At 43.9% G+C, this 576,716-nt stretch overlaps 5 protein-coding genes and 1 long non-coding RNA gene across 21 annotated transcripts; 4 read left to right on the top strand and 2 right to left on the bottom strand.

The window, feature by feature from the left end:
- Positions 1-2,312: 2,312 nt before the first annotated feature.
- Positions 2,313-340,192, top strand: LRRC7 (leucine rich repeat containing 7). 15 transcript variants are annotated; one of them, XM_069738249.1, is made up of 27 exons: positions 2,340-2,879; positions 96,545-96,645; positions 195,564-195,766; positions 208,250-208,367; positions 216,553-216,631; positions 217,909-217,998; positions 221,207-221,263; positions 234,061-234,124; positions 242,558-242,632; positions 262,242-262,386; positions 262,756-262,828; positions 266,688-266,817; positions 269,285-269,400; positions 274,378-274,447; positions 279,030-279,129; positions 282,564-282,688; positions 291,613-291,813; positions 292,052-292,174; positions 292,517-292,628; positions 293,646-293,811; positions 295,623-297,282; positions 305,238-305,372; positions 312,442-312,558; positions 314,347-314,601; positions 318,555-318,647; positions 320,796-320,870; positions 339,744-340,192. In XM_069738249.1, exons 2-27 carry the CDS (start codon positions 96,546-96,548, stop codon positions 339,849-339,851), a joined length of 4,590 nt encoding a protein of 1,529 aa, XP_069594350.1. In that variant the 5' UTR covers positions 2,340-2,879; position 96,545; the 3' UTR covers positions 339,852-340,192. The 15 variants fall into 15 exon arrangements, with proteins under 15 accessions (XP_069594353.1, XP_069594359.1, XP_069594361.1 ...); XM_069738254.1 differs by having other exon boundaries at positions 320,813-320,870; XM_069738251.1 differs by having other exon boundaries at positions 314,386-314,601; positions 339,744-339,999.
- A 15,973-nt stretch (positions 340,193-356,165) lies between these two features.
- On the bottom strand, positions 356,166-382,302 carry LRRC40 (leucine rich repeat containing 40). The gene is made up of 15 exons (XM_069738265.1): positions 381,957-382,302; positions 379,534-379,715; positions 378,333-378,406; positions 378,122-378,251; positions 376,270-376,393; positions 375,589-375,731; positions 372,435-372,607; positions 368,537-368,627; positions 368,149-368,200; positions 366,080-366,188; positions 363,621-363,728; positions 358,058-358,168; positions 357,661-357,738; positions 357,012-357,197; positions 356,166-356,758 (listed from the first exon to the last, which is right to left on the bottom strand). Exons 1-15 carry the CDS (start codon positions 382,105-382,107, stop codon positions 356,653-356,655), a joined length of 1,818 nt encoding a protein of 605 aa, XP_069594366.1. The 5' UTR covers positions 382,108-382,302; the 3' UTR covers positions 356,166-356,652.
- A 7,971-nt stretch (positions 382,303-390,273) lies between these two features.
- SRSF11 (serine and arginine rich splicing factor 11) lies at positions 390,274-419,476 on the top strand. 2 transcript variants are annotated; one of them, XM_069738266.1, is made up of 12 exons: positions 390,274-390,596; positions 400,727-400,860; positions 410,058-410,167; positions 410,426-410,518; positions 413,086-413,135; positions 413,234-413,358; positions 413,466-413,550; positions 416,334-416,459; positions 416,548-416,637; positions 416,757-416,852; positions 417,840-417,996; positions 418,090-419,476. In XM_069738266.1, the coding sequence occupies exons 1-12, from the start codon at positions 390,475-390,477 to the stop codon at positions 418,285-418,287; spliced, it is 1,386 nt and encodes a 461-aa protein (XP_069594367.1). In that variant the 5' UTR covers positions 390,274-390,474; the 3' UTR covers positions 418,288-419,476. The 2 variants fall into 2 exon arrangements, with proteins under 2 accessions (XP_069594367.1, XP_069594368.1); XM_069738267.1 differs by lacking the exons at positions 390,274-390,596; positions 400,727-400,860 and adding an exon at positions 406,386-409,740.
- LOC138648469 (uncharacterized) lies at positions 404,430-406,457 on the top strand. The gene is made up of 3 exons (XR_011315108.1): positions 404,430-404,556; positions 405,880-405,943; positions 406,386-406,457. It is a non-coding gene; the product is annotated as an uncharacterized lncRNA (long non-coding RNA).
- Positions 419,477-420,241: 765 nt separating the features above from the next.
- Positions 420,242-451,226, bottom strand: ANKRD13C (ankyrin repeat domain 13C). The gene is made up of 13 exons (XM_069738268.1): positions 450,744-451,226; positions 438,409-438,450; positions 436,589-436,693; positions 432,211-432,296; positions 432,083-432,128; positions 431,624-431,690; positions 429,449-429,593; positions 427,945-428,076; positions 426,821-426,982; positions 426,281-426,360; positions 425,149-425,247; positions 422,359-422,459; positions 420,242-422,113 (listed from the first exon to the last, which is right to left on the bottom strand). The coding sequence occupies exons 1-13, from the start codon at positions 451,042-451,044 to the stop codon at positions 421,983-421,985; spliced, it is 1,497 nt and encodes a 498-aa protein (XP_069594369.1). The 5' UTR covers positions 451,045-451,226; the 3' UTR covers positions 420,242-421,982.
- Positions 451,227-460,523: 9,297 nt separating this feature from the next.
- CTH (cystathionine gamma-lyase) lies at positions 460,524-474,579 on the top strand. The gene is made up of 12 exons (XM_069738270.1): positions 460,524-460,779; positions 463,796-463,877; positions 464,832-464,927; positions 465,495-465,604; positions 466,390-466,521; positions 467,023-467,080; positions 467,373-467,450; positions 468,887-469,039; positions 471,052-471,173; positions 472,421-472,473; positions 473,893-474,031; positions 474,329-474,579. Exons 1-12 carry the CDS (start codon positions 460,603-460,605, stop codon positions 474,392-474,394), a joined length of 1,266 nt encoding a protein of 421 aa, XP_069594371.1. The 5' UTR covers positions 460,524-460,602; the 3' UTR covers positions 474,395-474,579.
- Positions 474,580-576,716: the final 102,137 nt, after the last annotated feature.

The raw sequence follows: 576,716 nt of genomic DNA on the forward strand, positions 1-576,716 counted from the left end.
ATACCAGGATGGGGACGCAGGATGGGTACAGCACATGACAGGATGGGGGCGCAGGATGGGTGCAGCACATGACAGGATGGGGACGCAGGATGGGTGCAGCACATGACAGGATGGGGACACCGGATGGGTGCAGCACATGACAGGATGGGGGCACAGAATGGGTGCAGCACATGACAGGATGGGGACGCAGGATGGGTGCAGCACATGACAGGATGGGGACGCAGGATGGGTGCAGCACCTGACAGGATGGGGACGCAGGATGGAGCAGCACATGACAGGATGGGGACGCAGGATGGAGCAGCACATACCAGGATGGAGACCATACACCAATATAAATGCTCGCCACCCGGGCGTAGAACGGGTTCAATAGCTAGTACCATTATAATGTTATAAAATGTCTTGACTTGTTTCAAAGGTTGCATTAATTTTTTTTATAATGGAGTCCAGTGAAAAAGCTGGCATAGCAAAGAGGAGACAAAGGGTAATTTTACTTTTCTAGCGCTAGCAACCGAGAGGGTCACATCAACTGGATCCCCACTGGCAGACATTGATGACTTCTTCTAGTATTATGTCATCAGTATCTTAACTGAGAACATCACAAGATATCTAGAAAGGCGAAGTAGCTAGCCACTTCCTCCCTTAGCAGCACTATTTCTTCTTTTTGAACTGTTTGGATTTAATGCCCGTCAACATGATAGGCTGCAAATTATGATGAAATTTCTGGTCTACTGGATCCATCCCAAATAAACATCTGGTTAGTGATGATCTCATCAGGTTGTGACCTATTCCCATTGCAAAGAAAATATTTCAGTACAGTAAGGCTATGGGCCCACGTTGCAGAATAGAAGCAGATTTTTCTGCTTCAAATCCGCACTCCCTTGCCAAGGAAAAAGCTTGCGGATTTTCATGCGTTTTTGTCACGTTTTTCAATCGTTTTTGTTGCATTTTTCCAAGAGTTTTCCTATACAACTCTATGGGGGCGGAATCGCCGCTATTCTGCAAAATTAATGAACATGTTGCGTATTTTTCCGCAATGCGATTCCGCTGCGGAAAAATACACAGCATGGGCACAGCACCAATTGTCAAATGCTATTAACATTAAAGGGATGCGGTTTTTTTTTGCGTTTTTTAAGCGTTTCCACAGCAGAAAAGCGTGGCAAAAAAGTGCTCCTAGTGCTGGAGTTCTCCCAACCTCTCTGTCAGGATGGGCTGATTCAGAGCAGGAGTCGATGTATGACCAGATGTTGGCTAAAATGGCTGCTAGATTGATACTTCCTGTCTCATAACCTAAATGATCATTTAATTCCTACATATCCCATTATGGGATGTGCACACAACGTGTTTTTCAGGTGCCGGACTACTGTCAATGACTCAAAGGTCTCTCTTCTCTGTGACGTGCTCCCCGCCTGAGATCTCGTGTGGCCGACATCATTGCCAGGTGGCAGCACAAGTGCAATAAGGTCCTGATGATGTTGTGAGAGCTGGACGCATGTGCCACCCCTGGGAATAATAGTGTATGCATGACATCTTGTGCATGGGAACAGGTCAGTAAGAAGAGACGCCTGTCAGTCAGAGACAGGAGGTCGGCGGTGGGCGGGGAAGAGTGAGAAGGGCTGGACAGCTGTAACTACAGGGCAACCTTGTATGTTCGACTCATTAGCATAAGCCACAGGGCAACCTTGTATGTTCGACTCATTAGCATAAGCCTGGAATAGGGAATTGTCTGCAGTGTAATCATGGATTAATAAAGCAAAGATGGGGATTTATTCTGCATTACTGTGACCAACATGGATTAGATTATATCAGTTTGGGGTAAAGCAACCTCTGTCAATTCTGTTGTGCTAATGAGGTCACAGGGCGCCATATTTTGGAGCCTTTTTTATCATTTATATGACATGCGTGTGAATTTGTACGGTTATTCCCGATGAGAATGCCACCCTGGTATTGAAACTACAGCCCCTATAAGTAATGTTGCCCACTTTTATATTGCTGCAGAAGTTGTTTTTTTTTTTATTTTACCTATTGACAAACATCATTATTGACAAAAATAGATTTATTTTTTTTCATATAGAGAATTTCACCCCAAATCAATGGCTTTGGTTTGCTGATATTTCTAGTGCCTCTTTTCTGAAATATACCTTTCATTATAAAATAAGGTTTTCCAATCCAGAGAACCATGTCAGTCCATGTGTCATTTTTGGAAGTGTAGCTGTCTCTGACCCTATTGCAGTTTTTTATTACAATGTATCTTTCTTTGTACGTTTATATATCAGTACATTTAGTGCAGTGCAGTGTATCCATAGACAGTATATACAGTATATAGTCAGTAGATCGGAGCTGACACTATGGCAATCTGCAGCTGCTCCATGCTCTCGTCTGCAATGAGCCGGGGCTGCGGCAAGAGCTGAGGGAGAGACCCTCTGTACAAGCAGAAGAAGCCCCCTAGGTGTGTGCAGGGGAGGTGGGCGTTGTGACGTCACAGAGTGTGGGGGCGGCTGGTGCGGGGGCAGGAGGGGCTGCACAGGCTGCTGTGAGCAGTGAATGAGGCTGCTGCTGCCGCTGCCCGGGCTCTGTGGCTGCCGGAGACTGCCCCTTGTACCCGGGCACACATGCTCTGGAGCCTGGGAGTGATGCACCTGGATGGAGGTGGCAGAGGATGAGCCCCCCACTCTTGGCAGCTGGCATTAGGTGGTATCATGCCATGTTACTCTGGAGCTCGGCTGCAGCTTGTCCCACTCCTCTTCCTTATGGGGGCTAGCCTGTGGATGCACCTGAAGGACACCCTGTAGACCCCCATCTACACACCCTGAGGACCACCAGACCACTAGGAATAGCAGAGCTGCACCGGGCACTAATGGGCAATTTATCATCCCTCCAATGTGAGTATATATGTGCCGGGTCCTGGAGGAGGTTGGGGGGCACAGCTGCACTGGGGGCATCCATTGCAGGGCATCCACCACTGTGCCCTGGGAGCTGTGAATTGGGCACTGTGGGTCCCTGTAATAAAGCTGCTATCACCCTTCCTGTGTGAGGATGCCCTTGTTCGGTACAGGAGGGGCTGACTCTAAACCAGGTCTAGGGGCAAACATTGCAATGCATATGTGACTATGGCCCCTGAGATGGGGGGTGAGCTCTATAGACTTTACCTGATGTATTAATAAGATATTGATGGTCAGATAGATGGAGAAAGTAGGGGATGAGGGATTTACCCTACTGTCACCCATGTCTTGGGGTCACACATTGAGGTGCATGCACATTATGGATTCAGATGGGTCTGGAGCAATTTGCAGTGGATTCTGTGTTCTCTGTATTATTTTGTTACCCATCCAATATGACAATTTATCTGCTAGTCATTAGGTCTTGGATGGATGGATGGATGGGGGATTCTATCCCTGTGCCCCCTGCCCGACTTGGGCCATTGCTGCAGACGTACCACTATAGACTCATGGATATCTTGTGGGTATTTTGAGCTCCTTGTAATAATATTATCATCATCCCTGCAATATACTTATCTGACCTCTTCTGAAGAGATAGGGGTTTTGCCCAGGTTTCACTAATTTCTAAGGGGTACAAATTGCCACTATAGAATCTAATGCGTCTGGAGATATATGTGATGGCGCTATGGGTTCTCTATGAAAATGTTATTATTATCCCTACATTAAGTCTAATGGCTAGCTTCAGGGTTCTGGTGGGTATAGGGAAGAGGCTGCTGTCCAGGTGTCAACCATGTCTGGGGGAGGTACACAACGCATGCACCCTATGGGTCATGATTATGTATCTTGAGAGATATGTGGTGGTTACTGCATGTCCTGTAATATTATTATTATTATTATTATTAATAATAATAATATGTGATCTGTTCAGATGTTGCCAACCTCTGAAGTGGCAACAGGCATTATGATGAATGTTCCCCAATTTGCTGGACGCTGTCAGATCTGTGTTATAAAGACATTTTTCTCTAATGTATCAACTTACCTGTTAGGGGGTCTTTGGCACAGGCTGCAAGAAGCGAGAGCCCACACAGTCTGTTCCTCCCAGATCTTGGGCACCCTGGGGACCCTGATATTTGGTGAAATATGTGCGATGGGCTTTATATCCTACGGTTAATTGTCCAGTGAATGAGGAAAGTGCTGGCTATGGGATATTCCCAGACTATCATGCCATACCAAGTCTTTGTGTCTGATTCTGTGTGATAATAATACAGTGACTGTCTCAAATCAGGAATGTATCTGGGCCACAGAGGCTGCAGTTCTGCCTGGAGATGGCTTTCCAGAGGGTTTGATGCTCTGTGCATGGGATGGAGCTGTCCAGACTGTGGTGCTGAATACAGAAGAGACTTGTTATATGTGCATTGCTGAGGAACCCCCATTACATAGAGATTCTGCATATTAATCATGAATTTATCTACGGCAGCAGATGTGGCAGTGCTGTATAATGGGGTGCTCTGGGAATGAACCCCAATATCAAATCCCCTATCTGCAGAATTATTGCTTATGTCCATTCCCATACCTATATGGAGTACTGCTTCTTGGATGATCTGATTCCTAAATACAGTTGTCTATAATGCATCGCTTCCCCAAAAAATATTTTTCACCTCTGTTACCCTGAGTATGAAAAGAGTTCAGAGAGTTCATGATGGCGACGAATAACTTTTTTTCTTGTATAACTAAATCTTTTAATAATCCTGATGGTACCGTATAACTGTGGCTCCCTGTATGGTCGATCACAAGTGATTCCACAGCTTCATTTACAAATCAGATGCATTCAGCTGCCTTAATCCCATTGGGGGCCGCGCGTCTATTTTTGGAATACAGATTTGGGCAATCAATGTATGTGCAAAGGAGATGATCAATCCTTGGATTCTCTGGGGCAGCAGCGCTCTTAAAGATTGCGTGTACGGGAATTTAAAGTCCATTTCAGGAGTTTGGCAGTAATGTGACAATGGCAATGTATGTTGGCCTGGATGCATTAAAGATGAAGAATGCTTGTATATAATTAATGAGATGTCAAATGGTAAATACATATGTGGAGCCCGTGGTGCAAATAGATGGAGATGGTATAAATAGATAGAACATCAAGGCCAGACTTATCATATGTGTGACCCATTAGGTTAGGGGGCCCACTGTCACCTCGACATTAGCTCTTCACTGAGCTAATCAATTTCATGGTTCACAGTTAACAGGCGAATTGTTTGAGATACTTAAAGGTGCTCTTGATGATCTATTGAAGAACAAGGGGTCCATATTATGTTCTTGCATGAGGCATTCTATTGAATGCGTCTAGAATATGTCAGGTATATGTATAGATATGATGAGCAGTACATGCCACAGATAGCTATAGATAGAACTATAGGTAGAATACAGAAGACAGATGGATTGAACAGTGTTCCATGAGATGTTCAGAGCTCGGGCTATTTTTTATAACCCAGCCCTGCTTTACTCTTCTCCACAACTTTATCCCTTACCTGTCTGGTGGGCTCCTTGGTTTTCATGATGCTGCTTGATCCCTGATGTTCTCACACAAACCTCTGAGGCCTTCACAGAACAGCTGTAGTTATACTGAGAAGAAATTACATCCAGGTGAACACAATGTACTAATTATGTGACTTCTGGAGGCGTTGGTCAATCAGGTTTGTATTGAGGGGTATCAGATTACAGGGGGTCTGAATACAAATGCACATCACAGTTTTCAGATTTATATTTTTAAAATAATGAGAAAACCTTGTATAAATTCCTTTACACTTCTGAAATACTTGCTACTTTGTGTTGGTATCACAAAAAATGCCAATAAAATACATTTAAGTTTGTGGGTGTAATGGGGAAAAAAATGTGGAAAAGTTCACACGGTGTGAATACTTTTTTAGTGCAGTGTAAAAAAGATAGATTTGTTTAGTATAGGTGCAAAAGTAAATTCAATATTAGATGTAGACCATTACTGACCGTAACTTTGCTATTATCATGAGGGGTATTCAGAACCCCCAGGGGTGTAGCCAGCGGGTGCAAGCAGTAATGTGCCTCTACTGCCGAGGAGGGTGATATTTATTAGGTTTAGACAGTGCCAGGGCAATGGGCTTTTGCCCCTGGTGAAGATCTGGCTGCAGCTTTGCTCACACCTTGTGTGTGATCTTTCCCGGGGTCTTGACATTTCATTAATGTGACATGTTCAGGATGTTTTCCATACTTCTTACAAGAAGACTATAGGCGAGATGAAGTCAATCATTCTATTTCTTAACCATAGAAAGGTCAAACAGAATTTGTAATAACTAAGTTTCTGGATCGGTGAGAGATTAGTCAGCAGAAGACGCTTGGTGTAATTTATCAGATACGCTGATATATTTCATCATACTATTGTAATATGTATCATACAAATGTCTCTTCATGTATAATGGAAATGTCGCTCTGGTTTCCAGCTGAATTCAATGAGAACCTTCAGCTTTGGAAGCGTAAGCGCCAATCCAATCATATAGCCTTTCTAATAATGCTAGCCATGACACCTTATTACATTTCCGGCTACAAGATAATTATAAAAATGCTGGTCACATGACTCCTTAGGCCTCTTTCACACTTCCGTCTTTGTAGTCCCGTCGAGATACGTCATTTTTTGAGAAAACAGGATCCTGCATTTTCCCATAGACTTGTATTAGCGACGTATCGCGACGGATGGCCACACGTTTCGTCTGTCGTGCACTGGATCCTGCGGAATTTGACGGCCCGTCTTTTCCAAAAAACGTTCCATGAAAAGTTTTTTGTCTGCAGTGGAAAAACTTTCCCTGACGCCTCCTGCGGCATACGTCGATCAACAGAATGGGAGCCTATGGACACTGGATCCTGCGCACACTGTGAAACGCAGGAATCCAGTGACGGATGCAGTTTTTACAACTGAACATGCCGGGAAACATATTCCAACCCGGGGAAAAGTCTCTGTCTCTCTGTCTCTCGCTCTCCAGAAATTTATACCTGTAAATTCAGCCCGGGACTCATACGAGGCATCCGTCATAATACTGGATGCGTTGCACACGTTTTCCTCTAATTTTGCAACGTCCGTCGATACGTCGGTCCACTGCACTCTGATGCAGGATGACCGACGGAAGTGTGAAAGAAGCCTTAGGCTACTTTCACATTAGCGTCAGACTCAGCCCGTCGCAGTGCGTCGGGCCGACGTACCGACGCTAGCAGTGAATGCGCCTCACAACGGGGGCAGCGGATGCATTTTTCCAGCGCATCCGCTGCCCCACTGTGAGGTGCGGGGAGGTGGGGGCGGAGTTCAGTCCGCGCATGCGCGGTCGGAAAAAGTGGACCGTCGGCAGCAAAAAACGTTACATGTAACATTTTTTGCTCCTGGCGGTCCGCAACAACACGGGGCAACCGTCGCATGACAGTTGCGACGTGTGTCAATGCGTCGCAATGCGTCGCTAATGTTAGTCTATGGGGCTAAAACGCATCCTGCAGACAACTTTGCAGGATGCGTTTTTTCCCCTAAACGACCCATTTTGACGTATTGAAAAAAACGCTAGTGTGAAAGTAGCCTTATTAAAGTGCCAGCTACAGGAGCCTTCTAACAATGCTAGCCACATTACCTCATTTTGCAGTACCAGCTACAGGACCCTTATAACAATGCTAGCCACGTGACCTCATATGGCAGTGCCAGCTATAAGACTCTTATATCAATACTAGCCACTTGACCCCTTATTACAGTGGCAGTTACAAGACCCCTATATCAATGCTAGCCACTTGACCCCTTATTACAGTGCCAGATAGAGAACTGTTATAACAATGCTACCCACATGACCCCATATTGCAGAGCCAATTGCAGGACCCTTATATCAATGCTAGCCACGTGACCCCTTATTACAGTGCGAGTTACAGGACCATCATCACCCATAACAATGTTAGCCGTATGACTCCTCATTATAGTATAGTGCCACTCACTGGATCACCATAAGAATGCCAGCTACATGACCACCCATTACAGAACCAGCAAAAGGTCATCCATAAAACTAATGGCCACAAAACTTCCATAACAGGACTACACAAGGCTCCAATATCAGTAGCATCTACAGGACCCTTATAACATTATTAGCCACAAAGGACCTCACTCCTGCACCAGACGCACAGCCTCCCATTATAGTGCCATCCAGATGATCCTCATCCAAGTCACAGCCAATTATCCACCATAACAATGGAAGCAAGCAGCCAGAGGACCTTCAGAACAGGACAATCAGTGGACCCCATAACAGTGACATCTGAAGGATGACATAAAAATGATATCCAGAGAGCCTCCGAAGAGTGACATCCTAGGTACGCCATAGCAGGGACATCCACAGAGCTCCATGTCAGGAACATAAGCAGGACCCCATAACAGTGCCATACACAGGACCCCATAATAGTGCCATATACAGACCACCAACAGTTATAATGAAAAAACGATGCTGCTTCTGGAATAAAGATTACGGCAGTCGGTGCAATCTTGCTCTTGGAGTAACACTGTCACAGCCACTGCTCATCTTGGCCTACCGGATGATGCAGCGTGGGCCTAACATTTGTGTCTGTGCCATTTGTAGCCAGTGTGACATAGGTTTGCCGCTCACGACCTAGACAGTCTTGGTGATGCCTATAGCAGTCAGTCGTATGGTCTCACCACTATCTATGCTGTTCCCACTTCATGGTCAAGGGTGCACACAACATACACAGCTTTGGCTGCTTGGATATCAACAAACTTTTTGAGAATTGCATGTATTTTCTCAGTAGAGTGAAGCGCTTCAGTGAGATTCAGAACATTTTTTGTCTTTTGCTGGAAACAGTCCTGGGATGGATGCTGGAGTATGACTATGAAATAATAACAATACATAAATATCATAATTCTTTATTGTTTCTAAGCCGATGGCCGGGCATCAAACGTAAGATGATGTGGCCGAGATAATTGGTCAAGCAGATGAACAAGCAGCTTTAGGCAGCACCCAGGCTCAGACTGGCCCACAGGATAACAGGGGAATCCCCCGGTGGGCCCCTGAGTAGATCTGGGCCCCCAACCCCACTGTATGGGCAGTGCTTGGCATAATTCACTTGATTCATTCTGTACAGAAAAAAAGCAGCATCTCATCATTCATTAACCACGCTACCCAGCTTATTATTATATAGAGATATAGGTAGATTTGTGAACGAAGGTAGTATCATATTTGCATGCAGGTGAAAAATGGGCCCCCAAAGTCAATGTTACTGGTGGACCACTGACACCCCAGTCCAACACTGGCAGCACCACAATTCTTCTTGGAACAGAGAGAAGGATCATCGAGGCATTAACGTGGGTTGTGGGGAGCCGCTGCTTTCAAGTATGTGGAGTCTAAAGAGCGATCAAGGGGTTAAAGGGGTTTTCCAGTTTCAGCAGACTAACTTTATTAAAGGGTTTCTAAATTGGAAAACAATTCTTTAGAAGTTGAAATGTTAGAAATTATATTAAATTTGGTGCCATTCCCCTGATGTCGATCACTAGGCCCCGCACTTCTTGCGACTAAAAAATAGCTGCAGTGGTAAGTGGGTAAAGTGGTATCCATACTGACAGCACCACTAGTCAGCAACTGACAGCACCACTAGTCATCAACTGACAGCACCACTAGTCAGCAACTGACAGCACCACTAGTCAGCAACTGACAGCACCACTAGTTAGCAACTGACAGCACCACTAGTCAGCAACTGACAGCACCACTAGTCATCAACTGACAGCACCACTAGTCAGCAACTGACAGCACCACAAGTCAGCAACTGACAGCACCACTAGTCATCAACTGACAGCACCACTAGTCAGCAACTGACAGCACCACTAGTCATCAACTGACAGCACCACTAGTCATCAACTGACAACACCACTAGTCAGCAACTGACAGCACCACTAGTCAGCAACTGACAGCACCACTAGTCAGCAACTGACAGCACCACTAGTCAGCAACTGACTGCTGCAATCACATGACAATCATCAATATCCGCACGATCACTAACAAATTTACAATGTGGTACATCAGGATCACTGTGTTCTCAGATTATGTAATGCACTTTTTGTAATAATTCATTATGGCTTTCAAGATCTCTGCTTGTAGTCATTGAGCGCCTTCATTATAAATAGTGGTGTCAGTGAAGTTTTTGTTCACAAATCGGTCGTAGCACCCGGCCTGTATGGTAATTTGTTTACGTGGTCACACAGGTGCGTGTCTCTTAAGGGTAAGTGCACACAGGTGAAAAAAGCTGCAGTGGATCACAACAGATCTCATCCACACACTCCAGAAATTTTCTGCATGGAAATTGATATGTAGATTTTCAAATCTGCATCTTATCAATTTCTGTTGTGCAATTTCACTATGGATCTCCGACTTTTCATTGCGGTTGGTGCAATATCTGCTGTGAATCCACAGTAATGTCCACAACTGAATCCGCATGCAGATTTTACAGCAGTTTCATCATGGATTTATTGGATTTATGTAGGAATCCCTGTGTGGATTTAGCCTACGGTTATGTTACACAGGGTCAGATTCTGGACCGAAATCTGCATGACCTCTGACCACAATACACATATCATAGATGTAAATAGGTTTTCACCACACAGTTTAAATACAAGGGGAATATGTGAAAAAAGTCATCTGGAATGAATAGGATTCTTCTTATTCCCATGGATTTTGTACATAGTCATCGGATTAACCTGACATAGATTGAATGGGGTAATTTCTCCCATGCATCCCCAGCACAGCAACATTTTGAGCTGTGGTGTGCAAAGATTAAGGGTTGCATTTAGGTGAGCTTACCCTACATGTGACAAGTCCTGTACCTACTCCTCCAAGGGTGTTTGGTTGCTGATTGAGCAGATCCATGGCCACAATACATTGATAACCATCATATACGGTAACATAGAATACACAACATACAGTTGCGGCCTCTGTGCAATATATCATTTTAAAAATGACAAATATTTTCCGCCGAGTGCCCACTGACCGCTCTAAAATCTTTCTAGTGGAATCAATGCTTAATTGACAATGCAGCCAGTAAGTTACGCTTTTATAAATAAACTCGCCGTGTGACAGTATAGCAGAACATTCTCGACTCGTTTAGTGACAGCTGTTCTATTAGAATATATCGACATACAGTATTGTACAGTGCAGTCCTTATTGTGATATGGCAGCAGGATTGTCCCATTGGGGCAGACAGTACGGAGCTGTTCTATTGGTTATCCCAGGTACTAAAAGGGTGTATGGAGGACCCCAGCTCAGGACCCCCTTATTATTCTCACCGGAAAGTCACTGGAAAGAATACCTCTAGTCCTGGAAAACATGATCGCACATATTGGCGTTCCATAACAGTAGACACGAGTAGAATCCCCATCAAGGACAATTGTTCATAATGGGTGGAAGGGGCTTCAGCAGTCAGATACCGGCCCATTGTCATGGGTGCTGCTTATAGAGAGGATAAGCCCATTAAAAGCAGCGTGACTTTTACTCCTGTCTGGTAGCACTGGGGTCAGGGGGTGAAACTTATTCTTGGTGGGGTTTTTTTCTGTTTTTCTTCCAAATTCTCCCAAAATCATTAAAGATTTTTTTCCCCCAACATTAAAAGTTAATGTATAAGTAAGGGGATCACCGAGACCCCCCCACCACTACTGACAATGGGAAATGTTCGGATGAAATGGAGTGGTGGAAATGCCTTCATACGTCATTCTCTGAGACAGGCAGAGATAGGAAAAGCCGAGCACTGTACTTGGCTATCAAGGAGACCTTCCAGTGATCTGCACGTTATCACCTGTCCTTGGGATAGGCTGTAACTAATGACTACAAATCGCTGTGTGCTGCTGGTGAATTGAGTCACATTGCAACTCATGGTATTTTGACCACGGTAAGCAAGTTACAAAAATTCCAACTGGTTTAAACTTTTTCTGTCAAAGTCACGGTAATAAGGGGGTCGCAATGTAACCCCATTCACCTGTATTATGCTGTGATGTAGGAGTGGCACAGAGCGACCTTTGACCATGCGACCTGTGTCCGTCTAGCCCCAGCCTAGGCTGCGTTCACATTGCGGCCAGGTTGTGTTTTTTTGCCATATAACCATTTTCACTGTGATTTTTGGGAAACAAAAACACAATTTGGTTGCAACATGTGAACACAGCTTGAGATGTTCGTGTATAAGCTCCATTGTGGATTAATGGGGCAATGTTCTCAGATGACATAATATAATAGTGAGTATTAACCTGTAATAATGAGGATAGGAATTGTAATAATGAGGTACAGAAGTGTAGGCAGCAACTCGTGCTACAGCCTCCTTCCACCACTGCACATATATACATATATACAGTATGTGCAGTGGTGGAAAGAGGCTGTAGCACTAGAGCTGATGCATACACTTCTGTACCTCATTATTACAATTCCTACCCTCATTGTTACAGATCAGTACTCACTCACTATTATATTATGTCATCTGAGAATGTATATACATTATAAAATGCAATATAATACTGCACCTATTATATGTAGTCACCCCCCTAATCTACCATTCTCAGATGACATAATATAATAGTGAGTGAGTACTGATCTGTAACAATGAGGGTAGGAATTGTAATAATGAGGTACAGAAGTGTATGCATCAGCTCTAGTGCTACAGCCTCTTTCCACCACTGCACATACTGTATATATGTATATATGTGCAGTGGTGGAAGGAGGCTGTAGCACGAGTTGCTGCCTACACTTCTGTACCTCATTATTACAATTATTACAATTCCTATCCTCATTATTACAGGTTAATACTCACTATTATATTATGTCATCTGAGAACATTGCCCCATTAATCCACAATGGAGCTTATACACGAACATCTCAGGCTGTGTTCACATGTTGCAACCAAGTTGTGTTTTTGTTTCCCAAAAATCACAGTGAAAATGGTTATATGGTGGATTCTAGATTGTGAGCCCCATCAGGGACAGTGATGATAATGTGTGCAAAACTGTAAAGCGCTGCGGAATATGTTAGCGCTATATAAAAATAAAGATTATTATTATTATATTACCGCTGTCTCGTACGAGGCATTTACATATACAGCAGGGGCAGAAGTAGACTGAAGAGGGCCCCGGTGTAAGAACGGTATATGGGCCCTTTGCAGTCCAGTATTTCATCATAATGCACATTTCCACCTGCTTTGGAGGAGATATTGGCCCCCTTACCTCTTGTGCCCCTGTGTTGCAGCACAGGTTGCACCAGTGATATTCCATCTCCTGGTTTACCGACCCTATAGATCCTACATGTTAATGTGTCTGCAACCTCTGCACCCATTATACCTATATAGATCGACCCAGGGAGAGTGACTACTGCAGGGGATGTCAGAGCAGGTAAATTAGCCTTCCTTACTCTCTGATTTGCTGCGCTAAATGCTAATAGCCATTTATGAGACATTTCCGTGCTCTGATTGGCTGCTCTGAATACTAATTACTAGAGATCCAGGTGTATCCAGGTGTATACTTCTTGACTTTTGGATGTGGGATGGACCCCACTCCATCTTAAAACCACCCTAACTACTGTAAACCTAGGTCCTAAGATAAATACACAAAACACATTATTTTTGTTGTCAAAATGGCCACAGCTTTTAATCAAATCACAGGATTAAATAATCACAGTAGGAGTCAGGTGGAGTGCTAGTACATTGGGATTCACAAGTACTGCGATATCCCCAGCTGTCTGACATACAGCACCAGGACAGACAGCCATAAAGGGGCAGCACGCACTGGCTTGCCATTCAAGCAGAGCCAGTAAACTTTCAGGGCACCAATGACCCTATTATCCTCACTCCTGTGCTTAACCACTGTGCCCGCCCCGATTGATGTTACCATTACAACGTCCTTGAGGCTGGCCACCAAAGCCGAGCCTGCTCACCACCATGAGGTTTTACATCCTCTATTAGTTAAAATGAGTCCACCTTAACTTGTCTGCAACTTCCACCTGACTCCTAAACCACAAAGCCGTGACGGGTTATAAATTCCAAGTCTCATTTGACACTTTTTTTTTATAATTAAATCATTTTTGCAAACTTAAAAACTAGAAGTCCCTGCAAAAGCATTAATTGGGCAAACCTCCGACTCACAAAGAGTCATCCTACAGCGCTCAGGAGAGGAAAAACCCCCTGTGGAGGAAACCTCTAGGGAACCATGGCTGAAGGATTGCCCTTCCCTTGGGCTTAGAAGGTTACCGCAAATAATAACTCTTTATAGCCAATATACAATTGAACCTGGTACAAGATATACAATGACAAATTCAAAAATACAATAAAGCATTTATCATTATACAAGCAATAATTAAAAAGGACAGAGATTATAAACAAGGCGGGAGGGCGGGTAATGTTTCCTCCTGTCCATCCTGTGAGGGAAAGAGGGAGAGCCAGAGTTGCCTCCCCTATATAAGCCCACCCTCCTCACAGCAATACACCAGGCACAAACATCTAAACTCCTTCCTCTTAAAGCAACAACACTCTTGTTTAAAATCGACACCGCCAAATAAACAAAAGCTGCAGGAGTTCTCGGTCCACCCATCCCCAAGTCATGTCCACCTCCGTCTAGTATCCGGTGGTTTCTTTATCATTGCTCTAGAATGGTATGGAAATATCCTGAGAGGAACAGCTTTGAAAGAAAAAAAAACATGATTTTGTGATACTCTGTTGAAAGATATTTATGATGTATGTGACTATGGAGTTAGTCTATATGTGACCACTCAGTGGTTATAATGTGAATTGCAGCCTTTGGCTGGTTTTAATAAATAGCCGATTATTGGTAATTTCACGAGTTCTGTGGCGCCATAGCCGATTGGAAATCCAGGTCAGGTCACAGCTTACTGCAATATGCGCCTTCTTTGGCCTGAATGTCACAACCCATCTGGGAACTACATCCTTTCTGTGGCTATGTGAGGACTGCGGCTTATGTTACATATATGGGAGCCATTCTTTCTATTCCACATGATACTTTCAGATTTTATAGACGATGGAATAAACGTTTCATGCCGTCGTCTTTCAGGCAGAATTTACCTCCCACGCTTGTACTGTGGGAAAGGAAAAAAGGACACAAATTGCTAGTACTGTCAGGACTGACTGTATAAGAACAGAAGCAAACCAATAACAGTACAATCTACAGCTATAAATGCCGGCAGGTCACAAATAGGAGCCCCTATTACTTTTATTCTGTGCACTTACCCTGCCAGATAAGACTTGATTGCGGTGTTGAAGCAGTTAGGTAGTAGGATGAGAGTGTCCTTCAACGAGGACGGTGTGATGGAACGTGTTGGATCAGGTCAACATTAAAAAAAAAAAAATCTAAGCCTTATGTAAGTAAAGTATCATATTTATTCCTGGACAAGGGCAGGATAGACCTGAGTTTTACAATAATAGTATGCAATCATAGTAATCATGTATGGTAGTGGTCTCCCAAAATTGTGGCTTTCCTTCTGTTGCTAAACTATGACTTGCAGCATAGTCAAGGTCCTTAATGTGAAGCCACTAATGGAAGGCCGAGCTACATGACCACACATCCCAACATTGTATCCTTGTGTTGCCTATAGCTACATGCGTATTGGGTCCCATCTCCAAGTAAGATGTAGATAATGATCACTATGAATGATGGAAGGGGACATGGAAAAGCTAAATGGACTTTATTAAAAATGAGAAAATTGATTTGCAGGACCCTGGTCCAGCAGCCAGGTCAGTAGTCCATGCGCTGGCTCTTTGAACCGCCTCCTACCTGTCAGAATACTATGTATCTTTTGATATGAAGGGTTTACTAATCTAAAGAGGCGCCGGGGATGTCGGAAGCTAGGAGGTGGTTTGCAGTTCTCGCCGGGAGGGACGTAACTAAGCGACCACTTGACTTTTTGCTAGGGTCCCTGATGGTGAGGTTAGACGTGGCTCCGGATGGACGCCAGGTGCTGCTCCAGGATGGACCCACGGAGCCGTGGCAGCTGACCCCAAAAAGGGACAGAGAAGCACGACTGGCCAGGAACTGGTTATCTGGAAGATATGGCTGGTAGACAGGTGCGGGATCAGGCACAGGTAGTACTGGTAGAAGAACACAGGACGGTCACAGGTATGGGATCACAGCTGCAGGTATACAGGTGCAGGATCAGGCAGATCAGGAGCAAGATTAGGCATGGATAGGGGCATGAGTTCAAGAGGACGGACCGGAACAGGTGCAGACAAGGTGGACAGGATCAGAGAGCACAAGTACAGAAACCTAACAACTAGCTAGCAGGATATACACTGATTAACTAAAGTTTCTAAGACACCTCCCAATAGGGGAGGATGCCTTATTTACCTAACGCCTCCCAGCTATTGCCTGGAGACGTCTTTAGCAGCGCACGCGTTGGCCCTTTAGCAGGCAAGGAGCGCTTGCGCCCTAAGCACACTCCCAGGAGACCTGCGTGCCATGCACAGGTCCTGGGAGGAAGCAGACACCGGGGGAACACGGTTAGGTAAGTTTACACGCCAGTGACCCTGCAGAGGGGAGGAAGGGGACCCATGCAGGGGCGCCGCGACATTGCTGTGCTTGTTATCGTGATATGTGACATCTCGGTGTTTAATATCTCTGTACTGTGACATTACAGTGTTTCTTGAAATTATATATAACATTACTGTGTTTATTATCCATGTATTGTAGCATCACTATGTGTAATATCCCTGTACTGCGAAATTACTGTGCTTATTGTCTTTAAATGTGACATCACTATTTTTTTCATCTCTTTACTGTGACATCACTGTATGTATTATCTCTGTACTGTGACATCACTGTGTGTATTATCTCTGTACTGTGACATCACTGTGTTTATTATCTCTGTACTGTGACATCACTGTGTTTATCATCTCTGTATTGTGACATCACTGTGTGTATTATCTCTGTACTGTGACATCACTGTGTTTATTATCTCTATACTGTGACATCACTGTGTTTATTATCTCTGTACTGTGACATCACTGTGTTTATTATCTCTGTACTGTGACATCACTGTGTTTATTATCTCTGTACTGTGACATCACTGTGTTTATTATCTCTGTACTGTGACATCACTGTATGTATTATCTCTGTACTGTGACATCACTGTGTGTATTATCTCTATACTGTGACATCACTGTGTTTATTATCTCTGTACTGTGACATCACTGTGTTTATTATCTCTGTACTGTGACATCACTGTGTTTATTATCTCTGTACTGTGACATCACTGTGTGTATTATCTCTGTACTGTGACATCACTGTATGTATTATCTCTGTACTGTGACATCACTGTGTGTATTATCTCTATACTGTGACATCACTGTGTTTATTATCTCTATACTGTGACATCACTGTGTGTATTATCTCTGTACTGTGACATCACTGTGTTTATTATCTCTGTACTGTGACATCACTGTGTATATCATCTCTGCACTGTGACATCAATGTGTGTATTATCTCTATACTGTGACATCACTGTGTGTATTATCTCTGCACTGTGACATCACTGTGTGTATTATCTCTGCACTGTGACTTCACTGTGTGTATTATCTCTGTACTGTGACATCACTGTGTTTATTATCTCTGTACTGTGACATCACTGTGTGTATTATCTCTGTACTGTGACATCACTGTGTGTATTATCTCTGCACTGTGACATCAATGTGTTTATTATCTCTATACTGTGACATCACTGTGTGTATTATCTCTGTACTGTGACATCACTGTATGTATTATCTCTATACTGTGACATCACTGTATGTATTATCTCTGCACTGTGACATCACTGTGTTTATTATCTCTATACTGTGACATCACTGTGTGTATTATCTCTGTACTGTGACATCACTGTGTGTATTATCCCTGTACTGTGACATCACTGTGTGTATTATCTCTGTACTGTGACATCACTGTGTTTATTATCTCTATACTGTGACATCACTGTGTGTATTATCTCTGTACTGTGACATCACTGTGTTTATTATCTCTGTACTGTGACATCACTGTGTGTATTATCCCTGTACTGTGACACCACTGTGTGTATTATCTCTGCACTGTGACATCACTGTGTTTATTATCTCTGTACTGTGACATCACTGTGTGTATTATCTCTGTACTGTGACATCACTGTGTGTATTATCGCTGCACTATGACATCACTGTGTGTATTTTCTCTGTACTGTGACATCACTGTGTTTATTATCTCTGCACTGTGACATCACTGTGTTTATTATCTCTGCACTGTGACATCACTGTATGTATATCTCTGTACTGTGACATCACTGTATGTATTATCTCTGTACTGTGACATCACTGTGTGTATTATCCCTGTACTGTGACATCACTGTGTGTATCATCTCTGTACTGTGACATCACTGTGTGTATTATCTCTGTACTGTGACATCACTGTATGTATATCTCTGTACTGTGACATCACTGTTTATTTTCTTTATATGCGATACCACTTAATATCCCTGTACTGTGACATCATTGTGTAGATTTTCATGTACAGAAGAGAAAGACTACAGCATAAAGTGGAGATCAAAATAATTCTAAACTTTATGTTTATTGAACTGTTTATCATAAAATACAATAATGCAAACTATTGCATATTTTAGGAGTCAGTAATACCAATTTTGGAGACAAACAGATCCTTCAGTGGAAAGGCAACGAGCATTTCACTTTAAATAGAAATTGGCTACCTGGGGCAAATAGATGATCCACAAGTGCTCCTGATCTATAGCATGCCAACTTAATTGCTCTATGATTGGTGCATGGTAGTGGCCATAATCCTGGATAAATGATCTTTATTTCTCAGAGATGAATGGTTTACTACAGTTGTATCCAATCTAGTCAATATTTGATATTGATACATTTTCATTACACTGATACCTTTTAGCAGGATAGGGGAGATTTGTGCACCCGATGCATCTACATCACAGAGGATAGTCTACATCACAGAGGATAGTCTACATCACAGAGGATAGTCTACATCAGAGGATAGTCTACAATGGGTGAAACTGCACAATCTCAATGACGCTCGGCAGGGCATGCTGACACAGTGATTTGTTTGGCTTTGCAGCTCTGGTCCCCAATTCTATGTTCTGACTATTCAAATGAGATTTATATGGTTTTATTAAGTTTCTGGTTCCTTTCCACAATCTAAAAACGTCAGTCAAGTCATTGCTCATGAAATTGCTTTGCTCAGTGGTGTATTTATCTATAATGGAGGAAATAGATTCTATACTCCATCACAATATGGGTAAAATAAAATCTAACTTCTGATTGAAAGTAAGGATCATGACGCCATTCTCCAATCTGGATCTCCAATCACATCCCATAAAGAGTTGTCCAGAATTACAAGAAAAAGGGTTTGTTTTGTTTCTGATATTGCAATTGTGAGTAAATGGAACTGAGATGTATTACCAGACATTGCCTATGAGCAAAAGTGACGCTGTTTCTGGAAACAATGCAGCCCCCTTACCATAGTATCTTATGAATGCATGGGCCGCTGTATCTGAAATCATAAAAAATGAATATGCAGATTGATAATCTTAAACGGGTTGTCGTTTAAGAAAATATTGATGTTTTACTCTTTTGATAGAAACTGTTCTTGAGTACCCAGGAGCAGACACTACGCATTGAACACAGCTGCACAGTGCGGCTCCGTTCCATACTATTACACCTAGGTACAGCCGCAACTTGTAACCGCTGAACGGTGGAGGTGACGGGGGTCCGATCCCCACCAATCTGACATTGATGACTTATTCTATAGGTAGGTCATCAGTATTTTCTCACGGGACAACCCCTATAGGATCCTAGGTGACACTGTGTGACAGATCACCTCTTTGTTATCTATAGCTGGACTTTTTGTCCATATATCCCCATCTATTTCTATTTGCAGAAATTGCAAGAAAGAGGTAACCACACCATTCGACATTAGGGCAGTGACAAAGGCCATGCAAATAATGAAATGCAATTACCCTTCCCATCATGGTTATAGTACCTGGTAATTGGCGCATGGGGCTTAAAGAGAATCTGTCAGTCGGATCAACCCTCCTGAGCTGTCTACGTTAAGGCATTACTAAGTGGATATTAATTATTAATAGTCGAGATTGACATTAATAGTTAATATCGGACCTCAATAGAGGTGCAGGGAGCGTTCCCCTTATATTAACTATAATTTAGTAGTATAAGGTGGAAAACTCGTCCTTTATCAGTAAGTCATAGTGTTGCATACAATGATACCTTGATATCAGCGATCTGATGTTTAATTCTAGAGTAATCCACATTTGTGTAATATGTAAATGAGTTGTTAAGATCTATGTGATGTGGAGCACCCCCCAAGGGCCGTGGGGCACTCGGTACCGGGTCCTGCGGTTCACAGGGGGATGTCACGGTGGCTGACCCGGTCCGTGGCCCTGGGACGTCCGTATAAAAGGGAGAGGTCTTTTAAAGGATAAAGTTCATGTTCGTGACGCCACCTGTGGTATTCGGTCAGGGTGACTGATGCTGCTTTAAGGGGTCCGCTGGGTGATGTTATGGCAGCTAGATGGTATACCTTCCCACAGGTGAAGTATGTCCCCAGGGCTTCCTGGTGTGTAAATGGTGGTATGGTGAGAGGCGCAGAGAAGAACGAGGACACAATGGTTGCAGTCTCTTTACCTTTACTGAAGGCTTCAGCATCCACAGTCCAGGGCACCAGATCACAGGGCAGGCAGAGTCCGGCCGGTTTGGAGGCAAGTCCAGAGTCCCCTTGTCCAGGTGGAAATCAGTAGCCTTCCCTTGCGCTGTGGTGGTGTAGTGCCTTACTGCCTATGGCTTCACATAAGGGTCTCACAGATACGATGTTTCGCTCTCTCTGTCCCCCATTTAGGATAGGACAAAACCCGTATGACTGGTGACTTAAGCCTGTTTATAGGGTCTCTTAGATAACCCACCTCTGTAGGTGTCACCGTGCCTCCTGGGTGTAGGTACGGACAGGTAACCTACAATTAGCTGTCCTGCCGGTCTCTGAAATAAGGTGTAGAGGTCCTTACTCCCTCAGTGTTCCGGCTACTGGGATTTTGCGGCTCAGAAGGAGGCAGCCTAAACGGGGCTGGTCCCCTTCTGGTATCCTCTCCTTTGCTTCAACTTCCTTCACGCTCGCTGCAATGCAATTCTGCCTTTCAATGTGTCTTTCTGGGAGCTGCAGCTCTGAGGGCATGCACAGCTCCGTTAACCTTCTGTCCTCCTCAGACTCCGGTCTGGAACTAACTGAGCTGAGCTCAGCCAGCAATTCACTACTGTCTGGAACTAACTAACTTTCCCTACAGACTACCAGTTTATATATATATATATATATATATATATATAGGGAGTGACCTAATAAATAGGAGCAAAAGCTCCCCCCGGTGGCCTGGAGTATGAAATGCATTGCATGTTTATGATACCTGGATGCAGTTATCCTTTCTTGCCTCCCAACGTAGCATCACTCTCCCCGAGAGGAAAGCAATACCACTGTGACAACCAGGACCCTGGGGCGCCACAGATGCACATAGATCTTCACAAGAATCTGCTTCCAGAGCTTATTTTACATGAAAGGGGATGTTTCCAGTGTGAGACTTAGGACTGCTGTACATGCTGTTCCTGCAGATCACTAGATTTTGTAAACTTTGATGTGCCACTGCGGTTTAAAAAAAACATCCTGTGAGGTATAGCGTGCACACTGGCAGGGATCCAGCTTTCTGTCACTATATCATACTATTATTTATTGGTCATTTTGCTAGTTGCTCAGGAGTGGTGCCATTGTTTGATTTTTTGTTTGGCTCATTTCTACCTGTGGGTAATACTTTTTTACGAGTATGCTTTTATTCTAATAAAGATTGTTTATATAAAGTTCGTTAATACGCCTCAGTCTCTATATGATTTAGCCAGTGTGAGACTTGTAGATCAGGAGAGCAGACTGTCAGTCATTACATGTCTCACACTGAGAACGCCCACTTTCATTTAAAGTAAGCTATAGAAGCAGATTTTAATATGGGTAGATGAAAACTTGGTAAAATGGAAATAACACTTAAGAATCGGAGGAGGGGCAAAGATGTTAGCGGAGATTATAGCAATTTGATGTACTGTTTTGATATCTAGCTTAAGAATGTAAGCATCTGTGTGACTGGTAAATTTTGTGTGAAGTTTAATAAAAATAGTTTAAAAAGAAGAATGGGTAGGCGGTAGTGATGAGTGAGTGTGCTCATTACGCAAGTTTTCCGAGCATGTTCGGGTGTTCTCCGAGTATTTTGGGCATGCTCGTATATTATTTTTGAGTCCCTGCAGTTGCATGATTTGCGGCTGCTAGACAGCCTAAATACATGTGGGGATTCCCTAACAGACAGACAATCCCCACATGTATTTAAGCTCTCTATCAGCCGCGAATCATGCAACTGCGGAGACTCAAACATAAATCTATGAGCATGCCCAAAATACTCGGAGAACACCCGAGGATGCTCGGAAAACCCGAGTAACGAACACACTCGCTCATCACTAGTAGGCGCTTTGCTAGTTTAGTCATGGCTTCACACATAACATATGTGGCCACTGTTTTCAGGGCATGGACCGACCAGAACTTGAATAGTAGTTGATGATACAGCTAGAAATTGTCCAGAATGGTATATGACCCGCTTACTGACATTCTTGGTTGTCCATGAGCGTTGACTGAAGATTTCTTAGATTCTATTCTTGGAATGGTATAAAAATGTAATGTTCTAGTACCAATGAAGGCATAGCTGTCCTGAGACGGGTAGGTTCTTTCTAGCAGTTCTGCAAGGCTCGGGGCTATTTATGAGCCGCACTTTATTTGCATTTACTTTCTTGCATAACCTAAGCAGCAGAAACGCTGAGATTAGTATTCCTTGTAGTTCTTCTCGGTGGGATGCCAGTGTCTCTTGTAATTACTTTTCAGGCTGTTGCTGTCAGTTTGTCCCCATATTTGAGCAGCAGGAGGTGCCTTTTCATGCAGTGGATGTAACTCTGCTCACTTTAATGAAGGAAGCATGCTCCGCTCATCAAATGTACATGAAAGAGCATCAAAAGTGCACAAGAGTTTTTGATGCATTCATGATGCGTCTGCAATACTTGATTAAACCTCAGGTCCCATGTCCTTCTTCCTGCCTTTGGCTCTCTGATCTTTGATGCTTATAGTATGAACATAGACTGACATGCAGTGAAGGTTCATCTATAGGTCTTGTTTTTGCATCCCCATTTTTTTTTATTGTATTTTGGTCAATTATTTGAAGAGCATCTAAACCGTTTTGTATGTGTTCTAGGCGATTTTATTGCCTGCAAGTCAGTAGAAGGCGAAGTTCTGAGACTTCCACCGATTACTAAAAAGGTCCCCAAGCAGTGCACAGCTCAGGTGACAGGAGTGCGCAGCTCAGGTCACGGGAGTGCGCAGCTCAGGTCACGGGAGTGCGCAGCTCAGGTCACAGGAGTGCGCAGCTCAGGTAACGGGAGGGCGCAGCTCAGGTAACGGGAGTGTGCAGCTCAGGTCACGGGAGTGCGCAGCTCAGGTCACAGGAGTGCGCAGCTCAGGTAACGGGAGTGCGCAGCTCAGGTAACGGGAGTGCGCAGCTCAGGTAATGGGAGTGCACAGCTCAGGTCACAGGAGTGCGCAGCTCAGGTAACGGGAGTGCGCAGCTCAGGTCACAGGAGTGTGCAGCTCATGTCACAGGAGTGCGCAGCTCATGTCACAGGAGTGCGCAGCTCAGGTCACGGGAGTGCGCAGCTCAGGTAATGGGAGTGCGCAGCTCAGGTGACAGGAGTGCGCAGCTCAGGTAACGGGAGTGCACAGCTCAGGTCACAGGAGTGCTCAGCTCAGGTAACGGGAGTGCGCAGCTCAGGTCACAGGAGTGCGCAGCTCAGGTAATGGGAGTGCACACCTCAGGTCACAGGAGTGCGCAGCTCAGGTAACGGGAGTGCGCAGCTCAGGTCACAGGAGTGCGCAGCTCAGGTAATGGGAGTGTGCAGCTCAGGTGACAGGAGTGCGCAGCTCATGTCACAGGCGTGCGCAGCTCATGTCACAGCTCAGGTCACGGGAGTGCGCAGCTCAGGTCACGAGAAGAGCATCTAAACCGTTTTGTATGTGTTCTAGGCGATTTTATTGCCTGCAAGTCAGTAGAAGGCGAAGTTCTGAGACTTCCACCGATTACTAAAAAGGTCCCCAAGCAGTGCACAGCTCAGGTGACAGGAGTGCGCAGCTCAGGTCACGGGAGTGCGCAGCTCAGGTCACGGGAGTGCGCAGCTCAGGTCACAGGAGTGCGCAGCTCAGGTAACGGGAGGGCGCAGCTCAGGTAACGGGAGTGTGCAGCTCAGGTCACGGGAGTGCGCAGCTCAGGTCACAGGAGTGCGCAGCTCAGGTAACGGGAGTGCGCAGCTCAGGTAACGGGAGTGCGCAGCTCAGGTAATGGGAGTGCACAGCTCAGGTCACAGGAGTGCGCAGCTCAGGTAACGGGAGTGCGCAGCTCAGGTCACAGGAGTGTGCAGCTCATGTCACAGGAGTGCGCAGCTCATGTCACAGGAGTGCGCAGCTCAGGTCACGGGAGTGCGCAGCTCAGGTAATGGGAGTGCGCAGCTCAGGTGACAGGAGTGCGCAGCTCAGGTAACGGGAGTGCACAGCTCAGGTCACAGGAGTGCTCAGCTCAGGTAACGGGAGTGCGCAGCTCAGGTCACAGGAGTGCGCAGCTCAGGTAATGGGAGTGCACACCTCAGGTCACAGGAGTGCGCAGCTCAGGTAACGGGAGTGCGCAGCTCAGGTCACAGGAGTGCGCAGCTCAGGTAATGGGAGTGTGCAGCTCAGGTGACAGGAGTGCGCAGCTCATGTCACAGGCGTGCGCAGCTCATGTCACAGCTCAGGTCACAGGAGTGCGCAGCTCAGGTAATGGGAGTGCACACCTCAGGTCACAGGAGTGCGCAGCTCAGGTAACGGGAGTGCGCAGCTCAGGTCACAGGAGTGCGCAGCTCAGGTAATGGGAGTGTGCAGCTCAGGTGACAGGAGTGCGCAGCTCATGTCACAGGCGTGCGCAGCTCATGTCACAGGAGTGCGCAGCTCATGTCACAGGCGTGCGCAGCTCATGTCACAGCTCAGGTCACAGGAGTGCGCAGCTCAGGTAATGGGAGTGCACAGCTCAGGTCACAGGAGTGCGCAGCTCAGGTAACGGGAGTGCGCAGCTCAGGTCACAGGAGTGTGCAGCTCATGTCACAGGAGTGCGCAGCTCATGTCACAGGAGTGCGCAGCTCAGGTCACGGGAGTGCGCAGCTCAGGTAATGGGAGTGCGCAGCTCAGGTGACAGGAGTGCGCAGCTCAGGTAACGGGAGTGCACAGCTCAGGTCACAGGAGTGCTCAGCTCAGGTAACGGGAGTGCGCAGCTCAGGTCACAGGAGTGCGCAGCTCAGGTAATGGGAGTGCACACCTCAGGTCACAGGAGTGCGCAGCTCAGGTAACGGGAGTGCGCAGCTCAGGTCACAGGAGTGCGCAGCTCAGGTAATGGGAGTGTGCAGCTCAGGTGACAGGAGTGCGCAGCTCATGTCACAGGCGTGCGCAGCTCATGTCACAGCTCAGGTCACGGGAGTGCGCAGCTCAGGTCACAGGAGTGCGCAGCTCAGGTAACGGGAGGGCGCAGCTCAGGTAACGGGAGTGTGCAGCTCAGGTCACGGGAGTGCGCAGCTCAGGTCACAGGAGTGCGCAGCTCAGGTAACGGGAGTGCGCAGCTCAGGTAACGGGAGTGCGCAGCTCAGGTAATGGGAGTGCACAGCTCAGGTCACAGGAGTGCGCAGCTCAGGTAACGAGAGTGCGCAGCTCAGGTCACGGGAGTGCGCAGCTCAGGTCACGAGAGTGCGCAGCTCAGGTCACGGGAGTGCACAGCTCAGGTCATGGGAGTGCGCAGCTCAAGTAATGGGAGTGCGCAGCTCAGGTAACGGGAGTGCGCAGCTCAGGTAATGGGAGTGTGCAGCTCAGGTGACGGGAGTGCGCAGCTCATGTCACAGGAGTGCGCAGCTCATGTCACAGGAGTGCGCAGCTCATGTCACAGGAGTGCGCAGCTCAGGTCACGGGAGTGCGCAGCTCAGGTCACGGGAGTGTGCAGCTCAGGTCACGGGAGTGCGCAGCTCAGGTCACAGGAGTGCCCAGCTCAGGTAACGGGAGTGCGCAGCTCAGGTAACGGGAGTGCGCAGCTCAGGTAACGGGAGTGCGCAGCTCAGATAACGGGAGTGCGCAGCTCAGGTAACGGGAGGGCGCAGCTCAGGTAACGGGATTGCGCAGCTCAGGTAACGAGAGTGCGCAGCTCAGGTATCGACAGTGCGCAGCTCAGGTAACGGGAGTGCGCACCTCAGGTAACGGGAGGGCGCAGCTCAGGTAACGGGAGTGTGCAGCTCAGGTAATGGGACTGCGCAGCTCCTGCTGGAGCACGCACAGAACTTTCGATTAAATTCCTACTCTGTTGAATTCACACTCTGCTCTGTGTGCGCTCTTGTCTTGCACAAGTCGAGGGGCATTTTTGTGCTATGTTATATTATGGTGGATACATTTTAAACAAATTCCCATCCCTTATTATCATGGCATTGTGCTGGTTTATTTCTAAAAATATCTTATTGAGCAGATGGAGCTTTGTTTTTCCGATACGGAGCTCCAAATTCCCTGCATAGTCAATAACAAATTTATGGCTTCCGGAAGCCACCAGTAGGGGGCACTTACTTTATACCATGTAATTAATGAGTTCATACAGTAAGCTCCTGTGCTCCCTCTAGTGGTGGCTGCAATCAGACAGACTTGTATGATTTTACTCTGTCTATACAGCGGATTTGGATCTCTGTATCGGAATATCAAAGCTTTAATCACTATGAGAACATATTATGAAATGATTCAGCACAGAATGCTGAACCCATACACTACCGTTCAAATGTTTAGGGTCACCCAGACAATGTTGTGTTTTCCATGATAATTCATACTTCTATTAATTAGATGAGTTGCCACATGAATTGAAATTCTAGTCCAGACATTGACAAGGTTCGAAAAAAAGATTTTTATTTAAAATAATTTTCTTTCAAACTTTGCTTTCGTCACAGAATGCTCCTTTGCAGCAATTCCAGCATTGCAGACCTTTGGCATTCTAGCAGTTAATTTGCTGAGGTAATCTGGAGACATTTCCCCCCATGCTTCCAGGAGCCCCTCCACAAGTTGGTTTGGTTGATGGGCACTTTTTGCACCATACGGTCAAGCTGCTCCCACAACAGCTCAATGGGGCTGAGATCTGGTGACTGCGCTGGCCACTCCATTACAGATAGAACACCAGCTGCCGGCTTCTGCCCTAAATAGTTCTTGTATAATTTGGAGCTGTGCTTTGGGTCATTGTCCTGTTGTAGGATGAAGTTGGCTCCAATCTAGCGCTGTCCACAGGGTATGGCATGGCATTACAAAATGGAGTGATAGCCTTCCTTATTCAAAATCCCTTTTATCTTGTACAAATCTCCCACTTTACCAGCACCAAAGCAACCGCAGACCATCACATTACCTCCACCATGCTTGACAGATGGCGTCACACTCTTCCAGCATCTTTTCAGTTGTTCTGTGTCTCACAAATGTTCTTCTGTGTGATCCAAACACCTCAAACTTGGCTTCATCTGTCCATAAAGCTTTTTTCCTATCTTCCTCTGTCCAATGTCTGTGTTCTTTTGCCCATATTAATCTTTTATTAGCCAGTCTCAGATATGGCTTTTTCTTTGCCACTCTGCCCTGAAGGCCGGCATCCAGGAGTCGCCTCTTCACTGTAGACGTTGACACTGGCGTTTTGCGTGTACTATTTAATGAAGCTGCTAGTTGAGGACCTGTGAGGCGTCGATTTCTCAAACTACAGACTCTAATGTACTTGTCTTGTTGCTCAGTTGTGCAGCGGGGCCTCACACTTCTCTTTCTACTCTGGTTAGAGCCTGTTTGTGCTCTCCTCTGAAGGGAGTAGTACACACCGTTGTAGGAAATCGTCAGTTTCTTGGCAATTCTCGCATGGGATAGCCTTCATTTCTAAGAACAAGAATAGACTGTCGAGTTTCACATGAAAGTTCTTTTTTTCTGGCCATTTTGAGAGTTTAATGGAACCAACAAATGTAATGCTCCAGATTCTCAACTAGCTCATAGGAAGGTCAGGTTTATAGGTTCTCTAATCAGCCAAACTGTTTTCAGATGTGCTAACATACTTGCACAACGGTTTTCAAGGGTATTTCAACCATCAATTAGCCTTCTTACACATTTAGCACAAAGTAACATAAGAACACTGGAGTGATGGTTGATGGAAATGGGCCTCTATACACCTATGAAGATATTGCATTACAAACCAGATGTTTGCAGCTAGACTAGTCAGTTACCACATTAACAATGTATAGAGTGTATTTCTGAATCATTTAATGTTAGCTTCATTGGAAAAAACTGTGCTTTTCTTTCAAAAATAAGGAAATTTCTAAGTGACCCTAAACTTTTGAACGGTAGTGTGTATGATAGTCATAAATGCATTATATGCGGCCTGCGAGTAACTGGACTGCATCCCAGTATGGATCTTTTTCTGGGATTGGGGCTTTTCTTTGTCTTAATAATGCATGTGTTGGTAAAGCAAAAAGAAAGATTACAAGCTTTTCATTGAGGAATATATTTTCAGTGGAAATATGATTACACTGCAAGCCATCTGCAAATATGCATTATTTCTGCTGATAGAAGGGCATTAATAATTGTGCTGTAGAGGTCTGCCTCCCACTCCTGAAAAGTCACCGGTGAATATCCAGCATGAATCATACCTGGAACACAATCCCCAGATCTCTAAACGTTTTAGGAATAGTCAATACTTAGAGAAAGTTCTTCACTCGATACAACAGTCTTGTTACTGCAGAATCTATAAACTTCATTTAGGCCGGGTGTTGATGGGTAAGCTTATAGCAGATTACATGGGTAAAAGAAAAAAGTAAGTGGAAGCTTTCTTCAGGGGGCAATTACCCTCTTTGATAGAAACAAGTTTCTTTACATAACAGTCATGGAAGAGATTTTTTTATGAAGTCTTCATATGAATTTTGCTAAGATTGGAGACATTTCAATGACTTGAGTACACATCGGGCCGAGAAATGAACCTGCACGGCTTGTTGGTTTGCCCAACATTTTTAGATTATATCATTTACTACAGTTTTTGGATTATATAATACGCAAAAGTATTTTGCATTGTAAATTGTATGAGATTATGAGGATTGTGGTATGTGCCAGAGATTTTCATATTGGAGGGTTTACCAGATATTTGTGTTGTAGAATTCACCAGAGTTATTTAAGATTATAGGATAGAACCACATTTTTGGATTATGTGATATATAAATTTATTGAATTCTAACAAACACCACAACTTTTGATTTAAAGAATTTAAGAAGAGTGTTGGGGATGTAGGATACACCAGACTTTTTGGATTGCAGGAAGCCATAACATTTTGGGTTTGGAGGAAATACTAATGTTTTTGGATTATAGCAAATCCTTGAGGTGTATAAGATACACCAGATTATAGCATATACTACAGTTTTTTGATTATACAATAAACCAGATTTGTTTTTATTATAGGGCATAACAAAAGTTTTGGATATTGTGATACACCAGGGCTTTAGGAAGAACCAAAGTTTTGTAAGTTATAGTAAACATCATAGTGTTTAGAGGATAGGATTTACCAGAGTATGTAGGTTATGCAATAAAGCAGAATTTTTTGATTATAAAAAACAAATGATCTTTTGGCTTATAAAATACACTGGATATTTCAGATAATAAGAAATATTAGAGGTGTCAGATCATAGTATATACTGTATCAGAGTTTAGGATTTAATTTACTTTAGGGTAGGATGCTCTAGAGGTTTTGCATTCTAGGATATACCATATATTATACTATAGGATACACCCAAGTTTTTGGATGTGGCAGATTTTTTGGATGGCTATATTAAAAAAAAATCTCTGCACTAAACCAGTTCCCTCCACTCACCCTGGTTAAACATTTATTGACTTATCTGCATGGCTCCTTGTCATCAGCAGTGACACTGTCAGGACTCAAACCCAGCAGCTCTTGTGCACCAGGCAGCAGCTCTTCTCTCTGAGCTATTCAGCTCACTGAACAGTTTCATGATAATCCAGATACTTGTACCTGTATTGTTCCTGATTGTCTCCACCCTTAGTTCCTGATAGGCTCCACCCTAATTGAACACTCTGTTTAAAGGGAACCTGTCACCCCCAAAATCGATGGTGAGGTAAGCTCACCGTCATCAGGGGCTTATCTACAGCATTCTGTAATGCTGTAGATAAGCCACCGATGTTACTTGAAAGAGGAGAAAAAGACGTTAGATTATACTCACCCAGGGGCGGTCCCGCTGCGGTCTGGTCAAATGGGTGTCTCAGGTCCGCTCCAGCGCCTCCCATCTTCATTCCATGATGTCCTCTTCTGGTCTTCACGCCGCAGCTCTGGCGCAGGCATACTTTGTCTGCCCTGTTGAGGGCAGAGGAAAGTACTGCAGTACGCAGGCGCCGGAAAGGTCAGAGAGGCCCAGCACCTGCGCACTGCAGTACTTTACTCTGCCCTCAACAATGCACCTTTCAGGTTACATCGGGGGCTTATCTACAGCATTACAGTATGCATTCCAGAATGCTGTAGATAAGCCCCTGATGGTGGTGAGCTTACCTCACCATCGATTTTGGGAGTGACAGATTTCCTTTAACCCCTTCACCCCAAAGCCTGTTTTCACCTAAGTGACAGGGCCAATTTTTACAATTCTGACCACTGTCACTTTATGAGGTCATAACTCTGAAACGCTTCAATGGATCCTGGTGATTCTGACATTGTTTTCTCGTGACATATTGTACTTCATGATAGTGGTAAAACTTCTTCGATATGACTTGCATTTATTTGTGAAAAAAACTAAAATTTGTCGGAAATTATGAAAATTTAGCAATTTTCAAACTCTTAGTTTATATGCCCTTAAATTAGAGAGTTATATCACATAATATAGTTAATAAACAACATTTCCCACATGTCTGCTTTACATCAGCACAATTTTGGAAACATAATTTTTTTTTGTTAGGACGTTATAAGGGTTAAAAGTTGACCAGCGATTTCTCATTTTTGCAACAAAATTTGCAAAACCATTTTTTTACGGACCACCTCACACTTGAAGTGACTTTGAGGGGTCTATATGACAGAAAATGCCCAAAAGTGACACCATTCTAAAAACTGCACCCCTCAAGGTACTCAAAACCACATTCAGAAAGTTTATTAACCCTTCAGGTGCTTCACAGGAATTTTTTGAATGTTTAAAAAAATTGAACATTTAACTTTTTTTTCACAAAATTTTTACTTCAGGTCCAATTTGTTTCATTTTACCAAGGGTAACAGGAGAAATTGGACCACAAAAGTCGTTGTACAATTTGTCCTGAGTACGCCGATACCCCATATGTGGGGGTAAACCACTGTTTGGGCACATGGCAGAGCTCGGAAGGGAAGGAGCGCCATTTGACTTTTCAATGCAAGATTTGCTGGAATTGAGATCGGAGCCCATGTCACGATTGGAGAGCCCCTGATGTGCCTAAACAGTGGAAACCCCCACAAGTGACACCATTTTGGAAAGTAGACCCCCTAAGGAACTAATCTAGATGTGTGGTGAGCACTTTGAACCTCCAAGTGCTTCACAGAAGTTTATAATGTAGAGCCGTAAAAAAACATTTATATTAATTTTCACAAAAAATGATCTTTTTGCCCCAAATTTTTTATTTTCCCAAGGGTAAAAGGATAAATTGGACCCCAAAAGTTGTTGTGCAATTTGTCCTGAGTACGTCGATACTTCATATATGGGGATAAACCACTGTTTGAGCGCATGGCAGAGCTCGGAAGGAAAGGAGTGCCATTTGACTTTTCAATGCAAAATTGGCTGGAATTGAGATCGGACGCCATGTCGCATTTGGAGAGTCCCTGATGTGCCTTAACAGTGGAAACCCCCCACAAGTGACCCCATTTTGGAAAGAAGACCCCCTAAGGAACTTATCTAGATGTGTGGTGAGCACTTTTAACCCCCAATTGTTTCACTAAAGTTTAGAATGTAGCATTGTGAAAATTAAAAAATCATTTTTTCTTTCCACAAAATGATGTTTTAGCCCGCAATTTTTTTTTCCCAAGGGTAACAGGAGAAATTGGACCACAAATGTTATTGTCCAATTTGTCCTGAGTACGCTGATACCCCACATGTGGGGGGGAACCACCGTTTGAGTGCATGGCAGAGCTCGGAAGGGAAGGAGCACCGTTTGAAATGCAGACTTAGATGGAATGGACTGCAGGTGTCATGTTGCATTTGCAGAGCCCCTGATGTACCTAAACAGTAGAAACCCACCACAAGTGACCCCATATTGGAAACTAGACCCCCCAAGGAACTTATCTAGATGTGTTGTGAGAGCTTTGAACCAACAAGTGTTTCACTACAGTTTATAACGCAGAGCCGTGAAAATAAAAAGTATTTTTTTTTCCACGAAAATGATATTTTATCCCCTATGTTTTTATTTTCCCAAGGGTAACAAGACAAATTGGACCCCAAAAGTTGTTGTCCAACTTGTCCTGAGAACGCTGATACCCCATATGTTGAGGGGAACCACTGTTTGGGTGCACGGCAGAGCTCGGAAGGGAAGGAGCGCCATTTGAAATGCAGACTTAGATGGATTGGTCTGCAGGCGTCATGTTGCATTTGCAGAGCCCCTGATGTACCTAAACAGTAGAAACCCCCCACAAGTGACCCCATATTGGAAACTAGACCCCCCAAGGAACTTATCTAGATGTGTTGTGAGAACTTTGAACCAACAAGTGTTTCACTACAGTTTATAACGCAGAGCCGTGAAAATAAAAAATATTTTTTTCCCACGAAAATGATATTTTATCCCCTATGTTTTTATTTTCCCAAGGGTAACAGGACAAATTGGACCCCAAAAGTTGTTGTCCAACTTGTCCTGAGAATGCTGATACCCCATATGTTGGGGGGAACTACTGTTTGGGCACACAGGAGAACTCGGAAGGGAAGGAGCCCTGTTTTACTTTTTCAAAGCAGAATTGGCTGGAATTGAGATCGGAAGCCATGTCGCGTTTGGAGAGCCCCTGATGTGCCTAAACAGTGGAAACCCCCAATTATAACTGAAACCCTAACCCCAACCCTAACCCTAGCCCTAACCCTAGCCCTAGCCCTAACCCTAGCCCTAACCCTAGCCCTAACCCTAGCCCTAACCCTAGCCCTAATGGGAAAATGGAAATAAATACATTTTTTTACATTTTATTATTTTTCCCTAACTAAGGGGGTGATGAAGGGGGGTTTGATTTACTTTTATAGCGTGTTTTTTAGCGGATTTTTAGGGTTGGCAGCCGTCACACACTAAAAGACGCTTTTTATTGCAAAAAATAGTTTTTGCATCACCACATTTTGAGAGCTATAATTTATCCATATTTTGGCCCACAGAGTCATATGAGGTCTTGTTTTTTGCGGGACGAGTTGACGTTTTTATTGGTAACATTTTCGGGCAGATGACATTTTTTGATCGCTTTTTATTCCGATTTTTGGGAGGCGGAATGAACAAAAACCAGCTATTCATGAATTTCTTTTAGGGGGGGCGTTTATACCGTTCCACGTGTGGTAAAATGGATAAAGCAGTTTTATTCTTCGGGTCAGTACGATTACAGCGATACCTCATTTATGTAATTTTTTTATGTTTTGGCGCTTTTACACAATAAAAACTATTTTATATAAAAAAATAATTGTTTTTGCATCGCATTATTCTGAGAGCTATAACTTTTTTATTTTTCTGCTGATGATGCTGTATGGTGGCTTTTTTTTGCGGGACAAGATGACGTTTTCAGCGGTACCATGTTTATTTATATCCGTCGTTTTGATCGCGTGTTATTCCACTTTTTGTTCGCCTGTATGATAATAAAGCGTTGTTTTTTGCCTTGTTTTTTTTTTTTTTTGCGGTGTTCACTGAAGGGGTTAACTAGTGGGATAGTTTTATAGAGCGGGTCGTTACGGACGCGGCGATACCAAATATGTGTACATTTATTGTTTTTTTTTTTTTTACATAAATAAATGGATTTATTGGGAAATGTTTTTTTTTTTTTATTTGGGGATTTTTTTTTTTTTTTTTTTTTTTACACATTCTATTTTTTTTTTTTTACTTTCTAACATTGTCCCAGGGTGGGACATCTCTGTATTAGATCAGATCGTTGATCTGACACTGTGCATAGCACACTGTCAGATCAACGATCTGACAGGCAGTTTAGGTGGCTTTCTGGCGCCTGCTCTCAGCAGGTGCCGGCTAGCCAGGTCACTTCATGACCCGGAAGGAGTCCGGCGGCCATCTTGGATCCGGGGACTCCTTCCGGGTCACCGGAGCAACGCGATCTCATTGCGTTGCTCCGGTGGGAGAGCGCAGGGAGCCCCCGTCCCTGCGCGATCCCCCTCTATGCCGCTGTCACTACTGACAGCGGCATCAGAGGGGTTAAATGCCCGCGATCGGCGATAGCGCCGATCGTGGGCAATGCTGCGGGGTGTCAGCTGTCATATACAGCTGACACCCGCACCCGATCACCGCGGCGCTCAGCGCGAGACCGCGGTGATCGGTGCGCCGTACTAGTACTGCTGCTGGCACTAATGCAGTGCCGGCAGCGCAGTACTAGTACGGCGCATGTCACGAAGGGGTTAAACCTGGTATTGCACTCCCTTTCTTGCAAGAATATTGAGCTACCAGCCTCTAGTCAAGCTGCCTTTCACCTGCTCCTTCATTCTAAGATTATACTGCTGCTTCCATGTATCAACTCCTTGGCTATCCCTGACTATGCTACGTGCTGCTCCTTTAAACTACAATGCTGCTCCTGTGTACCAACTTCTTGGCTATCCCTGACTACGCTACGTGCTGCTCCTTTAAACTACAATGCTGCTCCTGTGTACCGACTTCTTGGCTATCCCTGACTACGCTACGTGCTGCTCCTTTAAACTACAGTGCTGCTCCTGTGTACCGACTCCTTGGCTATCCCTGACTACGCTACCTACCGATGCTGCCCCTAGTGGTTGCAATACCACTACTCCAACCCAGACCAGTCCATAACATACACATTATATACAGTCGGTTTCCATTATTACCACATATCCATTCACATTCTTTACTATCATCACAAGTCCATTCACCATGATGATACATTAATATCATTGACATGCACATTTATATGCAACATCAGACAGGTGAACCCCAGAGTATCTACAAATGGGTCCTGGCTCTGACACACCAACGGGCCCCAAAAGAAAAGAATCCAACACAATATGATGCAATATAAAGTAGATTAGTGCATGTTCTGTGACCCTCAGAATCATCTCCTCTAGTGGGCACAAACGACCCCGCTCCCACACTGGGGGTGTCTATTTACCCACTGCCATCCTTGACTATGTTCCTCGCACTGTTATTTTACATTACTTAATTGGAACTCACATTCCTAATAAACATATTCTCTTTAATTGAAATATCAAAGTCTCACGTCCATGTATCATTCAGGATGTAATATACTCTTGTGACTTTCTTAACCTTGGGAAACATGAAATAAAATCGTGCAGAACAGATACAGTAACACTGCATAGAACCCATCCATGGCAGTCGGTGAAAAGACTTTTATTTACCATGGCAACAGCTGCCTCCGTGCTCCGTACATATAATGCCCTAGAAATAGCATCGCATTAGAGAGCGTTCTCACGGGTGACAGTTTTTCACACGGTTATGCTAAATATCTGCAGTGGAAACAAGGAGAATTTATATACCTGCCGAACAGTCACACAGGGGAGCGAATGGAGGTCGATCTGCTATATTTCTGATAGTATTCACCAATAAGCTTCTAGCATGGATAATCTAAAGCCAGGTTTACACAATGCTGATTTTTGCGCTGCAAATCCACAGCATTCATGTTTATTCTGTAACATTAAAAGGGGTTATTGGTGAAAATCTGCATAAGGAATTGACAAGCTGCAGATTACAAAATGTGAACCTCAGGTCAATTTGCATGCGGGAAAATGTCCATAGTGTGAGGGTGTAATTTGTAAAATGTCATTTCCATGCCTGTAGGTTTTACCTGTGCAAATCCAACTCTTGCGGACCTACACTAAAAGGGTCTTTTACAGGTTTACGATAATGATGACCTATTCTTACAATAAGGCCTCAAGTATAAGATTGCTGGGAGTCCATTGACGGCTCCTCCTGATGTGCTGCGGTCAGATATAAACGGAGAACAAAGCCAGAACATCATTGGCGGTCTGACACTAGGCATCCTCCTCACTGATCCACTATTACTAAGCACACAATGTGTGACACTCCTATGTCATGATGTGAGGGGAATAAAGTTATAAGACATTTTAATGCCCAAACGCTGGACTCCTATTTGTTCTTTTTTAGGAGCATCTCTTACTCTGGAGAATCTCGTCTCCCTATGCATTACATGGGCAGTTTCATCATTGAAATAATAAGAAGAATTGTGTAATACTTCACTTCGCCTGTGGAGGCACTGCAGGGAAATGTAACATTTGCTGCCAGGATAACCCACAGATTACGTGATCTACTTGCTAAAAAAAATTGGGCAAAACAATGAACCCTTATGAATGAAGCATTTTTCAATACGTACTGTGGACCAACTGTACAGGCAGATTGCACCAGCCATGCAATGAGTTTCTCCGGTCAGATCCCCATAGGTAACTCCATAAACAGTTTATTTTTTACTTTGATTAGTGATTTGTGGACAGTGACCACCAAGTGATGGTCTATTGTCCCAGTGTCTGGCTTCAGGAGATTATTGTGCCCACCATGTTACACCGTCTTTGGCTGGCACTTGGACACTGCCTTGTATATAGCCTATTGTATAGACCACCCTGAATATAAAGATCTTTGCATTAGAAGGACAGCTGAGGTGGCGTGGAACTCATGGTGTCTGATACAGCAGGATCTTTTGAACCAGGGATTTCCAGAGGATTCTCTGTCACTGTGGTCGAATCGTCCAACCCAAAATCGAGCCGGTATTCTATATTCTGTCCAAGGCTTCCCTTACAGGAAAGTCATGGAAAGATTGATGACCCAACGCCTTGCATTGTATGGCTATTATCAGAATTGCTGCCATATCCAGAGACATTTCAGTATGATATATTAAAGAGGTGGTCCCACGATCATCACCTATCCACAGAATGACTCCTCGGTATCATTGTAGTAGGAGTTGGACATGAAAGATACTTTTCCATTTTGGTGAAAGCAGAGGGCTCCGCTGTGCCCATTTTTGTAGACTATGATTGGTCAGTTATCAGCAACCTCCATTCTCGTTACAGCAACTTATCACCCCGTCCTGTGAACAGATGATAACTTGTGATTATGAGACTAGCCCTAGTATGTTCCAAATCTAATAGTTAAATAACTTTCCATTTTTAAAATAAACTCATACATTTAATGCTATATCATTTTCTTATGATCTCTGCTCCAAATTTGCTGTCAATATATGCAAACTTCAGGCATAGGTTACGCTGACTGCACCTTTGTGTCAATATTATTAATAATAATAATAATTATTATTATTATTATTTACATTGCCATACCCTCAGGTTCTATCTAGCGGCTGCTAGCTCACAATTTTAAACCTACATCTACTCTAGCATTACTGTACAGTATATTAGTCCATCTTGGCTGGGATATTCCTAGTACTCTTGGCTACATACCATCTATAGCGTTTTATGATTAAGAACCCGGTTGGGGTTCGAAAGGTCATCTGTATGCACGCTTTTCCACTGCGCTTATATACTGGCATTTGTGTATTCAATGTGTATGTACACCATTAAATTGTTTGATCCACTTGCAAAATATTCCATCCGTGAGTGCGGTGTATTTTTCAGAGGAGATCTCATTTACATGTAAAAATATATCTGTGGCCAGTACAAAACACTGGCACAGGACTTATTCCATCCAAAGACCAGAGGACCAGGGGTCGCTCATTACGGGTGGAATAAAGGCGATTCCGACAGCTAAACAGGAAAGGGTTCTTTACAGTTAGAGCAGTCGGACTATGGAATGCCGACCACAAGAGGCAATAATGGCAGAAACTATGACAGCTTTTAAAAAAGAGCTGGACGATTTCCTTGATACACATAACATTGTGGGTTATAGTTAAATTAGTGATGAAATGTACAATTGGTGGAGAACAGTTGAACTTGATGGACCGGGGTCTTTTTTTTCAACCTACGTAACCATTTAAAAAAAAATGTTTAAACACGTTATACTTAGTTGACCTAGCCTCTCCCCAGTCCTTACGCCACGTTCCCCATTCCTCCACTCATGAGGCCAATCACTGGAGAGATGCAACAATTATGTAAGGACTAGCGAGAGCCTAGAACAGTTGAGTATATTGTGTTTTATTTTTAAACCCCTTTTATGAAGCTTTAGGGTCTGGAGAGCTCTGATCATAATAAATGGCAATTGGGTACCTTTTGATTCGGACCGATTCCCTTCAGAGCAATTAAAAGAATTAAGTGCATCTGGACACTAGGGTTAGAGGTAAAGGGGTTTTCACGCAGCCGCCACTAGAGGGAGCTCACCGCCTACTGTTTTATTGAACTCATCGTATATAAGGTATATATTAGACTCATAAGCTCCCCCTAGTGGTGGTTACAGGCAGCCACAATTTTAAAATTTAAATGTACATCTACGTAAGGGATTTAAAGTTCTGAGGTCCAAAATATGAAGATGTTATAAAGAAATTAATCAGCACCTGCTTTTTTACCAAATGAAATTGAGTCATTTTTTCTTTATTGCTAATTCTGCTAAACACTTTGTTCTTTGTGTGTGTGTTTTTACCCTTGCCCTGGTTATATTTTCAGTTGTCTTCCCATTGTGACACTTGATAGGAGCGTGGTGATGGAGAACGCTGACCCTCTTCGACTGCAGAAAGTGTCATTTTCATATGTGGGCATTTTGGACAGTTCTCCTTCGTTTGTATCAGTGAATCCGCCACTGTTTGATCTTTAGTGAAAAACCGTCCTGTGTATTCATTGCCTGTTCTCCCGGATTCTCAATAGACAGACGCTCCACCAGACACAGGTCACGAGCTTCTGTTCTCCAGCAGGAAAGTGCTCTTTACAAACATGTCATCTCTTAAAATATTTCTGAAAAAGAGGCTTTTCCTGCTCTCAAAACGTACAATGGATACACAGAAGCACAGAATATCTACAGTGTTGCTTGAAAGTTTGTGAACCTTCAGAATTTTTCATATTTTTGCATAAATATGACCCAATAATACATCAGATTGTCACACAAGTCCTAAAAGTGGTCAATAAGAAACGAGTTAAACAAATCATTTAAAAATTAGGTTTTGGTTTCTTTTTAAATTTTTTAATTGTGGAAAATGATCCAATATTACATGTCTGCGAGTAACAAAGGTATGTGAAACTTTAGGATTAGCATAAATAATGCGTTGGTGAAACTGGAGTCTGGTGTTTTCATTCAATGGGAAGACGATTAGGTGTGAAGAACAGGGATCTATCAAAGTCTGACCTTCACAACATGTTTGTGGAAGTGTATCATGGCACTAACAAATGAGATTTTGGAGGAACCCAGGAGAAGAGTTGTTGATGCTATTAAAATGTATAATAATAATAATAATAATTTTAAAATGCTCTTCAGATTATAAAAGGTTAACAGAGGACAAATGGAGGTAATTCAAGAGTGGCCGACCAACAAAGATCACACCAAAAGCAAGTCTTCTAATAGTCTGTGAGGTCTTAAAGAAGTGTTTCTCAACTCCAGTCCTCAAGACCCCACAACAGGTCATGTTTTCAGGATTTCCTTAGTATTGCATAGGCGATGGAATTAAGGCTATGTGCACACGTTCAGGTTTTTTCACGTTTTTTTTCGTGTTTTTTCACGATAAAACTGCTATAAAAATGCATAAAAAAAGGATACATATGCATCATATCATTTAGAATGCATTCTGCAATTTTTGTGCACATGATGCGTTTTTTTCCACAAAAAAAGCATCATGTTCATTAATTTTGCAGATTTTTCACGTTTTTCCCGCTATTCTATGCATTTGGAAAAACTGCAAAAAAAGCGCAAAAAACACATCAAAAACGCATAAAAATGCAAAAAAAAACGCATGCGGATTTCTGGCAGAAATGTCTGGTTTTTGTCAGGAAATTTCTGCTAGAAATCCTGAACGTGTGCACATACCCTAATGCTTGAGCAGGTGATGAAATTATCACCTGTGCAATACTAAGGAAATCCTGAAAACATGACCTGTTGTGGGGTCTTGAGGACTGGAGTTGAGAAACACTGTCTTAAAGGAACCGAAGATAATCTCTAAGCAACTAAAGGCCACTCTTTCATTTGCTAATGTTAATGTTCATGAGTGCACCATCAGGAGGACACTGAATAGCATTGATGCGCATTGCAGAATTGCAAGGAGAAAGTCACCTATCACCAAAAAGAAAATGGCTGCCAATCTGCAGTTTGCTAAAGATCACCTGGACAAGTCAGAAGACTATTGAAACAAGGTTTTGTGGACAGATAAGACCAAAATAGAGATTATTTTTTTAAATGAGAAACGTTATGTTTGGAAAACAAAAAACGCTGCATTACAGTATAAAAACTTCATACCATCTGTGAAACACAGTGGTAGTCTCATGGTTTGGGCCCGTTTTGCTCCATCTGGACCAGGACAGCAGCTATCACTAATGGAACAATGAATTTTGAATTAGAGTAGCAAATTACAAAAAGAAAAATTGCAGACCATCCATTTATGAGCTGACTCTCAAGATAACGTGCGTCATGCAGCAAGAAAGGGACACGAAGCACAAGAGTTGTTCTACAAAAGAATGATTTTAAAAGAATAAAGGTAAAGTTTTGGAATGGTCAAGTCACAGTCCTGACCTTAATCCTATAGAAATCCGTTAAAGGAGCTGAAGCCAGCAGGTCCTGGGAATGACTAAGAGCTGTTTTTAGTAGGCAGGAATAGGTTAAAATTCCTCCGAGCCGATGAGCAGGACTAATCAATAATTCCCAGAAATGTTTAGATGCAGTTTTTTTTTTCTGCGCAAGGAGAACCCAACAGATACTAACAGAGGTTCACATACTTGTGTCTCTCACAGGCATAAGAAAGTGGATCACTTTCCTCTTTTTAAAAAAGTAAAAAGTTTAATATATTTCACTTAGTTATTTGATTTGGTTCTCTTTTGTGTGAAAACCTGATGTAGCTTTATATCAAATATATGCAAATATATGAATTATTCTGAAGGGTTCAAAAACCTTCAAGTATCGCTGTGCAAACATGACTTATCTTGTAGAGAACAGATAGATAAATAGAGAGCTGGCAACAAGCCTTCCACAAAACTTTCAGATTTCCTCCTCTTTATTTTCGATATGTCAGTCTTCTCTGCAGTCTGACATTATACTTGTGAACTCAGCAGATGAACTGAAGCTGTACTATCGGTTTGCAATGCCACAAACTGTAATAGAACACAAACATAACATAGAAATAGTGCAATAAGAAACCAGAGAATGAATAAAACATGAGATTATCATCGGTAAGCAATGCTGCATCTGTTTCTGCGGTCCATGGAGGCTTTCTGGAATAGATCTTTGATTTAGACGTAAATCATTATGTGGTATAGACAGGTTGTATCACTCGTGGAAGGATTTCTGGCTTCCGGTGTAACAGCCTGGTCCTCCGCTCCCTTCTGATGAAGATCTCTGTGTAGTCACTGGACCACGTAACCGTGGAGCGGTCTGGGCATATTGTGACATTGTCGTGAGCGCCGAGAACATCAATCTGTCATCTGACTTTATTAACTTCCTAATAAGACCCCAGCGAGTCCAATTAAAGAACTTGAGAAACTTGATCAGATCAGCTCTTATTATTGAAATCTCCTTGGAATAACATGATTCCGCTTTTGTGTCTGGATTTGATGTAACGTGATTGCTTTTCTGTAATGAATAATTAATCCCACATATAAACAATAAGAACATCATCAAGAGGAAATCTGGGATTGCGGCTGCACCAGGAGTCATGGTGCTGAGAGTTCACTGCTGCGCTTCTTGCCAGGATCAGCTAGTAATGTTGTGTCCATTCATCAGGAAGACTTTTCCCAGCACCGGCAGCTTAGAATTAGACACACAAACAAAAAACGGGGACAATTTAGATTCTGTTGCAATGGTGGTGATTGGCAGTAATGTCTTGAGTTTATGCGAATCCTTACTTTAAAGCGTACTTATCATTTTACAGAATAAGCTCTCGTGTGTATACATGAAGAATAGCGCTATTTCTGGCCATCATATGACAGGTATCCTGCATTGTTCACCAGTTTTCCCCCCTGCAGTCTCTATGTTTAGTTTTCAGTCTTTTCTGAGCTAGTGGATGGAGATTAGCTACTATGATGTCTCCCATACTCAGCACATACAGAGACCTTAGGGATTCCTGCTCCCTTATCTCTATATAGCACATTGTTATGGATTACAGCTGGAGGGAGGGGTGGGGGTCACACAGATCCTACTGATGCCACCAACATGTCAAGGGACGCAACTCTGCTATCTCCAATCAGGACAATTATGCAATTGTCTGATGAGTGATGGACGTGGCTGCTTCCACTACTAGGCCCATGCAAGTGCTGTACGATTTTTATGCACCCATGTCCGTTGAAAAGCCAGCAGTTCATCTGCCGAGCACAGTAAAATCACAGCGTGACAGGTTAGAATAGAATAGATAGGATATATACACATGGAATACATAGATATATAGATGTCAGTGACACATATATATACAGTATATATATATTACATGGATAGATAGAAGAAATACAGCCACGTAGTTTAAAATCACAGCAGGAGCCGACAGGATAGAACAGATGGATTACATACAGTAAATACACATATAATAGGTAGATAAACAGATGTCTGTGACATACAATTAGTACAATGCGTGTGCAGCTTACTGGACATCTATTTAATTAATAAAAGATAATTTGTCTGAAAAAAAATGGCCTGAGCTCCAGCGTAATTTACGTAACCAGCAGAGGGAAAGTCAATGGCTGGGGGCAGATGTTTATAGCCTGGGAAGGGGGTAATACCCTCGGAGCTTCTCAGGCTATTAATATCAGCTCACAACTGTATACATAGCCTTTACTGGCTATTAAAATGGTGGACCCTAAAAAAAATGACGTAGGGTCCCCCTATAATTTATAACCAGTAAAGGCTATGCTGACCACTGCAGGCAGATATTGATAGCCTAGGAAGGGGCCATGGATACATTTTGTAATAGTAGTTACCAGTTTTTGTTTCTAAGGGCTAGTGCACACGGCTGTAAAAATTGTACAAGTGCTATCCGTTGTTTTGACGGATAGCACTTGCCCCCATGTTATTCTATGGGGCTTTGCACATGTCCAATATTTCCCTCTGACCGTTGGTCCGAGGAAAAAATTGCACCATGCCCGAATTGCATACTATTATCATATCACACTCGTCCATTCAAGTTTATGTATCCATGGAAAAATCTGACTGCACTTGGATAACATGAGGTCTGATTTTCACGGACTGACTTTTTATTTATTTTCCACATCCGTGAAAATGGCATCACACTGATCAAACTCTGATCGGAGTGTAGTTAGCATAAACAGCCCTATTTTTCAGATGAGAGAAAATTGGTTGTGTAAACTTTAAAGTAAACTGCTTTCATTTCTGTTTTTCACTTATTAGGACTAGGAGTAGGATTGTGCACAGCAAAAATCCAAAGTGCACTTCCCCCCCCCCCCCCAATTGAATCCCTTTATTAACCTGCATTTATTTGGGCTACTAGTTTGCAAATTGCACCGTCTGGAAGTGATACATTTCTGCATAAAATAGTGAACTTTGCAACTTGTTCTTATATCGTTTTCTTCGCTACACTCACTGATCTGCTGGTTTCTGGGTATTGGAGGGGAGCGCATTGTGGCAGCTCAGGTGTCCCTATCTGACACAAAATCTGGAAGATAGCAAAATCCATCATCCCGAAGAAGAGATTTTCTGGAGGAGGCATCTTCACATCAGGACGTCACCTCTGTAATCCTCCGCGCTCTGTGTAATATATGAAAGCGTTCGTTAACTTGATGTCACACAAGGTGCGCAGACGTTTCACCGAGAGCGGAGATTCTTGATGGCGGAAGAGACACAATATTTCCCACTTCTGTCACTTTTATTGACCGCTGCTCCTTCACCGGCAGTTGATGTAAAGTCACCTCCGGATCTGATGTCTCGGGCAGTCTGGGGAATATAGCGATATGTTATTTCATTGCAGCCTTGAGACGACGGTTGAGTTCATCTGTCACCAGGCTGCTTGTCTCAATAAAAGGCCATGATATTTTCTGTTTTTTCTCTGGCTGTGTATCAATCTTCACGATAGATCAGGAATTCTCATTAGGATCCAGTAGGATCAGGATGGACATTACTTAGATTGTGGAAACATGCACTGCATGGCATTGTGGGAAAGAGATCAAATGATCCAAATACATTTTTTTTTAATCACCATGATGAGCAGCATCTATTGCTACGACCTGGGATTGAGCCTCTCAGCTTGGACATCACGCTGTTATATATTGCACAAAAGTCATCTGCCATTTTTCATTTTTCATTTCAATTTCTGCAGTTCGGGGGTGCAGCCTTTTTCAGTTGTGATATTGTGGTTGCAAGAAACCTTTTGCACACATGTAATTTCATGCAACTCGATAAGGATACATTTGTGGCGATATGGCACTAGTATTGGATTGATTCCGTCTCCGCGGAGCCCCGGCTTTACCCGCCGGCCAGTGTGTTGTGGTTTTCTTTGTTTCGCCTCGGTGTTAGTATTGGTATTTTAATGCTTGCTGAATTTTAAGTCATCTGGAGGAGCATTCAGGCGCCATTCAGCTGCTACCTGGTGTTGGTTTCTATGGAAACAAAAGTGCACGCCGTAATGACTGTTGTCAAGGTTTTCGTTGCGTTTGACACATGCCTGTAAATGTGCGTTAAAGAGGTCAGGACTTCTCCTCCGCTCTCGTGTTGGCGGAGGCAGCACATTGTTACAGCCATGGATATGTGGAAAATACAGTAAGGGTATGTGCACACGATGCAGATTTAGTGCAGAACTGCAGCAGATTTTTCTGCAGCAGAAACGCTGCAGAACTGCACTGTGATCACAGTACAATGTAAATCAATGGGGAAAAAAAAAAAGCTGTGCACATGGTGCAGAAAAATCTGCGCAGAAACGCTGCAGATTTCAAAGAAGTGCATGTCACTTCTTTTGTGCAGTTCTGCAGCGTTTCTGCACCCCTCCATAATAGAAATCTGCAGGTGCGTTTTTCATGCGTTTTTCATGCAGATTTGTGCTCAAAAAACGCATCAAAAACGCATCAAAAACGCACCTGCAGATTCTGCCAGGAGATGCAGATTTAGTGCAGAACTGCAGCAGATTTTTCTGCACTAAATCTGCATCGTGTGCACATACCCTTAGAGTATACAATGTTTCACCGATAGAGGCCACAGAGCAGCACAATGAAACCATAAAATGGCGGTCACACCACAACTTCATAAGAATAGAAGGCCCAATGCATTGCCGTAAATCCGACTATGTGCAATTTTTTTTGCAATCGACCATGTTGAATTTTTTTTTGCAATGGTCAAACTGATCATTATTATTATTTATTAGTGGCTTTTATTATGAATTATTATTTTTATTTTGTATTTTATTTGTTTTCATGATGCAAACAAGATTCATTTTTAGTTGATCAAGCTTATGTGGCGGTTATGGTAATCATGCCACAAACCCATATCTGCCAACTTTGTCATATATGCCAGTCCTGGCCTGATTTAACCCAACAGTCCCAGCAAATTGCCAAAAGGGATGGGCTTTGGACATGTAGGCGGCTAAGGCTACTCATGGCTGAAGAGAAACGTGAGTGAAATTAAACCTAGGTTACCAACACGAGTATCGGTAAGTATGCAAACCATCAGAGAATTACTTTTATATTTGTTCAGCAACGTCATGGCCAACCATACATTGTTCCTTGATGGGAAAATTTAGTTTTACGTGGCAGCGTAGACAAGCAGCTGGCTGACTCCTCGATAGGAGGCGCTGAGAGGGTTAATAGGACCACTATACGGGCCATGTTTGTTGGGATTGATTAGATGGGATGGTCAGAACTAGTCATTCCCACCTTTCAGTCCAGGAAGTGCAGCTGGTTTGAAAGGGCAGCGGAGCTGTTGATTCCTTGTCTGGGAGTGGAAGTACAAACACCTCTGGTAATTGAGTCTGTGTATGCCAGGTGGAGGACCTGTGTATGCCAGGTGGAGGACCTGTGTATGCCAGGTGGAGGACCTGTGTATGCCAGGTGGAGGACCTGTGTATGTCATGTGGAGGACCTGTGTATGCCAGGTGGAGGACCTGTATATGCCAGGTGGAGGACCTGTGTATGCCAGGTGGAGGACCTGTGTATGCCAGGTGGAGGACCTGTGTATGCCAGGTGGAGGACCTGTGTATGCCAGGTGGAGGACCTGTGTATGTCATGTGGAGGACCTGTGTATGCCAGGTGGAGGACCTGTATATGCCAGGTGGAGGACCTGTGTATGCCAGGTGGAGGACCCGTGTATGCCAGGTGGGGGACCCGTGTATGCCAGGTGGGGGACCCGTGTATGCCAGGTGGGGGACCCGTGTATGCCAGGTGGGGGACCCGTGTATGCCAGGTGGGGGACTCGTGTATGCCAGGTGGGGGACTCGTGTATGCCAGGTGGAGGACCCGTGTATGCCAGGTGGAGGACCCGTGTATGCCAGATGGAGGACCTGTGTATGCCAGGTGGAGGACCCGTGTATGCCAGGTGGGGGACCCGTGTATGCCAGGTGGGGGACCCGTGTATGCCAGGTGGGGGACTCGTGTATGCCAGGTGGAGGACCCGTGTATGCCAGGTGGAGGACCCGTGTATGCCAGGTGGAGGACCCGTGTATGCCAGGTGGAGGACCCGTGTATGCCAGATGGAGGACCCGTGTATGCCAGGTGGAGGACCCGTGTATGTCATGTGGAGGACCTGTGTATGCCAGGTGGAGGACCTGTGTATGCCAGGTGGAGGACCTGTGTATGCCAGGTGGAGGACCAGTGTATGCCAGGTGGAGGACCAGTGTATGCCAGGTGGAGGACCCGTGTATGCCAGGTGGAGGACCCGTGTATGCCAGGTGGAGGACCCGTGTATGCCAGGTGGGGGACCCGTGTATGCCAGGTGGGGGACCCGTGTATGCCAGGTGGGGGACCCGTGTATGCCAGGTGGGGGACCCGTATATGCCAGGTGGGAGACCTGTGTATGTCAGGAGGAGGACCTGTGTTTGCCAAGTGGAGGACCCGTGTATGCCAGGTGGAGGACCCGGTGTATGCCAGGAGGAGGACCTGTGTATGCCAGGCGTGGCACCTGTGTTAGATGCTTAGACTCTGCAAGAAGCCGAGTACTGGACTTTGAATATTGGGCAGCTGAACCGCTCTGTTTCTCATGCTCCTGTATAGACTCTTTGTTTTGTTACTACCTTCTGCTGGAAGTGTATGGAGTCAATAAACCTTCTGTCTGAACACTGCCAACTACCAACCAGATAAATCCCTACAGCAGCCATTAAGATCAATGGCCACCATGTAATCCATGGACTGCATAGGTCTGCCAGTCAGGCCTCATTCAGACATACAATTTTTTTGCTTGCAAAAAAATGGATCGATTATTCTGATTAAAGTTTGATCAAAATGTGGTACGAATGTGATATCATTTTCTTGTAAGTGGAGAAATTTAAAAAACAAAACAAAACACTATTTTTCCACTTTCTCCATTCTGAGAATCCATAAAAATCAGACCACACTTGGATGTAATTTTTTTTCACGGACCCTTTGACTTGAATTGCCAATTTTGATCCAAACCATGGCTCAAAATCAGACATGTTTTTGATATTTCCTGCGGGTCACTCGGTCCGAAGAAAAACATCTGATGTGAATAGTCCTATAGAATATCATAGGTACAAATACTATGTATGAAAATATGCGTAGCACTCGTAGGCAAAAATTGGACGTCTGAATGAGGCCTAAGGCCATCCCTTTAATGAGGACCTTTCACATATGTGAACATTCTCTAAGAATCTGCAGCATGGTTCTTTTTCCGCTCTGCGGAGATTGACAGCGCTCAGGTGCGTGTAGCTTTGTTGGTGTCACCCCATGCTCGTGCTTCATGTTGCTAAGCAACTACATAGAATTTTTGAGCGCTGCTTAGTAAGCACAACGCTTACAAGATTTATTAATTAAGGCGTATGAAGCTCCCTAATGTATAATCACAGTGCACAACTTCATTTTTTCATAGTTCAATAATAACATATTATTGTTAATGCCATTTTATAATTGTTGTTATAAATCTAAAGTATTGGCAGAATTATTATGCAGAAATTATTAACAGTTGTCAATTGTATAAATTATTATATAAATAATAATAATTGTATTATATGATAATAAGAAGGATGACAGTTATTATTATTAATAGTAATAATATCGGTAGTAAAGTCAGTACCAGGCAGTATATACTGAGGTGTATAATAATATTAATAAAAATGATATAACAGATTGAGAACCAAGCCGCACATTAACTGCCAAAGATTGGAAAAGAAGTAAAGATAAAGCCACGAGGAAGCCATTATCCTCCAGTGCTTCATATTCCAGAGCTGCAGCCTCCATGGAGGCCAAAAGTACAAGGTGTTCAGTGCTCAGAGACACGGCCGAGGTGAGGAGGCCGAGCCCGACCACCACTGAGCAAGACACAGAAGTAAGGGGGGTTCAGTGCTCAGAGACACGGCCGAGGTGAGGAGGCTGAGCCCGACCACCACTGAGCAAGACACAGAAGTAAGGGGGGTTCAGTGCTCAGAGACACGGCCGAGGTGAGGAGGCTGAGCCCGACCACCACTGAGCAAGACACAGAAGTACAAGGTGTTCAGTGCTCAGAGACACGGCCGAGGTGAGGAGGCTGAGCCCGACCACCACTGAGCAAGACACAGAAGTACAAGGTGTTCAGTGCTCAGAGACACGGCCGAGGTGAGGAGGCCGAGCCCGACCACCACTGAGCAAGACACAGAAGTACAAGGTGTTCAGTGCTCAGAGACACGGCCGAGGTGAGGAGGCTGAGCCCGACCACCACTGAGCAAGACACAGAAGTAAGGGGGGTTCAGTGCTCAGAGACACGGCCGAGGTGAGGAGGCTGAGCCCGACCACCACTGAGCAAGACACAGAAGTAAGGGGGGTTCAGTGCTCAGAGACACGGCCGAGGCGAGGAGGCTGAGCCCGACCACCACTGAGCAAGACACAGAAGTACAAGGTGTTCAGTGCTCAGAGACACGGCCGAGGTGAGGAGGCAGAGCCCGACCACCACTGAGCAAGACACAGAAGTAAGGGGGGTTCAGTGCTCAGAGACACGGCCGAGGTGAGGAGGCTGAGCCTGACCACCACTGAGCAAGACACAGAAGTACGGGGGTTCAGTGCTCAGAGACACGGCCGAGGTGAGGAGGCTGAGCCCGACCACCACTGAGCAAGACACAGAAGTACAAGGTGTTCAGTGCTCAGAGACACGGCCGAGGTGAGGAGGCTGAGCCCGACCACCACTGAGCAAGACACAGAAGTAAGGGGGGTTCAGTGCTCAGAGACACGGCCGAGGTGAGGAGGCTGAGCCCGACCACTACTGAGCAAGACACAGAAGTAAGGGGGGTTCAGTGCTCAGAGACACAGCCAAGGTGAGGAGGCTGAGCCCGACCACCACTGAGCAAGACACAGAAGTACAGGGGATTCAGTGCTCAGAGACACAGCCAAGGTGAGGAGGCTGAGCCCGACCACCACTGATCAAGACACAGAAGTAAGGGGGGTTCAGTGCTCAGAGACACGGCCGAGGTGAGGAGGCTGAGCCCGACCACTACTGAGCAAGACACAGAAGTAAGGGGGGTTCAGTGCTCAGAGACACAGCCAAGGTGAGGAGGCTGAGCCCGACCACCACTGAGCAAGACACAGAAGTACAAGGTGTTCAGTGCTCAGAGACACGGCCGAGGTGAGGAGGCAGAGCCCGACCACCACTGAGCAAGACACAGAAGTAAGGGGGGTTCAGTGCTCAGAGACACGGCCGAGGTGAGGAGGCTGAGCCCGACCACCACTGAGCAAGACACAGAAGTAAGGGGGGTTCAGTGCTCAGAGACACGGCCGAGGTGAGGAGGCTGAGCCCGACCACCACTGAGCAAGACACAGAAGTACAAGGTGCTCAGAGACACGGCCGAGGTGAGGAGGCTGAGCCCGACCACCACTGAGCAAGACACAGAAGTACAGGGGATTCAGTGCTCAGAGACACAGCCAAGGTGAGGAGGCTGAGCCCGACCACCACTGATCAAGACACAGAAGTACAAGGTATTCAGTGCTCAGAGACACGGCCGAGGTGAGGAGGCTGAGCCCGACCACCACTGAGCAAGACACAGAAGTACAGGGGATTCAGTGCTCAGAGACACAGCCAAGGTGAGGAGGCTGAGCCCGACCACTACTGAACAAGACACAGAAGTACAAAGTGTTCAGTGCTCAGAGCCACGGCCGATGTGAGGAGGCTGAGCCCGACCACCACTGAACAAGACACAGAAGTACGGGGGGTTCAGTGCTCAGAGACACAGCCGAGGTGAGGAGGCTGAGCCCGACCACCACTGAACAAGACACAGAAGTACAAGGTGTTCAGTGCTCAGAGACACGGCCAGGGTGAGGAGGCTGAGCCCGACCACCACTGAACAAGACACAGACGTACAGGGGGTTCAGTTCTCAGAGACAGGGCCGAGGTGAGGAGGCTGAGCCCGACCACCACTGAGCAAGACACAGAAGTACAGGGGGCTCAGTTCTCAGAGACACGGCCGAGGTGAGGAGGCAGAGCCCGACCACCACTGATCAAGACACAAAAGTACAGGGGGTTCAGTGCTCAGAGACAGGGCCGAGGTGAGGAGGCAGAGCCCGACCACCACTGAGCAAGACAGAGAAGTACAGGGGGTTCAGTGCTTAGAGACACGGCCGAGGTGAGGAGGCTGAGCCCGACCACCACTGAGCAACACACAGAAGTACAAGGTGCTCAGAGACACGGCCGAGGTGAGGAGGCTGAGCCCGACCACCACTGAGCAAGACACAGAAGTACAGGGGGTTCAGTGCTCAGAGACAGGGCCGAGGTGAGGAGGCAGAGCCCGACCACCACTGAACAAGACACAGAAGTACAGGGGGTTCAGTGCTCAGAGACACGGCCGAGGTGAGGAGGCAGAGCCCGACCACCACTGAACAAGACACAGAAGTACAGGGGGTTCAGTGCTCAGAGACACGGCCGAGGTGAGGAGGCTGAGCCCGACCACCACTGAACAAGACACAGAAGTACAGGGGGTTCAGTGCTTAGAGACTCAGCCAAGGTGAGGAGGCCGAGCCCGACCACCACTGAGCAAAGCACAGAAGTACAGGGGGTTCAGTGCTCAGAGACACGGCCGAGGTGAGGAGGCTGAGCCCGACCACCACTGAACAAGACACAGAAGTACAGGGGGTTCAGTGCTCAGAGACACGGCCGAGGTGAGGAGGCTGAGCCCGACCACCACTGAACAAGACACAGAAGTACAGGGGTTCAGTGCTCAGAGACACGGCCAAGGTGAGGAGGCTAAGCCCGACCACCACTGAGCAAGACACAGAAGTACAAGGTGTTCAGTGCTCAGAGACACGGCCGAGGTGAGGAGGCTGAGCCCGACCACCACTGAACAAGACACAGAAGTACAAGGTGATCAGTGCTCAGAGACACGGCCGAGGTGAGGAGGCTGAGCCCGACCACCACTGAACAAGACACAGAAGTACAAGGTGTTCAGTGCTCAGAGGCACGGCCGAGGTGAGGAGGCTGAGCCCGACCACCACTGAACAAGACACAGAAGTACAAGGTGCTCAGTGCTCAGAGACACGGCCAAGGTGAGGAGACTGAGCCCGAAAGAACGGTGCTAGACTGGTCGCAGATGTATTTTGTTCATTTTAGAGTTATTCTCACTTTAGCAGATAAAAATAAACGAGATGGGAAAATGTCTGTTTCATTTAGTTGCATAATAATTTTGCACACATAGATTGCCTAATAATTGTGTACATAGTATATATTTATATATAATACCAAAAATAAAGCAACAAAGCAGCACCAACCAAAAAGTGATGGTGCAAATCACAGAGTGCGGACCACTGAACTATAAAATACAATTGCCAGAGGCTGCAACGTTGTGTACATGGCCGTCATACAAAGTACTAGATGTGGTTCTTATATTCAGTGAGAACGTGATCAAAATCTTACTTTTCAAAAGGAGTGCAATTAATTACGGTATGTTTAACATAGTATATATGTATATACATCCCATATCAGTCTATCTATCTCATATCCATTTATTTCATAGCTATCTAGTATATATTCTATATGTATATAAGATAGATAATAGAGTATAGATAAATAAATAGATGATAGATAATAAATAGATTGATAATAGATGATGGGTGATGGATAATAGGTAGATGATAGATAATAGATAATAGATAGATGAGAGTTTTTATCAGGATTGTTGTGTCCACTGAACATATGAGAAGTTTGCTGACACGCTGATGCTCGCTGCTGATGGTATTTCCGCGCTTTCTTTTTGTGCAGTTGAACCTGTCATTACTGATGTGATGAGGCCGAGTCATCATGGTGCCGCTCCCCCGGTGGGACTTATTCAGGGATATGTCAGTGTCTGATAAGTCTACTCAGGGTATAGACAGGGAAAGACTTTCTTCGTCACTCAGTTTTGCTGATGTTCTGTATTTTTTTTTTTTAAGTTTTGATATCTATTTTTTAAAAGTAACAGTTGCCCTGAGATCTGCCTAAATTTTTTTTTAAATAATGCAGGCTCATTCACACATCGCTGTTTTTCGTACAGTTTTCACTAAACCAGACATTTATACATTATACTTCATGAGGCTATTCACATAATAGGGTCTTTTGTTGCTAACCAGTGGTCTGCAAAACTGACAAAACAGACAAGTCCTATTTTGAACTCATCCAATAAAATGAATGGGGTTGCAAAAAAAAAAACACTTTGTTTGGAGAAGTTTGGATATGGAAGTTTGTATAACAAATCAAAATGGCAATATTTTCCCAATATTGGTTGAACATGTCAAGCCTCCTGACCCTGAAGAGAGAGGGGCTTGTTTGTTACCACCTTCCTTCCAGTCCATTTCAGGAGGCAATGGTGGGAAGACTTGTTAACCAGTTTTCTTCTCCTTTGTTGGTTAATGTTGACAAGTGTCAAAAGGAGGCTTTCGTACATGTTCGCATCTTGCAGGAGTAGGGTGGCACTTTCCTCTCTATGGATCAACTTAATGTTGGACAAACTCATTGGATGGCTGTCAGCCAAATGCTTGTTCAGCTGCAGCTACAATTGCTTCTTACTAAATTAGAATATCATCAAAAAGTTTATTTATTTCAGTTCTTCCATGCAAAAAGTGAATTTCATATATTATATAGAGTCATTACATACAGAGTGATCTATTTCAAGTGTTTATTTCTGTTAATGTTGATGATTATGGCTTACAGCCAATGAAAACCTAAAAGTCATTATCTCAGTAAATTAGAATAATTAACAAAAACACCTGTAAAGGCTCCTAAGCGTTTATAAAGGTCCTTTGGTCTGTTTCAGTAGCTCCACAATCATTGGGAAGACTGCTGACCTGACAGATGTCCAGAAGGCGTCACTTACACAGTCCACAAGGAGGATAAGCCACAAAAGGTCATTGCTAAATTAACTTTATGATGACATTCTATAATTTAGTGAGAAGCACTTGTATGTCTCCATATACAAACACACTTGACATCATGTCCAAAGAGTGTGGGTCCTTCCTTATTTTCCTGACATCATCTATTCTGACCTAAAATGAGGTACAGTGGGTACAGAAAGTATTCAGACTCCTTTAAATTTTTCACTCTTTATTTCATGGCAGCCATTTGGTAAATTCAAAAAAGTTCATTTTTTTTCACATTAATTTACACTCTGCACCCCATCTTGACTGAAAAAAACAAATGTAGTAATTTTTGCAAATTTATTAAAAGAAAAAACTGAAATATGAAATACTTATTTCCCCCACTGTATGTAAAATATATGGCCAACCTGTCATCACACACACGTCCAACAGCTCTCCAAAACGAATGACTACCATAAGAACAAGTGTTCGGCCAACGGCTATCTAAAATATATGGCCATCCAGTGATCAACTGTTCAGCCAACAGCTATATAAAATATATGATGACGGAATGACCAACTGTTTGGCTAATAGCTATAGAAAATGTATAGCCATTTGAAAACCAAACGTTCACCAATCAACTATCTAAATACATGGTTACCCTATGACTAAGTATGCGGCTAGCAGCTATAATAAAATGTATGGCAACCCTAAGATCAAACTCTTAGTCAACCGCTATCTAAAATGGATAGTTAAAAGAAAAGTCACAAAAAGAGGACTAAAATCCTCCAAAAATTCAAGAATGAATACAGCAGAAAAGAGGCAGCAGTGCTTATGAGTCGCCCCGTGGGCTATGGGTACTCTGTACCGGGTCCTGCGGTTCACAGGGGGGTGTCACGGTGGCTGCGACCTGGTCCGTGGCCCAGGGCGCCCATGTAAAAGGGAAAGGTCTTTAAAGGGAAAGAGTTTATGTTCGTGACGCCACCTGTGGTATTCGGTCAGGGTGACCGACGCTGCTTTAAGGGGTCCGCTGGGGTGATGTTATGGCAGCTAGATGGTATACCTTCCCACAGGTGAAGTGTGTCCCCAGGGCATCCCGGTGTGTAGATGGTGGTATCATGAGAGGCGCAGAGAAGAACGAGGACACAAGGTTGCAGTCTCTTTACCTTTACTGAAGACTTCAGCATCCACAGTCCAGGGCCCCAGATCATAGGGCAGGCAGAGTCTGGCTTGTTTGGAGGCAAGTCCAGAGTTCCCTTGTCCAGGTGGAAATCAGTAGCCTTCCCTTGCGTTGCGGTGGTATAGTCCCTTACTGACTATGGCTTCACATAAGGGTCTCACAGATGCGATGTTTCGCTCACTCTGTCCCCGTACAGGATAGGTCAAAACCTGTATGACTGGTGACTTGAGCCTGTTTATAGGGTCCCTTAGATAACCCGGCTCTGTGGGGTGTCACCGTGCCTCCTGGGTGTAGGTGCGGACAGATAACCTGAAATTAGCTTTTCTTGCATGTCTCTGAAATAAGGCGTAGAGGTCCTTACTTCCTCGGTGTTCCGGCTACCGGGGTTTTGTGCCTCAGAAGGAGGCAGCCTGAGCGGGGCTGGTCCCTTTCTGGTATCCTCTCCTTTTCTTCGACTTCCTTCATGCTCCCTGCAATACAATTCTGCCTTTCAAAGTCTTTCTGGGAGCTGCAGCTCTGAGGGCATGCACAGCTCCGTCAACCCTCTGTCCTCCTCAGACTGATGTCTGGAACTGACTGAGCTGAGCTCAGCCAGCAACTCACTAACTTTCCCTACAGACTACCAATTATATACTGTATATATGGGGAGTGACCTAATAAATAGGAGCAGAAGCTCCCGCTGGTGGCCTGGGGTGTGAATGTGTTGCATGTTTGTGATACCTGGATGCAGTTATCCTTTCTTGCCTCCAAACGTAGCATCACTCTCCCCAGGAGGAAAGCAATACCACTGTGACGACCAGGACCCTGGGGCGCCGCACTTACCTGGCCAGGTCTCCAATCGAATGCACTCTCAGCAAGCAGCAAATCCATGTAGTAAAGATGGTGGCAACACAGGTGCAAAATACTGATAAGACAACCACTCACTGCCTACCAATTCAAAATATCGACCAATACCTCACATATTTATATGTATTTTCTGAACTTTATTTTTCAGGGTGCAGTCAAGCCCAGCATTTTTGGTCTTGTAAACTTGGGTGTCTGTTCACATGGGATGCATTTAGATAGATCAGGTGGGCTGCCCAGCACTAATAGTCTGGTGGTCACTAATAGGCTGTAAACCAGATACTGTGCATTACCTGTATGTGAACAGCGTTCTATACATGCCTCTTTTGTGCTATCATATACTAAGCAGTCACACCCTCCATTTTTTTTTCCATTTTTGCATTTTTGGACATTACCCCCCATCCACCATGGTTCAATAAGTCATCATCAATGAGATGTCATTGAGCTTCTGTATCTTGCTCAGTGTGGTGCTTGGACTAATGGTCCGCGTCTTTTCAGGTCACTGGCCATAATTTTACTTTACACTTACGTTCCAGCACATCAGGCACATTATTTCGGCTGTAAATTGCATGGATACAATATATTAAGGAAAAATATGTGAAACATTGTGTGTTTAGTGCCGAGGCTCAGGTGCTTGTAAAACCCCACGGTGACAGGTTTAATGGAAGACTAATTGAAATGGCATTTGCATCTTGCACAATGTTTTTTGGCATTGTATCGCGCCCTAGGATACGGTGGAGCAGCTCCAAAATTCACATTAAATGTGTCACGTAGAGTAAATATCACTTCATGCCGGTGTATGGAGGTGTTGTGGCTAAATAGAGATATGACATACATGCATAGCGGCAGTCAACATATTCTCTGATCCTTTTGTCTGCGCTTTTGATGTTTTTGCTCTGAATCATTGAAAACACGACTTCAAATGCTAAGACAACGAAAGGTAAAGGGGACGATGTCTGTTGCTAATTAGGATCTTTGTACACTTTCCAACCTTTTTAATTATAAGTTAACTCATTTACACATGTTTTTATATACCATCATGTTTTATCATGCTTATATGAATACTACCGGCCAGGGGCGTATACTGACAGCTTGGAGCCCCTGTGCAAAAAATATGCTTGGACTCCTCCCCTTTTATGGCAACCAAGCTATAAATCTAAATAAATATATATATATATATATATATATATATATATATTACATTGTCTACTCTTGTATATTGCCAACCCTTATTACACAGTGACCTCTCTTGTTGTGTACAGCACCATCCCTTACATATCGGATCATACACTGCTCAAAAAAATAAAGGGAACACTTAAACAACAGAATATAACTCCAAGTAAATCAGACGTCTGTGAAATCAAACTGTCCACTGTTAAGTCCTTCTCAGTCCCTGGCTTACTAGAGGTAGGGATCCTGAGTAAATGACACGCAAACAAGGTATTGTGTGATCATATACAGGGGAAGCCCAGGAGCACATCTCTCTCTCTGGGCTTTGCCCTCCCTTTATATAGAAAAGAATTATACTTTTACAGACATGCGCACAAGCGCTCATATTTCACTATCTCTTACATAAACAATCTATACCAGTCTTTATCAGTAGAAAGTTACATCATCTGGAAGGTGAATAAAGGCTGCTATTGAAAGAAGGAATGCACACATGATTACTTCCATAAAAGGAAATGTCAAGTCAGCAGAAATGTATCTTGTTGTAAGCGAGATTTCTCAGGAAGAAGACAAGATGGATTGTTTTAGTTCAGTCTGATCTCCACAATTCCCCCCTTTGACATTTTCTTTTATTTATTTTATTACCACAGGGCCAAAGACAAAGCCTTTATTTGGTATTACACATGTACATGCTTGTATTCAATAAGAGAATCAAATCTAGTATTAATTCTTCCGTTTAACTCTCGCAACCTTTTCTTTGTTTTGCAATAAGTACAGATATTACAAAGGGATAGCAAAATAAGCGCAATAATCAGTATTAGCAAAGGATAACATAAGAGAAGAAGGAAAAAAAAAAAAAAAAAAAAAAACTTTATACTTTTGCATCTATTACACAAAGTTTATCTGTGCATACTGAGATACTCTTGAGCACAATCTGGAATAGTACGTATATGACTACAATAATCATAACTATATGTATTATGCTCTGCATAATCCCAGCAACCCACCCACCGATTCCTCTGAACCAGTTGGCTGGGTTAAGAAAAGAAAAGGTATCTGACCACCAGCTATCCTTATTCTGGTCATTGTCTTTGTCATACTGATCCCTGAGTCGTTGTACGTCCTTTAATTTAAATGTCATACTCATAGTACTATTCGGGTCTATATAATGACAGCAGGTGGGTCCGATGATTTGACACATACCCCCTTGTGAGGCAGTTAGGTAATCCAATACCAGGGTATGTTGGTTAGTGACTATTATATGCTGATTGTGTACAGCTACACTAGTGTTTAGTATATCCAATATATCCCAGATCTGATCATCTAGATAATCCGTGGCTCTAACTAATTTATCCCACATCTGTGTTAACATAGGATAAATAAAAATGGTACTAGCAATTTTGTTAGGAATTCCCATTTGTACTATATGTGGCCTCCCCGAGGGACGTGGTGAGTTATCTGCAGCTCTTTTATACAGTGTGTGCTTGGGCACGGCTTGCATATTCACTTGTTTATTTGAAATTATGAATGTAGCCGGGGTTAGGCGTCCTAATGTACAAGTACCCTTTATACCTACGGGAAGCCATTTATATGCTCCTTCTCCGCATATCCAAAATGTACCCTCAGGCAGATCCCATAGAGCTGAGTGCTGCAATACCAATCTGTGAGCCAAGTCCACAAATCTAGATACATTCTGAAGCATACACCAAGAGGGTTTTTGTCCCAAGGGGCTACAGTACCCGGCTGCGGGATTCCCACATACAGGCATTCCTTTGATATACTCATCGGATTTATTACAAACCAGGTTCCCCAGCTTACTTGTACAACTGTTTGCATCACCTTGGGGGAACAATTTAGAATGTTTCCATTTTCTATTATGTATGTATCTTTCCAATACTACAGGTTTGAAAGCATCAGAGGGGGGGACGGTTGTACTGAAACTGAGCTGTAGATTTTCTGTGGGGACCTGTCCTAAATTAGTTAATCCAGTCTTATTTCTAGGTACCCATTTTCCTCCCCTAAATGCTAAATATTGTAGATGTGTGTTACTCCCTGAGAGATTACCCTGCCACCAAGGAAATTCTACCCATCCCACAATTGGTATGGCGATTGTAGTATTCCACAGCCTAGCATTACCAATTTGGTTGTTGGCCAGGTTGTCTGAACAATTAGGCCAAGCGAACATTTCTTCTGCTAATACGGGAACTGCTAGAAAAGGTATACTTGTGGCTGATACCGGCGAATGGGTACAGATCCAACAATCTGTCAGGGTTTGTGTATTGTTTAACAAGTCATGCACTAATTTTCTATGATGTTGTACGAATCTATTGTTCAAAGGGGCTAGAGAATTCAGTCTATCCCACGCCTCCGTTGAGGTTATCATTATTAACATCAATATCATGAGTCTTATACTGCCTTTTTGCAATGGCTTGCATGTATCCATGATGCCTTTCCTTCAAGCTTGACTGATGTAGGTGTTGTCAACAGGACTTGGAAGGGTCCGTCAAACCTTGGTTCTAGAGCCTTTCTGGTGTGTCTTTTTACATAGACTTGATCACCTGGTTCCAACTTGTGACTTCCTTCTGTGTTGTCAGGATCTGGAAGGGAAGCAAAAACTTGTGCATGCACCTTAGTTAATTGTTTCTGAAGATTTTGCACATAAGAAGTCAATGACTCAATATTTAACACAAGTTGCTGTGGAAAATAACATCCTAAATTGGCAGTCCTGCCAAACAAAATTTCATATGGAGACAGTTTAGTCTTACCCCTTGGGGTATTGCGTATTGAGTAAAGGGCCAGTGAAAGGCATTCTGTCCAAGGCTTTCCTGTTTCAGCCATGGCTTTCTGTATTTTTAATTTTAAAGTTCCATTCATGCGTTCCACCTTACCAGAACTTTGAGGATGGTACGGAGTGTGTAACTGACTTTCAACACCCAACATTTTCAGTACATTTTGAAATATTTCTCCAGTAAAATGAGTACCCCTATCTGACTCGATCACTTCAGGGAGACCGTAACGGGGTATCAGTTCGGCAACTAGCTTTACAGCAGTGTTTTTAGCTGAAGCCTTCCGAACTGGATAGGCCTCTGGCCACCCCGAGAACATGTCCACACATACCAACACATACTCATACCCATTACTTTTTGGCAGCTGGATAAAGTCTATTTGTAATCGCTGAAACGGGTAGAGAGGTCGGACGTGGTGCTTCATAGGGGTCTTTGCTGTCTGTCCGGGATTATGTGTCAGGCATATAGCGCATGCAGCACAATAGTCTCTTGCATAGTTGCCAAAACCTGGAGCCAACCAGACTTGCTTTGCCAGTAGTGTCATTGCATTTGCAGACACATGAGTAGGGTGGTGCAGTCCACCAACTACAATCGGATACCAGGCTCTAGGTAGACATATTAGTCCATTTTTCTTCCAAATTCCCGCTTGTTCTTCTGCCCCTTCCTTTTTCCACCTGTCCCTCTCCTCTTCTCCTGCATCTTCCTGTGCTTGTCTCAGTCTATCTTCAGTATTTTCTGTGGGGTTTACAGTATGAACCTGTTGTAAGGGTTTGACAGCTGCTGCTTTGGCTGCTTTATCAGCCCTATCATTTCCCCTAGATTCCCTAGTGTCGAGTCTCACATGTGCAGCTACCTTGATTACTGCTACTTCTTTTGTTTCTTGTGCAGCCTCTAAGATCTGTTTGATCAGAGAAGCATGTTTTACAGGTTGTACTGACGCTGTCATGTAACCTCTAGCTCTCCAGATTACTCCAAAATCAAACACAATACCATGTGCATACCTAGAATCAGTGTATATATTAGCTGTCTGGTTCTCAGCTATTTTAAGAGCTTCAATCAATGCTGTTAGTTCTGCTTCTTGTGCAGACTGTTTCGGTGGAAGCGGTTCTGCTTTGAGAGTTTCGGATTCTGACACAACTGCATACCCTGTATGGAAGTTACCTGTGTCATCTGCAAACCTACTACCATCTATAAACAGCTCTAAATCTGGATTTTGAAGTGGTGTTTCGGATACATTGGGTAAGCCTACCGTTTCTTGTAAAATGAGCTCTGTACAATCATGTGTGTCTGTAGGGAAAAAATTTGTGTGTGTATCAGTGTCCTTATTCCCCCCTTCAGACTCGAGAGGTAGCAGTGTAGCTATATTGAGAGTCTGAAGCCTAGCAAATGTGATAGTAGAGGGGAGCAACAAAGAACACTGCAGCCGCAAATGTCTGGCCATGGAAATGTGTTTTGGTTGGACCTGGTTTAATATCCCATAAACATCATGTGTAGTTTGAACTGTGAGTGGATACTCTAGAACAATTTCTGATGCTTTGTCCAACAATAGTGAGACAGCAACAACTACACGTACACAGGTTGGCGCTGCTCTAGCTACGGGATCTAACCTTGCTGAAAGATATGCAATTGGTCTTTGTTTCCCTGCATGCTTCTGGGTAAGAACTCCTGTAGCATGGGAATCAACTTCTGCAGCCATAAGCTGAAACGGTTTGGTGTAGTCTGGTAGCCCTAACGCTGGAGCTGAAACAAGGGCATCTTTTAATTGTTGGAACGAAATCTGACCTTCTTTTGTCAACAAATAAGGTTCACTTTTTACACAGTCATACAGTGGTTGCATTAGTTGACTGGCATGTATAATCCATTGTCTACAATGAGACACTATTCCTAAAAATGCTCGTAGCTGTTTATGATTTCTAGGCTCATTCATCTGTCTTATTGCTTCAGTTCTTTGTGGTGTAAGATGCTTTTTACCTTGAGAAATGCAATGACCTAGAAAGACCACTTTGGTCTGACAAACTTGTAGCTTTTGTCTATTCACTTTACACCCTTCTTTCTCTAGAAAACATAGTAAACTCACAGTGGACCTTTCTGCAGTTTCTAGATCTGGGCAGCAAAGTAGTAGGTCATCCACATACTGCAAAATTACTACCTGTGGTTCGGGTTCAAACCTCTGAAGGACTGTTTGTAGGGCATTTGAATAAAGAGTAGGGGAGTGTATCATTCCCTGTGGAAGGCGTGTCCACGCCAACTGTTTGCCCTTAAATGTAAATGCAAACAAATGCCAACTGTCTTGGTGTAAAGGAACCGAGAAAAATGCATTTGAAAGATCTATTACAGTAAATACTTGAGAACTGGCTGGTATCTGTGATAGTAACGTATGAGGATTGGGTACAACTGGGGTGATTGGATCTAGAACTTTGTTTATTTCTCTTAAATCATGTACCATACGATATTTGGGCATAGAACTCTTATCAAGAGTTCTCTTTTTGACTGGATACAGAGGAGTGTTAGCAGGTGATTGTATCTCTACCAAAACTCCTTTCTCTTTATATCCCTCTATCTGTTTTGTAATCGCTAGTTCCTGCTGGGCACTCACAGGGTATTGTCTGAGCTGTGGGAGAACAGTTCCTGGTTGCACAGATAGTTTTACAGGAGAGATATGCAATAGTCCCACATCGGTGTCACCCTGTGCCCACAGTGTTTCTGGGACCATTGAGAGGTCTAGATCTGTGGTGTACTCTTTTTCTTCAGCATAATCCTCAAAAGCCTGAATTCTAACATATTGTTCTAATGTTTCTGCATCATCAGGGATAGTCAGTATAACTGTGCCATCTTCCCTAAAATTGATGTTAGCTTCTAATTTCTTTAGGACATCAGTTCCTAACAAACATGTTGGGGCACCTCTGGCATACAAAAATCTGGATGCAAAACATTTGGGTCCTAATGAGACCTCTAGGGGCACAGTATATGGCAGTGTTCGAATTACCCCATCATAACCCTCAGCAAAAGTTGTTTGTTCTGAAATATCTTCCGGATTCGGAAGAAAATCTTGATTCAAAATTGAGGAAGTTGCACCTGTATCTATCAAAAATGGAATCTCTCTCCCCCCCACATTCACCTGTATCATAGGTCTTCTAGCTGGTAGGGAAGTTTGTAACACATCGAGTCAATCTGAATCTGGTATGGGACCATCTATGATGGTAGATTTCTGCTGGTTGTCCGTTTGGGGAGGGTTATTTCTGGGAACAAATTTGCCTGACTTTATATCTGCCAACTTCTTCCTGCACTCTCTTTGGAAATGACCTGGCTTTTTACAGTAGTGGCAAGGAAAGTTGTGTCTCACTCTTCCTCCTGTATTAGCTTGTGCTATTCTAACAGGCTTACGATTCTCTCTCATATCCATGACTATTCCTAAACATCGTTGTTTCACAATATTTGGTTGTTCAATTGTTCTCCAATCTGGAGTAGAGGATTTAAATTTTTCTCTGATTTTCGGATCTAGCCCCTCTATTAATTGTTTTGTAAAAAGTCTCCTTACTGAAGCATCAGTCAAATCCAATCCTTCATCCCTAAAGCTATTTTCTAATTCTTGACTATATTCTTCAATACTTTGCCCAAATTTCTGCATAATCACACCCGTAGATCCCCTTTCCCTCTGTTTTTCTCTCATGAAAATTATTAATGCCTCTGTGAACTGGGTACCTGATGCTTCTGTCTGTAAGGCACCCCCTTCTGCCACTGGTCTATTGGGCTGTAGGTGTGTCAATAATTCCTGAAAAAGTCCGGGGGACATTTTCATTCTACATAATTCTTCCCCGTCCGCCCAGACCCCAGCATGAGTCTGCATGATTTGTTGTATGTATTGTGCAAATCGGATGGGATATTGAGTGGGATCAGGCGCATTATGCAGGAGGGACATACCTTCAGCAGGGGACCAAGGAAAATACTGTCGGGTCTGGTGATATCTAGTTCCCATTACCCCGTCAGCACCAGGTTCCCTAAAGGGTCTTGGTACTACCCTAACAGGGGCAAGTACAGCGCCATGTCTAGGTGTACCACAGACTAGGCAATCATTTCTCCAATCTGGAGTTTGTTGTCCACAGTGTGAACATACCCATCCTCCTACCCCACCAAGATTGGGATACAAGGCTGGAAATTGTTTTCCTCCTTCTGCTCCTCCAGATGGTACAAATGATTGGGCTTTTGGATCTAGGTAAGGTGGTGGGATTATGTCACAACTTTTTCCCTTCCCCATAATCCATTTGGAAGTGTCTGGATCATACTTCCAATTCTCCTCTTTAGCTGTTTTTGAGACCTCTATCATACAGTGTATGATTTCTTCCCACCCATTGTCTTTGATAATTCCACCTCGTTCTTTACTCAGTCTTTCCCATTCAGTGCTAAACATAAGTGCTTCTGAAATTCCCAATTTTTCTCTTACCCTTCTAATCTGACTTCTGACTGTCTTCCCACATCTTTCCTGTATGATATCTGCTGCTTCCACTTGTCCTAAGACGGTTTTTGTCTGTTTATTTCCCATTTTTCTTTTTTTTTTTTTTTCAATATTAGCTATTTCTACCCCAGGTGACGTTTGGACAATCACTTATCCTAGGTGATGTCTCGTTGCCTTCTCTCCTAGGGAGCTAAAATATTGAAGGGCTGATCTGCTCCATTCTTTCTAATGTGCAGAATGTACTTAAGTGCTATTATGCACGCAAACAGACCCAGCAACACCATACAGATCACAAAACTTTCTGTGTCAGTTAGCATACTTGTCCCAGGCTCATGGACCCGCGTCCTGGGCTCATTCTATCAAACCTTATCCAGAAATGAAGGAGGTTAAGCACTTAAATGAGAGTCAAGCATGGGCGGAGGTCTCCCCGAAAGGACGCAACCACATGACCCAGTTAGGCTGACTTCCGTGTATAAGGCTTATACCCCAACTATTTCGGCTTATTTTTCTACGCACTTTTGCTCTTCTTTCACAACATACCACAACCTTCACACTGTTCACACACTGCCAGGGACAGGACTCATAAATCTATACAATATAGTAACCCGAGTTTTATAGGTATCTACTCACTACTAGACTAACCCAGCGTGACACGGCTCATAGAGATCTTTCGGATAATACAAGGCAGATAAAAGAGAACTAATAATGTCTCTTACCTGGCCAGGTTTTTCAGTTCATTTGCCGTCCATTATCCCAGATCTCCGTTGTCCGTATCCGCAGGTGAATCTCGAGCAAATACTCTCATCTCGGGTCCCTGTTCGGGCGCCAAAGAAATGTTAAGTCCTTCTCAGTCCCTGGCTTACTAGAGGTAGGGATCCTGAGTAAATGACACGCAAACAAGGTATTGTGTGATCATATACAGGGGAAGCCCAGGAGCACATCTCTCTCTCTGGGCTTTGCCCTCCCTTTATATAGAAAAGAATTATACTTTTACAGACATGCGCACAAGCGCTCATATTTCACTATCTCTTACATAAACAATCTATACCAGTCTTTATCAGTAGAAAGTTACATCATCTGGAAGGTGAATAAAGGCTGCTATTGAAAGAAGGAATGCACACATGATTACTTCCATAAAAGGAAATGTCAAGTCAGCAGAAATGTATCTTGTTGTAAGCGAGATTTCTCAGGAAGAAGACAAGATGGATTGTTTTAGTTCAGTCTGATCTCCACACCACTTAGGAGGCAACACTGATTGACAATCAATTTCACATGCTGTTGTGCAAATGGAATAGACAACAGATGGAAATTATTGGCAATTATCAAGACACCCTCAATAAAGGAGTGGTTCTGCAGGTGGGGACCACAGACCACATCTCAGTACCAATGCTTTCTGGCTGATGTTTTGGTCACTTTTGAATGTTGGTTGTGCTTTCACACTCGTGGTATCATGAGACGGATTCTACAACCCACACAAGTGGCTCAGGTAGTGCAGCTCATCCAGGATGGCACATCAATGCGAGCTGTGGCAAGAAGGTTTGCTGCGTAGTGTCCAGAGGCTGGAGGCGCTACCAGGAGACAGGCCAGTACACCAGGAGATGTGGTGGGGGCCGTAGGAGGGCAACAACCCAGCAGCAGGACCGCTACCTCAGTATTTGTGCAAGGAGGAACAGGAGGAGCACTGCCAGAGCTCTGCAAAATGACCTCCAGCAGGCCACAAATGTGCATGTGTCTGCACAAGCGGTTATAAACCAAGTCCATGAGGATGGTCTGAGTGCCCGACGTCCACAGATGGGGGTTGTGCTCACAGACCATCTCTGTGCAGCGCGATTGGCATTTACCACAGAACACCAGGATTGGCAAATTCCCAACTGGCGCCCTGTGCTCTTCACAGATGAAAGCAGGTTCACACTGAGCACATGTGACAGACGTGACAGAGTCTGGAGACGCTGTGGAAAGCGATCTGCTGCCTGCAACATCCTTTAGCATGACTGGTTTGGCAGTGGGTCAGTAATGGTGTGGTGTGGCATTTCTTTGGAGGGCGCACAGCCCTCCATGTGCTCGCCAGAGGTAGCCTGACTGCCATTAGGTACCGAGATGAGATCCTCGGACCCCTTGTGAGACCATATGCTGGTGTGGTTGGCCCTGGGTTCCTCCTAATGCAGGACAATGCCAGACCTCATGTGGCTGGAGTGTGTCAGCAGTTCCTGCAAGATGAATGCATTGAAGCTATGGACTGGCCCGCCCGTTCCCCAGACCTGAATCCAATTGAACACATCTGGGACATCATGTCTCGCACCATTCACCAATGTCCCATTGCACCACAGACTGTCCAGGAGTTGGCGGATGCTTCAGTCCAGGTCTGGGAGGAGATCCCTCAGGAGACCATCCACCGCGTCGGGCATGCCCTGGTGTTGTAGGGAGGTCATACAGGCACGTGGAGGCCACACGCTGCTGAGCATCATTTCCTTGTCTTGAGGAATTTTCACTGAAGTTCATTTTCCACTTTGATTTTGAGCATCATTCCAACTCCAGACCTCAGTGGGATATTAGTTGTGATTTATGTTGATCATTTTTAGGTTTTATTGTTCTCAACACATTCCTCTATGTAATGAATAAAGATTTACAACTGGAATATTTCATTCAGTGATATCTAGGATGTGGTATTTTAGTGTTCCCTTTATTTTTTTGAGCAGTGTATATAGCGCCCTGTCCTTTGTTACATACTATCCTCTCTTGTTAGATTTCAACTGAAATAAAGGCTGGTGGAGCATGGAAAAGCTTCTTTTCTGATGTTTGTATCTAACAAAAGAGGACTCTATGTAATAAAGGAAGGGCGATGTTGATAACAAAAATAATGAGACTACCTTATGTAAGGAACAGTGCTATATATAGCAAGATGTGATATTATGTAATAGTGGGACACCACTGTGCATAACTGTAGACACTGTATGCTACATAATAACAGACAGTCCCTACATGACTACAGAGGATGATACTTAATCAGGAACGCCCCTTCCAGTAATAATGTCCCGCATACTGGGTTTCTTCCTGGGATAATATCTCCCAACTCGGCCTGCTTCTTGGTATAATGCCCCCATCCTGTTCCCTTTCCTGCTCTAATGTTCCCTATCCTGGTCCCCTTCTAGGTATAATGTGACTCATCCTGGTATAATGTGCTCCAACCTGGTATACATGACCCCAATCCTCATATACATGTCCTTGTCCCCCATGCAGATATACATGTGCCACATTCAGGTATATATATATGACCTATCCATGTATACATGTCCCCCATCCTCTTATGTATGTCCCCCGTCCTCATAAATATGTCCCAGTCCAGGTGTGTATGTATGCGCTCCATCAATGTATACTGTATATGTGCCCCATGTTCATATACCGTGTGTATGTATATATATATATATATATATATATATATATATATATATATATATATATATATATATATATATATATATATGTGTCCCATCCTGTATATATGTTCCCCATCCTGGTATATTTGTTCCATATCCTGCTATAATGTGCCCCATCCTGTTATAATGTCCTCCATCCTCATATCCATATCCTGGTATAATGTGCCCTGTTTTGCAATACATTAAAACAAATGATACTACTCATTGCTCCCCCACACCATGCAGGATACTCTTCTACAACCAGCACGGGAGTCGACAGCTGACCTTGGCGTCCCTGTCATGGCGTATAACGTCACTGCCATGTGCCCCCAGTCACGGTACACGGACGTCAGCTACCAGCCTCTGATTGGCCGGTGGTGTGTGTTGCAGCGCAGGGAAACAGCGCTCCTTGGATGCACATTCAGCCGAAGTAGTCGCTGATAGTGGCAGGCCCCCCTCCACCTACGGGCCCCGATACAGGTGCATGACACGGCCACATATACCACACAGGAGAGCTGACAGATCCTCTATATACTGCACCACACAGGAGAGCTGACCGATCCTCTATATACTACACCACACAGGACAGCTGACAGATCCTCCATATACCACACCGCACAGGAGACCTGACAGATCCTCTATATACTGCACCACACGGGACACATCCTCTATATACTACACCACACGGGACACATCCTCTATATACTACACCACACAGGAGAGCCGACAGATCCTCTATATACTACACCACACAGGAGAGCTGACAGATCCTCCATATACCACACCACACAGGAGAGCTGACAGATCCTGTATATACTACACCACACAGGAAAACTGACAGATCCTCTATATACTACACCACACAGGAGAGCTGACAGATCCTCCATATACCACACCACACAGGAGAGCTGACAGATCCTCTATATACTACACCACACAGGAGAGCTGACAGATCCTCTATATACTACACCACACAGGAGAGGTGACAGATCCTCTATATACTACACCACACAGGAGAGGTGACAGATCCTCTATATACTACACCACACGGGAGAGCTGACAGATCCTCTATATACTACACCACACAGGAGAGCTGACAGATCCTCTATATACTACACCACACAGGAGAGCTGACAGATCCTCTATATACCACACCACACAGGAGAACTGACAGATCCTCTATATACTACACCACACAGGAGAGCTGACAGATCCTCTATATACTACACCACACAGGAGAGCTGACAGATCCTCTATATACTACACCACACAGGAGAGCTGACAGATCCTCTATATACTACACCACACAGGAGAGGTGACAGATCCTCTATATACTACACCACACAGGAGAGGTGACAGATCCTCTATATACTACACCACACGGGAGAGCTGACAGATCCTCTATATACTACACCACACAGGAGAGCTGACAGATCCTCTATATACTACACCACACAGGAGAGCTGACAGATCCTCTATATACTACACCACACAGGAGAGCTGACAGATCCTCCATATACCACACCACACAGGAGAACTGACAGATCCTCTATATACTATACCACACAGGAGAGCTGACAGATCCTCTATATACTACACCACACAGGAGAGCTGACAGATCCTCTATATACCACACCACACAGGAGAGGTGACAGATCCTCTATATACTACACCACACAGGAGAGGTGACAGATCCTCTATATACTACACCACACGGGAGAGCTGACAGATCCTCTATATACTACACCACACAGGAGAGCTGACAGATCCTCTATATACTACACCACACAGGAGAGCTGACAGATCCTCTATATACTACACCACACAGGAGAGCTGACAGATCCTCCATATACCACACCACACAGGAGAACTGACAGATCCTCTATATACTACACCACACAGGAGAGCTGACAGATCCTCTATATACTACACCACACAGGAGAGCTGACAGATCCTCTATATACTACACCACACAGGAGAGCTGACAGATCCTCTATATACTACACCACACAGGAGAGCTGACAGATCCTCTATATACTACACCACACAGGAGAGCTGACAGATCCTCTATATACTACACCACACAGGAAAACTGACAGATCCTCTATATACTACACCACACAGGAAAACTGACAGATCCTCTATATACTACACCACACAGGAGAGCTGACAGATCCTCTATATACTACACCACACAGGAGAGCTGACAGATCCTCTATATACTACACCACACAGGAGAGCTGACAGATCCTCTATATACTACACCACACAGGAGAGCTGACAGATCCTCTATATACTACACCACACAGGAGAGCTGACAGATCCTCCATATACCACACCACACAGGAGAACTGACAGATCCTCTATATACTACACCACACAGGAGAGCTGACAGATCCTCTATATACTACACCACACAGGAGAGCTGACAGATCCTCTATATACTACACCACACAGGAGAGCTGACAGATCCTCTATATACTACACCACACAGGAAAACTGACAGATCCTCTATATACTACACCACACAGGAGAGCTGACAGATCCTCTATATACTACACCACACAGGAAAACTGACAGATCCTCTATATACTACACCACACAGGAAAACTGACAGATCCTCTATATACTACACCACACAGGAGAGCTGACAGATCCTCTATATACTACACCACACAGGAGAGCTGACAGATCCTCTATATACTACACCACACAGGAGAGCTGACAGATCCTCTATATACTGCACCACACGGGACACATCCTCTATATACTACACCACACAGGAGAGCTGACAGATCCTCTATATACTGCACCACACGGGACACATCCTCTATATACTACACCACACAGGAGAGCTGACAGATCCTCTATATACTACACCACACAGGAGAGCTGAGAGATCCACTATAGTATACCGTCTATACCAATCAACAAAGGATAGGCTACAGGTCTTTAAAGAATAGGGAAGGATATTACAATGATATTCTCCAGAATCTTTATTTTACATACCGTATGTCCTTATTCATGAATTTTCACTTTTGTTCCTGTATCTCTTTAAAGTCTTCCCATTTGGCCATTAAAGCCATCCAGCAGGTTAGAAGTTTGCTGACAACTTTGTTAAGTCTCTTTGTGTTAGTAGAACGGATAAACAAGGTCCTCAGTAACACAAGCAAACAAGCCTTGAATTCGCTCTTCTCTTCATTTGCCGCCTTTCTTCCCCTGCTGTAAGCATGTTTGCAGTTTTGTGATCTGTAGTGCAGCTGCTTTCTGATGTTGGCAAGCTTTTTCAAAGCATCTTTGCCAGCCCGGAGTCTCCAAGCTCAAAGAGGTATGTAAATGATTTTATTGGCAGTGCTGGAATTCTCATTCATCTTGTCCTTTTGGGAAACTTAATTTCCCTGGCTGTATCTTTATGCAAAAATAATTCTGTGTGTCTTGTACTAATGTATCACAATTACACAGTATAGAGAACAGATAGAATAGTATTAGTATACGTGAACCATAAGTCTCAGCATAGCTTACTGGTGATCACATTGGTGCAGAGTTACCCTAATGAGTTGAAGAGAAATGTGGAGGAATTGCATGACTGTCAGTCAGGTTCCAGTCCTTATTCTCTCATGCATTAGTTTTGCTTTGACAGAACTTTTACATTTAGAAGCAATGATATGGCTGTGAAGTCCTGAGAATTCTAGTGGAGTTGTCATATGCAAATTAAGCTGGAAATGCGCCGGAGCATTATCAATAAGCAAGCCATTTGCAATGAGTTTCTAATGCAACTGTGGCCTAGGCCGGGTTCACACTGCATTTTTTCCATTGTGGCTTACAATGCAAGCCCAAAAAAATGGGATTTAGACGGAGCACCCATCGGGGCCATGGACTTCAATGAGGCAGAGTCACTGTGCTCTGCGTGGCCTCTATTTCGGCATTCAGGAGAGCACAAATGTATAATCCACTTCGCTCCTATTTTGGGGAGTTTTTGTAGAAGATTTTAGTTACCTGGAGCAGTTTTAAAGAGTTTTTTTCCTGAAGAGTTTTTCACTGCCTTTTGATTAGTCAGTGAGAAGTCTGGAGCAGATTTCATCAGAACTTCTTTTTTGCATTTTTCTAAGCCTCAAGTGAAAAAAAGACTGAAAAGACTGAACACATGAACAGCAAAGTGGTTTAAAATAAAAAGAAATCGGAAGAGGTCTTTAAACAATTTTAAATGATTTTTCATTTTATGGACCATAACCAGGTTGACTAAAGCATGTAAAAAGAACTTATATCTTCACCCCTTCACGACATGCGCAGTACTAGTATGGCGCATGTCGTGTCTCCCACTTTGATGTGGGCTCCGGCGGTGAGCCCACATCAAAGTCGCGACATGTCAGCTGTTTTGTACAACTGACGTGCGCGCAATAGCGGCGGGTGAAATCTGATTCACCCACCACTATTAACCTGTTAAATGCCACTGTCAAACACTGACAGTGGCATTTAACTAACGCTTCCGGCCGCGCGACCAGAAATGCGCTCATTGCCAACACCCGTCACATGATTAGAGGTTGGCGATGTGTCAGGACAGTAATGATAGACCTTGAGACCTCTATGGTTACTGATGCCGGCCTGCTGTGAGCGCCACCCTGTGGTCGGCGCTCATAGCAAGCCTGCATTTCAGCTACATAGCAGCGATCTGATGATCGCTGCTATGTAGCAGAGCCGATCCAGTGGTGCCAGCTTCTATCCTCCCATGGAGGCTATTGAAGCATGGCACAAGTTAAAAAAAAAATCTTTTTAAAAATATGAAAAAAATTAAAAAAAATAAAAGCTTAAATCACCCCCCTTTTGCCCCATCCTAAATAAAACCATTAAAAAAAAATCAAACTTACACATATTTGGTATCCCCGCACTCAGAATTGCCAGATCTATCAATAAAAAAAAGCATTAACCTGATCGCTAAACAGCGTAGCGAGAAAAAAATTTGAAATGCCAAAATTACGCTTTTTTGGTTGCCGCGACATTGCATTCAAATACAATAACGGGCGATCAAAAGAACGTATCCGCACCAAAGTGGTATCATTAAAAACGCCAGCTCGGCACAAAAAAATAAGCCCTCACCTGATCCCAGATCACGAAAAATGGAGACGCTACAGGTATCGGAAAATGGCGCTTTCTTTTTTTTTTAGGCAAAGTTTTGAATTTTTTTTCATCACTTAGATAAAAAATAACCTAGACATGTTTGGGGTCTATGAATTCGTAATGACCTGGAGAATCATAACATCAGTTTTAGCATTTAGTGAAGCTAGAAAAAAAGCCAAACAAAAAACAAATGTGGGATTACACTTTTTTTGCAATTTCACCACACTTGGAATTTGTTTCCCGTTTTCTAGTACAAGACATGGTAAAACCAATGGTGTCGTTCAAAAGTACAACTCGTCCTGCAAAAAATAAGCCTTCACATGGCCAAATTGACATATTGAAAAATAAAAAAGTTATGGCTCTGGGAAGGAGGGGAGTGAAAAATGAAAATGCAAAAGCGAAAAAGGGCCGCGGCGGGAAGGGGTTAAATATTATATTAGATAACTGCATAAATAGCAATTGCTCAGTATAAAAACATTAGGGAAATTTGGGGTCTGTGCATTTGCCGTGCAGAACCACAAATTGGTTTTCATACATTGAGAAAAGCGCCGTTGCGGCACAGAAACGTATTGGTATTAATAAAAACCATTTTGGAATTCCAAGGCTCTTCATTCCCGCAGCGCAGCCGGCCTAAAGGTGCCAGATTCCATTTTTTTACATCAGCAGAATATTGATAGACGATAAGCTTCTGTATCCTGAGCTTCCGACTGTCCTATTTTTTTTACAGTGTTGACCCACAAAATGCATAGAGAATATGCAAAACCATCCAAAAGTGGGAGATTTTCTAGCTGATACTGTTTGGGTTAAAATGTTGGTTAGTATGCCAGTGCTAGTAGTTACCGGACTACGTGGCTGTTATCTTACAGCCATATGAGGGTGAAAATTCAGCATGTGTATTACACTGAAAATGAGACATAGGCCGCATTTACCAGTTCAGCTGTTATGGCAACAATGATAGGTGGTTTTTTTCAGTGTATTTATGGATTCCAAAGAAAAATGCTTTAAAGAAGCACCACTTACAGTATTACTAATTCAGGACCCACAGTATCCAACAGGACCCAAGTGCAGAATCAACCTTGGGATCCTAAGGCCGGGTTCACACATCCAGTATTCAAGGTATGAGAGCTGACTGCGATGGCTGGACTGACCACGGGTCTCCTGACCTAGGTTCAACAGCCTCTTCTATATATATAATTGTCTAAGGGGTACTTCCGTCTTTCTGTCGGCAACTTCCGTAACGGAAATCCCGCGTCGCTGATTGGTCTCGCCAGCTGCATGTCATGGCTACCGCGACCAATCAGCGACGGCCACATCCCGGCCGAGAATTAGTCCCTCCCCTACTCCCCTGCAGTCAGTGCCCGGCGCCCGCTCCGTAGTCCCCTCCAGTCACCGCTCACACAGGGTTAATGCCGGCGGTAACGGACCACGTTATGCCGCGGGTAACGCACTCCGTTACCGCTGCTATTAACCCTGTGTGTCCCCAACTTTTTTACTATTGATGCTGCCTATGCAGCATCAATAGTAAAAAGATGTAATGTTAAAAATAATAAAAAAACAAAAAACCTGCTATTCTCACCTTCCGTCGTCGGACGATGCGCTCGCGCCAGCCGCCATCTTCCGTTCCCAGAGATGCATTGCGAAATTACGAGACCGCTAAGTCATCTGGGTAATTTTGCAATGCATCCTGGGAACGGAAGATGGCGGCAGCCGTGCGCGCATCGCCAGTGTTTCGCTGGATCCTAGGGGGTGAGCATATAACTATTTTTTATTTTAATTATTTTTTTTAACAGGGATACGGTGCCCACACTGCTAAATACTGCGTGGGCAGTGTTATACACCGCGTGGCTGCTATATACTACATGGGCAGTGTTATATACTCCGTGGGCTGTGTGATATACTCCGTGGGCTGTGCTATATACTACGTGCCCTGTGTTATATGTTACGTGGGCTGTGTTATATACTGTGTCGCCTGTGTTATATACTGCGTGGCTGCTATATACTGCGTGGGCTGTGCTATATGCTACGTGGCTGTGTTATATAGTATGTGGGCTGTTATATACTCCGTGGGCTGGGTGATATACTGCGTGGGCTGTGCTATATACTACATGCCCTGTGTTTTATACTGCGTGGCCTGTGTTATATACTACGTCGCCTGTGTTATATACTGCGTGGCTGCTATATACTGTGTGGGTTGTGTTATATAGTATGTGGGCTGTGTTATATACTGTTTGGGCTGTGTTATATACTGCATGGCCACTGTTATATACTGCATGGCCTGTATTAACGCATCGGGTATTCTAGAATATGTATGTATGTATATAGCAGCCACATAGTATATAGCACAGGCCACGTAGTATTTGCTATATACTACGTGGCCTCTGCTATATACTATGTGGCTGCTATATACATACATACATATTCTAGAATACCCGATGCGTTAGAATCGGGCCACCATCTAGTAGGTATATATGACGTTAATGAGGTCAGTGTTATGATTAGGCAATTCAGTACCACAATGGACATAGAGGTCAGAGCACATACAGTGATCTGACAAAACCCCCAAATCATAGAACGAGCTCTGAGACGTGGGAACTCTGCAGACCGCAATCCCTAATCCTCTCCAACAACACTAGAGGCAGCCGTGGATTGCGCCTAACGCTCCCTATGCAACTCGGCACAGCCTGAGAAACTAGCTAGCCTGAAGATAGAAAATAAGCCTACCTTGCCTCAGAGAAATACCCCAAAGGAAAGGCAGCCCCCACATATAATGACTGTGAGTTAAGATGAAAAGACAAACGTAGAGATGAAATAGATCTAGCAAAGTGAGGCCCGACTTTCTGAACAGAGCGAGGATAGGAAAGGTAACCCCGCGGTCAACACAAAACCCTACAAAACCACGCAAAGGGGGCAAAAAGACCCTCCGTACCGAACTAACGGCACGGAGGTACACCCTCTGCGTCCCAGAGCTTCCAGCAAACAGACAAGCTGGACAGAAAAAATAGCAAACAAATAGCAAAGCAGAACTTAGGCTACGTTCACATTAGCGTTGCGTGCCGGTGCGTCGGCGACGCAACGCACGATGCACCAAAAACGCACGCAAAAACGCTGCGTTTTGCGACGCGTGCGTCGTTTTTTGACGAAAATCGGACGCACGAAAAATGCAACTTGTTGCATTTTCTTGCGTCCGACGCTAGTGTCGAAAACGACGCACGTGTCGGAAAACGCAACAAAAAAACGCACGCGTCCCCCATGTTAAACATAGGGGCGCGTCGCCGCTGCGTCGCCGACGCAACAGCGGCGCACATTAGCGGAACGCTAATGTGAACGTAGCCTTAGCTATGCAGAGCAGCAGGCCACAGGAACGATCCAGGAGGAAACAGGTCCAACACTAGAACATTGACAGGAGGCCAGGATCAAAGCACTAGGTGGAGTTAAGTAGAGCAGCACCTAACGACTTCACCATATCACCTGAGGAAGGAAACTCAGAAGCCGCAGTACCACTTTCCTCCACCAACGGAAGCTCACAGAGAGAATCAACCGAAATACCACTTGTGACCACAGGAGGGAGCTCTGCCACAGAATTCACAACAGTACCCCCCCCCTTGAGGAGGGGTCACCGAACCCTCACCAAAGCCCCCAGGCCGACCAGGATGAGCCACATGAAAGGCACGAACAAGATCGGGAGCATGGACATCAGAGGCAAAAACCCAGGAATTATCCTCCTGAGCATAACCCTTCCATTTAACCAGATACTGGAGTTTCCGTCTTGAAACACGAGAATCCAAAATCTTCTCCACAATATACTCCAACTCCCCCTCCACCAAAACCGGGGCAGGAGGGTCAACAGATGGCACCATAGGTGCCACGTATCTCCGCAACAATGACCTATGGAATACGTTATGTATGGAAAAAGAATCTGGAAGGGTCAGACGAAAAGACACAGGATTAAGAACCTCAGAAATCCTATACAGACCAATGAAACAAGGTTTAAACTTAGGAGAGGAAACCTTCATAGGAATATGACGAGAAGATAACCAAACCAGATCCCCAACACGAAGTCGGGGACCCACACAGCGTCTGCGATTAGCGAAATGTTGAGCCTTCTCCTGGGACAAGGTCAAATTGTCCACTACATGAGTCCAAATCTGCTGCAACCTGTCCACCACAGTATCCACACCAGGACAGTCCGAAGACTCAACCTGTCCTGAAGAGAAACGAGGATGGAACCCAGAGTTGCAGAAAAATGGCGAAACCAAGGTAGCCGAGCTGGCCCGATTATTAAGGGCGAACTCAGCCAAAGGCAAAAAGGACACCCAGTCATCCTGATCAGCAGAAACAAAGCATCTCAGATATGTTTCCAAGGTCTGATTGGTTCGTTCAGTCTGGCCATTAGTCTGAGGATGGAAAGCCGAGGAAAAAGACAAGTCAATGCCCATCCTACCACAAAAGGCTCGCCAAAACCTCGAAACAAACTGGGAACCTCTGTCAGAAACGATATTCTCTGGAATGCCATGTAAACGAACCACATGCTGGAAGAACAATGGCACCAAATCAGAGGAGGAAGGCAATTTAGACAAGGGTACCAAATGGACCATCTTAGAGAAGCGATCACAGACCACCCAAATGACTGACATCTTTTGAGAAACGGGAAGATCTGAAATAAAATCCATAGAGATATGTGTCCAAGGCCTCTTCGGGACCGGCAAGGGCAAAAGCAACCCACTGGCACGAGAACAGCAGGGCTTAGCCCGAGCACAAATCCCACAGGACTGCACAAAAGTACGCACATCCCGCGACAGAGATGGCCACCAAAAGGATCTAGCCACTAACTCTCTGGTACCAAAGATTCCAGGATGACCAGCCAACACCGAACAATTAACCTCAGAGATAACTCTACTCGTCCACCTATCAGGGACAAACAGTTTCTCCGCTGGGCAACGATCAGGTTTATTATCCTGAAATTTTTGCAGCACCCGCCGCAAATCAGGGGAGATGGCAGACACAATTACTCCTTCCTTGAGGATACCCGCCGGCTCAGACAAACCCGGAGAGTCGGGCACAAAACTCCTAGACAGAGCATCCGCCTTCACATTTTTAGAGCCCGGAAGGTACGAAATCACAAAGTCAAAACGGGCAAAAAACAGCGACCAACGAGCCTGTCTAGGATTCAACCGCTTAGCAGACTCGAGATAAGTCAAGTTCTTATGATCAGTCAAGACCACCACGCGATGCTTAGCTCCTTCAAGCCAATGACGCCAATCCTCGAATGCCCACTTCATGGCCAGCAACTCTTGATTGCCCACATCATAATTTCGCTCAGCAGGCGAAAACTTCCTGGATTAGAAGGTGCATGGTTTCATCACCGAGCAATCAGAACTTCTCTGCGACAAAACAGCCCCTGCTCCAATCTCAGAAGCATCAACCTCGACCTGGAATGGAAGTGAAACATCTGGTTGACACAACACAGGGGCAGAAGAAAAACGACGCTTCAACTCTTGAAAAGCTTCCACAGCAGCAGAAGACCAATTGACCACATCAGCACCCTTCTTGGTCAAATCGGTCAATGGTTTAGCAATACTAGAAAAATTGCAGATGAAGCGACGATAAAAATTAGCAAAGCCCAGGAACTTTTGCAGACTTTTCAGAGATGTCGGCTGAGTCCAATCATGGATGGCTTGGACCTTAACAGGGTCCATCTCGATAGTAGAAGGGGAAAAGATGAACCCCAAAAATGAAACCTTCTGAACACCAAAGAGACACTTTGATCCCTTCACAAACAAAGAATTAGCACGCAGGACCTGAAAAACCGTTCTGACCTGCTTCACATGAGACTCCCAATCATCCGAGAAGATCAAAATGTCATCCAAGTACACAATCAGGAATTTATCCAGGTATTCTCGGAAGATGTCATGCATAAAGGACTGAAACACTGATGGAGCATTGGCAAGTCCGAATGGCATTACTAGATACTCAAAATGACCCTCGGGCGTATTAAATGCAGTTTTCCATTCATCGCCTCGCTTAATTCGCACAAGATTATACGCACCACGAAGATCTATCTTGGTGAACCAACTAGCCCCTTTAATCCGAGCAAACAAATCAGATAACAACGGCAAGGGGTACTGAAATTTAACCGTGATCTTATTTAGAAGGCGGTAATCTATACAAGGTCTCAGCGAACCATCCTTCTTGGCTACAAAAAAGAACCCTGCTCCTAATGGCGATGATGACGGGCGAATATGCCCCTTCTCCAGGGACTCCTTCACATAACTGCGCATAGCGGCGTGCTCAGGCACAGATAAATTAAACAGTCGACCTTTTGGGAATTTACTACCAGGAATCAAATTGATAGCACAATCACAATCCCTATGCGGAGGTAGGGTATCGGACTTGGGCTCATCAAATACATCCCGGTAATCAGACAAGAACTCTGGAACCTCAGAAGGGGTGGATGACGAAATTGACAGAAATGGAACATCACCATGTACCCCCTGACAACCCCAGCTGGACAGTGACATGGATTTCCAATCTAATACTGGATTATGGACTTGTAGCCATGGCAACCCCAACACGACCACATCATGCAGATTATGCAACACCAGAAAGCGAATAACCTCCTGATGTGCAGGAGCCATGCACATGGTCAGCTGGGTCCAGTACTGAGGCTTATTCTTGGCCAAAGGCGTAGCATCAATTCCTCTCAATGGAATAGGACACTGCAAGGGCTCCAAGAAAAACCCACAACGCTTAGCATACTCCAAGTCCATCAAATTCAGGGCAGCGCCTGAATCCACAAATGCCATGACAGAATATGATGACAAAGAGCAGATCAAGGTAACGGACAGAAGAAATTTTGACTGTACCGTACCAATGGTGGCAGACCTAGCGAACCGCTTAGTGCGCTTAGGACAATCAAAGATAGCATGAGTGGAATCACCACAATAGAAACACAGCCCATTCAGACGTCTGTGTTCTTGCCGTTCAACTCTGGTCAAAGTCCTATCGCACTGCATAGGCTCAGGTGATACCGCCAAATGGTGCACAGATTTACGCTCACGCAAGCATCGACCGATCTGAATGGCCAAAGACATAGACTCATTCAAACCAGCAGGCATAGGAAATCCCACCATGACATCCTTAAGGGCTTCAGAGAGACCCTTTCTGAACATAGCTGCCAGCGCAGATTCATTCCATTGAGTGAGCACGGACCACTTTCTAAATTTCTGACAATATACCTCTATCTCATCCTGACCCTGACAAAGAGCCAGCAAATTTTTTTCTGCCTGATCCACTGAATTAGGTTCATCGTACAGCAATCCGAGCGCCAGGAAAAACGCATCGATATTACTTAATGCAGGATCTCCTGGTGCAAGAGAAATTGCCCAGTCCTGAGGGTCGCCACGCAAAAAATAAATAATGATCAAAACCTGTTGAACTGGATCACCAGAGGAGCGATGTTTCAAGGCCAGAAATAGTTTACAATTATTTTTGAAACTCAGAAACTTAGTTCTATCTCCAAAAAACAAATCAGGAATAGGAATTCTTGGTTCTAACATAGATTTCTGATCAATAGTGTCTTGAATCTTTTGTACTCTTGCCGAGAGCTGATCCACACATGAAGACAGACTTCTAATGTCCATCGCTACACCTGTGTACTGAACCACCCAAATGTCTAGGGGAAAAAAAAGGCAAAACACAGTGCAGAGAAAAAAAAATGGTCTCAGAACTTCTTTTTTCCCTCTATTGAGAATCATTAGTACTTTTGTCCTCCTGTATTGTTATGATTAGGCAATTCAGTACCACAATGGACATAGAGGTCAGAGCACATACAGTGATCTGACAAAACCCCAAAATCATAGAACGAGCTCCGAGACGTGGGAACTCTGCAGACCGCAATCCCTAATCCTCTCCAACAACACTAGAGGCAGCCGTGGATTGCGCCTAACGCTCCCTATGCAACTCGGCACAGCCTGAGAAACTAGCTAGCCTGAAGATAGAAAATAAGCCTACCTTGCCTCAGAGAAATACCCCAAAGGAAAGGCAGCCCCCACATATAATGACTGTGAGTTAAGATGAAAAGACAAACGTAGAGATGAAATAGATCTAGCAAAGTGAGGCCCGACTTTCTGAACAGAGCGAGGATAGGAAAGGTAACCCCGCGGTCAACACAAAACCCTACAAAACCACGCAAAGGGGGCAAAAAGACCCTCCGTACCGAACTAACGGCACGGAGGTACACCCTCTGCGTCCCAGAGCTTCCAGCAAACAAATAGACAAGCTGGACAGAAAAAATAGCAAACAAAATAGCAAAGCAGAACTTAGCTATGCAGAGCAGCAGGCCACAGGAACGATCCAGGAGGAAACAGGTCCAACACTAGAACATTGACAGGAGGCCAGGATCAAAGCACTAGGTGGAGTTAAGTAGAGCAGCACCTAACGACTTCACCATATCACCTGAGCAAGGAAACTCAGAAGCCGCAGTACCACTTTCCTCCACCAACGGAAGCTCACAGAGAGAATCAACCGAAATACCACTTGTGACCACAGGAGGGAGCTCTGCCACAGAATTCACAACAGGTCAGGTCAGAAGACTTGCAGCCGGTTCAGACATTGCAGGCCATACTCAAACCGTGAAAGTTGGATGTGTAAAAATCGTCTGTTAGTTACACCATTGGTTTAATCTAAAACTGGGTACATGGAAGTATTTAGTGTACACTACTGTTATAAAGTTTAGGGTCACTTAAAAATTTCCTTATTTTTGAAAGAAAAGCACAGTTTTTTCCAATGAAGCTAACAATAAATGATTCAGAAATACACTCTATACTTTGGTAATGTGGTAAATTACTATTCTAGCTGCAAACGTCCATTTCCAACAACCATAACTCCAGTGTTCTTATAGTACTTGTGTTGTGTGTTTGCTAACTGTGTAAGAACGCTAATGGATGGTTAGAATACCCTGGAAAACCCTTGTGCAAGTATGTTAGCACAGCTGAAAACAGTTTGGCTGATTAGAGAACCTATAAACCTGACCGTCCTTTGAGCTGGTTGAGAATCTGGAGCATTGCATTTGTTGGTTCCATTAAACTCTCAAAATGGCCAGAAAAAAAGAACTTTCATGTGAAACTTGACAGTCAATTCTTGTTCTTAGAAATGAAGGCTATTACATGCGAGAAATTTTCAAGAAACTGAAGATTTCCTACAATGGTGTGTACTACTCCCTTCAGAGCAGAGCACAAATAGGCTCTAACAAGAGTAGAAAGAGAAGTGTGAGGCCCAGCTGCACAACTGAGCAACAAGACAAGTACATTCGAGTCTGTAGTTTGAGAAATCAACGCCTCACAGGTCCTCAACTGGCAGCTTCATTAAATAGCACACGCAAAATGCCAGTGTCAACGTCTACATTGAAGAGGCGACTCTGGGATGCTGGCCTTCAGGGCAGAGTGGCAAAGAAAAAGCCATATCTGAGACTGGCTAATAAAAGATTAATATGGGCAAAAGAACACAGACATTGGACAGAGGAAGATTGGAAAAAAGAGTTATGGACAGACAAATCCAAGTTTGGATCACACAGAAGAACATTTGTGGGACGCAGAACAACTGAAAAGATGCTGGAAGAGGGCCTGACGCCATCTGTCAAGCATGGTGGAGGTAATGTGATGGTCTGGGGTTTCTTTGGTGCTGGTGGGAGATTTGTACAAGGTAAAAGGGATATTGAATAAGGAAGGCTATCACTCCATTTTGCAACGCCATGTCATACCCTGTGGACAGCGCTTGATTGGAGCAAATTTCATCCTACAACAGAACAAGGACCCAAAGCACACCTCCAAATTATGCAGGAACTATTTAGGGGAAAAAACAGCAGCTGGTATCTATCTGTAATGGAGCCGCCAGTGCAGTCACCAGATCTCAGCCCCATTGAGCTGTTGTGGGAGCAGCTTGACCGTATGGTGCAAAAAGTGCCCATCAACCAAACCAACTTGTGGAGGGGCTTCTGGAAGCATGGGGGGAAATGTCTCCAGATTACTTCAGTAAATTAACTGCTAGAATGCCAAAGGTCTGCAATGCTGGAATTGATGCAAAGGGAGCATTCTTTGACGAAAGCAAAGATTGAAGGAGAAAATTATTATTTCAAATAAAAATCCTTTTTTCTAACCTTGTCAATGTCTGGACTAGATTTTAATTTCATATGGCAACTCATCTGATTAATAAAAGTATGAGTTTTCATGGAAAAAACAAAATTGTCTCTGTGACCCTAAACTTTTGAACGCTGGTGTATATTACAAATATACTTCCAGGCTGACGTGTGAAGTCCTCCAGACTCCTGGAAGAAATGGCACATCTGGTTTACCTCCCAAATCCTTGTGTAAATTAGCACATATGGATGGTTTCTAGTGCATGGTACCTGGATAGTTTGTCCTCACACAGGGCCCTGGCGCCTCTTCACACATTTGAGGGGCAGAAAATGGGTCTTGGAGGTGGTGACATTGGGTGCTGAGTACTAGGCATGACAATATGCACACGATTTCTGTACGGCAACAGCAAGTGGTTGTAAAAGGTTGGCTAGTATGATTATAAACTGTGATATGTCATTTTATACAGAAGTAATATTAACTATGGATATTTGCAGACAGTGGTTTACGTGAAGACAGCATGGACCCATGGAAAACCTAGAGAACATGGTCAAAGTGTTGCTATAGTTTATTGAAATTACGAAGAAAAGTAATGAATTGATGTCCTAAAACCTAGCTGATCTGTCATAACATTAGTGTAATACATTGTAGAATTGTTGCCTACAGTGTTAGTTATTTCAGTGACTGTCAGGACACAATGGAGATGTATGGAGGACACATACAGCATATCCTGCATTCACTAGATATTCTGTAGCATAGCAGCATTTTGCAGAAATTGATTGATGGTGATCATTAGAAATTGCCCAAGGAAAATTGATGGATTTCACAGCTTTTAGGCTTGATCTATTGAGCTACAAATATATTCTCATCCAAGAACTCAGCAGCCTATCCAAATCTCCAACATTGGCTGAATGTTTTTCCCTTTAACACCCGACATTTTGGAGGTATACGACTATTTATATCCTATATCTCAGCTTGCTTTTTATCTATGGTGTCAAAGTATTTACAAAGACTGTAATAAGCAAGACCATCTCTGGTCCCAAAGTGCGCCACCATATTTAGCAATTCTGCAATCTGGAATAAGACTATATATATATATATATATATATATATATATATATATATATATATATATATATATATATACAGTACAGACCGAAAGTTTGGACACACCTTCTCATTTAAAGATTTTTATGTATTTTCATGACTATGAAAATTGTACATTCACACTGAAGGCATCAAAACTATGAATTAACACATGTGGAATTATATAATTAACAAGTGTGAAACAACTGAAAATATGTCTTATATTCTAGGTTCAAAGTAGCCACCTTTTGCTTTGATGAGTGCTTTGTACACTCTTGGCATTCTCTTGATGAGCTTCAAGAGGTTGTCACCGGGAATGGTCTTCCAACAATCTTGAAGGAGTTCCCAGAGATGCTTAGCACTTGTTGGCCCTTTTGCCTTCACTCTGCGGTCCAGCTCACCCCAAACCATCTCGATTGGGTTCAGGTCTGGTGACTGTGGAGGCCAGGTCATCTGGTGCAGCACCCCATCACTCTCCTTCTTGGTTAAATAGCCCTTACACAGCCTGGAGGTGTGTTTGGGGTCAGTGTCCTGTTGAAAAATAAATGATGGTCCAACTAAATGCAAAATGGATGGAATAGCATGCCGCTGCAAGATGCTGTGGTAGCCATGCTGGTTCAGTAATTCAGTAATTTTGAAAAAGTCCCCAACAGTGTCACCAGCAAAGCCCCCCACACCATCACACCTCCTCCTCCATGCTTCACGGTGGGAACCAGGCATGTAAAGTCCATCCGTTCACCTTTTCTGTGTCGCACAAAGACACAGTGGTTGGAACCAAAGATCTCAGATTTGGACTCATCAGACCAAAGCACAGATTTCCACTGGTCTAATGTCCATTCCTTGTGTTCTTTAGCCCAAACAAGTCTCTTCTGCTTGTTGCCTGTCCTTAGTAGTGGTTTCCTAGCAGCTATTTTACCATGAAGGTGTCATGGTTTACTGTGCTCTCGGGTCAGGTAGTTGCAGGGTTAACTCGAATGGCCTCTTTCTGGGTCCTGGGAGGCTTTTTATAGCCTCACTGTGAGGTCAATCCTTTATACTCTGACCCTTGGCTGAGTGTGTCCGACTCTGGTGTGCCTCTGCTTTGTGCAAGTGCTAAAGTCTGTCTGTTTGGTTTCTGATCTGGTTGTGATTCCTGCCTGCTGTTTCTGTACCGTCTATTGCCCGTTCTGGTTTTCTGATCTCTTGCTACGTCCTGACTATTCTTCTGACTGCCCCTGTGTACTGCGCCGCCCTCTCCGTGTATGACCCCCGCCTGTCCGACCTGAGTTCCCCTCTCCTACTTCAGATTCCCTGTAAAATCCTGCACTCATCTCCAGCAGCAGGACGCTAAGCCCCGCCCCCTGTGGTCACATGATCATAGGTCCTTCTGTTCTCTACCATACTCAGCACGCTGTGCAGGTCCCGTCTGTCTGAGTTTTCCTTGTAGTATCTGACCCCGGGCTCTCCCACAGTGTGAGTGAGTCACCTTGTTCAGCTGTGGCAGTGCGCTGGTGCTGACAGGATCCTGACAGAAGGCCTGCTGCACAAAGTCTCCTCTTAACAGTTGTTGTAGAGAAGTGTCTGCTGCTAGAACTCTGTGTGGCATTGACCTGGTCTCTAATCTGAGCTGCTGTTACTCTGCGATTCCTGAGGCTGGTGACTCGGATAAACTTATCCTCAGAAGCAGAGGTGACTCTTGGTCTTCCTTTCCTGGGGCGGTCCTCATGTGAGCCAGTTTCTTTGTAGCGCTTGATGGTGTTTGCCACTGCACTTGGGGACACTTTCAAAGATTTCCCAATTTTTCGGACTGACTGACCTTCATTTCTTAAAGTAATGATGGCCACTCGTTTTTCTTTACTTAGCTGCTTTTTTCTTGCCATAATACAAATTCTAACAGTCTATTCAGTAGGACTATCAGCTGTGTATCCACCATACTTCTACACAACACAACTGATGGTCCCAACCCCATTTATAAGGCAAGAAATCCCACTTATTAAACCTGACAGGGCACACCTGTGAAGTGAAAACCATTCCCGGTGACTACCTCTTGAAGCTCATCAAGAGAATGCCAAGAGTGTGCAAAGCAGTCATCAAAGCAAAAAGTGGCTACTTTGAAGAACCTAGAATATAAGACAGAATTTCAGTTGTTTCACCCTTTTTTGTTACGTATATAATTCCACATGTGTTAATTCATAGTTTTGATGCCTTCAGTGTGAATGTACAATTTTCATAGTCATGAAAATACAGAAAACTCTTTAACCCCTTCATGACCGGGGGATTTTTCATTTTTCCGTGTTCGTTTTTCACTCCCCTCCTTCCCAGAGCCATAACTTTTTTATTTTTCCGTCAATTTGGCCATGTGAGGGCTTATTTTTTGCGGGACGAGTTGTACTTTTGAACGACATCATTGGTTTTAGCATGTCGTGTACTAGAAAACGGGAAACAAATTCCAAGTGCGGTGAAATTGCAAAAAAAGTGCAATCCCACATTGGTTTTTTGTTTGGCTTTTTTGCTAGGTTCAATAAATGCTAAAACTGACCTGCCATTATGATTCTCCAGGTCACAGGTTCATAGACACCAAACATGACTAGGTTATTTTTTATCTAAGTGGTGAAAAAAAATTCCAAACTTTGCTAAAAAAAAAAAAAAAAAAATTGCGCCATTTTCCGATACTCGTAGCGTCTCCATTTTTCGTGCTCTGGGGTCGGTTGAGGGCTTATTTTTTGCGTGCCGAGATGACGTTTTTAATGATAGCATTTTGGTGCAGATACGTTCTTTTGATCGCCCGTTATTGCATTTTAATGCAATGTCGTGGCGACCAAAAAAACGTAATTCTGGCGTTTCGAGTTTTTTTCCCGCTACGCTGTTTAGCGATCAGGTTAATACTTTTTTTTATTTGATAGATCGGGCGATTCTGAGCGCGGCGATACCAAATATGCGTAGATTTGATATTTTTTTTATTGATTTATTTTGATTGGGGCGAAAGGGGGGTGATTTAAACTTTTATGTTTTTTTTATTTTTTTCACATTTTTTTAAACTTTTTTTTTTAACTTTTGCCATGCTTCAATAGCCTCCATGAGAGGCTAGAAGCAGGCACAACCCGATCGGCTCTGCTACATAGCAGCGATCTGCTGATCGCTGCTATGTAGCAGAATTGCACGTGTGCTGTGAGCGCCGACCACAGGGTGGCGCTCACAGCGACGGGCAATCAGTAACCATAGAGGTCTCAAGGACCTCTATGGTTACAATATACAAGCATCGCCGACCCCCGATCATGTGACGGGGGTCGGCGATGACGTCATTTCCGGCCGCCCGGCCGGAAGCGGTAGTTAAATGCCGCTGTCTGCGTTTGACAGCGGCATTTAACTAGTTAATAGGTGCGGGCAGATCGCGATTCTGCCCGCGCCTATTACGGGCACATGTCAGCTGTTCAAAACAGCTGACATGTCCCGGCTTTGGTGCGGGCTCACCGCGGAGCCCTGCATCAAAGCAGGGGAGCCGGCATCGGACGGTATAGTACGTCCGATGCCGGTAAGGGGTTAAATGAGGTGTGTCCAAACTTTTGGTCTATACTGTATATAGTGAATTTATTAAAATCACTGATTGTTGGACAAGACCTGTTATTGTTGAGGGTTAAAATACCTAAATATCCTGCACTAAATCAAGCCGGACCTTCTAAAATGCTACGATCGCTGGAAGAAACATTTATCATTGGAAGCAATGAACAAGAAGGTGGCAGAGGATGAAGGGCAACCAAGGATACAGAAATAAAGATCATGAATACCCCAACCAGTTTACTGTCACTTGACTACAAAGAGGAAACATGAAGCCCATGCAGTAATTCTAACCATCGAACTGATACCTGAAATCTTGAGGATGGACCTTCACGAGTCTCACAACTATTTTCGTTATACATTGGCCATTTATCTAGACACTTTGTGAAGTTCTGTGGAGGATAAATTGTAACTAGTAATAAATCGAAATCAACTGCACTTTCGTTTTCAGAATCCTAAAGGAAATCATATCTGACGCAGTCGAACATAGGAACTTCGACGGTACCAGTCCTCCATGCCTCCAAGCTAATGGGAAGTCAGTGCTTCCTGGGAAATGGTCAAGTTGGCCGTTAATGTCTGAACCTTGGAAGAACTTTGATGAATGACTTTAGTTGTTGTCACCATTTTCTTTTGCTTGTTGAATTTGGGAAGACATTTAGATCCAAGGCAAGACATCTCTCTTAATGACCGTCAATATGTCTTTTAACTGACCTGAGATATAAGGGACTAGCATCCTCATACAGGTCACAATCCAGCAGCTGTCGGAGGTCCACTATAGCTGACAACTTGCTGCATCAGCCTCGATCAGATCAGTGTTGTCACCGTCCATATCGGTTTAACCCCTTAGATGCTGCTGTGAATAATAACTATAAAATGTAAATGTTTAAAAGACTGTGGCTTCTCCCTCTTTATCCCCATTGGCACCCTGAGATCATGATTGTGTGGTCCTGATGTTTGCCATGGCACTTCACGAGCAAATGGCGGCCTTAGAGTTTGCCGGCTATAGTAACCTGTTCAAAAGTCTGCAACATTTAGGTGGTAAAAATACACTTTTTAATTCTGTCATTGTCACTTTGCATTAATTCCTGAAAATCACCTGAAGGGTTAATAAACTATGTGATGGCAAATTTTAATATGTCAGGGGATGCTGTTTTTAAAAAGGTATCACTTTTGGGGTTTTTCCATTGTATAGGAATCCAAAAGTCACTTCAAACTTGGATAGGTCCCTAAAAAAAAATAATTTTGTACATTTCCATGAAAAAATGAAAAATTACTGCTACATTTTTAAACCTAAAATGCTAACAATATAAAATAACATTTTACAAATGGTGCTGATGTAAAGCCGACATGAGGGAAATGTTATTTATGAATGTTTTGCTATGGTATGACTCTCTGAATGAAAGGGATGATCATTCAAAGTTTGAAAGTTGCTAATTTTTTTTACATTTGTCAAATTTCTGATATTTTTTTTTATAAATAAACACAAAACATATCAACCTAAATTTACCGTTGTCATAAAGTATAATGTGTCACGAAAAAACAATCTCAAAATCACTGGAATTTGTAAAAGCGTTATAGAGTTATTGCCACATAAAGTGACACTGGTCAGATTTTTAAAATTGGGCTCTGTCACTAAGGGGTTAAATAAGTAAAGTTGATTTTAATGAGCCAACTAATAGATAAGAAGTAATTTGGTCTACTTTGTGGAAAGGTCTTCTAAATGTATTTGGTAATTTTTCATGAATTTGGCACAGTTCAAGTAAAAACTGCTAAAAGAAGCCATAAGAAAATGTTATATAAATGCCCCCCCCCCCCCCCGTAACACTAAAAATGTAGCATTTCAGATTCACAAATTTCAACAGAAGAATAGATTTTAAAAAAGAGAAGTTTTTCCATTCGTTCCATATTGAATTCGCTCCTGTCTTTGACTAAAATAGTGTGAACCTGGCGTAAAAAAAACCTTGAAATCCTTAATGGCCTTCTAAGTACTCGAGGCCATGACGCGGTGTCGTCGGAATAGTGATACAATGAATCCAAACGGTGCGTGAAAGACTCCTTTGATGTATAATAGAGTCTATAGACATTCTGCCAAATTTTGTATTGTTTTGACATTAAGACCAGTGTCATAATACCCAACGCAGATACGATATGAGCCTTAAATCTTGGATTTACGGGGGGAAAAAAAGTTTGTGTCCTGACCCCAGTCCGAAAAGATTCAGCAATCCACCGTTGTATTTCTGACTTTTCATAGGAAAGCACTGAGTTATTCTGCAACTATAACTCAAAGGCAAGTGGATCCGTAGAGTGTGATACATTTTTACTTCGCAGCAACAAACTTTTTTTTACTTTATTTCTGGTATTTTTGTAGCGTTTTGTAGATTATAGTACTACCCTAGAACTACATCATCAAAGGTTCAAGTGAATAAAAGAAAACTTTTGCAGCTTTCTGCTATCCCTTTTATTCCTTAGGGCTTACGGCGTATTTCCTCTTTGTCCGTAGCACGCAAACCTTGATCTGTGTTCAGCAGCTTGCTGAGCTCAGCACATACTTTAAGTGGAAAAGGGCTAATTGTTCTCTATGGAGAGATACCCATAGAGGTCTGCAGTGAGTGGTGACAGCAGGGTTATATGGGCTTTTCAGTTCCCTTTCTGTCGATGCTTCTTATGTTACTTTGCAGATCTAGCTCAATATACTGTGTTCACCAGCATGAGATCAATGTAAGTGGATTTCCACGAATAGAAACGGAATTGCTAATGATATATTTTTTGCAATTACATTTACAAAAAGGAAATTCTTAATTCAAATCTTAAATTCTGGGTGTCTGTAGCCTCCACTAGAGGGAGTTTAGTGTTTGTCTACATACAGTTATATTATCGAGTTCAGTGTATCAGCAGTTCGCAGTAAGCTCCCCCTAGTGGCGGCTGCAGACAATGAAATATTTATCATTTAGAGGAAACCTGTCACTCAATTCCTGCAATCCCAAATCATGATCAGCATGAATCAGAGCCTGGATGCATGATTGCAGCCTGGCATAATTTTTATAGAAACGCTTCAGAGAAAGAGAAAAATAGGGAGAGATGTGCTCCAGTGAAAACATGGTTTAATAGGGCTGGCTTTCCCTCACGCAGCTTCTGGTGATTGACAGGTCTCCATGTGCACACCGGACTAGACTTGTCTCTTCCTATAGTCCTCAGACAGCTTTGTAAATAAGGCTAGGTTCCCATTGCGTTAATGGGACCGCGCTAACGGACAGCGTTGCACGGCGAAATTAACGCCGTGCAACGCGACCGTTAGCGCGCCCATTAACAGCAATGGGGATGCGCATCACTAGCGCGTGCCATTTTCGGCACGCGCTAGCGATGTGCCGGTGTTTTGTGGCGCGCCGTGGATGCTGCTTGAGGCGGAGATCTGCGAGAGCGGGGACTTTTAACGCGACCCCTTTACAACACATTGCGTTAGCGCAATCCGCTAGCGCTAGGCGCTAAACGGATTGCACTAACGCAATCTGAACCTAGCCTTATGCTTTCTCTGATGTGCCGAAGCATTTCAGAGAAAAATACACCTGGCTGAAATCGGGGAGCCAGGCTGCGATTCATGCTGTCCGTCGTTAGGACAGCATGAATTTAGTGACAGGTTCCTTTTGAATGATAAATATTTGATTGTCTGCAGCCACCAGTAGGGGGAGCTTACTGCAAACTGCTTATATAATAACTAGATGGTGGCCCGATTCTAATGTATCGGGTATTCTAGAATATGTAGGTAGTATATAGCACAGGCTACGTACTATATTGCACAGTGACGTAGTATATAACACAACCGACGTAGTATAGAACAGACCTACGGAGTATGTAACACAGCCACGTAGTATATAACATAGCGACTTAGTGTATTGCACAGCAACGTAGTGTATTGCACAGGTACGTAGTATATTGGTCAGCCACGTAGTATATAGCAGAGCCACGTAGTATATTGTAGAGCCACGTAGTATATTGCACAGGCACGTAGTATATAACACAGTCATGTAGTGTATTGCACAGCTACATAGTGTATAACAGAGCCCACACAGTATGCAACACAGCCCACGTAGTATATAGCAATGTGGGCACTATATGCGTGGTTAAAAAAGACTTAACCCCTTAGTGACAGAGCCAATTTTTTTTAAATCTGACCGGTGTCACTTTATGTGGTAATAACTCTGGAACGCTTGTACAAATTCCAGTGATTTTGAGATTGTTTTTTCGTGACACATGATACTTTATGATAATGGTAAATTTAGGTTGATATGTTTTGTGTTTATTTATAAAAAATATCAGAAATTTGAGAAAAATGTAAAAAAAATTAGCAATTTTGAGACTTTGAATGATTATCCCTTTAATCCAGATAGTCATACAACAGCAAAACATTAATAAATAACATTTCCCACATGTCGGCTTTACATCAGCATCATTTGTAAAACGTTCTTTTATTTTGTTTGCATTTTAGGAGGTTTAAAAGTGTAGCAGTAAGCTTTCATTTTTTCAAGGAAATTTACAAAATTTTTTTTTTAGGGACTTATCCATGTTTGAAGTGACTTTAGGAGTCCCATATTTTGGGAAACCCCCAAAAGTTATACCATTTTCAAAACAGCACCCCCTGACATATTGAAAACTGCTTTCAGCTAGTTTATTATCCATTCAGGTGATGTTCAGGAATTAATGCAAAGTGCCATGACAGAAATGAAAATGTGTATTTTTACCAACTAAATGCCTCTAACTTCTGAACAGGTTACAACAGCCGTCAGACTCTAAGGCCGCTATTTGGACATGAATTGCTATGGCAAACATCAGGACCACCCGATCATGATCTGAGGGCACCGATAGGGATAATGAGGAAGCCCCCACACTCTATTAACCATTTACATGATGTTGTCACTATTGACAGCAGCATCTAAGGGGTTAAACAAATTTGGACGGTGAAATCACTGATCATGGCTGATGCAGCAAGTTGTCAGCTATAGTGTACAGCCGACAGCTGCTGGATTGTCACCTGTATCGGCATGATAGGCTCTTATATCTCAGGTCAGTTAAAAGACGTATTGGCGGTCATTAAGGGGTTAAAATAAAAAATAAACATATAGTCACCTTCTGAAGGGCCCCTTGTAGTCCTGGCGCCTGTGTGCGGTGCATGCGGCAGCTTCCGGTCCCAGGGTTGGATGAGCGCAGGACCTGTGATGACGTCGCGGTCACATGACCGTGACGTCATGGCAGGTCCTTCTCACATAGCATCCTTGGCACCGGAACCTGCCGCTTGCACTGCCGAGGAGAGCGCGCCACGTCGGAGGGTGAGAATAACCTTTTTTTTTTTATTATTATTATTTGTCACATTAGATCTTTTTACTATTGATGCTGCACACGCAGCATCAACAGTAAAAAGTTGGTCACACAGGGTTAAAAGCTACGTTAAGGGAGTGCGTTACACCGCGCTCCGTTAACGCTGCCATTAACCCTGTGTGAGGGCTGACTGGAGGGGAGTACGGAGCGGGCACTGACTGCGGGGAGGAAGGAGCGGCCATTTTGCCGCCGGACTGTGCCTGTTGCTGATTGGTCGTGGCAATGGTCGTGGGCGTTTTGCCACAACCAATCAGCGACTTGGATTTCCATGACAGACAGAGGCTGCGACCAATGAATATCCGCGACAGACAGAAGGACAGACGGAAGTGACCCTTAGACAATTATATAGTAGACTGTATGCAGTCAAACACTAAGCTCCCCCTAGTGGAGGCTGCTGGCAGCCAGAATTTAAGATTTCATTTAGAATTTAATTTTTATAACAGTTTTTGTAAAAATATTATCATCATTATCACTTCTGTTTCTATTGATGAAAATACACTGACTTTGCTCCGGCATTTTAGATACAAAAAAAAGATAACCTGGCTGCTATTGTCATTGATGCTGCTTGTGGTTCGGGCAGTATGATTGAGTGACAGGTTCCCTTTAATATTGCAGTTAATTTAGAGCTCTGTATGACTTTGCTATAAAGATATATTATGAAATTAGAATATAATTTGTAACTTATTTTGATTAGGATTATTCTTTTTTTTTGCTCTATTCACAATTCTGCTGGTTTCTTGCAAAAATAGCGAAATTATTAGGTCACCCATCTGACAAAACATTGTAGATGAACCAGATGTTTCCAAAGACACCAAGCAATTTTGAAAGCAAAATATTTGCAAAATGATTCATCATGTGATCCACCATGAATGGTTTTCTGTGAGGAACATTTATGGTGACCTTAATTAATATTTATACCACTACGCACAGATATGTCCTCCTTTCCCTTACACATGTTTCACTAGGGATGCAAATGTCTCCGGAAAACCAAATCAATACATTATTACAATGACTAATAAAAACCTTTTACAGGCTGCAATTCACATAATTTACAACCGTGTAGACACAAAGCATAAACATATCCCGACAGCATAAAGAGAAATCATGTTTTTTTTTCCTCGTATTATGTTGAGTCTAGAGGTAAGGGAGGACACATCTGTATTTACCATATTTACTGTATTTAAAGGGAACCTTACAGCTTGCCCAGGTCCCCTAAACGGCCGCCATGTATTTATTGCTCTGTTAATAACTTGCCTAGCAATTCTTTTTTATTGTCTAATTGATTTTAACATATGATGAAAAATTATTTTATGGTGCGGCGATGCTACTCATTAATATGATGTTACTGACACCCACAGGGGCATGATAACAGGATTAGTGGAATAACTAGTCTGGGGGAAAAGAACGCCCCCACAACTAGGCACCCACTAATTGGCATATCACCAGCACAGTTATACAATTGATTTTGTTTGCCATACTCAGAAATCAGTCAGACAATAAAAAGAGATTGTTAGGCAGGGTCTTAAAGGGAACATGTCACTAGTTTTATGGATTATAAACCATGCCCGTCACCCTTAAAATCATCTAAATTGGGTTTTTACATCCCTTTCATAATCTCATAAGTGCCCCTGAATACCCCTGAAAAAGTGTTTTATACGTGTCCCGAACTGTATGTAGATTGTGTAGTTTAGTTTGATGCACGAATCCAGATTGTGATCAGTGGCGCCCCGGTCCTTCAATGGCCACCTCTGTCTGGATGGAAGGGATGACTTTTCTATGTCATCCAGACAGTACTCGAAGTCTTGCCAACGCATTCCCATTATATGAGTTTGGGCTGCCGGTCTCTGATTCCACTGTGCCAGCACAAGACTTTGGGTACCACGTTGAAGACGTAGAGATAGAAGAAGTTGCATCTGAAAGGACCGCCACGGCACTGATCACAATCTGGATTTGCCCATCGGAGCGGACCACACAATTTACATACAGCAGGGAGGCATGTATAAAACTCCATATGAGGGCATCTACATGGATATAAAGGAGTTGTGGGAACCCTATTTACATGATATTAAAAAGCAATGGCCATGGTTCATAAGCCCAAAAACTGGTGACACGTTCACTTTAACAGAGCAATAAATGCATGGTGGCAGTTTAGACGAGTTTTGGCAAGCTGTCAGATTACCGCTAAGGAAAATACATGATCTTTTATTTATTTTATGGGAAACCTCATTTTCATGTGATGCTTCATCTCTAAAGCAGCTGAAGTCACTCTTGGGCTTAGTATCGTCTTGAGTTTTGATGTTTTTTGATAGTCTTCTGGTATCCATGTCTGGAGGCAAGCAAAAAAAAGGGGTACCAGCGAGTCTAATAAGGATGAAATAGTTAGACTATGTCGGTCAAGAGTTTTTTCAACGTACACAGGATCGGACTGGCCCACAGGGTGACAGGAGAATCCCCCGGTGGGCCCCTGTGCAGATCTGGGCCCACAACCCCACTGTATGGGCAGTGCTTGGCATAATTCACTTCATTCACTCTGTACAGAAAAAAGCCGCATCTCATCATTCATTTATCAAACTACCCAGTGTATAGAGATATAGGTAAATTTGTCATGGAGGGTAGTGTAATATTTGTATGCAGGTGAAAAGTGCCCCCCCCAAAGTCAATGTTACTGGTGGGCCCTTGACAGACCAGTCCGACACTGAACGTACAAACACTACTTCAGACCAGTACCTTTGTCAGGTGATTATGTTGTTCTGACAAATAGACGACAGGCATGAAATTTTAAGAGCAACATTGACCAACATCATCATCATCATCATCATACTCATCCCTGTCTGACAGGCTGATGCCTTGAGGATTCTTACTCTATTTACCATAGTTGCCTCCTCCAGTCATCGTGCCAGTCCAAGTACACACATCCAGTTATAGACATTATCAACAAAATCTTGCTATGTCACTCTTGCTTTCTTATCTATGAACACGTAGGATGACGGAAGGATATGCTCCAGGTTATTGCCCGTGTTACTTTTTCTTGTATCGTTTTCGATCATTATGTAATGGGGTTCCTGAGCTGAGCCAATGAACATCTCAGCTCCACTTATCTACACATAGGATTTGAAGAAAACAATTAGACTTCAAAGTAAAGCTTCTTTTATTGTGCCAAGTGCAACGTTTCAACCATCAAAGGTCTTTTTCAAGCATGCTTGAAAAAGACTTTTGATGGTTGAAACGTTGCACTTGGCACAATAAAAGAAGTTTTTTTCACCTGGATTGGATGCTGTCCTTCATCATTTTTTTGGGTATGTACACTTCCACTTTGGTCTGTGGGACTAGAACGGGCATCTCATTGCCAGTTGTGCTGTCAGCTACTCTCTGAATTTCAAAGTAAAGCTTGGCTGAGGTCATTTGATGACCGTATGTTACTCCTCAGACAGGACTCATTTTGATGGATCATCTTTAAAAGCCTGCATAGTGAAATCTTGGAACAAGTTGGTCAAGAATGACTATTGTGTCCAAGCATCTAAGTATAGGATCAGCTGAGGTGTAGGAAGACTGGGCGGTTTGATTGTATGGAAGGCACTCGATATTACTGGACCTTCACTGATGTCAGGTGATCTGCATTTCTTCTAGAATGGAGAACCTCAGGATGTGTAAAGATCCTGCACCGTATCAAGGAAACTCCACAGTGCAGGAGATGCTCGCCTCTGTGAAGAAAAGACCGGAAGAAGAGTGTAAGTTGGCTTAATCCCTAAACACTTTGACTGCTATTGTAAAATGTATCGGCAGTGGAGGGGGTTCATAATAATAAATGTATAAAGAAAACAAAAAAAATGCGTTATTGGTTTTTTTTTCTCACTATTTTTTTTCCAGAACTTAAGTTAAAATGATAAAAATAAAGAGGCTTACCACCTGAAATGTAAAATTAGTCATATAGTAGTAAATCAAACAGCAATCCGTAGTTGCCAAAGTTTGATAGTTTCATTTCCTTTGGTTACAGGGATTTCGCAAAAGTGACAACAAGGAAGCACGGCCATATTGGTTGTCGCCTTTAAGTTATTTTCTCATAAAACGATGGGCAATTATCATTGTATCAGTCTGACAAATGACTGTATTTCCATGTGTTTGACAATATGGCTGCACTTCCTGTTAGAACTGTCAATAACTTTTCAGTAACTAATAATTTTATGTTCGGTGCGAGAGTCTTCTTGAATTAAATATTGATGAGAATGGTTTTGGAATAGGCTCAAGAAATAGATGTGGGTTCTGCAGGGTATGTTCACCTCCGCGTGGACACTTATGTTGTGGTTTACTGTATCAATTTGTGCAATTTTGTTGGGAGATAGATGAAAAAGGTTGATAATTTGTTTTCCATCTGAACATTACCCTTTTTCTTCTATGAGGTTAAGGAAAGGGACATGATAAAGCCTCTGGGCAATGTCAGAAAAATGTGTGTGCAGACTGCTAGGTAAACCGTGTTGTTTCCCCGTACTGCGCCTCCCATTGTTTTATAAGAAGCAAATTAACAGTTTCATTTGGTATAAACAGCTCAATTCAGTGGCTTTTCAATAAAACAACAAAGTACCACATAACCATGTATTATCTACATAACAGTGCCGTACCAATAGAGTGCCCTAAGTAATAGTGCCATATAGTGCTTACATAATAGAGTTGTACTGCGAAGAGATAACAGTACCATGCAATGCCCACAAAATGCTCTAATACAATAACTACATAATTCTGTTCTATCACAAAACAATAACATTACTATGGAGTGTCCATATAACACTGTCATATCGTACATAAATAAGTGTTGTAAACTGAAAAGATAACAGTACCATGCAATGACTACATAATGCTCCAATACAGATAGAAACTGTACTGTTGATTTAGAATCATTCAGCAACTATAGGGGTTAAAATTGTTATAGCAGACAGGCAGTGGTTAGCTCAGCCTCAAAGGATGCTGGGAAAGTTGTTATTGTGTCCTGGACCTCCAAGACTAAGGTGTGTGTTAGAGAATCTCCTGAAATCGGACAAGCTGTGTAGACCAGTTTTTTCTGGGAAGCGATTAAATTATCATACAAGCAGTCAGAGCAGCCAGGAGCATCTTTATTACATCAAGATAGAAGTGAGAGAGCTACAGCACCGGACTCATCCCCTTTCCCCAACCTCATGAGGAAAGTACAATTCTTCCTAGGTTATCTGTGAAGAGACTTTCATATATGTTGATGAAGCATTACATGAAGAGAAGTGATTTTGTGTGATGAAAAGAAGCTTCAATAAACCCCCTGTGATCAACTTTAGCGCAGAACTGTGTCATATAGGTGTGCCTGTAAACCATTACCTCACCTCTTCCGTGAAGAATTATAATTAATGGTCGCCCAGAGTAAGATTTCCCCAGGATTCCAACAATAACTCATGTTTCCTTTGTATCGCCTTCATATACAGAGTGGTGTACATGAAACAAGTATCTACATAATACTCTCATAGCGCAAAATGATAATCGTAACATGGAGTGCCAAAATAATACTGACATATAGTGCTCACACAATAGTGGAAAGATAGCAGTTGCGTGCATGACCTACCTACTAAAAATGATGAGACAAGGGGACGTGGATAACCTTTTGGCTTGAAATACGACATTTTTTTAAAAAGATAATAGCGGTATTTAAAAAGCATGAAACAAGTACTTTTTTGTTGCAAGCATTTTTAACAAGCATAAAACATCACAATCTGCACAAAATTAAAAATGAACTCTTTGGCATTTGACGCATTGGTCTCCCGCGCTTATATAACAATACCGTGCTTTATGACTTGCAGTGACGTAATGTGCACCAAGTACGTCGTTAAGGAGAGACAGGTCATATATACAGCGGAGGTGAAGTGAGTAAAATAAACTGAAGTAAATGATGCACGTACAGTAATACTGCCATACAGTATACTGCAACTTCGCCATGATGTGTACCTGCAGGTGGTGGGACCTCTATTTGGGGGGTCCTGCAGGATATGGATACTATAGATACTGTATCTTTTTTGTTCTTGGTGATATTATCAAGGTGAATGAATCTGCATTCCATCGGTTTGTCTTCCGAGTCATTTCTCCATAATCATAATTGGCATTATAGATTTCTCTTTATTTCAAGCCGCGCTCAAATTAAATTTCTTGGATAAATTCCCTAAATCTGATGTGACCAGATGGTCCTATTTACAGCTCTCCTTTGTCAAAAAGGGCTGATTTAACGCCGAGAGGCATCTCGTGTTAAAGTTACAACATCGGCTGAAGAACGCAAAAAGTTTTGAGCTTTTTGACTTTTGTTTTTGTGTTTCGTCATAGTTAGTGTTTCATTTTGTACTATCAAGTATATGATACTGTATAACTTTGCATCCTTTGGTCATTGCGCAAGGCCGAGTCGTAGGTACCGAGCCTGTCCGCCATCCTCTGATGGGTGATGTCTGGTACGAAAGAATAATAACCTCTGTACATATGGCATCCAACTCAGTCAAGAAAATGTCCGTAGACTAATGTTAGCGTCATATAACAGATTTGTTCAGCTTTGAGGTTGAGTGATAATACAGCTATATTCATAAAGCCTGAAACAGGTGGTGGTCGAAAATGATGGACCCCTGTTTGGCCTGAAGACAATGTCAATCTTGTATCTTAAAAATCCCAAAAGAGGGGCATCGTTTAGGCAGACTTTACCCACGAGAGGGCAGTACGTGGGTGTTACAGGTGCGGCTTAAATGCTTCACGTTCTACAGTTTGACGGGAATCTGTCAGCACAGAAAAACTGTTCAAACCAAGCACAGGCACTTGGTGCATCATGACGAGGCCAAACATTTAAGTCTACCTTCCCCCCTACTTGTTTTTTCTTCATCTCCACCCCTTTCTTCTTTGATTGACAGCTCTGGTTATATAGAGCCAGAGAAGGACAGCGATAGATGTAAAAGTGGCGGGAAGGTGTTCTCTAGTGCCGTCCTTTGCTCATTCTGTGTGTTGGAAGGTGTACTTCAGTGTCTGTCCGCGCCATGATGGACCGAGCGCAGACTCAGGGCACCGTAGAACAGACTCCATTGAAATGTTGGTTAGTATGTGGATGCTGGATGATTCCTGTGCTGCAGTTATTTCCCTGGAAAATGAACTTAGGATCGGACTGGTAATGCTGGGAAAGATGGCTGCTCACTGTGTAGGAAATGTTATATTGTCCAAGAAAACCATGGGCATTTATTCACGTACCTGAGGGATCCATCAGAGCTAAATTGGTTAACCTAGGGTTTATAGGAAGGGATTATCCTAAGTGAGCAGCCCCTTTAATTGCATTAATAAGCAATATACTTTATAAGTGGTCACGTGGCACCTCAATGTAAGGCTGGTGAATGAGGCACATAAACTCATTCCCAAAATATAAAACCGAGTTTCCAGTTGTGTTAGGTAAAGTATAACGAGTTCACAAATATTCACCAGTTTTTCTTCCACAAACTGATTACGGGGCTTCTATAGGTAATATCTTTCTGTACATCTGCATGTACGGGGTGGGGGATGTGGGACCTCAACTGTTCCGTAATTAGGAAGGGGCGGAGGGAGGGACACCTATATTCAGATTCAGGAAAAATAAACGGATTTGGCCATCAAAAGTGTGAGCGTCTGTATTATCCAAGGATGGGACAGGGGCAACTGATAGAAAGGCTGCTATGGTCAATAGGTGAGGAGACTGATTGGGGGTCTGTGCTGCCCCCACGTCTTAGTATATATTATATTCATACAACATGTTTTCCTGAAATTGTGGTGATGGTGAAAATGATGCATTCATGTAGAGAATAGGATTTAAGATATGTTCCAGTAAGTAAGATTGGCAGATGTATCTGACCTAAAATAAAATAGATACAAGTTAAGACTGATCTAGATATGAGATAGATAGATAGATACTATATAGATAGATAGATAGATAATAGATGATAGATAATAGATAATAAATTATAGATAATGGATAGATACTAGATAGATAGATAGATAGATAGATAGATAGATAGATAATAGATAGATAATAGATAGATGATAGATAATAGATAGATAATAAATTATAGATAATAGATAGATACTATATCGATAGATAATAGGTGATAGATAGATAGATAGATAATAGATAATAAAGTATAGATACTATAGATAGATAGATAATAGATGATAGATAATAGATGATAGATAGATAATAGATAAATGATAGATAATAGATAGATAACAGATAGATAATAGATAGATAGATAGATACTAGATAGTTTATAGATAATAGATGATAGATAGATGATATATAGATAGTAGATAGATAACAGATAGATAATAGATAGATAGATAGATAAATAGTAGATAGATAAATGGATAATAGATAATAGATACTATACAGATAGATAATAGGTGATAGATAATAGATGATAGATAGATAATAGATAGGTAGATAGTAGATAGATAATAGCAAGATAGATAGGTAGATAGTAGATGATAGATAATAGATAGATAGTAGATAGATAAATAATAATAATAGATACAGTAGATAGATAGATACTAGATAGATTATAGATAATAGATAGATAAATGATAGATAGATAAGAGATGATATATAGATAGTAGATAGATAACAGATAGATAGATAATAGATAAATGATAGATAAGGTAGATGATATATATATAATAGTAAATAGATAGATAATAGATAGATATTGCACTTTTCTAGCGATATAAACTCCTATATTATATGTAATTTTGGCCACATTTTGATTACCTCTTGTATTTTCTCAGCTGCACTTCCCCACAGCAGATATTTCATTGTTTTTTCATTAACCAGATAACCTTAAAATCTCTGGCCATCTAATCGGAGATATTACTGCCGGACAGTCCAAATTATTCATTATGGAGGATTTACTCCCTATGTGTGGGCTTTAAAAGCAGGTCACAATTATCGTGCAGGATCTGGCTCCGCACAAGCTCCGGCTGTACCCAGAGCCAGCTGATACCTTTCCAGAATTCATAATTGATGTTCCCTATCTCTAGGCAAACAGAGACCTTGTAAGTTTTCCAATTGGCTGCAAGTCAAAGGAACAGGTGAAAAAGTTCACTTATTTTAGTCCTGCAGTGATCCCTTCTGTTTGCAAATGACTCTACATTGAATGTTCAGAATCACCGGCCCTCAGGACATTGGGCCCACTTACTAACCGAGCCACATTCATTTTCTCTGTGTAATAGCACTGGGCAGAGAGGGGGGAATTGAAGGTTACAGCGAGAAATTAATACATGCTTACGGTGTAAACTTTTGCAACTAATATTTGTATTATTCTCGCGTATCTAAATATTTTAAAAAATAGAGCAAAAAGACTTGATAAGAAAAATTCTACCGTTTTCTGCTGAGTTAATAATAATAATAATAATAATAATAATCTTTATTTTTTATATAGCGCTAACATATTCCGCAGCGCTTTACAGTTTTGCACACATTATCAGAGTTGTGTCCTTACTTTTGTTACAACCCCAAAATATGCAGAATAGATGGAATAAAACTGTAAACCTAGAATAGAATATATCCCAAAATGTAACCGCATAAATAGCTGCAGTTCCAAGCACTACTCAAATAGACAAAACATGATATAACTACTTAGAGTATTAAAAAATATGAATAATCCGATATTAGCACATTCATGATTTTATTAATGATACCAAGATGACAGGACTAATTACAAAACATACAGTACAAGACATAATAAAAAAAACACACGCAAGGTAATTTAAAAGAAGAGGCGTCAAAGCAGCATCAACAGCATGACCCAACTAGGGCAACCAAGGAAAAACAGATACAAATATAAAGTGCAGGTCATACAGGGATTACTCAAGCACACTTAACATGAGGATATCCGCACATAAAGTGCAGGTCATACAGGGATTACTCAAGCACACTTAACATGAGGATATCCGCACATAAAGTGCAGGTCATACAGGGATTACTCACGCACACATAATATGAGGATATCCGCACAAAAAGTGCAGGTCATACAGGGATTACTCACGCGCACATAACATGAGGATATCCGCACATAAAGTGCAGGTCATACAGGGATTACTCAAGCACACATAACATGAGGATATCCGCACAAAAAGTGCAGGTCATACAGGGATTACTCACACACACATAACATGAGGATATCCGCACAAAAAGTGCAGGTCATACAGGGATTACTCACGCGCACATAACATGAGGATATCCGCACATAAAGTGCAGGTCATACAGGGATTACTCACGCACACATAACATGAGGATATCCGCACATAAAGTGCAGGTCATACAGGGATTACTCACGCACACATAACATGAGGATATCCGCACATAAAGTGCAGGTCATACAGGGATTACTCACGCACACATAACATGAGGATATCCGCACATAAAGTGCAGGTCATACAGGGATTACTCACGCACACATAACATGAGGATATCCGCACATAAAGTGCAGGTCATACAGGGATTACTCACGCACACATAACATGAGGATATCCGCACATAAAGTGCAGGTGCACAGTAACGGTTGCTCAAAGGGGAACTTTATGGAAAAACAAAAATTGTATCTCGGCACTAACACAGGTACCGGTAATTGCAACTTATCTGACTGTTGCGCACGCCGTTGTTATTCTATGGAGGGCTGCACATGTCTGATTTTTTTCCTTGGTCCGACGAAAAATCAAACGAACTGTGTCAGATCAAAATCAGCAATGCAAGTCTATGGGTCCGTACAAAGCATTGGACTATAATTGGATGACATTGATTTTCCCCGACTGACTGAATGGAGAAACTTTTTTTTTCACTGCACTTTTGAGAAAAATGGAGAAAAATGGATCCCACTCTCAAACTCTGATCAGAGTCTGATTAGCAAAATCGGACCATTTTTCTTGGATGAAGAGAAAATGGTTGTATGACCCTAATTTCAAGGGTTTCTCTGGGACCAATGAGCCTAAGCACTTATCTGCAGGTAGTTGCTAACGACCTGCCTGTACTACCCTGTGCCGATCTCTCCTGGCTCAGAGCGGTCGCGGACTGCTCCTGCTGGCCATTCTGCTGCTTCCTGGGGCGTCACTGCCGATGTCATGTTGAATGATGGCTCCCGCTGAATTAGGGTGAGCCACCTGTGAATCAATATCATTTCATCAGTAACGTCCCATCAACAGAGCAGAGCGGAAGAGATAGGACTGCTCTGTTGATGTGACATCACAGGAAGCAGAAAGTCACCTACAGGGGCTGAGCGAGAGCGGTGCAGGGCAGCACAGTAAAGTAATTAGATAAAAGTGTAGCCCCAGATGGAAAAGATAACCCCATTACATGAGAATATATTCTGACCGCCTGCAGCCACCACTAGGGGTGTTCAGGAGCTAATTGCTCATTACCTTCCTACTGGTTAGTTCACATTTTAAATAAATTAAATTTCGATTTTGCAGTTTTGAATTTGGAACTATTTAAAAATAAAACACTATTTTGGAGATCTGGAACTTTCATTGCTATAAAGACCTGGTATGAAAGTTCTCATTCAGCAGATTTCCTTTCTATGTCTCAGACGCACATTCCTTCATTACAGCCAGCTGCTGCTGCACCTCTTTATTTACTGCATGGTACTCTATTCACTAATCATCTAATTACCTTCCCTTCCTTGTTGAACAGGTTTTCATTGTTTTGTGTGGTTTTTTTTTTGGCCTTTCTCATTATTTAATTTGTGATAGACAAATATTTATGCAAGCAGCTGGCATTTACATTGTATATTTCACATTATTAGTATCGATTGCCACATGTGTCATCAGCCTCAGGTTGTTTGCAGATAAAAGCTACTATTGTATAAAAGCGAGGATCAGAATAACAAGAATAAATGGACATTATATCTATTAAAACGTGGACATTTTGCAATTAAATAACTGTCGATATTCCTTGATATTCCTGCTGAACAATGTGATATACATTTTTATATATAAATATATGTGAACATTTTTTTCCTCATTCTCAATGTGGTTACCATTACCAGTACAGTTATTTTTTTATTGCGGATATATTCTAGGAAATAAATCTTTATGTTGATCACCATATACTGTGTCTGATTATTATTGCAATTTATTATCCTCATTTTCATGTACACAGTAAACAAAACTCATTTCCTATCCTTAGATACATCTAGTTATGGTATGACGGTATTCTAGAATGTGGGGGAGATTTCTTCTTTATTTTTCGGATTCTTCACTTTCTCTGTATTGATCATGTATCTGGTAACTATTTGTTATCCAAAACTGAAAATTGAAAGTTTTGCTGATACTTAAACTGCATAGATTTCAATTTTAAGTAACTTTCATAGTTTATTAATGGTCAAAAGAAATTAACTCAAGGAAATGACTAAAGCTTGATGACATTTCTAAGTGACAGCCATGGGCTGCAAATATTGAAGACCATAAGAAACCAATTTGTCATGAAGCAAAATGTTGTATCAGGAATCAAAGGCAGTAGAATCATAACAATGTGGTTGACGCTGGATTATGAGTCACCCTGGATTATCAGATTCTAGGAATAAATTACCATTAAAGACACAGAGACTCTGGCCAGGACATCACCATTGCTTCACTTTTAAACCACCCTGGTAACATTCCCAAGAGAACTATTGGGTCCACCGCTCTGGTTTTGTAGCATTATTGCATGAATATGGTTGGTAACGGTCTGAATTAAGGCGATATAAGGCAGTTACTAACTTTGTGGAGAAGATAGTAATGCATCTGGGATTTCTCTGTAGTGAGGGGCTACTTTGTGCCCACTGAAATTCTCTGAATACCCCAACACTTTGGGGTGAGAACAGTTTTCTGCAGCAGCTCTCTTCTGGCTATTAGAGGAAGGTTGCAGACAAAGGGGTCTTCCATGATATTTATGTACCCCAATATGACACAGGTTGCTATGGATAGACAATCCGAAATGCCTAAAATTGACAAATATATTGTTGGTGGTTAGTAAAAGGTTTGTGACCATTATGGCAATGGACGAGATCGCCGTACATCTGTTCCTGGGATGACTGGTTTGTACAATTCCTATTGGAGAATTTTGTTTTAATTTTTTTTTATAATTAAAGCACTCTAAGGCTACTTTCACACTAGCGTCGGCGTCGGCCTGTCGCACCGACGCATCCTGTCTCAGCGCTGCACAACGGTGGCAGCGGATGCATTATTGCAATGCATCCGCTGCCCCAATGTGAGTTGCGGTGAGGAGGGGTCGGAGTTCCAGCCGCGCATGCGCAGTCGGAAATGACAGACACGACGCACCAAAAAACGTTACAAGCAACATTTTTTGGTGCCGACAGTCCGACGCAACGCGACGCAACCGTCGCACGATGGTTGCGACGTGTGGCAATGCATCGCAGTGCATCGCTAATACAAGCCTATGGAGAAAAAAAGCATCCTGCAGACAACTTTGCAGGATGCGTTTTTTTCTGCACAACGACGCATTGCGACGGAGGCCAAACGACGCTGGTGTGAAAGTAGCCTTAGCCAGCAGTGACAACTGCTCCAATGAGCTTCCATAACGCTGAAGAACCTGCATTGCTGATTGTTTCTACCCTGTAATGCTACTTTTCCCTTTAATCCCTTCACAGCTTTGAACGTATCCATTAAAAAAAAGTTTACTGCCAGTCACAGGAGACATCGACTGATGTGAGTACTACTCCCATCAGCCTACGCTTGCTGTTGCAAATAACAATGAGAGCAGGCACCTCTGATAGGAGTATTCATCAGCCAGCGCATGTGCTATAAATATTTTTTTTTAAATTGCGTGGGGTTTGTTCTATTTTTGATAACCAGCATGGCAAAACTGACAGCTGCGGGCTACAACCCTCAGCTGTCAGCTTTATCATGGCTGGTTATCAAGAACAGCCATGCCATTTTTTTTTTTAAATGGTGCGGGGTCTCCCCTTTTTTTGAAAACCAGCCAAGCTAAGGGAGACAGCTGGGTTCTTGGTAAGTCTCAGTCTGGTACGGGGCCATAGATATTGCCCCCCAGCCTTAAAAAAAGCAGCCCACAGCTGCCCCAGTAAAGGTGCATCTATTAGATGCGCAAATTCTGGCGCTTTGTCCAGTTTTTCCCACTTGCCTTGTGATGATGTCAAGTGGGGTAATGGTTGTGGGTTTGATGTTGACTGTTTTATGGCCGCTGACATTAAGCCCATAGGTTAGTAATGGAGAGGCGTCTATAAGACGCTCCCATTACTAATCCCATTGTATATTTTGAAATAAACACACAGCCAGAATAAAGTCCTTTAATTGAAATAAATGACACAGACTCCTTTTACCTGAAATACAAATAAAAAACAAATTTATACTCCTTTTGCGCCCATTCCATTGATGCCATTGTCCCCTGTAAAAAAAAAACAGAAAATAATAAACAAGAAAAATACTCTCCTTACGCCTAATACACCGATGCCCATGTCTCCTGTAGAACAAAGAAAAATAATAAACAACCATATCTCTCACCAGTCCAAAGTGCAGCTAATCCATAATATCCCACTACGATTTGGATGATTTGGAGAGAAGTCACATTAATGACAACTCTCCCCATCATCCGGTTTACACTGACAGGAGCTAAGTCACTCCCACAGTGTACAGTGCTGAACTCCTGTGAGAAAGTTCTCATGCAGCGGTGCTGTAAGTGAGATTACAGGGGTTCAACGATGAACTCCAGTGAACTTTGTCAACGGAGCTCAGCTCTAGACACTGATAAGAGCATATCACTCCTGTCAGTGTAAGCCGGATGACAAGGAGAGTGACCGTTTTGCAAAGCTCCATCATCTGTTGATTATCAGCGACAGCAGGCATAGGCGGATAGGAGTAGTACTCACATCAGCCGACGTCTCTGTGATCGGCTCACCGCAGCGCTCTGACTGGGGAAATAATCTTACCGCCGATCAGAGCCACTATATTTCTTGCCCTGTGATGCAGATGATAGCGTGGGAAACACCCGATGTTTGGGGTGCCGAACCTAAACAGTAACACAAGCTTCCTGGAGAAGTCAGTGTCCAGGGTCTGTTCTCGAACAGTAGGTGTTCAATATGGACCCCAAACGTTACTGTTCGTCAATAGTATCCATAAGAACTAGTATCCATAAGAACTGGTTGGTAGGTACTTACTGACCTTGGACATATGGAAATGTTATATCTTTAATGTGGCACCACAACCGCAGTCATGTTAAGGTGCCTGCTCAATCTTGCAGCAGGGCACCAGAAGTTGTCGTTCCAAGGGTCTAGTTTCCAAAATGGGGTCACTTGTGGGTGTTTTATACTGTTTACGCACATCAGGGGCTCTCCAAATGCGACATGATGCCCGCAGACCATTCCGTCAAAGTCTGCATTCCAAAACATCACTCTCCTTCCCTTCCAAGCCCTGCCGTGCGCCCAAACAGTAGATTTCCCCCACAGTTTAAAGTATTGGTATTCTCAGGAGAAATTGCACATTAACTTTTCAGGTCCTTTTTTCTCCTGTTACCCTTTTGAAAATAAAAACATTTGGGTCTAAATTAAAATATTTGTGGAAAATGTAAAATGTTCATTTTTTCCTTGCACATTGCTTCGTTTCCTGTGACGCACCTGAAGGGTTCATAAACTTCTTGAATGTGGTTTTGAGCACCTTGAGGGGTGCAGTTTTCAGAATGGTGCTTAAGAAGCTGAGATTGCAATACCAGACCTAATCGCTGGGCAGATGGAGAGCTGTCTCTGACAGTAATGTGCCCCATACTATCGATATGATAAAATATTTGTGGAGCCTTCAAAGGGTCTAATGGGGGAGACATTAGGGTTTGATTTTGGTGATTCACGTTGTCCGTTGACATTTACACTGGGCTCTGTTATACATCAAAGTGTCACATTATGAAGCGAAATGATCGTCTCACCGGGGAATACATTAATGACGAAATTCTTAAAAGCCAACAATCTGTAACCTACATTGGGTTATGCAAATGTCAGATCACAGATGGCTGTACTCAGCGCTCGCTGCCATGAACAATCCATTAGAATTAACACTTTCATTACAGCGAGAGCAGGGATTAAGAGTGCAGCGCTGGAATCTCGAAATGTCATTGCTGTTATTTTTACATACCTGTGTATTATGGGGGGATGTGTCGCCCTGTTCTCAAGGGTATTGGAGGGGATACAGCTCCCATGTAACCTTGTACACTTCAGTGGGCATCTACAGCCCCCCGAAGCCCTATCTACCATAGGGAATAAGCTCAGCCCAGCATACAGCATTTAATAGAGCATGCTGCATATATCTTTATGCAAATTCTGCATTATAAGTTGGTGTTTATAATCATATTTTTATGTGCAGAGCCCCATTGATATTCATGAGCACAATATGAGGGACTTGCATGATATGGATCCCAAATGTGATTGTATGCATGGGATTACACTGCAACAATGTAAAGAGATTGTACAGGATTATAAAAGCATGGATTCTTTCTTCCATAAACATCGCCTCCCCTGTGTACAGGTTGTGCGTGGTATTGCAGCTCTATGCCATTTACTTCCATGGAACTGAACTACAATACCTGATGCAACCAGTGGACAGATATGAGTTTTGGAACAAGGCAAACTTGTTTTTCTATTGCAATGCCTGAAATATAATAGAAAGGGAGCAAGTAACCTAAAATAAAATGTTTTGAGAAAATTGAGTCTTTTAAAGGGGCCAGATATTAGAACTCCAAAAAAAGCTCAGATGGGAGTTTGGTTGAGCATATAATGTCTTCACTGTTCTTGAGTCAATAAAGAGTTGTCCACGAATCGGACACCCTCTTCTGAATCTCTATGACACCCCCTTCTGAATCTCTATGTTATGTTGTGTCGGTGCCCGCTCTTCCAGTGCTCGTGTGACATTGTTAGGTCACATGATCCCTGCGGCTAATCAGCGCTGCCTTCACTTTCCTCTTCTACGCATGTAATTGATATCCCAAGGCAGTGAGAGAGCAGCAGCGGCAGCTCTCACTTCCTCCGGTTGTCTTGATTTATCCAAAGGAGAAGGCAGTATCGCTGATTGGCCACAGGGATCACGTGACATAACAATGTCATGAGAGCCCAGGGAGACCCAGTGCAGACACTGCTGGAGTGGCGCTGGCTGCGCACGTGAAAATGTTAGTGTGGGGGAAACATCAGGGATTCAGAAAGGGGTGTCTGAGTAGTGGACAACCCCTTTAAGAACTGCAGGAAATCTCTGGAAGGAAAAGATCATGAATACACCCTAAGGCTACATTCTCATTATGAGTTCTGTTGCGTTTTTGATGTTTCAGAATTTCTGCACCTATTATTTGAATTAGGCTACTTGCGATTTTTTAATTGGGTTTTTGTGAGGGTTTTTTAACTTGCATTTTTATCACGTTTTTGATGTTACGGTTTTTGCCTCTTTTTGGTGTGTCACGTTTTTAAATAAAGCTGCTTTGTTTTTGATACTTCCTGGTATTTGACAAAACTTTATTGATATACTTAGGTGCAGATTATATTTTTGATGTATTTCTGCCTAATGTAAGTCAATGGAGACATTTTGTACAGAAAACTCAATGTACCAGCAAGAGAAATTGACATATTATGCGTATTTGAAACACGCACTGCGCTACGGACTACTGTGTAAGCTCACTCCACATGTGTGCCCATGCTACCCCACTCCTAGGCTTCCACAAAGCAATTTTGGATTCTACAAGACACGCAGTGAGATGAAACTATTGAGTCACGAGCTGATTTATATTACATGGTGCCGCCTGTCCTTTTTCATCACCATTTTCCCATTTGTATATATCTTGTATTTGTTTTGTTCTTTTACATAAAATGCTAAATAAAACTTTGGACTTTTTAAACAATTTAATTTCTACTCTCATTCATATAATATTTTGGGGCATAATACTCCAAACCTTTTGTGGGATCTATCTTTTGAGGGAGTTGCCTCTCCTTTTTTGCTTTTGTTACTTCTCCCCCTATAGGGACTTAGTATATACCGTACATGCATTTGGGATGTTAGTTTTTTTGATAATTTTTTTTCCAATGAAGCTAACATTAAATGATTCAGAAATACACTCTATACATTGTTAATGTGGTAAATGACTATTCTAGCTGCAAATGTCTGGTTTGTAATGCAATATCTTCATAGGTGTATAGAGGCCCATTTCCAACAACCATCACTCCAGTGTTCTTATGGTACTTTGTGTTTGCTAACTGTGTAAGAAGGCTAATGGATGGTTACAATACCCTTGAAAACCCTTGTGCAAGTATGTCAGCACAGCTGAAAACAGTTTGGCTGATTAGAGAACCTATAAACCTGACCTTCCTATGAGCTAGCTGAGAATCTGGAGCATTACATTTGTTGGTTCCATTAAACTCTCAAAATGTCCAGAAAAAAAGAACTTTCATGTGAAACTCGACAGTCTATTCTTGTTCTTAGAAATGAAGGCTATTCCATGCGAGAAATTGCCAAGAAACTGAAGCTTTCCTACAACGGTGTGTACTACTCCCTTCAGAGCAGAGCACAAACAGGCTCTAACCAGAGTAGAAAGAGAAGTGTGAGGCCCCGCTGCACAACTGAGGAACAAGACAAGTACATTAGAGTCTGTAGTTTGAGAAATTGGCGCCTCACAGGTCCTCAACTGGCAGCTTCATTAAATAGTACACGCAAAACGCCAGTGTCAATGTCTACAGTAAAGAGGCGACTCCGGGATGCTGGCCTTCAGGGCAGAGTGGCAAAGAAAAAGCTATATCCGAGACTGGCTAATAAAAGGAAAAGATTAATATGGGCTAAAGAGCACAGACATTGGACAGAGGAAGATTGGAAAAAAGTGTTATGGACAGACAAATCCAAGTTTGAGGTGTTTGGATCACACAGAAGAACATTTGTGAGACGCAGAACAACTGAAAAGATGCTGGAATAGTGTGACGCCATCTGTCAAGCATGGTGGAGGTAATGTGATGGTCTGCGGTTGCTTTGGTTCTGGTAAAGTGGGAGATTTGTAAAAGGGATATTGAATAAGGAAGGCTATCACTCCATTTTGTAATGCCATGCCATACCCTGTGGACAGCACTTTATTAGAGCCAATTTCATCCTACAACAGGACAATGACCCAAGCACACCTCCAAATTATGCAAGAACTATTTAGGGCAGAAGCCGGCAGCTGGTATCTATCTGTAATGGAGCGGCCAGCGCAGTCACCAGATCTCAGCCCCATTGAGCTGTTGTGGGAGCAGCTTGACCGTATGGTGCAAAAAGTGTCCATCAAGCCAAATCGACTTGTGGAGGGGCTTCTGGAAGCATGGGGGGAAATGTCTCCAGATTACCTGAGCAAATTAACTGCTAGAATGCCAAAGGTCTGCAATGCTGGATTTGCTGCAAAGGAAGCATTTTTTGAGGAAAGCAAAGTTTGAAGGAGAAAATTATTATTTCAAATAAAAATCTTTTTTTCTAACCTTGTCAATGTCTGGACTAGATTTTAAATTCATTTGGCAACTCATTTGATTAATAAAAGTATGAGTTTTCATGGAAAATACAAAACTGTCTGGGTGACCCCAAAATTTGGAACAGTAGTGTACATGATGTGGATTTTTCAGTGATTTAAAAAAGCAAAAAAGTGTCAAAAAACACAATGCCATTATATCGCTTGCTGTGAATATATCCTAATCTGCTGCACATTTTCTGTACGCAAATTTCAGAGAAAACCTGCAGCAATTTGGCCTGTGAGAATTCGTTCTTACAGCATCCATGGTCTGAATATAGTGAGTAGAGTGCTCATTATCAAAATGCTGAATATTTGCATGCAATCCGTATTCCTAAAATGTCATCTCTGCGCCCGTACATACCCCCCTCCTTTACTGTAAGCACTTTACATGTTAATGCACGTTACTTTGTTAAAATGAATAAGCAGTTTACCGCTGCAGTCGTATCTGCAATCATACCTTTAATTGCTGTGCATCACGCGGAGCCGCAGGCAGCCTTTCAGAGTGGAGTGCAGAATTAATTTTGCTCAGGGAACAATGTAATAGTGTTTTATGTGAAGTGCAGAGATCGGCTTTGTGCTCCGAGATGTATGGGGTTATTTATAGGATACCTCTGTATATGCCGCACTTTACACAGACTTCATGGGGGATGAGATACAATGTAGCTAAATAATTTCTATAGAAGCTTTTTTCATCTGTGCACTTATTTATGCAGCTTTTGACAACGTGTTCTGTTACTTTTCTGCTCCACAATTATAATCTAAAGACTATTAAAACTTCTAAAGAAAATTACTTTAAATAGCATACAGGGGTTATCCAGTGGCGATCACTTCCACATGATGATGTTCCGACTCCACATACCTGCCAATGGGTGCATGATTCGAAGTTTTCATGCCTGGGTCCCGTTCATTATAATAGGAAACGTCAATGATACCTGTCGATCATGTAGATGTCTCACAAGGTGTTTGGCATAATCCGCTTCGCCCAGCTATAATGCCAAAATGAGCGTAACTAAACCCTTTAGGCCAAATTCCAACCACTGATTTGGTGACCAATGGTTGAAGGACTTGTAGTTGGACCTGCATTGCAAGATCAACGCAGTTGTTCCACTTCAGTTATTCATTGTGATCAATGCCTCTGCTTGCTGTCAATGAATGAAAGCATTTTTAGTTCATATCTAGGAGATGGAACTCCTTCATCATCCTATCCAATTCACTCAGATCATGATCAATGCAGAGTTTCATCCACTGATTCCTAAAATGATGGTTTGCATCCACGGGAATTCAATCTTTTGAAAATTATGAGACATTGAAACACACAGTATATTGGAAAGTTCCAAAATTGTTTGATATGATTTCTATTGCCCTACCTTAGTAGGGAAAATCAATTATGGATTTATCAGATCCCAATCCAGATATATCAGTGGTGACGTCTCTACTATATTTTATGAAGTGGCTGCTCTACTCGGTGTATATTTGGAATATAGCACTTGATACAAAGTCTGACTCGGAGGGTCAGCCGCTGCATATCCACTGCTGGTATTAATGAGGATGGGATGCAGTGTATAAATGCCAGTAATAAATATGGTCGCTGGGTAAATGTATAAACTCAGTCAAGGACTACTCCGCGCCTTCTCTGTAGAGCTTTCCAAAAAGCCAGTGCCACGAAGAGCTAAGAGCATGCAACTCAATCTTGTTCAGTTAATGCAGAACCTATGTTGCATATTAAGCTAAGAACATTCCCATCTACAGCCAAAAATCCTCGGTAAAGTCCTTGAGGCGTGTTCTATCAGGATTGTAGAAATCCTAATTATCTGTTTCTTATAGCACTGGATAATGAGATGGTACCAACTCTGCCAGGCTCCACAATAGCAAATCTGCCCTCTCAGTGGCTGATTTCACACATAGGGAGAGTGATAAATTCCCCCTATCATTAGGACATGCGTACAAAAAGACTGTGAAAAATCATGAGCAAAATATGCAAAGAGACTCTATCCTAAAGGCTCTGTGCACATTAAATGAAAGCCAACAGAACTCGCTGATTTTTTACAGGACTGGACCATCATTTTCAAGTGCACTTGTCATTTTGACAAACAGTATAGTAGAAGCAAAACGTGAAAGATACTCTATATTTACTGACGAAGACCTGCAGTCACTTCCAGTAGACAAATAATGACCTGCTCTGATTTCCTATATACATGTAGAGACAAATACCTTCCACCCCCTCTTACTTTAAAGAAACAAACATAAGCTTTTATCTGTTCCTGTAGAGTTTAAAAAACTATGCACAAACTTCCTGTAGAGATACAAAGGCCTGACATCACTTCCTGCAGAGATGCAAAGACTTGACATCACTTCCTGTAGAGATGCAAAGACCCAACATCACTTCCTGTACAAAGATCCAACATCACTTCCTATAGAGATACAAAGACCTAACATCACTTCCTGTAGAGATACAAAGGTCTAACATTACTTCCTATAGAGGTAAAAAGGCCTGACATCACTTCCTGTAGAGATGCAAAAGCCCAACATCACTTCCTGTAGAGATGCAAAGACCCAACATCACTTCCTGTAGAGATGCAAAGACCCAGCATCACTTCCTATAAAGATACAAAGACCTAACATCACTTCCTGTAGAGATACAAAGGTCTGACATTACTTCCTATAGAGGTACAAAGGCTTGACATCACTTCCTGTAGAGATGCAAAAGCCCAACATCACTTCCTGTAGAGATGCAAAGACCCAACATCACTTCCTGTACAAAGACAAAGATCCAACATCACTTCCTATAAAGATACAAAGACCTAACATCACTTCCTGTAGAAAGACAAAGACCTAACATCACTTCCTGTAGAAAGACAAAGATCCAACATCACTTCCTGTAGAGATGCAGAGATCCAACATCACTTCCTGTAGACACAAAGACCTGACATCACTTCCTGTAGAAAGACAAAGACCTAACATCACTTCCTGTAGAAAGACAAAGATCCAACATCACTTCCTGTAGAGATGCAAAGACCCAACATCACTTCCTGTACAAAGATCCAACATCACTTCCTATAGAGATACAAAGACCTAACATCACTTCCTGTAGAAAGACAAAGATCCAGCATCACTAACTGTAGAGATACAAAGGCCTGACATTACTTCCTGTAGAGGTACAAAGGCTCGACATCACTTCCTGTAGATACAAAGGCCCAACATCACTTCCTGTTGAGATACAAAGACCCGACATCACTTCCTGTGGAAAGGCAAAAATCTGACATCACTTCCTAAACAAATGTAAGACCCAATATCGCTTCCTGTAGAGAGACAGAGATACAACATCACTTCCTATAGAGATGCTAGACCCGACACAGCTGTCTGTAATCCGTCATTGGGTCTCTGCTGTTAGAGACTGATTACACTTGACAATAGACATCAAGTTAGGAAGATCTGGATGGGACAGAGGCACAGAGATAGGGCAGTACCGTAAGGAACAAAATGGGAGTGAAAGAGATGGTAACGTCACCTGTAGGAGTTGTGTACGGACACAACACCTGTAGAAGCTTGATGTGCCATAGCTTCAGCCCTGTGTCATCCAGACAGAAGTTTGCAAAGTGGAGATTATCACAATGTGTCGGCTGTGACAGGATGAGATCTGAACAGTAGATGCAAGGGTTTTTTTTTATTCACAGCAGCGCTGCGCTTTTATCAAGATTAAAAACAAATGTTATTCGGTCCGGTGCGAAAACTCGATGTGAATAAGAAGCCTTGCGTATACTCTCCGGATCTGATCATTTCCATGAGCATAGCCCGTACATCATGTTAATCTCCACTTTCCCTAGACAGCACGTTAGACAGATGGGAGACACAGTGAGTGGCAGTTTGGAGTGATTTTTTGGGGTAAAACAATATGATTTTAAATAAAATGATTTCCAAATTGTTGGTTTATAAAACTCAGATAAGTTGTCTTAAAGAAAAGTGACTTTTTCAGTTTGCAACATGGGTGGGAGATGCACTCTGGCAATACATGCTGGGCATCGGGTGGATGAAACCTCTACATTTGGAGACCATAGGGCCCTTTTTGTCGGTACTGTCCCAGTTACGAGTTTTCTTTAAATACTCATCTGTAGAGAAATAAACCCATATTGTGCAGCGGCCTTCATCCTTTATTATTAAGCGCTGGACATAAATAGCTGTAGGTGCTGACAATTACCGATGCTCGAATCACAGATGCAATCAATAGACTTATTGTCAGGTTTTGGTTTTTTTCAGCTCAGACCCGTTCTGCTAATATTCATGGAAAGCCCAGCGAATACATCACAGCCAGATGCCAATTAATGCAGCACAACAACCCGGGGGAATTCAGCGTATGTGATATATATTTGGATTTAATTAGAATTAGCTGTAATTTATGTACAGTGCTACAATGTTTCATGTGGATGGCTACAAAATGGCAAAAAAGCGTAGAGGACAAGATTAATAATACACGCTGTATACACAACGCTGCAGAGTAGAAGCCGCGGACTCATGGAGGACCGGGATGCTGTCAGGTTTTCAGTGACACCCATAATTGTTAATAGACATCTTATATATATGTGTATATATATATATATATATATATATATATATATATATACACTGTATATATAATATGTCTGCTTGCTGTTAGTGAATGGGAAGGAACATTTTTACTTTACATCATGAGGCCAATGGTATACTGTACATAAAAGAGAGACCAGTCCATAGCAAAGGATTGGGCCCTCATTGTAATGCTAACTTTACCATCCGAGACAAAGGGGTTTGGTGTTACTAATGGGTGCAAAATTTCAAAACTGTTTAACCATTGCCCGCCATGGGTGGGTAGAGCTATGGATGTGTATGACCAACCACTGTTGCGGTCTTGCATATATAACCCCAGTCCCTAACAGACAGCATCATAGGTGCTAGGACCTGCACGGGTAATTCTAGTGCAGAAATGTGTCTGTAGCAGCTGCGTGACTTGTGTCTGTATCATGTGCGTCATTTTTAAAGGCTGAACGAATATCCTGACCTAATACTGAGGGTTTGTGACAATTGTATCCAGTCCTCTGTGAATCGCATCCGCATCTTGTCTTGACATTTTGTTTCAATGTATCAGTGCAGGTATTTTATATTAACCTATGGCTCAAGCTGTTTGGCACAGTGAGGATCACTTAGACTGGATACTATTGTAGCAAACCCTCTGTCTAGGGAAACTCCTGTGTAAGATGATGGGCAGAGTAGTTACGCAAGGATCGAGACTGAGCCAAAGGTTGCTGTGAAATTTAGGTTCACACGTTCAGTGTTTGGTGAGTATTTCACATCAGTATTTGTAAAATAAAACCAGGAGTGGGTGATAAATACAGAAGTGGTGCAGATGTTTCTATTATACTTTTCTTCTAATTGTTCCTCACCTGGTTTTGGCTTATAAATACTGATGTAAAATACTGACCAAATAAAACGTGAACGTGTCCTTAAACCTGCAGTAAAATCTGATATCCCTCTCAAGTTCTGGGGCACAGTTTTATTTTCATACTCTGGGTATAAATCGGTTTGTGCATCATTAATGTAAACCCTGGCAGGTAGCAGTTCGTCATAGTCACTCATTGTTTGCTTGACAGCGCATGAATAATCCAGCCAGTAGACTAGAAAGCAGTGCATTATCCAAGCTCCGCTGTGACCTGCTACCTGCAGCTTAGGCTACTTTCACACTAGCGTCGTGCACTGCACGTCGCTATGCGTCGTTTTGTAGAAAAAACGCGTCCTGCAAAAGTGCTTGCAGGATGCGTTTCTTCTCCATTGACTAACATTAGCGTCGCATTGCGATGCTTTGCCACACGTTGCAACCGTCGTGCAACGGTTGCGCCGTGTTGTGGCAGACCGTCGGCAGCAAAAAAGTTACATGTAACGTTTTTTGCAGCGTTGTGTCCGCCATTTCCGACCGCGCATGCACGGCCGGAACTCCGCCCCGCAACTCACAGTGGGGCAGCGGATGCGCTGGAAAAATGCATCCGCTGCCCCCGTTGTGCGGCGCATTCACTGCTAGCGTCGGTACGTCGGCCCGACGCACTGCGACGGGCCGAGTACGACGCTAGTGTGAAAGTAGCCTTATCTGCCTGCTGATGGTTTCCAGGAACTGTCAAGCCCAGAGTGAGCATGTGGAGGATATCAGTCTGATTACACTGCATGATCTATATCACATGATTGCATGATATCCTCCACTTCCTACCAGATCCTTTGAGTCACTCAATGACATTTTTTTTGCATTATTGTAGCGATCTGCATGGATTTTTAGTAACTTTATATCTGTCTGTGAATGAAGGTGATGATCAATGGTCAATGGTTAGTGGTCAGTTCTCTTCCACCAGCTGGATAATGTTGCAGTAAAGTCCAAGCTGTATAGAATGGTGGGATTATTACATTGTATCACAGTCAGATGGAGGAATGATACATAAGAACAATTGTGAACTTGTGAGTGGGAATATTTGGCTCCGCAGCGACCACAATATGTTCCTTGGATGCTTTCCGCTAGCTGAGGAATGACACCAGACTGCAAATCCTCCCTGCAGCGTGTGCTCCTCCATAGAGCAATTATTATTGGCACATTGTACAGTATATTACCCACCATGTACACAGCTCTGTGCAGACAAGGAGATCACAGGCGAGGTTCACACCACTGCTTGCATCCTGCGGAAAGCTACGTTGTTTTTTATTAGTTTACAGGGGCAAATGAATGATCATTACTCCCATGCAACAAGACACAAATATGGTGCAGACTGTGTGTTTTCTGTCCTGTTAGAGAAGAGGATGGTGACATCTTGTTTTCTGAACATATCGAACTAATCTATCTATCTATCTATCTATCTATCTATCTATCTATCTATCTATCTATCTATCTATAAGAATCCAGCCGCCTGTGTAAGCACCAAGTTGTCTGCAAACATAGATTATATGAAATATAATCTGCATTGCTGCTATATAGAATATACTTATAAAATGAAGGTACATTGTGCACAAATTGGCCAATTCCTGTGGGCCCATTAGCCACAACAAGGCGTGACTTTCTTTGATGGGGCCTTAAACCTAATATTTGTCACACATGCCTCTTCAGAGCTAAGAGCCTACAAACATAAAAGGATTGGTAGGATCCACCACTAATTGAAAACAGCCTTAGGGCTCGTGCACACGAGAGTCTAAATCGGATGAGTGCTAAGCAATTTTTTTATCAGATTGTACATTGACCCATGTAATTCAATGAGGCAGTGCTGATGACCGATTTTTTTTTTCACTGACAGAATCTGTCTGTGAAAAAAATGGCAGCATGCTGTGATTTGACTCTGAAATCAGATGAGACTTACCCATTCAAGTCTATGGGTCTAAGAAAAAACTCAGATGCCACAGTATGAAAGTGATACATCTCTGGTATCAGGGTCTCTGCCCCTACATTATGCTACTCTCTGATAGGAGAGGAAACACTTTGTGATAAATTCCCTTTGATTCCATAGTTTTTTTTATTTTGTTCTTCAGTGAACCTGGTGATATTATGTGTCCTTGTGAACATTGTTTCATACACGCTGTTTTCCTGCAGTTTCTAAAGCCTAAAAATCTGCAAATTATTAAAAAGTGAAGAGTAGAACCTTTCCTAAGAAAATTGAAAGAATATCAATGCTCCATTTTCTTTAGAACGTTGCTATTACACGCAGTGATACTTCAACGGCCAGAAAAGCATTAACACTCATTTAGCAATTGGCACTTACACCGAGGGTTACATGGTGACACTGACTGCGCCACAGATTGCAGGGTCAGGAATCACTTTGTGTCACTGCTGAATCGCAGCATAACACAGGTGAATTGGGGTCGCATTGGGGCCTGCAAAGGACTGTGACCGTGAGAAGCAAGTAGAAAAGAAACCAGCTGGATCCGACTTTCTATGACTTACTTGACGCGGTGCCCTCCGAGTTCCAATGTGACCCATTTCATCTCTATCTGCGTCTGATGGAGAAGTCTGGGTTTGGTGATTCCAGGAGAGTGTTACCCTCTGAATGCATTGTGCCCCCTGTACAGATGGTGGAGGAGGATAATGTTATGTTCTGTTATCAGGGGGCGGCCTCGGCCTCTTAGTTCCAGTGATGGGAAATCTTAATCTTCAGCACAAGACATTGTGGACAATTGTAGCTTCAGTTTTGTGGGAACAGTTTGGGGGAAGACCCTTATCTGCCCCCCAATGACTGTGCCAAGTACACAAGCTCCATACAGACATGGGGGAGAACATGAGGGGCCGAACAGAGCCCGGACCTCAGATCATCCAATAATGGAGATTGTGAGCCCGGACCTCAGACCATCCAATAATGGAGATTGTGAGCCCGGACCTCAGACCATCCAATAATGGAGATTGTGAGCCCGGACCTCAGACCATCCAATAATGGAGATTGTGAGCCCGGACCTCAGACCATCCAATAATGGAGATTGTGAGCCCGGACCTCAGACCATCCAATAATGGAGATTGTGAGCCCGGACCTCAGACCATCCAATCATGGAGATTGTGAGCCCAGACCTCAGACCATCCAATAATGGAGATTGTGAGCCCAGACCTCAGACCATCCAATAATGGAGATTGTGAGCCCGGACCTCAGACCATGCAATAATGGAGATTGTGAGCCCGGACCTCAGACCATCCAATAATGGAGATTGTGAGCCCGGACCTCAGACCATCCAATAATGGAGATTGTGAGCCCGGACCTCAGACCATGCAATAATGGAGATTGTGAGCCCGGACCTCAGACCATCCAATAATGGAGATTGTGAGCCCGGACCTCAGACCATGCAATAATGGAGATTGTGAGCCCGGACCTCAGACCATCCAATCATGGAGATTGTGAGCCCAGACCTCAGACCATCCAATAATGGAGATTGTGAGCCCGGACCTCACACCATGCAATAATGGAGATTGTGAGCCCGGACCTCAGACCATCCAATAATGGAGATTGTGAGCCCGGACCTCAGACCATCCAATAATGGAGATTGTGAGCCCGGACCTCAGACCATGCAATAATGGAGATTGTGAGCCCGGACCTCAGACCATCCAATAATGGAGATTGTGAGCCCGGACCTCAGATCATCCAATAATGGAGATTGTGAGCCCGGACCTCAGACCATCCAATCATGGAGATTGTGAGCCCGGACCTCAGACCATCCAATAATGGAGATTGTGAGCCCGGACCTCAGACCATCCAATAATGGAGATTGTGAGCCCGGACCTCAGACCATCCAATAATGGAGATTGTGAGCCCGGACCTCAGACCATCCAATCATGGAGATTGTGAGCCCGGACCTCAGACCATCCAATAATGGAGATTGTGAGCCCGGACCTCAGACCATCCAATAATGGAGATTGTGAGCCCGGACCTCAGACCATCCAATAATGGAGATTGTGAGCCCGGACCTCAGACCATCCAATCATGGAGATTGTGAGCCCGGACCTCAGACCATCCAATAATGGAGATTGTGAGCCCGGACCTCAGACCATCCAATAATGGAGATTGTGAGCCCGGACCTCAGATCATCCAATAATGGAGATTGTGAGCCTGGCCTCACCATCAGTGTCCAACCTCATTAACATAGATATTGACCTTAAGAAAGGTTTCACATGGAACTTAAATGTGATCCCTTTTGATATCTGCTATTGAAAGGACAGACATTTGATGCATTGGGTTTGTTCCCCTTCTACTGGCGCGGTTCCTTTGGATTAATCTTTAAATATAGGTAAACGCATATGAAATACAATGGCATGTACTGTGGCCCATTTTCCTTTTTGCAATTTTTAAAATGTAAGATATATAAATATATATATTGCCTAAAATACAAAGGAAATGTGTCATTTTTAACTTTTAGAGCTTTTAGAGATAATTTCATCTTCAACTTGATTAACTGTTCACAATAACAGTAATTTTGACCAGGGTGCCCACACTTTTACACTGCCACTGTATGTAATAAATAAATTTCCCTTAATAGGAAAAATGATTATAAGAAATTCTGTGCTTTAGAAAAATCCCGCAAAGTGCTGACCACCAATTTTACTGCCTCTGAGACCCCAAATATTCAGCTGCAACCTGTAGGGGAAAACTGGCAGTCAGTGTTGACTTCCCCTGCAGCGCCACCAATGAGATCCCAGTAAGTGTCGCTCGTATGTGCTCCCACCTCTGGCTGTGAGATGAGGATCCGATGTAAAATGACCGAGGGCGGTAGCCGTGGACGAGCTGCTGCCCCATGACGCCCTCGCCCTTTACTGGAAAATCGTGTGGGTCCTGGATGGGTGTTGGTAGTGGTTGGGCCTTATACCCGTGCAGGTCGCTGTTAGCTGATGGTATTTGCTGGCCAGGACCTCAAATTCCATAGATTAATAAAGAAGACTTACTTTCAAACATGGTAGCTTGTACTGAACTTGATAAGGGTTACGTACAAGGGATAGTGGGTACAGAGTCTTAAGCATGTTCCTTCACAGTATGAAGCCTTTCATTCCCACTGTATCCTTCCTCTATAGGCTACTCCAGGGCTCTTCAGCTTATCTGTTTGGTCCTTTGTGGCCGCAACCCAGCTTCTATGCCACAGTCCTGGTCAGCGAGTCTCTCCACTCAGCGGTTCCACATCCTACCACTGTAGACGCCCTGGATCTATCGATCAGGGCCCCACTAGTCCCACGCTCTCCGTCATCTTTAGACCCATTACCTCAGGGACTAGCAACCTCTCGGGTTTCTTGTGACTTGGCATCTTGTCCGCTAACGCCTTCCGGAAGGTCACTCAGTCTCACCAGTAATTCTCTTCAGGATCTCACTATCCCTGTACGTACGCCTCTTTATGCCGTGGATCACTCCTTGGCAGCACTGCACACTTGTTACTCTCCAAACTCTAACTCTATCCAGGAAGCACAGTACTGTCCCTATCCCTAAGCCCTCCCTCTGTGGGCCAGTACCAGCTCTTAACTACTTCTGACCCTGCTGTCTGTTGCTGGGCAGTACTTCCTTACACTACACACTATGCATTACATTATACTTATCCTATCAATAATTATAATATATCTTACTCTATTGCGTCCTATATTACTAATACATTATGCATACTGCACTTACCACCCTCTGTCATAATATATCACACCAGAACATATTTCATGACACAATATATCAAAGACGAACAGCACTATTCACATAACGCTTTTGGTGTCTTCAGGAATAGGAACATGACCGTACAGTCTACTACTCTTACAACTACAACATGTACATTTTTTTTAGCCATTTTCCAAGTCTGAAAATCAACTAGAAAGCTACAATATTGTAACCTGAAATCTGATGCGTCCACATGAAGGGATTATTGGATGTTCTAATTATGTGTTGTTAGGAATATGATTGGCAGGAAATATGCATCTGACATTAGATAAGTGGTCCCATTAGAGCACACCTCCGCTCCTGCTATTCTCTCTCTGTGGCCTTCATCTTCTCAGGTGTAGCATTTTTATAAAATACAATCATCTGGACTTACACATTTTGGACTTTGTGTCCTGCCGAGACTTATTTATTCCAGGTATTTTGACACTGATGATTGTTAGTCGCCTCTTTTTATTGAAACTCTTGACTTGTAATGTGTTGTTTTAGTGCAGATGAAAGGTCACAAAATGTAATTATCCCCTCTGCCGAGACCACATCCTATCCTCCGCTCCACTGCGTTTAGACGATGGCAATGTTGACAGGTGAAAAAATAAATGGAAATTTTAACAAGAAGCCAAAAATGCTTATGCAGGTAAACAGGATAGATAGATAGATAGATAGATAGATAGATAGATAGATAGATAGATAGATAGATAGATGATATATTAATAGATTATATATGATAGATATTAGATAGATAATAGATAGATGATAGATAGATGATAGATAATAGATAATTGATAGATAATAGATAGATGATAGATAATAGATACTGTAGATGATAGATAGATAGATGATACATAGATGATATATAGCTAATAGATAGATAATACACAGATAATAGATGGTTAGATAGGCACCAATTTTTTTTTTCATTTGTTGCTCAGTGTTATAATAGCTATAGATTACAGGGATGTGTATTGTCGGGTCCATATTTAAAGTTCCTTTTCATTGTGATTGTGTAACTGTTATCTGCGCTTGAATTTATCAAAGTGTCGTCACAGCGTGTGGCAAATTTTGCACAACTTAATATCTTACGATTTCTGTCCAGAAATATTACTTGACTTTTTGCACCAAACCTCTACCATAGTAAGCTTGCAAATTTTTGTGACTTTACAGAAAAGTTGTAAATCATAAATTGGTTTAAGGCTGCTGTGACGACACAGCATTTTATCGTAATTAACCAAATATCTATATTCAGTAAGCCAGTCATTGACTGTAATTTGTATGTTGACTTGTGAATTTATGCGTTTTTTTTCTTCAGTTAGTCAAGAGTCTGAAATGTCGACTCTTCTTATAGGTTAAAATGATATTTTTGAATGGCTAACATTTTGTCTTATATCAGCTCCTACAACTTATTGTCTGCTATCTTTATGAAACATTAACTCAGGATAATTGAACAATGATGTTTGCTGATATGTTGATTGCATATTATGCAGGACAGCTAGTTTGTTGACTTGCAAAACCTAGGAGGAAAACCATGCAAATAGATTACATAATCAAAGACTGCAAGTTGATCTCGTCACCATTCTTCCCCTTAAACTATGAGTGATGGCTTGAAGAACAGTTGTGGACTATAAAAAGAGGAGAACCTCCAGATACAGAGATTCATCCAGATAGCCAAGAGATCCAAAGAACCAGAGACTTTTACAAAACAACTATGTGTGTTGTTGCCTTTTTTGTGGTTCAAGAAAGTATTGCCACACTGTGTTACCCTCACCCTGTGTTGTCTGAGTAGTATTATGCCCACGGTAGAAGGAGAGCGAGTGTTTGGTGGGATGATCCCCTGTCCGTGCGGCTTTGGCTAGCGGACTATGGCTTCTGCCAACCCCCCCGTGTCTCCGCAGCTGTGTTAACATCCAGCAGTCATGCTCGGCTGTAAACTGCAACAGCTCTGTACTTTTGTGGCCTTTCCACTCTTTCCCTGCACAATCACTTCATCTTGCAGGTAAACAGCTGTTTCACCTGGAAGTCCATGCAGCTGATTGTAAAGGTCCATCTGTTTTGCAGGTGACAAAGCTGTTTTCCTGTAAGATTAAGTGATTGTGCAGGGAAAAAAGCAGAAAGACAGGAGCAACAAAGGACTACGTCAGTTTAAAGCTATGCATGACTCCTGTGTGTGAACTCATCCTAAAACTGAATTTGCATAGCTATCCATGCCCACTTTTAACCCCTTCATGACTATGGCATTTTCCGTTTTTCCGTGCTCGTTTTTCACTCCCCTCCTTCCCAGAGCCATAACTTTTTTATTTTTCCGTCAATATGGCCATGTGAGGGCTTATTTTTTGCGGGACGAGTTGTACTTTTGAACAACATTATTGGTTTTACCATGACGTGTACTAGAAAATGTGAAAAAAAAATCCAAGTGCGGTGAAGTTGCAAAAAAAAAGTGCAATCCCATGCGTGTTTTTTGTTTGGCTTTTTTGCTAGGTTCACTAAATGCTAAAACTGACCTGCCATTATGATTATCCAGGTCATTACGAGTTCATAGACACCTAACATGTCTAGGTTATTTTTAGTTGTGCTCAAAAGCTTTCTTTTGCCTTTTTTTTTTTAGAGAATATGAATTATAACATCAAAACATTTTCTCCACTCATGGTTAGTGATTGGGTGAAACCAGTGATTGCCAAACTACTGTGCTTTCTCTTTGGAAATTATTATGACAACCCAAAACATCCAAATGACCCTGTACAAAAGTTCACATACCCCATTTCTTAATACCGTGTATTGTCTCCTCTAACATCAATGACAGCTTGAAGCCTTTTGTGATAGTTGTGAATGAGGTTCTTTTTTTCTCAGATGGTAAAGCTGCCCAGTATTCTTGGCAAAAAGCCTCCAGTTCCTGTAAATTCCTGGGCTGTCTATCATGAACTGCGCGCTTGAGATCTCCCCAGAGTGGCTCAATGATATCGAGGTCAGGAGACTGAGATGGCCACTCCAGAACCTTCACTTTGTTCTGCTGTATACAATGATAGGTCGACTTAGTTTTGTGTTTTGGATCGTTGTCCTGTTGGAACGTCTAAGTATGTCCCATGGGCAGCTTCCAGGCTAATGAGTGCTAATTTGTCACCAGTATTTGTTGATAACGTGCTGCATTCTTCTGTCCTTCAACTGTGATCACGTTTCCTGTGCCTTTGTACCTCACACATCCCCAAAACATCAGTGATCCACCTCCGTGCTTTACAGTAGGAATGGTGTTCCTTTCATCATAGGCCTTGTTGACCTCTCTCCAAATGTAACGTTTGAGGTTATGGCCCAAAATTTCAATTTTGGTCTCCTCATTCCAAATTACCTTGTTCCAGAAGTTTTGAGGCTTGTCTCTGTGCTGTATTGCATATTGTAGGTGAGATACTTTGTGTCATTTGCGCAGTAATGGCTTTCTTCTGGCGACTTGACCATGCAGCCCATTTTTCTTCAAGTACCTCCTTATTGTGCTGTTATGATCCGGTGGTTTGGACAAATAATGGACCTGATAGTTACTGATAATAAGGACGAGCTCTGGGACGTGGGAACTCTGCTGACTGCAATCCCTAAACCTATCAAAACACACTAGAAATAGCCGTGGATTGCGCCTAACGCTCCCTATGCAACTCGGCACAGCCTAAGAAACTAGCTAGCCCTGAAGATAGAAAAATAAAGCCTACCTTGCCTCAGAGAAATTCCCCAAAGGAAAAGGCAGCCCCCCACATATGACTGTGAGTAAAGATGAAAATACAAACACAGAGATTAAATAGATTTAGCAAAGTGAGGCCTGACTTACTGAACAGACCGAGGATAGAAAAGGTTACTTTGCGGTCAGCACAAAAACCTACAAAAGACCACGCAGAGAGTGCAGGGAAAAATACCTTCCGCACCGACTCACGGTGCGGGAGGCGCCCCTCTGCGTCCCAGAGCTTCCAGCAAGCAAGGCAATATTGACAAAAGCAAGCTGGACAGAAAAAAAGCAAACAAGCAAAATAGCACAGAGGAACTTAGCTTCTGCTGGAGCAACAGGAACTCAGAACGATCCAGGAGTGAACTAGAGCCATAGTACAACATTGACAGCTGGCATGGGGCAAAGATCTAAGTGGAGTTAAATAGAGCAGCCCACTAATGAATTAGCCTCATCACCTGTGGAAGGAAACTCAGAAACACCCACAGGCACCAGAAAAAGTCCGTGGACAGAACCAGCCGAAGTACCATTCATGACCACAGGAGGGAGCCTGACAACAGAATTCACAACAGTACCCCCCCTTGAGGAGGGGTCACCGAACCCTCACGAGAGCCCCCAGGCCAACCAGGATGAGCCAAATGAAAGGCACGAACCAGATCGGCCGCATGAACATCAGAGGCAAAAACCCAGGAATTATCCTCCTGACCATAACCCTTCCACTTGACCAAGTACTGGAGTTTCCGTCTCGAAATACGAGAATCCAAAATCTTCTCTACCACATACTCCAACTCCCCCTCAACCAACACCGGAGAAGGAGGGTCAACGGATGGAACCACAGGCGCCACGTATCTCCGCAATAACGACCTATGGAACACATTATGGATGGCAAAAGAATCTGGAAGGGCCAAACGAAATGACACAGGATTGATAACCTCAGAAATTTTATACGGACCAATGAAACGAGGCTTAAACTTAGGAGAGGAAACCTTCATAGGAACATAACGAGACGACAACCAAACTAAATCCCCAACACGAAGTCAGGGACCCACACAGCGCCGGCGGTTAGCGAAACGTTGAGCCTTCTCCTGGGACAATGTCAAATTGTCCACCACATGAGTCCAAATCTGCTGCAACCTATCCACCACAGTATCTACACCAGGACAGTCCGAAGACTCAACCTGCCCTGAAGAGAAACGAGGATGGAAACCAGAATTGCAGAAAAACGGCGAAACCAAAGTAGCCGAGCTGGCCCGATTATTAAGGGCAAACTCAGCCAATGGCAAAAAGGACACCCAATCATCCTGATCAGCAGAAACAAAGCATCTCAGATATGTTTCCAACGTCTGATTAGTTCGTTCGGTTTGGCCATTAGTCTGAGGATGGAAAGCTGAGGAAAAAGACAAATCAATGCCCATCCTAGCACAAAAGGATCGCCAAAACCTCGAAACAAACTGGGAACCTCTGTCCGAAACGATGTTCTCCGGGATGCCATGCAAACGAACCACATGCTGGAAAAACAATGGCACCAAATCAGAGGAGGAAGGCAATTTAGACAAGGGTACCAAATGGACCATCTTAGAAAAGCGATCACAAACCACCCAAATGACTGACATCTTTTGAGAGACGGGGAGATCCGAAATAAAATCCATAGAAATATGCGTCCAGGGCCTCTTCGGGACCGGCAAGGGCTAAAGCAACCCACTGGCACGAGAACAGCAGGGCTTAGCCCGAGCACAAGTCCCACAGGACTGCACAAAAGAACGCACATCCCGTGACAAAGACGGCCACCAAAAGGATCTAGCCACCAAATCTCTGGTACCAAAGATTCCAGGATGCCCAGCCAACACCGAACAATGAAGCTCAGAGATAACTCTATTAGTCCATTTATCAGGGACAAACAGTTTCTCTGCTGGGCAACGGTCAGGTCTATCAGCCTGAAATTTTTGCAGCACCTGCCGCAAATCAGGGGAGATGGCAGACAAAATTATCCCCTTTTTGAGAATACCTGCCGGCTCAGAAACACCCAGAGAGTCAGGCACAAAACTCCTTGACAGGGCATCAGCCTTCACATTCTTAGAGCCCGGAAGGTACGAAACCACAAAATCAAAACGGGAGAAAAACAACGCCCATCGAGCCTGTCTCGGATTCAACCGTTTGGCAGACTCAAGATAAGTCAAATTTTTGTGATCTGTCAAGACCACCACGCGATGCTTGGCTCCTTCAAGCCAATGACGCCACTCCTCGAATGCCCACTTCATGGCCAACAATTCACGATTACCAACACGCTGCAAAGAAAAAAAAAATGGTCTCAGAGCTTCACTTATCCCTCTATTGAGATGCATCAATACTTTTGGCCAGCTGTACTGTTATGATCCGGTGGTTTGGACAAATAATGGACCTGATAGTTACTGATAATAAGGACGAGCTCTGGGACGTGGGAACTCTGCTGACCGCAATCCCTAAACCTATCAAAACACACTAGAAATAGCCGTGGATTGCGCCTAACGCTCCCTATGCAACTCGGCACAGCCTAAGAAACTAGCTAGCCCTGAAGATAGAAAAATAAAGCCTACCTTGCCTCAGAGAAATTCCCCAAAGGAAAAGGTAGCCCCCCACATATAATGACTGTGAGTATAGATGAAAATACAAACACAGAGATGAAATAGATTTAGCAAAGTGAGGCCCGACTTACTGAACAGACTGAGGATAGAAAAGGTTACTTTGCGGTCAGCACAAAAACCTACAAAAGACCACGCAGAGAGTGCAGGGAAAAATACCTTCCGCACCGACTCACGGTGCGGGAGGCGCCCCTCTGCGTCCCAGAGCTTCCAGCAAGCAAGGCAATATTGACAAAAGCAAGCTGGACAGAAAAAATAGCAAACAAGCAAAATAGCACAGAGGAACTTAGCTTCTGCTGGAGCAACAGGAACTCAGAACGATCCAGGAGCGAACTAGAGCCATAGTACAACATTGACAGCTGGCATGGGGCAAAGATCTAAGTGGAGTTAAATAGAGCAGCCCACTAACGAATTAGCCTCGACACCTGTGGAAGGAAACTCAGACACACCCACAGGCACCAGAGAAAGTCCATGGACAGAACCAGCCGAAGTACCATTCATGACCACAGGAGGGAGCCTGACAACAGAATTCACAACATTGTGCATCTTGAAACAACCACACCGCTAGTTTTCAGAGAGTCCTGTATTTCAGCTGATGTTATTTGTGGATTTTTCTTTGCATCCCGAACAATTTTCCTGGCAGTTGTGGGCGACATTTTTGTTGGTCTACCTGATCGTGGTTTTGTTTTTGCAGAGCCCCTGATTTTCCATTTGGTAATCACAGTTTGCTCAACCTTCTTTGGAATCTCCAGATATAAGGCCTCATGTAACACCATAGGCTTGATCACCTTACAATGATATGACATCACATGAGGCCTAGTCAGTGTCCCATGATGTTATGACTGAACTACACTGTGTGCAGAATTATTAGGCAAGTTGTATTCTGATCATATGACACTTTATACATGATGTTCTACTCCAAGCTGTTCAGGCTTGTGAGCCAACTACCAATTATGTAAATCAGGTGATGTGCATCTCTGTAATGAGGAGGGGTGTTGTCTAATGACATCAACACCCTATATAAGGTGTGCTTAATTATTAGGCAACTTCCTTTCCTTTTGCAAAATGGGTCAGAAGAGAGATTTGACGGCTCTGAAAAGTCCAAAATTGTGAGATTTCTTGCAGAGGGATGCAGTGGTCTTGAAATTGCCAAACTTTTGAAGCGTGATCACCGAACAATCAAGCGTTTCATGGCAAATAGCCAACAGGGTCGCAAGAAGCGTGTTGGGCAAAAAAGGCGCAAAATAACTGCCCACGAATTGAGGAAAATCAAGCGTGAAGCGGCCGAGATGCCATTTGCCACCAGTTTTGCCATATTTCAGAGCTGCAACGTTACTGGAGTAACAAAAAGCACAAGGTGTGCGATACTCAGGGACACGGCCAAGGTAAGGAAGGCTGAAAAACCACCACCTGTGAACAAGAAACATAAGATAAAACGTCAGGACTGGGCCAAGAAATATCTTAAGACTTTTCAAAGGTTTTATGGACTGATGAAATGAGCGATTCTACAGTGATTCTCTTATATTCCTCAGTTCTGTCTACTGAAAACACCATCAAACAGCTGATGTCTGCAGAGAAAATGATATCCAACCACATATATAAGCTACAGCTGCCACTAAAAGACAAAATGTGGCATTACAAGACTCTAATTCAGAGAATGGGTTACCCTTTAATACATGTGCTAAGAAGGAACGCCTGAGTGAGGGCTGTTGTTTTTAAGTATCTTCCCACTTCATGATGGGACAACTCAATTCTCAAAATTACCATTAATCTATAATCACGATGAGGAGACTCCGCTCATTCTATATCAAGTGCACTGACACCATCAATTTCTTCTATTCGACAAGATCCGCCCTGACGTTTCTTTCCAATTTTCCTTTGTAACAATGTAACACTTTCAAGGTTTGTATCCGTAATGACAGAGTATAGACCTAGAATTCTCCAGTGCTATTATGAGAAAAATGGCAAAATATGTTGGAGCACGTCACAAGCGATCAACAATGAGGGATCTGCGCAGGAAATTATCCACATAAGAATATGGATGCTCAAGAGATAACACCTAGAATTTCTGGAGATATACGTTATCGACAATGCAAACAGAGAGCTTGTAATTACTTCAAAACGTACAACCACAACTCAACGTGAAGAATAATTTATATATAATAGAAATATACTACGTGGGCTGTGCAATATACTACGTGGACATGCATATTCTAGAATACCCGATGCGTTAGAATCGGGCCACCATCTAGTTTATATATAATAGACAACAAAGGATACATCAATAATAACTACAAAAGCATTGATCGATTTCTTAAAGCAACCATGACTTCATACAAGCTATTTGTTTTATTTCTCAGATTTACAGCTAGTGCCGCTAGCATATTAATACGGTAAGTAAAATTGAAATGTGGGAAAAAATATAACAAATGAAATATTCTTTAATATAATTAAAGAATAATTATAATATTGCTCTAGATATACAAAAATAAAACTAGTATAATACTGACCTCTATGTGCAAGAATATAATTACTATACTACTGCCCCATGTACAAAAATATAACTACTATAATACTGCTCCTATGTATAAAAATAAAACTGCTATAATACTGCCCCTATGTACAAGAATATAACCACTATAATACTGCCCCTATGTACAAGAATATAACTACTATAATACTGCACACTATGTACAAGAATGTAACTACTATAATACTGCACACTATGTACAAGAATATAACTACTATAATACTTCTCCTATGTACAGGAATATAACTACTATAATACTGCTCCTATGTATAAGAATATAACTACTATAATACTGCTCCTATGTACAAGAATATAACTACTATAATACTGCCTCTATGTACAAGAATATAACTACTATAATACTGCTCCTATGTACAGGAATATAACTAATATAATACTGCTCCTATGTACAAGAATATATCTACTATAATACTGCCCCTATGTACAAGAATATATCTACTATAATACTGCCCCTATGTACAAGAATATATCTACTATAATACTGCCCCCATGTACAAGAATATAACTACTATAATACTGCCCCTATGTACAAGAATATAACTACTATAATACTGTCCCTATGTACAAGAATATAACTACTATAATACTGCCTCTATGTACAAGAATATAACTACTATAATACTGCTCCTATGTACAGGAATATAACTAATATAATACTGCTCCTATGTACAAGAATATATATACTATAATACTGCCCCTATGTACAAGAATATATCTACTATAATACTGTCCCTATGTACAAGAATATATCTACTATAATACTGCCCCTATGTGCAAGAATATAACTACTATAATACTGCTCCTATGTACAAGAATATAACTACTATAATACTTCTCCTATGTACAGGAATATAACTACTATAATACTGCTCCTATGTATAAGAATATATCTACTATAATACTGCTCCTATCTACAAGAAGATAACTACTATAATACTGCTCCTATGTAGAAGAATATAACTACTATAGTACTGCTCCTATGTACAAGAATATAACTACTATAATACTGCTCCTATGTACAAGAATATAACTACTATAATACTGCTCCTATGTACAAGAATATAACTACTATAATACTGCCCCCTATGTACAATAATATAACTACTATAATACTGCTCCTATGTAGAAGAATATAACTACTATAATACTGCTCCTATGTACAAGAATATAACTACAATACTACTGCCTCCTATGTACAAGAATATAACTACTATAATACTGCCCCCTATGTACAAGAATATAACTACTATAATACTGCCCCTATGTACAAGAATATAACTACTATAATACTGCCCCTATATACAAGAATATAACTACTATAATACTGCCCCTATATACAAGAATATAACTACTATAATACTTCCCCTATGTACAAGAATATAACTACTATAATACTGCTCTTATGTACAAGAATATAACTACTATAATACTGCCCCTATGTACAAGAATATAACTACTATAATACTGCCCCTATGTACAAGAATATAACTACTATAATACTGCCCCTATGTACAAGACTATAACTACTATAATACTGCTCCTATGTACAAGAATATAACTACTATAATACTGCCCCTATGTACAAGAATATAACTACTATAATACTGCTCCTATGTACAAGAATATAACTACTATAATACTGCCCCCCTATGTACAAGAATTTAACTACTATAATACTGCCCCTATGTACAAGAATATAACTACTATAATATCGCACGATTTGTTCAAGAATGTAAGCATACTTCATTACTGTCACACTGATGGGAAATCCTAATATCTGGTCATATTACCGTACATTGAGGCTGAGTGATCCGTCAGGTGGAATGTGAGCAGAAACTTTTTCAGCAAAATGCCATTTGTGTGTGAGCAGTTTTAAAAAAAATAGTTTGGCACCTTTCATCTGATACTTTACAAAGTAATGCTAAATGTATTTTAACTGAATCTATATGTATCCTCAGTTTTGTAATGCACATGATTACTTTTTATAAGCTGTGATTATGTCCTGTATATCTTCACTTGATGTTTGGCTGGTGGTGGGTTGAGGATTTAGAAAGGTGATATACATGTGTTCTTGTGACTTCCATTATCTAATCCAGTTATCACTCTGCTTTTCTGTCCTGACATCACCAGGATGCATTGTTTTCTGTCAGTTCTAACTGTGTCTTCCAACTCGTACTATCAAGTAAAAATCAATATCTGCTACGTCTGCCAGCATCTCCTGTTAGTGTCTATAAAGTGTAATAAATGATCATGTGTTCTAGTCTGGGCTTATTCCACATCTGCAGGTAAACTTCTAAGAAATGACAACATATAAATGAAAAGACTGAGGCTTCATTGTAACCAATCATAAAAGATAAGCAATTAATCACTTCTACAGTCTTGAGTGATTTTTTTTTAGCTCTTAAAACAACCATCACACATGGCATTTTCATGGTGGTCTTGCCAGTCTTGTAGTTGTAGATGCACACCATTAATAAGGACGTAGAAGGACGTAGAAGGACGTAGATCTGGGGAATATAGGCTGAACTGCATGGACAAATGTCTTTTTTCGGCCTTACTAACTATGTTACTATGTTACTATGTTTAAAAAATAAGCATGGGCTATGTTTTATGCTGCTTTGCAACATGATATTAGGAGAAAAATGGTTAAATATCATGCACATTTTTTACAGACTTCCACAATTTCTGGTGCAAAATATTGATTTACACGTCAATGACCATGATGTGCTGCAAAGGAAAGAACTGGCACCAGTATTGTGGTGTGACCTGTAGCATCTAGTGTAGTAGTATCTAGTGTTTACCATTTAAATATACCGTATTTGATACAATTTTTCCCAACGTTTCCTAAAAATGTGGCACTGTTGTAAATGTGTGTAGGCTTTGTTATGTATCACTGCTGGTCCATAAATTTGTTTTTATGCCACATTTTTATTTGCTAAGTAATACTCCTATACAGCATCCTTAAGTTAACACTGTTCAAAACTCACACCATAGCATGCTATGAATATATTGCCCACGTAATTCTCACTTAATGGTTACATACAGTGACCACCATGTATTAGCACTAGTAATGAGCGAATATACTCGTTACTCGAGATTTCTCGAGCATGCTCGGGTGTCCTCCGAGTATTTTTTAGTGCTCGGAGTTTTAGTTTTTATTGCCTCAGCTGAATGATTTAATCTGTTAGCCAGCATAAGTACATGTGGGGGTTGCCTAGTTGCTAGGGAATCCCCACATTTACTTGTGCTGGCTATCAGATGTAAATCATGCAGCTGCAGCAATAAAAACTAAATCTCCGAACACTTAAAAATACTCGGAGGACACCCGAGCGTGCTCGAGAAATCTCGAGTAACAAGTATATTCGCTCATCACTAATTAGCACCTTTCAATGCCAAAATAGTTATCCTAAACAGCCTAAACAGGGCCCACATACAGCTCTTATACACAAGGGCGGCCCATGGAGGTCAATGATAAATTATATACATAATAGTGCCATATAGTACTCCAATAATACTGTTATTCACAGCCATGATTCAGTGCACAAATGATTATCCTAAATATTGCCCACATACTGCTCTTACACAGAAATACAGCCAATGTTATACCATGGAGACTACAAGCAGACCGGAGACTGGAAACAGGTAGGTGAGGTACTGGAACCCGCAGGCAGAGAGGAAACGTCCTGAAGACCGCAGACAGGTAACAGAGATACAGCAGACAGGTAGTGGAGGAACTGGAAGCCGCAGGCAGACAGGAGATGTTCTGAAGACCGCACACAAGTAGCAGAGGTTTAGGGTGTTTTTTTTTATGGTCGTGGAGTTAATAATAATGCCTCATGCCTAGTGCAGTTGAAACGCATCGACTGGGTTATGTTGACCATGTAAATTTGTCTTTTGTATGCACCATATTTTCTTTTGAAAAAGAAAAGGAAAATCCAGTCCTGTTGAGTCAGACTCCAATTTTTTTCTATTTTCCTGGTAAGATCCCCAAATATACAGTGAGACTTGAAAGTTTGTATACCCTTCAAAATTCTACATATTTGTACATAAATTTGACCTCAAACTAGGAAAACGACCTAGTATCACATTTCTGTCAGTTGTAAAAGTATGTGAACCTTTTCTTTCGGTATCTGTTGTGACCCCCTTGTGCAGCAATATCTTAAATTTTTGCAGTAATTGATTAGTTCTGTACCTCACCTTGCAGGATTTTTAGCTTATTCCTCCCTTTGGCTTTACGTCCTTCCACATAATTTCTTTGGGATTGTGACCTGACCACTCCAAACTCCAACTTTATTCTTTTTGAACCATTCTTTTGTAGGACGACTCTTGTGCTTTGGGTCGTTTTTTTCCTATATGACCTACGCCCTCTTGTTTTTCAGCTCATGAACAGATATCCTGACATTTCTGTTTAGAATTTGGTGGTATAATACAGAATTCATTGTTTCATCAATGATTACAGCCATCCTAGTCCAGATACAACAAAACAGGACCAAACCATGACACAACCTCCACCGTGTTTCACATTTGACATATGGATTTTATACTGTAATGCAGTGTTATTCTTTCTATAAACAGATTTCTTTTCATTTAAATTGAAAAGCTTTATTTTGGTCTTATCTGTCCACAAAACATTGTTTCCAAAGCCTTGTGACTTGTTTAGGTGATCTTTGGAAAACTACAAATGGGCAGCAATGTTCTTTTTGGAGAACAGTGATTTTCACCTTGTAATCCTACCTTGTACAACGTTGTTGCTCACTGACCTTGTGATGTGAACTCATTAACATTGGCTAATGTGAGAGAGGCCTTTAGTTACTTAGAGGTTACCTTGGGTTCCTTTGTGACCTCATGGACTACTATATACCTTGCTCTTCGAGTGATCTCTGTTGGTCAACCTCTCCAGGGGAGGGTAATAATAGCCTTGAATTTCCTCCATTTGTACACAATTGGTCTGACTGGTTTGGTAGAGTCCAAACTCTTTTCCAGCTTTATGAGCATCAACAATTTCTCTTCTGATGTCGTCAGAAATGTTGTTTGTTTGAGCATGATATACCATATATATACATCTGATACATCTCGGTTCTTTTCAATAGAACAGATCACCCACTCACAAATAATTATCTCATTGATTGAAAACTCCAGACTCTAATTTCACTTTTCAGTTATCTTTAAATCCTTATGATTCACATACTTTGTTACCTTTTAATTTGGGACAAGAAAGACATTTAAAAAAAAATATTTTTCACAATTTTGTATCGATTTTATTCTTTATCTACTTTTAGGACTTGAAAATCTGATATAGTTTTAGGTCAAATTTATGCAGAGATGTATACAATTCTGAAGGGTGCACAAACTTGCAAGGGACAAGGGTGACTCTTTACGGTTGCCTAGTTTACTTCCTATAACGTCAGCCTAGTTATCTGCCTATGGATTTAAATAATGAATGTTTCTATTCACTAAAAGCAAGCAAAGGTCTTGATAAAATAGTCTTCTATCCTTAATGACTCTCCCACCCTTGTTAATGTGATCACTTTAATAACGATAGACCGCACTAACGCTACAAGCCCCTGGAACACCTTGACACCCAGATTTTTGCTGAAACCTGTGCTTTGGAGTCTTAAGAGGGCAATAAGCTACTTTCTTATATCCATTAAGGGCTTAAAAATGTCAGCTGTCATCCAGAAGTTGGCGTTTTTATGCGTACAGGCTTAGACTGTTTTACGACTGTGACACATTCCTAGTTAATATAACAGAACTGTAGCAATACAGTAGACTAAGTCTCCAGAGTCAGTCGCCCCAAGCTGTGAAGAAAACAAAATATAACTTCAATGATTCCCTATGGAGAAAATATCAGCATGTAACCTTAGCAAAAAAAAATTCAATTATGTTTCTTTATTTGCAATGGCTATACAGTTCCAAGTGACATTTTTACCCATAAGGAAACAGTCGTGGTATGTGTTGTTTAACTAGATTCCTCTGTGGAGCCGTTTTATTAAGAGTACACCTGTTTGCCAAATTAAAGTTTCTATGTGGATGTCATATATGAGGAAACACTACTTAGTACACCTCCTAATAGCCAAACACACAGACCCATTAACATGACCTAAACTTTCATGTCAGCCTGCAATGCAAGGTGGTAGAGAGACTTGTGATCAGAGTATTGCATATACTAATTGTCATAATGGTGTCACGTCCCCCTGGGAGTTCGAGAGTTAGACGGTCATGTCAGGTAATGACACGCTTCTTTAGAAGTGGTGTGATTCATGTCCTATTTTAAATGGATTGACTTTCCTTCGGTGATGAGAGGCCATGCTAGCTGAGGCCATACAGCCTGGTTGTTCTCAGCTGCAACTGCTTATCATTTACTCCCTCTATATATACTGGCTCGGGGTGTTTAGTCTCTGCCGGTGAAAGATTTGTCTTCCTGTGCTGAGTGCTAAAGCTAAGTGGTTGGAGTGGAGTTTGTCGTTATCTGTAGTTTGCTGTAGTACGTGTGTGTTTATCTCCTGGTCCCTTTTCCCTTTTAGTTTAGTCCTCCCTGTCCCTATCTTAGTCCCTATGGTTGGTTTGCACTTTTCTTTTGTTCTCTTATCCCTGTTTTGTCTTTGTGTCTTGTTTATCTTATATTTCTGTCCCATGCTTCATGAGATGGGTGAGTTCACAGATTAAGGTTTAACAGGAGCATAGCAAGGTCGGAGACCCAGGTCTCTCTACCTTTAAGAGTACCCCTGGGACAAGGATAGTTTGGGTCCCAGCTCCAGGGACAGTTTGAGGCTTCTGTTCCTTACTGAAGACTGTCACAGAACGACACTAATACATTGTAGCAAACCATCAGATATGAGAGCAGTACTGTGAGGTCAGGTTTTCTTTGAAGAGGTCCTGAAACAGAATCAGAGCAAATGAGCTCCTATTAGTGGTGGCTACATCTAGACAGTGCAATAGTTACGATAGCGTCCTGTATATAGGCAATGTGATGTTAGATATTAGATATAATGAATGTAAAGGGGGCCTACTAAGTTGCAAAGATTATTTCTGTAAGTTATACTGCTTAAAATATATAGCCTTTAAATGATGCAAAATGCCATATATTGCTATATTTCATTGGAACCAACGTGTTATACATAAAGCCGCCTTGATACACGCTCATCTGCATGAACATATTCAAGGTTTGCTTGATCGCTAAACCCTGAAGTAACACTCATTTGCATTTCCAATCTCTATATGTAGTTAGTGTTTTCACACTAAATTACTCCTAGGCAGTAAGAAATAATTGATGTAGATGGCTGTGAGTCAGATTCCACAGCTTCGTGCCTTGCTCTGTGTATGAAGGCTCATGAAAGTCTTCACCCTTAGATTACCCAATGTACTCACCCAGACAGGAGCTGAAGAGCGGGGCTGAGATGTAATTCACAATTAACGAGCAGGCGCTCTTACGTAAATGTGTAGGATTTCATCATTCAGAGCGAAGATATTTTAGAGTTGATGTTGACTTAAATCATAGCGCCGCTCGCAAACATTATATCAACATATGATGCGTCATTTCATGTTTACTTAACCTCATGAGTCGTATACGATGTCTTCTGCTCCAGTCACATCCAAGAATATAACTACTATAATACTGCCCCTATGTACAAGAATATAACTACTATAATACTGCTCCTATGTACAAGAATATAACTACTATAATACTGCTCCCTATGTACAAGAATATAACTACTATAATACTGCTCCTATGTACAAGAATATACCGTATTTTTCGCTTTGTAAGACGCTCCGGATTATAAGACGCACCCCAAATTTTGAGGAGAAAAATAGGAAAAAACTATTTTTTAATAAATTGGTGGGGCGTCTTATAATCCATGCGTCTTATTACTTACCAGGGGTTGTGGTTGTGGTGGATCAGGGTCCCAGGCTCGTTGCCGGAGGCAGGAGTGGAGCATTGCTGCAGGCTGGGATGAGGGGGTCTGCAGGGGGCTCCTGTGCTGCAGGGGGGCTCCTGTGCTGCAGCCTGGGATGAGGGGTCTGCAGGGGGCTCCTTTGCTGCAGGCTGGGATGAGGGGTCTGCAGGGGGCTCCTGTGCTGTAGGGCTGTCTCCGGTGCTGCGGGGGGCTCTGGCGACATTTTGTGAAAGACCAGAGCCCCCCGGCAGTTCTTCCATGCGTTCCAGTATGACTAATTCCGGGAAAATGGCCGCCGGAATCTCGAGAGATGAGATCTCAGCGCTGAAATCTCATCTCCCGAGATTCCGGCGGCCATTTTCCCGGAGTCAGTCATACTGGAACTAACTCCGGGAAAATGGCCGCCGGAATCTCGAGAGATGAGATCTCAGCGCTGAAATCTCATCTCCCGAGATTCCGGCGGCCATTTTCCCGGAATTAGTCATACTGGAACGCATGGAAGAACTGCCGGGGGGCTCTGGTCTTTCACAAAATGTCGCCAGAGCCCCCCGCAGCACCGGAGCCTTCAGCATCACCCGGGGCAGCAGCGGACAACCCCGGCAGTGGCGGCGGATGACAGCGGCGGCAGGCGGTAGCGGCGGCGGACACCCCCTCCTCCCAGCCTGTAATGGTAAGCGGTATATCCGCTTTGTTAGACGCACCCACATTTCCCCCCCAAATTTGGGGGAAATAAAGTGCGTCTTACAAAGAGGAAAATACGGTAACTACTATAATACTGCTCCTATGTACAAGAATATAACTACTATAATACTGCCGCTATGTACAAGAATATAACTACTATAATACTGCTCCTATGTACAAGAATATAACTACTATAATACTGCCCCTATGTACAAGAATATAACTACTATAATACTGCCGCTATGTACAAGAATATAACTACTATAATACTGCTCCTATGTATAAGAATATAACTACTATAATACTGCTCCTATGTACAAGAGTATAACTACTATAATACTGCTCCTATGTACAAGAATATAACTACTATAATACTGCTCCTATGTACAAGAATATAACTACTATAATACTGCTCCCTATGTACAAGAATATAACTACTATAATACTGCTCCTATGTACAAGAATATAACTACTATAATACTGATCCTATGTACAAGAATATAACTACTATAATACTGCCCCTATGTACAAGAATATAACTACTATAATACTGCCGCTATGTACAAGAATATAACTACTATAATACTGCCCCCTATGTACAAGAATATAACTACTATAATACTGCCCCTATGTACAAGAATATAACTACTATAATACTGCTCCTATGTACAAGAATATAACTACTATAATACTGCTCCCTATGTACAAGAATATAACTACTATAATACTGCTCCTATGTACAAGAATATAACTACTATAATACTGCTCCTATGTATAAGAATATAACTACTATAATACTGCTCCTATGTACAAGAATATAACTACTATAATACTGCCCCTATGTACAAGAATATAACTACTATAATACTGCTCCTATGTACAAGAATATAACTACTATAAATGCTGTCTACAAAGAATAAGAGTCCAGAAATCGAAGTTGATTCAGAACTTCAAATCAAATACAACATTTTTATTGCTTCATTTCAAAAGCATGTGTCACAAAAATATTTGGATATCATCAGTACCTTGGCAAAATCATCGGAGGAAAAAGATCCCAGAGAGACTTCTTATCTAGGTTGACGTGTTTTAAAGTAATTATTACTTCTTGAGGTTATTATTATAAGTAAGAAGTTTCACTTCAAAACGCATCAACCTAGACCATAAGTCTCTCTGGGATCTTTCCTCCAATGATTTTCCAGTGTACTGATGATATCCAAATATTTTCATTTTTAAATGAAGAAATAAAAGTTTTATATTTGATTTGAAGTTCTGGATCAACCTCTATTTGTGGAATTGGGATCCCATGCACTAAACGATAAGTGAGTTGATCACATTTTCTATTTTTTTACTTAGAATAATAGTCTGAACCCCCCAGAATTATTTTTATACAAGACTTGGACTCACTTGTTTTACCCCAGGAAAGTGTAAATGTATCTTTTTCTTGCTCACTGATATATTTTTGCACTAAAGCAGCTGAGATCAGATCAGATATAAAATGTTTCCAGACAATCAGATGCAGAATTTTGATTATACATGAAGCTTTCGATATCTTTTTGACTTTAACTGTAACATTTGACACTAGAGATACTAATAAAATATTTTGAAATTCACATTCACCAGCTTCACCTATATTTCCCTAAAACTTTGATTTGCTAATTACAGTAATTCGTCATGAATTGCAGGTACTGCAAAGCTTCCAGTTGCCTTAACATTTGATTCACTTAGCTCTACATGACAGTTATCTGTGTAACACTGGGGTTTTGGATACTAACAATAAGATATCACTGAAAATCATAAACCCCTGGAAAGAGAGGAGATGGCAACATTGAACTGAATTATTTTTTATGCTAAATTCATGATGATTTCGCTGTAATGGTGACAGTTGTCACACGCTGTGTGTATATAGCAGACATGCAAATTAGTGTTTTCACAGCTCTGTAGCTTTCAGCTTTTTATAATGATAAGTTTGCACAGCGTGTATTGGGAGTATATGAAAACATCTTCGCCAGCTGTGGCATCCATATTGGAGCGTGTGTGCTGGCGATGGGTTATGTGAACGCAAATTACAGCTCTTATTCTTACCAAATTAAATTTAAAGCTTGAAATGTACTTATAAAGGAGGCGAATATCCCCAAAAGGGCAAATCTGGCTTTATGAATACTAGCTGCTTACTGTCATAGAGTATTACATGGATAAATACAGTATGTCCGTAAAGTCATGGTGCACTTTTATAGTTTACCTTTTGGCACCCTTTCTCTGGCCCAATCATCTCAGACCTGTTCATGAGCAGAGATAACAAGAACCAATCAAACAAACCAAACTCTTTTAAGCTGTGGCTGAGCCCCCAGTCAGATTAACCCCTGATAAACTGAACTCTGATTAATGCGCTGACGATTCTGTGACATTATGCAACCACAAGCTTATGCTATTGTTTGGATGTGTGTAGGGCAACAAATGGAGCCCACATCGAACTGCACTGAATAGGTATGAAACTGGGAGAGTTTTTCTTTTATTTGGAGCAGATTTCACATTTCTATCATTTTTTTGTTGCTTTCCAGTGACTGGTCAAAAGTGCACTATGACTTTATCGACACACTGTAGTTCTCCACTGCATACAGATAAAGAAGCCAAAGAGATCCAAAATACTGCCAAACAATGCCTGTATAAAAGCCTTCTATACCCTGTGACAAAGCCAATGGCAAAGTACTGGAGGGGAGATATGTTTCACTAAGGATGTTGGCAACCTAGGAAAAGCTCCAGCACACCAAGTGCTTAAAGGGGTTAATCAGCCATGCTTAGTGCTAGGTTGATTGAACAGCTGTAGTGGGGTAAGAGCCCAGTGGATAAATACCCAGCCTTTTAGAGCATTCATTGTGGGGTGGGCCTGGAGGTGCATGCTCTGGAGCTGAGCTTTCATGTTAAGGAAAGCTAAACATTTTGTTGTTTGTTCCTGAAGCAAGGGGATCACTGTAGCAACAATGACTGTGCCATTGTGTTTTTGCTTTCCTGTTAGGTCAGGAAGGCCGGGTTTGTTTTGCTAACGTTGCACTGGTTTATGCAGTACTTTTAATAAACCAGTGGAAGATTTAAAGAGACAGTGTTCTTGTGTCTACCTATATGTGCAGCCAAGTGAGACGATCTGCCACAACCCATTGAATTTTAGATTTTGCCCAGATAGAAAGTGGCAGTTGGTCCCAAATAAGCAATAACGAGTTATCACATATAGGGCCCGATTCGTTAAGACAGTCTTAAAAACATTCTTGTCAATTGTTAAAAATAATTGAGCCTCTATGCTGTGTGGTTGAGGCAAAGGAGCCATCAGTTAAGCAGCAGGAGGAAATGGCGCTGGGTGGGGAATAGAGCTGGAGTGACAGAGTTCAGATCTTCCATAGTTCTTCAGCCTCCTTTGCAAATCAATTCAAATTTTGATTTCTCAATAATGGATGAAACTAACTTCACATGTAAAGCAATTGTTGGACCTTTCTTTGAAACAAGCAAATGTACATATAAACAGTTTTGACATGAAATCCTGTTGACTGATTTCTCTTTTTAAAGACAAACATAAAGAGCATTTTTGGCTTTGCCCAAAATTCATGAAGTGCATTTGCCATATTGACGAATTTGTCACTAAAAAGCCTCAACAAATACAGCAAGATAGAAAACAAAACCAAACACCAGTATAGACGTGCCTGATGAAGGGTATTTACCCAAAATGTTACATTTTTTTATATATACTGACAGCGGTGTAATCCGTATATATGAGATACTCTGAATATATCCTAATTAAGCATCTCCACATGCCTTATGGTGTGCAGCTCCTTCCATTTAGAATAGAAAAAGAAACGTTACTATAGAAGTAAAAACGCAAATGATGAATCGTTATTTTTTTTCCTCATATTTCCCATTTAAGAAAAAGACGTGCTGGTCATATGTTAATTAGGATATTATTATTATTATTATTTATTATTATAGCGCCATTTATTCCATGGCGCTTTACATGTGAGGAGGGGTATGCATAATAAAACAAGTACAATAATCTTTAACAATACAAGTCACAACTGGTACAGGAGGAGAGAGGACCCTGCCCGCGAGGGCTCACAATCTACAAGGGATGGGTGAGGATACAGTAGGTGAGGGTAGAGCTGGCTGTGCAGCGGTTTGGTCAATCGGTGGTTACTGCAGGTTGTAGGCTTGTCGGAAGAGGTGGGTCTTCAGGTTCTTTTTGAAGGTTTCGATGGTAGTTGGTAGGATATGTTCAATCTGTGGCTTGGGCGTGATGAGCTGTCAATGTGGTGAGTGACAGTCCAGTCGCTCAAACCCAATCAGGGCAGGGCATACTGGGTTTCCTACTGTGGTCTCCTGTTTGGAATGGTTCTCAAGCTATTTAACTGGCTGTCTGCCTCTTATCTTTGACAGTTGTAGCTCTGTTCAGTATGGTGTGTGTTTGCTCTGTGATTTGAGTTCTAGTATTTTGATCTTTGTTGACTGACCTTGGAAATGGCTTTTCACCATCCGTTTGCCTAGCCCCCTTTTTTTTGGATTCTGACTATGGACTATGACCTGACTATGCCTTTGCCTCAACCCTCTGTTCATGATGTACTCTCTTGGCTTTTGACCTTGCATTCCCTGACTTCTCCACCTCATGGCATGTCCACGAGTAGTGACTAGTCACAATCTTCCTATTTATTTATATGTAAAAACGATTTCCTCTTCATGTTTTAGGCTTTTTTGAGCTTCTTTTAATTCTTTCAGGCTTCCAAAAATGCGAAGTGGTTAAAAGAATTGAGCTGACCATTCTTCAGGCATTTTCTGCTTGGAAGACATTCAATACTTTATAACAGATGTAAATGGAAAGGCTACAAAAAAGCATCTTCTTCAACGTTTAATGGGATTAAAAAACATAAGGAAAATGACTGTAAAAAAAACTTTGGCAGAAAAAAAATATGAAAAAAAGATCATGATTCAATTAAAAAGCTAAAAAAAAGTTAAAAGTTTATTCAGGTTTAAACAATTCCATAGAAAGGAGCAATTTCTACAGTGTCTTTTTATTGAAAAATAGATTTTTTTGATCGTCTGAAAACGATGTTTTCTGCATATTACCTAACAGTCGACACCTGGAACAAAGGTAAGGTAAGACAAGGTGAGGTTGAAAGAGTCATATTTGAGCTAAGCTCCACCAAAATCAACAGTTGATATAACTAGTTGCAATATAGGAGTAAGATTTGCAAAGTTTTTGGCATGATCCATTCCAGGGTTCAATCCTGTCTGCCCTTTTTCCGGGTGGATCATGTCAAGGGTTAACTTTGCTCTGCCCCATGCTGGGTTCAGGTTTGCTATTTAGCTCCAATGCATTCTGCTGGCGGTGTCAGCTATAGTTCTGCCTTCTGCGTGTGAACCTGACTCTGGTAGCTCTTGATTTGTCCTGCTGTTATCCCTGACTTGCCCCATGTCTGTTGTTTCCATCTGTCTGCCCTTTTCCAAGCGTTTCCCTGTTTGTTGGTTTGATTCTTTGGTTTCTGACTTGGCTTGTATTCAGACTCGCTTCTGCCTTCTGTCTTTGTTTTATCCGCTTCTGACCATTGCTGAACCTCCTGACTTGTTCCTGACCATGTGTACTGCTGATACCTTTGGAACTTCTGCCTCTGACTGTTTTTTGACTCGGCTTGTCTGACCACTCTCTCGCCACTTGGTGGCACCTGTGCTGCTGCTCTGTGGTGCTACTGTGTGTACGCAGTCTCACTTCCCTCTCAAGCTCCCTTTGGTGGAGGTTGTGCTATACATCACTGCAGCAGCATGACATTTTTTTTGACAGCTCTAGATGGAAATGTGAGCAATAATGCCATTGTCTGATGTAATTGAAAGTGTGTATGGGGTCATCAGGAGTGCGAATTATTGTTCGATCAATGATACACTTGCCGTGTATTTGCGGCCCGAATAGATTTCTATGGGGCCGCAAAAAACAGGCCGCATAAATTTGTCAGAGCGCCGTATGCTGTATAGCCTGCTCAATATTTTTCACGGCTTACGGACACGGCCCCCATTGAAAATCAATGGGGCCACAAAAACAATGGAAGCTTGTTTTTGCGGTGCACCGTATTTGCGGATAACTGTTTTTTCCCCCTATTTTTTCCCTACTATTCTAAACCAGAAAAACGGCGATCCGCAATATTTTTGCTACCCGTTTTTGCGGCAGACTGTGAAAATGACGGCAATACTGCCCGCCAAAAAGGCCCGCAAAAATCACGGCAAGTGTAAAAGAAGGCTAAAAAAAAGCCTTAGTGCTCGAAACCATAGCTGTAGTATGCCTATTTTTATTTTTCCCTTTTGATATTTAATAGTCACTAATAAATAGCGTTTTTATAGTCAGTTTCTGGATGTCTTACTTCATTCTACCTGATCAGTTTTACCCGGGAGCCGACCCATTGTCTCTGTCCGTCCATTATTAGATTGCACATTACCTGGACAGGGGGAGCTAATGTAATATTTTTCTTTGCATTGTTGAACAAATGATTCTCGGTCCATTTACATGGTATAAAAGTAGAATTTTATACCTACATGATAGGTATATGTGTATGTATGAAATATCATATATGTTATTAGGGGAGAATTGGTGTTTGCATCCTCTCTGTGAATGTTCAGAACTTAATCACAAAGAATCTATTCTAATGGAAAAAAAAGGGAGGAAGGGGATGGAGCTGCAGTAAATCTACCGCTGCGAGTCTCATGCTGTGAGAGGGGAGAAGGAGCAGCCTGGGTGAGACATCTGATGATCTCAGCATCCAGCGCCTCTGAACTGTTACAGATCAGGAACAGGCAGTTCTAATAAGGCAATATACGCATTAAAGACTGAGACTTTAAAGGTAAATGTCCTAGTATTTAATGTTCGGTGATACCTCCATGCAGTAGAGGAAGTAGCTGTAATGACATTCCCTCCCACACACTTGTGGTTGGTATGTTTGGGTCGGTGCCATCCGAGGACGTGAGGGAGAATTTTCTTTTGTAGGTTTTGTAGTGCCGCATTACTCTAAGGGACTCTTATCATTGGCTGCAGAACACATACACGCACGCTGTGATGAACAGAGAAATAATGCGCTTCTGAAAATCACCCCCTCTGTTCTCCATTGCCAGGAAAAGGTAAAGTACGTCTCTCCATTTTTTTTTTTTAGCAGCGAGTACAAACTCTAAAGACTTTTTGCCAATGAAACCTCTCTGTGGAGCCGCGTTCAGCTCCCTCTCTGCTACATTGTATCAAGTGTTGTATTCTCTATAAAGCGCGGCTGATGTATCCGCCTTATTCCGGCATCCAAGCCCCATGTATATATATGTTTTCCTCATTCCAGATTGTGAGATATTAGAAAATCTTCAGTCTCTACGTTGTTGGATCTTATTAGCTAATGCGTTTTTAAAGGGACAATGGCTCTAGAACAATAGTATCATCGATTTGGACAATCTGTCAGCTGATTAAGGGAATTATAACGACCAGGACCCTTGAAATTCATATAAAATGAAGTAGAGCATCCAACAAGTATTCAACTTTTTTTCTGCAGCGCCACCACTGGTGATACGAAGTATTACATTGTAAGAAATATAATCAATAAGCTGTGCATGTGATGTACAATCTAGCTGGGTTTTCCAGGAGCAGAGATTCCTTTTGTATATTAGTCTAATAGATGAGAGCCCTGAATCTATTCTCCCCAAATTGTCTAATCTAAACTGACCCTCTAACCCCTTCCTGGCGTAGAATATAATGTAGGCTATAATAGTAGGAGAGTATGTTAACCCCTTCCTGGCGTAGAATATAATGTAGGCTATAATAGTAGGAGAGTATGTTATACAGCTGGCGTCATCCTCTACCAGCAGCCACCAAAGCTACTATCCATGAATGCTATTTAAAGGGGTTCACCCAGTATAGGACAAAAGTCTAGAAAATGATGCAGAATTGTGACAGTGTGAGTTGCAAATGCTGTGATGATTGCCTGGGATTTCCTACGCTAGTCACATGCCAAATAAGACTAGTCAACACCTGATCACACACAAGTATACAAATCACATACTTGTGGTCACAGGGAATAGCACAGGGAATACCGGGAGATTATGGCAGGGTGAGCACTTGACGCTACCACGATTCAGCAGGCGCAAGTCACAGAGTGACTGCAGACTTTTGTCCTATTCGGAGACAACCCCATAAACTATGTTGATCAAGGGCATAACAATCGGAGTCACATTTGCGGGCTCATGTATCCCAGGATGGGGGACATATATACCAGGATGGGGTTCATATATATCAGGAAGGGGCCCATATATCCCAGGATGGAGAATGTATATACCAGGATGGGTGATATACATCAGGAAGGGGTCCAGGATGGGGGACATATATCCCAGGATGGAGAATGTATATACCAGGATGGGTGATATATATCAGGAAGGGGCCCAGGATGGGGGACATATATCCCATGAAGCGGGACATATATCCCAGGATGGAGAACGTATATACCAGGATGGAGAATATTATACCAGGAAGGGGCCCAGGATGGGGGACATATATACCAGGAAGGGGCCCAGGATGGGGGACATACAGTATATACCAGGAAGGGGGACCTATATATATCAGGAAGGGGTCCAGAATGGGGCACATATATACCAGGATGGAGCCTAGGGTAGGGGACATATATACCAGGATTGGGCCCATGATAGGTTACATTATTGCAGACTTTTGTTCCAAACCCAGACAACCCCTTAAACCATTTTGATCAAGGGCGTAACAATCGTGGTCGCAATTGTGGGTGTATGTATCCCAGAATAGGGGGCATATATCCCAGGATGGGAGACAGATATACTAGGATGGGGCACATATATACCAGGATGGGGAACATATATACCAGGAAGGGGCCCAAGATGGGGAACATATATACTAGGAAGGGGCCCAGGATGAGGGACATATATACCAGGAAGGGGCCCAAGATGGGGAACATATGTACTAGGAAGGGGCCCAGGATGAGGGACATATATACCAGGGTGGGACATTTAAACCAAAATGGGCCCAGGATAGGGGACATTACTACGTAATGGAGGATGGGGGGGACAACGTTTATGTTCTTATAGGATTTAGAATGCTGCAAGGCCCCATTCATCTGAACAACATGTGGCAGTGGGGGCCCAGGTCCAAATTTTGCACCAGGGCCCATCAGTCTCTAGTTGTGCCACTGACTTTGATGCCACCGTCACCCATTGACAATGGCAGTAAGATTGATTGGTTTCCGCTGCTGGGCTTCATAGAAAAGCGTCAATTTCACTAAACACAGCAAATATTCAAAAATAAAAGAGATTAACCCCTTAATGACCGCCAATACGTCTTTTAACTGACCTGAGATATAAGAGAATAGCCTCCCCATACAGATGACAATCCAGCATCGGTCGGTTGTACACTATAGCGGACAACTTGCTGTACCAGCCACAATCAGTATTTGCACCATCCATATCTGTTTAACCCCTTAGATGCTGGTGTCAATAGTGACTACATCATTATAAATGGTTAACAGAGTGTGGGGGCTTCTTCTTTGTCCCAATTGGTGCCCTCAGATCATGATTTTGTTGTCCTGATGTTTGCCATGGCAATTCATGACCAAATAGTGGCCTTAGAGTCTGACGACTATAGTAATCTGTTTAGAAGTTAGCAACATTTAGGTGGTAAAAATACACATTTTCATTTCTGTCATACCACTTTGCATTAATTCCTGTAAAGCACCTGAAGGGTTAATAAACTACCTGACAGCAGTTTTCAATATGTTTAGGGGTGCTGTTTTTAAAATGGTATCACGTTTGTGGGTTTCCCAATATATGGGACCCCTAAAGTCACTTCAAACATGGATAAGTCCCTAAAAAAACAAATGTGGTAAATTTCTTTGAAAAAATGAAAAATTGCTGCTACATTTTTAAACCTCCTAAAATGCTAACAAAATAAAATAACATTTTACAAATGGTCCTGATGTAAAGCAGACATGTGGGAAATGTTATTTATTAATGGTTTACTGTTGTATGACTATCTGGATTAAAGGGATAATCATTCAAATTTAGAAAATTGCTAATTTTTTAACATTTTTCTCAAATTTTTGATATTTTTTATAAATAAACACAAAAAATGTTGAACTAAATTTACCATTATCATAAAGTATAATGTGTCACGAAAAAACAATCACAAAATCACTGGGATTTGTTGAAGCGTTGCAGAGTTATTACCACATAAAGTGACACTGGTCAGATTTCAAAAATTTGGCTCGGTCACTAAGGGGTTAAAAAAAGCAAAAAACCTTATGTGACATGTCGGATGCATTAAAGTCCGATCTATCAAGATGTAAAATTATTTAAACCGTGGTCTGCTAGCTATGAAGCTCAGCCTGTCCTTCTTGCTAGCTAGGGATCTCAGCCCCTTTAAAGGAGAGCTCTAGCGCCAACTACTGTATGCAGAACACCTGGAAGATGCGTATAATAGGGGAGACTTTGCAAAGTTACAGTGAATATATTGCAGAAAGACAAAATTAAAGGACAGAAAGTGCTCAGTGCAAAGATGGGCTGAGATTGCCTGTGCTTGTCCACAGCCCACATGCCAACCCCTATAATTTACTTCTGGTACAATTAGGATAAATTTGCCGCTCGTGCTCAGCCATGCGCTTTTATAGAAAAGCCCAGGTCACTTTTCAAAAAATTGACATAAGTGGCTGAGATAGGCGCAAAAATGCAAAATGTTGCAAATTTTTTGCTCTACTGAGAATTGCATACATATTTTGCAACATGTCAAGTAGTTTTATTCCAGAAAACTGTTGAAAAGTGCTTGATGAATCGGCTGGTAAATATTAAATATATCCCATTTGGGTATTAACTGTCATCTTTTTTTCACATCACCATGGAAACTAGTTGTGTACTATTAGGTTTCCATGGTTACAGATATTGATAGGAAATCTCTTCTATGCACATGAACAAACTAACAGAGATGTAAAAAGATATTACACTGGTAAGATGTCTCCAGTCTTATGTAAATGGAGATTAAGCATCGGGTAGCAGGCAACTACGAATGCAGATTTTGTTTGGCCATCATGTTTAAGATCTCAGATTGAAGTCAAAGTCAGTGAATGGAAACATCCTTGTTAATAGATAGATATCCTGCTAAAAATAAACATTCTCCTATTCTAGGTACAGTTATTTAAAACAGTTTGGGCACCCCTATTAATCTTAAGCTTAATGTTTTATAAAAATTGTTTTTTTTGCAACAGCTATTTCAGTTTCATATATCTAATAACTGTTGGACACAGTAATGTTTCTGCCTTGAAATTAGATTTATTGTACTAACAGAAAATGTGCAATCTGCATTCAAACAAAATTTGACTTTTTCATATAACTGTATCTGCACAGAACAAGCTGTCAGTTACCGTATATACTCGAGTATAATCTGACCCGAGTATAAACCGACCCCCCTAATGTTGACACAAAAAACTTGGAAAACTTAATGACTCGACTATAAGCCTAGGGTGGGAAATGCAGCAGCTACCGGTAAATGTCAAAAGTAAAAATAGATACCAATAAAAGTAAAATTAATTGAGACATCAGTAGGTCAAGTGTTTTTGAATATCCATATTGAATCAGGAGCCCCATATAATGCTCCATACAGTTCATGATGGGCCCATAAGATGTTCCATATTAAAATATGCCCCATATAATCATGCATAAAGGTTAATAATGGCCGCAGAAGATGCTCCATAGACACATTTGCCCAATATAATGCTGCACAAATGCTGATTATGGCCCCATAGGATGCTCCATACAGGCATTTGCCCCATATAATGCTGCAGAAACGTTAATTATGGCCCCATAAGGTGCTCTATAAAGATATTTGCCCCCAAACGTTATGGCCCCATACAGACACTTGCCCCATATAATGCTGCACAAACGTTATGGCCCCATACAGACACTTGCCCCATATAGTGCTGCACAAACGTTATGGCCCCATAGATGCTCCATACAGACACTTGCCCCATTTGCTGTTGCTGCGATAAAAAAAAAATCACATACTCACCTCTCCGTCGCTCAGGCCCCCGGCACTTTCAATATTCACCTGCTCCTCGTTCCGGCGCCGCTCCATCTTCAGCGTCTTCCGCACTGACGTTCAGGCAGAGGGCGCGCACTAACCACGTCACCGCGCCCTCTGACCTGAGCGTCACTGCAGAAGACGCTGAAGACGGAGCGGCAGCTGGAAGGAGGAGCAGGTGAATATCGCACAGCGCTGCGCTCTCCGTTATACTCACCTGCTCCTGGCGCTGTACAGTCCCTGCTTCCCTGAAGCTGCAGCTTCTTCCTGTATTGAGTGGTCACCGTTACCGCTCATTACAGTAATGAATTATGCGGCTCCACCCCTATGGGAAGAAGCTGGGGCACCAGGGAGCCGGGGACCTGCAGGGACCACGCCAGGAGTAGGTAAGTATAATTAGACAGTCCCCGCTCCCCCTCCCCTGCCGACCCCTGGGTATGACTCGAGTATAAGCCGAGAGGGGGACTTTCAGCCCCCCAAAAATGGGCTGAAAATCTCGGCTTATACTCGAGTATATACGGTAAGTGGTTATTAATGGAGCACACTAGGACGGGGTCGCGGTTAGCAGTGGGATACCACAAGGGTCAGTATTAGGCCCTCTTCTTTTTAACATATTTATTAATGACCTTGTAGGGGGCATACAGAGCAGAATTTCAATATTTGCAGATGACACTAAACTCTGCAGGGTAATCAATACAGAGGAGGACAATTTTATATTACAGGATGATTTATGTAAACTAGAAGCTTGGGCTGATAAATGGCAAATGAGCTTTAATGGGGATAAATGTAAGGTCATGCACTAGGGTAGAAGTAATTTGATATATAACTACAGTATGTGCTTAATTCTAAAACTCTGGGCAAAACCGTCAATGAAAAAGACCTGGGTGTATGGGTGGATGACAAACTCATGTTCAGTAGCCAGTGTCAGTCAGCTGCTACAAAGGCAAATAAAATAATGGGATGTATTAACCCTTTCCTGACCTGTGGCACAGCGTATGCGTCATGAAAGTCAGTGCCAATCCGACCTGTGACGCATATGCTGTGTCACAGAATGATCGCGTTCCTGCAGATCGGGTGAAAGGGTTAACTCAAATTTCAATCGATCTGCAGGGACAAGGGGAGTGGTACTGCAGCCCAGGGGGGTGGCTTTGCCCCCACGTGGCTACGATCGCTCTAATTGGCTGTTGAAAATGAAACAGCCAATCAGAGCAATTTGTAATATTTCACCTATGAAACTTGGTGAAATATTACAATCCAGCCGTGGCCGATGCTGCAATATCTGTTGTGAATTCTGTGGCTGAATTCACTCCTGTGGTCACAAGTGGTATTGCAGCCTCTGGGCTTCCTCCCTCAGGTGTTTTGGTGAGCTCGTTGGCTGCCTTGCTATTTAACTCCACCTGAGTCTGTCTTCCTTGCTCCTTGTCAATGTTCCAGTGTTGGATCTGAGCTACTGCATCTTTCCTGTGGCCTGCTGCTCTGCTAGATAAGTGTTACTTTGTTTTTGTTTCCGTTTTTTCTGTCCAGCTGTGCTATTCTCTTTTGCTGGAAGCTCTGAGACGCAAAGGGTGCACCGCCGTGCCGTTAGTTCGGCACGGTGGGTCTTTTTGCCCCCCTTTGCGTGGTTCTGCTTTAGGGTTTTTTGTAGACTGCATAGTTCTCTTTGCTATCCTCGCTCTGTCTAGAATATCGGGCCTCACTTTGCTGAATCTATTTCATTCCTACGTTTTGTCTTTTCATCTTGCTAACAGTCATTATATGTGGGGGGCTGCCTATTCCTTTGGGGTATTTCTCTGAGGCAAGTCAGGCTTGTATTTCTTTCTTCAGGCTAGTCAGCTCCTCAGGCAGTGCCGAGTTGCATAGGTAGTGTTAGACGCAATCCACTGCTGCTTTTAGTTGTGTGAGGATAGGTTCAGGTATTGCAGTCTGCAGAGATTCCAGGTCTCAGAGCTTGTTCTATTGTTTTTGGGTTATTGCCATATCACTGTATGTGCGCTGATTACTGCACACTGTGTTGCCTGATAGCACAGCATAACAGTACAAGGAGCCAAAACCAATGATTCTCAATAGAGGGAAAAAAGAAGTCCTGACATCATTTTTTTTTTTTTTTTCTCCTCAGTTCTGTCTTCAGTTCTTTTTTTCCCCTAGACATTAGAGTGCTTCAGGACACAGCTGTGGACATGGATATTCAGGCTCTGTGCTCCTCAATGGATAATCTCGTTATAAATGTACAAAAGATTCAAGATACTATTGATCAGAAATCTATGCTAGAACCAAGAATTCCTATTCCTGATTTGTTTTTTGGTGACAGAACTAAGTTCCTGAGCTTCAAAAATAATTGTAAGCTATTTCTGGTCTTGAAACCTCATTCTTCTGGTAATCCTATTCAACAGGTTTTGATTATTATTTCTTTTTTGCGCGGCGACCCACAGGACTGGGCGTTTTCTCTTGCGCCAGGAGACCCTGCATTGAGTAATGTTGATGCGTTTTTCCAGGCGCTTGGATTGCTTTACGATGAGCCTAATTCAGTGGATCAGGCTGAGAAAAATTTGCTGGCTTTATGCCAGGGTCAGGATGATGTAGAAGTATATTGTCAGAAATTTAGGAAGTGGTCAGTACTCACTCTGTGGAATGAATCTGCACTGGCGGCTTGGTTCAGAAAGGGTCTCTCTGAAGCTCTTAAGGATGTCATGGTGGGATTTCCTATGCCTGCTGGTTTGAATGAGTCTATGTCCTTGGCCATTCAGATCGGTCGTCGCTTGCGCGAGCGTAATTCTGTGCACCATCTGGCGGTATTGTCTGAGAGTAAACCTGAGCCTATGCAGTGCGACAGGACTATGACTAAAGTTGAACGGCAGGAATACAGACGTCTGAACAGGCTGTGTTTCTACTGTGGTGATTCCACTCATGCTATTTCTAATTGTCCTAAGCGCACTAGGCGGTTCGATAGCTCTGCCGTCATTGGTACTGTACAGTCCAAATTCCTTCTGTCCATTACCTTGATATGCTCTTTGTCATCGTATTCTGTCATGGCGTTTGTGGATTCAGGCGCTGCCCTGAATCTGATGGATTTGGATTATGCTAAACGTTGTGGATTTTTCTTGGAGCCTTTGCGGTGTCCTATTCCGTTGAGAGGAATTGATGCTACACCTTTGGCCAAGAATAAGCCTCAGTACTGGGCCCAGCTGACCATGTGCATGGCTCCTGCACATCAGGAAGTTATTCGCTTTCTGGTACTGCATAATCTGCATGATGTGGTCGTGTTGGGGTTGCCATGGCTACAAACCCATAATCCAGTATTAGATTGGAACTCTATGTCGGTAACCAGCTGGGGTTGTCAGGGAGTACATGGTGATGTTCCATTTTTGTCGATTTCGTCATCCACCCCTTCTGAGGTCCCAGAGTTCTTGTCTGATTATCAGGATGTATTTGAAGAGCCCAAGTCCGATGCTCTACCTCCGCATAGGAATTGTGATTGTGCTATCAATTTGATTCCTGGTAGTAAATTCCCTAAAGGTCGATTATTTAATTTATCCGTGCCTGAACACACCGCTATGCGCAGTTATGTGAAAGAATCCCTGGAGAAGGGACATATTCGTCCATCGTCATCACCATTGGGAGCAGGGTTCTTTTTTGTAGCCAAAAAGGATGGTTCGCTAAGACCCTGTATTGATTACCGCCTTCTTAATAAGATCGCTGTTAAGTTTCAGTATCCCTTGCCATTGATATCTGACTTGTTTGCTCGGATTAAGGGGGCTAGTTGGTTTACTAAGATTGATCTTCGTGGTGCGTATAATCTGGTGAGAATCAGGCAGGGAGATGAATGGAAAACGGCATTTAATACGCCCGAGGGTCATTTTGAGTATCTGGTGATGCCGTTCGGACTTGCCAATGCTCCATCTGTTTTTCAGTCTTTTATGCATGACATTTTCCGTGAGTATCTGGATAAATTCCTGATTGTTTACTTGGATGACATTTTGATCTTCTCTGATGATTGGGAGTCTCATGTGAAGCAAGTCAGAATGGTTTTCCAGGTACTGCGTGCTAATTCCTTGTTCGTGAAGGGATCAAAGTGTCTCTTCGGTGTGCAGAAAGTTTCATTTTTGGGGTTCATCTTTTCCCCTTCTACTATCGAGATGGATCCGGTTAAGGTCCAGGCCATCCAGGATTGGACTCAGCCGACATCTCTGAAAAGTCTGCAGAAATTCCTGGGCTTTGCTAATTTTTATCGTCACTTCATCTGTAATTTTTCTAGCATTGCCAGACCATTGACCGATTTGACCAAGAAGGGTGCTGATTTGGTTAATTGGTCTTCTGCTGCCGTGGAAGCTTTTCAGGAGTTGAAGCGTCGTTTTTGCTGTGCCCCTGTGTTGTGTCAACCAGATGTTTCTCTTCCGTTCCAGGTCGAGGTTGATGCTTCTGAGATTGGAGCAGGGGCGGTTTTGTCACAGAGAGGTTCTGGTTGCTCAGTGTTGAAACCATGTGCTTTCTTTTCCAGGAAATTTTCTGCTGCTGAGCGTAATTATGATGTGGGCAACCGAGAGTTGCTGGCCATGAAGTGGGCATTCGAGGAGTGGCGTCATTGGCTTGAGGGAGCTAAGCATCGCGTGGTGGTATTGACTGATCATAAGAATCTTACTTATCTCGAGTCTGCCAAGCGCTTGAATCCTAGACAGACCCGTTAGTCGTTATTTTTTGCTCGTTTTGATTTTGTGATTTCGTACCTTCTGGGCTCTAAAAATGTGAAGGCGGATGCTCTGTCTAGGAGTTTTGTGCCCGACTCTCCGGGGTTATCTGAGCCGGCGAGTATCCTCAAGGAAGGAGTCATTGTGTCTGCCATCTCTCCTGATTTGCGGAGAGTGTTGCAGAAATTTCAGGCTAATAAACCTGATCGTTGTCCGGCCGAGAAACTGTTCGTCCCTGATAGGTGGACTAGTAAAGTTATCTCTGAACTTCATTGTTCGGTGCTGGCTGGTCATCCAGGAATCTTTGGTACCAGAGAGTTAGTGGCTAGATCCTTCTGGTGGCCATCTCTGTCACGGGATGTGCGTGCTTTTGTGCAGTCCTGTGGGATTTGTGCTAGGGCTAAGCCCTGCTGTTCACGTGCCAGTGGGTTGCTTTTGCCCTTGCCGGTCCCGAAGAGGCCTTGGACACATATTTCGATGGATTTCATTTCTGACCTTCCCATTTCTCAAAAGATGTCGGTCATTTGGGTGGTCTGTGATCGCTTTTCTAAAATGGTCCATCTGGTGCCCTTGGTTAAATTGCCTTCCTCCTCTGATTTGGTGCCTTTGTTCTTCCAGCATGTGGTTCGTTTGCATGGCATTCCTGAGAATATTGTTTCTGACAGAGGTTCCCAGTTTGTCTCGAGGTTTTGGCGAGCCTTTTGTGGTAGGATGGGCATTGACCTATCTTTTTCCTCGGCCTTCCATCCTCAGACTAATGGCCAGACCGAACGAACCAATCAGACCTTGGAAACATATCTGAGATGTTTTGTTTCTGCTGACCAGGATGATTGGGTGTCATTTTTGCCGTTGGCTGAGTTCGCCCTTAATAATCGGGCCAGCTCGGCTACCTTGGTCTCTCCATTTTTCTGCAATTCTGGGTTCCATCCTCGTTTCTCTTCAGGACAGGTTGAGTCTTCGGACTGTCCTGGTGTGGATTCTGTGGTGGACAGGTTGCAGCAGATCTGGACTCAGGTAGTGGACAATTTGACCTTGTCCCAGGAGAAGGCTCAGCTTTTCGCTAATCGTAGACGCCGTGTGGGTCCCCGACTTCGTGTTGGGGATCTGGTTTGGTTATCTTCTCGTCATATTCCTATGAAGGTTTCCTCTCCTAAATTTAAACCTCGTTTTATTGGTCCGTATAGGATTTCTGAGATTCTCAATCCGGTGTCTTTTCGTCTGACCCTCCCAGACTCCTTTTCCATACATAATGTATTCCATAGGTCGTTGTTGAGAAGATACGTGGCACCTATGGTTCCATCTGTGGAGCCTCCTGCCCCTGTTTTGGTGGAGGGGGAATTGGAGTATATTGTGGAGAAAATTTTGGATTCTCGTGTCTCTAGACGGAAACTCCAGTATCTGGTCAAATGGAAGGGTTATGCTCAGGAGGATAATTCCTGGGTTTTTGCCTCTGATGTCCATGCCCCAGATCTTGTTCGTGCCTTTCATGTGGCTCATCCTGGTCGGCCTGGGGGTTCTGGTGAGGGTTCAGTGACCCCTCCTCAAGGGGGGGGTACTGTTGTGAATTCTGTGGCTGAATTCACTCCTGTGGTCACAAGTGGTATTGCAGCCTCTGGGCTTCCTCCCTCAGGTGTTTTGGTGAGCTCGTTGGCTGCCTTGCAATTTAACTCCACCTGAGTCTGTCTTCCTTGCTCCTTGTCAATGTTCCAGTGTTGGATCTGAGCTACTGCATCTTTCCTGTGGCCTGCTGCTCTGCTAGATAAGTGTTACTTTGTTTTTGTTTCCGTTTTTTTCTGTCCAGCTGTGCTATTCTCTTTTGCTGGAAGCTCTGAGACGCAAAGGGTGCACCGCCGTGCCGTTAGTTCGGCACGGTGGGTCTTTTTGCCCCCCTTTGCGTGGTTCTGCTTTAGGGTTTTTTGTAGACTGCATAGTTCTCTTTGCTATCCTCGCTCTGTCTAGAATATCGGGCCTCACTTTGCTGAATCTATTTCATTCCTACGTTTTGTCTTTTCATCTTGCTAACAGTCATTATATGTGGGGGGCTGCCTATTCCTTTGGGGTATTTCTCTGAGGCAAGTCAGGCTTGTATTTCTTTCTTCAGGCTAGTCAGCTCCTCAGGCAGTGCCGAGTTGCATAGGTAGTGTTAGGCGCAATCCACTGCTGCTTTTAGTTGTGTGAGGATAGGTTCAGGTATTGCAGTCTGCAGAGATTCCACGTCTCAGAGCTTGTTCTATTGTTTTTGGGTTATTGCCATATCACTGTATGTGCGCTGATTACTGCACACTGTGTTGCCTGATAGCACAGCATAACAAATATCATCGGCCACGGCTGGAAACCCCGATGTGCCCCCTCCACCGACTGACAGCGGCGATCTGCCACCGCTGTCTTTCCTCCCCTCCGTCGTGTCCTTCGCTGCCCTCCTCTCCCCTCTGCCCCCCGTCCTCCACTCTGCCCCCCCCCACTGTCCGATCCCACCCCCCCATACTTACCAAGTCCCGGTGTCCCTCCGTCTTCTCCTATGGGCACCGCCATCCTCCAAAACGGAGGGCACATGCGCAGTGCGCCCGCCGAATCTGCCGGCCAGCAGATTCAGTCCAGGTACATTTTGATCACTGTGATAGGTTCTATCACAGTGATCAAATAAAAAAAAATAGTAAATAAACCCCCCCCTTTATCACTCCCATAGGTAGCGAGCATAATAAAATAAAGGAAATATATTTATTTTTATTTTTCCACTAGGGTTAGGGTTAGAGTTAGGGTTAGAGTTGCAATTAGGGTTAGGGTTGCAATTAGGGTTAGGGTTAAAATTAGGGTTAGGGTTAGAATTGGGGTTAGGGTTAGAATGTGCACAAAGTGCGGATTTGGTTGTGGATCCGCAGCGGATTGGCTGCTGTTTTCCATCATGTTTACAGTACCATGTAAACCTATGGAAAACCAAATCCACTGTGCACGCTCTGTATTTTCCACAGCATGTAAATTCTTTGTGTGGATTCCGCAGCGTTTTACACCTATTCCTGTACAGGAATCAATAGGTGAAATCCGCATAAAAAACAATGGAAATCCACGGTAAATCCGCAGGTAAAACGCAGTGCGTTTTACCTGCAGATTTTTAAAAAACGGTGTGAAAAAATCCACACACAAATCCGCATAGCCTTAGGGTTAGGGTTGGAATTAGGGTTGGAATTAGGGTTAAGATTAGGGTTAGGGGTGTGTTGAGGTTAGGGTTAGGCTTGTGGATAGGGTTATGGTTTAGGTTGGGATTAGGGTTAGGGGTGTGTTGGGGTTAGTGTTGGATTTATTATTGAGGGGTTTCCACTGTTTAGGCACATCAGGGGGTCTCCTAACGCGACATGGCGCAACCATTGATTCCAGCCAATCTTTCGTTCAAAAAGTCAAATGGTGCTCCTTTCCGAGCCCCGACATGTGCCCAAACAGTGGTTTACCCCAACATATGAGGTATCAGCGTACTCAGGACAAACTGGACAACTTTTGAGGTCCAATTTCTCCTGTTACCTTTGTGAAAATAAAAAATTGTGGGCTAAAAAATTATTTTTGAGGAAAGAAAAATTATTTTTTATTTTCACGGCTCTGCGTTATAAACTTCTGTGAAGCACTTGGGGGTTCAAAGTGCTCACCACACTTCTAGATTAGTTCCTTGGGAGGTCTAGTTTCCAAAATGGGGTCACTTGTGGGGGAGCTTCAATGTTTAGGCACACAGGGGCTCTCCAAACGCGACATGGTGTCCGCTAATTATTGGAGCTAATTTTCCATTAAAAAAGCTCCTTCCCTTCCGAGCTCTGCCATGCGCCCAAACAGTGGTTTACCCCCACATATGAGGTATCGGTGTACTCAGGAGAAATTGCCCAACACATTTTAGGATCCATTTTATCCTATTGCCCATGGGAAAATGAAATAATTGAGGCTAAAAGAAAATGTTTGTGAAAAAGGTACTTTTTCATTTTTACGGATCAATTTGTGAAGCACCTGAGGGTTTAAAATGCTCACTATGCATCTAGATAAGTTCCTTGGGGGATCTAGTTTCCAAAATAGGGTCACATGTGGGGGAGCTCCAATGTTTAGGCACACAGGGGCTCTCCAAACGCGACATGGTGTCCGCTAACGATTGGAGCTAATTTTTCATTCAAAAAGTCAAATGGCGCTCCTTCCCTTCCGAGCCTTACCATGTGCCCAAACAGTGACTTACCCCAACATGTGAGGTATCGGTGTACTCAGGAGAAATTGCCCAACAAACTTTAGGATCCATTTTATCCTGTTGCCCATGTGAAAATGAAAAAATTGAGGCTAAAAGAACTTTTTTGTGAAAAAAAAGTACTTTTTCATCTTTACGAATCAATTTGTGAAGCATCTGGGGGTTTAAAGTGCTCACTATGCATCTAGATAAGTTCCTGGGGGGTCTAGTTTCCAAAATGTGGTCACTTGTGGGGGAGCTCCAATCTTTAGGCACACAGGGGCTCTCCAAACGCAACATGGTGTCAGCTAAAGATTGGAGCCAAATTTTCATTCAAAAAGTCAAATGGCGCTCCTTCCCTTCCGAGCCCTGTCGTGCGCCCAAACAGTGGTTTACCCCCACATATGAGGTATTGGTGTACTCAGGACAAATTGGACAACAACTGTCCATGTCCAGTTTCTCCTTTTACCCTCGGGAAAATAAAAAAAATTGTTGCTAAAAGATCATTTTTGTGACTGAAAAGTTAAATGTTCATTTTTTCGTTCCATGTTGCTTCTGCTGCTGTGAAACACCTGAAGGGTTAATAAACTTCTTGAATGTGGTTTTGGGCACCTTGAGGGGTGCAGTTTTTAGAATGGTGTCACTTTTGGGTATTTTCAGCCATATAGACCCCTCAAACTGACTTCAAATGTGAGGTGGTCCCTAAAAAAAAGGGTTTTGTAAATGTTGTTGTAACAATGAGAAATCGCTGGTCAAATTTTAACCCTTATAACTTCCTAGCAAACAAAAATTTTGTTTCCAAAATTGTGCTGATGTAAAGTAGACATGTGGGAAATGTTATTTATTAACTATTTTGTGTCACATAACTCTCTGGTTCAACAGAATAAAAATTCAAAATTTGAAAATTGCAAAATTTTCTCCAAATTTCCGTTTTTTTCACAAATAAACTCAAAAATTATTGACCTAAATTTACCAGTAACATGAAGCCCAATATGTCACGAAAAACAGTCTCAGAATCGGTAGGATTCGTTTAGGCGTTCCTGAGTTATTACCTCATAAAGGGACACTGGTGAGAATTGCAAAAATGGCAAGGTCTTTAAGGTCAAAATAGGCTGGGTCATGAAGGGGTTAAAAGAGGCATAGATGCTCATGAGGAGAACATAATTTTACCTCTATACAAGTCACTAGTTCGACCACACTTAGAATACTGTGCACAGTTCTGGTCTCCGGTGTATAAGAAAGACATAGCTGAACTAGAGCGGGTGCAGAGAAGAGCGACCAAGGTTATTAGAGGACTGGGGGGTCTGCAATACCAAGATAGGTTATTACACTTGGGGCTATTTACTTTGGAAAAACGAAGACTAAGGGGTGATCTTATTTTAATGTATAAATATATGAGGGGACAGTACAAAGACCTTTCTGATGATCTTTTTAATCATAGACCTGAAACAGGGACAATGGGGCATCCTCTACGTCTGGAGGAAAGAAGGTTTAAGCATAATAACAGACGCGGATTCTTTACTGTAAGAGCAGTGAGACTATGGAACTCTCTGCCGTATGATATTGTAATGAGTGATTCATTACTTAAATTTAAGAGGGGACTGGATGCCTTTCTTGAAAAGTATAATGTTACAGGGTATATACACTAGATTCCTTGATAGGGCGTTGATCCAGGGAACTAGTCTGATTGCCGTATGTGGAGTCGGGAAGGAATTTTTTCCCCCAGTGTGGAGCTTACTCCTTGCTACATGGTTTTTTTTTTGCCTTCCTCTGGATCAACATGTTAGGTTAGGCTATGGTTTGAACTAGATGGACCTAAAGTCTTCTTTCAACCTCAATAACTATGTTACTATGTAAGTGGCATGTAAGTATTGTAACCCTATAAAGTGGCATGTACAAGTTTCGGCATCCCTGGTCAAAATTATTGTCATTGTGAACAGTTTAGCAAGTTCTAAAATGCCTAAAGTTAAAGATGACACATTTCCTTTGTATTTTAGCCAAAAAAAATGTATTTTTTCATCTTTTACATTTTAAAAACTACAAAAAGGAAAATGGGCCGATGCAAGAGTTTGGGCACCCTGCATAGTTAGTACCAAGTTGAACCCCCATTTGAAAGTATCACAGCTTGTAAACACTTTTTATAGCCAGACAAGAGTCTTTCAATTCTTGTTTGAGGGACTTCCTTGGAAAAGTCTTCCAGTTTTCTTAGACTCCTGGGTCGTCTTGCATCCTCTTCTATTTTGAGCTACGGATTTTTAATAATGTTCAGATCAGGGGACTGTGAGGGCCATTATAAAACCGTCAGCTTGTTCCTTTTGAGGTTGTCTATTGTGGATTTTGACATGTGTTTAGGATCATAGAAGTCATCCTCTTTTGAACTTCAGATTTTTTTTACAGATGGTGTTATGTTTACATCAAGAATTTGTTGAAATTTCATTGAATCCATTCTTCCCTCTACCTGTGAAATGTTCCCTGTGCCATTGGCTGCAACACAACTGCAAAATAAGATTGATCCACCCCCATGTTTAATTTTTGGTGAAATGTTCCTTTCCTGAAATTCTGTGTCCCTTTTTTTGTTTCCACACATACCTTTGATCATTGGAGCCAAAGAGTTCTATTTTAACCTCATCAGTCCTTAGGACTTGTTTCCAAAATGTATTGGGCTTGTTTAGATGTTCTTTTGCATACATCTGATGCTGAATTTTATGCCGAGGACGCAGGAGAGGTTTTCTTCTGATGACTCTTCCACGAAGGCCATATTTGTGCTGGTGTCTCTTAGCAGTAGAACAATGTACCACAACTCCAGAGTCTGCTAAATCTTTCTGAAGGTCTTTTGCAGTCAAGCAGGGGTTCTGATTTGCTTCTCTAGCAATCCTACAATCAGCTCTCACTGACATTTAGCTTGGTCTTCCAGACCTTATCTTGACCTCCACTGTTTCTGGTAACTGTCGTTTCTTAATTACATTTTGAACAGGAAAGGGCAACTTGAAAACGCTTTGCTATCTTCTTATACCCTTCTCCTGCTTTGTGGCCTCCACCATTTTCATTTTCAGGGTGCTAGGCGGCTACTTAGAAGAACCCATGACTGCTGTTTTATGGCGCAAGGTTACAGGAGGCCGGTTTTAATAAAGCTGGGAAATTTGCATCACCTCCCCTTTCCTAACCATGATAGTGAACAAGCCATAACCCTAACAGGCTAATTAAGGTCTGAAAGATTGGTCAAAGTTATCTGAGCACAGGCATCTCCTAGGGTGCACAAACATTTGCATCTGCCCATTTCCCTTTTTGTAATTTTCAAAATGCAAAAGATGAAAATATATACATATATTTGCCCAACATGCATAGGAAATGTGTCATCCTTAACTTCAGCCCTTTTAGAGTTCATTTTGTCTTCACCTTGCTTAACTGTTCATAATAACAGTAATTTTGACCAGGGGTGTGAAAACTTTTCAATGCTACTGTATCTGCGGGTTAACACTTTGGAGACATGACATTTTCCCCTTTAATGCAACAGTCTTGGCCAGAACTGACTGCCAGTTCTAGTGGTAACCTAAACCTTCACCTATGTGTCGTCCAGCAGGCTGATCTGGCCAGGACATAACTGTAAGGGTATGTGCACACGTTGCGGATTTTGCTGCGACTGCGCAGCGTTTCCGCAGCTGCGGATCCGCAGCAGTTTCCCATGCGTTTACAGTACAATGTAAACCTATGGGAAACGCAATCCGCAGTGCACATGCTGCAGAAAAAAACACGCGGAAACGCAGCGGTTTACATTCCGCAGCATGTCAATTATTTGTGCGGATTCCTCAGCGGTTTTACAGCTGCTCCATAATAGAAAACCGCAGGTGTAAAACCGCAGTGTAAGGGTGCAGGCATATCACGGACGACGATCACATTGCAAAGCTCGGACTGGCTGGCAGCTCTCCTGATCCGAGTGTGACATCTGTATAGAAATACATGCTGCCGTTCTTGGGTCAGGAGAGCCAGCGGCCAGTCCGAGCTTTGCAATGTGATCATCGTCCGTGTTATACAGAGAGCGTCCATAGTGGGGGGGGCAAGTTGGGCATGTGGCTCAGGTTCTTGGTGCCAACGGGGTGCAAAAAAGCCACTTTGCACTGGCCAAGGTAAGTTAGGGGGTAGAGTGGGTTTTAATCTTTTGCCTCTTAAACGCCACTTGACAATAGAAGCACTGGCATGTACTTACAGTGAAATCCCCAGCAATGATTCTCCATTAGGATGCTTTATGCATTGCGTGATTAAAATTACCACACAGTGGAAGATATACATTTATAATATTGTTCTCTATACAATTACACTGCTGAGAAATTATTAATTCAGATATCGCAGAACATACGGGTGGCAGCACAGCATCTTCGGCTGGTAATTAAATCCCGGACAGGAATATTCAGCAATGTCACCATAAGATATATGGTTTACACGTTGTAATTGGCCTCATATAGTGCCCATCATTTTTGCAGCCTCTGAGGTTTATTTAAATCCTTCGCATTCTAAAATTTGCTGTTTCAATTGCAAAGAAAAAAAAAAATCCTCTCCCATGCTGGAAAATCTGAACGTAGGTAATAAGAGCGCTCTGCTAATTGCCTTAAAAGAATCTAGGGCAGATTAATCCTAGAGGACCCCGCATTACTGAGGAGCACGCAGCGCCATCTATTGCTCAGATCACCTGCTCTAATTTGTGCTGCTCTCAATGTATTACTCTGGATTGCCATCATTTATATCTGTGGAAATCTAAATAAAAACATTACATTTACAGAAAAGAATCCACAGGAGAAAAATATAGATAACTATATTTAAAGGATCATTTACATAAAAGAAGCACAAATACATATACAATGCGCATTAAAAGTTATATTCTTATACATACACTGTGTGCAGAATTATTAGGCAATTTGCATAATTCATTATATTATTGCGCAAGTCCAGAGTTGTCACTCAATTCAAAAGGTCAATAAACCTGAATATTTATTATTTAAGAAAGTAGAAGAATATCTCTTGTGTGCAGAATTATTATGCAACTAAATATATAATGTTTATTTTCATCTGTTGATGTTAGAATAACCAAACAAGTTAACCCCTTCATGACCCCAGCTTTTTTCGGTTTTGCGTTTTCCTTTTTTTCGCTCCCCTTCTTCCCAGAGCCGTAACTTTTTTAATTTTTCCGTCAATATGAGGGCTTGTTTTTTTATCGGATGAATTGTATTTTTGAACGACACCATTGGTTTTATCATGTCGTGTACTCAAAATCTGGAAAAAAAAATTCCAAGTGCTGTGCAATTGCAAAAAAAGTGCAATCCCACACTTGTTTTTTGTTTGACTTTTTTGCTAGGTTCACTAAATGCTAAAACTGAGCGGACATTATGATTTTTCAGGTCATTACGAGTTCATAGACACCAAACATGTCTAGGTTCTTTTTTATCTAAGTGGTGAAAAAAAATTTGCTAGAAAAAAAATTGCGCCATTTTCCGATACCCGTAGTGTCTTTATTTTTCGTGATCTCGGGTCGGGTGAGGGCTTATTTTTTGCGTGCCAAGCTGACGTTTTTTAATGATACCATTTTGGTGCAGATATGTTCTTTTGATCACCTGATATTGTATTTTAATGCAATGTCACGGTGACCAAAAAAACATAATTCTGACGTTTTGACTTTTTTTGTCGCTAGCCGTTTAGCAATCAGGTTAATCCTTTTTTTTTTTATTGATAGATCGGGCGATTCTGAACGTGGCAATACCAAATATGTGTAGGGTTGAATTTTTTTTTATAGTTTCATTTTCATTGGTGCGTAAGGGGGGTGATTTAAACTATTATTTTCTTTATTTTTTCATATTTTTAAAAATATTTTTTTTAAATTTTGGCATGCTTCAATAGCCTCCATGGGAGGCTAAAAACTGCCACAACTTGATCGGCTTTGCTACATAGAGGCGATGCTCAGATCTCCCCTAAGTAGCAGAATTACTGCATTGCTATGTGTGCCGATCACAGGGTGGCGCTCATAGCAATGCGGCATCAACAACCATAGAGGTCTCAAGGAGACCTCTGGTTGTTATGCCGATGTGCCGATGACCTCAATCAAGTGACGGGGGTCAGCGATGCGCGTATTTCCAGCCACATGGCTGGAAGCGCTTCTTAAATGCCTCTGTCAGAGTTTGACAGCGGCATTTAACTAGTTAATAGATGCGGGCGGATCGCGATTCCACCCGCGCCTATTGCGGCCACATGTCAGCTGTACAAAACAGCTGAGATGTCCCGGCTTTGATGCGGGCTCATACTATTCCGTCCGAGGGCAGAAAGGTGTTAAAATGTATTAATACACATTTCTAAAAAATCTCTGAGACCAATATAGCAATATGGCCGCCTTTCTGTTGGATAACAGTCATAATCTCCATCCATGGAGACTGTCAGCTTCTGTTGATAATCAACTTTTTGGGCAGCTCCAAACACAGCCTCCCAGCCATTGATCGGAGAGTGGACTGTTGTCCTTCACTGGAAATCTCACGTGTAAGAAGGGCCACAGCACAAGTTCTCCCTAGGGTTTAGGTCGGGTGAGGAAGGAGCCAGGTTATTATTCTTTCATCTTTACGGCCTTTACTGGTACCGGGCAGTGCAGATGTCGATGCTGTGATGGAACCTCGTGCTGCAGAAAAATCATGGTTTTCTTGAAAGATGTTGACTGTTTCCTGCACCACTGCTTTGAGAAAATGTCTTCTAAACACTGGCAGGAGGTTTGGGTGTTGATTTTGTGTCCTTCTTCAAACCGAAAAGGTCCAACTAGCTCATCTTTAAAGGAGTTGTCCACTGCTATTATTTTATAAGAGGGAAACAGTGATTAAGAAAGAGTTGTCCAAGTAGTGGACAATCCCTTTAACATTACCATCCCATAGCAGCACCACAACTCCACCTTGATTGGTCCTGTCACGATTCCACCGCTCACCGTGCCCTAAGGACGCTGCCAGTGACGGCTGAGCTGCCATACAGGATCAGAGGCGTGCTGAGCTGTCAGGATTGTGAGTGACAGCTCAGCTGTCCAATCTTGCCAAACCTGTGGGGTTTCCTCCAGGTGACGCTCGTTTTGGGTAATTACCTGGATATTTTGCTGGCTGTCAATCATTTGAACGTTGCCAGTTGTAGCTTAGCTCTAGTAGTGTGTGTTTGCTCTGTGCTCTGAGTTTCATCTTTGATTTGCCTTTAACCATCCATTTTCCTAAACTCTTTGTCTTGATCTGCTACATTCATGGAATTCTGACCCCGGACTGTTACCTGACTACCCCTTTGTCTCGCCCCTCTGTATATGATGAACCCACCTGGCTTATGACCTCAGACTCCTTGACTTGCCCAACTCATGGCTTGTCCAGGGTGCAGAATTATAGTAGTTATTAGTGAAGAGTGAGTATGCTCGTTGCTTGGGTTTTCCTGAGCACGCTCGGTTGATCTCTGATTATTTGTAACTGCTCGGAGATTTAGTTTTCCTTGCTGCAGCTGCATGATTTGCGACTGTTAGACAGCTTGATTACTGTACATGTGGGGATTCCCTAGCAACCAGGTAACCCCCACATGTACTCACCCTGGCTAACAGCCGTAAATCATGCAGCTGCGTCAACAAAAACTAAATCTCCGAGCAGTTACAAATATTCGGAGACCACCCGAGCGTGCTTGGCAAAAATTATGGAATCACCGGCCTTGGAGGATGTTCATTCAGTTGTTTAATATCGTAGAAAAAAAGCAGATCACAGACATGGCACAAAACTAAAGTCATTTCAAATGGCAACTTTCTGGCTTTAGGAAACACTAAAAGAAATTAAGAACAAAAACTGTGGCAGTCAGTAATGGTTACTTTTTTTTAACCAAGCATAGGGGAAAAATTATGGAATCACTCAATTCTGTGGAAAAAATGATGGAATCATGAAAAACAAACAAACATAAAGAACACTCCAACACATCACTAGAATGTTGTTGCACCACCTCTGGCTTTTATTACAGCTTGCAGTCTCTGATGCCTGGACTTAATGAGTGTCACACAGGAATCTTCATCAATCTGGCTCCAACTTCCTCTGATTGCTGTTTCCAGATCAGCTTTGCAGGTTGGATTCTTGTCATGGACCATTTTCTTCAACTTCCACCAAAGATTCTCAATTGAAATTGAGATCCGGACTATTTGCAGGCCATGACATTGACCTTATGTGTCTTTTTTCAAGGAATGTTTGCACAGTTTCTGCTCTATGGCAGGATGCATTATCATATTGAAAAATGATTTCATCATCCCCAAACATCCTTTCAATTGATGGGAAGAAAACTGTCCACAATATCAACAGAAACTTGTGCATTTATTGAAGATGTAATGACGCCCATCTCCCCAGTGCCTTTACCTGACATGCAGCCCCATATCATCATTGACTGTAGAAATTTGCATGTTCTCTTCAGGCAGTCATCTTTATAAATCTCATTGGAATGGCACCAAACAAAAGTTCCAGCATCATCACCTTGCCCAACGCAGATTTGCGATTCATCACAGAATATGACTTTCATCCACAGTCCACCATTGCTTTTCCTTAGCCCATTGTAACCTTGTTTTTTTCTGTTTAGGGGTTAATGATGGCTTTCGTTTAGCTTTTCTGTATGTAAATCCCACTACCTTTAGGCGGTTTCTTACAGTTCAGTCACTGACGTTGGCTCCAGTTTCCACCCATTCGTTCCTCATTTGTTGTGCATTTCCTGTTTTGGAGACATATTGCTTTAAGTTTCCGGTCTTGACGCTTTGATGTCTTTCTCGGTCTACCAGTATGTTTGCCTTTAACAACCTTACCATGTTGATTGTATTTGGCCCAGATTGTAGACACAGCTGACTGTGAACAACCAACATCTTTCAGAACATTGCATGATGATTTACCCTCTTTTAAGAGTTTGATAATCCTCTCCTTAGTTTCAATTGACATCTTTCCTGTTGGAGCCATGATTCATGTCAGTCCACTTGGTGCAACAGCTCTCCAAGGTGTGATCACTCCTTTTTAGATGCAGACTAACGAGCAGATCTAATTTGATGCAGGTGTTATTTTTGGGTATGAAAATTAACAGGGTGATTCCATATTTTTTTCTCAGAATTGAGTGATTCCATAATTTTTCCCCTATGCTTGTTTAAAAAAAGTAACCATTACTGACTACCACATTTTTTGTTCTTGATTTCTTTTAGTGTTTCTTAAAGCCAGAGAGTTGCCATTTGAAACTACTTTAGTTTTGTGCCATGTCTGTGATCTGTTTTTTTGCTACAAAATTAAACGACTGAATGAACATCCTCCGAGGCCGGTGATTCCATAATTTTTTTGCCAGGGGTTGTATATTGAGGCATTGAAGTTTTTATCAGTTGTGGCTGGAATTTGGTTTTTATTGAATTATGTGGGTAATCCGTCTGGATGATGGTAATGAAGGGTAATCTGTATTTGTTTAATTTAAGAAAAAGGGTTTTCTTCTTTCTTATGATAAAGCTCATCACCTCTCTTGTCGACAGTCTGGAGTTGCAGCAGTCTCTTCTCAGTCCCGGTGGAGTGTGGCGCTGTTTCCCTCTTCTATGATGCGTAGAGCGCTGCTCCTGCCAGTTCTTCAGCTCACATAATAATCTCATTTTTCCTGCATTAAGAGAGCTGCCACTCTACACTCCAATTTGTTGCATTAACTTTTCCAATGCAATTAATTTTATTTTATTTAGACCCTAACAGCTTTGTTAGAGGAACCAGGCGAGGATATGACACAATCTCCTCTCATTATATGTTTCTTGCTTCATTGGAAATTGGCTTGATAAAGCGTTGAGCCAGCAGAATGAAGATGGAATACAGAACCTCCAAAGAGAGCGATCGATTTAAATGTAGCAATACCAACCCCTGTCACCCACCCGCACATTGTGAGAGAGACGCAATCACACATTCATTTGGTGGGATTAAATGTGGCAACACTGACTTTCTCGACTTTACTGCATAGAAATTACTTTTTTTGTCTCAAAGACATTAACAAGGAGCAATTGCTTTTGCGCATGTTATTTTTCCTTTTGTCATAGTTTTAGCTCGGTCGTATAGTGCAATCCGGTGGAGCCTAAATTGAAATTTGCAAGATGCTTGTTTGTGGACTCCTACAGCGTTTCCAGTTCTGTCAATAAAGCCTCATCTTTGCATGATAAAAAGTTCTCCAACTTTCTAATAGACTTTCTGGCTTCATTTATCACCATTTTCAATATTCCGCTTGCTGTCAGTGAATGAGAACATTCCTGTATTAGGTAAAGCCAATGCAAATGATGCAAGATAAAAAAAAAGTCTACTCAGATTTGAGGACAGTCTACTCTCTATTAATGCTAATTATGATGATTAGTCCTGCAGTATAACTTTTTGTTGCAGTAGTGTACGGTGTCTCCCAACTTTGAAAGACGCGAAAGAGGAAACGTATTGCAGTTTGTTTTTGCACTAAGCCACAGTCCTAAAGTCCTCACAGCTCATCTCCACGGTGTCCAGCATAGTGTGATGTCTCCACAGTACGATGCTGTGTACCGGGTGAAAGAAGAAATAAGGCTACGTTCACATAATGATTTCCACAGATCTACAGATCTTCTTTGTTCCTTGTGTGGCTCAATTTGGCAATTTCTGTTCCCTCTTACACCAGCCCTCCCAGTAGCACTCTCTCTTACACTATCCCTCCCAGTAGCACTCTCTCTTACACCAGCCCTCCCAGTAGCACTCTCTCTTACACCAGCCCTCCCAGTAGCACTCTCTCTTACACCAGCCCTCCCAGTAGCACTCTCTCTTACACCAGCCCTCCCAGTAGCACTCTCTCTTACATCAGCCCTCCCAGTAGCACTCTCTTACACTATCCCTCCCAGTAGCACTCTCTCTTACACCAGCCCTCCCAGTAGCACTCTCTCTTACATCAGCCCTCCCAGTAGCACTCTCTCTTACACCAGCCCTCCCAGTAGCACTCTCTCTAACACCAGCCCTCCCAGTAGCACTCTCTCTTACACCAGCCCTCCCAGTAGTACTATCAGCTCTCTCTTACACTATCCCTCCCAGTAGCACTCTCTCTTACACCAGCCCTCCCAGTAGCACTCTCTCTTACATCAGCCCTTCCAGTAGCACTCTCTCTTACACCAGCCCTCCCAGTAGCACTCTCTCTTACACCAGCCCTCCCAGTAGCACTCTCTCTTACATCAGCCCTTCCAGTAGCACTCTCTCTTACACCAGCCCTCCCAGTAGCACTCTCTCTTACACCAGCCCTCCCAGTAGCACTCTCTTACACTATCCCTCCCAGTAGCACTCTCTCTTACACCAGCCCTCCCAGTAGCACTCTCTCTTACACCAGCCCTCCCAGTAGCACTCTCTCTTACATCAGCCCTCCCAGTAGCACTCTCTCTTACACCAGCCCTCCCAGTAGCACTCTCTCTAACACCAGCCCTCCCAGTAGCACTCTCTCTTACACCAGCCCTCCCAGTAGCACTCTCTCTAACACCAGCCCTCCCAGTAGCACTCTCTCCTACACCAGCCCTCCCAGTAGCACTCTCTCTTACACCAGCCCTCCCAGTAGCACTCTCTCTTACACCAGCCCTCCCAGTAGCACTCTCTCTTACACCAGCCCTCCCAGTAGCACTCTCTCCTACACCAGCCCTCCCAGTAGCACTCTCTCTTACACCAGCCCTCCCAGTAGCACTCTCTCTTACACCAGCCCTCCCAGTAGCACTCTCTCTAACACCAGCCCTCCCAGTAGCACTCTCTCTTACACCAGCCCTCCCAGTAGCACTCTCTCTTACACCAGCCCTCCCAGTAGCACTCTCTCTTACACCAGCCCTCCCAGTAGCACTCTCTCTTACATCAGCCCTCCCAGTAGCACTCTCTCTTACACCAGCCCTCCCAGTAGCACTCTCTCTAACACCAGCCCTCCCAGTAGCACTCTCTCTTACACCAGCCCTCCCAGTAGCACTCTCTCTAACACCAGCCCTCCCAGTAGCACTCTCTCCTACACCAGCCCTCCCAGTAGCACTCTCTCTTACACCAGCCCTCCCAGTAGCACTCTCTCTTACACCAGCCCTCCCAGTAGCACTCTCTCTTACACCAGCCCTCCCAGTAGCACTCTCTCCTACACCAGCCCTCCCAGTAGCACTCTCTCTTACACCAGCCCTCCCAGTAGCACTCTCTCTTACACCAGCCCTCCCAGTAGCACTCTCTCTAACACCAGCCCTCCCAGTAGCACTCTCTCTTACACCAGCCCTCCCAGTAGCACTCTCTCTAACACCAGCCCTCCCAGTAGCACTCTCTCTTACACCAGCCCTCCCAGTAGCACTCTCTCTTACACCAGCCCTCCCAGTGGCACTCTCTCTTACACCAGCCCTCCCAGTAGCACTCTCTCTTACACCAGCCCTCCCAGTAGCACTCTCTCTTACACCAGCCCTCCCAGTAGCACTCTCTCTTACACCAGCCCTCCCAGTAGCACTCTCTCTTACACCAGCCCTCCCAGTAGCACTCTCTCTTACACCAGCCCTCCCAGTAGCACTCTCTCTTACACCAGCCCTCCCAGTAGCACTCTCTCTTACACCAGCCCTCCCAGTAGCACTCTTACACCAGCCCTCCCAGTAGCACTCTCTTACTCTATCCCTCCCAGTAGCACTCTCTTTTACGCCAGCCCTCCCAGTAGCGCTCTCAACTCCCTCTTACACTAGCCCTCCCAGTAGCACTCTCTTACACCAGCCCTCCCAGTAGCACTCTCTCTTACTCCAGCCCTCCCAGTAGCACTCTCTCTTTCACCAGCCCTCCCAGTAGCACTCTCTCTTACACCAGCCCTCCCAGTAGCACTCTCTCTTACTCTATCCCTCCCAGTAGCACTCTCTCTTACACCAGCCCTCCCAGTAGCACTCTCTCTTTCAACAGCCCTCCCAGTAGCACTCTCTCTTACACCAACCCTCCCAGTAGCACTCTCTCTTTCACCAGCCCTCCCAGTAGCACTCTCTCTTTCAACAGCCCTCCCAGTAGCACTCTCTCTTTCAACAGCCCTCCCAGTAGCACTCTCTCTTACACCAACCCTCCCAGTAGCACTCTCTCTTTCACCAGCCCTCCAGTAGCACTCTCTCTTACACCAACCCTCCCAGTAGCACTCTCTCTTACACCAGCCCTCCCAGTAGCACTCTCTCTTACACCAACCCTCCCAGTAGCACTCTCTCTTACACCAGCCCTCCCAGTAGCACTCTCTCTTACACCAGCCCTCCCAGTAGCACTCTCTCTTACTCCAGCCCTCCCAGTAGCACTCTCTCTTTCACCAGCCCTCCCAGTAGCACGGTCTCTTTCACCAGCCCTCCCAGTAGCGCTCTCAGCTCCCTCTTACACTAGCCCTCTCTATTGCACTCTCTTTTGAACTACTCTTTTTGCAGTCGGATACTTGCCCACCCTCACTTTTACACATGCAGCCTTTGGTCACACATCAAACATCCGGGCTCTCAATGCTTTGGGTTTACATGGAACATTTGCTCATTTACTTCTTGCTGCAGTTTAGAAACTACTTGTGTTCAAGTCAGTATTCATTCCCGTCACTGAGCCTCATCGCTGCTCCTTGCTCTTGTTACTCCTGGCAGAGATTTATCTTTTATTCTTTCATTTAATGACAAGGTAGCCTGGATTTTGGTTTCTGCTTGTTTTAGTGGAAGCTTTATTACATCCGTGTCCCCATCAGAACGGTGCACCCAGGGTTGGGCATGAACCAAACACTCCATTATATGGACCTTGTGGAGTACTGTTTCAAAACTGCCGGCCTTGCCATTAAACCTCCAAATATCCTTAGTCACGACTACCAATATGATCCAAATGGAAAAAGCATGTCAGGGGCAAACATACAGTGGGGAAAGTAAGTAGTTGATAAACTGCCGATTTTGCAAGTTTTCCCACCTACAAAGAATGGAGAGGTCCGTAATTTTTATCGAAGGTACACTTCACCTGTGAGACAGAATCTAAAAATAAAAACCAGGAAATCGCATTGTATGGTTTATTACATAATGAATTTGCATTTTATTGCATGAAATAAGTATTTGATACAATAGACAAACAACTTAAAGGGAACCTGTCACCAGGTTTGGTCGCTATAAGATGCGGCCACTGCCTTTCAGGGCTGATATACAGAATTCTATAATGCCGTAGATAAGACCCCCAACCCGACCTTTCCTGGCAGATAAGTATGTCTGATTAGATTCTGTCTCTCACAGGTGACGTGTACCTATGATAAAAATTACAGACCTCTCCATTCCTTGTCGGTGGGAAAACTTGCAAAATCAGCAGAGTATCAAATACTTATTTTCCCCACTGTAGCCATCTGGCCATGACAGTGTCTCATTAAATATCTCTCTTTACTCCATTGTTTCTATTTATTTGCAACATTTATTATAGTGGAAAAAAATATTTTGTGTTTGCAAATGTTTTAGTGTCTTCCCAGTTCAATAATATTAGAGATTTATATAAAGCCCATGTAATATGAAGTCATTGCGAGTAATAAAGATTTTGTATTGGGACCTAGGGAAAAATCAAAGTGCACCCATGGGTCACAGGGAGATGTATCTGGTCTATTAGGTAAAGGAAGTGTATTCTTCGGAAACTAAAAAATCCTTGAACTGAGTTTTCATTAAGATTTTTGATCTAGTTTTTCATATTTGCGTAGCCAAGTAAGAATAAATCTTGTAACATTGCATACAGCGAACGTTCCGTGTGCAGCCCCCCTGCCACTCGCTTGTCTCTGAGGAGAAGGCTGTACTCCATTAACTCCCATTCATTTCAGCAGCCATAAAGCACACACAGCCTGCTCCACTTCAACACAGTCGTTCCCACAGAAGTCGCTACAACGTGCAAAAAGAGGGGAAAAAAAGTTTTTTCTTCCTTTTCTACCAATTGAATGTAATTACCGAGACTATGACACATTTCCTTTAACATCGTTTCTGGTGCCGTTGGTTAACATTTAAAGTTTAATACCCCCTTAAATCTTGGATGGCGGCTACGTCTGCTTCTAGCACGGCGCAGGTACAGAATCTAAAAAGGTTTTATCTAAAATGAGCGCAGCACAGAGGGAAGCAAATAATACAGCGTATCGATCACTGTAATAGCGCTGTCATATTAAAGAGCGTCGCCCGATGACAGGTCGGCTTTGAATGGAGAGAGGCTTGTCCCAGTATGATCTCTGCCGCCATCCTCGCTGCTCAAATGGGTTTCACTGCAAATCTGTCAATTCTATAGCAATGAATCAATGCTGCAATTCTTCACGAATACAGAAATCCCTTACTCTAGATTTAAAGGGAACAATAGCGTTTTCAGCATTCCTTAGATTATTTTTGTAAAATATTCAGTGACGTTGTATGAACAATCTTGGTGGATTGGATGAAATAATATAAATGCATCCATTCAGTGTCTGACTGAGGTGGCGAGGGACCACCAGTAACGTTGACTCTGGGGGGTCCACTGTTCATCTACATGTAAATATTACATTTTCCTCTTTCACAATTTTACCTGTACGTCTATGCAATAATAAGTTATGTAGTTTGTTGAATGAATGATGGGATGCTGATTTTGTCTGTACATAGTGAATCATCTGTATGGGACCAACTACTGCTCATTTTTGGGGGTAAGTAGCTTATTCCTGCTCAACTTTCTTTAGGGGGATTCACCTGTTTCTCTATAGGCCATTCCGAGCCATCACCCATAGTATTCCATATCGTGGATGATCATCTATGTTTGCAAATGCCTTTTGTGTGTTCTCTGATCCTATGCTGATCCTGAGTTACCTCAGTATTATACTCCAGAGCTGCACTCACTATTCTGCTGGTGCAGTCACTGTGTACATACATTACTGATCCTGAGTTACATCCTGTATTATACCCCAGAGCTGCACTCACTATTCTGCTGGTGCAGTCACTGTGTACATACATTACATTACTGATCCTGAGTTACATCCTGTATTATACTCCAGAGCTGCACTCACTATTCTGCTGGTGCAGTCACTGTGTACATACATTACATTACTGATCCTGAGTAGAGATGGGCGAACCTGAACAGTAAAGTTTGGCATCCGTACCGAACACCTACTGTTCTGGGCATGGACACCGAACATGGACTTCACCAGGAATCTGTGTTAGGCTGGGATCACACATGCGAGAAACACGTCCTGAACAAATCATCCCCGCCGGTCACAGAGCTGCAGTTCCCACGCTGTCAAATGACAGCGGGAGCTCTAAGCTGTGATCGGAGGTTTAAACTTTACGTCCGCTCACTGGTGTCAGCTGATGGGACTACTGCTCCAATCATCCGACACCTGCTGCCGCTAGTAACAGCGAGCACAGGAGCAGTGGATGGGAGTATTCATTTGCCGCTCCTGTGCTGTAAATAAATAATTAAAAGGAATAAAGAGACGTGGGTTCTCCTGTATTTTTGCTAGCCAGCTAGACAAAACTCACAGCTGCAGGCTGCAACCCTCAGCTATCAGCTTCAGCAAGGCTAGTTATCAAGAATAGAAGGGTCCCCACGCTGTTTTTTTAATTATTTAAATAAGTATTTTAAAAACAACGGCATGGGATCCCCCCAATTTTTGACAACCAGCCTGGCTAAAGCTAACAGCTGGGGTCTGGTATTCTCAGGCTGGTAAGGGGCCATGGATATTGGGCCCCCCTGCCTAAAAATAGTAGCCCGCAGCTGCCCAGAAAAGGCACATCTATTAGCGGTGGCAAGTGAGGTTCATATTTGTGGGGTTGATGTCACCTTTGTATTGTCAGGTGACATCAAGCCCACAGCTTAGTAATGCAGAGGCGTCTATAAGACACCTATCCATTACTAATCCTACCATTGTATGGTAAATAAAACACAGCCAGAATAAAGTCCTTTATTTGAAATAAAACTAAACACAGTTTTCCATTTTTATTTAAATTCCAGCAAAGCCCTCGATCTCCTGTAATAAAAGTAAAATAAAAAACAACAATATACCATACCTGCCGTCGTTCTGTCCCACGCTGTAATCCTTGTCTGGGGGATAAACAGTTTTCAACCTGGACGGTGTCAAGATGCGACTGTCCAGGCTGAGAACCATTGTTGAATGAGCTGCTGCGAGCTCAGCCTCAGAGACGGGTGGTGACGCCATTGAGGTCGCCTCTGGTCACTGAGGCTTCGTTCCCAGCCGGGCTGAATTGCCGTGACCTCGGTGAGATCCCCGCTAGCACCGTCTGAGTTTTTCTCTTTTCTCTGTCTTCTGGTCTCCTTTTCATAAAGAGAACTATTATTGTACAGTGTAAATGGACCTTTAGTTACATGTTTTTGTTAGCTGTTTTTTGCTTAGTAACACACCAAAACACTCACCAGAATTATGCCAGATCAGCGGTTTAATGTGCGCAGCATCCTTAATGGTGAAACAAGTTAAAAGAATTTGCGAGCAAAAACCCTCCACAAAATCATAGTAAAAGAAAGCCTCAATGTGACCTCATTTGGCATGTGTGAAAATGTATTTTTAGTATTGATCAGGTGAACCTGACGGCAAGGGTGAGGTTTCCTTGCCGCACCAACATATTTTTAATTGATACTATTGGGCTGCCTGTCCATATAATATATGTACACAGGGCTGGACTGGGACTGAAAATCTGCCCTGGCATATGGAAGCACACGGGCCCATGATGCCCACATATACTCACTTTCCTAGATTGTGGGCTCTATTATAAATATAATCCCGCCTGACATTGAAGGAAATAAATATTTACTGGAAGAACAATATTAATAATTATACTGCTTTAGAAATTGAAATAATGCAGGTACAACATAGTCCAGAGGTGTCAAACTGCATTCCTCGAGGGCTGCAAACAGGTCATGTTTTCAGGATTTCCTTGTACTGCACAGGTGATAATTTAATCACCTACACAAATAATGAGTTGGTGATTAAATTATCACCTGTGCAGTACAAGGAAATCCTGAAAACATGACCTGTTTGCAGCCCTCGAGGAATGCAGTTTGACACCCCTCACATAGTTCTTATTAAAGTAATATTGACCTCCATTATGTCTCCTTATTGTTGTAATATTGACCCATATTGTGTCTCACCAAAGAATAAAAGAATCTAATACTTCTCCCTGCTCCCATGCCGAGCGGTAAAGTGCTCCCCACTTCAGTCCCTGGCCAGGTACAGGTATAATTTCATTGTGCCGCCTTAAATCCTTACAGGCCACGAGCCAGAGGTGACCAACGTCATGCTTGAGTCGCTGGCGAAAAAGCGAGCGGATGAATGTCTGCTCCGCTACAGTTATTAACACTATCTTGCGAATGTAAATATTGTTAAAAATATATCAGACCGTGCGGCCCATCTAGCATGGGTCAGAATTGTCAGGTGGCTGGTCCGGCCCAGCATGGACCTGTCGGGGCTTCTAAAGTGTAGGAATGCTCTTTTCCATGACACTGTTTGCTTTACTTGCAGTCCTGTGTAAAACCAGAATTTGCACAAAGAAGCAGATTTTTTATGAGTGAGAGCACTTTGATCATAAATGTAACAAGTGTTGGTGAAAATTAATGCACATAGATTTATACCAACCTTTTCTGTGTTTTAGATACTCTTTATACCTAATTTTAATAATGGGAAGTAGATTAGAAAGAAGGGGCATGGCTTAGCGGAAAAAAAGTTATGAAAATTTGGTGCAAAAATGTGGCTCAAAGTAAACTAGGCAAGAGGTGGTGCAAAGTTAGACAAAAGGGCAACCAATTTAACATCCAGCATGAGTCGCAATTATAAATGTGGGACACTTTCATATTTACCAGGATTAGTGACATGACTTATATGACAATCTCATAGATGGCACTGCTGATATAACAAACTGAAGGACGGCGCGGCATAATGTTTACCATGAATTTATTTTGCCCGGCTTTGTTTCATTTCCGTGGCGGAAGAATATTTGCCTTCTCTGAGTTGTAAAGTTGATGTATGGATGCACAGTAAAACTTTGCTGTAACAAGATCCTCTCCTCTCCGCACATTAAATAGCGGCATCTCCGGGGCAGTAAAGATGTCAGCGCACAATAATTTAAAAAGCTTTTACGCAGTTTATTATTATTTGTGAAGGCTGCGATGCAAACAAAGGAAACACTAATACACATAAAACTATACATTATCCGCTCCTGAATGATGCCCAAATAACGCGGGAGCCGGATTTACACCTTCTAAATAATGATAACAGCCGGGGGCCGCGGAGCAGAAATGTCCTGCTCAGAATTCTAGTAAGCTTAGCCCAGAACGATTTATGAAACTAGTGCAAATTACAGGGTGAGTCTGCTGTCGCCATCATCGCATGGAGAAATTCTGAGTTGATGGGGGACCTAGTTAAAACGGCTTTAATTAGCTGGAGCAGAAAGCAACCAACATGTCCGCGCCTTCCATGGACAGCCGCCTGATTGCGCCTCTCACCGTGCAGGTGAATCGGTCAATTACTAACCAAAAAATAATAATAAAAAGCCGCTATCCAAACCCAGGAAAACAAGTAAGTAGATATCTTAAAATCAAACTCACTAACAAAGTGACCATCCAAAATATTCAAAAACAATAATGTGAAGCGAAGACTTTAAGTAAGTATAGCATATGGTGGCTCAGTGGTTAGCACTGCAGCCTTGCAGCGCTGGAGTCTTGGGTTCAAATCCCACCAAGGACAACATCTGCAAGGAGTTTGTATGTCCTCCTGTGTTTGCGGAGGTGTTCTCCGGTTTCCTCCCACATTCCAAAGACATACTGATAGGGAATTTAGATTGTGAGCCCCATCGGGGACAGCAATGATAATGTGTGTAAACTGTACAGTGCTGCGGAATATGTTAGCGCTATATAAAAAAAAAGATTATTATTATTATTACATGGAAGGACATGCAGAGTAGGGAAATACACACTGATGTATATAATTGTATGTAATCGCGCTGGAGGTGCCGCTAAATCTAATATGCAAAAAGCTTGCTGTATAAAAAAGTATTCACACTGTGCTCAATTAGTTACCTTATTGGCATTTGGCGTCTGTTTCTCATCTGCCTGTAGTTGCCCGGTTTCCAGTTCTACTGTTCTTTCCAAATATATATAAAGCACTAATATTCTCAAAAATATATATATGCGAGGAAGTGGGTAATGAAACTGTCCCGGCCGGTGACAGTTACCCGTTACCTCACATGCGGTGTGTTCCGGATCTTCAGCAATAAAGCCGCACTTCAATAAGTAGATTGCCGGCGAGGTGCAGGACCTCGCGTGACGTCACATACACGTGGTATTCCACATGATCGGCTGACGGAATGCACCTAGGACCAAAAAGTCTCTCCAACGCGTTTCGAAGTCAGCAGACTTCTTCCTCAGGGATGGTCCGGTGCAGGATGTAGGTGCTTTTATATCTTGCAGTGACTAGAAGCGCTAGATCTATTGGTTAAAGGCAAAGAGTTCAATCTCGCTATTTAACCCATTCGGCATGAGTGTGTTCAATTCAAAGATCATACCTACTTTCTTCCCTTGACATCTGGTGGATGAAATTGCCTCTCCGCCAGTTCTTTTTTACTATTTTTATCCCGGTAACCACTATATTTTCTACTGAACCCGCATGATGTTCCTCGAAGTGTTGCGATAAAGGGTGACCCGCTAGCCTGCATCATAAACCCACCGATTCAAACAATTATATTGCACTAAATAGCTGCCATTTACCAAGTTGGCTTTTAAATGTCCCCAAAGGTCAGTTTATTAGAGCTCATAGAAATTGTTCCAAATTAGAGGATTTTAGGAAAGAGACAGATATCCTGATAGAAAGATTTAGTCAGAAAGGATATGATAAAGAGACTCTGATACGGGTTAAGGAACAAGTAGGTAAACAATCTAGAAAAAAACTTCTTAAACCGAAAGACAAAAAAACGAACAATGTGGAGAATGAAATGATACCAATAATAGTAACATACATAGTAACATAGTTAGTAAGGCCGAAAAAAGACATTTGTCCATCCAGTTCAGCCTATATTCCATCATAATAAATCCCCAGATCTACGTCCTTCTACAGAACCTAATAATTGTATGATACAATATTGTTCTGCTCCAGGAAGACATCCAGGCCTCTCTTGAACCCCTCGACTGAGTTCGCCATCACCACCTCCTCAGGCAAGCAATTCCAGATTCTCACTGCCCTAACAGTAAAGAATCCTCTTCTATGTTGGTGGAAAAACCTTCTCTCCTCCAGACGCAAAGAATGCCCCCTTGTGCCCGTCACCTTCCTTGGTATAAACAGATCCTCAGCGAGATATTTGTATTGTCCCCTTATATACTTATACATGGTTATTAGATCGCCCCTCAGTCGTCTTTTTTCTAGACTAAATAATCCTAATTTCGCTAATCTATCTGGGTATTGTAGTTCTCCCATCCCCTTTATTAATTTTGTTGCCCTCCTTTGTACTCTCTCTAGTTCCATTATATCCTTCCTGAGCACCGGTGCCCAAAACTGGACACAGTACTCCATGTGCGGTCTAACTAGGGATTTGTACAGAGGCAGTATAATGCTCTCATCATGTGTATCCAGACCTCTTTTAATGCACCCCATGATCCTGTTTGCCTTGGCAGCTGCTGCCTGGCACTGGCTGCTCCAGGTAAGTTTATCATTAACTAGAATCCCCAAGTCCTTCTCCCTGTCAGATTTACCCAGTGGTTTCCCGTTCAGTGTGTAATGGTGATATTGATTCCCTCTTCCCATGTGTATAACCTTACATTTATCATTGTTAAACCTCATCTGCCACCTTTCAGCCCAAGTTTCCAACTTATCCAGATCCATCTGTAGCAGAATACTATCTTCTCTTGTATTAACTGCTTTACATAGTTTTGTATCATCTGCAAATATCGATATTTTACTGTGTAAACCTTCTACCAGATCATTAATGAATATGTTGAAGAGAACAGGTCCCAATACTGACCCCTGCGGTACCCCACTGGTCACAGCGACCCAGTTGGAGACTATACCATTTATAACCACCCTCTGCTTTCTATCACTAAGCCAGTTACTAACCCATTTACACACAATTTCCCCCAGACCAAGCATTCTCATTTTGTGTACCAACCTCTTGTGTGGCACGGTATCAAACGCTTTGGAAAAATCGAGATATACCACGTCCAATGACTCACCGTGGTCCACCCTATAGCTTACCTCTTCATAAAAACTGATTAGATTGGTTTGACAGGAGCGATTTCTCATAAACCCATGCTGATATGGAGTTAAACAGTTATTCTCATTGAGATAATCCAGAATAACATCCCTCAGAAACCCTTCAAATATTTTACCAACAATAGAGGTTAGACTTACTGGCCTATAATTTCCAGGTTCACTTTTAGAGCCCTTTTTTGAATAATAATAATAACCCCATATAATTCTAATAGTCATCTTTTGAAAAAAATTGTTAATAAATACTGGAATATATTAAAGGAAGATAAAGTGATTGGGAACATATTAGCAGAACATCCAAGGTTCGTTTTTAGGAGGGCGAACAATCTGGGCAATATAATAGCCCCAACGGTGCGGAGACCCGTGTCTTCCATAATGCCACTTACATTAAAGACCCGGTCTGGCTTTTTTCCATGCGGCAGATGTTTACCATGTAAAAAACTTAATACGAAAAAACAATTGAGTATTATCTATAAAGATAATGAAGTAGAAATCAAAGACTTCATAACTTGTTCCACCCGAGGAGTAATTTATGGCATTAAATGCCCGTGCGGGAAACTATATATAGGCCGCACTATACGACCTATGAGCATACGCATTGGGGAACATTTGCGTAATATTAATATAAAGTTTGCGGGTCACCCTTTATCGCAACACTTCGAGGAACATCATGCGGGTTCAGTAGAAAATATAGTGGTTACCGGGATAAAAATAGTAAAAAAGAACTGGCGGAGAGGCAATTTCATCCACCAGATGTCAAGGGAAGAAAGTAGGTGGATCTTTGAATTGAACACACTCATGCCGAATGGGTTAAATAGCGAGATTGAACTCTTTGCCTTTAACCAATAGATCTAGCGCTTCTAGTCACTGCAAGATATAAAAGCACCTACATCCTGCACCGGACCATCCCTGAGGAAGAAGTCTGCTGACTTCGAAACGCGTTGGAGAGACTTTTTGGTCCTAGGTGCATTCCGTCAGCCGATCACGTGGAATATCACGTGTATGTGACGTCACGCGAGGTCCTGCACCTCGCCGGCAATCTACTTATTGAAGTGCGGCTTTATTGCTGAAGATCCGGAACACACCGCATGTGAGGTAACGGGTAACTGTCACCGGCCGGGACAGTTTCATTACCCACTTCCTCGCATATATATATTTTTGAGAATATTAGTGCTTTATATATATTTGGAAAGAACAGTAGAACTGGAAACCGGGCAACTACAGGCAGATGAGAAACAGACGCCAAATGCCAATAAGGTAACTAATTGAGCACAGTGTGAATACTTTTTTATACAGCAAGCTTTTTGCATATTAGATTTAGCGGCACCTCCAGCGCGATTACATACAATTATATACATTTTGGTGTTCTCACACGTGGTATCGGACATCTTTGTAGTTGTGTCTGCGTACTTGCAGCAGGAGGAGGACCGAGGAATGTGCAGCGCCCTTGGTTGTTTTTAAAATACACACTGATGATGGTGGTTGTAGTCTCGCTTTTCCTCCGGCTCAGACTCAAAAGCACGTTCAATGTAGCTTCTTCAGGGAGGGATGAGGTGATAGAAGATGGTGATCCCATAGCTGAACGCCTAATCAACTAATCAGAAAATGCTGGAAAAGTGCTGGAGACATAATACCAAGCAGCCAACGTGTGCAGCCAAAGGGTTGTGACCGGAAATCAGGGAGAGCACATGATTGCACCAACTACATCTGATCGCTAAGGTTCTATCTATTCAGTAGAATTCAATTAGAAAGTTCCTGAATGATGACAACAATCACAGATCTTGCAATTAAAAGGGTTGTCTCATTTTTTACATGGGTAAAATTGCAAAGTGTTTGTAGTAAAAAGGAAATTTGCAATTTACCTCTTATTAAAATCTAGATGGTGGCCCGATTCTAATACATCGGGTATTCTAGAATATGTATGCAGTTTATTTATGAAGATTTCAGAATAATGCAATGAATACACAGGATTCGGCCGGCCGCGACCAATTAGCGAAGCGTGGTTCAAATCCCGCGCCAATTCGCGGCTGGACCGGCCGCGAACAATCAGTGAATCCAGGGCCGGCTCCAGGTTTTTGAGGGCCCCGAGCGAAAGAGTCTAACAGCCCACGTAGCATATAACACAGCCCAGGTAGTATATAGCACAGCCACGTAGTATATAGCACAGCCCACATAGTATATAGCACAGCCCACATAGTATATAGCACAGCCACGTAGTATATTGCACAGCCACATAGTATATAACACAGCCCACGCAGTATATAACAGCCCAGGCAGTATATAACACAGCCCAGGTAGTATATAGCACACCACGTAGTATATATCACAGCTATGTAGTATATAGCACAGCCACGTAGTATATAGCACAGCCCACGTAGTATATTGCACAGCCACATAGTATATAGCACAGCCACGTAGTATATAGCACAGCCCACATAGTATATAGCACAGCCCACATAGTATATAGCACAGCCACGTAATATATTGCACAGCCACATAGTATATAACACAGCCCACGCAGTATATAATAGCCCAGGCAGTATATAACACAGCCCACGTAGTATATAGCAATGTGGGCACCATATCCCTGTTAAAAAAAAATAATTAAAATAAAAGATAGTTATATACTAACCTTCCGGCGGCCCCCGGATCCATCCCAGGCGTTTAGCGATACTCCTCGCGACGCTCCGTTACCAGTAATGCCTTGCGGCAATAACCCGTGATGATGTAGCGGTCTCGTGAGACCGCTACGTCATCTGGGGTCATTGCCGCAATGCATTCTTGGGACCGGAGCGTCGCGAGGAGCGGGAAAGGCAGCCGCCGACACCGGAAGGTGAGAATATAATGATTTTTTTTAATTATTATTTTTAACATTATATGTTTTTACTATTGATGCAGCATAGGCAGCATCAATAGTAAAAAGTTGGTCACACTTACAGGGTTAATGGCAGCATTAACAGACAGCGTTACACCGCGTTATGCACTGACTGGAGGGGAGTAGGGAGGGGCCAATTCGCGGCCGGACTGTGCCTGTTGCTGATTGGTCGACCGGCTGGGCGTGACCAATCAGCGACGCGGGATTTCCGTGACCGACAGACAGACAAACAGATGGAAGTGGACCTTAGACAATTATGTTTATAGATTGTCTCAATTCTTGACAACAAAGGAATGTTTCATTGTATTGTTCAATCTCGGCCACTGTCCACCTCTGCAATCTATCGGAGGTGGCCTGTTTGTGAAGCTATCTAGATTGCTGGATCTGGACTGCTTCATTGTCTTTGAGCTCTTCTAATGCTGCAAAGGCAAAGATTCCGCTGCTTTCAGTATGAGAAGAGTGAGCGATTGACAGGACTCTCAAACTGAATGCTGAAAATGAAACCGATGTGAGAAATGGAAAGGGATATGCAACTGCTGGAGGGGAAGACACTGACAGCAGAGAGTCCATCTGCAAGAAGTTTACTGGGTCTCTATCATGCTCCCTCCCTTAGGCCGGTTTCACACGTCAGTGCCTCCGGTGCGTGTAGTGACTGTTTTCTCACGTACCGGAGACACTGACACATGTAGACTCATTCACATGAATGGGTCTTTGTGAGTCGCCCACAGGGCAGTGGGGTCATCGGTACCGAGTCCGGTCGCAAGGGGAGATGTCTAGGTGGCTGCGACCCGGTCCGTGGTCCTGGGCCTCAACGTTAAAGGGAAAAATGTTCAAAGTTTGTTGTGACGCCACCTGTGGAGTTCGGTCAATAGGGGGATCGATGCTGCATTAGAGGGGTCCCCTGGGGGATGTTGCGGCAGCCCTAATGTTACACTTCCCATAGGTGAAGCGGGGTCCCCAGGGGTCCTATGGTGTGTGGCGTAGATGGTAAAGCCGGTGAATAAATAGAGGAGACAGTTGTAAGTCTTTACCTGGTTTACTTGTGGGTGACAGGCTACAGTCCAGGGTACCAGGCAAGGAGGATGGTGGTCCGGCCGGCTCAGAGGCAAGTGAGTGTTCTCTTGTACCAGTAGAGGTCCGTGAGCCTTTCAACTAGCGCCTTTCAAGGTGAGGTCCCTGCTGCCTGAAGCTTCCCACAGGGTTCTCCAGTTTCCCCCGTCCTACGACAGGTACCTGCATGACGGGCACCTTGACTCTAACAGGGACTCTAACATGCCCCGGGCTCCTCAGGTGCTGCTGCGTCTCAGGCTTGGTGTGGGCTGGTAACGTATAGTGTCGTGCCCTCCGGTTCTGCTCTGTGTCCTAGAGTCCCACAAAAGCCTCGGGCTCCCGCTTCTACTGCGCTTCAGCTCTGAAGGTGCCCTGCTACAGTTCCCCTCTGAGCTCTGTTCCTCTCCTGTGCTCCTTCCCTTCCGGCTACTCCACATACAACCCTTCCAGGTTATCTGTCCTTCTAGAGGCTGCAGCTCCCTCGTGGCTGCCAGGCCTCTCTGTCTGCTCTCAGTTCCAGACTTCCTTCTCCTTCAGTGTCTCTGAACAACTCTCTAGCTCCTCCTCCAGGTCAGGATACATAAAGCATAGGGAAGCTCCCCTGAATCCGGGTCCTGAGCTCCCCCTCCTGGCCTGGATTCAGAATGTGTTGCATGTGTGTGCCTTATCTGATGAAGAGAACGCCTTTGCCTCTGAGCATGTAATTACCTTCCCCGAAGGAAAAGCAACATTACTGCAGCAACCGGTGACCTGGGGTGCTGCATATGCAGCTGTCAGCGTGTTTTCATGGACCATGTGTCCGTGTGCAAAACACGCTGACATGTCCGTTTTTGTGCAGCTGCACGGATCACACAGACCCATACAAATCAATGGGTCCGTGTAAACACGTACCGCACACGGATGCCGCCATCCGTGTGCTGTCCGTGTGCTTTTTTTAAATCATAGGGTTAAAATTGAAAAAAAATGTTTTAATACACGGACACATGGACAGCATACAGACAGAACATGGACAGCATATGAATGCTAAACACGGACACACGGACATCACACGGATCCCACACAGATGTATTATGTGAGCACATGGAGACACGGATATGGATATCTCCGGTATCGATTTTTCCGGTACAGGAAATATCTGGACGTGTGAAACCGCCCTTAGTAGTAGACAGGCACTGTACCTATGATGATTGATCACCACATGTCACACACACTGGACACATGCTGTTTACACTGGACACATGCCGCACAGGTGCCACATACATGCCGCTCACACTGGACTCATGCCGCACAGGTGCCACATACATGCCGCTCACACTGGAGTCGTGCCGCACAGGTGCCACATACATGCCGCTCACACTGGACTCATGCCGCACAGGTGCCACATACATGCCGCTCACACTGGACACATGCCGCACAGGTGCCACATACATGCCGCTCACACTGGAGTCGTGCCGCACAGGTGCCACATAGATGCCGCTCACACTGGAGTCGTGCCGCACAGGTGCCACATACATGCCGCTCACACTGGACACATGCCGCACAGGTGCCACATACATGCCGCTCACACTGGACTCATGCCGCACAGGTGCCACATACATGCCGCTCACAGTGGAGTCGTGCCACACAGGTGCCACGTACATGCCGCTCACACTGGACTCATACCGCACAGGTGCCACATAGATGCCGCTCACACTGGACTCATGCCGCACAGGTGCCACATACATGCCGCTCACACTGGACACATGCCGCACAGGTGCCACATACATGACGCTCACACTGGACTCATGCCGCACAGGTGCCACATACATGCCGCTCACACTGGAGTCGTGCCACACAGGTGCCACGTACATGCCGCTCACACTGGACTCATACCGCACAGGTGCCACATAGATGCCGCTCACACTGGACACATGCCGCACAGGTGCCACATACATACCGCTCACACTGGACACATGCCGCACAGGTGCCACATACATGCCGCTCACACTGGACTCATGCCGCACAGGTGCCACATACATGCCGCTCACACTGGAGTCGTGCGGCACAGGTGCCACATAGATGCCGCTCACACTGGACACATGCCGCACATGTGCCACATACATGCCGCTCACAGTGGACTCATACTGCACAGGCGCCACATAGATGCAGCTCACACAGATGCCGCTCACACTGGACTCTTGCCGCACAGGTGCCACATACATGCCGCTCACACTGGACTCATGCCGCACAGGTGCCACATACATGCCGCTCACACTCGACACATGCCTCTCAGGTGCCACATACATGCTGCTCACACTCGACACATGCCGCACAGGTGCCACATACAAGGTGCCACATACATGCTGCTCACACTGGACTCATGCTGCACAGGTGCCACATACATGCCGCTCACACTGGACTCATGCCGCACAGGTTCCACATACATGCCGCTCACACTGAAGTCGTGCCGCACAGGTGCCACAAATGATGCCGCTCATACTGGACACATGCCGCACAGGTGCCACATATATGCCGCTCACACTGGACTCATGCCACACAGGTGCCACATACATGCCGCTCACATTAGACTCATACCGCACAGGTGCCACATAGATGCCGCTCACACTGGACTCATACCGCACAGGTGCCACATAGATGCTGCTCACACTGGACACATGCCGCACAGGTGCCACATACATGCCGCTCCCACTCGACACATGCCTCTCAGGTGCCACATACATGCTGCTCACACTGGACACATGCCGCACAGGTGCCACATACAAGGTGCCACATACATGCCGCTCACACTGGACTCATGCCGCACAGGTGCCACATACATGCCGCTCACACTGGAATCGTGCCGCACAGGTGCTACATAGATACCGCTCACACTGGACACATGCCGCACAGGTGCCACATAGATGCCGCTCACACTGGAGTCGTGCCGCACAGGTGCCACATAGATACCGCTCACACTGGACACATGCAGCACAGGTGCCACATACATGCCGCTCACACTGGACTCATGCCGCACAGATGCCACATACATGCCGCTCACACTGGAATCGTGCCGCACAGGTGCCACATAGATGCCGCTCACACTGGACACATGTTGCACAGGTGCCACATACATGCCGCTCACACTGGACTCATGCCGCACAGATGCCACATAGATGTCGCTCACACTGGACTCATGCCGCACAGATGCCACATAGATGTCGCTCACACTGGACACATACCGCACAGATGCCACATACATACCGCACACACTGGTCACATGCCGCACAGATGCCACATACATTCTGTAACACTACACACCAATCACTCACATTTATCAGTTTCCTTTTTCAGCTCTGTCTAAAATATCAGCATTGAGAAAGCCAAACTAAATGCCGCCAAAATGACAAAGGGCCGATCCTCTGTAGACTCCAGAGGAGGAAAGAGGGTGAAAAACCTGAGAGAGCATCTGACATCTTACCCCTTATCAAATCCAGGAAGAGGGAATGTGCAGTGGCTGAAACTAGCAAGGACCCCAGATCTGCAGGTTATACCCATTTCTGTAGATTTGGGGCAGGGGAGTAATGGGTTAAGGGGTTTATTCAGTGCAGCAATGACGTCACGGGGCACAATGCTTTATAACTTCCATAGTAAATATAGTTCATGCACCTGCCTCCATTCACATCCTCCCAGTGAGTTCCTTACAATATTTGAGTCATGCAATTATCTGTGACTTGTCACCGGAGACATCATTGTGCGCTGCGACAGGTAAATGGAGTTCACATCAATGCTGGAGGGCGATTTTCATTAGGCAAAGTGTCTATGATTAGTCCCACATCATTTCTTAGGGAGCAATTGCAATCTTGTCATGCTAATTTGTAACATCTACTCCAAGTGCGTTACAATGAGGAAAGAGTGGCTCTTAAGACGCCACCATAATTGCTTCAGGTGAGTGAGTGCAGTAGATGTATACCTGCACCCTGTCAACACCTGTGCCCCATAGAAAGCGATGCAGAGCCATAAAGCCTTGGGTTACGTGCAGGCTATCTGGATCCCTCTATCACTCGTGCTTAGATTAGTGATCCAACATGTGGCTATGCTGCTGATGTTGTACTACAACTCCCAGCACGGCCTGACGGTTGTACTGTACACCAGGAGACTGAGATATGAAGATCTGTTTGCAATGCCGTCAGCCTGTACAGTGCTGCGTTACCCATCACTACGTCTATGCAAACGTGCTCTCTCCAGAAGGAATTCTCTTGCAGGTGCCATTTGGAGACAGCAGCCGAGAGTCCGTGTCCGACCCTCCATCACGACTAGAGGTCTGTAGGTCTGTAGGTCTTTGGGTTGGGTAATATTATGTTACAAGGCTCCTAGAAAAAGCATTGCACTTAGCTGTGATCTTCTTTCTCTAAATGATGTGGTCCCTTAAATGCAAGGATTTGTTGTCAAAAGTAAATTTCGCAATTGGGATTCATTAAAAATTGTCGCACCTTTTGCCTTTTATAAGGGTCATTCAGACATCTGTGCAAATCGGTCCAAGATCGGACCACAATGCACGAACTGGTCACGGTCTCCCCACCTGAGACTGACGCATTCATAGAACTATATGAGGCATTCACACTTAGGTCGGGAGAGCCACCGCCAGTCCATGGATTACCGGTCCGTGCATTAGCCGTCCGTGCTCGGACCGAATAGTCCCGAGGCCTGAATGACTTTTAAGGCGCCTTGTTAACGATGCTCGTTGATGGCTGCAAAATGTGTTATGAGCTTGTTCTGTTGGGAGATTTTTTTTAAAAAAGGACCGATCGCCATATTTGTTGTAGATCAGATTTTCTTCACCGTGTCTCTGTATTTTTACAATCTGTGATTTTCTCATATATGTGGAAAAATAAAAAAAATTGCAAAACTTTTGCTATAAAAAGCTTATTTTTTTGCAAAGTTAAAAACGGGCATCACACAGAATGTACACTGTCATTTTTATCCTGTTCCTTATTTCCACGGAGACAGGGGAATTTAGATTGTGAGCCCCGGTGGGGACAGTGATAATAATGTCTGTAAAGTGCTGTGGAATTAATGGCGCTATATAAGGGAGTATAATAAATACTTAATATAAATATTAATAAACAGCAGAACACAAAGGCTATAGGAGACAAATGGTGCAAATTATTTGATGGCACCCAATTGCAAAACTTATTTTAGCCCAAAATACATGCATTTAATTAAAAAAAAAACATTGTCCACTTCGGTGGCCATATCTTTTAAGAAAATACATTTTTATAATCTAATAATAATCTTTATTTTTATATAGCGCTAACATATTCCGCAGCGCTTTACAGTTTGCACACATTATCATCGCTGTCCCTGATGGGGCTCACAATCTAAATTCCCTATCAGTATGTCTTTGGAATGTGGGAGGAAACCGGAGTACCCGGAGGAAACCCACGCAAACGCAGAACATACAAACTCTTTGCAGATGTTGTACAAGGTGGGATTAGAACCCAGGACCCCAGCGCTGCAAGGCTGCTGTGCTAACCACTGCGTCACCGTAAGAACTCTCATATCTCAGGTTCCTGGATCATTGTAAGACATAATTGCCAACTTTTGGTGATGTGCTTCGGCGCTTTTCTTTATCATGTCACTTTTTTAGACCATGTGCACTGCAGGCGTCATGAATTTGGATGCAATGATTGAGCATCTCAACGTTGTGCTTAAGAAACCTTCCGGAAACGTTGCTTTCTGGGGAGTTTCGGTAGGTTTCGGTGGCACCTAAGAGATTTGCCAACTGCTCAGAGAGCCCAGGAGATCTCCCCTTTTTCCAGGAGCCTCCAAGAACATTTTGGAAGAGTTGGCAATTACGCTGTAAGACTGATATTCACACGTTGCAGAAAATTTCCGCTGTGGTTTTAGTTACAAACCTGCAACAAATGCACAGACAGAATCTGCAAGTGTAAATGCGTATTTCATTGGTCGTGGATTTCAGACCACACCATTTACCAAATATTGAGTAGGTTTGAAAACGCCATTTACTGATACTGAAAATTGCTGCAGATTTGCGTTATGGAATCTGCGCCTCTAATCCGCAACATGTGAACTTGGCCTAAGTGAGACATACGGAACCGAGGTGCATCATCTTCTGTCGGATACATATGTTTCTTTGCAAGCAAGTTGGCAACCACTCTGGCCACCACTGCCGATTCTAGAAAGGTTGTCAGCCACGGTTTGGAATGGACAGGCTTCTTAGCCTTGCAGTCATGCGGGGAGCTGATGTTTTTTGCACCATGGTTGGGAGGACTTGACATTCAGGAATTATTAAAACTTGGTGACAACCCCCATTGGCTTGTGGTGGCCATTTTGAACTTTGGAAGTGAAGTTGTGGCCGATGATTCGGCGTTCATTGATGTCCCCGTCTGACCTCTCTTTTATTGTTGGCTTCATTTGATGCAGTGTACTCCGGCTCTAATAACGGTTTTCAGACCTCTTTAGCTCTGGTGACAATTTCTTGTAATTAGTCATAGTTTAGAAGGTCGGGTGAGAAATGTCAGACAAGAAAAACAATCACTAATGAAGTCTAGCAGCACCGAGCAAATAAAGGGCACTCCTTCCCCCAAAAAGCAAAATGCCTGTAAATTAGACATCCCCATTAGCAAATCCTGTTAATATTCTCTTCAGCTAATTCTGAGTTATATAAGGACTCCATCACTTTCACAAAAGTTGGAAAGCGACTCTTAGCGGACCTGAATGGCATATAGATCTATATTGTTATGTCCTGTCTGTAGGGTCACATCGGAGTGCCAGATCCTTCGGTCAGTAGATATAAATGCCACTCAATGGGCAGTATTGACTTGGTCTGGGAACGATTAATATTATTATATTGTTGGGGTTTAGAGGCCCGAATAATACTGCTTATTACAGCGCTCCTTACTAGAGTGCTGTTTATTAGAGTGCTGTTTATTAGAGTGCTGTTTATTAGAGTGCTGTTTATTAGAGTGCTACATATTAATGTGATATATGTTGCGATATAAGCCTTCACAGAAGCAGTAAAAGTAACTCTATATGCAAATGTGAACATGGCTTTACATGGGTTGCCCAGTACTTACATATATATATTTTTTTTTTTGCCTAAAATGCAAAGGAAATGGGTCATTTTTAACTTTAGGCCTTTTAGAGATCATTTCATCTTCCTTAACTGTACATAATAACAGCAATTTTGACTTGGGGTTCCCAAGCTTTTACATGCCAATGTATGTGGGTATCTCATGTCTGCCACCCCCACTATCTTCAAGAACAGCAGTTCCATTGTAGCATCCTCTATCTACAGCATCCAGGCTGAAAATATAGGAGACCATTAATGACATGTAGTGTATGGTATATCCAATACACCAGAAATGTCAAATATGAGAAGACCTCTTTACTGACGATATGTCTGCCTATGTATTCATGACGAAAATGAACCATCAATGGAACAGAAGCAAAAGGTAACATTTGTAATTTTTTTGTTTTTTTAGTGCAGTGCCTGGAGATGACGACCAAGAGGAAGATCATTGGGCGGCTCGTCCCGTGCAGATGTTTTCGGGGAGAAGAGGAGATAGTGTCGGTTCTGGATTACTCTCACTGCAGCCTACAGCAGGTGCCAAAGGAGGTGTTCAGCTTTGAAAGAACTTTAGAAGAACTATATCTGGATGCCAATCAAATTGAAGAATTACCCAAGGTAATAATTCCGACCTTTCTTGTAGATCTATTCTACGGTCAAGTTTTTGTCCTAGCAAAAATGTAATGAAAATGAGTATGCAAATTAGCTCTCCTACAAGGGAAAGAAAACCGTGTAACTGGGACCAAAAATAATTGACTTGGAATGGTGGAAACTGAAGTCTCACATGTAGGTTGTGTTATGTATGGACACTGTACTGTGTTGTCACTATTGTGTAGGAGCAATGTCTAGATAGGCACTGGAATTTTGACTAATTTTAAGGAAGCACTGACATCACTCGGACTAGGTTGTTTTAAGCTACTGTGACTGAGACCCCTGAATGGTAATTTTCCAACCACCAAGGAGGGAGCTGGTGTTGCATTTGACCTAGGTGTCAGGCGGGGAACCCCCAACCAGTGTGTCTTGGTCAAGGTATTGAAACACAGGGCTAAGAAACTTGGTTTAGGAAAGCCTAGATACCACCCATGACCGTTTCTGGTCTGGATCTATACAATGACCCTACTGTATTTAAATGTTTGTGGATCTTCAACAAGTGATGGGGCTTCAAATGCATGAAATGGCTTAACATGAGTGTGAATATGACATTTTCCCCAAATTTAGCCTCAAAAGAAGCTTGAAAAAAGGATTTCAATGTGCACCAAATTTATCATTCAGCATAGACTACTGTAAAAAAATGGCACTTTTTAAAGTCCATTTCTTTTAATAGGTTTAAAATGGGTCCATTGTGCTCCTAACATTTTTATATACTTACCTACTGGACCCTCGATGTTCTTTAATACTGCTGTTACAGCTTCCTGGCTTCCTGTTTCCAGTAGGAGCATCAGGTGACCCCTGCTGCAAATCAGTGGTCAATAATAATAAATCATAATAATTTTATTTGTATACCAACAACATATTCCGCAGCACTTTACAATTAAGCGGGGACATGTGCAGATAATATAAAGTAACACATAATTCAACATTTAATGGAGTACTGTGTCCAGTTTTGGGCACCGGTGCTCAGGAAGGATATAATGGAACTAGAGAGAGTACAAAGGAGGGCAACAAAATTAATAAAGGGGATGGGAGAACTACAATACCCAGATAGATTAGCGAAATTAGGATTATTTAGTCTAGAAAAAAGACGACTGAGGGGCGATCTAATAACCATGTATAAGTATATAAGGGGACAATACAAATATCTCGCTGAGGATCTGTTTATACCAAGGAAGGTGACGGGCACAAGTGGGCATTCTTTGCGTCTGGAGGAGAGAAGGTTTTTCCACCAACATAGAAGAGGATTCTTTACTGTTAGGGCAGTGAGAATCTGGAATTGCTTGCCTGAGGAGGTGGTGATGGCGAACTCAGTCGAGGGGTTCAAGAGAGGCCTGGATGTCTTCCTGGAGCAGAACAATATTGTATCATACAATTATTAGGTTCTGTAGAAGGACGTAGATCTGGGTATTTATTATAATGGAATATAGGCTGAACTGGATGGACAAATGTCTTTTTTCGGCCTTACTAACTATGTTACTATGTTACTATGTTACTATGTACTGGAGGAGTGAAGTCCCTGCTGCTCGCAAGCTACAATCTATAAGGAAATAGAGGGGCACAATAGGTATAAAGTGCTTATTATGTATGGTCCCGCCATCATTATAATAAAAGGTGCATTGCAAATAAGCTGCATGGTCCGGTCAACAGCCAGGGTCCAACTATGTGCAGTCACCAAGTGCTATTGGGTGCATGGAGGGCGTGGAGACAGATGAATAGGAGGGAAGAGATTGTGATTAACATGTAGAAGGAGGGAACACTGGAGAGTTAAGTTAGCGAGGTGAGGTGATAAGCCTGTCTAAAGGGATGTATTTTTTACAGCATGTTTATAAGTGTGGGGGCTAGGTATTAGTCGGATCCTCTGGGGTAGCACATTCCAGAAAACTGACACAGCACAAGAGAAGTCTTAGAGATGGAGGTGTGAAATTTGGATTATGGAGCGTGTTAGTCATTGATCAGTTGCAGAACAGAGGGCACGGGTAGGGTTATAGACAGAGATGATGGAAGAAATGTAGGGAGGTGCAGAACTCTGGAGAGCCTTGTGTGTGAGAGAGATAAGTTTATAGTGTATTCTGTAGCGGATGGGCAACCAGTGTAATGACTGGCACAGGGTGGAGGCATAGGTGTAACAGCTGGACAGAAAATCGACCCTGGCCTCCACATTCAGGACTAATTGAAGAGGAGAATGTTTGGTGAGAGGGAGACCGATCAGAAGAGAGTTGTAGTAGTCCAGACAAAAATGAATAAGAGCGACAGTAAGAGTTTTTGCAGGTGTTTATATTAAGTTTTGTGCAGGATTATTAAATCTGCCCATATAGCTACATCATCCACAGAACCTCTAAATTCCATCAACTCCATCATCAGATAGTTGGCAATAACTCTGGGTACGAGTCTAGAAAAGCAGCAGGTGGGTCACTTGACATAACTCACCTCCAGAGACTATTGGCTGACCTTGAAGACATGACTCCAATACCAAATCCCCAAAAGGTCCTTCAAGTATCACAAGTCTTTAATAGTATTGGTTTTCCCCTAAAGGGGCCTTCTGGGTCCCCCCAAGAACCAGAACCCAGGTGAAACTGTAGAACTGCACCTACTAAAGTTATGCTCCAGCTAGAGACCTCTCAGAGTCTTCCCTAAAGTACAGCCCTCCAATAAAATTAAGTGATTGATACATTGTTGCCTTCAGCTCATTAAACCTGTAAGCCGTAGTCTATGCTAAATTCAAGTCATAGCACAGAAGGATAAAATAAAATGTCGTCAAGACCCGACACCAACTTCCAAGGTGACCTGATCTCACATTCTGCAGTTATTACCAGGCATGGGAAGGAGCATCCCCAGGTCTTCATCTCTTCTAGCTGCCATCAGGGCTGTGGCCTACTAAACAAATTCTAATATCTAAACACTAATTCATATGGAGGCTGCAGCAAGTTTTTGTAATTTATTTTACGTCTCTGAATAAACATTACATGACACTGCATACAAATCAGTGTTTCCTCCACGACAGAAAACGCTTATCTTCCATCCTGATTGTTGGCCTTCTTGATGTTTTATGCATTTTAATGAGTTGGATTTTATGCTTTGTAGTTTTTTTTTCTGTCTGTCCACAAAATAATGCCGAGTTCAAACAGATCATGATGAAGCAGAAATTTCATTTATTTTCTGAATTTGATCATCTTCACATAGAAAGCATGATTGTGTTACAATATTAAATGATTCGCGCCGTATTCATAACTAAGGTTCTCGACAAGACAACATTACCATATTGTGCAATCAAGCCCCAGTATTTTTCTTGTTATGGGTCAGATTTTAAAGCAGATGTGTAAAAAAAGTATACATTATAAAATGCATACATTATTAAATTAATCTCTTAGACCTGATGAGGATGATGTACTTACTGCTAAAATCCATCTCAGAGTGACTGTATAATCTCCACCCACTGTATAATCCTGACTTACAGCTGTTCAATCTCCGCCCACCCAGCCTGACAGCTCTTCAGTCTCCGCCCACCCAGCCTGACAGCTCTTCAGTCTCCGCCCACCCAGCCTGACAGCTGTTCAGTCTCCGCCCACCCAGCCTGCCAGCTGTTCAATCTGTGCCCACCCAGCCTGACAGCTGTTCAATCTCCAACCACCCAGCCTGACAGCTGTTCAGTCTCCGCCCACCCAGCCTGACAGCTCTTCAGTCTCCGCCCACCCAGCCTGACAGCTCTTCAGTCTCCGCCCACCCAGCCTGACAGCTGTTCAGTCTCCGCCCACCCAGCCTGACAGCTGTTCAATCTCCAACCACCCAGCCTGACAGCTGTTCAATCTGTGCCCACCCAGCCTGACAGCTGTTCAATCTCCAACCACCCAGCCTGACAGCTGTTCAGTCTCCGCCCACCCAGCCTGACAGCTCTTCAGTCTCCGCCCACCCAGCCTGACAGCTCTTCAGTCTCCGCCCACCCAGCCTGACAGCTGTTCAGTCTCCGCCCACCCAGCCTGCCAGCTGTTCAATCTGTGCCCACCCAGCCTGACAGCTGTTCAATCTCCAACCACCCAGCCTGACAGCTGTTCAATCTGTGCCCACCCAGCCTGACAGCTGTTCAATCTCCAACCACCCAGCCTGACAGCTGTTCAGTCTCCGCCCACCCAGCCTGACAGCTCTTCAGTCTCCGCCCACCCAGCCTGACAGCTCTTCAGTCTCAGCCCACCCAGCCTGACAGCTGTTCAATCTCCGCCCACCCAGCCTGACAGCTGTTCAGTCTCCACCCACCCAACCTGACAGCTGCAGCTAATAATGAGCAGTGTCATATTTCAGGAAGCAGCAGGGAGGAGGGACATTGAGGACTCTTCGGTCTGGCTAGCTGGGTTTAGATTTGCAGCAGTAGGATGGACATTGAGGCGCTTTGAATTAATCTAGGTGTATGGAAACTGCATCAAGGAAGATGTTGAGAAGCTGTCAGTCAGAGAGGGTCGGTGTAGATTCAACACCAGCAAGGAGGAGGGACACTGATATTAAACTTTTAGGCTACGTTCCTACAATGAGTTTTTGGTGCATTTTTTATACTGCGCATTTTTGCTTCATCTTACAGTTCCAGCGAAGTGGAAGAGATTTATAACATCTCCCGCCCATTGGGCAGTGTAAACTGACCTGCGGTGCGTGTTTCAAATCCACAACATGTCAATTTCGCAGAATTTTCCCATAGGCTAACATTAGATGCGGAAAATCTGCAGATTAAAAATGCACATAATACACACGCGTTTTTAGTGCGTTTCTTATGCGGAAATACATTAAAAACGCATGTAATCCGCAACGGAAAGTATCAAAAACAAAACAGCTTTATTTAAATTATAACATTTAAATACAAATTGAAACTTAAGTATTTATTACAAATATTATTATATTTTATTATAAATACATTTATTATAAATAAATAATAATAAAATATATTTTATAAATTTATGTTTATAAATTATGCAAATATATAATTATATAATAATAAATTATATAGTTTATAAATTGTATAAATACATATTTCTAAACACAATTTATTTTTAACTTTATTTATATTTAGATATTTAAGTAAAAATGTTAGTAAAGCTCAGTCCACAAAGAGACAAATACTGCAGTGTCAAAAAAGCGATAAAAATGCATGTTAAAAGCGCGCAAAAAAGCAATGAAAAAACGCAAGTAACTTAACTTAAATAATAGGTGCATAAATGGTGCAACATCAAAAAGTCACCAAAACCTTGTGGGAACGTAGCCTTAAAGGAAATTTGTCACAGGTTTTTGCCACCTAATCTAAGAGCAGAATAATGTAGGGACAGAGACCCTGATTCCAAGGATGTGTCACTTACTTGGCTGCTTGCCTTAGATTTGGTAGAAACCATTGTTTTATCAGCAGGAGATTATTACTAGAGAAGTAGTAAACCTGTTGCCATGTAGTCCTCCATATTTATTAGTTCTGCATAACCCCGCCCCAACACTGACTAGCAGCTTTCTGCCTATGCACAGCGTACATAGAAGTCTGTCAATCCGTTGTGTGGGCGGGATACACAGAGTTTTCAGAGAATAAATAGATCTGCTGCAGATAAAACTGTTTTTTTCTTTCAAAACTGCTGCAAGCAACATAGTACGTGATCATAGCTGGAATCAGGGTCTCTGTCCCTACATCATGCTGCTTTCCAATTGGATAAAAAAAAGCTGGATGACAGAATCCCTTAATGCCACGTTCACACATTTAGTATTTCGTCAGTATTTTACATCAGTATTTTACATCAGGAGTGGAACAATCTGAGTAAAATTATCATAGAAACATGTCACCACTTCTGTATCTTTCGCCCACTCCTGTTTTTTGCTTTCAATTTTGCAAATATTGATGTAGCATACTGACCAAATACTGAACATGTGAAGTATTATACAAGCCTTCTGACATAGATTATGAAAAGTACACCAGTCCCAAGGGGTACGAGAGATCTATCTGAAATATATGCAGTTTGTATTGTGAAATCTGGTAATAGACCTGCTTATTTTAACACCCTGCAAGGATTTAGTTTTGTATTCAGCCATATGAACAATGAGATATTCAAGTAATGTGGATACACTGACATGTTTTGGACTAGGGTCTGTCACAGGGAAGCAAGAATACAATGGACGTGCGGTTCTGGGCTTAAAAATCCTTCTTTTTCTCTCTGCTCCATTGTGATTAGTGACTCCAGCTTAGCTGCATTGTCTGCTGGAGTCTGAAGTGGTCCTGAATCCTATCATTACTAGGGGTGAATTATCACATGGCAGATTTATTACAGACATTTTTGCAACTGTCCCGTTTATCTAAATCTGTGTTCTAGCTCACCCCCAGCTACACAGGACATGAGCGCATGCTGATTTCCATCGCAGTCAATAAATAATTCTAACAAACAACTGGACTTCTATCAAGAGAATGAGGATTACCAGATCCTCCGTCATAAGACAACTCTAGTACTCCGCCTAACCAAGCGTTCCTGTATGAGAGGAGTCGGGCGAGATAGTTGTCAGCTGAACGATCAGTCATCCGATAACTACACTATATAGGCCCCCAATTCATCATTGCCTTTGCACTATTTTTGTTTAGTTTTGTGCCTCTTTTTTTTGTTTGCATCCAATTCATTGGACGCACAGAGTATTGTGAATCGAAGGTCGCCTGCGTGCATCAGCTCCCTAGCGGCCACAGTTTTTATTTTAAATAAAGCTACGATACACTTATGGTAAGTGTCAATTTTTCTTTGTTCCTTAGAATTTTACCCAAATCATTAATCTATTAATCTATTTATCTAATCTATTAATCTGGACTTTTCTGACATCTATGTTATATGTGCTTTCCTGTATTTTTTCTTCTTTGTGGACAAGGTTTAACCATTCCACGTGTTTTTGGCCGAAAATCGCTAAATTTGGCACAATTTCACTTCGGTCCCTGCTCCGAATCATTCTCATCTAGACTGCTGCAACTTTACTAATCTCTCTAATCTATTCTGAATGCAGCAGTCAGGGTCATATTTCCGACCTGCTGCTACACCGATGCCTCCTCCCTGTGCCAGCCATTGCACTGATTGCCCATCCACTACAGAGAACAATATTAAATTATCACTCGCACTTACAAAGCTCTCTACAGTTCTGTACCACCTCATCTCTGTCCATCACCTTACCCATGAACTCCATTCTGCTACTAATCTCAGATTAACATCCTCTATAATCTCCCGTCTCCAGGACTTCTCTGATGCTACACCCTTTCTCTGGAATGCGCTATCCCAGACAATCCTGGTTTATCCCCAGTATCTACATCTCTTTAGAAAGGCCTATCACATCACGCACCAATGTAACGTCAGTCTGTAATCTGCTCCTTTCTATCATCTGTTCCCTCACTCTCCATGCACTCAGTAGCACTTAGTACTTGTACACACACAGATACTGGCTGGTGACCGCTGCAGAGGGCAGAGCCCTCAATCCTCACTAAACTGTAGAATTATTGTTGCTCTTTAATGTCGTATATATACAGTGGGGCAAAAAAGTATTTAGTCAGTCAGCAATAGTGCAAGTCCCACCACTTAAAAAGATGAGAGGCGTCTGTAATTTACATCATAGGTAGACCTCAACTATGGGAGACAAACTGAGAAAAAAAATCCAGAAAATCACATTGTCTGTTTTTTTAACAATTTATTTGCATATTATGGTGGAAAATAAGTATTTGGTCAGAAACAAAATATCATCTCAATACTTTGTAATATATCCTTTGTTGGCAATGACAGAGGTCAAACGTTTTCTGTAAGTCTTCACAAGGTTGCCACACACTGTTGTTGGTATGTTGGCCCATTCCTCCATGCAGATCTCCTCTAGAGCAGTGATGTTTTTGGCTTTTCGCTTGGCAACACGGACTTTCAACTCCCTCCAAAGGTTTTCTATAGCGTTGAGATCTGGAGACTGGCTAGGCCACTCCAGGACCTTGAAATGCTTCTCACGAAGCCACTCCTTCGTTGCCCTGGCGGTGTGCTTTGGATCATTGTCATGTTGAAAGACCCAGCCACGTTTCATCTTCAATGCCCTTGCTGATGGAAGGAGGTTTGCACTCAAAATCTCACGATACATGGCCCCATTCATTCTTTCATGTACCCGGATCAGTCGTCCTGGCCCCTTTGCAGAGAAACAGCCCCAAAGCATGATGTTTCCACCACCATGCTTTACAATAGGTATGGTGTTTGATGGATGCAACTCAGTATTCTTTTTCCTCCAAACACGACAAGTTGTGTTTCTACCAAACAGTTCCAGTTTGGTTTCATCAGACCATAGGACATTCTCTCAAAACTCCCCTGGATCATCCAAATGCTCTCTAGCAAACTTCAGACGGGCCCGGACATGTACTGGCTTAAGCAGTGGGACACGTCTGGCACTGCAGGATCTGAGTCCATGGTGGCGTAGTGTGTTACTTATGGTAGGCCTTGTTAAATTGGTCCCAGCTCTCTGCAGTTCATTCACTAGGTCCCCCCGCGTGGTTCTGGGATTTTTGCTCACCGTTCTTGTGATTATTCTGACCCCACGGGGTGGGATTTTGCGTGGAGCCCCAGATCGAGGGAGATTATCAGTGGTCTTGTATGTCTTCCATTTTCTAATTATTGCTCCCACTGTTGATTTCTTCACTCCAAGCTGGTTGGCTATTGCAGATTCAGTCTTCCCAGCCTGGTGCAGGGCTACAATTTTGTTTCTGGTGTCCTTTGACAGCTCTTTGGTCTTCACCATAGTGGAGTTTGGAGTCAGACTGTTTGAGGGTGTGCACAGGTGTCTTTTTATACTGATAACAAGTTTAAACAGGTGCCATTACTACAGGTAATGAGTGGAGGAAAGAGGAGACTCTTAAAGAAGAAGTTACAGGTCTGTGAGAACCAGAAATCTTGATTGTTTGTTTCTGACCAAATACTTATTTTCCACCATAATATGCAAATAAATTGTTAAAAAAACAGACAATGTGATTTTCTGGATTTTTTTTTCTCAGTTTGTCTCCCATAGTTGAGGTCTACCTATGATGTAAATTACAGACGCCTCTCATCTTTTTAAGTGGTGGAACTTGCACTATTGCTGACTGACTAAATACTTTTTTGCCCCACTGTATATATTGGTACTATATATAAGATTATTATTTTGTTCACATCACGTTTAGATGTAGATTTATCCCCGGATGTAAACATTAAATGGATACTTCTGTAGAATGCTATACACCAGCATTCATCGCTACAGGAATATGTTAAAAAAAAAAGAAACTCCTATATATTTTTGACTGTATATTGTTGTTCAGAATAATGCAATCGACTGCGCCATTCCAAAAAAACGGTAACCAGAAAAAGAAATGTGATGTGAACATAGCCTCACAATGATTTCATGTCCGCTCCTGCCTATCCAATAAATAATGATCGATCCCGTTTACTGCTTAATAAACTGGCCAGATTACTTACAATAAGCCTTTCACGGCCTCTGAAAAATAATTTAGCTGAGAATTTGCTGGTAATTGTGATTACTTTCAATTGTCATTGATTCTTCACTACATTTAAAGAGCCACAAAACGTAACTCACGTCGTCTTCAATAGTCAGAGCTCATACTTCATTAACTTCATTAAAGGGAAATTATCACCAAGTAGAATTCTATTTTTTATTTTTTGTTGTTCTGCGCATTGTTTTCACTTTTTGTGAATATCTCTATGAAAATCAAACCTAAAATATTCCATTTTCACACCGGCCACCAGAGCACACGCAGTATGTCGTTTCCCGCATGTGCTTTGCTATATTTTAATTACGCGGTAGATGTGAGTTCATTTTCCAGGTCTGAGTATATATCGATCTGTGTATCATATCGTACCATGACATTTTTTTCAGTTTTTCTGGATAACAGCTGTGAAAATGAATATGACGTCTGTCCCGACTGCCTGATCTATTATGGCAGCAGGGATAATCTAAAATTTAATATAAAAGGCTGAACTTTATCTCCTGATTGTTCCCTTTATGGAGCACCAATAAAATCCCTATTAATATTCTTGAGATGTAGCCCTGGTCATTTTAGATCAGAATATCTATGATCAGTGATCTGAATCACATAATCGGACTGCTGGCTGAGTTGGGTCAGTTAGCGCTTATATTTAAAGGGGTTGTCCACGGCGGTTTTAACATTATTGGCCTATAATTAGGATAGGTCATCAACGTCTGGCTGGTGGAGGCGCAACAGCCGACACCCCTGCCGAACAACTATTCCCAGTCTTGGCCGAAACTGCCTAGTTACGGAGCTGCACGTGATGGCGGAATGGCCACAGCCGGGTACTGCACATCCACCCCCTATTGATTTGAAAAGGAGGCAGATATGTAGTACCTGACTGCAGCCACTATACAGTCGACGGCGCTGTGCACCTCCATAAATGACCACTTCCGGCTGCCACAAACACCGGAAAGAACTGATTGGCGGGGGTGCCGGGTTTTGCACCTGCAGTTATTGATAACCTATCTTAAGGTTAGGCCATCAATGTCAACGTTGTAGACAACCCCTTTAAATGGCATGTGTCAGTAGATCAACCATCTAAAGCTATCTATATGGGCATGCAGGTCATATAAAACTGAATAAAATGATATCATGATATTTGCAATCTGATGTCTTATTTCTGAGAAATCCACGTTTATCCTAATATGTAAATGAGCTGTTAAGATCTATGGGCCGGACAGAGATCGTCCTGAGAATCTGAACCTATTATAAATGAAAGGGGGCATTACCAGTGTGAGATCAGGAGAGCAGACTGTCAGTCAGTACATGTCTCACACTGGTAAAGCCCACTTTCATTATAAAAAAGTTCTGGAGGAAGATTCTGGGGGAGATCTATGTCCGGTCCATAGATCTTAACAGCTCATTTGCATATTAAGAAAAGCGTGGATTACTTTGTAATAAAACACTGGATTATCGGATAGACATTTTAAGAAGGTTGACCCTACTGACAGATTCCCTTAAACAGTTAAAGTAGCGGAGCAACCCTTTAAGATCAGAAGTAACGCAAAGTATTTGCATATTTATGCATAGATTCTAACTGAAGCCATAATGATATTTGAGAAGTTTTGATTGGTGAGGATCCACGTACTAAAACCCTCATTGATCTCTGATACAGCGGGTTGGAATCGATGGGTGCTGTGCTTGTTTGGCATTGTTTTCTTCGCCCTTCTCGGAGAGATATGTATGCGGCATATTTGGAGAGACACATATGGGTATATATATATAGATCAATAAGAATTCTGAGCCTATTCATTGCACAAATTGAACATTAAGTACAAGAGATTGCAGCCTAAGAGGCAGATCACTCAGCGTGCTTGTGCCCCTTCATTGTAGCAATAAGTGGGGATCTCGGCACATGGACCTACTCTCATTGTTACATATCAAACGTTTTTCGAAATGATGGGGCTTCAATGGTTGTGTTTTACAAATGAGGGGACCTGACACTGCAACTAATAAAACTAATAAACTAATGTGCAGATTGTTCAAGGCATTTTCTACACCTTTTAGTGAATTTGGCGCATCCTGTAGCTGCCGAGTGCCATTACAAGAAATGTGTACTAGTCCGGGATTCCAGTACATTTCACACTGCCACTTTTATCGAGTCATTTTCTGTGAATTAGTGGCCACACTCCTCCACACCCCCTCCTGGCCTGAGCTCTGCCTGCTTCTCAAACAGTTAGTAGAACTTGTCGGGATTCCAAAAGTTTCACAATTTTGGAGTAACTTTGAGTTGTCCAAAAAATTTTCCGACATTTCAGTTTCACTCCAGAATTTTGGCAAAAACTGTTTAATAAATGTGTGCCTACGTTTCTCTAAACTTTAAGGTGGTGACGGATTCCCTGTAACCCCACTGAAATGAACTGCTATGTTACCTGGCTGTAATAATAAATAATAATAATCTTTATTTTTATATAGCGCTAACATATTCCGCAACACTTTACAGTTTGCACACATTATCATCGATGTCCCCGATGGGGCTCACAATCTAGAATTCCCTATCAGTATGTCTTTGTAATGTGGGAGGAAACCGGAGAACCCGGAGGAAACCCACGCAAACACGGGGAGAACATACAAACTCCTTCCTGTACAGAGGAAGTTGCCTAAACTCCTCCCCTTTTCTGACTTCACTTCCTGCACTGTAGCTATTGGCTGGCGCTCCACCTCACTTCCTGTTCTTCTTGCTCCCAGAATGCACTTGGCACATGATACTGGTGATACTGGGAGTCTCTGCTCCTTCTTTCTGGTGTTAATTCCATTATATAGAGCAGAGAATTGCTATAAGGATATTCTGCCAGTTATAGTTCTTCTACCTTTGTCCGACCGCAGGTTACTCACTGGCTTAATACATGAAATATAGATATGTGACTTGTCCCTTGCTGCGTGCTCCTTCCCATGCTCTAACGTTACATATGTTTCCTTGACAGCAATTGTTCAGTTGTCAGGCTCTCCGGAAGCTTAGCATGCCTGACAACGATCTCTCCAACCTGCCAGCAACCATTGCCAGCTTAGTGAATCTGAAAGAGTTGGATATCAGTAAAAACGGTACGTTCCTCCTTGTCATTTATGTGTGTCGTGTCAATGTGTCATATCAGCTTACTAGCTTTTTACGATAACCTTCATCTGTCATCTCCACATTCCGGGCGACATGAAATCTTCTATAAGCGCAGAGGTGTATCTAGCTCCTCCTGCACCCGGGGCAAAAGATCAGTTTGGCGCCCCCCCCTCAGATTTCTGCCCCCTATAATCTCCTCAGATTTCTTCTGCCCCCATAATGTCCTGATTCCTGCCTCCATCCCCTCCCTTCCCGGGTGCAGTTGCATGTGGTGGAGAAATCTGAGGAACATATGGAGGGATGGGGGCAGAAATCAGGACATTAGGGGGGGCAGAAGAAATCTGAGCACATTATGGGGGCAGAAATCACGACATTGCACCCATCCAGCCCCCTGGCATTGTTTCAGTGCTCACATAGTAGTATATAGCACAGACCACATAGTAGTATATAGGACAGCCCAAACAGTAGTATACAGCACAGCCCACACAGTAATATACAGCACAGCCCACACAGTAGTATACAGCACAGCCCACCCAGTAGTATACAGCACAGCCCACACAGTAGTATACAGCACAGCCCACGTAGTATATAGCAGCCCACGTAGTATATAACACAGCCCACGTAGTATATAGCAGCCCACGTAGTATATAACACAGCCCACGTAGTAAATAGCAGCGCCCATGTAGTAAATAGCAGCACCCACGTAGTAAATAGCAGCCCACGTAGTAAATAGCAGCCCACGTAGTATATAGCAGCCCACGTAGTAAATAGCAGAGCCCACGTAGTATATAGCGCAGCCCACGTAGTATATAGCAGCCAACGTAGTAAATAGCAGCCATGTAGTATATAGCAGCCCACGTAGTAAATAGCAGCCATGTAGTATATAGCAGCCCATGTAGTATATAGCAGAGCCCACGTAGTAAATAGCAGCCCATGTAGTATATAGCAGCCCACGTAGTATATAGCAGCCCACGTAGTATATAGCAGCCCACGTAGTATATAGCAGCCCACGTAGTATATAGCAGCCCACATAGTATATAGCAGAGCCCACGTAGTATATAGCAGAGCCCACGTAGTATATAGCAGAGCCCACGTAGTATATAGCAGAGCCCACGTAGTATATAGCAGAGCCCACGTAGTATACAGCAGCCCACGTAGTATATAGCAGCCCACGTAGTATATAGCAGCCCACGTAGTATATAGCAGCCCACGTAATAAATAGCAGCCATGTAGTATATAGCAGTCCATGTAGTATATAGCAGCCACGTAGTATATAGCAGAGCCCACGTAGTATATAGCAGAGCCCACGTAATAAATAGCAGCCATGTAGTATATAGCAGAGCCCATGTAGTATATAGCAGAGCCCATGTAGTATATAGCAGAGCCCATGTAGTATATAGCAGAGCCCATGTAGTATATAGCAGCCTACGTAGTAAATAGCAGCCATGTAGTATATAGCAGTCCACGTAGTATATAGCAGAGCCCACGTAATAAATAGCAGCCATGTAGTATATAGCAGCCCACGCAGTATATTAGAGCCCATACCTTGTCCTTCCAGCCAGGCTCTGCATCCCCCCAGCCCCCGCAATCCTTTGCTCCAGGTGCTGCACAGTGCACACTTCCTGTTTAGCGATGCACGGCTCATTCTCCGGGCACTGGACAGGGTCGGAAGTCACTGCGTATCCATGGCGACGCATTGTGGGCAGCTCTCGTCTCCAGCAGCTGCGAAAGTCCCAGAGCTCTGTGCCGCCTCCTTTTCTAGCGTGCACCTCGGGCCGCAGATGCTTGCCTCAGGGGCTGCATGTTTGAGAATTCCGTGGACGGGGAGCCTCCTCCTTGGACCACCGCATCAGGTGGCCTGCTGGCGCCCCCTTGTTGGCTGCGCCCGGGGCACATGCCCCGGCTGCCCCCCCCTGGATACGCCACTGTATAAGCGCACAACAAACGCCGACAATTTCTGAGAGATCGTATGACGTTAGGAATACATTAGGGATTATCAGGAATTCCATATAAAATCTGTACGTCCAATGGCATCCATAGGTTACACTGACTGTGCACATGTTACATAGCTGGCACAAAACCAGAAGTGTTTCCTAATAACAGAAAAGTGGGTGAGGATCCTGAAGTCTCGGGCACACGGATCAGATTTATAGTGAGTCTGCAGCAGGTCAAGTCTTTCAGCGTTTTTGTTGCAGATTTCTTCCATAATAATGAATAGGAGGATAATCTGAGACAAACATGAATGTAAAAAAACACATAAAAAATGCAGCAAAGACATACCTATTTTACGCTACATTTTTCCTACCAAGAGATGCCAAAATGGTGCAGCAGTTTCTGCACAAATTACTTAACGTGTGCACGTACCCTTACAGTCTAGGTGTCCTTCTGAAATGAGTACCGCGGGCGGCAGGAATTAGAGTCTGGCCACATTATTGCAGAAATGTATATACTGAAACATTTCATAGAAAGCAAACACTGAAAGGCCAGGAACAATGCTTTCCAGATGACTAGGAGCAGGGACAGTCCTTGGAAGTCTAACACAGCCAGAGACTTTGGGCAGAAGACAGAAGTGGTTTATTACTACCTCTGTCTATTCTATCGTCAGCTATTTGGTGGTCAGTGAACACTACGACGGGAAAGGAAGCATGAGCACTGTCTGTTTCTGTAAGACAAGGTGATCACCTTGATCTTTGGGTGTCTCCTGCCATAGCGGCGCTGCTGAGTCCTATAAGATGCAGACTAGACTTGCAAGCGATGGGTGATACATCAGGGAGCTGTTTCCCCTGTAACTGAGGCTATAGATGCCCAAGCTACAGTGGAAAAAAATAACAAAATTGGGAATGAATATACAGTATGTCCCTCAGAGATCTTTTAGATTCTCTTCGCGTGTATATATATATATATATATATATATATATATATATATATATGTATGTATATATATATATACACACATATACGGCTCTGGCAAAAATTAAGAGACCTGCACTTCAAAGCCCTGTCATGGCCGACCAATCTCCAGACCTGAACCCCATTGAAAACTTCTGGAATGTAATCAAGAGGATGATGGATAGTCACAAGCCATCAAATCAAGAAGAAGAAATGCTTAAAGTTTTGTGCCAGAATCAGTGTGAAGACTGGTGGAAAACTGCCAAGACGCATGAAAGCTGGGATTAAAAAATCATGGTTATTCCACAAACTATTGATTTCTGAACTCTTCCTGAGTTAAAACATTAGTATTGTTGTTTCTAAATGATTATGAACTTGTTTTTTTTTTTGCATCATTTGAGGTCTGAAAGCACTGGGGGGGGGGGGGTTCTTAATTTTCACCATTTTTCTTTGTCAGAAAAAAACCAAACAAAATTTATTGATTGGAACTTTGGAGACATGTTGTCAGAAGTTTATAGACTGAAAGAACAATTTACATTTTACTCAAAAATATACCTAGAAAGAGAAAAATCAGACAAACATTTTGCAGTGGTATCTTAGTTTTTGCCAGAGCTGTATATATATATATATATATATATATATATATATATATATATATACACACAAAGAGAGAGAGAGAGTACATGGAGGACATATACAGTTTATAGTATATATTTGTGAAAAAAAAACTTTTATAGTTTTCCATTGCAAATATTTGTTTTATATGAAATGTAAACAGTAAGGAATATGTAAAAGCTTTTTTTATGTAAATTGCACAGTAATTTAGATCCACCACATAACAGTACTAAAAAATATGATTTTCCCCACATAAAACCAAACCTCATGCAGCCACATCACAAGAAAAATAAAAAATTATGGCTGCTATATATTGCAAGGAAGATACTGCCATGTACAATCCACATAATATGGCCACATACTGCAAGGCTAATATTGTCATATAAAGTCCACATAATACTACTTTATAGTGTGGGAATAATAGTATCGTATACATAATGTGGCCGTATAGTGCAAGGATCATACTTCACATATTGTCCACATACTATGGCACATAGTTCAAGGTTAATACTGCCAGATAACGTTCACATAATACTACCATGTATAGCCCTCATATTACCACCATAGAGGGCAATAAAACAATTTCATACATAATACTACCATACCGATCATATATTATCTACATAATATTGCAATTCAATGCAACCAGGAAACGAGGGCCTTGCACGATTGACTAATTTGCCGTCCTTTTCCTATTAATAGGCCTCCATGTTCCTGGTTCTGAATCATTAGATGATACAATGTATCACTTCAGCCCAGATACAAAGTAAATCTTTCTTGTATCCTGGGAGATAATGATTCTCTGAGACAACACATGTAGCACACATTGCAGCCAGCAGTTCAGAGGAGGAAATATAATTGTTTAGTCCTAATAGCTGAGATAATTAATAGTCCCACTTTTAATTAGCTGCTGATCTAATCTTGGCCTTGATTGAACAACCAGCGTTGATGTTGCTTTTAGCGCAGGATCCCGATGGCGGCCTCAGAGCTGGAGCGGCGGCGTCTCCTGCTCCTCTTCCGCTGTGTCATAATAATGGATTAATTTGTCCTTTTCTTCTTCTTTACACACGGCCTTATTTTTACCCTGCTATGAGTCGGCACGCTCTAAATTTTAATGCGGATATTTTTAGACAACGATCAATCCTAACGAAATACATGCGAAGTCGGAAGGGATTATTCAGGCCACCGCCGGTCGTTGTAATTGCAGCCTACTAAGGAATTGCAAATGGAAATGATAAGAGCAAGCACTTAACTGAGACTGGTTATATCTGGCTCAAAGGGAAAGTTTAGCCTAAAGATGGCCTTAGACATAACCACGTGCCAAAGAAACATTCCGCTGAAGGTTTTTGGTAGATGAAAATAAACAGCCGACAGACACTAATGGCTCCGCGTATCTCCAAGGGAAATTTACACGTCATAAGACCGCTGCAGCATTATTGCCATCTTCTTTGTTCTTATCCACCTTCCTCATCAGCATTTCTTCCCCTTTCTCTTCAGTTCTTCATTCCCTCCTTTCCCATCACGTTTAGGTCTCTCCTCTCTAAATATCCTGGAAGTCCCTAACTGTTATATACCATAATGCAGGTTATGCGCCATACAAATCAATTATTTAGTCGTTATCTTGTTGTGTCTATTCATATTTTATAAGCATGGAACTAAATCAACATTGTCCTTCTGCCCACCTGCTTTTCACCCAGATTATTTCTCCAGATTTTTGCAGAATTAAGGATGTATGCATGAATATAGTAATATATTCTGGATTAAATCACTGTAACTAATATCTCTGACAACCCGAGTAAATCAGAGTGGTTATTGGTGAATTTCACTATTTTTCTGTCTCTTCCATTAACCCATTTGTGACAATATAACATATATTTATGTAATGTGGGTGCAAAGGGTGTATGGTGCAAGTTCCAGAACTGATCTCACTCCATAACTGGCACCGTAACAGCAGTGACCCGATCGAGCTCCAGTCGCTACTGATTAACCATTTAAATGCTGCTGACGGCTTCATTTAAATGGCAGGATTCTCGGTAAGATCATAGGGTGCCAATGTGCTGCTTTAGCAGTCAGTGGCCTGCTGAATGCTCCCATGGCTGCCATGTTGATCCACTTGCAAAGTCCATCCTGTGGCCATGGCTGGGCTTCATTGAACAACCACGACTTAACTATATACACTAATATTGCAATATTTATGCGGTTCCCATGCTATCAGAGAGATGACAGCCTGTGAGCCAGCAGCTCTGACCTTCAGTGAACAGGTTACCGCTGGTCACGCCTTTCATCAGCATATGCCTGGTCCCCCTGATAGCAGCAAGAGCAGGCGAGGCTGATGTGAGTATTCACCAGCTGGCGCCTGTCCATAGAAATAAAATTGTCAGTGGGATAATTATTGCAGTGCGCGTGTAGCTTACTGTATGTGTATTTATAAAATGAACAAATAAATAAATACATGAATAAAAGAAAAAATTGCCATAGGGTCCCCTCTATTCTTGATAACCAGCGCAGGTAAAGCTGACAGCAGCATGCTGCAACCTTCAGCTGTCAGCTTTATCATGGCTGGTTTACAAAAATAGTGGGATCCCCATGCTGTTTTTTTAAAATTATTTAAATAATTGAAAAACGATGTGAGATCTCCCTACATATTTGATAAACAGCCAAGTTAAATCTGGTATTTTCAGACTGTGAAGGGGCGATGGATATTTTCCCTCCCCAGCCTAAAAGTAGCAGCTCGCAGCCACCCAGAAAAGGCGCATCTATTAGATGCACAAATTCTGGCACTTTGCCCGGCTCTTCCCATTTGCCCTTGTGCAGTGGCAAGTGGGATTATAGTTTTGGGTTTAATTTCAAATGTTTTATGTCCGCTGACATCAAACTTAGAAGTCAGTAAAGGTACGGACCCCGAACTTTACCGTTTGGGTTCGCCCATCTCTATTAAAGGGAACCTGTTACCGACCCCAGGCATTTGTAACTAAAAGAGCCCAAATGCTGCATTCTGACAAGGTGGCTCTTTTAGTTATGCTCCCTGCACACGCTGAAATAAACGTTTATAAAATGTGTCCCCTCATACCGTGAAACCGTCCCGGAGGCGGGACTTTCCTTCCTAATCAGACGCAGCACAGCCATCACTCCGGGCCTGTGCGCGCCGTGCGCCGCCTCCTCTTGCTGCATTATCGTCCCCGGCACCTGCGCTGTAAGTACGAAGGGCAGCGCAACTGTGCATGCCCGAAAAAAAACTTAATGCCCAGGGACGATAATGCAGAAAGAGGAGGCGGCGCCCGGCACGCACAGGCATTTGTGCCGCACAAGGTGGCTCTTTTAGTTACAAACACCTGAGGGGGGTGACAGGTTCCCTTTAAAGATATTGACTTTTTGGTTCGCTGCTTCCAGTAGGTGGCGCTAGAGTTCTAGTCCTCTTCCTCTCTAAGGAGGCAATTTGTATATTTTAGTTCCCAGTGGAGCATACATGGCATATAAGTCTCCTCACTCTGCCATACTAAGCCTGGCTTGTCACTCTACACAAGGAGAAACGTTACCCCTTAGATCCCAATTTTTTTTTCTTTTAAACGAATTTGGTAAATTCAGAAATTCCAATTAGGATCCTCAGAAAGTCACTATATGGTACCCCTTTCCCTTTAGACTAAGCACGTCCGTGCATTACATGAAAAGCGTATTGCTTTGAAAGGAAGCGGTGTTATGCTTCGTTTTTCCTGTGGTGGCGCTGTACTTAAATTAAGCCCTTGGTTTAAGGTTCACTGACAGATTGGAGCTGTATAATGGGAGAATCAGCGGAGCGACAACATATGATCAGTTTATCATCAAAATGCTCATTATCGAAACAGAGATTGTCCAAAACCGTTGATGACTCCTCCAAATGAAGGCGCTGCAGCTCATTTATAGATACCGGAAACCCTGGACAGATTTTTTTTAAGGTGACATGACATTTTAAACAAGAAGGAAAAAGCATTTTTTTTTTAAAGTCTTGAAAGGTTTACCTGGCACCTATCTCGACAAGTCCCTGCCAGGATGCATTGGCAGATGTTGTGCAACTAATATTCCGGAACGGAAGATGTTTACTATTCGATGGCCCATTACTTTGACTACATTGTGTGGCCAGCAATAATGCCGCCAAACCAAAGCCTCTCCAAAGCACTGCTCACGCACGCCGCAAATCTGTCTAGATATTCAGTGATGCAGAAGTAAAACATTTGGGGAGATTTTCACGCACGATCCTGGCTCACCTGTGTGATTGTGAGCTGTAATTGTAGCGATAATAGTTTTCCCTCTGCTTTTGTGGAACTAGATAAATGTGGAAATAGTTCCCTAGACAGCCGGAGTCGCTGAAACTCGCACCTGCACCTTTTGGATATAAAGATGACGTATTTTAAAGAATGTTTTCATTCACCAACAGACAAAGATTCTGAAAATGTAAATAACACACAAAATATACGAAAAACATAGTGATTTTTTCTTGCAAATCATCAAATATAGAATTGTCCTTTATTTCTGGTCTTCGAGCAGAATACATTAGAGCTGAATGTAAGTAGCAGACAGGATGTGAGTGGAGGGACTAGCAAAGCATCCATATCAACCAGTGATGTAATATTTTACAACTGATAGAATAGTGTCTGTTCATTCTGATATTCAAATAATGTTTTTTTCTGCTTCCAGGTATACAAGAATTCCCAGATAATATCAAATGCTGTAAATGTTTAACAATAGTAGAGGCCAGCGTGAATCCAATCTCAAAGTAAGACGCCTCCCATCTCGGATATCAATTTCAGTGAACATATAATGTCACAGTACAGAGATAATACACACAGTGATGTCACAGTACAGAGATAATACAGTGATGTCACAGTACAGGGATAATACAGTGATGTCACAGTACAGGGATAATACACACAGTGATGTCACAGTACAGAGATAATACAGTGATGTCACAGTACAGGGATAATACACACAGTGATGTCACAATACAGAGATGATACACAATGATGTCACAGTACAGAGATAATACACACAGTGATGTCACAATACAGAGATAATACACACAGTGATGTCACAGTATAGAGATAATACACACAGTGATGTCACAATACAGAGATGATACACAATGATGTCACAGTACAGAGATAATACACACAGTGATGTCACAATACAGGGATAATAAACACTGTGATGTCACAGTATAGAGATGATACACACAGCGATGTCACAGTACAGAGATAATACACGCAGTGATGTCACAATACAGAGATAATACACACAGTGATGTCAAAGTATAGAGATAATACACACAGTGATGTCACAGTATAGAGATAATACACACAGTGATGTCACAATACAGAGATGATACACAATGATGTCACAGTACAGAGATAATACACACAGTGATGTCACAATACAGAGATAATACACACAGTGATGTCACAGTATAGAGATAATACACACAGTGATGTCACAGTATTGAGATAATACACACAGTGATGTCACAGTACAGAGATAATACACACAGTGATGTCACAATACAGAGATGATACACAATGATGTCACAGTACAGAGATAATACACACAGTGATGTCACAATACAGGGATAATAAACACTGTGATGTCACAGTATAGAGATGATAAACACAGTGATGTCACAGTACAGAGATAATACACACAGTGATGTCACAGTACAGAGATAATACACACAGTGATGTCACAGTACAGGGATAATACACAGTAATGTCACAGTACAAAAATAATAAAACCATTGCTGTCACAGTACAGGGATAATAAAACCATTGATGTCACAGTACAGGGATAATAAACGCATTGATGTTATATTACAAGGATAATAAACACAATTATGTCACATTGCAGGAATAATAAGCACAGTGAGGTCACAGTGCCAGTATAATAATTATAGGAGCAGTCATTGTCTACATGGGGTTGATTAGTGATAGTGACAGTGTGACACTACTGATGATGAATACTTGTTATAACTAATTACGTTCATTTGCTTCCTCCTTTTCTAAGGTTGCCGGATGGCTTTACGCAGCTTCTTAATTTAACGCAGCTGTACCTTAACGATGCCTTTCTTGAGTATCTTCCAGCCAATTTTGGAAGGTGAGCTGACTCTGAAATGTTGACCTCTGTGACAGTGTGACAATCCCTTTTTTCTCTGTGATGTTTAGTGTGAGCACACTGTCCATTAGGGTTCGCTCACATCTGCGTAAAAAAAAGTAGCTGAGATTCACAGCCAAAGAAGTTGGAGAGCATCATGCTTTTTTTTTCTCACCTAGCATCCGTATGCTATGTGAGTGCTATGCAAGTGTGCGTTTTTTCCCTCACCTTGCAACCACATAGCATGCGTATGCAATCTGTAGGCAATGTGTTTTTAACATAAGCTTGTACATATAGTAATTCTCTATAATTTCAAGCTCGTTTATTAACTAATAAAACAATCTTTTACACAGATATAGACAGATGTTATCATATCAATCAGTGCAGTTTGTGTGTAGCTTACTGTATATGTACTTAGCTAATAAATAAATAAAAGTAAAAAATGGCGTGCAGTCCCCGTATTTTTCTTAACCAGCTGAGGAAAAGCCGAAAGCTGGTGGCTAATTTAGTCTGAGAAGAGGGTAGTCCGGGAAGAGTCCTGGAAGAGTTTTTAGTCTGGGAAGAGGGCAATGAACATGGTTGTTCCCAGGCTAATAATATCAGCTCACAGCTGTATACTTAGTCATTACTGGTTATTAACAAGGGGTGACCCCCCCAAAAATTACTTGGAGTCCCCCCTATAATTAATAAGCAGCAAAGACTACGCCGACAGCTGCGAGCTGATTTTAATAGCCTAGGAAGGGGCCATGGATATTGGCCCACTCTCAGACTAAGAAAATCAGCCTTCAGCTGCCCCAGAAATGACACATCCATTAGTTGCGCCAATTCTGGCTCTTAGCCTCCGCTCTTCCTATGCGGTGGCAAGTTGGTTAATAGTATTGGGCTTGATGTAGCTTTGTAATGTCAGCTGACATCAAGCCCAGGGGTTAGTAATAGAAAGGCGTCTATAAGACACCCACGTTACTAACCTCATAGTCAAATCTTTAATTGAAATTAGCACACAAAGTCCTTTATTGAAATAAAAGCTCCCGGCTCTCTTTTACCCATTTATTAATGTCCAATAGAAAAATAAAAAAAACAGAAATCCTCACCTGTCCGCCGATAATCCAGTTGTCCCGCGACAAGCCCAACTCAATCTGGATGCTTTGCTGAGCAGTCATATAACATGTAACCATTCAGTCCAACATCCAGGAGAGACTGAGCTGCACATGAAGAACGCAGCTTCATTGCCTCACGAAACGAGCGGTGACATGAGTGAGGTGACCGGAGTTCATCGGCTATGAACTCCAGTCACTTTACTGATGTCAGCGCTCATCGGCACTGAAGCTGCATTCTTCACATGCAGCTCAGTGTCTCCTGGATGCCGGGTTGAGCAGTCGCATTTTATGTGATCACTCAGCAAAGCATCTAGATTTAGCTGAGCTAGGCTCACTGTGGGACTATCGGTACACAAGTAAGGATTTCTTTGCTTTTTTTTTTACTTTGAATATTAATAAATGGGTAAAAGAGTCAGGTCAACACTTGTTAAAAGCCAGTAAGTCTAAGTAGACAGATGTGAGCTGATATTAATAAGCTGGGAAGCTCCATGTTTATTAACCCCTTCCCAGGCTATAAACATCAGCCCCCAGCTGTCGGCTTTCCCTCAGCTGGTTAAGAATAATGTGGAGGACCCTACTCCATTTTTTTTTCTTTTATTCTATCTATTTATCTCTTCTATTGTACTTTGACAGTTCACGCTGTGAATTTACTGGACTCAGTTCATGAAATGATGGGTCTCCTATGGGTGTAGAGAAACAGCACGCTACAGGCATGGCTCGTGTGCTGTGTGATTTTTTTTTTTCTATTGCACCCACTGACTTTCATTGGTGAGTGTCGGCAAGCTGTGAATTTTTCTTCACACCAATTCCAGGTGAGGAAAAACTCACAGATGAGCACTGCCTCATTGACTAACATTGCAGTGAGTGCAATGCAAGTTTTTCTCAAATTGCACATTTTAAAAATTACCAAAAGGAAAATGGTCTTATGTAAAAGTTTGGGCACACTTGGATATTTGTGAGCTCAGATAACTTTGACCAAGGTTGTAGACCTTAATTAGCCTGTTTGGGTTATGGCTTCTTCACTATCATGGTTAGGAAAGGCCAGGTGATGTAAATTTTCCAGCTTTATAAAAACCCAGCCTCCTCTAGCCTTGTGCCAAAAAACAGCAGCCATGGGATCTTCTAAGCTGCTGCCTACCACTCTGAAAATGAAAATGGTGGAGGCCCATGAAACAGGAAAAGGCTATAAGATAATGGCCAATTGTTTTCAAGTTGCCCTTTCTTCAGTTTGAAATGTAATTAAGAAATGGCAGTTAACAGGAACAATGGAGGTCAATATGAGGTCTGGAAAACCAAGCAAAATGTCAGTGAGAGCTGCTCGTGGGATTGATAGAGACACAAATGAGAACAACCGCTTGATTGCCAAAGACCTTCAGATTTAGCAGACTCTGGAGTTGTGGTACATTGTTCTACCATTCAGAGATACAACGCACAAATATGGCATTCATGGAAGAATAATCAGAAGAAAACCTAACCATAAAATTCAGCATCAGAAGTATGTAAAAGAACATCTAAACAAAGCCTGATGCATTTTGGAAACAAGTCCCGTGGACTGATGAGGTTAAAATTGGCCTAAATGCTCAAAGGTATGTGTGGAGAAAAATGGGCATAGAATTTCAAGAAAATAACATCTTGCCAACCATTAAGCATAGTGTGAAGTGTGGATCAATCATACTTTGGGGTAGTGTGTGTTGCAGGCAATGGCTCGGGGAACATTTTATGGGTTGAGGTAAGAATGGATTCAATGAAATTTCAACAAAATCTTGATGCAAACATAAAACCATCTGTAAAAAATACTGAAGTTGAAAAGAGAATGGCTTCTACAAATGGATAATCATCCTAAAGACACGTCAAAATCCACAATAGATGACCTCAAAAGGCACAATTTGAAGGATTTACAATGGCCCTCACAGTCCCCTGATCTGAACATGATTGAAAATCTGTGACTAGACCTCAAAATAGCTTTTACATGTCACTGTATATGCAGTCACACATTCTTCAGAAAATGTTGTACTATTCTTCTTATTCTCCTCATATTTTCATCCTTTTTACCTGTATAAACAGATATGTGATTGTATCTTTGTACAGCTCACCGTGATCTCTCTTCTCTGCAGGCTAAGCAAATTGCGAATATTGGAGTTAAGAGAAAATCATTTGAAAACATTACCAAAGTAAGTCAGTATGGCAATTTATTTTTAGTATTTTTGTGTTTTTCTCTTTAATAAACTCATTAAAATACTCCCGAATCAGAAGCAGGTATGGAGGTGCAATGAAAGCATCTGCCTCGAGTGCTGAATGTTGTCTCGCAGTCATAGTGCCATTAGGAATCTCATAAAATATAATTACATGGAAATCCAACAGATTTTGGCCAATGGATTTTTTTTCATATACATTCCAATTTGAAACAGAATCTCATTTTCAGTGGCAGGACCCTAACAATTGAACAGTTGGTATAAAGAGACTTTTTAAGAATTAGTTTCTTCGTTGACCTTGCAGGTGACCCCTTATAAATCATCTGTAGTGATGGAAATCTTTAAGCTCAAGCATCTAATCAATTTCCCATTTCTGTTTGAGGATATTCTATTTACAGTGTGACCCACAAGAAGATTAATTAGATTAAGACGCTTCTCTGGCTGCAACATCTTCTCTTGTTTTATTAGACTCATTTATCAGCGCGCAATTGGAAAGATTAGTTACAAAGTTTAAAGGGAGCCCAGAATTGTAGGACACAGTGCAGTGTGCGGAAAGTATTGATCTGTGCTGCGCGACGTGAAAAATTACAACAAAACAGTATTATGGTAGTTATATTCTTGTACATAGGGGCAGTATTATAGTAGTTATATTCTTGTGCATAGGGGCAGTATTATAGTAGTTATATTCTTGTACATAGGGGGCAGTATTATAGTAGTTATATTCCTGTACACAGGAGCAGTATTATAGTAGTTATATTCTTGTACATAGGGCAGTATCATAGTAGTTATATTCTTGTACATAGGGGCAGTATTCTAGTAGTTATATTCTTGTACATAGGGGCAGTATTATAGTAGTTATATTCTTGTACATGGGGCAGTATTCTAGTAGTTATATTCTTGTACATGGGGCAGTATTATAGTAGTTATATTCTTGTACATGGAGGCAGTATTATAGTAGTTATATTCTTGTACATAGGAACAGTATTATAGTAGTTATATTCTTGTACATAGGAGCAGCATTATAATAGTTATATTCTTGTACATAGGAGCAGTATTATAGTAGTTGTATTCTTGTACATAGGGGCAGTATTATAGTAGTTGTATTCTTGTACATAGGGGCAGTATTATAGTAGTTATATTCTTGTACATGGGGCAGTATTCTAGTAGTTATATTCTTGTACATAGGGCAGTATTATAGTAGTTATATTCTTCTACATAGAGGCAGTATTACAGTAGTTTTATTCTTGTACATAGGAACAGTATTATAGTAGTTATATTCTTGTACATAGGAGCAGTATTATAGTAGTTGTATTCTTGTACATAGGGGCAGTATTCTAGTAGTTATATTCTTGTACATAGGAGCAGTATTATAGTAGTTGTATTCTTGTACATAGGGGCAGTATTATAGTAGTTGTATTCTTGTACATAGGGGCAGTATTATAGTAGTTATATTCTTGTACATAGGAACAGTATTATAGTAGTTATATTTCTGTACATAGGAGCAGTATTATAGTAGTTATATTCTTGTACATAGCGGGCAGTATTACAGTAGTTACATTCTGGTATAATGGAGCAGTATTATAGTAGTTATATTCTTTTATGTTGTAGTATTGTTGTTGTTCATATACACTTTGTTAGTTTGATACTTGATAGTTGGTATATTCTTTATGTCTGGCAATGATCTAGATTAGTCCTTTTATCTCAGATCTTCAGTTACAGTCACAGTCAGGTAAAAACTGCTCCACGGGAAACCTCCAATGTAGTCTAGGTCGGGATGACAGATCAGCTCGTTCCTGCTGTTGCATTTACTTAGAACCTGAGGAGCCAAGTTTTTGGATTCTATTAAAGTATTTGACTCTTAGAAGGTCTTTTACATTTTTATAACAATCATAAAATCCTAATTGGTGAACGATCTGAGGAGCTTTGCCAGGATTTTATTCCAGATCTTAAATGCCTTTATGTATCTTTATTGTCTCGCCTTTCCAGATCGACCCTTGTAAACTCAGCGTTTTCACTTTCTTTTACGATCTCATCAAGTTCCCTCATAATGTTAATGTTCTGTCAGACCTCGGCATATTTCTGTGTTGATTTTTGAAGGGTTGATGGGAACATTTTACGGAAAGGAAATTATATATATAATTTATTCATCTATAAACAATGCAAGATAACAAATGGAGCAAAATAAAAACTATGATGGAAAAACAAATATACATTATTGTCATCGGGCATCAAAAGTTCTAAAGCGATTGTCATGTGTCCACATCAAAGAGGGGCATAGCAGCCAACAGTCACAATTCTTCCAAATTTGTCCCTTCTGCTTGGGAACAATCTCAGCAATTTTGGGCTTATATCAAATCACCAAAAGGATGAGGTGTACGGATTCCTTACCAAAATGAAGATTCTCACCTGTGTATAAGGGCAGTATTATAGTTTATTGGTGTTCCCGAGGTAAGGCTGTGGCCCCGGACCCTGGCTTAATTCCTTCTTGACTTCCATCATATATGTACGGCTTAAGTCGTGTGCAAATGTATGGTGGGCACTCAGTTGATAAGCCCCCTACACGCTCAGCGACTGCCTGCTGTGTTATACAGCCAGCACCTACCTCTACCTGCAGAATACAGAGTTAGCTCTGATCCCTGGTGTTTATCCACTTACAGTAAATGCTGCTATTAAACATTGAATGCAGCATTAAAAGGGGTTGTCCACGACTTTAACATTGATGACCTATCCTTAGGATAAGTTATCAATGTCTGATTAGTGGGGATGCGACACCCGGCACCCCTCGCCGAGTAGCTGTTCCTTGTGCTGGAACTGCAAAATTACGCAGCTGCACAGCACAGCTCCATTTGCTGCATAATAACCTCAGCCAGGTCCCTCACATATCCCCCGGTAACCCTGGAAACAGCTGATGGGTGGGGTGTCGGGTGCCGATCAAATATTGATGACCTATCCTAAAGATAGGTCATCAATGTTAAAGTTGTGTCATGTCAATTGGGTGCCCATGGACTCCCTGCAATGCAGTCACAGGGTGACGTCAAATCCGCTCAATGGACTAAAACATTGAAAAGTTTAAAAAAAAAAAAGATTTTAAAAAATATAAAAATAACTAAAAAAAACACAAATTCCAATCACTCCTTATTTCACCAATTAAAAAGAAAAAAAAAGAAAATACTAACAATGTCGTACCTCCCAATCTGTAAAAGTCCAATCTGTCAAAATATAAAATTATTTACCCCCCAAAAGTGGAATCTTCAGAATTGCTGTTTTTTGGCCTCTGTAAATCTCCATCAAAAATATAATTCAATAAAAACACACCGACAGCGGCAGAAAAATAAAATTATGAATCTCAGAAAATGGCGATATAGGCAAAATGTAAGTTTAGTATTGCCGTAGTTGCGTACGTTTCATCAGCGTCCTAATCGCGGGTCATTTTTTACCGCACACTGAATGGTGTAAAAACTAAACCCAGAAGACTGTGTTAGATTTGTGTTTATTTCTCCATTTCACTGCACTGAGAATGATGCTGTAAAACTCCCATCATGTCCTGACTGCAATCTTGGGAGGGGAAAGCTTTCTGGAAGAGCTGATTGACATTGAATATGGCTGATTTGAGGAAGGAATGTTGTTTAACCATCCCATCCATATGGCGCCACAATGACTAATGTGAAGCCGTACAATACATAGACATATGGAATATTTCCTCTCGGTGTACAGGTGACATAGGCTCCCAGCTGTGATATTTCAATTGCTTTTGTCAATGTGACAGATCTTAAGATTTAGAATTCCAAAGTGAAAGTTTCCATAGTAACAGGTTTTACCACAAAGTTGAATTACAGTACTTGCTGATGCTGGAAATGACATTTTCCTCCATTTTTTATAAATGCAGCATATTTCTAAATGACTACAAGAGAAACACCAGGAATTATTTAAGCCAATGTAGAAGTTACATTGTGAACAAACTGAACCCAAATTTTGATGCAGATTTAGCTTTTTCTAATCTGTTTTGATTTTCATTAAGATTTTAGCAAATTTTACTCTACGTACAAGATTATAAGGGCGGCCATCTGGCTGAGCTGCGGTAAGGCAAATTACGTCTACCGTCAGCTATACAGTGAACATCCCTAAGTCATTGTTCAGATGGCAAGAAATATGCAGGGGATTTTACATCCAGACTGACATTCTGTAAGATGGATAGGAATCGTAATATGAAAACTAAGACAAATACTACTATAGTACATCCCCCTGAGAAAAAAAAAGCAGTACAATAATATTTTATGTACAGTATGTTCAAGAATATAACTACTATAATACTGCCCCTATGTACAAGAATATAACTACTATAATACTGCCCCTATGTACAAGAATATAACTACTATAGTGCTGCCCCTATGTACAAGAATATAACTATTATAATACTGTTCCTATGTACAAGAATATAACTACTATAATACTGCCCCATGTACAAGAATATAACTACTATAATGCTGCCCCTATGTACAAGAATATAACTACTATAATACTGCCCCATGTACAAGAATATAACTACTATAATGCTGCCTCTATGTACAAGAATATAACTACTATAATGCTGCCCCTATGTACAAGAATATAACTACTATAATGCTGCCCCTATGTACAAGAATATAACTACTATAATACTACCCCTATGTACAAGAATATAACGACTATAATACTGCCCCTATGTACAATAATATAACTACTATAATACTGCTCCTATGTACAAGAATATAACTAATATAATGCTGCCCCTATGTACAAGAATATAACTACTATAATACTGCCCTTATGTACAAGAATATAACTACTATAACACTGCCCCTATTTACAAGAATATAACTACTATAATACTGCTCCTATGTACAAGAATATAACTGCTGTAATACTGCCCCTATGTACAAGAATATAACTACTATAATACTGCTCCTATGTACAAGAATATAACTACTATAAGGGTATGTGCACACGTTGCGGATTCTCTGTGGATCCACAGCGTTTTTTGAGGTGCAGAAACGCTGCAGATCCGCAATTGATTTACAGTACAATGTAAATCAATGATAAAAATAAAAATGTTGTGCACACTTTGCGGAAAATCCACTGCAGAAAAGAAGTAGCATGTCACTTCTTTTTTGTGAATCTGCAGCGATTTTGTACCCATTCCATTATAGAAAACCGCAGGGGTAAAAAACGCAGCAAATCCGCAAGAAAACCGCAGCAAAAACGCACAAAAAACGCTGCGGAACCGCAGGTGCGTTTTCTGCCAGGAGAGGCAGAATCCGCACCAGAAATTCCTAAGCCTAATCCGCAACGTGTGCACATAGCCTAATACTGCCCCTATGTACAAGAATATAACTACTATAATACTGCTCCTATATACAAGAATATAACGACTATAATACTGCCCCCTATATACAAGAATATAACTACTATAATACTGCCCCTATGTACAAGAATATAACTACTATAATACTGCTTCTATGTGCAAGAATATAACTACTATAATACTGCCCCTATGTACAAGAATATTACTATAATACTGCTCCTATATACAAGAATATAACTACTATAATACTGCCCCCTATATACAAGAATATAACTACTATAATACTGCTCCTATGTACAAGAATATAACTACTATAATACTGCCCCTATGTACAAGAATATAACTACTATAATACTGCTCCTATGTACAAGAATATAACTACTATAATACTGCTCCTATGTGCAATAATATAACTACTATAATACTGCCCCTATGTACAAGAATATAACTACTATAATACTGCTCCTATATACAAGAATATAACTACTATAATACTGCCCCCTATGTGCAAGAATATAACTACTATAATACTACCCCTATGCACAAGGATATAACTACTATAATACTGCCCCTATGTACAAGAATATAACTACTATAATACTGCTCCTATGTGCAAGAATATAACTACTATAATACTGCCCCTATGTACAAGAATATAACTACTATAATACTGCTCCTATATACAAGAATATAACTACTATAATACTGCCCCCTATATACAAGAATATAACTACTATAATACTGCTCCTATGTACAAGAATATAACTACTATAATACTGCCCCTATGTACAAGAATATAACTACTATAATACTGCTCCTATGTACAAGAATATAACTACTATAATACTGCTCCTATGTACAAGAATATAACTACTATAATACTGCTCCTATGTGCAAGAATATAACTACTATAATACTGCCCCTATGTACAAGAATATAACTACTATAATACTGCTCCTATGTACAGGAATATAACTACTATAATACTGCTCCTATGTGCAAGAATATAACTACTATAATACTGCCCCTATGTACAAGAATATAACTACTATAATACTGCTCCTATATACAAGAATATAACTACTATAATACTGCCCCCTATGTGCAAGAATATAACTACTATAATACTGCCCCTATGTACAAGGATATAACTACTATAATACTACCCCTATGTACAAGAATATAACTACTATTGTACTGCTCCTATGTACAAGAATATAACTACTATAATACTGCCCCTATGTACAAGAATATAACTACTACTAGATTGTGGCCCGATTCTAATGCATCGGGTATTCTAGAATATGCATGTCCATGTAGTATATTGCCCAGTGACGTAGTATATTGCCCAGCGACGTAGTATATTGCCCAGCCATGTAGTATATTGCCCAGCGACGTAGGATATTGCCCAGCCACGTAGTATATTGCCCAGCCACGTAGGATATTGCCCAGCCACGTAGTATATTGCCCAGTCACGTAGAATATTGTCCAGCCACGTAGTATATTGCCCAGCGACATAGTATATAGCAGAGCCACGTAGTATATTGCCCAGTCACGTAGTATATTGACCAGTCACGTAGTATATTGCCCAGCCACATAGTATATTGCCCAGCCACGTAGTATATTGCCCAGCCTTGTAGTATACAGCACAGAGCCACGTAGTATATTGGCCAGCCACGTAGTATATTGCCCAGCCTTGTAGTATACAGCACAGAGCCATGTAGTATATTGCCCAGTGACGTACTATATTGCCCAGCCACGTATGTCACAGGTTAAAAAAATGAAAAATAAACATACTCACCTAACGATCCGAGGGCCCCTTGTAGTTGAACATACTCACCATTCTGGTCGCTGCTCCTCAGCGTCCCGTCTCTCCGCTTCCTGGGATCCAACGGCGCTGTGTAGATGGGAGCGCGGCTGCCGCCATCTTGCGTTCCCCGGATGCTTTGCGAAATTACCCATATGACTTAGCAGTCTCGCGAGACCGCTAGGTCTTCTGGGTAATTTCGCAAAGCATCGCTGGGAAAGAAAGATGGCGGCAGGCGCGAGCGGCTCAGCGGACAACGGAGGGTGAGTATAGCAGGTTTTGTTTTTTTTTACTATTTTTAACATTACTTTCTTTTACTATTGATGCCGCATAGGCAGCATCAATAGTAAAAGGTTGGGGACACACAGGGTTAATAGCGGCGGTAACGGAATGTGTTACCCGCGGCATAACGCAGGTCCGTTACCGCCGGCATTAACCCTGTGTTAGCGGTGACTGGAGGGGAGTATGGAGCGGGCGGCGGGGACAGTGACTGCGGGGAATATGGAGCGGAGCGCCGGGGACACTGATTGCGGGAAGCGGAGTGCCGGGGCCACTGACTGCGGGGAGCAGAGCGCCGGGGACACTGATTGCGGGGAGCAGAGCGCTGGGGACACTGACTGCGGAGAGTATGGAGTGGCCATTTTCTTCCAGACTGTGCCCATCGCTGATTGGTTGTGGCTGTTTTGCGGCGACCAATCAGCGACTTGGATTTCCATGAGAGACAGAGGCCACGACCAATGAATATCCGTGACAGAAGGACAGACAGACGGAAGTGACCCTTAGACAATTATGTATATAGATAATACTGCCCCTATATACAAAAACATATCTACTATAATACTGCTCCTCCATACAAGAACATAACTACTATAATACTGCCCCTATGTACAAGAATATAACTACTATAATACTGCCCCTATGTACAAGAATATAACTACTATAATACTGCCCCTATGTTCAAGAATATAAATACTATAATACTGCCCCTATGTACAGGAATATAACTACTATAATACTGCCCCTATGTACAAGAATATAATTACTATAATACTGCCCCTATGTACAACAACATAACTACTATAATACTGCCCCTATGTACAAGAATATAATTACTATAATACTGCTTCCTATGTACAACAATATAACTACAATAATACTGCCCCTATGTGCAAGAATATAATTACTATAATACTGCCCCTATGTACAACAATATAACTACTATAATACTGCCCCTATGTACAAGAATATAATTACTATAATACTGCCCCTATGTACAAGAATATAACTACTATAATACTGCCCCTATGTACAAGAATATAACTACTATAATACTGCCCCTATGTACAAGAATATAACTACTATAATACTGCCCCTATGTACAGGAATATAACTACTATAATACTGCCCCTATGTACAAGAATATAATTACTATAATACTGCCCCTATGTACAACAATATAACTACTATAATACTGCCCCTATGTACAAGAATATAATTACTATAATACTGCTCCTATGTACAAGAATATAACTACTATAATACTGCTTCTATGTACAAGAATATAACTACTATAATATGGCTCCTATGTACAAGAATATAACTACTATAATACTGCCCCTATGTACAAGAATATAACTACTATAATATGGCTCCTATGTACAAGAATATAACTACTATAATACTGCTCCTATGTACAAGAATATAACTACTATAATACTGTTCCTATGTACAAGAATATAGCTACTATAATACTGCCACATGAACAGGAATATAACTACTATAATACTGTTCCTATGTACAAGAATATAACTACTATAATACGGCTCCTATGTACAAGAATATAACTACTATAATACTGCTCCTATGTGCAAGAATATAGCTACTATAATACTGCCCCATGTACAGGAATATAACTACTATAATACTGCCCCATGTACAGGAATATAAATACTATAATACTGCCCCTGTGTACAAGAATATAACTACTATAACACTGCTCCTATGTACAAGAATATAACTACTATAATACTGCTCCTATGTACAAGAATATAACTACTATAATACTGCTCCTATGTACAAGAATATAACTACTATAATACTGCCCCATTTACAGGAATATAACTACTATAATACTGCCCCTATGTACAAGAATATAACTGCTATAATACTGCTCCTATGTACAAAAATATAACTACTATAATACTGCTCCTATGTACAAGAATATAACTACTATAATACTGCTCCTATGTACAAGAATATAACTACTATAATACTGCCCCTATATACAAGAATATAACTACTATAATACTGCCCCTATGTACAAGAACATAACTGCTATAATACTGCTCCTATGTACAAGAATATAACTACTATATTACTGCTCCTATGTACAAGAATATAACTACTATAATACTGCCCCTATGTACAAGAATATAACTGCTATAATACTGCTCCTATGTACAAAAATATAACTACTATAATACTGCTCCTATGTACAAGAATATAACTACTATAATACTGCTCCTATGTACAAGAATATAACTACTATAATACTGCCCCTATATACAAGAATATAACTACTATAATACTGCCCCTATGTACAAGAATATAACTGCTATAATACTGCTCCTATGTACAAGAATATAACTACTATATTACTGCTCCTATGTACAAGAATATAACTACTATAATACTGCTCCTATGTACAAGAATATAACTACTATAATACTGCCCCTATATACAAGAATATAACTACTATAATACTGCCCCTATGTACAAGAATATAACTGCTATAATACTGCTCCTATGTACAAGAATATAACTACTATAATACTGCTCCTATATACAAGAATATAACTACTATGATACTGCCCCTATGTACAAGAATATAACTGCTATAATACTGCTCCTATGTACAAGAATATAACTACTATAATACTGCCCCTATGTACAAGAATATAACTACTATAATACTGCCCATAATATACAAGAATATAACTACTATAATACTGCCCCTATATACAAGAATATAACTACTATAATACTGCCCCTATATACAAGAATATAACTACTATAATACTGCCCATAATATACAAGAATATAACTACTATAATACTGCCCCTATATACAAGAATATAACTACTATAATATTGATCCCATGTACAAGAATATAACTACTATAATATTGATCCCATGTACAAGAATATAACTACTATAATACTGCCCCTATGTACAAGAATATAACTACTATAATACTGCCCCTATGTACAAGAATATAACTACTATAATACTGCTCCTATGTACAAGACTATAACTACTATAATATTGATCCCATGTACAAGAATATACCGTAACTACTATAATACGTTCCCAGATGGACAAAATAAATACTCTTTACAAAGCAATGTCTGAATAAGATAAATTCTCACTTACTTCCTATTCTGATGCATTGATCTTTCATCCTCTTGTCATCTCACGTCTGTGGTACGGATCTTTATTGCACTTTCTTGGAATACTCTATGACTTTGACTGATAATTTAGACAATTACTAGACCGTGACATCTATAGTAAAACTTCCATATTGTGATGTCTGGAAAGTTCACAGTGTTTATTGTTAGAAGTGTCTTCTAATCTGTAGTGCTGCAGAATCTCCGTTTTCCGACTCTTATCATATAGTCTCACTTTGTTAAAATCCTATACTGACCTTTTCTACTTATCCGTTCGCAGGTACTACTGCACAAAGTCAGTGCCGCAGTCGGGGAGATGGCTTCTGTGAACGCTTGATCCCTTCTCTGCCTTTGATCATGGATCAGTTTGATCTGTTTCATGTACAGTTTTCTATAGAATTGGTATGTAGAGGCCAGAAAGCAAGCCGAGCATGGTATGAAATATTGACTACAGCTCGACCTAAATAGTGAAATGTGGATACATGGACAGATATAATGTAACAATGACCTTACAATATGGGTCCTTAAGCTTAAAGGGGAGGTCTCATGAAGTCAGCTCTTGTCTATACTTTCTATCAGGTCATATAGCATTAAAATGGAGACCATCTGCCTGAGACCACCCTTTATAAGTCGTCACAGCTGGGAGTTGCTTTACTTGAGCTGCTTCCATTCTGGTGCATTTTAGCCATTGTAATTTTTTCTTACAATAATTACACCACATCTAAGTATTGGATGTGTCTGGCATTGCAGCTCAGCTTATTGCAATCTATGAGGTTGAGATGCAATGCTGCACAATATCTGTATAGGGATGTTACACTGTTTCGTAAGAAAGCAGCCATTTTTTGTATTGCTAGCAAGTCCTTTAACATTTGTCTTCAAATGTGAACGTTACTTTGTTTTTAGATCCAGGATTCTGTTCTATCAAACATTAATTTTCCAATACAGAGTTCCAAATCCCCTACATTGTAATATTGTGCGATGTTAAAATTCTGTTTTTCCTGCTGCAACCACTAGGGGGGGCTACAGAAGACAGACTTCATTAAGGCTATGTGCAAACGTTGCGGATTAGGCTTAGGAATTTCTGGTGCGGATTCTGCCTCTCCTGGAAAAAAACGCAAGTGTGGATTTGTCGCGTTTTTTGTGCGGTTCCGCAGCGTTTTTTGTGCGGTTTTCTTGCGGATTTGCTGCATTTTTTACCCCTGCGGTTTTCTATAATGGAATGGTTACAAAAACGCTGCAGATTCACAAAAAAAGAAGTGACATGCTACTTCTTTTAAACTGCAGCGTTTCCTCGGCGGATTTTCCTCAAAGTGTGCACAGCATTTTTTTTTGCTCATTGATTTACATTGTACTGTAAATCAATTGCGGATCTGCAGCGTTTCTGCACTGCAAAAAACGCTGCGGATCCGCAGAGAATCCGCAACTTGTGCACATAGCCTCAGAGTTCCAACGGTGCTTGACAAGGCCTTAAAGGAAATCCATGAGCACGTTTTTGCTATATAATCTTAAAGCAACAAAATGTAGGTGCAGAGACCCTGATCACAGCGCTGTCTCACTTAATGGGCTGTGTGATAAAATCAGTGTTTTATCAGCAAGGGATTATCACTAGAGGATTAGCTGTCTTGCGACATGTACTTTTCTTGCGCTGTGTAACCCTGCCAGCACTACTGATTAGCGACTTTCTGCCTATGCACAGTAAGCTGCCAATCAGTGGTATGGGCTGGGTTACACAGAGCTCAGCATTCGGAGCACTGCTAGATCTGCAGCAGAGAAAACAGGGATTTTATGAAAACTGCAACAAGCAGGCCTGTAATTGACACATGGCTGGAAGCAGTGTCTCAGCCCCTACATCCTGCTGCTCTCAGATTACATAGCAAAAAAAAACTTCTGACAGATTTCCTTTAAAGAATGAACTCCCACTTGTTTTGGGTATTGGTTCATGGAATTCTGTACTCGTTCAGAACCTTTATTGCTCATTGTAAAAACATATGATATATTGATGACTATAAAAAATAAAATGCAGGTCTGATAGCAATCAATAGATGTAGGGAAATAAATAACAAAGAAAGATAGGTAGATTGTTTTTGTATATAACTTGAACCTTACATTTTCTATATCCTTGCTTAAAGGGGAATCTTTCAAAGTATTGTATATCTCATTCTTTCTGTTACTTATTTTTCAGGTCGATGAGCAAGCTGGCCCAACTGGAGAGACTGGACCTGGGCAACAATGAGTTCAGTGAGCTGGTAAGAAGATGCGTTTTTCTTGTTCTAGAAACATTACTGGAACAATTTTAATGTGTCTTGAGATGGCGGATAAAAGCACTCCTTCTACTGAAAACATCCAGTATATGTAGGTTAGCCAGAACATGGAAGGAATGTAGCCAGATAGCTCCAGGATAATCTAATACAGAGAAAAAAATAGCGCTTCTATTAAGCTACCGCAAGTTATATTTTAGAAAATAGTTCTTACATATCTGCTAGTTTGGGATATTACTTATTGTGTGGAATTGTGCTGTGTATCCAATAATACTGCCCCATTGTACAAACACAAAATAATTGCAATAACTACCCCTAGGTACAAAAAATGTGTCTACTGTACTGTAGGACTGTCTCCAATGTAGAACAATATAACTACTATAATACTGCTCCCTATGTACAAGAATATAACTACTATAATACTTGCCCTATGTACAAGAATATAACTACTATAATACTGCTCCTATGTACAAGAATATAACTACTATAATACTGCTCCTATGTACAAGAATATAACTACTATAATACTGCTCCTATGTACAAGAATATAACCACTATAATACTGCTCCTATGTACAAGAATATAACTACTATAATACTTGCCCTATGTACAAGAATATAACTACTATAATACTGCCCCTATGTACAAGAATATATCTACTATAATACTGCCCATATGTACAAGAATATAACTACTATAATACTGCTCCTATGTACAGGAATATAACTACTATAATACTGCCCCTATGTACAAGAATATAACTACTATAATACTGCCCCTATGTACAAAAATATAACTACTATAATGATGCTCCTCCTATGTACAAGAATATAACTACTATAATACTGCCCCTATGTACAAAAATATAACTACTATAATGATGCTCCTCCTATGTACAAGAACATAACTACTATAATACTGCTCCTATGTACAAGACTATAACTACTATAATACTGCCCCTATGTACAAGAATATAACTACTATAATACTGCTCCTATATACAAGAATATAGCTACTATAATACTGCCCCATGTACAAGAATATAACTACTATGATACGGATCTCCGCGCTGACGATCTGGCCAATTACTTCAAAGAAAAAATTGACCACATTCGACAGGAAATCATCTCCCAATCTCTTCATACCATGCACTGTCCTCCCTCCCCCACTGCATCTAGTTCACTCTCTGACTTTGAAGCAGTTACAGAAGAAGAAGTAAGCAGGCTCCTTGCATCTTCTCGCCCGACCACTTGCACCAGTGACCCCATTCCGTCACATCTCCTCCAGTCCCTTTCCCCGGCTATCACCTCTCACCTAACAAAAATATTCAACCTTTCCCTCACTTCCGGTATTTTTCCCTCCTCATTTAAGCATGCCATCATACATCCATTACTTAAAAAACCATCCCTCGATCAAAACTGTGCCGCTAATTATAGACCTGTCTCTAATCTTCCCTTCATCTCTAAACTCCTCGAACGCCTGGTCCACTCCCGTCTTACCCGCTATCTCTCAGATAACTCTCTTCTCGACCCCTTACAATCTGGCTTCCGCTCTTTACACTCTACTGAAACTGCCCTCATTAAAGTCTCTAATGACCTACTAACAGCTAAATCTAATGATCACTACTCCATGCTAATTCTCTTGGATCTCTCTGCAGCATTCGACACTGTGGATCATCAGCTCCTCCTCACTATGCTCCGCTCCATCGGCCTCAAGGACACCGTTCTCTCCTGGTTCTCCTCCTATCTCTCTGACCGATCCTTCACTGTATGTTTTGCTGGTTCCTCCTCCTCTCACCTTCCCCTTACTGTTGGGGTTCCTCAAGGATCAGTCCTAGGCCCCCTCCTCTTCTCGTTGTATACTGCCCCTATTGGACAAACAATCAGTAGATTTGGCTTCCAGTACCATCTCTATGCTGACGACACCCAACTATACACTTCTTCTCCTGATATTACACCGACCTTTTTAGAAAACACCAGTGATTGTCTTACCGCTGTCTCTAACATCATGTCCTCCCTCTATCTGAAACTAAACCTGTCAAAAACTGAACTCCTCGTGTTCTCTCCCTCTACTAACCTACCTTTGCCTGACATTGCCATCTCCGTGTGCGGTTCCACCATTATTCCAAAGCAACATGCCCGCTGTCTTGGGGTCATCCTTGATTCTGAGCTTTCATTCACCCCCTACATCCGATCACTGGCTCGCTCTTCTTACCTGCATCTCAAAAACATTTCTAGAATTCGCCCTTTTCTTACTTTCGACTCTGCAAAAACTCTGACTGTTTCACTTATTCATTCTCGTCTCGACTATTGTAACTCTCTACTAATCGGTCTCCCTCTTGCAAAACTCTCCCCGCTCCAATCTGTCCTGAATGCTGCAGCCAGGATCATATTCCTCACCAACCGTTACACCGATGCCTCTACCCTGTGCCAGTCATTACACTGGCTACCCATCCACTCCAGAATCCAGTACAAAACTACTACCCTCATCCAGAAAGCACTCCATGGCTCAGCACCACCCTACATCTCCTCCCTGGTATCAGTCTACCACCCTACCCGTGCCCTCCGCTCCGCTAATGACCTCAGGTTAGCATCCTCAATAATCAGAACCTCCCACTCCCGTCTCCAAGACTTTACACGTGCTGCGCCGATTCTTTGGAATGCACTACCTAGGTTAATACGATTAATCCCCAATCCCCACAGTTTTAAGCGTGCCCTAAAAACTCATTTGTTCAGACTGGCCTACCGCCTCAATGCATTAACCTAACGATCCCTGTGTGGCCTATTTATAATAAAAAAAAAAAAAAAAGGTTCCTCGCATCATGTTCTCATACACTTTATGCAGTATTAGCCCTCTGTGTCTGTACTGCTACATACTTAGGCAGGTAACTGGTTCATGCAGCTTTACATGAACACCTGAGCCTTACACTATAGCTGGTCCGAATAACTAAAGCAATTGTTACCATCCACCTCTCGTGTCTCCCCTTTTCCCCATAGTTTGTAAGCTTGCGAGCAGGGCCCTCACTCCTCCTGGTATCTGTTTTGAACTGTATTTCTGTTATGCTGTAATGTCTATTGTCTGTACAAGTCCCCTCTATAATTTGTAAAGCGCTGCGGAATATGTTGGCGCTATATAAATAAAATTATTATTATTATTATTATTACTGCTCCTATGTGCAAGAATATAACTACTATAATACTGCCCCTATGTACAAGAATATAACTACTATAATGATACTCCTCCTATGTACAAGAATATAACTACTATAATACTGCCCCTATGTACAGGAATATAACTACTATAATACTTCCCCTATCTACAAGAATATAACTACTATAATACTGCTCCTATGTACAAGAATATAACTACTGTAATACTGCCCCTATGTACAAGAATATAACTACTATAATACTGCCCCTATGTACAGGAATATAACTACTATAATACTTCCCCTATGTACAAGAATATAACTACTATAATACTGCTCCTATGTACAAGAATATAACTACTGTAATACTGCCCCTATGTACAAGAATATAGCTACTATAATACTGCTCCTATGTACAAGAATATAACTACTATAATACTGCCCCTGTGTACAAGAATATAACTACTATAATGATGCTCCTCCTATGTACAAGAATATAACTACTATAATACTGCCCCTATGTACAAGAATATAACTACTATAATGATGCTCCTCCTATGTACAAGAATATAACTACTATAATACTGCCCCCTATGTACAGGAATATAACTACTATAATACTGCCCCTATGTACAAGAATATAACTACTATAATGATACTCCTCCTATGTACAAGAATATAACTACTATAATACTGCCCCTATGTACAGGAATATAACTACTATAATACTTCCCCTATGTACAAGAATATAACTACTATAATACTGCTCCTATGTACAAGAATATAACTACTGTAATACTGCCCCTATGTACAAGAATATAACTACTATAATACTGCCCCTATGTACAGGAATATAACTACTGTAATACTGCCCCTATGTACAAGAATATAGCTACTATAATACTGCCCCATGTACAAGAATATAACTACTATGATACTGCTCCTATGTGCAAGAATATAACTACTATAATACTGCTCCTATGTACAAGAATATAACTACTATAATGATGCTCCTCCTATGTACAAGAATATAACTACTATAATACTGCCCCTATGTACAGGAATATAACTACTATAATACTGCTCCTATGTACAAGAATATAACTACTATAATACTGCCCCTGTGTACAAGAATATAACTACTATAATGATGCTCCTCCTATGTACAGGAATATAACTACTATAATACTGCCCCTATGTACAAGAATATAACTACTATAATGATGCTCCTCCTATGTACAAGAATATAACTACTATAATACTGCCCCCTATGTACAAGAACATAACTACTATAATACTGCTCCTATGTACAAGAATATAACTACTATAATACTGCCCCTATGTACAAGAATATAACTACTATAATGATGCTCCTCCCATGTACAAGAATATAACTACTATAATACTGCCCCTATGTACAAGAATATAACTACTATAATACTGCCCATATGTACAAGAATATAACTACTATAATACTTCCCCTATGTACAAGAACATAACTACTATAATACTGCCCCTATGTACATGAATATAACTACTATAATACTGCTCCTATGAACAAAAATATAACTTCTATAATACTGCTCCTATGTACAAGAATATAACTACTATAATACTGCTCCTGTGTACAAGAATATAACTACTATAATACTGCTCCTATTTACAAGAATAGAACTACTATAATACTGCTCCTATGTACAAGAATATAACTACTATAATACTGCCCCTATGTACATGAATATAACTACTATAATACTGCTCCTATGTACAAGAATATAACTTCTATAATACTGCTCCTATGTACAAGAATATAACTACTATAATACTGCTCCTATGTACAAGAATATAACTACTATAATACTGCTCCTATTTACAAGAATATAACTACTATAATACTGCTCCTATTTACAAGAATAGAACTACTATAATACTGCTCCTATGTACAAGAATTTAACTACTATAATACTGCTCCTATGTACAAGAATATAACTACTATAATACTGCTCCTATGTACAAGAATATAACTACTATAATACTGCCCCTATGTACAAGAATATAACTACTATAATACTGCCCCTATGTACAAGAATATAACTACTATAATACTGCTCCTATTTACAAGAATATGACTACTATAATACTGCTCCTATTTACAAGAATATAACTACTATAATACTGCCTCCTATGTACAAGAATATAGCTACTATAATACTGCTCCTATTTACAAGAATATAACTACTATAATACTGCCCCTATGTACAAGAATATAACTACTATAATACTGGCCCTATGTACAAGAATATAACTACTATAATACTGCTCCTATGTACAAGAATATAACTACTATAATACTGCCCCTATGTACAAGAATATAACTACTATAATACTGCTCCTATGTACAAGAATATAACTACTGTAATACTGCCCCTATGTACAAGAATATAACTACTATAATACTGCCCCTATGTACAAGAATATAACTACTATAATACTGCTCCTATGTACAAGAATATAACTACTATAATACTTCCCCTATGTACAAGAATATAACTACTATAATACTGCTCCTATGTACAAGAATATAACTACTATAATACTGCTCCTATGTACAAGAATATAACTACTGTAATACTGCCCCTATGTACAAGAATATAACTACTATAATACTGGCCCTATGTACAAGAATATAACTACTATAATACTGCTCCTATGTACAGGAATATAACTACTATAATACTTCCCCTATGTACAAGAATATAACTACTATAATACTGCTCCTATGTACAAGAATATAACTACTGTAATACTGCCCCTATGTACAAGAATATAACTACTATAACACTGCCCCTATGTACAGGAATATAACTACTATAATACTTCCCCTATGTACAAGAATATAACTACTATAATACTGCTCCTATGTACAAGAATATAACTACTGTAATACTGCCCCTATGTACAAGAATATAGCTACTATAATACTGCCCCATGTACAAGAATATAACTACTATGATACTGCTCCTATGTGCAAGAATATAACTACTATAATGATGCTCCTCCTATGTACAAGAATATAACTACTATAATACTGCCCCTATGTACAGGAATATAACTACTATAATACTGCCCCTATGTACAAGAATATAACTACTATAATACTGCCCCTGTGTACAAGAATATAACTACTATAATGATGGTCCTCCTATGTACAAGAATATAACTACTATAATACTGCCCCTATGTACAAGAATATAACTACTATAATGATGCTCCTCCTATGTACAAGAATATAACTACTATAATACTGCCCCCTATGTACAAGAACATAACTACTATAATACTGCTCCTATGTACAAGAATATAACTACTATAATACTGCCTCTATGTACAAGAATATAACTACTATAATGATGCTCCTCCTATGTACAAGAATATAACTACTATAATACTGCCCCCTATGTACAAGAACATAACTACTATAATACTGCTCCTATGTACAAGAATATAACTACTATAATACTGCCTCTATGTACAAGAATATAACTACTATAATGATGCTCCTCCTATGTACAAGAATATAACTACTATAATACTGCCCCTATGTACAAGAATATAACTACTATAATACTGCCCATATGTACAAGAATATAACTACTATAATACTGCCCCTATGTACATGAATATAACTACTATAATACTGCTCCTATGAACAAAAATATAACTTCTATAATACTGCTCCTATGTACAAGAATATAACTACTATAATACTGCTCCTATGTACAAGAATATAACTACTATAATACTGCTCCTATTTACAAGAATAGAACTACTATAATACTGCTCCTATGTACAAGAATATAACTACTATAATACTGCCCCTATGTACATGAATATAACTACTATAATACTGCTCCTATGTACAAGAATATAACTTCTATAATACTGCTCCTATGTACAAGAATATAACTACTATAATACTGCTCCTATGTACAAGAATATAACTACTATAATACTGCTCCTATTTACAAGAATATAACTACTATAATACTGCTCCTATTTACAAGAATAGAACTACTATAATACTGCTCCTATGTACAAGAATAGAACTACTATAATACTGCTCCTATGTACAAGAATATAACTACTATAATACTGCTCCTATGTACAAGAATATAACTAGTATAATACTGCCCCTATGTACAAGAATATAACTACTATAATACTGCCCCTATGTACAAGAATATAACTACTATAATACTGCTCCTATTTACAAGAATATAACTACTATAATACTGCTCCTATTTACAAGAATATAACTACTATAATACTGCCTCCTATGTACAAGAATATAGCTACTATAATACTGCTCCTATGTACAAGAATATAACTACTATAATACTGCTCCTATGTACAAGAATATAACTACTATAATACTGCTCCTATGTACAAGAATATAACTACTATAATACTGCCCCTATGTACAAGAATATAACTACTATAATACTGCCCCTATGTACAAGAATATAACTACTATAATACTGGCCCTATGTACAAGAATATAACTACTATAATACTGCTCCTATGTACAAGAATATAACTACTATAATACTGCCCCTATGTACAAGAATATAACTACTATAATACTGCCCCTATATGCAAGAATATAACTACTATAATACTGCTCCTATGTACAAGAATATAACTACTATAATACTGCTCCTATGTACAAGAATATAACTACTATAATACTGCCCCTATGTACAAGAATATAACTACTATAATACTGCCCCTATGTACAAGAATATAACTACTATAATACTGGCCCTATGTACAAGAATATAACTACTATAATACTGCTCCTATGTACAAGAATATAACTACTATAATACTGCCCCTATGTACAAGAATATAACTACTATAATACTGCCCCTATATGCAAGAATATAACTACTATAATACTGCTCCTATGTACAAGAATATAACTACTATAATACTGCTCCTATGTACAAGAATATAACTACTATAATACTGCTCCTATGTATAATTCTGCCCTGTGTACAAGAGTATAGTACAAAAGTTAACTATTAGCAAAACCAGAATGATATTTGTCTTGTTATTGCACTGTAGCATGAATCCGCTCAGCTCCTCTGTACTTTGTGTCCTCACTACTGGATATAGATATGTGATATAATTCTGGACTTGTGTTCTTTTCATGTGTTTATTGTGGTGTGTTGTGTAAACATGTAATAACCAGGGTTTCTCATCTCTTGCAGCCCGAGGGTGTGGAACAAATACAGAATTTAAAAGAATTGTGGATAGATAACAATTCTCTTCAGACGATGCCTGGGGTAATCACTTTACACTGTGCTCATGCTGATTTGGGTGCTGGGTATCTGGTCTTTGGAAATGATGTGTCACTTGTAAGATTAGTGCAGAATCCTTGCTTGAGTAGTGCATGACATAGGGTATACGTGAGTTCCGTGACCTGGAAAAAATTACCCCAACCCCCTTAAACAGATCTCTTAACAATCTAAAGAATAAACTTCTAACGTACTCAAAACAGCAGACGGAGACATATGTTGGATTTAATTGGCCACAGCAGCCATTTTATTAAATAAAAGATAACAGAACTTTTATGACAACCCAGAATAGGAGGGGCGGTCCTCGAAGCCCCAAAGTTATAAAAAACTCAGTATCCCAAAAACTCCACAATGTTCAGCCCAGGATGAGTCTTACCCCCAGCCGTAAAGCACCAGCTCAGGGATAGATAACAACCAATCCTGGTCCACCGAACCCACCCCCATGCCAGGGGTCCATAAATCCACCTCACGCGGAATAACCGTACCGTGCCTTGTTAAATTCTCTCATGGGGTGTCCAGGACCTCTCAAGATCCCCACCCCATTGAACCACGATTTACCATTTCCACCGACTTCGAGGACCTCCACCCCCGCCAACTGCCGTGACAATACCCTGACAGCATTCACATAACAAAATAAATACATTTAGACGCCTCTTAAAACAATACTCCAAAAGCCCACATATGCCGACTTCACCCCCCCCCATTACCCTAACCAAAAAAGGGAGGGGGGGCGGGAGATTCCTCACTTGTCACGCAGGCACCTAAAATGGATGCCTGCGTGAGGAGCGTGCCCCTTTTTATGTGCCCCCTCCCCACAGTCCCCTAGTTCCACCCCTTATTTTCAAAAAATGCCCCTAAAGCCACCCCTCAAGTTCCCAGTTAACCCCTTACCACCGTATCCCTTCTAACTGCTCCAGCTCCCCAGGTCCCACGTAACCCCGTCATGGCGGCCTCCCTTTACGTGCCGTGGGCCCCCAGTACGGCCTTTCTTGACATAGGGTATACGTGAGTTCCGTGACCTGGAAAAAATTACCCCAACCCCCTTAAACAGATCTCTTAACAATCTAAAGAATAAACTTCTAACGTACTCAAAACAGCAGACGGAGACATATGTTGGATTTAATTGGCCACAGCAGCCATTTTATTAAATAAAAGATAACAGAACTTTTATGACAACCCAGAATAGGAGGGGCGGTCCTCGAAGCCCCAAAGTTATAAAAAACTCAGTATCCCAAAAACTCCACAATGTTCAGCCCAGGATGAGTCTTACCCCCAGCCGTAAAGCACCAGCTCAGGGATAGATAACAACCAATCCTGGTCCACCGAACCCACCCCCATGCCAGGGGTCCATAAATCCACCTCACGCGGAATAACCGTACCGTGCCTTGTTAAATTCTCTCATGGGGTGTCCAGGACCTCTCAAGATCCCCACCCCATTGAACCACGATTTACCATTTCCACCGACTTCGAGGACCTCCACCCCCGCCACGAACACGAATGGCCTGACACCTTAGCCATTCATGTCCCTCCACACCTTCAAACTTAATTCAATGCCACTACGGATAGCCAAACACCACATATCATTACCCACCGCGTTCAGGTGCACGCCATCAGCTCTCCAGTAAGCTCCTTGACCCGATTCCAAGTCCACATGTCTCACGGCCAACGCGCCATTCCTCACCATAAACCGAGATATGGCCCTGTTTATTTTAATCCGGGCCCTGTTCACCCCCTCGTGTGATCTAGCACCTCTCCATCTTTTACGGGGAATGATGTCGGACCACACCAACAACACTTTTGGAAACATAACCCAGAACCTCAGGATATCGAATTTGATATCCTTAATCAGCTCCCTACAAGACCGTTTAGCCAAATCATTCCCCCCTAAATGTATCACCACGATCTCCGGCACTCTATCCAGTCTAACAAAACGATGAAATTCAGGTAACCATTCCTTCCACACCATCCCCCTTTTACCGATCCATCGTAAAGTCACTGTCTCTCGAGAAAGACCCAACTGACGACCGTCCGGACGAACCGCAGCACGCAACGCAGCCCATACAACATACGAATGCCCCATGATCCAGACGAGCATCGGATCAGGCCCTGCAACACAGAAAGAAAGGCAACAAACAATTAACTTAACACAGCTTCTAACTCACAATAGGTTTGGGCGAACATACGACTGGAATCTTGAAGATTCCCACCTCCCAATTCTCCGAACCACATCCTCACCAAGGCCCCACCTAGCGGCAAGGAGTGACCACTATATTGTGTTGCAGGTAAGCCCGCTGCCGCCAAACATTTCCTAAAAACAGAAATAAACTGAAAACGGGACAAGAAAGACCCATTTTCGTGCACCAAGAATGGCTCGTCTAACACCCCGCCCTTTGCCATGTACTTCTTCACGGATGCCACCGGGCACACCGGGGATCCTTCAACATTGAACAACACCACTTTGCACCCTTTCCCATACACGTCCGTTTTGGAAGCCTTAATAAACACTACCACCTTATTCCCTTCGACATCCACGTTTTCTCTTAACAAAATACCTTTTTTACTAACGGACGGGCTAACCAACTCACCTAACCGAAATGCCCCAAAGAAGGCCAAAGAAAAGGCTGCACGGAACAGAACCACTTCCCATTCGGAAAAACACACCTCTTGCAACTTCCGCTCAATGGCTGAGAGCACCTCATAAGATACGGGTCGGCGACCGTCCGAAACCTTCCAGCCTTTCTTCCAACCCCGAACAACTTGCCGAACCAAGAAGGATTTCGTTATATCCTTACCCCCCCTCCATTTAAGGTTGAAGGCTAGCCCCGCCAGAAACTTATTCAAACGTGTCACAGACCAACCTGCCTCCCAATGATGACCTAAGAACAACAACAAACCATACTCCTCCTCCATATCCTGGTCCATACTTGACATCCAGGATTCCCACAAGCTCCAAGCCTGATTATAATGAGACCAAGATGAATCCGCGAGCGATTTGGTAAATAACTCTGTTACGGCCCTCGCGGCAGGTTCCACAACTCCACTGGACAATCCCGGCCCGCGCTCTCCGCCTGTGGTGCCAAATCCCGGAAAAGCTGCCACTGAAATTGAGAAAGAGCAACAACTATTGGATCAGGCGCTGACAAGCTAACTTCAGATACAATCCATAAGTTAAACTTAAGACCCAGGAAAACCAAGTGCTGCAAGACCTTCACTACTGCAGGCGTAGCCGCTGACAACGAGTTTACCGCCGTCACCGTTCCAACATGCTCACAATGAAAAGAAATCTTCAAATTCCTCAATTTGTCACCCCACAGGGCCAACGCAACTACCCTGGGGAACAAATGCAACAGTAGCCGGTTGTTTGTTAACCCCTCCTCCTTCCATTCTTCCGGCCAAGCCGCTGCTGACCAGCTACCATGAAAGAAAAGACCAAAGCCACTCATTTCAACGACATGCACCAAAATGCCCAAGGAGGTAGCATCTGCCACCGTCTGAATCCACAGAGATCTGCCATTGTACTCGTCCAGAAAATCCGCCCACATCTTCAAATCGTCCCGAAACTCTTTCTTTATCCTGATGAAATGCAAAGGGGACTTTACCCCTACTGTTGCCAAGGATAGGCGGCGGCAGAACGCTCGACCCATCGGCATGATCCTACATGCAAACTTCAGTTTCCCTAACAACGATTGCAAACTGCGCAAATTTATCTTCTTCAAACCAATCGTATTAACCACATCTTGGCGCAACGCGGTAACCTTGTCTGCAGGTAGCCTACATTCCATTGCTACCGTGTCGATTTCAATGCCTAGGAAGCTCAACACTGTCACCGGACCAACTGTTTTATCCTCCGCCAAAGGCACCCCGAAGTTTTTTGTCACACTCTCCATTGTATGCAACAAAATCGAACAATCTGCTGATTCCGCTGGCCCTATAAACAGAAAGTCATCCAGATAGTGCGAACATGAGCGTATCCCAGACACATCTTTCACCACCCATTCTAGGAACGTGCTGAAGGCCTCAAAGTAAGCACATGAAATCGAGCAACCCATGGGAAGACAACGATCAACAAAGAAGCCGCCATCCCAAAAACAACCCAATAAATGCAAACTGTCAGGATGAACTGGCAACAAACGAAAGGCCGCTTCGATGTCGGTCTTAGCCAGCTTAGCCCCCTTTCCACATGCTCTAACCCACTCCATCGCTGAATCAAATGATAAGTACGACACCGAACTCAACTCGGGATCAATACCATCATTAACCGAAGATCCCTTCGGAAATGACAGGTGATGGATTAACCTAAATTTATTAGGTTCTTTCTTAGGGACCACGCCAAGAGGTGACACCCTCAGATTTGCAATCGGAGGGGCGACAAACGGGCCTGCCATTCTTCCCAGAGCAACTTCCTTATTCAACTTCTCCGACACGACCTCCGGGAATTGTAACGCCGATTTCAAATTTTTTCTTTTTAAACTAACATCCTGCTCAACATAAGGGATTTTGAAACCCTCCTTAAAACCGTCGCGCAATAAAACTGCAGCTGACCTATCAGGGTATCTACTTAGAAAGGCCTCCATCACGACCCACTGCACCGGAGTCACCCCTTTTGTCAGCTGAATCTCCAACTTTTTGCCTGTTACCCCTGAAACATTTTGAAGCGCTATGCACCCCCCCGCAGGTTGAACACTCGTGCCTATATTTACACTTGCTCCCGAATCTGCATATGCCATCATTGAAGGCGAAACACAGTCCCTTCTGCAAAGCCGCCGAGTGTCCTGACTGCCCTGAACTCCCGGCGCCCCCGTGAAAAGGCTGGCTAGTCTGACCTAAACGGGACGGGACCATAACTCTCATCCACAACGCTATGTCCTTGTGATCCCACCTGATACTTGGCCTAAAAGCCTTACGCTGACGAAACTGTTCGTCATAGCGTAACCAACCCTGTCCCCCATAGGTCCTGTAAGCCTCCCCTATGGCATCTAAGTAACAAAATAATGCCGAGCAATTTTCCGGGGCCTTCTCCCCGATTACGCTAGCCATAATAGCGAAAGCTTGCAGCCAATTTGAAAATGATCTGGGAATCAGCCTATATCTCCGTTTCTCCTCATCTTCTTTTTTAGAGTCCTCCCTTCTAGGTCTATCCAAATTAAATCTCTCTAGGGGTAAAAGAGAAAATATTTCTATGTATTCCCCTTTCCAGATTTTTTCCCTAACCTCTTGTTTTAAATGTGCCCCTAACGGGCCCTCGAAGCAGACATAGATCTCCCCCCTAGCCGCATCGTCTAGTTGCGGTACATCCTCCTTTTCCTTATCCTGCAAAGCTCCCTCACCTGGTGCATCAATTCCTGACCCAGGCCCTGGTGCTGTTCCGTCCTTCTCCCTTGATGAGCTCCCCGTGTCTGCCGCAGGACCCGCACTGCTGGATGTACCCGTAACTTCAGACAACTGTCTAGACCCCTCAAACGACCCCGTATTTCCCAACCAAGCAGCTGACGGCAAAGACCCCCTGCTAAGACCGGACCCCCACAAGCCCGCTAGCTCCCCTAAACCTCTAAGGATTAAACCCATACCCCCGCTAGCAACTCCCGAAGTAATGTCACTATTCCTAGCTTCAGGGGAAACTATGCCTGGCAAATTAAAGATAGGGAAAATGTTCTCACCTAGCTGCCTGGGTGCTGTGAGCCCAGCAGCCGAAGATCCAGCTCCCAGCCGAAGGTGTCCTGCATCCCGACCGGCTTGATCCGCGATGTTGCCCGCCGAACTCCTGGCGGCCGTATCCGTGTCCTGGCGACTCGGTGATGCCGTCGACTGCCCTGGTGCTGCGGAAAGGGAAAAGGCCGAGCCAGCATCCTGCCGCCCGATGGAAGATGTGCGGCTCCTTGCCACGGATACGTCCCCGGCACTGCGTACCGAAGAGACGGAATGTCGCCTGCCGGAATCCGGAAAATTTCCGCCACCACCAGCAGAGGACGCAGATCCAGGAAAGTTCCGGCCATCACCAGCAGAGGGCGCAGATCCAGGAAAATCCCGGCCATCACCAGCAGAGGGCGCAGCTGCAGGAAAATCCCGGCCAACACCAGCAGAGGGCGCAGAACTTGCAATATCCAGGCCACCACCAGCAGAGGGCGCTGCTGCGTTGAAGACTCCAGAGCTGTGCACTGCAGAAGGCCGCACGCTGATGCCAGGGCCAGCCGACTGCCGCCCGCATAATCCTCGGCGCTGAGGGGCCACCGCACCTGACCCCCGTCTCCTCGGCTGTCGCTGCCTCCCACGCTGAGCGGCGCCAGCGGGCATGCTGGCGGCCGCCGTACCGGCTCCTGCTCCTGCCGCCCCACGTCGCCCGGACACTGAAGGAGGGGAGGAAGGATCCACCCCCCGTTGTAGGCCCCGCCGCACTGGAGGATTCCTCCCGGCGCCGCGCTGTGAGGTGGAGGGAACAGCGCTGCTTACCGGAGGGTCCGCAGAGGGGCTCCTATTTCGGCGCCGGGCCCTGGGGATGATGTCCGGGCTTAGGCGCGCCGGAGGCCTAGTCCTCCGCGGCCGGCGCCCGTCCTGCGGTGCCTGCGATGGTGCTCCCGATGTCCCCTGGAGAAGGCTGTTAACGGATGCATTCAGCCAATCTGTCCCCTGGGAGCTGGCTGCCGTCCGGAGACGCTGGAGGATCGCTTCAACGTCCATTCTGGTAAGTGTGACAGAGATTCCTCACTTGTCACGCAGGCACCTAAAATGGATGCCTGCGTGAGGAGCGTGCCCCTTTTTATGTGCCCCCTCCCCACAGTCCCCTAGTTCCACCCCTTATTTTCAAAAAATGCCCCTAAAGCCACCCCTCAAGTTCCCAGTTAACCCCTTACCACCGTATCCCTTCTAACTGCTCCAGCTCCCCAGGTCCCACGTAACCCCGTCATGGCGGCCTCCCTTTACGTGCCGTGGGCCCCCAGTACGGCCTTTCTGGAGAAGCGCAGAATGTGGCTGACACAGTGGAATCGTCTGTTGGTTCTTTAATGAGCTTTGGATTCATTTTTTGACCTAATTTCCTCATTGTGAAAAGGAAATGACACTGAATGAATTTTGCAGGTTCAATCATATTAGAGATCGACTGCTTCATTATACTAGTTCCATGGAGATTTTGTTCTTTCCACCCTGAATATAAGTATCCAAAATTACACCATGTAATCGTTTATACAATCACTTCATTGCAGAATGACAGAATAGAATTAAGGCAGCATGGTGAAGAAATTGTAGGTGCAAAACCCAGAATAATTACCCAAATGTTCAAAATGTATAACGTAAGGAAAAAAAGGTGGCGCTTCAGGAACCATTGAAGCGAAAAAAGCTTAAAGAAGGTTCAGTATTGTGTTTGGAACTGAAACATCACATTAACGACAGTGGGGGATCTATTTCAAGTGTTTATTTCTGTTAATGTTGATGATTATGGCTTACAGCCAACGAAAACTGATTGATCTATTATCTATCTATCTATTATCTATCTATTATCTATCAATCTATCATCTATCTATTATATATTTATTATCTATCTATCATCTATTATCTATCTATTATCTATATCTATTATCTATCTATCATCTATCTATCAATATCTGTCTATCATCTATCTATTATCTATCTATCTATTATCTATCTATTATCTATCATCTGTCTATCATGTATCTATTATTATTATTATTATTTATTGTTATAGTGCCATTTATTCCATGGCGCTTTACATGTGAGGAGGGGTATACATAATAAAAACAAGTACAATAATCTTAAACAATACAAGTCATAACTGGTACAGGAGGAGAGAGGACCCTGCCCGCGAAGGCTCACAATCTACAAGGGATGGGTGAGAATACAGTAGGCGAGTGTAGAGCTTGTCATGCAGCGGTTTGGTCGATCGGTGGTTACTGCAGGTTGTAGGCTTGTCGGAAGAGGTGGGTCTTCAGGTTCTTTTTGAAGGTTTCGATGGTAGGTGAGAGTCTGATATGTTGGGGTAGAGGGTTCCAGAGTAGGGGTGATACACGAGAGAAATCTTGTATACAATTGTGGGAAGAGGAGATAAGAGGGGAGTAGAGAAGGAGATCTTTTGAGGATCGGAGGTTGCGTGTAGGTACAGTAAGTACCGGGAGACGAGGTCACAGATGTATGGAGGAGACAGGTTGTGGATGGCTTTGTATGTCATGGTTAGGCTTTTGTACTGGAGTCTCTGGGCAATGGGGAGCCAGTGAAGGGATTGACAGAGGGGAGAGGCTGGGGAATAGTGGGGGGACAGGTGGATTAGTCGGGCAGCAGAGTTTAGAATAGATTGGAGGGGTGCGAGAGTGTTCGAGGGGAGGCCACAGAGCAGGAGGTTGCAGTTGTCGAGGCGGGAGATGATGAGGGCATGGACTAGGGTTTTTGCAGATTCTTGGTTGAGGAATGAACGGATTTGTGAAATATTTTTGAGTTGAAGTCGGCAGGAAGTGGAAAGGGCTTGGATATGTGGTTTGAAGGAGAGATCAGCGTCAAGGATTACCCCGAGACAGCGGGCTTGTGGGACTGGGGAGAGTGGGCAGCCATTTATTGCAATGGATAGGTTCGTTGGGGGGGTCACGTGAGATGGGGGAAAGATGATGAATTCTGTTTTGTCCATGTTAAGTTTCAGAAATCTAGTGGAGGAGAAGGATGAAATAGTGGACAGACATTGAGGGATTCTGGTTAGTAGGGAGGTGATATCTGGTCCAGAGATGTAGATCTGTGTGTCATCAGCATAGAGGTGATACTGAAAGCCATGAGATTCTATGAGCTGTCCCAGGCCAAAGGTGTAAATGGAGAAGAGCAGGAGCCCTAGGACTGAACCTTGTGGGACTCCGACAGATAGAGGGCGAGATGAGGAGGTGGTGTGTGAGTGGGAGACGCTGAATGTCCGGTCTGTTAGGTATGATGAGATCCAGGATAGGGTCTGTGATGCCAAGGGATGAGAGGGTCTATAGTAATAGGGAATGGTCCACTGTGTCAAAGGCAGCCGACAGGTCCAGGAGGAGGAGGACAGAGTAGTGTTGCTTGCTCTTGGCGGTTAAGAGGTCATTGGTGACCTTAGTAAGGGCAGTTTCAGTGGAGTGGTGTGACTGGAAGCCAGATTGTAAGCGGTCGAAGAGGGAGCAAGAAGAGAGATGGGAGGACAGTTCAAGGTAAACGTGTTGTTCCAGTAGTTTGGAGGCATAGGGGAGAAGTGATATAGGGCGATAGCTAGATACAGAGGATGGGTCAAGAGAGGGATTTTTGAGGATAGGTGTGATGGAGGCATGTTTAAAGCTTGAGGGGAAAGCACCAGTTGTTAGTGATAGGTTGAAGAGATGGGTTAGGGTTGGGATGAAGACTGTGGTGAGGTTTCGGATGAAGTGGGATGGGATCGGGTCAAGTGCACAGGTGGTGAGATGCGATCTTGAGAGTAGAGTGGAGAGTCGATCTTCTGTAATGGTGGAGAAGTTGGTTTTGGAGGTGGAGGGCTGGGAAGTCGGGAGTAAGGGCTCTGGGGGTTGTTGACCAAAACGGTCTCTGATGTTATCAATCTTCTGCTTGAAAAATGAGGCAAAGTCTTCAGCTGAAATGAGGGAGGAGGTGCTGGGGGATGGAGGAGAGAATTGAAAGTGTTGAATAACTGTTTAGGGTTGTGAGACAGGGAGGATATGAGAGATGAGAAGTAGGTTTGTTCAGCTGTGGCGAGTGTGGTCTTGAAAGTAGTAAGGGACTGTTTGAATGCGATGAAGTGCTCGTTGGAGTGGGATCTTTTCCATCTGTGCCCAGCAGCCCTGGAAGCTCGCCTCAGTTCTTTGGTCAGGCTGGTGTGCCAGGGCTTTCTGTTGATTTTGCGAGCTTTGGTATGTGTAAGTGGGGCAGCAGATTCCAAAGCTGCAGCTATTGTGGTGTTATATAGAGCGGCAGCGTCATCCGCATTGTGTAAGGAGCTTATATCCATCAGAGGGAGGAGGGATTCAGAGAATGAGTGTAGGTCAAGGTGTTTAAGATTTCTGCGAAGGTGTAAAAGTTTGTGGGGTGGAGATTGTAGACATGGAGTGGAGAGGGAAGAGAATGTGAGAAGGTTGTGGTCAGAGAGAGGAAGAGGTGAGTTAGAGAGGTTAGATAAGGAGCAGAGGCGGGTGAAGATGAGGTCCAGTGTGTGGCCATCTTTGTGAGTGGCTGTAGAAGACCATTGAGTGAGGCCGAAGGAGGAAGTGAGATAGAAGTTTAGTGGCAGCTGAGAGGGAAGTGTCAGTGGGGATGTTGAAGTCACCCATGATGATAGTAGGGATGTCCGCGGAAAGGAAATGAAGTAGCCAGGTGGTGAAGTGGTCAAAGAATGGTGGCTGGCCCTGGGGGGTGGTAGATGACAGCCAGTTGGAGGTTGGAAGGGGAGTAGATGCGCACGGAGTGCACCTCAAAGGAAGGGAGAGTAACAGAGGGTGGCAGTGGGATTGGGGTGAAGGCGCAGGTATCTGAAAGGAGAAAACCAACTCCTCCGCCATGTTTGCTGCTGGGGCGGGGGGTGTGAGAAAGGTGGAAGCCACCATAGGAAAGTGCAGCAGGAGAGGCTGTGTCAGAAGGGGTGAGCCAGGTTTCGGTAATGGCGAGGAACGAAAGTTTGGTAGTAACAAAAAGATCATGGATGTAGGAAAGCTTGTTACAGACAGAGCGAGCGTTCCACAGAGCTCCTGTTAGTGGGACTGGGGAAGCGGGGGCTGGGCAAATGGGTATAAGGTTACGGAAATTTGTGATTTGGGAGGTAGAACTGACTGTGGGGATGTGGTGAGGAGGACCAGGATTTGGAGAGATATCACCAGCAGTGAGAAGGAGCAGAGAAAGTGTTAGCAGGTGGGAGCAGGAGAGGGCATGAGGGGGCTGTCTGTGCTTGGAGGCAGAGGATTGTATGTTAAGGAACAGTTCTGTGGAGGAGGTGAGATGGATGAGAAGGATTGAAGAGGAGATGAACAGTTTCTTAATTGGTGTAGGGATCAGGGGAGTTTGCAGAAAGTGAAGAATTATAGGGGTGAAAGTGAAAACAAAAAGAAACATTGTTTACAGTGACTGGCCAGTTACCTTCAGTTCCCTTCTGGTTCAATTCCGGTTTTAATTCTAAAATTAATCTTCACACTTCTAGGACACACTAATAGGAATCACACTGCAGGCTGAAGTCATTGTAGACTTGTGCTATGCAATATATGTAAAACTAAGTGCATTCAGGTGTGAAGCAGAGAGGAGAGGTCTTGGTCAGAGAATTAAGGGTGGACAAGATGCATACAATCAGGCCTGAGTAACCAAGGTCATAAATAACACAGGGTAAGCTGGGGTTAGCTGAAAGGCATACCATGTGAATGCTAGTAGTAGAGGCACGTCTATGTGCAAAGCTGGGTGATGTACTATGTGCACTTCATAGACAGACAGCAGGAGAGCAGGAGAGCTGGGTGGATGAACATACCATGTGAATGCTAGGAGCAGAGGCACGTCTATGTGCAAAGCTGGGTGATGTACTATGTGCACTTCATAGACAGACAGCAGGAGAGCTGGGTGGATTGCCTTGTGCAGGCGTGTACTACGGAGGACAGAGAATGAACTTCAATCCAATATTGCAGCCAGCATGCAGCCAGTGGGTAAGGAAAGGGTGAATCAAACACCCGAAAACTCCGCCCATATAACCGAAAACCAGTCCCGCCAAATTCAGGTGACAGATTCCCTTTAAGACCAGTGTGAAAAGCGCTAGTCTTGATGAATCAGTGCCTTAGACCGTAAAATGAAGAGACTACTGCTTAGTGCACAAATTGAGAAATATGATCCCACCATTTACGATAAAGTAACCTTTACTTAATGAAACCCTAAATATTTTACTTCTCTCACGCTAAAAGCTACAAGTATAAAGGACAGGTGGAGTCCAGTACTAATTATCAACAGCAGTAGACTGATGGGAGGAGAACAGAAAAATAAGGAGACAATCACCACCTCCATTAGTATACTACAAAAAAAACAACAAAAAACTGACCAGCACCTCCTTACAGAATTAAGAAGTGTGAGCAGGTGCAAACTGCTGTGTGGGCGCGATAGAGTTGGTGTACAAGGCCGGATTAGAGGTGTTGTGATAAACGAGCTCGGAGAATCCATACCGTACATGCACACATAGTGTTCAGCATAAGATTGCACTTTAATTAACATCTTAATCCCCGGAGTTATTTTTGTTTTTGCGTTTTCTTCCCCTTCATCCAAGAGCCATAACATTTTTATTTTTCCATCAATATGGCCACGTGAGGGCTTGTTTTTTTGCGGGACGAGTTGTACATTTGAACAACACCATTGATTTTACCACGTCGTGTACTGGAAAACGGGAAAAAAATTCCAAGTGCGGTGAAATTGCAAAAAAAAAGTGCAATTTCACAGTTGTTTTTTTTTTTTTACCATGTTCACTAAATGCTAAAACCGATCTGCCATTCTGATTCTCCAGGTTATTTCATGTTCATTGACACCAAACATGTCTAGGTTATTTTTTATCTAAGTGGTAAAAAAAAATCCAAATTTTGTTAAAATTGCGCCATTTTGCCATTTTCCGATACACATAGCGTCTCCATTGTTCGTAATCTCAGGTCGGGTGAGGGCTTATTCTTTGCGTGCTGAGCTGACGTTTTTAATGATACCATTTTGGTGCAGATAAGGTCTCTTGATCGCCCGTTATTGCATTTTAATGCAATGTTGCAGCGACCAAAGAAACGTAATTCTGGTGTTTTGACTTTTTTTCTTATTACGTCGTTTAGCGATCAGGTTAATTCTTTTTTTATATTGATAGATCGGGCGATTCTGAACTTGGCGATACCAAATAATTGTGTATGTTTGAATTATTTTATTGTTTCATTTTGAATGGGGGGTGATTTGAACGTTTATATATTTTTTAAAAACATTTTTTTACTTTTGGCATGCTTCGATAGTCTCCATGGGTCTTCAGGAGACCTCTGGTTGTCATGCCAACCCATTGGCGACCCACGTTCATATGACACGGGTGCAGATGGGCGGGATTTCCAGCGTGCTGGCCGGAAGCGCATGTTAAATGCCGCCGTGAGAGTTTGACAGCGGCATTTAACTAGTTAACATCCGTGGGTGGAATCGCGATCCACCCGTGGCTGTTAGAGGCACATGTTAGCTGTTCAAAACAGCTGACGTGCTGGAAAAGATGTGGGCTGTTGTGAACAGGTAATTCAGAACCACAATGGACCTTGAAGTTCAGAGCACACAAAGTGACCTGACATTGACCAGAAACATAGGACGAGCTCTGAGACGTGGAAACTCTGCTGACCGCAATCCCTAATCCTATCACACCACACTAGAGGCAGCCGTGGATTGCGCCTAACGCTCCCTATGCAACTCGGCACAGCCTGAGAAACTAACTAGCCCTGAAGATAGAAAAATAAGCCTACCTTGCCTCAGAGAAATTCCCCAAAGGAAAAGGCAGCCCCCCACATATAATGACTGTGAGTAAAGATGAAATACAAACACAGAGATGAAATAGATTTAGCAAAGTGAGGCCCGACTTACTGAATAGACCGAGGATAGGAAAGATAGCTTTGCGGTCAACACAAAAACCTACAAACAACCACGCAGAGGGGCAAAAAGACCCTCCGCACCGACTAACAGTACGGAGGTGCTCCCTCTGCGTCTCAGAGCTTCCAGCAAGCAAGAAAAACCAATATAGCAAGCTGGATAGAAAAAATAGCAAACAAAAGTAACACAAGCAGAACTTAGCTTATGCAGGATGAACAGGCCACAGGAACGATCCAGGAGGAAGCCAGACCAATACTAGAACATTGACTGGAGGCCAGGATCAAAGCACCAGGTGGAGTTAAATAGAGCAGCCCCTAACGACTTAACCTCATCACCTGAGGAAGGAAACTCAGAAGCCGCAGTACCACTCTCATCCACCAAAGGAAGCTCATAGACAGAACCAGCCGAAGTACCACTCATGACCACAGGAGGGAGCTTGGCCACAGAATTCACAACAGTACCCCCCTCCTTGAGGAGGGGTCACCGAACCCTCACCAGAGCCCCCAGGCCGACCAGGATGAGCCACATGAAAGGCACGAACCAGGTCGGCAGCATGGACATCAGAGGCAAAGACCCAGGAATTATCTTCCTGACCATAACCTTTCCACTTAACCAGATACTGGAGTTTCCGTCTCGAAACACGAGAATCCAAAATCTTCTCCACTATATACTCCAATTCCCCTTCAACCAAAACCGGAGCAGGAGGATCAATAGATGGAACCACAGGTGCCACGTATCTCCGCAACAATGACCTATGGAACACGTTATGGATGGAAAAAGAAGCCGGAAGAGTCAAATGAAAAGACACAGGATTAAGAACCTCAGAAATCCTATATGGACCAATGAAACGAGGCTTAAATTTAGGAGAGGAAACCTTCATAGGAATATAACGAGATGACAGCCAAACCAAATCCCCAACACGAAGTCGGGGACCCACACAGCGCCTGCGGTTAGCGAAACGTTGAGCCTTCTCCTGGGACAAAGTCAAATTGTCCACTACATGAGTCCAAATCTGCTGCAACCTATCCACCACAGTATCCACACCAGGACAGTCCGAAGACTCATCCTGCCCTGAAGAGAAACGAGGGTGGAACCCAGAATTGCAGAAAAACGGCGAAACCAAAGTAGCCGAGCTGGCCCGACTATTAAGGGCGAACTCGGCCAAAAGCAAAAAGGACACCCAATCATCCTGATCAGCAGAAACAAAACATCTCAGATATGTTTCCAAGGTCTGATTGGTTCGTTCAGTCTAGCCATTTGTCTGAGGATGGAAAGCCGAGGAAAAAGACAAATCAATGCCCATCCTAGCACAAAAGGCTCGCCAAAACCTCGAAACAAACTGGGAACCTCTGTCAGAAACGATGTTCTCTGGAATGCCATGTAAACGAACCACATGCTGGAAAAACAATGGCACCAAATCAGAGGAGGAAGGCAATTTAGACAAGGGCACCAAATGGACCATCTTAGAGAAGCGATCACAAACCACCCAAATGACCGACATTCTTTGAGAGACGGGGAGATCCGAAATAAAATCCATAGAGATATGTGTCCAAGGCCTCTTCGGGACCGGCAAGGGCAAAAGCAACCCACTGGCACGAGAACAGCAGGGCTTAGCCCGAGCACAAATCCCACAGGACTGCACAAAAGAACGCACATCCCGCGACAGAGACGGCCACCAAAAGGATCTAGCCACCAAATCTCTGGTACCAAAGATTCCAGGATGACCAGCCAACACCGAACAATGAACCTCAGAGATAACTCTACTAGTCCATTTATCAGGGACAAACAGTTTCTCCGCTGGGCAATGGTCAGGTCTATTAGCCTGAAATTTTTGCAGCACCCGCCGCAAATCAGGGGAGATGGCAGACAAAATTACCCCCTCTTTGAGAATACCCGCCGGCTCAGGCAAACCCGGAGAATCGGGCACAAAACTCCTAGACAGGGCATCCGCCTTCACATTTTTAGAGCCCGGAAGGTACGAAACCACAAAGTCAAAACGGGAGAAAAACAGCGACCAACGAGCCTGTCTAGGATTCAACCGCTTGGCAGACTCGAGATAAGTCAAGTTTTTGTGATCAGTCAAGACCACCACGCGATGCTTAGCTCCTTCAAGCCAATGACGCCACTCCTCGAATGCCCACTTCATGGCTAGCAACTCTCGATTGCCAACATCATAATTTCGCTCAGCAGGCGAAAATTTCCTGGAAAAGAAGGCGCATGGTTTCATCACCGAGCAATCAGAACTTCTCTGCGACAAAACAGCCCCTGCTCCAATTTCAGAAGCATCAACCTCGACCTGGAACGGAAGCGAAACATCTGGTTGGCACAACACAGGGGCAGAAGAAAAACGACGCTTCAACTCCTGAAAAGCTTCCACAGCAGCAGAAGACCAATTGACCACATCAGCACCCTTCTTGGTTAAATCAGTCAACGGTTTAGCAATACTAGAAAAATTATTGATGAAGCGACGATAAAAATTAGCAAAGCCCAGGAACTTCTGCAGACTCTTCAGGGATGTTGGCTGAGTCCAATCATAAATGGCCTGAACTTTAACAGGGTCCATCTCGATAGTAGAAGGAGAAATAATGATCTTAACTTGTTGAACTGGGTCACCAGAGGAGCGGGGTTTCAAAGCCAGAAATAGTTTACAATTGTTTTTAAAATTCAAAAACTTAGCTCTATCTCCAGAAAATAACTCAGGAATAGGAATTTTAGGTTCTAACATAGGATTCTGAACCACTAAATCTTGAATGTTCTGTACTCTTATAGTGAGATTATCCATCAAAGAGGACAGACCCTGAATGTCCATGTCCACACCTGTGTTCTGAACCACCCTGATGTAAAGGGGAAAAGAAAGACAGAACACAGTGCAAAGATAAAAAAATGGTCTAAGAACTTCTCTTTTCCCTCTATTGAGAAGCAGTAGTACTTTGGGCCTCCAGTACTGTTGTGAACAGGTAATTCAGAACCACAATGGACCTTGAAGTTCAGAGCACACAAAGTGACCTGACATTGACCAGAAACATAGGACGAGCTCTGAGACGTGGAAACTCTGCTGACCGCAATCCCTAATCCTATCACACCACACTAGAGGCAACCGTGGATTGCGCCTAACGCTCCCTATGCAACTCGGCACAGCCTGAGAAACTAACTAGCCCTGAAGATAGAAAAATAAGCCTACCTTGCCTCAGAGAAATTCCCCAAAGTTAAAGGCAGCCCCCCACACATAATGACTGTGAGTAAAGATGAAATACAAACACAGAGATGAAATAGATTTAGCAAAGTGAGGCCCGACTTACTGAATAGACCGAGGATAGGAAAGATAGCTTTGCGGTCAACACAAAAACCTACAAACAACCACGCAGAGGGGCAAAAAGACCCTCCGCACCGACTAACGGTACGGAGGTGCTCCCTCTGCGTCTCAGAGCTTCCAGCAAGCAAGAAAAACCAATATAGCAAGCTGGACAGAAAAATAGCAAACAAAAGTAACACAAGCAGAACTTAGCTTATGCAGAGCAGACAGGCCAGAGGAACGATCCAGGAGATAGCAAGACCAATACTAGAACATTGACTGGAGGCCAGGATCAAAGCACCAGGTGGAGTTAAATAGAGCAGCCCCTAACGACTTAACCTCATCACCTGAGGAAGGAAACTCAGAAGCCGCAGTACCACTCTCATCCACCAAAGGAAGCTCATAGACAGAACCAGCCGAAGTACCACTCACGACCACAGGAGGGAGCTTGGCCACAGAATTCACAACAGTGGGCTCACCGCCAGAGCGCACAGCAAAGGGAGGGAGTCCAACATCGGCATACTATTACACCCAATGTTAGAAAGGGGTTAAATGCGGGTGGGGTTTATGTGCACCCCTGGTAGAGAAGGCTTTATGCCAACAAGCAGGCATACGTTTTGCGGGATTCAGTGATAGTTGTGTCTAAATGTCTGGTTTGATCCAGAATCTCAGGGACTTGGAATGTGTAGGGGGTTTCTATGTAAAAGTGTTGAATGATAGATATAGAGCATAATATGGGGACTGAAAAATCAAAATGGATCCTGATTTCCTTCACTTCCTTCCTTTTGTGATTCTTGAAGACCGATAATGTTCATGTGTCCGTACTTCAGGGGTTAAATCCATCCTGCCAGACATATAACTGTTCACCGGATTCCAGACATCAGATAATTTGGGGCTTCTTTTGAACTCACAGCGCTCTTTCTTCTCTCAGGAGGGGTCTTCTCAAAAATGCAGCCCTTAATTTACAAAAAAAAAACACATTTAGAACTATCATAAGAATAAATCAAATAAACAACAGTACTGATGATTGGAAAAGGTAATTGACTATCTGATTTCCTGAAAGGCTAAATCCCATAAATGATCATAGCGGTGATGGTCAGTGAGGTGACCTATACATGAAAACAAATGCCAAGCTCGTCATTACCAAAGCTGCTTGTAAAGTTAGATTTTCATCCTTTATATGAAGATTGCTGTCATGTGCTTTCCACCAGCGTAATCTTATGAAAATCTACTTCTAAATATTCAGGAAAAATTAAATGTTTCATGAAACCTCTAATATTCATTGTCTACATAATATAAAGACAAAGAAATAGCTATCTGTCTAAATCCAAAAAGCACTCGAAGATCAGATGTGAGAAAATAGATTTTAATCAGTTCATGCTACATTTCAGCTCAAAATAGCAGAACATTTCTCAAGCATTTGTATACAAGAGGTTTTGATGGTAACTTTGGGTGTTTTACACCCATCTTTACGTAAAGAGTGCTGCTCTTATTATTTTTTATGTCTGAATAGAAAGACAGATAGATAATAGATAATAGAAAGATAGATGATAGATAGATAATAGATAGATAATAGAAAGATAGATGATAGATAGATAATAGAAAGATAATAGATAAATAATAGATGGATAGATAATAGATGATAGATAATAGATGAACAGATAGATAATAGATAGACAATAGATGATAGATAATAATAGATAAATAATAGAAAGATAGATAGATAATAGCTAGATAGATAATAGATAGACAATAGATGATAGATAATAATAGATAAATAATAGAAAGATAGATAGATAATAGATAAATAATAAATAGATTGATAATAGATGGATAGATAATGGATAGATAAATAATAGATAGATGATAGATAGATAATAGACGATAGATGGATAGATAGATAGATAATAGATATTCAATAGATAATAGATTTATTTTTAGAACCTGTCTTTCTATGTTTCTATCTATTATCTATTATTTTATCTATCATCTATTTATTCTTCTGTCTATTATCTATCTATCTGTCTATCTGTCTGTCTGTCTATCTATCTATCTCTCTCTCTCTATCTGTCTGTCTGTCTATCTATATGTCTGTCTATCTATCTATCTATCTATCTATCTATCTATCTATCTATCTATCTATCTATCTCTATCTGTCTGTCTATCTATATGTCTGTCTATCTATCTATATCTATCTATCTATCTATCTATCTATTCTTCTGTCTATCTATTATCTATCTATCTATCTATCTGTCTGTCTATCTATCTGACATTATAAATCTTTGTTACGCTATCACAAAGCTTCTAGGAATCCGCAGAGAAACCCTCACTATGTCTATAGCAATCCTGACCCCACAGGATCACTCACCTCCACCCTCCAGCGTATCTTCATGTTATCTATATGGGACTTAGTTTTGTGTTATATTTTTTTCTTTTCTCTTTTTTTAAATCTGTAACTTTAAGCCAACACTGTATCAGGTCGGATCATCTCCGTCCAGAGCTCAGTATAGCAGTATAAGTGGAGATAGACACATAGAGGACAGAAGCAATAAATGATGCACGCATTAAGTGAGACCTGTCTGTCCAATGTTATGGAAAGGACTGATGCAACTGATACAAGTTTACCCATTTGGATACATTCCTGTCATATCATGTATCAATTTTTGATTTGTGTGTATGAAGCCAGCAGATAAATATGAATGCAAACTGCTCAGACCTATGGCTGGCTAAAAAAAATTCTGTGTGTCTAACAAGTCTACAGGTAAACTGAAACAGCTCATCTACCTGGACATGTCCAAGAATCGGATCGAGAGCATCGACATGGAGGTGTCCGGCTGCGAGTCCTTGGAAGATCTTCTCCTTTCCTCCAATTTATTGCAACACTTGCCTGACTCAATAGGTAAAGACAGGATATGTTATTCAGTGGTTAGCACGGTGGCTCAGTGGTTAGCACTGTTGCTTTGCCGCTCTGGGGTCCTGGGTTCAAATCCCACCAAGGACAAAATCTGCAAGGAGTTTGTATGTTCTCCTCGTGTTTGTGTGGGTTTCATCCAGGGGGCTTCTGTTTCCTCTTACGCTCCAAATACATCATGATAGGGAAGCTGGATTGCTTGGAGTGCTGATAATGTCTGGAAAGCGCTATGGAACATGATGGCGCTGTATTAGAAAGAAAAATAAAATAGACTGATTTTTCCATTACCAGGGAGTTGTGAGACGATAATGACACTGACTTTGAGTGAACTACGGTATATTGCTTTATTTTTAACAGGTCTGCTGAAAAAACTCACCACTCTGAAAATAGATGACAATCAACTTGTAGCACTACCAAATACAATTGGAAAGTGAGTATAAAAAGATAAAACGTATAAAGCATAAAAAGATGAAGTCTTGTTAGATGGATGGATGGATAAATAGATAATAATTAGAGAGATAATGGATAGATTGATTGATCCAAAGAATGTTTTCTCAAGCATTTGTATACAAGAGGTTTTTGCGATAATTTTGATAGATAGCTAATAGATAGATAGGTAATAGCTGATAGATAGATGGTGATAGATAAATAGATAGATAGACAATAGATATGAGATAGATAATAGATAGATGATAATAGATAGACAGATATTAGACAGATATTAGTAGATAGATAAGAGGTAGATGAGTCACAGTCATCCTGACATATACAACATGTTCTCCATTTTCCTGGTGATCATGTCACAGCTCTGATTGCCTTTGAGCACATACAATGGATGAATGTTGAGTATTAAGGTAGAGAGGAATCAAAGCTTCTTGGAGCGACTTGCGTCCTAGAATGTGAAGCAATAGACGCTGAATTTCCCCACAACACATTCCTTTCAGATGCCATGATAGAATTTCAGAAGAAGCCCTCTATTATTTGATATAAAGTCACAGCGGATTCTTTTTAAGCTTTCATTGTAACTTGAATTGCTTTTGCATTTGGGCATTGAGCGTTATGGAATTCAGACTGCAAAAATAAATGCTCCCTTTGTTTGGATCTGCTGTTTGGATCTTTCTCTGTTATTATGTTATTCATGTTACTCGTGCATATGGGCTGACTTAGTCTCGTGGTAATTTAATATAAGTTGATTTTCCTTCATTTCGTAGCTCAATATTTTTTAAGTAATATAACATATTGTGACGGTGTTATTTTGCGTGCTCTTCCGTATCCTTTTTTTTAATGTCTGCGGCTGTATACTCATTAAGATAAGTACATGAACGGTCAGGTCGCCGTCTTCCACATGATCAGCACACTTGTCTCCTGCTTTAATCATTGTTTTTTTCTAACTGACTTGTGTTCGCTCCATGCCCACCTCGTGTTACAGCCCCTTGGAGTGGTCAGGTCACTTTCTCCTCCATGATCAACACCCTCGTCTCCTGTTACTACCATTGTTTCCACTCTCTGATTTTGTATCAGTTGTTCTTTTCCTTCCCAGCCTCTTCATGACACTGGTGTATGGTATACAGCCTGAGCAACACTAATGAGAAGTCAGGTCACTTCTTCCCACCAAGATAAACACAGTCTGACCCTGCAGCTCTTTCACTAATCGGCTGTTACAAGTTATTTTTCTCTCTATATTGTGGTCTTGCCCTATCACATGCTGCCGATAACAGCCTGAAAGTTACTATCTAGTACAAGATTAGCGCACTCTTCTAGCTGCAGTTCTCAGCACTTTTAAGAACTGATTTGCTACTGATAATTATATCCCTACCAGACAGCAGTCAATACACTTCCACTTTGAACATTTTGGAGAAACCCTTTTTCGTAATATAATCCTCCAAAAATAAGGTGTGTTCTAATCTGTATGGAAACCTACATGCAAGTGTGTTAACTTCCCTGCAGCACCCCCAAAGGAGAAATAAAGCATTACAGCGGGCTTAATAAAATTAATTGTCAACCTTTTATGACTTTTATTTTGTTTTTCCCTTTTTTTCTGAAAACCTATTTTCTACTTCTATTAAACAACCCCTCTTAGTAATTTTATGAATGTATCTTGTGCATTAGTGCAGCTTGTGAATACCCACATTTAGAGGAGTCCATTATAGATGCCCCTGAGGCTTCGGGAAAAACTTTAAAAACTTCTAAGGCTGACCCTTGGCGCCGGATGCACACATGGATTGGCTGCAGATTTTTTGCTGCGTATCTGCAACATTTCGGCTTCATTGCTACATCATATACAGTTAAGTCCATATATATTTGGACAGAGACAACATTTTTCTAATTTTGGTTATAGACATTACCACAATACATTATAAACAAAACATTTCAGATGCCATTGAAGTTCAGACTTTCAGCTTTTATTTGAGGGTATCCACATTAAAATTGGATGAAGGGTTTAGGAGTTTCAGCTCCTTAACATGTGCCACCCTGTTTTTAAAGGGACCAAAAGTAATTGGACAGATTCAATAATTTTAAATAAAATGTTCATTTCTAGTACTTGGTTGAAAACCCTTTGATGGCAATGACTGCCTGAAGTCTTGAACTCATGGACATCACCAGACGCTGTGTTTCCTCCTTTTTGATGCTCTGCCAGGCCTTCACTGCGGTGGTTTTCAGTTGCTGTTTGTTTGTGGGCCTTTCTGTCTGAAGATCAGTCTTTAACAAGTGAAATGCATGCTCAATTGGGTTGAGATCAGGTGACTGACTTGGCCATTCAAGAATATTCCACTTCTTTGCTTTAATAAACTACTGGGTTGCTTTGGCTTTATGTTTTGGGTCATTGTCCATCTGTAGTATGAAACGACGACCAATCAGTTTGGCTGCATTTGGCTGGATCTGAGCACACAGTATGTCTCTGAATACCTTAGAATTCATTCGGCTGCTTCTGTCCTGTGTCACATCATCAATAAACACTAGTGACCCAGTGCCACTGGCAGCCATGCATGCCCGCGCCATCACACTGCCTCCGCCGTGTTTTACAGATGATGTGGTATGCTTTGGATCATGAGCTGTACCACGCCTTCACCATACTTTTCTCTTTCCATCATTCTGGTAGAGATTGATCTTGGTTTCATCTGTCCAAAGAATGTTCTTCCAGAACTGTGCTGGCTTTTTTAGATGTTTTTTTAGCAAAGTCCAATCTAGCCTTTTTATTCTTGATGCTTATGAGTGGCTTGCACGTGCAGTGAACCCTCTGTATTTACTTTCATGCAGTCTTCTCTTTATGGTAGATTTGGATATTGATATGCCGACCTCCTGGAGAGTGTTGTTCACTTGGTTGGCTGTTGTGAAGGGGTTTCTCTTCACCATGGAGATTATTCTGCGATCATCCACCGCTGTTGTCTTCCGTGGGTACCTAGGTCTTTTTGCATTGATGAGTTCACCAGTGCTTTCTTTCCTTCTCAGGATGTACCAAACTGTAGATTTTGCCACTCCTAATATTGTAGCAATTTCTCGCATGGGTTTTTTCTGTTTTCGCAGCTTAAGGATGGCTTGTTTCACCTGCATGGAGAGCTCCTTTGACCGCATGTTTACTTCACAGCAAAAACTTCAAAATGCAAGCACCACTCCTGAAATCAACTCCAGGCCTTTTATCTGCTTAATTGAGAATTACATAACGAAGGGATTGCACACACCTGTCCATAAAATAGCCTTGGAGTCAATTGTCCAATTACTTTTGGTCCCTTTAAAAACAGGGTGGCACATGTTAAGGAGCTGAAACTCCCAAACCCTTCATCCAGTTTTAATGTGGATACCCTCAAATGAAAGCTGAAAGTCTGAACTTCAACTGCATCTGAATTGTTTTGTTTAAAATTCATTGTGGTAATGTCTATAACCAAAATTAGAAAAATGTCGTCTATGTCCAAATATATATGGACCTAACTGTATGTAATTTGCGGAAATTTTCCACACACAGATTGACCGGCTGTGCAGATTTTATTGCAGTCTTCACTTTAGCGATCCACAGAGTAAAATTTAGAACAACATTCGCAACAAAATCTGCAGGTAACGTGTGGATTTTGGTGCGGAAACACAGCAGAAAATATGTATCAAATTCGCATACTAATACTTCTATTAAACTGTATAAGACGGTAAAAATGCCAGAACGTCCATTAAATGTTAAACAGATAAGTGATGTGTCCTCCGTCTCTTGTTGATGTGATTGTACCGTCTGGTCATGATACATGTGGAGGTGGGCGTATTGCCACAGGAGTTGCTGAATAAATCTTCTTCTAAACTTTCAGTTTATCTTTGTTAGAAGAGTTTGATTGCAGTTGTAATGAACTGGAAAGTTTGCCTGCCACCATTGGATACCTGCACAGTCTTCGCACCATGGCCGTAGACGAGAACTTCCTGACCGAACTTCCTCGCGAGGTAAGGAAGCCAAAATATTCTCCGGATTAGGTGGATGAAACGCAAGCAAAAGACTTGTATGAGCGTGGACCCATGATGCAGTGACTTTCACTTTTCACTAAGTTCAGGAAGTTTGTAGCTGATTTTGTTTTTGAAAAGTTTTGAAAACTAAGAAAAAAACTTTCTAAGAACTCGTTGTGATTGCATCAAAAATGAAAAATGGAAGCGGAACGTTCTAATACCGCTGGACATATCAATAGGAGCATTTTTTAAAGCTAGCATTGTAATGGTTGTCCATCATTTTTAAAGGGGGTTTTCTAGTACCTAACATAGGCCCATCCTTAAAACTACAATAAGTTTAATAATTTACATGTAACTATATTGCCATGCCAGGAATACTAGATTTGCACCTCGGGGGCCTATACTAGAAATCATAGGTTTTAGGCCCTGCCCATGAGTAAGTCCAGACTAACAGACACACCCATTATGCAAATAAGAAAATAATGTTATCCGAATGAAAATTTAAAGAAGCTGTCCACCAATCCATACAGAGTCAAAGAGTCAATATTAAAACTTTATAGAAAGGAAAATCCCTTGACACAGATTTTGCTAAAGGAAATCTGTCAGTAGGATCAACCCTACTAAGCCGTCTATATGGACATGTAGGTCCTGGAAAGATGAAAAACTGATACCTTGTTATCTGCAATCCAATGTCTTATTCCATAGAAATCCACATTTTTCTTAATATGTTAATGAGCTGTTAAGATCTATAGGCTGGACATAGATCTCCCTGAGAATCTGCCTCCAGAGCTTATTTTAAATAAAGGGGGAATTACCAGTGTGAGACATGCAATGACTGACAGTCTGCTCTCCTGATCTACATGTCTCGCACTGGTATTACCTCATTTAGCTAACAATATATGGTGCTTACAAGAGGATAACTCAAAAACTACCCAACATAGACATCCCCTTAAAATTTATACTTTTATTGCAATGATTAAAATGTCAAAAATCCCAACCACAAAACACATGTGAAAATGTGTGGATGTTAAAAACAGAGATTGCATATATGAACTATTTGTCTTTTCACCACTATTAGGCAGCAAGGAAATATATCCCATATAGCCACGATCCCACATAGTGTAAACACTGATTGTTTTTTTTGTCCACTGCAGTTTTTTGTGTGCACAAAATTCGCTGTGTTTTAGGCTAAGTTCACACTCAGCATTTTTTCTGTGTGTTTTTTTCTGTGCAAAATCTGCACTCTTGGCAGAAAAGAAGCAGCGTCAAAACACATGTTCATTTTTCAGGATCCCAAAGTTCAGCTTTGTTTCCACCACAGAAGCATGAATACAGGTCACCAATACAAGACATATGTTCATGAAAAAAAATACACATACAAATGTAACGGCTGAGGGAGGTGAATTGGTCTGGAATAATTTACCCACTGGCAGTGCATTGAGTTTGCAGGAAACTGTTTAACTTTCACACTTTGGTCAGCCATTGAGTTGTACAATCTCACACCTTGGTCAGCCACAGGCATTGGTAAATTTTCCTGGTCACCTTTTTCGGCCAATGTTTACATTTTTACGCATCACGAATTTAATGAAACTGCACTAATCCAAACTGCCATCTCAGGTAACCAAGACAAGATGGTAAACCTGGAAAAATCACACAAATAAATGGGTTCGTTATACAGCTGTACTTGCTTTTTTCATTACCCTTTGCTTTCAATGGGTGAAAAACGCTGATAAAATGCTGAAAGAAGCGAAATGCTCTATATCCAAAAAAAACATGCAAAGCACAAAATGCAGATGACAAAAAAACAATGTGTGCATGAGATTTCTGAAAACTCATAGGCTTTACTGACACTGTAAAATTCAGCTGAAAATTAGCATAAAAAGCTGCAAAAAATGCCTAGTGTGAACTTAGCCTTATAGTTTAAGCAAAGTGGAAAACTCAGACCCACTGTGGTTGAATTGTGTTTTTTTATGCAATTTTTTTCTATAGGTTTTTATGAAAAACTTGAAAAATGCGTGTAAAAATCTAATCTTTTCTACAGTAAAAAAAAAATCACTTTTCAAATAAGATGCGTGAAATCTGCACACAAATAACCTGCATTAAAAAAAGATGAAAACGCAACAAAAATGCAATAATTAGAACAGATTGCTAGTACCAGCGACATAACTATAATAGGCAGAGGGGGCTGCAATTGCACCTGGGCCCTGGAGACTGAGGGGCCCCAAAGGTCACTTTGCTCCCTGTGAAATGATTATTACTATTAAAGACCTGCGTTGAGGACATAGCCTCTGGGAGGGGGGACACAGCCAGGACTCCAGATTGATACATTTTCCCTCCCTGATATTTTGTAACAAAATGTGAAGATTCCACTGAGACATAAAATAAAATTGTTATCATTCACTGACAACTAGCAGTGATCCTGAAAGTGTCAAAGGATTGAACATCAGTTATTATCTTTTCACACTAGATTGGCAATTGTAAGAATGTCACGGTGATGTCACTTCGGTCGAACAAGCTGGAGTTTCTCCCTGAAGAAATTGGCCAAATGCAGAAGCTGAGAGTCCTGAATCTGAGTGATAACAGGTACCATCGTAATGTGGTCATTAAATAGCGCACAAGGGAAATTAAACCACCATCGTGAAGGCCTGGGTGCATCTGAGAAGTTCATCCCATCCTCAACCACATTCCGGGACTTTGGCAATTAACCACTCATTCTTCATTTTGTGCTGTGACATTAGGATGCCCCTTCTCTTCAATGAGTCCCATTACAAAAAAAATGTGAAAACTCAGCTTCCAGATTGGAGCGATTCTCATCCAGCATTGTTCCAAGTGGAGACTATAGCAATATAGTAATATCAACACAAGAAGAATTAATGCAATACAATCTCAGAAAATAAACATCTTTATTGATACTTAATTTAAAAAGACTAAATGCAAAACAGAGTATTCCTAAAAAGACGGACCAGTACACACATAGTACGCAAGGGAAACACATAGCAGTTAGTGAGTCTAAATAAGTGCTGAAATACCCTGGTCTATCAGATACATGAAAAGACCGTCCAAAGAAGACCTGTGTCTACCTATAGAGGCAGACTGTACTTACATCTAGTGATGTATCCAACAGGGGAAATGTGTGTAATATAGTCCAAGAACCCCGACGCGCGTTTCACCTGCCGCTTCATCAGAGGGCACCACGCTGCATGTAGCTCAGTCCCATGCTGTATGTAGCTCAGTCCCATGCTGTATGTAGCTCAGTCCCATGCTGTATGTAGCTCAGTCCCATGCTGTATGTAGCTCAGTCCCATGCTGCATGTAGCTCAGTGCCATGCTGCATGTAGCTCAGTCCCATGCTGTATGTAGCTCAGTCCCATACTGTATGTAGCTCAGTCCCATGCTGTATGTAGCTCAGTCCCATGCTGTATGTAGCTCAGTCCCATGCTGTATGTAGCTCACTCCCATGCTGTATGTAGCTCAGTCCCATGCTGTATGTAGCTCAGTCCCATGCTGTATGTAGCTCAGTGCCATGCTGTATATAGCTCAGTCCCATGCTGTATGTAGCTCAGTCCCATGCTGTATATAGCTCAGTCCCATGCTGTATGTAGCTCAGTGCCATGCTGTATATAGCTCAGTCCCATGCTGTATGTAGCTCAGTCCCATGCTGTATATAGCTCAGTCCCATGCTGTATGTAGCTCAGTCCCATGCTGTATGTAGCTCAGTCCCATGCTGTATGTAGCTCAGTGCCATGCTATATGTAGCTCAGTCCCATGCTGTATATAGCTCAATCCCATGCTGTATGTAGCTCACTCCCATGCTGTATATAGCTCAGTCCCATGCTGTATATAGCTCAGTCCCATGCTGTATGTAGCTCAGTGCCATGCTGTATATAGCTCAGTCCCATGCTGTATGTAGCTCAGTCCCATGCTGTATATAGCTCAGTCCCATGCTGTATGTAGCTCAGTCCCATGCTGTATGTAGCTCAGTCCCATGCTGTATGTAGCTCAGTGCCATGCTGTATATAGCTCAATCCCATGCTGTATGTAGCTCACTCCCATGCTGTATATAGCTCAGTCCCATGCTGTATGTAGCTCAGTGCCATGCTGTATATAGCTCAGTCCCATGCTGTATATAGCTCAGTCCCATGCTGTATGTAGCTCAGTCCCATGCTGTATATAGCTCAGTCCCATGCTGTATATAGCTCAGTCCCATGCTGTATGTAGCTCACTCCTATGCTGTATGTAGCTCACTCCCATGCTGTGTGTAGCTCAGTCCCATGCTGTATGTAGCTCAGTGCCATGCTGTATGTAGCTCAGTGCCATGCTGTATGTAGCTCACTCCCATGCTGTATATAGCTCAGTCCCATGCTGTATGTAGCTCAGTGCCATGCTGTATATAGCTCAGTCCCATGCTGTATGTAGCTCAGTCCCATGCTGTATATAGCTCAGTCCCATGCTGTATATAGCTCAGTCCCATGCTGTATGTAGCTCACTCCTATGCTGTATGTAGCTCACTCCCATGCTGTGTGTAGCTCAGTCCCATGCTGTATGTAGCTCAGTGCCATGCTGTATATAGCTCAGTCCCATGCTGTATATAGCTCAGTCCCATGCTGTATATAGCTCAGTCCCATGCTGTATGTAGCTCACTCCTATGCTGTATGTAGCTCACTCCCATGCTGTGTGTAGCTCAGTCCCATGCTGTATGTAGCTCAGTGCCATGCTGTATTTAGCTCAGTGCCATGCTGTATGTAGCTCACTCCCATGCTGTATATAGCTCAGTCCCATGCTGTATGTAGCTCAGTGCCATGCTGTATATAGCTCAGTCCCATGCTGTATATAGCTCAGTCCCATGCTGTATGTAGCTCAGTCCCATGCTGTATATAGCTCAGTCCCATGCTGTATATAGCTCAGTCCCATGCTGTATGTAGCTCACTCCTATGCTGTATGTAGCTCACTCCCATGCTGTGTGTAGCTCAGTCCCATGCTGTATGTAGCTCAGTGCCATGCTGTATATAGCTCAGTCCCATGCTGTATGTAGCTCACTCCTATGCTGTATGTAGCTCACTCCCATGCTGTGTGTAGCTCAGTCCCATGCTGTATATAGCTCAGTCCCATGCTGTATGTAGCTCAGTGCCATGCTGTATATAGCTCAATCCCATGCTGTATGTAGCTCACTCCCATGCTGTATGTAGCTCAGTCCCATGCTGTATGTAGCTCAGTGCCATGCTGTATGTAGCTCAGTCCCATGCTGTATATAGCTCAGTCCCATGCTGTATATAGCTCAGTCCCATGCTGTATGTAGCTCAGTCCCATGCTGTATATAGCTCAGTCCCATGCTGTATATAGCTCAGTCCCATGCTGTATGTAGCTCACTCCTATGCTGTATGTAGCTCACTCCCATGCTGTGTGTAGCTCAGTCCCATGCTGTATGTAGCTCAGTGCCATGCTGTATATAGCTCAGTCCCATGCTGTATGTAGCTCACTCCTATGCTGTATGTAGCTCACTCCCATGCTGTGTGTAGCTCAGTCCCATGCTGTATATAGCTCAGTCCCATGCTGTATGTAGCTCAGTGCCATGCTGTATATAGCTCAATCCCATGCTGTATGTAGCTCACTCCCATGCTGTATGTAGCTCAGTCCCATGCTGTATGTAGCTCAGTGCCATGCTGTATGTAGCTCAGTCCCATGCTGTATATAGCTCAGTCCCATGCTGTATGTAGCTCACTCCTATGCTGTATGTAGCTCACTCCCATGCTGTATGTAGCTCAGTGCCATGCTGTATGTAGCTCAGTGCCATGCTGTATGTAGCTCAGTCCCATGCTGTATATAGCTCAGTCCCATACTGTATATAGCTCAGTCCCATGCTGTATGTAGCTCAGTCCCATGCTGTATATAGCTCAGTGCCATGCTGTATGTAGCTCAGTCCCATGCTGTATGTAGCTCAGTCCCATGCTGTATGTAGCTCAGTGCCATGCTATATGTAGCTCAGTCCCATGCTGTATGTAGCTCAGTGCCATGCTGTATATAGCTCAGTCCCATGCTGTATGTAGCTCACTCCCATGCTGTATATAGCTCAGTCCCATGCTGTATGTAGCTCAGTCCCATGCTGTATATAGCTCAGTCCCATGCTGTATGTAGCTCACTCCCATGCTGTATATAGCTCAGTCCCATGCTGTATGTAGCTCACTCCCATGCTGTGTGTAGCTCAGTCCCATGCTGTGTGTAGCTCAGTCCCATGCTGTATGTAGCTCAGTCCCATGCTGTATGTAGCTCAGTCCCATGCTGTATGTAGCTCAGTCCCATGCTGTATGTAGCTCAGTGCCATGCTGTATATAGCTCAGTCCCATGCTGTATGTAGCTCACTCCCATGCTGTATATAGCTCAGTCCCATACTGTATGTAGCTCAGTGCCATGCTGTATATAGCTCAGTCCCATGCTGTATGTAGCTCAGTCCCATGCTGTATATAGCTCAGTCCCATGCTGTATATAGCTCAGTCCCATGCTGTATGTAGCTCAGTCCCATGCTGTATGTAGCTCAGCCCCATGCTGTATGTAGCTCAGTCCCATGCTGTGTGTAGCTCAGTCCCATGCTGTATATAGCTCAGTCCCATGCTGTATGTAGCTCAGTCCCATGCTGTATGTAGCTCAGTCCCATGCTGTATGTAGCTCAGCCCCATGCTGTATATAGCTCAGTCCCATGCTGTATATAGCTCAGTCCCATGCTGTATGTATCTCAGTCCCATACTGTTTGTAGCTCAGTGCCATGCTGTATGTAGCTCAGTCCCATGCTGTATGTAGCTCAGTCCCATGCTGTATGTAGCTCAGTCCCATGCTGTATGTAGCTCAGCCCCATGCTGTATATAGCTCAGTCCCATGCTGTATATAGCTCAGTCCCATGCTGTATGTAGCTCAGTCCCATGCTGTATGTAGCTCAGTCCCATGCTGTATGTAGCTCAGTCCCATGCTGTATGTAGCTCAGTCCCATGCTGTATGTAGCTCAGTCCCATGCTGTATGTAGCTCAGCCCCATGCTGTATATAGCTCAGTCTCATGCTGTATATAGCTCAGTCCCATGCTGTATGTAGCTCAGTCCCATGCTGTATGTAGCTTAGTGCCGCTATGTATGTATCTCAGTCCCATACTGTTTGTAGCTCAGTCCCATGCTGTGTATAACCCAGTGCCGCTATGTATGTATCTCAGTCCCATACTGTTTGTAGCTCAGCGCTGTATCCTATCAATGTTGTGGGTAAAGGGGAGAGACACTGATATTAAATATGCCATTATATCCTCGGTGTGCAACCTGTCAGGTTCTTTTCTCTTTCTCACATTCTTGCCATTGACTATAATGGGCCATCTATGTAGCCTCCAGTGGAGGAGTGAGGTGGTCTGACTTTAGTGGCAGAGGACAGCGACCTTTTGATGATGGGCATAGTGACAGCTTTAAGAGTTATGCTCATGCTTCAAGGTGGCTTCAGAACCAGTATGTGGAGCAATGACCCCAATGTTGTCCATGAGCATAAGTTCTCCTATCCCTCAGTAATTTTATTTTTGGGATTTTCATTTTCAGGTTAAAGAATTTGCCCTTCAGCTTTACGAAACTTAAAGAACTTGCTGCTCTGTGGCTTTCTGACAATCAGGTAAAGGATTCATGTATCGATGAGGAGACATATAGGATACAGATATAGATCAGTATATATAAGATACAGATATAGATCAGTATATATAAGATACAGATATAGATCAGTATATATAAGATACAGATATAGATCAGTATATATAAGATACAGATATAGATCAGTATATATAAGATACAGATATAGATTAGGATATATAAGATACAGATATACTGTAGATGAGGGTATATAAGATACAGATATAGATGAGGGTATGTATAGGATACAAGTATAGATGAGGGTATATAGGGTACAGATATAGATGAGGGTATATAGGATACAGATATAGATGAGGGTATGTATAGGATACAAGTATAGGTGAGGGTATATAGGATACAGATATAGATGAGGGTATATAGGATACAGATATAGATCAGTATATATAAGATACAGATATAGATCAGTATATATAAGATACAGATATAGATCAGTATATATAAGATACAGATATAGATCAGTATATATAAGATACAGATATAGATCAGTATATATAAGATACAGATATAGATTAGGATATATAAGATACAGATATACTGTAGATGAGGGTATATAAGATACAGATATAGATGAGGGTATATATGGGATACAAGTATAGATGAGGGTACATAGGGTACAGATATAGATTAGGATATATAAGATACAGATATCTATGAAAGTACAGTGGGTACGGAAAGTATTCAGACTCCTTTAAATTTTTCACTCTTTGTTTCATTGCAGTCATTTGGTAAATTCAAAAACGTTCATTTTTTTTCTCATTAATGTGCACTCTGCACCCCATCTTGACTGATAAAAAAAAACAGAAATTTAGAAATTTTTGCAAATTTAATAAAAAAATAAAAACTGAAATATCACATGGTCATAAGTATTCAGACCCTTTGCTCAGACACTCATATTTAAGTCCCATGCTGTCCATTTCCTTGTGATCCTCCGTGAGATGGTTCTACTCCTTCATTGGAGTCCAGCTGTGTTTAATTAAACTGATAGGACTTGATTTGGAAAGGCGCACACCTGTCTGTATAAGACCTCACAGCTCACAGTGCATGTCAGACCAAATGAGAATCATGAGGTCAAAGGAACCGGCCAAGGAGCTCAGAGACAGAATTGTGGCAAGGCACAGATCTGGCCAAGGTTACAACACAATTTCTTCAGTACTCAATGTTCCTAAGAACACAGAGGCCTCCATAATCTTTAAATGAAAGAAGTTTGGGACCACCAGAAGTCTTCCTAGACCTGGGCGTCCAGCCAATCTGAGCAATTGTGGGAGAAGAGTCTTGGTGAGAGGTAAAGAAGAACCCCAAGATCACTGTGGCTGAGCTCCAGAGATGCAGTAGGGAGATGGGAGAAAGTTCCACAAAGTCACCTATCACTGCAGCCCTCCACCAGTCAGGCCTTTATGGCAGAGCGGCCCGACGGAAGCCTCTCCTCAGTGCAAGACATATGAAAGCCGCATAGAGTTTGCTAAAAAACACATGAAGGACTCCCAGAGTATGAGAAATAAGATTCTCTGGTCTGATGAGACGAAGATAAACCTTCTTGGTGATAATTCTAAGCGGTATGTGTGGAGAAAACCAGGCACTGCTCATCACCTGCCCAATACAATCCCAACAGTGAAACATGGTGGTGGCAGCATCATGCTAAGGGGGTGTTTTTCAGCTGCAGGGACAAGACAACTGGTTGTCATTGAAGGAAACATGAATGCGGCCAAGTACAGAGATATCCTGGATGAAAACCTCTTCCAGAGTGCTCTGCACCTCAGACTTGGCCGAAGGTTCACCTTCCAACAAGACAATGACCCTAAGCACACAGCTAAAATAACAAAGCAATGGCTGCAGAACAATTCTGTGACCATTCCTGACCGGCCCAGCCAGAGCCCTGACCTTTCATAATTACCGTAGTAAGGCCGAAAAAAGACATTTGTCCATCCAGTTCAGCCTATATTCCATCATAATAAATCCCCAGATCTACGTCCTTCTACAGAACCTAATTGTATGATACAATATTGTTCTGCTCCAGGAAGACATCCAAGCCTCTCTTGAACCCCTCGACTGAGTTCGCCATCACCACCTCCTCAGGCAAGCAATTCCAGATTCTCACTGCCCTAACAGTAAAGAATCCTCTTCTATGTTGGTGGAAAAACCTTCTCTCCTCCAGATGCAAAGAATGCCCCCTTGTGCCCGTCACCTTCCTTGGTATAAACAGATCCTCAGCGAGATATTTGTATTGTCCCCTTATATACTTATACATGGTTATTAGATCGCCCCTCAGTCGTCTTTTTTCTAGACTAAATAATCCTAATTTCGCTAATCTATCTGGGTATTGTAGTTCTCCCATCCCCTTTATTAATTTTGTTGCCCTCCTTTGTACTCTCTCTAGTTCCATTTTATCCTTCCTGAGCACCGGTGCCCAAAACTGGACACAGTACTCCATGTGCGGTCTAACTAGGGATTTGTACAGAGGCAGTATAATGCTCTCTTCATGTGTATACAGACCTCTTTTAATGCACCCCATGATCCTGTTTGCCTTGGCAGCTGCTGCCTGGCACTGGCTGCTCCAGGTAAGTTTATCATTAACTAGGATCCCCAAGTCCTTCTCCCTGTCAGATTTACCCAGTGGTTTCCCGTTCAGTGTGTAATGGTGATATTGATTCCTTCTTCCCATGTGTATAACCTTACATTTATCATTGTTAAACCTCATCTGCCACCTTTCAGCCCAAGTTTCCAACTTATCCAGATCCATCTGTAGCAGAATACTATCTTCTCTTGTATTAACTGCTTTACATAGTTTTGTATCATCTGCAAATATCGATATTTTACTGTGTAAACCTTCTACCAGATCATTAATGAATATGTTGAAGAGAACAGGTCCCAATACTGACCCCTGCGGTACCCCACTGGTCACAGCGACCCAGTTAGAGACTATACCATTTATAACCACCCTCTGCTTTCTATCACTAAGCCAGTTACTAACCCATTTACACACATTTTCCCCCAGACCAAGCATTCTCATTTTGTGTACCAACCTCTTGTGCGGCACGGTATCAAACGCTTTGGAAAAATCGAGATATACCACGTCCAATGACTCACCGTGGTCCAGTCTATAGCTTACCTCTTCATAAAAACTAATTAGATTGGTTTGACAGGAGCGATTTCTCATAAACCCATGCTGATATGGAGTTAAACAGTTATTCTCATTGAGATAATCCAGAATAACATCCCTCAGAAACCCTTCAAATATTTTACCAACAATAGAGGTTAGACTTACTGGCCTATAATTTCCAGGTTCACTTTTAGAGCCCTTTTTGAATATTGGCACCACATTTGCTATGCGCCAGTCCTGCGTAACAGACCCTGTCGCTATAGAGTCCCTAAAAATAAGAAATAATGGTTTATCTATTACATTACTTAGTTCTCTTAGTACTCGTGGGTGTATGCCATCCGGATCCGGACCTAAACCCAATTGAGCATCTCTGTAGAGACCTAAGAATGGCGTCCACCGACGTTCACCACACAACCTGACAGAACTGGAGAGGATCTGCAAGGAAGAATGACAGAGGATTCCAAAATCCAGGGGTGAAAAACTTGTTGCATCATTCCCAAGAAGACTCATGGCTGTACTAGCTCAAAAGGGGCTTCTACTCAATACCGAGCAAAGGGTTTGAATACTTATAACCATGTGATATTTCAGTTTTACTTTTTTAATAAATGTGCAAAAATTACCACGTTTCTGTTTTTTTCAGTCAAGAGTGAACATTAATGAGAAAAAATTAACTTTTTTGATTGTACCAAATGGCTTAATGAGTGAAAAGTGTCAAGGGGTCTGAATAATTTCCATACCCACTGTATATAGGATACAGATATAGATGAGCGTATATAGGATTGAGGTTATAGAAGATATGTATATATGTGAGTATATATATAGGACACAGTAGCCACTTTAACATGGTGTGGGGACATCTATTAATTCACTCAGTTTGCCAAGTCATTATATTGGTGAGATGCCATCTCCATATTATAACTTAATCATGTTTTGTGCTCTGCTAGCTAACGCTTTATCGGATAATATTAGCAACTATGGGCCATTTTTAATTGAGAATTAAAGGGAATCTATCAGCAGTTTTTTATTATATAATCTGAGAGCAGCATGATATAGGGGCTGTGACCCTGATTCCAGTGATTTGTGACTTGTTGGTCTGCATACTGTTTTTTCAGCTGCAGAACTAGCAGTGCTCAGAATGCTGAGCTGTGTATATCCCCGCCCACATAACGGATTTGCAGCTTCCTGTCTACTCTGACATGGGCAGAAAGCTGCTCATCAGTGGTAGGTATGGGGTTACACAGAGCAGTTGACTACGAGGCACCTAGTAAGCAACACACAGCCCAGTAAGTGACACATCGCTGTGATCAGGGTCTCTGCCCCTACATCGTACTGCTCTCAGATTATATAGCAAAAACCTGCTGACAGATTCCAATTCATTTGGCTGTAGGAAAGAAATGGAAATGTTTTAGAAGTGAAAGTAGCAAATAACTTATTCTTCTTTTCCTTCCAGTCCAAAGCTCTCATCCCTCTACAGACGGAGGCTCATCCTGACACCAAGCAGAGAGTATTAACTAATTACATGTTCCCGCAGCAGCCACGTGGGGATGAAGGTAAGGATTTCTACAGCTGCCAATTTTCAACTTTCTGGTGTTGTGGGGAAAAGTTTTTAAACTTTTCTCTGTTACGATTCCTACTTCATTTTTAAGATCTCTGCTTCCTTCTGGTGAATGAAAAATTTATTGTCATCCAAAGGCTGAAAAAACTTGTTGTGACTATGATGAGCGAGCTTGCTCGGATAAAAAAAAAATGCTTGAACTGCCACGGCTGCATGTCTCGGGGCTGTTACATAGCCGCAACACATGCAAGGATTGCCTGCTTGTTAGGCATTCGCTGCATATGTTGCGGTCGTCGAACAGCCGTGAGACATGCAGCCACGGCGACTCAAGCATTTTTTTCGAGCATGTCATGAAAATACTTGATTAGGACACGAGCATGCTCAGATAACGCTTTAGGGCTCATTCCCACTTCCGATCAAATTGGACGAATGCAATCCGATAAAAAAATCAGATTGCACTCGGACAAATGTTATTTTATCATTATGTCTTAATCTGCGTTTTTTTTTCCAGCTCGGATCGGATCACGATCGGAGTGGAAAAAAGTCACAGCATGCTGCGATTGTAATCGGAAATCAGATCGCATCCTGCAATAGAAGTCAATGGGTACGAGAAGAAAATTGCACGGCACTTCTTGGACCATGCGAGTGCTGTCCAATTTTTACACACCGATCACATTTGAAAAGCCAGCAATTCATCTGCCGCGTACAGTAAAATCACAGAGTGACAGGTTAGAATAGAATATATAGAATAGATATATACACATAGGATAGATGGATATATAGATGTAAGTGACACACATACAGTGGGGCAAAAAAGTATTTAGTCAGTCAGCAATAGTGCAAGTTCCACCACTTAAAAAGATGAGAGGCGTCTGTAATTTACATCATAGGTAGACCTCAACTATGGGAGACAAACTGAGAAAAAAAATCCAGAAAATCACATTGTCTGTTTTTTTAACATTTTATTTGCATATTATGGTGGAAAATAAGTATTTGGTCAGAAACAAAATTTCATCTCAATACTTTGTAATATATCCTTTGTTGGCAATGACAGAGGTCAAACGTTTTCTGTAAGTCTTCACAAGGTTGCCACACACTGTTGTTGGTATGTTGGCCCATTCCTCCATGCAGATCTCCTCTAGAGCAGTGATGTTTTTGGCTTTTCGCTTGGCAACACGGACTTTCAACTCCCTCCAAAGGTTTTCTATAAGGTTGAGATCTGGAGACTGGCTAGGCCACTCCAGGACCTTGAAATGCTTCTTACGAAGCCACTCCTTCGTTGCCCTGGTGGTGTGCTTTGGATCATTGTCATGTTGAAAGACCCAGCCACGTTTCATCTTCAATGCCCTTGCTGATGGAAGGAGGTTTGCACTCAAAATCTCACGATACATGGCCCCATTCATTCTTTCATGTACCCGGATCAGTCGTCCTGGCCCCTTTGCAGAGAAACAGCCCCAAAGCATGATGTTTCCACCACCATGCTTTACAGTAGGTATGGTGTTTGATGGATGCAACTCAGTATTCTTTTTCCTCCAAACACGACAAGTTGTGTTTCTACCAAACGGTTCCAGTTTGGTTTCATCAGACCATAGGACATTCTCCCAAAACTCCTCTGGATCATCCAAATGCTCTCTAGCAAACTTCAGACGGGCCCGGACATGTACTGGCTTAAGCAGTGGGACACGTCTGGCACTGCAGGATCTGAGTCCATGGTGGCGTAGTGTGTTACTTATGGTAGGCCTTCTTACATTGGTCCCAGCTCTCTGCAGTTCATTCACTAGGTCCCCCCGCGTGGTTCTGGGATTTTTGCTCACCGTTCTTGTGATCATTCTGACCCCACGGGGTGAGATTTTGCGTGGAGCCCCAGATCGAGGGAGATTATCAGTGGTCTTGTATGTCTTCCATTTTCTAATTATTGCTCCCACTGTTGATTTCTTCACTCCAAGCTGGTTGGCTATTGCAGATTCAGTCTTCCCAGCCTGGTGCAGGGCTACAATTTTGTTTCTGGTGTCCTTTGACAGCTCTTTGGTCTTCACCATAGTGGAGTTTGGAGTCAGACTGTTTGAGGGTGTGCACAGGTGTCTTTTTATACTGATAACAAGTTTAAACAGGTGCCATTACTACAGGTAATGAGTGGAGGAAAGAGGAGACTCTTAAAGAAGAAGTTACAGGTCTGTGAGAGCCAGAAATCTTGATTGTTTGTTTCTGACCAAATACTTATTTTCCACCATAATATGCAAATAAAATGTTAAAAAAAACAGACAATGTGATTTTCTGGATTTTTTTTCTCAGTTTGTCTCCCATAGTTGAGGTCTACCTAAGATGTAAATTACAGACGCCTCTCATCTTTTTTAGTGGTGGAACTTGCACTATTGCTGACTGACTAAATACTTTTTTGCCCCACTGTATGTATTTATATTACATAGATAGAGAGATAGAAGAAAAGACGGCAATTCAGCAGTTGTGTAGTGTAAAATCACAGCAGGAGCCGACAGGATAGAAGAGATGGATTACATACAGTATATACACATAGAATAGGTAGATATATAGATGTCAGTGACAAATACAACTAGTGCAGTGTGTGTGCAAATTACTGTACATGTATTTTATTAATAAACGATTATTTTTCAGAAAAAAATGGCGTGGGCTCACGCATAATTTTCTTATCCAGCAGAGGGAAAGCCGACAGCTGGTGGCTGATGTTTATGGCCTGGGAAGGGGGTAATACCCAGGGAACTTCCCAGACTATTAATATCAGCTCATAGCTGTGTGCTTAGCCTTTACTGGCTTTCATTCTATCTATCTAATATATCTACATATATATGTTTGAAAACGATGTGTAAATGACATAGAGAACTGCTGTATGTAAAAGCTCGTTAAATTTGCATGGCAGTCGGATAGCAATGACACTGTATTCGGATGTAAATCGGATCCTAGGTGTGAAAAATTGGATTGTACTCGCATGAAAAACGCACGACACTCGCATTACGCTTGTCTGACTTTGCAGGAACAAAATCTGACCGATTTTAAAATCGCAAGTGTGACTCCAGCTGTATACAAGCACGCTCGCTCGTCACTAGTTGTGACCTCATATTTCTCATAAATGAGATTTTGCTGCAGTGTTTTGCATTCTGAGCGTCACGTTCACACAAACCAAGGACCAATATTTCTCGTGAATGTTTTAATCCCATGGGAATAATGTGATATAATCTGTATCCATATGTTGCTGACTAATATTAATCCGCGAGGTTAAGAACTGACTGAGGCTAATGATGTAAACATATGGTAGGAACTGTTTCTTTTTTTTCCATCTAGTGTTCCGCTCGTAATTGGGCCCGCAAAGGTTGGGAGACAGCAATCTGTTTTTGACAGCAGTAATCATTATCTGTCAGTCACATGTGAGAGAGTCAATGTTTGCTTCTAATGCAGATTTCCAGTCTGACAGTGACAGTTTTAACCCCACGCTCTGGGAAGAACAGCGACAGCAAAGGATGACTGTGGCATTTGAGTTTGAAGACAAAAAAGAAGAAGAAGAAGCTCCGGGAAAAGTCAAGGTCAGTTCAAGGTTAAAGCCGACATTAGCAGCCACTGAATGAATGCACTAGTATTTTATTTACGATGCCATGAAAAACATGGCTGCTTTCTTCCAGAAACTGCGCCACTTATGTCCACCGGTTGTGTGGCATATCGGACCCCATTGAGATAGGCATAACTCGCGAACTCGCACAATATTTAGCTTTTTATGTCTCGTTGCCAGCAATCTTCTCTTTCAGTGAACAGACATGTGCCTCATTTATAAATAGGGCACACATTTTCTGAGGCTCCTGCTTTTTATTCTATACAACTAATGACTAATGCAGTTCTCTCTGTAAGAAGTTACCAATGCCACCAAGAAAATCTCAGATTAGCCCATTTCCTAAGCAGAGAGAAGCATGCGCGCTGTATAAAGTCTCGGGGTCATACATCACTATTATAATGCGTCTAGCTATGGAAATACGCCACAATATGGAAATATCTATTGCACTGAACTAACAGCATCAATCTGTGCTTGGATTCCTAGTCTGGAGATTCCAGGTCTGATGGTGTGCGAAACAAGAAAGCGGGAATAACATTTCCACAGACTACATTTAGAAGTTGTTTCTATCTACAGTACGGATGTATGTAGGGAATGTGCAATTGTGTGTGGGTGCAGGAGTACAGGGATTGTGTGTGCATGCCTGTATGGAGTGAGTATGCGGTATGTGTGTAATATGTGTGCATATGTGTGCGGTCATAAGTTCAGGTATTGTGTGGGCAGTATGTGTGTATTTCTGTATGTAGTGAGTATGTGGTATGTGTGTAATATGTGTGCATATGTGTGCGGTCATAAGTTCAGGTATTGTGTGTGTACAGTATGTGTGTATTTCTGTATGTAGTGAGTATGCGGTATGTGTGTAATTTGTGTGCATATGTGTGCGGTCATAAGTTCAGGTATTGTGTGTGTGCAGTGTGTGTGTATTTCTGTATGGGGTGAGTATGCGGTATGTGTGTAATTTGTGTGCATATGTGTGCGGTCATAAGTTCAGGTATTGTGTGTGTGCAGTATGTGTGTATTTCTGTATGGGGTGAGTATGCGGTATCTGTGTAATTTGTGTGCATATGTGTGCGGTCATAAGTTCAGGTATTGTGTGTGTGTATTTCTGTATGTAGTGAGTATGCGGTATGTGTGTAATTTGTGTGCATATGTGTGCGGTCATAAGTTCAGGTATTGTGTGTGTGCAGTGTGTGTGTATTTCTATATGGGGTGAGTATGCGGTATCTGTGTAATTTGTGTGCATATGTGTGCAGTCATAAGTTCAGGTATTGTGTGTGTGTGTGTGTATTTCTGTATGGAGTGAGTATGCGGTATGTGTGTAATTTGTGTGCGGTCATAAGTTCAGGTATTGTGTGTGTGTGTGTATTTCTGTATGGAGTGAGTATGCGGTATGTGTGTAATTTGTGTGCGGTCATAAGTTCAGGTATTGTGTGTGTGTGTGTATTTCTGTATGTAGTGAGTATGCGGTATGTGTGTAATATGTGTGCATATGTGTGCGGTCATAAGTTCTGGTATTGTGTGTGTGCAGTGTGTGTGTATTTCTGTATGTAGTGAGTATGCGGTATGTGTGTAATTTGTGTGCGGTCATAAGTTCAGGTATTGTGTGTGTGTGTGTATTTCTGTATGGAGTGAGTATGCGGTATGTGTGTAATTTGTGTGCATATGTGTGCGGTCATAAGTTCAGGTATTGTGTGGGCAGTATGTGTGTATTTCTGTATGTAGAGAGTATGCGGTATGTGTGTAATATGTGTGCATATGTGTGCGGTCATAAGTTCTGGTATTGTGTGTGTGCAGTGTGTGTGTATTTCTGTATGTAGTGAGTATGCGGTATGTGTGTAATTTGTGTGCGGTCATAAGTTCAGGTAGTGTGTGTGTGCAGTATGTGTGTATTTCTGTATGGAGTGAGTATGCGGTATGTGTGTAATATGTGTGCATATGTGTGCGGTCATAAGTTCTGGTATTGTGTGTGTGCAGTGTGTGTGTATTTCTGTATGGAGTGAGTATGGGGTATGTGTGTAATATGTGTGCATATGTGTGCGGTCATAAGTTCTGGTATTGTGTGTGTGCAGTGTGTGTGTATTTCTGTATATAGTGAGTATGCGGTATGTGTGTAATTTGTGTGCATATGTGTGCGGTCATAAGTTCAGGTATTGTGTGTGTGTGCAGTATGTTTGTATTTCTGTATATAGTGAGTATGCGGTATGTGTGTAATTTGTGTGCATATGTGTGCGGTCATAAGTTCAGGTATTGTGTGTGTGCAGTGTGTGTGTATTTCTGTATGGAGTGAGTATGCGGTATGTGTGTAATTTGTGTGCATATGTGTGCGGTCATAAGTTCAGGTATTGTGTGTGTGCAGTGTGTGTGTATTTCTGTATGGAGTGAGTATGGGGTATGTGTGTAATATGTGTGCGGTCATAAGTTCTGGTATTGTGTGTGTGCAGTATGTGTGTATTTCTGTATGTAGTGAGTATGCGGTATGTGTGTAATTTGTGTGCATATGTGTGCGGTCATAAGTTCAGGTATTGTGTGTGTGTGCAGTATGTTTGTATTTCTGTATATAGTGAGTATGCGGTATGTGTGTAATTTGTGTGCATATGTGTGCGGTCATAAGTTCAGGTATTGTGTGTGTGCAGTATGTGTGTATTTCTGTATGTAGTGAGTATGCGGTATGTGTGTAATTTGTGTGCATATGTGTGCGGTCATAAGTTCAGGTATTGTGTGTGTGTGCAGTATGTGTGTATTTCTGTATATAGTGAGTATGCGGTATGTGTGTAATTTGTGTGCATATGTGTGCGGTCATAAGTTCAGATATTGTGTGTGTGCAGTATGTGTGTATTTCTGTATGGAGTGAGTATGCGGTATGTGTGTAATTTGTGTGCGGTCATAAGTTCAGGTATTGTGTGTGTGTGCAGTATGTGTGTATTTCTGTATATAGTGAGTATGCGGTATGTGTGTAATTTGTGTGCATATGTGTGCGGTCATAAGTTCAGATATTGTGTGTGTGCAGTGTGTGTGTATTTCTGTATGTAGTGAGTATGCGGTATGTGTGTAATTTGTGTGCATATGTGTGCGGTCATAAGTTTAGGTATTGTGTGTGTGCAGTGTGTGTGTATTTCTGTATGGAGTGAGTGCGAATATATGTGCATAAGTGAGTGCAGGTATTGTGTATGTGTGTGTGCATTCCTGTATGGAGTGAGTGTGCATGCTCATGTGTAATGAGTATGCATAACTGAGTGCAAGTATTGTGCGTATGTGCATGCCTAATTGTAGTGTGCGAATGCTTGCGTGTAATGAGTGTGAATATATGTGCATAACTGAGTGCATTTATTGTCTGTCTGTGTGTGTGCATGCATGCATGCTTGTGTGTTGAGCATTATGTGTATTGTATACATGCGTGAGTGTGCATAATCTTTATTTTTAATCTTTATTTTTTATATAGCGCTAACATATTCCGCAGCGCTTTACAGTTTGCACATATTATCATCACTGTCCCTGATGGGGCTCACAATCTAAATTCCCTATCAGTATGTCTTTGGAATGTGGGAGGAAACTGGAGTTCCCGGAGGAAACCCACTGGATTTGTGTGATTGCATGGTGCCTGCATTGTGTGTTTGTATGTGTTAATATCTGTATGTCGTGAGTATACAGTAAGTGTGTGTGCATGAGATTTTGTGTGTGTATGCCTGTATGTAGTGTGTGCTTGCTTGTGTGAATGCACATACTACAAGTATTGCAGGTATTGTGCATTTGTGAGTGTGCGTATGCCTGTATTTAGTCAGTGTGCAGTATATGTACATGCTTTTGTTTAATGAGTTAGCTTTTATGTGCTTGCATGAGTGCAGAGATTGCGTGTCTGCATGCCTGTATGTAGTGAGTCTGCAGTAAGTGTGCGTGCACTCATTTTGCATGTGTATGCCTGTATGTAGTGAATGTGTGGATTTGTGTATGACGCAATGAGTGTGCTTATGCATGCTGTGACATTGAGTCACCTGTCAAGGACAAGCCGTGAGATGGGATAGTCAAGGAGTCTGAGGTCAGGAAGCCAGGAGGGTAGTCATAAACAGAAGCAAGAGAGAAAGGCTTAGTTAGATGGATTGTCAGAACAAGGTCCAAGGTCAGGTAACGAAAGGTCAATAAACAGAATGCAAGGCGCAGAAAAAAAACAAAACAAACAGTAGCTGAATGTACTTGTGGCAAAGGTATGGGAGAAACGGCTCAGTTAAGTAGCTGGGCAATCAAATGGGACAATGAACACCTGGAGTCAGCCAGGACCTCCCCGTCTTAGGTTGGATGGCCGAGCTGTCAATCAACACACCGACAGCTCAGCACGCCCAAATGCCAGACTGGATGGCTGAGCTGTCAGTAACTGCATCCCAGACACACTGAGGGGTGGAACTGTGACACATGCACGATGAGGTTCCCTTTATATGGATGTGTACACCTATATATAGTTTGCATATACTCTAAACTGCATGCTGTATAACAGTAAATGTAGTGAATGGTAATAAGTGAGCACTTCATGTCAGTATCATTCATAGCCCAGGTGATAGTTTTTGTTGTGGATTGTATGGTAGTATTAATTATAAATTACAGGGTTGTATTATTTATACACTGCAGGATAGTATTATGTGAGCACTGTATAGCAGTGTTACTTATACAATTAATGACAGTATTATTTGGGTGGCATATGATAGTATTAATAATACATTGTATAAATAATACAACCATAGAATGTATCAAAGTATTAATTCAGCACATCATGGTGTTATTTATATAGGTGTGGCGGTATTAGTTTAGCACTCTATGTTTCTGTTATTTCTGTAGTTGGCTCTGGCATTGTTTTGATGGTACAGTATTACATGCATGGTGTATGGTATTAGTACGTTAGCACTATATGGCACCTTTTGTGACACATTGTATAGACAGCATTGTTTACACATTGAGAAGTATGGACATTGTTTGGTGCTCCTGGGCTGGAATATGGCATTGTACCGCACTATTACTGATATGACTGATACCCTTTCGATCCCATGGTTTCTCAGAAGAACCAAGAGTGTCCTGCGGAATAATATTCCAAATTCTGCTATTAGTTTACAAAGCTCTCCACAATGCTGCACTGTCATCTCCACTCTTATCAGCCAACCCAACCACTCTTTCTATAGAACTTCTCCTGTGCTGCGCCCATTCATTGGTACTCGCTGCCCCAGCCCCAGACCATTTGTTTCTTACAGTCTCAGTTTTAAGCTTGCCTTTAATACGTATTGTCACATAGCCATCTACAAGCCGGCCTGCTCACTCTAGATCAGAGTTGGCCCCAATATATCTGGTTGACTGATTCACTTTATTCATAACCCCCTTGCTAAAACAAGGAGCTGTTTCCCTGAAAATATTGAACTTGATATCATTCCTCCCGTTCCATCTAGATTGTAAGCTCCTCTGGACAGGCGACATTCCATGATATTGGAGACTTTACCAAACTTTTGTTGAAACTTTTTGGAATATTTTCATTAAAAGTTTTCAAATTTTCAAATCCTTTTTTTTTTAAAGTTTGATTATACTTTTATATTTTTACTAAAAAAAAATGAAAAAAAAAGTCTCATTTAGATATCAACATGCAATGTCACGTCGCTCTTAACATTTCTTAATTTCTCAAGTGTATCTCAGGCAATCTGTCTCGGCACACACTTCTCTTGTGTCTCTTCTTAAATTAATCAGAGGATTTTGTGACTTATTTTTCAATGCTTCATGTGGAATACATTCTGGCAGAGTGATGAGCGATGTACACCTGCCATACTTCGAAGACCTTAATGATTATCATTGCTGATGCTGCACCTGACAGAACTGAAATGATCAATTAGGAAGTCCTGCACGATCAATAGATAATGGGGGAATTAATTAGGACCGGCGTTTTATGCGCTGGCGTTTGGTCTCCTTTAGACAAGCTGATAATATGCAATTATTCGTTCGTCAGGTGATTGGATCGTTCGTGCCAATATGGAATCATCATTCTCAGCAGCAGATCAATCTCTGGCCAGCTATTAAATGACCATCCATCGGCTTATACATAGTCTATCAGGATCAGCAGTTGTTTAACGGCCATGTTGGCTCATCTAAATAGGCGCCAAATTCATTAAGAGGCCAACTTCTCTTAAGCAGCTTGATGCATCTTCCAGCCGCCCGTGTGCCAAAGATAGAAATATCCACCAGTCATTGAATACACGGCTATAATTTATGCCTATGTTGTGATGCCACAATGGGTTTTTCCTGGGTCATCTTGCCTCCTCTGCTATTCTAAGCTCTAGCCACAGATTTTGAATGATGCTCAGATCAGGGGACTGTGAGGGCCATTGTAAAACCTTCAGCTTGCTCCTTTTGAGGTTGCCTATTAAGGATTTTGTCATGTGTTTAGGATCATTATCCATTTGTAGAAGCCATCCTCTTCCTCTTTTCACCTTCAGCTTTTTTACAGATGGTTTTACGTTTGCATCAAGAATTTGTTGATATTTAATTGAATCCATTCATCCCTATCCCTGTGAAATGTTCCCCGTGACATTGGCTGCAACACAACCCCAAAGCATGATTGATCCACCCCCATGCTCAATGGTTGGTGACATGCTCTTTTCCTGAAATGCCCTTTTTGGTTCCACACATAACTGTGATCATTGTGGCCAGACTTCTATTTTACTTCATCGGTCCACAGGACTTGTTTTCAAAATGCATCAGGCTTGTTTAGGTCTTCTTTTGCATACTTCTGATGCTGAATTTTATAGTGAGGAGTAGGACGCATGAGAGATTTTCTTCTGATGACTCTTCCGTGAAGGCCATATTTGTGCAGGTGTCTCTGAACAGTAGAACAAGGTACCACAACTCCAGAGTCTGCTAAATCTTTCTGAATTTCTTAATTACATTTCGAACTGGGTAAAGAGCAACTTGAAAACATTTTGCTATCGTCTTATAGCCTTCTCCTGCTGTGTCACCTCCACCATTTTCATTTTCAGAGTGCTAGGCAGCTGCTTAAAAGAACCCATGGCTGCTGTTTTTTTGCCACAAGGTTAAAGGATGCTGGGTTTTTATAAAACTGAGATATTTGCATCACCTGGTCTTTCCTAACGATGAAACCTTGGTCAAAGTTATATGAGCACACAAATCTCCAAGGGTGCATAAACTTTTGCATCGGACCATTTTTCTTTTTGTAATTTTTAAAATGTAAAAGATGAATATATATATATATATACATATATTTGCCCAACATACATAGGAAATGTGTCACCTTTAACTTTAGGCCATTTTACCAGTGGTGCCCACACTTTTACATGCCACTGTACGGACTGGAGGGTGCGTTGATCTTCTGAGCATTGCACAGTGGTCATTTATTTGCATTATGTCTTTATGGCTCATTATGATTATTTACTCACAACACAAAGTCTTTCTGCATTAAATCCTCCATTCAGATTTGACATTTGCTAAATACCAACAGTAAAGCTCAGATTCAGATAAAGATCGAAGTGTAGGAGTCACCTGTGCAGCAATTTATAGATTATCTGCTCAGCTTTATCAGCCTTTACTACACTCTTTACGTGTTTACTATTGGTCATTTATAGAGTTGGTACGAATCAATTTGCACATCCAAAACAGATTTACTTTTTACCAGCTATAAAAGTTCTAAGTCTGAGCCGGCACATTAGATCATAGTTGATGGAAATGACCAACAGTTGTCTGCATTGATGGAATGAACGATCCTGTGTTACAACTGATGAGCGACCAATAATTTCTAATCATAACTTTTATATTTTTCAGTCTACATAGACGTATGAGGGTTTTGTTTTGCAGGTTGAGGTGTAGCTACCATTTACTTTACCATATAACTTACTGAAAAATGGGCAAAAATTCCAGTTGGGGCTCATGATGGAAAAATAAACCTACAGATCAATCATTGATTTTTAGGTTTCCAAAATACGATATTAATTGTGCTGTAAAAATTAACTGGTGACATTACAAACTTATACTTTTTTATTATTGTTATTTAGTTTTTAAAGAGGACCTTTCACTAAATTTTTCATGGACACGTGATGAAATAGAAGCTGCAGAGATTAATAGAATTTTTTTTGGTTTTATTTTCCCCTCTCTGTTGTAGAGATATTAACAATCAAAATATTCGGCATCCAATTAGTTGACTTTTGTTAAAGTTCCAGTGGGCGTTCTCAGAGTTTTTACTGGGGGGGAGTGTACTTCTTCACTCTGTATGATGTTATCCAATGATAAGGAGACAGCAAAACACTGGAGAAAGAAAAACACGCCCCCACATTAAATTAGAGCAAGTTATGGCTTGAGGAAGGAAGAAAAATGCAAAAAAGATAAATTGCTGCAGTGTAAAGGAGCTAAGATTCAGCACTTGTAAGACTTTTAATAATGACTTGGGCAATATCAATTTTTGTAATGATGATTAAGGGACTTGTCTGGGGTTGTAAAAAAAAGGTTCCACTTTCGTTTTGTTTTCTGGAAACAGTGTCAGTCGTATCTATACGCTTATTTTATTATTGCAGTATGCAAAAATATACATTAGACTAAGCTGCAACATGTTGGAAATGAAATGTGGACTTTCCATTGGTAATTGCAAAACCTTAACGGACCCTTGTAAGCCCCTATTATTCACTTACCTCCAGCTTAACCCATCAGAAAAGTCTATTCTCAGAAGGAAGGCTGGAAATTCTTTTCTTCTCGTTTTGAGGCTCATGATTCACCTAAGCAGGAAATGGATAAAACTGCAGCAATGATTTACTGTTGGCACCAGTAGACATTGGCTTGCATCTGATGGAATGTAGTAGTTGACATTATACTTCTAACTTTGAAAAATTGTGATACCATTTTTTCCAATTTTTTGTTACCCTTCATTTCTAAATCCAGGTTGAAATCAATCTGAAGAGATACCCAACGCCGTACCCAGAAGATCTAAAAAGTATGGTGAAGTCTGTTCAGAACATGGTCGGGAAAGGAAGTCACAGCTCTTCTCTGGAAAACTCCATCCCTACACCAACGGCAGAGCAGAATCTCAAGGAAAAATATGAACATAAGTGGCCAATGTCGACAAAAGACATGAAGTCTGAGGTGATTAAAAAATATCTTCTGTATTAAATGCCTGAGCCACGTGGTGCACAAATGCACGTATGAATCCGGTGATAGGCCCTGAAGATAGTGTGCCAATGTGGCCAAGCCAACGAGCCACCAAGTTTCCAGTTTTCTATAAGGATTTTACATGATGTCATCTTTTTGACAAACGTTAATGTTGACTATACTTGGCAATAAAGTGCAAATTTAATTTTTAATTGTTTGACTATATTTTTAGGTTTCAAATCGGGAACATAAAGAATTTCAAAAGACCCAGATATCTGACGCTGGGAATATCCGAAGTTATTCCCTAGAAGTTCCAAAGAGAAAGGAGAAGGAAGAGCATTCAGAAAGATCAGAGGTACCACCCTTCACCCGAGTAATGGTCCAGACTATATGGCTACATTGAGACTTGTTTTTATAAAACATGGAAAAAGATGTTGTGACTCTACCTACAAAAACGTACCCTGCGGCCACAACGTGTGAATGCAGACTAAGTATGAATTGGAGATTAAAACGCCTGAACTCATCACTTTTAATTGTTATGGCTTAACAGGTTTTTTTTTTTACAAGAGGGCAATCTATTCCTTATTCAGTAAGAAAAATTCTTTATAGCTTCTGCCAATTGTTACTTGGTCTTATTGTCAGGTGGTTGCCCCACATAGAGCACTTTGCCCTTTCATGAGCTATTTTTGCTTTTCAGGAGCCCTTCGTACATCGTCCGACTGACATGCGCATGGCTGAACTGCGTCCATCATTGATCGAGACCCCACTGTATCCACCAAAACTGGTGCTACTGGGAAAAGATAAGAAAGGTAGATTTATGATATGACTTTATTTAGGATACATCCAGGGGCATAATTATAGTGGGTGCAGGGCTTGCAGTCACCCCTGGAGTCTAATGGGCCAAGAAAGTCCCTTGGGACCATATGAGAAAACCAATAGTACTAATAACCCATTTTAGTCAGGAGTCCCATTGAAGAGTTTGCACTGAGGCCTACAAGCATCTTGCCATGCCACTGGGTACATCGCTGATGTCTAATTCAGAGGTACTCATTAGTTTGGTCAAAATCCATGTACAGTCAATTTGTTTAATGGACCCTTAAATTTAGGAAACTTGACTATTGGTGCCCAAGTGTGTGCGACACATTTTGGTGAATTGTTTTTCAGCAGGGTTGGCCAACTGTCTAATACTTATGGTAGCAACCCCACACTCACATGACTTCAGCAATCATAAACTACGAAGGATGGGGCAGGTTGGATTAAGGCTTGTCCAATACTTTACTTTCACAGATAAGCTGCTGGGGGGTCATTTGCTTGACCCCATTAAAATAAACATGGCTACATATTTTGAGTTCAGCTTGCAGTTTTATGGAGTCAGGAAAAATAACCATTGGACAAAATAGTGTTAGGCCGGTACACATTACGTCTTGGTTCCCGTTCACAACTTCCTTTCCATTTTTTAAGCAGCCAGATTAAAGCCCACAATAAAGCCATTGACTTCTACTCTGTTAGGGGATTTCTGAGTACCATTATACCACATTGTTCGTATCATATATTCAGACAGAAACCACCACCTAGGTCATAAACGAGGAACAAGACGAGGTTTGAACCCAGACTTACAATCATTTTATGTGCATGGCCAGGTTTACATTTATGACACATTTCAGAAATGGTGACATCCACTTATTGGTGCTTGTCCCCAGTTTTCCCAGTGGTGTCTCACGACATATATATCGACTGTAGAGGAGGCTTTTAATGGCATTTCACAATGATAGATTCCCAAAAACTGTCTGACGCTGCTTCACTACACCTCATTTTTGTATCTACAGAGTCCACAGATGAGTCGGAGATGGATAAGCACCATCATAACAGTGTGTCATCAGGGACCTATTCCGACTACTCACCTTCCCAAGCTTCTTCCGGATCATCTAATGCGCGTGTGAAAGTGCAGATTACCGCTAAGGAGGCTGTAAATAGCTCACTGTGGGGTAACAGGTCTGTCAAATTCTCAGCTTTACCTACTGATGTGAGCACAATCACAGCCCAGAGCGGGTATATACCAATGGGCAGTGATGGAATGGATCCAGAATTGTCATTAATCCCTTAAGGACGAAGCCTGGGAGACATCGCTTTTTCACTTTTCATCTCCACTCTCAAAATACTCCTTTTTTATGTTGATATATCTTCATGAGGGCTTGTATTTTTGCAGAACAGATTCTATATTTCAAAAGCATAATTTTGTTATACATATAACTTTGGGATTGGAACCAGCTCTGACCCTGATGTTATAGCAGGTGACCCTGCTCTAATGGATGGGATTGCAAGCAGCTCTGATCCTGGCTGTTAGGTCAGGTGACCCTACTCGAACAGATGGGATAGCAAGCAGCTCTGATCCTGGCTGTTAGGTCAGGTAACCTTACTCTAACACATGGGATTGCAAGCAGCTCTGATCCTGGCTGGTAGGTCAGGTGACCTTACTCTAACAGATGGGTTTGCAAGCAGCTCTGATCCTGGCTGTTAGGTCAGGTGACCCTACTCTAACAGATGGGATTGCAAGCCGCTCTGATCCTGGCTGTTAGGTCAGGTGACCTTACTCTAACAGATGGGATTGCAAGCAGCTCTGATCCTGGCTGTTAGATCAGGCGACAATGCTGTAACAGCTGGGATTGGAAGTAGCGCTGATCTTTGCTGTTATAGCATGTGACCCTACTCTAAACCACTGGGATTGGAAGTAACTCTAATCCTGGCTCTTAGATCATGTGACCCTGCTGTAACAGCTGGGATTGGAAGTAGCTCTGATCCTGGCTGTTAGATCAGGCGACCCTGCTGTAACAGCTGGGATTGCAACCAGCTCTGATCCTGGACCGACAGGAGTGGACAATCAGCTGTGGATGGTAGGGGCTCAGCTCCTACTCTGATTCCATGCAAGTGCTATAAATGGATGGCAGCTCAAGCAAATGACCTCCCACACTAAATGTAAAGGGTTCCACCAGTGCCTCTCACTTCTGCATCAGGAGGTGAGCGGTATTGATGAGGCCTGTCATTTTTGCACCATTTGCTCTTCTTATTGCATGAAGCAAGAAACAGCTGGGACTGGAATTATCTCTGATCTTGTTCGCCAGAATGGATAACCTGCTGTGGATGACTAGGGCTCAGCTGTGTAGCCTGCACCATGCAAGTTTCTTAAATTTATGTCAGTTCACGATAAACACCTCTCACCCACACCTTGGTTGCTCCAGGGCCTCTCACTTCCAGATTGGGAGGTAAGCACAGATCAGATTTCTCATCAGGTATGATTAGATATGGTGCAGGCTTCCTAGTCTAATGAAGAGGCCAGGAGTATGATACCGGCTGCCCATGCTAAACTTAAGCAAAATTATTCACAGGATATCAGTAGCGAGTGGCCACTGTATCACAGGTCTGCAAACCTGCTCCGACCTGCCGGCATCCACAGCACCTCTTCTGATTAGCAAAGATCGATGATAAGCATGCATCCTGTATTAATAAATAGGACAGGGGCACAATATCCTGGCCATCAGCGGTTAATGGGATGGCATTAGTGCTGCTCAGCTGCAGGAGAGGTGAGTGACGCTGTAGCAATCCTTTAAATAGATTGGGCAGAGCAGGAGGAAGATTAAGCTGCAATATCAGATAAGGCCATAAAGACAAGAGTGGTGCTGTTTTTTGAAAAGAAAAAAACCAAAAGACAGCATTTTCTGTGGTCAAGATGGTGCAAGTTCGGTCTGACTGTCTGGTTACAATAATACACAATGGGAACTGATTTTTTTTTTTCTGTGTTTTTGCAGACTGACTCAGTCCTTTCCACAACCCCTTGAAACAAAGCCATTGCTGAGCCAGCGGGAGACAGCTCCTATAGGAAATATTCAGCAGCGCAATGACCGCCAGAACCTCAATGACTCATTCACCGAAAACTGGAACAACAGTTCGCACTATGACAACACCGGATTCGTGGCCGAAGAAAATGCAGCGGAGAATGCAGGAGGTAACCCAATGCTGTCTTCAAAATCAAGAAGCACATCCTCACATGGAAGGCGGCCATTAATCAGGCAAGACCGAATTATTGGAATACCACTGGAGTTGGAGCAGCCATTACAGAGAAACTCTCAAGAAGGAGATGTTTCACCAAGCAATCCTTGGCAAAATTGGACTCGGACTCCCAGTCCATTTGAAGACAGGACAGCATTTCCTTCAAAACTTGAAACCACGCCCGTCAATAGTCCATTGCCGGAACGGAAAGAACATAAGCCACAGCCATTAGAAAATCCAAGCACATTCTCTTCAGGCCCATCGTGGGAGTTTCATGACACCAGCTCTAACCGGAACATGGGAAATGTATTTCCACATAGCCATTGCCGTCCCGAGTCTGCCAAAAATAACATCTCAGTGAGCAAAAGTACCGAAAGACTCTCGCCGTTAATGAAGGACTTGAAGACTGGCAGGTTCAAAAAGTCTCAGAGTATAGATGAAATAGATATCGGGGCATTCAAAGTGTACAACATCCCCTTACAAAACTATGATCCAAGAAACATCATGCACGGAAGCCATGCCAGACCAGACTTGGGTATGTTGCAAGAGCAAAGTATGTCTCGCAGTCAGTCAGTGCCAATGCTCGATGATGAGATGTTGGGCTACGGAACCAGCAGAGGGCAGCAACAGAAGCCCACCACCAAGAAAGTCTACCAGTTTGACCAAAGTTTTAACCCAACGGGTGCAGTCGAAGTAAAACCAGAGAAGAGAGTACCTCCTCCATTTTCATACAACCCTGACTACTCCTCTCAGCAAGCAAAGAGCATGGCAAAAGATCTGATCAGCCCCAGAGCCTACAGAGGATACCCACCCATGGAACAGATGTTTTCCTTCTCTCAACCTTCAGTCAATGAAGACTCAATTCCTCCTCAGTTTACAAATCAAGGATCAAGGCCAGGATTCTTGAAAAGGGCAGACTCTTTGGCAAGTGCCACAGAGATGCAAATGTATAGAAGGGTGAGCGAGCCACATGAACTTCCACAGACTGACCGGTATGGCAGGCCTCCATTCCTTGGGGCTATTGAACGACAAAGCAGCATGTCAGTGGCCGAATCTCAGTTTCTAAAAAGAAATGGTCGTTATGAAGACGATCACAGCTCCTATCCAGACATGAAGTCTCAAGGAAGCAGCTATCAAGTCAAAACTCTCACGCAAAGACGGCCATTGTCTGCAAGAAGCTACAGCACTGAGACCTATGGGACTGCTCAGACCCGTCCGGTTTCTGCTAGGCCAACCATGGCAGCGTTGCTTGAAAAAATACCATCTGATTACAACTTGGTTAACTATGGCGACAAGACCTCCGACAGCGACATGAAGAGCAGACAGAATCAGGGAAAAGTAGACGATAGCTGTAATAAAATGCCGCCAGACTGGAGGCAGCAACTGCTCAGACACATAGAAGCTAGAAGACTGGACAGGGTATGTCTAATTAATGGAACTTATTCATATTTTTGCCTGTTCGTTATCAAGATATTTCTTAACTTGTAAAAGCCAACAAAGTGTTGTCGTATACAAACAGGGGTCACAAAATCCTCAAGGGGAATAATGCATTAGTGAGCATGTGCGACCACTGGTTCATTAACTACTATAGGAGTGGTGGTTGCACATTCTCACTAATGCTTCATTCACATAAAGGACTTTAGGACCCCCATTCTCAAGACAAATGTAATTATGTAATTTTGAATAGCCAGAACCCCAGAAATCAGACATTTATCATCTGGATTATGGATAGGCATTCAATGTTATTTATGAATGATCCCTTTAAATCGTTATTCACATCGTTCTGGTTGCTGAGGGTCCAACTGCTGGTTCCCCGCTCTGCTGTCTCTACTATTGTCTATGGCAGCCCTATAAACAATGAATAGAGTGGTGGTGCTCATGCTGGCACTGCTCCATTCTAATGTTCTTGGGTTTAATGGGTCCATAATGGTCAGACCCTCGCGATCACTACACTAAAACCAATCTTATGGATAGGTGAAAATTTTGCAATTTGGGAACCAACCGTTTCAGTAATTATTCTTTAATAACATTCAAGCTTAAGTTATTGATTATTTTGGTGGAATCGACTAGAAATCCAATGGCAATAGACTCATGTAATTGGTCTTTCCAGGGGAGCTCCAGACTCACTTTGTGCATTTTTTTTGTTTTCCTAAAGTTGGATGGTGTCTGAAACTCCTAAATGCCATTGAATAACCCTATGTTATGGTGATAAATGGCAGTCAAGTAACTATGTAGTCAGTAGTTATTTTATATACAAGGGAAACATTAAGATTGGCCAAACTTCAGGAAACTTTTTCGAAAAAGTTTTTCTTGGAGATTTTTTTTTTTGTCTCTTTTATTAGTGTTGCACTATTTTTACACTTTTGAAATGCGTCCGTTATATCACAAGGTCGATGATATATTATACTGTTAATCCTGGAATTATAACCTATAGGCAGCAAATAGTGGCCATCATGTTTTTTTGGTTGGATTAGGGAAGAGAACATATGAACACCAGGGACAGGATGCCGTAGTGGGAAATTACTCCTTGTCTTCCATGGCTGACGGACAGTCATGTCAACCACTTAGTCAGATGCCCTCACCTTTGTGGTCTTAAACCTGTGAATTTCCAAAAGTTGCCAAACTACAACTCCCATCAATCGTCTGATAATGGTTTTTAATAATATATCATAACACCTTACATACAGTATGTGGTTCAATCAATGACACTGTTTCTGTTATTGAGAATACATAGTTTATTTCCCAGGATGACTTTGCGTAAGTGACATTAAGGAAAAAGGGGTAATTGCATATAGCGTGGATAAAGTGTCCGCCAATTTGTTAATGGGACTTTTGATGAACAGATAAGTCGGTCAGTTTGTCAACTCATTACTGCAGGTTTTCCTGGTAAGGTTGCTCCAGCCAGTTAATAGTTAAAATGACCAATGAATTCTGCACTCTCTGTCTTCTTGGGGTTGACACTGTAGTGCCATATTGTACCAGAAAGATGTCATAAGCCCAATTACAGGAAGCCCACCCCAAGACTTCATGCAAAGCGGTTTTATATTAGTGGTCACACTCCCCTAAAGACAATGGAAGTTACACGGAAGAAACTTGGAAGCATCTACTCAGCAAATATAAATACTGCAAACAAGCTACAATGAGAAAAGCTTTGCTAAAACGTCACAATATTGACCGTATCATTACTAATGTCACACGTGTGTACTGAATCTGAAAATGATTTATTTTAAAACTGACTATAACAGTAAACTGCAAGCAGACAATGACATATGAGAAAGACTTACAGGATAAGGAGAGTAAGAGGCCGTACAAATTATTTACCGTATGTCGTATATGCTTTTATCATTAGGCTGCTTGTACTAGTCATTATAATAACACACAAGAGACCTAGGTTTCATATATTAGTAATGTAGAATGTAATCCCACAAGGGCAGGGTCCTCGCCCCTCTGTATCAGTCCGTCATTGTTAGTTTGTTTACTGTATGTGATATTTGTAACTTGTATGTAACCCCTTCTCATGTACAGCACCATGGAATCAATGGTGCTATATAAATAAATAATAATAATAATAATATTAGTGGATGTTTATAAGTATAACATTATAACTATCGTACTATAGTAAATCCCCTGTATACAAGAATATAACTACTATAATACTGCTCCTATATACAAGAATATAACTACTATAATACTGCCCCTATGTACAAGAATATAACTACTATAATACTGCCCCTATGTACAAGAATATAACTACTATAATACTGCTCCTATGTACAAGAATATAACTACTATAATACTGCTCCTATGTACAAGAATATAACTACTATAATACTGCCCATATGTACAAGAATATAACTACTATAATACTGCTCCTATGTACAAGAATATAACTACTATAATACTGCCCCTATGTACAAGAATATAACTACTATAATACTGCTCCTATGTACAAGAATATAACTACTATAATACTGCTCCTATGTACAAGAATATAACTACTATAATACTGCTCCTATGTACAAGAATATAACTACTATAATACTGCCCCTATATACAAGAATATAACTACTATAATACGGGCCCTATGTACAAGAATATAACTACTATAATACTGCTCCTATGTACAAGAATATAACTACTATAATACTGCTCCTATGTACAAGAATATAACTACTATAATACTGCCCCTATATACAAGAATATAACTACTATAATACGGGCCCTATGTACAAGAATATAACTACTATAATACTGCTCCTATGTACAAGAATATAACTACTATAATACTGCCCCTATATACAAGAATATAACTACTATAATACGGGCCCTATGTACAAGAATATAACTACTATAATACTGCTCCTATGTACAAGAATATAACTACTATAATACTGCCCCTATATACAAGAATATAACTACTATAATACTGCTCCTATGTACTATTATTATTATTATTTATTGTTATAGCGCCATTTATTCCATGGCGTTTTACATGTGAGGAGGGGTATACATAATAAAAACAAGTACAATAATCTTAAACAATACAAGTCATAACTGGTACAGGAGGAGAGAGGATCCTGCCCGCGAAGGCTCACAATCTACAAGGGATGGGTGAGGATACAGTAGGCGAGGGTAGAGCTGGTCATGCAGCGGTTTGGTCGATCGGTGGTTACTGCAGGTTGTAGGCTTGTCTGAAGAGGTGGGTCTTCAGGTTCTTTTTGAAGGTTTCGATGGTAGGCGAGAGTCAGATATGTTGTGGTAGAGGGTTCCAGAGTAGGGGTGATACGCGAGAGAAATCTTGTATGCGATTGTGAGAAGAGGAGATAAGAGGGGAGTAGAGAAGGAGATCCTGTGAGGATCAGAGGTTGCGTGTAGGTAAGTACCGGGAGACGAGGTCACAGATGTATGGAGGAGACAGGTTGTGGATGGCTTTGTACGTCATGGTTAGGGTTTTGTAGTGGAGTCTCTGGGCAATGGGGAGCCAGTGAAGAGATTGACAGAGGGGAGAGGCCTGGGAATAGCGGGGGGACAGGTGGATTAGTCGGGCAGCAGAGTTTAGAATAGATTGGAGGGGTGCGAGAGTGTTAGAGGGGAGGCCACAGAGCAGGAGGTTGCAGTAGTCAAGGCGAGAGATGATGAGGGCATGGACTAGGGTTTTTGCAGATTCATGGTTGAGGAATGAACGGATTCGTGAAATATTTTTGAGTTGAAAGCGGCAGGAAGTGGAAAGGGCTTGGATATGTGGTTTGAAGGAGAGATCAGCGTCAAGGATTACCCCGAGGCAGCGAGCTTGTGGGACTGGGGAGAGTGGGCAGCCATTTACTGTAATGGATAGGTTCGTTGGGGGGGGTCGCGTGAGATGGGGGAAAGATGATGAATTCTGTTTTGTCCATGTTAAGTTTCAGAAATCTAGCGGAGAAGAAGGATGAAATAGTGGACAGAATATAACTACTATACTACTGCCCCTATGTACAAGAAGATAACTACTATAATACTGCTCCTATGTACCAGAATATAACTACTATAATACTGCCTCTATGTACAAGAATATAACTGCTATAATACTGCCCCATGTACAAGAATATAACTACTATAATACTGTCTCCTATGTACCAGAATATAACTACTATAATACTGCCTCTATGTACAAGAATATAACTGCTATAATACTGCCCCATGTACAAGAATATAACTACTATAATACTGCCTCTATGTACAAGAATATAACTACTATAATACTGCTCCTATGTACCAGAATATAACTACTATAATACTGCCCCTATGTACAAGAATATAACTACTATAATACTGCTCCTATGTACAAGAATATAACTACTATAATACTGCCCCTATGTACAAGAATATAACTACTATAATACTGCCTCTATGTACAAGAATATAACTACTATAATACTGCTCCTATGTACAAGAATATAACTACTATAATACTGCCTCTATGTACAAGAATATAACTGCTATAATACTGCCCCATGTACAAGAATATAACTACTATAATACTGTCTCCTATGTACCAGAATATAACTACTATAATACTGCCTCTATGTACAAGAATATAACTGCTATAATACTGCCCCATGTACAAGAATATAACTACTATAATACTGCCTCTATGTACAAGAATATATCTACTATAATACTGCTCCTATGTACCAGAATATAACTACTATAATACTGCCCCTATGTACAAGAATATAACTACTATAATACTGCTCCTATGTACAAGAATATAACTACTATAATACTGCCCCTATGTACAAGAATATAACTACTATAATACTGCCTCTATGTACAAGAATATAACTACTATAATACTGCTCCTATGTACAAGAATATAACTACTATAATACTGCCTCTATGTACAAGAATATAACTGCTATAATACTGCCCCATGTACAAGAATATAACTACTATAATACTGTCTCCTATGTACCAGAATATAACTACTATAATACTGCCTCTATGTACAAGAATATAACTGCTATAATACTGCCCCATGTACAAGAATATAACTACTATAATACTGCCTCTATGTACAAGAATATATCTACTATAATACTGCTCCTATGTACCAGAATATAACTACTATAATACTGCCCCTATGTACAAGAATATAACTACTATAATACTGCTCCTATGTACAAGAATATAACTACTATAATACTGCCCCTATGTACAAGAATATAACTACTATAATACTGCCTCTATGTACAAGAATATAACTACTATAATACTGCTCCTATGTACAAGAATATAACTACTATAATACTGCCTCTATGTACAAGAATATAACTGCTATAATACTGCCCCATGTACAAGAATATAACTACTATAATACTGTCTCCTATGTACCAGAATATAACTACTATAATACTGCCTCTATGTACAAGAATATAACTGCTATAATACTGCCCCATGTACAAGAATATAACTACTATAATACTGCCTCTATGTACAAGAATATATCTACTATAATACTGCTCCTATGTACCAGAATATAACTACTATAATACTGCCCCTATGTACAAGAATATAACTACTATAATACTGCTCCTATGTACAAGAATATAACTACTATAATACTGCCCCTATGTACAAGAATATAACTACTATAATACTGCCTCTATGTACAAGAATATAACTACTATAATACTGCTCCTATGTACAAGAATATAACTACTATAATACTGCCTCTATGTACAAGAATATAACTGCTATAATACTGCCCCATGTACAAGAATATAACTACTATAATACTGTCTCCTATGTACCAGAATATAACTACTATAATACTGCCTCTATGTACAAGAATATAACTGCTATAATACTGCCCCATGTACAAGAATATAACTACTATAATACTGCCTCTATGTACAAGAATATAACTACTATAATACTGCTCCTATGTACCAGAATATAACTACTATAATACTGCCCCTATGTACAAGAATATAACTACTATAATACTGCCTCTATGTACAAGAATATAACTACTATAATACTGCCCCTATGTACAAGAATATAACTACTATAATACTGCCTCTATGTACAAGAATATAACTACTATAATACTGCTCCTATGTACAAGAATATAACTACTATAATACTGCCTCTATGTACAAGAATATAACTGCTATAATACTGCCCCATGTACAAGAATATAACTACTATAATACTGTCTCCTATGTACCAGAATATAACTACTATAATACTGCCTCTATGTACAAGAATATAACTGCTATAATACTGCCCCATGTACAAGAATATAACTACTATAATACTGCCTCTATGTACAAGAATATATCTACTATAATACTGCTCCTATGTACCAGAATATAACTACTATAATACTGCCCCTATGTACAAGAATATAACTACTATAATACTGCTCCTATGTACAAGAATATAACTACTATAATACTGCCCCTATGTACAAGAATATAACTACTATAATACTGCCTCTATGTACACGAATATAACTACTATAATACTGCTCCTATGTACAAGAATATAACTACTATAATATTGCTCCTATGTACAAGAATATAACTACTATAATACTGCCCCTATGTACAAGAATATAACTACTATAATACTGCCCCTATGTACAAGAATATAACTACTATAATACTGCTCCTATGTACAAGAATATAACTACTATAATACTGCCTCTATGTACAAGAATATAACTGCTATAATACTGCCCCATGTACAAGAATATAACTACTATAATACTGTCTCCTATGTACCAGAATATAACTACTATAATACTGCCTCTATGTACAAGAATATAACTGCTATAATACTGCCCCATGTACAAGAATATAACTACTATAATACTGCCTCTATGTACAAGAATATAACTACTATAATACTGCTCATATGTACCAGAATATAACTACTATAATACTGCCCCTATGTACAAGAATATAACTACTATAATACTGCTCCTATGTACAAGAATATAACTACTATAATACTGCCCCTATGTACAAGAATATAACTACTATAATACTGCCTCTATGTACAAGAATATAACTACTATAATACTGCTCCTATGTACAAGAATATAACTACTATAATACTGCCTCTATGTACAAGAATATAACTACTATAATATTGCTCCTATGTACAAGAATATAACTACTATAATACTGCCCCTATGTACAAGAATATAACTACTATAATACTGCCCCTATGTACAAGAATATAACTACTATAATACTGCCCCTATGTACAAGAATATAACTACTATAATACTGCCCCTATGTACAAGAATATAACTACTATAATACTGCCCCTATGTACAAGAATATAACTACTATAATACTGCCCCTATGTACAAGAATATAACTACTATAATACTGCCCCTATGTACAAGAATATAACTACTATAATACTGCCCCTATGTACAAGAATATAACTACTATAATACTGCCCCTATGTACAAGACTATACCTACTGTAATACTGCCTCCTATGTACAAGATTGTTTTCTAAAAACTGTTTAATGGGACAGTAGAGAATGAATCACTACTAGAGTTTGGGATTCGCTTATTTTCTACACATAATTCTTATAACTGGACTGTTTTTCCGTATTGTGAGTTTGAGTTTTCACTAGAAAACACTAAATCCTGCATTGTGGTTTTCCAGGCAGTTAAACAGAATGGATCTCTCTATGTCAGTTCTGTAAGTGTATCAGTCTTATTGTAATGTATCAGTGTGTTATGATCCTTGTTTGCTAATGTCTAACCCAGAATGTGCTTCACCTCTGTTAACTTTTTTAGCCTTGTTTGTGCAGTTTGGAGTGCAGCATGTGTGTTCATACCCTGTCGCCCCATTGTCTCCTTCATTCAGAATGCTGCATATAAGCACAACACCATAAGCCTTGGCATGCTGCACTCTGGAAACCTCCCAGCAATGCATGATGGCAAAAGCATGACTTATACCATGCCTCACTCAGCTAACTACCAAGATATACCTCTCTACTACGTAAGTATATGGCTGAACGAGCATAGATCTAAATAATTCTACAAAACATTGTCTAGAGTCAGATTAATTGCAAATAGGATCACTGATACCTGCTCGTGAGCAACATTGTGATCATTTGCTGTTTGCTAGAGCTGTAGAGATTTGTAAAAGAGACAGGTTTATGACACATATTTAGACTCCGATTAGAAATATGTTCCCATTTGAAGACAGCAAGGTGAGATTTTAATGACTACAGATTAATAATCTGCAAAATTTTATTTTGCAGCGATTGCAATTTTTTCACATAAACATTTTTAAACATCCTTACACATAAGAGTTATGTCATACAATGTGATCATCTGGCAAATTTATTGTGCAATGTATGAGCTATTCACTGTTCTACATGATAATTTTAGGGACAGCCATGGGGTCAGTGTATACCCCAGTATTGGCTGTAGTGATAGTTTTAGTGACAATCATGGGGACTGCATTTGCTTCATTGTTGTAGCTTATACTTTTAATCGAAAATTCTAATGTCCTAATATTATGCTAGCATCAGCAGAAGGTGCTGCAAAGCTTATGAGGCTAGTAAGTAAAGAATGGCTCATTTGCTGATTCACATGAAGGTAAAAAACAGGACATCACAATACTTAATATCTGATTTTCAATGTGCCTGACAATTCCTCTCCCATTTAGACTTGCATTTGGCTCAGCAAAAATCCAGCTATCTGGATTGTATAGGCACGTTGCAAAGGCCAAAATTTATGTATTTGTTAACCAGGACCATTGAAGACTCTGTTATTTCACAAGTATCAGAGCTTTTCGGAACCATGATTCCTAAAGTGAAAAACACTTTTATCTAAGTTTCAGTATTTGGAAACACTGTTATTGTTTTTTTCTAGAACATCTAATATCCAGTCATACTCTGCACAATAAAAATGTCTTACAATGCAACATTCTGAGAGCACATGGGTCCCTAATGGACGGTAGAAGCAGTGCACAAACATACTGACAATACCTAAATACATACAAAAAATATATATTTTTACATTAAAAGTTATTCTTCTTCCTTGCTGTATGCCCTTACTCTGGGAAAGACGTTGAGCATTGGTCTCCAGCCACGTGGAAGCTTCTCTGCAGGCATTTTAGGATAAATTGGGCTCTATCTTTGTCCTCCATTAGCTGGACTGAAAGCATACTGTTTAATTAGCTTCAGTTCAGCGGCAATCACTAATAAATAAAAGCATGTGACCTACATCTATGTTCATTTTCTGCAGAGGACTGTTCCAATAGATGGATAGTTAAATTGCTGTGATAGATAGATAGATAATAGATAGATTAAGCTATAGGCCACAAGTTGGACTGATGGGTGACTTGCTCCCCCAAGAATCATGCATTTCCTCTTTCTCTTTGGATAGGTGATGTTCTATTTAGGAAAACACCTTTAAGAATATATATATATACTGTTCATATATATTCCTCAATTTGAAATTCCAACACCAATAAGGAAAAGTAGAATTATGAAAATCACATGTACGATAGACATGTTAATGGTGAAAAAATAGAGGCTGAATTTTCAAAACATCTTAATTTATTCAGTATGGACTGTGAGCGCCACACACAAAAATCCTGGCACTTACAACCTCAACTGCTATCACTCATGGTTGTCTGAGGAATGTTCTGCTGGGCTGAATGCACTCGGACAAATCATCAGGATCCTCTGCTGGCAGCTCCCTGTTCAATTGCCGATCAATGATGTCCCAGATGTGATCGATGGGAGACAAATCCGGAGATGCTGGAGCCATAGTAGCACTTATAGAAGTCACAGGCTGCTTACAGTAGCACAAGCTACTGACGGCATAGCGTTCTGCTGAAAAACGTCTGGTGGAACACTCTGGAGAAATGGCCGTGTCCCTGGTTCCACGGCCAAATCAACATAACATCGAGTTATTAGTGAACGTGGAATGAAGACTGGAGGGATCCACCTATTGTACATTTTGCGACCCCACTATAATCCCAGGAGTAGAATTGGTGTGACGTTCCATCTTGAAGACCTCTTCATGACATTGTCCACGTGGTCTCGGCAGATTGGAAGAACAGCGAGTGCTGATGTATTCAGTACTGCAAGTGAAATTTTGATGTCACTTACTGAGACCACACAAACCATCAAAAAGTATTTGCATGACACTGGGTTATGAGTGAGACATCCAGCTACAGGGGTCTACTGACCTCATGCCCCCGCTCTCAAAACCCACCATGGTGCAGGGCAGTACAGAATTGGAGGCTGAATTCGAGGTCTGTCCTCTTCTATGATGAGTCCTACTTTAGTCTTGGATATAAAGATCAATCTGGAGACCACGTAGGCAATGTCTTAAAGAGCAAAAACCTATATAGAAAAGAAATCCCATAAATAAGAATCAGTTACTGTAAGTTGCACCATGAATAGCAAAATGCAAAGCATCAACCAAAATTAAGTATTCACAGAAAATTGTATACAGTATAAACTTTTATTGATAAATATTAAAACATGATTGGACAACAATAAAGAAAATAAAAACAATTACACAAGACATAATACAAAAAAATGAAGAGGGTAAAAAGCGAAATCTAAAACCATGATATGTGAGAGGGCAGGATATGTGAAAAAGATTGGCAAAAAAATAAATCAAAACAATAATGCATCCATAGAAACTATCAAAATTATTGGGGCTGCTGTACACGCATTAATCAATATTAAAGATACATTAATTCATAATATAAAGTGCTTGATGCTGTAATTAATTAATGCAAATACTAATGACCCAATGTATGTAAGAAATAGACGTATCTTTGTAAAAGAATACTTCTTTTTGGTTAATGTCATAAAGAGGGAACATGAAAGTGTCCCATGAATCCTTTTCCGTTCATTGTTTGTACTACTGTGAGCAGCCTGCGTGACCTAAACATGCACCCATGGTCGGCAGCGTCTCCGCACTTGTCTTCATCAAGCACATCGGGGTCATCATTGATCGGCAATTACACGGGAGCTGCCAGCAGAGGATCATGATGATTTTCTCAAGTTCATTCAGTTCGGCAAGACAGTTCTCAGACAAACACTAAGTATCTAAGTAGCAGCCGAGGCTATAAGTGCCGGGATTTCTGCGCATGATGCTTGTTCTCCAGACTGAAGAAATCCAGATGTTTTAAAAGTTGCTTCCATTTTTTTAATCATTTGCAGATCAGTAATGTCCCCATCCTGTGATTTCCATAATTTCACTTTTCCTTCTTGGTGTTACAGTGTCAATGTTGAGGAGTTTATCTAATATATATATTATGCGATTTCTCCCTTCCCTGGACCCTCTGTGTCTCCGCACTGTGTGTCTATGTGTGCAGCTTATTATACCCTCCCCTGGAGACCCTCCGGTTATAGTAGGCAGATACACTGTATATTGCCATCTGTATATCTGTATCTGTGGTCTGACGTATCATCAGTCTATCACTTATGTCATCTGGCCAAATCCATGTGTAGGTAGGTGAGAAGCTGCGCCCCAGCTCAGGGTGGGATGAGAAAGGCCAACCTGATATATAACAGAGGAGAGGAGAATCAGCACCGGAACACTGGGGTCTGCCTCTCAGTAGGGAGCTTTGTCCAGATTGCCCCCATAACTGGAGCCTTTTCACGCTCTAGTGCCAGATAACGTGGAGTGGTTGTAAACTGTACGAAGCAAAGGTGATGAGAAAAAACACATGATTAATGGTGCCATTATCTCTCGCCAAAATGTCCCCAATTCCTAGTGGTTTCTCAGGCTCTAGAACCTATATTGCTACTTATTTTTTAGAGACGGGGCAGCAAGAGACCCCAGAGCAGTAACCATGTCAGGATGGCTTATGTTCCAGCCATAGATTGCGTAGAACCATCTGTTTGCCCCTTTATGGGACCATTGAGGCATTTTTATGATAAAAACGTCATATTTTTGGCATCTGAATGTGTTTTAATCAGTGTTTTCTTCTGCATGTGGACTTGACGTTGAGCCCCGTTCCTTTTTCTCACAATGCTGGTGGTCTGATTTCTACAAATACGGGAATGTATGATTATATGATAATAACTGAGGGCTTTAGATACATTTTATATAGGATTGTATGATACTTCCCTCGTTATTAAGTATCAGTCCCCCAGTTGCAGTAGTAATTGATCTATGTGATTAATTCTCCATGTAATAGATACATGCTCTGGTGGCCACAAATCACTCTCCAAAAATGAATAGGACTTTAATTATTAAGGCAGTGTGGTCCCAGTCCCGTACAAGCCGAACTCGATGTCACAAGCTAAATAACTTTGTGATCCAAACCGTTTTCTGTGTGCTAATATTGGAAAGGCAGAAAATGTCGGGACCCTACAGGGTGGGACTACAGCTCACCGCGTGACCTTGTGCAAATCTACACGACCTTAGTAATAGGAAAAAGGATAAAGCGGACCCTATTCTCTACCAGGGACGCTGAAGGGGGGAGAATGAAGCTTCCGGCATTCAGGAGATTGGTGGCATGAACCAAGACAAGGACTTAAGCCCCTTTCACACATCATTTTTTTGCCGCCAGTCACAATCCGTTGGCTCGATGGATCCGTCGCAGATTGTGAAAAACTGATGCGACGGATCCGTTTTTTGGACGGATCTGACTAGCGGATTTGGCTAATTGCTTCAGAGCATGCTCAGTTAAAAAAAACGGAAAATTCCATCATTTGACGGATCCAGCGCTATAGGCTTCCATTCTAGCAAACGACGGACGGCGACGGATCCGTCGCTGTCCATTCTTTCAACGTACACAAAAAACGTTACTTTGTTGTCTCCGACCGCCGGACAAACTATTTGTCATCGGATCCGGCGAACGACGGATGAAACGTGAGGCCATTTGTCGCTAATACAAGTCTATGAGAAAAAAATGGATCCAGAGGCATCAGTCGCCGAATCTGTTTTTTTTTCAAAATTCGACGGATGGGTGAAAGGGGCCTTACTATGATTGATGGTGCCCAGCGCAGTCCATAATCTCTACTAGGGAAGGGGTAATGAAGCTGCGGCCTTTCCTCTCCCCTCCTGGGATGAAGGAGGTTGGTGGCATCACACAAGGACTACGTCATTCTGATGTGGTTAGTCGCACACCCAGGTGTTCTCCTTTTGATGCTGATGATGTGGTGACACACAGTGTACAAATAGCCTCATCAGACAGCTCTCCACAATCTGCAGACCCCTAGGTATAGTATACTACGTACACACATTAAAGAAGACCTTTCACCGCATTTTTCATGTTGAATTGGACACAAGATGAAATAAATGTGGACAGAAAAATAAAAGAATTATGGCTCTGGGAAAAGGGGAGGAAAAAATGGAAACGAAAAAATTAAAATGGGGTGAAGGGGTTAACACAGCATGGCCGTGAGCTCCCTCTAGTGGTCGCTGTGCAGGGGATTTGGCGCTCTGTATCAGAATCAATCATTAGGTCGACCTGTTCTGAAAATGACTTGTGAGGATATATTGTAAAACGAAAAACCATAAAAATTCTTCTGTTTGGGAAGATCAAACTCCAGCATGGCCCAACTGGTAATAATCCTGTGCAGGAGGCAGAAGCTGCCGCTGTCGTCGGATGAATCAGCACGCAGTAACTTAGCGGTTCAGGGGCTGTTAGTCCTAAGACTCAGATTCACCGGCCACAGCAGACTTTTACTTCATATTTCTTTTCCTTTCCTTTGTCATAAACCAGATCTTGTCCCCAGTAATATTTTCAAGGTCACGTTCTGCCCCCCTAGGAGATGCAATGGAATGGTGCTGCTGGGAGTTCAGTGTTGCAAAAGTATTCACCCCCTATCTATACCAATGCAGATATTTAGGTCCATGTTGATGAGATATTAGTAGGCTGCGCACCAGCGGAGGGGCTTGTGTTCTGTCCTCACTAGCTGAGGCAGGCTCATACGTAGCTATACAGTCAGCTAAACCGCTATACCGGGGTCCAATAAGGAGACTGTGGTTGAGTCTGTGCTTTATTAAACGTAGTGGTATATTGATGCGGTGAAACTGTGAACAATGATATACATAGAATCAGTGCATGGCATAGAAGATACATAATACACATGATATACATTATGCATAACATTTAGAAAGCTAGTGACTAAACTAGGAGTACAACTGGTTAAACTAAGCTAATATAGAGCAGAAATATCTATAGGAAGCATAAAGACATACCGGCAATGCAATCGCAAGGGGGATGAAGTGAAGCGTCTTTCCTTGAAGGCAAACCGAAGAAAGTGAAAGGAAAAATGGAGGGAAATGGAGGCTGAGCTACCATAATGCATTGCAAAGGAGGAGGAGAATCAGACATGGATAATACAAAAACAAGATTGAACTGCCAACATAACTCTGGCCGCTAGAGGGAGCCAAAGCATCACAGATGAATAAAGGCATGAATATATCAATACTGTATACTGAGGAAACTGCAATTATGCAAGCAAATAATCAGGGCAACAATATTAGATGGCGGAGACAGAACAGCTTGTGTTCCCAGAAATATTGGATCTTACAGTGGGACTTGTTCTTCAATACTTTTCATCAAATCTTTTCGCAGCCATGTGGGGGAAGGTGTTGTCTCATTAGCGAATATATCAGAAATTAAAAATGACCTTCCCCGAATCACACGTAGGTGTGAGGTGCCACTCGGTCCGCGCCTTGGGGGTTCATTTTACTTTATCCTGAGGGGACATATCAGATCGCCAGCGTCATGGGACAATATTTATTTGCAAGTCGGAATAAAGTTTTGAAAAAGAAGCAGAATTATAGGTGTTTATCCAGATTTGATTCAAATCTATCTGATCTTTGTATCGATTTATCTATCGCCTGATTATCTTATTATTCCTCCATTTATTGGCTATGCCTCATTAGCTGTGTCTTGCACTTATCTATCACTTATCGATCAATATCTAACATCTTTCTACCTATCCTGCCTGTCTGACAAGTCTGAATGTTACGATCCTTACACTTTGCATAGGTTTATAAGTTACTCCTGGTTTTCTTATTGCTACTTTTCTTTTCTGCATTTAGTGACTGATTGTTTTTCTCACACGCAGACTCCATCGCAGCAGAGCAACATCCTAGACAACGGGCAGGAAGATATATCTATCAGTCAGTGGAATCCGTATCCACTGGGACGAAGAGACGTACCACCCGAAACGGTCTCTAAGAAGGTACATGAGTGACAAGTATTGACCCCCTCCCCATTCCCTGTGCAGCCTTATATCTGAGCATGGCCAGGACCAATGCATTGATGTATTGGAAGTCCATATAATAAGAGTAACATTAGGACCCCTTTAATTCACCAAAAACCAATCGCAAACTTGTGTAAATCAATTCACTGACTGGCGGACAGATTGCAACATGATCTGCATAGCAACGAAAGCCCGGTGTTCTAACCTCTGGTGCTTTGGATTTCCTCCATGTTGTGTTTGTCTTTCTTATTTCTTCTGGCTCTGCATGAGCCGTGACCGATCTAATTACAGGTGGCGCATGAGTGCATCGCCCCATATAATGCACTGACTGCATGAGGTCTATACCGTAACGCTGCCGCCGAGGACCAACAGCGGGCCTCCGAATTAATAGCTTCGCTCAGACCCTCCGGGCGCAGCCCCCCGTACAATACAAACGTCTTCTAAGTCACCGCAGATTGTGTGCAGCTGAAATACATCGAGTGCCCGGTCTATTCAAAGGCATCTTTAAAAATAACACAAAAAAAAGCATCAACTCGTGATGGGGGAATCGCCTTCCTGGATGTTTTTGGGTCATAACACAATATTTGGGGTCTGACTACATTTGGCACCATCATTGCGGCACTGTGGTCACTTGTGTTACTGTTTTTACCAGAAAGTGACACTATAAAAAAAGCAATATTCCCTATTCTGATCTGATGACCAGTGCGGCAGGTTTACAGATAAGTTCTAACGTTACAGTGGAGATCTACCCAAATAGTGGGGTCATTGTTAGTTGACATTACGATTAAAACCCAAACTTGTGCAACCTTCACCACTTGTTTTCCAGAATGTTTAAAATGATATATATTACCTATCCAATGGATAAGTGATGATTGTAATCTCTTTTGGAGACCCCACCAATCATAAGAATGGGAGGTCCCAAAGTCCCCTGTGTGAATGGAGGGAGTGTGACATTAGTGCTGGTCGCACATGCTCACTTCTACTCCACTCACATCGGGACTGTGAGACCCCCATTATTTGGATTGGTAGTGAGCATGTGTGGCCATCTGGCTAAAGGAGTGCTGTTGGCACATACTTATTACTGCTCCATACGTAGGGAACTTTGGGACCACTGTTCTTGAGAATGGTAGGGGTCTCGGCTGCCAAACATGCAGCGATCACTAATTTATCATCTATTTTATGTATGATTATTGTTTGAGACAGCCACTTTATGGGTGACCAGAACACAAACTCCAAACCTACCCAAAACGTTGGGTTATTATTCCAATGAGCCCCAAGTGCCTCAACGTTCCGTCTCGGTTAGGAACGCTCTTCTGTTTTTTTTTTTCCACTGCTTATCCTCTTGATGTTAGGACTTTATGTGGATGTGGTTTCATGCCATATTGTATGTCTTGTTATTGGGATTAGGACTTTGCCCCCCTAATTAAAATCCTCTTCTCTGCCATTGCCAATTTTTCAGAGGATACCCTGGAAAAAAACGAGAGGCCCCCTCCAACTTTAGGGGTCGCTCCTGAAGTAACGTAACATTGTGATGGGTGAAAAATCAAAACTCTCTGGGCAACTGTGGCCCAGGTCCTTCTTGAGTGTTTCCTGGGGGACGGTCTTGGCCCAATTAGTTTAGCAGGCAGCATATCCCCCTTTGCATCCATAGATCGGGAACTTCTATAGATGTCTGAAGGGGGCGGATGGCGGTCAAGTGTCATACACACGAGAGGTCCTCTTCTAGCAGAACCAATGAGATGTACTGTAACAATTGCTTCTTTTCAGCTTCCTGAAGCTTTGCCTAACGGGTTACATTACCCACAGGCAGGTAGCCATATCCAGACGCTGATGGGATCGCAGAGCCTGCAGCACAGGTCAAGGGAGCAGCCGCATTATGACGGTGGCATGAACAAGGTGACCATTCAGCAGTACCAATCTCCGCTGCCCATCCAGATCCCAGCTGCACAAAGAGGCCCTCAGTCCGGACGCTGCTTGATACAAACAAAAGGACAGAGGAGTATGGATGGATATCCCGAGCAGGTGGGAACACTTCTTGCCTCTGTTTAATTATTAGTTTATTATTGCGGAGTGTTATGGACATACCAATGCCAAGGATGAGTGCAAAGATGGCACAGCTGAGGGCCTTTATTAGCCCCTCCACTGCCATTACACGTCATAGCACCACCCAATTGGGGCACATAGAAAGACAGGGCCAGCGACCTCTTACTAACCGCTTAGATGCCTATTGACTATTGCAGCTAAGCGGTTACTGGCCAAGATCACCTTTATCTCCAATCCCAACCTTAGTAGTAGGAGCCTAGCTTTGTATAACAGCCAGCTCCTGCTGCATAAGGTGCAAGCTCAGCTTCTGAATTTTATGCATTTTTATAGTATTGTTACAATCGTAACTACCCATTTAATATATTGTTTTTTCCCCCTATAAATCTGCCCTTTGTGTGAAAAGGTAGTAAACATAAAAAACGCACACCGACCCATAGAATAAAGTATTTATACCACGTATTGAATGATGCAAATCTTAAAAGCTCAAACTATGGCAGAATTGCTGTTTTTTTTTTCTCTGCTCATTCCCACCTGAAAAAAAAGTTACTCAAACTTAATTAACAATTTATATGAAGTCCAAAAATACTGCAATTAAAATTAGAACTCATCTGGCAAAAAGACATGCCCTCATACAACACGTCAGAGAGATGATAACGTTTTCTGTCTCTGTATGCCGCAATGTAAAAAACGGAAAAAATTAATGCAGAGATAAACCCCCAAAATAGGCGAGTGTATAAAGGATGACGGACACTTAGCTACACATAGCCTTAGCATGCATTTTAGTTTTCCTTTGTTTTTTTTTCTTTTTGTGTTTTTCCTTCACGTTTTCCCTCTTGAGATGCCGTTGTTCTCGATTATCTATCTATGGTGTCACATTATATCTTTATTTAATACAAGGTGCAGATGCTGTGCAGTGTAATCACACACTTTATCAAAGCCATAAATCAGCCGTTCAGGGCAAAGACACTGACCGCACTTAAGACTCAGGCGATCCGCTTTATTACGCCCGGATAAAATTATAGGAAATGTCATAAAATTGACAGTTTTCTCTTGATCTATGCTTTCATATCTTTTTAATTCCACCTCAAGCACCAACCCTAAAAATGTATTTTGGATCATATTTGGACATAATTTTTATATTGTCTGTAAGAGTATGATTTTTTTTTTTGGGGGGAACAGATATTCCTGTACGATAGCAGCTTAGTCCAGAGTTATATTTTTGCCTGGTAGTCTTAAAGTGAATGTCCATCCACATAATAGATTGAATTAATTTATTATTATATAATTATGCCACCAATGCTTTATTTTGCTGAATCGGCGCCTCCAATTCCCTGCGATTGCACCATTTTAAAAGATAACATTCTGGCTGCCTGCAGCTGCCACCAGAGGGAGCTCTCTGCATACTGTTTAGACATTGGACTCAATAATAGTACAGTGAGCCCCCCCTAGTGGTGGCTACAGGTAGCTAATGTGTTATCTTTTAAAATGATGTCTATGCAGAAAGTTTGGAGCCCATCCCCATCTTTCATTCTGTTTTGTTTTCTTTTTCTACTTTTTTTTCCTCTTTTGCGAATAGCCATCACCTTTTTATTTCATGGGTGATCGAGTTGTATGAGTTTTTTTTTTTTGTAGTATAAGGTAAGTTGTATGGATTTCTTTTCAATTAATTTTAGAGTCTCTTTTTGTTCTGATCTCTTTTTGTTCAATCTTTTTTACATAGGCGGTGACGACCAAAAAACGTAAATTCTTCCACTTTACAGTTTCGCCATTCACTACAGGGGATAAATGATAAATCTTATGAGATATTATTTATTCAGACTAACACAGCAGAAACTCATCGTCTCTCCTTGATCGTATCACAAGGGGCCGATGGCCCCAAGAGGCATCCCCTCCTAATCTAACATAAATGATGCTGTCAGACTGGTGCGAGATGTGCCAGCTGTATAACACAGCCGACACCCGCACTGTATGGAGTGGGCTCAGCTCCTGAGTAAGTGCACATATCTGCTGTACATACAGTCATAGCCGAAAGTGTTGGCACCCTTGAAATTGTTCCAGAAAATGAAGAATTTCTCCCAGAAAATAATTGCAGTTACACGTTTTGTTATACACATATTTATTTCTTTTGTGTGTATTGGAACAAAACAAAAAAAACAGAGAAAAAGAGGCAAATTGGACATAATTTCACGCTAAACCTCAAAAATAAGCTGGACAAAATTGTTGGCACCTTTCCAAAATTGTAGGTAGACAACTTTGTTTTCGGCATATGATGCTCGTTCACACTCACCTGTTGCAAGTAACAGGTGTGGGCAATAAGAAAATCATACCTGAAACCAGATAAAAAGGGGAGAAGTTGACTCAATCTTTGCCGTGTGTCTGTGAGCCGCACTAAGCATGGAGGACAGAAAGAGGAGAAGAGAACGGTCTGAGGATCTGAGAACCAACATTGTTGAACAATGCCAACAATTTCAAGGTCACAAGTCCATCTCCAGAGATCTTGAGGTTCCTTTATCTACAGTGCGCAACAAACCGTAATCAAGACGTTTACAACCTATGGCACTGTAGCTAATCTCCCTGGATGTGAACGGCAGAGAAAAATTAATGAAAGGTTGTAACGCAGGATAGTCCGGATAGTGGATAAGCAGCTCCAATCAAGAGCCAAAGAAATTGAAGCTGTCCTGCAGGCTCAGTGTCAGCATCACTGGCGGCCACAGACAGGAAAGCGCCCCTGTGCAAAAACAACATAAGGGCCCTTTACAGACCAAGAGCTCCTAAAAATGCAAAATTACACTTGCTTTGCAGGTAGAAATGGGCCCCCTTACCTCTTGGGCCCCTGTGAGGCTGCACAGGTTGCACCAATGATATGTCCGCCCCTGGTCAGCATGAACTATCCGTGATCCGTCCACATGTGAATAGAAATGAAACGCTATGGCAGGACAACCAGGAGGACCCCACTGCTGACACAGACATAGCAAAGCTAGACTGCAGTTTGCCAAAGTGTATGCGACTAACCAAAATCCTTCTGGAAAAGCGTTTTGTGGACAGATGAGACCAAGATAGAGCTTTTTGGTAAAGCACATCATTCTACTGTTTACTGAAAATGGAATGAGACCTACAAAGAAAAGAACACACGATACCTACACTCAAATTTGTCAGGCCCATTTTTGGAGTTGTGTGAAATTATGTCCAATATAAATGTATATAACAAAACGTATAATTACAATAATTTTCCTGGAGATATACAGTATTTCATTTTCTGGAACAATTTCAAGGGTGCAAACACTTTCGGCCATGGCAGTATATGGCGGACATTGTCATTTCATCAGCTCAGCATGCTGGCCCTAAAATCAACAGGATGATCAAAAGTTGGGATGCATTTTAAGCAGAAGGAAATCCACTAAATTCAATGAAAACAAAATCAGGTAAAAATAAAGGCCTTAGTCTTAGAAAAGGACCACAGTCTGCTCTGTCCAGAAACTACCTGAACAGAGTAAGATAAGGGATGAATGTATAGGAAAAAAACACGCACTAGATGTCTAGGGGAATCTCTTTTTAGATAGACCGCTTTGAAAAAGAAAAAAATAATGACTGTGGTATAACTCCTATAAATGCAGGAAATCCAAAATTCCATTCGGATTCATGTGATAATGTATCCTACCAGGGAGCTCGTACAGAGACCCAAATCTCCTGCTATAATTCACACACTCATATAGAGGTACGGGAGAAGATTCTGGCTGCACCCAGCCACCACTAGGGGGAGCCTCAGAAAACAGAGTTCCATCTTTTCCCTTTATGGCTGAGATTTGCGGCTATGTAAGAGTTTTACCAACCCTTTACACCCAAGGAGAAGGTTTGTGGTGAGATCATTACCCGTAGACGATGTGTTCCTACTCCTTATACCTGTGTGACCGTCTTCCTCCATCTCTCCCCAGTACTGTGTGAGGATAGAGAAGAATCCCGGCCTCGGCTTCAGTATCAGCGGTGGATTAAGTGGACAAGGAAATCCGTTCAAACCATCCGATAAAGTGAGTGGGGGGCATCACTGTATCACCACCACAGTTCTTCATTTTATTCATAGACCGGCACACTTAAGCGGAATCCATTGAAAGCATCCTGCTATTTTAAGTGCAGGGAAAGAACTTAGCCATTACCCGTAGGTACGAACTGAGGGAAAGGTACATTCACCCAAAATAGAGGAGCATGGATTGTACTAATGCTCCAACGTAAAATCTGCCCCCTTCACTACCTTTCCATGTTGGAGACATGTTTGGCATGACCCTTACACACATGTTCACTAATAAGCATGACATCCGATCACCCCCCGAGGTCCACACAGTAGTCACATTGACTGCTTCTACAGCCATGATAATTATTCACATTAGGCTCTTTAAGGGGTCATAGCATACTGATAAGTTATGGACAGGTCATCGATATCAGATCACGGGGATCCGACCCCTCCACGATAAGCTGCTATAAGCTCCGGTGACAGCGGATGGAACCCCGTCTAATGGAGTGCAAACCGCTGTAGAGGCCACCGCTGGCTGCAGAGCTCTTATTCTTTGGACCCGGGTCTGATCTGCTGTACCTGGCAGTGGCTGCTACACATAGAACAGAGTTATCTTTGCAGTTACGTTCAATGTGTTTACATCTGGCGGCCGGAGCAAATAACGGATGATCGGTGATCTGGCGCCAGAATCTGTTGGCCGGGTGTACGGCCGGCTACGTGATCCTTGGAGGTCTCTGTCCTGGAAAAGAAGACAAAACTTTAGCCAGGAAGGGTCTCTCTACACCGACTGCAGAATACGGCGTTGGAGGTGCAGTCCTGCAGTTTCTCCAGGCAGTCCGCTCTTTTCTTAATGCACTGACCATGGTATTATGTGTTACGTTAACAATCAGACCCCATAGATTGGAAATAAGACCACCCTCCTCCCTTAGATGGTGATTTAGCAGAACCAAAGAAGGCAAATTTTCTTTTCAGGTTCTTGTTCCTCTGTGCTGCTGTGTTTTTGTTTTGTGTTTTTATGTTTTTGCAGCTGTTTTTAAATGAATCAATCAAGTCCATGGGTTTATAATTATTAATTCTATATGAAGGTGGTAAGGGGGTAGGGACACAATGTAGCCAACCTGTAACCTCCAATATGACCAATTTAGTCTTCTTTCCCCTTGTGGCGCACTATACCCTTATGATAATGACAGAGTTTGCAGACCGTAATCTAAAGATTAAAGCCCGGTATATTTGGTATAGTGATCAGGCCAACCCCAGGGATTGATGCAGGCTGTGAAACTATATAAAATTACCTTTCAAAGTTATTGTTTTTGGATCAAGACTCCTTTTTGATACCTTAGATTTTTTCCCTTAGGGGTTAGGAATACGTTTGCATCCAAGTTGTTATTATTCCAGAGTAGAAATGCCCAGCAACATTGACCATAGACGTGATTAAAAAAAGGAATCTCTAAAATGTGACTTTAGCTCCTACACAGACCTTTGTGTTTCCAAGGTTATAGACTACAAGTAAGCCCAGAATAGTCAGATCCTACAGTCAGGAATTCTTGGGTATCGGCTGTTTCCTCTTCTACAGCCTGCAGGTTATCAAGAAAAGTGGAATAACACAGGCCTGTTGGATCAGACTACACAGGGACTGTTTGTAGTCTGTTACCAGACACATAGATCTGCGTAGGAGCTGTCTACACAAAACTGTATACAAAAGGGTATTTTTATGGCAAACCACATGCAAAAATACCTGGTTTTTTATGCTGGATGCACTGCAGGGCTGCCGAAGGCTACAGGGGTGGATATAGCCATCCATGAGCCTATGCATGGCCCTGCAGAATGAATGGTTATGTAAAAGCCTGGGTCTCATTAAGTAAGCGTGCACTGGGATGCATTTACTGAGCCGGGATCAACAAGCGCAGTAATGGGGGATGGCAAGTGATTACTGTTCTCCATATGATCATCAGATCCATAGTAGCCCCATGTGAATGACCATCTGTGTGCAGTGAAGGTCGCCATTGTGTATCCTGTCCGTGTCATTGATCGTTCTCCTAACATCACATCTTCTGGTATTAGCCGTCTCCATTTCTTTTGCTGGACACCCAGAGGCATCAAGCTTGAGTAGTATTCAGTGTAGAGGACTAGTGAAAGACTCCTAACCTCTGTTACTTCTGACTTATAGGGTATCTTTGTTACTAGGGTTCAACCTGATGGACCAGCATACGGCGTGCTCCGGCCCGGGGATAAGATCCTACAGGTAGGATTCTCCTTACTTACTTCTATGGATTTATTCAGACTTACCAACATTTACAAGGGGAAATGTGAACCTCGTCCCAGGACAACGCTCACATTTAGGTGGCATTATGCCAAGACTTGTCCCAGCCCCAGATGAGAAGGATAGTACAGTGGTATATTGGGTTCAGGCAAAATCTATATGGCGAGTGCATGCAATATGCAAAGGTGAACTGCGATCCCTCAAAGGTAATGGGCCTCCATCTGAAACTGTGAGGGGTGAGTAACTCCTATACCCTGACCTAGAGGTGTCAGAACCAGGGCAGGATTAAATAAATGGCGCCAATGCCCAGAGTATTGTGCCACTATGTGTCCCGAGTCCCCAGCAATACTAAGGTGAGGAACTGGGGGTGCAGAGTGCAGCTCCGTGTACAAATGGCAATTCCTCTTATAGTATGGTAATCTGCATAGATGTTCAAATGCATCCAATATTCTGAAGTTCATGACAGTCTGTATTCTGCAGCCTGCCAACAAGTGCTCACATGACTGTATTTAATTTGGTAACCTGGAGTTTGTATGGAGGATCCCTTCAGGAACCATCCGTAGGAGAGCGATAGATAGATAGATAGATAGATAGATAGATAGATAGATAGATAGATAGATAGAGTGAGGAAAAAAAGTATTTGATACTCTGCCAATTTAATTGGATGAAGTATTTGATCAACGACCAACCAGCAAGAATTTTGGCTCTCACAGACCTATTAGGTTTTAAGAAGCCTCCTACTCTGCACTCATTACTTGTATTCATTGCACCGGTTTGATTTCGTTACCTGTATGAGAGACACCTCTCCACCATGGCCAAGACCAAAAAGCTTTCTAAGGACACCAGGGACAAAACTGTAACCCTGCACAATAATGGGATTGGCTACAGGACAATAGGCAAGCAGCTTGGTGAGAAAGCAACAACTGTTAGCACAATTATTAGAAAACTAGATGGTGGCCCGATTCTAACGCATCAGGTATTCTAGAATATGCATGTCCACGTAGTATATTGCCCAACCACACAGTACTGTATATTGCCCAGCCACGTAGTATATTGCCCAGCCACGTAGTATATTGCCCAGCCACGTAGTATATTGCCCAGCCACGCAGTATATTGCCCAACCACGTAGTATATTGCCCAGCCACGTAGTATATTGCCCAGCCACGTAGTATATTGCCCAGTCACGTAGTATATTGCCCAGCCACGCAGTATATTGCCCAGCCACGCAGTATATTGCCCAACCACGTAGTGTATTGCCCAGCCACGTAGTATATTGCCCAGCCTGTGCAGTACCACGCACGCAGTATATAACACAGGCCACGTAGTGTATAACACAGGCCATGTAGCCTATAACACAGGCCACGTAGTGTATAGCACAGCCCGCGCAGTATATTGCACAGCCCACACAGTACATTGCACAGCCCGTGCAGTACTTTGCACAGCGTATATTGCACAGCCCACGTGGTATATTGCCCAGCCCACGTAGTATATAGCACAGCCCACGTAATATATTGCACAGCCCACGCAGTGCATTGCACAGCGTATATTGCACAGCCCATGTAGTATATAGCACAGCCCACGCAGTATATTGCACAGCCCATGCAGTATATAGCAATGTGGGCAGCATATCCCTGTTAAAAAAAGAATTAAAATAAAAAATAGTTACATACTCACCCTCCGTTGGCCCCCCGGATTGAAGCGGTTACCGACGCTTCTCGCGTGCTCCGGTCTGAAGAGTGCATTGCGGTCTCGCGAGATGATGACGTAGCGGTCTCACGAGACCGCACTTCATCATCTCGCGAGACCACAATGCATGGAGCGGTCACCGGGGCGTCGCGAGGAGCGTCGGTAACCGCTTCGATCCGGGGGCTAAAGGAGGGTGAGTATGTAACCTTTTTTTATTTTTTTTAATTATTTTTAACATTAGATCTTTTTACTATTCATGCTGCATAGGCAGTATGAATAGTAAAAAGTTGGTCACACAGGGTTAATAGCAGCGTTAACAGAGTGCGCTACACCGTGGTTAACGCTGCCATTAACCCTGTGTGATTGCTGACTGGAGGGGAGTACGGAGCGGGCACTGACTGCGAGGAGGAAGGAGCGGCCATTTTTCCGCCGGACTGTGCCCGTTGCTGATTGGTCGTGGCTGTTTTGCCACGACCAATCAGCGACTTGGATTTCCATGACAGACAGAGGCCGCGACCAATGAATATCCGTGACAGACAGACAGACGGAAGTGACCCTTAGACAATTATATAGTAGATGGAAGAAGCAAAAGGTGACTGTCAATCTTGCTCTTTCTGGGTCTCCATGAAAGAGGTTGCCTTGTGGTGTGAGGATGATTCTGAGAAAGGTCAGAAAATCAGTCTAGAACTACATGGGAGGACCTGGTCAATGACGTGAAGAGAGCCGGGACCACAGTCTCCAACATTACTGTTAGTACCACACTACACCGTCATGAATTAAAATCCTGCAGGGCACGCAAGGTCCTCCTGCTCACACCAGCACATGTCCAAGCTTGTTTGAAGTTCGCCATTGACCATCTGGATGATCCAGAGGAGGCATGGGAGAAGGTCATGGGGTCAGATGAGCCCAAAGTAGAACTTTTCTGTATCAATTCCACTCGCCGTGTTTGGAGGAAAAAGAAGGATGAGAACAACCCCAAGAACACCATCCCAACCATGAAGCAAGGTGGGGAAACATCATACTTTGGGGGTGCTTTCCTGCAAAGGGGACAGGATGACTGCACCATATTGAAGGGAGGATGGATGGAGTCCTGTTTTTCGCAAGATTTTGTCCAACAACCTCCTTCCCTCAGTAAGAGCATTGAAGATGGGTCATGGCTGGGTCTTCCAGCATTACAATGACCTGAAACACACAGCCAGGGCAACTAAGGAGTGGCTCCGTAAGAAGAATTTCAAGGTCCTGGAGTGGCCTAACCGGTACCCAGACCTGAACCCAATAGAAAATCTTTGGAAGGAGCTGAAACTCAATGTTGTCCAGCGTCCGCCCCGAAACCTGAAATATCTCCATACAGATCTTCTCCAGGAATGTGCCAAAATCCCTGCTGCCGTGTGCGCAAACTTGGTCAAGAACTAAAGGAAACGTCTGTAATTGCAAACAAAGGTTTCTGTGCGGAATATTAATTCTGTTTTTCTATTGTATCAAATACTTATTTCATACAATCAATAAAATGCAAATTATGTAAAAATCATACAATATGAGTTTCTGGATTTTTTTGCAAATTGAGATACCGATTTGGCTCTTATCCTAAGTCATATTGCACGACTCGTTAAAGAGTTGATTGTGACTTGTAGGATCGCTACTTCCAACAGGAGGCGCTATAGAGTTCAAGTCCTCTTTCTGATTGCCTTGTGCAGGCGTGTACTATGGAGGACAGAGAATGAACTTCAATCCAATATTGCAGCCAGCGGGTAAGGAAAGGGTGAATCAAACACTGAAAACCCTGCCCCTATGGCTGAAAATTGTTCCCTCCAAATTCAGGTGACAGTGTCCCTTTAAGACACAAACTGGCCAATTCATCAGAGCACACCAGCCATGACAAGGCGACCTTTCTCTGATGGGACCCTAACTTTCTCTATCAAATGTGACTTTCCCAGGCCAAAAGCCTACAAATGTAATGGGCTGCCAATAAGCAAAACACTCGTTCGTCGGGTGAAATGATCTTTTGGTTTGCACTAAAGATCATCGTTCTCAGCGGCACATCGTTCTGTGTAGACGGTATGAGAACAATAGCAGATCCTTCTGTGTGCATGCGAAGTGCCTGTGTAAGCAAACAAGCAGCTTATCGGCAGACATTTATTGCCACTGGCCGGCAGGTGTTAACAGAGCCTTAGACTGATGGGAGGAGCGCTAACCAAATATGCAGGCTCTATTTGTAATTAAAAAAAAAAGTCGTTAATAGTTTTACCCCAAAAAAAATGCAAAATAAAAGACAGGAAAAAAATGTAAAAAAAAACCCCAAAACAACCAACCAAAAACATCTTTAAAAAAAAAAAAAGGCGCTTCAGTATTACGAAGAAATGCCAAAGGAAAGGAGCGATTTCTGAGCATTTTCTGCTTGAAAAAGGATGTTTTTCATAGCAAGAAAAATACGCAGTGTGAAAATAGACTTAGGCCGTTTTTATTAGTGCTGGATCCTACCTGCCCCATAAATTTGTAGACTTTTGGCCCAGGAAAATCATGTCTGATAGAAAGTGTTGGTGTCCCATCAATAATGGTCACTTTGTTGTAGCTGGTGGGCACACAGAAATCGGTATATTTGTGCACCGAGTACTTCACCTTATAAGAATAGTTTATGTTTCGTTTACATTTCCATCCATGGAGCGCTTGGATGGATTTTTGCTCTTTTTCCTTATCTTCTTTCGTTCTCTAATTTCTGAATTGTGGGACATCATGGGAGTTGTAGTTTTCAATTTCAACCCCCAATATAAATGTGTTTTAGCATACCTTGAGACATGCTTCCACCTTTTAGATGAAGGAGCAGAGGAGCAAACATGACAGACCGTGAAATACACATTAAGAGAAAAGGTAATACAAATTTTTCGGCGAAAACTAAAAGTAATTTATTAAGATCGCGCAATAAAAAAGATAAAATTCTGTTGTCTGCCAACCACCACTAGAGGGAGCTCAGGAGCTTTCTGCATACTGTTATTATGGAGCCCAATGTATGGGCTGTATACAGTGAGCTCTTGAGCTCCTTCTAGTGGTGACTGCAGGCATACACAAATTTAATCACATAACTCTGCAGAAGATTAAATAAAATAAAGCCACCCTCACACCTATGGAGATTTATTAGGAAACATTATCAGTACAGAAAAATAACACTGTAAAAATAATAAAATGCATTTTGATTGGTTGTTGAGGTGAACCCCCAAAAGGGGTTAATCCTTTTTTTTTTTTGTGTGTTAGTAAACACAGAGCGCGTTTCGTCTTTATAAATACCCACATAACAGGACGGTGCGAGGTCTTTAGTTGCTAGGTAACGTGCCTGACTGATGGTGTTCCTATTGACATGTGTCAAGGTTACGTGGAAATAACATTTAAGCGGAGACGATCGGCTTTTACGGCTGAGCTCATTATTTCTTTTCAAAAGTTCTCTCCGTCGATGTAAGTGGCATATTGTTGCGTTGCGTAGGTGAACCGTGAAATAAGCGCGACCTTCAAGCCTGAACAGCGCCTCTCCCCCTGGATGCCGCGGCCGCGCGCTTTCCTAAGGCGAACGCGCGGCTGTTTATACAGTAAAATACTGCATGCAGATCGGTGCGGCGCGGCAGAAGGTTCCTCCGCAGTGTCCGAGCCGACCGTGTTATTATTCTGCCAATTATGCTTCGCAGTAACGCATATTAAATTAGTGTACAGCCATTAAACAGCCGTCCTGAAGACTCCGGAGCTCGGCAGTTTCTTGGCAGCACGTATAAGGAGCAGCAAGTAACTGCGTCTAATTCACTGCCCTCCTGACAAACTCGCTTCTTTAAAGTCATTTTTTTACCGATTCCATTTATTGTATGGATTTGAGGAGCGCCGTCCCATTAAAATAAATCCTTTATTCCGACATCCTGTACCTCAAGTAAGGCAGACAGGGTGGTCGGCGCCTGGAAACACATCCTGTTCTTGCTACAATGTATCAGTGCTGATTCTGCGGCAGCGAAGGAGAGTAAAGGCAACAAGTTGTCTGGATCCAGAATCAGAGCAGCACTTACAAGCTCTGAACCAAATAGCACGTAAGCGCTGCAATCCTTGCCTAGGAAACTGGCCACCGCTGGTATTCTGCAGAGGTGTCCGGTAACCTACGCAACGAGTCGTAAACTATGAAATTAAAAAAAACCTCTGTTTTAGAACAGAGAATATTTTTAATAAGAGGTAAATTGCAATTTGGTTGTTTTTAGAAGCAATTTTACTCATTTAACATGATGAGAATAACCCTGTAATCTCCTCTTCCCCCACAGGATGGATAGATAAATGTTTTACTGGCACAAAATGTTTTGCATGTTGCCAGGTTCTTGTGGGTCAGAAATATTTTAGATTATTATTCATGACAACGGAAATTTTTATTAAATTCTGCTCAGCTGTTGCCTCCTCATTCTGGGAAAGCTGGGTTGTATCCGCAATGTCTGCCTTTGGATACACTACTACAATTGTCACTCAGGTTTCCCGGAATCTTAAATAACTTAGGCTAGGTTCACATCGCGTTAGGTGCCATCCGTTTAACGGATCCGTTACTAACGCAACGTAACGGATCTGTTAAAACACCTATTGCCATCCATTAACGTAACGCATCCTAACGCATGTCAAAATCGGCATGCGTTACTTTGTGACGCACCCTCGAACGCGGTCTACCGCGTTTTCGGGTACGTTAGGTCTAACGCACAGCGAACGGACGCATTCGCTGTGCGTAGACCTCTGTTACTAACGCATGCCAACGCAATGCTACCATGCGTTAGCGCAATCGTAGAAAAAAAGGGAATTTAGGCATCAGTGTTAGCGCATCCATTTAACAGATCCATTCAACAGACTGCACTAACGCGATGTGAACCTAGCCTTAGTTACCACGGTACATTAAAAAATACAACTCATCCCAAACAAAAAAGAAGAAAAAACACCCCCTTGTGGCGGCCACAACTGACAGATGAAACAGATATAGCTCTTGGAATACAGCGATTAAAAAAAAAATGAAAAAAGAATCGCCAGTTCCATAATACAGCTGTGTCCTCACGGATTTAGATATCAAAAAATAGGAAAACATGTTTTCTGCTAAATAACACTTCTCTGGTGGCGTAAATAAGTAGAGGGGTCCGTAGTACTTATCGTCGTATAGGGAGGTAATAGATAACAGTAAGTTCCTGCTAGTGTCTCTATGCAGTAAGATCACTACATACACACACACAGCTCTGCTGCATCATTACATACACAAACATGACAAGCCAGAGGAGCACAGTGCACTCATTGTAGACACACACAGCTCTGCTACCCAGACAGTACAACTACACACAGCGCTGCTGCATGCACACAGTCACACAGCTCCGTTACCTATATACATACACACTTCTGCACACATAGCTCTGCTACATACATGCACACACTTTATTACACAGCACTGCTACACTCATAGCTGTGCTACATATATACACACATTTTGTCACACAGAACAGCTGCACACACAGCTCTGCTACATCCATACAATTTGTCACACAGCACTGCTACATCCATACACTTTGTCACACAGCACTGCTGCACACATAGCCTTAAGGTACCGTTACACTAAACGACTTACCAACGATCACGACCAGCGATACGACCTGGCCGTGATCGTTGGTAAGTCGTTGTGTGGTCGCTGGGGAGCTGTCACACAGACAGCTCTCTCCAGCAACCAACGATCCGGGGAAAGACTTCGGCATCGTTGAAACTGTCTTCAACGATGCCGAAGTCCCCGGGTAACCAGGGTAAACATCGGGTTACTAAGTGCAGGGCCGCGCTTAGTAACCCGATATTTACCCTGGTTACTATTGTAAAAGTAAAAAAAAAAAAAACACTACATACTCACATTTTGATGTCTGTCACGTCCCCCGGCGTCAGCTTCCCTGCACTGACTGTGAGCGCCGGCCGTAAAGCAGAGCGGTGACGTCACTGCTGTGCTCTGCTTTACGGCCGGCGCTCACAGTCAGTGCGGGAAGCTGACGCCGGGGGACGTGACAGACATCAGAATGTAAGTATGTAGTGTTTTTTCTTTTTTTTACTTTTACAATAGTAACCAGGGTAAATATCGGGTTACTAAGCGCGGCCCTGCACTTAGTAACCCAATATTTACCCTGGTTACAGGTGAACACATCGCTGGATCGGCGTCACACACGCCGATCTAGCGATGACAGCGGGGTGATCAGCGACCAAAAAAAGGTCCTGATCATTCCCCAGCGACCAACGATCTCCCAGCAGGGGCCTGATCGTTGGTCGCTGTCACACATAACAAGATCTAAGCGGGATCGTTGCTACGTCACAAAAAGCGTGACGTTGCAACGATATCGTTAACGATATTGTTATGTGTGAAGGTACCTTAATATTCTTAAATACACACAATACTTCTGCACGCACAGCTCTTCTAAATAAATACACACATTGTCACACCGCACTGCTGCAGATAGCTCTGCTACACACATCCACACACTGTCACAAATGACTACTGCACACATAGCTCTGATGCATAAATACACACAACACTTCTGTACGCACAGCTCTGCTACATACATACACATATTTTGTCACACCGCACTGCTGCACACATAGCTCTGCTACATACATACACACATTTGGTCACAAAGCACTGCTGCACACATAGCTCTGATGCTACATATTAAAGGGAACCTGTCACCCCCAAAATCAAAGATGAGGTAAGCCCACCGGCATGAGGGGCTTATCTACAGCATTCTCTAATGCTGTATATATGTCCCCGCTGTATCCTGAAAGATGAGAAAGAGAGGTTAGATTATACTCACATGGGTGGGTGGTCCGATCCTATGGGCGCCGCGGTTCGGGGCCTCCCATCTTCTTACGATGACGTCCTCTTCTTGTCTTCACACTGCGGCTCCGGCGCACTTTGTCTGCCCTGCTGAGAGCAAAGTACTGCAGTGCGCAGGCGCCGAGAAAGGTCAGAGAGGCCCAGCGCCTGCGCACTGCAGTACTTTGCTCTGCCCTCAACAGGGAATATAAGTACGTCAGAGCCGCAGCGTGAAGACAAGAAGAGGACGTCATCTGATGAAGATAGGAGGCACAGGACCGCGACGCCCATCGGACTGGACCGCAGCGGGACCGCCCAGGTGAGTATAATCTAACCTCTTTTTATCATCTTTCAGGATACATTGGGGCTTATCTACAACATTACAGAATGCATTACAGAATGCTGTAGATAAGCCCCTGATGCCGGTGGGCTTAGCTCATCTTCGATTTTGGGGGTGACAGGTTCCCTTTAAACACTCTGACATTGTTCTTCTGTGTGGTTGCACCAATGGTGTCCATCCCTGGCTTTGGAAGAATCCCACATGGACTGTATTCATTTCAGCACCAGGTGTAAACTGCCTATTGAATTCCCCACACTTTCAGTTCCTTGCAGGCATGAGTCCTCATGTGACCGATCACCGGCCAGCAACCTCTGCAGGTCCCATTCAGCTTTCTCTCCAGCACAGATCAGTGTAGGAAAGCCAGAGAGAAGCAACAATAACATGTGTAACAAATCAATGACTATTCACCTCTGTAAATCTGTAACAATGTAAAGACAGACAGGATCATGAATAATGCACAGTGCAGTGACCTGGGTGGAGTTTTGTATGGGACTGCAAGGACAAAATGGAAACTTTTTCAGTCTAATCACGTGCATAATAAAGAAATGTTTGCAATTACAGGTCAGGCTGTCATCCTGTCTCTTTGCATTAATACTAGGAAACTTCACCCAAGTGTTACGTGTAGACGATAAGCAATGTATTCCTGTGAGTTGTTGCAAATGTATCTTCCATTGCCACCTGTTGGTCAGAGAATTTCAAAGTAAATCTGCTCTAACTGTAAAGAACTCTCTCCTATAATTCCAGTTAAATACTTCCCGCCACATGTAATTTATGGTGTCATATTATCATCATGGTGTCAGACCTGCACCCATCTCATATTCATGTATGCTGCACCCAGACAAACCCTCTAATCTGTGTAATCAAACTTCAGCTTCCTCACAAAAGACATGATCCTTCACCGCTTCAACGTAGGCATCACTGAGGCACGCTTCAGTGTAGACCTCATAGAGCCATCGCCACACTTCAGTGTAGAACTCAAAGCCAGTGCCATGGTTCACTGTAGAAATCTACAGTAAAGCATCACGGCTGTTTGGTGATATCACCGAGTGACCGCTGTGCTACACTGTAGACATCAGCGAGCCACTGCCATGCTTCACTGTAGGTATTACAGAGCCGCCATGCTACACTGTAGATATCACAGAGACACAGCCATGTTTCACTGTAGGTATCACCGAGCTACCGCCATGGTAGACTGTAGACATCACTGAGCTATTGCCGGGCTTCAATGTAGGTACCACCGAGTCACTGCCAAACTTCACTATAAGTATCACCAAGCCACCGCCATGCTTCACTGTAGACCTCATAGAGCCACCGCCATGCTACATTGTAGATATCACCGAGACACTGCCATGCTTCACTGTAGACATCACTGAGCTATCGCCGGGCTGCACTGTAGACAACACCATACAAACACAGTGCTTCACTATAGATATCACTGAGCCACCGCTGTGCTACACTGTAGATATCACTGAGCCACCACCATGCTTTGCTGTAGGTATCACTGTCACCACCTTGCTTCACTGTAAGTATTACCAAACCACTGCTGTGCTTCATAGTAGACCTCAGAGCCACCGCCATGCTTCACTGTAGACCTCACTGAGCTACCACCATACTACGTTGTACAGATCACCATTCTTTACTGTAGGTATCCGTCACCAAGCCACTGCCGTGCTTCATAGTAGACCTCAGAGCCACCGCTGAGTCACTGTAGACCTCACTGAGCCACCTCAGTGTTTAACCGTAGACATCAAACAACCACAATTTTTTCACTGTAGATATCACTGAGCCACCACTGTGCTTCACTGTAGAGATCACAGAGCCACTGCCATGGTACACTGTAGACATCGAGTGACCACCACACTTCACTATAGGTATCACTGAGCCACCACCATGCTTCACTGTAGGTATCACCAAGCCATTGCCACGCTTTACTGACACTGTAGACATCACCGAGCCACTACCGTGTTTCACTGGAGGCAGGGTGTTACTTTCAGTGGATGCTTCACTCCTCCTCCAGATATACCGCTGATTCAGAGGCCTGGAAGATTCCAGTTTTGCCCCAAGTAATAGAAGTAAAGATGACGGCACTCACCACATCATAGAAAAATCTTTATTATCTCCTAGCAATCAATAAGAATCAGGTGGGGAGAGTACAGGCAAACAACAGCAGGATACGGACAGTTTGTGTCTACTGACACCTTTTCGGGCCTATTCAGTTACAGTTTTGTTCATCGCTCCACAGAACAGAATCTTATAGTTTTTGTGAATATTTATATGGTTGCGAACTTTTCTTGTGTTTTTGGATCAGCAGAGGTGACGTCATGAAGTTCAGGATGAAGACCTTTAGCATTTGGAAGGCATCTAAGGCTTGGGTTACACCGACACGTTTTGCAACGCTAGTGATTGATTTTCACTATTAAGCAGTTGTAGTCCAATGAAGTACATTGAGTTGTATGCAACAGGGTGGACTGCAGCTGCCACTAAATAGCTCAAATCAATCACTAGGGCTACAAAAAGTGGCAGTGGAGCCCCGGCCTTACTGTGCCAACCGAAATCTAAGTGCCTGCTGCCACCAAATCTTGCAGCAGAATTTATGCAATCACTCATTGGTTTTTGAGCACCTGCCTCAATAATCTGGTGGTAGCTGGTGACAACTTCGTCATTCTGTTAGGTGCGGGTAGTGTGGGCTCCTGAAACTCTGAACGTGTGAACTATGCATTCAGCTGTATATCTAGGAACATTCCTGGCCTTTGTTTCTTTTTGTGTAAAGTTTCCATGTTTGTGCAAATAATTATCTCTTCTATTAATGTTTTTGATGCGATATTACTAACATGCAATCAAATGTTATAGATAAAATCCCCCGAGCCAGTCCAGGTATTTGAGGGTTTTTTTTCTCTCCAGCATCTGATGCAAATAATGAAGCTCTTGGTTATTACATCCGATACTGGAGATAAATGTCTGCTCTTACGAGGAATCCTTTTCAGTGAGATAATAATTCTGAGACTGTAGTAGTCATAACTGTTAGTTGTGATGAGAGTTTTTACTGTATATACTCGAGTATAAGCCGACCCGAGTATGAGCCGACCCCCCTAATTTTGCCACAAAAAACTGGGAAAACTTATTGACTCGAGTATAAGCCTAGGGTGGAAATGCAGCATTTACCGGTGAATTTCAAAAATAAAAATAGATCATTATTTCCCCATAGCTGTGCCATATAGTGCTCTGCACCGTTCATATTGCCCCATATCTGTGCCACAATATATGCTCTGCACCGTTCATTTTTGCCCAATATCTGTGCCCCATACAGTGCTCTGCACCATTCATATTGCCCCATAGATGCTGCACAGATGCCCCATATAGTGCTCTGCATCATTCATATTGCCCCATAGATGCTGCACAGATGCCCCATATAGTGCTCTGCAGCGTTCATTGTGCCCCATAGATGCCCCATATAGTGCTCTGCAGCGTTCATTGTGCCCCATAGATGCTGCACAGATGCCCCATACAGTGCTCTGCAGCGTTCATTGTGCCCCATAGATGCCCCATATAGTGCTCTGCAGCGTTCATTGTGCCCCATAGATACTGCACAGATGCCCCATATATTGCTCTTCACCGTTCATATTGCCCCATAGATGCTGCACAGATGCCCCATATAGTGCTCTGCAGCGTTCATTGTGCCCCATAGATGCTGCACAGATGCCCCATACAGTGCTCTGCAGCGTTCATTGTGCCCCATAGATGCCCCATATAGTGCTCTGCAGCGTTCATTGTGCCCCATAGATGCTGCACAGATGCCCCATACAGTGCTCTGCAGCGTTCATTGTGCCCCATAGATGCTGCACAGATGCCCCATATAGTGCTCTGCAGCGTTCATTGTGCCCCATAGATGCTGCACAGATGCCCCATACAGTGCTCTGCAGCGTTCATTGTGCCCCATAGATGCTGCACATAAATCTGTGCCATGGCCGCTGCTGCTGCTGCAATAAAAAAAAAACACATACTCACCTCTCTTGATTGCAGCTCCCAGTGTCTCGTTCCGGCGTCTCCCCGCTCTGACTGATCAGGCAGAGGGCGCCGCGCACACTATATGCGTCATCGCGCCCTCTGCCTGAACAGTCAGAGCGCAGACGCCGGGAAGATGGAGCGGCGCCCGGCGGCTGGAACGTGGACAGGTAAATATAACCTGGCGGTCCTGACACTGCCCCTGCCTTCCTCCCCGTCTTCTGTGCTGCAGCCTCTTCCTGTCAGCGGTCACCGGCACCGCTGATTAGAGAAATGAATAAGCGGCTCCGCCCCTATGGGAGGTGGAGCCGCCTATTCATTTCTGTAATGAGCGGTCCCACGTGACCGCTGAAGAGGGGAAGAAGCTGCAGCACAGAAGACGGGGAGGAAGGCAGGGACAGCGCGAGGATCGCTGGGACTAGGTAACTACACCTCAGCGCCCTCACCCGCCGACCCCACCGCTACCGTGACTCGAGTATAAGCCGAGGGGGGCACTTTCAGCCCAAAAATTTGGGCTGAAAATCTCGGCTTATACTCGAGTATATACGGTACATTCTCCATGTTCTATTGGTTTATTGTAAAGAGCCGAATTTGTAAATTTTGCTTAAAAACTTAATTTGCAACGGAAGTTGAATAATTTTGATAGCTAAGTATAAGCTAGATAAATAGATAATAGACAATAGATATAGATAATTGATAAATAGATAGATAATGCACTCCCTGAAAGAAGTTATGTCGCTTATCCATGTTATGTAAATAAAAGCTTATAACCGGACGTTAAATTCATCCATTGGTTGTATAAATTATTCTTTTTAAAGCTGAACTCCTCTGAAGTGTGGTTTAGGTTAAGAAAATAAATTGGCATCAATGCAGAAATATTGATCAATTAATGGACACAGAATGGTAAGATTTTGGCAAGACAAAAGTTTTGTCGCCCACAGAAAGTAATGTGATATTCAAACAAATAATTAACTTAAAATACAAATATATGTTGCATAACATTGGTGAATGAAGTTGTGGTGCTATTAGTGTCATATTTAATATTTTGTGTGACTTCCATGAGCTTGAAGGACTGCATCCATGCGATTCAACAATGATTCATACAATTTATTAAAGAAGTCATCAGGAATAGCACAGAATGCCGTCTTACCTGCCTCCCAGAGTTCATCTAGATTCTTTGGTTTTGTCTTCCAAGCTTCCTCTTTCATCCTACCCCCGACATGCTCAATGATGTTGATGTCTAGTGACTGGGCTGGCCAGTCCTTGATCTTTTTTTCCTGGAGGAACTTTGCTGTAGAGATGGATGTATGAGATGGAGCCCCATCCTGCTGCAGAATTTGACCCCTTTTATCATTTGGAATATAAGAGGTAGCTAATACTTCTTGATATTTTAGGCTATTGATATTGCCTTCCACCCTGTAAATGTTTCGCACACCCCCATACTGAATGTAACCCCAGACCATGATCTTTCCACCACCAAATGTAACTGTTTTCTGGGTGTATTTTGGATCCATACGGGCTCCAGTAGGTCTCCTGCAGTATTTGCGGTGGCTGTGGTGTAATTCTACTGAAGATTCATCACAGAAATCCACCTTCTGCCACTTTTCCAGCGTCCATCTGTTTAGCAGCTGTGGGACTGTGCAAATGCCACACAGTTTTTTATTTGCCTTTTGCTCAGTGCTGGCTTCAGGGCACTGATTCGACCATGGAGGTCATTTCGAAAGAGAATCCTACAAACTGTTCTAGGACTTGAGGTGACCAGACCTGTTGGAGCTCTGCTGCAGTGGAAGAGGGGCTTCCTTTGGATTTTTTAACCAACAAACGTTCCTCCTGAGCAGTTGTCTTGCGGGTTCTGCCAGACCTGGGCTTGTCAAACACATCTCCAGTCTCTTCATATCTTTTTTTTAATTCTTTGCACTTGACGCTGAGACACATTAAAGGTGCCAGCCACCTCTGTAGTGGATCTGGTCTTCAGCCTCTTGATAATCCAGGCTTTGGTCGCAGGGTGGATTTTTGGCATCTTGTCAGAGCTCAAGTTGCAGTTCAACTGAAGGTCTGGGGTGCTGGTTTTCTTTTTATATACACACACACTAATTAACCGATCATTTACTGAGCACAGGTGAAGATGTAAACTAGGATAGGGTGCATTATATGACCAGGCGACAAAACTTGTGTCTTGCCAAAATCTGACCATTCTGTGTCCATTAACTGATCAATATTTCTGCATTGATGCCAATTTATTTTCTTAACCTAAACCACATTTCGAAGGGTTTCAGCTTTCAAAAGAATAATTTATTCAACCAATGGATGAATTTAACGTAAGGTTATATGCTTTTATTTACATAACATGGATAGATGATAGATATCCAGCATGCTGGTCTCAATTTGCAATCAAAACATAAAATATGCAAACTGCCTCGTCAGAGAAGAGGACTTGAATTCTAGCGACACCTATTGGAAGCACCAATCCTAAAAGCCAATTCTGACCCTTCAATGAGCTTTGCAATATGACTAAGGATTAGTGATGAGCGAATATACTCGTTACTCGAGATTTCTCGAGCACGCTCGGGTGTCCTCTGAGTATTTTTTAGTGCTGGAGATTTAGTTTTCATCACCGCAGCTGAATGATTTACATCTGTTAGCCAGCTTGATTACATGTGGGGATTCCCTACCAACCAGGCAACCCCCACATGTACTTATGCTGGCTAACAGATGTAAATCATTCAGCTGCGGCAAGAAAAATGAAATCTCCGAGCATTAAAAAATATTTGGAGGACACCCGAGCATGCTCGGGAAATCTCGAGTAACGAGTATATTCGCTCATCACTACTAAGGATAAAAGCTAAACCAGAATATTAGTTTGCAGGCACAGAGTTTTTGACTGGTGCCCCTCCTCAGTCCTGTTCATTTCTGGAGACAATTTGCATATTTAATTTCCCAGAAGAGCATGCATGGCTTAAAAGTCTCCTCACTCTCACATGCTAAGCTTGACATGTCACTCTCTACAGGAGAAATGTTATCCCCTAGTCCAGATCCTTTCAACTAGCCAAATCAGATATTATATTTTGCACTAACGAGGGTCAAAACCCCGAAACACTGTGCCTGCAAGTTGAAATTCTGGTTTGGCATTTACCCTAAGTCATATTGCAAGGCTCCTTGAAGGGTCGATAATGACTATTAGGATTGCTGCTTCCAATAGGTGACGTCCTAGTTCTAGTCCTCTTCCTTTCTCAACAGACCGTCTGCATATTTATTTTCCCAGAGGAGCATGCATGGTTTTTAGGTCTCCTCACTCTGACATGCCAGGCTTGACATGTCACTCTCCACAAGGAGAAACAGTAGTCCTTAGACTAGAATGAAAACATAAATCTTGATGGGCAGACTTCTTAATATCACTACTGCCATCTGGTGGTCAGGACTTGCTAACACAACTAGTAAGAGTACGGATGCTATACAACACGTTTAGATTTCATTGCATAGTTGCGTCCAATGAAGCCTTTTCATGGATTCTGTTATACTAGATTCTACAACCACAGTCAATTACATAAAAAGTCCCTATTAGCACAGTCTACGTGTGGCTGGCATTCTGCAGATGGTAGCGCTGTTTGCTATTACATAGAATTACTGGACTGATAACGGAGCTCAACTTTCAGCATCCTGGGAGTTATTGCCAGTTCACCTGTCCCAGGAGGTCGGTGGCTTAGTGACCCAGGCTGCCCCTGGTGTCTTGTGCTTACAGGCTTCAGATAGCTTCTACTTTCCAGTAGTTTATTCCCCAGAGTCCGGTGGTTTGGTACCAGAACTAGCATTTGGTGTCCCCACAGTCCCCGATGTGCCGCTCCTTAACGTCCGGTGGTTTGGTACCAGAACTAGCTCTTTGTGTCCCCACAGTCCCCGCTGTGCCGCCCCTTAACGTCCGGTGGTTTGGTACCAGAACTAGCTCTTTGTGTCCCCACAGTCCTCGATGTGCCGCTCCTTAACGTCCGGTGGTTTGGTACCAGAACTAGCTCTTTGTGTCCCCACAGTCCTCGATGTGCCGCTCCTTAACGTTCGGTGGTTTGGTACCAGAACTAGCTCTTTGTGTCCCCACAGTCCCCGATGTGCCGCTCCTTAACGTCCGGTGGTTTGGTACCAGAACTAGCTCTTTGTGTCCCCACAGTCCCCAATGTGCCACTCCTTAGCGACACTCCTGTGGCTGAGCTCACATCTTTTCCGGCACATGTCAGCTGTTTTGCTTATAACAGCCGCGGGTGGATTGCGATCCACCCACGGCTGTTAACTAGTTAAATGCTGCTGTCAAACTCTGACAGCGTCATTTAACAGGGTTTCGGCAAGCGTGCCGGAAATCCTGCCTATCGGCGCCCGTGTCACATGACCGCAGGTCGCCCATGGGTTAGCATGACAACCAGAGGACTCCAGCAGACCTCTATGATTGTCATTGCCGGATTGCTGTGAGCGCTGCACGGTGGTCAGCGGTCATAGCAAGTGAGTAATTCTGCTACATACAGGTGATCTGATCATTGCCTGTATGTAGCAGAGCCGATCGAGTTATGGCAGCTTCTAGTTTCCCATGCAGACTATTAAAGCATGCAAAAAGTAAAAAGTTTTTAAAAATATTTAAAAAAAATATATAAAAGTTCATATCACCCCCCTTTCTCCCCATTAAAAATAAAAAAAAAAAACAAAAAAAAAAACACACATATTTGGTATCGCTCTGTTCAGATTTGCTCGATCAATATAAAAAAAAAATTAACCCGATAGCTAAACAGCGTAACGAGAAAAAAAGTCAAAATGGCAGAACTACGTTTATTTTGGTTGCCGCAACATTGCATTAAAATCGCATTAAGATCGTATCTGCACCAAAATAGTATCATTAAAAACATCAGCACGGCACGCAAAAAATAAGCCCTCACCGAACCCAAGAAAACAAAAAATGGAGACACTACAGATATTGGAAAATGGCGCAACTTTTTTCTTTTAACAATCTTTGAAATTTTTTTTCACCACTTAATAAATAATAATAATAATCTTTATATAGCGCTAACATATTCCGCAGCGCTTTACAGTTTGCACACATTATCATCGCTGTCCCCAATGGGGCTCACAATCTAAATTCCCTATCAGTATGTCTTTGGAATGTGGGAGGAAACCGGAGAACCCGGAGGAAACACGGAGAGAACATACAAACTCTTTGCAGATGTTGTCCTTGGTGGGATTTGAACCCAGGACTCCAGCGCTGCAAGGCTGCAGTGCTAACCACTGAGCCACCGTACAATGCTAACCACTGAGCCACTGTACAATGCTAACCACTGCGCCACCGTGCTGCCCATAGATAAAAAAGATAAAGATAAAAAGATTAGGTAAAAAAAGAACCTAGACATGTTTGGTGTTTATGAACTCGAAATGACCTGGAGAATCATAGTGGCAGGATTTAGTGTACATAGTTAAAAAAAACTAAAAAACAATTGTGGAATTGCACTTTTATTTTCAATTTCATTGCACTTGGAATTTTTTTTTCCCCATTTTCCAGTACACAATATGTTAAAACCAATGGTGTCTTTCAAAAGTACAACTCGTCCCGCAATAAAGGAGCCATCACATGGTCATATTGACCAAAAAAAAAAAAAAAAGTTACAGCTCTGGGAAGATCGGGAGCAAAAAATGAAAATGCAAAACCAAAAATACATCTTTGATGTCTAATCCGTCGAATGTCTCAAAGTCCATGCAGTTCGATGGTTTAATATCCAGATGAGACTCTTAGGGCCCATACTCACAAGCGAGAAACTCGGACGAGCCTTATGTGTCAATACTCGGCACTCGGATCGGAGCGCGCAGCTACATAGAAATGCATGCAGTTGAGCGCTCCGATCCGAGTGCCGGTTATTGACTGTAGATGTATAGATAATGTGATCATTAAATACGTATGAGATAGATTAGAGATGCCTGGATAGAGGACATATGTGATCAGGGACATTTTTGATAGATTTCCTTTCCATTACAGGTGAACGGACACAGCTTTGTACATATGGAGCACGAGATGGCCGTCTCGCTCCTGAAGAACTTTCCAACCACAGTGGACCTTGTAATTCAACGTGAGCTTACTGTCTAAATATTTTTTATAATTGGTAATGATATCAGACAGATCTCCTTCTTCTAAGACATTTTTGTTTTTTGCCAATTGCTGGATCAATGGCAAAGTTCAGTGCCAAATGCAGGATAAATGTTGCCTATTGACTGACACGTGAGGAGGCGAGACACATAGGAAACCTAAAGCGGATCCTGAGATTATATTGTATCTGTTTTACCATTAGCCTGAGGCTGAGCATTTGGTGCAATTTTATAAAACCAATAATGTTTCTTCCCAAAGCGGATTTTACCGTATAGAGAGCGTGGAAGCACACAAGCCGCTCTTCTGGTTCCTGGAAAAAAAAAAAAAAAACCCGCCATGAAGCACTGCCTCAACATTGTATATGCCTTTTATACAGAACATAAAAAATTATCTAGAAGGAAACGCAAGTCATATTTTGACTTCTATACAAAAAAAAAAAAGATTACAAAACAGAAGAATATTTTCTTAACTTACGAAGAAATTGATAAGAAAGTATTTATTAAAGATGTAGATGTTACGCTGAATTAATATTTCCCTTTTTTATACATATAAATATATATATATATATATATATAATAAAACAATAGATACGTATGCCTTATGGAAACCACTTTAAATGTTTAGACTTAATTGAGTTTTAATTAGTTTGACTTCATTAAGACATGGAGGAGAGCTCGTTAGGTCATCTCATATATACAGGGTGGTGATATGGAAATAGGTCCGAGATCTGGGGAGCATAGAGGGTCGGCATAAAATGGACAATCCCCCCTCCCCCCAAAAAAAAAAAAAAAAAAAAAAATTTGGAATATGTCTGCCCATGACCTACACTCATCTGGGTCCTGATAAGGCAAATGTTATGCTCTGGATTCTAGGAAAGCTGGGTGCTAAATAAAGTCGAGTGATCATTCAGGCATTAAGGAATGCCGAGAAGGGTAATAGGTCGTCTTATCTCAATAAATCATATTCATATGCCCCCCTGGGATATACTGGAGAGACACTAACAGGCAGTGGCCCTGGCTCTGACAGATCCAGCTTATCCGTGTATTAAAGGGACAGCCATTCAGTTAAATGACCACGTGCAATACTGCATTTCTCCTGTAGTGGCCGCTGCTGGGGAAATGAGCGGCCATCAGCAACTTCCTCTCCTCGATCAGCAGATCACTGCTGCTACATGGTTAATGGGTGGTACAAAGCGTGGACCACTATCGTCATGGCAATTACAGTAGGTCATGCTTTCAGAGGTTGGTAAGTGACCTATGACCTCTAATGCCCAAATGACTCTAATCCACCCCTAGTACCAAGCCTTGTGGCAGACATATTGGCTATCACCAACTGTACCAATAAGGAGCTAAATTTACTATAAAAAAAAACAAACCCTAATCATGATAACCTAAATAATAGTTTTGGTATTTCAAAATTGTTTTTTTTATTTATTTATTTTTAATGCCAAAAAAAGGCAAAAGTATTCCAGGAGTGATACATTTATTGGCTCATCAATAAATGTATCTAGATTTTTTTCGGGCTAGCTTCTGTCTTTTTCTGGCATTGATACATTAACATTTTTTTTTTTTTTTGGCTAACACGGTACCACAATATATTTTCTTTTATGGTACATCGTAATAATGGTTTATTTTAAATAAAAAAAAAAAAAATCCATCAAAGAGTAGGTGCACCGTTCTACAATGTGACATGGCGGACGACGTTGGTGGGGAACACCAGATGGAAGGGGCTACGGCACAGAAGATAAGAAGTGTATACCCTTTGTCATTTTTTTTTTACTTCTCCAATACAAAAAATATATATATTTTACGGTCCAAAAATGCATCAGTCATAGGTATCAGTGCCAGAAATCAAGGCCTGAAGACGCAATTAATCAGTCGACTGTCGGCATCGGAAGATTTCGCAAGATTTCTTTCCCACCGGTGAACGGACTTCGCTTCCTCCACTCCTCCCCAACGTTCCTATGAACTTCAATGAATGTTAAGACTCAAGAATTATTTATTTTTTTCTGGGTGAAATTGAGCTCATTAATGTTTATAAAATCTTTGTATATTTTTTATGTCGTGGCAAGATGGAGCACCGAGGACTGTTAGTTATTCGACGGCATGTGATCTGTTTTACCCTTTTGGCTTTGTTTATTACTAGGATATTTTTCCATGCTTTGAAGCGCTTCTGTGGAAGATTTTGAATAAAATTGATTCAGATCTTTAGTAACAATGTAACAGCCAGAAAGTTGTAGCCTGTTTTTTTTGTTTTTTTTCCCATATGTCTTTTTTTTTAATTTTTTATAAGGTGAGAACATTTGTGAATGTATGATATCAATAGAATGCAAAACTGCACTCCTGTGAGCAACATCTGCAGAGTAAAGTGAGAGAATCAACGATTGTAAGAAGAGCCGTTAATATTTGATGGCGGAGATCAGACTCCAAATGGAGACACACTTTACAGATCAGCAGATTATATAAAATGAGAAAAAAAAAAAACGGTTTAAGTTTACACTGTCCCTGACCGCATATTAGTAGGGTATAGATAAAGACGAGAGAAAATGGAACATCAAATCTGAGAAAGCTAAAGGACAATCAGTCAGCCCTCAACACTTTGTGCAGCATAGCCAAGAATCCGGAGATTCTGTTATTTTCTCATTGGTAAATCTACAAAAGAATGAGAATGTAATGTGCGAGTCAGCACACGGAGGTCTGATAGTGGGGGGCTATCTATCATTAGTGCCTGTAATGCAATAGTACTGCACTTTAACAAATATTCTAAAATGAAGACAGGTCTCCTAGATATCAGTAGGATTATATAGGCTGGAACCGCTATGATGACAAGACTCCGGGGTATAAAGTGAATATATAACCACTATAACACTGCCCATATGTACAAGAATATAACTAATATAATACTGCTCCTATGTACCAGCATATAATTACTTTAATACTGCCCTGGTGTACAAGAATATAGCTATGATAATACTGCCCCCTGAGTATAATACTACCTGCTATGTACAAGAATATAACTACTATAATACTGCCCCTATGTACAGGAATATAACTACTATAATACTGCCCCTATGTACAGGAATATAACTACTATAATACTGCTCCTATATACATGAATATAACTACTATAATACTGCTCCTATGTACAAGAATATAACTACTATAATACTGCCCCTATGTACAAGAATATAACTACTATAATACTGCCCCTATGTACAGGAATATAACTACTATAATACTGCTCCTATGTACAAGAATATAACTACTATAATACTGCCCCTATGTACAAGAATATAACTACTATAATACTGCCCCTATGTACAGGAATATAACTACTATAATACTGCTCCTATGTACAAGAATATAACTACTATAATACTGCTCCTATGTACAAGAATATAACTACTATAATACTGCCCCTATGTACAAGAATATAACTACTATAATACTGCCCCTATGTACAATAATATAACTACTATAATACTTCTCCTATGTACAAGAATATAACTACTATAATACTGCCCCTATGTACAAGAATATAACTACTATAATACTGCCCCTATGTACAGGAATATAACTACTATAATACTGCTCCTATGTACAAGAATATAACTACTATAATACTGCCCCATGCTCGGGTGTCCTCCGAGTATTTTTTAATGCTCGGAGATATACTTTTTATTGCCGCAGCTGAATGATTTACATCTGTTAGCCTGCCTAATTACATGTGGGGATTCCCTAGCAACCAGGTAACCCCTACATGTACTTATGCTGGCTAACAGATGTAAATCATTCAGCTGCAGCGAAGAAAACAAAATCTCCGAGCACTTTTAAAATACTCGGAGGACACCCGAGTGTGCTCGGAAATCTCAAGTAATGAGTATATTCGCTCATCACTAACTATAATACTGCCCCATGTGTACAAGAATATAACTACTACAAAATGGTGGCCCGATTCTAACGCATCGGGTATTCTAGAATATGTATGTAGTATATTGCACAGCCCACGCAGTATATAACACAGCCCACGTAGCATATAGCACAGCCACGTAGTATATAACACAGCCCACGCAGTATATAACACAGCCCACGCAGTATATAACACAGCCCACGCAGTATATAACACAGCCCCACGCTGTATATAACACAGCCCACGCTGTATATAACATCCCACGCAGTATATAACACAGCCCACGTAGTATATAACACAGCCCACGTAGTATATAACACAGCTCACGCAGTATATAACACAGCTCACGTAGTATATAACACATCCCACGCAGTATATAACAAAGCCCACGTAGTATATAGCAATGTGGGCACCATATCCGTTAAAAAAAAGAATTAAAATAAAAAATAGTTATATACTCATCTTACAGTGGCCCCCGGATCCAGGCCAGGCCTTTACCGATGTTCGTCGCGATGCTCCATTCCCAGTAATGCCTGGCAGCAATAACCAGTGATGATGCAGTGGTCTGTCGTCATCTCCGGCCATTGCTGCAATGCATTCTTGGAACTGGAGCGTCGCGAGGATAGGGAAAGGCTGGCGGAGACGGCGGAAGGTGAGAATATATATATATATATACATATATATATATACTATATAAAGCTGAATGTGTGTGTGTGTGTATGTGTGTGTGTGTATGTATGTCCGGGATTGGCATCTGCACCGTCGCAGCTACAGCCACAAAATTTTGCACAGTCACACGTCTGGACCCCGAGAGCGTCATAGGCTATGTTGTGAGGCGAAATTTTAACCCCGCGCGTTCCAATTCACCAAACAATTTTGCCCCCATCTACATAATGGGGAAAAAAGTGAAAGGAAAAGTGTTGGAGGCGTCGCAGCTACAGCAACAAAATTTTGCACGTGTGACTGCAAAATTTTGTTGCTGTAGCTGCGACGCCTCCAACACTTTTCCTTTCACTTTTCCCTATTATGTAGATAGGGGCAAAATTGTTTGGTGAATTGGAAAGCGCGGAGTTAAAATTTCACCTCACAACATAGCCTATGAGGCTATGTTGTGAGGTGAAATTTTAACTCCGCGCTTTCCAATTCACCAAACTATTTTTCCCCTATCTACATAATGGGGAAAAGTGAAAGGAAAAGTGTTGGAGGCAAATTGACAGCTGCCAGATGTGAACAAGGGGGACTTAAAGAATGAGAGCGATGGCGCAAAAGAGTAGATACCGTACAGTTGCTAAGGTGGGGCCCCGACATGAGATACTCACCACACACGGGGATATGAACACACACACAAAATGCGCCACACACTACCACGTGCTTGAACACATACCACCCTCAGCACACATTTCACCATACATACACCGACCTCGCCACACAAAAGTCGAAACACAAAAGTCGCCGCTCAAAACTCGCCACGCGCAAAACTCGCCACATGCAAAAACTAGGCTCACGCAAAACTCGCCACAAGTGCAAAACTCACCTCATGGAAAACTCGCCACACGCAAAACTTGCACACGCGGAAAAATTGCCACATGCACAAAATTTGCAACACATGCAAAAGTTGGCTCACACAAAACTTGCACATACTCAAAAGGCACCACACATAAAACTCGCCACGCGCAAAACTCGCCATGCGCAAAACTTGCTGCACACAACTTGCTACACTAACCTGTCACATGCAACTCGACACACAAAAAGTTGCTACATGCATGTTGCCACACAAAACTCATCTCACAAAAGTCGCTACATGCATGTCGCCACACGCAACTCAACACACAACTTGACAAACGAAACTCGCCCTAAAACACACACAAATCTGGTATTATCCTTCAAAAATAAAAATCTGATTAATAAGCAGACAAACTACAAGAGCAACAAATGTACCATATAGGAAATATGGCAGCTGTCAGTCACATGACCTGTCTATTATGTGTATGTGTGAGCTAATATATACTGCCAGGGGGAGGGCTTCCTGTTGGCTGGGGATTTATCAGGCTGCCAATTTATCTTACAAATACTGAGGTAAAAATACTGAGCAAATAACGTGTGAACGAGCTCTAATACAGGAGATCACACAGGTATATACTATATACAGGGGAGATGACACACAGATATATACTATATACAGGAGAGATGACACACAGGTATATACTATATAGAGGAGGAGATGACATACAGGTACATACTATATACAGGAGGAGATGACATACAGGTATATACTATATACAGGAGGAGATGACACACAGGTATATACTATATACAGGAGATGACACACAGGTATATACTATATACAGGAGGAGATGACATACAGGTATATACTATATATAGAAGGAGATGACATTCAGGTATATACTATATATAGGGGAGATGACACACAGCAGGTATATACTATATACAGGGGAGATGACATACAGGTATATACTATATACAGGAGATGACATACAGATGTATACTATATATAAGGGAGATGACAAACATGTATATACTGAGGTGATGAGGTGAAAATGAGAGGTGTGAGGTGAAAATGAAAAGGTGTGAGTGCAAAATGAGAGGAGTGAGGAAAAATAGTGCAGTGATCAGAAAATGACAGATGTGAGGTTGAAATGACAAGTGTTAGGGGGGAATGAGAGGAGTGAGGGAGAAAATGAGACGTGTAAGGGAGAAAATGAGAGGTGTGAGGGGGAAATGAGAGGCGTGATGGGAAAATAAGAGAAGTGAGGTGCTATAACTAACCACAGATATTTAGTATGCCCAGGCAATGCCGGGCTCTTCAGCTAGTATATATATATATATATACATACAGCACACAAACAGATAGAAAAAAAGTGGGCTTTTAATGCCTGAACGGTGTGGCAACGTTTCAGATATCGTATCCTTTCTCAAGCCTTTAAAAAGGATACCATATCCGAAACATTGCCACGCCGTTCAGGCATTAAAAGCCCACTTTTTTTCTATCTTTTTGTGTGCTGTATATCTATATCTCTCTCTCTCTATATATATAGATATATATCTATATATCTATATCCCATCCACTGTGCTGTAACATCTGTACACTGTGGGTAGGTTGCTGCGGATGTACACAGCGTCCAACCCACAGCGTTTACTGACCGTGGGAATGTACCCGAATACTGCTCAAACTAAACTATTCTGCTGGTGCAGTCACTGTGTACATATATTACTGATCCTGGGTTACATCCCGTATTATATTCCAGAGCTGCACTCACTATTCTGCTGGTGCAGTCACTGTGTACATACATTACATTACTGATCCTGAGTAACATTCTGAATTATACTCCAGAGCTGCATTCACTATTCTGCTGGTGTAGTCACTGTGTACATACATTACATTACTGATCCTGAGTTACATTCAGTATTATACTCCAGAGCTGCACTCACTATTCTGCTGGTGCAGTCACTGTGAACATACATTACTGATCCTGAGTTACATTCAGTGTTATACTCCAGAGCTGCACTCACTATTCTGCTGGTGCAGTCACTGTGTACAAACATTACATTACTGATCCTGAGTTACCTCCTGTATTATACTCCAGATCTGCACTCACTATTCTGCTGGTGCAGTCACTGTGTACATACATTACATTACTGATCCGGAGTTACATTCAGTAGTATACTCCAGAGCTGCACTCACTATTCTGCTGGTGCAGTCACTGTGTACATACATTACATTACTGATCCTGAGTTACATCCTGTATTATACTCCAGAGCTGCACTCACTATTCTGCTGGTGCAGTCACTGTGTACATACATTACATTACTGATCCTGAGTTACCTCCTGTATTATACTCCAGAGCTGCACTCACTATTCTGCTGGTGCAGTCACTGTGTACATACATTACTGATCCTGAGTTACATCCTGTATTATACTCCAGAGCTGCACTCACTATTCTGCTGGTGCAGTCACTGTGTACATACATTACATTACTGATCCTGAGTTACATTCAGTATTATACTCCAGAGCTGCACTCGCTATTCTGCTGGTGCAATCACTGTGTAGATACATTACATTACTGATCCTGAGTTACATCCTGTATTATACCCCAGAGCTGCACTCACTATTCTGCTGGTGCAGTCACTGTATACATACATTACATTACTGATCCTGAGTTACATTCAGTATTATACTCCAGAGCTGCACTCGCTATTCTGCTGGTGCAATCACTGTGTAGATACATTACATTACTGATCCTGAGTTACATCCTGTATTATACCCCAGAGCTGCACTTACTGTACACAGTGACGCACCAGCAGAATAGTGAGTGCAGCTCTGGAGTATAATACAGGATGTAACTCAGGATCAGTAAATATATATATATATATATACTATATAATTGTCTAAGGGTCACTTCCGTCTGTCGCGGACATTCATTGGTCGCGGCCTCTGTCTGTCATGGAAATCCAAGTCGCTGATTGGTTGTGACAAAACGCCCACGACCATTGCAACGACCCATCAGCGACGGGCACAGTCCGGCGGCAACATGGCCGCTCCTTCCTCCCCGCAGTCAGTGCCCGCTCCATACTCCCCTCCAGTCAGCGCTCACACAGGGTTAATGGCAGTGTTACCGGACCACACTCCACACTCCATTAACGCAGCTATTAACCCTGTGTGACCAACTTTTTACTATTGATGATGCGTATGCAGCATCAATAGTAAAAAGATCTAATGTTACAAATAATAATAAAACAAACAAAGGTTATTCTCATCCTCCGACGTGTCGTCCTCTCCTCGGCACTGCAAGCGGCAGGTTCCGGTGCCAAGGATGCTATGCGAGCAGAACCTGCCATGACGTCACGGTCATGTGACCGCGACGTCATCACAGGTCCTGCGCTCATACCAACCCTGGGACCGGAAGCTGCCGCGTGCACCGCACACAGGCGCCAGGACTACAAGGGCCCTTGGAACATGAGTATATGTTTATTTTTTATTTTAAGTCTTTTTTAACCACGCATATAGTGCCCACATTGCTATATACTATGTGGGCAATGTTATATACTGTGTGGGCTTCGTTATATACTACATGGCTGCTATATACTACATGGTCAGTGTTATATACTATGTGGGCAATGTTATATACTGTTTGGGCTGTGTTATATACTGCGTGGCCTGTATTAACGCATCGGGTATTCAAGAATATGTTGTGGCCTGTGCTATATACTATGTGGCTGCTATATACATACATATTCTAGAATACCCGATGCGTTAGAATCGGGCCACCATCTAGTTATATATATATATATACACACACACACATTTTTACAAGGTGATGTAACTTTTTCTGTGATGTTCATTTCTTTATTGAAAGATGGATTTTCTTTTCCTGACAATATTTACTGATTCTTCACAAACAACACCCAGCCCCCCATCCACCAATAATGCGATCTGAGTGAATGGATATTTTGCTTGGAGTATTGATAATTTGGCGGTGGATGTTACAGGTGATGCGCAGCGCGGAGCCATGAGGGCGACTGACATTCAGCCCCCGGCCGGTCGTCTCTTATATTGGAAGTTGCTGTTTCTTAAACAACCGAAATTAACATTGAAATTGCATTCGCTGCTTTGCGCTTTTCACCATTTGTCGCTGCAGCGGTTACCGTGGTAACAATTTCAGAAGACGAGGAACACGACTGTATTTGGATTTTTTTTTTCTCTCGCTCGCAAATTGTTATTGAGACGGCTGAATTGTCATTGAGCCTGGATTACAATGCCGGCCAAGGATTTGATATTTTCTCATGGAGCTTTTGTCAGCAGCGGTGATGGGTCGTCATTTGCTATAGTTCCTCTTATAAACCTGGGGGGCCGCGGGCTGCACTAGAATAGTGGGAGTTACATGAACATATGAAGGTCTCGGACGCGGCCCCCCAGCTCCATCCATCCATTCTTTGGGCTCGCCTTCTTATGCTACTTTCACACTAGCGTCGGTCCGCGCATGCGCGGTCGGAAATGGTGGACACAACGCACCAAAAAACGTTACTAGCAACGTTTTTTGGTGCCGATGGTCCGCCACAACATGACGCAACCGTCGCATGACGGTTGCGACGTGTGGCAATGCGTCGGTAATACAAGCCTATGGAGAAAAAACGCATCCTGCAAACAACTTTGCAGGATGCGTTTTTTTCTGCAAAACGACGCATTGCGAAGTGCGTCGTATGACGCTAATGTGAAAGTAGCCTTAGGTGTTCCTGCTGCCCCCATTAGGATGTAAATACATCTACAGCCGAGTACAGCGATCACTACCGATCCTCCGCTACTCCCATCAAACCCCCCATAAGCATTACAGCAACAAGCCCCCCATCAGTCAGTGTTCCATATAATAGGGGATCACTTACTAATTTCTCAGGGTTCGAGCTCGGAGGCCCTCAGATACCCTGACAGTCCGGCTCAGGAAAGCTCTCTGCGGACCTCCGCTCTGTTCAGGTGCTATGGATCTGCTGGAGATCACAGAGTACGGAGCTCGGCTAGAGCATGATGAGACTTGTAGTGCACGTTCCACCTGTGCAAAGCTTAGTTCTCCTCGTCGCTGAGGATCCCAAAGATTGCATGGGATAGAGAGTAACATACTAAAGGAGAGAACCTTACAATCTTGGGGAAAACCTTTTGAAAGGATTTATCCCACCACCGGCAGTATCATTGTATGCAGTGGGGTCCAAACTCTGGGACCCTCACCATTCTAGACAACGCAGACCACATGCTCGATAACTACGGAAGCCGCCATTTATGGGACCAGAGGACACACATGCTCATTACCATCGGCCTCGTTCACACAATCACTGCATTCACTCTGGGGCAGGAAACCTCCGTTCTCATGATCGGACCCCCTTCTCCTCCACCATATTACTATATGACGCTGGTCCAACTAGAGGAGCCACAAGTATGCCCAGCTAAGTGGCGACCCTGCAGACCACCCGCAGGTCGCCAGTTGCCCACCACTACCTGAAAGCACATCGGTCTCCAGATTTCACAATATAACCTGCATTCATTACTAAATATATCTTAGCCCTGATGAGGCTGGTGTCCCTACTTATTACAGGGACATTTTGCTATAGATTTTCAGATCTTAAATGAGCATTTTATGAGTTCGGCAGAGATTTCAGTCTATTTTTCATTGAGCGTGACAGACACGGCGCTCAGTACAAGCCGCAGCCGGAGAGACACTGAGGAGCTGTCAATCAGTCGGAGCTTAAGATAAACTGTGATAAAGGATTATAAAGCCATTCTGAAATTAATTTTAACAGTGAGTACACCTACATCATCAGATCTAAGATCAATCGAATACGGAGGTTTGCAGTTTGTATTGTGATTCGGGTGGTGACAGATCTGCTTTAATAACCTCCTACAAGGATATGATGTGTCTTAGGGCATAGTCAGACGGACGTATAACTCGGAGGACGATTACATCGCAATGCTCGGACTGCCCGGCGGCTCCCCCCACTCAAGCATGACAGCATGTTTTTCTATGTAGCTGTCAGGAGAGCCGCCGGCCAGTCCATGCATTGCCAAGCGATCGTCGTCAGTGTTATACGGCCATCAGATATGATACCTGTGATGTGTAAGAAGAAAATCAAAAACATAGAAATCCGTTGATAAAATATTTTACATTCTGGTTCAGTTCCAACGCCTGGGGCTGCACTACTGAGATTCTGAGCACATCCCCTATTGATTTTTGTCATGACCTTCGTGTTGTATTTGGTCATTCAGAATATCATCTATATCCGACTTGGCTACAGTGTGAATTTTATAGATGGCGACTTTGATCCAACTCGGGTCAGATCCTCTCAGTAGGGCAGCCTCAGGCTTCATGTTTTTAAAGTACCTTAATAGTAGCTTAGGGGTTATCCAACAGGACAGGCGATAACTTGCATATTGCTGGGGACCCCATTGATCTCAAGAACGGGGACCTAAAGTGCTCTCTTTGTCTATGGGGCGACCACAGCTTGCCCGATGCCGCTCGCACGCCTCTGCTCCATTCAAACCGCACAGAGCAGAACTGGTCCAGTAATGTGAAGTCATTACAAAGCGATTCAACTTTTTATAGAGAAACCATTGATTATATTCCCAGGACACATTTCCATTCCAAGGTCAGAGCAGTTTAATATATCCAAAATTATAGTGGTTCTCTCTGTGCGAACTGCGACTGTTCTTGGACTGGTGTGCACTTCGCTTGTGGACCGGTGCCCGGTCTGAGAAGCATTTCCTCACAAAGACAAGAGAAGGTCTGAACGAGACCGACGAGGATGAACATAATTCAGCTGCAGACTCTTATAGAGGAGACGGCTCATAATGAGCGCTCACATCCTCTGCCTCAAAAAGCCGGACAGTAAAAACCGCAGCTCGGCTTTGCGCTGCCGCCCGTCCTTCCAGCTGACGTCAGGTAACGTACATCCGTGCTGCGGATGACCAGACATACCCAGATATACTCACGGCAACAAAGACTCCATTAAATGTCTCAGGAGGCTAATAAAACCCATCCAGAAGCCCAAGTAATCTCGTGCCAATTTACAAGCACACAGCCGCCCACCGTGGTAAATTACTGGGAAGGGAGGTAAGTAGATATGTCCAAAGTCTTCTACTATTTCTACTGGGTTGATGCATCTAAAACAAAAAATGAAACGACTTAAAATTATTATAATTAAATCTCTCTCTCCATTTTGCGTGCACAGCTCCTCTGCAGACCTATGTGAGTTCATGGATACAGCCTATGATCAAAACCTCTGTGGTCAGATCCTGCAGCGATGCGCTACTCTACTACGTAATCCTGGGCCCAAAGGCTGGGAATTAGCAAACCCACCAGCCAAAGTGGCCATACTGGGCGCATGATCAAAACGTCCTGGATTTTGCTCTTCGCAGATGGCGGACAGCGACAGATTACTGCTAGCTGATCGCTGGGAGCAATAGACTGCGGTCACAACATAGCATAAGGACGTAAGACGAGCCGTAGGATTCAGATCTCCCACATTGCTAATCATTGCAGGAAAGACCCTCAGCATTAATACAGATCGGATAGTCCTCATCTCCATCCTGCCAACAGCCGATTCTTTGCTAATCCTACTACAATAGTATTTTTTTCTGTAATCCTCCTAAATTATTGAAGTCTCTGGATCCACAAATTGAAACAAATTATTATTTTTTTTAATTTAAAAAATAAAATATTCCATATCAGAATATTTGAATTTTTATACACATAAATCTGAAAACAAAGTCAATGGATAAGAAAATGTACAAAAAAAAACAAGTGGAACATTGATGCAGGCAATTTGTGACTTCTTTTTTTTAACAAAAAAGTTGCGTTTTTGGGTTAAATCTGAAGATTTGTCATTTTGTAAGTGTTTCAGAAATGCGATATGATAATAAAGACCAATGTACTTTTCATATCACGGATGTAAATAAAGCCGAGGCGGTGACAGCGGTGATGTTTCCGCTTCACAACAATAATTTGTGAATGTATTACACGTTTTTATGAAGTATATATAGAAAATTTACTGAACTTGAACGCTGCTTTTACTGTACGACGCGCCGATGGGGGAGGGGATATAGAGACTATATATTATATTTTACACTTTATTGATTTTGTGCAATCGATTTTTCTGTTCGGGTATTTTGCACATGGCAGAGGGTAGACTTACATGACTTTATGATGAGGGATGTGTGCAAAAACTTTTGGAGACGCTTTCTGTATATAGAAACAAATACAGGGACTTGATCAATGCTGTGCAGTGTACAGTGCCATTTTTAAGGCTTTGAAGTTCTAACACTTTTTCAGTATCGTATACAAAAGAAAAAAAAAATTGTACAAAAATAAAATGTCAGTTTATCGTACGAGTCGGTGGCTGTTTGGTTTTTATTCCGTGCGATTCATCTTGTTAAATCTGATTGAGAACTCTTCACAGCAGGCAGTAAATGAAGATCTAAAAATTACCAACTCAGTGACAACTAGTGGCCGATAGAAGAACTGCAGCATGTTACTGATTTTCTGTGCAGGGCCCAAATAAATACCGAAGTCACAATATTTTTTCTAAGTTCATTTGATTTTGTTTTACATTGTGCTCTAGAATGTCACAATTATATTTTTCCATGCTTATTACAGGGACCCCATCTACCCCTGACAGTGTGGCTACTCACCCGAAGACCACCAGCCAGCAACTTTCACCGCAGCACATCCCGCGTGGCGCTGGAGTGACGTACAGGGCCGGCCAGTGAGCACCACCCCGCCCACCCACCAGCGTCGCCCTGACCGCCGATGCAAGATCACATGGGACCCCATATGATCAACGCATCAGACAGCGGGCGGAGTCAGTGGGTATGGCAGGGTGCAGTCAAATGACCAACGCACTCCGGCGGCCATCTTAATCATGGGCTGCTCGGAAGCGTTTGGCGGCTGGCCGAGCGGTGCCGGGGGCGGGCCGTTTAAAATCATCAGGCGGGCCGGATGCGGCCCGCGGGCCGCATCTTGCGCAGGTCTGATATACACATTGCCTCGACACATTTCGTTACATAAGTGCTCAGTGTGCTTATTTCCAAGTTTACCTCTGTGCTCCACCTTAAAGGATAAAAGCAATTAAAAAACCTGCAAAAGTCACTTAGGGATGATGGAAGAAACCTGCGATTTTAACAAAAATGAAAAGTTGGAATAGCGGTCAGTAAAAACAGAACGTCATTTACAGTATAACCCTCTTTCAAATATTGACTATTGGTGAAAATACACTCATCTCATTGGGATCCTGAGTTATAGCACGCCATCTTCTCTATTCACAACCAGAGCTGCATTCACAATTCTGCTTTTTTAATTCCTGATGTCACATCTAACAGCAATGTCCTGCTGGTTCAGTGTCTATGCAGAGCATTTTCAGCTGGATTCTCCCACACAGTAATGCATTGTGGAATCTGCGCTGAACTCTTCAACCAGTTTGGAGCAAGATATGTAAACAATGGTCTATATATATATACCGTATATACTCGAGTATAAGCCGACCCGAGTATAAGCCGACCCCCCTAATTTTGCCACAAAAAACTGGGAAAACTTATTGACTCGAGTATAAGCCTAGGGTGGAAATGCAGCATTTACCGGTGAATTTCAAAAATAAAAATAGATCATTATTTCCCCATAGCTGTGCCATACAGTGCTCTGCACCGTTCATATTTCCCCATAGGTGTGAACCATATAGTGCTCTGCACCGTTCACTGTGCCCCATAGCTGTGCTGTGCCATATACGGTGCCCTGCACCGTTCACTGTGCCCCATAGCTGTGCCATATACGGTGCTCTGCACCGTTCATTGTGCCCCATAGATGTGCCATATACGGTGCTCTGCACCGTTCATTGTGCCCCATTGCTGTGCCATATACGGTGCTCTGCACCGTTCACTGTGCCCCATAGCTGTGCCATATACGGTGCTCTGCACCGTTCATTGTGCCCCATAGATGTGCCATATACGGTGCTCTGCACCGTTCATTGTGCCCCCTAGCTGTGCCTTATATGGTGCTCTGCACCGTTCATTGTGCCCCCTAGCTGTGCCATATACGGTGCTCTGCACCGTTCACTGTGCCCCATAGATGTTCCACATAAATTTGTGCTGCCGCTGCTACTGCCGCAATAAAGAAAAAAAACCACATACTCACCTCCCTTGATTGCAGCTCCCGGCGTCTCGTTCCGGCGCCTCCATCTTCCCGGCGTCTCTGCTCTGACTGATCAGGCAGAGGGCGCCGCGCACACTGTATGTGTCATCGCGCCCTCTGCCTGAACAGTCAGAGCGCAGACGCCGGGAAGATGGAGGCGCCGGCCGGGAAGATGGAGCGGCGCCCGGCGGCTGGAACGAGGACAGGTGAATATGCTATACTCACCTAGTCCTGGCGATCCTCGCGCTGTCCCCTCCTGTCTTCGGTGCCGCAGCTTCTTTCTCTATCAGCGGTCACCGGCACCGCTGATTAGAGAAATGAATAAGCGGCTCCGCCCCTATGGGAGGTGGAGCCGCTTATTCATTTCTGTAATGAGCGGTCCCACGTGACCGCTGAAGAGGGGAAGAAGCTGCAGCACAGAAGCCCGTGGGACGGCAGGGACAGCGCGAGGATCGCTGGGACTAGGTAAGTATACCTCAGCGCCCTCAGCCCCTCACCCGCCGACCCCACCGCTACCGTGACTCGAGTATAAGCCGAGGGGGGCACTTTCAGCCCAAAAATTTGGGCTGAAAATCTCGGCTTATACTCGAGTATATACGGTATATATACATATACATACATATATATATATATATATATATAAATAATGCAAACAGCATGTACAAAAGTAGAGGATTACTTTACATTAAACATAAAGGGCCGATTAAAAAAAAGTCACCATAAATAATTCTTAAATAATACATTTAATATTTTGGCTGATATTTGTGGAAAGACCACAGGACAGATACAACATGACCCCAAAAAGGCTCCATATTGTGTATGATGCCCCCTAGTGGGTGAGTTATACAACTTGCCTTGTTTGTCGCTCTACTGCTGAAAATATTTATAGGACTTGAAGAGGTTGTTCATTATTAGAAAAACTTGGCCGCTTTGTCAGAAATAGTGCCACGTCTGGCCATAGATTGCATCTACTCCATTAAAATAGATTGGGTTGATATGCAATACCCCCTGGATATGTGAGGCGCTGTTTCTTAGAAGAGCACAGCTATATCTTCCTAACCCCTTTACCATCCCATTTTTGGGTCAATTGTTGCACTGGATTATGGCTGTATTGGATACAAACAATATGAAGGTAAGAGATGGCAGTAAACCAGGTACTCCCCCATCGCTGTGTATGTGGTCACACCGTCATCCGAGTCCTGAGACGCTGCTCAGGTGGGAATACGACTGCGCAGATATTCCAGAACGGCCGCTGTTCCTTTGGATAATATAGCAGCTCGGGGAGTTCGGAAAGGATTTCCTTCCAGATTCAGAGATCTGTGGACAAGAAAACATTATTATTAAGCCCATAAAGAAATGTCAGAAATAATACGACCCCTCTCTCAATTAGCCAGGGTGAAGCTGCTCCATAAATTAGCAGACATTTTGGAAAATCGCTTGCTCGGTCTACTGTTGAGCAATTGCAAGGCAAAGAACCTTGGCTATGACAGGGTGCCAGCAGGGGACTGCCAAGAATTAAAGGGATTGACAATATTGGTTACATAATTCTTCCTTCAACTCCACTTCTCACCTAAGACTTTCACAGTTTCCCAGCTCCGGAGGGATTTGCAGGAGGTCATTATTCTGGAGGTCCAGGGTGGAAAGTTTGGTAAGCTTGATTAGCTGGAGAGGATCGATGGATCCGATCTGATTGGTGCTGATGAGTATGGTCTCCAGGGTGGGGATCCGGTACAGAACATCAGGGAATGTTTTAAATCTAAAAAAAAAAAAAAAAATGAAAGAATAAAAATTAGAATATTTCACAATTTTACTACTGTATGCTTTACTTGTAAGTACAATTTAGATACAAATGTTTCTTACATTATACCCTGCATGAGAGTGCACACAGCAGTATAACAGGCTCAATAGGAAGTCTATGGGCAAGTATGCCGCTGTATGCAAACTCGACCGTGAACAGGAGCTTGCTCCAATTGCTGCAGTCGGTCCGTGTGGTAAATTGCTCATGTACACTGGCACATAAACTATTATTGGTCTATGTGCTCTCCGCAGAACAAAAGGATAGCACAACACCCAATAAGCCCTTACCCTGATAATCCAGAACACAATATCCTGGTATACAATTATATCCTGGTACTGGTCAGGTCCAATCTATTGCAGTAAAGGTCCCATCCGTCAGTAGAATACATAGCAGTGGCAAAACCGAGAAAAGATTTACTAACCTGTTAAAAGAAAGGATGATTGACTGCAACCGAATCAGCGCTTCCAGCTCATCAGGGAGACACACGAGAAGGTTATTCCTATATAAAAAATATATATAGAACTATCTAATATAAATACCGTATATAGACTCGGCAATACATGGATATCACACCGGGCACTGACCAATAAATTGTCCCCTTGCATTTTAGTGTCACCAGGTCATGTGCCGATCTAGACCATGGTAGCCTATACGGCAGCCAGCAAACACAGGTTAAAGGACATTAGAAAAAGGGTCTTCTTCCCCCTCGTCTACAGGCTGTGGTTGTCCCACTCTGGAAACCACCACAGCCCACGGACAAAGACGACTGTACAGAGCCGGAGAGCTCATCATGGCGTATAGCACATGGCAGCACTCGCCTCATGTCTATGTGTGTCAGCTTCTGCAGCATGCACAGATGGAGGGGGATTGTCGGGATTTTATTGAAGCCAAGGCTGACGTCGCACACGCTGTCTTTCAGTTCTACAATCCTGTAAATAAAACAAAAAAGTGAGACACAATCCGCGAACGCGGTCCCTTACGTTACTTCTCAGGTCTGAACTGCCTTTAGTAAGATCTAGGACGTGCCGTGAAAATTTTTCCAGATTTCACATTTTCCAATCCACAAAGGCAGCTGTACACGTAAAAGCTGAAAGAAGCCAAGAAAATGAGAGCCGACACCGGGATCATACTGAACCTCCACCAAAGAGGGGTCCGAGATCTGTAAACACCCTTTATTCTGAAAACCACTGGTCACAAATGATGGCATATTGCTAAGATCAGCCTCTGAGAAGCCCAGCCATACTGATAATAAAGGGGCAGCAGTTCTGCCCGGTGCACATTTTCTTTCCCACAGCGCCACTCCTGGTGATCAGGCTGTTCATGGTAACGCAGTGTTGCTGTGCAATGAAACTCATGATTATTGGTGGTCCCGATGGTTGGATCTACCATAATCATACTGGTCACTTTGGCGATATTATATGCTTTTATGTAAATGGAGAGAAGGTAACAGCGATTCTAGAGCAACAACTTACCAATACATTCACGGATCTGAATCTCTGCAGTGAGTTATGCCCACTATCATCTCACCGTTTTTGCCCCTGCACATCAGCGCTCTTACCACCCGAGGACTAAAGCCGCCCCCATGTCAAGTGCACTGTGCAAACTCCTCCTCAAAATAAATAAACCAGCTACAAGTGCAGCCGATAAACCATCCCTGCGAGGTAAAGACACCCGGGAGAAAACCTGGAATCTCTCTACACTAAGTGGGAAGGTTTTAAAATTCATGTCAAGGACTCTCGACGAGGCAGGCTCTCGACTCTGAAAGTGCTGGGAAATTATCCGTTGCTTCCCCCGGCGCTCGTAAAGATCTCAGAATATCATTTGGATTCTACTTCCCATATTTTACCAATTCTTACAATATCGCTGGCGTTCATAAACCTCATTCATCTATAAGAGGCCGGTGAGGGAAACTACAAGGATTTCCTGGAAAGATTCTGACACCTTACTGTAGTTCATCCATTTTACAACATTAGAATGATACATATATATTATATACACGCACGTCTCGCATGGAGCAGAGGTGCACATGATCGACCTACCCCCTGAAAATAGCGGAGAGCAGGACTTGGCTTTCTCCGGAAGCTTACTGACAATGAATGGAGCAGAGCTCGAGCACGTGCAACTTCGCTCCATTACAGGCGGGGCTGCAGAGCTCGATCTCAGCATTGCTAGGGGCTCCAGTGGTCGGACCCCCGGCGATCAACAAGTTATCCCCTATGAAATAGATAAGGGATAACTTGTTTCAGGAATACCTCTTTAAAATAATAAATAAATAATAAATGCACTTGCTCCCCTCTGTCATTCCTGGGAGCGTGGACAGCAGCTTCTATATGCCCTGTTTATGTAGTGGAGAGACGGGTTTATACGGAACATCATACATGCGTGGACAGCAGCTTCTATATGCCCTGTTTATGTAGTGGAGAGACGGGTTTATACGGAACATCATACATGCGTGGACAGCAGCTTCTATATGCCCTGTTTATGTAGTGGAGAGACGGGTTTATACAGAACATCATACATGCGTGGACAGCAGCTTCTATATGCCCTGTTTATGTAGTGGAGAGACGGGTTTATACGGAACATCATACATGCGTGGACGGCAGCTTCTATATGCCCTGTTTATGTAGTGGAGAGACGGGTTTATACGGAACATCATACATGCGTGGACGGCAGCTTCTATATGCCCTGTTTATGTAGTGGAGAGACGGGTTTATACGGAACATCATACATGCGTGGACAGCAGCTTCTATATGCCCTGTTTATGTAGTGGAGAGACGGGTTTATACGGAACATCATACATGCGTGGACAGCAGCTTCTATATGCCCTGTTTATGTAGTGGAGAGACGGGTTTATACGGAACATCATACATGCGTGGACAGCAGCTTCTATATGCCCTGTTTATGTAGTGGAGAGACGGGTTTATACGGAACATCATACATGCGTGGACAGCAGCTTCTATATGCCCTGTTTATGTAGTGGAGAGACGGGTTTATACGGAACATCATACATGCGTGGACAGCAGCTTCTATATGCCCTGTTTATGTAGTGGAGAGACGGGTTTATACGGAACATCATACATGCGTGGACAGCAGCTTCTATATGCCCTGTTTATGTAGTGGAGAGACGGGTTTATACGGAACATCATACATGCGTGGACAGCAGCTTCTATATGCCCTGTTTATGTAGTGGAGAGACGGGTTTATACAGAACATCATACATGCGTGGACAGCAGCTTCTATATGCCCTGTTTATGTAGTGGAGAGACAGGTTTATACGGAACATCATACATGCGTGGACAGCAGCTTCTATATGCCCTGTTTATGTAGTGGAGAGACGGGTTTATACGGAACATCATACATGCGTGGAAAGCAGCTTCTATATGCCCTGTTTATGTAGTGGAGAGACGGGTTTATACGGAACATCATACATGCGTGGACAGCAGCTTCTATATGCCCTGTTTATGTAGTGGAGAGACGGGTTTATACAGAACATCATACATGCGTGGACAGCAGCTTCTATATGCCCTGTTTATGTAGTGGAGAGACGGGTTTATACGGAACATCATACATGCGTGGACGGCAGCTTCTATATGCCCTGTTTATGTAGTGGAGAGACGGGTTTATACGGAACATCATACATGCGTGGACGGCAGCTTCTATATGCCCTGTTTATGTAGTGGAGAGACGGGTTTATACGGAACATCATACATGCGTGGACAGCAGCTTCTATATGCCCTGTTTATGTAGTGGAGAGACGGGTTTATACGGAACATCATACATGCGTGGACAGCAGCTTCTATATGCCCTGTTTATGTAGTGGAGAGACGGGTTTATACGGAACATCATACATGCGTGGACAGCAGCTTCTATATGCCCTGTTTATGTAGTGGAGAGACGGGTTTATACGGAACATCATACATGCGTGGACAGCAGCTTCTATATGCCCTGTTTATGTAGTGGAGAGACGGGTTTATACGGAACATCATACATGCGTGGACAGCAGCTTCTATATGCCCTGTTTATGTAGTGGAGAGACGGGTTTATACGGAACATCATACATGCGTGGACAGTAGCTTCTATATGCCCTGTTTATGTAGTGGAGAGACGGGTTTATACGGAACATCATACATGCGTGGACAGCAGCTTCTATATGCCCTGTTTATGTAGTGGAGAGACGGGTTTATACGGAACATCATACATGCGTGGACAGCAGCTTCTATATGCCCTGTTTATGTAGTGGAGAGAAGGATTTATACGGAACATCATACATGCGTGGACAGCAGCTTCTATATGCCCTGTTTATGTAGTGGAGAGACGGGTTTATACGGAACATCATACATGCGTGGACAGCAGCTTCTATATGCCCTGTTTATGTAGTGGAGAGACGGGTTTATACGGAACATCATACATGCGTGGACAGCAGCTTCTATATGCCCTGTGTTATGTAGTGGAGAGACGGGTTTATACGGAACATCATACATGCGTGGACAGCAGCATCTATATGCCCTGTTTATGTAGTGGAGAGACATGTTTATACGGAACATCATACATGCGTGGACAGAAGCTTCTATATGCCCTGTTTATGTAGTGGAGAGACGGGTTTATACGGAACATCATACATGCGTGGACAGAAGCTTCTATATGCCCTGTTTATGTAGTGGAGAGACGGGTTTATACGGAACATCATACATGCGTGGACAGCAGCTTCTATATGCCCTGTTTATGTAGTGGAGAGACGGGTTTATACGGAACATCATACATGCGTGGACAGCAGCATCTATATGCCCTGTTTATGTAGTGGAGAGACATGTTTATACGGAACATCATACATGCGTGGACAGCAGCTTCTATATGCCCTGTTTATGTAGTGGAGAGACGGGTTTATACGGAACATCATACATGCGTGGACAGCAGCTTCTATATGCCCTGTTTATGTAGTGGAGAGACGGGTTTATACGGAACATCATACATGCGTGGACAGCAGCTTCTATATGCCCTGTTTATGTAGTGGAGAGACGGGTTTATACGGAACATCATACATGCGTGGACAGCAGCTTCTATATGCCCTGTTTATGTAGTGGAGAGACATGTTTATACGGAACATCATACATGCGTGGACAGCAGCATCTATATGCCCTGTTTATGTAGTGGAGAGACTGGTTTATACGGAACATCATACATGCGTGGACAGCAGCTTCTATATGCCCTGTTTATGTAGTGGAGAGACTGGTTTATACGGAACATCATACATGCGTGGACAGCAGCTTCTATATGCCCTGTTTATGTAGTGGAGAGACGGGTTTATACGGAACATCATACATGCGTGGACAGCAGCTTCTATATGCCCTGTTTATGTAGTGGAGAGACGGGTTTATACGGAACATCATACATGCGTGGACAGCAGCTTCTATATGCCCTGTTTATGTAGTGGAGAGACGGGTTTATACGGAACATCATACATGCGTGGACAGCAGCATCTATATGCCCTGTTTATGTAGTGGAGAGACGGGTTTATACGGAACATCATACATGCGTGGACAGCAGCATCTATATGCCCTGTTTATGTAGTGGAGAGACGAGTTTATACGGAACATCATACATGCGTGGACAGCAGCATCTATATGCCCTGTTTATGTAGTGGAGAGACGGGTTTATACGGAACATCATACATGCGTGGACAGCAGCATCTATATGCCCTGTTTATGTAGTGGAGAGACGGGTTTATACGGAACATCATACATGCGTGGACAGCAGCATCTATATGCCCTGTTTATGTAGTGGAGAGACATGTTTATACGGAACATCATACATGCGTGGACAGCAGCTTCTATATGCCCTGTTTATGTAGTGGAGAGACGGGTTTATACGGAACATCATACATGCGTGGACAGCAGCATCTATATGCCCTGTTTATGTAGTGGAGAGACATGTTTATACGGAACATCATACATGCGTGGACAGCAGCTTCTATATGCCCTGTTTATGTAGTGGAGAGACGGGTTTATACGGAACATCATACATGCGTGGACAGCAGCTTCTATATGCCCTGTTTATGTAGTGGAGAGACGGGTTTATACGGAACATCATACATGCGTGGACAGCAGCTTCTATATGCCCTGTTTATGTAGTGGAGAGACGGGTTTATACGGAACATCATACATGCGTGGACAGCAGCTTCTATATGCCCTGTTTATGTAGTGGAGAGACGGGTTTATACGGAACATCATACATGCGTGGACAGCAGCTTCTATATGCCCTGTTTATGTAGTGGAGAGACGGGTTTATACGGAACATCATACATGCGTGGACAGCAGCTTCTATATGCCCTGTTTATGTAGTGGAGAGACGGGTTTATACGGAACATCATACATGCCATTTTACCTGGAAGGGACCTCAGTCAGCTGATTTTTGCTGAAGTTTACAATTGTGATGTGCGAACTCCCAATGGCGTTGAATACGGCATCAGGAATGAACGCAGCTTGCTTCTCACTGGAAGGAAAATAACGATCTGATTTTAGCCTCCATGTACCAGGGTCTGTCACAGCTTTTCTGCAATCTGTCCTGGGTCACACATAAAAGCTGACATATATGCAAAGATTGGAGACTGACCGCACTGAGGGCTCTAATGGACAAAACAGAACTTGATTTTCCATCAGTTTATCCATCTAACAGACATAGACTTTGCCTCTCTCTGTATCGCACAACATGATAATAGGAAGAACTACGAGGACAATCACATAATGATACACCATTTCCATATGTCCTATCATTAGGATGTTATACAGTGGGGTCTCCCATTTAGGACCTGTCTATTAGACAGTGCAGAGTCACCTGTCTCCACCTGTCTGGATATGCAAGTCTCCCGCTCACTTTGCAGCCCCAATGTCAGCTGTTAAAACCAAATTGTAATGGTCTGTCTAATGCCATTAGATCATGTTTAGTGCATCCATCAGAAGCAAAACCCAGGACGGATTTAAAAAAAATAAAAAATAAAAAAAATCCACTTTTGAATTCAAGGCACAGCCAAAACGAATCTCCCACTTGGGGATAAAACTTACCCATTATACAAATGCAATTATCCACATCCAATCAAAGTAATGGCTGATCGATCACAAATCCCTCTCCTGGACGGAGCGTATTGATTCCGTACAATGGACACTTAACCTAAAATATTATATTTATATTGCTGTTGCCATGCTCCATTTAGACCCAGAAACATTAGGAAACTAAAAGTCATTATCTGCATTCTGTATATTTATATGTGCCAGCACCTTGCATTAAGAAACAAATACATGGCCACGGAAGACTTGTGGTTCATCAGCTCCACGTCTTTCATGCTATTATAAATGTCACATTGGACGTCTCCCTGTGGGAAAAGATTGAGTCCTTTCTACTTAGGCTCTTAAATATTCAATTTTTCTGGTCTAAGAACACTCAGCCCCATCATACACCATCATACCGTGGAGGTGCGCTGAAGACAACAATTAGTGCTGGAGGGCACCACGGAAGTAGAGGGGGATACACCTGGGGCCTGTCAAAAGAGAGATAGGAAAATATACAGAGAAAAAGCTACAGACCATACACACAGGGATCACCATAATCAAATACTTTATTAGGTACAATAGACAGACAAAAAACACCTAAATAAAAACATTTAAAAGTCATAAAATGATATACGTAAGTAGTGTACCAAGATGCCCATAATAGAGCCGCAGCCCTCAAAGAAGTAACACGACCAACAAGCTTAGTGACAGAATGAATATGCGTGCATATCCTAGCGTACATAAAGATGAACATGATCAGCACACCAAACTATGATAAAAAAAAAACAATAAAACTCTATAGAACAATATAAAATGCAACTGGTCAAATAACGAAATGTTCCATTACATCAAATAAGACCACCATAGAAGCATAGTGCAACCGTCACGTGCAATCGTAGGAAAAATAATGCGACATAGTGACAGCAAGATAAAGTGCATTTGTAGACAAAAAACACAAATTAAGCATGAAGTGCCCAATGTCAAATAAATGGACATCTAATTTCCACCAGATTAAAAAAGGGAAAAATGCCCAAGATGCAAGAATACCTCACAGGATGAGAGTGGGCAAGGTGGTCTTACCTAAGAAGAGTCGCATACAGAGGGCTGGAGAAATGCCTGAAGCGTGTCACCACCTAAAGTGGCTTCGTCAGGGGCATCTTGGTATAGTACTTATGTCATATTATGACTTTTAAATGTTTTTATGTGGGTGTTTTCGTCTGTCTATTGTACCTAATAAAGTATTTGATTATTATTTAAGGTGATCCCTGTGTATATGGTCTTGTAGCTTTTTCTCTATGCATTTTACTATAACTGTGGAGGCGCCCGAGACAACGCTTCGACCTTATTAGTAAATCTGTCACCACTTATTAGAATAATTCCTAACGCTATGTCCCTCCCAAGCCTCCAGCCCACCCATTTTTGTTGGGGAAGGAGCAAGGGTTGGGTATCTTTAAGACCCCTTATGTCATGCAGATCCAACAGGTCAGTAAGTTATCGAAAAGTATAAAAACTTCCAGGAGCTCTGGCGGAGAGCCTGGCAGTCTGGGGTTCATTTTATCGACATTCAGGCCCCGCATTTCTCTTCACCCCTAACTGCCCTCTGTCCGATATAAGGGATTAGACTCTTTTCAGTACAAATTGCCTAAAATATAAAATATTATTACAAGAAGAAAAATATTCTACATTTATACAAATGAGGGAACTTATTTTTGTTTACCAAATCTGTTTTATATATTTTTATTTTTTTTTGTACATAAAAACTGTGAAAAAAAAATAAAAACTACAGCATTATTCTACCTGTACTCCAGAGTCTTCAATGTGGCGATGGCATGAGTATTCACAAGGGCATCGCTTGGCATCGTCATGGCCGTCTGTGCAGGAGCCTCTCCCGGCGCAGACTTTGGATCTGCAACACAAGCGAATGAGTTACCTTGGGCACAAATATCTTTAGTATGAGAACAAGAACATGGCAGCACTCACCGATCTTCTTAAGCAGGTATCTTTATTGATTAAAAATCTTCACGGCACGGGGGTGTCTGTATATGAGAATGCGGGAGCAGAACGACGGCCGTTTCGCGCCGGTCTGGAACCAGTTGAAGCGCCAGACCGGCGAGAAACGGCCGTCGTTCTGCTCCCGCATTCTCATGTACAGACACCCCCGTGCCGTGAAGATTTTTAATCAATAAAGATACCTGCTTAAGAAGATCGGTGAGTGCTGCCATGTTCTTGTTCTCATATCCATGATATCTGGCTTTCTGGATTGAAGCACCCGAGATCTGTGGATCAGCTGTGGCCGACAAGCCTGGAGCGGAGGCAGTCAGCTGCAGCGGTAGTGCGGTCAGCTGTGTTCTTTTAGTATACAAATATCTTTAGGCTCTGTGCACACGTTGTGGATTGGGCTGCAGAATTTTCTGCACAAAATTTGCATCTCCTGGCATAAACCTCAGGTGCGGATTTTATGTGGATTTTAATGCGGAATTGATGCGGACTTTCTGCGGTTTTTACCACTGCAAATTTCTATAATGGAAGGGTGCAGAAACGCTGCAGATCCGCACAAAAGAAGTGACATGCACTCCTTTTAAATCCGCAGCGTTTCCGCACAGCTTTTTTTTCCCCTATTGATTTACATTGTACTGTAAATCACAGTGCGGATCTGCAGCGTTTCTGCGCGGAAAAATCCGCTGCGGATCCGCACCAATTCCGCATCGTGTGCACATGGCCTAAATCAGTTTTTGGAGTCTTCAACAACAGTATGTGTGCTTCACACCTCAACAACTTGCGATTTATATATTACATACACGTCACAGGTAAAGGACGGGTGTACGGAGCCAACTCAGGAGCCGGATCTGCTCTACACGCAGAGGGTGCTGGCTGTTTTATACAGCTGGCTCCAACGTCTAACCTGTCTCCGAATGCTGATGATTAATCACCTGAAGGGTTTTTTAATCTTCTGTCTTCAGGAGCGCAGTTTCCAGCCTCCTGGTCTTCAGAGGGATGGTGCACTCCTGTTGATTGACACTTAAGACCTGCGGCTGCATGGCCGCGCTGCTTGTCCTTACTGTGCGCCAGGATCCAATGACCCGGGCAGCACCGGTAGGCTCCGAAGCCAAGAACCTAAAAGTGGCATCTACTCCTTATCTAGAAAACTGGATACTCCTAGACTGCAGAGGTGGTTGGTAACCTAAGCAACGAACCATAAATTGCAGTGATAAAAAAATCCCTCAGTTTTTGAAGATGATTTTTTTAAGGAGATGTAAATGGTAAAGTTGCTTGTTTTTACAAGCATTTTTGCAATTTTACCTTACTTAGATTGCCACTTTAAATCCACGACAGAACTTAAATATCACGAGAATCATACTGCCCGATCATTATTACCACAAGATGACTGCCACGAAAATAGAACCGAAAAAATAAAAGGTGAAACGGTCATTTATTTTTTTTACCACTTCGTGACACTCGGATTTTTTGCCTTACAATGTATGGTAAAGTGAATGGTGACCAATAAAACAAAACTTGCAAAAAAAAAAAAGTTTTCAGACGGATTTTGAAGAAAGAAAAGTGGAAAAAACGAAAATTAGTAGTTAAGAAGTGATTACGCTTTCTACATCTTAGCGTTGCCGAAACTTTCCACCTTTGTTTAACAATGAATGAACTTTACTCTGAAGACTTTAATACCCACATGCTATATGTGGGTCGACCTTTAACACCTTGATAGCTCACAGGATCGCTTTATAGTTTCTGATCACACGTTCTTGTCAACATGCACAATCAGGTCACATCATGAAACTCAGCAAGCAAATGAGGAAAAAACAAATACAAAATAAAATAATAATTTCACTTCCCAACCTGCTAGAGAATAGGATTACCTGGGACTGGCATTCTGCCTCTCAAATACTTCAGTAGTTCCTGGGTACCTTTCTAAAATTTGGAAATGGCACAAAATAGTTAAAATTAGATTATTAGTCTCCCAGAATATCACCAATACTTGTAGAATAGGGAAGTCTTGTTCTAGAGGTTTTTGATATAATGAATAATATTATGAATAAATTTGTATCTCTAAAAAACAAACCGGATATATTAAGAAAATCAAACCAACTGCAGCTCAGAAGATCAGGCAGCAGCGGTGCGTCTGATCTCTGCAGATGGAAACCGCCCATCCATAACGCCTAAGAAGTAATAAAACCCTTATGTATGACATTATATACAGCTCCAGGAAGATTGCACCCAAAATGTACAGTCTGCAGTGTTACTTACACTCAGCAGGTCCCTCCTGATGCCCCTCAGGGGATTGCCCTCCAGCTGAAGGGATTTTAAATTTGGCAAATTTGCGAGAGAACTAGGCAGACTAAGGAAAAAAACAGCGACAAGAGCAAATAGGTCACATCTGAAACCACCCCACAGAAGAAACAGCACTAACGTTTTAGGCAGATGTGAGAAAAATGCTGCAAAGTACGTAAGAAGCTTCCAAAATTAGAATTGTTAATAGTTTATTAATTAACAATTCACAGTGAATGATCAAAAGACAACATAAATTCCATGAATATTTGGTGATTGCCTGTTGCCTCCATCATCAGTATCTGCTGATCATCAATCTCCTCCATCATCAGTATATGGTGACCACCCGTCTCCTCCATCATCAGTATATGGTGACCGCCCGCAGCCTTCATCACTTCTAGTTACTTATACACAGGTTATGCAGGATCTCCGCAGGAGGTTGCGCCAAACATCTTGGAGACCTGACCCCAGATCTTCTGTGTAAGAGGCTTTTGCGGATCCTTCTGTCTCTTCATGTGATCCCAGACAGACTGGATGATGTGAGATCAGGGGCTGGATCATCACTCCCAGGACTCCTGGTTATTAATGACATTGGCTGGATGTTTGGGGTTGTCGTGGGGCTGTAGAATAAATTTGGAGGATCAGATGCCTCGTGATATTACATGATGGATAAGTATCTGCTGGCATTTCTCAGCATTGAAGACACCATTAATCCTGACCAAATCCCCAACTCCATTTCCTAAAATGCAGCCACAAACTCGCCGGACCCTCCACCCGCTTCACTGCTCCTGCCGCCTCTTTACTGACTCGCTCTCCAGTGAACACAATTCTACTACAGCAAAATATTTTACATTTTGCTCCTTGGTCCAGAGCACCTGCTGCTATTTTTCTGCACCTCGTTCCTATGTTTTCGTCTGTAGTTGAGTCACGTGTCCTGGTTTCCATGTAGAAAGTTGATTTTTGGTTGCAGTTCCTCCATGAAAATGTCATCTGGCCACAGAACCATCTTTAGTCCCGGAACGGATGATCCAGCCCCACAGAGCCCTGATCTCATCATCCCATCTGTCTGGGATCACATAAAGAGAGAAGAATGAGTACAAGCCTCATACACAGGAGATCTGGGGTCAGGTATCCAGATACTGATGGGATTTATTTATTTATTATTATACATTTTTATAGCGCCATTTATTCCATGGCGCTTTACATGTGAATACGGGGCAAACATGTACATACATTAAACAGGAGCATAAAACAAGGCACACAGGTACATACAGTTGTGGCCAAAAGTATTGACACCCCTGCAATTCTGTCAGATAATACTCAGTTTCTTCCTGAAAATGATTGCAAACACAAATTCTTTGGTATTATTATCTTCATTTGTCTTAAATGAAAAAACACAAAAGAGAATAAAGCAAAACATTGATCATTTCACACAAAACTCCAAAAATGGGCCAGACAAAAGTATTGGCACCCTCAGCCTAATACTTGGTTGCACAACCTTTAGCCAAAATAACTGCGACCAACCCCTTCCGGTAACCATCAATGAGTTTCTTACAATGCTCTGCTGGAATTTTAGACCATTCTTCTTTGGCAAACTGCTCCAGGTCCCTGATATTTGAAGGCTGCCTTCTCCAAACTGCCATTTTTAGATCTCTCCACAGGTGTTCTATGGGGTTCAGGTCTGGACTCATTGCTGGCCACCTTAGAAGTCTCCAGTGCTTTCTCTCAAACCATTTTCTAGTGCTTTTTGAAGTGTGTTTTGGGTCATTGTCCTGCTGGAAGACTCATGACCTCTGAGGGAGACCCAGCTTTCTCACACTGGGCCCTACATTATGCTGCAAAATTTGTTGGTAGTCTTCAGACTTCATAATGCCATGCACACGGTCAAGGAGTCCAGTGCCAGAGGCAGCAAAGCAACCCCAAAACATCAGGGAACCTCCGCCATGTTTGACTGTAGGGACCGTGTTCTTTTCTTTGAATGCCTCTTTTTTTCTCCTGTAAACTCTATGTTGATGCCTTTGCCCAAAAAGCTCTACTTTTGTCTCATCTGACCAGAGAACATTCTTCCAAAACGTTTTAGGCTTTTTCAGGTAAGTTTTGGCAAACTCCAGCCTGGCTTTTTTATGTCTCGGGGTAAGAAGTGGGGTCTTCATGGGTCTCCTACCATACAGTCCCTTTTCATTCAGACGCCGACGGATAGTACGGGTTGACACTGTTGTACCCTCGGACTGCAGGGCAGCTTGAACTTGTTTGGATGTTAGTCGAGGTTCTTTATCCAACATCTGCACAATCTTGCGTTGAAATCTCTTGTCAATTTTTCTTTTCCGTCCACATCTAGGGAGGTTAGCCACAGTGCCATGGGCTGTAAACTTCTTGATGACACTGCGCACGGTAGACGCAGGAACATTCAGGTCTTTGGAGATGGACTTGTAGCCTTGAGATTGCTCAGGCTTCCTCACAATTTGGTTTCTCAAGTCCTCAGACAGTTCTTTGGTCTTCTTTCTTTTCTCCATACTCAATGTGGTTCACAAGGACACAGGACAGAGGTTGAGTCAACTTTAATCCATGTCAACTGGCTGCAAGTGTGATTTAGTTATTGCCAACACCTGTTAGGGTATGTTTCCACTTTCAGGAAACGCTGCGTTTTTGACGCTGCGTTTTTCAACAGCGTCAAAAACGCAGCATCCAGATGTTACAGCATAGTGGAGGGGGTTTCATGAAATCCCGTCTCCACTATGCATTAAAAGACGCATGCGGCAGACCCACGGAAACGGACATGCGGCGCGTCTTAAGAACGCAGCATGTCCTTACATTGCAGAAAAAAATGCAAGGACAGCGCAGTTGACCTGCCAGTGACCTCAAGTGCAGATTTGGTCAGGATTTTACCTGCATAAAATCCTGACCAAATCCTGATGCAATCCTAAACGTGGAGACATACCCTTAGGTGCCACAGGTAAGTTACAGGTGCTGCTAATTACACTAATTAGAGAAGCATCACATGATTTTTCGAACAGTGCCAATACTTTTGTCCACCCCCTTTTTTATGTTTGGTGTGGAATTATATCCAATGTAGCTTTAGGACAATTCTTTTTGTGTTTTTTCATTTAAGACAAATTAAATGAAGATAATAATAACAAATAATTTGTGTTTGCGATCATTTTCAGGAAGAAACTAAGTATTATCTGACAGAACTGGAGGGGTGTCAATACTTTTGGCCACAACTGTAAGGAGGGAGGACCCTGCCCGCGAGGGCTCACAGCCTGCAGGGATTTACATTTCTCTTTTGTTCATTCACTTTGAATTTTGTTAATTGATAAAAATAAACTATTAAACACATCTATTTGCGAGAGTTTCTCACTCTGTAGCATTTTTTACTACATCTGTCTGCATATACAGCAGCGTGCAAAATGTTCAATGAGATGCAAAAAAAAACAACTTATACAAACAATGAAATAAAACCCACTAATAAGTAACAGGATAAATGTTTTTAATATATTCAGCAGCTGTGCCTACCTATGAGTAGCTCAAAGTGATATGTTTCATGTCTTAGTTTTGATTTTTTTTTTTTTAATTAAAACGTACCGTTCAATAAATCTAAGGAGCTTCATTGGTGTTTTTATTAATTTTTCCAATTTCTGACCATTTCTCTAAGTTGCAAAACCATCTTTTTTTTTTTATTTAGAATCGCTTTGCTATATAAGCTCTTCTAAAGGGGAGCAGGACCACTCTAATGATGCCTCTCCCCACTACAAATGTCTTCATGTAGTCGCTCTTACTTGTGTTCTTGTCTCAGTCGTAAATTCTCCTGATTCGGTGCCCACCCCTCCCCAGTTCACAGATATACAACACGTAGTAAAGCTGCGGTCACGTCTCTCACCTGCCCAGGTCATTATTGGATAAGTCCAGCCGCTCCAGTCCTTTCAGTAAAGCGATTTCATCGGGTAAGCTCTTCAGTTTATTATCCCGCAGCTCCAATATGCTGAGACAGCTCAGGTGAGACAAGTGCTGGGGGTCCAACGTATGGACCTGATTGTGACCGACATGTAGCTCCTGAAGGGTTAATGTGGCGTGGATCAGATCATCATTTAATAAGAATTAGTAAAATGTCCCACAATGGCCTACAAGTCTCATCCATTAAGCGGTGTGAACACAACTTCTGACTTTGCACAGGACGGGCGATCACTGGGGTCCACTGGGGACTTCAGAGACCATGAGAACAGATCTCACTTCCGAGGAGGATGCGCATGTACAGGGCTGCCTAATCAAGGTCTACGGCACTGACGGGGATATTAGAGTACAGCGCTCGGCTGTCGCTATTCAAAATCAGACTTTCAATGCAGCAGCGTCTTCCAATTACTGCGCCATTAGAGGAGAGGACACAACCCCTCAGGATTGGTGCAACCCCACTTAATCAAGCACATCTCACCCACTGTGAGGAAAGGTCATACACGGTCATTCTATAAAGAGTGCGCACGCATCACTTCCAGCAGCGCACACACAGACATCACCTCCAGCAGCGCGCGCACATCCATCCCCTTCAGCAGCGCACACACAGACACACATCACCTCCAGCAGCGTGCACACATCCATCCCCTTCAGCAGCGCACACACCCATCCACTTCAGCAGCGTGCACACACACACCCCCTCCAGCAGCACACACACAGACATCCCCTTCAGGAGCACGCGCACACCCATCCCCTTCAGCAGCGCACGCACACCCATCCCCTTCAGCAGCGCGCGCACACCCTTCCCCTTCAGCAGCGCGCGCACACCCTTCCCCTTCAGTAGCGCACGCACACACGCATGCATGCACACACACACACCCACCCATCACCTTCGGCAGCGCACACACACCCATCCCCTTCGGCAGCGCGCACACACACATCCCCTTCAGGAGCACGCGCACACCCATCCCCTTCAGCAGCGCACACACAGACATCCCCTTCAGGAGCACGCGCACACCCATCCCCTTCAGCAGCGCGCGCACACCCTTCCCCTTCAGTAGCGCACGCACACACGCATGCATGCACACACACACACCCACCCATCACCTTCGGCAGCGCACACACACCCAGCCCCTTCGGCAGCGCGCACACACACATCCCCTTCGGCAGCGCACGCACGCACGCGCGCGCACACACACACACACACACATCCCCTTCAGCAGCACGCACACACACATCCCCTTCAGCAGCACGCACACACACATCCCCTTCAGGAGCACGCGCACACCCATCCCCTTCAGCAGCGCACACACAGACATCCCCTTCAGGAGCACGCGCACACCCATCCCCTTCAGCAGCGCACGCACACCCATCCCCTTCAGGAGCACGCGCACACCCATCCCCTTCAGCAGCGTGCACACACCCATCCACTTCAGCAGCGCACACACACACATCCCCTCCAGCAGCGCACACACAGACATCCCCTTCAGGAGCACGCGCACACCCATCCCCTTCAGCAGCGCACGCACACCCATCCCCTTCAGCAGCGCGCGCACACCCTTCCCCTTCAGCAGCGCGCGCACACCCTTCCCCTTCAGTAGCGCACGCACACACGCATGCATGCACACACACACACCCACCCATCACCTTCGGCAGCGCACACACACCCAGCCCCTTCGGCAGCGCGCACACACACATCCCCTTCGGCAGCGCACGCACGCACGCGCGCGCACACACACACACACACACATCCCCTTCAGCAGCACGCACACACACATCCCCTTCAGCAGCACGCACACACACATCCCCTTCAGCAGCACGCACACACACATCCCCTTCAGCAGCACGCACACACACATCCCCTTCAGCAGCACGCACACACACATCCCCTTCAGCAGCACGCACACACACATCCCCTTCAGCAGCACGCACACACACATCCCCTTCAGCAGCACGCACACACACATCCCCTTCAGCAGCACGCACACACACACATCCCCTTCAGCAGCACGCACACACACATCCGCTTCAGCAGCACGCACACACATCCCCTTCAGTAGCACGCACACACACATCCCCTTCAGCAGCACGCACACACACATCCCCTTCAGCAGCATGCACACACACACACACATCCCCTTCAGCAGCACGCACACACACATCCCCTTCAGCAGCACGCACACACACATCCCTTTCAGCAGCACGCACACATCCCCTTCAGCAGCACGCACACACACATCCCCTTCAGCAGCACGCACACACATCCCCTTCAGTAGCACGCACACACACATCCCCTTCAGCAGCATGCACACACACACACACATCCCCTTCAGCAGCACGCACACACAACCTTCAGTAGCGCGCACACACAACCTTCAGTAGCGCGCACACACAACCTTCAGTAGCGCGCACACACAACCTTCCGTAGTGCGCACACACAACCTTCAGTAGCGCGCACACACAACCTTCAGTAGCGCGCACACACAACCTTCCGTAGTGCGCACACACAACCTTCAGTAGCGCGCACACACAACCTTCAGTAGCGCGCACACACAACCTTCAGTAGGGCGCACACACAACCTTCAGTAGCGCGCACACACAACCTTCAGTAGCGCGCACACACAACCTTCAGTAGCGCGCACACACAACCTTCAGTAGGGCGCACACACAACCTTCAGTAGCGCGCACACACAACCTTCAGTAGGGCGCACACACAACCTTCAGTAGCGCGCACACACAACCTTCAGTAGCGCGCACACACAACCTTCAGTAGCGCGCACACACAACCTTCAGTAGCGCGCACACACAACCTTCAGTAGCGCGCACACACAACCTTCAGTAGCGCGCACACACAACCTTCAGTAGCGCGCACACACAACCTTCAGTAGCGCGCACACACAACCTTCAGTAGCGCGCACACACAACCTTCAGTAGGGCGCACACACAACCTTCAGTAGCGCGCACACACAACCTTCAGTAGCGCGCACACACAACCTTCAGTAGCGCGCACACACAACCTTCAGTAGCGCGCACACACAACCTTCAGTAGTGCGCACACACAACCTTCAGTAGTGCGCACACATCACCTTCAGAAGCTTGCAGTTGGGAAGCTCGGGCAGAAACGTCAGCTTGTTCTGTCTTAGGTACAGCTGCTCCAGACAATCCATTCTCGATAATGATGTGGGGACGTCTTCCAGCAGGTTCGATGTACAATCTAGCTGTTTGAGGTCTGCAGGAATCAAAAATAACAGTAAATAACTTAAAGGCTCCAACACGCAGCGCCCCACACTAAAGACATGATTTAACACTAGGTTTATACAGGGATCTGTATCAGGTTAGCAAAACACATGACAAAATATACACCGAAATTAAAGGGTTACTCTCAAAATCATAAGTTACCCCCTATCCATACAATAGGGGATAACTCGCTGATCTCCAGTCCAACCGCTGGGACCCCGACTGATACGAGAATGTGGCCCTAGACCCCTCTGTTCCATTCACTGCCGCCTTTGGAAAAGCAGAGAACAGCGCTCCGCTAGTCTCATAGACAATGAATGGAGTGTAGATCAGGCACACACAACTCTGGCCCATTCTGCAGAGACTGATTCTCAGGATCTACATCCCCTTTTGTCAAGATCATAGAGGGTCCCAGCAATCAGCAAGTTATCCACCATCCTATGAAGAGAGGATAATTAATGGGTTATTCCTCAAACCGTAAGTTACCACGGTACAGAGTGTGAGCAAGCACGGCTTATATTACATCTTACTTTTCAAGGAGCTGATTTCAGCAGGAAGGGCTTTCAGCTTGTTGTTGGACAAGTTGAGCCGAGTGAGGTGGGTGAGACCTCCAAGACATCCCGAAATGTTCCGCAGACTATTATTGGAAAGATCCTGAAAATTGGACAACATTTTACCCATTATCACAGAAATCATATAGTAAAGCACCCAGTGAATGACTTTCAATGCTGTAAACCTGTCAAGAGATATGAGCCAGGCCAGAGCCCACATAATGCAAAGCTTGTTAAAGGGAACCCGTCAGCAGGATTGTACACAGTAACCTACAGTGTCAGGTCAGCGCCGGTATACTGATTAAACTGATACCTTGGTTGATGAATTCTGTCTTGTGGTTGTTGTTTAATCTTTATTTTCAGTTATGAGTTAATGATATGGTTGTGCAGCAGCAACTATCGGATCACTGATAGATTTTTTTTTTTTTTTGAATATCAGGATAACCTGAAACATACTAATTCTATACACAGTACACATGCGATTATGCTGCAGCGCAGGTGCCACGGCCACCGCCTGTCTGCAGAAGGGTTGTTTTCCCCCCAATATGTATATGTAATATTTATTATGTAGACTAGAGGGCAGGTCAGTGATGGATCGGTGACCTGACAGAAGCCATGCAGATGAATACCTAATCAGAGCACAACATGAAGACCCCCCAAAGACCACCCATAGGCCGCCTCGGAGCACAAAATCTCAAAACTGAAAAGATTAAACAACCACAAGACGGATTTCATCACCAGGTATCATCGTAATCAGTATAACGGCGCCGACCAGACACTGTCTGTAGGTTAATCAGCACAATCCTGCTGACAGGTTCCCTTTAAAGGGCTGGACCTTAAAGGGGTTGTCACGTTTCAGAAAATCTTTGTCCCCAGCTTAGGGGCAGAGGCTTGGGGCAAACCTGGTGAAGGTGAGTAAACAGAAGTTTGTTATTTTGTACTGCAGCCAATGGCTAAAATTTTCTGAAAGGCATCAACCCTGTTAACTCAGGCTAGTTTCACATTAGCGTTTTGAGGAGCTGCGGACTTCCTCCGTGAAGCCCCGCCCTCGGCCACCCCTCCGCCGCTAGCTCCGCCTACTTCTGCAGGCAGCCTGCGTACCTATCTTTAACATTAGGTACGCAGGTCGTGCCGTTGTATGCGGAGGCTTCCACATGCGTCGTTTTGACGATGCGGAGAAAAAAAAATTGCTACAAGCTGCGTCCTACGCTGGTCGCCGCATCATCAAAACGACGCATGCAGAAGCATCCGCATATAGCGGCACGACCTGCGTACCTAATGTTAAAGATAGGTACGCAGGCCGCATGCAGAAGTAGGCGGAACTAGCGGCGGAGGTGCGGCCGAGGGCTTCACGGAGGAAGTCCGTAGCTCCTCAAAACGCTAATGTGAAACCGGCCTTATAGGGTAGCAACATCCAATAGTTGGCATAACATTTGGAAACATGGCAGGCAGACAGGACGTTTTTAATCCCTTAAAACCGTAACTTTCTTTTATTTCTGTCTACAAAACCACCACTGTAGGTCCTTTTCCTTATTCGCAGCATGGAGCGGCCGACCTCCATGCTACAGACTGCTTACATCTATAGGATACATAAGTCAATCCCTTCCTAGCCTCCCTTATATAATGTGCCTTGTGATTACATCCTGCAGGACAGGTTCCTGTACTGAATCCGGGAGCCCCCGGAAGCAGAGCAGATCCATAGCACCGCTAATGCATAGAGAATGGTGGCCGGGCAAAGCTCCTAACATGAAGAATCTGCATCATAATTGTGTTTCTATATAATAGAAGGTAACTTTAATGTCCTACAACCTCATTAATGGAGAAAGCATACCAGTTCCTCCAGATCAGCCAGCCGTCCCAGTGCATCCGGCATTTCCTCCAACTGGTTGTGCTGGAGCAGGAGGCTCTTGAGATGCTGCAGCTGTGCCATCTCTTGGGGCAGCGACTTCAGTTTATTATGGCTGGTTAAAATACAAGAAATCAGTAAGAAAAATATATGATGAGCAGATATATGATCAATTGACGTCCGTCACCACATGTACCTGACATTCAGCTTCTGCAGGTTCACCAGCTCTCCGACGGCCCGAGGAAGCTCCGATAAGAGGTTGTCATGAACCTGTGAAAACAGCGGAGAGTTAACACTCGACCTATCTGTAGTGTTACTGCAACCTGCACCGCTCAGGGAACACAATTACAATGAAATTCATATAATACCTTCAAAACATCGAATGTCAATGTGGACAGAAAACTAAGGCTGGTTTCACATTTGCGTTTTTGGGCAAAAAAAAAAGCATGCGTTTTTTTCCTATACTTAACATTAAAAACGCATGCGTTTTGACGACGCATGAGTTTTTTCTCTGCATGCGTTGTGTTGCAGAAATGGAACATGTAGTAATTTCTAGCAGCGTTTTTTTGCCGCAAAAAAAATGTATTGATGTCCATGGAAACGCATGCGTTTTTAAGCACATGCGTTTGCATGCGTTTTTATAGAAAAACACAAGTATACACACTGATAAGCCACCCCTCAACCCTAACCCTAAGGGTTAGGATCTCTAGGGTTAGAGTTTGTGTTAGGGTTAGGATCCCTAGGGATAGGGTTAGAGTTTGGGTTAGTATCCCTAGGGTTAGGGTTAGGATCCCAAGGGTTAGGGTTAGAGTTTGGGTTAAGATCCCTAGGGTTACTAGGGATCCTATCCCTAGCTATTTCTGTTTAAAGTGGGTTTTCTAGTTGATTTTGATGATTGGCAGCTGTCACACACTTCTCATCATGCATTTCAAAAACGCAAACGCTGGAAAAAACGCATGTAAACGCGTCAAAACGCCGCGTTTGTGTTAAAACATGCAAAAACGCTAGCATCTAAAAAAACGCAGCGTTTAAATGCGTTTTTTCACCAAATGCGTTTGCGTTTAAAACGCTGCGTTTTTAAACCCAAATGTGAAACCAGCCTAAAAAAGCAGTAAGAAAAAAAAGTACCAAAATTAAAAATAGCGTCATGAAAGGGATTACTGTGAATCCATCACTGATTTACCCCTGCTGTCCTGACTGCATATATGAATTTGTGCTTTATATCTCTGTTCTCCCAGGTGACCCGCACTTACCAGCCCTCGCCATACACCATCACATGGACCCGAGTCGGGTCAGGATTATACATAACACATGGTAGATGGAGGGGGATCCTAGAAAAGATTTTACAGTATATTTTGCCTCTGATCCCATTCACTTCTATGATAAATCATACGCACATCGAGCACCACGAGGGCAGGAAGAAGCTGGAGATCATCGGGCAGCGACGGCAGCTTATTGGAGGAGAGGAACAGTTTCACCAGATCTGTCTGTTCCCACCAGCGGTCGGATGCACTGAACTGGACGTTGGTGTGAGCCTCCTCCGGGGTGTCCAAATTAATTCTCCAGACGCTCAGTGGAACTAGGAGAGAAAAGCAGATTCAGTGCGAAAACGGTGTCAGAGATTCGTCAAATCCTTCCTGAAACCAACAGAGTGGCAATGAAAATATTCCGGGCTTTTTTATTTTTTTAACGATGACACCCTGAAGACACCCGTGTGCGGTGTTTTGCTTTTTTTACGAGCTGATTGAAGTTGTGAGGTTGAATCATGACTGATCAAAACTAAACAGGTGGAAATGCGGGGGACACACGGAGGAGACTCAGCACGTCAGGGGGACACGCACAGGAGACTCAGCACGTCAGGCGGACACGCGAGTAGCCTCAGCAAGTCAGCACGCATTTCCACCTGATGTGCTGAGGCTACTCGTGTGCCCGCCTCACGTACGGAGTCTCCTCCGTGTGTCCCCCGCATTTCCACCTGACGTAATGAGACACGCGGAGGAGACTCAGCACGTCAGGCGGACACGCGGATGACACGCACAGGAGACTCAGCACGTCAGGCGGACACGCACAGGGGACTCAGCACGTCAGGCGGACACGCACAGGGGACTCAGCACGTCAGGCGGACACGCACAGGGGACTCAGCACGTCAGGCGGACACGCACAGGGGACTCAGCACGTCAGGCGGACACGCACAGGGGACTCAGCACGTCAGGCGGACACGCACAGGGGACTCAGCACGTCAGGCGGACACGCACAGGGGACTCAGCACGTCAGGGGGACACGCACAGGAGACTCAGCACGTCAGGCGGACACGCGAGTAGCCTCAGCAAGTCAGCACGCATTTCCACCTGATGTGCTGAGGCTACTCGTGTGCCCGCCTCACGTACGGAGTCTCCTCCGTGTGTCCCCCGCATTTCCACCTGACGTAATGAGACACGCAGAGGAGACTCAGCACGTCAGGTGGAAATGCTTAGGACACGCACAGGAGACTCAGCACGTCAGGCGGACACGCGAGTAGCCTCAGCAAGTCAGCACGCATTTCCACCTGATGTGCTGAGGCTACTCGTGTGTCCGCCTCACGTACGGAGTCTCCTCCGTGTGTCCCCCGCATTTCCACCTGACGTAATGAGACACGCGGAGGAGACTCAGCACGTCAGGCGGACACGCGGATGACACGCACAGGAGACTCAGCACGTCAGGCGGACACGCACAGGAGACTCAGCACGTCAGGCGGACACGCGAGTAGCCTCAGCAAGTCAGCACGCATTTCCACCTGATGTGCTGAGGCTACTCGTGTGTCCGCCTCACGTACGGAGTCTCCTCCGTGTGTCCCCCGCATTTCCACCTGACGTAATGAGACACGCGGAGGAGACTCAGCACGTCAGGCGGACACGCGGATGACACGCACAGGGGACTCAGCACGTCAGGGGGACACGCACAGGAGACTCAGCACGTCAGGCGGACACGCGAGTAGCCTCAGCAAGTCAGCACGCATTTCCACCTGATGTGCTGAGGCTACTCGTGTGCCCGCCTCACGTACGGAGTCTCCTCCGTGTGTCCCCCGCATTTCCACCTGACGTAATGAGACACGCAGAGGAGACTCAGCACGTCAGGTGGAAATGCTTAGGACACGCACAGGAGACTCAGCACGTCAGGCGGACACGCGAGTAGCCTCAGCAAGTCAGCACGCATTTCCACCTGATGTGCTGAGGCTACTCGTGTGTCCGCCTCACGTACGGAGTCTCCTCCGTGTGTCCCCCGCATTTCCACCTGACGTAATGAGACACGCGGAGGAGACTCAGCACGTCAGGCGGACACGCGGATGACACGCACAGGAGACTCAGCACGTCAGGCGGACACGCACAGGGGACTCAGCACGTCAGGCGGACACGCACAGGGGACTCAGCACGTCAGGCGGACACGCACAGGGGACTCAGCACGTCAGGCGGACACGCACAGGGGACTCAGCACGTCAGGCGGACACGCACAGGGGACTCAGCACGTCAGGCGGACACGCACAGGGGACTCAGCACGTCAGGCGGACACGGCCAAGACAGGAACTTAAAGACACAAATGACCCGTTTTCAATATGTCTGATCCCGGCCTTAGACTGGAGCCGTGCACAACTTATGATGTACGACCACCATGTTGCCCCCAATGATGGCAAATGTGGGGGCTCAAACGGCAGCTGGTTCATGTTCTGCCAACGGCCATGTCACCAGGTGACATCATGTGACTGACACCAAGCTGTGACTTCATGGGGGGCTCAATCCACCACCCCCCACCTCCTGCACCCACAGACCCTGTCTCCTGCCCTCACCCTCGCCCAGGCCTCTTCCTGACAGGTTCAGCTGCCCGCTCTTCCTCGCCGCCGCTATCAGCCCCTGAGGGACGGCCGGCTCCTTGTCTTTCTGGTCTCGGAAACCGGCTCGGGGATCCCCGGATATTCCGCCTCTCCTGAAGCGAGACATGACCGTAGGTAGCGCGCCCGACACTGCCGGGAGCAGGCGCTAGAGGGCCCCGGAGAGCGGCGAGGCTGATACGGCGGCTGCGTGAGGTGAAGACACGAGGTAAGTACCGTCATGTGACCGATCCGACCGGCCGCACACGGGGAGAGCGGGGAACCGAGAGGGACACAGTACAGCTGCGTCTACAGTCCGGAAACTACAAATCCCAGCATACCCTCACAGCCTGACTGTACCGGGGAATGCCGGGAGTTGTAGTCAGTACTGCTGCTGTCAGTGCTGTGGAAACACAAGAACTGGTCACACCGTCCCCACAGGTACCGGTCACACCGTCCCCACAGGTACCGGTCACACCGTCCCCACAGGTACCGGTCACTCCGTCCCCACAGGTACCGGTCACACCGTCCCCACAGGTACCGGTCACTCCGTCCCCACAGGTACCGGTCACACCGTCCCCACAGGTACCGGTCACTCCGTCCCCACAGGTACCGGTCACTCCGTCCCCACAGGTACCGGTCACACCGTCCCCACAGGTACCGGTCACACCGTCCCCACAGGTACCGGTCACACCGTCCCCACAGGTACCGGTCACTCCGTCCCCACAGGTACCGGTCACACCGTCCCCACAGGTACCGGTCACTCCGTCCCCACAGGTACCGGTCACTCCGCCCCCACAGGTAGCGGTCACACCGTCTCTCCAGGTACCGGACAGGGATGCAGGTACCATCCCCACAGGTAGCGGTCACACCGCCCCCACAGGTAGCGGTCACACCGCCCCCACAGGTAGCGGTCACTCCGTCCCCACAGGTAGCGGTAACTCCGCCCCCACAGGTAGCGGTCACTCCGTCCCCACAGGTAGCGGTAACTCCGTCCCCACAGGTAGCGGTCACACCGCCCCCACAGGTAGCGGTCACTCCGCCCCCACAGGTAGCGGTCACTCCGTCCCCACAGGTAGCGGTCACACCGTCCCCACAGGTAGCGGTCACTCCGTCCCCACAGGTAGCGGTCACTCCGCCCCCACAGGTAGCGGTCACACCGTCCCCACAGGTAGCGGTCACACCGTCCCCACAGGTACCGGTCGCACCGTCCCCACAGGTACCGGTCACACCGTCCCCACAGGTAGCGGTCACACCGTCCCCACAGGTACCGGTCACTCCGTCCCCACAGGTACCGGTCCCACCGTCCCCACAGGTAGCGGACACACCGTCCCCACAGGTAGCGGACACACCGTCCCCACAGGTAGCGGTAACTCCGTCCCCACAGGTACCGGTCACTCCGTCCCCACAGGTACCGGTCACTCCGTCCCCACAGGTAGCGGTCACACCGCCCCCACAGGTACCGGTCACTCCGTCCCCACAGGTACCGATCACTCCGTCCCCACAGGTACCGGTCACACCGTCCCCACAGGTACCGGTCACACCGTCCCCACAGGTACCGGTCACTCCGTCCCCACAGGTAGCGGTCACACCGTCCCCACAGGTAGCGGTCACACCGTCCCCACAGGTACCGGTCACTCCGTCCCCACAGGTAGCGGTCACTCCGTCCCCACAGGTAGCGGTCATACCGTCCCCACAGGTAGCGGTCATACCGTCCCCACAGGTACCGGTCACACCGTCCCCACAGGTACCGGTCACTCCGTCCCCACAGGTACCGGTCACACCGTCCCCACAGGTACCGGTCACTCCGTCCCCACAGGTAGCGGTCACACCGCCCCCACAGGTACCGGTCACTCCGTCCCCACAGGTACCGATCACTCCGTCCCCACAGGTACCGGTCACACCGTCCCCACAGGTACCGGTCACACCGTCCCCACAGGTACCGGTCACTCCGTCCCCACAGGTACCGGTCACACCGTCCCCACAGGTAGCGGTCACACCGTCCCCACAGGTACCGGTCACTCCGTCCCCACAGGTAGCGGTCATACCGTCCCCACAGGTAGCGGTCACACCGTCCCCACAGGTACCGGTCACACCGTCCCCACAGGTACCGGTCACTCCGTCCCCACAGGTACCAATCACACCGTCCCCACAGGTACCGGTCACTCCGTCCCCACAGGTAGCGGTCACAACGTCCCCACAGGTACCGGTCACTCCGTCCCCACAGGTAGCGGTCACTCCGTCCCCACAGGTAGCGGTCACTCCGTCCCCACAGGTAGCGGTCACTCCGTCCCCACAGGTAGCGGTCACTCCGTCCCCACAGGTAGCGGTCACTCTGTCCCCACAGGTAGCGGTCACTCCGTCCCCACAGGTAGCGGTCACTCTGTCCCCACAGGTAGCGGTCACTCCGTCCCCACAGGTAGCGGTCACTCCGTCCCCACAGGTAGCGGTCACTCCGTCCCCACAGGTAGCGGTCACACCGTCCCTCCAGGTACCGGACAGGGATGCAGGTACCCGTCACACCATCCCCACAGCCCTCACACAATTCCATTGCCAGAAAAATAAAAAATATTACAGATCTCGTCTCGTAAAATGGTGTCACAAACCAAATTTATTTATTTAACCTAATTTTTTTTACAATGTTCTGCATTTTTTTTAAAGCCACTAAAAACTATATATATGTTTGGTATCATCGTTATCACACGGACCTGGAAAATCATGTCAGGTCCATTTCACTGCACAAATAATGTCGTAAAACTAAAACCCACAAAACAATGGCAGAATTGAGTTTCTTGTCACTGTACTTGGATTTTTTCCCCCATTCTTCAGGCCATAGTATGGTAAAATAAACTGCCTTTCAAAACTATAAGGCTATGTGCACACGCTGCGGATTTTGCTGTGGATCCACAGCGGATTTGACGCTGCCAATCTGCAGCAGTTTTCCATGCGTTGTACAGTAATAATAATAATAATTTTTATTTATATAGCGCCAACATATTCCGCAGCACTTTACAATTAAGCGGGGACATCTACAAGCAATAAATTCAGTACAAGTTAAGACAATTTAAACAGTGACATTAGGGGTGAGGTCCCTGCTCGCAAGCTTACAATCTACAAGGAAATGGGGGGGACACAATAGGTGAAAAGTGCTTGTTATTTCAGGTCTGGCAATTATAATAAATAGTGATTTTCATATAAAGCTGCATGATCCGGTCATCAGCCCGTGTGTTTAAGTGCAATAGTCAAGTATCAAGTGCAGTTATCATGTGCATGGAGGGTGTGGAGACAGATGAATAGTAGGGTGCAGATTCACATGCAGATAATATTTGGAAGGAGGGAACAGGACAAAGTTAGTTTACTGAGTAGTTGATGTGGTCGGCTTGTTTGAAGAGATGGGTTTTTAAAGGGAACCTGTCATCTGAATTTGGCGGGACTGGTTTTGGGTCATATGGGCGGAGTTTTCAGGTGTTTGATTCACCCTTTCCTTACCCGCTGGCTGCATGCTGGCTGCAATATTGGATTGAAGTTCATTCTCTGTCCTCCATAGTAGACGCCTGCACAAAGCAAGATTGCACCTTGCACAGGCATGTACTACGGAGGACAGAGAATGAACTTCAATCCAATATTGCAGCCAGCATGCAGTCAGCGGGTAAGGAAAGGGTGAATCAAACACCCAAAAACTCCGCCCATATGACCCAAAACCAGTCCCGCCAAATTCAGGTGACAGAGTCCCTTTAAAGCGTGCTTGAATAGGTCGGGGCTAGGTATCAGTCTGATCGTCTGGGGAAGTGCATTCCAGAGAGCTGGCGCAGCACGAGAGAAGTCTTGGAGACGGAGGTGCGAGGTTCGGATTACGGGGGATGTTAGTCTTAGGTCATTTGTAGAACGGAGGGCACGTGTAGGGCGATAGACGGAGATGAGAGAGGAGATATAAGGCGGTGCAGAACTGTGGAGAGCTTTGTGGGTGATAGAGATGAGTTTATACAGGACCCTGTAGCGAATGGGTAGCCAGTGTAATGACTGGCACAAGATGGAGGCATCGGTGAAGCGGCTGGACAGAAATATGACCCTGGCTGCCGCATTCAAGATGGATTGGAGAGGAGAAAGTTTGGTAAGAGGGAGACCGATCAGAAGAGAGTTGCAGTAGTCCAGACGGGAATGAATAAGAGCGACAGTGAGAGTCTTAGCAGTTTCAAAGGTGAGAAAAGGTCGGATTCTGGAGATGTTTTTAAGATGCAGGTGACAGGAGCGAGTGAGTGATTGGATACAGGGAGTAAAAGAAAGTTCGTTGTCGAATATGACCCCAAGACAGCATGCTGCTGGGAGTTATGGTTGAACCCTCCAGGGTAATTTCGATGTTGGGTAGAGTGAGGTTAGTAGAAGGGAGAAACACAAGAAGTTAAGTTTTGGAGAGATTTAGTTTCAAGTAGAGGGAGGACATGATGTTAGAGACAGCAGACAGACAATCCTTGGTATTTTGAATTAGGCTGGAGTCACACTCAGCGTAAGACAATACGGTCCGTATATTACGGCCGTAATACGCTGAAAAGTCCCCAAAATAGTGGTCCGTATCTCCTCCGTAGGCAGGGTGTGTCAGCGTATTTTGCGCATGGCTTCCTCCGTATGTAATCCGTATGGCATCCGTACTGCGTGTTTTTCTCGCAGGCTTGCAAAACCGACATACGGCTATACAAGCGATCCATGTGTAAAAAACAAACAAACATATATACTGTCTATATATATATATATATATATATATATCAGTAGACATATATATATATATATATATGTATATATCAGTAGACACATATACGGTATGTATATATATTATTACTTCATGCAGCGCTAGATAGCTTTAAAGCCGGTAATTCAATTACCAGCTTTTGCTTTCTCCTTCCTAAACCCGACATGATATGAGACCTGGTTACATACAGTAAACCATCTCATATCACCATTTTTTTTGCATATTCCACACTACTAATGTCAGTAGTGTGTATATGCAAAATTTGGCCATTCTAGCTATTAAATTAAAGGGTTAAATGGCGGAAAAAATTGGCGTGGGCTCCCGCACAATTTTCTCCGCCAGAGTAGTAAAGCCAGTGACTGAGGGCAGATATTAATAGCCTGGAGAGGGTCCACGGTTATTGCCCCCCCCTGGCTAAAAACACCCGCCCCCAGCCACCCCAGAAAAGGCACATCTGGAAGATGCGCCTATTCTGGCACTTGGCCACTCTCTTCCCATTCCCGTGTAGCGGTGGGATATGGGGTAATGAAGGGTTAATGCCACCTTGCTATTGGAAGGTGACATTAAGGCTGTATTCACACGTTGCGGTTTTCTCGCGTTTTTTTCCCCGATAAAAACGCTATAAAACCGCAAAAAAACGCATACAATAAGCATCCCATCATTTAGAATGAATTCCGCATGTTTTGTGCACATGATGCGTTTTTTTCCGCGAAAAAAATCATCGCGGCAAAAAACGCAGCATGTTCATTAATTTTCCGTTTTTTTGCGGATTTCCCACTCCAAAATGCATTGGGAAGTGTCCGGAAAAAACCACGGCAAAAACGCGTCAAAACCGCGTCAAAAACGCATGCGGTTTTCTTGCGGATTTCTTGCAGAAAATGTCTGGAATTCTCAGGAATTTTCTGCAAGAAATCCTGAACGTGTGCACATAGCCTTACATTAAAGGGAACCTGTCACCCCGAAAATCGCGGGTGAGGTAAGCCCACCAGCATCAGGGGCTTAACTGCAGCATTCTGTAATGCTGTAGATAAGCCCCCGATCTTACCTGAAAAAGGAGAAAAAGACGTTATATTATACTCACCCAGGGGCGGTCCTGCTGCTGGTCAGGTCAAACGGGCATCTCCGGTCCGCTGCGGCGCCTCCCATCTTCATTACAAGACGTCCTCTTCTGCTCTTCAGCCACGGCTCCGGCGCAGGCGTACTTTGCTCTGCCCTGTTGAGGGCAGACAAAGTACTGCAGTGCGCAGGTGCTGGGCCTCTCTGACCTTTCCGGCGCCTGCGCACTGCAGTACTATCCTCTGCCCTCAACAGGGCAGAGCAAAGTACGCCTGCGCCGGAGCCGTGGCTGAAGATCAGAAGAGGACGTCTTGTAATGAAGATGGTCACAAGTGTGACCGCTATCCTCTGCTGACATGGCCGCAGGTACTGGGTTTACTTTATCTTAATATGCCTTCCTGGTGGTTATTTACCTGCATTGTGGAGTTGGCCCATTTATATACTTGCTATTAAGTTTACCCCATTTATATTTACTATGATCTTTATGGGCCAACTATCCATTTAGTTACTACATAAGGCATCCTCCATCAGGCCATTGCAGTATAAGCGGCTACATAAGTGCACCAAGTATAGATTACTATGATATTATATCTTCTCTTTATTTGTGTGGATTTATGATATTTGGATAGGTCACTCTCTGTCTTTTGTTCTTTGTTGCTCAATTTATTGCTGAGTCCATGTGCAGCAGTGGGTTTGCCACTGCTGCTTAGTATATCTACAGATATTTGTAATTTAATATGATTATAATCTACGTATTGTTATATATGGAATATCCCTGTGTTATGAGTTAATAAAGAGTTATATTTTTTTATATAATGTGGATCGTGTTGTGACTTCACTATCTCAGTTGGTTACATATTGTGCTATGTGAAGAGGATCAGATTTAGTTGTTATAGAGGAATTTGTTTGGTGGAACATCGGGGGCTTATCTACAGCATTACAGAATGCTGTAGATAAGCCCCTGATGCCGGTGGGCTTAGCTCACCGGCGAATTTCGTGGTGACAGGTTTCCTTTAAGCCAAATTAATAATGGAGAGGCCTCAATTATGACACCTATCCATTATTAATCCAATACTAGTAAAGGGTTAAAAAAAACACACACATTAGTAAAAATTATTTTAATGAAATAAAAACAAAGGTTGTTGTAATAATTTATTCTACGCTCAATCCTTCTGAAGACCCTCGCTCTGTAACAAAGTAAAAATAATAAACCAACAATATACATACCTTCCGAAGATCTGTAAGGTCCCACGATGTTAATCCATCTGAAGGGGTTAAAAAATTTTGCAGCCATGAGCTTTGCTAATGCAGCTGCTCCTTGCTGCAAAACCCCGGAGAATGAAGGTAAAGTAGGTCAATGACCTATATTTACCTTCATTTGCGGTGAGGCGCCCTCTGCTAACTGTTCCTAGATCCTGGGAACTTTCCTAGAAAGCTCCCTGGCTCGAGATCATAAGAGGCGCCCTCTGCTGGTTGTCCTCATATGAACTCGAGCCAGGGAGCTTTCTAGGAAAGTTCCCACGATCTAGGAACAGTTAGCAGAGGGCGCCTCACCGCAAATGAAGGTAAATATAGGTCAATGACCTACTTTACCTTCATTCTCCGGGGTTTTGCAGCAAGGAGCAGCGCTGCATTAGCAGAGCTCCTGGCTGCAAAAATTTTTAACCCAAAAATTGTCTCTCCCCTTAAAGGGTTAAAGTTGCTGTGTCACTTCGTGGTGTTTTTATATTTTGATTGTGGACTCTTTTGCTGGGATGGACCCCCTGGTGTGGACGAGCGCCCTGATGTCCATGGAGACGGTGTCAGTATTGGGTGCGGTCTGACACATTTGTTGGATACTTGCGCCGCATGTCAGTGTCCGCGGGTGATTTTGGTTTCTGTTCCTCATGGTGGGTGCAGTTTTTATTTTCCAGGTTTCTTTGGATGTATCAGTCGTAACTCAGACTTTGTCCTCCGGTCGCGTCCTGGAATTATTTTATCTCCATACTTTGCACTATTGTACGGTGAATAGGTGACTTTATTTTTGCTCTTAAAAGGTTAAAGACAATCGCCAGGATTTGGAGGCAAAAAAACAAAAACAAACGCCATCAGTTTCTTTTTTTTGAGGATTTTTTTCTGTCTGGAAAACAAAAGTTTTTGTGCGCGGAGCAGTCTATGGATTCAGTAAAGTTGGAGCATTTTTTCAGGCACAAACGCCTCACGGTATCCGTCACGATTTCTGAGGTGGATTTTGAAGCGTTTGTATTGAATTCTGACTAAAGTCGATTTGACGGACGGCTTTTTTTCTACTATATTATATATGTTTAATAGATATTTTAATGGTTTCCATCCGATTGTGGGAGAACTACAACTCCCAGCAGGACAACACGACCCACCCCTGACCGCATCGTGGGACTCGGTTTTCTAGTCAGAGTGGGGCGTGGCCAGGGTGGTGCGCGGGAAGCGCTAGGAGGCGTGGTTTGGGGTGAGCCCGGTAGTGCGCAGGCGCGCCCGATGCATTGTGGGACAGTGCGGCCCAGTCGGCTCCTTGTAGATTTTCATGGCGGCGGCTCCGTTGTCGTCGCTGTGACCGGCCGCGCTCCCGCCATTCCCGCCGGGGACTCCGCCGCTCTCGTCCTCAGATTACTAATCCTGTGTGTTACTCTTGTTTTTTTTTTTGTTTTCGTATTTAATGTGTTAAAGCAGGAGGCTCGGAAAATGGCTTCTAGCACAGACGTGATCCAGGTGACGAACGTGTCTCCCAGCGCCAGCACCGAGCAGATGAAAACCCTCTTCGGGTTCTTGGGCAAAATCGAAGACTTGAGACTCTTCCCACCAGAGTAAGTGACCGGAGGAAACGGCGGGGCAAGATGGCGGCGGGCAGCGACCACCTCGGCAGCGCGCACCTGCTGACACATCTAGGCCCATTGTTCTTGTGGGTGGTTTTTATTTTATTTTCTGGCCTTGGGGGACATCAATATGCTAAGGGGATGCAAGAAGGGATCTGACCTCAGGGACCACCAATATCGTGAGAAAGAAGGGGGTGTAGGGGGGTCTGACCTCAGGGACCACCAATATCCTGAAAAAGAAGGGGATGTAGGGGGGGTCTGACCTCAGGGACCACTAATATCCTGAGAAAGAAGGGGATGTAGGGGGGGTCTGACCTCAGGGACCACCAATATCCTGAAAAAGAAGGGGGTGTAGGGGGGGTCTGACCTCAGGGACCACGAATATCCTGAGAAAGAAGGGGATGTAGGGGGGGTCTGACCTCAGGGACCACCAATATCCTGAAAAAGAAGGGGGTGTAGGGGGGTCTGACCTCAGGGACCACGAATATCCTAAGAAGGGGATGTAGGGGGGGTCTGACCTCAGGGACCACCAATATCCTGAAAAAGAAGGGGGTGTAGGGGGGTCTGACCTCAGGGACCACCAATATCCTGAAAAAGAAGGGGATGTAGGGGGGGTCTGACCTCAGGGACCACTAATATCCTGAGAAAGAAGGGGATGTAGGGGGGGGTCTGACCTCAGGGACCACCAATATCCTGAAAAAGAAGGGGGTGTAGGGGGGGTCTGACCTCAGGGACCACGAATATCCTGAGAAAGAAGGGGATGTAGGGGGGGTCTGACCTCAGGGACCACCAATATCCTGAAAAAGAAGGGGGTGTAGGGGGGTCTGACCTCAGGGACCACCAATATCCTGAAAAAGAAGGGGGTGTAGGGGGGTCTGACCTCAGGGACCACCAATATCCTGAAAAAGAAGGGGGTGTAGGGGGGTCTGACCTCAGGGACCACCAATATCCTGAAAAAGAAGGGGGTGTAGGGGGGTCTGACCTCAGGGACCACCAATATCCTGAAAAAGAAGGGGGTGTAGGGGGGTCTGACCTCAGGGACCACCAATATCCTGAAAAAGAAGGGGGTGTAGGGGGGTCTGACCTCAGGGACCACCAATATCCTGAAAAAGAAGGGGGTGTAGGGGGGTCTGACCTCAGGGACCACCAATATCCTGAAAAAGAAGGGGATGTAGGGGGGTCTGACCTCTGGGACCACCAATATCCTGAGAGAAAAAAGGATGTGGGGGTGGGGGGGGGGGGTCTGACCTCAGGGACCACCAATATCCTGAGAAAGAAGGGGATGTAGGAGGGGTCTGACCCCAGGGACCCCCAATATCCTGAAAAAGAAGGGGATGTAGGAGGGGGTCTGACCTCAGGGACCACCAATATCCTGAGAGAAAAAAGGATGTAGGGGGGGGGGGGGTCTGACCTCAGGGACCACCAATATCCTGAGAAAGAAGGGGATGTAGGAAGGAGTCTGACCTCGGACCACCAATATCCTGAAAAAGAAGGGGATGTAGGAGGGGGTCTGACCTCAGGGACCACCAATATCCTGAGAAAGAAGGGGATGTAGGAAGGGGTCTGACCTCAGGGACCACCAATATCCTGAAAAAGAAGGGGATGTAGGAGGGGGTCTGACCTCAGGGACCACCAATATCCTGAGAGAAAAAAGGATGGGGATGTAGGAGGGGGTCTGACCCCAGGGACCCCCAATATCCTGAAAAAGAAGGGAATGTAGGCGGGGGTCTGACCTCAGGGACCACCAATATCCTGAGAAAGGAGGAGATGCAAGAAGGGATCTGACCTCAGGGACAACCAATATCCTGAGAGAGAAAGGGATGTAGGACGGGGTCTGACCTCAGGGACCACCAATATCCTGAGGAAGAAGGAGATGTGGGGGGTCTGACCTCAGGGACAACTAATATCCTGAGAGAGAAAGGGATGTAGGAGGGGGGGGGGGGGGTCTGACCTCAGGGACCACTAATATCCTGAAAATGAAGGGGATGTGGGGGGGTCTGACCTCGGGGACCACTAATATCCTGAGAAAGAAGGGGATGTAGGGGGGGGGGGGTCTGACCTCAGGGACCACCAATATCCTGAGAAAGGAGGGGATGTAGGGGGCCTGACCTCAGGGACCACTAATATCTTGAGAAAGAAGGGGATGTAGGGGGGTCTGACCTCAGGGACCACTAATATCCTGAGAAAGAAGGGGATGTGTGGGGGGCGGGAGTGTCTGACCTCAGGGACCACCAATATCCTGAGAAGGGGATGTAGGGGGGTCTGACCTCATGGATCACCAATATCCTGAGAAAGAAGGGGATGTAGGGGGGTCTGACCTCATGGATCACCAATATCCTGAGAAAGAAGGGGATGTAAGGGGGGGGTCTGACCTCAGGGACCACTAATATCCTGAGAAAGAAGGGGGGGGTGTCTGACCTCAGGGATCACCAATATCCTGAGAAAGAAGGGGATGTAGGGGGGGGCCTGACCTCAGGGACCACCAATATCTGGAGAAAGAAGGGGATGTAGGGGGGGGCCTGACCTCAGGGACCACTAGTAACCGGAGAAAGAAGATGTAGGAGGGGGAGGTCTGACCTCGGGGACCACCAATAGCCCTAGAAAAAAAGGGATGTAGATGGGGGGGGGGGGGGGGGGGGAGGGGTCTGACCTCGGGGATCACCAATATCCTGAGGATGTAGGAGGGGGTCTGACCTCAGGGACCACTATTATCTTGAGGATGTAGGAGGGGGTCTGACCTCAGGGACCACCAATATCCTGAGAAAGGAGGGGATGTAGGGGGCCTGACCTCAGGGACCACTAATATCCTGAGAAAGAAGGGGATGTAGGGGGGTCTGACCTCAGGGACCACTAATATCCTGAGAAAGAAGGGGATGTGTGGGGGGCGGGAGTGTCTGACCTCAGGGACCACCAATATCCTGAGAAGGGGATGTAGGGGGGTCTGACCTCATGGATCACCAATATCCTGAGAAAGAAGGGGATGTAGGGGGGTCTGACCTCATGGATCACCAATATCCTGAGAAAGAAGGGGATGTAAGGGGGGGGTCTGACCTCAGGGACCACTAATATCCTGAGAAAGAAGGGGGGGGGGGGGGTGTCTGACCTCAGGGATCACCAATATCCTGAGAAAGAAGGGGATGTGGGGGAGGTCTGACCTCAGGGACCACCAATATCTGGAGAAAGAAGGGGATGTAGGGGGGGGCCTGACCTCAGGGACCACTAGTAACCGGAGAAAGAAGATGTAGGAGGGGGAGGTCTGACCTCGGGGACCACCAATAGCCCTAGAAAAAAAGGGATGTAGATGGGGGGAGGGGTCTGACCTCGGGGATCACCAATATCCTGAGGATGTAGGAGGGGGTCTGACCTCAGGGACCACTATTATCTTGAGGATGTAGGAGGGGGTCTGACCTCAGCGACCATCATTATCCCGAGAAAGAAGGGGATGTAGTACAGGTTCTGACCTCAAAGGCCATGAATATCCCAAGAAAGAAGGGGTGTAGGAGGCAGGGCTGTGGAGTCAGTAAGCCAAACCTCCGATTCCTCAATTTCCCTGACTCCAAGCTCCACAGCCCTGCCTCCTTTCCTCCCCATTCTTTCTTGGGATATTGATGGTCCCAGAGGTCAGACTCCCTCCTACAATCCCCTACATTCTCCGAATATTGATGGTCCCTGAGGTCAGACCGTCTTCTGAGACCACCGATATTCTCAGAATGAAGGTGATGCAAGAGGGTGTCTGACCTCAGGGACCACCAATTTCCTAAGAAAAAAGGCGAGGTAAGGGGTCTCTTGACAGATGTCGGGGGAGATAAAGATCTGTCACGTCTTGTTTTGGGCTGCGGATCCTTTTGTTCTATAACACATAAGTAATGTCTAGCCCGTATAGAGCACATTGGTGTCGGGCGAGACAGGTGCCCCCTAATGTATCTGGGACCACCACAGACCCTGAGAATTAAGGGGGCACTAAGCTGGTTTAGTGCAGGTAACCAGGGCACAGTAGTGAGGAGGCTTTACATCAGCTCTGTGCCTTCTTCTTTCCCAGGATATTGGTCTTCAAGGTCAGACCACTCCTGTACCCCGCCATCCACACAATAGTTGGTTGTTCCAAAGGCTGGACCCCCACCTTTCCCCATGAATTCCCAAGATAGTGGGGGTCCCCTAGAACCTTTTGTGATAATTTGTCAGCAGACGTTTGTTTGTGATCTTGTCGCTGTTGGATGATTATTTACACCATGTCTGGGGTCCTCCGCTCTGTTCTGTGGTGGTCCCATCTGACAGTGCAGAATTTCACATGTGGCGGCTGATATTGTCGGCGCAGCGGTATTCTACAAGCTGTAAGGCTTAATGTAACATTTAAGGCCCCTGTTTATAAAGCAAAAAGGGTACAGTGATGTTCCCATTTTATTATACACTTTTTATTACTAATGGCCTTTATGGATTTCTTACCAAATCAACCAGTGATTGCTCATCTCCCCTAAGAATCTGGTCCTCATTCTTTTTCGACATCCGCTGTCAGACCGTAGAGTCAGTTACAATAGAGGGGGTAGTCCCATCTTTTTTTCTTTTTTAATGCTTGAATCTCACCGTTCCTCAGAATTTCTGCCTGGTCTCCTTTTCTTGCCCCTCTTGTGGACCTTATGTGGCTGCAGCGGTCATGTGCACTCTGGCCTGGAAGATACAGCCGGAAGACTGTTTTTGGCTTGACCGGCACATGACCGCTGTAGCCACTTGACGTCTCTTGCTGGGAGATTAAGCAAAGACCGGTGGGGGACACGTGGCCGTGTGGAGCAATAGTGGGGTCCTGAACGCATTCCCACTATGGGCTTATTTTTAAAATGGAGGTTACATTTTTTTTTTCTATGGACATATGCAATTGTGAGGAGATAAAAGATGGTTAATGTGGTCACTTAAGGTACTGTCACATTTAGCGACACTGCAGCGATATAGACAATGATCCCGATCACTGCAGCGTCGCTGTGTGGTCGCTGGAGAGCTGTCACACAGACAGCTCTCCAGCGACCAACGATGCCGGTCCCCGGGTAACCAGGGTAAACATCGGGTTACTAAGCGCAGGGCCGCGCTTAGTAACCCGATGTTTACCCTGGTTACCAGCGTAAACGTAAAAAAAAACCAACACTACATACTTACCTTCCGGTGTCTGTCCCCCGGTGCTGTGCTTCTCTACACTGACTGTGAGCGCCAGCCGTAAAACACAGCGGTGACGTCACCGCTGTGCTCTGCTTTCTGGCCGGCGCTTATACAGTGCAGAGAAGCACAGCGCTGGGGGACAGACACCGGAATGTAAGTATGTAGTGTTTGTTTTTTTTACGTTTACGCTGGTAAACATCGGGTTACTAAGCGCGGCCCTGCGCTTAGTAACCCGATGTTTACCCTGGTTACCAGTGAAGACATCGCTGAATCGGCGTCACACATGCCGATTCAGTGATGTCTGCGGGAGTCCAGCGACGAAATAAAGTGCTGGACTTTCTGCGCCGACCAACGATGGCACAGCAGGATCCTGATCGCTGCTGCCTGTCAAACTGAATGATATCGCTAGCCAGGACGCTGCAACGTCATGGATTGCTAGCGATATCGTTCAGTGTGACAGTACCTTTAGTCCATGTTCAGTTTGCATAATGTCAGCAGCGCTGGGCACAGATAGAAGTGCTGACGACAGCGATTATTGGAGACTGCACAAAAGGTGAAATTGGCCAAAGAGCAAATTTGCTGGGACTTGTCACCACGGCCAGAGAGGCCCGGGCCGCAGAGATCGGCTTCTGCACCTCGTAGTAATGATTGCAGCGTACATACCCGATAGAGGGAGCTGTGCGCTGGAAGTTTGGCTTCTACATGGCATTTTTTGGATTTCTCAGTTATAATGACTTGTTGAATTATGAGACACAGACCAGAAATAGATTAGTTTCAGCAAATTAGAAAATTAATTCCTTATTTTGTGTAAGAAGAAAAAAACCTTAATTTGGCTTTCAGGGTGACTTTAACCCCTTACCGGCATCGGACGTACTATACCGTCCGATGCCGGCTCCCCTGCTTTGATGCAGGGCTCCGCGGTGAGCCCGCTCCAAAGCCGGGACATGTCAGCTGTTTTGAACAGCTGACGTGCCCGTAATAGGCGCGGGCAGAATCGCGATCTGCCCGCACCTATTAACTAGTTAAATGCCGCTGTCAAACGCAGACAGCAGCATTTAACTACCGCTTCCGGCCGGGCGGCCGGAAATGACGTCATCGCCGACCCCCGTCACATGATCGGGGGTCGGCGATGCTTGTGAATGGTAACCATAGAGGTCCTTGAGACCTCTATGGTTACTGATTGCCCGTCGCTGTGAGTGCCACCCTGTGGTCGGCGCTCACAGCACACGTGCAATTCTGCTACATAGCAGCGATCAGCAGATCGCTGCTATGTAGCAGAGCCGATCGGGTTGTGCCTGCTTCTAGCCTCTCATGGAGGCTATTGAAGCATGGCAAAAGTTAAAAAAAAAAAGTTTAAAAAAATGTGAAAAAAATAAAAAAAACATAAGTTTAAATCACCCCCCTTTCGCCCCAATCAAAATAAATCAATAAAAAAAATATCAAATCTACGCATATTTGGTATCGCCGCGCTCAGAATCGCCCGATCTATCAAATAAAAAAAAAGTATTAACCTGATCGCTAAACAGCGTAGCGTGAAAAAAACTCGAAACGCCAGAATTACGTTTTTTTGGTCGCCGCGACATTGCATTAAAATGCAATAACGGGCGATCAAAAGAACGTATCTGCACCGAAATGCTATCATTAAAAACGTCATCTCGGCACGCAAAAAATAAGCCCTCAACCGACCCCAGATGATGAAAAATGGAGACGCTACGAGTATCGGAAAATGGCACAATTTTTTTTTTTTTTTTTTTTTTTAGCAAAGTTTGGAATTTTTTTTCACCACTTAGATAATAAATAACCTAGTCATGTTTGGTGTCTATGAACTCGTAATGACCTGGAGAATCCTAATGGCAGGTCATTTTTAGCATTTAGTGAACCTAGCAAAAAAGCCAAACAAAAAACCAATGTGGGATTGCACTTTTTTTTGCAATTTCACCGCACTTGGAATTTTTTTCCCGTTTTCTAGTACACGACATGCTAAAACCAATGATGTCGTTCAAAAGTACAACTCGTCCCGCAAAAAATAAGCCCTCACATGGCCAAATTGACGGAAAAATAAAAAAGTTATGGCTCTGGGAAGGAGGGGAGCGAAAAACGAACACGGAAAAACGAAAAATCCCCCGGTCATGAAGGGGTTAATAGAAAACTTGCAGCAAGGCCTCAGTCCTGAACTTTTTTTTTTCTTTTTCCTTTCTGCTGCCGCAGTTTTACTCTCCTCTGCTTATCTCTAGAGTAGCCCCTTTTAAAGGATTAGTTCTCCCCTAGGAAATAACCCTCCGTTCACTGGGCCCGCAGTGATCCTGAGAATTGAGCCTCTTGAGTTCCAGTGAGATGGAGCGGAGGTTGATTGTGCTGCTACATTGAATTTCATGGGAGTAGTGAAGCTTTACAGCCATCCTGGTGGCTTCACAGCAGCGCTTACAAGCTTTATAACAAACAGATTGCAAGCACATGCTCTTTGTCTAGGAAATCAGCCACTTAGGTGGTCTGTAACTGAGGCAACAAGTAGTACAGAGAGGATTTTCACTAAGGGTACCGTCACACAGTGGCATTTTGATCGCTACGACGGCATGATTCGTGACATTCCAGCGATATATCCGTGACGTTCCAGCGATCTCGCTGTGTCTGACACGCTCCTGCGATCAGGGACCCCACTGAGAATCGTACGTCGTAGCAGATCGTTTGAAACTTTCTTTCGTCGTCTAGTGTCCCGCTGTGGCGGCATGATCGCATGGTGTAACAAAGGTGTGCACGATATTGTATATGATGTGCGCATAGTAACCAACGGCTTCTACATCGCACATACGTCATGAAATTATCGCTCCAGCATCGTACATTGCAAAGTGTGACAGCAGTCTACAACGCTGGAGCGATATTGTTACGATGCTGGAGCGTCACGGATTGTGCCGTCGTAGCGATCAAAATGCCACTGTGTGACGGTACCCTAAGATGTAAATTGCAAAGCTATATCCCGTAAAATGTTGGTGATTGTGATCGTTAATTGCAGTCCTGTGTGTGGGCTGGTGTAAATGTGAACATCTGTAATGTTCCTGTATGTTGGGTCTGAACCTGCTGTAGTTATTTTCGTCACAATAGATGCTGTCACTGTGAGCCAAGGTACACGTGTTGCAGGGCAGTCGGGACGTGTGTGCCAGCAATGCCCCCGCCCGCTGCTCGCTGCTGCCAAACCTCACATTTTACATTGAGGAAGCTTTCTTCAGATCTCGAGCCGACACCTTGCCCTGTATATACCATATGGTCGTCCCAAAGTGGATTGTCAGATTGTTGAGCTTTTTCTTCTCACAGGTTTGTTCATATTGGTGGAAACACTGCAGCCTTCTCCACCCAAGTTTTGCAGGTGGCAATATATCATTCAGATTTTACCAAATTTTTCACTCTCATAAAAATATCTACGAGTGTCTTGATTGTCGGTGTGGATTGTTTTATTTGCAGCGTGTCAGATCTTTCTGCGGATATTCTCCATTGCAATAGGTAGTGTGGAGTCCACAGCAGAAGCCAAATATGCAGATTTGTAAGGAAATTTACCATTTTAGCAAGTGTTTTTTTTTGCCTAATTCCAGTATGTTATAAAGTGGAGCAAGAGGCCATGTGGTCATGATGAATCTGCTGCTGCACTGTCTACACTTATGTAGGATTATTTGCATTCATTTAAAGGGAACCTGTCACCTGAATTTGGCGGGATCGGTTTTCGGTCACATGGGCGGAGTTTTCAGGTGTTGGGTTCACCCTTTCCTTACCCGCTGGCTGCATGCTGGCCGCAATATTGGATTGAAGGTCATTCTCTGTCCTCCGTAGTACACGCCTGCGCAAGGCAAGATTGCAGGTCCAACTCTCACTCAATCCCAAAGAATAAATTAATACTTTTCCTATACGAGTTATAGAACGCAGTCAATCAGTAGTTTTATGGGTGAAGATTTTCAGGTCTCGCAAGCATTACATGGATCTTAGAAAAATATAACCAACTTTTTGACATTAAAACATTGAATCAAATTATAGAAAACTGTAAATTCCTAATAGAGCTGAGAACATTTTTTACAGGATCAGGATCCTTGCGCAGGCGTGTACTACGGAGGACAGAGAATGAACTTCAATCCAATATTGCAGCCAGCATGCAGCCGGCGAGTAAGGAAAGGGTGAATCAAACACCCGAAAACTCTGCCCATATGACCGAAAACCGGTCCCGCCAAATTCAGGTGACAGGTTCCCTTTAAGATGTCTTGGCAACTCCTCCTAATGATGTATTTAAGACAAAAGATACTCACAAATCGCTGTCTTCCCCCAATCTCCAGCCCTCTTCTGACCCAGGTTTCTCCCCCCATTTTGCCGTCTCGTTCTGTGTGTGGGACGGAGATGCTTCTGCAGCGTATGTCCATGCAACTCAATAGACGCCCAATAATCTTGCATCAAGAAAGCGCTTTGTGGCCCACATCTAAACTTCCTGTGTGATCCAGCAAGTCTGATATATGGTCACATGGGCTTGAAAATGGGCAGCAAGTCTTTGGGTACACTTGTACTACATTGCATACGTGTGTTGGAGGGATTGGGTGCCAACATTATGCGGACGATATCCCACTGACACAATGGGGCGGATTTATTATAGCGATCATTTTTAGGCCGAGTTATCTTGGACTTGACAGTCTTACAGTTCTCCATGTTTATTGCATCTGCTCACGCTGTGATAAATTTGATGCAATTTTAATACTTTGTTGTGCGAGTTGGAAAAAGTATTCAACTCAGTAAATGACCTGTCTGCCCGTCATCACGTCCGGAGTGCTATTTCTCCAAACGCTAGTGTAAGATAGAAATCTGCGCTGGAAGGTGAGTAACGTGCCACGTGTCCCTCTGTAATTGGGGGTGGACGCCTCGCTTCTTACATACAAAGTGCTTTTCACCTCCCGCGTCGCACTGCTGTGATCGTGCATTCACCTTGGTTTTTCCTTTTCCTTTTTTAGTGATTCTCCTTTGCCTGTAACATCTCGTGTCTGTTTTGTAAAGTTCCATGATCCAGACTGTACCGTGGTCGCTCAGCATCTGACCAACACGGTGTTCGTGGACCGAGCGCTGATCGTCGTACCCTACGCAGAAGGTTTGTACCCCACTTGCTTATTCACATTGCAGCACAAGGAGAGCTAGAGGGCGTATTGTAGGCTCTGAGTGAGCACCGTCTGCATGCTTCAACCTCTGTTTATTACTGGTGATCCCTGGTACACCATGAGCCTTCCCTTATGTCTGTCTCTGCAGGAGTCTTGGTCTAACTTGCAAAGCTCATTAGTCAAATTCTCGATTTTTAACGCTAGTGTTGCTGTACATGCATCATGAGGATACTGATTGCAATCCCCAATTAATATGCTCCTCCTGCATTGGGGATGAGGCGGGTGTACCACGGATCAGTCGTGGTTTATTTTGTAAGTCTGTGACTTTTCACGGTGCAGAATGGGCATTCAGGGCGTTTACTTCTCCTCTCTCCCTCTCAAGTTTTGCATCCTTCTATGCCTCACCGTATTTGCCATATAATAAACTCTCTTCTCTGTTATTTGTGTGTGTGATTTTTGTAGTGGAGAAGGCAATTGCAAAGCCCTTCCTGATGGCAGAAAAAACTGGGTCCTCTTCTGCTTCAGGGGATTGTAGACATAAACTAGACGCCAGCAAGCACTCGCGTCCCCAAGTGTTTTTCACAGTGTAACTACTGGTTACTGACGTGCTCTTTCATGTACATGTATGGCTTTATCTGTTGTTTTTTCTTGTTTTTTTTCTTTTCCTTTGGGCATGTTAGTTTTAGATGCTTTTCTTTGTATCTCACATGATTTTGGGGGACTTGTTCGCCACTGACATATCCAGTTTTCTTTGCAGCCATAAGGATCACATGGATAAATTACTGAATAGGTATCACTGTTATTATGTGGACACTTATCCTATAACTTGTGATTTGATTTTTCATTACATGATGTGCTTATGGGTGAGAGGAACGTACATGCAGGTCTGTGGATGAAGTCCTTGTGGCTGAGATGCCTGGGGGTCAGCTCTTTCGGACCACTTTTTGAGCACTCTCTCATTCGCACAGTCGTATTTATGGCTCGGTCATTACCTTGTGGACGTACAGATAAATGCAGCTTTGTGAATGAGTGTTGGGTGCTGCCTGTACCCAAATGATGGTCTTCATGCAATCTACTAATTTATAGGGGAAACTTGTGTCAGACCCTCCATATGACACCTACCGTATTTTCTGGTGTATAAGACGACCCCCAACTTTTCCATATAAAATATGGAATTTGGGATATACCCGCCGTATAAGACGGGGGTCATCTTATACGCCCAGTCATCTTATACGGCGTGTGGTTCCCAGGGTCTGGAGGAGAGGAGACTCTCCTTCAGGCCCTGGGATCCATATTCATGTAAAAAATAAAGAATAAAAATAAAAAATATGGATATACTCACTCCCTCTGACGGAACCTGGCTCTCAGCGCTGCAAGCGTCTGCCTCCGTTACTAAGAATGCAGTGAGTGAAGGACCTTCGATAACATTGCGGTCAGGTGAGCGGTCAGGTGACCAGTCACCTGACCGCGATGTCATCGAAGGTCCTTCACTCACTGCATTCTTAGGAACAGAGGCAGACGCTTGCAGCGCTGAGAGCCAGGGTCCGTCGGAGGGGGTGAGTATATCCATATTTTTATTCTTTATAGTTTACATGAATATGGATCCCAGGGCCTGAAGGAGAGTCTCCTCTCCTTCAGACCCTGGGAACCATCCAGGATCGCTCCGTGCACCTGTACCCGGCGTATAAGACGACCCCCGACTTTTGGGGCAATTTTTAGGGGTTAAAAAGTCGTCTTATACGCCGGAAAATACGGTACTCTACAATACTTGTATACTGTATATGACAAGGGAAGGATCACATGTCAGCATTAGGCCTCATTCAGACATTTGCCATTTTTTACATATGTATAAATAAATTACAAAACTTCTTGTGTATATATAGTTTGCAATGTTCATTGCACATGAATTATGCACTGATGCAATCTGTGTACTGTCCATGATTTTCACAGACCCATAGACTTGTTTGGGTAATTTTGATCCATGGCTACTAACAAATACGGACAAGGTCCGCAAGAAAAACACGGACATGTGAACTGCACCGTACACGTTAATGGGTACATTTTCTATCCATGAAACGCACGGATGGGGCACACATGTGGGAAAATGGATGTCTGAATGAAGCATAAAGGGAACCTGTCACCCCGTTTTTTGAGATTGAGCTATAAATACTGTTAAATAGGGCCTGCGCTGTGCGTTACTATAGTGTATGTAGTGTACCCTGATTCCCCATGTATGCTGAGAAATACATTACCAAAGTCGGCGTTTTCGCCTGTCAATCAGGCTCGTCTGGTCAGGTGGGCGTGTTCACAGTGCTCTTTTCTTCCCCAGCTTTCCGTTGGTAGCGTAGTGGTGTGCGCATGTCCAGAGTTCCGACTTCCCTGCGCCCACGTGAAGACACAGCGCGCGATCTGCGCTGTAATCCCTTGCATCGGTGGGGGCGGCGCGTGCGCAGATGGAGTGCTCTGCTGCACGGGGCTTCAGGAAAATGGCCGCGGGATGCCGCGCGCGCGCATTAGAGATCGCGGCGGCCATTTTCCCAAAGCCGAGATGCAAACTCGGCTTTGGGAAAATGGCCGCCGCGATCTCTAATGCGCACGCGCGGCATCCCGCGGCCATTTTCCCGAAGCCCCGTGCAGCAGAGCACTCCATCTGCGCACGCGCGGCCCCAGGAAGATGGCCGCCCCCACCGATGCAAGGGATTACAGCGCAGATCGCGCGCTGTGTCTTCACGTGGGCGCAGGGAAGTCGGAACTCTGGACATGCGCACACCACTACGCTACCAACGGAAAGCTGGGGAAGAAAAGAGCACTGTGAACACGCCCACCTGACCAGACCAGCCTGATTGACAGGCGAAAACGGCAACTTTGGTAATGTATTTCTCAGCATACATGGGGAATCAGGGTACACTACATACACTATAGTAACGCACAGCGCAGGCCCTATTTAACAGTATTTATAGCTCAATCTCAAAAAACGGGGTGACAGGTTCCCTTTAAAGGCGTCCGTTTCCCACCCTCTGGACCTTGGGACACGAGCAGCGCGCTGTCAGGTCTGGAGTTGTGACCTTATTGCAGATGAGGTACAGTTACAAAACCATGTGATCCTTATTTAAGGCTACGTCCAGACAGTGCCGTCCATTGGTGCACAATTTTGTTTCACAATTGTTCGGTCTGTGACCCGTGCCCGTCTTGGCGGAGGTTTGTTTGCACTGCCACCACCTCTGGCTATTCCCTTAGGCTACATTCACATACTGCACATTGTGCCGGTCGGTCGGCACCACATGATCCTAAAGTTTTGGCTTTATTGTACGCATCGCAGGTCCTCAATACTTAAAGGAAAAGCTCAGGATTAGATAAGGTTGTTGGTACTTCGACAGCTCCTTTCAATGGATGCGCATGGGGCTTGGCACGTGTAACCTGTGGACCAGCGTGGTCCAGGCATTGGAAGGAAGCTTTATTTATTTTTTAAATTCTAAATTTTCTAATAGATAACTGGGGGGAGGGACCTTCCTCTGTTCCTCTTTACAGCAGGATGAGAACCTGACACTGCAGGACGGCATTTTACGGTTTTGGGGTCTTTTTCTGTGACCGTGACCCTACAGCTGCTGTAGAGTAAGGGCGTGTAGAATATTGCACGGGTTGTTCCGCTCCAGCTCCTGGCATTTACAGCCCTCACTGTGAAGATAAAGGTATTCTGTGGTGGCTGTGGGAAATGAAATATTTAATGCCGTCTGTTCTCTCCAGATTATAGGTTTAGACAAATTGTGCTTTCCATCAGTTTTACACAGCTTGTACCATTTCCTTCATTATCGGTAATCCCTGACTACAATCCTGACATCCATGTATGTGAGGCTTCGCCTACGCCGGCCCTTCATTTGTCTCAGAAGTCCCTAATTGTTGTCCTGTCCTCACCCCCCAGCTGCGGTCCCGCCAGGCAATACCATGTCTTCCATTGACGCTCTCTGCCCGGCATTTTAGTGTCATTTTCCCTAAAATTCAGATGTATTAAGACATAAGCAGCCGAGGCGTATTCAGTCCTGACTTCTGTAAAGAAAGGAAGACACAATCCAAATAAATGCTTTGTCCCCGTAGTGATGAGACCGGTGGGGTAAAGGGACCTCCATGATTATGGACAAGTCCTTGTTTGCCTAAATGAAATGTCATGTACCCTGGTGTGATGGATCAGACTAATGGAGTCACTCATCCAGATTTGCCCCCCGAGGTGTTTACCATTCATCATCTTAAAGGGATTGTGCTGTTGGAGGATCGACTGAGCACTCCACCACATCGAGGGAGCGCTGAAGTGCCATCATTTGCTTACGATCTAATTTCTCTGCCACTAAAACACTAAATTATCTTCTACCAGTATGACTTTTATAACTCCCCTATGTATATGTTTTGGTGTCTCTAGTGGTCTCCAATCTGTGGCTTTTCAGTATTCCTTAAAGCAGTGTTCCCGAACTTCGGTCCTCAAGAGCCACCAACAGGTCATGTTTTCAGGATTTCCTTAGTATTGCACAGGTGATGCAATTATCATCTGTGCAATACCAAGGAAATACTAAAAACATGACCTGTTGGTGGCTCATGAGGACTGTACTTGGGGAACACTGCCTTACAGGATGGGCAAGGGATCAGGTAAGAAGACGCTATGACCTATCCATAGGATAAGTGATAAATTGGTGGTGGTCCGACCACTGAGACCCCTACCGATCACCAGACTAGTGATTGCAGAGGCATTTCTGTCTGCGGGGGTCTCAGCACTCGGCTCCCACCCCATTGGATAGGTCATAGCTACTTATGGGAGCAGGCTGGGAGTTGTAGTGTTGCCACCGGTTGGAGAGCACCAATGGCGCCGATTACACGGCCTGACTAAATGCTCAGTCATTGGGTGTGCTGCTTTGTCGGGGAGGGAATGGTCAGATTTGGGCCGGATTTTGCAGGCGCACTGGTTAATGTTTGTTTCTTTTGTCTGTTTCTTTTTTGTTTCTTTTCATTTCTACATATCCACGCAGTATTTCATGGTTCTAACAAAGCGGCGGTGTAAAAATATAAACCATGACGCATGAAAAATACCTGGTGAGGGTCCTCATTGCTTTTTTAATTTTTTTTTTTTCTTTGTATTTTCTCTTTTTTAAAATATATATAAATTGCGCTTTACAATTGTCCTAACTGCGAAATCCAATGCATGGTCTGTTAGATGCTGTCTCTCCATAAGAGCCTCTTAGATTATTATTTTTATTTTTTTACTATTATGTATGACCAATTTGGTTTTATCCCGGACATATGCATGACCTCCCCCTCCCCGTGAGGTATACCATAGACATATGCAATGTTTGGTGAGACACCCCGAAGACCCCAGAGTCGTCCAGCTCCCTCCCCCCGTCCTCCGAACATCGGCTCTCTGCCGCCCGCGGTGTAATATCTATTTGCTTAAAAGTCTACAGCTCGCAGCTTAGGTGGAAGGATCCATGACCTTTATTTAACAGTGGTTTTTCTTTTTTGTTGTTGTGTTTTACAGTTCTTTTCCCTGGTTCAGCCTGAACTATATACCAGGCCCTGCTGAAAATACCACTCAACCGTTTTCTTCTCCAGCTTGTCCAGTTTCTCTTAAGTGCCCTGTACATGTTGTATGTTTTATGCTGACATGCATTTTGTTAAGCCAAGACAATATTACTGGTATTTGCAAATCTCTAGTTACATTTTGGTTTTCTTTTTTGTTTCTTTGATTTTACTTTTTGTTTTCTTTCATTGCTTTGCTCACAATCTGATTTATTTTTTTCTTCTTTGGGTGGGGGCTTTGGACAGACAAATCCTTTCTTCTCAGGGTAGAGTAGCTCTTACTGACGTCCTGGTACAAAGAAAACAAAAATAGCCTTGTTCTCCACAAAGGGAAGGCAGCTGTTCTGATGTCTGAGCTAAAGCTATTGATGATCTTAAAGGTCCGTCACCCCCAGCGATCAGCTATTACCAGGATACACAATGTACGGAGCAGACACTGGATAAGGGCTCATACTCACCTGCGAGAAACTGATGAGTCTCGCATGTTAATACCCGGTGCTGCACCCGGCACTCAGGAGCGGAGCGTGCGGCTGCATGTATTCCTGTGCGGCCGCACGCTCCGATCTGAGTGCCGACAGCAGCGTCGGGTATTAACTTGCGAGACTCATCTGAGTTTCTCACAGGTGAGTATGAGCCCTAATGGCCACACTCTGGTCCTGCAGTTCAGCTCCTATAGAAGTGATTGTGATCTAAACTGCAATTCCAGGAACAACCACTACACAGGTGATGGAGCTGTGGTGTCCTGGCACCATGTGCTGTGCAGTTCTGTATCTGCGCGGTGTCATCACTGATCCTGGGCGCCCCGCTAATATTCTTCACTGCAACCTGAAGTTGTCAAGTTTCTATTTTTTTTTTTTTGTGAAATGAGGCTGAAAGGACTGAGTGTTTCTACAGTTCTAACTTGCATTGAGCTACAGGCCTCGGGTGCTGCTGATTAGGAGTCTGGTGGTGGGGATGGTACATGGTTGTCTATACTCTCTCCTTCAATACTGGCTGCTGGTCTGCATGCATATATTCCATACAGAGCCGCGGACACATGGATTTCCACACTCAATCCACATGCAGCACCTCCCTGGGCCTTATCCTTCATGCTATTTCCTTTTTTTTTTTTTTTTTTTTTTTTTTATAGCCGGCCCTGTCTCCTGCCATTAGTGATGAGCAGCCTCCCACAGAGGGGTTAACACACTTTTAAGTAGAGCGTTCAATCAAGAGAACCGATGTTCATTTGCCCTGGACCAGTTTGTGGCATTTGGCTGTCCAGTTTTTATGATTCAAGTATTCGCAAGATATGTATGGAGCCTGAGGCTATGTGCACACGTTGCGGTTTTTGCTGCGGTTCCGCAGCGTTTTTGACGCTGCGGATCCGCAGCAGTTTTCCATGTGGTGTACAGTACAATGTTAAACTATGGAAAACAAACACCGCTGTGCACATGCTGCAGCATGTCAATTCTTTGTGCGGAATCCGCAGTGGTTTGGCACCTGCTCCATATTAAAAATCCGCAGGGGTCTAAAACCGCAGTGGAAACCGCACAAAAACCGCGATAAGTCCGCAGTACTTTTTGCACTGCGGATTTAATAAAATCTGCTGCGGAAAAATCCGCAACGTGTGTACATACCCTTATACTAGTGACTGGGTCAAAGGGGAGTTTTGCGATGACGCGGCCCCTACAATGGAAGCTTTTATAGAACTAGATCCTTATTGTAGCGACTATTGGAGAGTATGGCTGTGTTCACACTTTGTGTATTTGGCTTTTTTTTTTACTCCAAATTTTAAGCTGCTTACAAAAAAGTAGGTTTTGCTGTTTTTTTTTATTTATTTATTTTTTTTTATGGCTGTCTCGTGCATGTTGATATACTTTATTGCCTCCACCCCCCCCCCCCCCCCCCCAAACAAAAAAAAAGCTTGGTTAAATCTTCTTAAGTTTTTGCACCAAAAACACAGCAAAAACTGAGACCTGTGGTTTTTGCTGCGTCTTTGCATTTCCACGTTGTATCCTATGGGTGAAAAAAAAACGCTACAAATACCATGAAAAAGGTGACATTCTGCAGTTTTCAAAAACGCAGCAGTTTTCCAAATCAGTCAGGAAAAAAAGTTGTGTGGGTGAGATTTCTGAAATCTCAGACTTTGTTGGTGCTGTAAAACGCAGCTTAAAATTTGCATTAAAAAAAAATGTGTAAAACGGCAACGTGTGAACATAGCTTTACTAAGCTTAGAAGCATGCAATGTTTTAGCTGCAGTCCATCGTGGCTGCAGTCGGGGGAATATGGGGGCACATCCAGGCCATGCAATGTCTCAGTATGTTAGAGCTCTGGACACGCTCAGTTGTTTCCACCCCATTTACATCAAACTACTTAAGTAGAATATAAAGTGGACCTCCAATTATACAAAAAGAATCGCTGCAGTTCATCATCTTATCTGTATGATTACAGCGAGCACAATGTCTGATACCGATTTTGCTTTGAATGGTGCAAGAGCCGCCGCGGAAACCTCAGTACAGCACAGTCCACGGCCGGGGCGTCGCGTTCTGAGCAATGTCTGGATGTGAATGTGCACGGTCACTATTCTGTATAATTGGAGCCACATGTTAGAAGGTTCCCCCCATCATGTAAAGTGATTATAATCGGTGGGGATGCAACCTCTGGGACCGCCACTGATCCGGAGAATGATGGCTGTTTCAGTTGGCGACTTTAGTTTTTCCTTCACAACGGCGCTCTTGGCCACTAGGCTGCGCAGGGCCCCATTCACCTGTATGAGACAGTGAGTCAGTTTCCCTGCACAGGCGGGTGGACCTCTGCGCCTGTCTGCAGAGAAACCCATGAAGCTTTGGCTTTCCTAGAGGTCGCACCCCCATAAAGTGATGGCTCGTCACCAGCTACGTGCCGTCACCTTACAAGATGGGTAAGACCTCGAGCGCCATGTATCAGAGACTGGAGAGTCAATACTGCAGTTCACCAGCAGAAATGGCCGCCTTCCGCTTGTGAAGTTTCCTCGGCTCTGGTTCACGGTGGCAGAGCCCAGATCGCTGCTGCACAGGTAAGGAAAAGGCCTGACGTAAAGCTCCCACTTCTCCCGCACCTCCTCACAATCTATCTGTACACCACTCTATGGTAGGTATGCTAAGACAGCTAGTGAACTGTTCCATATGATTAACTCCTAAACCAACCTTTTTTTTTGTCTTGTGTATCTTGATTTTTCTGTGTGCTTTATAGTGAAGCGGCCGACACGAGTCGTTGTTCATTAATCAGAGAGCACACCCCCGGAGAGCCGACTGTGCTTGCTTACGTTTGGTTCATGAATTAAAAATCGAGTACAGGTGATGAAATCTTGGCAGTGTTAACACAAAAAAAATAAAATAAAGCAAAAAAAAAAAAAGTAGTGTGTATTGTGCAGTATCTTTATTCTTAATCTAGAATCTCTTAACCATGTGTAGAAAAAATCTGCAAGTGCAATGATGTCTCTGTAATGGTAGACTATGGCAGTCAGATAAGTGGTGGAGCAGTGGCAGATTATCTGGGTGTTCCTTTTATTTTCTGCATTTTATTTTTGTACTTTGTGTTTATTTTTTTATTTATTTTTTTATATTGTTGTTCTCGGATCCGTGCGTCTAATGCAGATATGGTTTTTCTACAGGAATAATTCCTGATGAGTCTAAAGCCCTGTCACTTGTGGCCCCGGCAAATGCAGTCACAGGTCTGCTTCCTGGCGGAGGACTTCTGCCGACTCCAAACCCCTTGGGTCAGGTGAGTGCGAAACAAGTTACGGGATTTACTTGGTGTGTATGGATTTACCTGCAGTATATGTCCAGAAAGGTTCCTCCATCTGTCACACTTCATCTTCTGCAAAACTACAGCTCCCAGCATGCCCACAGCTATTGGGGTATGATGGCAGCAGCTGTAGAGCCACAGGTTGGGCAGCTCTGATTTAAGGTATATTTTCTCTTTTATTATATATTGTATATACTGATTTTTTTCCGTTTCCTAATTCTATATGGTCCGTAGCTCGGTGCTGTACCGCTCGCTGCTCTGGGAGCTCCTACGTTGGATCCTACACTCGCAGCCCTTACTCTTCCTGGAGCCAACCTAAACTCCCAGGTACAAAATAATCATCCACAGCCTATAAAGCAATGTTTTCTGTATTTATAGGGGTTGCTTCATCTTCCTAAATGGGTAAAATTGCAAAACAAATAATCAATTTTGCAATTTACCTTTTATTAAAATATTCTATTATGTACATGTCATTAGGCTAGGTTCACATTGCGTTAGTGGGTGTCCGCTGACGGAATCCGTTACATAGCGCCACTAATGCAATGTAACGGATCCGTTAGCGCACCCATTGACCTCAATGTATCTAACGCATGCCATTTTTGGCATGCGTTAGCGATGTTCCGTTATTTTCTGACGGACCTCGAACGCTGTCTGCAGCGTTTTTGGGTCAGTTCTCGCTAGCGCAGATCGGGCATCTGCGCTAAACGCGATCCCTTTTTAGACATTGCGTTAACGCAGTCCGTTAGCGAATGCGCTAGACGGACTGCACAGCGCAAATGTGAACCTAGCCTTAAAATCCTACAAAGAATTGGAGCTTTGTGGCCCCAAAGTATAACCACTGAACTAAGAAACAGTGTATGCACATCGATATAGAAAGTCTATTAGGTTCTCACATAACATACAAGCAAGTACATAGTAAAAAAATATGGGTTCAAATGGTGAAGGCCAGGCAAAAACACTCCATCAAAGAGAGCGCATGTCATGATAAAGGGAAAGTCTCAGGATAAAGAAGATTGCACATATTCCCAAAAGATGTACCGGGACGAATATGGGATTGCAAAGCAACCTGACAGGTCCAAAGTAATTCTATGCAGGCTGAGTATTCGTGTAACAGAGGTTGTAAGGATTTAATAACTGTATAATTGTAGTGTCCCACTATACTTTTAGGGGAAAGGTCCAGCCGACCAAAATCCTCCCACACAACATTACATGAAGCATTAGACCAGAAAATTGTGCTAAGCATAAAGTGCCATTAACAGTGCTATAAGATGCTTACTCATGTTAAATGAGTGTGTTTGCCGCAGCTCCGACGCACGTTTCACGTGGGTGGGCTGGGACAGACTCCCGAGCGGGGAGGATTTTGTTTGGATGAACATTTACCCTAAAAGAATAGTGGGACACCAAAATTATACAGTGTTATTAAATCCATACACAAAAAAATCCCCTTACAACCTTTGTTACATGGCCTTCACCATTTGAACCCCCTCTATTTACTGTCTGTACTTGCTGTATGTTATGTGAGTGAGAACCTAATGAACTCTCTATATTGATGTGCAGAAATTGTGTTTCTTATCTCCGTGGTTATATTTTTTGGGGGCACAAACCTCCAATTCTTTGTAGGATTCTAGTATCAAGAGTTGCTCCTCCATTATTTTGCGTTTTGGAAATTCTTATATGTCTATCCGGTATGTTGGTTTTTGTTAAATATGTACATGTCATTGCCTAGGTCACCGGCCACCCCTGCTTACTGACAGAATATCAGTGATCTCATTCTGCAGTCGCTGATGCAGTATGTCACGGATCCCACCGTGCTGCCACCAATTTGTCACACATCCGCTCTCAGCACGCGACTTGGGGTTTCGCCTGCAATGGTTAATCTATCTCCCCTCTCTGTCCAGCATTCAACCTCTGTCCTATGCTGTATTGGGAACATAAATCACACACCGACCCAGGCCACACACCCGCTCATACACGATGCCACCAATCACCAAATACACGGGCGATGAGTCCCGGAAATATTACTACTACTGTCTGCCAATCATAAGGATCAAACACCTTAAGGCTATGGATTCTTTAGAGCATACAAGGTTCAACTTGTTAAAGTTTTATGCTTTAATACAAAAAGTACAATGCTTACAATAAGAAAAAGGTATAAAAATATGGTAATAACAAGACATACAAATATGCAAAACAGTTATAAAATAACAGGAGAAAACTTACAGAAATAGCTAACGTAGTCTGCTTTCTGCTCCATGAGGGGGGAATGGATGGACTGGATCACATCAGCTTGGCTGCCCTCAATCTGTGAACACGATTCTATGTATACAGGCCTGATTTATAGTCACCCTGGAGGTCAGATTTCTAGACCAGATTCTCAGGTTAATATTATAATTGCTTGTTTTTTCATTAGCCCATGGCCATTCCACCAATGACTATATTATTTTCTCTGAAATTCTTGGTGTAAAGTTTCCCACAGATAGATAGTGTCAGGCTGTAATTGACATCTCTCTTCGAAAGAGCTAAAAGGTGTAAAATTCTTCCTGGTTCCCAGCAAGACCCCCTGTTGAGATTGGAGACAGTAGACTGCTTGCTCAGGATACCATATGTTGTGACCTTTGCGAGACCTGCAGTTTCAGGGCAGATGTTAAACTACTGCTGGTCACACATATAAACCTATACATATTTCACTGCATACATATATACCTATACATATTTCACCACACAGTATAACACACAGGTCATAGAAGGTAAGATGTTATAGCCCAAATATATGTGCGGCCATGTTGTTTAGTAATGTGAGGATTCTTGGGGAAGGTGACAGACCTGAGCTCTGATGTCTGCCTCTGACAAATGCCTCTCCATTTTATTAACTACTTGTCATCTTTTCTCTCTAGTCACTTGCAGCAGACCAGTTGTTAAAACTTATGAGCACGGTTGATCCAAAGTAAGTGATATCTCACTAGTCGTTAATGTCCCCTCCAGCCGGCAGGTTTGGGCCCCGACAGCTTTGACCGATCAGTGCATTTTTTTTTTGTTTTCTAGACTGAATCACGTGACGGCCGGACTGGTGTCACCAAGTCTGAAATCTGATTCCAACAAAGACATCGAAGAAGCCATGAAGAGGGTCCGGGAAGCCCAATCCTTGATTTCTGCGGCCATTGAGCCCGGTACGTTCCTTGCTATTCACATTATTTTCTTTTTGTTTTGTTTTTTGTTTGTTTTTTGTTCTTTTCATAATTTTTTTTTTAAATTTGTGTATTTCCCACCTTTTTAGATAAAAAGGATGACAAATCTAAAAAACGTTCACGGTCACGTTCCCATTCCAGGAGAAGGAGAACACCCTCCACCTCTAGACACAGGTGAGATATGTGGCTGTAAGTCCTGATAATAGGGATATTCTGCTCCTGCTCTGCAGCAGACACTTCCAGACTGGGTCAGTTTCTATTTTTGCATCTTAAATTTTTAGCCTAAATTGTATTTTATTCTTGTTTCTCCCTGGTAACATGTCTGTGTGAGGGCTGCTTCATTTTATTATTCCCTTAGAGATCATATATTGCAGTATGTAGCGACATTAAGCTACTTGTGAAGGCCAGCTACAAGGATAACAGCGACGTTCGCCTTCCTGCTATCCTTCTTAGGCCGGGATCACACATGCGAGAAACACGTCCGTGTCTCGCATGTGAAATCCAAGCTCTGGCGCCGGCATTCCAGAGCGGAGCATGCGGCTCCATGTGTTCCTATGCGGCCGCACGCTCCGCTCCCAAGTGCCGGCGCCAGAGCTTGGATTTCACATGCGAGACACGGACGTGTTTCTCGCATGTGTGATCCCGGCCTTACTCCCGGCACCCACCATGTATGGAGCAATTGCAATTGCAGAACATCGTATCTACCCCAAAATGGTGTCAGTAAAAACGTCGGCTAAGGGTGCAAACAATAAGCCCCGTAACCCGGCCCCAGATCCTGAAAAATGAGAATGTTAGGGGTCTCGGCAGATGGTTAAAAAAGCAAAAACATTTTTTTCCTTACAAATTTTTTGAAAAAATTTTTTTTACCACTTATACCAAATACATATAGTTTATATATTTCTTTGTACTCGTACTGACCTAGGGAATCATAATGGCAGGTCAATTTTACTATATAGTGAACATGGTAAATAATTTAAAAAAAATATATAAATTGTAGAATTGCACTTTTTTTTTTCTTTGCAATTTCACTGCGCTTAGAATTTCTCAGTTTTCCAGTACACTATGTGGTAGAATGAAAGGTGTCATTGAAAAGTACAACTCCTCTTGTAAAAAAACAAGCCCTCATACGGCTATGGGGATGGAAGAATAGAAAAGTTATGGCTCTTGGAAGAAGGGGAGAAGAAAGTGAAAAAGTGTCCTGGGCTGATGGGGTTAATGCAGGTAGATCCGACATCTGCTGTACATGTAAGTGGATGGTGCCAGACGTGAACCATCTATTATGTCCATGGCACATGACTTTTATTGCAGTTTGCAGTCAGATGAGCAGACTTGGGCTACTTTCACACTTCCGTCGGTACGGGCCCGTCGCAATGCGTCGGGCCGACGTATGTTGTGAAATATCTGCACAACGTGGGCAGCGGATGCAGTTTTTTAACGCATCCGGTGCCCATTCTGCAGTCTGGGGAGGAGGGGGCGGAGCTTCGACCGCGCATGCGTGGTCAAAAATGGCAGATGCGACGCACAAAAAAACGTTACATGGAACTTTTTTGTGCCGACGGTCTGCCAAAACACGACGCATCCGTCGCACGACTGCCCGACTAATCCACCTGTCCCCCCGCTATTCCCCAGCCTCTCCCCTGTGTCAAGCCCTTCACTGGCTTCCTATCGCCCAGAGACTCCAGTTCAAAACCCTCACACTGACATACAAAGCCATCCACAACCTGTCTCCTCCATACATCTGTGACATGGTCTCCCGGTACCTACCTACACGCGACCTCCGATCCTCCCAAGACCTCCTTCTCTACTCCCCTCTCATCTCTTCTTCCCATAACCGCATCCAAGACTTCTCCCGTGCTTCCCCCATACTCTGGAACTCTCTACCCCAACACATCAGACTTGCGCCTACCATAGAAACCTTCAAAAAGAACCTGAAGACTCATCTCTTCCGACAAGCAGTGATCCTCAACCTACTGAACAGCCGCACAGCCAGCTCTTCCCTCTCCTAGTGTATCCTCACCCACCCCCTGCAGACTGTGAGCCCTCGCGGGCAGGGTCCTCCCTCCTTATGTACTCGTGTGCCTTGTTATCTGCTCATGTTTAATGTATTTGTCTATATTTGCCCGTATTCACATGTAAAGCGCCATGGAATAAATGGCGCTATAAAAATGTATAATAATAATAATAATAATAAAATGAGGTCTCTTTGCCCGCAGTGGATATTCACTCCCTGAACACATCTATACATAACATACAGTCTGTGAATAGCTTAGGCTGGTTTCACATTTGCGTTTTTTTGCGGGAAAAAACGCATGCGTTTCCCCCCCCCCCCCCCCTATATTTAACATTAAAAACGCATGAGTTTTTTTGCATGCATTTTTGTAACGCATGCGTTTTTTCTCTGCATGCGTTGTGTTGCAGAAATGCAACATGTAGTAATTTTTGCGGCGTTTTTTTGCCGCAAAAAACCTATTGATGTCTATGTAAACACATGCGTTTGTTTGCGTTAAAAACGCATGCGTTTTTATTAAAAAAAAAACAAAACAGAAAACTCACTGATATGCCACCCCCCACCATAAAGGTGATAAAGGGATCCTAACCCTACCCCTAAAGGGATCCTAACCCTAAAGGGATCCTAACCCTAACCCTAATCCCGTTAGGGTTATGATCCCTACACCTAACTATTTCTGTTTATAGTGGGTTTTTTACTTTATTTTGATGATTGGCAGCTGTCACACATTTCTCAGCATGCGTTTAAAAAACGCAAACGCATGGAAAAACGCATGTAAACGCGTCAAAACGCCGCGTTTTTTTCACCACATGCAAAAACGCAGCGTTTACATGCGTTTTTTCAACATGCGGTTTTTTTTTTTTAAAAACGCATGCGTTTTGAAACGCAAGTGTGAAACCAGCCTTACAGCTTCTTTTTTTCATGCATTTTTTTTTTTTTTTTTTTATAGACGTTCAAGAAGCAGGTCAAGAAGAAGATCTCATTCAAAGTCCCGGAGCCGCAGACGTTCAAAGAGCCCCAGAAGGAGGCGCTCCCACTCAAGAGACAGAAGCCGCCGTTCTCGATCTAAATCCAGGTAGTCATTTCCACGTCTTCATACCCAGAACAATCCACTCATCATCAATGCAGGAAAAAAAATTAATCCTGGTTTTACCTTTTTGTAGAGAAAAAAAGCGTGAAGAAAAAGAGAAAAAACGATCGAAAACCCCACCCAAGAGCTACAGCACAAGCAGGCGATCCAGAAGCACAAGCAGGTGCAGTGCTGGCGCAGGCTCACTGGTCCGCAGGCCGATCGTGTGCCCTTCCTTCACCATGGAGGAGTCGCTCCTCTGCCGTGTTCTCATTACATCCTCTCCTGTCTTTCCTTTTACAGGGACAAGAGGCGCAGGAAGAGTCGCAGCGCATCTCGATCCCCGAAAAAAATGAGATCGCCGAAGAGGAAAGCATCTCGCACCCCATCGCCTAGAAGGTATTGGCTGGATAAGTGAAGCGCAATCCTTCTCCTTTACTTAAAGGGGTATTCCCATCTCCAAGATCTTATTCCAATATATCGTATGCATCGTAATATCAGCAAATACCTCCAAGTATCAAATAAAAAGAACTGCTACATTTGTATGTCACTTACCCCATGTGCAGGGCGTTGCGGTAGCTTAAGTATCCATGTCTACGACCACTCCTATAGTGTCAGTTAGTGGTTGTAACCATGGATACCTAAGCTACTGCAATGCGCTTCACATGGGGTAAGTGACACGGCGAATCAGAAGAACTAGACTACGTTTCTAATTAGAGGTATTTGCTAGTATTATACCTACTACATATTGGGATAGGATCTTGGAGATGGGAATACGCCTGTAAAGCAGCAGTGTCGGCATAACTGTACAGGCCGCAGCTTACTTTTGCTGCAGTTGTGTTTTGATGAACCCGACTTGTGTATCAGTTTAGACCAGTTTTATGTTTTGTGTTTGTTTTTTTTTTGTTTAAAGGGGTTCTCCATCGCCTTTGGCTGCTCGTTACCTAGGTTACTGGCTACCACAGCAGTCTGTTGAATTAGAGATTAAAAAACTCCATTATTGACAATTTTTAATAGAAGTAAATTGCAACAAGGACCATTTTGTCTCCGGTATTTCTTGACTATCCTAGGACAGTAATTAAAGCCTCCAAATCAAGGAATATGTGAGACGATGGGTGGTCTTTGAAGTGATTTGGTCAAAGAAATATTTTCCCTTTAAAAAAAAAAAAAAAAAAATTCCCCTTATGTTTGTCCATGCTTCATATTCGGTGTGGACAGAAACTAGATCCATCTTCTGTCCTCTCTGTCCCATCTCTCCGTTGGAGGCTTCTGTCCTCTCTCTGGGTGTTTCCATAGATTTCATGTAAACCCGATTTGCCAGAAAGAAATATAAAGCACCATCTTGTCTCTGTCATCTTTGGACTGACTGGTAAGTTTGCATTCTAGGCACAAAAAAGAAAAGAAGAAGGATAAAGACCGAGAGAAGAGCAGAGACGAAAGGGAAAGATCTTCCAGCAAAAAGAAGAAAAGCAAAGACAAGGACAAAGAAAAAGACAAGGAGAAGGAGCGAGAGCGAAGATCAGAAAGCGAGAAAGACGTGAAGGTAAGAGTACTGACACGAACCGTGGTGACTGCATACTGTCGTCGTCCGGTCTCTGACCACAAGCTTTAACTTGCCGCCGCTTTCTCTGTACAGCAGGTGACGCGGAACTACGATGAGGAGGAGCAGGGTTACGACAGCGACAAAGAAAAGAGAGATGAATATATGGTGACCGAAGCTAGCCCCCCGCTGGAGAACGAGGACACAGGAGAGAGGTCGACTTCAGAATTGGTAAAGGACTCCAAAGTGAATGGCGATGACCACCACGAGGAAGACATGGATATGAGCGATTGAGTGCGACCCCTCCCCCATCCTGCTCCGTACTATGTGATTTAATTTTCTATTTAAGGTTTGGTCGTCTGCAGCACAGAGCATATTGGTGAATGTAAAACTACAGAAGTCATTAGATTTGTACCGGAGGGTTTGTCTGACAGTAGATATAACCTGTCTTGTGTGGTTTTTAAAGAAAAACTGTAAAAATAAAAATCCCTCCCCCCAGTTCTTTAATGTAACGCAACTTAAATACGTTGCATGCGTCTCCCACCTCGCATGTGTTGTACCTTCTGCCGTGTAGATGCCCAGTTCCCTCATATGCTAGACCCCAAATAGTTCACATTATCCTGAGCCATGGCTGCCCTCCATTAATGGTGGTCTGTGTTATCTGCGGGGAGAGTCAAAGGCTTTAAAATGCTTCCTCCTAACGCAGGTCGATCGCTCGCCGTCGTACTGCGCCAACCTGTGCGCTTTCCTCCTGTTTTCATTAATAGGTCGCTGCCTTTTTCTTGTGGCTATAGGGGTTTCCTATCATAGACTCTGCCGTCATATTGAATGCACACACTATACGTTATCGATCGAGTCCTGGGCAGAGATGTGGTGGCCTGCGGCCTGGCGTAATCTACTGCGGATAATTCCCAGCAGTCCGCCCCAAGGACACGTACGCTTCATCCACCAGTAGTCTGTGATGGGAAACCCTTGGCTGAGCCAGTTCAGCTTTTACTTTCTTCAGATGATTTTTTTTTTTCTATAGGGCAGCATTCACTAGCTGTTGTAAAACCACAACTCCCAGCAGCCACATGCTGTCAGTACACGCTGAGGGGTGTAGTTTCCATTCCCAGTAATGGAGTTCTCCGGTCGCATTGTGTTTTCTACAATGTTCACAAGAATTAGTTTTTGCTTTTTGTAAATGAGTGGAGAGGTATCCGTACATTTTAATTGAATGTTTGTGCTCTTTTTCTGGGTTTTTTTTTCCCCCCCACCAGACCATTGTCATATATATATATATTTTTGTGTCCCCCTCCCTTTCCCCAGTGCCGTGAGTCCATTCTATTATATGCTGAGTAGTTGGTGCATTTTATTTTTTGCCGAGGCTTCACTTTGGTTCATTATCAGTAACAGTTGTAGGCTCCAATCTGTGCCATCTCCATGTACAGTTCATGAAAGTTTGTTTTATGAGAACCTTTGATAATAAAATATATAAATGGAAGTTGTCTCCGTGATGATCCCTGATCTGTTATCAGACCGGAGGGAGGGGGGGGGATTGACTGTTCAGACTAAACGCAAAGCCGCCGAGTCTGGCGCATGAGACTGAAGCTACACTTGTTACCTTGGAAACAGGTCACTGCTGATAGATTGCAGAGGTGGCTGGTGACCTAGGCAACAAGCAGTATATCTGGGGAATGCAAAGTCTTAAAGGGGCAGTGTCCTCCACACCATAATTTTAACCTAAGAGTCACCAAGTTAAGCAATGGCCTCTGTAGAGATTAAGTCATGGAGGTCATTGTGATGGACGGCTAGTAGATTAACCCCTCCTTGTGGATTCGGTGATAACTTGCCAATCGCTGGGATCAAAGGAGTTGTCCAGTAAAAACAGCGGCAGGAAACCAGAATAAGGTCCTCAGTCTGATACCATGATTGGAAAAATTCCTTTTAAGCAAAAATATTGGCAGGACCCTGTCTAGTGACCACCAGAGCATAGCCACGTGAACCTCCTCCAGCCTGTCGGCATCCCTGGCGCCATCAGACACCCCAACATCATGGGTGCGCTACAAGAGGCACTGGGGATGGCGGCAGTTAGGTGATCCAAAGGGCTCTGGTCCAGCAGCCCAAGGTCCTGCAAAGCATTACATCTTAAAGGGGTTGTGCATTGGAGGAAAAAATAAGTTTGTTTTTTTTTTTTTTAAATCCAGGCCACCCCTTACAGACAAACTCATTCATACATTTAAGTAGGAAATAAACAGCAACGCAGGAGCAGAGACTGATTTTTCTTTAATTAAACCAGTACTATGTGTGGATCCAGCAAGAAATGATCATTAATGAGTTACAAAAACAAAAAAAAATGGCATAAAATGAGTGAAGTCTTAACTGGCTTCCAGTATAAATCTGCACACGGCGCGTCCTGTGCTGCCGGGGGAGGGGAGAAGACACTTTATTCCCTTTCAGTATAAAGCAGCGATTTGGAAGACCTGAATGTTTAGCCTGAAGATCTGCTTCATGTTACCCAGGATGAATGGCCGAAATGCCACCACGATAAATGCCACATTGTAAATTAAGTCTGTTTTTACCCCCCCATTCATAGTTAAAATCCCCCTTTTCTGTACAATCTTGATTATATACAAAACCTCAGCTCGCTGACATGCAGGGGACGGCGGCTTGTACAAAAACGACAGCGCTGCTAAGGTCATCCCTTTATGTGGAGCCTTAAAGGGGCCCCTTAAAGCTTCTATCACTAGCTGCTGCATCATGGTCTCGCCTTGGGGTGGGCGGTGGGGGACACAGTTCTGCGGCTGCAGAGCCATTGTACGATGTAAAAATGAGAACCCGCCCTACAACAAGAAGCATACAGAACATAGGAGCATTATAGGAGAAAAACAAAACATCCACACGTCGCCATCTAGTGTCCTTAATAGTATGAAATGTAACATTGCTTTGTTTCTGGGAAAGCAGGGAGGTTATCCCAGGAATGGATGGTGGGCAGATATCTAGGGAGCATCCATATTGGAAGACACCCAGCTTTCCAAAGAACAGAACGTGTGTGCAGCCATTTCTCAGACCAGAAGAGGATGACTTGTGTTTTGTTTTTAATCTCCCATCTAAAAAGAAAATGCTCCGAAAAGGATGAGCCGAGAAAAACAAGAAAACATTACGGCAGCTTTCTTTAAAAAAAACCAGCGCCACCATTGCCCATGGGTTGCACGCAGTATTACAGGTCGGCTGTGTTCGCTTTATTGTGGCTGGGTTGCAAAAACAGACAACTTGTAATAACAATCGCTGCAATTTCTAGAAGAAAGCACCCAGGGTTTTGTTTCTTCAAATATCCCCTTTTAATATAGTTCTTGCGTCAAAATGTAAAGCAACGGAAAATTAAATATAAAAATAAACAAAATATTTACGACAACAAAACACCCCCAAAACATTAAAACATGAAAAAAAAAACCTTGACATGGAGAAAGGAGATTAAAAATGGCATCCATTGTGATAATCAACAAGTGCCAGGTGATTGTCTCCACATTGCGGGGGAGGGGGGGATGCTATAACGATTTATTGAATTGACGTGATTAATGACAGAAGGAAATCTTCTCTCTTCTGTACATATATAGAGATATAGCCAGCCAAGATGAATCTATATAATATTACATCGTGGATAATTTATGAGGAAAAAAAAGATTTAAAAGTTCTATGTGTAAAATCTCAGAATTTCGCTGAATGGCCCCTGACTGCAGCGAGGAATGGAGAAAAAACAAAACTGGAAACGTAAGACCAGAAAGTGGAGGAAGGTGAGGACCTGGGGGCCCCATAATGCCGCCATCTTGCAGCTAGTGGTGCTGGAGAACGGGATCTGCTACACCGTGTGCATCACGCGGATGCAGACGACCACAGGGAACCGGTTATGCTTTGCCTTTAAGAGCCCCCCCTGGCCAATGCTGTGTCCGGTGCGGCCACTTTTATGGTGGGCACTGACAGGTCAGTGAGGGTAGAGGACATCACGGAAATTATAAGTCAGGGAAGCGACTTGGATCCTCTTTGTAGTCGTCCGGTATCGTGAAGATGGACTCCTCGAACTCTCCATAGCGGAATTCTTGAAACGTTACAGTGGCTGTGATGGTCGGGAACACCGGGATATCTACGGGCACAAGAGGAGTGCAGGGGGTCAACGGAAAGCAAGAAGGGCTCATCTCAGGTCAGCATCGGCCAACTGCCAAGACCCCGGCCCATCCTTAGGAAACGGTACAAGGGCAGGTGGCAAAGCAACATTCCTATTTTCTAATTGTTGGGGGTCACATCCGTTATACGAGTCAAGACCCCCATCCATCTGGAGACAGGTCACCAATAACAGGAGAAGAAAATCCCCGGTACCAGATCACATACCTAGTTTTACAGGGAATCCTGGGGGAAGCTTCATCTGTACAAATTCTCGGAGTTTATTAAAGTGCTTGAACGGTGCGATCACCTCGAGGACATTCAGCAGTCTGGAAGACAAAGACGACATGTTATCACCTGCCCCCAGCAATATGCAGATCCCCACGTTTTAGCCTCTGCAAGATTCTCCAGTTTTACATGAAGTTACTGCAACAACATTAAATCTTTACTATTCTGAAGGTAAAGGCAAAATCTCTCTCCCCCGAGTCCTACTGCACCCATCAGGTTCCCCCAAGTGCTACTGCACCCATAAGGTTCCCCTTCCCCCGAGACCTACTGCAACCATCAGTTCCCCCCTCCCCGAGTCCTACTGCGTCCATCAGTTCCCCCCTCCCAGAGTTCTACTGCGTCCATCAGTTCCCCCCTCCCCCTACTACGTCCATCAGTTCCCCCTCCCGAGTCCTACTGCACCCATCAGTTTCCCCTACTGCACCCATCCGTTCCCCCCTCCACCGAGCACTACTGCACCCATCAGGTTCCCCTTCCCCCCGAGACCTACTGCGTCCATCAGTTCCCCCCTCCCAGAGTCCTACTGCGTCCATCAGTTCCCCCCTCCCAGAGTTCTACTGCGTCCATCAGTTCCCCCTACTGCACCCATCAGTTCCCCCTACTGCACCCATCCGTTCCCCCCTCCACCGAGCACTACTGCACCCATCCGTTCCCCCCTCCCCTGAGCTCTACTGCGTCCATCAGTTCCCCGCTCCCAGAGTTCTACTGCGTCCATCAGTTCCCCCCTCCCCCTACTACGTCCATCAGTTCCCCCTCCCGAGTTCTACTGCGCCCATCAGTTTCCCCTCCCACGGCATTGAGACCTATTGCACCCATCCGTTCCCCCCTCCACCAAGCACTATTGCACCCATCCGTTCCCCCCTCCACCAAGCACTATTGCACCCATCCGTTCCCCCCTCCACCGAGCTCTACTGCACCCATCAGTTCCCCCCTCCCGAGTCCTACTGCACCCATCAGTTCCCCCCTCCCCCGAGTCCTACTGCACCCATCAGTTCCCCCCTCCCCCGAGTCCTACTGCACCCATCAGTTCCCCCCTCCCGAGTCCTACTGCACCCATCAGTTCCCCCCTCCCCCGAGTCCTACTGCACCCATCAGTTCCCCCCTCCCCCGAGTCCTACTGCACCCATCAGTTCCCCCCTCCCCCGAGCTCTACTGCACCCATCAGTTCTCCACTCCCCCGAGTCCTACTGCACCCATCAGTTCTCCCCTCCCCCGAGTCCTACTGCACCCATCAGTTCCCCCCTCCCCCGAGTCCTACTGCACCCATCAGTTCCCCCCTCCCCCGAGTCCTACTGCACCCATCAGTTCCCCCCTCCCCCGAGCTCTACTGCACCCATCAGTTCTCCACTCCCCCGAGTCCTACTGCGCCCATCAGTTCCCCCCTCCCCCGAGTCCTACTGCACCCATCAGTTCTCCCCTCCCCCGAGTCCTACTGCACCCATCAGTTCCCCCCTCCCCCGAGTCCTACTGCACCCATCAGTTCCCCCCTCCCGAGTCCTACTGCACCCATCAGTTCCCCCCTCCCCCGAGTCCTACTGCACCCATCAGTTCCCCCCTCCCCCGAGCTCTACTGCGCCCATCAGTTCTCCCCTCCCCCGAGTCCTACTGCGCCCATCAGTTCCCCCCTCCCCCGAGTCCTACTGCACCCATCAGTTCCCCCCTCCCCCGAGTCCTACTGCACCCATCAGTTCCCCCCTCCCCCGAGTCCTACTGCACCCATCAGTTCCCCCCTCCCCCGAGTCCTACTGCACCCATCAGTTCCCCCCTCCCGAGTCCTACTGCACCCATCAGTTCCCCCCTCCCCCGAGTCCTACTGCACCCATCAGTTCCCCCCTCCCCCGAGCTCTACTGCACCCATCAGTTCTCCCCTCCCCCGAGTCCTACTGCGCCCATCAGTTCCCCCCTCCCCCGAGTCCTACTGCACTCATCAGTTCTCCCCTCCCCCGAGTCCTACTGCACCCATCAGTTCCCCCCTCCCCCGAGTCCTACTGCACCCATCAGTTCCCCCCTCCCCCCGAGTCCTACTGCACCCATCAGTTCCCCCCTCCCCCGAGCTCTACTGCACCCATCAGTTCTCCCCTCCCCCGAGTCCTACTGCGTCCATCAGTTTCCCCTCCCACGGCATTGAGACCTACTGCACCCATCAGACATGGACAAAATATCTGTATGCCAGGAGAGTCAACACACCGCTCCCAATATGGCCCCGCTCCCAACAGAGGGGGTGTTGGACTTCCAGCACAATCCTGTTTATTTTCAGTAGGGGGTTGCTGCAGATTTCACCCCACTGACTGGGATGAAGGGGGTCTGTGAGCATTAATGTATGCCGTCCTACCTGAGGGCAGCATAAAGTGGTGACCCAGGGACCGACTGCAGCACGGGGTCACTTACTAGTTTTCATATAATCTCTGGTTGCAGTGTCGAGTCCCAGTAATGATCTCCTGCTGCTGATAGATTGCACTCTACACCGTGTACAAGGAGAGGACGGTGGGTGCAGCAAGTGCGCCGATCGTGAAGATTAAGAACGTGGCAGCGCTCGCTCACACACAGGACTCCGGCCCCAGCGATCTTATAAAGGAAAACTACAGCGCTGACAAAAAGGACCCAAGCGCAGGAATTGGGGGAGGACCACAATCACCAGCATGCAATTCTGTCCGCAGCAGCACGAGGGCGCGCTGCAGCAGCACGAGGGTACGCAGGGGGGACGTATCAAATCATTGTACGTAAACTCACGATTCAATTCCCAGAGGGAAGTCCTGGCTCACAGCAATGGTGGCTTTGAAGGTTTTCTTGTTCTCTTTGCAGACGAGCTCCCTTCCAAGATGTGGAGCTCTGGGGTCAAAAAGAGAGAGAATGTATGAAGCAGCAGAGCGTAACACAAAGGACACCGTGCGCACGCACAACACACACGCGACACTGTGTACACATGCACATTTGTCATTGCACGACGGACCTGCTCTCAGCTCACACTATAATGGGAGTTGATAAATCCAGGAATTCAACCAAGAAAACTTTGAACCTCGTGAAGTCGACCTAAACCTACTAATTCTTCTCTCACCTGTAGAAAGCTGCCCTCCCCACCACCACCGTAGATATTATGCTAAAATGGTAGAATAAGGTCCTGGTGTGGCGGCTTGCAGCAGTTCACACTTGTCTTATTCTGTTTGGAGGTACTGGTCAGTTTTTCAGTGTGACAGACAGTCTGCGGGCAGCTCTGCTATCGGGGACACTTGTGCACAGCTCATAGGCAGGGTGGGGGTATATAGAGGGGGTGGGTGGTATATATAGATGGGGTGGGGGTATATACAGATGAGGTGGGTGTTATATATACTGTAGATGAGGTGGGTGTTATATATACTGTAGATGAGGTGAAGGGAATATAGACGGGGTGGGTGGTATATAGACGGGGTGGGGGTATATAAACGGGGTGGGGGTATATATAGATAGGATGGAGGTAGATAGACTGGGTGGGAGGTATATATAGATGGGGTGGGTATATAGAGGTGTGGCGAGGTATATAGAAGGTGGGTGTATATAGAGGGTGGGTGTTATATATACACATGGGTTGGGGGGTATATAGACGGGGTGAGGTATATAGACGGGGTGGAGGTATATAGAGGGGGTGGAGGTATATAGATGGGGTGGGTATATAGAGGTGGGTGGAGGGGTATATAGATGGGGTGGGTATATAGAGGTGGGTGGAGGAATATATAGATGGAGTGGAGGGGTGTCTAGAGGGGGTGGGGGTATATATAGATGGGGTGAGTATATAGATGGGGTGGGGGTATATAGATGGGGTGGGTGGCATATATTCTTGCCTGGGGTATATAAATGTTACAAACCATCGCACTTGTCCGACACTTACTTGCCGTTCTCAGCGGACATGTACTCTTCCCACGTGATGGTGTTGGGGGGCGGAGGGGTCAGCGATTGTCTCCTGACCGGCTGCAATGGAAACACGTGTTAGAGGAGCACGGCCATGAATTATAGGGTCATTCTCATCTAAAACTGCACAGTTCTTGTAAAATTTAGGAACTTTGCCTCTTATTAAAAATCCTCTTACAAACTCTTTCCTACAGAGCCTGTAAAAGCTGCTCTGTGGCTGGCGGGATTGCCGGTATCGGCCATCTTCTGTGCCCCTGCGCCCCTCCGATGCTGTAGAGGTAAAGCCGATTCATACAGCAGCATGGGAAGGTGCAGAGTCCGGACCAGCAGACTAATCATGTCACTGGTCCGGACTGTCAATCATCAGGAATATACTGCACCCCCGAAAACAAGCAAGCCAGGGGGCAACTGGGAATATAGCAACCCCCATAATCATTATTTCACGGCCCACAATATAGAAGCATGACCGCATTTACCGAATCCATAACAGTCTGCAGGTTCAGGGGCAGCGAGGACCTACCTCAAAATTCTGCTCCATCAGGTTCCCCCCTTTGCTCAGGCTCTCCATGATGGCTTTGTTTCGCAGGATGTCCTCTTCACTGAGATGTTCTCTCCTTTTACGAGATTCCAATATTAATCCATTCACTAAGTAGAAGTCGGCTAAGAAGTTTCCCACACGTTCCTTGAGAAAGAAGCAAAAGATTCTGTTAGATACAGCCGATTGACGGGGGTGAGTGATCCCACGGCTGCTTACTGGCCATTTTAAAGTCATTTTACGGTTTTTAGCATAAAATCGTTTTTTGATTCCATATTTTGCCACTAGGTGATGCTGGTTCAGTCTCCTTCCCCATCTGGCAGCTGACGCCGAGTCAGTCTCCTTCCCCATCTGGCAGCTGATGGTTTATATCTGATGAGACTTAATCGCCATGTACTGCACGGTCTCTGCTCCTCTCCTGACAAGGACAGGATGACTGAGCACGTGCGACCTCCGGCGTGGTATAGTTCCTTATTAGCACCGCGGTGTGATGTCACTGTAATCTAAACTAGGCTGTTCATCAGGAAAAACAGCAGAGCCTCAACAATAAACTACTTCACTGCACACTGTATTCTGATGTTTCCTCCATAGACAACGGGCACCGGCCAGACAGACTGTGTGTGTGTGTGTGTGTGTGTGTGTGTGTGTGTGTGTGTGTGTGTGTGTGTGTGTGTGTGTGTGTGTGTGTGTGTGTGTGTGTGTGTGCGCGCGCGCGCTGCCCTGCGGGGGCTGCTGACATCTGATCGGTGGAGGTGCCGGGTGTAGGACCCCCAATGATCTTACATTTGTGACCTATCCTAGGAAAAAGTCATCATTTGTTAACCCTTTTGCCATCAGAACGAAGATCATATTGCTTCTCGATACTCCGCCGAGGAGGGTTTAAGGGCGTCAACACTTTACTCACACGGTCGCCTACAGTAATCTGTAATACTCCCCAAACATTGGGAGGGAGATCATATGAAAGTCTCGGAGTACATAAGACCTGGGGATTCCCTCCACTAGGGCGGCGCTCCGCTGCCATCGCAGCAGGAAGCGGAGGCACTGCAGATCCTTTCTTCTGATAGATTAACCCATTGTGTGGTTCCGTTTTCCCGCGCCCGCCTGCATACCGTTTTATCTTCCCTGAAAAGCCAGCCGGTTTGGGCGCGTGAGAACGTGATGGACTTCGTCGACAAGGTTGCGGAATAGATATCGCTGCTCATCAGGATGTCCACCTCTTCCTCCGTCTCCATCTCAGATTCCTGCAAACGGGAAATTCGGAGCGATCGTTACCAACGAGGAAGAGAAGACGCCTCGCCAATATGTTCTGCCAGGTGAGCACACAAGGGTTTATACCATTCTACCCAGGTCCTCGTATGGAGAAAATGCAGCAGAACTACAATGCCCAGCATCTCTACTCCAATAGGGATTATCATGCAGCTTTACAAATAATCTGCTGAATCCAAGCAACCAAACCAAAGTGCAAAATAACGTCATATGAAGCACCACCACGTTATAATTGTGTGGGCCTGACCTCTGGGACCCCCACTGACCACAGGATAAAAGGGGCCACAGCGCTGATTAACCACCGTGCACAGCAGTCGCCCAATACATACGTGGTCTTCTGCACCTGCAGAGCCCTGGATTAAAAGGACAGACCCTCAGACTAATTCCAGGACCTCCAACATCCCTGCGGCCGTGGTAGCGGGATGAGCGCTGACCCCCTGACATGGCGGGTGTGGAGCAGTCTCAAGAGCTGAACCCACCAGCCTCTATCAGCAGCGATCAGAACAAGCTCTGGTCACTGCTGTTTAACCACTTATATGCTGCTGTCAATCAAGTGGCATTCAGGTGGTCTGACCTTGGGGCTGCCCATCAGCTTCCCTGTAACACACACAGGGTGGTGATGCGGCACCTCAGTAATCCGACCCTGGGGCTGCCCATCAGCTTCCCTGTAACACACACAGGGTGGCGATGCGACACCTCGGTGGTCCGACCCTGGGGCTGGCTGCCCATCAGCTTCCCTGTAGCACACACAGGGTAGGGATGCGGCACCTCAGTGGTCCGACCCTGGGGCTGCCCATCAGCTTCCCTGTAACACACACAGGGTGGCGATGCGACACCTCGGTGGTCCGACCCTGGGGCTGGCTGCCCATCAGCTTCCCTGTACCACACACAGGGTAGGGATGCGGCACCACGGTGGTCCGACCCTGGGGCTGCCCATCACCTTCCTTGTAACACACACAGGGTGGGAATGTGACACCTCGGTGGTCCGACCCTGGGGCTGCCCATCAGCTTCCCTGTTACACACACAGGGTGGCGATGCGACACCTCGGTGGTCCGACCCTGGGGCTGCCCATCAGCTTCCCTGTACCACACACAGGGTGGCGATGCGGCACCATGGTCCCATGACACCTTAGAAGTGAAGCAGCGCTATTTCAGTGCAGTGAGCACATTATGAGGATCGGGGGGCTTGGTGGGGGGGGGGGGGGGGGAGGGTTGTTCCAAAGATCGGACCCCCACTGGGCATAAAAGTAATGACATATCCTAGAAATTACTAACATGACAATAGCCCCAGTACTATGCAGGTACGCGGGCAGCGCAAATCCCCCCGTACTCAGAGCCGTCACTCACCTCGTGATGTATTCTCTGGTAAACCTTCTGCTCGTTGTCTAGGACCACAAATGACTCCGAGGGGACGGCGTCTCCGTTGAAGATGAAGCTGAGGTCCCCTCGTTGGCACTTCATGTCTGTGAAGTCTATGAGAGTAGTGTCGAGCCTGGAAGAGGAGAGATCGTCACTGGTCTCCTACATAATGCGGGGAAGGAGGGTCCGGCTCCTGGAGCCCCCAGCAAAATCAGCAGCTACTATTGTGGAGTCACTGCATGACATCACTGCCCAGAGACCACTGCAGAACTGCCACCTGAGGATCACAGGCCACGCCCACATGACATCACCGCTCACTGCAGAACTGCCACCTGAGGATCACAGGCCACGCCCACATGACATCACCGCTCACTGCAGAGCTGCCGGCTGAGGACCACAGGCCACGCCCCCATGACATCACCGCTCACTGCAGAGCTGCCGGCTGAGGACCACAGGCCACGCCCCCATGACATCACCACTCACTGCAGAGCTGCTGGCTGAGGACCACAGGCCACGCCCCCATGACATCACCACTCACTGCAGAGCTGCTGGCTGAGGACCACAGGCCACGCCCCCTTTGAAATCACCGCTCACTGCAGAGCTGCCGGCTGAGGACCACAGGCCACGCCCCCATGACATCACCGCTCACTGCAGAGCTGTCGGCTGAGGACCACAGGCCACGCCCCCATGACATCACCACTCACTGCAGAGCTGCCGGCTGAGGACCACAGGCCACGCCCCCATGACATCACCACTCACTGCAGAGCTGCCGGCTGAGGACCACAGGCCACGCCCCCATGACATCACCACTCACTGCAGAGCTGCCGGCTGAGGACCACAGGCCACGCCCCCATGACATCACCGCTCACTGCAGAGCTGTCGGCTGAGGACCACAGGCCACGCCCCCATTACATCACCGCTCACTGCAGAGCTGCCGGCTGAGGACCACAGGCCATGCCCCCATTACATCACCACTCACTGCAGACCTGTCGGCTGAGGACCACAGGCCACGCCCACATTACATCACCGCTCACTGCAGAGCTGCCGGCTGAGGACCACAGGCCACGCCCCCATTACATCACCGCTCACTGCAGAGCTGCCGGCTGAGGACCACAGGCCATGCCCCCATTACATCACCACTCACTGCAGAGCTGTCGGCTGAGGACCACAGGCCACGCCCACATTACATCACCGCTCACTGCAGAGCTGCCGGCTGAGGACCACAGGCCACGCCCCCATGACATCACCGCTCACTGCAGAGCTGCCGGCTGAGGACCACAGGCCACGCCCCCATGACATCACCGCTCACTGCAGAGCTGCCGGCTGAGGACCACAGGCCACGCCCCTTTGACATCACCGCTCACTGCAGAACTGCCGGCTGAGGACCACAGGCCACGCCCCTTTGACATCACCGCTCACGTACCTATGACATGACCGCTCAGAGCTGCCGGCTGAGCATATTCAGGCAATCTCTGTGCTGTGACCATGAATTACATGCGAGCAAAATATTGCAAGAAATATAAAGAGAATAACTGAAATTATGGCACTGGACCATGTCAAACAAGTGACTGAGAAAAGGAAACCTGTTGGGTGCAGGGGAGACCTGTGGCTGGAAGGGGTTAATTACCTGGGTGTTGGGCGTCATTGTGGCTGCGCTTATTTTCTGGCTGTAGGAAACCTTCTATATTCACCCTCTTTCCACTTGTTTTATTGGGGGACACTGTGCTCCCCATGTGTCTGTTATTATGGTTTAGTTATCATTTCTAGCATGTTTTACCTGCTGGGGTGGTCTTTTATATATTTTAATTAAATTGGCTATTTGTACAAACTGTGTGTTACTATTCGTGCGGGCGCCTCTTGTTTGTAGTGCTATATACCATTATTAATAAAGCTATTGTAACCTTAATTTTGTATTGTCCTATTTTGCTTTGACCTTCGCTTGGACTTTTTTCTTTGGGTCTATTCTCATGGTCTATGTATGACGCCGTCCCCGTAGACGGGGGGGCAGTGGTCACACACGCACGCGGGGACATTACACCTCTGCCGATCACCGATCCTTAGAATAGGGATGTCCCTTTAATAACGATGTTACAATCCACAGGACGCCACTTATTGCATTGCTGGAAGTACCTGCGGGATCCGGGCCGACGCGATGGCACCCACCTGATATTAATACCTTGTTTATAGATCTTGCAGGCATCAGAAGGCAGGATACGGGACAGTAAAGGCACTGGATGGAGACAGACAAGGCACGTGAATATACGGGGCCCGAGCGGGCCGCACGAGGGGCAAACACACCCTCCGTTCTCCCCCGCTACTAATACTACAGGACTCCGGACATTAAAAGAGAAAACGTACGGCAATTACATCGAGTTTAATAAGAAATATTTGAGGGGGAGCTCTGCTGTAAAGAGCTTCCATCACCCGGGATCAGTGCAGGTGTCTGGCAGTAAGTGTTCATCTTCCCTGCAGCGCCTCCACAGGAGGAATAGAGGATTACACAGAGAGCCAATCAATAGACTGTGTGTGAAATGCAAGGTAGTGCCGGGACCTCCAGACAGAAGAGAGGAGGGTCTCACCCTCGGGGCAGGGGCCGCTCGCAGGACGTCTCTCACCACCTACCCCAACTTTGAAAATCCCAGTGAAGCTCCAGGTAGAAGTCTCCGAGCTGTAAGCAGAGAGAACGAGCGGGTTACACCAGCCGGCACACAGACGCCGTGCTACGCCGCGGCCCGCGATCGGCACGTTACCTCTTTAAGGGCATTTAGCAGGCGAGGTCGCTTCTCCTCCACACTTTCCCTGGATTGCTGCTTCAGTTTTCTCAATAGCGCAGTGACTGAAAGAGAAGAACATTAAAGGGACAGAGCGTCAGACAGGATTATTGTAGGGATTTACCGTAATAACCCATTTTATATCTCAGCGGCCCCTATAAAGCATCAGCCCTCATCTGTCGTGAATAGAGATTAAGACCCCGTCCCAGATAACTCCTCCTCTTCACGGTGACATCACCAGCCCATCCCATATAACTCCTCCCCTTCACAGTCACATCATCAGCCCGTCCCATATAGCTCCTCCCCTTCAGTGACATCACGAGCCCATCCCATATAACTTCTCCCCTTCACAATGGCATCACTAGCCCATCCCATATAACTCCTCCCCTTCACAGTGACATCACCATCCCATCCCATGTAGCTCCTCCCCTTCACAGTGACATCAACAGGCTGTCCCAGATAACTCCTCCCCTTCACAGTGGCACCACCAGCCCATCCCATATAACTCCTCCCCTTCACAGTCACATCATCAGCCCGTCCCATATAGCTCCTCCCCTTCACAGTGACATCACGAGCCCATCCCATATAACTCTTCCCCTTCACAATGGCATCACTAGCCCATCCCATATAACTCCTCCCCTTCACAGTGACATCACCATCCCATGTAGCTCCTCCCCTTCACAGTGACATCAACAGGCTGTCCCAGATAACTCCTCCCCTTCACAGTGGCACCACCAGCCCATCCCATATAACTCCTACCCTTCACAGTGACATCACCAGCCCGTCCCATATAACTCCTCCCCTTCACAGTGACATCACCAGCCCATCCCATATAACTCCTACCCTTCACAGTGACATCACCAGCCCGTCCCATATAACTCCTCCCCTTCACAGTGGCACCACCAGCCCATCCCATATAACTCCTCCCCTTCACAGTGACATCACCAGCCCATCTCATATAACTCCACCTGTGATGATAATGTATAATATGATTTTTTAGTTGTCCCTGTTAGCACACATATTATGGGGTCTGACCCCCCTTCTCTCTGTTTCTGGTGGCAGAGATGTGTATATGTGGATCCCAAATCCCTCATGGCCCCCTCACAAGAATTTTTATTGCGCTTGTAGATGCACAAATCTCCCTCCAGCTCCAGCTGAAACTGGTCTGATCTGTCTCAAAAGACAGGAGGTTCTTTGTTCTATTATAGTAAGATATTGGGCCACCGATTTGGGCTAGAAAAATAATAAGTATATATTGCTAACTTCCATCGGTAGATCTGTCAACCACTGTAACCAGTAGCAGCTAAACGCAACAAGTAAAAAGTACGGATTTCTCCGGAACCATGTGGAACAACTAGGACGAATTTGGTATCAATAGAGAGCTAATTTTAATGCAAGATGGATGTGTGTGTTATGACTCTGCCAGATTCTCGATCGAAGATATGAGAGTTATACAAATTGTTGGAGAAAACTGTACAGCTGAGGAGAGGGGAGGGCGATGTTAACTCAACCCCTTTAGTGATGTCACAAGCCTGCAGGTATAAGTGACTGTACTTAACCCAACCTTGAGTCTTGCCTGAGCTGTTACAGCAGGTCTTATCTCATGAATTGGGACATTTGGTGCTCCGCCTACCAGCATGGTTGCCTGAGATGATCTGAGCACGTGAGTTTTATCTTTCTTCTTTAATCCATGTTATTTTATAATTGCTTTGTACATACATACTTTGTCTCATATTGTAACATCTTTATATACCTTTTTATAAACACTGCCTGATCTTTATGGAGTAAAATATTTAAAATACTAGCTTCATTCTCCTGCTCTAAAACGTACCCCAAGTCTTCTGAAGGGAATAACGCTTTTGTTTTGGGTTAGCTTCGGAACCGTTAATCAAAGCTGGTGGCGGCATACCATGTCCTGCGCTTTTGGGAGTTGTTGTAGCGACGGCGGCGTTGATAATTATTGTTCCTGCCTGAGTGGGAGTAGTTATAACGCCCTTGTGCAGCGTGCCCAATAGCCAGTACAGAGCAGGCAGCCTTTCTGGCGAATAATTACCCTAGGTGCAGTACCTAATCTGACCTGAGGGTAAGGGAGGGGGGCCAGAGAGCTGCAAGTTTTCAAGCAGAACTGTAAAGCGGGATATACATAAATCCCTGCAGTTCGTGTTAGGCTACTTTCACACTAGCATCGGAATCTCCCCGTCGCAATGCGTCGGGCAGAGATTCCGACGCTAGCGTTTAACGCACTGCACAACGGAGGCAGCGGATGAATTTCTCCGGCGCATCCGCTGCCCCATTGGGAGGTGCGGGGAGGTGGGGGCGGAGTTCCGGCCGCGTATGCGCGGTCGGAAAAAGCGGTCCGTCCGGAGCAAAAAACGTTACATGTAGCGTTTTTTGCTCCCGACGGTCCACCAAAGCACGACGCATCCGTCGCACGACGGATGCGACGTGTGGCAATCTGTCGCAATGCGTCGTCAATACAAGTCTATGGGGAAAAAAACGCATCCTGCAAGCACTTTTGCAGGATGCATTTTTTTCTGCAAAACGACGCATTGTGACGGATTGCAGTTAACGCTAGTGTGAAAGTAGCCTTATATTGCAGAGCAGTGGGATAACTAAAATAAGCCCCTGCGGTAAATTGAGAGGTCAATACCCTTGTTTGTGTTTTCATCACATTGCAGCAGTGGAGGGATAACCAAGATAAGCTCCCTGCACATGTGATAGCCGTGGGCTGGCCAAAGGTCACCCCAATCGTGACGTACTGCTGACAGTCACGGTGTGAATCCATGACACCACCCCTTCACAGTGACATTACCAGCCTGTCCCAGATAACTCCTCCTGTGATGATAATGTATAATATGATTTTTTAGTTTAGTGTAGCTGTGCCCGGGGGCAGCGGACAGTATATAGCTATATACCCAGTGTGTGATCCCCACGGTGTAGCTGTGCCCGGGGGCAGCGGACAGTATATAGCTATATCCACAGTGTTTGATCTCCGGGTGTAGCTGTGCCCGGGGCAGCGGACAGTATATAGCTATATCCCCAGTGTGTGATCTCCGGGTGTAGCTGTGCCGGGGGCAGCAGACAGTAGATAGCTATATCCACAGTGTGTAATCCCCGCAGTGTAGCTGTGCCCAGGGCAGCGGACAGTATATAGCTATATCCCCAGTGTGTGATCCCCGCGGTGTAGCTGTGCCTGGGGCAGCGGACAGTATATAGCTATATCCCCCGTGTGTGATCTCTGGGTGTAGCTGTGCCCGGGGGCAGCGGACAGTATATAGCTATATCCCCAGTGTGTGATCCCCGCGGTGTAGCTGTGCCCGGGGCAGCGGACAGTATATAGCTATATCCCCAGTGTGTGATCCCCGCGGTGTAGCTGTGCCTGGGGCAGCGGACAGTATATAGCTATATCCCCCGTGTGTGATCTCCGGGTGTAGCTGTGCCCGGGGCAGCGGACAATATATAGCTATATCCCCCGTGTGTGATCTCCGGGTGTAGCTGTGCCCGGGGGCAGCGGACAGTATATAGCAATATCCCCAGTGTGTGATCTCCGGGTGTAGCTGTGCCCGGGGCAGCAGACAGTACATAGCTATATGACCAGTGTGTGATCTCCGGGTGTAGCTGTGCCCGGGGGCAGCAGACAGTATATAGCTATATGACCAGTGTATGATCCCCGCGGTGTAGCTGTGCCCGGGGGCAGCGGACAGTATATAGCTATATCCACAGTGTGTAATCCCCGCAGTGTAGCTGTGCCCGGGGGCAGCGGACAGTATATAGCAATATCCCCCGTGTGTGATCTCCGGGTGTAGCTGTGCCCGGGGGCAGCAGACAGTATATAGCAATATCCCCCGTGTGTGATCTCCGGGTGTAGCTGTGCCCGGGGGCAGCGGACAGTATATAGCTATATCCACAGTGTGTAATCCCCGCAGTGTAGCTGTGCCCGGGGCAGCGGACGGTATATAGCAATATCCCCCGTGTGTGATCTCCGGGTGTAGCTGTGCCTGGGGCAGCGGACAGTATATAGCTATATCCACAGTGTGTAATCCCCGCAGTGTAGCTGTGCCCGGGGCAGCAGACAGTATATAGCTATATGACCAGTGTATGATCCCCCGCGGTGTAGCTGTGCCCGGGAGCAGCGGACAGTATATAGCTATATCCACAGTGTGTAATCCCCGCAGTGTAGCTGTGCCCGGGGGCAGCAGACAGTATATAGCTATATGACCAGTGTATGATCCCCGCGGTGTAGCTGTGCCGGGGCAGCAGACAGTATATAGCTATATCACTACATTTCATGCTGATCTTGTCTCTGGACCTCACAGTGAGGGCGTCCTGTAAGGAGGAAACACAGGGGGCCACTTACTCATCTGTCTGTCCCCATAGCTGATGGCCTCAGCCAGCGGGCTCCAGCCCTGCGCATTCTTCACCTTCACCGGAGCGTGGTGCGCCAGCAGCAGATGAGCGCACTCTGCAAAAAGTGGAAGACATATAGATTTAGACATTTTTTCTTCCTTATCATTGCTCCTCTAGATTATTCATTTCCAAATGTAACAAAACTCAGCGTAAATTAGTTTCAGAGTATTTCTTAAACCCTCTGCTGACCCACTCAGGTCCATTGTTCACTAAGATTCTGGCCACCACTAGGGGGAGCTCTCTGCAGTCTGCTTCAGTGCACAGTAAAAATCAAGCTGCACAGCTCCCCCCAGCGGCCATGGAGATTATTCTCATTTAAAGGGATTGTCCACTTTGACTTTTTTTTTAATAGATGAAGTGCATATATTTAAAAATATGCTCAGATCATGAAAATACATGTATAGACTAATACAGCAAAGCATTCTGGATACTTGGATGAGTCAGATGTGTATACATAGGGGATAACACCATTTGTGACCATGATATGGCCGTTGCACACGTTTCACCAGTTTTCCCTCTGGAGGCCTTATCACCAACTTTCAGTTGTCTCTGAGCTAGTGAGTGTAGACTATGAAGTCTCCCATACACGACACACAGAGGAGGGATTCCTGCTCTCCTGTCTCTATGTATCACATAATCATTAGCATCGAGGATATTATACATCAGTGCTGATTAGTGTAGCTGTGATTCCAGCACTAGGGGGCGAGATAATACACTTACTATAAACCAGCAGCATGGAGGATATTATACACCAGTACTGAGTAGTGTAGCTGTGAATCTAGCACTGAGGTAAGAATACACTTACTAGAAAGCAGCATCATGGAGGACAGTATACATCAGTGCTGAGAAGTGTAGCCGTGAATCCAGCTCTCAGGCAAAATAAACACTTACTAGAAAGCAGCAGTATTGAGGACTTTATATAGAAGTACTGAGCAGTGCAGCTGTGAACCGAGAATGAGAATAGAGAAACAATTACTAGAAAGCTACAACATGATCTTTCTGCGTGTGCATGCCTCTCGATTTACTCTATTCTACTACCCAAACCTCTTCTCCATAGACTTTGGCAAGCAGCTGTATTCTCGTCACTCAGTAAGCTGCCAACTTCTCTTGTTTTGACCCAAAACTGAACTGATTCGGTTTTCAGAGTAATTGATGAATTGGGAGACAGGGATAAAAGGAAAAGTGGCTCATATGTGGAGAAAGAAGCAGAAATCTCTGATAAAGAAGGCAGCGCTTCGGACAGGAGGCCATCACAGAAGTTAATGTGTAAACTATTTAGGGACACGGTTCGGGGGTAAAGTCTGCGGTCACTGCAGGTAAGGAGCATCCCGAGAGCGACGCCGCTACCTCCACCCCCCAAATCCCTACTGAATCAGCACATCCTGGGGCCGCACGCCATGACCTTGTATGAACCTGTTATTAGTTAAGTCTTCTTCGCCCCCGTCCATAGCTTGTGTCCGGTACTGAACCTCAGCTCCATTCACTATAATAGATCTGAGCTGCAATACCAGACACAACCTACAGGCAGGGGTGGCGCTGCTGCGGAAAGCAGCTCTGTCCAATACGCCACACTCCAGGATTGGCATCGACACTTACAATACAGGATTATTCTTACACCCCTAGGAAGCGTCTTCCCCCGCAGCAGTGGTTGCAAAAGTACAACTTCCAGCAAGTCCTGACAGATGGAGGATGGGGATTGTAGTTCTGCAACACATACAAAGCCACAGGGAGGAGAGAATGCCACGGTCTAGTGTCTATATCGGCACGTACCTTTATTGCCCAACATCACAGCAAGGTGCAGCGGGGTATTACCTGGAAGGAGAAAAGAAGAGACACGTCAGCTGCAGTCACCGCAGTGGTGATGGGGAGGCAGACGGGGGTAACCAAATGAGCGCCCCCCACGGGCAGAGAAACCTCCCTACACGAATGGAGCGATAGTGCGCATGTGGAGATATGTCCTGCAGAAGTGAATGGAGCGGTGGCCGCACATGCTCACACTGGGGGTCCCCAGCGGTGGCCGCACATGCTCACACTGGGGGTCCCCAGCGGTGGCCGCACATGCTCACACCGGGGGTCCCCAGAGGTGGCCGCACATGCTCACACCGGGGGTCCCCAGAGGTGGCCGCACATGCTCACACAGGGGGTCCCCAGCACCCAAGGGGGCCACCCCTGGTGATCACACATTCATCTATTCCACTGCGAGGTGATGAATGCATTTAGTGGGCAATAAATGATACTTTGTATCGATGTGAATGTGGCCAACGCTTCAGGGAGACATTCGAGGGTCCAACGACCGCCGTGCGGCCACAACGGTTCTCTCTGGGGGGAAGGTTAGCGACGCGTGAACACTGCAAGAAAACACCAAGGAGCCTAAAAGTTCATCATCGCACAATGTACATCGTGTTTCTCATTATTTCCAAAAACTCTGCTTGCTGTAAGTGTCTGAAAATGGCCGACGTGCTGCAGAGAGTCCGACCTGTACACCGCTTTGCCGCTGGAAGACGTCACATCAGGGATCTACAGGATAGCCTACATGTTGGGAGTTGTAGTGTGGAGAGAAGCCTGTACGGGACAACAGGACATGTTGGGAGTTGTAGTGTGGGGGGCAGCCTGTACGGGACAACAGGACATGTTGGGAGTTGTAGTGTGGGGGGCAGCCTGTACGGGACAGCAGGACATGTTGGGAGTTGTAGTGTTGGGGGCAGCCTGTACAGGACAGAGGGACATGTTGGGAGTTGTAGTCTGGAGAGAAGCCTGTATGGGACAGTAGCACATGTTGGGAGTTGTAGTCTGGAGGGCAGCCTGTATGGGACAGCAGGACATGTTGGGAGTTGTAGTGTGGGGGGGCAGCCAGTACAGGACAGAGGGACATGTTGGAAGTTGTAGTGTGGAGGGCAGCAGCCTGTACGGGACAGCAGCACATGGTGGGAGTTGTAGTCTGGAGAGAAGCCTGTACAGGACAGCAGGACATGTTGGGAGTTGTAGTGTGGGGGAAGCAACCTGTACGGGACAGCAGGACATGATGGGAGTCATAGTTCGGAGGGCAGCCTGTACAGGACAGCAGGACATGTTGGAAGTTGTAGTGTTGGGGGCAGCCTGTACGGGACATAGCACATGTTGGGAGTTGTAGTGTTGGGGGCAGCCTGTACGGGACAGCAGGACATGTTGGGAGTTGTAGTGTGGGGGGCAGCAGCCTGTACGGGACAGTAGCACATGTTGGGAGTTGTAGTGTGGGGGCAGCAGCCTGTACGGGACAGCAGGACATGTTGGGAGTTGTAGTGTGGGGGGCAGCAGCCTGTACGGGACAGTAGCACATGTTGGGAGTTGTAGTGTGGGGGCAGCAGCCTGTACGGGACAGCAGGACATGTTGGGAGTTGTAGTGTGGGGGGCAGCAGCCTGTACGGGACAGTAGCACATGTTGGGAGTTGTAGTGTGGGGGCAGCAGCCTGTACGGGACAGAGGGACATGTTGGGAGTTGTAGTCTGGAGGGCAGCCTGTATGGGACAACAGGACATGTTGGGAGTTGTAGTGTGGGGGCAGCAGCCTGCACGGGACAGCAGGACATGTTGGGAGTTGTAGTGTTGGGGCAGCCTGTATGGGACATAGCACATGTTGGGAGTTGTAGTGTTGGGGGCAGCCTGTACGGGACAGCAGGACATGTTGGGAGTTGTAGTGTGGGGGGCAGCAGCCTGTACGGGACAGTAGCACATGTTGGGAGTTGTAGTGTGGGGGCAGCAGCCTGTACGGGACAGCAGGACATGTTGGGAGTTGTAGTGTGGGGGGCAGCAGCCTGTACGGGACAGTAGCACATGTTGGGAGTTGTAGTGTGGGGGCAGCAGCCTGTACGGGACAGAGGGACATGTTGGGAGTTGTAGTCTGGAGGGCAGCCTGTATGGGACAACAGGACATGTTGGGAGTTGTAGTGTGGGGGCAGCAGCCTGCACGGGACAGCAGGACATGTTGGGAGTTGTAGTGTGGGGGGCAGCTTGTACGGGACAGCAGGACATGTTGGGAGTTGTAGTGTTGGGGGCAGCCTTACGGGACAGTAGCACATGTTGGGAGTTGTAGTGTTGGGGGCAGCCTGTACGGGACAGTAGCACATGTTGGGAGTTGTAGTGTGGGGGCAGCAGCCTGTACAGGACAGAGGGACATGTTGGGAGTTGTAGTCTGGGGGAGGGCACTGCTGTAGAGAAATAGACTCATTTCCATTGTCACCTCGATAACGTATATTATGGGACTAACGAGCTCTCTGGTCTCCTGTGACGGCGACGTGTCAGCGCACATCCCCTTTAATGGGTCACCACTTAAAAAGGAAACGAGAAAATGTTACTGAAGGAAGCATGAAAGCCGGCGAGGACGAGCGGCAGATTGCGGCTGACAGATCTGGGGCAGCAAACACGCAACTTACCCTGATAAAACTTTAAACAGAGTTTTATATGAATATTTTAGGTGCAGGAAATTAAGACGTTGACGATGTAATCGCGAAAACAAGATGCAATCAGCGCGCAGAACGGGGCCTTCTATGGTGGCGAAACGGGCTCATTAAAGGGGCGGTCCACCACTGTACCACAGATTATAAAAGGGTCGAGAGTGGGGAAAACAAAAAGTGCAGCGCATGGACGGGGCGGCAGCAGTGCGGTAATTACGGTATTACTGAGAATACGGTGTCTGCAAGGGCCCAAAAAGGTCCTCAGCACCGGAGACAAGGGACAAAGCTCTGCGACAGTCAGAAAACTACAATCCCCAGCATGCACAGCCAGGAGTTGTAGGTTTACAGCTTTAGAGCAACTGGTAAAACCTGGCCGCAGGTCATCTGGGCATACTGGGAGTTGTAGTTCTGCAGCAGCTGGCATGCTCACGTCTGCTGGGAGTTGTAGTTCTGCAGCAGCTGGCATGCTCACGTCTGCTGGGAGTTGTAGTTCTGCAGCAGCTGGCATGCTCACGTCTGCTGGGAGTTGTAGTTCTGCAGCAGCTGGCATGCTCACGTCTGCTGGGAGTTGTAGTTCTGCAGCAGCTGGCATGCTCACGTCTGCTGGGAGCTGTAGTTCTGCAGCAGCTGGCATGCTCACGTCTGCTGGGAGTTGTAGTTCTGCAGCAGCTGGCATGCTCACGTCTGCTGGGAGTTGTAGTTCTGCAGCAGCTGGCATGCTCACGTCTGCTGGGAGTTGTAGTTCTGCAGCAGCTGGCATACTCACGTCTACTGGGAGTTGTAGTTCTGCAGCAGCTGGCATGCTCACGTCTGCTGGGAGTTGTAGTTCTGCAGCAGCAGGCATGCTCACGTCTGCTGGGAGTTGTAGTTCTGCAGCAGCTGGCATGCTCACGTCTGCTGGGAGTTGTAGTTCTGCAGCAGCTGGCATGCTCACGTCTGCTGGGAGTTGTAGTTCTGCAGCAGCTGGCATGCTCACGTCTGCTGGGAGTTGTAGTTCTGCAGCAGCAGGCATGCTCACGTCTGCTGGGAGTTGTAGTTCTGCAGTAGCTGGCATGCTCACGTCTGCTGGGAGTTGTAGTTCTGCAGCAGCTGGCATGCTCACGTCTGCTGGGAGTTGTAGTTCTGCAGCAGCAGGCATGCTCACGTCTGCTGGGAGCTGTAGTTCTGCAGCAGCTGGCATGCTCACGTCTGCTGGGAGTTGTAGTTCTGCAGCAGCTGGCATGCTCACGTCTGCTGGGAGTTGTAGTTCTGCAGCAGCAGGCATGCTCACGTCTGCTGGGAGTTGTAGTTCTGCAGCAGCAGGCATGCTCACGTCTGCTGGGAGTTGTAGTTCTGCAGCAGCTGGCATGCTCACGTCTGCTGGGAGTTGTAGTTCTGCAGCAGCTGACTCCAGGCTGCTGCTCTATGGCGCAAGTCATCATTTACTTCTCGTTGTGACATCCCTGACGTGTGACTTTGGCCGCACCGCGCTCTGATCACTTCCTGTGCTGTAACACTGCGGGCGGCCGTACATCTTAATCTGTCTTAATCTGGAATATTCCCCATGGGAAACTTGCAGCGATTGACTTTTGCAGGCGCTAACGGCCGGATTCTCTCGAGGGTACTACAACCCCCAACAACTTAATTAGCTAAAGCAATACATAAATAAACCTCTAATACTTTCTGTAATGCGGCCAGCAGATAAAATTAGCAGCAAAGATTGAATGGGAACGTGGGAGCGCGGCCTGGAGAGCAAAGCCTTGAATGAACAGAAGGGTTTGACAAAACAGCAGAGGATAGAAAAAGGCTGTGACTAATCCTGATATCTAGAAATAAGGCATTAAATACATCAATCATAGGAAGGGGCTGAACGTTACTGGAATCCAGCGATGGACGGACCCCAGAGCGGCGTTATAATAAGTGCCCCGAACACACATGGAAATGAGAAATCCTGCAGCCACCACTAGAGGGAGCTCTGCACATACAAGTATTCAGCAACGTTGTGCGGCTCCCCCTAGTGGCTGCATCGGATAGGGAAAAAATTACCAATTTCTATGCAGATGATAGTGTTCAGCATCATCTTTGAGCCTATCCTGAAATGAATGGAGGGCTGCATCTGCGTGGCTACCCCGCCATTCCTAACAGCGTGCAATGGAGCCTGCCGACGCGTCATAAATGCCCCAGACCTATAACAAGGGTCAATTCTGACTAAAGAAGATGATGGCCCCAAGTCTCACAACACCCCTGCCAACAGCTGGGAAGAGCCGAGGCCAGCCAAGTGTTCCCCTACCTGCCGTGTGTACAACTCCTAAGCAGACCCATGCGACTACGTAGTTACACAGTACGAACAGAACCGGTGTGTGGCCAGATTGTGAAGTTGGGTTATCCCACTCCTTCTCCAATAGGAAATCTCTGTGCAGTGACCAAAGGGGTCTCAACAAGTGACAGATCCTACAATTTCCTATGGGGTCAGCTGTGCTTCTGGTGGGCTCCGTTCTGCTACATGGACTGTGAAATACAGAGAAGAAAATAAGAATTTGATACTCTGCTGATTTTGCAAGAATTCTCTCCAACAAAGAGTGGAGAGGTCTGTAATTTTTATCATAGGTATCTAAAAAAAAAAAAAAAAAAAACACAGAAAATCACATTATAGGATTTTTACATAATTGATTTGCATTTTATTGCATTAAATAAGTACCGTATTTGATCACCGACCGATCAGCAAGAATTCTGGCTCACACAGACCTGTTAGCTTTTCTGTAAGAAGCCTCCTACTCTGCACTCATTACCTGTATTAATTGCATCTGTTTTATCTCGTCACCTGCATAAAAGACACTTGTCCACACAATCAGTCACATCCCAACCTCTCCACCATGGCCAAGACCAAAGAGCTGTCAAAGGATGGAGGAGGAAGAATGACGAGTATAACCCAAGAACACCGTCCCAACCGTGAAGCATAGTGGGAGAAACAGCATACTTTGGGGGGGGGGGGCGCTTTTCTGCAGAGGTGACAAGACGACTGCACCGTTTTGAAGGGAGGATGGATGGGGTAACGTAGAGATTTTGGCCAACAACCTCCTACCCACAGTAAGAGCATTGAAGATGGGTCGTGGCTGGATCTTCCAGCATGACAATGACCCGAAAAAACACAGCAAGGGCAACTAAGGAGCGGCTCCGTAAGAAGCATTTCAAGGTCCTGGAGTGGCCTAGTCAGCCCTCAGACCTGAACCCAATAGAAACTCAATGTTGCCCAGAGACAGCCGCGAAACCTGGAAGATCTGGAGAAGATCTGTATGGAGGAGGGGGCCAATATCCCTGCTGCAGTGTGTGCAAACCTGGTCAAGAACTACAGGAAACGTCTGACCTCGGTAACGGCAAACAAAGGTTTCTGCACCAAATATTAAGTTCTGTTTTTCTATTGTATCAAATACTTATTTCATGCCACAAAATACAAATAAATTATGTAAAAATCCTACAATGTGATTTCCTGTTTATTATTTTTAGATTCTGTCTCTCACAGGTGAAGTGTACCTACGATAAAAATTACAGACCGCTCCATTCTTGTAGGTGGGAAAACTTGCAAAATCGGCAGAGTATCGAATACTTATTTTCCCCCACTACATACACGCTTCACAACCAATCTCGGATCAGACTAGTGCCCCCCGGCGGCCGCTGATCTCATGCAGAACAGGGATTCCAGATCCTATTCTCCCCCAGACATCATCAGCTGTTAAATCTGTGCAATTGGTTGTTTGCTATGGAGATAAGCGGCGCCAAGAGGTGTCCTGACATCCGTACAAGCTGCTCTGCGATCTCCCCTGACAGGGGCAAAGTTGAAAGACCCCCATAGATAATATTTGCACGTTTAAGCCAAAAATCAGCAGGTTCCGCCAATATAGAACTAACGTGAAAGCAAGATTTTACATACAACACTGAAGCAAATGGAAATTGTGTATTCTACTGTTCGCTGTTATCAGCCATTTCAGTAAGGAGTGAATAACGGTGTGATCCATCAATGCAACGACTGAATCCCTGCCCCCGCCACACCACTACATGTCACATATCTCAACATAGGGGTGTGTCGGGTTCAGCGCTGCGGCACTCTGTCTGGCGGCCATTCCCATAGCAGCGGTTGTACTTTTACCTGCGGGGGCCGGACGAGCTTCCAATCCCCGGATGCTTTCCTGACACTTCCCACTATTTCTATGTATGCAACAGATGCAAAAGAAAACCACCTGTAACTGCTGCAGATCCTCTTTACGCGGCCGACATCAGGGGATGGACAGGAATCCTCTGCAGCGGAGATCATAATAATTTAAAGCAAAATCAAATAGAGTGTTGGGGGTCTGCCCCAAAGAGTAGGCCATTAGTTGTGTAATCCAGGAGACCACCTCCTTTAGCCATTACATTTAGCTTGACATCTTGGACATTTTACTTTGCTGCCACCTCCAAACACCAAGAACGGAGAAGCGTCAAATGTACAAAGTCAGACTGCGCCGTATCACCCCCACATCAGGTCACAGCAGAACAAAACCCGCCGTATCGGGTCCATCACAAAGAGAGCGCCTGCCAAGGTTGTATCAGGCATATCACTAAAGAGCGCACTATGTGCCCGTGCAGACAGCCGCTATCACAAACCCGGCAATGGCTGCCATGTGTCGCTACGTTTTCCCCACTGCTCTACTTACAAAATAAAAATCAAATAATGTCTCATGGTAATCATGTCAGAGGGCAGCAGCTCACAGGAGCGGGCAGAAGCAGCTCACGGCACCGGCAGGAAGGAGCTCACAGGAGCGGGCAGCAGCTTACGGCACCGGCGGGAAGGAGCTCACAGGAGCGGGCAGCAGCAGCTCATGGCACCGGCGGGAAGGAGCTCACAGGAGCGGGCAGCAGCAGCTCATGGCACCGGCAGGAAGGAGCTCACAGGAGCGGGCAGCAGCAGCTCATGGCACCGGCAGGAAGGAGCTCACAGGAGCGGGCAGCAGCAGCTCACGGCACCGGCAGGAAGGAGCTCACAGGAGCGGGCAGCAGCAGCTCACGGCACCGGCAGGAAGGAGCTCACAGGAGCGGGCAGCAGCAGCTCACGGCACCGGCAGGAAGGAGCTCACAAGAACGGGCAGCAGCAGCCTACAGCATTGGCGGGAAGGAGCTCACAAGAACGGGCAGCAGCAGCCTACAGCATTGGCGGGAAGGAGCTCACAAGAACGGGCAGCAGCAGCCCACAGCATTGGCGGGAAGGAGCGCACAAGAACGGGCAGCAGCAGCTCACAGCATTGGCGGGAAGGAGCTCACAAAAATGAGCAGCAGCAGCCCACAGCATTGGCGGGAAGGAGATCACAGAAGCGGGCAGCAGCAGCCCACAGCACCGGCGGGAAGGAGCTCACAAGAACGGGCAGCAGCAGCCTACAGCATTGGCGGGAAGGAGCTCACAAGAACGGGCAGCAGCAGCCTACAGCATTGGCGGGAAGGAGCTCACAAGAACGGGCAGCAGCAGCCTACAGCATTGGCGGGAAGGAGCTCACAAGAACGGGCAGCAGCAGCCCACAGCTTTGGCGGGAAGGAGCTCACAAGAACGGGCAGCAGCAGCCCACAGTATTGGCGGGAAGGAGCTCACAAGAACGGGCAGCAGCAGCCTACAGCATTGGCAGGAAAGAGCTCACAAGAACGGGCAGCAGCAGCTCACGGCACCGGCAGGAAAGAGCTCACAAGAGAGGGCAGCGGCTCACTGCACAGGCGAGAAGGAGCTCTCAGGAGCAGGCAGCTCAAGGCACCGGCAGGAAGGAGCTCAAAACAGCGGGCAACAGCAGCTCACGGCACCAGCGGGAAGGAGCTCACAAGAGAGGGCAGCAGCAGCTCATGGCACCGGCGGGAAGGAGCTCACAGGAGCGGGCAGCAGCAGCACGGAAGACTTAGCCATTTTCCTGAAACAGCAGCAGAACTTGATATATGTAAAATGTACCCAATAATCCAATAAATGTCTGAGAAATCGGGAAAGCTGCCAGAAAAGTCTCATTCACAACATGCTTAAAGGGAACCTGTCTAGAGAGGTGCGCAGCCTAATCACCGATCACGGGGACCGGCTCGCTCCTCACAAGCAACAGAACACAGAGATGAATCAAAGAACAGAAGAGTCAAGTGGGCGGAGACAAAACATCCAGGGTTTTGGCAATAAAAATAAGCTTTTCCTTTGTGCTGTTGTCTTCTAAGACCCAAACTTCTCTTAATTTTTCTGTTGATGAAGCTTTGGAGTTTATTGCTTTCTTGTGACGAGTTATTCCTGATACCATTTTGATTGCTATTTATCGCATATTAATGGAGTGGAGGATATTTTTTTTTGTAATTGGGCAGTTTGGAATTTTTTTTATGACCTTTACATAAACAATCTTAGATTTTGCTAGATTGGACTTTTGTCAATGCGTCGACACCAAATGGGGTTTTTTTTTCTTGCATTGGGAAAAGGGATCTGATTGAAACTTTTTTTTTTTAGTTTTCTAGTATTTTTAAAAACTATTACTACAGATATCCTCTGGCTGCCATGGTGATCCATGGGAGCCTCGTGATTGTGTCACAGAGAGCCGGGGTGATTGGCAACAGAATGGATCCACCTCCAGGAATCGCACCACTTAAATGTTGCTATCACAGATTGACAGTGGCATTTAAACTGTTAATTAGCAGTGATCAGAGCTAGCTCTGGTCACTGCAGTTAGAGGCGGATGCTGGCTGTGCAATCCCACCCACTCCGGACCCCCACACCCAGCAAAGGAAGCACGGGATGGACATCCTCTGCCACAAATTGGCTAAAGGACGGCTGCAGCTAGTGATGAGCACCACGGAATAACACGCAGCTAACACAGAGATGGAAATGGGGACCAAACAATGCTATGTCCCTCTAATTATTGATCCGTGCGGTACTAATAGCCAAGGACTGTGCACAAATCACACCTTACCAAAGAAAGGAGGAGACCTACACAGCAACCCCCATCATCCTCAGCTGTTCTCAATGCTGGGGGCAGGAAATGACCTAGAGGTTACTACAGCGACAGACAGAATATCAATACCTGAGGGAAGGAGGAACATGCGGCCGGGTCTCATTACAGGAGGCATCAGATGACCTGGCGGATGTTGGGATAACAACTCCAATCATCCTCTGTCTCAGAGACCTCTGACTCTCCAGCCGTTGTCACCAGCACAAGGTGGAAGTCACGTCTCTACGTGAGGAGCAGCTGACAGAAATCAGCAGCCCCCCGTCCAAACTATCAACAGCTACTGACATTTCTGGAGCGGATGTGAATGACGGCTCCAGAAGTCCCTATAACTGGCAGCTCAGACCCCCGCGGCGGATATCACTGACCCAACAGCTCTGCAGCCAATAGGACTGACAGATCTGCCCCCCACCCAACAAATGATTGACTGTTCAGCATCTCTGACCCCCAAAAAATGAACAAACAAGCAGCATCTCAGGCCCCCGACGTAAATGACCGACTGTGAACCTGGGCGCCCACAAACATGAACAACAGAAAGGCAGTCTGAAACCTCCTCACCCCTGTGACTGACAGATCAGACCCCATAACCGACAGATCAGACCCCATAACCGAGAGATCAGACCCCATAACCGAGAGATCAGACCCCATAACCGAGAGATCAGACCCCATAACCCACAGCTTTTATCGAAGAGGCCGTGCAACGCCGACCCGACATCGCTAACCCTGAATGATTGACAGCTCATATCCCACCGTGAGTGACAGCTCCACACCTGCCTCTTAACTGACAACTGTAACCTTAAGAGACTGACAGCTCTGGCCCTCACAACTGACTGCTCTGTCCCAAGATGTTTGCAGCAGCTTCGGCTGCTGACATTCCTACTTCTGTCACTGACAGCTACGACCCCCCCCCCATCCTCAGTCACTGACAGCAACGACCCCCCCATCCTCAGTCACTGACAGCTACGACCCCCCCATCCTCAGTCACTGACAGCTACGACCCCCCCATCCCCAGTCACTGACAGCTACGACCCCCCCATCCTCAGTCACTGACAGCTACGACCCCCCCATCCTCAGTCACTGACAGCTACGACCCCCCCATCCCCAGTCACTGACAGCTACGACCCCCCATCCTCAGTCACTGACAGCTACGATCCCCCCCATCCTCAGTCACTGACAGCTACGACCCCCTCCCCCATCCTCAGTCACTGACAGCTACGACCCCCCCATCCCCAGTCACTGACAGCTACGACCCCCCCATCCTCAGTCACTGACAGCTACGACCCCCCCATCCTCAGTCACTGACAGCTACGACCCCCCCATCCTCAGTCACTGACAGCTACGACCCCCTCCCCCATCCTCAGTCACTGACAGCTACGACCCCCTCCCCCATCCTCAGTCACTGACAGCTACGACCCCCCCATCCTCAGTCACTGACAGCTACGACCCCCCCATCCCCAGTCACTGACAGCTACGACCCTCCCATCCTCAGTCACTGACAGCTACGACCCCCCATCCTCAGTCACTGACAGCTACGACCCCCCCATCCTCAGTCACTGACAGCTACGACTCCCCCATCCTCAGTCACTGACAGCTACGACCCCCCCATCCTCAGTCACTGACAGCTACGACCCCCCCATCCTCAGTCACTGACAGCTACGACCCCCCCATCCTCAGTCACTGACAGCTACGACCCCCCCATCCTCAGTCACTGACAGCTACGACCCCCCCATCCTCAGTCACTGACAGCTACGACCCCCCCATCCTCAGTCACTGACAGCTACGACCCCCCCATCCTCAGTCACTGACAGCTACGACCCCCCCATCCTCAGTCACTGACAGCTACGACCCCCCCATCCTCAGTCACTGACAGCTACGACCCCCCCATCCTCAGTCACTGACAGCTACGACCCCCCCATCCTCAGTCACTGACAGCTACGACCCCCTCCCCCATCCTCAGTCACTGACAGCTACGACCCCCTCCCCCATCCTCAGTCACTGACAGCTACGACCCCCTCCCCCATCCTCAGTCACTGACAGCTACGACCCCCCCATCCCCAGTCACTGACAGCTACGACCCCCCCATCCTCAGTCACTGACAGCTACGACCCCCCCATCCTCAGTCACTGACAGCTACGACCCCCCCATCCTCAGTCACTGACAGCTACGATCCCCCCATCCTCAGTCACTGACAGCTACGACCCCCCCATCCTCAGTCACTGACAGCTACGACCCCCCCATCCTCAGTCACTGACAGCTACGACCCCCCCATCCTCAGTCACTGACAGCTACGACCCCCCCATCCTCAGTCACTGACAGCTACGACCCCCCCATCCCCAGTCACTGACAGCTACGACCCCCCCATCCTCAGTCACTGACAGCTACGACCCCCCATCCTCAGTCACTGACAGCTACGACCCCCTCCCCCATCCTCAGTCACTGACAGCTACGACCCCCCATCCTCAGTCACTGACAGCTACGACCCCCCATCCCCAGTCACTGACAGCTACGATCCCCCCATCCTCAGTCACTGACAGCTACGACCCCCCATCCTCAGTCACTGACAGCTACGACCCCCCCATCCCCAGTCACTGACAGCTACGACCCCCCATCCTCAGTCACTGACAGCTACGACCCCCCATCCTCAGTCACTGACAGCCTCTCCTCCCTCCCCCCGTGACTGCCCTGAGAGGTTCTGCAGCAGCGGCGGCACTGACCGTGGTTGTCCTTCTGGCCGATGCTGTGGCTCCGGATGAGGGAGGACAGGCGGCGGATGTCGCCCTTGTACACGCACTCGTGCACCGGGTGGCAGGTGCCGGGCTTGGCCTCCCCGTCCCCGGGGGCTATGGCCGGGTTGGAGGGGGCGCGGATCAGTCGGTGGTTGCTGAAGCTCCTGCTGTTCCGGTTCTTGCGGGTGAAGGTGCCCCCGGCCGTCGCCTCCTCGTCCGGCTCCAGCAGCTCCTCATCCTTGCTCGGCTTGTGGTCCCGGCGGAGGGAGCGGATCTTCTCCCCGGTCATTGGAACGGCGAGGACGGGGAAAACCAAGGGCCAAGAACCAGGGCGGCCCCGAACATGCGGCTCACACCCGGGATGTCCGACAGCGAACACCGCGCATCCTCCTCAGCGACGAAACACCCGCGGCACCGACAACTCAGCTACATCGGTGGGCGGCGACTACACGCAGTGACGTAAGGAGCGGCGGCCGCGCCTGCGCAGTCTTCTCCCACAGCGAGTTCGAGGGGGGTGGACGCATGTTAGTGACGTAATAGGCATGCGCAGTCTGCGCTCTCTCTTTACCGGGGTGGGCGGTCGCAATTTACTGACGTCATAGGCTGTTATAATGGTCACTGGCGGTTATTGACGCTGTGTACTGTTTATATTCCGGTGCACACCAGATCTGCTGAGCTTTTAGTATCATTTAGAGCCAAAAGATGACAGGCGGCCATCATAATGTGCCCTAAACCAAACGTGCCATAGCAACCAATCAGATTCCAGCTCTTCTAACACAGCTTTGAAAATGAAAGCAGTGATCTGATTGGTTGGAATAAGAAGCATGGGCCCCTGCGTGCTCTGGAGCCACAGCTTCCTTTCCATTATTCGGATGCCGGTGCAGACGCTGATAAGTGGTTGAACATATTGTCCCTCTCCGGCCCCTCAGGACATGGCGGCTGCTGGGCCGGTGGCCCTGGGTGTCGCTGAAGGCTCATTGACCCCCGTAGCACTGGGGGACATTTCATTGTCTGCGCTCCTTTCCTTCCGTCCCTGCAGCCGTGTGAGGCTCGTTTAGGCTACGTTCACACTAGCGTTGCGTCGGGTGCAGCCGCGGCGACGCATGCGCCCCTATATTTAACATGGGGCGCATGGACATGCGTTGTCTTGCGTTTTGTGATGCATGCGTCATTTCTGGCGCAAGCGTCAGGGCGCAGAGGACGCTGCAAGTTGCTTTTTTTTGCGTCCAAAATCAAGCCAAAAATGGACGCATGCGTCACAAAACAATGCGTTTTTGCATGCGTTGTGCGTTGCGTCGCCGACGCAACACACAACGCAAATGTGAACGTAGCCATACTGCCGGACGCGCTGAACTTAAGACTGACGATATTGTATTATATATTGGACTGAAAAAAACGGGAAAAATGTTCCAAGGGCGGCGCGATCAAGAAAGAGACATGATTCCGCTAATTTTTATTTGGGTTTGGATACTTTAGCGTTTATTTTGCGGTAAAAATGACCTTAAAACAAGATTCTCCATATGAGAACTGTTACAGCAATACTAAACTTGTGACGAGTCCCCGCTAGTGATGAGCGAGTAGCATTGTGCTCGGGTGGTCTCCGTGTATTTGTGACTGCTCGGAGATTTAGTTTTCGTAGCCTCAGCTGCATGATTTACAGCTGCTACCCAACCTGAGTACATGTGGGGGTTGCCTGGTTGCTCGGGAACCCCCACATGTATCCAAGCTGTCTAGCAGCCGTAAATCATTCAGCTGAGGCTATGAAAAGTAAATCTCCGAGCAGTCACAAATACTCGATCACCCGAGCGTGCTCTGGAAAACCCGAGCAACGAGTATACCCCGCACCGTCTCCAGAATCTGCACTTTTCTCACTTTTGACTCTGCAAAAATTCTGTCGCTCTTATTCATTATCGTCTGGACTACTGCAACTCTCTACTGATCGCTCTCCCTCCTACTAAACTCGTCAGTCCGTCCTGAATGCGGCAGCCATTGTCTTACTACTGTCCAGCCGCTTAACTGAAGCCTCCACCTTGTGCAAGTCGCTGCACTAGTTACCCATCTGCTACTACAGGAGCTTCTCACTCAATTAGAATATCATCAAAAAGTGAATATATTTCAGTTCTTCAATACAAAAAGTGAAACTCCTATATTCTATAGAGTCATTACACACAGAGTGATCTATTTCACATGTTTATTTCTCTTAATGTTGATGATTATGGCTTACAACCAATGAAAACCCAAAAGTCATTATTTCCGTAAATTAGAATACTTTATCACGCCAGCTTGAAAAATGATTTTAAAATCCGAAATGTCGGCCTACTGAAATGTGTGTTCAGTAAATGCACTTAGTACTTGGTTGTGGCTCCTTTTGCATCAATTACTGCATCAATGCGGCGTGGCATGGAGGCGGTCAGCCTGTGGCACTGCTGAGGGGTTATGGAAGCCCAGGTTGCTTTGATGGCAAACTTCTGCTCGTCTGAGTTTCACTTTTTGTATTGAAGAACTGAAATAAATTAACTTTTTGATGATATTCTAATTTTGTGAGAAGCACCGTACGTCTCATTGCCCCTTCACATCAAAGTTCCTGATTTTTCCCTAGAAGTTTCCCTTTTGATTCCAAAATGGCAGGGTACTCAAGTGACCTTACTATATCCCCTCAGGTGGATCTGATCTTGATCGGCCAAAATTAACAGTGCTTTCCCTTTGGGCACCCAACGATCATAGGCAGCTTCTAACCATCCTTGGGCTTGGAGGGTGGGCTTGACAAGAGAAGGCTATATATATGTCTGGGGCACCTGCGTTTTGTGCCAGGGGGACCTGTATTTGATACATGGCTCATGCCCCGAAGCTTTCCAGGTTTGTCCATAGCTGACCTCCAAAAGTTCCAGATCATGGGAAAACTACTAACATTTACCCATTACTGGGATGACAACAGATTATAGGCTGCCATTTCTAAACACTAAAATATACAAATGTGGTATTGCCATTATCGGATTGACCTGGAGAACCTTGTTACTTGGTCATTTTTTTCTGCACAAACTAAACCCCAAAACACGGGTGGAATTGCATATTCCCCCACATTTTTTTCAGGACATTATATGGTAAAATATATTATGTCAATCAAAACTACAACTCATCCCGCAAAACAAGCCTTCATACAGGTATGGTGATGGAAAAATTAAAAAAAAAGTGATGGCTTTTAGAAAAAGAAGAAAAAATAAAAAAGCAAAAATTAAAAATGGCCGCTTCCTTAAGAAGTAAAAGGTCGGTCAATGCTACAGCCTAGGGTGCAATATGACAGCAAAATGGGAAAATAGCAGCATAAATGGCTTTGAAGAAAATTGGCATAAAAAGAAGCCAGAATATGTAGGCAATCAAACAACTAAGAAAGGCAGTTGACAGCGGGCACAGGCAGGTGTCAGTGCTGTGTATGTGCAAACAGTGAGATAGCACGAGGCACAAGAAGAGAAGGTGGCAACGCTGGGTAAGCAGCAGATGGCAACAGGCGGCAGCTTCTGCAAACCTTTTATTCTGCCCCCATCAAAAGACAACGGAGGAGTTTACTGAGGCAGAAGAATACACGGGGCTCCTGGAATCGGAGAGAGAATGCCATCTGTAATGACACACACGGGCACCAAATGTCAGAGTATTGTACTATGAGCATTGGTAGCGTATTCCATGCCATATAGATATCTACAAATGTTAATATCATGATATTATCTTCTATAATAATAATAATTTTATATAGCTCCAACATATTCTGCAGCACTGTACGGTTCAGAAGATTATATCTGCTTAATATTAATAAACTTCAATGTTCTGCAACTTGAAATATTTACAGGATGACGCCAACATAATGTTTTATTTCACTGTCCGTTAGATATCAGTAATGTATGTACAGGGCCTGCATTAAAATACTTATTGCTTGATGTCTTCTGCCATTTCCAGCGCCACTTCATTACTCTCCTGGATTTTGTGACCACAGTTGTAACTAGCCGGCCCCAACATTGTTTGTGTGACCAGCTCTCATAGACTTTCCATATATTAAATGAGGAACTAACAGTCCGAGGTAAGATCCAATAAGAGCTGTGGTCACATGATGCAGTGGAGGTGCGGAGCCGCGCAGGAAACGATAGAAGACAGTGATGGGTAAATATGCTGTATACATCACATAGGAGACTGCTTTATACATCACATATGAGACACCGAGACGGCTTTGTACATCACAAATGATACACTGAGACTGTTGTATATATAGTACATTGCATAGGAAACACATAGACTGCTGTATTTATCACATAGGGCACACAGAGACTGCTGTATATATCACAGAGGATACACCAAGTCTGCTGTATACATCACATAAGAGACACCAAGTCTGCTGTATACATAGAATCCTAGAATGTTAGATTTGGCAGTGACCTCCAGGGTCATCATGTTCAACTCCTTGCTCAATGCAGGAGTCACTAAACCAATGAAAAAAATGTCAATAATAGAAAGAAAAGATGAAAAAACTAATACAAAAGAGTGAGTTTATTTATCACAATAAGGCAACACAATAAAAAATATATATTAAGACACAGAGAAAAAAGTTAAAAACAGGTGGAGGATACACAGGCCAAAGAAAGATGTCAGTTATATAAAAGGGAACATAATTTTCCAATAGAAATAATTAATGAACACCAGTAGTTAATATGATACTTTCTTGTGTCACAACATATTTGTGATAAACTGACTAATAAATTATTATAATTGATTTATAAATGAATGATACCAAGAAAATAGATGAGAGAATGGATGTGGCTGAATAATAATAAATTACTGATAAGAAAGTATATAGTAAGATATAAAGTGACAAGTGCCGCAGATAAACGGAAATGAATCAGAGCTGCTGAAGTCAATGAAATAATCACCCAGGAAAAAATCCTTCACACTAACCAAGGTGCATGATGTGCCCTGCTCCCCGTCACCAACACGACGCCGATCATCCCCTCTAATCCTTAGGTCTCTCCATTTTCACTTGCAGAAATTACAAGTCAGTGATTTGATTTTGCAGAACTCTACAGCCAATCAGTGGCCTCCGCAGTCAGGACTTTTCTGGTCCATCGGTAGAACTGACCTGGATCGGCGGAGGTTCGGACTGTTAAGTATCGCTTTTTTCCTTATTTAAATTAGTCCCATTCCTTTGGGCACATTTTTGCAGGGTTCAGACAAACCCTTTCATTATTTTTCTTTTTTTAACTATGAATTTCACCAGATTTACCCATCAAAGTGTCTGGGACATTGCTGATGATTAATAGGACATAAATGTATGATCTGTGAGGGTCCAACCCCAGGATCCCCAATGATCCGCAAGATCTGCATCACCTCTGTTCTGCTGATGCTGGGATCCAGAGGATGAACCCAACCATTGTAAGTGTCTTCTATCAATGTGCATTCCTGGAAAACCTTGCAAAGTATCATGGCCATAAAGATTATGAAGATGATTAATGATTGTCCCTGCGGCTGTTTTCACCGGCTGCGTGTGCTGTCCATCATACATACAGTGTATGTGCATGCATTATTACCTGAGCCGCATCTGTTTGGCGGTATCTCAGGTGTGCGATATACCGCCGATCTCACTGGACTGTCCAGATAAAACCATCAGGTCTGACATTATAAAGGCGACAGCTGCCAATCCCTTTTATTCTCTTATTCATTGCTGCCACAATCATTACACATTGGTGCATCTCAATACATGAATGCCTGAGTCACAGCCCTGGGTAATTATGGTGGCACAGCAGTTGTGCCCACAGAGAGGTTCGGATGAAGCAATATGTCCGCATGCATTAAATGGTCATAGACATTTGCATAAATCAAGAAAACTTTGTAATATATCTTATCAGAGAAATCCACTACTTTCTACACTTAGGAGCCTCTTCTCCCCCCACCACCCCGCTGCCTCCTGAACTTGTCATCCACTACAAAAAACAGCTAAAACATGTCTTAGTCAAAGCAAGATGGATTGCCAAATCACTGAGGGGTTAAACTGCAGCTGTTTAATGACGTCTATGGATATGGGAGGAGGATGAAGGATGAGCAGAGTGGAAGAGACACAGATTATGTTGCTGTTTTCAAGTAAGTGTTTTATCTCACCCTAGAGCTGGATTAACAGCTAGACTGCTTAGTACTGCTGAATAATGTTGTCTGTGTTGCTGCTTTATAGTAAGTGTTTATTTTTGTCCAGTGATGTATTTACGTCTATACTGCTCAGTACTGCTGTATAATGACCTCCATGCTGCTAGTAAGTAACTTATTCCCAGAAATGGATCCACAGCTACACTACTCAGTACTGCTGAATAATGTTCACCATGTTGCTCTTTTCTAGTAAGTGTTTATTTCGCCCCATAGCAGGATTCACAGCTACACTGTTCATTACTGTTGTATAATGTTCTCCATGCTGCTGTTTTCTAGTAAGTTTTTATCTTACTTCAGTCCTGAATTGAAAACTACATTGCTCAGTACTGAAGTATAATGTCATCCATGCTGCCTTTTTCTAGTGAGTGTTTATCTCATCTAAGTGGTAGATTCATAGCTTCACTACTCAGTATTGCTGTATAATGTCCCCTATGTTGCCGCTTTCTAGTAAGTGTTTATTTCAACCCATAACTGGATTCACAGCTACACGGTTCAGTAATCATGTATATCATTCTCCATGCTGCTGTTTTCTAGTAAGTGTTTATCTCACCTAATTGCTAGATTCATAACTACACTACTCAGCATTGCTGTATAATGTTCACCATGTTGCTCCTTTCTAGTTAGTGTTTATTTCATCCTAGAGCTGGATTCACATCTATACTACTCAGTACTGCTGTATTTTGTCCTCCATGCTGCTGCTTCTCAACATGTGCTACATAGAGACAGAAGAGCAGGAAATAAAATGGCCAGTAATTGTGTTATTCCTCATGCACACACATGACGGCTTATTCTGAACATTAACCTAGAATGACCACAGAAGAAGACATCGCAGGCGGATTCCCCACCCCCTCCCATGGCCTAAAGGGATAATTTTGCATATCAATTCAAGCTCTGGTTTCTCAGTAATGGACCAGTCTCTGAGCTAGCTCCTGCACATGTGAATGCTGTATATATGGCTGGAGGGGAAATCCTGCTGGCAGATTCCTTTTACGTCATCAAGTGCTCTGTCCATCCTGGCAGCACAGCATGTATACGACTATAGCTGATAGGGGCACCTCTTATGTGCCAATGTGAGGGGCAATATTACATGCCGAGGGGCAGCCGATGCTGAGTCTGGAGGTCCCTAATTATATAACATCCATAATTATCCATAATTACCTCATTAGTGCATTATTGCTATGTGACACATGATGCAGGTGGAGACTTTGGACGCTGCTCTCCTGGAGCCATATGAATCAGCATAAAGCACTGTAAACCCCGTCATCAGCATCATTACTGTGATGGCTTGTTGTAATCATTGACTGTAAACTAGACCTTCCCGAAGTGTCTCAGGCACCAAATGTAGCTGATGAAATGAGGCTGCATCATTGCCCCAGAACCCCCGAAACCTGGGGGCTCCCACCGTCATGACACCGACTCTGGTATCTGCAGATCTGCAACCCTTCTATGTGACCATGTGGCGGTATTATACAGGTCCTGTCGAGGGAGGATCTAAAGTGACCCTTCAAGGTTGACTCAGTGATTTTGAAATTAATCCACAGGGCGTTGCCGGCAACTGGAAATGACCAGACTGAGACGTATGTCTCTGTTTGGGGGGATCGAGCAGATCTCTGAGCCCCCGTTTATTGTGTCGCACTTTTCATAATCTTAGAAATTATACTTCAACCAATCAACATAAGAACACGCTCACGGTTCTTAACCTATAAGAATGCAGGAACAGCCTGCACGTTAAGGTCCTGCCTGTAGAACAATACACCCTCAGTGTCATATCTTGTTTCGGGCTGGAATAATCAAGGTCTCATAACAACTATGAACTTTTACTTAGTGACAAAAATTTATCTTAAAGCAGCAAGATGGAGTCGAAAAGCACAAAAAGAAGCCTGCTTTAAATTTTCTTAGTTTAACCCTTCACAGTCCTATACAGGGGTATATATGGCAGGAAGTGGTGGTGTTGGCTTGTCGTTGTATGATGCATGTATATTATATAGATTACTGATCCTTGTGCGTCCTACTGTTTGGACCCCCAATAATCATAAAAACAGTGGTCCTAAATCCTCAATCTGAATGGAGAGGTGGCTGAGCATGCTCAGTACTGCTCCATCAAATAGGGGACACCGGACCCCCACTTGGCTGCACGGTGACGAGACTCAGACAAGTGAAGCAATAAAGAGATGTGCAGCGACTTTTCTTATTTTACGTAGTAAGAGAGTCGCGTGCGGCAGATTATCGAACACATTTGGAAGTATTTTTTTTACTTTGCGTTGTGGTTGCGGGAGAACTTTTGCATTTATGTCTTATCGCCCACAGGATTGGTGATCTAGTTCTGATTGATGGTGATCCCACGATCACGGAGGTTGTATAACAAGGAGGAGATGTAATGGAGCTGAAGATGGTAGAGATGAGCGAAAACAATTTGCAGGACCCCGTTTTTAATTAGTGGAAACCCAATATAAACATTAATTAGCAATGATCCACAGGACCCCATAAAGCCGCTGGAGAGAGCTCCTGAGCTCCTCTGTGTACTGAATGGCTGGAGAAAGTCACATACAATTACAAAGCTTCCGACTTCCCTACAAACACTGAATGGAGCAGAAGGGCGACCACTAGAGATGAGCAAATCACATTGACTGGTCCAGTGACCACATCTGTTCTCCGCGGAGGCCGGACCTGCAACTGTGAACCTCCTCTAAAATGCTACGATCATGGGCGCCTCTGGTGTTTACAAGGACCTCCTCATATCATGATTTATTGGGGTCTTGTAAAGGCCAGAGGGGCCTAAAACGCTGATATTAGAGTGCCGGCCCGAGGAAGTTCACAGTACCCTGGTCCGTTAACCAGGGACTTATGACACGGTCAGCGGACCAACAAACCTTTGTCTCCAGTGGTTGCTGCATTCAGTGTTAGTAAGGATGTTAGAAAGGACCGAGCTTTGTACGTGGTTGTCTGTGTCCATCCTGTACACAAGGGGGCTCAGGATACTTTCCAGTGGTTAGTGGGGGTCAGATAGGTAATTAATGGTTATTTTGACACAAACCCCAACAATAATATATATGCATTTCCAATCTTTGCTTCCCCTTCTAGAATTATTTACTACGCACATACTGTACGCCTTCGTGTTGCACTTTTCTGTTCCATGTGTCATTGTGCACTTGTGTTATTGTTATATTGTATCTTTTGTGAATCAGGTTTGGAAGTTACATTGTATCTCTTGTAAAGCATGTTTATTGTTCCATTGTATCTTGTGTACATTGGGTGTTTATTGTTACATTGAATCTCTACGGCATTGTGATTGTTGTTACATTGTATTTCTTGTGAATCGTGTTTATTGTTACATTGTATCTCTTGTTTAGTGTGTATTTATTGTTACGTTGTATCTCATGTGATTCGTTTTATTGTTACATTGTATCTCTTGTTTATTGGATGTTTACTGTTACATTGTATTTTCTTTGTCTTTGTTTTATTTTTACATGTGTTTCCTCTTTCTCTTGTCTCTTTCCCTAGGTGATCCCAGCCATTGTGAGTCTGATGACATCAGAGGGCCGTCGTCCTCCTCCTCCAGTGATGATAGTGGTGACAACGCCTTCGTCCTCCACCAATGCCCTGTAGCCAGATCTGGCTCATAAGGAGGGGTAAGTGCTGAGCCTACTGCCAGTCTGCCACAGCCAGCAACATGCAGGACCAGGAGGGCAAGCATTGCCTCACAGAGGGCTACCTGGGGGCATTTAAGCACTTTGCCACTGAGGCTATCCACACAGGGCAGGAACCCGAGCAATGGACCTCCATGGCGGTGGTGCCACCCATCTCCCTGTCCACCACCTTCAAGCAGCGGAGTCCTGGAGAGCATGCGGTGAGTCTCATAACGATGACCACTGTTACATGATTTCCTACATAAATATATTACGCCTTCGTCGTCGCTGCTGATTTCTACCAGTTGTGACCTGAAGCTGTAAACTTTCCTTTTACGTTCCGTGATCCCACCATTCATAAAATTGCCCTAGAATTGCTCCCTGCAGAGAACCATCAAGAGGTTCTGCAGCAGCGTCCTGCTGTGCTTTTGCTCCACGTGTACAGTGTCCCCGTGCGGAGATCACCAGCAGGTTTCGCAGCTTTCTAGTCCATGACATGGGGATGATGTAACGTTACATGGAAGCTGCTTAGTCACGGGATAGCAGCACTTTTCAGGATCAGCGATCATGGTGTAGCTGCTGGATTTGGGATTTTGTCAGGAGTTGGGCATACCCGACATTTGGCATATGTCGCCATACCATCTATCTTACTAAGTAGGGAAGCGTAGCCTGCTTTACAATGCTAAGGTATAATGAAAACTGTAACGATATGTGACAAGTGGCGATCCATAATGGCGGCTTAGATGATGGTGAGACGCAGGCTTAGATTTTGCACAGCTGACTCCATCCTGTTCTTAAAAGAGGTTACAGCGCGTAAAAAAAATGTAGCTCCCAAAAAATGCGACCTTTCTATGCAAAAAAAACCGAAAAACTTTTCCACTACTTTTAATACATTTCCTCCTGAAGACTGTACGGACACCAAGTCCTGGACACGTGGGATTATTGCTGTAGTACGGCACAAATAGCGCCACTCCCATGTCTTATTTCTCCCAAAAATTCAGACAGAAAATTACATTTTGGGGTTTTCCGTGGTGTGAATATCACACGTGGATTTCGCTTTCCCTGCGAGAAGCTTTACTCCTATGGGAGAATACAGACATCCGGAGGATTAGGGGCGCCACGTGCAGCCCCCCAGGGTGTCCGTCCATCTGTGGATGTGAAGCCATCAGTTATTAAATATTTACGCTGCGATGGCGCGAGGCTAAATCCATATTTCCTTCCCTGACGGCCCCTCCAGCCTCAGGTATCGCAGCCCCCAGCTGTCAATCACACTGCAGCGGCCATTCCTGATAAATAATCCCTCGGTCATAAACAGCTGACTGTTTGCTTTATCTTTACTTGGAGATTTGCCCAAGGCTCTGAGAAGTCAAAGTTTAACTTCTAGCACTGACATCGGTAACTGTTTTATGACGGCACCAGGTGAGGTGAAAGTGATCATTAACGCAGAGCGCCCTTTATTACTGAGGCCCCCGCCGGCGATCAGACGATCCCTGCGGCTCCGGCTCTTCTCACCCTACTGATGTTACAAGGGTAAACTACATCCGGCTGTCCCAAAAGCGAGCGGTCACACGCCACCGCTGGGACCCTAATCCTGGGAAGCATGATATTGCCAGGAGAAATGTAAAATGGAGGCCATTCAGGAGAATCAGCGGTGGCCAGTCCACTATCCTCCATTCTGGCTCATATAGGGGGGGCTGTGAGCAGGGGACCCCTCAATCATGGATAGGACAAAGAGATTCCTTACATTAATGCCCCTCATAGTAAAAAGAGCTAAATAACACAAAAACAATAGTGACTGGTGATGCTCGGGTATGCACCGAGTGTCGCGGGTGCTCGGGTGTCATGTTCGAGTCCCCGTGGCCGCATGTTTTGTGGCAGTTAGATACCCACAAACGATGCAGGGATTGTTCCTGTTTCTCAGGCCGTCCCTGCATGTTTTATGGCTGACTAACAGCGGCGAAACATGCAGCTGCTGGGACTCTAACATGTCACCCCGAGCACCCGCGATACTCTGTGCACAACCCAAGCACCCGCGATACTCGGTGCACAACCCAAGCACCCGCGATACTCTGTGCACAACCCAAGCACCCGCAATACTCAGTGCACAACCCAAGCACCCGCGATACTCGGTGCACAACCCAAGCACCCGCGATACTCGGTGCACAACCCAAGCACCCGCGATACTCGGTGCACAACCCAAGCACCCGCGATACTCGGTGCACAACCCAAGCACCCGCGATACTCGGTGCACAACCCAAGCACCCGCGATACCCAGTGCACAACCCAAGCACCCGCGATACTCAGTTCACAACCCAAGCACCCGCGATACTCGGTGCACAACCCAAGCATCCGCGATACTCTGTGCACAACCCAAGCACCCGCGATACCCGGTGCACAACCCAAGCACCCGCGATACTCGGTGCACAATACAAGCACCCGCGATACTCGGTGCACAACCCAAGCACCCGCGATACTCGGTGCACAACCCAAGCACCCGCGATACTCGGCGCACAACCCAAGCACCCGCGATACTCGGCGCACAACCCAAGCACCCGCGATACTCGCCGCACAACCCAAGCACCCGCGATACTCTGTGCACAACCCAAGCACCCGCGATACTCTGTGCACAACCCAAGCACCCGCGATACCCGGTGCACAACCCAAGCACCCGCGATACTCGGTGCACAATACAAGCACCCGCGATACCCGGTGCACAACCCAAGCACCCGCGATACTCGGTGCACAATACAAGCACCCGCGATACCCGGTGCACAACCCAAGCACCCGCGATACTCGGTGCACAATACAAGCACCCGCGATACTCGGTGCACAACCCAAGCACCCGCGATACTCGGTGCACAACCCAAGCACCCGCGATACTCGGCGCACAACCCAAGCACCCGCGATACTCGGCGCACAACCCAAGCACCCGCGATACTCGCCGCACAACCCAAGCACCCGCGATACCCGGTGCACAACCCAAGCACCCGCGATACTCGGTGCACAATACAAGCACCCGCGATACTCGGTGCACAACCCAAGCACCCGCGATACTCTGTGCACAACCCAAGCACCCGCGATACCCGGTGCACAACCCAAGCACCCGCGATACTCGGTGCACAACCCAAGCACCCGCGATACCCAGTGCATACCCGAGCACCCTAGGCAAACTCGAGCACTTGCGCTCATCACTAATAATAATAAATATTTCATTGTATTCATTTTTTTTTTCTTTAGGGTTATGAGTACAGCCGCAGCGGAAACCCAACAAGAAACTGTCTTGAGAAAGCTGTCGCCGCCCTCGATGGCGCCAAATACTGTAAGACTCCTGATAATGGCGGCTCTATTGTCTTTCCATTCATTTATTTTGTTGGCTTTTTCAATGTAAGAATATAACAAAGCAAACGTTACTTATCCCCTGCGGCTCCAGCGCGGCCTTCCTATTCTTCATCGACACCACTACATCGCTGCAGCTTTCTCCTGAGCTCGGCCGACAATCTCGGCACTATAAGGCCGGGGTCACACTTGCGCATCAATACCCGGCACTGCCGCCGGCACTCAGGACTGGAGTATACATGTATTTCTATGCAGCCGAACGCTCCAGTCCTGAGTGCCGGCGGCAGTGCCGGGTGTTGATGCGCGAGTTTCTCGCATTGCACTCGCAAGTGTGACCCCGGCCTTACAACAACTGTCCTGCACCTTACAACCCCCGTGAGCCAGTGATTGCAGCTTCCTTAGGTTTTTCTGGTTGGTCGTACTCAGTGGTTTAAAGAGAAATTACTTTAGGCTTTTTCCAGTTGAATAAGTGCTTTTATCATAGAGAAGCCTCCAATAATCCAGCATTATGTATTACTAGTCATCCACGGGAACGTCGGCGTGCCGTGCTACAGATCAGCCTCTCCAGGGGAATGGCTCAGACCTGGAGAGTCAGCCGGAGAAATCTGCATCAAATTACAGAAAACTACACGTGGATGGCACTTTAGAAACCGCTGCCACAATCACTGGCTTTAGAGAATCACTGCGATTGGCTGCAGGGGTCACAGGATGTCATCACTGCTGCAAGAATTGGAGGCTGGTGGAGGAATCGGGAGTATTGCTGCTTTTATAGATTTTTTTTTTTTTTTTTTTGCATTGTGGACATGTTGTAAAAAGGTTTATTTCCCAGAAAACATCTTTAGTTTTGTAAGACGGGGAAATGTGTTTTGTTTGATGTATCTTTTGTCCTCGGTGGTGTTTCGTTGCTATTGATGGAATGACGTTTCTTTCCGTCCAGGTTTGGCCTACGCGTCCGGTTTGGCGGCGACACTGAACGTTGCCCACCTGCTGAAAGCTGGAGACCAGATCATCTGCACCAGCGACGTGTACGGAGGTAACGGCTCAGGACAACTATCAATAAACCGCAAAAATGGAGAAAGGGACCGAGGTCAAACACCTGCCACAGAAATCCACACAATAGATGTCATATCGGGTTTTCAATAAAATCTTCAGACTTTTCCAACATTAAAGCCCAAAATCGGAAAAAGTTTACCGATTGCAAAACAAGAACTATGTGAGATGCATCATTTTCTTGCCACACACTTCGGGAAGCTGTCACTTTTCCTTTTCTTCTCTCCTTTCACATGCATGCTCAGTTTGGCTGATTTTGCATGTTTTCCCAAGGGGGAGAAGGGTATAAGCAGCTTCCTGACCTCTGGCAGCAACTTATCTCCAGCTGAAGGGATCGGGCATGTCTACTTCCAATATGCCCCATCCTTCTTGCCCCCAGCATTTGACACCAGGGAAGTCGGGTCACCCACATATGCATACGATGGTGGCTTTGGCCGACATTCATCTGATGTCTAGGGGGACCTTCGCTAGGAGCAGAGAACTGATTACGGACGATCCAATATCAGGATAATATGAGATTAGTTATTCTTTAATTTGTGCTTCCCGGCAGGAACAAACCGATATTTTAGGACAATCGCGGCAGAAATGGGCCTGAAGGTGGCTTTTGTTGACTGCTCTGATCTGAAATGTTTGGAAGCTGCCATGACCCCAGATACCAAGGTAAGATGTCGTGACTCAGGACGGCTCGGCGTGACTCATAGCCACACCTGGCGTCACTCTGGTGGGATGGGCTGCAGCGGTTCTAAGCCCAGGGGGAGGAATGAGGGAACGGACACAGGCTGGATGTGTCCAGTGGCAACTTGCTGCCCCCGTGAGTCCAATCACTGATCTCACTGGGCAGTAGACATTTAGACAGCACGAGATGTTAAGCTCAGCGATTGTCTGCAGCGGTCATGTGTGCCGTAGTCGTGATATCACCACTGTAGCCAATACACTCAGACCAGAGGAGGCGAGCCGGCATTGGATCTGGGGAGGGCGAGTACTATCCGTGTTTGTTGTAATTATTTCGGAAGTACTACAGCATTATTTTTTTTTATAAGGTGTAAAACCCCTTTAAGAAGTGCACATGTTGAACCCCCTAGTCATAGAAGAAAATAAGTTTTTGGCAGTAACCACTCATCATTTACTCAACCATTGGCAGCCACTTCCACGATGGGCCGGCAGAGCCCTGCCCTTGGGCGAAGCAGATGAAGTGCATGGCCACACCCCTGTGCACTTCCAGCTTAATTTGCATATGGCTTCTATTCTAGATTTCTCATGACTTTCCTCCAATAAAATGAAGTAGTTTAAAGTGATGTTGTCAGAAATAACATTTCGGAGCTGCTGGACCCCAGACACGTGCGCCACATTGCAGCTGACCCGCTGGATGTACCACATAGGGGAATGGATTTAAGTAATTAATGATTGTGGATTTACCCAGTAATGTGTTGTCCTTTGCACCCAAGCTCGTCTGGATTGAAACCCCAACGAACCCGACCCTAACGGTGATCGATATCCAAGGCTGTGCGGACATCATCCACAGGCACCGGGACGCCATCCTGGCCGTGGACAACACCTTCATGTCTGCCTATTTCCAGGTGAGTGTCGCTAAGTAACAGGCAGGACAATTACAGTGGATACATTTACATTCCGAGTGGGCGGAGACAGAATCATTTGTAGCGAATCCATGGAACGTCAGATGTGACAAGAGACTGTGACACGTGATGACATGGAAATTGGGCTAAATCAGGACTGTCCGGCAAAAATCAGCACTAAGTTTCCAAGTTTACACTCCCCCCATATTTGTAAATACAAAGGAAGACTCCGCAATTTACTGCAAGCAAATACTAAAGTTTAAGAAAAAGTTTAAAAGTGTCATCATAACTTTTACTGGAAGATTTCTAAATATTATTTGTATTATGCTGTGTGCACACGGAGTCTTCTTGCTGAGTTTTCGAAGCAGAAACTGAGTGGTTTTGAGATCTGAAGAGTTTCCGCTCAGATTCTGCTCCAAAAACTCATGTACATAAATCTTAATGTGTTTTATTTTATATAATAAACATTGCAAATTCCATTTCTTTTCCTTTTCCATTTGCCAGCGGCCATTGGCTCTAGGAGCGGATATCTGTATGTACTCAGCAACCAAATACATGAATGGTAAGCAAATCTGCTGTAATATGAAATATGGTAGTATCAGCTTTATCCACCAGGGGGCAGTGTGTGTTTGAGAAATCCATGCGTTATAATAATAATCTTTATTTTTATATAGCGCTAACATATTCCGCAGCGCTTTACAGTTTGCACACGTGTTCATTTTGGGGACTTAATTAGTTTTCCAAAACTGCACACAAAATGTCTTAATAAAAAAAAAGTGTAATTCTGAATATTATTTACTTTGCATTAAGAACATGTATTGGCAATAATAACCTTTTACGTCTTGGTATTTTAGGCCACAGTGATGTCGTCATGGGATTGGTTTCTGTGAACTGCGACAAATTGTATGAAAGGTTAAAGTATCTTCAGAACGGTGAGTGTAGATGAAATGAGGGGGTTTTATCACCAGGATTAGGATTGGAAACTTTCTGATGCAGTTCATATGATCCGCCACTGGGGGAGCTAGATATGAAAAGCAAACTTTGTCCTGTAGTTGTGACTGCAGGGGAATAGTTCATAAAGTTTTTCGAACTATATAGGTGATTGGAAAATTGGGGTATTCTCCGGTGAATGTCTTTAAGTCCAATAACACAAAGCAGTACCAGCCACACTACAAAATCTGTGGCAGGAAAGTGTGTGTGTAAACCTGGGATAGGCCAGCAAAATGTTTAATAAAGTGAGCAATCTCAGGGAGTGTAGGAGAGGATCTCCCCATAATATGGAGCACCATGTGACTGCACGCAGGGGTACTGCAAAGCCAAAAGTACATGATGGGGCCGATTCATTACTGTTTTGCTCAATTTTTTTTTTTTCCCCTGCAGTACAAATAGTTGCAAGGCTGAGTGCAGACGACCGTGTACTCTCTTATTCAAGAGAATTGGGTTGATCATGCAAATCACGCCCTGATTAGTGTGTGATCATAGGTTGATCAGATTCTCTCGGATGAAAAGATGGAGAAAAAAAAAAGAAAAAAATATCTCTATCTTCTCTATTGTGGAAATCTGACTGCACTCAGATGTTATCCGATTGCAGCTCTCCACCGACTGGCGTGTCTGAATATCCAATCAAATTCCAGCAAGCAGTAATTTGTTTTTACTTCCCTTGGACTCTGTCCAAGGAAAAAAAAATCAGACATGTACACGGCTCCATAGACTAATATTGGTCGTCTGCACCTGCCCCTATGCTGACTTTTTTTTTTTTTTTTAATCAGAATTTAATTTGTGTCTTTTTTTGTAAGCCAATGTTACTTTGATTTCGATTTGTTCCTGTTCAGTATCACGGATCTGATTTTAATTTTCTAGTGTTTTCGACTATTTTATAATTGGCGATTTTTCTAAATGTTGCATTTTTTTTCACAATTGTACTCCAGTACTTTTTACTCTTTATTTTTTTTACTCTAAAAAGGTGCAAAAATAACATAAAAAAAAAAAAATCACCTTTCAGTTTGCAACAATTCATCAAACTTGTGCAGCCGTTTTGATGGATTTGGCACAACAAGGAAAGACAATAAGAAAATCAATCAATCCTCTGCGCCTCGCGCCAATGCTTCGTTCTTTGCCAGCTGCCCTTTTTTTAGGCTCCCCTTCTGTTCTGCAGCAGATTTCGGTACTTTCCTGGTGATCGGGGTCTCTCTCGCCCAGTTCACACGTGGGGGGGAAATTGCTGCATGGATTTCGGTGCCTGTCGTGGATTTTCCACTTTTACCCGATCTTGTGGATTCCTAGCACAAGTGGACAGGTCGCACACTCGCTACAGATGTCAGATATTTGCATTACAGAAGGAGCCTCTGACCGGTGTTGTCTCCCGCAGCTCTCGGCGCCGTTCCTTCCCCATTTGATTGCTATCTCTGTAACCGCGGACTGAAGACGTTACCCCTCAGGATGAAGCAGCATTTCCATAATGCAATGGCTGTGGCCATGTTTCTGGAGAGAGATCCTCGTGTTGAGAAAGTCTTGTTTCCAGGTAAAGGCTCAGAGTCTGGTTTGGCTGGGGGTCTTCTACCTCCAGGGGGCACTGAAGACGGGAGAACTTGTAAGTTCAGTGACCGGGAGTTTAGTTGTAAAGTTTTATGGCCCCCTACACCCAGCTAAGCTGCATGCACAGACCCTGCCCGGCGGGACACATAGACCCTGCCTGGTGTGACACCCAGACCCTGCCCGGCAGGATGCACAGACCCTGCCCGATGCGACGCCCAGACCCTGCCTGGCGGGACACATAGACCCTGCCTGGTGGGACACCCAGACCCTGCCCAGCAGGATGCCCAGACCCTGCCCGGTGCAACACCCAGACCCTGCCTGGTGGGACACCCAGACCCTGCCCGGCGGGACACATAGACCCTGCCTGGTGGGACACCCAGACCCTGCCCGGCAGGACACCAGACCCTGCCTGTGCCATGCCCAGACCCTGCCTGGTGGGACACCCAGACCCTGCCCGGCGGGACACATAGACCCTGCCTGGTGGGACACCCAGACCCTGCCCGGCAGGATGCACAGACCCTGCCCGATGAGACGCCCAGACCCTGCCTGGCGGGACACCGAGACCCTGCCTGGTGGGACACCCAGACCCTGCCCAGCAGGATGCCCAGACCCTGCCCGGTGCAACACCCAGACCCTGCCTGGTGGGACACCCAGACCCTGCCTGGCGGGACACATAGACCCTGCCTGGTGGGACACCCAGACCCTGCCCGGCAGGATGCACAGACCCTGCCCGATGCGACGCCCAGACCCTGCCTGGCGGGACACCGAGACCCTGCCTGGTGGGACACCCAGACCCTGCCCAGCAGGATGCCCAGGCCCTGCCCGGTGCAACACCCAGACCCTGCCCGGTGGGACACCCAGACCCTGCCCGGCGGGTCGCCCAGACCCTGCCCGGCGGGTCGCCCAGACCCTGCCCGGCGGGTCGCCCAGACCCTGCCCGGTGCGACGCCCAGACCCTGCCCGGCAGGACACCAGACCCTGCCTGTGCCATGCCCAGACCCTGCCGGGCAGGATGCCCAGACCCTGTCCGGTGCAACTCCCAGACCCTGCCCAGCAGGATGCCCAGACCCTGCCCGGTGCGACGCCCAGACCCTGCCTGTGCCATGCCCAGATCCTGCCGGGCAGGATGCCCAGACCCTGTCCGGTGCCACTCCCAGACCCTGCCCAGCAGGATGCCCAGACCCTGCCTGGTGGGACACCCAGACCCTGCCCGGTGCAAAACCCAGACCCTGCCCGCGGGACGCCCAGACCCTGCCCGGCGGGATGCCCAGACCCTGCCCGGCGGGACACCCAGACCCTGCCCGGCGGGTCGCCCAGACCCTGCCCAGCGGGTCGCCCAGACCCTGCCCGGTGCGACGCCCAGACCCTGCCCGGCAGGACACCAGACCCTGCCTGTGCCATGCCCAGACCCTGCCGGGCAGGATGCCCAGACCCTGTCCGGTGCAACTCCCAGACCCTGCCCAGCAGGATGCCCAGACCCTGCCCGGTGCGACGCCCAGACCCTGCCTGTGCCATGCCCAGATCCTGCCGGGCAGGATGCCCAGACCCTGTCCGGTGCCACTCCCAGACCCTGCCCAGCAGGATGCCCAGACCCTGCCTGGTGGGACACCCAGACCCTGCCCGGTGCAAAACCCAGACCCTGCCCGCGGGACGCCCAGACCCTGCCCGGCGGGATGCCCAGACCCTGCCCTGTAGGACACCTAGACCCTATAAGTCCAGATCAGACAGGTATGGCATCCATGTCCTCTTTTGTAGCCCCTGCTCCTAATAAGGGAGCTGCTTCCCAACTTTGGCTCCTGGTTGATACGGGGGCAGCATACCAGGAGTAAGACTGACCCTACCCAAGTTTTGGTGAATGGAGACCATCAATCTCTCCAGGTTGGGGAAGATTATAAGATGGGGCCTGAGGACTTGACATAGACCGTATCATCTGGACACTGATTTTGTGCCATTCTGTTCTCCCAGGACTTCAGGCTTCTAATGTTGGTTTTATTTCAGGGCTCCCGTCTCACCCGCAGTACGAGCTCACCAAGCGTCAGAGCACCGGCGTGCCGGGGATGATCACCTTCTACATTAAAGGCCGCCTGGAACACGCCAAGATCTTCCTGAAGAGCATGAAGGTAAATGTGGCCATAGAGGGCCGACATGACACGCAACCCCTGAGAACTTCTCTTTTTTAGTTTTTTTTTTTTATCACCATCCATTTTTTTTCTGCCATCATATATCCATATGTGTTTTTTTTTTTTTTTTTGTGGGACGTTTTGTAGTTTTCAATGACTCCATTTTATTTTATTATAAAATGTACTGAAAAATGGGAAGAAATTAAAATTGGTCAAAAATTCTACATAAAACAGTGGTGGATTTATTAAGGGTTGAGTCCTTCCTCCCTTCCTCCCTTCCTCCCTTCCTCCCTTCCTCCCTCCCGTGTGAACCGCTTCGGAATCCGCACAAAGAATTGACATGCTGCGGAATAAACAACGCTACTTTCCGCCCGTTTTTTTTCCGCAGCACGTGCACTGCGGATTTTGTTTTCCATAGGTTTACATAGTCCTGTACAATGCATGGAAAACTGCTGCAGATCCGCAGTAAAATCCGCAACATGTGCACATACCCAATGGGTTTTCTTTGTTTTTCTGTAGCTGCTGCAGACTTTATTTGTGCCGTATTAAGGTCCGTACGATTTTCTGATACATTTAGTTTTTCCTCTTCTTCTTTTGGATGGTGAAGTGTCAAAAAACGAAACCGTAATTCTGCCATTTTTTTCCCCCTTGGTTTCTGCATTTACTTTGTAGGATACATATTTTTCTATGTTATTACTTTGCACAATGACGCACACAACAATACCAAATATAATTAGTTCATTTGTTTCTATTTTTTTCAGTTTATATTTCTGGACAATAGATAATAAACTTTTAGAATTTTGTATATATTTTTTTATATATAATGGAGATAAACCTGCAATCACGTTAATATTGCTGTCCATGAAGAGACTGACACTTCTACCCACAACCGCTTAGATGCTAAGGTCATGATTGACAGCAGGATCTAAGCGGTTACTCTGCTGCGATCAGAGCCTCAGGCACCGGCTGTGTAACGCGGCTCCGCACCGGCAGAGCGCGCGCGGTGGAGGTCACCGAGGAGTACAGCGATTGTCCAGAAGGAGATAAGAGTGGAGCAGACGTCCTTATCTTTGGCTGCGTCTGGAATCGCAGTGGTCGTGTTTGAAAGTCTGAGCTGCAATACCAGACGCCACCTGTAGACACGGAGGGGCGCCATTTATGTGCGCCAGTAGTTGACCCTGTGGCTTCTAATCTGGAAATACTCAGGATCTTGTTGTTGTAACCCCATCTCATTTCTGACCCCACAGTTACTGGCACTTGCTGAAAGTCTTGGTGGATATGAAAGTCTGGCCGAGCATCCGTAAGTCTTCCTGACACCGGCTCTCCATGGCTGGGATCTTCAGTCTATGCTCACATTATAGTTTAGCACTGGCTATGATTCTTCCCACCTTTTGGGGACGTTTCCTGCACTTTCATCTTTGACGACACAAATAAGCGGAGAGAATCTGACAGAACGACATAATAGTTACAAACTTTCTTATTCAATATGCAAAAGAAGCTCACTGATGGTGTCTTAGTTAACTCATTCTCCAGACAGCAATAGAAAGTGCAGCGCAGAGGCTGCAGGAGGCCAATGGTGCAACATTTCTCATGAAACCCAATTGCAAAACTGATTTTTAGCTCCAGATATATAAATTTAATGAAAAAACAAAGTCCCTAAAGGTGGACAACTTCGTGATGGCCACCATTACTGGGGCAAAATCTGTAACCGAGCCCCCCCGCTTATTATGTGCCACTATCCTCTTATACACTAGAGGGGTCTCGGACCCCAGTGCCCAGATGTGACTGTTCCCCTCTGGGTCAGGGGGTCTGTACACAAGGGACCCTCATATTGTAGTTTAGTTGTGGATCCGTCTTTTAGTCCCCGAGCTTCCTCTTAGAACATGGCCCCGCTCTGCCCTCCTCAGGCTCAGAGTGAACTCTAGGGGTTGATTATTTTTGCAGGGGGGTTGCTCTTCGCCTCTGTGTCTTTGCCTGATCTGAATTGGGGCATACAGATACACGGCGAGATGCCGACACACCGGCCTGGCGGAGGACACTGACCGGACACGTGCGCCATAACTGCTGAGCGACAAAAACGCCACTAAAACTCCATGAAAACTTCTGCAAAAATTCTGATCGCTGCTTTCAGGGTATGTGCACACATCAGGATTTTTTCCTGACAAAATCCGGAGATTTCTGCCAGAAATCCGTGTGCTTATTTTGCGCGTTTTTGCCGCATTTTTTTTGCGCGGATTTTTTGCGGATTTTTTGCGTTTTTTTCCGGACACTCCAATTTGATGGGAAATCCGCAAAAAATCTGCAAAAATAATGAACATACTCGTTTTTTTTTGCGGAAAAAAACGCAAACATATGCACAAAAAATGCGGAATGCATTCTAAATGATAGGATGCATAATGTTTGCGTTTTTTTAGCGATTTTATAGCGTTTTTATCGGGAAATTCCGCAAAAAAAAATGCTAAAAATCCGGACGTGTGCACATACTCTTACTTTCAGCTTTTTGCAGAACTTTTTGTGGATTTTTTTTTAGTGACTTTTTTTTTTTATTCCTCCCGTTTGCTTGGCTTTTATTTCCCCCTTTGCCGGCAGTTTAGGACTTTGGCTCCATCGGCAGATCCGACAACGTGCAGGGAGCGGACGGACAGATGGGCTTGTAGGCGGCTCGTCTCGTTCCAGCACTTTATGGCCCGTGTAATTCTCGCCTGTTCCCCCTCTCTAGTGCCATTATGACCCACGCCTCGGTGCCAGAGGAGGCACGGGCCGTCCTGAACATCAGCGACACGCTCATTCGCCTCTCCATAGGCTTGGAGGACGCGGAGGACATCATAGAGGACCTGGACCAAGCCCTGCAGGCTGCGGTGAGTACGGCTGACCGCCCCCACCCCAAAAACTAAAGGTTACCCCCTGGAGATCTGCAGCAATCCCATCATGTTCCCATCATTGCAGCTAATGACTTTACATATTGATTGAACTATTACAGACGCGGCGACATTGTGGGGGCTGGAACGTGCGGTCCGTCTGATATACTGTATTGTGGTATATAGGTGAAGCCCCCATACTGCTCACAGCCGTATACATGAGGCCTCATTCTCCTGATGACCCCTCGTAGTGTGGAGACTTGTGAATAAGTCGTCATTTTCTCTCCTTTCTTGCAGCATCCGGATCTTACAAACCCGACCAAGGTGCAGGATTTGTTACAGCATCTGAAGTCCAACTGTTAAACCTTCATCCATTTTCCATTCCCGACCCGAGTGCCCAATAATGAAACCTGACATTGAAAAACAATCTGTGAAAACTCCGACCGGGCACATGGCACTGTTACATTATTAGAAATTGGATTCCTGCTGTAATTATACATTACATTTTTATCCCACAAGATCATAAATAGATAAAATCTACATAGAAAGGTGAGTCACTGTGTACAAAGTCTTAGCTATACTCCAGAGCTGCGCTCACTATTCTGCTGGTGCAGTCACTGTGTACATACATTACATTACTAATCCTGAGTTACCTCCTGTATTATACCCCAGAGCTGCACTCACTATTCTGCTGGTGCAGTCACTGTGTACATACATTACATTACTGATCCTGAGTTACATCCTGTATTATACTCCAGAGCTGCACTCACTATTCTGCTGGTGCAGTCACTGTGTACATACATTACATTACTGATCCTGAGTTACATCCTGTATGTACACAGTGACTGCACCAGCAGAATAGTGAGTGCAGCTCTGGAGTATAATACATTACATTACTGATCCTGAGTTACATCCTGTATTATACTCCAGAGCTGCACTCACTATTCTGCTGGTGCAGTCACTGTGTACATACATTACATTACTGATCCTGAGTTACATCCTGTATGTACACAGTGACTGCACCAGCAGAATAGTGAGTGCTGCTCTGGGGTATAATACAGGATACAACTCCGGATCAGTAATGTAATGTATGTACACAGTGACTGCACCAGCAGAATAGTGAGTGCAGCTCTGGAGTATAATACAGGATATAACTCAGGATCAGTAATGTATGTACACAGTGACTGCACCAGCAGAATAGTGAGTGCAGCTCTGGAGTATAATACAGGAGGTAACTCAGGATCAGTAATGTAATGTATATACACAGTGACTGCACCAGCAGAATAGTGAGTGCAGCTCTGGAGTATAATACAGGAGGTAACTCAGGATCAGTAATGTAATGTATGTACACAGTGACTGCACCAGCAGAATAGTGAGTGCAGCTCTGGAGTATAATACAGGATATAACTCCGGATCAGTAATGTAATGTATGTACACAGTGACTGCACCAGCAGAATAGTGAGTGCAGCTCTGGGGTATAATACAGGATATAACTCCGGATCAGTAATGTAATGTATGTACACAGTGACTGCACCAGCAGAATAGTGAGTGCAGCTCTGGAGTATAATACAGGATGTAACTCAGGATCAGTAATGTAATGTATGTACACAGTGACTGCACCAGCAGAATAGTGAGTGCAGCTCTGGGGTATAATACAGGATGTAAATCAGGATCAGTAATGTAATATATGTACACAGTGACTGCACCAGCAGAATAGTGAGTGCAGCTCTGGAGTATAATACAGGATATAACTCAGGATCAGTAATGTATGTACACAGTGACTGCACCAGCAGAATAGTGAGTGCAGCTCTGGAGTATAATACAGGATGTAACTCAGGATCAGTAATGTAATGTATGTACACAGTGACTGCACCAGCAGAATAGTGAGTGCAGCTCAGGGGTATAATACAAGATGTAACACAGGATCAGTAATGTAATGTATGTACACAGTGACTGCACCAGCAGAATAGTGAGTGCAGCTCTGGAGTATAATACAGTATGTAACTCAGGATCAGTAATGTATGTACACAGTGACTGCACCAGCAGAATAGTGAGTGCAGCTCTGGAGTATAATACAGTATGTAACTCAGGATCAGTAATGTAATGTATGTACACAGTGACTGCACCAGCAGAATAGTGAGTGCAGCTCTGGGGTATAATACACGATGTAACTCAGGATCAGTAATGTAATATATGTACACAGTGACTGCACCAGCAGAATAGTGAGTGCAGCTCTGGAGTATAATACAGGATGTAACTCAGGATCAGTAATGTATGTACACAGTGACTGCACCAGCAGAATAGTGAGTGCAGCTCTGGGGTATAATACAGGAGGTAACTCAGGATCAGTAATGTAATGTATGTACGCAGTGACTGCACCAGCAGAATAGTGAGTGCAGCTCTGGGGTATAATACAGGATGTAACTCAGGATCAGTAATGTAATGTATGCACTCAGTGACTGCACCAGCAGAATAGTGAGTGCAGCTCTGGGGTATAATACAGGATGTAACTCAGGATCAGTAATGTAATGTATGTACACAGTGACTGCACCAGCAGAATAGTGAGTGCAGCTCTGGGGTATAATACAGGATGTAACTCAGGATCAGTAATGTAATGTATGTACACAGTGACTGCACCAGCAGAATAGTGAGTGCAGCTCTGGAGTATAATACAGGAGGTAACTCAGGATCAGTAATGTAATGTATGTATACAGTGACTGCACCAGCAGAATAGTGAGTGCAGCTCTGGAGTATAATACAGGATGACACTTGGGGTAGTAAAGTATTTGCGGAATGACTGCACCTTTTATGTAGGTTACACTTTAAATGACACAATATTGGACATTATATTAGTAGCCATTGTCCCTTTCTCACAGTTACGGAATATTCTGTTTTCTCATCACCCTATGATGTGATGGTCGGGGGTCCCGCACAGTGCAGTGAAGCCTCGTCACCTGGCTGGATCCCATGTGTCTGTACACTGGATCGTTTTTGTTCTAACGTCAATAAATCTGATGATATTTTTACATTTGCTTCTTATTGTAGCTTTTATTGCAGAGTTTTCGGTATCCTCATAACTTGGCCCCTGCTCCTGTAGGGCGGGCGGAGAATCCTGATGTTCTGTATATCGCTCTTTGCGATGGATTTCTCTCTGTGACACTTTGTCTTCCGCCCGCAGATATTTCACCACTTGCTTCATTGTGTCTACAGCTGAATGCCAGAAATGTCACCCGTTCGCCTTCTATGAATTTGTGTTGATTGGGGGAAAAATTAATTTGAGTCCTAGAATTACGATTTGTTTCTCCACAGCCAAAATCTGAGCCAAAAAGACTCCAGGGAGCGATTCATCATACCGTTTGCGACTTTTTATTTATTTCTGGAGTAAAGAATGGTTCTAATAATGACTTTGTACTTTCTTCATTAATTTAATTTGCTCATTTTTCTGTTCTGTACCTGGTCTCTTTAGATGGTTTTTTTTTTTTCAGCCTCATGTTGTGGTTTTCATTATTCAGATATTTTTGCCTAATTCAGTATTTGCAACTTTTCAAAAGGCATAAAACTTTTCCACAATTTGTCTCCAGTACCCGGCCCCCCAAGCCGTTTTTGGATTCATTTTCCCCATAATACTGAATGCCTGCGTTAGAATAAACTGTCGTAAGGACACAATTTTAGTAATAGATCCACTGCAATTATGTTTTTTTTTTTTCCAATTATTACTTATGTAAAATTTTTACGTATAAAGAAAAGATGGACGTCATGTGAATGTGAAGAGACGGACGTACGGATGACAAGAACATGTGGATGGCATTTTTTTTTTCGGATAAACTAATGGTTGACTTTGCTTCTGATTATCTGACCCCTGCCCCAGCGTGTCACATTTTGTATCTTGTGGAATCAATTCTGTGACTTTTACTTAAAAAGAGGAAAACTGCAAAAGAGAAATAAAATTAGTATTTTGGGCCAATTTATCAAACATTTTTGGCGCATTTTATTCCAAATCTGTCAGCGGAAATGATGAATCGAGGTCCGGGTGGAATCAGATAGAGGGACAGGACAGAGGAGGCGAAAAGCTTCTGCAGAATTGTCCCATGAGAAGGAGAGCTCCAGCTGCACAATCTCCAAGGTGTCTGGGGCCGGACCGTGCCTGCGTAGCCCCCATACATCAGATGCCACATTGCACGTCTGCTCTCTGGGGGTCCCACCTCTGATCATGGGGGTTTCCAGTTCCCTATTTGATTGGAGCTGATGATACTTTGGTGTTTCTCCATTCCAAATCCATTGGACAGACAGAGATTTCCAATTCAGTCCCATAGACTTTGTTTACCGCCGGATCGTTGGGGGTCCCAGCATTGGGGGATATGTCTTTGATCTTGAGTCAAACCTTTTAATCTAAGCTGGGGCTAGACAGGGACTTTTGCTGCGACTCTTCACTGTACATTATCGCACAATGCAAATGAATGGGGTCTCCTTATGACCCGTGAGACCCCTTAAAAAGGAAGTTTCAGGGTCCAGACCAGTTAGATTCTCACCCAGGTTCCCTCCAGGTTGCAATGTGACCCCATTCATTCGCATTATGCTACAACATACAGCTACCTATGGCCGCTCAGCCAGTGAGGCTATGTAGCCTTGGCCTAAGCAAGTGATCAATAATGCAGCTACAAAGAGACAAATGACAAAGTCGGCACTGCTACACTGCATTAAAGGGATAGTGCCGGATTAAAAACATCTTTCCAGGATTTTGAATGGCGCGTTTCCCTCTTACACATCAATATGGAAACGCCGGGGACGAAAGAGAGGATGTATCCATAGAGGAGGTTTCTTTCCATGCCTTGTTCATTAAGGGGTCTGAGCTGTAGTACCACAGATGACCAGCAGACCCAAGTGGTGCTGTTTCTGGAAGAATCGGTGGGGGCACCGCGGGCACAGCACAGTGCCCCTGTGGAGACCCCTATACATTGATGTGAGTGATATTTAATTACATGGATGGAGGCACGTGCCCGGTCTAATGATGAGCGGCTGAACCATGGAGAGCATTGATTTCCATTCTGTGCCCCTCATACATTACCTGACACCGGGGTTAATGGATAATAATGAGGATGATAAATGTACACGCTAGACCCATAGAAAGTGCAGTAATGGGGTCGGGCGGGGGATCACAGGGCAGGATGCATCTATTTCTGCCGCCCCCGATAGATGGGGAGAATTATCATCACATGCGCGTTATTACGGTGCAGTCACCCGTAGAGGAGACGTACTATCGCTCACTCACTATTTTTCTCAGATTTTTCATTTTGCTACTTGATTATTTCCGAGAAAATGATGAATACCTTGGTAACCCGACGGACACAGTTATAACTCAGCGGAGTTTATTAGGTGCCGCCAGCGTTCATCGTGCAGCAGATCCGGCAGAACGTCATAGACAGTAATGTAATCAGCACCGAACTCTAAGGAATGGCATAGATAACAATTCCATAAATTATACTCATTAGTGAAACTACTCAGAGATTCGAGGAGTAATGCAGAAAACCCAAATAATGCAGAAGTCGTCACCATTTGAGCATAGCAATAAGGATCGGTGGAGAAGTGATGTGGAAGTGACAGTCCGTGAGCAGTATACCATAAAATAAAATGTTTAATATTTTGTATCTTTAATTTGTTTATTTTTAAAAAATAAGAGATAGGTTGCTTGTGTTTATGAACACTTTGCAAATTTGTTCCATTTAATAAAATATAAACATCTTGAACTTTAGGGTTGTAGGTTTACATGTTCACCACAAGATGGCAGCAGTGAGCTACAGTTTTGGCAAAGTTGTACAGAAGTTCTAGCTCTTCACTCTTTGTGCAGCAGCCACTCCTGGTCCCCTGTGCAGGGTCTATAACAGCCCCCTAGGATTCTGTAGTATCCTAAGAGGGTCTTCCAGGGAACTCTATCATGTCCATAGGGTTTTCAATAGGCCACATTTCCAATTTTTTAACATTTTTATAGAAAATCGAATCACATAGAGTTCAGAACGAGCCTCATCGATCTCAGAGGCAAAGCTGAAAATATCTTTATTTTTGGTAATTGTCATTTGTGGCCCATTTGCACATTTGCTCCTATAGCTGGGAAATGGCCGATCGTTCCGTTTTCTAGGACACCTTCCTCCTAATCTTTCTGTGGCCTTCAGGTGCCTCCTGTGCCAGGTAACAAGGTGTTTCCAGGAGCTGTGCACTTCTCAGAAATGCCGCCCACCCGGCCTTCCCTGTCTGCACTTACTCACGCTTCCAGAATACATTTTATTTCCATTGCTTCCGTCTCTTCTCCAATCTGTGTGATGTCCGGAGATATTATTGCTTTGCCCAACATTGAGTCCTACCTATCTGGATTACAGAAGACCAGGAAAAAATGGAATTTATCTAATATCTTCTCATACAAACTGGAATAATGAATCTCCTGGCAAATTGATCACAGGGAAGTTCAGATCCAATATTATAGCACAGAGACCAGGAAGTGTTGTCATAGGGACACACGGCTAAGGGCTCATACTCACATGCGAGAGACTCGGATGAGTCTCGCATGTTAACTCAGATCAGATTGGAGCGTGCAGCTGCATGTATTCCTATGATTCCGATCCTCTGTGCCAGGTGCAGCGCCGGGTATTAACATGCGAGACTCATCTGAGTCTCGCGCAAGAATGAGCCCTAAGATTGCTTTGCGCAGGCGTGTACTACGGAGGACAGAGAATGAACTGCAATCCAATATTGCGGCCAGCATGCAGCCAGCGGGTAAGGAAAGGGTGAATCAAACACCCGAAAACTCCGCCCATATAACCGAAAACCAGTTCCACCAAATTCAGGTGACAGGTTCCCTTTAATCAAGACCCCCCCACTTCTGTGAGGCACAATGCAGTGATACATAGCAGCAATTAAAAGGAAAGAGCATCCCCCAATGCTCAAGCCATAGCAGCTCTCGGATCACACATTATGGGCGTCCCTCTTTGCACCAAATGCCAAGAGCGCTGTCTCATCCAGGTAAAAAGAACTTTCCTGCCACAAGGTGGTAATATTCATTTTCTTCCAATAAAGGACGTCGCTCAATTAATATATGCAATGCTTCCCTTTAGCATTTATCTGCAGGACCTTCATTGGGAGACCCCCCTGTATAACATCCATATCCCCTACTGGGTCATATAATCCAGGGATCCTTTATGAGACATCCATTCTATATTCCTTCATCACAGTTTTCTCATTACTCGCTCTTGTGTTCCAGCATTCCACATGATGACTGCTCTTACTGTAAAGAACCCTTTCCTATATTGGAAATATTAATGTACTCCAAGTCCCAGCTTAACCTGGTACAGAATAACTGCACGGTGGATCACTAAAGAGACTCAGAATCAGAAAGCATAAGATTAGGAACACACTGGATCTTATGTATGAGACATACATTCTATAGTCCTTCATCACGGTTTGTTTCATTACTCGCTCTTGTGTTCCAGCATTCCACATGATGACTGCTCTTACTGTAAAGAACCCTTTCCTATATTGGAAATATTAATGTACTTTAAATCCCAGCTTAACCTGGTACAGAATAAATGCATGGTGGATCACTAAAGAGACTCAGAATCAGAAAGCATAAGATTAGGAACACACTGGATCTTATGTATGAGACATCCATTCTATATTCCTTCATCACAGTTTGTTCCATTACTCGCTCTTGTGTTCCAGCATTCCACATGATGACTGCTCTTACTGTGAAGAACCCTTTCCTATATTGATGACAGAAGAGTTTTTCTTTGACTTGGTATAGCAATAAGTGGTGTAGAAGTAGTGTGCACCCCAAAATCTGGTATCTGTGGAGACCCTAGAGCCCCTCGCCCACATAAAGAGACACCAGTGTTATAAGGGGCACATTATATGGGAGGATCCTGATACAAATGTTGCCTTTTAATGTTGCATGTGACGGTCAGTAAACAAATAAACAAATTACTGATCTCCACTTGCTAATGGCTCCTGAGCTCTCAGAAATGTCCCACCACAAGACTCCAAAGTTGGAAACCACAGAGTCAGCAGAAGCTTTTTGTCTTTGCTTTCTTGAACCGAAGATTGAACCATCAATAACCTTGGAAACGTCACGTCCACTTGAGGAGTAAAGACAGCTGGCAAAATCAAAGTTGGCATCTGATGGTGCAGCGAGTGCATTGGTGCGGAGGGTACAATTGCCCCTTTGGGTAATGCAAAGGACCAACTTAAATCTATAGGGATGACGTTTACTTTACAAATTCATTGTGACCATGATAAAAATAATACAAGAAGTTGGAACTCACCCTCCCCAGGTCCAGTGCCGTGTCTCCGCCGCTGCTTTGAAAAGCTGCAGCAATGACGTCGCATCTACTGCACTGCAGCCAATCACTGCTGATAGCACAAGTCGCTGTGGCCAGTGATTGGCTGCAGCACTGTTGATGTGACATCACCAATAAATTCGTCAAATTTTGCATAAATGAACAGTAATCAAGAAACTTTATAATATATCTTATCTGCTAAACATTCCTCTTTCTCCGCTTATGAGCCACTTCTCCTAGAGCCTTATTCTTGAACTCATCACTCGCTCTGAAAACTGCTAAAATCTGACAAGATGGACTACCAGCTCACTGCGGGATCAGATTACAGCTGACTGTTAAAACCTAAAAAGATCGGAGAGGAGAGTAAATATACCCCTGTGACTGTTTTCTACTGTCTATTTCACCCAAGATCTGAATTCACAGCCACACTGCTCAGTACTTCTATTTAATGCCCACAAACTGCTGATTTCTATTAAGTTTTTTTATCACCCAAGTTCTGGATTCACAACTGCACTGCTCAGTAGTCCTGTATAATGTCATCCATGCAGCTTCTTTCCAGGTAGTGTTTATATCACTCCAGACCTGGATTCTCAGCTGCACTGCTCAGTGCTTAGTAGTGCTGTATAATATACATTTTGCTGTTGATTCTAATAAATGTTTTATCTCACTCAAAAACTGGATTCACAGCTACACTGTTCATTTTAGTTGTATAATGTTCTCTATGTTGCTGCTGCTTCTGAATATGTATTATAAAGAGACAGGAGAGATTAAATCCCTCATATCTGTGTGTTCTGTGTGAGATGTCATAGCAGCTCATCTCCACCACCTTGCTCAAGATTAGCTGAAGTGATGGCTGTGACATCTTTATCTTCAGTATGCCTAGGTTGGTAAGAGTATGCTCTGTTACCGGATGCTCATATTATGTCGCTAGGAGATTCCTATGAGGAGATATGACATGAGATAGAACCACGTCCTGCAAGGTCCGCATCCTTCTGGGACCTGAGAACGAGAGCAGGGTTGAACATAGTCCCTTCTCAGTAACATTTGTATATGTACAAGCGTGCGTAATTGCAACTATTTGCACCAGTGCCGATTACTCCTGTTTGACCCCCCGTGTGATGTAGAATAGGAGGAGCGCTGATGGGTTTTCCTGGCAGTAAGGGTTAATAACAGCTCACACTTCTCACAGTTTTGCATAGCAAAGCAACAAAAAAGTAATCCCTCACTCAGCTCCATCAAAATCAGAATATAATCAAATAATCGAAGAAAGGATCTTCAATTATGTCAATGATAAGAGGAGATTATACTTTATTTTATTCCTTTGTGTTGCTGTTCTACCTTTATGTGTCTGACATTTTATTAGTAACATTTAGAAGCTCTTTGTTCTTATATAGAAAAAATCTTAAAACTAGTGCGCAGTAAATGCCGATTGTGATGAGAACCGTTTACCATGATCTCCTAGAGACGTAGCCATTGTGTGACCATCTCTGTAATAATAATGGCCAACGGGGACCGTAGTCCTGGGGCTAAATCATTTGGCTTTTACTGGTCTCTTCTTACTAAATACGAACTGCACAAGTATTTTTCCAATTCTTTAGTTGGATGCGGCCAAAGGAAGCTTTTATGCTTAGGAAGGAAGTCATGATGTAATTTTTGGAATTGCTGCTGATATTCTTCATTAACATCATTTAGGTCTTTTTTTCAATTTCTGTTCCACCACTTGTCATCATTATGGTTCCTCCTACTCTTGCATTTCACTCCATCCATCCAGCCATACTAACCCAACCCCACCCATTTACCTACACATCCATCCATCCACCCACCCAAACTCATCCATACATCAATCCACCCAAACCCATCCATCCTTTCATCCACCATCCATCCAATCACCCTGGTCTGCTAGCCGTAACCACATGGACCAGGGGTTATCCCACCAAACGCCAGCTCTCCTTTTAACATGAGCATAACGCTAGTTAGACAGCACAGAGTGAAGGTAAAACTATGTGGCAATTCTTTATTAAACCACAAAACTGGCAGATAACATGTAGAACAGTCCCAGCAAATTATCCCAAAATTGTGCACATTACAGAGTCTCACCATTCCACTGACTCACCGGGAGAAAATCAGCTGTTACTTCGGAGCTTCCAGGGCCAAATACTCCACCTGTGGCATGCACAGAGAGGAGATAACGACAAGCTTAGGAAGATGACAGTCCATTGTGGTACAATGCCAGTTGACCGGAGGGTCATAACCTGGTTTCTCCACTGTATCCATGGTGCCAGGTGACCTGATGGTCCCAACCTTGTTTCTCCAAATGTATCCATAGGTTCCAGGTTACCCGATGGTCCAAACCTGGTTTTCACAAACATATCAATGGTTCAGAGATGGTCAATGGAGCAGATCTGTATTCTTCCAGCCGGGGCCGAGGTCCCTTAAGCTCTCATTCTGTAGAATGACAAATCTGTGTCCCTCGTGATGGAGCCATGATGTCTTGGCTGCAGTCCTGTAGAGTCTTTGGCTGTTTGGATGTCTTGTTTGAATCTCTGATTCCTTCTCTTTTACAGAGGCATATAACCACTTTTCATGGTGAACAAGTGTCCTTCATTCTTTATTTGCAGGTAATGCTGATAACACCAACTGGCATTGTTTGGTTATGTAATCTATTTGCATTAAGTTTCCACCTCTGTTTTGAATGCCAACAAACTGGCTGGCGTAGACAATGTATAATTAACATATCAGCAAACATCACTAGTCATCCAGGATAGGAGCACAGTATGTTACATCAAATGTCAACTTACAAAACAATATTATAGGCTTGCACGAGCAAAAGTCTGTTTTCTTGATCAGCTCGAAAGAAAGACATAAATTCAAAAGTCAACATATAGATAACAGTCTATTCTTCATGCCTTGCTAAAGATAGACATCTGTTTAACTAAGATACAATGCTGTGTCTCCACACATCCATCCACCCATCAATTCATCCTCCCATCCATCCACCTATCCATTCATCCTTCCATCCATCAATTCACCCATCCATCCACACATCAATTCATCCATACACCCATCCACCCACCCAACCCTATCCATCCATCCATCCATTCATCCATACACCCATACATCACATCCACCTACCCAAACATACCCATCCATCCATCTGTCCTTCCACCCATCCATCCATCCATCAATCCATCATCCATCCTTCCATCCATTCACCCATCTATCCACCCATTCATCCACCCATCCATACATTGACCCATCCATCCATCCACCCATCCATCTATTCATCCATCAGTCCATCCATTCATCCACCCAAACCAATCCATCCGTCCATCCAACAACCCATCCACCTATCCATCCATCCATCCCATAGACTTGTATTGGTGCGAGTGAAATAATTGTAGATGTGAGCTGCCCCATAGAAAACACTGGTCCGAGTGCTATGTTATATTTTATCACCTAGCACACGGCCATGTTACATGGTAGTGTGACTCCGGCCTAAGGGGTAACGTTTTCTTCTTCTATAGGTGCCAGTAGAGTCCCTGCTCCCTTGTTTTTTGAAGAGGATTTGTATAGTTTTTTCTTTAACTCATTTTATTGCAATATAATAAACCGCAGGGTAACAATGTAACGCACAGATGGAGGTGTCCCCAGCAAACAAGGATTTCAAATAGGAAGGAGGTCAAAAAGTAGGAAAACAGCAGCTAAAATAAATGAGGCATAATTATAAAGAGTCAACATAGGAATTGAGCAAGAAAATCAATAGCCAGGTGAAAATTACCTGTCGCTGCTAATAACGGAGTTACACCATTCTACAAAAGCAAACATTTGCATTTAATCAACACACGATGGGGCAGAATACGGGGTCCGTGGAAGGATGGCGTCCATCTGTGTCAGGCAGAGAAGCCGCTGCCATGCCTCTTTTCAACAATGCGAAAATTACATTAATGTGCAATTATCGTGTCGTCTGGTTTCTGTGATTTCACTTTTTTTTTTTTAATTAATGAAGAAAATTGTTTAGTTGAAACTAAACTTTCAAAGATCCAGTAAAATCCAGATACAGATACTTGTCATAACCCGGAGAAATGAAAATCCTGCGCTTGGGTCCATGTAAAGCAGCGGACAATTCCACAACCTCTTCCTGATGGGGCACATTTTTTGTTTTTGCCCTTTCATTTCCTCTCCTTCTTCCTAGACCCAGAACTTTTTTACTTTTCCTTCGACATATCTGTATGAAGGTCTGTTTATAGATGGACGAGTTCTAGTTTGGAATCTTTACCATATAATGCACCGAAAAACTGGAAAATAAATTGTAAGTGGGATGAAAAGCTAAAAAAATGCAAGTCAGTTATGGGTTTTTTTGCATTTACGTTAAAAAGACCAAATCAGTACTATTATGGTGATAACAAACTAGAGTTTTTATATTTTGTTTTTATTTCATCACTGTAAAAAAAACTGTGATTTGTGTCACCATTTTCTAAGAGCATAATGTTTTTATATTTCTGTCGATGGAGCCAGCTGTAGTTTTTAGTACTACGAATTTGTGGCACATGCACCTTTTTAATTCCTCCGTTTTCCATTTATTTTTTTGGATCTGGATCAAAGTTGACTCCTTGCAATGATAAGGTATGTAAAGAGGTTGCAGCAGTGAGGTGGTTGATGGGCACCAATTTACATCCCCATTTATCAATATTGATCCATTTGACCTATTTTGCTGACCACTAGAGTGATCCTCAATGTGGCTGCAACCACAGATAATGGGTTTAATAGGAGCACAGTAAGGTCGGAGACTCAGGCCTCTCTACCTTCAAGGGTACCCATGGGACAAGAATAGTTAGGGTCCCAGTTCCAGGGATAATTTGAGCCCCCTCTTCCTTACCGAAGACCGTCAAAGTGTTACAAATAAATGGCAAATGGGCACAAAGTTCTGGGCATCTGTAGAGCCCATTTAATGTTAATTGCCTTTTTGGGAGAGGAGGCTGCAAAAGAGCAATAACTGGAAAGTGGACATTAATTGGGCACTAAACAAGGAAAATAAAGGGGCTATAAATGGCAACTGGGCAGAAAGTGGGCACTGAACACAAAGGCAACAAATGGAAAAATGGGCACATAGTTCAGCGCCTCCTTCGGTGTCAATTTCTTGCCCCCTTGGTATCCATCTAGTCAGTGACCGCTTTCTACCCATCTGTTATTATTTGACTTTTTAGCGCTTTTTTCGTCAGCGCCCAGTCAGTGTTCACTGTGATTTACCTTTCAATGCCCCTTTTAACTACTAATAAAGCAATGATCGTTATATAGGCACTTGGAAGGAGTGGAATTTTGTGCCAATTTACAAGTTATTGCCCCTTTCGTTTCCTTCTGCTCAGCGCCCTCGTTCTGCCAGTGTTACCACCATCCATTATATGTTTGGACTCATTAATTTGTTTATACGGCTTGACTTTTGGCAAATTTTCTCAATGCGCTCACTTTATTTCCCCGGTTTGCTGTGACTTCAGCGAGGAGAGGAGCGTCTGGCGCTTACTGGCATGAGAATCCCTTGGAGAGCCGTGTTCTGCATTATTGCCGTCTGCGGATGATTTTAATTTTCGGATGATTTTTGATGCTGATGTCACAGCGATTACAGTCATTACAACACCGAGTGGCTCCAATTCCAAATCCCCCGAGCGCTGCTCCTCTCCGCCCGTGGCACCATTTCATGGGTCATGGTGGGTTACAGATTGGTTTCAGTTACTGATAGACTTTTTGGGGTCCTCAGAGTCTTTCTGTCACCTTTATATTTTGGTGTAATCTTTATTTTATGACATAGAGTTTGATTCAAAATTGCATTTCTACAAAAATATTTGGAGAATTATAAATATTGATACAGCCGGGACCCTCCTGTAATTTTTACAAAATGTCTGCTTTTTTCCGCAGGGCACAATGCAGATGGTAATGAACAGGTCTCTTCCTTTGTTTCTTCTTTTCAAATTCTCCATCTGATTTCACAGAATTTGTGATTCTCCACAACCACAGGCACACAGCTAACTAAAGTGGTTGTGCTGGATTAAAGGAAATCATGGCTCCTTCTAAAAACTGCCTCAGTAATGTCTAAAAGTCATTAAACTTTGAGGAGTTTTTTTTTAGATGCTTTAGGTCCTTTAAAGGGACTCTGTCACCTGAATTTGGCGGGACTGATTTTGGGTCATATGGGCGGAGTTTTCGGGTGTTTGATTCACCCTTTCCTTACCCGCTGGCTGCATGCTGGCTGCAATATTGGATTGAAGTTCATTCTCTGTCCTCCATAGTACACGCCTGCGCAAAGCAATCTTGCCTTGTGCAGGCATGTACTATGGAGGACAGAGAATGAACTTCAATCCAATATTGCAGCCAGCATGCAGCCAGCGGGTAAGGAAAGGGTGAATCAAACACCCGAAAACTCCGCCCATATGACCCAAAACCAGTCCCGCCAAATTCAGGTGACAGGTTCCCATTAAGAATGAGCGGAATGGTGGGTGACCAAGTCCTAAGTCCCCGACTACTGCTCAAAAGACCTCCTAGAAGAGCGCAGCTCAAGAGAGAGGAGCGCACAGCTCAGGAGAGAGGAGCGCACAGGTCAGGAGAGAGGAGCGCACAGGTCAGAGGAGGTGCGCACAGTTCAGGAGAGAGGAGAGCACAGCTCAGGAGAGAGGAGAGCACAGGTCAGGAGAGAGGAGCGCACAGGTCAGGAGAGAGGAGAGCACAGCTCAGGAGAGAGGAGCGCACAGCTCAGGAGAGAGGAGCGCACAGCTCAGGAGAGAGGAGCGCACAGGTCAGGAGAGAGGAGAGCACAGGTCAGGAGAGAGGAGCGCACAGCTCAGGAGAGAGGAGCGCACAGCTCAGGAGAGAGGAGCGCACAGGTCAGGAGAGAGGAGCGCACAGCTCAGGAGAGAGGAGCGCACAGGTCAGGAGAGAGGAGAGCACAGGTCAGGAGAGAGGAGCGCACAGGTCAGGAGAGAGGAGCGCACAGCTCAGGAGAGAGGAGCGCACAGGTCAGGAGAGAGGAGCGCACAGGTCAGGAGAGAGGAGCGCACAGCTCAGGAGAGAGGAGCGCACAGCTCAGGAGAGAGGAGCGCACAGCTCAGGAGAGAGGAGCGCACAGGTCAGGAGAGAGGAGAGTACAGGTCAGGAGAGAGGAGCGCACAAGTCAGAGGAGGTGCGCACAGTTCAGGAGAGAGGAGAGCACAGGTCAGGAGAGAGGAGCGCACAGCTCAGGAGAGAGCAGAACACAGTATATGACAAAAACTTGGCACTCAAATAAGTTATGAAGTGGTAATTTGTTGATTTTTTATTGTACGTCCCGACACAGATTCAACAGATGCTGTTAAACGTTTTCGGTCCCAATGGACCTTCCTCAGAACAATTCCATTTTATCTGATACAGAAATATCAAGAGAGAATACAGAACAAATATTTTAGTCTCTGCCTGGTGTCACAGTGTCACAGTACAATTGCAATATCACATATAACATCAAAAGGAAAACATAAAGTGTCTCAATAAACAAATAAAAGAAGTATATACAAAGGTTACATAATGAGTATATAGAAAATATATGCGGGCACTACCACAGTGGTCGAATCTATCCAGGGGGTAAGTATCCTATATACCACTGTATGGACTTAAAAGAAAAAATGAGTTGTGCGGATATAGTATGCGCTATACAATAAAAGGATATATGTGCTCCTGGAAAAAAAGGAAGGTGGAGCTCCCACGTGGGTTGGAGTTGAGGGACATATATGAGCACATATAACCTTTTATTGCATGGCGCATACTATATCCGCACAACTCATTTTTTCTTTTAAGTCCATACAGTGGTATATAGGATACTTACCCCCTGGATAGATTCGACCACTGTGGTAGTGCCCGCATATATTTTCTATATACTCATTATGTAACCTTTGTATATACTTCTTTTATTTGTTTATTGAGACACTTTATGTTTTCCTTTTGATGTTATATGTGATATTGCAATTGTACTGTGACACTGTGACACCAGGCAGAGACTAAAATATTTGTTCTGTATTCTCTCTTGATATTTCTGTATCAGATAAAATGGAATTGTTCTGAGGAAGGTCCATTGGGACCGAAAACGTTTAACAGCATCTGTTGAATCTGTGTCGGGACGTACAATAAAAAATCAACAAATTACCACTTCATAACTTATTTGAGTGCCAAGTCTTTGTTATATATTGATTTGTGGGTTGGATACCCTACTTGAGCACCAACTTCTCACCTATTGACTGAGTGCCGTGTTTATGTACTATATAGAGCAGCACACAGCTCAGGAGAGAGGAGCGCACATGTCAGGAGAGAGGAGCGCACAGTTCAGGAGAGAGGAGCGCACAGGTCAGGAGAGAGTAGCGCACAGGTCAGGAGAGAGGAGCGCACAGGTCAGGAGAGAGGAGCGCACAGTTCAGGAGAGAGGAGCGCACAGGTCAGGAGAGAGGAGCGCACAGTTCAGGAGAGAGGAGCGCACAGTTCAGGAGAGAGGAGCGCACAGGTCAGGAGAGAGGAGCGCACAGGTCAGGAGAGAGAAGCGCACAGGTCAGGAGAGAGGAGCGCACAGGTCAGGAGAGAGGAGCGCACAGTTCAGGAGAGAGGAGCGCACAGGTCAGGAGAGAGGAGCGCACAGTTCAGGAGAGAGGAGCGCACAGTTCAGGAGAGAGGAGCGCACAGTTCAGGAGAGAGGAGCGCACAGTTCAGGAGAGAGGAGCGCACAGTTCAGGAGAGAGGAGCGCACACTTCAGGAGAGAGGAGCGCACAGTTCAGGAGAGAGGAGCGCACAGGTCAGGAGAGAGGAGCGCACATTACAGGAGAGAGGAGCGCACAGGTCAGGAGAGAGGAGCGCACAGTTCAGGAGAGAGGAGCGCACAGGTCAGGAGAGAGGAGCGCACAGGTCAGGAGAGAGGAGCGAACAGTTCAGGAGAGAGGAGCGCACAGCTCAGGAGGGAGGAGCGCACAGGTCAGGAGAGAGGAGCGCACAGGTCAGGAGAGAGGAGCGCACAGGTCAGGAGAGAGGAGCGCACAGCTCAGGAGAGAGGAGCGCACAGGTCAGGAGAGAGGAGCGTACAGGTCAGGAGAGAGGAGCGCACAGTTCAGGAGAGAGGAGCGCACAGTTCAGGAGAGAGGAGCGCACAGGTCAGGAGAGAGGAGCGCACAGGTCAGGAGAGAGGAGCGCACAGGTCAGGAGAGAGGAGCGCACAGGTCAGGAGAGAGGAGCGCACAGGTCAGGAGAGAGGAGCGCACAGGTCAGGAGAGAGGAGCGCACAGGTCAGGAGAGAGGAGCGCACAGTTCAGGAGAGATGAGCGCACAGGTCAGGAGAGATGAGCGCACAGGTCAGGAGAGAGGAGCGCACAGCTCAGGAGAGAGGAGCGCACAGCTCAGGAGAGAGGAGCGCACAGGTCAGGAGAGAGGAGCGCACAGGTCAGGAGAGAGGAGCGCACAGTTCAGGAGAGAGGAGCGCACAGCTCAGGAGAGAGGAGCGCACAGCTCAGGAGAGAGGAGCGCACAGGTCAGGAGAGAGGAGAGCACAGCCCAGGAGAGAGGAGCTCACAGCCCAGGAGAGAGGAGCTCACAGGTCAGGAGAGAGGAGCGCACAGGTCAGGAGAGAGGAGCGCACAGGTCAGGAGAGAGGAGCGCACAGTTCAGGAGAGAGGAGCGCACAGCTCAGGAGAGAGGAGCGCACAGCTCAGGAGAGAGGAGCGCACAGGTCAGGAGAGAGGAGAGCACAGCCCAGGAGAGAGGAGCTCACAGCCCAGGAGAGAGGAGCTCACAGGTCAGGAGAGAGGAGCGCACAGGTCAGGAGAGCACAGCCCAGGAGAGAGGAGCGCACAGGTCAGGAGAGAGGAGCGCACAGGTCAGGAGAGAGGAGCGCACAGGTCAGGAGAGAGCAGCACACAGCTCAGGAGAGAGGAGCGGATAGTACAGGAGAGAGGAGTGCACATTTCCTGCACACACAGCTATAGGCACACACGTCATATGCCTTGCACCGTATCTGTACGTCGCTGTAGGCATGATGTTGTCTGCTGAACATATTCGCTAAGCGATCTAACCAGCAACAGCACCTGCCTGTGCCTTGTACAGCAATGATGGGGCCCTTAGGGCTGAAGGGGCCCATTGTGCACAGATAATGTCTCCCTGTGGAGTGGCAGTGATAAATGATGGGTCATTTTGTCTTTTGATGCTGCGCAATCACTGATCCCAGGGTTCGGACAGTATTATCTCGTGGGCGCAGTCCTGCGCCATTACCTTCTATTTAATGTGTAATTGAGTGATGTTATCGCATTAGATCCATTATATGTGATCAGTTCTTAGTCCAGGAATATACACGTTACAGTGTCCAGCAAGTTCACGTTCATAACAATCATTGTCATGGAAACTCAGCGAGGAAGACGAGGGATAACCGCCGCACGTAACGGTTTATTTTCGCCGCTGGTCTCTGTCGCGCACAGACACATGAATCACTCCTGCCCTGTGCTCACAGATCACTGGCCTCGTGCACATGAAATCATTACATCCTGCGATGCGTCAGCAAATGCCCATAATTTACTGACTTATCAGGTAATTTGGGTTTTGTTTATGCAGCGGAGACTGAAGGATCCATTTCTGACACTTCCCCATCGTATAAGTCTGACCTCCGCCGGCGAAATAGTCATCGAGCCGCCTCCACGAAACTCTTACTGGTGTCGGAGCGAGAAGAGACGTTAAAAGTAAAAAGTAATTGAGACCCATATTTAGCGGAAAATGTCCGTGTTGCCGCAAGAAAAAAACATAATCACAACACAGTTTTTATGTTACCAGCAGGGTGGCTCCATCTCTGCCGCGGCCAATTTTCATTGTTTCGTTTTTTTTTCTTCTTTTCTTCCGAGAGCCGTAACTTTTATATCTTTTCATCCACGTCGCCGTGCGAGGGTTTGTTACATGCAGGACGAGTTGTAGTTGTGAATGACTCCTTTCATTTTACCTATTAATATACTGAAAAACAGGAGAGAACACTTCCAAGTGCGATGAAATGGCGAAAAAAAAATGTAATTTCGCAACTGTTTTGGAGGTTTTTTAATTTATGACTTTCATTATGGGGAAACATGATTTTCCAGGTCGGCGAGATTAAGGCGACACCAAACGTGTACATTTTTTTTTTTACATTTCACACTTTCTGAGACCAGTGGGGGATTTTTTTTCCTGTTGCTGCCGCTGTGCGGGGGTCTATTGGGGACGAGCTGATGTTTTAGTGGTACAATTTGGGGGTATATACAATGTTTTGATCACTTTTTATTTCATTTTAGTATGGAGATACAATAAGTTGGAAACTGAAAAACAGCAATTCTGGTGTTAGTTTATCTGTTCTTTAAGTTGTTTTCTGCACCGACTAATTCATTTTGACCTGGGTGCGGTGAGAAAAGGGGGAGCTACACATGAGAATATTCAGATAACCCTTACACTACCCTAGACCACCAGGGAATATTCACTTAACCCTTACACAACCCTAGACCACCAGATTTCTACGATATTTTTAACTAACTGTTTTATAACTCAAACCACCTGAAAATTTTCAATTTAAACCTACCGTAAATCTTTCATAACACTAGACTACCAGGGAATTTTCAGTTAATCATAGAATATTAAGGTACGGTTTTTTAAGTTGACCCTTTGATTATCCTAGGACACCAAGAAATTTTCAGCCAACCTTTACACTTCACTAGACCACCAGGGAATTTTCACTTAACCTTCACACTTCCCTAGACCACCAGGGGATTTTCACTTAACCTTCACACTTCCCTAGACCACCAGGGGATTTTCAGTTAACCTTCACTCTTCCCTAGACCACCAGAGGATTTTCAGTTAACCTTCACACTTCCCTAGACCACCAGGGGATTTTCAGTTAACCTTCACACTTCCCTAGACCACCAGGGGATTTTCAGTTAACCTTTACACTTCCCTAGACCACCAGAGGATTTTCAGTTAACCTTCACACTTCCCTAGACCACCAGGGGATTTTCAGTTAACCTTCACACTTCCCTAGACCACCAGGGGATTTTCAGTTAATCTTCACACTTCACTAGACCACCAGGGAATTTTCAGTTAATCTTCACACTTCCCTAGACCACCAGGGGATTTTCACTTAACCTTCACACTTCCCTAGACCACCAGGGGATTTTCAGTTAACCTTCACTCTTCCCTAGACCACCAGAGGATTTTCAGTTAACCTTCACACTTCCCTAGACCACCAGGGGATTTTCAGTTAATCTTCACACTTCACTAGACCACCAGGGAATTTTCAGTTAATCTTCACACTTCCCTAGACCACCAGGGAATTTTCACTTAACCTTCACACTTCCCTAGACCACCAGGGGATTTTCAGTTAACCTTCACACTTCCCTAGACCACCAGGGGATTTTCAGTTAACCTTCACACTTCCCTAGACCACCAGGGGATTTGCACTTAACCTTCACACTTCCCTAGACCACCAGGGGATTTTCAGCCAACCTTTACTCTTCCCTAGATCACCAGGGGATTTTCAGTTAACCTTCACACTTCCGTAGACCACCAGGGGATTTTCACGTAACCTTCACACTTCCCTAGACCACCAGGGGATTTTCAGTTAACCTTCACACTTCCCTAGACCACCGGGGGATTTTCAGTTAATCTTCACACTTCCCTAGACCACCAGAGGATTTTCAGTTAATCTTCACAGTTCCCTTGACCACCAGGGGATTTTCAGTTAATCTTCACACTTCCCTAGACCACCAGGGGATTTTCAGTTAACCTTCACACTTCCCTAGACCACCAGGGAATTTTCAGTTAACCTTCACTCTTCCCTAGACCACCAGGGGATTTTCACTTAACCTTCACACTTCCCTAGACCACCAGAGGATTTTCAGTTAACCTTCACTCCTCCCTAGACCACCAGGGGATTTTCAGTTAACCTTCACTCTTCCCTAGACCACCAGAGGATTTTCAGTTAACCTTCACACTTCCCTAGACCACCAGGGGATTTTCACTTAACCTTCACACTTCGCTAGACCACCAGGGGATTTTCAGTTAACCTTCACACTTCCCTAGACCACCAGGGGATTTTCAGTTAACCTTCACACTTCCCTAGACCACCAGGGGATTTGCACTTAACCTTCACACTTCCCTAGACCACCAGGGGATTTTCAGCCAACCTTTACTCTTCCCTAGATCACCAGGGGATTTTCAGTTAACCTTCACACTTCCCTAGACCACCAGGGGATTTTCACGTAACCTTTACACTTCCCTAGACCACCAGGGGATTTTCAGTTAACCTTCACACTTCCCTAGACCACCGGGGGATTTTCAGTTAATCTTCACACTTCCCTAGACCACCAGAGGATTTTCAGTTAATCTTCACAGTTCCCTTGACCACCAGGGGATTTTCAGTTAATCTTCACACTTCCCTAGACCACCAGGGGATTTTCAGTTAACCTTCACACTTCCCTAGACCACCAGGGAATTTTCAGTTAACCTTCACTCTTCCCTAGACCACCAGGGGATTTTCAGTTAACCTTCACACTTCCCTAGACCACCAGAGGATTTTCAGTTAACCTTCACTCCTCCCTAGACCACCAGGGGATTTTCAGTTAACCTTCACTCTTCCCTAGACCACCAGAGGATTTTCAGTTAACCTTCACACTTCCCTAGACCACCAGGGGATTTTCAGTTAACCTTCACACTTCCCTAGACCACCAGGGGATTTTCAGTTAACCTTCACACTTCCCTAGACCACCAGGGGATTTTCAGTTAACCTTCACTCTTCCCTAGACCACCAGGGGATTTTCACTTAACCTTCACACTTCCCTAGACCACCAGAGGATTTTCAGTTAACCTTCACTCCTCCCTAGACCACCAGGGGATTTTCAGTTAACCTTCACTCTTCCCTAGACCACCAGAGGATTTTCAGTTAACCTTCACACTTCCCTAGACCACCAGGGGATTTTCAGTTAACCTTCACACTTCCCTAGACCACCAGAGGATTTTCAGTTAACCTTCACACTTCCCTAGACAACCAGGGGATTTTCACTTAACCTTCACACTTCCCTAGACCACCAGGGGATTTTCAGTTAATCTTCACACTTCCCTAGACCACCAGGGGACTTGCAGTTAACCTTCACTCTTCCCTAGACCACCAGAGGATTTTCAGTTAACCTTCACACTTCCCTAGACCACCAGGGGATTTTCAGTTAACCTTCACACTTCCCTAGACCACCAGGGGATTTTCAGTTAACCTTCACACTTCCCTAGACCACCAGGGGATTTTCAGTTAACCTTCACTCTTCCCTAGACCACCAGGGGATTTTCACTTAACCTTCACACTTCCCTAGACCACCAGAGGATTTTCAGTTAACCTTCACTCCTCCCTAGACCACCAGGGGATTTTCAGTTAACCTTCACTCTTCCCTAGACCACCAGAGGATTTTCAGTTAACCTTCACACTTCCCTAGACCACCAGGGGATTTTCAGTTAACCTTCACACTTCCCTAGACCACCAGAGGATTTTCAGTTAACCTTCACACTTCCCTAGACCACCAGGGGATTTTCACTTAACCTTCACACTTCGCTAGACCACCAGGGGATTTTCAGTTAATCTTCACACTTCCCTAGACCACCAGGGGACTTGCAGTTAACCTTCACTCTTCCCTAGACCACCAGGGGATTTTCAGTTAATCTTCACTCTTCCCTAGACCACCAGGGGATTTTCAGTTAACTTTCACACTTCCCTAGACCACCAGGGGATTTTCAGTTAACTTTCACACTTCCCTAGACCACCAGGGGATTTTCAGTTAACCTTCACTCTTCCCTAGACCACCAGGGGATTTTCAGTTAACCTTCACTCTTCCCTAGACCACCAGAGGATTTTCAGTTAACCTTCACACTTCCCTAGACCACCAGAGGATTTTCAGTTAACCTTCACCCTTCCCTAGACCACCAGAGGATTTTCAGTTAACCTTCACACTTCCCTAGACCACCAGGGGATTTTCAGTTAACCTTCACCCTTCCCTAGACCACCAGAGGATTTTCAGTTAACCTTCACACTTCCCTAGACCACTAGGGGATTTTCACTTAACCTTCACACTTCCCTAGACCACCAGGGGATTTTCAGTTAACCTTCACTCTTCGCTAGACCACCAGAGGATTTTCAGTTAACCTTCACACTTCCCTAGACCACTAGGGGATTTTCAGTTAACCTTCACACTTCCCTAGACCACCAGGGGATTTTCAGTTAACCTTCACACTTCCCTAGACCACCAGGGGATTTTCAGTTAACCTTCACACTTCCCTAGACCACCAGAGGATTTTCAGTTAACCTTCACACTTCGCTAGACCACCAGGGGATTTTCAGTTAATCTTCACACTTCCCTAGACCACCAGGGGACTTGCAGTTAACCTTCACTCTTCCCTAGACCACCAGGGGATTTTCAGTTAATCTTCACTCTTCCCTAGACCACCAGGGGATTTTCAGTTAACTTTCACACTTCCCTAGACCACCAGGGGATTTTCAGTTAACCTTCACTCTTCCCTAGACCACCAGGGGATTTTCAGTTAACCTTCACTCTTCCCTAGACCACCAGAGGATTTTCAGTTAACCTTCACACTTCCCTAGACCACCAGAGGATTTTCAGTTAACCTTCACCCTTCCCTAGACCACCAGAGGATTTTCAGTTAACCTTCACACTTCCCTAGACCACCAGGGGATTTTCAGTTAACCTTCACTCTTCCCTAGACCACCAGAGGATTTTCAGTTAACCTTCACACTTCCCTAGACCACCAGGGGATTTTCACTTAACCTTCACAGTTCCCTAGACCACCAGGGGATTTTCAGTTAACCTTCACACTTCCCTAGACCACCAGGGGATTTTCAGTTAACCTTCACTCTTCCCTAGACCACCAGAGGATTTTCAGTTAACCTTCACACTTCCCTAGACCACCAGGGGATTTTCACTTAACCTTCACTCTTCCCTAGACCACCAGAGGATTTTCAGTTAACCTTCACTCTTCCCTAGACCACCAGGGGATTTTCACTTAACCTTCACACTTCCCTAGACCACCAGGGGATTTTCAGTTAACCTTCACTCTTCCCTAGACCACCAGAGGATTTTCAGTTAACCTTCACTCTTCCCTAGACCACCAGGGGATTTTCACTTAACCTTCACACTTCCCTAGACCACCAGGGGATTTTCAGTTAACCTTCACACTTCCCTAGACCACCAGGGGATTTTCAGTTAACCTTCACTCTTCCCTAGACCACCAGAGGATTTTCAGTTAACCTTCACACTTCCCTAGACCACCAGGGGATTTTCAATCAACCATTTCATTACCTGGGACAACCAGGGCATTTTCAGTTAACCCTTACAATATTCTAGAGCCCTGGGAATGTTCTGTTAACTCTTACACTACCCTAAAACACTGAAAAATTTTCAGTTGACCCTCAGACCACCAGGGAATTTTCAGTTAAGCCTTTGATTATCATAGAACACAACTAAATATTAAATAATGTAGAAAACCTGTCTGAATATAACAAGGTGTGGGGGGGGGGGAATACTTTATCTGCATTTTATATTAAACACTTAGAAGTTGCGGGTTTTCCTTCTTCGTGAAAAGCTGGCGAGAGATCTGTCTGTAGTCAAGACTTGGCAGAAGATCTGATTTTCTGATTGATTGACTTGAACAGATCGATGTTGACTTTTTCCTTGTATGTCTGCACTAATATTGTAAAGCTGACATCTGCTGCACGTGCGAGCGAGGACTAGACATGGGCGGCGCAATAAATAAGCCTCTAACTGGACTAGCTGTGCCTTCCATGTGATATATTGGAGAAAATAAATGAATATAGAATTATGTGAAATTATCAATGTTTGGGAATAATTGACTTTTTTCCTCTAGATTTTTTAGGTTTTCAACCTTTTCTTATTCGAGATTTTTTTTAAAAGAAATTCTGATGTCAGTCCCTATGATGAACCTTATGAATAATTCTTCACTGCATACTGACCATGCACTGAGCTCAATGATGCAGCTGTATGCAGTAAGCTGCGCAGCGCCATCTAGTGGTGAGGACAGGAAGATGGAATTTTAATGTTTTTTTGTGCAGTGGATTTGTAGCTTTGTGTCTGAGAAATGCAGCTACGATTGCTACAAAGATATTAAGAAACTAATCATCGCAGACTGCTGGACGCAAAGATCTCACGATATTAAATGGTGGACTTTTTCCCTCAAGCAAATAATCAGCAGAGACAAACACTATGTGACAAGTTTTCACTTCTGATTTGCTCTGATTCCAGGGTTCAGTTTCCAATATTTTCCAGTGATCTCATTATTTTTATTTTGGAAATGTCAGATCATTCCCAGCTTGACGCTAATACACCTCGGCAGATACTCTCTGACCCTGCACGGATCCCAGCCAGTTTTCGCTTCTATAAATGGAATTGCAGAACTTATGGAATGTTCACCATTTCTTTCTGTATCAAAATTCGATTTGTATTTATAGGGGAATTTGTGGCAGGAAACCAAGACTGGACCTTAGATTTCTGCTGTGGATTTTGCAGTTTCCACGTGTGGATTAGTCCTGATTCAATGAGGCAAGTCCAAATGTGGCTACCACGTGAACCCTAATATATGCAGAAAATGTGGGGGGGGGGGGCATTTAAATGAGAAATGATATGGATGACATCATGCAAAATAATCCCGACACATTCACTGCAATGGGAGCTGAGCTGCAGTACCAAGCACCACCACTACACAGTGTATGGCGCTGTGCTTCTCCGACTCTACACACTGTATACATTCCGCCATCGCCATGGATCCTGACTGGGGGGGGGGGGGTGTCATGTGTCGGACCCCCACCAGTCTGATATTAATTACCTATTCGGGGAATTATTAAAATTTTGTATGGTAATATCGTTTTGATACTGCTTACAATTTGGGCACTATATAGTGACACTATTATGTGGCCAATATTTGCTACGTTATGTCAATATTGTACAGAAGCATTATTTAGGCAATATATGGTGGTATTATGTGAGCAATTTATGGAAATTTCACTTGAGCATCGAATGGCAGTGTTATTTTGCCAAAAAAAAGGTAAAATAATTTGTATACTTTATGGAGGTATTAGGTAGGCATTGACGGTATTATTGAAATGCTACATGTCTGTATGGTGTTGGCATCATATGATAACATGATTTGCTATTGTATGGTAATATTAAGGTGGGGAGTGCCCATTTGCTATAATACCAGTTGTGTTTTTTGCTGGAATTGTTCATATACTATATTAAAGTATTATTTAGGCAATATATGGCAGCATTATATTGAGCACAATATGGTACTATTAATAATGTATTGTATGTAGGTGTTATTTTAGCAATATATGGCACTATTATATTGGGCACATATGCTACTATTATTAATGTATTGTATGGAGCTATTATTTTGGCAACATATGGCAGCATTATACTGATCACAATATGGTAGTATTATTCATATACTGTATGGATGCATTATTTAGACAATATATGTCAACATTTTATTGGGCACAATATGTTAGTGCTATTCATATATTGTATGAGTGCATTATTTAGGCAATATATGGCAGCATTATATTGGGCGCACTATGGTAGTATTATTCATATACTGTATGGGGGAAATATTTAGGCAATATATGGTAGCATTTTATTGTGCACACTATGGTAGTATCATTCATATACTGTATGTTTGCATTATTTAGGCAACATACGGCAGCATTATACTGATCAGAATATGGTAGTATTATTCATATACTGTATGGGGGAAATATTTAGGCAATATATGGTAGCATTTTATTGCGCACAGTATGGTAGTATCATTTATATACTGTATGTTTGCATTATTTAGGCAATATATGGCAGCATTATATTGGGTGCACTATGGCGGTATTATTCATATACTGTATGGGGGAAATATTTAGGCAATATATAGTGGTAGCATTTTATTGCGCACACTATGGTAGTATCACTCATATGCTGTATGTTTGCATTATTTAGACAATATATGGCAACATTTTATTGGGCACAATATGTTAGTGCTATTCATATATTGTATGAGTGCATTATTTAGGCAATATATGGCAGCATTATATTGGGCACACTATGGTAGTATTATTAACATATTGTATGGAGGTATTATTTTAGCAATATATGACATTATATTGAGCACAATATGGCAGTATAATTCATATACTGTATGGAGGAATTATTTATGCAATATATGGAATTGGAAGCATTATATTGGGCACAATATGTCAGTATTGTTAATGCAATGTGCGGAGGAATTACTTATGCATCTATGGCAGTATGATTTACACTGGCTGCATAGTGTTGGCTCTGCATGAGTATTATTTGCCATTGTATAGCAATATCAGGTAAGCAAACTCCTCGTGTTCCCTGGATTTTTTTCTAAGGTAGCCTTGTTTTCACGAACTGTCTTTTGCTCATCTGTTGGCACCTTTCCCGTCATCTTGTTGTTGTTTTTTTTGTTCCCTTTTTTGAATAAATGATGTTCTCGATCTTAGCTACTGTGATGTGTTATGTAAAATAATTAGATGTAATCACGAGAGGTCGCTCTCATTTTCCAGTAAAATCTGGTTACAGAGGCGCAGAGAAGATAATTTGGCTGGGTCACTTTGTGCCAAGATGACACATAATAACTGAATTTAACACCAGGGGGACTGATGGGGGACTGAGGACCATCACTGCTCATTTGATTTGTTTGGGAGGGAAATTAAAGTCTTCACTGTGAGATGGAGCTTTTATTGGAAACATAAGAAAAGATTTTTGTCTAACACTTTGATCCCAAACTCTGTGTTGGAGGACTCGGCCTAGACAGCTTGTTACATTGAAACGGGCGCCATGTAATACCACAGCTGTCCTGTAGTGGCCGCTGCAGGAGAAATGTGCGGCGGTCACAGCTCAGCTGGGCAATCCATTGATCACAAATGGCTCCTCAGGTAGAGAAAGGAACCTGAGGAACACAGCGAAATACTTCCGGGACATAGCGCGCCAGCGCATGCGCACTAATGCTTTTCGGCTTTCCCCGCAGTTGGGCAAAGCATACTGCGCATGCGCAAGGCAAGATTGCCTTGTGCAGGCGTGTACTACGGAGGACAGACAATGAACTTCAATCCAATATTGCGGCCAGCGGGTAAGGAAAGGGTGAATCAAACATCCGAAAACTCCGCCCATATGACCGAAAACCGGTCCCGCCAAATTCAGGTGACAAGTTCCCTTTAAAAAAGGAAGCTGCCATGACAGCCACAGCCATAGCCTATTGCAAAAGTAAGAAATCTGATCTGCATAGTGCTGCATTTGTCTAGTAGTTGCCTAAATTGCATCCTCATAGTAATGACAACAATCTGGGAGTCAAGACTTTTGCAAACATGGTTAAAAAGTGCACATATAATTTTGCGTTGCCCAACTCTACCTGAATCTTATCTACTATCTGTAAGACAGAAGAAAGGATAAAGCGACTGGAGTAAGACGTGACTGGAGTAAGACGTGACTGCAGGTTCAACACTGGACTTATATGTCTTCTTAAACCATAAACACACATAGTTCTGCATTTGGGCTGTATACACAAAACGGTAAGGGCGCTATTATTTGCAAAGATGCTTCATATTTGATGTATTGGAGCAATAATAGTAAAAGAATAGTTGCAAAAATTCACAGAACCCAAATTGCAGATTTTAACCTACTGGAAAGTTCAACTGATGTCTTTAGGTGATATATGTGTGTAATGTGTAATATGCATGTAGGTGGGCATTTTATATGGATGTGCCTATATGTGTGTAATGTGTATTGTGTAGAGTGTTTAATGTGTAAATGCAAGAGTAATATACTGCAGGGGTGTCAAACTGCATTCCTCGAGGGCTACAAACAGGTCATGTTTTCAGGATTTCCTTGTACTGCACAGGTGATAATTGAATCACCTACACAAATAATGAGTTGGTGATTAAATTATCACCTGTGCAGTACAAGCAAATCCTGAAAACATGACCTGTTTGCAGCCCTCGAGGAATGCAGTTTGACACCCCTGATATACTGTGTATGTATACAGGGCTGTACTTGAAGGCATGTGCCTAGGGCGCCGGGATGCAGGGGGCGGGCACCTGAGCAAGTTTTTTTTTTCTTTTAAAGTCCTGCTTGTGCTGACATGGCTGTCCACCGGCAAGGGAGATTCTTTGCCCCGGGATGCCAGACACCCTAGATACACCTCTGCCGGTATGCTACTGCGAGCGGTGATTACCGGGTCTGGTGGAGGGAGGTCTGTGCACAGGCAGTGAGGCAGGGACTGGGGGTGTGCACAGAGAGGATGGAGACCTGGAGACTGCCCGTCCCGGTCTACGCCGTTACCTGGAGCCCTCATTATCATAGGAATATGTCAGGTAATAAATTGTTTTTCTAAAGCTTTATAGTGTAGTTTTAGGTCAGGGAGGGAAGGTTAGGGATGAGCTAGGAAGGTGCAGGGACAGGTAGTGATGGCTGCTTGCGGACATGTGCGGCACTTGCAGTTTTGCACTTGCGGTGAGACAAAAAAACACTGCTAGCAGCGTTTTTTTCCATTGCTGCAAGTACCACATTTGCCGCATCGCGGCAAAACCGCAAGTGCCGCACATGTCCGCAAGTCCCATAGGGAATGAATGAGGCCGAACGCAGTGTTGCCGTAAGTGATTTGTTACGCGGCAGATGCGGAAAAACTGCCGGATCTGCTGCAAAAGGCGACTTTCACATCAGCGATTTTTGCCAAAGTCACTGCCGATAGTGTCATACTCACCAGAGGGGGAGGCAGCACTAAAAGTGCCTAGGGCAGCAGAAACTCTAAATACGGCCCTGTGTATATATATACAGTATATATATAGTCAGTGCCGCTCCTAAGAAGAATCGCATTTCGCATTCTCAGAGTAAGTAATTGACTATGGAGGAGTTTTAAAGGGAACCTGCCGCCAGCTGTTTAGTATAACAACAAATGCCAGCACCTTTCTCTGACAAAAAAAAAACTATAGGAGAGAAGAAGCGCACGTAGGGTCTTATCCAACAATTTCAGAATCTGTTATTCAGAAAACTTCTCACCTGGTGCCCCTTTGATACGGCGTGTAAACGTCAGCTGCCGCAGATCCACTGGTCAAGGACTGACCATATCAGGAACCATATAACGGATTTTTGGGGAAATTGTCCGCGCTATTGAATAAATGGAAATCCCAAAATATGATGTGTGGTATTTCCTGAGGAAGAAGTCATATATAGACTTCGAAACACTTTGAACAAAACCACCATTCCTTTTCATCAATACGTCCGGATTTCCATTTATTCAGCAGCTCTGACAATATCCACAAAAATCCTTTATATAGCACCTTTTTCTGCTGTTATGCATTTTTCAAATGATTACTTTGCCTCCTGACTCCCCCCGTTCACTTCGAAAATACCATTTTATTTGGTCCCCCGCTGTATTTAAATGAGGTTGGTCTGGACCAATGGGCATCCTCCGAACCTCCTCCGATCCTCCTCTGATCCTCCTCCGATCCTCCTCCGATCCTCTTCTGATCCTCCTTCAATCCTCCTCCTATCCTCCTCTGATCCTCCTCCGATCCTCCTCTGATCCTCCTTCGATCCTCCTCTGATCCTCTTCCGATCCTCCTCTGATCCTCCTCCGATCCTCTTCTAATCCTCCTCCAATCCTCCTCCGATCCTCTTCTAATCCTCCTCCAATCCTCCTCCGATCCTCTTCTGATCCTCCTCCGATCATCTTCTGATCCTCCTCTGATCCTCCTCCGACCTCTTCAAATCCACCTTCGTTCCTCCTCCGATCCTCTTCTGATCCTCCTCCAATGCTCCTCTGATCCTTTTCCGATCCTCCTCCGATCCGCCTCCGATCCTCCTCCGATCCTCTTCTGATCCTCCTCCGATCCTCCTCTGATCCTCCTCCGATCCTCCTCTGATCCTCCTTCGATCCTCCTCTGATCCTCTTCTGATCCTCTTCCGATCCTCTTCTGATCCTCTTCCGATCCTCCTCTGGTCCTCTTCTGATTCTCCTCCGATCCTCCTCCGATCCTCTTCTAATCCTCCTCCAATCCTCCTCCAATCCTCTTCTAATCCTCCTCCAATCCTCCTCCGATCCTCTTCTGATCCTCCTCCGATCCTCTTCTGATCCTCCTCCGATCCTCCTCCGATCCTCTTCTGATCCTCCTCCGATCCTCCTCTGATCCTCCTCCGATCCTCCTCTGATCCTCCTTCGATCCTCCTCTGATCCTCTTCCGATCCTCTTCCGATCCTCCTCTGGTCCTCTTCTGATCCTCCTCCGATCCTCCTCCGATCCTCTTCTAATCCTCCTCCAATCCTCCTCCAATCCTCTTCTAATCCTCCTCCAATCCTCCTCCGATCCTCTTCTGATCCTCCTCCGATCCTCTTCTGATCCTCCTCCGATCCTCCTCCGACCTCTTGAAATCCACCTTCGTTCCTCCTCCGATCCTCCTCCAATCCTCTTCTGATCCTCCTCCAATCCTCCTCCGATCCTCTTCCGATCCGCCTCCGATCCTCCTCCGATCCTCTTCTGATCCTCCTCTGATCCTCCTCCGATCCTTCTCTGATTCTCCTTCGATCCTCCTCTGATCCTCCTCCGATCCTCTTCCGATCCTCCTCTGGTCCTCTTCTGATCCTCCTCCAATCCTCCCCCGATCCTCTTCTGATCCTCCTCCAATCCTCCCCCAACCTCTTCTGATCCTCCTCCGATCCTCTTCTGATCCTCCTCCGATCCTCTTCTGATCCTCCTCCGATCCTCTTCAGATCCTCCTTCGTTCCTCCTCCGATCCTCCTCCGATCCTCTTCTGATCCTCCTCCAATCCTCCTCCGATCCTCTTCCGATCCTCCTCCGATCCTCCTCCGATCCTCCTCCGATCCTCTTCTGATCCTCCTCCAATCCTCCTCTGATCCTCCTCCGATCCTCCTCTGATCCTCCTCCGATCCTCTTCTGATCCTCCTTCGATATTCCTCCGATCCGCCTCTAATCCTCCTCCGATCCTCTTCTGATCATCCTCCGATCCGCCTCTGATCCTCCTTCGATCCTCCTTCGATCCTCCCCCGATCCTCCTCCGATCCTCCCCCGATCCTCCTCCAATCCTCCTCTGCAAGTAAAAGCCGTCCTCCGGCTCTGATTGATGTGGATGACGTGTCCTGCATCATGCACATGGCTGAACGAAGTCTTGTGCCTGCGCAGCAGCATGGACGGCCGCACAGGCGCACTTTGCTCTGCCCTACTGCGCAGGCTCCAGACTTCGTTCAGCCATGTGCATGATGCAGGACACGTCATCCACATCAATCAGAGCCGGAGGAGCGGATGCCGCAAGGAGGACGCCCAGCGGACCGGACCAGTCTTGTTTAATTAAATGCAGCGCGTGACCAAATCAAAAGGTATTTTTGAAGTGTACTGAGGAGTCGGGAGGCAACGTAATCATTTGCGAAATGCAGAACAGCAGCAGAGGTGGTGGCATTTGTTGGGATACTAAACTGGTGACAGGTTCCCTTTAAGCGACAAACCCCACCAAGTCCGTCAGTCCTGCACCTTTAGGGGCTCAGTTTACTTCCTTACTTTTGCAGCTCACAGACTAATTACAACTATAATGGATTTTGATTTGCTTTGCCCTGATGATTCCGTGATTTTAATCCCAGAGGTTCTCATCTCTGGCCGCTGTGGAGGGGCGCAGCGAGCGCAGCGGGGTCTTAATGTGGAAGATCATCAAGCTGTAACCCCCAGCATGTTCAGAGTGGCCCGCAGACTGCACTGTGCCCTTGTATTTCCCACAGGAGCGCACGTCCCGCCGCCCCAGCGCCGCTATCTGATGACTCCCCGCCGGCTGCGCACACATCGCCATTGTGCTACATATTCAGAACTGATACCAATATTTAGATTTCTGCCGCATGTTTATCTGAACGTGGAAACGAAAGCGGATCCGTAACAGGTGGCGCAGTGACAAGAGCGCTGCCCGGAACGTGAAATCTGTTATTACCGGCACATGATGCGGACAGAGATAACAGGCGGATGTAGCAGGGCTGACACGGCTCTGACGGCTGTCACCGTTCCTTATCTGTAGGTTTATAGCTGAACTTACTAGACTTTGCTACAATCTATGTAATTAGTCATCTTGTGCTTACTGGATCATGAACAGAATGCCAAGAAATCAGTAAAGACTGACACATAAAGCTGTAGAAGAGACAGAAATGCAAATATGCAAATCAATTTATGAAAATATAACAAATTCTTTATCGTTTACAAATTAGCTATTTACTTATTTATTATGCTTTGCTTATATAGCGTTATTATATTCCGCAGCGCTTTACAGACATTATTATCACTGTCCCCATTGGGGCTCACAATCTAAATTCCCTATCAATCTTTTGAACGTGAGAGGAAACTGGAGAAACCGGAGGAGAACATGCAGACTCCTTTCAGATGTTGTCCTTGGCTATGTATGATTCATAAAAAACATATAGAACACAAAGACACAAGATCATAACAACAACATAAACAAGCGGAGGAGCAGGAGAAAAAAAAAATCATAAATAAATATGTCATGTAATAAATTAAGATTTAATATAGTAAAAAAACAATTCAGTGGATGAAGGTGGATTGGAACTGTAGTGCATGACATGTCCAATTAAAAGTTTAAATAAATCGCTTAATATACATTGTGTGTTTCGCGCTGGCTTCATCATCGCTCCCTGAAGAAACACCTGAAGATGCAGTTGCGAAACACAATTTGGTGTATGAGGCAGAAGAGCAGCGTGATCCATACCTAGCAACTTGACTCTGTGTTTTCCTGCCATTCTTTCAGGATGCAATACCTGTGTTTCTTATCTTGAGCTGATTGTGATTTTCCTCCCTATTACGTTTCTGTATGTTCCATGTATACTATTCTATAATAAAGGATCATTGTCATTTTCACTGAACGTCCCCAGCTCTCCCTGAATCCTGAATGTCTCTGTATATTGCATTGATTTTCTATGGCATGCACTGAATGTCCCCAGCTCTTCCTGAATCCTGAATGTCTCTGTATATTGCATTGATTTCCTATGACTAAATTCTAGAATGCATTTGGCCACTCATCACTGCTACAATATTATTATCATCATCATCATCATCATCATCTGTACCATCTTAGCGAGCTGTTCTCCTCTTCTCACAGGTGTGCACTGAATGTCCCCAGCTCTCCCTGAATCCTGAATGTCTCTGTATATTGCCCTTAGCTGGGGATATATTCACATGCAGGCGTCTGCTCCAGACGTAGTCTGCTCCATTCATCTTTTAACTTCCATCTTTTAAATTACGTATTTTTAATTACTTTGAATTAGACTGAATTGGACTGGAATTGACTGGAAGTAACAGAATACCGACCACTACAATGTTTCGGTTTCTTTTCTCTTTCTCCCCCATACTACTTTCCTTCTTACAATCTCCTGCAATCCCTCCACCTAGTAAGGAACTAGTCATTTCTCCCTCCATCCTCCCCATCCATCTCACCTCCTGCACAGAAATGTTCCTCCACATACAATCCTTTTTCTCCAGACACACACAGCCGCATCATGTCCTATCCTGCTCCCACCTTCTAATGCTCTGTCATCTGCTCCTCATCTCTGGTGACATATCCCCTAATCTCAAACCTCCTCAACACATCCCCACACTCGTTTCTAACCCCCTGCCACGATCATCTGCACGTTTTCCCAACCATGACAACCTCATACCCATTCATCCAGCCCCCACTCCCCCGGTCCTCCTACCTGGAGCACTATGGAACGCACGCTCTGTCTGCAATAAACTATCATTTATCCACAACCTCTTTATCAATAACAAACTCTCCTTCCTCGGCATCACTGAAACCTGGCTCACCCCCTCTGACTCGGCCTCTCCAGCTGCGCTCTCCTATGGCGGATTCCAACTCTCTCACACCCCTCGCCCCAGCAACAAACGCGGTGGAGGAGTTGGCTTTCTCCTTTCCGACACCTGCTCCTTTACTCCAATCCAGCTACCACCCTCCACGACTCTTCCCTTGTTTGAGTTTCACTCCATCCGCATCTACTCCCCCTCCAACCTCCAGCTGTCTGTCATCTACCGCCCCCCAGAACTAGCCATCTCCACCTTTCTCGACCACCTCACCACTTGGCTACTTCATTTCCTCTCTGCTGACATCCCCACTATCATCATGGGTGATTTCAACATCCCCATTGACACTTCAACCTCAGCTTCCTCTAAACTTTTATCGCTTACTACCTCCTTTGGCCTCACTCAATGGTCCTCTGAGGCCACTCACAAAGATGGCCATACGCTGGACCTCATCTTCACCCACCTCTGCTCCCTTACTAATCTCACTAACTCACCCCTCCCCTTGTCTGACCACAACATACTGACATTCTCTTCCTTCTCTTCTCCTAGTGTGTAACCCCCGCTCCACAAACTCACTCACCCTCGCAGAAATCTCAAACACCTCAATTTACAATCTCTCTCTGAGTCCCTTCTCCCTCTTACAGACATAACTTCCTTTCATGACACAGATGCTGCTGCCATTTTTTATAACACCACAATAACAGCAACACTCGATTCGGCCGCCCCCATCATGCATAGCAAAACTCGTACAATCAACAGACAGCCCTGGCTGACCAGCCTGACCAAAGAACTGAGACGGGCTTCCAGGGTCGCTGTGCGGAGATGGAAGACATCTCGTTCTGCTGAGCAATTCACTGCAAACAAGCAGTCCCTCGCCAGCTTCAAGTCCGCACTCACTGCCGCAAAACAAACTTCTCATCTCTCATATCCTCCCTGACTCACAACCCTAAACAGCTTTTCAACACCTTCAATTCTCTACTCCGTCCCCCAGCACCTCCTCCCTCCCCTCTCATTTCTGCTAAAGACTTTGCCTCCTTCTTTAAACAGAAGATCGATACAATCAGAGAAAGCTTTGGCCGGCAGCCCCCAATGCCCTTCTTAGCTGCTCAGCACTGCTCCTCCAAAACCAGCTTCTCCACCATGACAGATCAGCTCTCCACCCTCCTGTCAAGATCACATCTCACCACCTGCACGATTGACCCGCTCCCATCCCACCTCATCCCTAACCTTTCCATGGTCTTCATCCCAGCTCTAACACACCTCTTCAACCTCTCACTCACAACAGGTGTCTTCCCCTCAGCCTTCAAACATGCCAAGATCACACCCATCCTCAAAAAGCCCTCCCTCGACCCATCCTCTGTGTCCAGCTATCGCCCGATATCTCTTCTCCCTTATGCCTCAAAATTACTGGAACAGCACGTCCATCTTGAACTGTCCTCCCACCTCTCCTCCTGCTCCCTCTTTGACCAGTTACAATCTGGCTTCCGACCCCATCACTCCACTGAAACTGCCCTAACTAAAGTCACCAATGACCTACTATCCGCCAAGAGCAAGCGACACTACTCTGTCCTCCTCCTCCTGGACCTGTCCTCTGCCTTTGACACAGTGGACCATTCCCTATTATTACAGATCCTCTCATCTCTTGGCATCACAGACTTGGCCCTATCCTGGATCTCGTCATCCTCACAAACTGCATTTCAGATTTTTCCGCTACGCGGGGAATAGGCAAAGCGCGATCTAACCTTTGCCATCAGCTAACGCTATATTGATACTCTACCACTACGGGCTGTGAAGACTCCCTGACCGTTTTTCATTAGTTAAATATTTTTCACTATTGCACTGACCGGCACAAATAAAGGGTTGATCCGAGCGCAAATATATATCTTTGCATTGGGCTTTATATTGTGACAAAAGGGTGGTACTCTCTCACCATTTGCCGCACGGACCCCAGCAAAGCTAGCGCCACTGGTTATTGATTATTGATTTTTACATACAAAATACTAGATGTAGTAGTTTTTGATGAGGGGTGTGCTCATTTTTGCATCAACTTATTCTTATTCTTCTTGCGTTCAGGGAGATATTGGTTATAATCGTACTTTTCTCATTTACACTGAGCACTGCACGTCCTGACTTATAACTTAGATATTCGGGGAACTTTGCTATTATAAGTGTTAACGTTCTTGACTAATTCTAGGTTTTGAGCGTTAATGACAAGTAACCGTCACTGGAGGATCAGGATTATCCGTTTTTGAAAGTGATTGCGGGGGATTATGTGAGTTGCTGGGAGCCGGGCTGTAGTTTAGGAAACAGATTGTAGTTCTCCGATTAATTAATCCTATAATGAATGTTTCTCTTCTGCTTCACATAAAGCACAAAAGAGAGAATTACCCAACACCGAGGTCACAACGCCGGGAGCGGGAACGTCACAGCGCCAAAAAGAAGAGCAAAAATGAGAAGACAATTATTATAATATTTAATTTCTCTAGAAGATTATCTATCTATCTATCTATCTATCTATCTATCTATCTATCTATCTATCTATCTATCTATCTATCTATCTATGCAAAAAAAAAACTGACAAACACCTCCCAAGTGTGAATAGGTGCAAGCTGTAGTGACTGCAAAGTATGTATAAAAAAGCACAGCGGCGCTCTGTGAATGCCGAGACATATAATGTCAATGGACAACTGCATTGTCCCTCAGCAAGATGTACTTACAAAAAAAGCAAAGTTTCTTAGCGCATAAAATGGGCAATATCTATCTATTATCTATTTATTATCTATCTATCTATCTATTATCCATCTATCTAGCTATTATCTATCTATTATCTTATTATCTATCTATCTATCTATCTATCTATCTATTATCTATCTATTATCTATAAATCATTATGTATCTATTATCTATCTATTCATCAATCTATTTATTATCTATGTATTATCTATCTATTATCTATCTATTCATCAATCCATCTATTATCTATTGTCTATCTATTATCTATCTATTATTAATCTATTATCTATCTATCTATCTATCTATCATCTATCTATTTATTATCTATCATCTATATATCATCTATCCATCTATTATCTATCTATTATCTGTCTATCATCTATAATCTATTATCTATCTATTATCTATAATCCATTATGTATCTATCTCACCCATTGTCTGTAGTAATGGATGGGGGGATGTTACATAGTAACATAGTAACATAGTTAGTAAGGCCGAAAAAAGACATTTGTCCATCCAGTTCAGCCTATATTCCATCATAATAAATACCCAGATCTACGTCCTTCTACAGAACCTAATAATTGTATGATACAATATTGTTCTGCTCCAGGAAGACATCCAGGCCTCTCTTGAACCCCTCGACTGAGTTCGCCATCACCACCTCCTCAGGCAAGCAATTCCAGATTCTCACTGCCCTAACAGTAAAGAATCCTCTTCTATGTTGGTGGAAAAACCTTCTCTCCTCCAGACGCAAAGAATGCCCCCTTGTGCCCGTCACCTTCCTTGGTATAAACAGATCCTCAGCGAGATATTTGTATTGTCCCCTTATATACTTATACATGGTTATTAGATCGCCCCTCAGTCGTCTTTTTTCTAGACTAAATAATCCTAATTTCGCTAATCTATCTGGGTATTGTAGTTCTCCCATCCCCTTTATTAATTTTGTTGCCCTCCTTTGTACTCTCTCTAGTTCCATTATATCCTTCCTGAGCACCGGTGCCCAAAACTGGACACAGTACTCCATGTGCGGTCTAACTAGGGATTTGTACAGAGGCAGTATAATGCTCTCATCATGTGTATCCAGACCTCTTTTAATGCACCCCATGATCCTGTTTGCCTTGGCAGCTGCTGCCTGGCACTGGCTGCTCCAGGTAAGTTTATCATTAACTAGGATCCCCAAGTCCTTCTCCCTGTCAGATTTACCCAGTGGTTTCCCGTTCAGTGTGTAATGGTGACATTGATTCCTTCTTCCCATGTGTATAACCTTACATTTATCATTGTTAAACCTCATCTGCCACCTTTCAGCCCAAGTTTCCAACTTATCCAGATCCATCTGTAGCAGAATACTATCTTCTCTTGTATTAACTGCTTTACATAGTTTTGTATCATCTGCAAATATCGATATTTTACTGTGTAAACCTTCTACCAGATCATTAATGAATATGTTGAAGAGAACAGGTCCCAATACTGACCCCTGCGGTACCCCACTGGTCACAGCGACCCAGTTAGAGACTATACCATTTATAACCACCCTCTGCTTTCTATCACTAAGCCAGTTACTAACCCATTTACACACATTTTCCCCCAGACCAAGCATTCTCATTTTGTGTACCAACCTCTTGTGCGGCACGGTATCAAACGCTTTGGAAAAATCGAGATATACCACGTCCAATGACTCACCGTGGTCCAGCCTATAGCTTACCTCTTCATAAAAACTGATTAGATTGGTTTGACAGGAGCGATTTCTCATAAACCCATGCTGATATGGAGTTAAACAGTTATTCTCATTGAGATAATCCAGTTGCCATATTTTATCGCACACCACAGACATTTTCTCAGTAATCCCCCGTGCCGTCTAATGGCTGATATGCTGTTTTCCTCTTTTCTGTATGTTATACATCCAGCGTCTGATAACAGTCTCACATATGGATGTAGATGTGTCTGGATATTCTCAGCTCTGGAGCTATGTGATAAAAAGCAGTGCTCACAGGAGGAGAGGGAATATTTTGGGCTTCCTATCCAATATTCACTTAACTAGAGCTACATTGGCTGATAACAGGGAGCAATAGCTTGCATTTAGTAGCACATTAATAAGAGTTAATGTCCCTTTTGTTGGCAATGATTTATATCTTCTGTTGTCATCTGCTCAGGGTTCCAGGTCCTGGGCTCAGAAGTGTCGTGGACTCTCTGGAATCCCCTTTGGGGTCTTTGCCTTTGGCATCTTCCCTTCTTCATCTCTATAAGTTCTTGGCTTCCAGTTACTTACTCCAGTCCTGTTTAATCTCTGGTGGTCTGGTTCTTTACTCAGTCATTCAATTCCTTAAGATTACCCCATGGCAATGACTTCTTTTCAGCCAGCCATTTGTTTCCTCCCGCTTTGGACGTTCTTTTTGCTTGTTTGCGGCCTCTATCCATCCCCAGAGGTTCCCGCATGTAGGGAGATGGCCAGTGGATAGGTCCATGAAGCACATGTTACCTGTGTGTCTGATGAAAACCTGTGTGATTACTTTTACAGAAAGCTCTTTTGTGCTCGATACTTTATTCTTTTAATATTTGTTTTCAAATTATTACACTTTATGATAATTTTAGATTTTTTTGCAATAAATATAGTGTATATATTTTTATGAAGTTACAATAAATGATGGTACTATGGGGCCATTTACAGCGGAGACAAGTTGTCCTTTGTCTTGAAGTCAGCCCCTCCTCACAAGAGATCGATCTTCTACATTGCATGTAGGATAATTACAGGTTACCTGGAACCGTATCCTGCAATTCACTGCTGATTAATAATACCGCAATATTCCAGCTTTTAATTATCTAACTACCCTGTTTATAGAGAGGGTCAGATGTACAGAGAAAAAAAAAGTGTACTAAAAATATAAACTCACAACAAATTGTATCAAAAGTTTATTTACAGATGTTTTTTAGTTACATTTATTTCTTCCTGATTTCTCACCATAAACCTAATCACTTCACCCCTGGGCACTAGGGGAGATAGGTGCGAAGGAAGGAAGAATACACTGCTGCTCAATTTGGTATATTTGCTCTTTAGAAAACATGGGTATGGATGGGATGTCAGCATTTATGGCCATGGATTCTTTACCGACTATTAATAAATGTATATGAGAAGCACTTACCCTCTAAATACTATTAGAGAGACACTGTCAGTCTCCATTGGCAGGAAACTATCTTAGCCCTGAGCAAAAAGATGATCCATTGATATTCCAGCTACTCAATCTTTCTTTTCCTCAACATCATCTGTCAAAGAAACGTTGAGACGCCCACATTCACATTACATGGTTGACCAAGCCTGCCAAAATTGTAGCATCTCCAACATACTAAACTTAGTCTCCTAATCTCCCATGGATGAAATGTCTTTTAAAGGGACTCTGTCACCTGAATTTGGCGGGACTGGTTTTGGGTCATATGGGTGGAGTTTTCGGGTGTTTGATTCACCCTTTACTTACCCGCTGGCTGCATGCTGGCTGCAATATTGGATTGAAGTTCATTCTCTGTCCTCCGTAGTACACGCCTGCACAAGGCAAGATTACCTTGCGCAGGCATGTACTATGGAGGACAGAGAATGAATTTCAATCCAATATTGCAGCGAGCATGCAGCCAGCGGGTAAGGAAAGGGTGAATCAAACACCCGAAAACTCCGCCCATATGACCCAAAACCAGTCCCGCCAAATTCAGGTGACAGAGTCCCTTTAATATTAATCTTCTATATAACACTAAGGCCCTGATTCATCATTGTTGTTTCAACAGTTTTGTGGATTAATTTCTGCTTTTTTAGTGCCTTTGGTATTTATGTCTTATTCTCTATATACGTTTGGTGCCACTTTTTAAGTTTTCTTTCCTTTTTAAGTCTTTATTTTTTTCCTATGCAAATTTTCTTATTTAGATGTTTTTAGACAGACTCAGGAATTGTGAATTTTACCAAATGTCACATTTTCAAACACATCTCACCCCAGTCTCCTTCCTGGAGGAGTTTTCAATTTTATGATTTTTTAAAGGATGTTTTGACTTTTTTTTTTTTTTTTTACAAATTCTTCAAAATGATGCACGCATTCCATGAAAATGGCGCAACATCGAAAATGCTTTTATTTTTGTCTTTAATCAATATTTGCGACTTATTAGCACCAAAAGTCGCAAAACACTTTAAAATGTTTGCACCAAATTGAGAACTCCTCCAGAAACTTTACTCTGGGCAGGAATTGGAGTGAGATGCAACAACAAAATACGACGGCATTTTATCAATTTGTCTAATACATTCCGATAAGCTATTAAGGACAAAAAAAGGTTTAAAAACAACGACAATTTGAAAAGTGGCAGAAAACATATAGAAAATAATTCCCAAATTCTCAGAATAGGGACCCTATTATCTCAGAAAAGGCACCCCGTTAAATAGCTTTTGGCCCAATGATCTTTTCATTCGAACATTGAATTTGCCGGGATATTCATGTGTTTTCAAAGGACAGAGTCGCTGCTGGAAACATTTGGTGGTGCCTGATCCTTATCCTTTCAACATCATCTATAGGGGAACAATGACTGTCGTCAAATCCCACCGATATCAATAGGCTTGGCGGACTTTTGTCTAATGTTGATGGGGACCTTTGGGCTCATATTTCTCAGTCTACTCTATTACATCCAAGAAGAGGACATAATATGCCATTAATATGGTGTCATGATGGTGTCACGTCCCCCTGGAAGACCTGCACTTAGACGGTCTCTTTGGGTAATGAATCGCAAGCCTTCTTTAGTGATGGTGTTCTTTGTATCCCATATTAAATTTATTTAGTTTCCTCCTGTGCTGAAGAGGTTAATTAATCTTTCTATGATGGTCAGAACCATGCAGCTCCATTTCAGCTGCTTCTGATCTGGTCATTACCTCTTCCTATATAAACTGGTCAGACCTTCTTGTCCCTGCCGGTGAAAGATTTGTCTTCCTGTGCTGTGTGCTTAAGATAGGAGGTTTGAGTAGAGTTGTTGTAGTAGTTATTTGCAGTTTTCTGTAGTACGTTTGTGTTTATCTCCTGGTCCCTGTTCCCATTCAGTTTATTCCTCCCTGTCCCTATCCTCCTCACTATTGTTGATTTGTTCTTTTGTATGATAGTGGTTTTCGGTTATCCCTGTTTTGTTTTTATGTCTTGTTTTCCTACATTTCTGTCCCTTGCCTGATGGGTGGAGGAGGGGACAGAATAGGGTTTTTATAGGAGCATAGTAAGGTCGGAGACTCAGGCCTCTCTACCTTCAAGAGTACCCCCAGGATAGGGATAGCAAGGGTCCCTGTTCCAGGGACATGTTTGAGGCCCCTGTCCCTTACCGAAGACCATCACAGCAAGACATATGGGTATAATAGAGATGGTGAAGACGTAGATCAGGCATATATGGGGAGGAACGTTGTTCTGTTTTGTTTTTAATGATTGTAAATACAGATTGTAACTTTGCATGGACATTTACAAAACACTGGAATATCAGTAAATAGTAATTATCGTCCAGAAATAAAACCATCCACATTAGCAGCCTCTACTAGGAACCTTCTAATTACTGTTGTCATCTGTACCTGTGATCATTAATTTGGGCAATGTCCTCATTGTCTTTGTAATACAATCCCACATGCCACGTGCGTCTCCGTCATTGCACTTACAGTAAATGTTTCTTAATCCTAGTTTTTGGAAAGTCACCAGTTCCGGCCCCGTCCCCTTCATTATGTTACTTTTATGATGATGATATGTTCACAGCCAGTAACCAAAAATAGCCGTCCCCATATTAATAATCCGACAGGAAATCCTTCTCCCACCTTCTGCTGAGAGCGAGACGTCAAGGACTGCAGACAGAGCAGATGGTTTCCATAAGACGCCTCCATCTGATCTGTTATTGATAATTTATATTAAGGCGATCTAGAAAACTTGTCCACAGAACAGAACTAAGACTAAGTGTTAGAAACCAGGTGTCATCCACTCCAGAGGTTACATAAATATCTTTTAGATGCCAAGAAAAAAAAAAAAACAAGGAATATAGGGAGCATCCGCTGGATTAGATGTTTGACTTAGAACTTTAAAGATTATTTTTTAACAACCATTGAGGTCTGTTGTGATTGAAGATGGTCCAGTAAGGTAAACAAAGGTTGTTCCACCGCCGGATACACAGCGATCAACTCTGATTGGTGTGGAACCTTGAAACAACAGTTACATTTCCCTGCAGTGCCCCCGAAGGCGGTAAGAAGAATTACAATTTTAGTTTTTCTGGAAATCGAGATGAGCAAATCACTTTCAGGCAAACTTAATTTGTTGATAAAATATTCAGATTTTACAGAATCTTCTTTTGTAATTTGATTCTTGTGGGTCTAGAAGAATAGTGACTGCTGACATTTTACTGGATTCAAAAGGGCCTTGAAGAGGTTAATTTATTTTAAAATTAATACTCACCTGGCTCTCACCTTTCACCTTTGATTTGGTCATTGGTGTGGTCTTCATTTGGGTCATCTTTGGTGTTTCCTGCATTGATTAGGCCATGAAAGTATGTAATTCTGTAACATCAAAACAAAGAGACATTGGAGATGCCAGGTATTGGAAAACGCTCACGATTCCAAGCATTGGAAGACTCTGAAGATGCCAGGCATTGGAAGATGCTGAAGATGAGAGGCATTAGAAGATGCTGAAGACGCCAGGCATTGGAAGACGTCGAAAATGTCAGGCATTGGAAGATGCTGAAGATGCCTAGCATTGGAAGATGCTGAAGATTCCAGGCATTGGAAGACGTCGAAGATGCCAGGCATTGGAAGACGTCGAAGATGACAGGTATTGGAAGATTTTGAAGATGCCAGGCATTGGAAGACGTCGAAGATGCCAGGCATTGGAAGACGTCGAAGATGACAGGTATTGGAAGATTTTGAAGATGCCAGGCATTGGAAGATGCTGAAGATGCCAGGCATTGTAAGACACTGAAGATGCCAGGCATTGTAAGACACTGAAGATGACAGGTATTGGAAGATTTGGAAGATGCCAGGCATTGGAAGACGTCGAAGATGCCAGGCATTGGAAGACACTGAAGATGCCAAGTATTGGAAGTTGCTGAAGATTCCAGGCATTAGAAGATGCTGAAGATGCCAGGCATTAGAAGATGCTGAAGATGCCAGGCATTAGAAGATGCTGAAGATGCCAGGCATTGGAAGATGCTGAAGATGCCAGGCATTGGAAGATGCTGAAGATGCCAGGCATTGGAAGATGCTGAAGACGCCAGGCATTGGAAGACACTGAAGATGCCAGGCATTGGAAGACACTGAAGGTGCCAGGTATTGGAAGATGCTGAAGATTCCAGGCATTGGAAGATGCTGAAGATGCCAGGCATTGGAAGATGCTAAACATGCCAGGTATTGGAAGATTCCAAAGATGCCAGGCATTGGAAGATGCTGAAGATGAGAGGCATTGGAAGACACTGAAGATGCCAGGCATTGGAAGATGCTGAAGATGAGAGGCATTGGAAGACACTGAAGATGCCAGGCATTGGAAGACGCTGAAGATGCCAGGCATTGGAAGATGCTGAAGATGCCAGGCATTGGAAGACACTGAAGATGCCAGGCATTGGAAGACACTTAAGATGCCAGGTATTGGAAGATGCTGAAGATACCAGGCATTGGAAGATGCTAAAGATGAGTGGCACTGGAAGATGATGAAGACCCAAGGCATTGTTGGAAGATGCTGAAGAAGAGAGGCATTGGAAGATGCTGAAGATGCCAGGCATTGGAAGACACTGAAGGTGCCAGGTATTGGAAGATGCTGAAGATTCCAGGCATTGGAAGATGCTGAAGATGCGAGGCATTGGAAGATGCTAAACATGCCAGGTATTGGAAGATTCCAAAGATGCCAGGCATTGGAAGATGCTGAAGATGAGAGGCATTGGAAGACACTGAAGATGCCAGGCATTGGAAGATGCTGAAGATGAGAGGCATTGGAAGACACTGAAGATGCCAGGCATTGGAAGACGCTGAAGATGCCAGGCATTGGAAGATGCTGAAGACGCCAGGCATTGGAAGACACTGAAGATGCCAAGTATTGGAAGTTGCTGAAGATTCCAGGCATTAGAAGATGCTGAAGATGCCAGGCATTAGAAGATGCTGAAGATGCCAGGCATTAGAAGATGCTGAAGATGCCAGGCATTGGAAGATGCTGAAGATGCCAGGCATTAGAAGATGCTGAAGATGCCAGGCATTGGAAGATGCTGAAGATGCCAGGCATTGGAAGATGCTGAAGATGCCAGGCATTGGAAGATGCTGAAGACGCCAGGCATTGGAAGACACTGAAGATGCCAGGCATTGGAAGACACTGAAGGTGCCAGGTATTGGAAGATGCTGAAGATTCCAGGCATTGGAAGATGCTGAAGATGCCAGGCATTGGAAGATGCTAAACATGCCAGGTATTGGAAGATTCCAAAGATGCCAGGCATTGGAAGATGCTGAAGATGAGAGGCATTGGAAGACACTGAAGATGCCAGGCATTGGAAGATGCTGAAGATGAGAGGCATTGGAAGACACTGAAGATGCCAGGCATTGGAAGACGCTGAAGATGCCAGGCATTGGAAGATGCTGAAGATGCCAGGCATTGGAAGACACTGAAGATGCCAGGCATTGGAAGACACTTAAGATGCCAGGTATTGGAAGATGCTGAAGATACCAGGCATTGGAAGATGCTAAAGATGAGTGGCACTGGAAGATGATGAAGACCCAAGGCATTGTTGGAAGATGCTGAAGAAGAGAGGCATTGGAAGATGCTGAAGATGCCAGGCATTGGAAGACACTGAAGGTGCCAGGTATTGGAAGATGCTGAAGATTCCAGGCATTGGAAGATGCTGAAGATGCGAGGCATTGGAAGATGCTAAACATGCCAGGTATTGGAAGATTCCAAAGATGCCAGGCATTGGAAGATGCTGAAGATGAGAGGCATTGGAAGACACTGAAGATGCCAGGCATTGGAAGATGCTGAAGATGAGAGGCATTGGAAGACACTGAAGATGCCAGGCATTGGAAGACGCTGAAGATGCCAGGCATTGGAAGATGCTGAAGACGCCAGGCATTGGAAGATGCTGAAGATGCCAGGCATTGGAAGACACTGAAGATGCCAGGCATTGGAAGACGCTGAAGATGCCAGGCATTGGAAGATGCTGAAGATGAGAGGCATTGGAAGACACTGAAGATGCCAGGCATTGGAAGACGCTGAAGATGCCAGGTATTGGAAGATGCTGAAGATACCAGGCATTGGAAGATGCTAAAGATGAGTGGCACTGGAAGATGATGAAGACCCAAGGCATTGTTGGAAGATGCTGAAGAAGAGAGGCATTGGAAGATGCTGAAGATGGCACGCATTGGAAGATGCTGAAGACACAAAGCATTGGGAGATGCTAAAGATGCCAGACATTGGAAGGTGCTGAAGATGCAAGGCATTGGAAGATACTGAAGATGCTACGCATTGGAAGATGCTGAAGACGTGAAGCATTGGAAAATGCTGAAGATGACAGATATTGGAAGATGCTGAAGATGTCAGGCATTGGAAGACACTGAAGATGCCACGCATTGGAAGATGCTGAAGATGAGAGGCATTGGAAGACACTGAAGATGCCAGGCACTGGAAGATGCTGAAGATGCCACACATTGGAAGACGCTGAAGATGCCAGGCATTGGAAGATGTTGAAGACGCGAAGGATAGGAAGACATTGAAGATGCCAGGCATTGGAAGACACTGAAGACGCAAAGCATTGGAAGACACTGAAGATGCCAGGCATTGGAAGATGCTGAAATATGAAACACACCAGTGACCAGATGGGAGAAGACGACTGTACCTGAGCTAAGCTGTGCATCGGTTACATAGTTACATAGTTATTAAGGTTGAAGGAAGACTATATGTCCATCTAGTTCAACCCATAGCCTAACCTAACATGTTGATCCAGAGGAAGGCAAAAAAACCCCATGTGCAAAGAGTAAGCTCCACATTGGGGAAAAAAATTCCTTCCCGACTCCACATACGGCAATCAGACTAGTTCCCTGGATCAACGCCCTATCAAGGAATCTAGTGTATATACCCTGTAACATTATACTTTTCCAGAAAGGTATCCAGTCCCCTCTTAAATTTAAGTAATGAATCACTCATTACAACATCATACGGCAGAGAGTTCCATAGTCTCACTGCTCTTACAGTAAAGAATCCGCGTCTGTTATTATGCTTAAACCTTTTTTCCTCCAACCGCAGAGGATGCCCCCTTGTCCCTGTTTCAGGTCTATGATTAAAAAGATCATCAGAAAGGTCTTTGTACTGTCCCCTCATATATTTATACATTAAAATAAGATCACCCCTTAGTCTTCGTTTTTCCAAACTAAATAGCCCCAAGTGTAATAACCTATCTTGGTATTGCAGACCCCCCAGTCCTCTAATAACCTTGGTCGCTCTTCTCTGCACCCGCTCCAGTTCAGCTATGTCTTTCTTAAACACCGGAGACCAGAACTGTGCACAGTATTCTAAGTGTGGTCGAACTAGTGACTTGTATAGAGGTAAAATTATGTTCTCCTCATGAGCATCTATGCCTCTTTTAATGCATCCCATTATTTTATTTGCCTTTGTAGCAGCTGCCTGACACTGGCCACTGAATTTAAGTTTGTCATCCACCCATACACCCAGTTCTTTTTCATTGACGGTTTTGCCCAGAGTTTTAGAATTAAGCACATAATTATACATCTTATTACTTCTACCCAAGTGCATGACCTTACATTTATCCCCATTAAAGCTCATTTGCCATTTATCAGCCCAAGCTTCTAGTTTACATAAATCATCCTGTAATATAAAATTGTCCTCCTCTGTATTGATTACCCTGCAGAGTTTAGTGTCATCTGCAAATATTGAAATTCTACTCTGAATGCCCCCTACAAGGTCATTAATAAATATGTTAAAAAGAAGAGGGCCCAATACTGACCCCTGTGGTACCCCACTGCTAACCGCTACCCAGTCCGAGTGTGCTCCATTAATAACCACCCTTTGTTTCCTATCCCTGAGCCAGCTCTCAACCCACTTGCACATATTTTCCCCTATCCCCATTATTCTCATTTTATGTATCAACCTTTTGTGTGGCACCGTATCAAAAGCTTTTGAAAAGTCCATATACACTACATCCACTGGGTTCCCTTGGTCCAATCTGGAACTTACCTCTTCATAGAAACTGATCAAATTAGTCTGACATGAACGGTCCCTAGTAAACCCGTGCTGATACTGGGTCATGAGGTTATTCCTCTTCAGATACTCCAGTATAGCATCCCTTAGAATGCCCTCCAGTATTTTACCCACAGTAGAGGTTAAGCTTACTGGCCTATAATTTCCGAGTTCAGTTTTTGTCCCCTTTTTGAATATTGGCACCACATTTGCTATACGCCAGTCCTGTGGCACAGACCCTGTTATTATGGAGTCTTTAAAGATTAAAAATAATGGTCTATCAATGACTGTACTTAATTCCTGCAGTACTCGAGGGTGTATCCCATCCGGGCCCGGAGATTTGTCAATTTTAGTGATTTTTAGACGCCGCCATACTTCCCGCTGGGTTAAGCAGGTGACATTTAATTGGGAATTTTTATCACTAGACATTTTGTCTGCCATGGGATTTTCTTGTGTAAATACTGATGAAAAAAAGTCATTTAGCATATTGGCTTTTTCCTCATCCTCATCCACCATCTCACCCAGACTATTTTTAAGGGGGCCAACACTATCATTTTTTAGTTTCTTACTATTTATGTAGTTAAAGAATATTTTAGGATTATTTTTACTCTCTCTGGCAATGAGTCTCTCTGTCTCAATCTTTGCTGCCTTGATTTGCTTTTTACAGAATTTATTTAATTTTCTGTATTTATTTAATGCCTCCTCACTACCTACTTCCTTTAATTCTCTAAATGCTTTCTTTTTGTCACTTATTGCGCCCCTTACAGCTCTATTTAGCCATATTGGTTTCCTCCTATTCCTAGTATGTTTATTCCCATACGGTATATACTGTGCACAGGTCCTATCCAGGATGCTAATAAACGTCTCCCATTTTCTTTGTGTATTTTTGTGTCTCAGGATATTGTCCCAGTTAATTACACCAAGATCCTCTCTCATCCGTTGGAAATTTGCCCTCCTGAAGTTTAGTGTCCTTGTAACCCCTCTACTACACATCTTTTTAAAGGATACTTGAAAACTTATTATTTTGTGATCGCTATTTCCCAAGTGACCCCCAACCCTTATATTTGATATGCGGTCTGGCCTGTTGGTTAATATTAGGTCTAGCAGTGCCCCCCTTCTTGTTGGGTCCTGAACCAGTTGTGAAAGGTAATTGTCTCTCATAATTGTCAAAAACCGATTACCTTTGCTGGAACTGCAGGTTTCTATTCCCCAATCTATTTCAGGGTAGTTGAAGTCCCCCATAATAATGACTTCTCCTTGAGTCGCAGCTTCATCTATTTGCTTTACGAGGATATTCTCCATTGCTTCCATTATTTTTGGAGATTTATAACAAACCCCTATCAGTAATTTATTATTTTTTCCCCCTCCCCTTATCTCCACCCACAGGGATTCTACATTTTCATTAAATTCACCTATATTATCGCGCAGGATGGGTTTTAAGGATGATTTTACATATAGACACACCCCTCCCCCTCGCTTATCTGTACGGTCATTTCTGAACAGGCTATAGCCCTGCAAGTTAACAGCCCAGTCATGGCTCTCATCCAGCCACGTTTCAGATATCCCCACCATGTCATAATTATGCTCCAACAACATTAGTTCTAATTCGTCCATTTTGTTGGCGAGGCTTCTGGCATTAGTATACATGCACTTTATGTTCCTCTCTGTACTTCTATTTCTTAAATTATTAACTGTTCTGACCCCAACCCCCATGCCACCGCCACCCCCAACTTCCTTATTTGTGCCCAGGTCTCTGTCTGCACTATCTTCCCCTCCTATAAAATGAATACCCTCCCCCCCAATTCCTAGTTTAAACACTCCTCCAACCTTCTAGCCATTCTCTCCCCCAGCACAGCTGCACCCTCCCCATTGAGGTGCAGCCCGTCCCTAGCGTAGAGCCTGTAGCCAACTGAGAAGTCGGCCCAGTTCTGCAGGAACCCAAACCCCTCTTTCCTACACCAATTCTTGAGCCACTTATTAACCTCCCTAATCTCCCGTTGCCTCTCTGGCGTGGCACGTGGTACCGGCAGTATTTTGGAAAATACCACGTTGGAGGTCCTTGCTTTCAGCTTGCAGCCTAATTCCCTGAAATCATCTTTAAGGACCTTCCACCTACCTCTAACTTTGTCATTAGTGCCAATGTGCACCATGACCGCTGGGTCCTCACCAGCCCCTCCCAGTAATCTGTCCACCCGATCAGCGATGTGTCGGACTCGAGCGCCAGGTAGGCAGCACACCGTTCGACGATCCCTGTCTTTGTGACAGATTGCCCTATCTGTTCCCCTAATAATTGAGTCCCCCACTACCAGCACCTGTCTGGCCGGCCCTGCTCTCCTATTTCCCTCCTTACTGGAGCAGTCACTCCTCCGGCTTTCAGAGGACATGCCTGGCTGCAGCAGTGCTACCCCTGTACTGGCACCCCCCTCATCTGCCAACTTAGCAAACTTATTGGGGTGTTCCAGATCAGGACTAGCCTCCCTGGCACTCTTCCCTCTACCCCGCTTCCTAACTGTCACCCAGCTTGCTACTTCATTGTCCTGCAGCTCCATCCCACCATCCCCCCCCTCATCTGTCCCATTGAGCGTCTGCTCCGTGAGCAGAAGACTCCTCTCCATATTGTCTATGGATCTCAGTGTTGCCAGCTGCACATTTAGAGTCAGAATCTGGGTTTCCAAATGCACAACGTGCTCACATCTCGCACAGCAGTATGCACCCTCGATCGGCTGCTCAAGGACTGCATACATGTGGCAAGATGTGCACTGGATGGCATTAACAATCGTGGAGCACATTTCCTAATGGGGATTGCACCAGACAGAACAGTTCAATAAAAAAAAAAAAAATAAATACAAAGTATTAATAAAAATCAGACAGCAATTCAGTAATTCCTCCCCTGGAAACTCCCTGACTCCAAAGTCACTGAATCACAAGTCACACTTACCGCCGTCCACACTTACGCTCAGGCCACACTCAGCTCGCTCACACTCGCTCTGCTGAAGATTTATAGATTTTTTTTTTTTTTCTAGTTCCCCTCAACAGCAATCAACCTTGCGGTTAAGCTGAGGAGTCATTTTTATAATGTTTTTCTATAAGAATATGTTTAATATGCTCTGGGATTTGCAGAGACTTCATAATAAAGCACAATGGAGTTGTATCAAATTCAATGCAAATTGATTTTCTTGGCCAAACATAAGCAAACTGCTGATTTGGGATTTTGGCAGATTCGCTCATAACGAGCTGTAAGATTTTCGTTCTGATTTTTCTATGATGCTTTGGCTCTTCTGACAAGTCAGGGGGCCAAATCCAAGGATGGCGTCAGGAGTCTGACTTTGGCATTACATTGTCTTTACAAATGTGAGTTTACACTTTGTCTCGGAGTTTATTACACCACACACATCGCAACAACAAAGCGATCCTTCGGTTGTGTCTCTTTGTAGCATCACTTTTATTTTCTGCGCGCGATGTAGAATTCTTTCCTGTGCACAATGTAATTCATTACATTACAAAGTATAAGTGGCTCTGAGCCTTCAGCTTTATTACAACTGTCAATCAAAATGATATAAATGCAGCCTTGATTTTCCCACTATGTAAAGGGTAAATTAATATCCTGATTCCTGTAGATTCTGTAGGAAGTGGTGACTTCAGATTGCATGTAAGGGGTTAATAAGTCTTATGCAAAGGTGCAAAGAATATTTTTTTTAGTCCTTCAGGTCAAAATTGGCTTGGCCCTTAGGGGGTTGTCCAGTTTAGAAAACTCATTTAATGCAGTGAATTCTGAGTTACATATGGGGGGTCCTCTGTTCAGACCCCTTATTTTTGGCCCTGAGCGGAGAGAAGTTATCTCTTTTGTTCTGGAGGACCCGTCCTGCCCTGCGATACACAGACAACCTATTGATAGAAATGGGCACTGTGCAATACATCTTTTTCCCTGTGGGGGCACTGCAGGGAAATTTAACTCTTACTGCCAAAATTCTAAACAGATCACAGCTGATCACTAGGGATCCCAGAAGGGGACACTTTGTGATCTGCTTAATATCAAGGGATTACATTCTTTTTAGGGATTTAAAAAAAAAAAAAAAACAACAATCAGGCTTATAAAAGTTCACATCCTCCAAAAGTAAAAGTGAATTAAAAAAAAGTTTTTTTTTAATTTAAAAATATTAAAGAGATAATAATGAATACAATTCCTCTAAAAAAACACTATATATATTTTTTACCATCTAAAAATTATAAAAGTATAAAAAGTGTAGAAAAATAAAAACAAAAAGTAAGAAAAAGTGACACCATTGGTATTGCGATGTGCGGAAGGCTTCAACCTATAACCTAATTTCACTATTAAACCCATACAATGAAAAAACAGCATAATTTTTGTTTTTAATTGATATCACAAAGAATTGAATACAAGACGATAAAAAGTTATATGTTCACTGAAATTATAGCAATAAAAGCAACCAATTCTGCAAAAAAAAACAAGTCATCTGCCGAAATAGTAAAAACGACGGCTCTCAGTAATGTAGAGACAAAAACTAATGTTTCTTTAATTTTTTTTATTATGCAAAAGTAATAAAATATAAAATGCCTATAAATAAAGATACATTTGTTCTTACCTTATCTGTGCTGACCAAAAGATACATATATAAAGTGTGTGAAAGCCATAAAAAAAATAAACCTTAATAAATGCAGAATTCCTGTTTTCTTTTTGTATCTCTTTCAGCACAAAAGAAAGATTGATAAAATCTGATCATTAAGTTTTATGCACAGGAGAATAGCTCCATTAAAAGTACAAGAAACTTTCATTTGTCTACATGGAAATAAAAATGTTAGAACTTTATGGAATTCTGCGATGAAAAAGTGACACAAATTGTCAGGTCAGAAAGATACAAACAAGGTAGTTGAAGTGTTCCATAAACATAACACATATAGACTTATTCTAACTTTCGGCCGATCTGTCCCATATATTTTGTTCTCACGTTTTCTATTTTTATTTGACAGCTTATGTTAATAGTTGGTGTTATGGATGTTTATGAGGTTTCGCCAGATTCCTCAGGAGCTCGGTCATTGTATCTTTCTTTCCCAAGCAGGAAGATAAGGACGTGTCCAATGTTTTATTTCCATGAAAAGCTGATGCAGTGCGTTCCCTGGATTTATAGCGGCTGTGTGCAATGTTTCCTCTGTGCGCTGCGTGTAGCATTTATAGCTTTTTGGGACGTGGATGAGACACAGACCTCGCCGATGGAGATTAAGGAAGGACGTTTAATAACGCAGCAGATAATTAAAATTGGTGTTGCAGACATAATGAGGTTCTGTCGTTGTCAAACTTTTGCCAAACTCCTGGAAAGCTGCGGACTGTTATGTCTCCGATCGTCATCTATAAATGATATTGTCGTAGTGACGGCTGATCATTGCGGCTGGGAACGGGAACTCCGACCATAAATTCTCCCAGGGCAATCAATATTTGCCATTTGTGTTTAGAAAAGATCGTAGAACAAAGTGATACAATCACTGACGCATCGTAAAGAACGGTAAATGAACCCACTAATAACTAAAAGGGTCTTAGAGGGATTCGTCCGGGCTTTAAAGCGGAGAAGTCACCTCTCCTGACTCGTCTTCTTTTTAATACTGGCGTTAATCATAAAATAACAAATCTGGAACTTTTTTTTTTTATTAAAACACTTTGCATTATGCTGTTACTCGGATCTCGGAAATGTATGAATAATTTGACAAATGGGTTTTACCGATTAGCCCTATATCCAGTGCCAGACCGTGTCCGGACACATCTCAGAATACATTTTTGGGAATGTGTCATTTTTCCCAAACTTGTCTCTTTTTGTAAATATTTACATTCTTCATAAAATATCAGTTCTGGAGCATTCTTCTTAACAATTCTGTTCTTCTGCTCAATAGTCATCATGGTATTTTTATATTTTCAGGAAGAATAAATGAGGAAGGTCCCAATGCAACCCTGGCACCTCGATTATTTAGATGAATTAAGGGGCATATATGGAAATATCTCTGTGCCTAGACAAACATAGAAGCTGACGTGCAGGGGTCCCCGGGCTCAGACCGCCACTGATTATTGGGAAAAATGGAGCAATTCTCAATGGCAGGAGTATAGACGGGGGGCTACCATGATATGTGCCCCATGGGGCTAAGTATTTATAAGGGGCAGTATCTGTGCCACTCTCATGCCCCGAGTGATAGGGAGCGATGGATGGACCATGGGCGACTTTCTAGGTCTTCTTCACTTTCTATAACCCCCCCTGACAATATGAAGCGTCTGTTCGGCCTCGCTAGTTTCCGGATCACATTTCAGCAGAACTCGCTGCAATCTGGCGACTTTCCAACCTGCTACATTGTCCAGACCCCAATAATGTCATGATCTCAGGATAACTCATTCCAGAGAAATGCACAGAAACGTGACAAAGCGTAGAGCGGACGGTGTCAGCCCGCAGCTCTGTAAGGAAACGCCCGGCGGGCGGATAATACACCCGAGCCACACAAGGTGTGGGTATACATCCTGGGTACCGGGTGTCAGGAGGGCACCAATAAAACACTGCCTAGAGCGCTGATGATCAGACCCCACCGCTCTCATATTGATCGGCTACGGACCCCTTCACGCTCCGACACGCAGCAGGTCACAGTGTATGGAGCGGGCTCAAGAGCAGCGCAGGTGTCGGCTGTGTAATACAGCGAGCGTCTGCCTCTAACCACAGTGATCTGAGCCAACTCTGATCACGGCTGCTCAACCCTCAATAGAGGCATAAAAGTGGCACCATCCAGTGGGATCTGTTTGTGCGCCCATTGACAACTCTCCCCTCATGCTAAAATTTCCAGTAGACCTCCTCCCCCCCCCCCCCCCCCCCAAAATGCAATTAAAACATTTTATGTAATCTATAATTGTACCATTAGAAATTACGGCTCGGCACGCAAAAATAAGACCTCGCCCGGCTCCATCAACAGAAAACAGGTCTCAGAAAATTGCAAAATATAAATATATTACATTATATTATTATTATTATTTACATATTATTATTTGCATTGTACATCATATTATTATTTATACAATAGAATACATGATTATTATTCATATTATTTACATTAGATATCATATTATTATTTATATTACAGATTTTATTATTATTTATATCATATTGTATTATTATTATTAGCATTTATATTACACATTTATATATATAACAGCCTACCAAAAAGGTCAGAATTGTATTTTTTTCACCATTTCACCGCACTTTGATTTTTTTTTTTAATTTTTCAGTTTATTATAAGGTAAGGTTAATGGCGTCATTTAAAACTACAACTCCTCCTGCAAATAACAAGCCCTCATATGGCTACAAGAGAGGGGAAAAATTAACAAAATGAAAAAAAAAAGCCCACTTCCCGTAGGCTAAATATGCAGTTTAAAAAAAAAATCACCAAAATCTCATTGTGGGAACATCGCCTTAGGCTGCCGTCACACTATCAGTATTTGGTCAGTATTTTTCATCAGTATTTGTAGCCAAAACCAGGAGTGGAACAAATAGAGGAAAAGTATAATAGAAACATATGCACCACTTCTGTATTTATCACCCACTCCTGGTTTTGGCTACAAATACTGATGTAAAATACTGACCAAATACTGATAGTGTGACGGCAGCCTTAAAGGGATAAAGAACCTGATAATCCCTTTATTTCATGCAACATAGTTCTAGATCAACATTCTATAATGGGAGGTAAATAAAGGTTTTGCCTGTGGGGGGCGCCATTCCCACAGGACAGAGATTTCTATACACCCATAATAATAGCAGCAGATGTCACGTTGTATAATATTATGAATCTCTGGATGTTATTTCTTGCAGATCTGCTCTGTATGAGAATTAATTATCTCGTTTATGTGGAGTTTTCTTTTAATAATTGATGACTTGTTTGTAATTTCCAGCTCTAAGTTTTCACTTCACTTCTCTCCAATGATCTTCAGTGGCCGTATAATTATGATAAATCTGAGCTATTATTGTACAGTTATGGGAGATTTAATGGCTTTTTTCGGAGCCGCATTGTGAGAAGTAAGTCGCAAAAAAGTCGGATCCGGCTGGATTTTTCTTTCGGGGTTGAAATGTGACCTCGTTCGCCTGCATTATGATGCTGCAATGCATTATTACACTCCGATGCATTATTACGCTGCAATGCATTATTAAAATCGATGCAATATGACGCTGCGATGCATTATTACCCTGCGATGCATTATTGCGCTGCGATGCATTATTACACTGCGATGCAATATGACACTGCAATGCATTATTACCCTTCGATGCATTATTACGCCGCGATGAATTATTACACTCCGATACATTATTACACTACGATGCATTATTACGCTGCGATGCAATATGAGGCTGTGATGCATTATTACGCTGTGATGCATTATTACGCTGTGATGCATTATTACACTGCGATGCATTATTACGCTGTGATGCATTATTACACTGCGATGCAATATGAGGCTGTGATGCATTATTACGCTGTGATGCATTATTACGCTGTGATGCATTATTACACTGCGATGCATTATTACGCTGCGATGCATTATTACGCTGCAATGCATTATTACACTCCGATCCATTATTACACTACGATGCATTATTACGCTGCGATGCATTATTACACTGTGATGCATTATTACACTGCAATGCATTATTACACTGCCATGCATTATTAAAAGGGATGCAATATGAGGCTGTGATGCAGTATTACGCTGTGATGCATTATTACGCTGCGATGCATTATTACACTGAGATACATTATGACGCTGCCATGTATTATTACACTGCGATGCATTATTACGTTGAGATGCATTATTATGCTGCGATGCATTATTACATTGTGATGCATTATTACGCTGCGATGCATTATTACACTGAGATACATTATGACGCTGCCATGTATTATTACACTGCGATGCATTATTATGCTGAGATGCATTATTATGCTGCGATGCATTATTACATTGCGATGCTTTATTACGCTGCGATGCATTATTACACTGAGATACATTACGACGCTGCAATGCATTATTACACTGCAATGCATTATTACGATGCTATGCATTATTACACTGAGATGCATTATGACGCTGCGATGCATTATGACGTTGCTATGCATTATTACGCTGCGATGCATTATGACGCTGCGATGCATTATTACACTTCGATGAATTATTACGCTGCGATGCATTATTACGCTGCAATGCATTATTAAAATCTATGCAATATGACGCTGCGATGCATTATTACCCTGCGATGCATTATTGCGCTGCGATGCATTATTACACTGCGATGCAATATGACACTGCAATGCATTATTACCCTTCGATGCATTATTACGCCGCGATGAATTATTACACTCCGATACATTATTACACTACGATGCATTATTACGCTGCGATGCATTATTGCGCTGCGATGCATTATTACACTGCGATGCAATATGACACTGCAATGCATTATTACCCTTCGATGCATTATTACGCCGCGATGAATTATTACACTCCGATACATTATTACACTACGATGCATTATTACGCTGCGATGCAATATGAGGCTGTGATGCATTATTACGCTGTGATGCATTATTACGCTGTGATGCATTATTACACTGCGATGTATTATTGCGCTGCGATGCATTATTACACTGCGATGCAATATGACACTGCAATGCATTATTACCCTTCGATGCATTATTACGCCGCGATGAATTATTACACTCCGATACATTATTACACTACGATGCATTATTACGCTGCGATGCAATATGAGGCTGTGATGCATTATTACGCTGTGATGCATTATTACGCTGTGATGCATTATTACACTGCGATGCATTATTACGCTGTGATGCATTATTACACTGCGATGCAATATGAGGCTGTGATGCATTATTACGCTGTGATGCATTATTACACTGCGATGCATTATTACGCTGTGATGCATTATTACACTGCGATGCAATATGAGGCTGTGATGCATTATTACGCTGTGATGCATTATTACGCTGTGATGCATTATTACACTGCGATGCATTATTACGCTGCGATGCATTATTACGCTGCAATGCATTATTACACTCCGATCCATTATTACACTACGATGCATTATTACGCTGCGATGCATTATTACACTGTGATGCATTATTACACTGCAATGCATTATTACACTGCCATGCATTATTAAAAGCGATGCAATATGAGGCTGTGATGCAGTATTACGCTGTGATGCATTATTACGCTGCGATGCATTATTACACTGAGATACATTATGACGCTGCCATGTATTATTACACTGCGATGCATTATTACGTTGAGATGCATTATTATGCTGCGATGCATTATTACATTGTGATGCATTATTACGCTGCGATGCATTATTACACTGAGATACATTATGACGCTGCCATGTATTATTACACTGCGATGCATTATTATGCTGAGATGCATTATTATGCTGCGATGCATTATTACATTGCGATGCTTTATTACGCTGCGATGCATTATTACACTGAGATACATTACGACGCTGCAATGCATTATTACACTGCAATGCATTATTACGATGCTATGCATTATTACACTGAGATGCATTATGACGCTGCGATGCATTATGACGTTGCTATGCATTATTACGCTGCGATGCATTATGACGCTGCGATGCATTATTACACTTCGATGAATTATTACGCTGCGATGCATTATTACGCTGCAATGCATTATTAAAATCTATGCAATATGACGCTGCGATGCATTATTACCCTGCGATGCATTATTGCGCTGCGATGCATTATTACACTGCGATGCAATATGACACTGCAATGCATTATTACCCTTCGATGCATTATTACGCCGCGATGAATTATTACACTCCGATACATTATTACACTACGATGCATTATTACGCTGCGATGCATTATTGCGCTGCGATGCATTATTACACTGCGATGCAATATGACACTGCAATGCATTATTACCCTTCGATGCATTATTACGCCGCGATGAATTATTACACTCCGATACATTATTACACTACGATGCATTATTACGCTGCGATGCAATATGAGGCTGTGATGCATTATTACGCTGTGATGCATTATTACGCTGTGATGCATTATTACACTGCGATGTATTATTGCGCTGCGATGCATTATTACACTGCGATGCAATATGACACTGCAATGCATTATTACCCTTCGATGCATTATTACGCCGCGATGAATTATTACACTCCGATACATTATTACACTACGATGCATTATTACGCTGCGATGCAATATGAGGCTGTGATGCATTATTACGCTGTGATGCATTATTACGCTGTGATGCATTATTACACTGCGATGCATTATTACGCTGTGATGCATTATTACACTGCGATGCAATATGAGGCTGTGATGCATTATTACGCTGTGATGCATTATTACGCTGTGATGCATTATTACACTGCGATGCATTATTACGCTGCGATGCATTATTACGCTGCAATGCATTATTACACTCCGATCCATTATTACACTACGATGCATTATTACGCTGCGATGCATTATTACACTGTGATGCATTATTACACTGCAATGCATTATTACACTGCCATGCATTATTAAAAGCGATGCAATATGAGGCTGTGATGCAGTATTACGCTGTGATGCATTATTACGCTGCGATGCATTATTACACTGAGATACATTATGACGCTGCCATGTATTATTACACTGCGATGCATTATTACGTTGAGATGCATTATTATGCTGCGATGCATTATTACATTGTGATGCATTATTATGCTGCGATGCATTATTACACTGAGATACATTATGACGCTGCCATGTATTATTACACTGCGATGCATTATTATGCTGAGATGCATTATTATGCTGCGATGCATTATTACATTGCGATGCTTTATTACGCTGCGATGCATTATTACACTGAGATACATTACGACGCTGCAATGCATTATTACACTGCAATGCATTATTACGATGCTATGCATTATTACACTGAGATGCATTATGACGCTGCGATGCATTATGACGTTGCTATGCATTATTACGCTGCGATGCATTATGACGCTGCGATGCATTATTACACTTCGATTAATTATTACGCTGCGATGCATTATTACACTACGATGCATTATTACGCTGCGATGCATTATTACACTCCGATGCATTATTACACTGCGATGCATTATTAAGCTGTGATGCATTATTACGCTGCAGTGCATTATTACGCTGCAATGCATTATTACAGTTCGATGAATTATTACGCTGCGATGCATTATTACACTTCGATGAATTATTACGCTGCGATGCATTATTACACTTCGATGAATTATTACGCTGCGATGCATTATTACACTTCGATGAATTATTACGCTGCGATGCATTATTACGCTGCGATGCAGCCGGGACATAGAGGGACTTTTGGCCGCAGCCTAATGGTATAATGGCACAGCTGGTCAAAAAAAAACTTTTTAAAAGTTTTGTCCTCCATGGATGAAGTTTTTCATTTCTTTCATCCTCGCCTGCGAAAAACTATACATTTTTTATTTCTTTATCAAAGGTTTGTTTTTTTTATGGGTAGAGTGATTCCCCCTTTTTTCTCTTTTTTTCCCCCTTTTTTGCGTGACTATAACAAGCTTTTTACATCTTTTGCAGATACTACATTGATACAGTTTTATTTTTATTGTTTTTACTATTTTTGTAGAATAACAGGTCATTTTTCTTTTTGTGGGATGAGATGACATTTTTATACGGCTTTTTCATCACTTTTTATTCCAATGTTTGGCAAGAGGAATAAGCAAGAAACCAGCGGATCTGACAGTTTTATTCCTTATATTACGCCATTTATTGAGTTGGATAAATAACATAATAGCCTTATTATTTCGGGAGCGATTACAGCAATTATCTGCACTTTTTTTTTTCACTTTTTTCACTTTCGACATAACTTTTTTGTTCCTTTTTTATTTTCTAAATTATTTTCAGCCATTTTCTTTGCAGTTATAAATCCCACTAGACGTCTCTCGATCACGTGTGAGCTTGATCGCTGATACAATATTCGGTGATACTTCTCGATTGCAGTGAATCATGTCTCTAGGAAGAACTAGTAGGTGTAAATGGAAATCTTAGGGGGGATGGGGCACTAATTAGGCCCCTGATTTCCTTGACAACCCATTAGCACCATACATTTGTAGTGCAAGGGGGTGATATATGGAGCTAATGTGTTTATGCTTGATTACAGCATTTAAAGGGTTAAACCTCAGGCTCCCTTTGGAGACAACCCACTTCCCCCCGAAATGCATGCAATTAGCGCTGAAATCATTTTTGCAATTGGCTTCCATTAAAAAAAAAAGTTTGCCTTCTGCAGCCTCTGTGCTGCACTGTCCATAGTTGCATGCAAAATGAGTTAACTGAGAATCCATCAGTGAGCTCCTTCTGAAGGTCTTACTGGAAAGTTTGGAACTCTTTTATCTGTTTTTTATTTTTTATTTCTGGGACCCTCTCAGACCACATCAAAGTTGTTTGTGCAGAAAATCAAAGGGACTGTAAAAGCCAAACGGTGCAAAATTGTTAATGAAACTCATTTGCAAAACTTATTTTTAACCACAAATAGATGCATCTATGTGAAAAAAAAAGACAATTGATCTAAACGATAGACAATCCCTTTCAATCTTGATCAAATTTGATACTGGTTGCAATCAGATGTATCAGGACGGTATTAATGCCGGCTGCCACCAGGGGGAGCTAACTGCATAGAAATTCATATTGTGAATATTGTCTGCAGAGAGCTCCCCCTTGTGGCATCTGTAGGTAGGAAGCATAAGAATTTTTCAATCTTAGTTTATTTTTTCTTCTTTTTACATAAACCTATATTTTATTATGCAATAATAGCTGTAAATTAACCAAACTAAGAAAATGATAAAATAGAATATATTGATATCATAGAAGGCAATCCCACCTGAACACAGAGTTGCTTTGCAAAAGTGTCTCCCACCTGGTGCAGAATGGTTTATCTTTTACCCTGACATATATACAGTATGTACCCATTATGGATGAATATATAACTCATGGATTGGAAGGGGTTATGTTCTAGGGTTCACAATGACCTATAAAGATCCATCAATCTCTCCAGATTAGAAGCGCAATGGATTAGTAATAAATTGTCATATAATCATTTCTTGTGGATTTTCTTGTGTTCACTATTAACTTTAATTTTAATCTGATAATTGGGTTTTCTATTATTTGTTATTTCTCGGTGGTAAATGTTTCCTGTGGATAATAAATAACACAGATTAATGTTTTAATTATACCAAACAGCTGGAAAATAAAATCCTAGTTATGACTCCCAAAATCAGGAGAATATTGGAGCCGTTTTATTATACTTTATAAATCTCCAGAAAAATATCATCTGACTATACATAATTATGTAATAAAGCATAGGAGCAGGTTACACGACCCACAGGAAACTTGCCCTGCTCTTAAAGGGGAACTCCAACCCTGTTTAGAGGGTCTGGAATCATTTGAAAATTTGGTCTGAATTAAAGGGTTATCCTCTAAACAAATTTTGTCACAACCACACAGACTTTGCTGCCCCTCTGCCCCATTCCCCTCACCCCACGTCAGTGGCTCTCTCAGAACAAACACGTGAGCACTTGGCCGAACATTCCTGTATGTGGGAGTCAGGGGAGATTTCCAACATGAACGTGGACCTTAGGATCTGAAATAATTTTGGTGATGGGTTTGGAGTTACATTTCATATATATACTCTGGAATGGCCACTGCTAACTCCACCATAACCCAAGAATTACTCGCTGCCACCACCAATTGTTTCTATACAGGCTGACTGGATACTTGGTTCTTGTAGTGTATGGCTATATTCACACTTTGCGGATTTTGCTGCGGATCCGCAGCGGATTTGACCGCTGCGGATCTGCAGCAGTTTCCCATGAGTTTACAGAACAATGTAAACCTATGGGAAACAAAAAACGCTGTGCACATGCTGCGGAAAAAACCGCGCGGAAACGCTGCGGATTACATTCCGCAGCATGTCACTTCTTTTCTGCGGATTTTCACCTGCTCCAATAGAAAACTGCAGATGAAAATCCGCAGAAGAAACCGCAGTAAAAACCGCGATAAATCCGCAGTAAAAACCGCGACGGGTTTTCACTGCGGATTTTGGAAATCTGCTGCGGAAAAATCCGCAGTGGAATCTGCAAAGTGTGAACATAGCCTAAGGCTTCAGGGTGCGGTTTACAGAACAAAAGGAACAGAACTATTACAGTTTATATTTAATCCAGAACGATAGGCAGGGTTTATAAAAAAATCCAAAGATTTTGCAAATGGGATAAAAAAAAATACAGCATATACAATTACATAAAATAAACAGGATTTACAAAAAAAATTATTAAATGCTGGTCAGAGATGGCTCAGAGATTAGTGAAGGAGAGTACTTTGATTGGAAACGTCCAATGAACGTGGATCATGCATACACTGACATGTATCTCTCTGCATGGATCATAGATCATAATTCGCCTATATTCGTAGGAGGATGTGGCTTCAGTTTCAGAAAATTATGATATTCCCAACATTCGCAATATCTTCACTCTTGACGATCACAGGAGTTGGATATTGCCATCATGTTTTTTTATTTTGATTTTACCTTTGAATAGATAGGAAACACAGCATGGCTGCTGTCAGCAATCTGGCCATCATTGATTTGAGGTTGATTGGCATGAGTCACAGTTAAGAAAAACATATGCATATTCTTCCCCTATTAGTCCTGGAGTTGAAGATGTATGTCACATCAATGTCGGATAAATACAAACCCCAATATTCAAAACCGAACATTGGAGACACAAAATATGGGGGAAACTTTTTAATTATAGCAGCTCATCCTGGAGAAGAGTCTACTACTCCTCCCTTAATCAAATAAAGCCCAGACATTGTATTCATTCCCAGCAAATATACCAATCTTCAGTACCTGACTGCCTCCACCTCCAGCTGGATCATTTCTCTTTTTGTCTTCATTTGCTGTGGGCGCTCACCCCGAACCGTGCTGGGCGTTGGTAGGTCTGGGGATTTCGTCTAAGACCGGTAAGCTGACTACATTCCTTTTTTCTTTAATCCTCAGTACCTGTCCACGACAGTGAGTCTGGGCTTCCAAAAGGAGTTTTAAAGGGGTTGTCCACTACTAGGACAACCACTTCTCATTCACCATGTTAGGCCCCAATAAAATGAAAAAGCCTATACTTGTTCACTGGGGGATGTCACGCTGGTGACCCGGTCTGTGGCCCTGGGCGCCTATATAAAAGAGAAAGGTCTTTAAAGGGAATAAAGTTTGTGTTCGTGACGCCACCTGTGGTATTCGGTCAGTGGTGACCGACGCTGCTTTAAGGGGTCCTCTGGGGTGATGTTATGGCAGCTAGATGGTATACCTTCCCACAGGTGAAGTGTGTCCCCAGGGCTCCCAGTGTGTAGATGGAACTTGGTGAGGAGTGCAGTGAAGAACGAGGACACAAGGTTTGCAGTCTCTTTACCTTGTTTACTGAAGACTTCAGCATCCGCAGTCCAGGGCACCAGATCACAGGGCAGGCAGGATCTGGCCGACTTGAAGGCAAGCTAGGAGTCCCCTTATCCAGGTGGAAATCAAAGCCTTCCTCTAGTGCCGTGGTGGTGTAGTCCCTTACGGCTTAAAGCTCCACATAAGGTCCTCACAGATGTTATCTTTCTCTCTCTGTCCCCTGGGAAGGATAGGACATAACCCGTATGACTGGTGGCTTGAGGCTGTTTATAGGGACTCTAGCGCTCCCCAGCCTCTGAGGGGTGCCACCGTGCCTCTTGGGTGTTAGGTCGGACAGGTAACTTGGAGTTCAACTGTCCTGCCGATCCCTGATGTAAGTCATAGAGGTCCTTACAACCTCAGTGTTCCGGCTACCGGTCTCTGCGCCTCAAAAGGAGGCAGGCTGCTCGGGGCTGGTCTCCCCCTGGTATTCTCTCCTGTTCTTTGCTCTCCTGCACGGTCTCTGCAATGTATTCAGCTTTCTCAAAGTCTCTTTTTAGGAGCTGCTGCACTGCGGCTACACAGCACCGTAAACCCTCTGCTGCCTCAGACTGATCCAGTCCGTCTCCTGACTGTACCTCCCTGGAACTAACTTTCCCTACAGACTACCAGTTATATATATATGGGGAGTCACCTAGCAAGTAGGATCAAAAGCTCCCCCTGGTGGCCTGGAGTGTGAATGTGTTGCATGTTTGTGGTACCTGGTTGCAGTTATCCCTTCTTGCCTTCAAGCATAACATCACTCTCCCCGTGAGGAAAGCAATGCTACTGTGACGGCCAGGACCCTGGGGCTCCACAGCAGCACAGATTGGGTAGGTGAGTATAAGCTTTTGCATTTTATCAGGGCCAAGCATGGGGAATGAGAAGGGGTTGTCCACTACTTACTTTGGTGACTTCCCAGTCATATGTAATGTCCCCACTTCCCTATATTAACATGTCTCTACTTCATGGAGGCTTAGATTGCAAGCTCTCTCTGTCTGAGAGCGGACGGGGTGAGTGCCACCTCCCGGGAGATGTGTTATGGATTTCAGTGCTTTCTGTGATACCCAGCCCCATGTAAAATCACAGCTGTGCTGTAGGAGGAGGTATTGTCTAGTTTTGCCTACACCCATGATACACCATGCACCATTGAAGCCGATGCATCCCAAAAATAACACTAGCATCCTCAGACCTCTTGTTCCGAGCCATATTGCAGGGTTTTCAGAGCGGTAATACACCGCCATCGCTCGGCTGGGTCCTTTCTATACCAAGTACGGGGCTCATCTGCAATTTGTCTTCTTTTAGCTATAAATAAATCACAATCAATGTTAGAAATCTTCTATATATCCAGGTATATAAATGTGAGAAAGATGACGCCGGGAAAATTGGACTCCTGGAGCGTGAAATAAGCTCATTTCTTGGGCTCCTGAGATCAAAAATAAGAATCTGATTTTTCCCATTTATCAAGTTGCAGATCGGAGATGATGGGGATTGTAGTTTCACTGCAGGAGAGCTGATGAATTCAGCTGCAATGTAATGATCATGTGCCGGAGAGATATCGCCAATCACCCCCAAAAAGAGAGAAAATGAAAGGTGTGCGCTAAATATCACGTCATGGGGATCATGCACACAGTCATATTGTGGATCCATAGCCGTTAAAGTCCTATAGATCTGTAATGAGGTGATGATAAATATTCAGGAGACATTCTCCCCTTATTGTACGAAAGCTCCATATGGCGGATTACGAAGGAACAGCAATACAGAGAAACAGTGACTGCTTGTATGTAGCTAAGCAATGTAATGTATGTACACAGTGACTGCACCAGCAGAATAGTGAGTGCAGCTCTGGAGTATAATACAGGAGGTAACTCAGAATCAGTAATGTAATGTATGTACACAGTGACTGCACCAGCAGAATAGTGAGTGCAGCTCTGGAGTATAATACAGGAGGTAACTCAGAATCAGTAATGTAATGTATGTACACAGTGACTGCACCAGCAGAATAGTGAGTGCAGCTCTGGGGTATAATACAGGATGTAACTCAGGATCAGTAATGTAATGTATGTACACAGTGACTGCACCAGCAGAATAGTGAGTGCAGCTCTGGAGTATAATACAGGATGTAACTCAGGATCAGTAATGTAATGTATGTACACAGTGACTGCACCAGCAGAATAGTGAGTGCAGCTCTGGGGTATAATACAGGATGTAACTCAGGATCAGTAATGTAATGTATGTACACAGTGACTGCACCAGCAGAATAGTGAGTGCAGCTCTGGAGTATAATACAGGATGTAACTCAGGATCAGTAATGTAATGTATGTACACAGTGACTGCACCAGCAGAATAGTGAGTGCAGCTCTGGGGTATAATACAGGATGTAACTCAGGATCAGTAATGTAATGTATGTACACAGTGACTGCACCAGCAGAATAGTGAGTGCAGCTCTGGAGTATAATACAGGATGTAACTCAGGATCAGTAATGTAATGTATGTACACAGTGACTGCACCAGCAGAATAGTGAGTGCAGCTCTGGGGTATAATACAGGATGTAACTCAGGATCAGTAATGTAATGTATGTATACAGTGACTGCACCAGCAGAATAGTGAGTGCAGCTCTGGAGTATAATACAGGATGTAACTCCGGATCAGTAATATAATGTATGTACACAGTGACTGCACCAGCAGAATAGTGAGTGCAGCTCTGGAGTATAATACAGGATGTAACTCAGGATCAGTAATGTATGTACACAGTGACTGCACCAGCAGAATAGTGAGTGCAGCTCTGGAGTATAATACAGGATGTAACTCCGGATCAGTAATGTAATGTATGTACACAGTGACTGCACCAGCAGAATAGTGAGTGCAGCTCTGGAGTATAATACAGGATGTAACTCAGGATCAGTAATGTAATGTATGTACACAGTGACTGCACCAGCAGAATAGTGAGTGCAGCTCTGGAGTATAATACAGGATGTAACTCAGGATCAGTAATGTAATGTATGTACACAGTGACTGCACCAGCAGAATAGTGAGTGCAGCTCTGGGGTATAATACAGGATGTAACTCGGGATCAGTAATGTAATGTATGTACACAGTGACTGCACCAGCAGAATAGTGAGTGCAGCTCTGGAGTATAATACTGGATATAGCTCAGGATCAGTAATGTAATGTATGTACACAGTGACTGCACCAGCAGAATAGTGAGTGCAGCTCTGGGGTATAATACATGATGTAACTCAGGATCAGTAATGTAATGTATGTACACAGTGACTGCACCAGCAGAATAGTGAGAGCAGCTCTGGAGTATAATACAGGAGGTAACTCAGGATCAGTAATGTAATGTATGTACACAGTGACTGCACCAGCAGAATAGTGAGTGCAGCTCTGCGGTATAATACAGGATGTAACTCAGGATCAGTAATGTAATGTATGTATACAGTGACTGCACCAGCAGAATAGTGAGTGCCGCTCTGGAATATAACACAGGATGTAACTCAGGAGCAGTAATGTAATGTGTGTACACAGTGACTGCACCAGCAGAATAGTGAGTGCAGCTCTGGGGTATAATACATGATGTAACTCAGGATCAGTAATGTAATGTATGTACACAGTGACTGCACCAGCAGAATAGTGAGAGCAGCTCTGGAGTATAATACAGGATGTAACTCAGGATCAGTAATGTAATGTATGTACACAGTGACTTCACCAGCAGAATAGTGAGCGCAGCTCTGGAGTATAATACAGGAGTGACTGCATCAGCAGAATAGTGAGAGCAGCTTTGGGGTATAATACAGGACGTAACTCAGGATCAGTAATGTAATGTGTGTACACAGTGACTGCACCAGCAGAATAGTGAGTGCAGCTCTGAGGTATAATACAGGATGTAACTCAGGATCAGTAATGTAATGTATGTACACAGTGACTGCACCAGCAGAATAGTGAGTGCAGCTCTGGGGTATAATACAGGATGTAACTCAGGATCAGTAATGTAATGTATGTATACAGTGACTGCACCAGCAGAATAGTGAGAGCAGCTCTGGAGTATAATACAGGATGTAACTCAGAATCAGTAATGTAATGTATGTACACAGTGACTGCACCAGCAGAATAGTGAGTGCAGCTCTGGGGTATAATACAGGATGTAACTCAGAATCAGTAATGTAATGTATGTACACAGTGACTGCACCAGCAGAATAGTGAGCGCAGCTCTGGAGTATAATACAGGATGTAGGGGGGCGTGGCCTGAGAGTCCATGTGAGCGGACGTGCGGCTGTGAGCTCCCGCCGCTGTATATTGTAAAATCCTGCAGAGCCGCTGCTGTTTGGTCCCTGCGGGGGCTTACTGGCTGCGGGGAGACTTGGAGAGGCCGGCGGTGCTGTTCGGTAGCGCTGGAACCGACGAACATGACCAGGAGACGGCAGAAGGACGCGGGAGCCGGGGATGCAGGCGCAATCCAAGATGGCGCCGACTTGAGGGAAAAGGCAGACAAGGAGAACGCCGCATGCAGAAAGCGCATGGAGGTAGCGGCAAAGCTCCAGCAGTTTGCGAGAGCGGAGGCCGCAGAGGAGGGAGCCGGAGCTGATACCGAAGAGGAGGAGGAGGAGGAGAGCCCAGCAGGAGAACATGAGGTACAACAGGGGAGAAAGGAGAGTAAAATGGCGGTGGCAGAAGGGGGACCCGAGGAAATGGCGCCAGAAGCTGAGCCTACCCTAAGAGACGTTTTTGCGCTAGTCTCTTCATGTAAACAATCTCTGACCTTACAGATACAGGAGGTTAAGGGGGACACAGCCCAGATAAACGCAGCCATGCAGAAGATTGATAAACGTGTGGGGGAGGTAGAGGAGAGAGTGAGCACTGCAGAAGATCATATAGTGCAGCTGCAAAAAGCAGAGAAAAAGTTCACTCAAGCAATAGCTGAATTGGCTGCGAAAAATGAGGACCTTGAGAACAGGTCCAGAAGAAACAATATTCGCATAGTGGGCATCCCTGAAAAAGCTGAAGGGAGGAATCCAACGGAATATATTGAAAAATGGCTGTTAGAGACATTTGGAGATATGGCGCTAACAAAAGTGTTCGCGGTAGAAAGAGCGCATAGGGTCCCGCCGAAACCACCTGTCCCTGGAGCGAATCCCCGTACCATGCTCGCCAAAATTCTAAACTATAGAGACAGAGACATTATCCTGAGGAAGGCCAGAGACATGACGGATCTGACAGTTGAAGGTCAAAAGATTGCTATATACCCAGACTATTCTACTCTGGTGCAGAGACAACGGATGATGTTCACGGGTATCAAGAGACGGCTGAGGGAATTGGGAGTGCAGTACTCCATGATGTTCCCAGCAAGACTGAGGGTGGTGGCGTTTGATAAAATTCATTTTTTCCAGAAGCCGGAGGACGCTACCCAGTGGATCGATATTAATGCTAAAAAGCTTAAAGGAAAAGGAGACTGAAACTGTGGGAAGAGTCTGATCTTGGTTACTTATCTGTCAGTTGGAAAAGAGTCATGTGATTGACAACTCAGGGGGTGTGGGGGGTGAAGAAGGGAGCTGGATTGTATCCAGTTAAAGTTAAAGGGATGGTGTAATGGCTGCTGGGAAAGGGGGAGGAAGGGTTTGCGACATATTTTAAGTTTATGCAGACTTCTTGTGTGTGCAAATAATTCTAAGTTAAAATGTTTTGAGAACGTTATTTTTCAAAATGTCTGAAATCCTGTTATGTACAGTGGTGGGAGGAGGGTTGGGAAGGTAATGCCAAACGGAGTGTTCGCTATGGGCGATGATGCCCCACTCTTGGAAAGAGGTGGAATGGTTAGATGTGAGGGGGGAAGGGTGGGAGGGGGAGTTGGGAGGGGGGGGGGGGGGGAGGGTAGTTAGACAGCCTGAGCTCAAAATTGATGATACTTATAGTGAAGATGAGCCAAGTGATGGGGACCCGTTTTAAGATTTTGTGCTGGAATGTGAGAGGCCTAGGGGAGAAATCTAGACGTGCTGCGTGTTTGCAATATGCAAGAGACCAAAGGGCCTCAATGATATGCTTGCTGGAGACGCATTTGGTAAGGGAAAAAGTGGATGTTTTGAATAGACGATGGATCCAGAGGGGATATCATTCTACCTTCTCCACGTATGCAAGAGGAGTCTCAATCTTGGTTCCAGCGGGAGTTCAGTATGAGGAGGTGAAGGTATATGTGGACGTGGAGGGACAGTATGTACTATTACGGTGTATACTGTATGGAGTGATGCTGTGTGTTGCCGCGATGTATATTCCGCCTCCCTACTCTAGCAGGAAGATTAGAGAAGTAATGGAGCGAGTGGAAAAATGGGGACCGACACCGTTAATAATTATCGGAGATCTAAATAATATCTGTGATGAATATTGGGATAAAAATAAAAATACTCAGAATAGGTCGGAGGGACACATAACAACATTTGGCACCTATATACAGGAGATAGGTTTGATTGATCTGTGGAGGGTTAGACATGTGGGGGAGAGAGGGTACTCATGTTATTCACCGGCACATGCCACACTCTCTAGGATTGATATGGCTCTGGGTAACAGGATTTTGGACACACTGGTTGGGGAGGTGAGATATCTGCCAAGGGCCTTGTCGGACCATAGTCCAATTGAAGTAGAGGTTAGATTGGAGGGGGCTCGCTCGCTAAGTGGGAGAGAATGGAAGATTCATCCTAATTGGTTACAGAGTATTGAGTTGGAAAGTATAGGACGGGAGGTGGCGGAATTCTTTCTCTTAAATGATGGAAGCGCCGACGCTCTTACAATTTGGGATGCAATGAAGGCGTACCTGAGGGGACTACTGTTTAGGGACATTAGTAGGTGTAAGCGGAGGACGAGAGAGGTAGAAAAAGCGGCAGTTGAGGAGTTGAAGGAAGCAGAGGATGGGATGGCCACACTGGGAACCCCTGAGGCAGAGAGAAGAATGAAAAACGCACAAAATCATTTGGAAAAAATTCTGCTAGGCAAAGCTTAGAGGAAACGAGATTTCCAAAGGGTATTGTTCTATCAGGAGGGAGAGACAGTGGGACATATGCTGTCGGTAGTGGCTGCTGCTCAGAGAGGTTCTTCATATATACACTCTTTGGATTCTGCTAGTGGAGGTAAAATAACGGAAACGCCTGAAATTTTGAGAGCCTTTGCGGACTTCTATGCAGATTTGTATTCCTCTCGGATTGGTGAATCGGTCGAGGATGCACTGACTTTCTTGGAAGGTCTGGATTTGCCGAGACTGAGTGAGGCAGATAGGGAGAGCCTTGAGGCCCCTATCACTGAGGAGGAATTGAGTCGGGCATTGATGTCTATGGCTAATGGGAAGGCGCCTGGGGTCGATGGGTTACCCGCTGAGATCTATAAAGGGTTGGCAGAAGTGTTGATTCCTAGATTAAAAATGGTATTGGAGGAAGCTAGGTCTTGTGGGCGCTTGCCAGCCTCTATGAGAGAGGCCATAATAGTGGTCATTCCAAAGGAGGATAAGGACTTGGGGAAACCGGAGTCGTACCGCCCAATTTCTTTACTAACAATTGATGTCAAGCTTCTGGCCAAGGTGTTGGCTCTCCGCCTCTCTAGTGTTATTGCGAGTCTGGTGCATTCGGACCAATCTGGCTTTATGCCGGATAGATCAACGGCGATCAATTTGCGGAGGTTATATGTAAATTTGCAGGTAGAGTCTGATAACTGTGGTCGAAGAGTGATTGTATCGCTAGATGCACACAAGGCGTTTGACAGCGTCGAATGGGGGTACCTCTGGCAGGTGCTGGAATGTATGGGGTTTGGCCCGCAGTTTGTGGCCTGGATACAGCTGTTGTACTCATTACCATCCGCCAGAATTAGAGTAAATGGGGAGCTATCTCGTCCTATAGGGCTGGCTAGGGGTACTAGGCAGGGATGCCCGCTGTCACCCCTCCTGTTCGCGTTGGCTGTAGAACCTCTTGCTGCTAAGATTCGGCAGTCGGATGGGGTCCCTGGGTTTAGGTATGGCAAAGTAGAGGAAAAAATAGCGTTATATGCGGATGATGTTTTGCTGTTCCTGGAGGATCCAGACAATTCACTAAGAGGGGCCGTTGAAATTGTTGAGAGATTTGGTACTGTGTCGGGACTAACAATTAATTGGGATAAGACGGTTCTTTTTAGAGTGGATGATGTAGGAGAGAATGTGAGTGAGGATGTTGGGGATGAGAGGCTGAAGGTGGTTTCCCAATTTAAATATCTTGGAATATGGATTTCGGTGCCGGTGGCGGAGTTTCTGCAAAGAAATTTGACTCCTGTTATGGGGGTACTCAAGGCAAAGGTAGACGCCTGGAATAAGCTACATCTATCGGTCGTCGGTAGGGTAAACCTTATTAAAATGGTCCTTATGCCCAAAATTCTTTATGTTCTGCATAACGCACCAATTTGGATCCCTCGGGGGAAGTTCAGGCAGATTAATGCCCTCTTTAGAAGTTTGATATGGGGTAGACAATATCCACGTATTAGCTTGGAGACGCTTCAACGACCCAAGGAAGATGGTGGTTTGGCTTTGCCCAACCCGGAAATATACTTCCTTGCGGCCCAGAGCCAGCATTTGAAGGGCTGGGCGCGAGGGGCGTCATCCAGTGCAGTACAACAGCTATTGGAAGAGGTGACGGACCGACGACCGATGGCCAGGTGTTTGGAGGATGGCTCATTGGGCGCGCTGGGGAAAATATACCCAACCCTGTTCCTGATTCGTAAATTATGGAATAGATTAAGGCAGATTCGTGGGGTTACAGGGTTGACTAAATTCACACCGATATGGTCTAACCACAACTTAAAGGATTTTGAGGCCCTGGGAGGATTGATGGAATGGCAGAATAAGGGAATTTGCTTTGTTCACCAGATAATCCAGCAGCAGGAGCTGAAGTCCTTTTCCCAATTGCAGGAAGAATTTGGTTTGCGATCCACAGGGGAATATCAGTATGCGCAGATGAGACATGCCTTTAGAGCTCAGAATAAGAAGGCTGATATCAGGGTTCAAGATGATATAGTGTTGGAGTATGTGTGTGGTGAGGGTACTACAAGGGGAGTTATTTCCACTCTGTATAAGGACCTTATGCACACATTTCTGCTAGATTTCCCTATAAAGGCGAGAGCTAAGTGGGAGAGAGAAGTGGGGCCGATGGAAAATGAAACCTGGGAGTCGGTGATGGAGTGGGTTCCGCGACTATCCTTGAGTGAACCATATAGGCTCTCGCAGCTATACATTCTGCATAGGGTATATAAATCTCCGGAAGTGTTATACAAAGCGGGATTGCGTGCCAATTCTGGGTGTCCGAGGTGTGCGAGTGAGAAGGCAGGAATATATCACATGATGTGGACGTGTCCGAGACTGGCTGCCTTTTGGGTGGTGGTTTTGAGCCGAGTTGAAGCAGCGTATAAGTGCAGAGTTGTTAGAGACCCGATAGTATGTGTGCTGGGATATGTGGAAGAAATTGGAGTTGACAATACTTGGAAGATTGCAATTGCTAGGCTACTCTACATGGCCAGGAAAGTAATAGCACGAAACTGGATAAACGCGGAACCACCTGTGAGAAGGGAATTTCTCCAATATGTTCAACATGGTCTAAAATTGGAAAAGGGGGTGTACAGTAAAAGGGGGAAAATAGAACTCTTTAATAAAATATGGTCTCCTTGGCTTGATTTGGATTGAGGAGTATAGGCGTCGTGTTTCCTAAGACCTGGAAGAGGATAAATTACAAGAGGCAGATAATGCCTCGGTGGGGTGGAGATTGAGACTGAGCTGTCTTATGGGGGAGGGGGGTAGTTGGGGTAATGTTGGGGTTTATTAAAGTAAGAAAATGTGTATCTGATATAATGCAATGTAAATGGCATTCTGTTGTTCTCCTTTTTTTATATTGTTAATAAAAATCTATTTAAATTAAAAAAAATAATACAGGATGTAACTCAGGATCATTAATATAATGTACAGTATGTATACAGTGACTGCACCAGCAGAATAGTGAGTGCCGCTCTGGAATATAACACAGGATGTAACTCAGGATGAGTAATGTAATGTGTGTACACAGTGACTGCACCAGCAGAATAGTGAGTGCAGCTCTGGAGTATAATACAGGATGTAACTCAGGATCAGTAATGTAATGTATGTACACAGTGACTGCACCAGCAGAATAGTGAGTGCAGCTCTGGAGTATAATACTGGATATAGCTCAGGATCAGTAATGTAATGTATGTACACAGTGACTGCACCAGCAGAATGGTTTGTGCAGCTCTGGGGTATAATACAGGATGTAACTCGGGATCAGTAATGTAATGTATGTACACAGTGACTGCACCAGCAGAATAGTGAGTGCAGCTCTGGAGTATAATACAGGATGTAACTCAGGATCAGTAATGTAATGTATGTACACAGTGACTGCACCAGCAGAATAGTGAGTGCAGCTCTGGAGTATAATACTGGATATAGCTCAGGATCAGTAATGTAATGTATGTACACCGTGACTGCACCAGCAGAATAGTGAGTGCAGCTCTGGGGTATAATACATGATGTAACTCAGGATCAGTAATGTAATGTATGTACACAGTGACTGCACCAGCAGAATAGTGAGTGCAGCTCTGGGGTATAATACAGGATGTAACTCAGGATCAGTAATGTAATGTGTGTACACAGTGACTGCACCAGCAGAATAGTGAGTGCAGCTCTGGGGTATAATACAGGATGTAACTCAGGATCAGTAATGTAATGTATGTATACAGGAACTGCACCAGCAGAATAGTGAGAGCAGCTCTGGAGTATAATACAGGATGTAACTCAGAATCAGTAATGTAATGTATGTACACAGTGACTGCACCAGCAGAATAGTGAGCGCAGCTCTGGAGTATAAGGCTATGTTCACACGTTCCTGATTTCCCTCCTTTTTTTTCAGGACTAAAAAACGCAGCTCTTGGCAGAAAACGCAGGTCCTTTTTTTGGTGCTTTTTTGGTGCGTTTTTTGATGCGTTTTTTGATGCTTTTTTTATGCGTTTTTTTATGCAGTTTTCTATGCAGAGTCTGTGTGTTTTCTAGGAACTTTTTTAGGGTTAAAATGGCTGAAAATACCCTACCCCTAACCCTACCCCTAACCCTAACCCTAACCCTATTCTAACCTTAGTGGAAAAAAAAAAAATTCTTAATTCTTTTATTGTCCCTACCTATGGGGGTGACAAGGGGGGGGGGAGGGGTCATTTACTATTTTTTTTATTTTGATCACTGAGATAGGTTATATCTCAGTGATCAAAATGCACTTTGGAACGAATCTGCCGGCCGGCAGATTCGGCGGGCGCACTGTGCATGCGCCCGCCATTTTGCAAGATGGCGGCGCCCAGGGAGAAGACAGCCGGACGGACACCGGGAGGCCGGGTAAGTATAAGGGGGGGAGATGAGGGCACGGGGGGGGGGCGTCGGAGCACGGGGGGGTGGGATTGGGGCACGGGGGGGGCAGCCACACTTCAGCGGTTCTGCACCATAAAACGCAGAAAACCCGCAGATATTTTTTTCATCTGCGGGTTTTACTGCGGGTTTGACCTCACAATGGAGGTCAATGGGTGCAGAACCGCTGCAGTTCCGTAAAAAGAAGTGACATGGTACTTCTTTTTTACCGCGGCTATTCAGCGCAGCTTTTTTCGCGATTTTCCGCAATGTGGGCACAGCAGTTCCTGTTTTCCATAGGGTACATTGTAATGTACCCTGCATGGAAAACAGCTGCGGACCCGCAGCGGGAAAATCGCGGCGATTCCGCATGAAAAAAAGGATGGTGTGAACATGGCCTAATACAGGATGTAACTCAGGATCAGTAATATAATGTATGTACACAGTGACTGCACCAGCAGAATAGTGAGTGCCGCTCTGGAATATAATACAGGATGTAACTCAGGAGCAGTAATGTAATGTATGTACACAGTGACTGCACCAGCAGAATAGTGAGTGCAGCTCTGGAGTATAATACAGGATGTAACTCAGGATCAGTAATGTAATGTGTGTACACAGTGACTGCACCAGCAGAATAGTGAGTGCAGCTCTGGAGTATAATACAGGATGTAACTCAGGATCAGTAATGTAATGTATGTACACAGTGACTGCACCAGCAGAATAGTGAGAGCAGCTCTGGAGTATAATACAGGATGTAACTCGGGATCAGTAATGTAATGTATATACACAGTGACTGCACCAGCAGAATAGTGAGTGCAGCTCTGGGGTATAATACATGATGTAACTCAGGATCAGTAATGTAATGTATGTACACAGTGACTGCCCCAGCAGAATAGTGAGTGCAGTTCTGGAGTATAATACAGGAAGTAACTCAGGATCAGTAATGTAATGTATGTACACAGTGACTGCACCAGCAGAATAGTGAGTGCAGCTCTGGAGTATAATACATGATGTAACTCAGGATCAGTAATGTAATGTATGTACACAGTGACTGCCCCAGCAGAATAGTGAGTGCAGCTCTGGAGTATAATACAGGAAGTAACTCAGGATCAGTAATGTAATGTATGTACACAGTGACTCCAGCAGCAGAATAGTGAGTGCAGCTCTGGGGTATAATACAGGATGTAACTCAGGATCAGTACAGGATACATTATGTTAATATCATGCTTTTACAAAGTGACTGAAGTTTTCGATGTCATTTATTGCATAGCTGGGAAGTTATTTCCCGCACGGTCACTAATAGCATTAGATACATGGGACACATTATAGAGACATTTCCCGGTCTCCATGCTTCTTACTCGCTGGAGGGGTCTCGGCCTGTGGACCGGGCTGGAGCTGTGACGGGAAGGAGGTGACACGTTTTTTTCTCACAATCTCTTCTTTCTGGTGAATATTTCGGCTCTGACCATGTTGTCGCTGTGTCTTGTGGAGCTTTTGCGTCTTGTTACTGTCGTATCTGCGCGGAGACGTCGGCTTTTCCTGGATTGAGTCTTGTCGGTGAAGAGGAGAGATGACGGCGGTCACATATGGAGATGAATGGTGTCCATACGAGGCGAGTGACGCACTGCGGTTACACCTATGGATCTGTGTCATTGGCTTTGTATAGCGGCGACATTAACGCTGACAAGCATCAGGCGGCCATAAAGCTAAGTGGCCCTGAGAGGAGATGGAGGATGAGGAGATAAGCGCGATGTCTCCATCAGTCCCACATAAGTGCACGATGTATCACTGCACGCGGGAGCGCAGGTGTCACAATGGGTCACATAATGTACGGCCCGGCGGATAGGTGGGGGGACCCTGCGGGTGGGGGGTCACTCACAATACTGCAGAGGTCAAGGACCCCGCAAAACAAAGGAAAGTTCTCCCCATTAGTCATGATGTAAAACAGCAGAGACAGATGACACTCACCCCCTCCGTGTACAGCGCCCACTCTCCACCGCCGCACACAGAGGTGACGCCACAACTGCAAAGCCAACATCACCACTGCAGCCAATCACTAAGCTGAGAGGTTCTGCTAATGTAGATGGCACACAAAATCAAGAGATCTGTGATTGGCTGCAGCGGTGATGTCACATCGATAGCACATGTCACTGCTGCAGTCAGTCACTGAGCTCGATGGCTTGTTCAGAGTCACTGAGCTCAGTGATTGGGTGCAGCATTGTGCTATCAATGTGACATCATCACTGCGGACGATCACAAAGCTCAGCAGTTCTGCTAATGAAGATGGCGCAAGAAATCAAGATCTTCGTGATTGTGACATCACCGCTGCAGCCAATCACAAAGCTCAGCAGCTCTGCTAATGAAGATGGCACAAGAAATCAAGATCTTCGTGATTGTGACATCACCGCTGCAGCCAATCACAAAGCTCAGCAGTTCTGCTAATGAAGATGGCACAAGAATTCAAGATCTTCGTGATTGTGACATCACCACTGCAGCCAATCACAAAGCTCAGCAGTTCTGCTAATGAAGATGGCACAAGAAATCAAGATCTTCGTGATTGTGACATCACCGCTGCAGCCAATCACAAAGCTCAGCAGTTCTGCTAATGAAGATGGCACAAGAATTCAAGATCTTCGTGATTGTGACATCACCGCTGCAGCCAATCACAAAGCTCAGCAGTTCTGCTAATGAAGATGGCACAAGAAATCAAGATCTTGGTGATTGTGACATCACCGCTGCAGCCAATCACAAAGCTCAGCAGTTCTGCTAATGAAGATGGCACAAGAATTCAAGATCTTCGTGATTGTGACATCACCGCTGCAGCCAATCACAAAGCTCAGCAGCTCTGCTAATGAAGATGGCACAAGAATTCAAGATCTTCGTGGTTGTGACATCACCGCTGCAGCCAATCACAAAGCTCAGCAGTTCTGCTAATGAAGATGGCACAAGAAATCAAGATCTTCGTGATTGTGACATCACCGCTGCAGCCATCGATAGCACTCGACACTGCTGCAGCCAATCACTGAGCTCAGCAGTTCTGCTGTTGCAGTGAGATCAAGCTGCTAAGCTCAGTGATTAGCTGCAGCGGTGATGTGTGCTATAGAGATAATCTCACCACTGCAGCCAAAAATCAGAGACCGGCGCAGCGGCAGGGAGTCGGCACTGCACCCAAACAGGGTAAGTACGATAAGGTTTTGTTATTTTATATGACAGTAAAAGTTTGGGGTCCACTTATAGGAAACTGGAAGACCCCTTTAGGGATACCAAAATAATCAACTTATCTGATGACATCACGATTGTGCATTTTAACGATGAACTGTTTGTGATGACATCATAAGCCCCTTCCAGATTACATCTTCTGTTCTCCGTAGAGCTCTGATGCACGGCAATCCTGAGGATTCTTCACTATTTTGCTACGTTTTAAAAAAAAAAATCACAGTAAAAACAATGCAACTTTATTGCAATCACAGACAAAAATCGCACCTTGTGAATGCAGCGTGACATGGAAGTCGTGCCGCACATTAGGGGCAATTCTCCTGTTATACAGGCTCTGCTCATACAACACTTTTGTAGATCTATTCGTATTTATTGTACGGATACTTTTATAGCCATCTGACAAAAAAAAGAAACGAAACCTTCACATTTAGTCTTTAATTAGAAAAAAACATAAAAATCTCTTGTTTGGTGAATACAGCTGCAATGCAGAACTAAGTGTTCCCATGGTTACAGACTACAAACAGCCAGTGTAGTCAGGAGAAGAGGAGATAATGAATTATTGTGCCCCATACTTTGTAGCTGCTCACATGTCATCAAAAATCTAAACTGGAACCTAAATCTCGAGGTACGTGAAAAGCACGCACCCAACAAAGCCGGATATCAGGAGTCGGGAATGCTATGTCATTACAGTTCACAAGCTCCGGTCACGTATCTCATCTGAGGTCATCAGATTTCACTTTGTCTGTATGGAGCCTGCAGTAATCAGATCATTATTATCAGTTCATCTGATGATCGGCATTTGTTACAGATGTATCCTTTTTATCTCCTGTTCAAATTATAATTAACCATTTAAGGACCAAACTTTTTTTTGATGAATTTTCTTATACTGATCTCCAAAACCTTTGCCTAGACATAAAAGTAATTGATAACATCTTAGCTTCCTGCAGCAGCCACAAGAGGGCGTTTCACCATAACAGTATACAGTAATCTCCAGAGCTCCCCCTGGTGGCCGCTGCAGGAGGACTGAATTGAATTGTATAATTTGGAGCTCGGTGTCCGCTCTTTAAGGCCGGTTTCACACGTCAGTGGCTCCGGTACGTGAGGTGACAGTTTCCTCACGTACCGGAGACACTGACTCACGTAGACACATTAAAATCAATGTGTCTCTGCACATGTCAGCGTGTTTTCACGGACCGAGTGTTCGTTTGGAAAACACGGAGACATGTCAGTGTTTTTGGGAACGCACGGATCACACGGACCCATTAAAGTCAATGGGTCCGTGTAAAACGTCAATGTGTAAAAAGTCAATGGGTCCGTGCTGTCCGTGTGCAGTCTGTGTGCCATGCAGGAGACAGCGCTACTGTAAGCGCTGTCCCCCGCGTGTAGTGCTGAAGCCGGTATTCATCCCTTCTTCCCAACAGGGTTCGCTGGAGAGAAGGAATAAATAATCTTTCTTTTTTCTTTCCCATTAAAAATAAAGTTTGTGCGTCCCCTCCCGCCTCCCATTCCCTGTGCGCAAGCCCCCCCCCCCCCCCCCCCCCCGCTTGCCAGGAAATACTCACCGACACCCAGCTCCAGCGATGTCTCCTCCCAGCGGCTGCAGCCTGTGCTGTGTGAGCGGTCACGTGGTCCCGCTCATTACAGTGAGGAATATGCACATATTCCTCACTGTAATGAGCGGGACCTAGTGACCGCTCACATAGGGCCTGCTGCCAGCGCTGAGAGGCGACATCGCTGGAGCTGGGTGTCGGTGAGTATTTCCTGGCAAGCGGGGGGGGGGGGGGGAGCACAGGGGATGGGAGGTGGGAGGGGACGCACAAACTTTATTTTTAAGGGGAAAGAAAAAAAAAGATTATTCATTCCTTCTCTCCAGCGAACGCTGCTGGGAAGAAGGAATGAATACCGGCTTCAGCACCGCACGCAGGGGACAGCGCTTAACTGTAGCGCTGTCTCCTGCACGGTCCGTGTGGTCCTCAGTCGGCACACGGGCGGCACACGGCTGCCGCACGTGTGCCACACTGATGTGCTACGTAAGCACACGGACACGGATAATTCCGGTACCGATTTTTCCGGTACCGGAATTATCTGGACGTGTGGGACAGGCCTAAAGCAGCTTATTTTTCTCTAAAGGGTTATCTTTATACAGGGAAGTCTCTTAGCTAATTAGATGATTCCTGCCATTCTGGGCATCAGCAGGAGAAAAGTAATATTACATGAAGCCCATTCTTTTGAATAACTGACCATAAGGCTTTTATCCACTGAAGTTAAAGCTTCTCTTTCTTAGTAATGGTGGTAGATAAATAAAGGACAACCCCTTTAAGACTTCTCTTTGTAGCCCACCTTAAAGTGAATATATACATTTTCTTTGTCCTAAGGCTCCACCAATAAATTGTTATGTAAATGTTTATTTCAGTCCATGACATTTCTTTCTTGACTCGTAGATACATGTAAAATAAAGGTCGAGATTTGCATTGCAATGAATAACAGCTTAGATGACATTTGAGGGGGATAATAATACACATGTAACTATACAATGGATATAAAAAGTCTACACACCCCTGTTAAAATGCTGCCAGTTTTTTGTCATGTAAGTAATCCTACTAAGAAGAATAATTTCAGAACTTTTTCCACCTTTTTAATGTCCACCCATAATCTGTACAAATCCATGGAGAAACAAACGGAAATAATTTTGAGGGATAAATAAAAATAACAAAATTAAATAATGTGGTTGCATAAGAGTGAACACCCTCTTATAATTGGGCATATAGTAGTCAGTACACGGCTGCCATCATTTAAGATTCGCTGTTTTAGAAAGAGTTTCCTGAAATTTTCTGGTCCGTAAACAGCTGACAACACAGCAAAGGATCTTATTGTGGAAAGTTATCAGTCAGGAGAAGGGTGCAAAAATAAGACATGACATATACCATGGGACTTTATGAAGACGTCGTCAAGGAGTGGCTTAAATTTGGCACAATGGTGATGTTACCTACAACTGCATGTCCCTCAAAAACTGATAAAAAGACAAGCAAAAAATTGGTCCTGGAGGCTGCCAAGAGGCCTATAGCAAGATTAAAGGAGTTGCAGAAATGTATGGCTAGCACTGGTTGTGTCGTGCATGTGACAACAATCTCTCGTATTCTTCATATGTCCATCCTGTGGAATTGGATGGTAACAAAGAAGCTTTTTCTTGCAAAAAAAAATCCAAGCCCACCTATGTCTTTTAAAAACCTACATTGCAGATGTGACATACATCTTGATGTGTCTCCTGTTCACATGGACAACCAGGAGGGGAAATGATCTGAACGACCTGTAAGTGTTCTTTTCAATTTTAATCCTTTTTTTTATTTGTAATTGTAATGTACGTATGATATTGTCTCCTTTATAATATCTTTTTATACCTTGTAAACACTGCCTAACTTTTTTTGGAGTAAAATATACAATTTATTAGCTTGTCTCTCCTTGTTCTATAACGAACTGTTGCGTCCTCTGAGGTGAATTAGGCTACTGATTTGGGTTGGCTCTGGACCGTTAATACTTAGGAAAGCGGAGCTGGTGGCAGCATACCTTGTCCTGTGCACTTGGGCGTCTTTGCAGTGACTGATGGCGTTGATAATTATTGTTCCCACCTGTGTGGGAGTAGTTTTATCGCCCTCGCTGCAGCATGCCCAATAGCCAGTGCATAGCAGTCAGCCCTTCTGGCGACTAGTTACCCTAGGTGCAGTACCCTGACTGACCTGAGGGTGAGGGGGGTACCAGAGAGCTGCAAGTTCCAAACCGGAACTGGGAAGTGGGATATAGATAAATCCCCTTCAGAAGGAACCAGGGGCAACCAAACAACCCCGGTTCATGACAAATAGGTGTGAGTGGTGGGGATGATAAAGGTATCCTCCCCGTGAACATTGACATATTATTGGTGGGATCCCTGACATACGGTATTCGTAACAGCCTGTCCCCTCCATCATCAGTATCTGGTGACTGCCTGTCGCCTCCATCATCACTACCTGGTGACTGCCCATCGCCTCCATCACTTCTTCTGGTCACTTGTATACAGGTAATGGAGGATCTCGGCACGAGATTGGCCTAAACATCTTGGAGAACCAACCCCAGATCTTCTGTATATGAGGCTTGTGCGGATCCTTCTGTATCTTGATCTGATCCCAGACAGACAGGATGATGTGGGATCAGGGGTACGGGACCGGATCATCATCCACAGGACTCCTGGTTATTAATGACACTGGCTGGATGTTGAGGGTTGTTGTCCGGCTGCAGAATAAGTTAGGAGCATCAGACGCCTCCTGATGACATTACACGACATTGCTGCAACTGCATTTCCCATCAAACATAATGAAGGGTTGATGAGCCTCACCGTGTAACTTAATGTAAAGCCGCTCCTATCAGTGCATGCATCAATCCAGAGCCGCTGACCGATGACGGAAAGCCAGGCAAAAGGGAAAAGCCTGAATAAGCATGTCCATGCATATCATCTTTATTCCATAAGATTAAAAATGGATATCCCAAAGTGCAAAAGATAAAATCAGCATGTCACTCTGATACGTTTCTGGCATATCCGGCCTTGGTCTAAGAATATATATTGACATTGGAGGAAATTGTATATACAGGTTACACTCTATATAATGAAATCAGGTGTGGGAAAACAAGAAAACCTAAGGTTAATATCACATGTAAAAAAAAAAAAGAGAAAAAAAAGAAAAGAGAAAAAGAAAATTGGCAAACTAGAAAGCTTAGATATATATGTGGGACTGCATTCCCCAAACCCATTATTGTGCATAATTATTTGGCATATGACTCAATGACTGTAATTATGCAAATGATCCCTGCTCGTACGTACCAGAATTCGAGCATCATCTGAACAAACCGATTCATATGTACAATTGATCATGCGCGCTGACAAGCAAATAGAGAATAGAATAGAATAGAAACATTGTATCTTTTCGAGGGTTCACACCCTTTGGATGTTTTGTGTCTCGTCTGATGATACAATGCGCTTCTCGGAGAAATGCACTGAAATGTTTCACGGCTTCTGAGTCCATCCTGTCTTTATTATTGATATTTTGTAAATGTTCAGAAATTCTTACGGCGATTGCATCCGATATATTTACTGTTGCAGAAAATACAGCAAATAAGAAGCCGGGTATTACACTTAATAAGAGAATTAATAGTCCATATTACATCTGTTTTTTTGTAGTCTTTTTCCCATCATGGCTGCCTCAAGCTGTCCTGGTATGCTGGGATTTGTAGTTTTATAACAGATGAATAACCCCATTATGGAGGCCATTGCTGTACATTGATCTGGACGTTATTAGGACATGCTGAGAGTTGTAGTTTCATTGCAGCTACAGAGCCACAGGTTGCAAATCATCGCTATGGAGTGACCGCAGGCTGTTCAGAAATGTTGGGAGTTGTCATTTTTACAGGTGCAGAAAAGCCACTGGTTGGAGATCACTATTCTCTAGTGAACTACAGAACATTAGGACATGTTGGGAGTTGTAGTTCCACACCAGTTGGAGAGTCCCACCTTGGAAGCCACTCTCTGCAGTAACGAGGGGATCCTTTGGAGACATCCGCCCCGGAGTTTACCTGTTTGTAGTGTGATGGAGTTTTCCCCGAACATTTTATGTCGTGTTCTCAATATTTATCATCTAAGAAACATTTTTACCTTTCTGGGAATCTACATATTTACTCGTCCGCTGTAGATTTGTATTTGCAGTAATTCTACAATAAAACATTATTTCCTTGTCGTTCAGGATTCTTTTCGATCAGATAAATGATTCACATCCAACGTTGCACAATCTATATCTGCATACAATCTCGGTAACACAATTATTGCATTACGTGGACTGATATTGAGTTATTTTTGCGTTATCTTCTCCGTGTACTAGTTGCTTCCGGAATTTTACCGGTTGTCTTTGGAAACAGACAATAGTTAGGCTTTGTTCACTGTTAGGGTAAGTGCACACATTGAGTAAAAGTAAATGGATACTGACATTTCTGCACCATTTCTGCATCTCTTGGCAGGAGAAACCTAGCTGCATAAACTCACATTTTTGCTGCGTTTTTGGTGCATTTTTGACTGATCTGAGTGAAGTCAATGGTGAATAACGCACAGAGTATTGACATGCTGCAGATTATTTTCTGCACCAAATCTGCAAGTCACAACAAATAAGAAACCCGTGGATGACACGTCACGTTTCTCATTCATTTTGCTGCCATCAGGATTGCTTCATTTTTTTGCTAGCAAATCTGCATGACGAAAACTCACCAAAAAATGCACCAAATCTGCAACAGGAAATGTGCACAAGCCCTAAGTCATGTAATATTGATGAGTTATAACCTCTCTGTTATGCCCCCAATGTAATGAACTGGCTTTTCAGACTACAACTCACCAGGAACTGGACCTCTACATTTTTGGGAAACAAAGATTTGACCAACAAATCGGTCCCGGTCCCCAGAGATTTGTAATGGACGTTTCCACTTGTGTTTCCAAACCACCATGTACCATGGACTTGTCGAAGCCACTGGACACCATGGACTTGACTTCCAAAGCAAAACCACTTGGCCACAAGGACTTGTCTTACAGGCTACTGGTCTGAAGGGGTTGTTCTCCCAAAGCAGTAGGCACCAGAGTCTTGACTTTCCAGCCACTAGGCAGGAAGGTTGGACTTCCCAACAGCCGAGCGCTAAGGATTCAGTCAGAATGGGACACAAAACTACTGGGCTGCTAAAACCAGTAGACATCAGGGGCTGGACTTCAACATCACTGGTTATAAAAGGCTGGACTTCCAAATCATTAGGCACCATTGACCTGACTCCAAAACCAATAGGCACTATAGACTGTGCTTCCAAATCACTAGGTACTAGCGACTGATCCACCGAGCTTCTGGACACTAAACTTCTGCATCAACAACTGGACTTTCCAACCTCTGGAGATTAGGGCTTGATCCATCTGGCTTCTGACATGGTCCTACTATTGATGACACCATGTTTCATGTCTTGCCCGTTGGATATTCCATCTGATACTAATAGTGCTACCCCTGGTCCAGACTTCTGGTTTGCTCCAGACTTGGCCAATTTCTCATCTCTAGTCCTCTTGAATTCTAACCCCTTCCCGGAGATGACCCTTGCCTTCCATTTTGACTATTCTTTGTTCCTACACGGAAAGTGCTGTGGATTTTGGTCCATCTTATTATTTATTCTGATGTTTCAGCAGGATTAAATGTTCCATGATTACGCGTTACTCTGCCCGTCTTGGACTTCCTTGTCACTGGTACATGGGGGGGGAAATGTATCAAATTAAATGTACGGAATTCTGGTGCAATTTGTGCCAAAAAGACTCCTTGCGACTAACCGGGCATGCTGGGAGTTGCCATTTTGAAAGAGAGGGCGAACCACAGACATTTTAATTTTTTTTCGGGGTCTTGGTCAAACTGCGCAATTTGTTCTCTAAACGTCTTTGGAACTCAAATAGTTAAAAAAAAAAAAAAAAAGGCTTCAAAATAAATACAGGAAGACTTGGAGTGAGATTTTATTACGGCTTTTACCATAACAGCAGCAGCAATTCAATTATTTCAAGCAATTTCCTTTCATAAACGATTTTGCCAGCCAAAATGAAAAATATGCGCTGACTTCTCTGCCACCTGTGGACCATGCTGTCCTGTTACCGATCCAAAGGTCAGCGCCGGAAAGTGACCTCATTTGTGTCTGTGTCTCCTTCTATCTCTGCGCTGCGGCCCTTGACCTTGTTTCCCGGCTCTGGACGCACAGTTATGGCTCCTGCATTAATTCCTGCTCATTTTTTCCCAAAGTAAAACAACTTTGCAGCGCACGGCTCTTACATTGATTACGGAGGATGTGAACTCTCTGCAGTTGCCTTCTCGACCATTCTGCTCTCTCTGTGGTTGACGATTCACTTTCTTGATACAGAAATTTAAATCCCCTGCATTTATACAGAATTAAAAAAATTATCCAACTTTTTATTTTTTTGTAACCCCTTTCAAGCAAAGGCCAATGTTCTTTCTTTTTTTTTTCACTTTCGTTTTTTTTTCTCCTCTTCTTCCAAGAATCCAAACTTTTTTTTTCCACCGATGTTACCATATAAGGGCTCGTTTTCTGCGGGACAAGTTATGTAGCTTTGAATAACGGCATCGACTTTACCATAAAATGTACTGAAAGACAGAAAGAAAATTCCAAGTTAGATGAAAATGTAAAAAAATAAATAAAATTAATTCTGCCATTGTTTTAAAGATTGGTTTTTATGACATTCACTTTTTGATAAAAATTACCCAGTTTCATTTTTCTATTTGCTACGCTTCAGTGTGATGATGATATGTATGAACAGTATATTATTATAATTTGTTTAATTTTTATATTTTTATGAGTAGAAGAATAAAGACATATATATATATATATATATATATATATATATATATACAGTACAGACCAAAACTTCGGACACACCTTCACATTTAAAGATTTTTCTGTATTTTCATGACTATGAAAATTGTACATTCACACTGAAGGCATCAAAGCTATGAATTAACACATGTGGAATTATATACTTAACAAAAAAGTGTGAAACAACTGAAATTATGTCTTATATTCTAGGTTCTTTAAAGTAGCCACCTTTTGCTTTGATGACTGCTTTGCACACTCTTGGCATTCTCTTGATGAGCTTCAAGAGGTAGTCACCGGGAATGGTCTTCCAACAATCTTGAAGGAGTTCCCAGAGATGCTTAGCACTTGTTGGCCCTTTTGCCTTCACTCTGTGGTCCAGCTCACCCCAAACCATCTTGATTGGGTTCAGGTCTGGTGACTGTGGAGGCCAGGTCATATGGCGTAGCCCCCCATCACTCTCCTTCTTGGTCAAATAGCCCTTACACAGCCTGGAGGTGTGTTTGGGGTCATTTTCCTGTTGAAAAATAAATGATGGTGCAACTAAACGCAAACCGGATGGAATAGCATGCCACTGCAAGATGCTGTGGTAGCCATGCTGGTTCAGTATGCCTTCAGTTTTGAATAAATCTGCTGTAGAACTTTGTGTGTCATTGACCTGGTCTCTAATCTGAGCTGCTGTTAACCTGCGATTTCTGAGGCTGGTGACTTGGATAAACTTATCCTCAGAAGCAGAGGTGACTCTTGGTCTTCCTTTCCTGGGGCGGTCCTCATGTGAGCCAGTTTCTTTGTAGCACTTGATGGTTTTTGTCACTGCACTTGGGGACACTTTCAAAGTTTTCCCAATTTTTTTCAGACTGACTGATCTTCATTTCTTAAAGTAATGATGGCCACTCGTTTTTCTTTACTTAGCTGCTTTTTTCTTGCCATAATACAAATTCTAACAGTCTATTCAGCAGGACTATCAGCTGTGTATCCACCAGACTTCTGCACAACACAACTGATGATCCCAACCCCATTTATAAGGCAAAAAATCCCACTTATTAAACCTGACAGGGCACACCTGTGAAGTGAAAACCATTCCCGGTGACTACCTATTGAAGCTCATCAAGAGAATGCCAAGAGTGTGCAAAGCAGTCATCAAAGAAAAAGGTGGCTACTGGGTTGTTGCCAAAGGAGGTAGCGGTCCTGCTGCTGAGTTGTTGCCCTCCTACGGCCCCCTCCACATCTCCTGGTGTACTGGCCTGTCTCCTGGTAGAGCCTCCAGCCTCTAGCCACTACGCTGACATACACAGCAAACCTTCTTGCCACAGCTCGCATTGATGTGCCATCCTGGACGAGCTGCACTACCTGAGCCACTCGTGTGGGTTGTAGAGTCCGTCTCATACTACGAGTGTGAAAGCACAACCAACATTCAAAAGTGACCAAAACATCAGCCAGAAAGCATTGGTACTGAGATGTGGTCTGTGGTCCCCACCTGCAGAACGACTCCTTTATTGAGGGGGTCTTGATAATTGCCAATAATTTCCATCTGTTGTCTATTCCATTTGCACAACAGCATGTGAAATTGATTGTCAATCAGTGTTGCTTCCTAAGTGGACAGTTTGATTTCACAGAAGTTTGATTTACTTGGAGTTAGATTCTGTTGTTTAAGTGTTCCCATTATTTTTTGAGCAGTGTATATACAGTGGGCAAAAAAGTATTTAGTCAGTCAGCAATAGTGCAAGTTCCACCACTTAAAAAGATGAGAGGCGTCTGTAATTTACATCATAGGTAGACCTCAACTATGGGAGATAAACTGAGAAAAAAAAATCCAGAAAATCACATTGTCTGTTTTTTTAACATTTTTTTTGCATATTATGGTGGAAAATAAGTATTTGGTCAGAAACAAACAATCAAGATTTCTGGCTCTCACAGACCTATAACTTCTTCTTTAAGAGTCTCCTCTTTCCTCCACTCATTACCTGTAGTAATGGCACCTGTTTAAACTTGTTATCAGTATAAAAAGACACCTGTGCACACCCTCAAACAGTCTGACTCCAAACTCCACTATGGTGAAGACCAAAGAGCTGTCAAAGGACACCAGAAACAAAATTGTAGCCCTGCACCAGGCTGGGAAGACTGAATCTGCATTAGCCAACCAGCTTGGAGTGAAGAAATCAACAGTGGGAGCAATAATTAGAAAATGGAAGACATACAAGACCACTGATAATCTCCCTCGATCTGGGGCTCCACGCAAAATCCCACCCCGTGGGGTCAGAATGATCACAAGAACGGTGAGCAAAAATCCCAGAACCACGCGGGGGGACCTAGTGAATGAACTGCAGAGAGCTGGGACCAATGTAACAAGGCCTACCATAAGTAACACACTACGCCACCATGGACTCAGATCCTGTAGTGCCAGACGTGTCCCACTGCTTAAGCCAGTACATGTCCGGGCCCGTCTGAAGTTTGCTAGAGAGCATTTGGATGATCCAGAGGAGTTTTGGGAGAATGTCCTATGGTCTGATGAAACCAAACTGGAACTGTTTGGTAGAAACACAACTTGTCATGTTTGGAGGAAAAAGAATACTGAGTTGCATCCATCAAACACCATACCTACTGTAAAGCATGGTGGTGGAAACATCATGCTTTGGGGCTGTTTCTCTGCAAAGGGGCCAGGACGACTGATCCGGGTACATGAAAGAATGAATGGGGCCATGTATTGTGAGATTTTGAGTGCAAACCTCCTTCCATCAGCAAGGGCATTGAAGATGAAACGTGGCTGGGTCTTTCAACATGACAATGATCCAAAGCACACCGCCAGGGCAACGAAGGAGTGGCTTCGTAAGAAGCACTTCAAGGTCCTGGAGTGGCCTAGCCAGTCTCCAGATCTCAACCCTATAGAAAACCTTTGGAGGGAGTTGAAAGTCCGTGTTGTCAAGCGAAAAGCCAAAAACATCACTGCTCTAGAGGAGATCTGCATGGAGGAATGGGTCAATATACCAACAACAGTGTGTGGCAACCTTGTGAAGACTTACAGAAAACGTTTGACCTCTGTCATTGCCAACAAAGGATATATTACAAAGTATTGAGATGAAATTTTGTTTCTGACCAAATACTTATTTTCCACCATAATATGCAAATAAAATGTTAAAAAAACAGACAATGTGATTTTCTGGATTTTTTTTTCTCAGTTTGTCTCCCATAGTTGAGGTCTACCTATGATGTAAATTACAGACGCCTCTCATCTTTTTAAGTGGTGGAACTTGCACTATTGCTGACTGACTAAATACTTTTTTGCCCCACTGTATATATATATATATATATATATATATATATATATATTTCTGTGTTCTTCTACTGATAAAAAATTTAAAAATGCTACAAATTAAAATAATTTGGTTTCCATTGTTTTAGGTCGGTTTCACACGTCAGTGGCTCCGGTACGTGAGGTGACAGTTTCCTCATGTACCGGAGACACTGACTCACGTAGACACATTAAAATAAATGTATCTCTGCACATGTCAGCGTGTTTTCACGGACCGTGTGTCCGTTTGAAAAACACGGAGACATGTCAGTGTTCATGGGAGCGCACGTATCACACGGACCAATTAAAGTCAATGGGTCGGTGTAAACACGTACCGCACACGGATGCTGTCCATGTGCCGTCCGTGTGCCGACTGGGTATCACACGGACCGAGCAGGAGACAGCGCTAGAGTAAAGCGCTGTCCCCAGCGTGTGGTGCTGAATGCAGAATTCATTCCTTCTCCCCAGCAGCGTTCGCTGGAGAGAAGGAATTAAAAATCAGGGTTTTTTTTGTGTGTGTGTTTAAAATAAAGTTCCCGTCAGCTCCCGCCTCCCTCCCCCTGTGCGCCCGCCCGCTGGCATTAAAATACTTACCCAGCTCCCTCGCTGCTTCCTCTCAGCGTCGCAGCTTGTCCTGTATGAGTGGTCACGTGGTGCCGCACATTACAGTGATGAATATAAGGCTCCACCCCTATGGGAGGTGGAGCCACATATTCATCACTGTAATAGGCGGCACCACGTGACCGCTCATACAGGAGAAGCTGCGGCGATGACAGGAAGCAGCGAGGGAGCTGGGTAAGTATTTTAATGCCAGCGGGCGGGCGCACAGGGGGTGGGAGGGGGCAGATTACCGGGAACTTTATTTTCACAACAACAACAAAAAAAAAAAGATTTTTCATTCCTTTGCTCCAGCGAACGCTGCTGGAGAGAAGAAATGAATGGGGTTCAGCACCACACGCGGGGGGGACAGCGCTTACTGTAGCGCTGTCTCCTGCACGGCACACGGACTGCACACGGACAACATCCGTGTGCGGTACGTGTTTTACACGGACCCATTGACTTTAATGGGTCCGTGTAATATGTGCGCTCCCACGAACACTGACATGTCTCCGTGTTTTTCAAACGGACACACGGTCCGTGAAAACACGCTGACATGTGCAGAGGCACATTGATTTCAATGTGTCTACGTGAGTCAGTGTCTCCGGTACGTGAGGAAACTGTCACCTCACGTACCGGAGACACTGACGTGTGAAACCGGCCTTACCCATTGCAGTCATCAGGGAAAGTACCCCCACCTTCCTCAGTACACCCTCAGCAACATGTTATATGTTGCATTGAATTTTTACCATCTATGTTAATGGGACACCTGTGGGACCCTGTGTACAACTAATACTGGCTTACGACTGTTGCCAAAAGGATGTATTATAGTATCCCCCTTACTTAGCTATCGTCATGTCTCCTCCCTATTGTCCTCTTTCATATGAATAGTGCATACAGCACCTATATACAGTTTGGATATTTTGTTACACTGTTGAATTTATAAAAATAAAAACGTTATATATTTTTATGCATAACTATGTTGTTGCGGATGTTTTTGCTCCGCTGTTCTGTGTTAATTTCTGCTTGGAGCTGTCCTGGTGTTTCGGCGCCCTGTGGGTGCTTTGAGAGAGCTAGTGTTGCTTGCTCTCAGTTACTATCTACTCTAGTGCTTCATGATTGCGTTATTAAATTTTCAAACTTTGTATTTTTATGCCCATAAATCAGAGAGATATGTCACAAGAAATAGTTAATAAATAACATTTCCCACATGTCTACTTTACATCAGCACAATTTTGGAAACAAAATTTTTGTTGTTGTTGGGGAGTTATAAGGGTTAAAAGTTGACCAGCGATTTCTCATTTTTACAACACCATTTTGTTTTAGGGACCACATCACATTTGAAGTCATTTTGAGGGGTCTATATGATAGAAAATAACGAAGTGTGACACCATTCTAAAAACTACACCCCTCAAGGTTCTCAAAACCACATTCAAGAAGTTTATTAACCCTTTACGTGCTTCACAGGAACTGAAACAATGTGGAAGGAAAAAATGAACATTTAACTTTTTTTGCAAACATTTTACTTCAGAACCATTTTTGTTTTATTTTTACAAGAGTAAAAACAGAAATGTAACCATAAATTTTGTTGTGCAATTTCTCCTGAATACGTCGATACCACATATGTGGGGGCAAACCACTGTTTGGGCGCACCGCAGAGCTTGGAAGTGAAGGAGCGCCGTTTGACTTTTTCAATGCAGAACTGTCTGGAATTGAGATCGGACGCCATGTCACATTTAGAGAGCCCCTGATGTGCCTAAACAGTGGAAACCCCCCACAAGTGACACCATTTTGGAAACTAGACCCCTTAAAGAACTTATCTAGATGTGTGATGAGCACTTTGAGCCCCCAAGTGCGATCACATCAGAGGACAGAGAATGACACGTCGCTTTTTTTTTTTGCGGCTGCCAGTAAACAGTTAATTACCGGCAATCACAAAACAGGGGTGGGTAAAAACCGACCCCGATCATGTTCTTTGGGGTCTCGGCTACCCAGGTCATCTAGGGCAGTAAGAAGTGTGTGTCAGCATCCCTGGTCATCTAGGGCAGTAAGAAGTGTGTGTCAGCATCCCTGGTCATCTAGGGCAGTAAGAAGTGTGTGTCAGCATTTCTGGTCATCTAGGGCAGTAAGAAGTGAATGTCAGCATCCCTGGCCATCTAGGGCAGTAAGAAGTGTGTGTCAGCATCCCTGGTCATCTAGGGTAGTAAGAGTGAATGTCAGCATTCCTGGTCATCTAGGGCAGTAAGAAGTGTGTGTCAGCATCCCTGGCCATCTAGGGCAGTAAGAAGTGTGTGTCAGCATCCCTGGTCATCTAGGGCAGGGGTCCCCAACTCCAGTCCTCAAGGCCCACCAACATGTCATGTTTTCAGGATTTCCTTAGTCTTGCCCAGGTAATAATTGCATCACCTGTGCAATGCAAAGGAAATCCTGAAAACATGACCTGTTGGTGGGCCTTGAGGACTGGAGTTGGGGACCCCTGATCTAGGGCAGTAAGAAGTGAATGTCAGCATCCCTGGTCATCTAGAGCAGTAAGAGTGAATGTCAGCATCCCTGGTCATCTAGGGTAGTAAGAGTGAATGTCAGCATCCCTGGTCATCTAGAGCAGTAAGGGTGAATGTCAGCATCCCTGGTTATCTAGAGCAGTAAGGGTGAATGTCAGCATCCCTGGTTATCTAGAGCAGTAAGAGTGAATGTCAGCATTCCTGGTCATCTAGGGCAGTAAGAAGTGTGTGTCAGCATCCCTGGCCATCTAGGGCAGTAAGAAGTGAATGTCAGCATCCCTGGTCATCTAGAGCAGTAAGAGTGAATGTCAGCATCCCTGGTCATCTAGGGCAGTAAGAAGTGAATGTCAGCATCCCTGGTCATCTAGAGCAGTAAGAAGTGAATGTCAGCATCCCTGGTCATCTAGAGCAGTAAGAGTGAATGTCAGCATCCCTGGTCATCTAGAGCAGTAAGGGTGAATGTCAGCATCCCTGGTTATCTAGAGCAGTAAGGGTGAATGTCAGCATGCTTGGTCATCTAGAGCAGTAAGAAGTGTGTGTCAGCATCCCTGGTCATCTAGGGCAGTAAGAGTGAATGTCAGCATCCCTGGTTATCTAGGGCAGTAAGAGTGAATGTCAGCATCCCTGGTTATCTAGAGCAGTAAGAGTGAATGTCAGCATGCTTGGTCATCTAGGGCAGTAAGAAGTGAATGTCAGCATCCCTGGTCATCTAGGGCAGTAAGGGTGAATGTCAGCATCCCTGGTTATCTAGAGCAGTAAGGGTGAATGTCAGCATCCCTGGTTATCTAGAGCAGTAAGGGTGAATGTCAGCATCCTTGGTCATCTAGGGGGGTAAGAAGTGAATGTCAGCATCCCTGGTCATCTAGGGCAGTAAGAAGTGAATGTCAGCATCCCTGGTCATCTAGGGCAGTAAGAAGTGAATGTCAGCATTTATGGTCATCTAGGGCAGTAAGAAGTGAATGTCAGCATCCCTGGTTATCTAGAGCAGTAAGAGTGAATGTCAGCATGCTTGGTCATCTAGGGCAGTAAGAAGTGAATGTCAGCATCCCTGTTCATCTAGGGCACTAAGGGTGAATGTCAGCATCCTTGGTCATCTAGGGGGGGGTAAGAAGTGAATGTCAGTATCCCTGGTCATCTAGGGCAGTAAGAAGTGAATGTCAGCATCCCTGGTCATCTAGGGCAGTAAGAAGTGAATGTCAGCATTTATGGTCATCTAGGGCAGGGGTCCCCAACTCCAGTCCTCAAGGCCCACCAACATGTCATGTTTTCAGGATTTCCTTAGTCTTGCCCAGGTAATTATTGCATCACCTGTGCAATGCAAAGGAAATCCTGAAAACATGACCTGTTGGTGGGCCTTGAGGACTGGAGTTGGGGACCTCTGATCTAGGGCAGTAAGAAGTGAATGTCAGCATCCCTGGTCATCTAGGGCAGTAAGAAGTGTGTGTCTGCATCCCTAAGGGTCTAGTGTGGTGAATGCATTAATCATATCAAGTGCTCTGACTTTTTCTCAGGCTCCTATGACACATTTTCTTGCAGGAAGCCGCACACAGGTATAAATCACAATCACAATCGGCTTCCTGTATGTTCTTTGCTCTGAGATAGATGGAGAAGAGGGAGTAATTACACAACTGCAAAGTGCTGACATTAAAGTGGAGATGTACATTGTTACCATTAACGGTTATTGATGGAGAGTATGTAACACCGGCCTCAGCCACTTAGTATCAATCAATCTCCGACAATAGTTTCTTGGAAGATCTCATTGATTTCATTGGTTTCTCCAGACCACAGTGATGAGGATGCGACCTCCTGTCCCCATCCCTATATGAGGGGAGACAGAAGCAGCGCTGATCTGATTTATAAGGCTCAGGATGAAACAACAGTAGATTTTCCCAAAAGCAGCAGATTACCACTAGATCCTCTCTAGATCCCGGAGGTCGATCTCAGCTGCGTGATTTATGAAAAAATAAAGAAGTCAGCTGGGATCTCGTCATCAGAGAACAAAATATTGTCATTTACAGAGAGCGCGCTGAGCCAGAGAGAGGGGAAGTGTGAGGGTCCGGGACCATGATATAAAGTCTGTATCTCCTTGTGTTACAGTGGTCCTCTTATATGGTTTCCCTCATATCCTAGGGGATCACTGCAGCTTCTCTCTCCCCTACAGCTATGTCCAGAAGAGGTGACGCAGCTCCACGGATGTGCTGTTCGCACAGGTACATGACTGGTTACAGTATTTTACATTCACTGACAGCAATCAGAGGCCAACAAAATATTAAGAAATAGACCCCGGTGACTGGTAAATGGCAATAGTTGGGCTAAGACTCATTAGATCCAGCGAGGCCTAGTAAAGTCACCTCCATCATCAACATCTGGTGACTACCCTTCACCTCCATCATCAGCATCTAGTAACTGACCACCCACCACCTCCATCATCAGTATCTGATGACCATCCTTCGCCTCCATCATCAATATCTGGTGACTACCCTTCGCTTCCATCATCAATATCTGGTGACCGACCATCACCTCCATCACTTCTTCTCTTCACTTGTACACTGGTTATGGAAGATCTCAGCAGGAGGTTGTTCCAAACATCTTGAAGAACCGACCCCAGATCTCCTGTGTATGAGGCTTGTGCGGATCCTTCTGTCTCTTCATATGATTCCAGACAGACCGGATGATGAAATTTGGAGCTGATCAGACGACATTACATGATGGATCAGTATCTGCCGGGATTTCTCAGCATTGAGGACATCACTAATCCTGACCAAATCCTCATGTCCATTTGAAATGCAGCCTCAAACATGCCGGACTGTTGTGAATTCTGTGGCAGAGCTCCCTCCTGTGGTCACAAGTGGTACTTCGGCTGGTTCTCTCTGTGAGCTTCCGTTGGTGGAGGAAAGTGGTACTGCGGCTTCTGAGTTTCCTTCCTCAGGTGATGTGGTGAAGTCGTTAGGTGCTGCTCTATTTAACTCCACCTAGTGCTTTGATCCTGGCCTCCAGTCAATGTTCTAGTATTGGACCTGTTTCCTCCTGGATCGTTCCTGTGGCCTGCTGCTTTGCATAGCTAAGTTCCTCTTTGCTATTTGTTTGCTGTTTTTTTCCGTCCAGCTTGTCTATTTGTTTTTTACTGCTTGCTGGAAGCTCTGGGACGCAGAGGGTGTACCTCCGTGCCGTTAGTTCGGTACGGAGGGTCTTTTTGCCCCCTTTGCGTGGTTTTTGTAGGGTTTTGTGTTGACCGCAAAGTTACCTTTCCTATCCTCGCTCTGTTCAGAAAGTTGGGCCTCACTTTGCTAAATCTATTTCATCTCTACGTTTGTCTTTTCATCTTAACTCACAGTCATTATATGTGGGGGCTGCCTTTTCCTTTGGGGTATTTCTCTGAGGCAAGGTAGGCTTATTTTCTATCTTCAGGCTAGCTAGTTTCTCAGGCCGTGCCGAGTTGCATAGGGAGCGTTAGGTGCAATCCACGGCTGCCTTTAGTGTGGTTGGAGAGGATTAGGGATTGCGGTCAACAGAGTTCCCACGTCTCAGAGCTCGTTCTTGTTTTTTGGGTTATTGCCAGGTCACTGTATGTGCGCTGACCTCTATGTCCATTGTGGTACTGAATTACCTTTCATAACAGTACTGGAGGCCAAAAGTACTAATGATTCCCAATAGAGGGAAAAAAGAAGTTCTGAGACCATTTTTTTTTCTTTGCACTGTGTTTTGCCTTTTTTTTCCCCTAGACATTTGGGTGGTTCAGGACACAGGTGTAGCGATGGACATTAAAGGTCTGTCTTCATGTGTGGATCAGCTCACGGCAAGAGTACAAAGTATTCAAGACTTTGTGGTTCAGAATTCAATGTTAGAACCGAGAATTCCTATTCCTGATTTGTTTTTTGGAGATAGAACTAAATTTCTGAGTTTCAAAAATAAAAATAATTGTAAACTATTTCTGGCTTTGAAACCTCGTTCCTCTGGTGACCCAGGACAACAAGTTAGGATCGTTATTTCTTTTTTGCGTGGTGACCCTCAGGACTGGGCATTTTCTCTTTCGTCAGGAGATCCTGCATTAAGTAATATCGATGCGTTTTTCATGGCGCTCGGATTGCTGTACGATGAGCCTAATTCTGTGGATCAGGCAGAGAAGAATTTGCTGGCTCTGTGTCAGGGTCAGGATGAGATAGAGGTATATTGTCAGAAATTTAGAAAGTGGTCCGTACTCACTCAGTGGAATGAAGGTGCGCTCGCAGCTATTTTCAGAAAAGGTCTCTCTGAAGCCCTTAAGGATGTCATGGTGGGATTTCCTATGCCTGCTGGTCTGAATGAGTCTATGTCTTTGGCCATTCAGATCGGTCGACGCTTGCGCGAGCGTAAATCTGTGCACCATTTGGCGGTATTACCTGAGCTTAAACCTGAGCCTATGCAGTGCGATAGGACTTTGACCAGAGTTGAACGGCAAGAACACAGACGTCTGAATGGGCTGTGTTTCTACTGTGGTGATTCCACTCATGCTATCTCTGATTGTCCTAAGCGCACTAAGCGGTTCGCTAGGTCTGCCACCATTGGTACGGTACAGTCAAAATTTCTTCTGTCTGTTACCTTGATCTGCTCTTTGTCATCGTATTCTGTCATGGCATTTGTGGATTCAGGCGCTGCTCTGAATTTGATGGACTTGGAGTATGCTAGGCGTTGTGGGTTTTTCTTGGAGCCCTTGCAGTGTCCTATTCCATTGAGAGGAATTGATGCTACGCCTTTGGCCAAGAATAAGCCTCAGTACTGGACCCAGCTGACCATGTGCATGGCTCCTGCACATCAGGAGGTTATTCGCTTTCTGGTGTTGCATAATCTGCATGATGTGGTCGTGTTGGGGTTGCCATGGCTACAAGTCCATAATCCAGTATTAGATTGGAAATCCATGTCTGTGTCCAGCTGGGGTTGTCAGGGGGTACATGGTGATGTCCCAATTCTGACTATTTCATCATCCACCCCTTCTGAGGTTCCTGAGTTCTTGTCTGATTACCGGGATGTATTTGATGAGCCCAAGTCCGATACCCTACCTCCGCATAGGGATTGTGATTGTGCTATCGATTTGATTCCTGGTAGTAAATTCCCAAAAGGTCGACTGTTTAATTAATCTGTGCCTGAGCACGCCGCTATGCGGAGTTATGTGAAGGAGTCTTTGGAGAAGGGGCATATTCGCCCGTCATCGTCACCATTAGGAGCAGGGTTCTTTTTTGTAGCCAAGAAGGATGGTTCACTGAGACCTTGTATTGATTACCGCCTTCTAAATAAGATCACGGTTAAATTTCAGTACCCCTTGCCGCTGTTATCTGATTTGTTTGCTCGGATTAAGGAGGATAGTTGGTTCACCAAGATAGATCTTCATGGTGCGTATAATCTTGTGCGTATTAAGCGAGGCGATGAGTGGAAAACTGCATTTAATACGCCCGAGGGTCATTTTGAGTATCTAGTAATGCCATTCGGACTTGCCAATGCTCCATCAGTGTTTCAGTCCTTTATGCATGACATCTTCCGAGAGTACCTGGATAAATTCCTGATTGTGTACTTAGATGACATTTTGATCTTCTCGGATGATTGGGAGTCTCATGTGAAGCAGGTCAGAACGGTGTTTCAGGTCCTGCGTGCTAATTCTTTGTTTGTGAAGGGATCAAAGTGTCTCTTTGGTGTTCAGAAGGTTTCATTTTTGGGGTTCATCTTTTCCCCTTCTACTATCGAGATGGACCCTGTTAAGGTCCAAGCCATCCATAATTGGACTCAGCCGACATCTCTGAAAAGTCTGCAGAATTTCCTGGGTCTTTGCCTCTGATGTCCATGCTCCCGATCTTGTTCGTGCCTTTCATATGGCTCATCCTGGTCGTCCTGGGAGCTCTGGTGAGGGTTCGGTGACCCCTCCTCAAGGGGGGGGTACTGTTGTGAATTCTGTGGCAGAGCTCCCTCCTGTGGTCACAAGTGGTACTTCAGCTGGTCCTCTCTGTGAGCTTCCGTTGGTGGAGGAAAGTGGTACTGCGGCTTCTGAGTTTCCTTCCTCAGGTGATGTGGTGAAGTCGTTAGGTGCTGCTCTATTTAACTCCACCTAGTGCTTTGATCCTGGCCTCCAGTCAATGTTCTAGTATTGGACCTGTTTCCTCCTGGATTGTTCCTGTGGCCTGCTGCTTTGCATAGCTAAGTTCCTCTTTGCTATTTGTTTGCTGTTTTTTTTCTGTCCAGCTTGTCTATTTGTTTTTTACTGCTTGCTGGAAGCTCTGGGACGCAGAGGGTGTACCTCCGTGCCGTTAGTTCGGTACGGAGGGTCTTTTTGCCCCCTTTGCGTGGTTTTTGTAGGGTTTTGTGTTGACCGCAAAGTTACCTTTCCTATCCTCGCTCTGTTCAGAAAGTTGGGCCTCACTTTGCTAAATCTATTTCATCTCTACGTTTGTCTTTTCATCTTAACTCACAGTCATTATATGTGGGGGCTGCCTTTTCCTTTGGGGTATTTCTCTGAGGCAAGGTAGGCTTATTTTCTATCTTCAGGCTAGCTAGTTTCTCAGGCCGTGCCGAGTTGCATAGGGAGCGTTAGGCGCATTCCACGGCTGCCTTTAGTGTGGTTGGAGAGGATTAGGGATTGCGGTCAACAGAGTTCCCACATCTCAGAGCTCGTTCTTGTTTTTTGGGTTATTGCCAGGTCACTGTATGTGCGCTGACCTCTATGTCCATTGTGGTACTGAATTACCTTTCATAACACCGGACCCTCCATCGTGTGTCACTGCTCCTGCGGACCCTCATTATTGTGCCCTCCAGGAACAATCTGCTTCTGTTACAGTCAAATGTTTCACATTTTTCTGATGAGTCCATCTGCTTCAAATTTTCAAATTTTGTCTCATCAGTCCAGAGCACCTGCTGCTATTTTCTGCACACCAGTTCCTATGTTTTCGTGCATGTTGGAGTCACTTTCCCTTGTTCTCATGTTGAAGATATAGCTTTTTGGCTTCAATTTTCCATGAAGATGACTTCTGGACAGATTTCTCCGAACAGTAGATAGGTGTAGCTGGTCCCATTGGTTACTGTTAATTCTGAGCTGATGGCACTGCTGGATATCTTCCAATTTTGAAGTTTCCTTGGCCGACCGCTGCCTCTACTTTCCTCAGTGTAGCCTATTCCTTGGTGTGTCTTCTATAGAGCTCGAACTGCACATCTTAAAACCGCAGTCTGCTTTGAAATCTTCTCCTGGGAAACACCTTGCTGGTGCAGTATAACTACCTTGTTATTGCTGCGCTCAGTCTTGCCATCATGTAGGACCCCGTGACCTTTGTATCAGAATTTGGCTGTTGTTCACCCAGTTTTAAGCCTCTACACAGCTGTTTCTGTTTCAGTTAATTAATGACTGTTTCAACCTACATCTATAAATGATCGTTATATTGGTATAATTAGCTACTCATATATCTGACTATAATCCCTGACTTTGTGCAATTGTACTTAGAAGAATTGATATTGTTTTGACCACAAAAGTCGTTTACCAAATATCAATGTGATTTACATTTATTTTTTTT

Source organism: Ranitomeya imitator, chromosome 8 (assembly GCF_032444005.1).
Source record: "Ranitomeya imitator isolate aRanImi1 chromosome 8, aRanImi1.pri, whole genome shotgun sequence".
NCBI classification, from domain to species: domain Eukaryota; kingdom Metazoa; phylum Chordata; class Amphibia; order Anura; family Dendrobatidae; genus Ranitomeya; species Ranitomeya imitator.

Coding starts and splice junctions, on each gene's coding strand:
- LRRC7 (XM_069738249.1), top strand. CDS start 96,546: ATGGAGAACCTCAGGATGTGTAAAGATCCTGCACCGTATCAAGGAAAC. Junction 262,387..262,755: donor ACACTTGCCTGACTCAATAG/GTAAAGACAGGA, acceptor TATTTTTAACAG/GTCTGCTGAAAAAACTCACC. Junction 314,602..318,554: donor TGGATGGATATCCCGAGCAG/GTGGGAACACTT, acceptor ATCTCTCCCCAG/TACTGTGTGAGGATAGAGAA.
- SRSF11 (XM_069738266.1), top strand. CDS start 390,475: ATGGCTTCTAGCACAGACGTGATCCAGGTGACGAACGTGTCTCCCAGC. Junction 390,597..400,726: donor TTGAGACTCTTCCCACCAGA/GTAAGTGACCGG, acceptor TTCCTTTTTTAG/TGATTCTCCTTTGCCTGTAA. Junction 413,551..416,333: donor CCCTCCACCTCTAGACACAG/GTGAGATATGTG, acceptor TTTTTTTTATAG/ACGTTCAAGAAGCAGGTCAA.
- CTH (XM_069738270.1), top strand. CDS start 460,603: ATGCAGGACCAGGAGGGCAAGCATTGCCTCACAGAGGGCTACCTGGGG. Junction 460,780..463,795: donor GGAGTCCTGGAGAGCATGCG/GTGAGTCTCATA, acceptor TTTTTTCTTTAG/GGTTATGAGTACAGCCGCAG. Junction 474,032..474,328: donor ACCAAGCCCTGCAGGCTGCG/GTGAGTACGGCT, acceptor CCTTTCTTGCAG/CATCCGGATCTTACAAACCC.
- LRRC40 (XM_069738265.1), bottom strand. CDS start 382,107: ATGTCTCGCTTCAGGAGAGGCGGAATATCCGGGGATCCCCGAGCCGGT. Junction 378,407..379,533: donor CTGCCCTCGTGGTGCTCGAT/GTGCGTATGATT, acceptor CTGTTTTCACAG/GTTCATGACAACCTCTTATC. Junction 358,169..363,620: donor CTGACTGAGGTCCCTTCCAG/GTAAAATGGCAT, acceptor TTTTATTTACAG/GATTGTAGAACTGAAAGACA.
- ANKRD13C (XM_069738268.1), bottom strand. CDS start 451,044: ATGACCGGGGAGAAGATCCGCTCCCTCCGCCGGGACCACAAGCCGAGC. Junction 426,983..427,944: donor TTTTCAGGGAAGATAAAACG/GTATGCAGGCGG, acceptor TTCTTTCTCAAG/GAACGTGTGGGAAACTTCTT. Junction 426,361..426,820: donor TGATGGAGCAGAATTTTGAG/GTAGGTCCTCGC, acceptor TTTCCATTGCAG/CCGGTCAGGAGACAATCGCT.